Source organism: Aulostomus chinensis, chromosome 12, assembly GCF_037954235.1.
Source record: "Aulostomus chinensis isolate RoL2024-O1b breed Wild chromosome 12, RoL_Achi_v1.0, whole genome shotgun sequence".
Lineage (NCBI taxonomy): Eukaryota > Metazoa > Chordata > Actinopteri > Syngnathiformes > Aulostomidae > Aulostomus > Aulostomus chinensis.
This window is the reverse complement of record NC_141331.1, coordinates 10395079-10860389: the sequence shown is the minus strand read 5'-3', so window position 1 is coordinate 10860389 and position 465311 is coordinate 10395079. Positions and strand designations below refer to the sequence as shown.

The window sequence follows — 465311 nt, the reverse complement described above, 5'->3', positions numbered from 1 at the left end:
GCGTCCGCAGTGATGCGGGTGCTAAACCAGTCTGCTGTGGTGAAGAGGGAGCTTAGCCAAAAGGCGAGGCTCTCGATTTACAGGTCAATCTATGTTCCAACCCTCACCATTGGTCATGAGCCTTGGGTAATGACCGAAAGAACGAGATCGCGAATACAAGCGGCCGAAATGAGTTTCCTCCGCAGGGTGGCTGCTCCCCCTTAGAGATGGGGTGAGAAGCTCAGTCATTTGGGAGGGGCTCAGAGTAGAGCTGCTGCTCCTCCATGTTGAAAGGAGTCAGTTGAGGTGGTTTGTGCATCTCGTGAGGATGCCTCCTGGACGCCTCCCTCGGGAGGTGTTCCAGGTATACCCAACTGGGAGGAGGCCTCAGGGCCAACCCAGGACACACTGGAGGGATTATATCTCTCGGCTGGCCTGGGAACGCCTCAGAATTCCCCCGGAGGAGCTGGTGGACGTGGCTGGGGAGAGGGCGGTCTGGGCTTCCTTGCTGAGGCTGCTGGCCCCGCGACCTGGACCGACTGGATAAGCGGAAGACGAGGACGGGAGTAAACTGTCAAGACTGTGTCACAAAATAGAAAATTTATTCATTCATGTCTCAGCAGCAGCAATTTAAACCATAAGGGCATGTTCTGAGTGATCAGAGAAACATTATGATGCAAAATAAATCATCCTGACAGTAAGAAATTTGTTCATCGTGTTTAAAAAATAACTGTCCGATCTGCACCCTCAGGTCACGTGCAGCTCTTTTAAGAGAATCATCTCGATAAATTAATTTCCATGCAACAGACGTGCGCACGTTCAAGTATTGTTCCAAACAACTGTGGCCATTAGTTCACTTCTAAAAAAACAAAACAAAACAAAAAAACAAAAACATGATCATGTTGATTTGAAGTCAGGGATCACAAAAATATACGATAAAAAAAAAAACCAAACACATGCTCGGTGCGCATGTTTTAGCTCATGCATCTGTCTATACTGGAGTACATCTTTTTTTTCTAATAAATTCCAATTTTTTTTTTTTTGTTTCAGCCCTGAAGGTAATGAGGTATATAAACATGAAATATGAAGCAAATACATCTTCAATTTTGTTCTGTGGCAAAAACAAACACACAATTATTTCCTCTCCCTCCAAGACATAAGTACTGTACATTCAGAATGCAGCTCGCCTTTTATACGGGTTATTGTGTTATTTGTGTTTCAAATAGTCGGAACATATCTCTGGCAAAAAAAAAAAAAAAATCTTACTGTTCAAATTTACAAATATACAACATATTTATCAACATTCCTATCAGCAGCGTCAGTGCAAAGATATACATATGGTACATCAGAAAAATGAAAAACAATAATTGGCGTAAGAAATATCAGAAGGCATAGTCATCAAAGACCTTTTTTTCTTTTCTCCATTCTATAGAAATGTATATCTCTTAATCTAAAACAATTTCCTACACAGGCTGCATAAAAAAATAAATTCTGTGCAAAGTGTGTTTCTTTTTATTTCATCTGTGAGGGAGGGGTTATACGTCGCTGTCCTCTTTAACGAGGTTGGCCGTGTCTTTGAAACTGTCCTCGGTGGGTGAGAAGGTGCTGGGACGATCCCTCTTCAGAGGTTTGGTGGGCGGGACAAACGACGAGGGCTCCGGGGCAGCGGTGCTGTCGCCGCTGCTTCTCACAGGCTTCTCATCCTTCATCTGTAAAATAATTGAGAAGGAAAACAGGTCCAACGTGTGTTTGCTATGAGAAATGAAAGCTTAGCACACTGCTAACTCACCTCTGAATAGGAAGGGTTTTCAAATGTGGTGCTTGGCTTTAATTTCCGTTTGAATAAGCTCCATTTTGACTCCTACGATCAGAGCACAGACGGTTGATGCTGCGTCACGCTGGACGGATTTCATAGATTTACGAGGACATACAGTAAAACAAAGTGACCCACCTCCACGGGTTCAGCCCTGACTGAAGTTGTGTTCACGACACCCTGATCTGCATGATACATCGGGTTCACAAAGTTGTTCTGCAGCTGCTCACCACTCACATTCACAGTGACCTGTTCAAACATGCAGATGTCAAGTTGAGTTGAGAATTTAGCGTATCGATCAGCCTCGTCCCCTCTTGATGTCTTTGGACTGTGGGAAGAAGCCGGAGTACCAGAGAGAACCCACACAGGAACAGGGGGAACATGCAGACTCACACAGAAAGATCCCGTGTCAGAGCCGGGACTTGAACCCGGAACCTTCTTGCTGTGAGCACCACAGTGCCACCATTTTAAAAAAAGGTTTGTTGCAAAATTCCTTAAAAGAATTCTGTAATATTCTAAGGTCATTATTATCAAAGTTGTGTGTGTGCATGTGTGTGTGTTTGTACCTGCGAGGCATGTATGACAGCTGGATCACCGAGCACTCCAGGAGAAGCGGCGTATAACGGGTTCTCAAATGTGACTGGCTGCCTCCCAGCTTCCATGGCGAAGTTATCATCCTATGATGATATATGGATGAGATTGTGTTATTTCTTTTTCTTTCACATTGATTCACCCATATGTTCCTAAATGTTTCAACCCCAGGATGTTACTTTTGGCTAAAATAGGCTTTTAAAAGTATAATTTCTAAGTTTTACGTGTTCTCTCAAATTCCATTTTTGGAACCTCTGGATTACTGACACTCAGCAAGTTCTTGTTTTATTTGTCAAAAGCAGCTGTGGGAGTGGAAGCGTTTTCATAAATGCTTCATATGACACTTAATAAATAGGTCCAAAAATGCTGACTTGGAAAACCATGAACCTCCAGAACTCACCATCTGCATGGCGGTGTCAATGAACGACACTCCAGTGTGTGAAGGTCCCAGATCCACATTATCACCCGAGTGAAACGTCACCCCGTTCCCCGTGTCACTGGACTTCACCAGACTGCTGAGGCTGGACAAAACACTCCCATTAGAACCCTGATCTAGCTGTTTACTGGGAGTGCACACGGAGTGATCTGAAGTGAGTACAATAAGGAACAATGAGGGACGGGGTACCTGGGGAGTTTGGGCATGGTGGGGATGAAGGATCCTGTTCGTTTGTAGTTGAGGAAGACTCCAACTGCAAGAGCCCCAGTGATCAAGATGATGATGACGGCCAGTAGGACGGCCACGGCTGAAGACAAAGAGGAAATCTGTGGATACTTCTATTTTCGGTATTGATCATCCACACTCATTAGGGCTGCAGTGATACACTAATCTGGCGATACAATACGATATTCAGCTCCCGATACAATTTGATACACTTACATTCTTTTCTGAAAGATTTTTAAGTGATTTTGGTGACATCTTGTGAGTGTTCCATTGACTTGGACTGAATGAATTCAACTGAAAGCATCAATTACACAACATATGGCTCTGACTGTTTTTTTAAAACGATTATCCATGAATAGACGTAAATTAGCGGTTATTTAAACGTCTACGATTAGGCGTCTATAAATAGATGTATATTAGAGATATTGGTCACTGTCGAGTTTGTCTTTTGCCTCGATGAGCGAAAGATAAAAGACGGTAGTTGTTCTCCAGAGAGCTCATGATCAATATCTAACTGGCAGGTCCATTAGAGTTCATGATTTCTCCATGACCCATTAGTCTGCTGACCCTTCAGGTAAAGTTAAAAAGTGATCACTGGTAATATCACTTGGCTATCTATTAAGCACAGAGTGTGATTTTTGACCTGTCAGTATTTGCTGAGTTAGACTGATTACTAACTCTGTTTTTGACCTTAGTAACCTGACAGTTGAGAAACAAGAACGTCATCATTTTTGGCCTGGATCTGCTTCAGTAAAACCAAAACATCACTACTATAGTGCAGTTAGTGAATGAGGGATCTCGTGAATTAATTTGTGATCTCCTGGCCCCCTGATAAAATAAGAGATATTCTATATTTGTGCAAAACCTATAATTATGAGATAGAATAAATGAATAGAGGACAATGACATCACCTGTTCCTGCTGGAGCGCCCCTCGACTTCCCCACCTCACAGTAGCTACCCACGTAACCATACGGACATCTACTCAAAAAACAAAACAAAACATGAGGAAAATGTGATTAAAGTTGGAGGAGTAAAATAAAACATCAGGCATTATCAATCAATCATTGCCCTGCGAAGAAACTCACTTGCACTTGGGCAGACCCCCTTCATCAGTGTAGCAGGTTCCACCATTCATGCATCTACATGCAAGTGGCATGGGAACAGGTGCCTCAATGGCTGCGGGGCGGGGCAGAAGCCAGGCACACACATTATCACCAACAACAAAACATTGAGACAGCATAGTATGGAAAAAAAAAACATGTGCACGCACACGCACGCACGCATGCACACACACGCACACGCACACACACACACGCGCGCGCGCGCGCGGAAGCAGCCAGCCACACGAATGGATGCCTGAGTGCAAACCGAAATGTGACACAACACAGGCAGCAAACACAGTCAGGCTGTTGAATACCTGCGTCACATCTGTTGGAGTCGAAATCCATTGGGGAGGAGCCTTGAGGGCAGGCACAGGTGTAGCCACCAGGTCGGAGGAGGCACAGGTGACTGCACACGTTCTTACAAGGGTTGGACACTAGAGAGGAAACAGCATTTACAGTCAAATGCTGCATGACGCAAATATACTGTACTGAGAACTGATATTCTTAGGGCTGGCGTGGAGTTTTGGAACTGAGCATAACAAGTTCCTGCTTAGAGGGACATTTTACATTATTTGAGAAATGCATCGTGTACTCAATCATGAAATAATATAAACAGCAAAATAAAAAAGAATTGTGTTTTATACCTCCCATCTATTTTAATATCTGATTGTGATTTAGTGTCCCCGGGTCACATGACCTTAACATTGTGCCTTTTTTGACCGGGATTCTCTTGAAATAGATTTTTTTTTAAATTCCAATGGACTTTGCAGCAAATAAGAGTTAAATATAAAAGAAACTTACCGTTTAATATAAATGACACTTGCTAACTAACACGGCTAATGACTAAAATGTTTACATGTATTCTCACCAACAACGGTTTTATTTTAATCATCTGTATTGTAGTCAAGAGAGAGAAAGTGTCGATCGATCATTACATCAACATAACACTGGCGTGTTCTGACCTGACTTGTTCTGTTGGTGCTCCTGGTAAATGCGGACCTGAGTCAGCCAGGGGTTGATGGTCAGAACTTTGACTTTGTTTCCTTTCCCAAACTTATTAGTCTTCCAAACTTCACCTTTCTCTTTCGTTGTCCAGTACACATGTCCTTCAAAGATGTCCAGGCTGTAAGGATTTCCGATGTCTGAAAGAAAGACGACACTAAAACCATCAACACTCCCATCTTTAATCGGTCTCACGACAGCGAACATCTCTGCGCAGCAGCGCTCCGACCTCCTGATATGATGATCTTTCTGTCCGTGCCGTCTGGTTTCATGGACTCAATGATGTTTTCTTTGGAGTCACACCAGTAGATCCTGTTTCCGTTCAGATAGTCCAGAGCCAGACCAGTAGGCCAGCCCAGGTCCTCCTCATTTACCAGCACCTCTCTGTGCTGACCGTCCATCCACGCTGACTCAATTTTGGGTTTCTTGCCCCAATCTGTCCAGTATATCATTCTGCCAATAATAACAGAAACACGCTAATGACTATGCTGTACTTTCAAGGATGCAACAACACATTTTTCACCTGAAGCTGAAGATTTTCATACCCAAGTGATGGATTGACAACAACTGCAGCGGGCTGGTCGAGGTCAGTGTGGATCAACCACTTCCTGTAACGCCCATCAAGTTTGGCCACTTCAATTCGATTGGTGCCTGAATCTGTCCAATAAATGTGCCTGCCAATAGCAAAACATATCTTCTGATCAAGTATGTCACATTTAGAGCAACTCCAACACACATCTAGTCTCGGCGTATTACCCGCCAACCCAGTCCACAGCGATGCCATCAGGACTAGCGATGTATTTCAGGTTGAGATCCACGTCAGTCACAGGGTTGTTGCCGTGATCGTCGAAAGTGGTCATATATGCTCGTTTGATGGAACCAAACTGTGATCCTCGACCCAGAACTGTCCAGTACACGATACCTACACAACGAGAAAGATTGTAGGCGATGCAGGCATCTTGTTGCTTTCGTATTCACCAAACAACATTTCAGGTTCTGCAGTCTTACTGAGGCCTTCTTTCTCTGGATCCCACAGGTAGTCTAAGGCTCGGATGTGCTCCGCGTTGTCCACGTAGTCCGAATACTGCTCAGACGACAGGTTGAAACGACGGATACGGACGTTATCTGGCAGAAGCAGCACTGGTGGGTTTCCTTTGTAGAGAAAGAGGCTGGTGAATGATATTTCCATGCAACTTTGTGCAACATTTTCATGAAAAGATCAACAGGTCCATACAAGTAACTGGCGGCAGAGTTCTCTCTTACCTTGAGCAGCACATTCCGTCCCATGCGGCTCGCCAAAAGAGACAAATCCTTCAGCACAGAAACACTCGTAGCTGCCCTTTGTGTTCTTGCAGTCCTGGGGACAAATCCCATACATCTCACACTCGTTCACATCTGTTTCCAAAAGCAGAAATAAGAAAGCATGGATTAAAAAATTGAGATATATTTCTGAATAACTACAAAGACTGAAAAATACATGCATCGGTCACCTTCACAGGTGTGTTTTTCTGTGACTCTGGGCTTGAAGCCGGGCCTGCAGGAGCAGAGGAAGCCTCCCTCTGTCAGGTCAGTACAGTTGTGTTCACAGATATTGTCAAAGCAGGAGTGTCCACTGTGCTGGTCTAATAGGGGCACACGAAAAATATAGTCAAGAACAATCAATCTGAGGTCAAACTAAACGACAAAAATGATTCATCGTGATCCTCATGGTGGTCCTGAGTTAATCTACTGGAGGATAAGTGCATTTCTTTTACCACAGATAGCCTCACTAGACTAATTCATACAGAATGTTACCTTTTCCCTGATATAAAATATCCATCCATCCATTTTCTATACTTCTTATCCATTAAGGGTCATGGGGGGGTGGAGCCTATCCCAGCTGACATTGGGCGAGAGGTGGGGTTCACCCTGGATGGGTCGCCAGTCCATCACAGGGCCATCAGGAGCAATTAGGAGTTCAGTATCTTGCTCAAGGATACTAAGACATGGTCACCGGGGGAAGTGAGGGTCGAACCAGCAACCCTTCAGTTGCTGGACGGCACCTCTACCTCTGAGCCATGCTGTCCCCTGATATAAAATAATATCTCTTAAATAGACATCTTTTTTGATTATTATTGGTGGAAAGATAAGTATCATCACAAGGAAGGAGGAAGGAGGGGATTCATTTTATAAATTGATGTGGATCAAATCACAGATCCTGAATTCTGTAGACTATTCTAGGCCACCGGCGGGACATAGCTAACTAGCTAGCTTAGCAGTATTTTGGTAATAGGGGTCTTTCACTTCAATGTTAATGCCATTCAGTTGGTCGGATGCTGGATGTCAATCATTCCGGCGTATGACCTGGATCTGACTGTGACTTTCTGTCAAATAAGTTTCTGGTTGATTTCCTTGAATATTGTGATGGGATGTTTCTATGAATAAAGATCCATAATCCCCCATATTCTGTGGTCTTGGTTTATCGTGAAGGAAGCATGCGATGATGTAAACAAGTTTGTCATCACATATTTTGCAGTCATCAAGTATGCCCTTTTGCTAAAATTTTTTCCACCAAGTGTCCAATAATGTGATATTTTTCATGTTTAATTGATTGTGAAAGTGTAAAATATTGCATATCGTGTTACTCACGGCAGCCGAGCTCATCCGATTGGTCTCCGCAGTCGTCAAAGTCATCGCAGGCGTACTCCACAGGGATGCATTGTCTGTTACTGCATTTGTACTCGTCGTCTGAGCAGGGTCCGTGTGTGGGGCTTTGGCCTGAAAGAAGAGAAACAGCAACACAACTTAATGAAGACGAATTGTTCAAAAAAACCTATTAGCCTAGTTCAAAAGTTGGACTGTTCACAATTGTTAAGAGTTTGTACTGCATTCTCTGTCCCCCTTACAGTTTTCCTGTCTTTCATCAGAGCCATCGCCACAGTCGTCCACAGAGTTACACAGCTCGTGGCTGTAGATGCAGCGGTTGTTGTCACAGCGGAAACGGAACGGAGCCTCACACTGGATGTTTACTGTAGACGAACAGACTGATCACACCTCAAACCCTCAAACGCCAGAGTGAGTTGATGTGGTGATCATTGTTTCTTACGGCAGAGGTGGAGCTCCTCGTCTGAGTTGTCTCCACAGTCATTGTCTCCGTCACACTTCCAGTGAGGCTGGACACACACATGGTTCTTGCACTCAAACAAGAAGGGGGGGCAGTAGGTACCATTCGGGTAGCGGGTGGCTGAAAGTCAGAGCCAGTTTGGTGAATAACTAAACTCCCAACCCCCCCAAATCTCATTAAACCAAAGCTTCATTAAAATCATTGCTTGTTTATACATCTAGTTTATTATTTACTTCTCTTTTGTGTGCTTCCCGACTGTTTGCCAATGTCTCACAGTTAAATGATTAAAAACATGTTTTTATTATGGAAGGGATAAGTAGAGCAAACAGAGAAACTGTTAAATACAAAAACTCACGACATGTGGTCTCATCTGTGTAGTCCAGACAGTCGGCGTTGCCATCGCATTTGAAACGTTCAGCAACACAATGTCCACTACCACACTGGAAGTAACCAGGATGGCACGTCCGTAACTCTGCAACACAGACGCACAATGTTGTATTAGTTTGTTTAACACTCACGGTCTTTATAACTACTGTCAAAAATCCTTTTACCGTTCCAACAAATCTAAAAAAAAAAGACTTGCAGTATACTCTTCTCTATCTGTACAGAGTGAAAGAAATCCTTCAGTTGTAGCAGGCTGAATAAACTCTTGAATAAATGTCGATTGGTGGTCCCGTCTGTCTGCTGTCCTTAAAAAGCCTGACGTTTTATTGCGTTTTTGTGTCGCAGCCCTCAGTTACTCACAAACAGCTGAACCCGGTGCCAAAACAAAGAGCCTCCACTTACCACAGTCTCTTTCATCTGAGTTGTCCTCACAGTCGTTGTCATGGTCACAGACCCAACGGTCGGGAATGCAGCGCAGATTATCACAACGAAACTCACTCTCCGTGCACGCGCGTGGAGCTGAGGGAAAACAGAGTGGAGTTAAACACACTCAGAGCTTTATTTTGTTAATTTATCAGAAGTGAAGTCTCTGCTTCTTAGACACATTTCTCAAACCTGAAGATTTCAGGGGCCTCTGACTCTCTTTATTCATTATTATGACACTTCACACCCAAAAACCTGACCAACCCATGAAACCTCCAAACGCTCCTCCACGCTCCTCATTGAGTTCATCAGAGACAAACTCTTGCTGTGATTTAACCCTCCTGAGAGGCTACATTATCCCTATTAACTGGCATTTTCTCAGACGTGTTTAAATTCTCTAGGGCAAGAGGTGACAGACTCCCTCACTCCCTCTTTCTGGCACACCGACTGAGGACAGCCTGTTTCTCCAGCAGCTGATAAGGCTGCCTCGCTCGGCACTCCGCTGTCATCAGAAGTGTTGAGCTGCTTTGACACTGCTGCTGCCTGACAAAATCTTCCACACCTGTTTTATTTTGGCAATTCAAAGAAAGCTCTTCACACACTTAAAATGATAGCAAAACAAGCTAGAATGAACTGGAACCAAACCTTAGCCTGTGATGAGGAGGAGGACTCACCGCAGTTGTGTTCGTCAGAGTTGTCACTGCAGTCGTTGTCGCCGTCACACCTCCATCTCAGAGGGATGCAGCGGTGGTTGTCACATCGAAAGTCTCCATTGGGGTCACAGGTCACTTCATCTGCGAGATGATAAGATTAATGATCATCAGTCACTGTTTTCAAACTATTAATCAGGTTTATTTATATGAATACAAAACATCTCATGGTGTGGAAATGTGCGGTGACTGGTTTTACTACCTCCAACAGCTCCTTTAAGTTGAAGCATGTGAAATGATCGGCCTCAGTTTTATTTTTTTAGAAGTTACGTGAGCAAAGACGCTGCGCTCTTGGACTAGACAAAGAATAAACTGAATTTTCTGGAATGATGGAAAAAGACAGACGCGGATTTTGTTCATATTTTTAAAATATTTGCAGATACTATGTTTTAGTCCTAGTAACATAAACACACACTAACCCATCCATCTATCCATCCATCCTTTTTCTATGCCGCTTATCTATTAAGGGCCATGGGGGGGCTGGAGCCTATCCCAGCTGACATTTGGTGAGAGGTTGGGTTCACCCTGGATGGGTCACCAGTTCGTCGCAGGGCCATCAGGAGCAATAATCTCGCGATACAATACGATATTCAGCTCACAATATAATTTGATACACTTACATCCTTTTCTGAAAGAATTTAAAGGGACAAAGTGATTTTGGTGACATCTTGTGAGTGTTCCATTGAGTTGGATTGAATGAACTGAACTGAAAGCATCAATTACACAACATATGGCTCTGACTGGCAGCTTGCAAATGCTGGACAAAATGAATCAAAGATGTGGTGAGAAAATCAGTTTCATTTATAGAAACTGAGTGCAAATTGTAGCTTTCAAAAAGTAAAGTGAACAATGGAGAGTTAAAGTGCAGCAAGTGGGCTTCTTTGCCAGCTTTTTTAGCTTGATACTTAACATATGAGGTAGCCACTAGCCAGTCAAGCCACCAGGTTAACTAAATATAAACCATGGCATGGCAGCCAATCATTCAATTCGCGGGTGACGATAGCACAGAGGGGCTCCATCGCGTTCACCATGCGCCTAAAGCCGGTGTTTTCCACCACCGAATAAGGTCTCAAATCCTGACAGATAAAGTAGGCAATGGACTCCACAATTTACTGCGACCTCGGTGAAGAAGATGGGAACTTTTGGCAACCACCGCCGTCACTGTCCAGCGTGGTTTGTTTCGGGTCGTGCCGCAGCTTCTTTGGCTCGGTCTCAGTTAGCATTTCCTTGTCCAGGTGATGGCGTTTTAGGTGGGCTCGCAGGTTGGTGGTATTTCCAGAGTACTTAACGTTTGTGTGACATAGTTTGCAAACCGCCATACTTTTGTCTAAATCGTCGCTTTCCTTTTTGTTTTTGAACCCAAAATGCTCCCACACATCTGCGTTTAAGCATGCAGGCGCTGGATGTATACTCGCCGCCAATGTTCTCTCTAAACTGCGCATCGCTCACACATTCTCAGCGCACACGAAAATCTACGCTGCGCATCGACCCGGTGAGTGACAGGTGTCCAGCCAATGATACGATAAGGTTCACTTAGGCTACGCAGCCAATCATAGCATTGACATGCTTGTGTAGGTGCCCTGGCCATACGCGCCGTGGCATCGTGCAGGTTAGCTTGCTCACAACAGTGCGGCAGAGATAAGAGACAGTGACGGGAGCTCAGCGGTTGAGTTGTAAACCCCGAAAATATTAAAAGTAAACTAATAGAAGTTGCGGCTGATTTGATTCTTTTAATAAGCCATGTACCTTGCTATGCTCCCAGGTGTTGAACAGGTGTGTGGCCACAGCGTGCACAACTGATGTTACTCACATTGATCCTCAGTGTGCTCAGGGAGCTTGTGTGTATGCCCAGACACATGAGAAATTAGAGGAAACAATGCTCGCTGCCATTCTGCTGAATCTCTCAGCTCTAATTGGATGAGAGAGGCGTCGGCGTCTGGGTAACTAGAAATGCTCTACAGCGACACTAGCGGCAGGCAGACCTAATTGCATAAAAATAACTGATAACAGCATGAAGGCGCGGCTGAAGGATGAGGGGTTTGTAAAATGTTGCCTTCTCTTTTACAATAACTAAAGATGAATAAAATTTAGTGTATATGGTACGTCACAGTGCCATAACTTGTGTGTATATTTGATGTATTTCTTGCTCACGCAGATGAGTGAAGCTCTTCCAGCTGATGAATTTGTCAATAAAAAGATAATATAGCTGGATTAATGTCTCTTACATTTCTAAGATTTCAAGTCACGATGAACCAAGTCAGTTTGAAATGAAAGGAGTCTTGTTTTTAATTAAACTGCAATATTCCTGGAGGGAGTTCGAGCAGTAAGCATAAGACAGATGGATGACCTCTGTCAATGCCAGTGTGTGTGTGTGTGTGTGTAGAGGATAAGGCTGCAGAAGATGAGAGGGGAGAGAAGTGGAGGAGAGCTGCTCTGAGCCATCTCTACCACACGGTGCTGGGTGTCAAAGATAGCGCCGTGTTAGCTAGTCCTGCCCTCCTAGCCCTCCACCTGGCCCATCTGCTACATTCTTACAGGAAGATTAGCACGGATCTCCCCTCCTGCTCGGGCATGGCACTAATGGAGCGAGGGCCTCCGATAAGAGACGAGAGAACCACGGTGAGTGTGTTTAGATCGTAGCAGAGTACAAAGCAGCATGTGTGAACCCTGCCCCCACGCACGGACAGAGCAACAACACACCCACACACACATACGTAGACCCATACATTCGAACAGCTCATAAATTAGCGGTGCTCTGCGGGAGAGGCAAATGTCGTGGGAGGATGAGTGGTAAAACCCTCTCCATCAGCACTACCTCACTGTGAAAGATTCAGCTAGAGGTTGAAGTGTTGGCTCATTACGCTTCTCTCACTCCTTGAATTTCATGCTGTCAAATTTTCCAATTCTCAGAAGTCAATCATCAGTGAATCGCTGTGATGTTTAGCCTAACTTTAAAATCTGGATTATACACATTTAAGTAAGCAGAGGTCCGGTTCTGTTTGGAGGATGTTTGTGGCAGACTCACCGCAGCCCTGCTCGTCGCTGTTGTCCCTGCAGTCATTGTGGCCGTTGCACACAGTCCATAGGGCCACACATCGGTAGTTGGTCTTGCAGACAAACTCTGTGTGGTTGTCACATCGATACGCTGGCCCCACTTTGGAGAATAAACAGTGTATGTACAAGTAAATCTCATCAAACTGAAAGTACCATGAGAATGCATCTAAATGTGTCATTGTGCAATCAAAGAAAGAATTCTATAACTGTGTTTCACTCACTGCACTCCTCTAACGGTTCATCAGAGTTGTCACCACAGTCATCGTCAACGTCACATTTCCAGCTCTGGGGGATGCAGCGTCCATTGCGGCATTTGAACTGTCCTGGGCGGCAGGTCCTGGTGGAACAGTGGGCGGGGTCTTCATCCGACTGATCACTGCAGTCGCTCTCACCATCGCACTGCCACGACTCAGGGATGCACTGCTTGTTTGCACACTGCCACTGGTGTGTGTCACACTGGTGTGTAGCTGAAAGGTGGGGGCATGCTAGGTTAACACCTTTTTGAGGTAATACAAAGTGTGACAAGATAAAAGAAGCAGTAAACACTAAATAATAAAAGTCAGTAAACCCAACTAACCACAAAGCACCGGGTCCTCATCTGAGCCATCGTGGCAGTCCTGCTTGCTGTTGCACAGGAGGTACGGATTGGTGCAGTTTCCATCTGTGCACTGAAACTGTCCGACCCTGCAGTGGCGAGCGGGGCAGGTGGAGGGCTCATCTGAACCGTCTCTGCAGTCTCTCTGACCATCACACTTCCACCAGATGGGAATACAACTGCAGAGGCAGAAGTAAAACGTTCAGGCCTTTTATCCCCTGAGGTTTACTTTATGAAGAATAGCGGCCCAGTCCAAATCTTCAACTCCTACCAATTACAAATCCTACTTCTCTCTGAACCACTGCAAAAATAGTGGTCAGACAAGTTGAATCCAGCACGTGGGTAATTTAAAATCCTTTTAAATGAAAGCAATTTCGTACATTCTTTAAATATTTAATATTTCGGTCCCATAATTTAAAATACTCCTTTATGAATTGTGGTATGTTTTAATTCTGCTGACAGACAACAAATGCAGCTGGAAAGATAAACTCCTTGGAGGAGGTATACAAACGTAAACAGGTTTTAACCTCTGCAAAAAAATGGTGTGAAAATTACAGGATCACGTAAACAGGTGGCACTGATTGTTCCATAAAAACAGTAAAACAGAACATGATGTGTGATTGTTCCACTGACAATCATGTAGATGTTTCAAGAGTGTGACAAACCGTTCATTGTTAGCGCATCTGTACTGGGTGCTGGTGCACATTGGAAGACATCTGCTCACACCTCCTATCTGGACCGTCAGGAAGTGGTCAGGACACTCACAGGTGTGTTCCCGCCCCCCGTTACGGATGAGGCACAGGTGAGAGCAGCCCCCATTGTTCACCGTGCAGGGATTGTTTACTGCCAGAGGAGGAAACACAGAGGGTCAAACCATCTCTATTTACCACAGATGAGTAAATACAGGTCAGGGATTGTTCTGTAGTCAACGCCTGTATTTAAATCAAGGCAACTAACACTTCAACTCACCGGTAGGCTGTCTGTAAGGGTGGCACACATGGATGTCAAATGGTCTGTGTGTGGTGTTGACCAGGACCTGACGTCCAGAACCATCATATTTGTTTCCTTTTTCCACCGTGCGTGTGTTCCAGTCGGTCCAGTACACCGTCTCCTCAAACACAGTCAGGGCGAAAGGGTGAGGCAGGACTCCGTCGTACACCGTGTGTCTGTGTCGGCCATCTAAGTCTGAGTACCTGAGAGAAAAAGTTACAAGTCTCAGTGCATTTGCTGGAAGCTTGATGAGAACAACCACATCCTGAAACTTACTCGATGTAGTTCAGATGTGCGTCAGACCAGTAGAGTTTGTCGTTTGTGTAGTCGATCGTTATCCCGTTTGGCCACTCGATCTTGGTGGTAATGATGGCAGTTTTATTGGTTCCATCCATCCCAACCCGGCCGATGAAGGCTCTTTCTCCCCAGTCTGTCCAGTATACAAAGCTAACAAGGGATCCAAAAATAACTTTGGTTAATACGATACTGACGAGATACCGCAAAAGGAATGATTCCAAGAATTAGAGATTGTATTAGAAGAAATTAAGAATCAAATTAATAAAGTACCTTTTTATTTCATGGATCTAAATGTTTAAATTACCTGTGACAATCTACTTACTAATTAAATGTAAGACTTGATGCATTTCATTCTTATTCAGTAAAATATAGGGAGCTATCAATGAAAATGGATCTCTGCAGGACGGTTTACAATTCAGGGTCATCAATTTTCTAGTGTCTATTCTGCTTGTTTTCCCTTATTACTAAAATACACATTATCTCAGGAATGCTCATTTCTTTTGTTTGTTTGTTTTTTCCTCTTGTTAATGCTGATCCTATTTTATATTGTTTGTTTTTGATATTTATTCCAACTTTTGTCCCTGGATAACAAAAATATTCTCGAGGGATGCTATTAAACAATAAAAACAGATACAAATAAAAACCTGCCTGCTACTACTTGAGATCGGCTCTTATTTGTCAACAATGAACAGGCATTGGCAAATATTGGCCATAACAAATATTTACAGTCGCTGATATATTGGTGCATCCCTAGATGGAATTTTTAGAAATAACTTCAAATATATACAATAATGCAGTCTAGTCTAAAACAATATTGGGAATTTTTATTTGCATTGCAGTTTGCTGCAACAAAACCTCTTCTAGAATATATAAAGGTATAGATATACTGCACTATAACCAGGACAAACACCGCGAGGCTCTCGCTGTTGCCCCCCCACTCACCCATATTTAGGATGCAACACGATGGCTCTGGGGTTCTCAAAGCAGAAGGTGTTATTGGCATCCACACAGTGATCAGCCAGTTTCCTCACAAAACGACCGTCCAGTTCTGACACTTTAAGGCAATCCAGGAAACTGTCCACCCAGTAGAGCTTCCTCGCGACCCAGTCGACGGCCAGGCCCTCGCCGAGCAGAACGCCATTAACCACCACCTCTCTATTACTGCCGCTGAAGGACATCCTCTCAATCACTCTGTGGCGCACATCAATCCAATACAAATGCTTGTCAACGCGGTCAAAGTCCATGGCCACCACGCTGGTCAGGCCCTGCAGGATCAGAGAGTAGGCCCCCCCATCTGTCGACAGGTTCCTGAGGTAATAGCGGTTGCTGAAGATGAGGTAAGGCGAGATGTTGCTGTTCTGGCGGCAGCTGCGCCCGTCCGGCTCTCGGAGGAATCCTGGTGCACACTTACAAACGTAGGAGCCCACAGTGTTCTCACACACCTGGCTGCACACGCTCGGCGTCTCTGTACACTCGTTGATATCATCGCAAGATTTTCTGTCGGACATGAGGCGGTAGCCAGGGTGACAGGTGCAGATGAAGCTAGTGGGTGTGTCGGTGCAATTGTGATCACAATGGTGGATGGACGGGTCCGTGCATTCATCAATACCTTCATGTAGAGAAGAAGAACAGCAGGGGCCTTTAACTTTTTCCTGTCACAATCTGTTTTTAGATAAAAATCACCCAAAAAAGCTGAACATGAGAGGATGCTGATGCTCAGTGCAGGGACTGGAGTGTGAGAGAAGTGTGAAGGAGTCCCAGCACTTTATCCTCCTCTCCATTTTTTTCCTTCTCTGCCAAGGAGTTCATATTTCACACCCATCTGCCTGTGTGTCTGTTTGAATGTCTGTTACCAGATATCTGCAAAATTCCCTGCACTGATTTACACAAAACCCAGTGGAGGATTTGAATATGGACCAAGGAAGAACACATTACATTTTAGAGCAAATCTGAATTACAGGGATTATATTTGGCTTTTGTTTTCTATGTGAGATAGGGCATGAGTGTTCAGGATGCATGAGTGAAAGAAGACAGGGATTTTTGTCTTTCACACAAATTAACTTTCAGACAAAAAGCCTGTCAAGTATCAAATAACCTCCATCTGCTCCATAGACTTCAATGTTAGGTTAGATCAGGATGCAGGAGAGATTCTTTTAAACTCCCTGGACTCCCTCTAGGCTGTTTATGCATATCTATAATTTCTTTTACTTTGTTGTTTGATTCTGCTGTCTCTCATGATATAAAGATTAAGGATATAACAGTTGTGGTCTTTGAGTGATAAGCCAGAGTTCAAGCCTCTCAGCCGAACCATTGCCTCCTTCAGTGGAAGCTAAGCAGTTAGCATCACCAGTGCAACTACTAACAGCAGCTGAACCCTCCCGGGTTACTCAGTTCAGCTGATTCGATCGCTTCTCTGAAAACTGTGGGTGTTTAGAGACATTAACGTCAATTTAACTTCTATTTGAACCCATGTTATAGTTTGAATAAATTGTTTTGTCATGCATTATTGTGAGTAAATGAGCTGGAAGCAATGATACCACCAGTCTACCTGGAATATGAGCACAGTATGCTGCGGCTGCCAGGGCACATTGGGACATAGATATATCGATCAAACAGTGTTGACTTTCATAAAAATATTCACAGATGATATTATTTGATAAAATACTGTAAATGTTAAGATGAAATCTGTTTTCTTGATCTATACTCTAGTTCGTAACTGTATTAACACAGATCAAAATCATATTACACTAATTTGATTCTACATTGTATCTAAAGACAACATTAAATCATTTAAGTTAACTTTTAAATTTAAAATTCCCCCATTTGGGATTGTACAAAAGAGTCCAATAATTTGATTTCCATCCAAAATATTAGCCGAACATTTGTTGATGACAACTTGTAGCTGCACCTCTCTGTGTTTCACCTCACTGTTGCCAGCATTTCCCTGACATCACCTCTAGAGGGAGCATGCATCAGCTGGAAAAGCAACTGAACTCAAACACTTAAAGCCCATTAAACAAGTATCAGTCATGACACAAATTCTTAAAAAGAAAAATAATGAAAACATCCATCAAACTTACCGCATCCTTTCTCATCACTGTTGTCAGAGCAGTCGTCGTTCCGGTTACACACCTGGCTCAGCCGGATACAGTGTCCATTGTCACATCTAAATTGTCCAGGAGGGCAGGTGGGTGGTGGCGCGTGGCACATGTGCTCCAGCTCGTCAGACTCGTCACCACAGTCGTTGTCCCCGTCACAGACAAAGTCATGTGACACGCAGCGGCCGTTCTGGCAGGTGAACTGATGCTGCTGACACGGCTGATAGGTGCAGCCCTGTTCGTCACTGCTGTCGCCACAGTCATTCCGTCGATCACACCTCATTTAACACAACAGGACACAACACACTCAGTGACATCAGCGCAGACGATGTTGTTTGTGATTTGGTGCGTTCATTCTTACCTGTAGGAGCTACGTATACAGAGGCCGTTGCTGCAGGTGAATTCATTGACGCCGCAAGATCTACGCGTGCAGTTCTGATGCTCATCTAATGCATCCACACAGTCTGCATCTCCGTCGCACACCCAGTCACGAGGTAAACATTTCCTCTGAGGTGGCTGGTTGTTGACACAGGTGAATTCTGCATTTGAACATGTGCGATTGGCTGGATAAAAACAAAATCAAGCAGACAAGAAGTTAAACAATGATGGTGATGACCCGGTGTCAGCTAGAATTTCAAGCTCTCCAAACATTCCAAACATTCAGCCATGACTTCAAATTCTTTATCCATCTAATGTGAATGATCCACATTGTTTGAAGTAAGTCTCCTACAGGGGGTTCAGGCAGTGCTGAAGTCTTTGGCTTCAGGCATCTTATTGTTGGAGCACACATTGAGTGTGAGTCTTGATCCACCCTGAGCCAGGACGCCAGAGAAAGGAGACATGCACAAAGTAACGAGTGATGCAGGAGAAATCAGGAATGTCAGCTCCTTGGACTGGAGATCTTCTACTGGAGACTAAGATGCTGGCCATTGACTGTCTCCCTACATAACACTCCCTAGTGGTTTGCTTCCTAATCCATCAGCTTCCAGAATAATGAGAGCTTGAGTGAAGCAGGAAGGGGGCACAGAGAAGAGGTGTGGGACAGAAGGATCAGGGACAGGAGGAGATGAAGAACTGGGAAGATGGAGAGAGGGATGGAATAATACAACCTGGACCATGACAGGAGGGAAACAGGAGAGGTTAAAACATACCGCAGTTGTGTCTTTGGTCTTCGTCACTCATGTCACCACAGTCATTGTCCCCATCACAGATCCACGATGAGGCGATGCACCTGCCGTCATCGCAGCGGAACTGATCTGGGTTGCAGGTTCTGACCAGTGTAACTGCGCACAAATCATTTCATAACATTAAATAACACAGGCAGGCACTTCGAGCATGAATAATGTCCATCAACTAATTAATATTGAATTTACATCTTAAGCTGTTAAATCTTAAATCTAATTCTGTTTTTTTTTTTTGTTTTGGTAATTGCCAATTATCTCAGGTACCTCCCCCCACTGCTTTCTAACTAATAAGCAAGGCACAATACAACACAGCCAAAGCTTTCAAAATAGTCATGGTAACTCCACATTCCCATGCATGGTGAGCTATCTAAACAAAAGCCAAAGTGAGGCTCTGTAACCCCTGGTGGACAAAAGGGGAGGGGGAGGTGCTGTTTGTCAGAGGACACTGAGGGGCGGCACCACAGCGGAATGCAACACACAATAGGAGGTCTGGCTGACCACATCGTCAACAAAGAAATACACCACTGACTCGTACTCTCCGATACATCACTCACAGGACGGTCTCACACCAACACCACACTGATGCAGACGGGTGGACAGACACAAACGCACAACAACCGAGCAGCTAATAATAGGGGGAGTCTCCCACAAACAAAGCCCGCGGACCAGTTTTTAGGGGTGAAAGAGTTGTGAGACACTCACTGCAGGAGGGGGGTTCATCAGAACCATTGGCACAGTCGGCACCGCCATCGCAGTACCAGTGGGAAGGGATGCAGCGACCGCTAGAGCAACGGAACTCACTCTCAGAACATGTGGAGGTCGCTATGTAGAAAACACAGAAAGGCATGACATCACTTGGAGGCTGTGAGATTTAACTTGCTGATGAGGAGGCGAGAGAAACGCTAATCTATTCTTGACTAATGACCTTTGGTAGATTAAAAGAGCATTTTGCCTGGATTAAGAGGACTTGCTCATTTGCAACATAAAACATATTCAAAACACACAGACTACTGGGGTTGTCTACTGCTTTTTTTGGTTTGAATTACACACGCAGAACAGTATTTTGGTGGGAGAGGCTTTATCAACATCCTTCTCTTCTTGATGCTTGGGATGTGTTTGTAATTTTGTGCATGTAGCATGTTAAAGATCAACATGAAATAACACTGATTTTAGACACAGTTTACCTCCAGTAATATTTTTACTCCCTCTACCAAGGAGAGGGTGTTTTGGCCACGTTTGTCAGCAGGATTATTGAAAAACTGCAAGGCATGTTTACAGGTGTGTAGCATGGGTCAAGGTAGACCCTATCTGTTATTAAAATGTCAAAACAACAGGTTTAGCAGAGGTCATATTGGTATGCAATCTCTGATTACTCTCTAATTGATGGCAGATTTTTTAAATTACCCAGCAGTCTAACAGGTGAGCCCGCCAACACAATTCAGGGACCCTGAAAATGACAGCCACCTTTCCTGCTACAAGATACTAAATCAGACTTTGACTAAATGAAATAAATAATAGGATATGTATAACGATAAAGAACAGAGGGAACTGAAAGAGATCCTAAGAACTGATGCTGAACTCACCGCAGTGTGTGGGGCTCTCATCACTCATATCTCCACAGTCATCATCTCCATCACACAGGTATGAACGTGGGATGCAAATGTTGGTTGACTGACATTTTGTGTGTTCTGGCTGGCAGGTTCTCTCAGCTAAAATCAACAGAACAACAACAGTATGATAAGAAGTCCAGTGATTATTAACATCCGTTTAATCACTGCATACTCACGGCAGTTCTGCTCATCTGAGGTGCCGTTGTCGTAGCAGTTGTTGATTCCATTGCAAACATAATCTTTGGCAATGCAGCGCCCGTTGTTGCAGGCGAACTCTGTGTTGGGGTCACAAGGTCTAAACAGACAGCCCGCCTCATCACTATTGTCTCCACAGTCATCATAGTGGTCACAGCGGTAGTGGTAGGGCACACAGCGCCCGTTACCACAAGTGAACACTGTTGGCTCACAAGTGTGGAATGCTGGCAATCAGAATGAAGGACATGTCAGAGTTCAAGCTGGGTGAAGGGGGGCTCCTGAACACATGCAGGGAAGCTCGTGTTACCTGACAAGGCTATAAATGATGACAGGAACTGTGGGACTGCATGCAAAGATATAAAAGCACATCGATTTCATGTGTTAGTGCTGATTTGTGTTATTAGGAGCTTGTTAATAGAAATCTAACAATGAAGCACAAGCATACACACCAACAAAGTTGAAATCAGCCTTGTGTCCTGAGAAGGAATGTTGTTACATTGAAAGATGTTAGTATTGTAATTAAAGAGATAAAGGATCACGGTCAGACAATCAGCAGTGAGATTTTATTTGAATTCAATTGAAGGAAATGGAAATAAGGAATAAGATGAAGTCAAGCTCCTTGTATTAAAGGACACCCTACCACAGACTCTCTCCAGCTCATCACTGCCATCTCCACAGTCATTATCGTTATCGCATTTCCATTGGGCTCGGATACAGCGGCCGTTCATACAGGTGAACTGTCCCGGCTTACAACGAGTCCCATTATCGGGAATGCAATGTTTGTTGTCTGCCAGGTACCACTGACCCTCTGAAGGACACTGACACTCAGCTCCATTGGGTCCTAATGAGGTAACATTGCAACATTCAGATCAGTTTCGCACTGAAGGAATTAAGACTGAAAAGCAAAATGATAATAACGAACCTGGTGTGCAAATGTGGCTGCAGCCTCCATTAAACTGCTGGCAAGGACTGTCACATTGCTGCTGCTTCCTGCTGGCCAAAACATGAATATCCATTGGACGTGATGGAAGGTTTTGGATCATAACCCTTTGGTCAGAACCGTCGTGTTTGTTTGCCCGGTAGATGCTGCGTGTGTTCCAGTCGGTCCAATAAATGAACTGCCCAAACATGGTCATGGCGAAGGGGTAGATAGCTGTGCTGACGATGACTTCCCGATTAGCCCCCGTCAGAGAGGATCGCTCAATCTTCTGTCTAATGGCAGAGGAAGATAATGCTAATAGCAGCAGCGTCTGGACTGTGAGATGGTTATGATAAAATGCATTTAGAATTTTCAGTCTTACAAACTGGCATCGGCCCAGTACAGTCTCTCCTCCTCATAGTCCAGGGTGAGTCCGTTAGGCCACACCAGACTGCTGTTAATGATCTCTATCCTGAAGTGGCCACCAATGGTAGCACGTTCAATCTTTGCATGTGTTCCCCAGTCCGTCCAGTACATGTATCTGTTAAACAAGCAAGAATTAATTTTTACATGTGCAAAGTTATATTTTGTGACCAGAGTGCGTGCTGTCTTACCCCCTGCAGGGATCCAGCATTATGGCCCTCGGCCTGGACACATGAACAACGATAGTCCTCTGAGATCCATCCACAGACATCGAGCTGATGCTCTGGTTCGCATAGTCACTGTAGTAGATTCTTTTATTAATCCAGTCATAGGCAATGCCATCAGGAGCCCCTAGATCTGTCACAAAACAGCCACAACCACATCAGTCAATTATCAGTGGTATCAATGAATAGATTAAAAGGTAAAAGCACAAAATATGGCATGACTTACCAGAGGCCACCTCGACTGGAACAGAGGTGGGAGAGGACAGGCTGATGTAGCTGATCTTACTTGCTCCGGCGCCTGAACTTTGAGTGAAGTAAACCCTTCTGTCCGCAAAGTCAAAATCCAGTGCCACAGAGGTACGGGGCACATTGACCACAGGGAAGGGCAGCGCATGGTCGTCGGGATCCAGACGCAAGCTCCTTACTGTGCTCTCAGTGGTGTAGATGAGATAATCATCTCTTGACACCACACAGCTCTCATTATCTGCAGCAAGATTCCCAAAAGCACAGCTGCATTTCTTATTTTGGCTGCCTGAACCAGGAAGGGCAAAGCAGAAGTGGGCGCAGCCTCCATTGGCCTCAAGACAGGGGTTGTGGTTAAGGTCTTGGGCAGAGGTTGGCTGGGTATGCTGGTCAAAGATGGTAATGTCCCTCAGCAAGTTGACGTTGTCTCTAATGACAGCAGGTTGCTCTGTGCTGCCGGGTTCCTTGCTTGCTTGGAACACCTTCCTCAGGTTCCTGTCTACCCAAATGATACTATTCTCAAACACAGTGATCCCATAAGGAGTTGGGTAGCGGCTGCCGTACCTGACTATCTCGGTATCCCCCCCTTGAGAGTTAACCCGGGCAATCATGTCCAGGGAGTCATCTACCCAGTAGACATATCCAGTTTGCCAGTCCAGAGCCAGACCTCGTGGAGTGATAATACCTGATGACACTAATACTGTGCGGTTGGTTCCGTCCAAGAGTGCTCGTTCAATTTTGGGGTGCTGACCATAGTCAGCCCAGAACAAGTATCTATTTCTGGGGTCTACTACAATGTGGCGTGGCATGTCTACCTGGGTCTTCAACAGTACCCTGCGGAATGTCATGTTCAGCCGGAGCACTTCCACATACGTCTCTGTCAGAAAGGCGTTGGTGAAATAAAGGTTCCCTGTGGACAGAATTCAACAAGATCAGGGTTGCTATTTTCAAGCTAACAGTATGGTTGATTTGTGTCCTCTGTTTTAATGTTGCACTTCTATGAACGAGTCACAATCAAACTTCCTTTCTGTTGTTCAGGAAAACAAATCTTTTAGTCTTAACTTTAATTTTTACTTGACCAAGCTCTCTGCTTTCTGTAGACTGTATTAAAAATCAGGTTCAGACTAGTCAGGCTCTGTTTAGTCAGAGTGATTAAAACTCCAAACTGTGACATGAAAATCAAGTCAAATCAGCGGCATCGTATTTTCTGTGTCTCATCATATGGATCATATACACTTCTCAAAACATATCTACTCATATTTCTGTTTTGTAATGAACAAATTAATGTCATGATCATAAGCAAAGATAATAACAGTAAGAGGACTGTGACAGTCTCCTGAAGTCATATTGTTGATGAAACCGAAATGGCTGATTAGTTTGCTATTGTGACTTAAAGGCACATTAATTCTGTCGGCTACCATGAAAACTCCAGCCTACCTGCAGCCCAGTCCACTGCAATGCCTCGTATACCGTTGCGTCCTATACCAGATGTGACTACGCTACGTAATCCTGAGCCATCTGGCTTGATCCTTCTGACCCCGTTCTGTGCCACCACAGTGCTGCTGAAGTCACACCAGTAGATGAAACCAGAAGCCATATGCACATCAACATGTAAAACATTGCGGCCTGAAAGAGAAAAAAGCACTCATTAGATGATCATCAAACACAATAACCATCACATGACATTTGATCACTCAGTTCGTTATTATTATCCAGGCATTTATGTTTAATTTAGTCAACATTTTGAAACCTTATTATATCATTTCATCAAAACCGAAGGTATCAAGAATCACTGACCTCTCCCAGCCACTGGGACCATGGCCTCTGAGTGGTCTGTCCCCTCAAGGCTGAAGCCTTTGATGGCAAACAGGGTAGAGATGACCACAAAGGACTGGTAGGGAACACAGGTTCTGTTGTCGGCATGTGGTTTAAATCCCGTGGCACATGCACACGTGTACAGACCCTGCGGCCGAGGAAGGCAAAGTTGCTCACATGCACCCATGTTGTCGGTGCAGCCATTGGATGTACCTGCAGATGCTTTGTATATTAAGAAAATACAATGTGAGGCACAAATATTATTGAAAACTGTTTTATTTTCAATTACGATGGATGATGATATCTCTGAGCGTGACTTACTGTCTCGATGATGGACTTTTAGTACTCTGAGTCCAGACACGTTGTCTCGCAGTACAAGCTTGTTGCCACCTGTGGACTTGTCTACACGCTCTATCACTTCAAAGTCACGGTCAGTGAAGTAAAGGTAGTCCTGATAGATGGCAACACCCCAGGGGTGAGACAGACCTGTCACTATGGTGATGCGGTTACTCCCATCAGGATCCCCACGCTCAATCTGTGGAAGTTCATTATCAGACAGGCAGTCAAATTATTGTTTACCTTTGTACCTTTGCAGAGCTTTAATAAAATGAACAGTGGTCCTTAAAGGAACACACTGATTTTACTCTCAGTTGTCATCCTCCCCAGAGCCAGACTAGAAGATAGTTACGCTTCCCTCCTCTGTGTGAACATTTGGGAACTGAGACTTGTCAGCAGGTCTCTGTGGGTCTCAGTTCCCTAATGCACGCACAGAGGAAAGAAGAATTTCTATCTTCTCGTTCATAAGAGGTAAATCACTGAATTTCCCTAAAAGTCGTTATGTTCTTTTAAGAGTGAAAACCAACCTTGCCAGTGCTTGTAACAGCCCAGTACAGTTTATTCTCCTTAATATCCAGAGTCAGGAACTCAATGTGATCAAGATTGTTGGTGAACAGGATGACAGGATTTGAACCATCCATGTCTGCAGATGCCACCTTGGCAGGGATGCCACTCTCTGTCCCTTGGTCTGTCCAGTACAGTTTCCTTAAAGACACAAGACTGCAGGTCAACATTTCAATTTCAGACAGTCATTTGGGTTCATATGGGGCCACGGGGAGGTGGAGCCAACACTGGCTGACAGTGGTTACGAGACGGAAAACCATTCACACCAAAAGGTAAATTAGGGTCTCAAATTAGCTTCAGTTATGTTTTAGACATGTGTAAACTTATCATTGATATTATTACTTTTTATTAGTTAAAACTGTCACTGAGAACATCCAGATAAAAACTCAATCATTGAGTAACTTTTTTCAAATTAGGGAAGAAAAAACTAAAAGTGTCTTCTTATTCATTGACTGTACACTTGTACGTGTCTGGGGTTTCACGATGCTGCACAATACTTACTAACACTGGCTGTGTGTGTCTGGGGGCAGAGCAGATGGCCATGAGGAGGCTGTTAGCACTCAGTGGCTGTGGGGCTGAGTGGCCATGCCAGAGCTTTGTTAAATGGGGCTTACCCACGTGCTGGGTCCACTGCGATGCCAACAGGACTGCCAGCGCCGGTTGGAGAGCCGTTATTTGTGATTAGAGTTTTCCGATACTGCAACTCCCCTCTCAGCTTCAAAACCTGGTCAAGAACAAACACAGACAGGTGCAATTACTTTGTGACTGTGACGCTGCCTTTATTTTACAACAATTTGGATTAAGTTTTAACTCACTTCAATAGACTGGGAAATTGGATTGGTGTAGTACAGGTTCTCCGTTATCCAGTCCAAGGCCAGTCCAACAGGAGAGCCCAGGATGGCTGCGGGGGCAAACTCTGTCCTGTTGGTACCATCAGATTTCACTCTGTGGATCTCACCCTGGGATGCAAAAGATGTCAGAGTGAGCTCCACCACTGCTGCACACAGACTTACATATCCAGTATATCCAGTGGCGGAACCAGACTTTTAAATATGGGTTGTCCAAAGCTACTACGTCTATAGAGCATTACAGAAAATTAGAGTGTAAACCTGGCAATTGTGTGACATGATTTGTTTGCAGCAAATTTGTATGATGAGTTCAAATACTACACTTTCGTTGTCAGAGTATAAAACAAAGAACAAAATATGACTGTATCATTTCTGGTCCAGTGTGATTAAAAGAAGACAAAATGGGTAGAGAACTGTCCAATCTGGCAGCACAGGAGCTCTTGGATTTGAAAAAGGCTCCAAACAATGAGCCCATTCAAAGTTATCTCCATATATCAAGGGAAACCAGTGCCACCCTGGACTCCCCTCTGTCTCGGCCGTGAGTATGTCCCATGTGTGGCACGCGGTGCAAGAAGCGGAGTTCCACACTTCCTGTCTCATGCTGGGAAACAGACTTAGAAGTGATAAACTGTAACTCACTGGATGCTCGACCCAGTAAATGGTCTGTTCACTGTCATCAAAGTCAACGTCGTAGCCGTTCTGAAGTCCAGCAACAGGGACCATGGCATCATTGCTCTTGTCCTCTGGGTTCAAGGAAATGCCATAGATGATGCTGTTTCGCACAACCACCAAGAAAGGATCCTCAACTAGAAGGAAAAACAGATATTGAAGAAGCACTATGTAGATAAAGACAAAAATAAAATACAGGAATGGGCCCTGCATTTTCTTAAGACACAATCATTCTACTTTTTCACTAATTCTGAAACACAGCAAAGAAAGTATGTTTCCTGAATGGGGATTCAGACCTGTCAGTGTTTGAGATTGTATGATAACAGAGCGCTGCTTCTAAAGACATCTGACTAGTGAAAGTTCGCTCCACAATCTGATGTGCTTTGTCATCATCAGATTAGAATCAATCAATGGCTGCGGGGCATTTTCATTCTTGGATAATCACTGGCCTCAGGGGGAGACTGTGTTGGTTTTAATGGGCTGAAACCTGAGATGCGTTAAGCTGAAGACCTGACAGAGACCTCTTGGACTTTGAATTAAAGGTCCCTTGTCCTCTTAAGACCATGAAAGACATGCTTGTATGATTCTTAATACTTATGACATGAGAAACTTAACTGCAAAGTTTGATTTCTTTACATATATTTAAATGACTACGAATAAAGAATGTAAGAGGTAGCACAGATTCGCAACAATAACAGTAAGTTAGGAGGAGTGTTTCCCATAATTTGGCTGCAGGCATACCTCTGGTGCAGGTGATTTGATCTGCTGCCAATGTCCAGCCTGAGGGGCAAGCACACGAGTAGTACCTCGGTCCAACAGCCGAGAGCAGGCAGATATGAGTACAAGGGCTCTGGGAGCAGTGATTTTCACCTACGGATTGTGCAGAAAATGAAATTATTGGCAGAATTACCAAACAGAGGAATCACTGATAAATGACCTGACGATCAACTATACTTGTGCGGCGGACCTGGTTTATGTACATCATCATACCTGTGGGCTGCCTGGCTGGGTGCACTGCCACCAGACCCATGGGCTGAGGGAGGTTGAACAGCATCACTGTCTGGTTCTCCCCGTGCCACTTATGGGCTCGCATCACACGGTTGATGTATCTGTCGGTCCAATACACAAAATCCTCAAAAATGGTAATTGCGTGGGGATGTTGCAGTACCTTTTCATAGAGAGTAGCAAAAGAAAAAAAACATGTCTTACACATGCTATTCAAAATCCATAAAAACTTTGAGGCTTGTTCACTTTCAGATACACTCAATCACATTAAATAATAGAACACCTTCCCATATACTCACCAGATCACTGGCCAGAACTTGTTTCCTGTTGTTGCCGTTATAATCGCAGTAGTCAATGAAATCCAAATAGGCATCAGCAAAGTATAACAAATTGTTTGGATAATCTATGGTAAGACCATTGGGCCAGTACAGTTTGTGGCTGACGATCACAGTTCTTAACTTCCCATCCATGCTGGCTCTCTCAATGCGGGGGTTCCTTCCCCAGTCAGTCCAAAACATCAGGTGAGCACTGCAAGACAAGCTCTCATCTTTTTAACATCAACAATGACCAGAAGAGACTCAAGCATGCATAATTACATTCAAAAACACACAGACGAGAGACAAACCTGTCCCTTGGGTCCAGCACCAGGCCACGAGGGTTGGTGACATTTTCACTGACTAACACAGTGCGGTGGGTCCCATCCAGTTTCGAAACTTCTATCGTCTCCAGAACGTAGTCACTCCAGTACAGGTTCCTCCCCACCCAGTCCACAGCGAGGCTCTCAGTGACAGTCACTCCACTGTCAAATATCTGTCAGCAAGAGACTTAAGTCTAAGTTACAAGTGTTTAATGGCACGATAAAGCAGCATTCTTGAATGGGACACACGCTTCTTAGTAAGTAAGCTTATTTGGCCATCCTCCCCAGAGTCAGATGAGATAATAGATACTCTTCTGTCCTCAAGACCAACTCACCACTAGTTAGCTTAGCACAATGATAAGAGTTTTCTCCACAACAGGCTTAAATTTCAAGCATTGCGCATAAACTTTGTAATGAAATAACAATTTCAATTTTTAAGAATCAGACACAGCTTCTTTCCTTACAAAACCCCTGGATGCCGCAATTTCAACCTGATGATCTGCTATCGTTCACTGCACTAACCTAACAAGCTGTCAGCTGGTCTGTGTGGATCGTATTTCCCCCAGAATTGTTTTGTTTCTTTAAATCAATAAAAAATTGGTGCAATATATCTGCTATGTCAGAAACAAGCCAAACTCACCACAGTTCTATCACTGCCATTTTTGTGAGCGCTCCAGATTCGGTCCTGACTTGTGTCGGACCAGTACACGCGCTCAGTGACAGAGTCAAAATCCAAGGCCACAATGTTGCGTCCATCCCGGACAAGGGAGCGGATTACGTTGGGCTGAGTGGTTATGTCATCTTGTACAATCTGATTTCGACTTGCCACCAACAAGAACGCTTGACGAGAATCTGGGGACAGACATGAAATCTCTGTTAGCTGTTTCCATTGTCATGCAAATAAGAGCCTTTATTAGCTTTTCCATGTCTTCCAAATGAGAACGTTAAATAGACCCTACTCAAATAGCAATCATTGGGGAATGCACTTTTGTCTAAATAATGGCCTATTGTATTACAAGTCACTCAGCAGGTTATCTGTGTGGAAGAGGAGCTCATGTCAGGCACGCTCCCCATAAACAGCCCTTTGTTGGCAATTATGTCCTAATTATGCCAGTGATGACCACTGAGTGACATATATGTTATTTGTCTTATCTAAAGAAATCAGAGCAGCAAGGAGGGATAAGCGAGAAGAAAGACAGTGAGTCAGAGGAGGCCAAGCTCCCCCTTTATCATGCTCATTCCTGCTCACCAGTCAGCAGAGCAAAGCCAAATGGGGTATGTGGTGTATGTGGGCAAATCGGCGTGATGCCCACATTACTGTAGGAGTTGTTGTATGTCCTTTTTAGCAGCATGATCCTGTCCTCCCTCACCTGAGGCCTTGCAGGTACGCTGGTCTTCTTCTAGAGTGTAACCGTCCTGGCAGTGGCAGCGGAAAGAACCTCTTTCATTAAAGCAGTGCTGGCTACATAGTCCAGGGGGTTGACATTCATCTATATCCTCACAGGTTTTGGAGTCGTTGCTCAGTTGGTAACCAATAGGACAAGTGCACTGGGCCCCAAATGGCCCTTGGATACAACCGTGGGTGCAGCCAGCATTGTTGTCAGAACAGCTCTCCTGATCTGGGAGGGAGCAAGAAAAGAGCCAATTGATATGCATTCCCTAAAGCTCATAAACAACAGCATGCTAAACGAGCTACTTTCAGGCAGGACTAATGTATTTTTGGGTCTAAACTCTTCTACATGAAGCACACGCACTACCCACAACCAAATTTCCTTCTGATTATGTTTAAATCAAATCATATGGAATAATTAATCGAGATGCAGCATCGAAAACTGATCACATCTACCAGCGCATGGATTAAGTGTTTGTTCCTACCTGGCAAAGGCTCGTCTGAAAGTTGTGAGAGAAGCAAGAAAGGAAAATCACAGATAATTTTCAGGTTAATACAGATCAAATCACAAACATGCATGATTTTAACACACAAATCCAGAGACAAACAGGTAACACAAGACATTCTTCTGCAAAATTATGCCCTGCCTTTCTGATAAATAAGCAGCAAAAACTTACTGCAGAGCGGAGACTCGTCAGCACCGTTGGGACAGTCAGGCGTGTTGTCACACACTTTGGTGAGGTTGACACACTCACTATGGCCGGGGCACTGCCACTGCCAACTCGGACATCGGAAAGGAGGCCTGGGACAGTCTCGTTCATCGCTCATGTCCCTGCAGTCATTGTCGCCGTCACAAAGCCAACTACGTAACACACAGTTGCCATTGTCGCAGCGGAACATTATGGAGGGGCAGGTGCGAGGAAGGCAGGCGTGGTGCTCGTCGCTGCCATCTGCACAGTCTGGGTGACCATCGCACTCCCAGCTAGATGGGACACAGCTCCCATCTGACTGGCACTGGAACTCACTCTCATGATGGCACATACCTGGGGGCCTGGTTGCTAATGTACATCAGGAAATAACAAAAACAGCAAGTTAGCATTGCTCCAATAATTATATGAATGATCTGTAACACGACAGACTGAGGTATTTCTGTACTTACGACAGCTTTGCTCATCGGACCGATCACTGCAGTCAAACACACCATCACAGCGGTAGTAGGAGTTGATACACTGGTGACCACTGGTGCACTTGAATTCATTCACAGTGCAGTTGTAGACTGAAAAAAAATCCAGGCGAGTGTTAAAGCTGGTATTCACTTTTAGGGTCTTTGAATGCAGAGCTAATTGATTGCGCAACAGACGTAATGAGATCAATAAACAAAGGGGATTAGCAATGTCAGTTGAATTCAACACAGCTTTCAATTGACCTTTGCAAGTTTTCAAGCAAGTTTAGCAGGCAAAAAAAAATTTGCGTCACTGAATGCATGAGAAAATGAAGGAATGAATGAATTCTTTACATTGACAGGGTCACACAGAATTTCACAATGAGGTACAAGGCTTAAACTAGTTGGTAAACTCTACATGGCCATTGGTCACGGAAGGTGGTGCAAAGATATCAAATCAGATTGACAGATACTTTTATACTTCTATGACAAAAAGTATGATTTTAGTGAGTAATGATTGACTCAACCATTTCAAAGGTCCAAATATCAAAGGGTTTTGATACCAAACCACAGCATGAATTTATCTAAAGCTATTGGTGACTAAAAATTATATTTTGGAGGTATTTTGTTTAGCCAAAATAGTTACATTTCCAAATCTGTGTAAAAAACTGCAAAACTGCAGTAAAAACTTTTGAGAATTATTACAGGGAAACCTGTAATTCAAGAAAGTACTCACTGCATCCCTGCTCGTCTGCCCCGTCCACACAGTCTCTGTCCCCATCACAGACAAAGATAGGGGAGATGCAGCGGTGGTCTGGACACTGAAACTGGCCTGGATTGCAGGTGGCCCTCAGATCTGTCAACAACAACAGTCAGATGCTTCACTGCCCATTTGGACCAGGTTCAGACAACCCCGGAGTCCAGGAACAATTTGTTAATGTGCGTTCATCGGCAGTAGCTTGGGAAGCAGCTTTCATCTGCATTCAGTCATGATCTAGGCCCATAAAATGTATACAGCATACAGTACAATCAAATCTGCAAAAGTGGTCATGTGATCGCTCGTGTCTGTTAGCAGGATAACTCAAAAAGTTACGGATGAATTCTGATGAAATTTGGCAAACTGAGGTTGAAGAACATCAGATTTGAACCAGATCTGTATCTGATGATGTCATGTCTCAGAGACTATATCAGCAAATGGAGATGAGAGAATATAAGTTATCAAAAGGACATCATATATGTAAAAAAGCTTAATGTAAGTGATTTGGTTGACCAGTTTTGGGGGAACCTTTCTGTTTTCCGTTTTCATATATCCGGTGTCTTCTAAAGTTTTATAAAACAGCAATATTAGGCTAACCTGGCCTAAATGATTGACTTTCTATGCACCAAATTAACTTGGAATGTAGTAGCAATACCTAAAACCAGCTGATATGTTCAACAGACACACTCACGGCAGTCAGCTTCATCTGAACCGTCTCCACAGTCGTTGTCAGTGTCACAGCGCCATGTATGTGGGATGCAGCGGTGGTTGGCACAGGTAAAGCGATTGGGAGGACACGTTCCAGGTACCCGTGTAGGACAGTTGATCTCATCGCTGTTATCTAAACAGTCATTTTGCCCGTCACAACGCCATAAGGCAGGCACACAATGTCGATTGGCACAGGTGAATGCAGAGGGGGAGCAAGTGCTGTCTGAAAATAAAGAGCGCAATTAAGAACAAAGGAACAGAAAAAAAGAGAAGCATGAAACTGTATCTTTTTCTTTTTTTTTTAACTCTGAAAACAAGACAACATTACTGTTAATGCCACAGTTGGCTTCATCGCTGTTGTCGTGACAGTCATCAACACCATCGCATCTGTAGCTGTTTGGGACGCATTTGCCGTTGCCACAGGAGAAGGAGTTGGCCCCACATTGCGGCATGGGGGGCTCGTTGGAAGGGTCCTCCACACACGTCCGCTGGTTGGGGGACAGCTTCATGCCATATGGACAGCCACAGACCCTCTGTGCGTCTGGGGCTGGGAAGCAGAAATGGCTGCAGTCCCCATTAGGATTGGTCTGCCTGTTGCAGAAGTTGGAACCTGAGATGGAAAAGGGGGGCATATGGAGTATAATTACTGCGAATATCACTCGGGAACTCACACAAACGATGGGGCGAGGAAAGCTGTGAATGAAGCTACACACCAGTTTGAGAGTTGGAGTTGAAAGACTTGACATGCATGATGTGGCTGATTCCTCTTCTGATAATCACCATCTCGCCGCCATCAGTCTTACGAACACGTACAATTCCACCCAGGCGCCAGTCAGTGAAATATGCGTAGCCTTCAGGAGCAACAGAGCATAAACTCACTGGCTTCATCTTTCATTAAATCCTGTTAACAGTTTTTGTTCTTTTGACACTGTCATTATAAAGTTTGGAACAGCAGTTGAAAGTTTAATGACAGTGAAATGAACTCCCCTTGTGATTAAAATCAAATCTTTACCACTGGAACTTGATAGACAACCAGGGGGAATTACCTTCAAAAATGGTGAGGCCAAAAGGATGGGAGATCTGAGTTATGCGGTCCAAAGAAAGACGGTTCTGTCCATCAAAGTTGCAATGCTCAATTTTGTTAAAGTAAGCATCAACCCAATACAGACGCATGGCACTGGGTGGAGAGCAAATAAACCAAGTTAAAGAAAATACTGTAAGGGATCAATAGCAAAGTGTTGTAACAATGATCCAGAAGAAGGATCAGGTAGTGACATCATTCAAATCCTGAGTAGACGAGTACAGAGACAGGGTGGAAGGGAAGATGGTGAGATTATTTTTGGGGGGGGGGGCCTTGTTGTCGGACATTTGACTCACCTCCAGTCGATGGCAAGTCCATTCGGCCAGCCAAGAGTAGTGTTTACAATAGACACGGCATGTGACCCGTCACCCCAAGCCCTCATAATCTTAGCTGGCCGGTACCAGTCTGTCCAAAAAATATACCTGCCAAAAAAAAGGAAAAAAAAGAGTGTCAATGTAATATTCTATTTAAAACATGTATCTAGTTAACAAAAACTGTAAATACTGTAATTCTAGTAAAGTATTTCTGTGTACATTATTTTTAGATACAGGAAAATCATAGAGCTTTCTGTTTAAGCCAACTTCTTAGTATTCACTACAATACTGCCCTTCACGCTGAACTAATCTCTGCTGTTGGGCACAGAGGACTTATGACTTCCAGGCAGTTGGAAATAACAGCTTGTTCTTAATAAGAATTCCTTTTATTGGGTGGGAGCTTAATTTAAAGGTATGCTGAGCAGGTGAGCTACTGGTGTGTGACTCAAAATGTATGCTTGGTTTATTAAAAAGTTCCCTTTTATTACCAGGAAACCGAGTTATATAATCTAGAGCTTTTTTATATCTCCTAGCATAAATAGCTCTTGTATACATATTCATATTTTTACCACAATGTAGACAAATTTCTCTTTGTCACACAGTCATTACCATTCATGTTCACACAACTAAGAAACATTTTCTCACAACTTTCAGGAGTTTCTTGTTTATCGCAACGTAAAAGGAGTTCAAGATGTGACTCTTGGCTAAATGTTTATCTCATTCAGTACAAACTAAGCAGTTGGCGTCACCACCTCATAGTGCTGTTTTCTATGGTGTTTGTCTCTCAGGATTATGTAAGAATCATGAGACAGAATTTCATATATTTACCCTAATGATTTATTATATTAAAATTAGTTTATTTGGGTCAGTTGATTCAACAAAATTCTGACATACGTTTAAAATCTTTGTTTTAAATTTCAAGTCCAAGAAACACTGCTAATTCTGGTCTTATCCTGATTTACCCAACCACAGGATGCACCACGATTGCCCTTGGGTTGTTGAGGTTGTGTACGATAACCCTCCGAGACTTATCAGCGAGCTTCATGACAGATATGCTCCTGTATTGTGGGTCAGTCCAGTAGAGGTTTTTAGAAATCCAGTCGTAAGCCAGGTCCTCCACTCCATCCACTCTATTGGCTGCCAGTACCTCTCTGCCTGTGCAGATCAAAGCAGTTAGACCACTGTTTAGAGATGAAAGAGCAACATATTTAAATAAATAGGCTGTCAGCTTGCATTTTCCCCAAGTGGGCCAGACAGGAAAACCTAGAGCTGTTCCAAAAACAACATCTCTGATCAGTGCAGTGGTGTTTCTCTTTCGTGAAGTGTGACCTCCCATGGATTAGCACATTTGTAACTACTTCCACAGTTTAGCTGACAGGTTAGAGGCTTGATATTAAAACTCTTTGGTTATTGATTAGTCCCTTCAACTCATTTTGAAATAAATAGGATAATTTTTCTACTGTCTAAACTCCTGTCCGCTCCCTCCCCCCATAGTACCAGTCGGCCCCATCAGGCACCCGCGTAACTCCCTGTATAAGCCAGGCCAGATCACATGGCAGTGCTCTCTGCTACAAAAGAAATTACCCAAGGATGTAAGCAATAGAAAACACTGAAGCATATTAGCTGGTACTAGTTTTTCACACTCCGCAGCATTCTTTCCTGAAATAAGTATACGATACTAAAGACTTCGGCTACAGCAACAGACTAAATGCTCACCAGTTCCATCCACTTTCTGTTTATAGATAATGTCTTTGACTGTGTCTGAGAAGAAGATAGCATCGTCTTCAGCACTAAAGTCGACACCAACGAAGTAGGACGGAGATCCGGTGACAGGCAGGATGATGTCTTCCTGAGACGAGAGGTTGAAGGGGATCCCTCTCACAGCCAGATAGCTGGAGAATAGCAAAAACTGCCTCACAGCTGAAGACAGGAAATCAAGAGACCAGTTATCACACAAGACAGCCCCACATGGGAATGATGTGAGAGAAACACACCACCTTTTGGGAAATACATGTATAAGCTGTCCTAGCCACAGCAGCAGAGTGGAAGATAGATACTCTTCTCTCCTCTGTGAGTGCAGCAGGCAGCTGAGACCCACAGAGACCAAAGGACTCTGGAGAAGTTAGCTTAGGGCAATGAATGGTAGAGGATAGGAGTATTAGCATACTTTTGTCCAAAACAGACATAAGCTGCTTTAATATAACTAGGGTTGCGCGAAACATTCATAATTAAATAACAACTGAAAATTATTATTATTATAAAGACATTGTAATTTCGGAATCAGATACATTGTCAGAGCTGCTTTCCTGACTGGGTGCAGTGATTTCACACAACACCTCATCATAACTTTGGCCAATAACAAAAAGTTGTTGATGAGAGGAGCAACTACTGCTACTAATCATGGCTGACTTTGTAGTAGAGAGTGAAGATGATTACTTCTTGGAAAACCGAGGTCCTGACCATTAACTATTTGATGACTTTTGACAGAGGAATGCCAACACTTTGCACCCACTACCATTCATGGTGCTAAGCTAACTAGCGGTCAGCTGGTCTCTGTGGAGGAGGGAAGGGTACCTCTTTAAATGCCTTCACAAAGTTGTCATGTTCCTTAAAGCCCCACAAAAACAGGGCAGAGTTAAAAGAGATAAAACCAGTGTTGGTTTCTACACCTATGAATTAAATATGAAGGTTTTATTATGTTAGCTTACCCAGACATCGCTTGCCATCGCTGTGTAGGTCATAGCCCATGCGACATTTGCAACGGTAACCCACTCCTCCATTGTCAGTCCTGTGACTCAAAACGCAGATGTGATCACATCCACCTCTGTTTACAGCACAAGGGTTTGGAGCTGGAGAAGAAATATAGAAACATTGAGCGCTTAGGTGGTGGAAAATGCTAAATAGTCAACTACTAATTAACTATAACCATCCCTGCATCTTTACAGAGCTCCATCAGGACCACTCAGGTAGATTAAAACGATTTACCTTGTGGCTGCCTCAGCTGATGTATCACTGCCACTCCGTGTGGTGTCTGAGATGTAGCGTAAATCACTTGAGGATTTCTGTCCGTGAACTTGTTAGCTTTCATCAGAGCCATCTTGGTGCAGTCCGTGAAGTACACATTATGCTCAAAAAGGCTGATACCAAATGGGTGTGGGACCAAAGTCCCTCCATGGACAACGGTTTTTCTATTGACAAATGTAGACATTGATTTATCAGAATAAGACTTTTTCATGGACTTGAAATGAAACAAATAACTATGTATGATGTATTTACCTATGAAGGCCATCGTAGGTTGCCGTTTCAATGTAATCATAGCGACTATCAGCCCAGTAAATGCGCTTATCGTCGATGTCCAGTGTGATACCAGTTGGCCATCCCAGTTTACTCCGAATAATCCCATATCTGTTGGTTCCATCCATGAAAGCTCGCTCAAGACCTGGTTCTCCGTTTAGCGCCTCCCGATCAGAGAAGAACATGTACCTGTGAGAAAGAACGTGTCTTCAGTTTTCTCTGAGGTGATCAAATGAGCAGGACACAGAAATAATGTATTAAGTTAAGTTAAAACAGGATTTTAATTACGCCTGGCATCAATAGAACCCCATTATAGCCCTAGGTGGGTGGCTGTGAATCTCACCAGCGCTATACATTAATTTAAAATAAGCAATTTAACTGAAGCCACCTGGCTCTCCTCCCCCCATGAACTATACTATTGGATTACAATTAGGGTCATCACTTACATTGCTCCTCACTAATCCATTGAGAGCAATCTGCTAATCTCACACACACACCCCATTATTCCATGCCAATGGAGCATGGCGTACATACTGTATGTGGGAAATGGGAATGGGTGGACGGATGGAGACTGGGAGATGTGCTTACCCGACAGTGGGGTCCACCGCCAGTCCTGTAGGGTATCTTAGATTTTCAGTGATGAGTGTGACCCGGTTACTTCCATCAAAGTCCACCATGTCAATCCTGTTGACACTGGACTCCACCACATAAAGTTTATTGTTCACCCAATCCACCGCCAAGTTCCCAGGGTTGTCAACTGATACATTTAAAACCACCTGCACATTGGAACCGTCCATATCCACAGAAAACACCTGTATACAAAAGATTGCATTGTTGTCAGGAAAACAGCTCCTACAGTTGGTGGTCACTGCTTCCGGAAATAAAAGTAAGGTTATTAAAAAACAGTCATTGACAGATACTGGCGTAAACACATTTGTATGCTTTTTCTTGGTATATTTTTGCAAACCTGCCATTACCAGACAAACATCTAAGTCTAGAGGTCTTGGTGTATTGAAGCTGGTTAGGGGAGAGGAGCTTTTAGCAGCTCGGCTCCTTTTGAAACAAGATCCAAATGTCTAAAACACAGGTTTTTCAACTGACCTGTTTAAAGGGAAACTAAAGATGTGGAAATAGCCTGGTAGTTTAACCTCTGTGGCTGTATTCACATACCCTGTTTGAGCTCTCCCTACTTTTAAACTGACATGCTGCCATGGAGGTGTTTGATATAGGCAGATGCCCTGTCAAAGCCTTTCAGCCCAGTGGCTGCACTTCAAGCCACCAAGAAGCTCAGGTACATGCCGAACAAAGGCCTTTTACCTGGGCAAAGAATGCATATAGATGGACTGAGCCACTGAAAACAAATACAGCAAGATTACTTTAAGCTTGAGTTACAAAAATTGCAGTCTGGTACGTGAACATCATTCCTGCCTATCGGACAGGTTTCAAGATAATGCCATTTGGATTCCATTTCACATCTACAGTACTTCCCCTTCATCATGACCCAGCCGCTGAGGAGCCAGCAGCCTTCACATTATTATAGTATCAACATTGCTGATATTTTAAGTGATAACTGAAAGAAATCTGTTTTGGACAGTTTCTGTTCAAACGAGAGAATGGTCTACTTTCCTTTAACTGTTTGAGGGGAGCACAATCATGAGCAGCTAGTTAGCTAGCTGTGTGGCAGAGCTAAATTAGCATGCTAACAAAGCCATCATGACAATAACTACTCTTTTCATGTAAAGCAAGAAAAGCTTATAACATTTACCAAATTTGCTTAGCCTATTAGCCTATCAACATTTGGATATTAGCACTCAAGACAAAGTGAAGATACATGTGGCACTTGAACTTCAAGTTTGCAGTATTATCAAAACTGGAAGGCAATCCATCAAATGGATAGTAAAATATGTCAGCCCAATGCTGAGTTACCTTTAAGTTAGTTTTAAGTCTATAAAAATACCTTGTTCTGAATGGGGTCAGTCCAGAAGATCTTATGCAGATTAAAATGGAAATCCACTCCCAGTGCAACCCCTCTGTTCTGTGACTGGACCAGAGTGCGGAGACTGTTGCTGTGGATATCACCTATTAGCAGGTCTCTGCCATTAGAAAACACCAAGACGGGAGCTCCGGCTACAGGAAAATCAAAATATAAAAATTCACAAATGGGAAGAATACAATATCTTTGACCGTTTCACATTATCCTAATTCAGACTGAAACAGAGACATATTTGTCGTGTGCACTGTGCAACTGCATGTGTGGAAATTTACAGAATGCAGCGCGTTATTTCAGATCCCTGACTCAGTCTTAGAAAGGTAAATTGCTTTGTAGCCACTGTCAGCACACAGTCTTCTCGCTAAAGCAAAAGGCAAAGGGGTCAGCCCTTCAGTCAACACTCTTTCTATGTTCCACAAAGGCAAGAGACTAACTAAAACAACATTCAGTATGCAACGATGAACCCGAAAGAGGGGCAGACGCTCAGTAAAGCAGCCACGGGGGTTGTCTACAGGAAAGGGAGCTATGCTAATGTTTGGATGGATCGTTCAAACATTTAAAATCTGAGCTTATTGTATGTAAATTCAAGCAGAGAGGAAATCACACTTACTCGAGACATCAGCTCGACAGTATCTGTGCTGCTCCTGGACGTAGCCTTCTCGGCAGCTGCAGTGATGGGAGCCCACCCGGTCCTCACACAACTGATCACACACGCCCCACATTGAGCAGTCGTCAAAGTCTTCAATAAAAAACAAAGTCACAATAGAAATGGTTAAACGCTTACTTCTTTGTTAAAGAATTACAAACTGTTCGATCAAGCATAATACATATGGACGTAATGGGCTGTGAACTGAAAAATACTGTCCCATCCTTTATCTTCATTTCTTCTTCTTTGAGCTAAGAATCTTTGCACTACACTTGTGTGACTCATCTTCCAAACCTGATTTCAGCTGACCGGGCTTCAGACAGGCACAGTTTATGCTTGCACTGCAATTAATATCCTGTTTCTGTTAAGTAAGTCTGCGCTGTATTGGGATTCAGCAGCACTACTTTTAAGTGTGAAGTCCTGTTCTTAAGTAAAAGCGCTGCTCTATCATCTACTGATATTACGATAAAGTGGCTATTAAAGCAGAAAGAATAAAAGAAGAGACTCTGTCTCATCACTACTCACTAGAACTTGAAAACCCTAGAGTTGTACACACATGTAATTAAATAACTGAAGGGTATGTACCTATACATGATCGACTATCGTTGCTGACAATGTATCCAGGCGGACAGTAACAGGTTCCTCCATCAGGGGAAGGACGACAACGATGCTCACAGCTCAAAGATGGACATTTCCAGAAACCTGACATATAAAAAAACAAAAATGCACAAACATAATTCAATAAAAAAGGCTACTATGTAGAAGATGTCCTTTACATTAGTTGCATTGGCACTAACTGCAATTGCGTCCAGCAGTGATGTCGGTTTCATCCTCTCCCTCGGGGCAGTGAGCTGTCCCATCACACAGCTGATCCATGCGGATGCATAACCCAGAGGAGGGACATGGCCATTCTTCTGGGTAACACTCCCGTGGCACATTATCTACACACAAAACAAACCAATCATGTCTGTCTGAACAGGATTGAGCACCAGCAACAAAATCAGGAATAAAACAGGATTGTAAAGATGTTGAAAGTGTGAGGTGTTTATCAAAGATGGGTGGCCTTATCTCCGCAGGAATGTGGTGCTGATCTTAAGAAAATTGTGGCTAAGACTTCATTGTCAGGGAAATTACTGTCACTTTAAATCAATGCAGGGGAGTGGAGCTTTGAGGGGGTCACAGAGGGCTTCTGCAGCCCATCCTCTAAAAACACACACTCTTCACAGCCATGTGGAGGAATTCTAAAGCCCTTTGGGGGGGCTGCGCAATCGTGTGCCACAAAGAGGCATTTGAACATTTGAATGACACACTTAAAGGAACACAGGCATAGCGTCTTGCTAGCCCGAACCAACCATGGAGACTGGGGATGAATCAGGTTCACACAGTGCCTGGGTTGTTACCAGGGTTAGAGTGCGTTAACTGGACAAATAAGCCTCTGGTTCCAATAGTAAAAACTGGACATGGTCTGTTGCCAATGCTCAGGGGTATCGGCCCTCCTTACTCGCCAAGGAAAATAAAACAATAAACTGGAATGTCAAAGGCACACAAAATCCAGGAGCTGTTAAAGACTTTTCTTGAAAACAGAATTTCAACATGGATGCCACAGGAAGTTAGAGACAAAAACCAAAAACAAAAGGGATCCAGCTTAGATCATAAAGAAAATGTTTAGATTTAAAAAAAAAAAAATCATACTGAGCCCACAAAGTGACATGAGCAAAAAATACAAGACAGAAACCTATTTAGTTCTTACAAGGAACATACTCATGCTCTCCAGATAGTTTCCTGGTTCTGGTGAGAATCAGAAACTTATATAAACATATATTTTTCCTCTGTGTAACTTAGAGGTAATGGATGATTCACTGACAACTATCTACGTACCGCAGCCTTTTTCATCTGCATTGTCTTCACAGTCGTCCTCTCCATCACAAAGCCAGACTTGGTGGATACAGCGGCCACTGGGACAGGTGAAGTAGTTTCCTTTACATGGTGGGTATGCTGCAGGTGATGGGATCAGATACTTAATCATGAGTAAATTTATCTTGGTGAAATTCAAAATCTAGACAGCAGGGTTTGGGTGGAGGGAAGGTTGTACGGTCACATACTGCAGTTTAGCTCGTCGCTTCTGTCCCCACAGTCATTGTCATGGTCACAGACGTAACTTTGAGGAACACACATCCCATTATGGCATGGAAACAGGCCCATATTGCAGTGCTGTGCTACAAAAAACAAACCAGAAGTAGGCAGAAAAAATATTTAGTGACAGCTCAATGCTATGCGGAGCCATGAAACTTGTTGTTTTGGGTGGTGTCAGTTTCTAAAAATGGCTACTTACTGCAGTTTGCCTCATCAGATCCATCACGACAGTCAAGTATCTGGTTGCATCGCTGGGTCCGGTTGTAGCAGGCCCCATTAGCACATCTCAACTGTGTACACTCAGGGTAAACTGACGGATTAAATCATTACCAGAGCATCATTATCTTGACAGCCCTTTAGCTTTCAAATTTGAAAATGTGACAAGCTTGGCTAATGGAAGGGAGGAAAACGCCAATGCGATGGCTTTAATAACAGCAGTAGCATTTGTGTAATTGTGAGATTCCCACAGTGCTGTGAGTCTACCATGTCGGGACAATAACGGCATAGTAGCTGAACTTCAGCTTAACTAATCCACCAAGGAATCTGCAATGAACTTCTGACAACAAGAACCATATTGTGGGCCGTTCTGTCACTCAGCGAGACTCTTAATCTTAACAAATTGATTAAAATGCCACAGAAGCCTGAGATTTAAAAAAAAAAAAAAAAAAGGGAAACCACCTTGAAGAGGAAGACTTACTGCAGTTTCTCTCATCAGACCCATCTGAGCAGTCGGTCAGATGGTCACATCGGTATTCTCCTGGGACACACACGCCGTTACTACACCTGAACTGGCCACTGCTGCATGTCCTAGAAGCTAGAGAACGATCAGAGAGAGTCTTGAAAAGATATATTTCATATTTGCATATCGAGGTACTGTAGTGTCACTAACTTCATCAGCATCCTCATTTAGACCAGTTTCTATGTTCTAAAACTGCAGTACTAAACAGCAAGGGAGGATGTTAAGAAATACACCAACTACACTTCGGGTAACGTAATGAAAGAATGCTTGGAATTGCAATTTTTTTTCTGCTGATGATGTTACAGTAACAGTAAAGTGTGGGACGAGACAGATCATCATTTTCTCCGTCTCTGACACAACTTCACAATGCCAGCACAGGAAATTAAGTTCATGAAGTCATGAGTTCATATGAAGCATGAATACATCAGTCATATTCCCACTAACATGCAACGTGTTACTGTAAAATATACTTACGACATCTCTGCCTCTCGTCTGATCCGTCCTCACAGTCTTCCTCATCATCACACACCCACACATACGGGATACACTCGCCATCACTTAAACACTGGAAATGACTGTCATCGCATGTTACCTGAGCTGTGGGAGGATACATAACATGTGCATATCTGAGCCACATGTAAAAGAGAAATTAATTCATGTAATCCTGTTTGTGATTACCTCATACAGTACAAGAGATTAAATAGTATTCAAAATGTGACATACCATAGCGTCAGCTCTTTGATACAAAACTATGATGGACCAAATAAGTACTTTTTTAATTCAATGCAGTACTTCTTCCATTCCTGCAGTCATGCTGCATTCAGTTTGTAACATTAAAGTCTATGAAAGCCTGAGAGATTGACAGTATTAAGACATGCACAGTGGATGTCAGGCAGACTAGACGAGAGGGTAAAAAAGACCCCTAAAGACCGAATTTGAACATAGGAACAAATCATAAATGAGGCTCAGTGATTTAGGCTCTGCAGTTGGTGAGGATGATGATGATGATGATGAAGAACTCACGGCAGTCCCGTTCATCGGAGTCATCCGCACAGTCTGATGTCCCGTCACAGTGCCAGTCCCCTGGGATACATCGGCCCGTCCCGCAGCGGAACTGCCCCAAGTCACATCCTGTGGACATTTTTGGCAACGTAGAGGGATTTAATGTCAATGTTTGTCCCATAGTTTATCATTGTAATTAATGTTGGTCAGGCCCTTATTTGAAGGGAGAAAAAACATATATATATTTGTTCATTATGTCTGAGTATCACCGAGAATGTTTCTATACCATGATCTTTTCTGATACTCTGACTTTAATACGACTTTTCCGAATGCAGATTTGTTTCACTTTGTTCATGTGTGCTTGTCAGAATGAAAAAAAAGGTTCATATCATATTAACTTGTTTCTACAGCGATAATATTGACATTGTCAAATATCAGCTAGCTGCAAAAATCAGTTGTAAATCAGTTGGCTATCAGCAAAAAAATCTGATATCATGCTTCCCTGTTAATACGCATTTTAACATAATGAAATAGTACATTTCAAGTTTTTGGTTTTGCCTCTCACGCACACTGAGTTTCATAATTGGAAAATGTTTCTCGAATTTACCAAAATGTGGTCAGCCTTTTCTGTTCAGCTGTTTATTTCTATGTTTGAATTTTGGTTTTTTTGCAGACACAGGCGTTTAAGAAAAATGTAATAGCAGCTTTGGGATGTACTCCTCAGGTATTGAATGAGAGGGCATTGCTCCTTACTCGGTAGTACTGAGCCAAATCAATCAACGCCATAAACGCATCAAAGTTTGATACCCAGCTGTAATGATTACAGGAACTGATAAATTATGTGGTTCTTCTTTAAATATAGAAAACATACTATATACGGTTGGGATGCCTTCCACTGATGAAGCATGTTGCTAATAGCATTGACAAGCTGTGGAGACATGCGTGCCAGCCACCCCCCCCCCACCCCCACACTCCACCCCCACACTCCACCCCCACACTCCACCCCCCACCCAGAAAGTTACACAACCTCATCCCGAGCCTCTTTTTGATGTTCCTGCTGAGTGGCATCTGTAGAGATAAGGTACCACTGCTCTACCTTCTGTGACGTTCTCCAGGGGAGATTGATTCAGGCAGCATAGTTCAGTGTCAAAGCACTCCATCAGAGCCGTCCAAACTGGAATGTGTGATTCTGATTGTCTCTCTCTGACAGCCTGATCTATGGTGCATGCTGCTTATGTCCGGTTGGAAATGTAATTGGAAGACATGGTGGTACCAGGTGGTACCGCAACCGTTTTGACCTAAATTCTTCCTGAGAAGAGCTGTGAGGTGGTGATTAGCGGTGATAGGTGGTGAACGCTTGGGGATGGTGGTCAATCTCGGGTCTGACTACTTCCTCTAATACCTCCAAGGACTTGCCAAAAACTGGGCCTACATCTCTGAGATACATTTGTATAGCACCCCAAGGACAGAACCCTACGTTACCTCAAGCAGGTAAAAGAAGTTACTCATGTCCTAAATAAAAACTAAGCAGACAAATCAGATGCCTATAAACCAGCAGCTTATTGGCCTGGCAACTTCTGTGTGGGTGATTGACAGGAATTTATGACTTCTTTCATGTAATGTAGTGTTTTTTTAAAAGATGAATCACTTCCTCAACAGTTGTGGAGAAAGTGAATGCTACTGAACTCAAAGTCTTGATCATACTCACAGATCAGCTGTCCAAGAAACATACCTAAACTGTGCGCAACGCTAAAATGCGTCAGAAACAATTACTTTATATCACATTATCCCTAAAAAAATTAAACAATAAGGCTAAGAATAAAGAAATAAAACTAATCAAATGAACCTTACACCTGCTCCATCTTGTTACGGACATCTTACGGTCCTGACAGACATATCAGCTATCATGATTAATTACATGTCATTTTATGTTCTGTGTCATTATTAAAAAGTTACATATAAAAAAGGAAAGTATATTTGACAGATACTGGAATATCAAAATTTTCATACATCATAATATTGGCCCCTAAAAACCTGTATTTTCTGGGAGCTACCTTACACTCCTCAAAAAGAGTCTTATTTGTCTTTCTTCATCCTGACACATTTGAACGGCCATCAGTACGATGGAAGATGATAAAGCCCATGATAAAGGTGCTCAGCTGCACCCCTCAAGCCTGGGCTGATTTTTTTGTTAGTCTTTGTTGAGTGTTTTTGTGTAATTTGATGTTTTCCTTTCTCTTTTCTCTAGTCTTGTCTTTTCTAATTAGCAACTTAAACCCACAGCAGGAGAGGGCACTTACTGCACCATCCACGGAGGAAGATGAGGATACCCTATCATTATCCTTCAGAGAAAAACAGTAGAGGAATTTTCATTAGAATGAATCCCCCCACACGCTCTAAACCCCACTGTGAAATTACAATGGCACAAAAGAGGTGTCAGCAGGGATGCAGACTCATAAGTGGAAGTGTCACCCTAAAAAAGCCACTTGGGGAGATGGACAGCCGAGAACAGAGTACAGTGAGACATGCTTCCTGTGATAAGCTTAAACAAGCGCCGCTCTCACTGCCACCTATTAAGAAAACACCTGTCCACTGAAACGTTTCTTTCATATTCCCTGGTTTGCCCTGAAAGATGTCTTCAAGCTTTCATCAATACTGTTTTGGCGCAGGCCTCCGCACTCGCTCAGTGTGTTGGGAGAAAAGGTGAAGAAAACGGCCGCTGGCAGCATGAAACGCTGGACCTGTCCGTGCTGTCAGAGCAAAGTGCTGCTGCCTATTTCATATGGAAATCAATGCAGCAGAATGCAGTCAATTGCCAAACAAGTGACTTTGGCTCTTACGGCTACACACAAAACAGTGAAAAGCTGAGGGGCTTTGGCAGCGGCATGGGAGCAAAAGGAGTGTGGACCAGAGCCTTGGTCTGGTTACTGTTGAGAAATGCTCAACATAATTTTGTTACGAGCCATAAAAAAACCCAAAAACATTTGTCAACATAATCATAAATGAAGTTGTCACCGTGGAACGAGACGCCCAATAGACAACTTAGTTAGCTCACTCACGTCAGTGTAAGTAAACTCGACCACAGGAGCAGCAGCAAAAGAAAGTGTAGCTCTCCACCTGTGCCAACTCTGCTCCTGTTTCTAACGCAGTGTTACTGTTGTGCAAGGATTTAGGCTCCTGCACCGGAAAGGAGACGGCATGCGTGAGGTTTAACGTGCACGTGCTGGCCAAGTTTGGGTCTTGAAGTTTTAACACAACAAAAGACATTTTAACAGCCTCTACTTAGACGCTGATTGAATAAAGGCAGTCTAGTCCACCGCCTGACCAAAATATTTGCAGACTACTAGGAATGTGCAACAGATATCAGCCATTTTTTGTTACACTGGTCTGATCAATTTTGCTCAATGCTCTTCTTCTTATTTTGTCAGCAAACGATGCAATAAATAGAAGAATTATGGGCTTTTTCTGAATGTTGGCATATTTTTTCAACAAATCTACAATATGAATATCATATAAACTTTTTTTTACTTTTTATGTATTGACATTAATAAATATCTAAGAGCCAAATCAGATGTAAAATTTGGCACATCTGGAAAAAAAAAAAACATTTCGTATTATCCTTTCCCACGTTAGCAGATTCAAACTTGTGACACTTTACCTTAATGAGTGACCCAAATTGAGATCTTACAATACAGCTAACATATAATTAAGATTTTCCCGGCCAGTGGAGATAACAGCTAAATGTACTCAAGGAAAGAAAAAAAACATGTCAGCGCAGCAAAAACTTTCTGAAGATGGTTAACAAACCATGACATCCCCTCAGACTGTAACGTTAGCCATTAACACCATTGTAAGCACTCTGCAGCCGTGTCGAACCTGCGGTCGGGATAATGTGTCACAGAATGTCAAGGAGGCAAAGTGAGCACACGAACATATTTACTTTGAGGGTCAAGTAGAAATTAGAGAAAGTACCCTCCTTCTATCATGGGAAAACTACACATTTTTCAGAGTGTCCTGAGTAACATATATTCAAATCCGACTCAGGAAGTGTGTGTGTACCAGTCTATCACTCAATGATGATGAAAAATGCGAATTCAGACTTTTTGATGATATTTGACGAACAGTTGGGCAAAGTCAAGTCATTTAACATGAAAGCCAAAGAAATTAAAAAAAAAAAATTATTATGTCGCATTTCTCTCTGCTACAGAGCCTTGGAAATAAATATTTTGGTACATGTTGACAATTCTATCAAGTTTTTCAGAAAACCTTCAGGATTTAGGGGATTACTTTCAAAAATATCAATTTTCCCAGGTGTTTTTAGGTCTAAACGTGTTAAAGGAAACTGGTGTGCCATCTTCACAACCTACAAGACTACTGTTGATTACCAGAAAACAACGATCATCACGAATGCTGACAACTGAGATTCTTTGATTGTAGGAGTCACTCAGATGTCAGCAAATTTTAAATACTGGATGGCCGGTGCACTGTAATTCAGTGAGAAATTTGAGCCAGGATGGTTATGTTGTCTTTTTGACATGTAATGTCTCATGCTTCTGGGTTGTTGTTGTTTTTTTTGTGCGCGCTTGCGTGTGTGTGTGTGTGTGTGTGTGTGCGCGCGCGCGTGTGTGTGTGTGCACGCCAGCTAGCCACTGAGGCAACAGATTCAGAATATTTCCTCAGAAATCAATGTGAAAGCTGAGTCTGTGACCTCACTCATGATACAGTTTTCACCTCCACCCCACACACACCCCACCCCAACCCCCCCCCCCCCCAACTCTAAACTAGTCCTGAGGTCAAAATGGTTCCATTCTGCAGCAGCTGCAGTGTAATTAGTTGCTTGATTCACACTAAGAAGCTTACATGCTAAGGGTTGAGCAAAAAGAAAGCAGATTACAATTTGAGAAGCAGGATCTAGCTGGGCTACAAACAGCAGAGACAAACACAAGGCTACAGAGTATCAGGACACACTTCTGCTGTCTCTTAAATCAGAAAATAGTCATCTTCCTTGAGTTGGAGTCAAGTCCCAATCAGTGTTTTTCAGCGGTGGAAAACCTGCTGCTCTGAAATGAGATTTGTACCAGCAGCTCTCAGTCCTTACAGATTGTCTGTAAGTCACATGCTCTTGTCTGTTACCTAGCAACAGTAAAGCTCAGGCAAAAGTTCCTCAGGAGAACTTCCAATCTGTCTGAGGGAGGCTTTGTGCTCAATCTAACCCCAGTAATAATACGAGTTGGTCAAACATGGAGCAAACAATATTATTTTACCAAGCAGCCGGATCAGAGACAGTTAGTGTAATTCTGTTGAGATAATTATATTAGATAAACAGCACATTTAATATTGATTTGAGTGTATCACAACTTGAGAAACTGCATATTTTAATTATATTTGCAAATTATTTAAAAAAAAAACCAAACAAATTGAATTCAGCAGTAACTTGAATTTCCCTTCACTTGTTTATCAGAGCAACAAGTGCACCGAGTCACCAGTGGCACAACAACACCGCAGGTCTTCAATGCATCATGACATTCCTGTGATAAGAAAACCAGTACACTAGAGGAAAATAAAATTTAAAAAGAAAATACTACTAACCTTCCGAATGGCACCAACTAACCCAGTATAAGAGCAGGAGGAAGAGTTTGAGTAGCAGTGCTCTCCACATTCTGGCTGGTCCGTCCAGCTCCGCGGCGCAGATGGAGGAGCTGTGAGGACTGGGGCTGGGATGCTGCTGGGGCTTTCCTCTGCCTTTCTTGGCCCGCTAGTTGATAAAAGGGGGCGTAAGCAAAGCGCAGGACAGCCGCTCCCCCAACCCAACCAGCCCCGGCCCTCCGTATAAATCCCTCCAACCCTGGAATCTGCATAATGCCATGCAGGGCTGACTTGGCCCCATGAATGTTTCTCTCAGAGCGGGACACCACCACTGTTACACTTTACACGAGTAAGGATTCAGAAATAATACACAATAAATAAAACGGGAGTTACAAGCACATGACGGGGATATTAATTTATGGAGACATTATTCAGTTTCAAAGATATTTGAATGAATTAATGACCCAATTATGCAGCAAACACTCAAAATGACCAATGACTTCATCATTAGCTAAATAATTAAAAAAAAACCCAATGCTATCGAACTTTGTGTGACAAAGCCAGTTCTGTCTCCCTTTAGAATTGGATTACTTGTAGCTCTTCAATGAAAAAGCCCAACAGCGCCCCCGTGTGGCCGAGCAGTGACGCTAATAATTCCCCTGCTACCGTCGCAAAAAGCAAAGGGCAGCCCGAGATTGGTATCCATAGCAACCGAGCAACTAAAACTTGCCGTTTACAAAAAGCAGAAGCGTGATTTAGGGTCGTACATAGTGTTTCTGTATCATAAATGGAGAATGGCAGTTGTGTTACTTCCGATTTACTTTTCCCCAACACGACGAATCCACGGGAAAATCCAGAACACTTCGGGGAAGTGGAGGTCAGCGCGGTGGTAAGAGTGAGCAACTTCCAGTCCGTCGTCATCCATGCGAAGTCACGTAGCCGTCACTGCTCATGATGCCAAAAACAATTTATGAAAAGACAGCATAATTTCCTTTATTTGTCATCATGAACGTGAATCATAATGAAAATAAATCCATTGATCAGCAACTTTTAACTCCTGAAACCTTTAAAAATGGATTAAACCTGGATGTATTATCTATTCATCTAAATTGAAGATATATTTTTAAAGGTATTTTCATAGAATCTATATTTATAATTGAATCTATATATATTCATAATTGCATATATATATATAAATTATATATAAATAAATAAATATAATATTATATATATATATATATATATATATATATATATATATATATATATATATATATACATATTTAAATAAGCTATCTTATCCAGTTAGATTATCAGAAGAAAAATGTGATTTGTAATAATGGGTTCAACATGCCTTATTTATAAAGTATTGGGTCCCCCCCTCCCCAAAAAAAACAAAACAAAAACAAAACAGCTGTCACTAGACAACAGAAGAATCAAGGCCAATGACATTTTAGTTGGGGGGGGACATGTAAAATTATGATTATGAACATAGATCAAATCAAGTGTTCTGATAGATGCAATTTTAATGATTAAAATACAATAAATAGTTGTAGTCCATAGGTCATTATCCTCTATAATGAGTACTTTGTGTATATTATTTGAAGAATGCATATTCCTGATACAATTCTATTTTTGAATAACATGTTGAATGTAAAAGCAGTTTACAAGCATTTCCAGATTGTGGAAGTGTATCACATGTTTTCCACCACTGTTGGTCACGTTGCTAACTGACAGTCAACATGTTCCTCTAATGTCTATTTGTTTGATTTTTTTTAAAGGGAAAACTAAAACCATCTCCATATATTTTGCTTCTACCATTATCATCCACTGCATAACCCTTTTTTAAGTTCAGAGTTTGCATTCATGTTTGGTTCTCTATTCTTTTCTCAGCATGTGGACAGAAATGAGAAGTCCCTGGAGGACCGTCTGAGCATCTCTGCGGAGGATGGAGCAGAGGCCGGGATGCTGCGCTCCAGGGTTAAGGAACAATCAAGTTTGATCTGCATACTGAAACACAGAGTAGACGAGCTGCTTCTCCGATGTGAAACTCTGCAGAAACTCAACACGGATCTGGAGGGCCGAGTAGAGTCCTGTCAGAGAGAAGTGGATGGAGAAACAAAAAGGGCGGGGACTCTCAAGGAAAGACTGTTGGATTTAGCCGGCAACCATCAAACGATTACGGCGTTCATGAAAGAGTACAAAGATCAGAATGCTGAGCTGACGCTGGAGAACACGCTGCTGCAGACAGAAAATCAAAGTCTTTTCTCCAAAAAGTTACAAGATAAAGAGGTGGCTGTTCAAAACCTCTCGGAAGAAATCAAAGACTTGAGAGAGAAATACACAAACATGGAGGAGGAATATCGGTGAGATTTTGGTAATTAATCAACAAAATGCAATGGATTAATTTTGTTTTTTAATAAATTATCTAGCAAAACTGTCAATTTTTGTTGTTTTCTCTATTATGTGGTATATTAATGTTGCTGATTTTGATGGCATCCTGTCTGTGTTCTAGGGAGAAATTAGCTGAAGCTCAATCCAAACTCCGGAAACAAGTCACCAAGCATCAAACTGAAGAAGCGTCACTATGTGAACAAGTGCGTGATGCTCAGCGGCGACATGAGGAGGCAGCACAGATGTGCACAGGTGGGTGATGAACGTGTGATCGGTCGCAAAAACGCTATCAAACACATGCAACTCTAATGCTGCAGCCCCCCCCCCCCCCCCGAATCAGACCTGAAGTTGCAGCTACTAAACCTTGAAGAGCAGCAGGCGTTGAAGGAACTCCACCTGAGAGAGAGCTTAACCAGCCTCACCAGAGAGAGAGACCAAATACTGAGTCTTTCTGTGGAGAGGAGGAACTTAATACAGGTAAATGAAAATCAAGACTCCAAGGACATTTCTGTCAATAAAATTCCATGACTATAGATTGTCCTTAACATCAGCTAACACCTAAAAATAAATGGAAATTAATGTTAAAAGTCACTAATTATGTCTAACCACATTGATGAAAAGCTATGTGCATGGTTGAATACAAAATAAACTTGTATGTAAAATCAGTACCAACCTGAACATTTTTCCCAAAACTTTGAAAAAGTTCAATGACTTTTCCAGCTGTTTTCCTATTTTTTTAATGATCTCATGAGCACTGAAAGATAGCACGTATTAATATCAACTGATCTGACAATTGTAGGAGAAAGAAGAGGAGATCCAGCAGCTCAGGAGAAAGTGTGGAGAGGAGACGAGAGCCCGGGTCGAAGCCGAGAGCAGGTAAGTGTCGCTCTGCTGTTTGGTAAAACATCCTGAGTTCAACAACTAAAGCTCACAATCTGACCCCTGACCTCAGGTTCCAACAGGAAGCAGCAGCTGTCAACGCTGGTGTTAGAGTGATGTCACTCCAGTCTGCCCTGGATGAATCTAAAACCATCTGTGAGACTCTAAAAAAGGTTTGTAGAAATCTACAGCTTTGAAAAGTGAAATCAGCAGTGGCTTGATTAAGATTTGCTCGTGTTTACCGCTCGTTATTTCGCAGGATTTTGACGCCTTCAGAGAGCACAGCAACAACCTCCTTGTACGGGAAAGGGAGTTAAATAAAACACTTCGCCACATGACTGACTAAACTTCAGTATTATGCAAACTTACACGACATGAGCAATATCATATATATCACAAGGTCATTTTAATGTCCGTTTGACAGAGAAATACAACCACAACATACTTTATATGACAAGCTTCTCAAATTAAAAAAACAAAAACAAAACTTATACTGCACAAATGTTTATCTCAGAAAATCTTACATAATTTTTGAATGCTCTTCTGCCAGTTTCTCAACTTTTTGCACCACTTCCTCAATGGGACCCACTATGTAGAATGCTTGCTCCGGCAGAGCATCACATTCACCTGCAACATGCAACAAACTCATTTCAAACATTCAAGTTTCATCCCATGTTTTTGATATATTCGGACCACAGTGCAGCCTCCTACCTCCTAGAATGCTCTTGAAGCCTTTGATGGTTTCCTTCAGAGGGACCAGCTTGCCCAAGTGGCCCATAAAGACTTCGGCCACCTGGGAAGGCTGAGACAGGAAACGCTGGATCTTACGAGCACGGGCGACTGTCAGCTGGTCTTCCTCAGACAATTCATCCATACCCAGAATAGCAATAATGTCCTGTAATGACTTGTAATCCTTAAAAAAAATAAAATTATGAACTGATGGTGATTTTGAACAAAGCCATTAAAAAGGTTGTGAACTTTGTCTTGCCTGGAGAATCTTCTGTACACCACGAGCAACATCGTAGCTCCTATAATATTGGGGTCCATGATGCCAGAGGTGGAGTCCAGGGGTCCACGGCGGGATAGATACCCAGCTCAGCAATGGCGCGGGACAGCACGGTTGTTGCATCCAAGTGAGCAAACGTCGTGGCGAGGGAAGGGTCAGTTAAGTCGTCAGCCGGCACGTAGATAGCCTGCAACACAGCGAGCGCTTTTTGAAACTGAGCAGAAGATGGAGAGAGCAGAATGGAAGACGCCACCAGAGCGACATCATGAGTCCTCCTACTTGTACTGAGGTGATGGAGCCCTTCTTAGTGGTGGTGATTCTCTCCTGCATTGTGCCCATATCAGTGGCCAAGGTGGGCTGGTAACCCACAGCAGAGCAGACACCTGAAGGAAAATGAAACAAATATTCAAATTGTTAAAAAAAACAAAAAAACACTTTTTTTGGGGGGGGGGGTTCAACACATTTGCCATCCTCCCTATAGTCAGACAATACAGACAAATACCCTACCCTCCTTCAGTGAATTGTAATTAGTGAGCTGATACCAGCTGCTAGTTAGCTTAGCACAATGAATGGTAGTGGATGGGAAGTATTAGCATTGGCTCTCAGTTTGTCCACAAGTAAAAGGATTAGTAGCAGCAGTTGCTGTTCTACACCCCAACTAATGTTTTGTTTTGTTACATGACGTTACATAAAAGGGCTGTTTGAGATACTGCGTGAAATCACTGCGCCCAGTGGTTTGGTCAGGAAAGTAGTTCTGACTGTATGTAAGGTCTTAGTCTTATTATTTTATGTAAACAAATGTTAGTAAATATATTCACATCAATAATCATACTTATGCAGCCGGTCTGTTTTAGGAAAAATAGGTCTATTTGTGACCTTTTATAGAGGCACGATAACACTTACCAGCCCCTTCCATTCATTGTGCTAAGCTAACTAGCAGTTACCTGGTCTCAGCTGCCTATTGCACACATGGAGAGAGGGGTATCTATCTGCCTGTGTAGCCCTGGGCAAGATGGAAAATGTTGTTCAAAAAACTGTGTATGTTTCTTTAAACGATACAAAACTGTGTTACAAATAAAAATCTCTTTGGCCCCGCATACCTCAGAACCAGCCTGGGTAAACCTAAAGATGTTGTCAATAAAGAGAAGCACGTCCTGTCCCTCCTGATCGCAGAAATACTCAGCAACAGTCAGTCCAGTCAGAGCCACTCTGGCACGAGCGCCTGGAGGCTAATTTGTCTGACCGTACACTAGCGCCACCTGCGGTTAAGGACACACCAGTCCCTGCTTCAGCACAGACACCTGGAGGACAATATGAGTACACGTGCCATTTAAAAAGACACCACCTTTGAAGTGGTGTCCTTCAGGTTGATGACTCCAGACTCAATCATTTCATGGTACAAGTCATTCCCCTCACGGGTTCGCTCTCCCACTCCAGCAAACACGGAGTAACCACCATGTGCCTTAGCCACATTATTGATCAGTTAAATAATCAATACTGTCTTGCCAACACCGGCACCACCAAACAGACCTGAGCAAATACATTGGAATAAGAATAAATCAGAACATGCAAGTCGAGACTGGAGAACTTGAGTGCAAGATGAACCACTGACCAATTTTTCCACCCTTGGCGTAGGGGGCCAGCAGATCTACCTTGATGCCCGTCACCAGGATCTCCTGCTCCACGCTCAAGTCTGTGAACTCAGGGGCCTCAGCGTGGATGGGAGCAGTCCTGCAAGATGGTAAAGGTTATAATTACACTCTTTTTTTTCACAAAGTTAAAAAAAATATATATATATATATATATATATCAAGAAATTATAAATTTCCAATTTCTCAAGCCCAGTTTACAAAAAGTAACACCTGGGTTAAATTTCTCTTACTGTTTGGTGCCTATTGGACCCCTCTCATCAATGGGTTCTCCAATGACATTCATGATCCTGCCCAAGGTCTCTGGGCCCACTGGGATCCTGATTGGGGCTCCAGTGTCTAGAACCTTCTGACAACGCACCAGACCTGCTGTGCCGTCCATGGCAATCGTCCTGACAGTGTTTCCACCTGAGAAAACACACAAGGGGAGGCGGTAAAGACAGATATCCAAACGCCAAGCTGTTTAGCAATGCTTCAGCTCCAAAAATCAACCAACTGACCCAGGTGTTGGGCCACCTCCAGCACCAGCCTGCTCTCTCTGTCAGCCACCTCCAGGGCATTGGGAATGGGAGGAAGGCCCTCATCAAACTGGACATCCACTACAGCACAGATGACAGCTACGATGCGGCCATTGCTGCCTGAGCGGCATAACCCCTGCCTGAAAATACAGAAGACATTTCAATGGTGAAAATAAGACAATGACAATGATGGCAACAATAAATGTGAATGTATAATGTCAATCAAGAACATCCTGCAAAAATGTTAACTCTCATCCTACAGGCAGATGAATGAATCAAATGTAAACTTAAGTTCTACATTTTCACGTTTTATGATAAAAAAAATAAACCGTCAATGTGTGCATAACAGTTGACTTGCAGCAAAGCTCATTTGATTGGAGACACTCGACCAAGTATTACGACTGCAAAAACAACTAATTTTACCAGGAGTGTGTGACCAAATAATCTCAGGATTCAGGTGATAAAACTAAAGTTTAACATTGGGAACAAATAAATGGGAAAAAAAACAAACAAAACAAAACAACTTACTGGGGCCTGACCTACTGAGCATGCGCCACTGTGAAATACACAGATGTCACAGGTAGATTTAATACCGACACGCGGTCACAGGTTAAAAGTTCATTGACTTACTTGAATTAAGAGCTGCATGTCGTCCAATGACGTTTAGACCAGGCTTTGTAGCCTGTAGAGCCCCACTGCAGCATCGTCCTACGGCTCCTATCATGGTTAAGATGGCTGAATGTGAAGTCTCCCACAGCGACTGAGCTAGCGGCTCTGTGAGCGTGCGCACTCTGTCGTGTAGTTAACTCTTCAAACACCGCTAGATGGCAGCATTTAGTCGTCTGGTTAGAGGCGAAGCAAGCCCCCTTGTTTACTCTCGGCAGCAGAAGTTCTGTGGTTTGAGAGTTGAAGAGGCTAGTACGATATTTGTGTACATACAGACATCTGTGAGTAGAGCAGACAAAAACTACAACTCCCATGGAAAAAAAACTACAGTGGTGCGTATTCCCAGGTGTAATCAGTGCTGGTGTCAGGAAACAAAGTTAATCCTCTGTCTGATATTAAAACTTAGATCATATAAGTACAATGTATCTATCCTTTTTTAATTTTATGGGGATTTATAATTTTACTCTGCATCATTTCAAAGTAATTACTGTACTTTTACTTTGCTAAATGTATCTGAACTCATCAGCACCGTTATTCCAAAGGACTTGGCACTGAAACATGCCAAGACCTGATGAAGATGATGTACAGTTACTAATTTGCTGCCTGCCAACTTGAATACGACATAATCTGAGCAGCGTAACACACCTTAACGTGACCTTTAGATGTAAGTTGTTGTGTTGTTGTGCAATCCTGAGCACTGGAATACACAAACATCATGTAGAATAATATTCATGACTCCCTCTCACTCTTGCCATCCCCCAAAAACACATTGTCATTCATCTTTTTACTTGGTTTCTGAGTATCTTGAAGCTGTCCTTGTTATGCTAGAGGAGAGTTTTCAGAATGACACAAGACTTTTATCTGAAAAATTGAAAATATGAAGTAAGACTTCTATTAAGATGTGCGATGATAAACTTAAGATTAAAAGCAGAATATCTTGTTCTCGTTCCATGGAAATGTATTCAGTCACTTGAGGGGTAAAAAAAAGTTTTTAGGAGAAAAACATATTTCTGCGTTATTTTTCTGAATGGATGAGATAACTATCCTGTTACTTCAGAAAAACATGTCCCTCCCCCTCACCCCCATGGAAAACAGCCCTGTTTATCTGAATGAACAAAATAATTGTTATTAATAATTCAGAAAAAAGGGCTGTTCTCTGAATTCATACATTCATTCAGAAAAGCAGGGCAGAAATATTTTTGCTCCCATTAAAAACTAACTCGTTAATAAGTAAAACGATTTTGTTTTCTCGGGTGAATGCGATACGCTTCCATATGCTATGCTCCTTTCTGTTCTTCACTCCTTTCTCATGTGTATCTCCTGTCCTTCTTGTCTTCCTCTTCACCCGCTTTCGCGACAAGTTTGTGCGTCTCTTTCCCTCGTCTCTCCTCCTTGCTCTGGAAGGTTCTCTTGTGCTCTCTTGATCTCCACTCCCTCTTTACAAACAAACTACCTGCTATTAACATGAAGAAAGAAAAAAAACCTGCAATTAACCACTCAGAAGCTGCATTTTAACTTTTTTTCAAACACTTAAGTTATTAATTGATCAATATATGAGTCCCCTCCCCTTGCACTATTTATACTGGCACACATTTTGCCCATTTTGGATGGGATATCACATGGTAGGGTGGAAATTAGCAGTTTTATTACTAGAGGCAGTGAACACTTGAACATTCAGACAAAACAATCCTTTTCACAACTTTATAAATGTTGTAACTTATAGGCATGATAAAAGGTTGCCATTCATCATTGGGCAAAAGCGACAGGGTTGATTTTGCCAGCCTATCATTCAGTGCAACATTCTTTTGTGTCAGAAAGTCTCCTCTAATTACCTCTTGCCTGGAGCGTTGCAACACAAAGCCTCGTCACCACAAGCACAGCGGGCAGATACATCCATGAATCCTCAGCCAGTCACAACAGGATCAGCTCCCTCCCTTAACCGCACCAGGAGGAGTCCATGCTTAAAGGTCAGCGCTACCCGTGACAGGTCAGATGGTCATCAATGAGGGTCTGGAAGGTGACAGGCTACCTGTAGCTTCCAGTGGTTTATTTGCTGAAGAGGACCTTTTAACAAACGAGTACACTTTCTGACTGCTAATACACCGGACTGTTGATGTCCTCATGATCATCTTACTAGTTTTCCTGATCTTCACTTCCTCCTGAGTGTTGTGACTCGATTTCCAAACAGAAATGTTTGCTGTTCCGTTCAATAATTCTATTCATATTTTGGCCCTGTGTGCCATCAGAGGGGGTTTAAGCACAATCATTCTCTATGGATACGACTTCAGAGATTGTGTTGTCTTTAATACTCACATGAAATAATGTCGGTGTATTTTCATATTTAAGAGTCGTTCAGGCTTCTCTTGAAAATCATCTCAGCAGTTAAAGAGAACTGTGTCTAATTGCAACGACTAATTAAATTAGAATTAATTTACAGAACCATGGACCTTTTAACCCCTTTTCCCCAGGCAGGCACACTGTGGTCATTCCAAAGTCCAGGCAGAAGATCAAAGGTGACCAGGTCTTGGCCCTTGTGGCCTCTAAACTTTGACATCCTCTAACTCTGGAATTTATGCTGGCATTAATGCCACTTAATAAATTACCTCTTTCAAAACCTGTTTATTGCTGCACATTAATCAAAGCGGTATTCCTTCCTATGTTACCTTCTAATAAATCATATTAACCCTTACTGACTTTTAAGGTTTTGCAAGCAAGACAGCCAGCAAGCTAGCTGGCAAGTAAGCTGGCACAGTTTCATAAATCATACAACAGTTCTGTTCTTTCCTTGATACGGAAACAAATTAAGCTCACAAAACAGTGAAATCGATCCCAGCTTATCTCTTACAGCAAAATTAAACAGTTAATATGTTAAACTTTTCTGGAGTGTATTTAATAAAGCATGTTGTAAAAAAAAAAAAATGCTTGGAGCCCTGATGTGTTCATCAGCTGTTTTTAACAGGCATTTAAAAGGTAACATCTTTTCACGTACAGGGCCAAATGTGCTGACATGCAATGTCAGTGCCTTAATTCTGAGGCATCTAAAAAGCAGTGACTCTTTATTCATGTTAGATCTGTTGCAGGTTGTATTTACAGTGATTAAAATGCCAAACACATATAAGATTGCTTCATTGTTGGAAGCATATCACAGCCTTCCCCTGCCCTGGGGGCAGAGCCAGAGTCTTGGCGGGGCTCCATTCAATCGAGTCCCTTTGGATCCTCCTTATAAAGGAGGAGTGAGTGTCTCAGGGTCTCTCATTCTCAGCTCCCCAGAATGACACTGCTGCTGCTGCTGCTGCACAATCAATGAGCTGCCTGGAAGCTCCCGGTCCTGCAACACTTTGGGTTAATTGAACACTGAGGTACTAAATCAGGCATTGCAGCCAATCAAACGAGGAGACAGTGAGTCAAAGTTTTCAGAACAACCTTTTAACCTCAAGCTATATTCTAAAATGTATTTGCATATAAAACGTTTCACTCTGATGGAGGATTTTGCTGGATATTTAACACTGACTTTGCTATTTTTCCATATAGTTGAGATGAGGATGTCCCTCTCCTTTACATCAGTGCTGGTGGTCACAACACTGACCAGTGTCTGGGCACAAGACTTGGCCGAGGACAGGAAATCTATCAAGAAATCTCGGGTGAAACCTCTGGCTGCCAATATTCATGATGGACAAGGTAAGAAAATGAATGAAGTAATGTTGGTTTTGGTGCTAGCAAGCCTTTCATCTGTAGACTATTAAAGATGTTTTTCTGCTAGTTTCAGAACAGGGAGTGAAGTCATTTAAAAGACGAATGGACTTGTTGATGTCGCATTAGAGTCTTTCACCCTCTTGTGTGTGCCTGCAGCCATCCTTGACGAGGACTGCAGCTTGGAGCTCTCCTTTCTGTTGGACAGCTCTGAGAGTGCCAAAGATAATCATGAGCAGGAGAAACAATTGGCTATGAACGTGGTTGATAGACTCCAGGGGCTACGGCTGCAGACTGGCCGCAGCTTGAGCTTGAGAGTTGCTCTGCTGCAGTACAGCAGTCATGTTATCACAGAGCAGACCTTTAGGGACTGGAGGGGCCCAGAGAACTTCAAGAACCGCATAGCTCCCATCGTCTACATTGGGCATGGTACCTACACCACCTACGCCATCACCAACATGACCAGGATTTACCTGGAGGAGTCCAGCCCCGGCAGCATCAAAGTAGCGGTGCTGCTCACAGATGGCGGCTCCCACCCAAGGAACCCTGACATTTTCTCTGCTGTTGCTGATGCCAAGAATCAGGGTATCAAATTCTTCACGTTGGGCATCACCCGGGCAGCCAATGAACCAGCGAACGTGGCCCAGCTCCGTCTACTCGCCAGCTCTCCTGCCTCACAGTTCCTCCATAATTTGCAGGACAGGGACATCGTTGAAAAGATCGTCTCTGAGACTGTGAGTATAATACCTTGTCCTTCATCAGAGAAGTAAAGTGATGTATTTGCTTTGAGTAGCTTGTATTTAGAGTTGACACATGGACAGGCTTGTTCAGGTATGTATGGAGATGGAATGATGACAAAAGCTCTGGCGGAACAAATGGAAGAATGTCTTTGACAGCTCTGGATGTGAAGTTTTTTTTAAACAGTTTTAAAAGCAAATACATGGGCCTATCCTGTGGAATTTTCCTCGACCTTCTCGGTTGTTTTTGGTCTCCTTCGGACAAAAATGTTGAAATTTCACTTTAAAGGCATTTATTGATCGCTACATTTAATAATCCTAACAAATACACAGAACAAAGCAAGGCACAAACCTGATAAGTTCAGTTAAATTACTGCAGGATATTCATTGATGTTTGCTTTTATTTTCAGACCAACCTGGCTGATGAAGGAGTGAGTATTGTTTCTGTCAGACTCCTTTATTATGTTGGATTCACATTTGGACTGTGCTGAGTTACACTCATGACAGTTTAGCAAACATGTCTCTTCTTTTTTCAAGTGCCCTCTGGCTCAGAGATGTGCTTGTGAGAAGGGAGAGAGGGGACCTAGTGGGCCTGCGGTGAGTATTAGACTTCTAACTTTTCAAAACATCTCACAACTAAACTTCCGTTGAAGGGTCACAAGTCGGTTCATCAAAAGAATGGTATTTTAGCACAAAAAAAACCTAACAGGATCCTGATATTTTAAGACTGGTAATTGTGCAGCTTTGAACAATCAGGATAATTGGTTGTTTTCCTCCCCTCACTGTAGCTTGCAGGCATTTTACACCAGCAGAGTGAGCCCCCCCACATACTAAACGCAAACCTATGGCAACAAGACAAGCAGAGGAGAGATATGGGCTGCTATTCTCAGATAAATATGTTTGTTGCTACTATTGTGTGGTCTGTTTCAGCCAGTTAATGTGGATTTTTCATGCATAAGATGTCTCCTATGGAAACCAGAGGCACCACATTCAGAGCTGTGTTGCCTATAAAGTTGGACCTTTTCCCGGCATAAATCACGCCCTTATATCCTGGTCTGTTTCACAAGGATAAAGGGACTACTGTACACAGTGTGGCTCCAGACATTAGGTACAAGTCTCATAGACACAAGCCCAGAAAGGGGACATTTTCACTCATATGCAAACTTCCGTGCTCCCCAGATAGCCAAAAGCTCAGGTAAGTAAGGTGTTGCTGACAGACAGCTGTGTGGCCATTAACCAGGTGCTTTCACCTCAGAGAGATTCCTTACATTCTTACACTCAGACGAAGAGGCTCTCATAATTGCTCTCATTAGTTTAATGGTCACAAACTAGTGATTTCTGGCGGATAGCAACTGACACACGTTGCCCAGGTGCAACTCAAGACAATGACCCTCGACCTCTGTGGACAAGACACCTCATGCCCTCCGGTGGCTTCAACTGTCATGCAACCCTCACCCATCCATAAGCTTATGAAACTCATTCAAACATCTACGCAGTGACCCACCCCCACCCCTTGTCTGCCTTGGTGTTCAAACAATGCACAGCTAGGACCAAAAAATAAATTAAATACTGCAGTTTCGCCCTGCAAAACCAAGCTATGATAACTTGTATTTTTCTGCTCATGTGTTATAACTTGGGGAACAAAAATGTCAAGTCTGAGCCAATGATTTTTTTTTTTCCTTCTCCAGGGGAAGAAAGGTCGTCCCGGAGATGATGGCATCCCAGGGCTCAAAGGGCAAAAGGTGTGTATGGACCATGACTTCCATTGCTGATGGGCTATTTAACCTATATTGGATTCTATTGTAGAATTTTGGAGGAAGCTTTCAGGCTTGGTAATTCATTATAGAGAACTTGTGAAGAATTTTGCAAAATAATGTTTTTTAGTTCAGAATAAACTGTAACTAATGAGTTCAAGAATAATTTTGAACACATGCTGTTGTAAAATGTAAAATTGCCAAGACTACATCAGAATAAAACAACTAACATCTGTGCTATTTAACACATTTTAATTTATAATGTTTTCCATTAACTCAACTGGCAATTACTCTCTGTTATAAGGACATTTCCTTGTAGTTATTATTTCTTGTGCAACACTGTAATTGATATCTGTAATCAATTGTAACTTCTCTTTTCATTTGTCTCCTTTGGAGTACCACAGGGTTTGATTTTAGGCCCCACTGCTCTGCAAATTCTTATTTTGCTTTGCAGAGGTAAAGGGGAGGGAGAGAGGAGAGAGAGGTGGGTGGGGGGCAGGGTGATAAGAGGAGAGAGAGAGGGAGGGGTAGGGGTGTATTTATTTTTTCTGATTTTGACTGTTTTAAACAGAGCATGCATGTATTATTGTCTGGCCTCATTTTTTTATTCTCCCCAAGTGCTGAAGTCACCCATTTATTATGTTTTGTTTTTGTTTTTCTGCTCTATGGACGATTTTTCATCATACCTGGTCAACAGTATCCTCACCAACTCTTCTACTGGCATTTTTGAATCCCAACTTAGTGCTCAACCTCTAGCATGACCATCTGAAACTGCCAAATTTGAAAAAATGGACTTGTCCTTTTGTGTGCTTATTTTTACATGTAACTACTCTGCACAGTCAATAGGATGTACTTATGTAATCACATTATTTGGATTTAACTGAAACATACATAATAGTTTACAACTCATTAATTAATAACTAATTGATTCAATAATCATTTATTTGACAGTTACATAATTTTATTCTCAAGTTCAGTCATTTGGTGTGCGTCTCATAATGGAACCAGCCTGCAGAACTAATGGATTTTGGTGTTTTTGTGAATGTGCACCAAATTACTCGTCTTGCATCTTGTGTTTCTCTGTCACCTATTCATACATCAGCCTGTTTATTCTGTGTCCCTTTAAAAGACATAGACTGAACTCATATTTATGTTTATAATGAGTCAGTAATTTCTTGCCATCTCAGGGGGAAGCAGGGCTAAGTGGTCTACCTGGGCGAGAAGGGGCTGAGGTAATTGCAACTACACATTGCATAACAAATATGCACGATTTCTGCTTATGCTTACTCACACATAATTTATCATTACTCTTATTTACAGGGAAAACCAGGTTACAAAGGAGAGAAGGTAAATGTACAGGAATAATGATGCTATTCAGTTACACAGGAATTAACGGTTCAAGTCTACATGTTTAATGTTTCTTACGCAGGGTGAGAGGGGTGAGTGCGGGACACCAGGAGTCAAAGGAGACAGGGTACGGTAGCACCTTGTCGTGTTGTGTTTAGTTTGATCATTATCTGGCGTTGCGCTTTCTGAGTTTCATTCATCATATTTTCTTATTCACTTCCTTCTTCGTGTGAACTGCTACAGGGCCCTGAGGGTTCGATTGGTGCGAGAGGACTTCGAGGTCAGCAGGTTAGTAAACTATATAATAAAGGCATTAGAACTTGGATTTGATTCACCAGGAAACAGACTGAGGATAAAAGGCAGCCATTTTGAATTGTTGATGAATATTAGAATGATAGTCTGCCTCCACTCCTTGTGACATTCACTTTCATATGAAAGACAATAGCAGCTGAAATCACGGAATCTGTTCTCTTGCAAAATATTTACTTTTATTTTTCTGTTCTGTTTAAAACATGTATTTTACTTGGAGGACCATTAATTGAAGGTTGCATGTTTTTTTTCTGCCCAGGGGTTACCAGGACCACATGGAGACATCGGACCAGAGGGCCCACAGGGGAAGCTGGTTAGCCCCCTTTTAAAAACTGTTAATTACCTCAACATGCACATCTGCTGTGACCTTTACTTTTGCTTTTATTATAATTTTACAGAGGAAGTAGGAGTTTTACCACCCCAGTCTTTGGAAAGCTGTGCAGGGACCTGTTTGTCCAGTAGACCCCCATAGGAACGTTCGGAAAAGAGCCAAATTCATCCCCATCATTATCGTAATTTGCTCGTAGAGGGATGAACCGTCAGCAAAAAAAATCGTACTCAAGGTTCCTTCAATGGCCGCCTGTTTCTCAATGCAGAGAAGGAAGTGCCTACAGCAGGATCTGTAGCTAATAACACACATGGAAATTCAGTGTATGACTACTGTCTCACCATGTGAGGACATGTAGGGCATCATTTGCAAAGACAAACAGAACTCATGGTGGTCTTCATGGTGGTAAAGTTTGGTTTTTTGCTTTTTTGAAAAAAGCAAACATTAGACAAGCATTTTTCATTGATGTATTTACTTTATTTAATAATATGTCAGATTTCAGAATGTTCAATCTCCAACTCTACAGTCCTCTCAATCAAGTGACAATGACGAACGATAACTCTTGTGGAGGGTGGAATGTATAATATTTCCTTTTAAAAATGTTTTAAAAAAAACAACAACTATTTTGTTGCGTAGGTATCCAACCATTTTCAAACCCAGAAAAATCCCATATTTGATTCAAGGTACCAGTAAGTTTACACTTTATGTAAATGGAATCATTTCCCATTTAACACCCTGCACAGCATTTCTTTCTGCTTCTTTTAGCAGAATGAATCATTTTCGTTTCCTTTTGGATATCAAGAATCATTGGCAGTCTTGCTCAAGACAACTCCCTCGATCTTATACAACTTAATAACTTCATCAAGTTTTTATGTATGTTTTCACAGAGATTCCCTCCAGTAGAAATGAAATAGTGTTAGTTTAAAAACGCATAGCTTTTTAAAACAACCTAGCTACCCACTTTAAACCAGTAGAGGGCAGCATAGTACCAGAATGCTTTGGTTATCAAACTTTCATACCGTCACCTTTTTAAATAATTGCCTGTCATTTTTTGACAATTCTTCTTGCCTGAATCAACTCTTTATGATGCTTTGTCTCTAGTTGTTTGCGTCTTCTGAAAAACTTGGAAAAATGACTCATTATTTTAAGAGGGTGACGTGGTAGAGCCTTTAAATAATTTGGCTAAATCCAGCATAATATTACATAGAAACTATTCAAATCTCTTGAACACACTAAGCATATTTAATCACTTGGGTTGTATCCACATCCAATCTCAGAGAATCATGTAAATCAAGTCATGAATATTTATGTCATGTATTTGATGTTTTTAGGCCTTTGTTGGTTAGAGACACTGTTGTTTTAAGGGTTTTGGAGCTGTGACTCATTTTTCAAAGTTTAGCTCATACTTGTCCAGACTTGCAAGAAGATATCAAATAACTCGCCCACTACCCCAATCAAAGAACGTAAACAGCCAAAAGGAATTGCAGCATTCACTTCTGCTTCAAAGGATCATCTTGTCTGCATGTGTGCACATCTTTGTGTGTATAAATCTGTGCAAATCTGATTTAGATCTGAGGAAACAAGTTGTTTTGCAAAATATAAAGAGGAAGGATCCATGTGTTAAAATCAGGAGGTTAAGCAAAAGGCACTGCTGCTATTTGGGAACATTATTTAAGCTCTAATGTAAACAGGTGTCAACTGTTGTCATGTTGGTGATGACAGGGTGAACGTGGACCACCCGGCCCTCCTGGAATCCAAGGGGAAACTGGTATAGGAATTGCTGGACCAAAAGTAAGCAATCTTAGTAATAGTTTTAGTTTAGTAGTAATGTAATTTTTGTAACGTTTGAATTTGGCTATGATCGCGATTTTTATTCAAGATTCTCTCTCTTTTTTTAAAATGAATTTATATAAATCTGCAGGGTGACATGGGATTCCAGGGCCGTCCTGGTCCTCCTGGTCCTCCAGGAGTGGGTGAACCTGGTCTACCAGTAAGTAATGGAGAACTTTATTTGACTGTTAGTTTTCGATAGTAAATGGTAAAATTGCGAACTGATCAGGATACCTGCATGTACATGTATACGCTACTTTGGTAACACCTAATCCTGTTTCATTTCAAGGGACCTCAAGGACCACAAGGTGTTCAAGGAGAAAAAGGACCCAATGGTGAGGGGTTTCCTGGACCAAAGGTATTATTTTGAATCCACCATCATTCATTGCCATTACAAGGTTAGCCTCTGTTTTCTTTTGGCTTGACCACTAATTCCCAACGTGGAAATCCCAGCACCCACTGGGAGCCACAAAAGATTCACAAGAGAGGCGGTGAGCCCTCTACATTTGAAGAGTTGTGCAAAATATCTCAGTATTTACTTTGTGTCAAAATTAACTCGTATCATATGTTTTTCTCACCTGGATCCTGTGCTCCTGCTCCTTCTTTCCCTCTGAAAGTCATGAAATCATTAAGTACGAGCCAATCAGAGGCAAATTAGGGATGTGAGAAGGGGATTGGAAAAAACAAGGCCCTTCAGCACCCAACATGTCACCTAATGTGCACAAATATGGATAAAAGGAAAAGGAAACATCTTGCACCACAACCAGTCGAGCAGCATACACTATCTGGGGATATAGTACAACAGCTGATTACCATCCATCCATCCATTGTCTCCCCCTTATCCTGTTAAGGGTCGTGGGGGGGCTGGAGCCTATCCCAGCAGGGAGAGGTGGGGTCCACCCTGGACGGGTCAACAGTCCATCACAGGGCCATCACATAGAGACAGACAACCATTCACACTCACAGTCACACCTACGGTCAATTTAGAGTATCAATCAGCCTCATCCCCTCTTGATGTCTTTGGACTGTGGGAGGAAGCTGGAGTACCAGAGAGAACCCGCACAGGAACAGGGAGAACATGCAGACTCACACAGACAGATCCCCTACCTGAGCTGGGGCTCAAACCTGGAACCTCCTTGTTGTGAGGCGACAGTGCTGACCACTGCACCACCGTGCCGCCCCCTGAATACCATCCTGATTCTTAAAACCATCTGCCTCACAGTTTCCATCGTTACAGTGTTAGCTTTGCCATTGGTGATGCTGGCACCATCTGTGGAGGTAGAGTGAGTAAAAGAAACAGCAAGTTTATAATGTAAGGTACAGGACAAAAAAAATGGTTTGGGAACCACTGCCCTATCTCAAGCTTCCACTGTCGTCCCATACAGATGACATGACTCAGTTGCAACAATAACAGTTGTGTATAGCAATTGGTAATATAGAATTAAAAATTCAGATGTTGAGAAATAACATCATTGGGACATCTAGAGCTGTAAACGTCAATGTTGTGAAAAATACATTAACATTAAGCTGCACCTTCTTTACCAGCGCTGAAGTTGAATCTTTCCATTTAATTGTCAGTGAGATATTATTGAGCTCATGGCCTAAATCTGTCAACTCACTGACTCACAACTCAGGCGTTCACTCAAGCATTATGATACTGCATTAAGCTTGTTGGAAACTGCATTTGTCTTTCCATGCTGCAAGCAACAGCACTATTGTTCTTTATAAAAGTTGGGGGTGTAGAGTGTAAAACTTTATTGACAGCTATATGTCTCAGTGCAAGAGCAGCATAGAGACAAATCTTACCTCTGGTAAATAAGAGGAATCTCCTCCCACTGTTGCTGTTCAAGACAAAACTTGTTGGTAAATTTGACAGTGGGCGGAGCATATTTGTGTATATGTCAGGGATTCTGTACACTTTTATTTGTTAAAGGAAAAAAAAACCACTGGAAATGTCCTCAAGCGACTACACATCTGTTTGACCCGCGCCATTCTTCCTGGCTGTTATTGGTTTTACTCTTCGAGTGCTTTAGTCAGAGGTGATCATACTCTTGAATTTGAAGAGGCTGCTCCCTCTAGCACCTGTTTTATGTTTATATTTCTCACAGATCCTTGAGTGGCGTAAAAGGCACACTCCAGTGGAGTCATGCAGTCAAGAGATGCCGTGGAAAAAAAAAAAATTTCCATTCCTAAAACATAGGATCATTTTGTATCAATCACTGGAGAGTAACAGGAGCCAACATGCTCCTCTTCACTGAGAACAATGCTGAGTTGGCAAGGACCCAATAGCAAGTGTCTGATTCTTCACCACAGGGGGATCGAGGGCTACCTGGACCGAGGGGGCCAAGAGGACAACAGGGTGCAGGAATCAAGGGTGAACGGGTGGGTTCTATATGTGTCATCTATATAATTCACTCCAACATGTCTGCACAACAAAGGCTGTAATAAAAACCACAAGTGAGCCAAAATGCATGGCCTGTAGAAGGTTCTTCTTCCTAATTGCAGCATTTAAAGCTAATCATAATCATATATTTAATCATCTTCAACCGGAATTGTTTTGAGTACATAATATAGCTGTGGAACATTTCCATAGGTCCTTCAGGAGTCCGTTCCAGAGCATCTGGTGTCACTAGAATATCATCAGTACAATGAAATGCTCTCATGCACAAATTTGTTTGACTGTTGTGTTTTACTTCCAGGGCGAAGTAGGTCCCTCAGGTCCTCCAGGCCTAACTGGACTGACAGGAGTGGGCCTACAAGGAGAGAAGGTCAACAGAATGGCTTCATTTGTAACACATGCACATACATTCATGAGACATTCTTCACTGATTGCCAAATAAACTGTTGCTATGCAGGGGGTTGAGGGTCCCAGAGGTCCACCAGGGGTTCGAGGGCTTCCAGGAGAAGGTTTACCCGGACCAAAGGTGTGTTAAAGCACTTCCAGTTTGAGATGCTAGACCATGTGATTGATCAAGATTGCTCCGTCGCAGAGGAGTCACAAGGTAGTTCAATAACCAAAGGAAAAAGTAGTAGTCCACACACCCAGTATGGTGAAATTCCCCCCAAAAATGAATGCAGTTCCGACCCTCTTTTCCAGAAGAGGTTGTTTGATTGCGATGAAGAGCGTTGCTATCTATCCTTAGATAAGTAGTTCTAAAAACTAGGACATGTCAGTTCTGGATCTGATTCCAAGTAATTCTTGGATTACAATCACACTTTTGGGAGCTACTGCATGGAATCACTGTATCATATTTGTTGGATCCTGTCTCCATGCTGTTTCTTTTTCAAGGGAGACCAAGGTTTACCAGGAGAGCAGGGATCCCCAGGAGAGACAGGTGTTGGCGAGCCTGGTCCAAAGGTGACACAACTCCTAAACCTTTTTTTTTTTTTACTTATACGAGATATATTATAGCTCACATGTCCAGAATCTTTAGAAAATAGTGCTATTCTTTTGGTGTAGGGAGAGCCTGGAGCTGCTGGTTTAGGTGGTCTTCCAGGCCTTCCAGGAGAAGATGGTGCTCCAGGACAAAAGGTATGTTAATGTCCCAGCAGCATCTGACCTCTGACTGTTCTACTGACTGTATGAAGAAATATTCTCTGTTACATCTATGCGTTGATCATATTTTTATGCCTCGCTTACTGGTCTTTCTTAGGGTGAGCCTGGGCTACCTGGTTCAAGAGGCCCTGAGGGACCACAAGGCATTGGCGTTCAAGGGGAGAAGGTGTGCTACAGATCGGTGTCTTTGTGAAGTTTGCATTTGATTTCACAAATCTCATCAATAACATGCGCTGTTCCCTCCCAGGGTGACCAAGGTTTACGGGGCATTCGCGGGTTGCATGGACCTCCAGGGGCTCCTGGGCCGTCTGGACCAAAGGTATAGATAATACACTCAAGTATTTTCTTGTGGTTTGATATACTTGGATAGTACAAAGAACAAAGCTGATGTCTTTTATGCCAAATTAACCTGACAGTGAATACCGTGAATCACTTGCTTAATCGAGGCTCCAGGGTGTTGGCACCACAATTATTAAAAAAAAAAAAAAAAACAGCAAAAATTGGATTGTGTCTTGTCAACTTCTCCTCTCCAGGGTGAACGAGGGATACCAGGCCAGCAGGGCGTGCCGGGGCAGCCAGGACGATCCATTTCAGGCCCAAAGGTAAATAACAAAAACTTCACATTGTGTTATAACACCCATCCTGGCAGGAGAACCATGAGCACGGATGCTTCCAGATGCAGTCGCACACAGTGAAATACATCACATTGTTGTTATTTATCATTGTCATTGTTTAGGGGGATTCAGGTCCTGCTGGTCCCCCTGGACCTGTTGGTGAAACAGGCCTTGGGCTTCCTGGTCCAAAGGTAAAAGCTCATTTGCCATAGAGACCCAGCATCATGTTGTAGGTGTCCTCACTCCCATTTGTTTCACCAGGGTGATCGAGGTCATTCCGGTCCACCGGGTCCTATTGGTCCAAAAGGCGAAGGCAGCCCTGGCCCTGTGGTTTGTGATCAGCCAATCTTAAAACTTTGAAACCAGGAAATCGTGTGTAAGTTGATATTTTCTGAAATAGTTTGTGCTGATTTTCCAGGGTTCTCCAGGCCTGCCAGGCTTACCAGGCGAGCAGGGTCCAGAAGGAATTGGATTTTCTGGTCCCAAGGTTTGCCTATTTATGTTTTTTTTCACTTGTCCAGGATTTATTTCCATGTGTGTAACAGAAACTCCAATTTCATGTCTCTTCCAGGGTGACATTGGCTTTAGAGGACTCCCAGGTCTGCCTGGCCCACCAGGAGAGGGCATACAAGGACTACCAGTAAGACATTGATCGTTCTGTTTGATCTAAATTTTCCAGATGTCATTTCATGAATTTCAAGATTTGCACATGTGCTCCCCTGCATCATGTGGACACAAGTTTCTCACATGTGATTACGGTACATGTTTTCGCATGAAAAGTAAGCTGCTGGCAACATGTGTAGTTAGAGGCGCATATTGTTCATTGAGAAACTAGCAGCCTGTTAATTTTTAACAATGTGTTTGAAGGGTAACATAGGAAGACCAGGGCCACCTGGTCCAAATGGACCTCCAGGAGAGGGAATTCAAGGTCCAAAGGTCGGTGTTACCATTTTCCCTCCTGATCTGTTACATGTTTGAACTTTTTTAAAGTTGGTGTTAACATTGTCTCACACCCTGTTTTCAGTAGAACCAGAACGATCTTAACTGATCAGATGAGTGATGCGCAATGTGAAACTGTCACAAAATCATCTGCAAAGAGAATAATAATTTATGATCTTACAAAACTGAAGAACTCTCTTGATCCAAGCCAGTCCTGCTCTCATTTCAGGGGGAGCCCGGATCCCAAGGTATGACTGGACCTAGAGGGCCTGCTGGAGATGGATTTCCCGGAGCTAAGGTGAGAGTTCAAATGTGTCATTTAACCATTTTATGAATATCTGCTTGAGTGGCCTCTAATGACGAATTACTCTCCCATTGTCACAGGGTGATCGTGGATTACAGGGTGAGAGAGGAATTAAGGGCGCAAAGGGAGATTTGGGAGATCCTGGAATCCCTGGTGACCCAGTACGTAAAACAGAATGAAACTCTCCAATAGCTTAGAGCTCAGGATGTTTCACCGCTCAGTATTCATTTTTGTATAAGTTCATCTGTACAAATCCCTGCAAATGTGTGCAAAGCTGCTCTTCATCTTATAATTAGAACAGTGAGTTTTTGGGAATGTACAGGAGTTAACATAAATGAAAGCAGAGAGATCTTGGATATCTGTTATCGCAATCATGGTGTAAACTGATGATGTAACTTCTATCAAATCCAGGGAAGATCAGGAGCAAAAGGAGATCCAGGCCTCACAGTGAGTTCAGTACTTCACAAAATGTTTGGCTTCAAGTAATTTTGGCACTAACCTAGATTTACTTTTTCAGAGAGAGGACATTATTAAACTGATAAAAGAAATCTGTGGTAAGTTTGTGACTGGAACCATATGGCAGTGTATCATGCTCAATAGATTTCACAGCGAAATGGTTGAGGGTTTATTGTCAGGTGTTGGTTTTGTCTAGATTCTTGGAGAGGCTTTTTAAAATTTTGTATGTCTATAAAGCTTTAAAGGTAATAAATGGCAATGGCAGTGTATTGCGATTATTTTTTAGATCGCCCAAGGCTGAAACCCTCCAATCAAACCAACTCCTAACTCAGAACAGGCCAAGAATAAGCATAATTTTACAAAAACAGCCAAAACTCTGTGAAGCAGTTCAGGAATTTTTGTCTTTTAGTTTACATTACAGCTTGATTCGCTCAGTTTTTAGCAAGTCCATGATAGTGAGAAAAGCCACGATAGAACCATGTATCAATGGTGTTAAAAAGGAGCAGTTTCTGTTGTTAATGGTTGCACTAAAGATACATTTTGGACTTTCTAAACCAGGTTGGTTTTCACCCCCTCAGAAAGTAGCCTGACTCCGTATCACAGGTTGAGGTTGAAAGCAGTATTATGAGATTCGTTGTACGAGGGCTAGCTGGTTAGCATGCTGAGTTCATTAGGTAGACAACTCACTGATTTAAATGTATGCCATGGAAACTGTTTTTTCACATTCTGTTGATAGTTGTAGTCATTTTGATGAATGCATACAAAAGCTCAGTTAAACTAATTAGTTTTCCGCCACACATGAAAGTAACTGTGTTTTATTATTGCCAGGATGCGGGATCAAATGCAAAGAAAGGCCAATGGAGCTTGTGTTCGTCATTGACAGCTCAGAGAGTGTCGGCCCAGAGAACTTTGAAATCATCAAAGACTTCGTCACAAGATTGGTGGACCGAACCACAGTGGGACGCAATGCAACAAGAATTGGACTGGTTCTCTACAGCCTGGATGTCCATTTGGAGTTCAACTTGGCTCGCTACATGAGCAAACAGGATGTGAAGCAGGCAATCAGAAAGATGCTCTACATGGGTGAGGGCACCTACACCGGCACCGCCATCAGAAAAGCCACCCAGGAGGCTTTCTTCAGCGCCCGGCCTGGTGTCAGAAAAGTAGCTATTGTCATCACTGACGGTCAGACTGACAAACGAGAGCCTGTCAAACTTGATATAGCTGTGAGAGAAGCTCATGCTGCAAACATCGAGATGTACGCTCTGGGGATCGTCAATTCCTCCGATCCCACGCAGGCCGAGTTCCTGCGAGAACTCAACCTCATTGCCTCTGACCCTGACAGTGAACACATGTACCTTATTGATGACTTCAACACTCTACCAGGTGATTCAAAAGATGTGAATACAACTGAACATATGTGACTATAGTGGCTTTTTGCTGAGTGGTTCTGAGTAAATATTTCATGTCTTTCTATTTTTAGCACTTGAGTCAAAGCTGGTCAGCCAGTTCTGTGAAGATGAAAATGGCGCCCTCATCTACAATCGCATCACAAATGGACCCTGGAATGGAAACAATGGCCATGGGATTGGTGTTAATGGAAACAACGGACACAGAGAGAATGGATATAATGTCTATGGTAATAATGCTTATGGAAACAATGGAAATGGAATAAATGGTTACCAAGAGGAGATCCAGAATCCAAGACGTACCATTAACCGAGCCCGTGGAGACACTTTCACACTGCCCATCAGTGCTGATCCGCTGCCTGTTCAGGTATTTAATGAAACTCACCCTGGATTGTTAATCTTTGTGTGTAAATTTAGTTCTGATTGTACAGAATCAAACTGAGTGATACATTTTTCTCCCCATTCAAGGTGGTGGAAGATGATGATGGGGAAGATTTAGACTTGAGGGCCCGCGTGCGAGGCATCGGCAATGTGGCAGTCGTCAACAAAACAGCACCTTTACTACCTGTGAGAGGAAGCTCCAATGAGTCTTCAGCCTCATCCTCATCCACACTGGGTTCAGTTTCATCCTTAGCATCTAATCAGCTGCAGCCAGCTGAAGGTGAGTGATGTGCACCTGCTGCTCAAGTGTATTAATATGCTTTTGTAAAACCGTATCTCACAGCCCATTACTCCTCTAGAGACGCCTCCTATCAATCCTCGCTGTAGCCTGGTCTTGGACCAAGGCACCTGCAGAGACTATATCATCCGCTGGTACTATGACAAGCAGGCCAACGCCTGTGCACAGTTCTGGTATGGAGGCTGTGGTGGAAATGACAACCGTTTTGAAACAGAAGATGAATGCAAAGACTCATGTGTTCTATTCAGGACAGGTAGGAGCTGAACAGCAAATGTGCACATTTCTATTTTCATTCTTCTGTACTGATACGTCATCCTCTGCTCTTCCTCTCAGGATAAAAGAAGCAGTGGGGACTTTTCTACTGAACATTCATTTCTGTTTTAAAATGATGCAGTCTGTCATTCATGTTCACAAAATGTCATGCACTTTTCTTCTCAAACATAAATCTTTCAACAATAGCAAAGTTTTAAAATCCTAAAACAAGTCCTCAAAAACAACAACATTATTTCTATTGCCATGTCCACCCACTAAATGGCTGGTTTCCTCTAAACTCTGACTCTGTTGCCTCCAAGAAACCGTATTAAATACTTAAAGATGACTGCAATCGGGGTTTGCTTATCCCGGGTTTAATTTGCTAACCTCAGAGAATTTCTTGCAAATAAAATTGAACTTTTAGATCTTTTACATCTCTGAGCCATGACCTCTACTAACATGTCTAGCAAGACAACAGTGTGATGTTTGTTTACCTTTTGTTCATTTGATATGATGAACAACAAGCTCTGAGTATTTTTGTGTTTGTGCTGTTTTATTACTATGTCTGCAGTCGGGTTATAACTGGCTGCTGCAACAGAGAAGCTGCCTCTGTGAGAGTAACGTAAGCAGAGGTCGACTGAAAATATTATCTGGGATGATCATTTTCTCCCAACGCAGGTTTTTAAAATCCATCCAGTAAAGGAGTTCCTTCTCGGGCTGTGCGTGAATATCTGAAAACATGATATGATTTGTATGTTTGTAATAATAAAAGATAAAAGAATGCTGGTTGTAAGTTGTTTTATTTGAGCCACTGTTGTGTTTAGGAAGTCTTTCTGTGGACAATGGGGATCGTCTGCACTCGGCTTCACTTACTTATATTCACAGTGGCTCATCCAGCAAATTAATACAGGGCCTTACGTGTTTGTATGTCTAATATTGATATCAGGATTGGCGTCTGTCTTCCCTCCAGGGCTGGGGGATGTGTTAAAATTGTCTCATCGGCCATTAGCAGCCCCATTGTAGATATTTTCACAAAGGTGCACAGTAAGCACCAGCAAATACGCTAACATTGGCAAATCAAAAGTGTCAGAAAGAAACTGTCTAAGTGAGGAGTATGATCTGAGCTACCGCTTCCTTTTTCATTCTTTCCTTCTGTTCATGCAAAACAGCTATGAACAGAAGCCATGAGATTCAATAGAAAAAAGAAATACATCACAGTGCCGAAGTTCAGTCACGGCTGCAGCAGATTTTCTTATTCAATTGCACTTCAGCAAGAAAGGAACTTAGCACACGTAGCCACCAGATGTAACTTGAAGTGGAACCACATCATTTAGAAATATTGCATTAAAAAAAAAAATCAACCAAAAGCTGGAAGGAAAAATGTTTCTGCTGTCGGTTGATGAACTAATAACAGCTTCCTAAAGTTTTTTTCCCCGCTGACTTGGTTTGGGACAAGTTTATTCATGTGATGCAGATGGAAGCTGATGATTGATCGTTTTAACGAAGTTCCCTTGATTCGTTCACTTTATGCAGAAATTGAAGACAACTGCTGCTGGATTTATAAACTGCAGTTGATACCCTCTGAACGAGTCTCTTGAAATAAAAATGCTGGGCTTTATTTACTGGAGTGTTACGTCAAATCTACGTCTCTTTCTTGCCCAAGAGCGCCTACAACCAATGCCATGACAGCAGGTGTTCTCTTCATCACAGGCTGTACCAGCAACACGGATAGAAAACAAGTTAAATATCTACCAGCAGGTTAGCAAGCTTAGCTGACGCGACTGCTCCTGTGTCTTAATCATCACCATAACAGACAGCAAGCAAGGGGAGACAACAGTGAAAAGTTTCATAAAATATGTACAAAAAATGTTCAAACCTTTGAGATGTTTCTGTTACACTTTGTTTTGAGATATTTTGCAGGTTTTAGTCACCTTTAAAGAATCAGTATTGCAATATTTTGACATACCTTTCTGTTGGCTTAACATTATTATTACTTTAAAACAAAATGGAGATTGTGTAACTGTGGAGCAAACATTGACTACCATCAGGTGTCACGGAGAAACTTCTGCTTCTGTGGAAGCAGCGGATGCTCTTAAACACAGACATCCTTACGTACACATAAAAGATAAACACAAACAGGCCTAATTGTTGAACAGATAGCTTCAGTCAGGTCTTCTGGCAGGCTGGTAGTATCTGATTTAAAACCAAAATAAAATAGAACCAAACACAACTCAAATCCAGCCAATTTCCAGCAGCCAGGAGTCGCCCACGGTCAACACTGCCACTCCTTCAGTTGCAGGTTGTCACCATAAGATGGCGCTTCCATTCAGACGGTTACCTGCTGCAGTTTTTTCAGGATGAAGCCATAATTACTGTTCAAGACGTAATACACAAATGTTGTTCTGAAATGAATAATTGGGAAAATGGGAGTGCGGTGGTTTTAATCGTCCTTTTCTAAATTTTGTTTGCGTATGACCGTCTGTTTTTGCACTGTTGTCTTGACGCTGCTCTCCTCACTTGATCTGTATTAATTAATGAAGTTGAAAATCAATTGACAGTATGGGAGGGGCAACATTAACGTACCACATTACATTGGAAAACAACATTCGTATCAATATGCAACTAATTGCATCATAATTCTGACAAACCATTATTTTTTATTCTTATTTTAAAGCATTAAGAACATGTAATCCAGATTCCGGATGTCTTCGCTGTAGATTTTCTAATTTGAAGATTACCTGCGGTTGGGATTTTTTGTTTCCACATGTTTTTATCATGAATTACGGTAAATGAATCGAGTTACTTTTGATCGTTTGTTTCGACAGAAAACATTTCACGCTTCATGACATGACAAGGGTAAAGCAGGGTGCGAACATTGCGTAACTGTGTCACATGACCGATAAGTTATCAGACTTTAAGGCAGCTGGAGGAGGAGGAACTGCAGAGAAACTCCGCAGAATGCAAACAGAGAAGTTTGTGTTTTAAGTAAAGTCGACGAGGCTAAGAAGCACCGGGGTGACAGCCTCCGAGGTATCGGGGTGTTTGCTACTTGCGCTCATATTGAGCTTTTAGCGCCACCTGGTGTGTAAACTGCTGTCTGCTGCCCCAGCTCTATGACAAAATGGTGTCAATAGTTTGCAGCCTTCGACATCACTCGGATGAGGTCAGTTGCTGCGCCTTCTCTCCGGCCCTGCTGGCCACCGGCTCCGGTGACAAGAGTCTCCGTCTCTACGACACCGCGGACTTCTCGGAGCTTCCCTGCTCGCCTCTCTCCGGTCACGGCTACGCAGTTCACTGCTGCTGCTTCAGTTCCTGCGGCAGCCACCTCATCAGCTGCTCCACAGACGGATCCACCATCGTGTGGAGCTGTGAGACCGGTGAGGCGTCCGTAGTCCTGCAGCACCCGGACCGCAGCCCGCTCCGAGTTTGCGCACTGGCCTCCGACTCCTCCGTCCTGTTGGCGGGGGCCACTGACGGCACCGTGGTCCTCTGGGACTTCCCCTCCAAGACAATGCGCAGGTAGAGAGGTAGACCAAGGACTTTAGACCCTCAGGTGAACAGGGCTTCTCAAAGTGTGGTTTGAGGACCTCACGGGTCCCTAAATGTCTTTCTTAGCAAAATGAGGAAAACTTGAAATTCACTTTCACGTACCCGCTCTCAAATAGCTCCTGGACAAACACGTGACACTGAAACTAATTTTACTAATTCATTACTCATTTTCACTGATTACCTTGACAATTATGTGAAAAAGCCAGGATTTTGTCACCTATGAATTGATACTTTTGGGGGGAATTCTATCATGTTAGGTGTTAATTTGGTGGACTCTACTATAGTTTTTTCAGCTTATGGAAGTATTGTCACCTGTCTTCATGGAGCAGCAACCAGGGTGTTACCAGGGAAGTTGCTTAGTTTTATTCCACTGTTAATTTTTGCCAGACAATTTAGCAAGAACTAAATAATTAGATAAAAAATGGGGTCGTATTTATGTGGGTGCCCCAAGGATGGGGTCTGTTGGTTGAGTAATAATTTAGTGTCTTTGTGTATGAGTGTGTGTTGGTACATGGAGCAACGGTTCAGGCCCTTCATGGCAAAAATAGCCCAAATATGAACCTATGGAAATACGCTACACACTAGTAGGACTGTAATGTCTGAACCAGTGGGTGAAAAAATGGGTATTTAAAGGGTCAAAACTCTAAAAACTGTTTTAATGAATAATTTTATTACAGCAGTTTCCTGGGGAGTTTTTTGCTCCTGATAGCGAGTGTTTTAACCTGATATGGTGACGCTGATTAAAGGAGGGCTGGGGGGTTAAACACATTCAGTTCATTTTATTTAGCGCTGCTGGGCTGCAGTTCAGTTTTTATGAACCCCCCCATCATGGACTGTTTAAAGGAGCTGCAGCTCATCTGTCCTGCTCCTCCCTGGCTAATTCAATTGTTCTCCGCTGCCAGACACTGATGCTACACTGACTTTGTGTCCCCTCACAGATGCAGCTCAGTGAGCGAGGCCAGCGTGGTGGCCTGCAGCTTCTCTCCCTGCAGCCAGATGTTTGTGACTGGCTGCACCCTGGGTGACCTCCGCCTCTGGGATGTGGACTTCAGCCTCCTCCATGCTGAGAAGGACGCCCACGACCTGGGAGTCACCTGCTGCAGCTTTGCACCCCAATTCCAAGTTGGTCAGTTCACTTAAATCTCATCACCAACTCGAAGAGTAATCTAACAAAAAACAGACAGAAATAAGAGAGGAATAACAACTTCGACCCATTCATGATTAACAAGCATGAATATGTTGAAAGCACAGTTTTAGTCTCTTTGATAATGGATCAGGTGGAGTTTGGAGGTTCTGCATCACATCACTGGTCAGCCGGGTCAGAAAAGTAGCTTTGGGTATCTGGCTCTAGAATACCAGCAACACACAATAGTCAAAGGGTTTCCTGGCGAAGTTCTACTAATCCAGGCAAAGACCGTTTTGGAGAAAAGTGTATTTGATGAGGTTTTTTTTTCTCCTGCCCCATAGTTAGCATGCATAGCAGCTAAGCTAAGTCAGGGCAGTCAGGTTGGGGCCTGGAGCTCCATGACACATGCAGAAAAGTGAGAAGGGTATCTACCTGCCTGTCTGACTGTGAAAATGATGAACAATAAGAATATTCTCCTGCAAAAGGTTCCAGTTTTTAAGAACGACATGAACGGTTACCTTACAATGTCAATCTTCAGACCTAATCCAGTGTTAAAGAAGAACGCTCTGTATTGTTACCCTTCACAAACAAGTCATCAGGTGATATTTCTGCTCTGATGCACAAACACCCAGGAGGAGTGTGTCTTTGCTCTGCAGATGGCTGCTGCGTGGAGTTTCGAATGGCCTCCTGTGGGCAGGACAGCCAGCTGAAAATATGGATTATTTCCCAGCATGAAAGAGCAGGTAGGCTGACCCCTCTTCCTCTTCCTCCTCCTCCTCCTCCTTTTCCTCCTCAACCATAAGCTCTCTCACTCCATCGTCCATAAGAGGAATAAAGAAAGAGAAGTGCTGACTGCTTTAACCTTGAAATCTCTCTGCAGAATAGAAGAATTTTATTAGTGGGGAATAAATCAACTGCAGACTGATTCATTAATAATAGATTGCTGCATACAGAGGGAATGTGTGTGTGTGTGTGTGTGTGCGTGTTTGGTGGGGGGCTTGTGATGTGAAGTCAAAATTGATGTTTACTTATGATGTGTTTGGAGACAATAACTGTGTAGTGGTGCATGAGCACGCGCAATTTCTGGGAAGGATGTGATGTGTCACATGACCATGACGACCCACTGCAAGAAAAGTGGCTGTGTTTGTTTCATCTCTTTAAAATGTAGTTTTTCAGAAGAGGCTCCCTCTGGTCCAGACTCATGGGGGTGTTCTGTGGGTCAGAGGATTTGTTGTTCCCACCTGCTCATCATAATTATTAGATATTTCAGGTGCATGGCTTTATGTTATCAGGTTTAATCATGCAACTCAATTTTCCCCTCAATCAGCTGCCCTGGTGTGTTTCCTTTCACGTCATGAAAACACTGTTTGCGCTGTGGAAGCACGGTAACTGTAATCTAATGACGACGAGACAGGTTGAAAGTAATGGGATGTTAATCCTGCCATCGTCCAATTTTTTTTCCAAACTGAATGATGTCATCTGAGCAGGTTTATTGTCCAAAACAAAATCTGTAGTTTCCTATAAGCTGTCAGCAGGAGGCACAGCTGCAAGTCAGTAAGTGGAGAAAATGACTTACCGACAAAAAGTTTGCTGTTTTCATTCTGCAGGAGGGAACCAACTGAACAAATACAGACAATGATGCACTGTGTGTGTGTGTGTGTGTGTGTGTGTGTGTATGTGAAAGAGAGAGAGAGAGAGAGGGAGAGAGAGAGATTTCCAAAATTAGTGGACAGATTGGAGGAGGAACATAGCAGCGCAGTTTTACTTTGAACTCTAATCTTGCCTCTGTGTGTGTGTGTGTGTGTGTGTGTGTGTGTGTGTGTGTGTGTGTTGACCCACAGCATGTGCCATGAAGCTGCTTCACACTCTCACTAGTCAGTCTGCTCCAGTTCTGTCTTGTGCCTTCTCTTCTGATGCCGAGCTAGTCATTTCAGGGTAAGGTGCGCACACACACACACACACACACACACACACACACACGCACGCACACACACTTAGAGAGTTACCTGACAAACTCATAAAAGGGCAGTTATGGCCTGTGGACCATCTACATTCAGCCCTCAACATCCTCAAAGGAAAACCAAACTTCCCCCAAATCAATAAAAGCTGCATTACGTTACTGCATCAAATGGCCTCAATGAGTCAGAAGTGCTATTCAGCTTGCTTCCAACAGAGGGCGCTGCCTACATTCAGGTCAGACCAACAGGCCTCAAGTTAATTCTCTCTGAAGGGTGAGGACAGAGTCAGTGTGAATCAAGAGTCATTCCTCTGAATTGAGAAAAGTCCACTCGAACAAGTACAAGTTTAATGATGAGTTGACCTCAAAGTATCTAGTTTCACTTGCTGGTTCAAAGTCAGCATGTCAGCTATGCCATGAGAGCGTGGCAGTGAGCAACATCAAGAGACAGTTCTTCAATCGAGCGTGCTGACTACGCCGAATATTTGTCATCGATGGAAAAAAGAGGAAAAGCCCTGAAATTGTCCTCTAAATTAGTTGCCAGGCAGGATATTTTCACAAATCAGACGACCATCCAAGAGTCAGCCATGAAAACTAGAAACTCTCATACTACAAAGTACCAGAAAGGCCACATTTGCAGTTCATTTTCTATGCTGGTATCTTGTGATTATAAGACCTTACCTCATTACCTCATTATGACAAGGTAACACATGAGATAATCACTCATTATAATGAGACGTAATATGTTATTGTCTCAAGAAAATGTTCTGTTGTTAATTTATAATGACATTTAAAAATTAACTGCAGTTTGAGTCGTTCTTGGTTTCCATATCTAACAAAGCAAACAAACCCAACTCTCAGTTCAACTGCTGGATTTGTGGACCTCTGGAAACAAATGCTGCCCATCCCTGTCCTAACCACCCCTCCCATAACCCTGAATATAACACCTTCACCACCAAAACACCGGTAAATCAGTCTTTCACCACTGAGGGATTCCAGCTGAACCCACCCAAACCCTCTCCGTCACCAAAACCTCAGGAATTACATTTTGTCCCATTAAGGCCGGCCACTGGTCCCATGAGGACTAGAGGTCCCTATAAAGCAGATGTTTACACCAGAGTAGGTCCCCAGTAGTTAGCAGAAACCATCACACACACACACACACACACACTCACACACACATCTCCCAGAAGTTCCAATAAACACCTAAACACCTGCAGAGTTTGTGACTAAATGTTGATTTTTGGGCCCGTCAGGCTCGTATATTACCCTGTTGTGGCTCATTGGGGAGAAGTTGGGCTACATATTTCAAGTGTAAACAGCAGATGCCACTGCTGAGGAGGTGAAGTGAGCAGGAGTGTATATGAGCTTCTGACTGAAGGTTCATTCATATTCTCTTTGTAGCTCTGGTATGATTGAATCCTTGAATGTCTTTTTTTTGTGTTATTTGACAATCATCTTCAACTTTCTTGTTATTGTTTTCTGTCTAACTACTCAACAGTTCAGTGGATAAAAGTGTTGCAGTGTATGATGTGGTAAGTAAAGTCCAGCATCCCAGGCTTTGCTGCTTCAGTGGAGGAGAATTTAAACCTCGTACACTTTCATCCTCCTTGTTTCTTTTTGTTTTGTTTACAGAGCCAAGGAACCCTGCTCCACAGTCTGAAGCAGCATGACAGGTAAACGACCTGACCTCCTGCCGGGAGGCAATCTCTGCAGCCATCGGTGTTTCAGATCAGACATGTGATTTTTGCTTGATTAGTTTTTCCCAGAAGCATTAGCTAGTAGAAGTAGCCTCTCTCCAGTAAGTCATTGAAGTGGCGCCACAGGTAGCGACCAGCAGAGCGCTTTGAAGTGCTTGAAAGGATTGAAGATACTGTACCATCTAAAACTGGACTTTTTTATGTGTACATATATATATATATATATATATATATATAAAGCTTTTCCTGCTCCAGTTTCACCTCATCATACACACTCTTCACATCCTCCTCCTCCTCCTCCTCCTCCTCCCTGCAGGTATGTGACGGCCGTTGCCGTGTCTCCCACCATGCCCTGGATTGCGTCCGGCTCCATGGACCGAACAGTGAACGTGTGGAGAATAGGAGATGGAGACGTGGTGGTAGCTGGTAAATACTAAGTAGAGAATTGTTTTGGCTGGCGCCTACAAAGCAGTTGTTCAAAAAGCCATTTGCAGCATCAAAGTTGCCCAAAATAGTGTTTTGGGAGATAAGCAGCAGGAGAAGCTCTATATGTGATTTGCTGTCTGGCTGCAGTGCCTGGAGGAGGATTGTGATTAATGTTTAATGGTGCAGTGGGGGAAACTACCACCGAGCTTTTGTTTTAGAGGTGAATCTTCTTTAAAATCCTGACATGAAAGACAACATTTCATCTCAACGATCCGTTTTTTTTTTCCCAGTCTGTCTCTACTTTCCTTTAATCCTGCTTCTTTTGTACTTTTCACATAATAAAGTTATTTCTGTTCGTGTTTCTCTGCAGCAGCTGAATCAATGCAGACAGCATGTCAAGGTAAATAAATGCATTACTTTGTTTTGCCCTCAGAAATCTTCAGTTGGTCCTCAAATTTAGCCAGTTTTTGTAATTCAACGCCGCATTTTAACTGAAGTTCTCACAGCTCTTTTCACATAGAGAAGCAACCATCAGCTTCTGAGCAAAAAACACGGCTCTTTTGAATTAATATGGGTGTATAGTCCAGATTATATTAACTATTATTATATATTTCAGCTTGATAAAGTTAAAAATGGCAGGGGAGTTTGTGTTTGCAGGGAATAAACAATTTTTTAAATGTTTTTTTTCCTATGAAGTAAAGGCTGTGCTTTGGTGGAGCGAATGAGAATCTAAAAGAAGAAATGGAATAACTCTGTTTTGTTTCACTTCTTTTTTCTTATTTCCACAAAAAGACCCGACAAGAGGAGAGCCCTTCTCACTCACATGAAGTTCAAATATACTCAGTAATTTTTTTAAACTTAGCAAACAGCAGTCGTTTACAGCAATTCCACTGAACTTTTTTAACAGAAAAACATCAAAAAAAGAAATTAAGGAGGCAAAACACAATAAATGAAAATTAACAACAAAAAAACCTCTTTAGAAAGGAAACAAAAACAAAAGAGTTGTTCACCAGTTGAATTTAAATAAACGGTCCCAAATTCACAGCCCTGCCACACCTCCACACCAGCAGCTCAGGTGTCTCCAGGTCTGCCGCTTGGTTCGGCCTCCTTGACAGACACGTGGCCGTCTACCGACGTGTCCGTCACTCCCGTGTTTGTTTCGTTGCTCCTGTCACAACCTGCCGTCCTCGTTTAGTTCAAAGTCTTGTGATATTACATGAACTCTGCCCAGCCTCACCCTCCCTCGCCGGCTCCTGCGTGGGAGGGGATGAGAACTAAGTTTTCTCCTACCTGGGTTGTTTTTAACAGCTTCCATGTCAGGTGAGCCAGGGACTCCAAATCAATACCAGCTATTAGTTCTAGACAGGAAGTATGAGGCACAACTTTTTATATTTTATTTAGAGTCATTTCATTGTGTCCTTTACACTGTAATGAGTGTTAAAATTGGGACTTAATTGTTTTATTTTTATTGACTGTGAAATGCAGTTGACCGAGGGACTCCAAATCAGTACCAGTGATTGGTTCTAGAAAATGCAGCAGATGCCTCTTTTTATGTCACCTTATATTTTATATGAATCGTTTAGTTGCGAGTTGATTGTGTTGCCGCAAAATTCAACCCTTTTTTCTTCGCTAGCCTCCATGTCAAGTGAACCAAGGACTCCAAATCAGTGCCAGCTATTAGCATTAGATTGGATGTATGAGATACACCTCTTTTACTTTTGTTAAAAAATTGTTTTTTGTATTTTGTTTAAATATTTGAGTTCAATAGGAATCATTGATCCTTGGACACTGGGGCTCTGGGACACTCTAGATTTCATTTTAATGGCTCCCAAAGGTAATCTGGGAGAGCCCCACCCCACCCCCGCCAACCCTTAACGGATAAGCGGTATAGAAAATGAAGGATGATGGATTTAATCTGAGTATTAAATATTGATATAAGAACAGCTGCATAATTCAACATTTTTTTTTATTTCAACAGCTTCTATGTCAAGAGACCCAGGGACTCCAAATCAGTATCAGCTTGTAGTTTTAGCCTGGAGAGGGGGGCTACACCACTTTTTTTTTAAAATTACATTTAACTGTCTTATATATGAATGTTTGAAGACAAATTCATCATGTTTTTCAATAGCTTCATTGCATGTGTGTGTGTGTGTGTGTGTGTGTGTGTGTGTGTGTGTGTGTGTGTGTGTGTGGGGCTGGTGAGGCAAATAGTTTCTCTTTGCATCTGATAAGTTGTGTTGCAGGAGACGGGAGTGTGACAGCAGAGCTCTTCCTCCCTTTCTGTTGTGTGTTTTGCAGGAAGGAAGCTTCAGGGTCACTCCAGGCTGCTGCTCACTGATTGGTCGGAGGAGGACGTGCAAGCTTGGATGTGTGAGGAAGGACTGGAGGAGCTTGTCGGCATCTTTAAAGCCAACAACATTGACGGACCAGAGCTCAGCCTGCTGAACAAGGAAACTGCAACCGAGCTGGGAATTGGTGAGAAGACAACAACACACATCAGTGTACAGTAAACACACACACACACACACACACACACGCTAACAGTGGCACTGGGATTCAGCGTTTTTATGGGGATTTACGTTTGATCCTGAAACATGACAGGCCTGAATTGGATAGCGCAGTATAAGCTGCTTTTATCAATGCTCTGATTTACCCCCCAACGCACGCGCACACACACACACACACACACACACACACCAGAATTTCTGTCTGCTTATACAATCACAAATCACGTTATGAGGACAGAACCTCACAGGATGACCTTTATACTGCAAACAAAGATAATCCTCTGAAAATAAGATTGGTGGATACAGGGTCGCCCAAGGTCTCAGCGTGGAAAGTCACCATACAAACTGTAACCACAGCAGTGTGTGTGTGTGTGTGTGTGTGTGTGTGTGTGTGTGTGTGTGTGTGTGTGCGCGTGTGTGGCAATGATCACCAAGCCAGTTGTGTGTTTTATTAACACCAAATATAACTGCAAAACGCTCAGATCAAGGGCCCCAGAATGAGTATAGTGACATGCTTCACGCTCAATTTGTATAAACAAAGAATTACACACACACACACACACACACACGCTCCTTACATCTGATAACAGCCTCATATGTAATTCTGACTCAATGGGCAGCAGCTCATTCTTCTTTAATACCAACATCAAAAACACACTGTTCAAAGCACTTCAGATTAATGGGAGAAAACACAAGATTTCTACCAGAATCGTCTCATTGATCCATCAGTAGGTAATCATGCACAAGTAGTGACATAAGCTGGTGGTTAGATCAATTAATTACACCTCAAATTAACACGTTATAAATATTAGTGCAAGAGACCCAGACACCAGCATTTTAAACTTGGCCCGTTGGAGGACTCGTACTTGGCAGTGGCTCGTCACGTCACACATGTGTCGCTGGTCAAAGTGCCTGTCTGAGACTCGGCCTCAAGATGCCCTGACTTAGGCTTTATTCAATCACCAATAAAAATATGGATTTCAGATCTTCTCTTCTTGGTATATTCATTTGATTAGTCATGCACTACAATTTTGCAATGTCCTGGAATTCGAATTCTATATTTCGGGACCTGAAGAGGATATGAGATTAAAATGTGATTAGTTACATGAATTAATTCAAAATCCTGTAATTTATTAATTAGTTTTTTTTTTAATCCCCTGACAGCTCTAACATACATATATCTATATATGTCTTTATCTATCTATCTATTTTTTTTCTTGTAACCAGACACATAGAAGTTCCTGCTTTTATCACAGCAAACACAACCTTTGGCTGTTGTTCTGTTTGCTGTGACTGGACAGGAATTGACTAAACACAACTGTCAAGTCCACCTGGGCTGCAAGTGCTTGGTATGGTCTGCGGTGCCCACTGAATTCTCAAGTGAAATGAAAATACTGTTATGAAAAATTAGACAGCTAGGAAGGAGGGGGGGGGGGGGGGGCTGTATTGCTGCCCAGGTGAATACCTCTCAGTGACTGTGACCTTTGAGCAGTTAAATCTTTTTAGCTCATCCTCGAGTCCCGGCTGACGTTTGAGCAAAATTTGAAGTTATTCCATCTGTGGCGTTCCAGAGGCATCGTGTCCACGAGAACTGGATGTATAGACGACAAGAGCTAACAGCCATGAGCTAATGCTATCGCCAACTTGCTCATGCTATCTCTAACGCTATCGCTAATGCTAAAAAGTAATGATAAAAAAACAAAAACATTTATTCTGATTCTGCTGCCCGTGTATATGGGTTCTTCCTTGGCTCCTGCCCCCCATCCTCCCTACTAGGTTCAGGAAAATCACTTCAGTAGTTTTTGTGACCCCCCCCCCCCCCCCCCAGCACTGACTACAGGTAATTACCACTGTCATGTTGTCTTTTTTAGAGTTTACTTTAGTTTAGAAGCTGCTTCTTGTTGCTGCTCCTCCTCCTCTTCCTCCTCCTCCTCCTCCACCTCATCATCATCATCATCATCATCATCATCAAAAGACATGATGGTTTGTCTTTGTCTTCCAGGTCACTTGGTGTCAGCATTTAGAGCAGATGAGTAAATGAAGGCGTACGTGTCAAAAGTAGTGAAACAAAAAGTAGGTTAGAGTCAGAAAACACTCGCAAGTAAAACAGAAAAAAGTATGAAAAGAATATATATATATATATATATATATATACACACATATATACGTACATACACACACACACACATATATATGTGTGTGTGAATGTATGTGTGAATATGTATATATATATGTGTGTATATATATATGTGTGTGTGTGTATATATATATATATACACACACACACACACACACACACATTTCTATATGATTTGCTGTGCTACTCGTTGCCGCCGTCTGCTTTGGCTCTGTGGACGGCTCTCATTACCTCCAACGTCACAACACTTCCTGTCCGTCTTGGTGTTGTGAAATCAACAACTATTACATGTATTTTAGTCTCGTACTGTTTAGATAAATGGACGAGTGCATACACTTGCACACACGCACGCACAGACACACACACACACACACACACACACACGGAGCAAATTAGATTTCAGCAGCGCACTTTAGTTGATGAAATATTCATGAATCTTTGAGTAAGGGGAAGGGGAAAAAGTTTCAGTGGGATATAATTTAGTGTGTCAGTGTGGAGGCAGCCTCATTCTGCACATTTATTGTAGCGTCTCATCAAATTATCAGTCTAAATGTAAAGGGCACTAATGGCTTGTGCCACCATGAAAAATGTATGGAAATCTTAACAGCTCTATAGGGTAATGCTTTATTCGCAATTCCTCCATCCAGGAGAAGCTTATGGGATGAGTCTGACTTAAGAGCCTCTGCGCGTCTCAGGTCATTCTTGACTCCCGTCCCAACTAATTGTGAATGTGACAGCAGACTGACGAAAAGAATAGTGTGGAGGAATTTCAACACACACACACACACACACACACACACACACACGTGTACACGCCTCTCTCTCTCTCAGTTCTGTACATTAGAGAACAAATTGTGCTGGATTGCAGCATCAGAAAAACTCAGTCGGTTCATCACAGTTTTTTATAAGTGACCTCTCTCTTCTCCAGATGCACTGTGGCATTAAAAAAGGTTTATAGGACAGGAAGCTGCTACTCCTTCATTGGCTTTCCTGTGAATGTACTGGTGATGACCCAGTAAATCTCCTACCTTGCTGACAACTTGATTTTTGCGGTCACGCTTGTGTTTTAATCTGCCGATGGAACTACCGTGAAAGACGGAAGTGCATCTATCTGTCCATCATTCTTACCATTCACCGTTTCATAATTTTGACTCTTAAAATATTAAAGAGAAAAAAGTAAGAACAAATAGATGTTCCATCTTCACAAAACTCAAAATATTTCTGGAGTTTTGTTTTTTTTCCTGACTGACATCCATAATAAATTCCATCTGGGAGAACAGAGGATGAAGAGAGCGAGGAATTCTCAGCGTTTATGATCTGTATGCATCAAGTGTTTGGTGTTTTTACTGAGCCAGCAGCTGCAATAATTGATCAGATATCAAAATCATTGATATTCTTTGGTTCTTTGGTTCAAATGAGGGGGCGGCATGGCTCAGAGGTGGAGTGGCCGTCCAGCAACTGAAGGGTCGCTGGTTCAATCTTCCCTTACCCTGGTAACCATGTTGAAGTATCCTTGAGCAAGATACTGAACCCCTAATTGCTCCTATTGGCCCTGTGATGGACTGGTGACCCGTCCAGGGTGAACCCCGCCTCTCACCCAATGTCAGCTCCCCCCCCCCCCCCCCAAACAGATAAGCAGTATTGAAAAAAGGATGGATGAATTCCATCATCACCCATTAACAAGAACAAGTCCCCCATTAACAAGAACAAGTCCCAAGTAACAAGAACAAGTCCACAGTAACAAGAACAAGTCCCCCAGGAACAAGAACAAGTCCACAGTAACAAGAACAAGTCCCCAGTAACAAGAACAAGTCCCCCAGGAACAAGAACAAGTCCACAGTAACAAGAACAAGTCCCCCAGTAACAAGAACAAGTCCACAGTAACAAGAACAAGTCCCCCAGGAACAAGAACAAGTCCACAGTAACAAGAACAAGTCCCCCAGGAACAAGAACAAGTCCACAGTAACAAGAACAAGTCCCCCAGGAACAAGAACAAGTCCACAGTAACAAGAACAAGTCCCCAGTAACAAGAACAAGTCCACAGTAACAAGAACAAGTCCCCCATTAACAAGAACAAGTCCCCAGTAACAAGAACAAGTCCCCAGTAACAAGAACAAGTCCACAGTAACAAGAACAAGTCCCCAGTAACAAGAACAAGTCCACAGTAACAAGAACAAGTCCCCAGTAACAAGAACAAGTCCCCCAGTAACAAGAACAAGTCCCCATTAACAGTATTTGGTCTGCTTGAGTATTTCCCCTCTTGTTTCAGCAGACACACATGCAGCGGTTGAAGGATAACAAAGAACTCCAGTCTCGTTGCGCTGAGCAGCTTGATGTTTAGTACTGGATGACCTCACTTCCTGCTCCCAGAATCAAAGACAGTAAAAGATGAGAGCTGGTTGTAATCACGTCCTCGCTAATTGTCTTCATTTGTTCTGACATTATACTTTGACATTCTGTATCAGAGGAGGAAGAAAAAGGCGTTAACACTGTGATCAAACTTCTTTTAAATAACAAAGTCTTTCATCACTAAACAGAAGTTACAAGTTTAGTCAGCGCGACGATCTTAGCATGACCCTTAGTGCTCATTCATCGCTGGTTCCTCCTGCTCTCTCTCTCTCTCTCTCTCTCTTTCTCTCCATTCTTCTCAGAAAAAAACGCACATAATCTGATAATAAATAAAGCAAACAGTGTTTATCACATTAGTAAATGTGAACAGAGGTTTTCTCTCTCTCTCTCTCCTCTTTTTGCTGCTAACCAGAACTCAAACATGAAGATGGCAAAGGATACGTATTAATTTAAAACATTATTCTGATTGAATGTGATTACTGTGTGTTTAATTCCATCAGCTAACAGGATTCATTCTCATTCCCTGACCTGAGCCTGCTTCTTGTGTGTTCTGGAAGCATTCTGCTTATCTATCTGTCTGCAAACAGACATTTTGAAATTCATATGTGAAATTATTTGGGAGCCAACATCTCGATGAAAATTCATTATTTAGTCAGATAAAGAAATAAATGTACCCCAACTACACAACTGAAGCGATATTAATAGCTAGCTTGTAAGTTAGCCAGAGTGCCATGCTAGCAGCTAGCTCAAACGTTAGCCAATAATACCGCGTTATTTTGAATTAAAAAATGATGTTGGTGTTTTTTTTTTTCTTTTTCTTGGAAATATTGAAAAAAATCTTTTTAAAAAATGCCGTTGTCTTCCATTTAGGGTCATATTCTATTCAAAATAATATGGTCATTTTATTTGCTCGTGTGTTTGGTTGAAAATGAAGAATGATTTGGATCGTTCCAGTATGGGGTGTTACACTAATGTCGGCACCCACAGAAACAAAAAGGACAGTCACTTGTTTCTTCCTGACATTTCAACCATCCAAAACATATTAACTCCCTAAACTACTGTAATTTTCCTCAAATTTAAGCTTTGCAAGCTATTGTTTAAACTGTAGTATCAGTGTTGCCATGGTGACGCTTTAATCTGCTTTTCATTTACTATGTGTTCCAGGTTCATTAACGACTCGTTACTCCGACAGATGCTCTCTTTATTGTCTTGTGTGTGTGAGAATTTAGTTCTCCCCGCTTCATTCTAGCGAGGTTTCACTGAGGACAGCCATTGTTTGGCTCTGTTTATGATGGATAATCCCTCGTACACAGACTGCAAAGACTTTTATGAAGGAAATCTTGTGTTTTCTTGGTGGCGACGACGTGATGCTGGTCCGCCGTGTCTGTGTATTTGTGTTTATTTTGAAGCCTATTATGTTCTAATCTTATCATCGTTTAACGTCGCATTAGCTGCCTTTTTGGACGAATCCCACATATTTCTCTGAATTACTTAAAGCCATAGCTTTATCACATGCGGCCAAATGTAATTTAGGCTGGTATTTCTGATGTATTCTCATATATCTTGAAGTCACCAGATGCTTTGTTGAACATTCTCAGCACCAGAAGAAACTGAGGAAAAAAAGAAAAAAGCACGACCAGTTAATACTATGTTTACCAAGGACGCAACCAAAACAGCCTCACTATATTACATATATTTCTCAAATTTGAAGGTAAGAATCAGGTTCCGCTGCTAAATACTGAACTTGGTTTAAAAGATAAATAAGCTTGTTGTTGCAGTGTGTCCGTGCGTGTCTAGCAAAGCCGATCTTGCTCTTAGTGACCTTATTTAGCTCATAAACGCTCGATGGAATTACTAATAAAACAAATTTACATCCTGATATAGCAATGACAGCTGATTCATAGAAGTATACAGGAAGCCCCGATGAACACGACTGCACCTCTAATCTGTAAAGGTCATCCTGGTGGTTGGAATTAGCAGCTGTAAAGTCGCCTGCAGCCTTTTTATTTATCTATTTTTTTTATATAGTTTTGTTTGGTGTTGAACTGATAAAACTGCTTCGTAAAGATACGTTCTGACATGCTAGAATAAACAGGCTGATAAATGGTTCGTTTCAAACGTAGCCTTCGCTTCACAAAGTTAGAACGTGATGGAACTCACCAGCTGTAACTGAATGTTGCTGTTTCAGAGACCGTAGGCCTCCGCCGTCGACTCCTGAGGAAAATTGAAGCCCTGAAGGCAGAACAGAGCGGCGCAGTGTGGCCCGACGAATTTCTGTGCCCCATCACCAGAGAGCTGATGAAGGACCCTGTCATCGCTGCAGGTGAGACCCCCACAATCTTTTAGTTTCAGCCTCACAACTCTAACCAGTACCACAGTAACATGCCGCTGCTCCACAGATGGATATTCCTACGAGCGAGAGCCCATCGAGAACTGGATCAGGGGGAAGAACAAAACCAGCCCTATGACCAATCTGCCTCTCCTGACCACACTCCTGACCCCCAACAGGTCCCTGAAGATGGCGATAGCCCGCTGGAAGTCCACTCATTAGGGAGAGCATTTTTTTTGCAGGATTCATCTTGAAACCAAAGAACTTCGCCAGTAACCCAAAGACACTCATCTGATAACCTGTCGTCAAACACGAAGGTGCCTGATAAATGAATATTCCTGTTCTATAAAATACCTTTTGGACGGCGGACTGATCCGCTTGAAGGTGCTGTGACTGATCCTTTAAAGCTGAAGCGACAATGAGGAACCATGAAAAGTTGAGTTGATGAGAGCTCATCAATAAACTGCTGCTAGACTCCCCTGGTCTGGTGTCAGTGTTGCCTCTCAACTCTAGATCTCAGTTTTAATGAAAAGTTCATCACGCCGTTCTGTACTTTCCACATGTGGCTTTTAAAGCTGATGCTACCTGAGTTCAGGGTTGGGATAAATTAATTGTCGTCTCGGGAGAAAAAAAAGTCACGACTCTTTTAGCTCACGCTTCAGGTTGACCGTACGCCGACTTGTGAATGAACAGACGGTCGTCACTTTCGTCTGCTCTAAACCACGCCTCTGAGAAAAATCCTGGCAAGGCCAAATTTTCTAGTTGACCAACTTTTGAAAGAAGAGTCAATAAAATGGTTTCCACCTTTTTATTTTAAGGTCACAACTTTCCCATTTCCAACTTTGTCAGCCAGGTCACACCAGCGACAAGTTTTTAAGTGGCGCGGCAGGCAGACGTTGACCCCACTCTTTGCTCCCATCTCCCAGAGGTCTGGTCTGACACGGTCAACTCTTCTGTCAGCTCGCCGTCAAACACGTTTCTCTCTGTTGCGGTTTTGTGGTCAAACTTGTTCTTCTTAAAAAAAAAAAAAAAAAAAAGGCGTTAGAAGGGTAGCGCAACCTTATCCCCTCCTCTTTCTTACCACGTGTTTTAGAGAGAACCCGCGTTCTGAGTCAGGTTCTGAATAAGAGACGGCAGAAGAGTGCGAGTTTCCCCTCAGAGGGTCTTTATTTCTCTCCCACGGTGGCTATGGCAACAATACTCTATTACAGTATGTGATCACAGCTAATAAAGCTCACAATACTGAAAACATGGCAACAATTGCATTTAACATACATATTAAAATAGAGTGAATGGCACTGTGCCCCCCCAAACCATTTGCTGTTGTTTTTTTTTTAATAGTTTCTCTGAAATATACCGTAAACTGCAATTGTAGCATGCACTTAAACCCAATATTATCGAGAATCATAAAATGTCTTAGTAGCTGTGCAAAAATAACTATATAAAATATATTGCTTTTACAATTAAGCCATTGGCGCTGTAAATAAATTAAACTAGACAGCAACAACAAGCAGGTACAGAAAGGATTTAAATTCCATGTTAATGGTGATTTTTGTAATGTACAAACATATTTAACAAAGGCTTTTGTTTTTGTTTTTTTAGAACATTTAACACCATTTAAACAACATTGTGCATAAAACTCAAAATACACCAGTATGAACTTACTCTTTTAGCATAAAACTTCAATGGAAAGGAAAAGTACATATTTATAAAATATACACAACATGAGAATCTATAACATCCTTCGTAAAACACAGGAATGCCTGTCAGACTTTCTCTTCCTGATTCCTCTCAGCACCAAACGCGTTTTAGAACTGTTCTGTAAAAACACAATTTCGTAACGGACTGTTTTGTGAGCACTTAACCCGCCGACTAAAGTGCTTGCTGTTTTCTCAATGAGGACTGTACAGAACAAACCCAAATACTTCCTTCAGTGCAACGTCTCCAGCTTGGCTGAATAATGGCAGACATGTTGTCTTGTAACAGAAGTTGGCGGCCGAGAGCGGCAGGTTGAGAGGACAGAGAGAGATTTGGAGCATTGGACACGCTGCTTGCCGTCTGTATCTACACAGGAAAACCGACAGTTTGTTGCTTCGCTTTAGTCTGGGGCTGCTTAAAAAAGTTAAAACTCTTTTTTTTACTAGCGTGTGTGTGTGTGTGTGTGTGTGTGCGCGTTGTGGACTGTATAAGATAAAAGGACCATCTCTACACATTTGACTCAATAAACGATCGCTTTGGTTTCATAGAAGCTATGTGGGCGGCAGGATTATCTCGGGCTAGGCCAGGCTGCTTGGCCTTACTGTCCATGAATGTGTGCTGCATCGCCAGCGCTGGCTTGGACTCTTTGTAACAGTTGGCGGCTTGGCAGAACTTCTCTGTATATTCCTTGGCGTGCATGCCATTTTGTAAGCTACTCATTGCCATAGCACCCTGAGGTGGTGGAGGTTTGTGCTGCTCGTGGTAAGTGCTCACTGTTTTGGCGTAGGGCAGCTCACAGTCGCCCGACTGCATGTCAGAGGAGTGGTTGAGCCAGCTGCGGCCAGCGGACTGCAGGCTTGGGTGGCTCTGCAGGCAGTGCTGCTGCTGCTGCTGCTGCTGCTGCTGAAAGCGTGCAGTCTTGTCGGTGACGCCCATGAAGGGTCTGGGTTTGTACTCTGCTGTAGAAACCACCTGCTGGACATGTTTTGTCTTGTCAGAGATCTTGGTGCGGACATCAGGACCCAGCTTGCCACTGTCGGACAAACTGCTACTGGAGGCCAAGCTGCTCGTGGAACTAGACACACGCATGCTGCTGCCGCCGCCGCCGCCGCCGCCACACATCCCCTCCTTTACTGGCTCGCTATGGTTCCCCTGTGGACCAGGGCCAGAGCAGGCCAGCCCATCCAGCGAGGATGATGAGTGAGCTGACAGCCTGTCTGGACCCTGTCTGAAGGGATGAAGGCTCTCATTGTCGTGGCCCATGGAGGCAGCAGCCAGGGATATGCGGTTCCCGTAGACAGGCTCGTCACCTGGGGGACCCAGAGGACTGATGTCGATGCCGGGGCCGGGCTTCAGCATGCTGGACATGTGTCGGCTGGGTAAGGGACTGGATGGAGCATACTGAGATTTGGCCCCTGATGAGCGGCCCCCCACAGCCCCACCCCCTGCTTGCATGGAGCTCATGTGCTGGTTGGTCTTGACTATCTGAGCTTGCTTGGTGGGCTGTAGCACCAGGCCCTGCTGGGTCAGAGCCTCCCGGTGCTCTCTCGGGTACCGGTGAGGAGGAAGCCTGCTGGGGCCTGGGGGGGAAGTGGGGCTCTGATGACCCAGACTGTTGCTGACAGGATCAGAGGGAAGGACTCGGTTGAAGGAGTACGTGTTCTGTGACCAGCAGGCCTCTGCTGTCCTGTTGTGCTGTGAGGTCGCCTCCTCCTCCTCCTCCTCCTCCAGGATGTCTCGTTGGCCCTCGACGCTCCTGACGAGGCCGCTCTCTAACGGCTCGTCCTGTCCCTCATCCTGCTCCTGGTCAGACCCGTGGCCTCCTGACGCCTGAATCGAGGCAGCTGCAGCCCCATCGAGGCTTCCTTTGGTCTGAACACGCTGCATCTGTTTACACTCTTCCTCGACTCGAGCCAGCAAACGACGGATTTCCCGGTTATTGGGGCACAGCTTGGCTGCTTCGTGCAGGTCTGCCAGGGCTGCAGTAAACTGCCTGTGGATGGAAATCGCCTTGTTAGTGAATCCAGGCCACATAATTAACCATCGATAGCAGCCTGCAGTGGTGGTCTGGGCCTGAGCTGAGGAGTTTACCTGCTGCTTCTTTTAGCTCTTGCCCGGGCGTAGTAGGCCTCATAGGATTTTGGTTTCAGCTCCAGTGCTTTTGTTGCAAACTCCTCAGCCATCCCAAAGTCCTGTAGAATGAGCAGAGAAAATGTGTCAGTCAGATTCATATTGACAGACGAAAATGTACCTGAATATTTGAAAACCAACAAACTCTCCCTGCACGCACATGCTCGATTCATTTTCTGTCAGATTTAGTTTTTGGTCAAACACACCTGAAAGCATCATAGCAACCACCCAGGAATGCCTGATGTGAAGTGGTTTAAAAGATCATGCGAATGTCTGGTGGGAAGCTTACATTGGTTTTTCTGCGACAGCGAGAGAGATTGAGGTAAAGAGAGACCCTCAGGTCTTTAAATGCCTTCAGGTCGTCGCCAAAGCCTTCCCTGGGAAACTTCCTCAGGGCGTACTGGTACCTCTGAGCTGCTTCTTTCATCTTGCCTTTCTGGAGGACACAGGAAGGGCAAAGACACAGTGAGGAGGAGGACAGAACCAGAAGGAAAAAAAAAGAAAGAAAGAAGAGAGGCAGGTAATGACCAGATGCTCCTGACAATAGCTGCTCTCTGGATCAAGCCTTCGTTTCTCATCAATCACACACAACACACAGGCCAGCTCAAGTAATACACTCATTCACGTGGCAGCTTTGACCTTTCTGCCACACAACTCAATCGCTTAAATGTCAAGCATCGATCATGTCTCCTTTGTTAAGCAAAGCGGAACATAGACATCCATTCGCTCTCTGCGTTTAACCGAGCGTGAAAAAGATGATCTACTTAATTAAGATGAACTACGTCAATTATATTCCGCAAAACGTGACTTCATCTGTTAATAACTCAGGCTTTGTTGGTGGATCACTGCTCTTTACTGGAGACAGTAACCACGGCACTCTGCTGCTGCACCTTGTAAAGCAGGTTCCCTTCCTCCATCAGCTTCTGAAGCAGGATGATAAGGATATCAGGCTTAGATGTCGCCATGGCCCACGCAGCGTTCCCTGTGGAAGCGTCAACAACAGAAAGAGGTCGAGAGAGAACATTAGAAGGATGTTAGTTAACAGATGGTCACAGTATTCTCTGGAATTTGGTACAAGGTAAAGTTACCTAAAGATTGTACCTGATCGATCATAAGGAGACGTTCTGTAGCCTTTGTTTATTGAAAGCAGTTAGGAAAGAGTTAGGAGGGAGAGAGTGAAGAGAAAAGAGGTCATGCAGGAACAAGGAGGGAAAACGAGTTGCATAGTGTGACCGTAAACGTGTAGCTTCTCAGTTTGAGTCTTGTGTTCTCATGCGGACCGTTAACTGCTGAGAGAACGTTTCAAAGGTTCTGCTCATTACTATTTCTAAGACAGCAGAATGTACTGCAGATAAGCTGCCGAACCCGGTTAGCTCTATGAATGTCATTTAGGTGATAAGTCACATTCTAAAATTAGCCAAGCAGCACATTAGGGAGAAAAGGAAGGACACACACACGCACGCACGCACTGACACATACCAGTAAATGAGAACATATACGCTCACACATACTGAACAGCAGGAATGGAAAACAGTGTTTTTCCGCAACATTCCACACAATTAGCCTGAGCTTATTCTTAGAGCCGTGAGATGCTGAGCAAGACGGCAACAAGCTCCACATGGAGACAAAACAAAACACGGAGGGACAGATTGACTTTAATGCCTTGTTTTTAAGACCAGATGTGAGCGTTTCTGGATGGAACACATGAACTTTGTCAAACACACCAGGCTGGAGTTTAAGTTAGTGTGTTACTTGTGGGAGCATCTGCTTGATGCGTCTCTGGGTGTCACCAACCTGACTGGAGTCTGGATTTGATCGGCCACATGGTAGAGGGGCTGTGGCTAGAAAGGTAATCCCAGCCTGAATGTCGTTTTTTTTTAATGCATTTTATCCTTAAAGAAGTTCTTGTCTTCTGATACCAGACATCAGAGCGAAGCACCTACCAGAGGCCGAGGATTTCTGATCACCAGGTTGTTGTTTAAATGTCTGCTAACAACACACACCCTTACATTTTATCAAGGACACATCTCTCTGGAAGCGGCACACACCCTAATTGTCCTCTGCTGTGAAACATTCCGGAGACGTCACAAATCACTTTGTAAAACAGATAAAACCTCCTAATAAAAGTCAGTGTGTACTTTGTTACGAACACAGCAAACAACAAATTTTGAAGGCGTTTTCTTTGGCCACTGCAGTGGGACCATCCTACAATGCATCTGTTGCAAGTGGGACAGTGTTGACAGTTACACAACTGCCCTAACTTAAGGATTTAAGATTGGCTCTGCAATGCCGTCTTATCTTTTACACCGTTTCCACCCATTTTTAGCACAAAACCTGAAAGATTTACGTTTGATCACCTTTTGTTTCCATTTGGAACTCATCAATAGACCTGACTATGTGTGATAACTATCCTAACTTTCTCAGAAGTTTGAATAACTGCCAATATGTAGTGCAGCCACAGCCTGAACCGTGATGTCATAGAAATGCTTTTTCTGTTAGCGCTCCTTGACAAGCTGCGCGTGTCTGGAGGGGATGAGTCCGTCTGGGAGCTGACTGCGTAATGAGCTGCCATCTTAGAAAATCACACACAAAGACTTGCTGCCCAGCCTCAGTGAAAACCGGGTAAATCCTCCGAGTCTGTTTCACACACTTAAACACACACGCACGCACACGCTATTTACTGAGACGTGAAAGAACTCACAGTAAGTAACAGCTGTTTCTTTTTCTACACAAATACTTGCACTGCTCGCACTAACACACACAAACACACATGGATGTGCAGTTTTGTGTAATTATTTGTGAGGAATCGTACCCAGCTTGGCGCCTTTCTTCAGCAGAGTCACCACCACCGATGTGTTCCTGCAGCCGATGGCTCGGTCCAGAGGCCTCATCCCACTGTAGTCCACGTGCTCTATCACTGCCCCTCTTTCTACCAGGTACTGGACCTACACGAGACAGCAAGTGGTTAAAACCACCCAGACACTGCATGGATGGTGCAGAGCTAGGCTAACAAACAACAGCATGTGTTCAATAATGGCCCAGGAATGCTCTCAGATAAAGCTAAGTGAAGGGGGTGTGTGTGGTGTTACTGGAGGACTACAATGATTGGCTGCCTGTTTAGAGTGTTTTCAAGACACTCAATTTATTCCTGAGTATGGTCACGTACAATCTCCGCGTCTCCAAAAAAGGCGGCGAGGTCCAGCGGAGTCCGTCCATTTTTGTCTGTGTGGTCAATTACAGCGCCTTTCTCCACCAAAAACTGCACTACGTTCTTATGTCCTTTTAAACAAGCCCAGCTGAGGGGGGTCAGTCCCTCCTTGTCCATCGAAGTCAAAGATGCACCTGTGTGACAAACGGCAGTTATTAAATATCTCATGTGCTGCTTATTTGAGCCATAGCTGGGTTCATGGCGGTGATGGTGCTCACCTTTAGACAGCAGAAACTCCACAGTGCTCAGGTGACCCTCACACGCAGCCACCATGAGTAACGTCCTACCCTGTTTGTCACTGATGTTAATGTCAGCGCCGTGCTGCAGCAGCAGCTCTGCAATCTAGGAAGCAGCAGAACAGACATCAAACGTGATTCATACGGGGAAGATTTATAAGGAAGGGCAGGAAAAACAACTTGTACTGTTAAACCATGAAATACTGTGCAGTTTGAAGATGATACAGAGGCAGTAAAAGCAGCTAAATTTAGCAGTGTGATGCCTCATTTCCACATGCTGATGTCGAGAGTCCATAAGTCCATCAGTACGCCTGGTTCATTCATAGCCAGTGAAAACCTCACTAAAGCTTCTTCTTCCATTTTTTTGGGGTCCATTTTTCCCTGGAGTACGTTGAAAACGTAACTTTTGGAAAGCAGAAACAAGTGATGAGTGAGCTTAATCACAGGTTTTTGTTTCCTCTGTAGCTATCTGTGAAGTGTTTCAGCGAATATCTCACATGTCTACAAGTTGAAAAAAATTAGCTTCTTAACCCTGGCATCTGCAGCCTTGAGGGGGCAAACGATAACAAATCCCAGACACAAGACATCCGTGACTGGACACGACCTAAATTAATGTGGTCAATGTGGTTGCTGCGGTTACTTAAGGAGATTTTCCACGTCAAAACACAGAGCCTCACCTGCCAGTGTCCCTGTCTGACAGAGCAGAAGAGGGGAGACACTCCCCGCCGGTTAACCTGCTGCACCACCGCCCCCTGCTCCAACAGAAAGCTGCACACCTCCATCTTCCCCCGGCCAGCTGCTGCCGTCAAGGCTAAAGAGAGAGGACACAAATACGGACACCTTTTAAGATTGCTGCGGACCTTCATAGATGTTTTGGCACACCGGGAAAAAACATCGTACTTTAAAGCTCAGTACAGTCTAGAGGTGACAAGATAATTGAGCAGAAACTCTTAACAAATCTGTGGTAAACTACACTATTTGGATATAAATAGTGTTTGCAATAACAGAATCTGTTGTTTGGGGAGTAATGAGCAGAGAAACCCAGGCCTATGTTTGGTGTTAACAGAGCTTAAAATCAGACAATTATGTTGACTAAATGAAAGTAACTCATTGAATTGCAGCTCAAGCAGCCTGAGCCTTACACAGCAAAATAGTCCTGTTATACATCTTCAGACAAATATTAGATGAGACAGTCAAACAACCCCATTAAACAGCCATTCATGTTTACATTTGTTGTTAAGATAAAGATGAGCTAGAATTAACTGCATCTCTTTCATTTAAAACAAAAAGAATCAAGAACTAATTGGTGCTTGTATTCGGGTCTGCAAAGAAAGCAAAGGCAGATTCTTGAAATGTTCAAAGCTTACAGTGAGCTGATGAGACGGTCTTACACGAGCTGGTTGTCCAAACAGAGCGAGATCCTCTGGAGGAATAAGAGCTCTGCTCCAAGATTGACCTCTGAGAGATTTAAGGAGCTGCTGAGCCTCCATATCTGACTGACATCATCCATCTGGATGAAAAGCCATCAGAGCCAAAATACCCCACCCTCCATCTGCTCAAAATATAGATATCCTCACTCACAGTATGGTGGAGAACAATGGCTGGGCGGCTAAACCGAGGCTCCGTCTATGCTCCTGGGAGCACCTGGGATGATCCGGGGTAAGAATGTTTCCATGAGCTGTGGATCTTTCTGTGACCTGGTTTCATTCAGTTTATTCTCGGAAGATCAGTCAGGCTTGTTGCCATTCACATTTCCTCTTGCCAACTTCATGGCACTTATTTAGTTAGAATTTTTGAAGCATTTTTAATCTATATTGGAATTTCAGCATTCCTGCTCTTCACAGGAGAACTCCCTCACATTAAGGTTCCATATTGTTTTATCTTACCCAGTTTTTTTTTTTATAAGCTATTAATCTACCCTGTCTCCACTCTGCTCCTGCGGCCCACCTACAATGCTGCCTCAACAGTTTCTTCATGGGAACGCTAAATCACTGACTCATAAACAGATTTAGAAGAACATACATCATGATATTCTTATCCACCAGCACCAGGAGAAATAATGAAGTTTAACCAGAACTTTGCACCCAGAAACTCAACAGCAGAAAAACAACTCAACGCTACACACGCTTTAATCATAGATGGGGATTTCACAATTTGACCTGACTAATTCCTGACGTTTCTCCTGGAGTCTCACAGGGTGTTCAGAATGCATCGTCACTTCAGCTAAGTATCATTCAATCACTAACAAAAGTTGCAGGCACTCTTGAGTGGTTGATGGTGATATTTATTATAGCTGCTTAGGTTTACAGATAGAGATGAAGCCCACCATAAAAAGAAGAGGAAAAATATCTACGTTCAAGCATCTACCCTCACATAGTTCATAGTCCTCATGTAGTCATAGATACTTCGGTGTTATGAGTCTGGGGGATATTCTCAAGGACACAGAATGCTGATCTTGGACGCCCCCCTAAAAATCCAAAATCAGGAGCGAAGGCTACAGGTTTTGTGTCTGACTGACATGAGGATGGATTCTTCTGCACAGGACGTACGCAAACTCCTTCAGCTACAGATGCAAGGGGTGACGTCAATGTTACCAGTAGATAAAAAGCCACACATAGCACATACGTGCACGATACATGCGTGGACAGTTGCATCATCTGAATGAACTGTACATGTAAACCTTTGAGTGACTTGTGTGAGGGACGGACCGTGTTTTCTGATCTGTGTGTAAAGTGTCTCTTCCCTGTGCAGCTGCTCATTGACATAAATGAGAGGAGGTTGGCACATGCAGTGCTTCGATTGCACCATATGATGACCACTTGCTGCCTCTGTACATGTGGAAGAAAATAATAGCGAGAAGAAAAGGCCTCAAGAGCAAAGTGCATTTCTATCTACAGGATTTGTTCTCTACATCAAATCAATCTCATCTAATCAGAGCAGCACACAGCCCCTCAGCAGCCCATGTGGACCCTTCCCACACCTCCACAGCCTTGACCACCAAGACCTGACACTAGAAAACAACCTAACACTTTCAACACCGCTAAATTGATTTTAAATCCTAACTGAAATAAAAGAAAAATGTATCATTTAAAGGAATTGCTGGAACATAAATGACCACTAGCTTCTACATTTGTTAGAGGATATTTACATTCTTCTTATTTACGAGGCTTTGTAAGAATGAGATGTACTTACTGTAACAGTACATACCACAGAATAGAAACAATGATATGTCATAACAGGGCATATACACACATGCGCACGTGCGCGCACACACACACACACACACACACACACACACCTCTGTAACACAGGCCAATACAAGTATCTGATGCTCATGAACCCATCTGCTGCGGAGCACGAGGAGGAGAATGCTTCTGCAGAGTTAAATTACCTTTCTGTGCATAATGGCGAGGTGTTTTGCATTCTAAGAGGTGTTTCAGAAGATGGGAGCTTGCACAGATGTGCCATCCAATCTGCCTCTATTTAAACCAGGAGACAGTGGGCCTATTTGCATAGAGATGTAATGTTCCATTTCATTTTAAATATGAAATATAATTTCGCAGAGATGCTTGTTATCAGAGAGTTGTTTCTGAGGTTATGTTGAACGGCCACTTTTAGACAGGATATTGCAGGAACTTTGTCACTGTGACTGCATTAGATCACAAACTGGTTGGATTATTAAATCCAAACTTGGAGGAGGTGAAAAGGGATTTCGGAAGAAACTGCAATTTCATATGAATCTCACCAATAGTAATTTCTGTTGTTTGCATCTGGTCAACATGACTGTAGAAGTGAGAGTAATTTATCTTTTTGCCTCATATTGAACTCAGAACACCACCTGTGATTACCCACCTACTCAGTGTTCATGTGATGACTGTGGAAGGTCTTTGAGCAAGAGCTGGTCCTGACCCAGTAACTGTCTTCACCAAGCCAGTTTTCATGAATACAGATGGGCTTGGGGCTTGTTTTCAATGAGCGCTTGGCAGAACAAATACATTTGAATATGCAGCCTTGTCAAGGACTGGAAGGTGACTGATGTCACGGCCAGAAATGAAGCGAACACAGTGATTCAACCTGCACAATGTGAAGAGAGCAGAGATCCAACTGCTGGACTGCAGCTACATCACAGAGGAATATTTCAGATTCTCCTGTCTCACAACAGTCCGGCAATCACTTAGAGAGGCGAAATTAACAGCTAACCCCAAGGTGAACAGTCGCTCCGCTAATAGGCTAGCCCACACTCCTGTAGTGCCAAACCTTTAGTTTAGTTTAGAGTTTATTGCCATTTGTACAGGTTAAAAACGATTTTAAACAAGTACGTTGGAATTCTTGTGCGGGATCCTGAGTCAGTTGTAACAATAAAACCTTACCCTAAAAAAAAAAAAACAACTTAGAAAAAAAACACAAGGAAGAAGAAGAACAACGTGTTATATACAAGGTGCTAAATATATACGAGAAATACAAGATATAGAGCTCAATTCCACTGGTTTACAACACAGTGGGCACTCTCCTATGAGCAGTGCAGGTGTCATTTTCTCACCCTGCACCATGTTGTTTGAATAACAAATGCACCCGTGTGTTAAGTTGAAAAAAGGGGTGTGGTCAAATGATATCAGCACACAGCATCTGTGCAACTGAATGATAACCAAATTTAATCTTAATTTTCCTATTATTTAAAGGGCCAAAACAACGAAAACCTGCTTGATACACAGATGTAGAGTTGCAGCACTAACCAAAGAAGATGACAACTTAAAGATTATCCTGGTGAGCCTCCCATCTACTTCACTTTAGAGAGAAAGGGATGGAAAACATAAAGCATAAAGCCACTAGTCCACGGCTCTTCCCAAAGTGGAGGCACACAAACAATATTGGAGCCTGTAATCAGTATGTCATCGACCAAATACCCCTGAATCACCTAAATCTGACTAGCGATATAGAACAGATGGTGGACTACTTCAAAATATCCAAACAGCTGTCAGTCTCTAAACAAATAGCACCAGGGGGATACTGCAGCTGAAATACAGCCGCATGCTGGAAAACCATTGTTAGCACGATGTTGACCAAACTAAGTAGAAACCCATATGACCACAGTACCGAATGTTTTCTCCAGAAAGTCCAGGACAGACGAATGTGGAAAACCCATAAATACACAGACACAAACACACACACACTTGGTTTGAGCGACCTCTACATCTAAAATAAGAGAATTACAGGGTACAAGGGGCATTCTAGACCCTCCACTGCAGCACACAATTCCTGCAGCTAGGTCCAGAATGATAAAACAGCAGGTGATAATACAAGGGAGCCATGTAATGCAAGAAGATGGATGAAAACATACCTGTCTCTCCCCACAGAGTGTCATGACTATCAATTTGCACAGCATGCTCATTTTTCACCGCCAGCAAGCCCCTCACAACCTGCCAAAAAGAAACGTGGATTAATGACATACTGTTACAAGCATAAGCTATCAAATAAACCATCAAGACATTATGTTAATTTGTGGAAGAATATAGTAGATGGAAACAAAATTTGAGCTGATCAAACGTAGCGTTGCCCAAACACATTATTAATACAGTAATTATTCACAGTGATTCTAGTGAAGGAGATGTGAGTCCAGACATGTCTGATTTATTAATGACTGTTACGGGGGCTCCTACATGCGGGTTCACAGCTTGGCTTGGCCCACTTCTGTTTTTCTAAGTTGGGCCTGGGGATCCCATTCCAGCTAATGAGGAATGTAAAATATACCTTGAGTCTACATTGCACCACAGATGCTGACGGCACTGTACTGGGATTGATCCCCCCCCCCCCCCCCCCAACTCTGGCTTTCACATATGCAAGGCAGAACAACACCTCAAACCTTAAGGCACCATCAACAGAGAGCAAGATGTGCTCAGATTTTATATTTAGTTCACTCCGCTCGCTGAACAATGAGGAAATTTTTTTTTTGGAAGGTTGCTGTGATACCATACATGATAAAATGTGTTCAGTAAGGAGTTCAGTTTGTTTTATATGTTTGTAGTTTTCAGTCAAACACATCTCTTTCTGTAATGATTTACAAGAAGAGGATGAAAAAGCCTCGTATAAGGTTCTACATCACACCCATAAGTTGTATAAACTGCTGTGTGTGTGTGTGTGTGTGTGTGTGTGTGTGTGTGTGTGTGTGTGAGTGCGTGCGTGCGTGTTTGTGATTGGGGTAGAGGGTGGCTGTGTAAAATATGTGCATGCGAATGAGCCAGACCTGTGTGTGTCCCATGCTGGAGGCTGCTATCAAAGCCTGCTGCAGAGCTTTGTTCTTCAGAGCACAGTCCTGCTGCTGCCCCTCAGCACTCCATTCTATCTCCAGAAAGTACTGGATAATCTCTGGGTGTCCTCGGAGAGCAGCATGGACCAGGGCGCACTGGCCACTCTTATCAACATGATCAACCTGCCGGAGATGCAGTTATTTAGTCGTAATGCACAGAATCAGTAGTACACAGCTGTGATAAAGTAACACACAGCATGAATGCAACTGTGCAAAATCTGTGCAGGTAAGCATCACTTACACTGTCCAGTTTTAATAAGCATGCGGTAGCTAGTTCAAACTCATCTTTATTTATAGCGAGTCACATGGTTAGTCCCTCCTCACCTTGGCTCCCCGCTTGCAGAGCAGCATGACTAGTCCCAAGTGTCCTGCAGCCGCTGAGAAGCAGAGAGGGCTCATGCCATTTTCAGATACCACGTCTATACTGGCCCCAAACTCCAGCAGCAAGGAGGCTATTTCCTGGTGGCCAAGATGGCACTGGACGCAAATGACAGGCGCATTGTTCAGCACCTCTGTACGGTAATTCACGTTGGCTCCGCCCAGCATCAGCAGACGGCTCACCTGATGAGCAACACAAACACAGAAAGATGGTATGAGGAATATCATCCAAAGAAAAATCAATTAAATTACAACATGGTTATAACTACAAAGCTTTAAAATTAATCAAAGTAACACGATCCATGCTAGTAAGTCCGCGGGTGTTGGTCACCACACCAACATGTAAGACAATGCTCTTCACCACTATCACCATATGACTGCTTTTTCCTTGTCCCTGCTGTAATCAGGTGTGCTGTAATAGGAAAAAAAAAAAAGAAATCTTGATCTCAAAGCTATTTCTCGATTAAATAAGGGCGAACTATGTAAATGAGGGCAATGATATTGTGGAGGAATGGTTCATCCATCGAGATGAGATCACAAACTGAAGCTGTTCTGGAAGTCTGACTCCACAGACATTTAATGTTGTTTTTCCTGTCATTGATCACCCGTGCATGTTTTCTAAATTCATAAATTGTACCAACATATAACTTTTGAAGATCTTGAGATTCTAAATAATTTAAGTAGCAATCAAATCTACAACTCAGACTCCAAGTACATTTTATTTTTCCTATTTCCAACAACTTTAATAGCTTCAGGCTAATCTTGAGATGTTTCTCAAAGTGAGGGTCAGACAGTAAATGCAGTTGACACATTCTACTGAAAGCGATTACTGAGGGTGTTTTGCTTTTCCATGATTGAGGAAATCAATAATACATGCCTTGTAAAACAGAGGCAAACAACAGAAAATGAAATGGCGGTAATTTGTTGGAGCCTCTGTGGAATAGAAGAACTGATCTCACCAAAGAAAGAACAAGGTCATTCTGTAAATGCCTCTCTGAGGCACGTTACACACTAAATAGCACAAAATAGCCCAACAAAAACACGCAAGGGGATGACGGAACAAAAAGAAATGAAGGTAAAGTTTCTATCGATCAGCTTCTTTCCATTCAGGCGAGGTGGAACACTTAATTTGAGAGAATCTTAGTGTTAGAAGCTCTGACTGTTTTTGTCAAGGGGGAAAAACGTTTTTTCCCCCAAAATTCTGTGTTTGTGGAGGCCTAGACGTGAAAATCGTCATTAATAGACTAACCCCTGAGTCAAAACATGTAATTAAATATCTTAATAAATAATGTAGACAGTTAAATTATCTCTATATAAGTGTTAATTCTGAGTATTTATCTTCCATCTTCCGCCCTCATTTATCATGTACCAGCCTGGTCTCTCCTCGTAATACCATTTTTTTTTCACTCTGCCACACAAATCATTAATCTTCCTCCCTATTTCCCCTCTCCGTGTTCCACATATGAGAATGTCTGGCCAATATCTGATACATCCTTTATCATTGTTGTGTAAAACCTGGCTACTTTAGTTGTGACAAATTCACCGACTAAATGAAAAAGCCTTTCTGCCTTTCTGTATGGATGGATTGTCGCTGGCGATAATTTTCACAATTAATTGTTCATAACGATGCCTTTCAACTTTTGTCTATAGAAAGTCGGGAAAATATCTCTCATCATCACTTTTCCCTAGAGGCCAAAGGTATGTGTCCAAATTACTTCTTTTGTCCTAAAACCCCAAACTCTCGTAAATGACTAAAAAAAAACCCCATCAATCCTTTAAACTAGCAAGAAAATGTTGACCAATTTTTGCTTGAAAATAACACAGAAAAAAATTAGTGGACGATCAGAAAGAGTTGTTGATTAATTCCCATTCAATCAATTAAATTATTAACTGGCATCCAACATATAGCGCTTTGTTTCAACCCTCTGGTAAATGTTTTTAGGGCGTGTCGGCCCTTACTCGATATTCCACAGTACAGAGAAATGATGGGAAGAGAAAAGGTGCAAGCAACTCTGCCGTAACTATCTTGACCTTCTTTAATTTTTAATCAGTAAAATATAGATAAAACTGTATCACTGACTCAATGCTGTAAAGTGTATTTACCAACAAACAGTCCATCAGCAGCCTTCCCTACACTGAAGCTTCTTCACTCTCATATCAGCAACAAGAAAAATTAGAAATATTCCAAGAACAGAAAACTGGCTCTGGTGAAAAGAGGAAATGAGCTGCACACTGAAAATGAAGAGAAAGTGGAAAATGTGATGAATATATAAAAAAAAACAACCAAAAACTTGAGTTATAGTGACATGTGATGACAAAAATGGAAATGTGAGGACCACAGCGAAGGCTCTGTGGGTGTAATGGAAAATGAGTAAATGCTGGAGGACTGAAAAGCTCAAAGAGAAAAGTTTAAATTCTGGCATTTTTAATCATTTCAATTATGTAACTGGAGCTAGTGGTGAGAGAGCAAGCCATGTCAGCCTCGGCCAGTGAGCATCTTCCTGCCGCTTTACCCTTCTGTCTTCAGTATATAATGCGACTCCTCCATTGTCTTGAATACGCATCTGAGGCAGTCCAGAAATGGTTCATTGAAGCTTTAGCAAAGGACAATATGTTCCCTCTCACTTTCTTCTATTTCATGCTTTAATTGCTCTCCAATCTCTTTCATTTCTATCTTGCCAGTCAAAACCCCAAACCCCTTCCATTCACAACAGTGACGTCACTGTAATGTCCTCGGCTGATGCTCTGCAGTGGTGACTCAGCCTTTTAACACTGTCTCTCAGTTCACACAATGGTGGAAGAACAACCATCTGTGAATGAAAGTGGTCAAGATAAATGAGGTGGTTATTAACACATCAAACACAGCCCACCCCCACCCGACTGTGATTCCATTTGGGCATGCCAACATCTTCACGTCCTGGATCCACTGAAGAAAATAAGCTCAGCTATGATTATTACTTGCTCATCAAAGTTCTCTGCTTTTATCCGCTTTATGTATTATACCCGTGTTAATGTTTATGTTGCAATTTTACTTTCCGTCTTCCGATATGCTTTCTGGTTTTTACTTTGTTTTTAGTATTCATGGTACTCTCTTTGTGGTAAAGCACTTACAGCTGCATTTTTTTGTATAAAAAGGTACAACACAAACAAAGTTTATTGTTAAAGACTATTATTATCAACACCTCACTGATCCCCCCCCCCCCCCTCCCCAACACACACACCTTTCAGACATGAATGACAAAGTCGTCTGTAATGATCAAAAGAATTTTCCTTGGACAGGCTCTACAATGCATGCTAAAGAACACATTTTTAATGTTTTCTTATTTCACAAAATACACAGTTAAAGACTACAACGGACAGGATCCAGATCTGAAGAGACCTCCTCACTCTGTACGTCGTGTTCTTCTTTTGACAGTGGCCAATAGCTCACTTTTTGTATGTGTGGATGAGCTGGGGCATCAGGTGCTCATGTAGCTGTCTGCTACGGTGCTGATACCTTTGTGTTTATGCTGCACAAACTAAATAACAAAACAATCAAATCTAAATAATCTCAGAGTGTAAGTGTTCAGATCAGCGTTGATGAAGCCCCCCCCCCCCCCCCCCCCCCCCACACACACACACACACTCCTCCTTGCTGACATCTTCCATCGACTGACTCTACTCTACCAGCATCTATACCCTGGGGGATTCAAACTGGCCTCTCATCGTCATTGGCCTACACCTCATGAAGCGATCCCAGTGATGGGGTCTAACTGCTATGATTGATCTCTCTATACTGAATTTCTGCTGTTAAGTAAAATGTCAGGCTAGAAATTTTCTTGTTAATTTGAGACCAGCAAAAATGTTGTCTGCTTTAACCAAGTCATCTAATCAGCTAATGGGCTGTTTTCATGTACACACCGGAGCTGAGGGAGGACTCACCTTCACGTTGGGTGTGTAGAGGTTCCTCAGTGAGGCCAAGGCTGCAGAGAGACCATCAGCACTGCAGCTGATCCACAAAGCTTGCAGCACACTGGACGACACACCTGTCCTCTTACTGAGTCCCTGTATACACACAAACAATGCACACAGGAATACACAAACACACATCACTTAACATCAGAGAATTTGATCACGAGTCGCTGGTGCCTCGATTCACATCACAAGATAAATAATCCTCAAGTGACGACCAGAGTGATCATGAGGAAATGGACAGAAGGTGTGGATTTCACATGTAAATCATTCTATAGGTCCACCTTGAAGATGTGTGCTTTGAGAATGTGATGTCCCAGCTCCATGGTCTGTTGCCGGTTCAGTTTCCCTTCTTGGCGTGACAGCATGAAAGCCATGAGAGCGTGACCAGTCCTGGAGAATGAAACAACAGAGACGCTCCTCAGTGAGATAAAAGAATAAGACAGCTAACAAAAGGCCAAAAGGAGAGTAGATATTTAGAATGTTTGTTCACTTTGACTTCTAAAAAACTGATCCACCTAATGAAATAAAGACTGCCCCCCCCCCTCAATCCCCAGTCTCATTTATTAACCTTTGCATTATCAAGCTATTTTATTCTGTGATGGTGAGAGAGGGCGAAAAAATACTGGACAGTGCTTCACTGAGGTGATGTGCAGAGGTGTTAACCACTTTCTGTCTCCGCTCAGGAATCCTACAGTTAATTAACGCAACTGGACATGCATAATTGCAGGTTGTTTCATTAGTTAAAATTCTCTGCCATGCTCTTTGATGGCTGTGGAAGAGGAGGACATGACGCTCTTCTGCGGCTGTGTGAGCAGGTACTGAAGACCAACAAGGAGGAAGAGGCAAGCTGACCTGATATCATCCAATTAATTAAGTGTGAAAGACAAACGTTTCTAATGAGGGTGAAGGGGCTCCAGAATTACAATGACAGCAGATCACATTTAAAAACAGGTGAGCGTGTTCCACAGGGCAACTAGGGCCCTCAAACAATGACAATATTCTGCACCCTGAAATCTCTGCAAATTCACAGTAATTTTCGCGGAATACACGCTTGATGGCATAAAATAGTGAGGCCAACACTTCCACAAGAAAAAAAACCAAACCTATCTATAATGAAGCATTTTAACCAACGACTGCTTTAAAAGCTCAATAGGCTCAGACAAATTGATGAACTCAGTAATTAACAAAATTAATTATACACTTTTTGATTTAAAAAAAAAACTCAACAACTCTTTACACAATTAATATGTTTAAATTATGGTGGCATGAACTGTATCACTATCAATTCAAAGAGCTAAAGAGCAAAGAAAGAATATTGCTTTTTATTTCATTTTTTTAACACTGGAAATAATTTATCTTCTGACAGTGGTGCCCTCATAAATTTTGATTTCTGCTAAAAAAAAATAGAATAAAAAGCTATAATAGCATTGATTAGCGTTAGCATTTTATGTGCCAGGCATTTATTTTCACTGTACATGCCTGGTGTGTAAAATGCATTTCCTACATGAAGATGTCCTATATAATTCCTTCCATGAGTCAGAACTGAATCTACTGACTTTTTAGACAAAGTGTTACAATCATAGGTCATTACAAACTCCACCTAAGTCAATGTAAATGATTATTTCTAAAACATGCATGGGCCGGCAGCTATGCTCATCTTTGTAACACAACGAGCTTAATTTTGAGCAGCGGTGGGCATTTTGATTGATTCCTTCACTACCGTGTCATTATCATCATCGCTCAATTGTTGCTTGTCATTTTTGACATTTGTTTGTGATGAATTGCAGCAATATTTTCCACATTTCCGACAGACTCCTGATACCAGTGGCTTGCATTCCTAAAAAGCAGAGCACTGACCTTGGGTCACACAGGAAGTCAGTACTTTCTCCATCAGCTCTCCAAACAAGCCACTCTCTGAAAGATGGATGGCAAAACATGCGTGTCTTATCCCGTCGTTTGATCAGGAAGCATGAGAGCAGCTCCATGCGTTGTTGGAAGTCCTCCCATTGCAGCTCCCCTTGGACGTAGCCGGCATTGATGGCCTGGAACAGCTGCTCGTCAGTCATGGGATGCAGCGAGGCAAGCGCCACATTGAGGATGGGCAGTGAGCGCTCAAAGGCCGAATTGGTCATGAACTTCATGTTGCACTGCAACTGGTAGAGCTCGGCCAGCGAGACGGGCACAACTTTGTAGCTAGCACTCTTGATCACCAGGTGGCCTCTCTCAAATAGATCCAAGGTGAGTTTCAGATATAGGTAGGAACCCTGGCTGCGGGAGATCAGGTGGCTACTGAGCTTTCCAACTGTAATAGGGTCCGCCTTCCCATTGAGGCTAATGTTGTTCATGATTTCCTTGCTGCCGTTGATGCGGTACTGGATGTAGGCATTGAGGTCATTGCTAATCTCTTTGTTGTCTGAGAAGTCATCCAGAGAGATCTTGGTGAAGGGCAGAAGGCTGGTGATCTCCTACAGAAAAAAAGGAGGAATAGATATGAGGCTTTTACTTAACGGTTTTTACATTGAAGATTTTCTAGAAAATTACAGGATAACCATAAACCATTTTCCACTGCAGCCTTGCCCAAAGCGGAGCAATGTGATCACATTTCGCCCAATGTAAAGTTTGATTTGGCCCACCACTTATAATGACTAATGTTAGTTAAGATGATGTCAGGCCTTATAAATGAAAATTGAACTCCAGAATAATTCAAATTATCATAGTGTAAATTGATTCTTTTTTTTTTTTTTTTTTTTTTTTACAGTAAAGTGCTCTTTTAACATGTAGGACCTGTTTTATAATATGACCAGGCAGTAGAGAGACATGAGTGAAGATGAGTGAAGTAAGAAAAAAATGAAGTGGATGCAGAGATGGTACACGGACAAGAGACATTTTAACAACACAGTACATGTCTGCATTTGGTCTGTGGACCACCATTCAATTTGAGTTTTGTCCCAAGGGAATAGGTTTGGGGCACCCTTGTTTTAGTTATTTTGTGCAACTAATATTGCCTGTGACCAAAATAAACAGACAGGAGAATTAAGAAAAACAGCTTTTTTCACACCTTGCTATGTGTAAAAAATTGTGTGTGTTTCTCATCAGGAGTCTCTATGGGCAGCACTGGAGCAAACGCATTGAGCTATCAGGCCAAAGCAGACACTTGTTACTGTTAGAAATATGGATATGAGTAAAATTGAACTGGGAAACTGAGTATCAAGAGGCAGGAGATGGATGAGATTTGGGGATGGGGTGGTGGAACACCACCAGCAGCCAAGCAGAGGTCTGAGCCAGAGAGCTCACATTTCAATCTATGTCCTGGGGGTTGCAGAAATCAATGCACCTTAATCCCCCAATCCTCTGCCTGTCTGAGGATGGAGAAACATTGCTCCGTGAGATAACACTCCTCTCATGTCAAGGGAAAAGAGAGACACGCAAACACACGCAAACACGCGCACGCACACGCACACACACACACACACACACACACACACACACACACACACGTACGCTTGCATGCACAGAATCAATGAAACACACCAGTCATACTGTAATCCATAAGATGGGTGAACAACACCTCACAGATAGACCAAATATTAGTCTAGCAAGGAAAGGCTGGTATCCTGAACTTTTTTCTCCCTGGTGAGATCATATTTGTTGCGCTGATCATATTTGTTCAAAGTGTAAAAAAATAATATGACACTTCCATATCACTTCTCTGTTGTGGTAGCAAACTGAATGTCCTGTTTCCTATTGCAGAAAGAGTATTATCTAGCTCTATCTTCAATCCGATATGAATGATTCATTCTTCTTCTGTATGCCCTCAGTTACTCAGGCACTGTGACGTACAAAACTGACTAACCAGTTAAGAGGATATGGCACAAGTCTGCCAATTTAAAAACAAAAACAAAAACCAACCTCACTCTGTCAGAGACACTGCTGTCATGCAAATGTTTTGGGCAAATATGTTCGGTCAACCGGGACAACTGAAGAAATACAAAAGTGTCTGTTTGCAATATATTCATTTAACAAATTCAGACCACTTTGCGATAAGCCAAATATTAATTCTGGGTCCCAGCTGCAGACTACATTTTTTGATTGATGGACAGAACTGGAAGTCTGGCTTCTGTCTGTGTGTTGGTAACTGGAATTCTGAACATCAATCAGTCAGCTATCATGTTATTATCTCAGGCTCTGTGCTTCATCCCAGCGAGGGAAAAAAAAAAAGAAGAAAAAAAAAGATCTTTTGTCATGTGGCTCATCATGCATGTCAAAGCTGCATCTATCACTATCAACATAAGCTCAGCACATCTCTGGAACTAGCCCACCTAGAGCCACACAAGCCACACGCTCTCTCCAGGCAACCCACTTCTCCCTCCCTGTCATGCAGGTTTCAGTGACGGGTCACTGACATCTCAGTTCCTTCATGGATGTTCCTGGATAGTTGACTACATTGACTCTGTAGACACGACAGTATGAAACAATATAACCATTCACACTCATATTTCTTTCCCAAATACCATGGCTCAAGATGGTGAAGAACCAAAATTCAATTCCAAATTATCATTAAATTTAAAAAAATTGTTACTAAGTTCCAATGAAGAAACATGAATTTCTGCTTCATGATTGCTGAACATATCATGAATGAAGATGTTATACAGCTTTCTGCATGGAGGACCTGTCTGCCTGAGTAAACATTCGCTCATCAGTGGGAAAAACAGGTGTAAACACTTTAAAAGCGAGGCTTCACTTCAGAAAATGACAAGGTCACAAGTAAAGTGTCTCAATCTACTTGATGGATTGGCAAAAAAGGACATGTGGCTGTTAAGGTTTTGTAGATTATGTATCAAAGTTACTTTGGTATTCCTCTCACTTCTTCTCAAGTTCCACTATGAAGTTCACATTTGCGTGGTGTTAGTCGCTAGACCGACTTCGGTACGAACATTCATGTCCATTTCAGGAAGAAGCGTGATAACTTCAGTGATCCCTTATCTTTTCATTCAGCGACATGAAAGGAAAAGAATTTTAACTTGTCCCGGTTTATGCCAAAAAATACTTGTATACACATCAGTTAAGGCATCCTAATCATTAGTCCGTCCTCACCAGCAAATTGACCCGGACAGTGACCACCAGTTTGAGCCAGGAGGGGAACTTGGCAATGATCTTAGTGATGAAGGAGGCGATGGTGTCTCCATAGTCGGGTTTATGGAACTCAGCTTCATTCAGCCCGTCAATCAGGATGAGGAGGTCCTCCTCTGGAATCTTCCGCTCTGGAAACACAGAATGTAAATAAACACCAAGTAGGATGATGTTCTCAAAGCAGTATTATTTCAACCAACCAGCCCCTTGATGAGATTAAGTTGTGAACACAATTCACTTCATGCCAGCCTATATACATTCCAAACCTGAAACAACAAAACATGTTGCAAGATTGTTTTACCTTTACGAAGGTTGGCTAGTGGCTCAAGGACCCCCCTCCGGAAAGCAGCCATCGGGTCCTGAACACAGGATCGCAGGCTGAGCATGCTCTGGAGGTGAGGCTCTTTCAACAACAGCTCCCGGTACGCATTCAGCTGGTGTGCTCTGCACAGCAGGGCAGCAATACTGTGCACAAACTCTGGTACCAAACAAGTGTAAGTGTTATCTGCTTGGCAGTAGTGATATGCCACCACCTGAAACCAAAAAGGAAGGAGAGAATATAATGAAAACATGATTTACACAGATGAAAATCAGTTACGGTAATAAATGTAGGGTGTAAATTAGTTCGGCTTTAGCAATAACCTCATATGCAAAGCTGAGAATTGATGGCATCAGAAAACAAGGTCAAGTGCACTTGATGAAATAATGTCTGAGTCTGACTTAATCGTCACAAATTGCTGACTCACTTACAAATGCAGGAAGATAAAATGAAGAGGAGAAGTGAGACCTTTGATGCTGCGGCAGTGCTAACTGATGTGTTTGAAGGTTTACTGCTTTCATGCGAATGTTGTAAATATCATGAATCATCCACTGAAACAGAATTTGACCAGTTGACCGCCGTGCATCAAAGGCTGGTGCCTAAACATCACTGACACGTTACATGTCCCATTATAGATGAAGAGCTGCCAGTCACAAGACGAGTGACACCTTCCCCTCAGGGAGATGAATGAGCAACAGACCTGTGTGTGTGTGAGGCTTGTTTACAATACAAACTCTTGTGGGTAAATACACTTAAAATCATCACATTTAGTTTTTTATTAAGTGGAAATAATCACTGGGTTTATTGGCTAACAGTGTGATGACAGAGTAGTCCACAGCCAAGCCTATGAAGTCACGTTCCACACTATACCTTTAAATAAAGTGATCTGATTTCTAGCCGTTATAAAATATCTCGATAAGACCCGATTTCGATCTTTGGAATCAGATGGAGACATCCCTGGTGGGGCTGAATGAAATAGTTGTGGTTTGAGTCTAATGAGTAGAGATAAGGAGGGAACTCTACAGGCCTTCCTGTCTGATGCATTTTAACCGTGACAACCTCCACAAACCTATATCTACTCAATGTATCAGAGCTCAGAACATTCTGATCCGTTCTAGACCAACCACAACAGAGAGAGTGATAAAGTAACTGGGCAGCACTTGATCATCTCTTTAGAAATATCCCAGGTGAGCTTCTAAAAGTAGGATCTTGTGTAGCTGGACAGGATGTGCAGTGTTCATTGTTGTCTAATTTGGAAGGGGAAAAAAGGAGGTGCAAGGAAAAAGGAAGAAAGAGATGCACTTGGGGTGTATGACTGTTCTAATTACAGTCCAACCGTATTTATAGCTGGAAATATAAACAGCAGGGACTAATAAATCTCTTGTAACATGAAACAAAGTGAGGCCCCTGCACTATGCAGTTACATTATTTTTGTTGAGATGGCAACAGAGGTTCTGGAGTCATAGCAGCCACCTGGTTGTGTATAGTTAGAAGCCCTGTGTTGTTGTAGCACCTGACAGGAGCACAGTGTGGCCTGCCAGCTCTGGGAAACAACCTGGTAGAACTGTTGTTGGGCCAGTCCTACAAGCTGCACTAATTTGTATGCTATATATCATCATGGTGGACGTGAGTTGTAATTAAAAAGAAAAAAAATTGAACATGAAATTGTGATTCTGCAGGGTAAAAAAGACCCCCCCCCCAAAGTTTTGTCTCTGTCTCAGCTATCCACCATGATGAAAAGTGAGGAAAATTATGACAGGTATATACGGTCATAAAAACAGTCAGAGAGGCAGGTAACTGACCTTTTAAATGGAATATTAAGAAGAAATAGTCAAGGAACACAAGCAATTCCTTTTCAGAAGTACTGACATTAAAACGTGGCCTGTGTTGTCATCATAAATGCAAGACTTAAAAAATTGACAGAAAAGGTTACAAAAATTCAATAAAACACCAAAAATGCTGACGTGCATTGAAAAGATAACTGTCTAGTTTGGAACAAGAATATTTTATCGCCTTGTTGAAATCATAAACCAGGATGAATGGAGTTCACAGCCTTACTGTAGTGGTTTACATTGAAGGAGGAGTTCACATTATTTTCCAGGTCTTAAAGGGATACCAACATGGTCAAATGTAAATTCCCTTGCCATACGGCCCCCACAGAGAACCTTTTCTAACATGTTTCCCATGGATGAGCTGGTTTATTTGAAGTTAACATGAAGCCTCAGAGGTCTTTGTTAATCAAATCATTAAGTGGGTTTTGGTATCTCGGTACAGAATTCCCTCTTTGTCAGGCCCCCGATGGTGTTTCTGGGCTGAGATGTGGTGGTGGGATTGGGAGACAAAGGGGAGGATTTTCAAGCTATCTGAAGAAACTTGATTATGCACCTCCGATTACTGCAACATGAAGTTTTCTACCCTCCCACTTCCTCATAGTTACCGTGGCATCCTGAAACACTGCTTAAACTAAATGGCTTTTCACAGTCAGACCTTTAACTGCAGCACAACAACCATTCACAATTTGTTGACTAAATATTAAACAAATGACCATAAACAACCACAAATCATACATAAAAAGAAATCAACAGAGCAGAACGGTTTCTGCACTGCATCTCATACATACAAAAATTAATTCTGCACACCACAAATACCCTCAGTAATGAGGGAGAGTATTAACAGCAAGCACACGCAGTGGGAAAATAAAGCAGAATAATGTTCCATCCTAGGAAGAGCACCTAGTTTATCAATTAACTGACACAAAGGGTGTGTGCATCGCCCGCAGAGTGATTTGATAGGCATCCTAGGTGTTCAAAAATATGATGCAGATAAAGATAGATGAATGTTAAAAAGGTTAAAATTCAAAAGTTGAAACAATACAACCATTACAACAAAGAATAACGCTATATTTCTATTAGCTGCAAGAACAAATCTTGATAGATTTACTAAATTCAGTAATGAGAGAGAGAGAAAGAGAGAGAGGAGGAAGGGAAATTAACGGGGTTTCAACATCTTATTAGCGATCTCATTGAGAGCCAAATGAGATTCTGTTAAGACAATTTGTAAACAAATTCTAACACAATCTGGGCGCGGGATGATCCGCTGTGGTTAGGGAGGTAGAATCTGACCGCGTGGACAAAGTGGGGTACGGAGGATCGTTTTGAGGCGTTTGTACTTGAAGCCGCAGTGTCTCTCTGAATGCGCGTCAGGACACAGCTGTTTTGCAGCAACATCTTCCGCATTATGAATGTTCAGAGTTGTAACTTTTGAGAAAAATGGTTTGAGTGAGGGTTTGTTCTTGGGCTTCATGTCCCTCACAGGAGGTGAAGGGGGGGATCAGAAAGAAGTAATAACCAACAATGAAATGCCTTGTGATGCATAATTTTATCTATGATTTATGACCATCTTTTTTTATCAATAGAGGCTATCTGATTCATACAAAGTAAAACCGCATACGCATTTGTTTGCATTTTGATTAATTAACAACAGCATCACTCTTCTTTGGTGTGGAAGCTGTATTAAACCTATTCGTATGAGGAAATGATGATGGATCATAAATTTTAAGAATTTAAGTTGCTTTTAACTACTTGATTATCATAAATGCTTGTGTCCTGGTTACAGATTTACCTTTGCTGCCAGGCGTTTGACGGCCTCCTCCCGACGTCGCTGGATTTCCGGGGTCCCTGGGCAGCTGTTGGTCCTCAGTGTGTTAGTAGCACTGGAAGGTGGAGTGGGCTGAGGTGGCTGACTGAGAGGAAGTTCAGAGCTTGGTCCTCCGCTACCTGAAGGAGACGGGAGCGTGTTCATGTATAAAACAAAGCAATTCAAAAGAACAAATCTTGATACATTTATAAATCCCGATAGATACTCTACACACCTCCACATTCTACAATTACAAAAATAATAACTAGGAACTTTTATCGGTCCAAAATCCACAGGAAAATAATCAAACTGATTACTTTTCGGGGAGGCACTAGGGCTGTTGGAGGCAATCTGTCGCATGCGGCCTCCGTGGCAGCTAAGCGCCACAAGCCGGGATATAATGGCCGTCTTTCCATAACCCACGCTGCCCACCACTACAGTGCCGTGGTTCTCTGTGGACTCGCTGGCCTTCAACACGTCTTCCAGCTGCTGAAAGAGCCAATCTCGTCCCACAAACACAGAATCCATGGTGATGCTGGGCACCTCAAACAGCAAGGGCTTGAGCATGATGTCCACAGGTTTGTAGGGAGAAAAACGAGCTGAGGAGCAGTTCAAGAAAGTTACAATAGTTAGACTCATCATTATGTTTCTTTTTCTCTCGCAACAACAAAAAATATGCACTGTCTGAGATTATGTTTAGTCAGACACAGACGAGTCAATATATTTGTTTGCTTACTGAATTATGCTGTGCTTTCTAGCAGAAATTCAACAGTTTTTGAAATTCATCTATTGCCTCTGAGGGATATAGCATCAACATAACGTTGCAACAAAGAAATAAACTTTGACCTTTCTCAAGGGAGTCTTGAATACTGACAAGTTGATGTAAAGTTCTATTTCCCCGTCAGCATACAACGTGGCTATTCAAATTTTCACCGAATCTTCCATAGTTCTCCAAAACAATTTGTAATGTCTTTTTCTTTCAGTGTGTGCCACATACATAAAGAAGTTAGAGCATTGTAGTCTTAAAACAGTGGCTGTAACTGGTCCACGTCAACACTAATTAGATCTCAGAGTCGCTCATGAAAGGTCAGAGTCCCACTAGTACCACTACGCCTCCTAATTCCACTGCTATGACTGCTTTTTCAACAATTAGTGCTACTACAGTTAGTAGTTCTCTGCTATTGTTGCAGCAAAGTAAGGTAATATCTTGTCACATCTTTATTTCAAAATTTTGTAACAACTCTCACCATTTGGCAACAAAATCGTACATACTTGCAGAGTACTCAGAGGGCACATTGGAATGACCACAAAAAAGATATCAAATTAAACCATAGGACATGATGTCTTGATTCAGGAGGTGTGGAAAAGAAAGATGTTCAAAAGGGGGTTAAATAGTTTGAGTATCTAATGATGTTATATTAAATAATTCATATTCTCATCAAATATTTACTCACTGGGATTTCACTCAGTGAGACCGAGGATTCAAAACATATAAAGAAGACAAATCCCTACACAATATCTCTTGAAAAGCAAGAGAACACGCAGAATACTTCCAATACGCTGTCTGAAGCCACAGCATTAGTCTTTTTAGCGGTCACGATGTGAAATGCCGGCACTTTGGATGAACTTGACTTCAAAAAATGACTTTGACGTTTAAGAGCTAACTGACAGTTTTTGTTAGAGCTTGAAGACTTTTGAGTAACGTGTGCCCCCATTTGAATATATCCAAACCATACATGTATACCTTTAATACCTCTGTGCAATGCTACTAAGCTCTACACTCCACATTATTATGCATCAAATATTAATTCTTGCCATTTTACAATCTACTGACTGCAACAGAATATATGAATACAGGCATGGTAACACTGACAAAAGGCCAAAGATCACAATTTAATAGTCCCAATCCCAAAATAAATGATTTTGGTAGAGATATATGAGTAGAAAGGTCTAGTTGGTCTTCTTTTATCTACAGCAAAAAGGGCACACAGCAGTCACCTTTGGAGTCCTGAGGTGGCCTTCCTCCTGTATTGTGCCAGGGCAGGCGAATGGATGTCCGCAGGGGGGTGTTGCGCTGTTCATCAAGATAGCTCAGGTCTTCCAGCTTCGTGGAGCTGGTCGCTGTGGACAAAGAGGAAATACAAAAGAGTGAAGCGGAGACTATGGTGCATCTGGAGTTTGTTACAATGACCGTAAAGAAAGAGAAAAAACACAAGGGTAAAAGTTCTGTAGCACATTTGGCATCCCTGAGAGAGGATAAGTGAAGAAGAGGGAGCCCATTGTGCTCTGACATTTGTAGGTTGCTCCAGGCAAAGTGTGTAGATACTGGTATACTGCAGCAGAAAGAACAGCAGCAGCCCCAATTCGAGAAAGAAATACCTCTTCTTCTTAGATTCAACAGCTGCATATAATACAAAGTATGTATATGTACGTGGATGTAGCTGAAATTGTATTATCTCGTTAGACTCGAAATGCCCAACTCCAGAAGAAGAAGATTGTCATGTTTTTATTGATGAAAAACTAGATACTATGCTTGAATTAATGTAATCAAGTATTTGGACACTCAAGAATGGTGTCACCTTTTTCATCATCGTACTTCTTCAGCTACTTCTACTTCAGTTCAGCCACACTAGCACATCTATATCAGATGCTCTCTTCTCCATTTTCTATAGATGCTCTATGAGGGGCTGGTAGATAAACAAAATCCATCCAAAATGATTTTTTTTACTGTGATATATTTTTATGTCACATGTAGTTTAAGTGCTGTACATGTCTTTTAGATAATAAGGTCATATGTTAAATATGGATACAAGGAGCTAAACCATGTTTTCAGTACATATTCCTCACTTGTCAATTCAAGCTTGAAGATAGCCCATGGAAGCTTAAATGAGTTGCAACTCAGCAGCATCATAATGAAGGTATAATTTCAATCATTGTGTATTTTTTCATCCAAAATCCCATTCCCTCTCCTTATTTTACAAAACCCATAGTGCTGTGTGGTTGGAAATTTTCCCTCGACTCTCTTTATACAAACTTTCTTCCATCACATTCAAATTTGTTCATCTGGACTCATCTGAAAATAGGACATTCTCCAGATGCTGCAAATTTCACCCCGGCCTTCATGTTCATTAAGCTGATGAATGATTTTCTCCTCATCACGACTCCCCTGCAGCCATATTCATGTATCTGGTTTCTAATAGTAGTTTGATTGTCACTGATATCTTCAGCAATCTATTCTACTCCTTCTTGTCTGATTGTCTTGATTTTTACCCGCAAGAATCCTTTCCAGGCTTCCGTGGTCTCTCTGCCTCTCAGTCAAGTCTTGATCTTTGAACTTTTTCACAATATACCAAGCAGCAAAGTTTTTCACCCATCTGAATTATTGAGTGGCCTTTGTGCAGACAGCTAGACCTTGTCTTCAAGCTGACCTCTCTTTTCTTAACCATTTTTCAACTGGCCATAAAACAACCGGTAGCAAGGTGCAGATGGATGCCTCAGGCCACTGCAGCTGTGAGGGTATGTTTGTCCAAAACAATCTTATATGTCTTAAGTAACACTTACTACAAATATTTTCAGAGATTCAATTTTTTTTTTTTAATGCTGTTGAGGGCGTAGAGGTCTAAAAGTAGCAGAAGCTTTCAACTCCAAGTGGGAAGACATGTCTTTCTGAATCTAAGCTCTACAGGGTGAACTACTTGATGAATCCATTTTTACACTGTTTGAAGTCTGACAAAATAGTCTGTACAGATAATAAAGATGTGCATTAGTGCAACAAGGCCTCTCTCCCATCTCTGTTCGTTGCTGAACAATACCATCACCATGGAGATCCATGCTCTCTGCCCTGCTGAAGAGCTGAATCAAAGCCATCGAGCTTTTTCCTTTACCAAGCTCAGCTGAGAGAGTCTGTCACAAACACTCAACTCTTCTCTCTGCCTTACTTTCTCTCTGGAATGTCCAACTAATTAAAACCCATCTGCTGACAACTAAATCACTGAAGAATCTGCCATTAATACAACTTTGGCAACAAAAAAAAATAAAAAAATAAAAATAAGACTCTCTTGGTTACTTTCATTGCATCAGATAATGCTTTGAAAAATAACTTATGACAAATCTAGACGAATATGTAAGAATGACCAACTGTACATGCATGATGTGAAGTCAGTCTACAAGATACATTGAACAGCTACTTACATCCACCAGAAGACCCCGGAAGGACAGTGGGAATTCTCAAAACCTTGATCCCAGCATGGCATATACTTAGGCATTCATACAGGCAAGTAGGGTGCAGACCCTTAACTAAATCTCTGGAGAGTGCTCCCAGTGGATGAGCTCACTGAGGCCACAAAAGCAATTCCTCTGCCCCAGTGCTCCCATGCAGGCACACTGACAGCATTCAGCTGCTGGGCAGAAGACTTGGCTCCTCTCTCTCTAGCTGTCAGCCGTAGCATCCCCAGCGATAGACACCCGTTAAATGAATGCTTTCCATAAGAGTGCCACCCTTGCTGTCCTCCATACATTCACGCCTCGGTCCATGCGCTGCAAGCATACGAAGTACACACAAGTAGAGGAAATATGAATGGGAAATCAAAACCCCTTATTGCAATGCCTGATTGCAGTTTGTAATGGGCAGCTACAGTAGTATTAATCAATGGTCCAAGCTGGAGCAGGAGAGAGGGAGGCTTATGAAAGAAGAGGAAGACACAGCAGTGCAATTATAAATGAGGACATAAAAGTAAATGGCACAGATACCGTGGTGCACCCAGAGGGAGAGAGGAAAGAGAGAAGAGGAGAGAGAGAGTTAAGATGGGCTGAAAACCAACTCTAACCAGCAAATCCCCACAAAACCCCAATACTGACATCAGCAAACCATAAGAAAAGGCATTTTTCCTCTTGCAATCTCTTTTAGATTTCCGAAGTGGAAAAGGGGAAAAAACTTTTTCTACCCCAGGCAAACCTTTGTGCCCATGGGTCCAATGAGCAAAGATTAAAGGTAATATTCAGCTTGACTTGTTGATGCAGTTAAAATGAGCCCGCTCCCACAGATTTGTCGATAGTAATGCATCATAACTAGTTTTCAATTTTGTTAAATAATCTCTTGCTATATCCTCAATTCTGTAAAGGCCAAATAGTCCCACTGGATGACTTATATCCCTCAAATCCCCCCTCCTGCATTCTTTCCATCAGTCTGTAGATTCCTTCCTGTCCGTGTACATCTCTACCCATTGACAATACCTTAAAACCTGTGTTTGCTCTGACTCTCACGCTTTACAAATGTGTCTCACTCTATAGCTGATTAAAATAGGAATCTTCCATTCTTCGTTTCTTACAACAGGAGAAAAGAAGGGTCTGATCTCCTCTGCTCATATAACTGCCCCCTTATCTGCCTCACTTGACTTCCCTCTCCTCTTTATCAAGGAGTCAAACAGTTCCACGATACACTTTCTGTCCTTTTCATGTTTCAGGGGTTTACTGGGGCCATGTCGTTTGACATTATATGAAGTCTCTGTAAGCATTTCCCTGGATTCAATTTGTTCCACTATTTACTAAAGTATTCAAAATCCACTATAAATAGATCAACTCATCTGAGTCAGGTTAGAACATAAAGCTGGAGATCCTGATAACAAATATTATAGGGAAAGGGATTATATTTTATGGAGAGAAAAGAAACCCTAAATAATAGTCCAGCCTTGTCAGAGCTAACCAGAAGATGGTGATGGATACACGGCACTAAATCACCCCCAGCTTCAGTCCTTCACTGTTGTGTAAAGTTAGGACCTTAAGAGGAACAAGAGCAAAGGAAGTTTATAATTCCTGCGGCTGCAATTGTTCACTCTCTTGAAGGTGAAAAGTTAACATGAGGACTGCCAGCACTAACTTCACTGATGTATTTGTCAGATATTTGCAAGGTTTCCTTGACAGACATGGCTATTTCTATAATATATTATTTGTATCAAATTTCCAATGCTATGCTTTGGTTTTGAACACAGCTGCTCACTGCGGCATGAACCAGAGACTGCTTTACAATAAGGTAAAAACACTGTCCCCTATTTTGGTCTTAAAGCAGCCCGTGCCCTTCCAAAAACCTTGTACAAAACCTACCAGTGCTGTTGCTGTGCACAACTACAAAGTAGAAGGTTTCTTCTTGGATCTAATCAACCTTTCTCTGATAATAAGTAATATATTGATGTAAAGCAGTCACAAAAAACTTTAAATACGCTTTCAAATATGAGTAGTTGCCTTAATTTAATTAATAGAACCAGGGATGTGCTTAATATTCATTGTGAAAAACAAATATTGAAAAAAACAAGATGTTATTTTAGGGTCAGATACATATCCGGAACATTTGTATATTAGTTTGCAACACTGCATTCAGTAGTAGGTTTAAACTAAGCCAGTCAACCCTGGCGATTACATAATGATTACAGTATCAAATCTGTTGTGTAGACAGATATTACACAATTCTCAATAGCGGGGCCTGTCAATCATACTGAACCAGATGTTTTTGTAGAGACATTGTAGTTAGTTAAATCATTGCCCCTTTAAGACTGGCATGATGACAAGCTCTCTCTGTTGATGGCGTGCCACTGAGCTGAATTTAAAAAGGACTCCTCTAATCTAAAGCAGATTGATCTCTATGATGTTTCTCTTTATCTTTCTCCTGCTGTCAAACCAACAATTCTGAGAATGGAGATTTTACAACATGTCATTAAGACCTTTAGAGAAAGCTGAATGGGTTATCTGTTTTGCTTTTGCTGTCTTTTCAGTCTCTGCACTCAAAAGATCAATGTCCCCATAAAGAAGCAGACATGAGTTCCATGGCTACCTCAATACATCACAACGCTGACAAGATTCAAGCATGTCATAAACCAAGGCGACACTGCCCAAAAAGTGACAACAGACAAAATGGTTTATGAATATGAACATGCAGCATATCAGATAAAACAGTTACCTCATTCCTTCCAACAACAGAAAATCTACTGCATATTGAATTTAAAAGACCATAACTTCCCGTAATTCCGTAGCACTGCAGCAGTTTCAATGTCATGCTTTTTTTTAATTTGAGAAAATTACTGTCTGACCTTTGCAGACATCTTTGACTCAGTTTGTGTTGTCATGGACCAGGTGGAGATGACTTCAGCACTTCTAATGAACTGCAGATGCGAGATTTATTCAAACATTGTCACTGGTTTGCAAAGAATCAAAGATCTTTGTCAGTAGTCTGCAGACATAGGACACAGAATCTTGAAACCATTATCACTGAACAAAGGAGAACAAAGGATCTTAGAGTACAAACAAACACAGAGTGTGTGTTGTACCTCACTCTGACTCACACCACAAAGCCCTGCTGAACAGCTAGATGCACTGTAACACCACTCCTCAGCCACAGTGACCCAATCTCCCAACTACATGCAGCTCAAGATTTCAAAACCATGGAATTCCAGTGGCCAAAATTAATATCGCTCCTTGACTCTGTAAGCTTTTTTTTTTTTTAAAAAAGCTTGACTGAAATGACTAAAAACATGGAATTCTTATTACCTAATGGGTGACAGAGTGCAAGACACATAAACGGAAAATTTGTCAAACACTTTACAAAGCATATTATGGTCTTTCATTAGTGTCTAACAGCCCCTTATTTCCATTTGTTTGAGGGCAGTTTCGGTCACTTTGCTTTTGACAGCCTGTCACCCTTTACATTACGTATCATACAAGAAGCATTTCCCCTTTAATACAAAGCTCATTGCACTGGGAGTAAGAGCTAACAATCTATTGGGTCAAGTTTTATCATGGATGCAGGCCAAGATATGACCCTGTAGGTCCCAGGTCTCAACTGCAGCTTCTCAACAAGGTGGTCACCACACATACAAAGGACAGAAAGGCGAAGAGTGAAGAGCACACCAGACTGCGTTTCCCAGGTACAGTACCACTGCAGTGACTTGTAGTGATGTAGCTTTCGTCTGGAAGAGCTATTTCATTGGATGTGATACACTATGGAGTTGCCTTGCCATCTTACAAGACAAACTACTTGGCAGAAAATATTTTCAAGTAAGAAAGGTGGCCAAGAAAGATCTTAGAGCACTGTGTGCTGTGACAGCATTTGTGCAACTTGCCATAGCACATGCAAGCTCCACACGGGGCTGCTTAAGTTTCCAGCGGGCCCGGGGACAAGCCAGCAACAGTGTTGAGTGTGTGTGTTCACCATGAAAGTGAAAATGACACTTCTCTGCAATACGTGCAAATTCCTTCTACATACATACAGAGGCCCAGCATTACATCAGCTGATCGCAATGAGACAAATAGACACAAATGTGGTCTTTGTGCTGCAAACCTCAGCATTTCACTGCGATTTTCAGCTTTTCAGGAGTGCTTCAATGTGCTTTGCTCAACAAATGGGTGAAATAAATGTAATAATAGTATTAACTTCATTTATCCGGGTTCCACGTGGGTGTGTGTGATCAAGGTTGCTTTACTCAGCTACATCCTCCAGTATCAGCAGCAGCTCAGGTAAAACATGTGATGTGACAAGAGATATGATATTCATTAAGTATGTTTACATGATGCCAGCAACACATCCCAGTCCAACTAAAATCAGATCTATCCATCTATTTTAGTCAGAACAAATATCTAAATAATCTGATTGAGAGGATGCTACATTTCAACTGATGATTAAATCTTTCCTTGAAGTTCAGCAACTGATAAACCTCCAGCATAATGCCTGCTTTACACCAGACTTAATTCACTTATAAACAAGACTCTGAGATACTCAGTTGGAGTAATATGTACAGCAACAAATGTTATCAAGCAGACTGCTGTGGTCCATGATTTGACATGAAATGAAAGCCAATTGAATGAAAGTCTGATAATGTGGAACAAAACACTTCAACCCAATAATAGTGAGAGATACGTTGTGACACTGTATGTCACGTATATACTGTAGCAATAGCAAGCAATTTATCCAAGTATCTTTTCAGGAGAGTGGATTTATCTCTCTGCTTAAATCTGTTTTACGTCAGAAGACAATACAAATAAAGGAAAGCTTTTATATTCATTTTCAAGCCAGATCCTCTTCTATTTTAACATCTGTCAATTTCAAAATTCAGAGCAGAAACCTTGATATCCAATGTTCTGACATTCAGAGCTTCACAATGAAAAATGGACAAAGGTTGTTGTACCTAAAGTGAATGCACGAACAACGAGTCAACCCTCGTTGGAAAACATGAATACAAGTTTGATTGTTTTGTGAAGTTGTATGGGATCCACACCGCACCTTTCTGCTTCAGTAATTGCTTTCTTAGAGTCGATATCATTGAATACAGTTTTCCTTGGGCATCAACTGAAAAGACACATTGTCTCTGGTGCACTGTGACAACATGTATAAATGAAGTTGTCTCACCAGATCCTTGATGACCTCTATTAGGATTTTGTCACACAGCATAAAAGCCGAGGTGTGAATTCCAAAGGTCCCCAGAGGACAAAGCTGCATGACTATGACATCAGCTTGAAAACTCTTGGCGCACTCACACAGAGAGAAGCACACTGGTGCGACACACATGAATGGTGAAATTGCTCCCGGTCTTTTAGCTTTACGAACCGGTGTGTGTCTGCGGCGTTCAGGTTTATGGCAGTGAAAAAATAATGAAGGGATTTAAAGTAGTCACGGAACAACTGAGTAGCCACACAGGAGGTATGTCAGGCACAACTTTATGTTTGCAATCGGCTGTGAATCTTAATATAATATCCTAAGTGGAGCACACATGCAGATGTCCTGCGCTGATCCAAAGTGACGTCAGAGCTCGATGGAACTTAACAGATCAGATTTGACTAGAATAAAGCAAATCAATTATGATCCTTTCATTATGATGCTGTGTTTTCTCCTCTCAGCTGCCAGTGCAGTAAAACTGGTCTCCTTTGCAACAAACTAGAATGCAGCATTTTGCTGATGTATGCAAATGTGAATTACATGGGGCAGTAAACAGTTTTTACACTTTATAGTGTAACAAGGTAAGGAAGTGAAAGAATTGTTACCGTTTTCTATACATGTCAAAATCAAGGAGAGGGAGGAGAGTGGAGCAGCTGCTACCTACAAATGAATTACTTTTAATTTTTCAAATACAAAAATAAAATAAAACATGAACTGACAAATAATGATTACGGGACGTACTATGCAGTCTTGTGTCTGTCTGTGCTACACGATTGCAATCCAAACCTTTCTTTGTTATCCCTACAGGTTATGATTTACAGCCAGGTTTAAGGTTGTCTCTTTCCTGATCACCGATCTGTAATGAGTTCACTTATGAGTTCATGAATCATTTCCCTGTCTGCCCAACATGCTTCATTTACTGTGACTTTGCCTCACAATGGGATTGTCCTCTTGTACATAGTGTGACATGCTCCATACAATGATCCTACTCAAGCCTCAATGGGCAGAACAAGTGAGCAACATGCATGTCATGTCCAGCATGTGCAGCCTAATCCTGTTATGGAGAAAAATCACCAGTGTTTGTAGAAATTTTGACTACACTGCTGTGGCCCCATAGTTCAAGTGACACCTGGGGGTGGGGGCAACAACTGTGACAGCTGTGTGGTTATGGCACGCTGGAGAAGTTCCAGGGTAGGAATGCAGAACACATCATTTATATAGAGGCTTGGAATTAGGTTCAACATGGCCAAGGCACAACCACGACAGATGCTTAATCCCTAACGTTTGCCTGATACCCCTATACCTTCTAATTCCCTTTATAGATACATACAGCTTGCCTTTTTCTGTCTGTCACTTGCTTGGACAACACATGTCACACTTTTTGTCTGTGACAGGCCATACCATATCTTAGCTCTTGAACTGACGAACAATGCAATGCACCCATGAGATATCCAAGCACAACATCACAGTTACAGCTTTGTATCTTTACAGTGAGGGTAGTATATACCAATGAACAATGTTTAACTTCTCTTCATGTTGCCTACTTACCATTCATCTACTGGGTGACGCAAAACATGTCATCCAGCACCCTCGGGCCCTTACTCCAACTATGCATTGTACTTTGTGTGCTTGTATACATTTTTTGTAGCCCGTCACTACGGACAGTTGGATGGGCCCCTCACACCCTCCAAATTAAAACAGTCTGTCAAGCACATTTTCATCAAAGCCGCTAGGGTGCCACAAATATCCACAGTGACAGTGTAACACAGCAATGTTAGCATGGCTGGCTCGGATGTGGAGAGGCCGTTCAGTAAACGACGGGGCACTGGGTCCATCCCAAGGCAGGCATCAGCCCCTGCTTTGGCCTTGCAAGACAATAAGCCCAGTGAGTTCTTCTTCTTGTAGCTTTTCAACCACAGCCTGTTTTTCTGAAGGTGCACCTACTTATAAAATATATCAACCATTCTACTGCATAGACAGGCAAGTTATTTAACACAAGACGATCTCTCCAGTGGCTAAATATTTCCTCAGCCAAGAGGTGACATATACTGAAAAGGCAACACAGAGAGTGGCTAAATAAATGGGAACAGAATCAGAATTCCTTTGTGCATTGAAGACATAGTGTGTACATATCAACAGCTCAACCAATAATAGCACTTTTACCTGCTACAGAGTTTGGCCTTGGCATCATGAGCAAACTCTGTTGTGGATATGGAACTGGTCCCTCAGGTGTGTGACATGATTGTTGTGGTGGTCCTAATGCCCCTGCTGATATGCTAGAGTGTTGTTGCTGGTCTGTCCTGGTTGGGGTGTCAACTGGTGTGGCTGAAGCACTGTTGGAGTCTTCCTCTGCCACAGGAGAGCAGGTATCAGCCCGCACGCTCTGTGCCAGGCCATGGCGCCCACTGCCTCTCAGGCTGCCATCCTTACTCCACTCCAGGCTGGAGCCACTGCGGTCGTCATTTTCTGAGGAACTAGTGATGGTGGCTGGGAAGAGGTAACAAGAGAATGAAGAATGAGGGAGGTAACATAAGAGAAAGAAGCAAAAAAAGTTTTATATGCTAAGAGCATGTATCTGCCTTCAGCTACAGTGAGATATTGAGCTGTTACAGAGCTTCTGACAACTCGCTGTTTTTACTCAATGTGCTTATTAATCTAGCCTCCTAACTGGTAAGTTATGATGGACCATCTTCTCATTTTCTACACAGATTCTTTTAATGTCTTGTTCTTTTTAAGGATATCAGCTGCGGGATCCAACATCCTGAAATGCCACCCGCTCCTGTTGTGTAGGAGAGATTTAAAAGTAGAATGAGAACATTGCGTCAAAAACTGACTTGAGTTCCGACAGGTGTTTTGCTTTCCTGAGAACAAATCTTTAAATCCTCTCCAGGGCCAACCCAGCTCTCTTAACACCATCCTAAAATCTAGGTGGAGGGCCGCAGCAACACAATGACAAGCAGCTGGATACAGAGACATCAGTGTATTCAGAGGATTGGAAATGACTAGCCAGCTGGCTGTGTTTGCATCAGACTCCTCTAATCTGGATTTCATAATGCTGCAGCACATTGCATCATCACTCATATTAATATAACAAACACATCCAGGATCTTGTGGCTTCTGTGTAATTAACCTGAGCAAATATCAGGACATTCAAGACATCAGTCAAATCTATATCTGTTCATAGAATAACATTAGATGTTGCTACCATGTGGAAGAGGTTATTGATGTTGCTTATTTGGTGTAATTAACTCCCCGGCTGTTCAACTCCCTCCCAATTCGCCAGTGAAAAAAATTTAATTTCACAACGTAACAAAAAAAAAAAATCAGAGAATCAATAATTCAAAACAGCAACCAGGGGAAGCTGAACATTTTTAGATCATATATCCCCCAAAAGAAGCATCCTTTCTTACTAAACACATTAAAATATGAGGCAAAACCATCAAGGCATATACTTTAGAAATGTATAAAAAAATCAATAATCCAATATGGTTGCCACAGGAATTTAGCAACCGCGACCAAAAACTATCAGAATTCAGCTTAGAACATACTGAAAAAGTGTGAAGTTTAATAGGATTTGGTGAAACAGTTCTTGGGTTACAGTGTTGAAACATAAAGCCAGAGGCAGCCAAAGCAAAATACATTCCCGAAACATTTTCAGCGGATACAATTATACCTCTAGGCAAAGAATACATTAATTCTAAACTATGGCAAGCTTGTCATTTTACCATGAAGCCCAGGCTATGGGCACAGGGGTCCTCTAGCAGTCATCTCTCACAAAAACACCTCTTGGAGCACAAATTCTATTGTAAAGTTTTCTCAGTTCCAGCGAGGGGCTTTTAACGCAGAACAGAGCCAGATTAATGTGCTTTTGAAAGCAGACTGACTCAAACTTCAAAGAACAAGGAACATTAATCACAGGCAAGAATCTGACTTGTGAACACAACATACCTTTGTTTTTTCCCCATGTTTGCACAGCCTTATCAAGAGGGTAGGTAAGATTTTGCAGAGCAACAATCAAAGCAGCTTTACATTGGAGTGGATAGGTGGAGTACAAACGCTACATGACTGGCTAGCAGCCAGCGCTCAATGGTGGTATGTGCTATATCACAGCATCCATAAATTATTTATTCATCTAGCTATGATAATGCTCTGAGGGGGACAGAATGACTGAGTAATACTAATTCTGATATTTCTAGTGTGTAGACAGACTCTGCAGTATGACAATACACACTGTTGTGTAATGCATGGCTTTGGGATGCTCTGGCTGCAGCAAAATACTGAACTCATCTATATAGCGTAAAGATTAAAGAATATCCTTAGCTCCAAGCACGAACCGCAGATTTTAGAACACATTTGTAATCATTTAAAAGCTATAGTTTGCAGTTAATTTCTTAAATTAAACATTAATTTTAAATTAAAGACATTAATATGGCAACTGAATTGTTGGAGTGTGAGTGGTGGACAGAAAAGTAAAATGATCCCAGTGTCAGCTTGTGTAAATCCCCAAATACCAATCACTAGGGATATGGCACATCAGACTTTGACAGCTGTCACCTCAATAGCCTCTCCTACCAGAGCAGCTCCATCCAAGCTCAATAACTGACACCTTCTATCGGCTGAAATCTGACACATATGCATTTTAAACAAAATTATGAAAGACTGACAGCACACAGGCAGGACTTAAGAATCTATATCAAAACACACAGTAATAACTGATGAAAACAGAAGAGCATCATGGGAAATTATGTGCAACAATAAGTGACCCTGAAGAGGACACAGTTTAACCTTGTGTGTTCTGAGATTTGTGCTGGTGGTTATATTGTGCAGGATAAATGCCAGAAATAAAGATTACTGAAAGGCCAGCAGAGCCTTTGTCATTATCAGAGTTCTTATCAACCCAGCAACGGATGTGGCCACTGGTAAGCTGGCACTGGTAGGCCGGGGATTTTCATCACTGCTAAAGCTATTGATTCCCAGAGCCTGATCTCCCACCAGATCTGCAGGGCTCGTTGTCCGAGAATAGCTACTAACTATTTTGTGGAAAAAATGTGGTTATAAATTTAAGTGAAGGCAGAATAGTTTGGTATTTGACACAGTCACTCTAGAGCAGTGGTTCCCAAATTCTTTGAAGCTAGCACTGCTAACATTAATGGTAGCTCTGTTACACATGCTACTGCAAGCCCAGAAGCAGATGGTATTGATTGTCCTGATGTACAGTGATGACTGACAGTTTCTGATGCTCCCGCTGAAGTTAGGCATCTTATCGGGTGCTTAACAGAATTATTTTTTCTGATCCAAGAAGGAAAGGAAAAGGGCCTCCTGGGTGTACATACCAAGAGGGCCTGCGCACGGCCCTACTCTGCCTCTTACTGGCTAATGTTTGGTGTCTTTAGGTGTGTAGAGTGAGATGGATAAGGGGAGGATTTTGAAAGGATACTCCCTTTTTTTGTGTGTGTGTGTGAGGGGGGTACCCCCTGACATTTTGGGAATCATGGTTCTAGAGCAAGCTTTGAAGTACATGGGTTTAGATGTCAGTGTCTGATGAATGGTTTTATTCCCCTGGACCCTGTAAAATTGTTGAATTGGTCATACTCTCGACAAGTTGCGACAGGGGACGTGAAGGACTCAGTCTTCTCTTACCTATGATTCCACTGTCTTTACTCTCAAGGGTGGAGCTTGGACTGGTGATGGTCCCACAAGGGCTGGAGCGGCTGAGAGGAGGGCGGCTTGTCGTGCTGTTGAGCGTGGAACATGGGCTGTCAGTGCTGGGAGACGCCGTGCTGCTGGTTAGTGTAGAGCAGGGGCTGATGCCCTGGCTTGCCACAGAGCACTGGGGAGGAGAGAGTCATGAGAAAAAGATTGTGGTACATCTAGAATACACTCATTTTAACCAAAAAATGTCAATTAAACTATGAGGTCAGCAGTTTACTTTCCCTCTTTATGAGAACCAATAAATATAACAGGAATAACATTTCAACCTAGTTTAGTGGGTGAACTGAAACTCATTTATTGCCTATTTGACCTGGATCATGCAAAAGTGATTCAAAAAAATCCATTACAAGTAAACAAGTCTGTCATATATGAGCATGACACAAATTTTAAGGGCACAGGGTTCGTAAATGGGGCAAAGCTTGAGAATTACACACTTGGATGTCTGTAGAAGCCAATGCAAGCCTCAAGAGAAATTCTCAGGGGAAGACGTCTCTGCTTTGTGAAACAAGTATCTTTCCCATGTCATCAAGCCTGTCTGACAACCATACAGCAGCTGCACCTTTGTTTGAGCTAAATGACAACCATAAACAAATCTGAATTTAAGCTGGTTTGTCTTGTTTCCTTAACTGTATTTTGATTCCACACAATAGCTCATGAAGGTCATCCTTGTCTCAGCGCAACAACAAACATCTTCCAACTCTTCACACCACAACTGTCACTAATTCAGAGCCAAATCCCCACCTACCCTGCTGAATTTACAAAGAACAAACTAATGCAAAGGTAGTACCGCAGGAACCGACGTGCAGTCTCTGGGTCAAGCTACCCCTGCATGAATTCTTAAAAAAAAAAATCTCACCAGTTCTGCCACTGTTAGAAGCTGAGCTCTAACTATACCATTCTCAACCTCCTAAATTTCTTGCACTACTTTCTCTTACAGTTGGCTTCTTGAGCAGGGCTCATCAAAAAGGTTGTGTAATGTCTCAAACAAACTCCACCAATTCAAGAAAAATACTACAAACCTTTTCTAACATGATAACTAAACTCAACAACACATATGGTCTTTCTCTGGGTCTAATTTGCATCTTGCATATGATTATTTGTTGAATACCTGCAATTTTCCTGCATAAACATCACTTCAATTAAGCAATCTACTGGAAATTAAATTTAAATATGTATTTTTTTTTATGTGTTGCAAAAACATTCAGTTGTGTTAAATAAAACAACATCAGAACTTTGTAAGATTCTATCTGATACTGTTCTAATGCACTAGAACTAACAATAACGGTAATATTGAAGGAGAGAAGGGCACTGTTTTTAAGCCAAGTAGAAGTGAAATTCACATCCCCAAACATCATTTGCCATGCAAGGATTTCAACCTGAGTGAACTCACGAAATAACAGGTCTGACTAGAGACTAGTTTTTGAGAAGGAAGTGGGAGTGAAATCTTGGATGGACATATTGGTTATTGTCTTTAAAAGGTCCCCGTGTCTGTGCGATGGCAGGCTACCAGCAGCAGAATAGGTGGGATGCTGTGTGCTGTCAGCATCATTACCAACTTGTGGAATGCTAATTTAATTTAATACTGTGATTGTAATTAACAAGATTTTCATGCTGGCTGCAGCCTCTCTATTTGTAATCATGGCACTAACATACCTAATATTTCCTATTTTTCAAGTCCCAACTGTTTAGCATGCAAGTAGTTTCTACCCAGAAACTTCCAGCCTGAGGCCACCTCACATACAGTACACATAACAAGACTCACACAGCTCACTGACATTTAACGCTTTACTGTAGGGCACAACATGCTGAGTTATAGTCTTGTTATAAAACAGCAGTATGGAAGAAAATAGAACTGCTAGCAGATGTCAATAATGTGCTCCTTCCTTCTCAGCTGAAAACACACATCTGTCCACTCTCTATCAGATATTAAGTAAAATCCTTTGCCTTCCCATGCTGCATGTTTCCCCTTTTGACTTCAGCTAATGAACATGTTTTATACATCACTCATTTGGACTAATTGTGTAAGTTCTAAAAACTGCCGGTTCAGCGTCAAAACATGTGCTAGACATGAGATGAATGGGGGAAACGTCACGTGCCCTCACACAGTTGCAGATTAATTAGTGGCCCATACAAACTAAGGCTCATGACCACCAACATAACTCTATTTCTGGACAAGGGCCGGGCTCAGACACTCTTCTTACATACTCAAGAGCCCCGAGAACAGCACTCAAGTTACTGGGAGATAAAAACACCACAATGGACCACTAGCACAGAAATAAATCCACATGCAGCAAAGTAAAATTATGCACTTACAAAAACAAAAAGAAACAACAACAGCAAGAACAACAACAACAAAAAAAAACACATCTCCCAAACAAAACTGTCAGTTACCGTTGTTTGTTGTGCCAAAATAAAAGTCCAGGGTTGGCTCTTAAATTCCCATTCAAAAGATAATGGAGAGAAGGAAAAAATGAATCAGGCTGCAACAAAAAAATCCATTCCTCTGTTACACTGTCAGAACTCCCCCCTCTTCTCATCCTCTCCCTCTATCTCTCTATCTGTGTGCTGCAGCAGTGGAATTAGCTGCTGTTAGGAGAGGGAGGGAGTTGGAGGGGCAGCAGAAAATGAAATACCTTCTTTTCATTCTTGTCGTCCATAGGTATGCGTGCTGTACCCGGGATCCCTTCTCCCAGTAAGAAGCCCAGCCTTGTCATCAGTTCCTGAGTGGCAGGGGAGGAGGAGCTTGGCTGTTTCTCAGCTTGCAGCTCTAAAGAAGAGAAGTGGAGAGAGAGAGTGAGAGAGAGAGAGAGAGAGAGAGTGAGAGAGAGAGAGGGGAGAGAGAGAGAGAGAGGAGAGAGAGAGAAATAAATGCTCAATGTTAGCGGGTAGATTCCTTCTCTCCAGCGGATGGCCCTCGCAGGGCCACTCTGCTTGCCCTGCTCTCCTGAGCTCTGTTCTGAAATGCTATGCTGCACTCTCCAGCTGCTGCTGAGGTGTTGCAGACCCGGAGAGGGGGAGGAAAGAAGGGCGAGGGATTGTGTGTGTGAGAAAGAGTGTGTGTGTGTGAGGTAGGGGGGTTATGGTTTGTGAGCACGTGTGCTCCAAAAGAGACTCCGAGACTCTGTGTGTGTGTGTGTGTGTGTGCACGCGCATGTGTGTGTATGAGCGCGCAGCAACACGCCTCTAGTGCCAATTCCAGGGCTTTCTGCTTGTTTACAGCACTCACTCATAGAGGCGCAGAATATCAATGAGTGGACACAAGCTTTCTCCAACGCAACAAACTGTCTTCTCAAGCTTCAACACTAGTTTAGACTGCATTTACAAGATCAGGTGCCAGAAACCACTTGCTTTTATTTTTAGCTTTATATGCTGGCAAGCTGTGTCTGTTGGTGTATTAAAAACAAAAACAAAAAAAAAAAGAAAATTCCACATTGTGCTTAGACTGACAAGTAACTTATTATGATGAACACATGTAGCTTGAATGTGGATACGGCAAATGAATCAAGAGCTGCAAAATTCCCTGGAAGAGACAGCAGACTGATGAGGGAGGGACGGAGAGAGGGAGGGTGAGGGGGAAAGACAGACTTCCGAGGTACAAAAGCTTATTATATTGGGCTCTATCATCACCTTTACCTTTACCCTCCTTCTTCCACAGTTATTAATAATGTTGGCAGTAAATCTGATTAAATACAAACACGCCCAATAGACCAGGGTAATGCAAAGCCCCCATTTCAAGTCGAAACCATGCCTCCAAAGGCATACCCATGCATATTACAAAGCCTAGACATCACTGGCCTGCAAATGCCCTTTTACAGATAATGTTCTCGGTTACTGCCATCCTTTCTAGCTGAAATATCCAGTCATTTCTCCAACCTGTACATTCTTCGAGACAGTGTCATGGAGCATATCAAGAAGTTACATGGCATGACTTGACCATACAAAATTATGCTGTAATAAATTAGTGAGAGAAAAAAAATCTTGACTTTCATTGCTACAGTCTACATACAACTTTATGTCTGCTCCTAAGTTGAATAAGTTCTGATTGCTTCATTGCGTACCTCGTATCAGAATTAAACAGCAGAAGTTAATCTGGTTTCACAGAAACTTTCTGCTCTGTCTTTTCAAATAAGCAGAAGCACCACATATTTGTTTTTCATTTTGGTGACTTAAAAGTTGTGTGATTAAATCCATCAACCGTATTTTTATTACTGGGCCCAGACAGGGATATTTCATCGCCATCATCCCTCTGGGGACCTATCAGTAGGCTTGGAAGTGTGCTGGGGCTGTGAAAGACATCTGACACTGATACATTACGATAGACAGAGAGGCTAACCTCAGTGAGGGAAATGGCACATCCAAGCCAAAACTGAGGCTGAAACATCAGAAACTATATCTTGAGCCAGTGGTTTTGCTGTCAATCAATACACTCTATCAACAACATAAACCCAGATGAACTGCTGCAAGCAGTACTAGACAAAGAGCAGTCATTTTCCTACTGCATCCGTACATTATTTTAATAAAAACCAAGAACATGTTTGGCTTCGGGCTGTAGTGATACACTAATCTCGTGATACGATACGATACATGATATTCATCTCACGATACAATATATATCACGATATTCAGCTCACGATATAATTCGATACACTTATACCCTTTTCTGAAAGAATTTAAAAGGGACAAAGTGATTTTGGTGACATCTTGTGAGTGTTCTACTGACTTGGATTGAATTAATTGAACTGAAAGCATCAATTACACAACATATGGCTCTGACTGGCAGCTTGCAAATGCTGGACAAAATGAATCAAAGATGCGGTGAGAAAATTAGTTTCATTTATTGAAACTGAGTGCAAATTGTAGCTTTCAAAAAGTAAAGTGAACAATGGAGAGTTAAAGTGCAGCAAGTGGGCTTCTTTGCCAGCTTTTTTAGCTTGATACTGAACATATGAGGTAGCCACTAGCCAGTCAAGCCACCAGGTTAACTAAATATAAACCATGGCATGGCAGCCAATCATTTCCCGGGTGACTATAGCATAGAGGGGCTCCATCGCGTTCACCATGTGCCTGAAGCCGGTGTTTTCCACCACCGAATAAGGTCTCAAATCCTGACAGATAAAGTAGGCAATGGACTCCGTAATTTTCTGTGACCTCGGTGAAGAAGATGGGAACGTGGCAACCACCGCCGTCACTGTCCAGCGTGGTTTGTTTCGGATTGTGCCGCAGCTTCTTTGGCTCGGTCTCAGTTAGCATTTCCTTGTCCAGGTGATGGCGTTTTAGGTGGGCTCGCAGGTTGGTGGTATTTCCAGAGTACGTAACGTTTGTGTGACATAGTTTGCCATACTTTCGTCTAAATCGTCGCTTTCCTTTTTGATTTTGAACCCAAAATGCTCCCACATATCTGCATTTAAGCAGGCAGGCGCTGGACTTATACTCGCTGCCATTCTCCTGAATCTCTCAGCTCTCGCAGGATGAGAAAGGCGTCGGCGTCTGGGTAACTAGAAATGCTCTACAGCGACACTAGCAGCAAGCAGACCAAATTGCTCTTCCTGCAAAGTGCGGGACACGGGGGGATTGAATGGGGCTTAATGTATTGATACTTGCAGCTGAAAAAAAATCAATTCTCTCTGGGGAAACTAAATATTGATATATATCGCAGAATCAATAAAATTGCTCAGCCCTAGTTTGGCTTCTTCAAAGTTTATTGGAACAACAACTTTGACTGAAGCTTTGTAATCACTTCTGAATGGATTTGGATTGTGCAGACTGAACACACATTCATCAAACACATCAGTCATCACAGTGAGACCAGTTTTTGTCACTAATGTCATCACCACCCTTTTATCGTGCCTTTACAATTTACGGTATGGTGACTGCACTGACAACCAAACACCACAAAGTTATGCCTATGGGATCTAAACATATTGCCCCCCAATCTCCTATACTGTTACTGGCAAAATTTTCTTTTTCTGTCGCTGTATTCACACACATGAACTATCTCACAATATCATTATATCCTTCACAGTACATAAATAAAAACAAAACAAAACATCGCAGTCCAGCACGACCAAAAAAAACTGAGGTAGGTGCTGGACCAGATGATAATAGATCTACCTAAAGACCAGGAAAGTCTGCACACTGTCACTCCCTTTCTGTATAATTTACTGGTGCATCCATGAGTGATGTTTCAAGTCCAATGGTCTTCAGACACGAAAGAAGAAGAAGTGGAGCTGCAGTGTGTAGACATTTCTTGTTTTTTCACTCACTGACTTCAGCATTCCTACAAATGGTGTGCCAGTGTGTTACAGATTCATGGGAAATTAAAAGCAACACTTCACCCAGAAAGAATTTTGCCTTTCAAGTAATAGCAAATGGTGTCTTGAGCTCACAAAGACATTTTTTTTCATTTTGTAATTTAATTTTCAAAAGAAAGTGCCAGTCGGTTGCATTCAGCACCTAACAGTATACTACAGTATTTTTAGTTTGTTTTTAGCTAAAATCAAACTGTTCGTGGATATCTGAGCATACAGCTGGATAAATTGGACAAGGATTATACCAGACCTTGTTCTTTAAAGTTTGTAATCTGGAGATTTTGGGCAATTTTGTTGTTGTTCTGTTGCTGTAGCTGTTGTTAGCCCTCAGTCATCATTAGCTAAAAGCTAAATGCAGTATATGTGGCTGGCTCTTTCTGCACTCAGGAGTCACAAAGACGTGATGCAGGATGATAAAAATACCTCGGTGAGCTCATGAGTTACAAGGCTAAATATACATTCTGAGTGAGGTATCACTTTACGTGTGCACATTGCAAAATTAGAAGACAAGAACTGATGCCTGAGCCTAATGCATTTGTCTTTAGTCACACGTGGCATATTATGATGTAATTCAAAAGATTAAAAACAGGAAGTCCCGGGAATCACAAAGAGGAAACATATTTTTGCTGGTATTGAGCTACAAGTACTGTATTTATAGATATCAAGTTATGTTTAAGACATCAAATTTTCAGCTCTCAGAAACAACGGGGGGAAAGAAAACAACCCACTGAAAGGGAAATCTGGGATGTGTATCAATAAGACATTCTTAGCATCACTAACAATAACCACAGGAGTCGCCAAATACACTAGACCTGTAATTATAAACATGACAGGCAGACACAGTTAATTTAGAGTTGGAATTTGTACCGCATTAAGTTCAAACATTTTTTTTTAGACCCTTTAACCACATGGTGATTCCCCCAAATATGTACTGTATTTGTGTTTGTCCACGCTGGCAAATGTTTGCTTCAAAAACAAGAGACATATTGTCAACCAATAAGTAAGATGTTACAGTCAAAAAAACGTGTTCAAAAAAACAAACAAACAAACGACTATGGTTCAAAGTTCATCTGAGGCTTCCGAGAAATTATTTTCCCACAGCAATATAACCATATATATAGAAATTCAAGTTGTTACGTCAGTGACTTAGCTGGAAGACAAGAGTCCTTCACACAGACATACAGTCCTTGTTTAGTGCATGAACTGCTGTTGACCTACACACACATCTCACAGTAGACTCATTCCATTCAGTTTAGTTACTGAGACGACTGAGAACAAGCTGTGAAAGAGTTGTCAATTACGACCTAACTTTCGGTGTTACGCAGCTGATAAAATACCATTCAAGAACACAGAGTCAAGTCATGATTGTTCTTAAGACTTTCAATAACTACTTAACATCTTAATTAATCCAGTTTAATCATTAAGGACTTTTGGCCCAAGTTGGTATAGGAAGGGAAGGTGCCTTGACAACGACATTCCCTCTCAAGCCTTTTTTCTGTTTGCATTTCCACCACCAGTAGGTACTGTCAAGGGACGTAAAGCAGCTGACACTAGATGTAGATCACTCTCTTTTCACAATGTTGCTGTTTACAAGTGGGTTGCTGCTGTTTACACAACTTAAAAAAAATTTTTTTGCATTGGCTTGTCGTTAACCAGTCAACCAATTCTTGTGTCACTCATGGTTCCTATTGAACCTAAGGTAGGACCTGGGAAGTTTGCTCAAAACGGGGTTCCTTGAACTGAAATGGTTACCAATTTCTGAGGTCCAAATATGTCACATAGAGGGTACTTTCTCCAGCTGTAAAATGCCACGTGTCACAACCAGCTCCTGCATTCGGCTTCACCTCACTCTGGACTGTTAACTGTTCCTTGTAGTTGGTGGCATAGGGGCGGCGTTAATGTCAAGCTAAGTGACATGGCTTGTTTTTTGGGGGGTTTTCTTCATACACATTGTACTCAAACTGATATAATTTACGATCATGGGCATGATAAAAAGATGGGAGCAGGGAAGCAACAACTTTGTCACGGTTTACAAAAGAGGTAAACTGTTTGTTGTTATCTAGACGGAAAGCAATTATGAGCCAAAATGGATGTCCAACACACCATCCATATCTGATTCCTCCATATCTTACACTACCCTGGAGATGCTGAAACAAGAAGATGTGACAGGAACCATTTTGTAATTCCAGTAACTCTACAGAAAATGGAGAAAAAAAGACAAAACAACATCATTATCTGCTGCCTGAGGAAGTTTATGAGCAGGTGTGAAATAGCAGCCTTGTGTTGCAGTGATGGAAGAATGAAGATGGAGGGAGGGAGGAGGAGCAGAAGAAAGATGGAGGAGGAGGGGAACACCATGAACAGACTGGCTCCACAGAGCTGTCTTGGCTCTCTCCCTGCTGAGAAAACAATCCAGCCGGTGCTCATTAGCAGCTGGAGTTTCATTACCACAACAGTGGAGCCTGTTTAATGAACCCTCGATGAGAACATGCATCCTGCTTCCCCATTTGAGTTCAGAGGTATGAGGTGACGTGCCCCCCTCAAGCACATACTGCATGGTCTGATGCCAGAACGACAAATGTCCCCCCGGTGCATGGACAGATGTCCAATGAGGCATTACACCAAACTGAGGTGAGACTGTTGATTAAACGCTATCTCCAAGTAAAATCAGGTCCAGCCAGCAGGGATGGCAAGGTGATGGTAATCATAGTTTGAGTGACATCTCAGCTAAACATAATTCACACTTATATTTGTCCTAATCGAAGACACGGATGACATTTCATTATACATTTGACTATGTGAGCTCAGGCGTCTTCACACTGTGAATCAGCCCCGTGGGCCACACTGGCTATGAAAGCTATTAGGATCATCTAGAGACGAGCAACACAGATGAATGAATCTTCATTATGAAGTAAACGAAAAATACAAACTAAAAATAATCATTGGGCTTCCAACTGTTAATAAAAAGAGGAAATTAACAATGATCCAGATACACAAGAGAGATAGAATTATCACACTGTAACAGAAATTACAGCCCATTCATCTCTGCTGCTATGAGGTATCTGCTTTCCTCAATGGTAAGTAGTGAATGGAGGCTGCCTTAATATCATTATAATGTGAATGAGTGAGAATTGGTCTTGATTACACATCTGTGCCGAGTCTGTCTGAATGGTTTGTGCAGCTGCTATTTGCATAACTGATCCACCAGGATCATTCTTCAGCAGAAAAAAGTCTGCCTTACATCTTTCTGTCTCTGTTGTGTGTGTGTGTGTGTGTGTCTCTGTTGTGTGTGTGCGTGTGTGTTTTCATCATGGACTATCTTTCATCCATGTTCATGCGCTTCTGGAAAAGGTTTCATAGTCGCAGTATACCTGTGTCATCTCCAGATACAATTCATTTGAATATATAATAAACAGAAAGAGAAACACCAAAGCATTAAAGGAATACTTTACATATGGCTGCTATGTCAGCATACATCAAGAGGGGACGAGGCTGATTGATACTCTAAATTGACCGTAGGTGTGACTGTGAGTGTGAATGGTTGTCTGTCTCTATGTGTTGGTCCTGAGATGGACTGGTGACCTGTCCAGGGTGAACCCCACCTCTCGCCTGAAGGCTGCTGGGATAGGCTCCAGCCCCCCCCCCCCCCCCCACACACACACACACACTTATTCTTAACAGGATAAGTGGAAAAATGGATGGATAGATGATTGTGTGATGAGTAAATTTGGATGTACAGAAACTGAACTCCTTCCCTTTAGTCAGTGTCAACTATTATGGGTGTAAGATTCAGCAAAGCTGGAGCATGATGATGCAAAATACATTAATAAATGTTTCTAGGTTGTGTGGAATCCCAGAATTCTTCAAAACACATAAATATAAACTGGGCCACTGTTGAGATATCACTGCATATAAAAACAGATGTTACATGTTGGGGTCAGAGGCTTCTCTGGAGCTGTAAAATGGTGGTTGTAGGAGAAAGACATGATGGTGGGATTTCACAGAACCTGAGGTTGAGTTTTGATTGACAGAGACAGAGCTCTGAGACCACAGCTGAAACAATTTTGCCTGGCGGACTGTTCACCGCCTGTTACAAACACAATCTCACCCTCACTCACACACACACACAAACACACACACCTAAACAAACCAAAACACATTGCATTCGCACACATGCACAAGAGACGTAGCCCTTTCTCAAACACTGAGGTATGTGAGACAACTGTACTGTAAGTCAAATACACATTTATGGTCTCAGCTCACAACCTTGTCATTAACACAGAGCAACGGACACAGAAAGAAATTGTTTCACTAACAATGTAATAACAGTTAACTTTATTTATGTAGCACTTTTCATAACCATGCTATGCAAAACAAAATGAAAGATAAAACCAACACATGGAGACCTGTTCCTTAAAACTGAAGTTAGCAGAACAGAAAAACATAAACAGAACCCTGCCAACACAGAATTTCTGTGGTCAGTGCTGATATTATGCGATATGTATATTTAATTTTTGTTTTTGGAAATGTGGTTATCAAAAATTTCTGACAAAGATTTGTGAGGGAGGCAGGAGGAAAATTTACATTTTAATAATTAACTTATTCAACCAAAATGATGGAATTTATTTTTTCAGAACATGATTTCGGGTTGAATTCCATCATTTTGGTTGAATAAATTCATTATTAAAATTTACATTTTAAATTCATTATTAAAATTTACATTTTAATAATTAACTTATTCAACCAAAATGATGGAATTCGACCCGAAATCATGTTCTGAAAAAATAAATTTTCATACAAAATATATCTAATGTATCAGACACCAACATCATCAGGCGGTTCTGGACATAAGCATATTATATGACAGAGTTAACTGTGCCATTGTGCTTACACAGACAAAGCTTTCAGCATGAAGGAAACTCAGACTTTCTCCATTTTAGAGAAATTCAGATTCTGCACTGTTTAATCTCCTTTAAAAGGGTTTTCGAGACTCAGGAATATCGATGTGATCTGGACACCCCAACAAAGCCCCTCTAATGACTCATTTATTTGGGTCCTAAATGTCACACGATTCCCATGCTGCAAACTTACAATGGATTTTCTAAAAGGGTTTCAGTCATGGCTGTATCAACATTCCACGCTGACGTTAGGCTGACCTTGTTACAAAAGCTGCAATGTCAAACAAGCGTCTCATCATGTCGAAACAGTTATCAAGAAAGCCAGCCTTGTTTACTCTTCCACAGGTAGGACACTGTACTGACTGAAAGATTCTCTTTTATATAAACAAAAGAAAACTGAATATGCCCTTGTCACATGCAAATTCATAAAAATCTTTAGGTATGAACTCATCCACATGGGGGGACTCTGAAGTCGTGTTCAAGAGTCCATCACATGTCTAGGTTTGTATACGATCATGCATAAAGAGTTGAATAAGTTCCTTGTGGCTGTAATTGTCTTTCTCCTGCTGATCTTCTTCTCCTGAACTACTTACATCCACTTGTATCTATTGAACTGTACATGGCATCTTAGAGAGACCGCAGGAAGCTCTCTGACCTTAAAAAATATTGGTTGTTTCTTCAGCTCAGTGAGAAGTGAGTCAATATTTGAGAACATGTACAGTACAAATAATTCCCAATGCTACAAAACCAGACCTAAATGTCTTGGATGCCTGGAGCTGCTCATAGAGAGCTGTTATTGAGCTATATAAACAGATGTCCTAAATTAGGCTGGGTACTGTCCTAGAGACTGCTCGTCATGTGGTATCTTCATCACATGACCTGATCTGTAATAGTTTGCGGAAGAGTTTGGGGTTGACTTGGGAATGACGCAATCTAATCTTGATATTCTTTTTATTTAGTTTCATTTAAATGTGTGCATGTGTGTTTCCTCTGTGTTGGAGAGTGAGGCTATCGCATTTCTTCTTATATTTTATGGTAGCAACAGGAAATATTCTTTCATAAGTCTGAGGAGTCCGTTCTAAAGTTATATGCTTTGTTCACATCAAATTTTCACATCACTCTTATGTAAGTTGAATATCAGCACATGAATGAGTGCCAAACTACTTGTGACATCACAAAATCTGCTTGCAAGAACTCAAACTTGATTTTAAGTAGGGGAGAAGCATTCCAACTTCCCCAGATGAATTTAAAAAAGCCTTTGAGTGCCAAAGTACACATACATCAAAGCTCAAACATTCAAATGAAGTAACAAGAAGAAAAACATTTCGGAGTAGATGGGGGATACCATGACAACTGGACCTAGACTCACTCCATGTTTAAATTTCTGTTCAAGTAGTCAAACCAGCTCACTCAAATATTTATCTGAGATCACGGCTCATACAGATTAGCTTATTTACTCTGTCAGTACACCAGCTGTCATGTGATAACATTTACCCGCTATCTGCCGGTAGCTTCATCGAAGCCGAAACACTGCCTGTGCCAGCTGAATGTCAAGGCACACCCCTCGTGTCTTGGTATGCAACAGTCACTGGTGACTGGGCGGTGCTGGGTTACTACTGTCTGCGTATGTGAGCCATGTACAATCAGAGGGCACCGCTTTCTGTGCTGCTGCCTTTTGCTAAAGATAACGCAACTCCACTTAAGCCTTTGGGAGGAATTTGAGCCTTCCCTGCTCTGCTGGAAATCAAAACAGAGCACTTAGTGGAACATTACCCCTACACTTACAAACACACAACTTCCAACACAAGAGAGGACAGACAGCAATAACACTGAAGGCAAACCACACAAAAATGTGGAAACATAAGAAAACACCAACATGTTCAACTACTGAAAACTTCAGGATGTTGTCCTCATTACTCTGAAACAAATCCCGTGCTTCCTTCCCCACACGGCAGAAAATGGACTCATCCGTATTCTTAACACACACTTCCAAATAAACGCAGCACTGTTGTGTGTTTGCATTAGGGGCTACATGAGGGTACAGAGTTCACACACTATGGTGTATACATGGACCACTTATGATGTCACCAGAGAACTGTCGCTGATCTCTCAGACACAGCAGTAACATATGGCACAACGAAACACATGCAACATTGTGGATTCCAGCTGACAGTAAGTCGGTTGCGCCTTCTTTGGCCAGTTTTTGTGTAAATACAACTTTTTAAACTGTCCATAAAATATAAGTAGACATACATATGGGACTCGGAGTGATATACAGATGCAAAACTCACCATTATGGGAGGACTCCTTGTTATCGGTCACCTTCCTCAGAGCTGAAACAATGGCATCCGACGGAACGCGAGGACTCTCCACATATTTTGGCTTTCTGATTGGACCTGCCAACACGAACCAAAGATACAGAGAATATGAGCGAGGGAGAGAGAATGTGCAGAGCAAGAGAGAGAGAGCGAGAGAGAGAGAGAGAGAGAGAGAGAGAGAGGGGTAGAGCAATGCAAAGAGGAGAGACCTAGAGAAACGAGAGACAGAAAGAGAGTTCTTGCTGGATTAACGTGTTCCAGATGGGACTAAGGATGAGAGGTGGTAGTGTCTTTGTTGGACAAGCTTGGCTGCACTCCGTAGCTAACGTAAACTCTCTCTCCCTCACACATACACACACACACATACACACACTCAATGTGCTGATAGCTACTCTGGTCCGTCTGACAACACAGAAATTGTCTGCATGGCTGCAGACTCCTAGTAAAACACTGCAAGCCAATTCTGGGAATTTAACCTACAACAGGAAACCACAGCAATTAGCCTCTTAGCGAACTTTTTAAAAATGAGTGATTAAACACACATGCACTGTTGGGGATGTAGGAAACAACAAAACAGAAAAAGTTTTTCTTCTTGTTGACCTGTGAGCTATCCTTCCTCAGTATGCCCTCCTTTTGCTGCAAGGATAATTTAGTTAGATTAAGGTCCAGGTGTTCAGATGCAAGTATCTGGGACAGCAGTACAGGGCTTTGAGGACCATCTTTAGCTTAGAGTCAAGGTTAGCTCTGTTCCCTCTGCTTGCACCATGACAAAGTTAGAAAATCCCACAGCTCTGCACAGAATGCTATCTCACTGTGCCGAATTTCATAATAACCATGACCACAGTTCCCCCCACCAGACATACAGCCCTTTTTTTTGCAACATGAATGTGTTTGTGTGACTTTAAGGATTGGCTCCTGTTGCATGCCACATATTCTGAAATAATTGATTTTGAATCTGCGCAGTAGCAAGAAACAATAAGCATGTACTTTGAGGGGTGGAGAATCTTTTCTAAGAATGAGGAGAGAAATGTTTATACATGCAGGAAACCCAGCAAAGACAGTAGACTAAATACTGAGCTATGAAACAAACATCTCCCCAGCAACAAGCTGCAAGTCCTCTATGTCTAGCCCACATTTTTCCTGTACAAAAAGGAAATGCATTCCTGAGTCCAGACACAAGAGCAAACATCAAACAGCAGAAAACTATTCTAAAAACAGGGGGTAACTTTATTATTCATATCCATAGTGTTAGCATGCCTCCCTTCACAACACTTTCCAAGCTTGACCTGAAAACTGAAACCTGATCCAAAACCACCTCCTCTTCTTCCTGACTGTTGTTATCACATGACAGTGAATGTAACACCAGACATAACACGACAATAAGATGAAAGAGCAGAGATAGTCATTTCCTAATACCACATCCAATATCAGTCACTTCAACCCCAGGAACAAAAAAAAACAAAAAAACGCACTCTTCTAAATCAGATTAATACACATCTCAAACCACTGCTGCACTCATGGCCGCAGATATTAACAGCTGAGATGTGAGTTAGTGTCAGAGGAAGCGTAGACCTACAGCATTCAAAATGATATGAGATCACTTCTGCAACACATCAAGCATGTGGGTCAGCTTGATGCACAGTGCCATCTATGGATGTGCAGCTTGAAATGCATATGTGTATGATGAGTCTGATATTCCAGGGGGAGTTTCTGCCCCTGCATACTCTACAGTTTGTCAGCAAAAGACAGTAAGACTGTCATTAAACAAACTAAATCTCAACGCTAACTGACTGAGGAAGAGGGGAGAAAATAAGACATGATGACAGTGACGCTTAAAAAGCATCATAATTTAAGGATTAGGTTCCAATCATGCCATAGTCCAACTCTGAAGCTTAACCATTCAGCTGTAGTTGGTCAGGCACAAACTATTACTCAGGAGTCACACAGCTCCAATTAAATGAGGACAACAGAGACAGAGGGAGCTGTGTTGGAGACACACTGAGTGTGCACTTGGTTAAAGATATTAACCTGAACTACCAAATATGTTCCATTGACTGTATTTCATCTAAAAACAACAGGGGGGCACAGCTTGAATAATCAACACCAGATGGTTTAGATTCAGTTAACACAAAGATGCCAGGAGGAACACAGGATTTACACATGAAATAGCAAACGTGGCTGGCTATCAGGGGTAATTTCAGGACACATCGAAGAGCTGAAATCGGAGATGAAAAGGCAAAGACTCGGAGCTGTCTGTCTCGGAGCATCAGTACCTGACAGACAAAGCACAGGAGGAGTTCCTGTTTAGGTCAGAATTTCAACTATGGTTTTAAAGGGGCGCTGTATTTTTACATTTCTATTTGTTGCTAAGCGTTGAAGTTAAGTAAATTGAGCAGTTGCATAGGAATTCTGATAGTGAATCAAATTGTAAGGCATTTTGATTGATTTAATATTTGTTGTTGGTCAGGATGAAGGGCTGATATTCGTGTGTACCTGACTTTGAAGAGAACAGGTTATGACTGTCCCAAAAAATCTATGCTATACTGTTTTTTTTAATGTTTTTTATATATTACAATATATATGTATGTATGTATGTATGTATGTATGTACAGTATGTATGTATGTAAGTATATGTGTGTGTGTATGTATGTGCGTATGTATGTATGTGCGTATGTATGTATGTGCATATGTATGTATGTATGTGCGTATGTATGTGTGTGTGTATGTATGTATGTATGTATGTATGTGCATATGTATGTATGTGTGTGTATGTATGTATGTATGTATGTGCATATGTATGTATGTATGTGTATGTATGTATGTGCGTGTATGTATGTGCGTATGTATGTACGTATGTATGTATGTGCGTATGTATGTATGTGCATATGTATGTATGTATGTGTGTATGTATGTGTGTGTATGTATGTATGTGCATATGTATGTATGTGTGTGTATGTATGTGCGTGTATGTATGTGCGTATGTATGTGCGTATGTATGTGCGTATGTATGTATGTATGTGCGTATGTATGTGCGTATGTATGTATGTATGTGCGTATGTATGTATGTATGTATGTATGTATGTATGTATGTATGTGCGTATGTATGTATGTGCGTATGTATGTGCGTATGTATGTATGTATGTATGTATGTATGTATGTATGTATGTATATACATACCACCTCTAAAAATGATGCCAGGGTCCTCACTCAAGCAAAACAAGCAAATTCCGAATCTCCTCTGACTCTGGTTTTAATCAAAAGTTGACAGACAGTGAAAAAATTGCTGGTGCGAGGCCCACTACCAAACTTTCATAAAGGGCAAATGTGGATTAAAATCAGCTTTGGTAAGAAAGATGGAAGGCACCAGAGTCACTGATCTCCCGAGCCACATCCACAGATGCTATGGAGTCACTGTAGATTAAGAATGAACATCACACCTGCTGCTTCAAGTCTGAGTAGGAGCACCAGTATCTTCCTCTACACTTCACTTCTTCTGCATGGTCAAACTGCATCATCAAAACCAAAACCTTCTTCATATGACAGATTAGCACATATTCATACAAAAAATGCTCTGAAGAGTTGCCAATTAAAAGTGTATCTGGATGCATCATATCAATGACTGTGTATTGACATGCATATGGAATGGATCCAAGAAGCTGAAATGCACCCCTACAATCTAAATATACAGTAAATGTATAGGAAGTTGAGTATTTATCACACTCCTTCCAGATTTCTACAATCAAATGGGGAGGAAAATGATCCCAAGAAAGAATATTGTGGTGATATTCAAGAGAGACACCACCCAACTATCAGCTTGGTCACATCTCAGCATTCCATCTTAGAGGAAGACGAAACAAATTAAAATGCATTCAGGTTTGAAGAGAGCCCACGCAGAGAGCATGAAGAGGAAATATCTGAATCTGATGTCCTCGACAAGGAAACGGGCCTCTGTCCTCCAGGGAGGCTGCTGGAAAGACCTCAGCATAAGCCACATCTCGATAAACACACTTGTGGAGCTTTAAATGCTCAAGTGAGTTTAACAAAATGGGTTACATGGACACTCTAGTGATGGATGGAGTTGTGACATGGAATAAGCTTTAAAAAGAACTGCAACCAATCACTCAGGATTGATTAATCTGCACATCATATTCTGGATTCATTAATTCATCATTTAGTCTGTCAAAAGTGTGAATATATTATTAATACTGAATACTGAGTAGTACCACATAAAGTTGCCCTCTAAAAAAGTACTTCTTTCCTCCCAAAAGAAGTTTAAAGCCTAAAGATATTCAACTCGTCACATGTGAACTCATAACTGATGCTGTATTTTCTGGTCAACTACGTTTTCCCTGCTCTGCTTACTAAATTTTAGTGAGCTGACAGATTCCATACAGTTAAATATCAATGATCCGTGTTTCTCACATGCTACATTATTCCAGATTATTTATCCACTGTGAGAATGACAAAGACCCTGCCAGCTATACATCAGCAAGCATGTACATGTATACACATACCAAACAGTCCAGCAATGAAGACCACCAACCCACAATGTCCAGTCAATACCAATCAAAGAGAGGGTTGTTCATGCTTGGGAAGTGATCAAGCAGTTTTCCCAGCATTCTTCAAGATGGACTCTGACTTCTTCACATTTCAAGTCTTCAATGAGACCGTGTGTATCCTTTTTGGGCAGTAAAAGGAATGAAAGCCAAAACAACAGCCGTCTTTATGTTCCAAAATTTCATTCTTCAGCTGCAAAATGCTCCATGACTCTAACTGCTGCATGACAGCCTCTGTGCTATTTAACATGGTGTGGAGCGCTGGAGATATGCTTTGTCACATTAATAACCACTAAGCTGTTAATCTTTTCACTGTTATTGTTGCAAAACAGCCGGGGAGGTATTACAGGCATACTGCTCTGTGAACTACAACATTTGATTCATGATTCATTGCCTTATACATTACCGTCTGACATAGTGCCGCTATCCCCTAGGGTTGATGTAATTTCTCCTCTCCAGCACCGCACTACCTCTTTAACAGTCACAACTAAGCTCACACATGATGGATTCAAGAACTGTCTTTATGTGGCACATGTTTCTTTAAGTTAATGAGATTAACTCACGCCATTAAAGATGGAGAATGTTTGTTTCCATTCCCCTAACCATTGACAACCTTATATGCAACATCACTATACCATCTGAGTGCTTCAATTCTCCTGGCAGACTGAGGAGCTGGTGAGTGCAGTGTCTCTGAGGCAGAAGCAGAATTTGGATTCCACTGTAGATTCACCGTTGAAATAGGGGATTGCCTGTGATAAGGAGCCAAAATGGGAGTGTAGTCAAGTGCAATGAAGTGAAGTGAAGAACTAGGTAGAAGTTTTCACTGGGTGCCCATCAAAGGACCCTTTCAAAGGGTCCCCCTCAACATCACAAGATCTTCTACAGCTCAGCTCTCAGAAAGACATCAATATTCCCTGAGGGCTGCCTGGTTACTCTCAATACCCCAGAGTTAACTTCAGGAGAGCACAGCTCAAAGTGACTTTGGAGAGAGTTCCTATCCTCTTGATCGAGCAACACAAAACAACAAAATGAGAATTGCAGTGTATCATTTGCTGGAGAGAAAAATGAGGATATAATATGAAGATCTGTCTGCGAAGAATCATTTCAAGTGTTGCTAAAATGGTTGCAGGAGGTGAGTTGAGGAGCGGGTTGTTTCAGGTCAAACAGACACTGTCCTTGAACTGCTGACTGTCATATTACTGATACTGATCATTTAAACATTGTAAAGTTAATGTACAGAGGTTAAAATAAACCTATTTTTTTTATTGTGAAGTACTTTGAGGTGCAAGTAAATAGTATAAAATTAACCAAACACTACTGTAAGCTGTTTTATTTGTTTCAGTTGCCCTCAGACGTCTGCCTTTGTATGAGTGAACTAACAAAGAGGTGATGGAGGTTTTGGTCTTTAACTACTTCCAGACTCTACAACTGTGAATGGTTAAAGACAACAACCTCAGGGAAGGAAGTTTGAAAAGTGCAACAGACAATGGGAGGGGTGTTTTTTGATCGAGGAGGGGGGTTCACCATGAACTTTTGAATAAAGTTTGTGTATTAATCATCATTCATTGAATATGAATATTATCACATTAAAGTGTGCATGTTGATGAAATGGGCCACGAACAGGGTGGAAAAAGGGACAAGAGGAAGACCATCGCCCCTTGACAAAGCACAAACATCCTCTCCTGACCCCCCACCCCCTTCCAAAAAAAAATCCAAACTGCTACATCATTCACAGGAAAATGTGTGCAGTGACAAGATATTCCCATGAAGCACCAGGATTTCACAGGGCTTCTGTCTCAGCTCACTGGACTGTTCTCCAGGGAAGAGGTAGGTAATATAAACATATCCATTTCTCCAGCACAGTCAAAAATGAGACTGCAGGACAAAGAAAAGCCATGATGTGTAAGAAAAGCAGCCCACTCTGATGCAAGGCAGGCCAGAGGCCCATGTAGACATTGTGGACATGATGTGCATTGAAGCACATCATGTTTAGGTACATGCATTGGCAGGTGGGGTAAAAAGGACAATTCCTGGCAGAAAAGAACACACCCGTGGAAAATGCTCAGTACAATGGACCTGACTCAAATAGACAATACAAGCTTTAAATGACCTCTTGCAAAATCCAAAGAAAGGTGATCTACTATATTTATGTTTCAATATTATGGTTAATAGCTTTTTTGAATAAGTGAAACATCCAGGCTTTTCAGTTTAAAATCTAATATTTCAACACATTCCCAACATTCTGGACAGAGGTATACATCATGTACATTATGGATTATTCACATATTCAGTTATCTGAGGTTGGGATGTGTGACACTCGTTTATACTGCAAAAGATTACAACTTTACGAGGCAAAAGTGAGAGTCGACAGGTTTCCACATGGGTCTTAGCTCTGCAATTCTAAAGCTCGATTTATAGTCAGTGCTATGAGTGAGTCAGATAAGCGGCTGAGAGGTCATGGCATAGGCCACTATCAGTTAAAGTCATCACCAACTTGGCTTCAACTTGCTTCAACAAAACTCTACACTAAATTCTAACACTGGGAGAGACAGAGCTAATCACAGTGTGAATTTCTCCTACTCCGTAGATTTTTTTTCTTTACAAAACTGTTAACATCACAACAGTGGTTGAGTCCAAGTAGAACGTGTAAGAAAATCTATAAATGATTATCATGTCTTGCTCATCTTGACAGCCAGCCTCTCTCCTTGCTTTAAATATGTTTGACTAAGATACAAGAGAAGAAAAATATCCTCAGGTTGAGTTGAGATGGAGAACGTGAAAAACTGTGCTCTCTGATGGTGATTAGTTGACCTGTGGATGATCAATGAATTAATCAAGAACAACTATTTCTCATATTTCTATATTCACAACAGCACATCCCCAACAGCCTCTGTGTTACTACAAATTAAAATGAGATGCCCTTCAAAGATCAGTGCAGTGGCAGTACCATTATCACTTGTGTATCTGCCATCCTTTGACTTTCGTTCAACTCTTGTGGACCTGTACTGTCAATATCCTCTTCTATAATAAATAAGAACTTTCAAACAAATCGTGTGCTCGACACAACATTGAAATATGTATTGTGACTGTATATACAAAAAGGTGGGTGATGATTTAACAGCATAATCATGGTTGTTCTTTCTAATTAACTGGGAAAATCTGGTGCTTTAAATCTCCACAATGACACAGTAACATATTACAGCCATAAGAGGTCACTGTAGGGATGCCCAGGAGAGAAGGAATCAGACGAGAGATCACCGCTAGTCCCAACTAATGAAACATATCTTTTAAAAAGAATACACTAATGTGTTGTCATCTCAGGTCCTCCCAGTTAGGACAACTGCTAAAGTTTTTGGGATTATTTTTCTATAACCTGAACTACACTGAAACATAGTGTGTTCATTCAAGCAACATTCTGGTTGCAAATGTCCTTCCCTGTGCGTTCAGGGGGCCTGTAAACCATTAAGACTGAGAAGCCTAGGTGCTGGTCAACACATGTCAGGGTGCTGGGTTTCATGGTTAAACTCTGGGGTTTAACTGATCAAAGTTGTGGCAGTCAACGCCACCAGGACTTTGCAACTCAGGCATCCATCATGTTCCTAATTAACTCAATGTTTCTCTGTTCTCCCCTGTGATGTTTTCATGAAAAGACCCTCCTTAACTGCAATCGATTAGCCAATGTGTCAGGAAATGAAGCCAAGCCACAAAATACTTTCTGATTCTGTAAAACCACTTCCCCTTAAAAGGCATTACTAATGGCTGGATAGCAAGGAGAACATATGGATGGATGGGAATCTGCACTGAGAACTTAATGTAATACATAAATCAGTCAATCTTGGGACTGGTAATCAAAACTCATTATCATACTTTAAATTTGAAACCTGATGTGCACTGCCTCATTCACTGATAGCCAAGATCGTGAACATGAAGACACTTCATGTTGAGTTAGTGCAGGGCCTGCATCTTTTAATGACTCTGATGTCATCAACACCTTTTTACTTTGTTCGAAAATCCATTCTCTCTACGTCTGTGAGCAGGACGAAGCCAGTAGCTGCAAAACCCTTATTGTGATAACTCTAATTAGGAGCTGAGATCAAATGGCAAGAAGCAGGAAAAACATGAATGCACAAAAGGTTGTTTTTTTTTTAATAAGAGGAAACTTACTAAAAACATATATAGGTGGATTGAGATGCACAGGTCCTGCTTTAAAATGACCAGTCAGTATGACTGAGCTGTACTTGCACCAATGAGAATTTTTACTCATGAATTTGTTAAAATAATCTGAAGAATTCTAGCAATCTAGGGTGATTCTACAAGGACTGATTTTACTGACCATTCTGTTTTGGACCAAATGTCACACTTTACATGGTTCCTTCAATTTTCACATTTAGAGGACAGGGATGTGCAATCAACTGATTGACACACTACTTGTTTCTCCTCTTCAGCTCGTCAAGGAAGGCAAAATGCAGCATTATGACTCATGTTGTTTTCGTCGCAGAGCTGAGACATTTCCTACACTATGTGTTTATTAACTGGAGGTGTGAACTCTCCCCCAATGGGTTTTCACAGTTACCTGAGAGAACAGTGCCTACAGACCATCCCCCAAACCCCATCTCCTAGCTGTCCTCCATAACATCCTATCCCCACGTTCCTCCACGACTCAGGGCAGTCCAATTGGGAAATGTCTTTAATAAGTATTGCCCCCGCCTTGGTCCTCTGGTTCCTTTTCACCTTCACAAACTCAGGCTCTTCATTCAGCTTCTCCTTCTTGTTCACTCCCTCCAGTCTGCAGATGTACATAACATCAGCGCTCTTTGATCAGCTGCAACTGTCATCACCAATCCAGGATCACACAAGACAGATGAATTTGTTTTAACTTGAGTGGCATCCCAGCAAATTAGACTATGTTCTAACATAAAAAAATATTAGCTTTCCTTCAATTTTCATTTTATAAAAGGAGTTAGCATACTTGTAATTTTGCTCACAGTTGTCTATAGAAATATTATTTCACTAAAGTGCAGTATTGTGTTCTTTTACGGCAGCAAGGGTCAGTTTTTGAAGTAAGTCATTAGAACTGTAGAAATGTGCTTTAAAAATCTTAAGCAAGAACATTATTCCTTTCCAAATCTTAGGATAAGTTAATTATCAATGAACATCTAGAACTTGCACAGCTGAATCATTTCTCAAGTGAAGAGCATAACAATTGATAAAGCTGTACACGCCTCTACATCAACAGATCAAAGTTGTTAGCACTCCAAACAAAAGCTAGATAGCCCCCAGATGAGGGCCACATGTGAGTGGGGCCACACTGACCACTAAAAGGATTTCTATCCTCTTTGCCAAGTCTCCAGGATACAAAGACTCAGGTTGAAACAAGCTCAGCAATAAAGGCGTCCCTTGCTTTGAAGCACCCCGCAGTTGCTGACAAGGTTTGTAACATGGTGGATAGAAGGAGCCGAGGAGGACAGACTATTAGATCTAGTGTAAACACACGCCCATTACCAGTCACTAAAGTGTAAACACCCCGAGCAGTTGTAGGGACCACTATTTTGACACAAGGTGATCAAATACAAGAATGAAGGCATTTCTCTGTAAGCAAACTGAACTCGGTCTCACTACTGGGATGCAGAACACTCGGCTGTAATGTCTTACTCATCCCTTTGTAACTACAAGCTCACAAGCCAGCAGTACAGGTGTGTAATGACCCTGGACACATCAAACCCCAATCACTCAGACCAATCCTGAGGTTGTTTGGGCAGCATTTGACCATATTCTTTCAGCACATACGACCTGGGCAACACTGAAGGGCCACCAACTCAAGTGATGTCCACTGTACAAGCTCAGACACTTCCAAACGACATTTGTGTCATATATATTACATTACACATTACATTATATTACACATTGTCTGGAGATTTCAAAGACTCCCAAATTGCCGAACCACCCTGAAGTCAGCAGAGAAAAACAGCCTGAGGTTCTATCTGTAATCTTTACAGATATGAGTCACATTGTTTACATTTAAACTGTTTACATGCAAGTAGAGACCATGTAGGTGTTGATTTGCATAAAGAAGCAGGAAAGAGAGGTCCAATCACAATTGGTCACTCAAAGCACATTTGGAGATCACGCTCTCATTATGGGGCTGAAATAGAGCAAGAAGAACTGGAACAACTTTTCCTTGTAGTACAATTATCTTGTCTTAGTTGATTCTTAAAGTGATATATTGAGAAGAGACGAGAGAAGCTAAAATTAAGACCCAAACAGTACCTGGTGATCGTTTGCTAGGTCGTAAGGGCATCATATAGGACTGTCGTGGGAGGAGAGGTGAGGAAGGGAGCGACATGGACACTCCCTTGGCAAGGCTGAGTCTGAAAACATCATCTGGGACATTGGGGTGACCACTGGGGGCACCCTGGAGCTGGGGGTTTCCCTCAGTTGGGAATCTTCTCTGGAAACTGTGGCTGTGAGCATCACCTGTTGAGGAGAACCACAGGGTTATTACAGATGTTATAAATAAATCCAATGTCATCAGGTCACACTCATGAGGTTCATGAGGAATCTAGGAAGCGCACTCAAACTTGGCAGCTTGTAACCTAATTATGTATAATGGTCAACCAATATGGGTTTGTTAGGGTCTGATGCTGACATTTCAGAGCAGGAAGGCCGATAGTAGGTGTATAATGATGACATCATGTTGTTGTTTGCTCAGTTGTTAAATAAATGAGATCTTAAAAAGCTGCTCAACTTAACACATCCATCCATCCATCCATTTTCTATACCGCTTATCCATTAAATGTTGAAGGGGTAGGGGTGAGGGGGTGGAGCCTATCCCAGCTGATATTGGGCGAGAGGCGGGGTTCACCTGGACAGGTCGCCAGTCTGTCACAGGTCCATCACGAGCAATTAGGGGTTCAGTATCTTGTGCAAGGATACTTCGACATGGTCACCAGGGGATGTGAGGATCGAACCAGCGACCCTTCGGTTGCTAAACGGCCACTCTACCTTCGAGCCATGCTGCCCCTTATCAACTGAGCACACCATTTCATTAATGTTATTCTCAGCTCACATGCACTGCCTGCCAATGTGTACTTGTGATTTAAAAAAAAAATTCACTCCGTAAAAACTACTCTGTCAAAACCACTGCTGGCAACCTGCATCTTGCACCCTCGCATGCTGTCAAGATTTTCTTTTGAGGCTGCAAAGGTGTCAGACTCAGGATACTTGTATGTGTGATAGTGATGAATTTTGACTGTGAAGAACAAGTTTGTTTTTCATTATGTCAGTTGACACTAAAGCTCCACTCCCATCGGCCAAAAGCCCGCCAACACAACAACAGTTAGAGGACGCCATGCTTGATAAGTTGCTTCACATGTTGCCAGGTCCACAAACATAAGAACAGTTGAACTGGTGGGTGGATGCCGGAGAACTCCAGACTACGTAATATGTATTTGAACCAAGGATCATGGGCCAAGAGCATTGCTCAGGCCACGGGACACATTAGAAGGACATGCAGTTATTAGGGTAAATAAAGATGTGTCATTGACCACTGAGTTATGATAACATGTTACTCATTAATCATACTGGCTAACTGTTCTTGGAAAACTATTTGACTGCAGTACTACAGCGGAAAAATGGTAGTAAAGTAAAGCTGCATGAGTACAATCTATTAGTAGTATAGTCACAATAGTAAAACCCTTACAGTTTATTTATATCCGCTTGTCATTAACTAGGTTTACATAATCATGGTGAACATGATTCTAATTTTGAAAATGAAAAATCTTGAAAAGAAATAATACATTGAAGTAATTATCTGGACAATGCACCTTTGCTGAAGTGAGCGACATTCCCGATGCTTGTTACCCCTGAAATTCAATACCTACCATGTCCACTGAGGTTTTCTGAACTGGGGATATAAAAAGTTTAACAACCCTGAAGCAGAGTCTGGTGTTATTGTTGAGGTTACGAGTCAGGGACAAATGGAATCAACAAAAAAGTGGCCTTGAGGCTGAAGAAAAGAACAATATTTCAGTGAGAACTGGTGACACTAGACAGAGAGAAGAAATTTCACGTTATCTGAGATAGGTGACCATGAAATATTTAGGCTTTTTCTCCCATTTTAAAATAAATGTACTATGGGTAAGAATTTGAGATGAAGCAAAAGGAAAAGAAAAACCACCACCTTGCACTGAGAACCCAATACTTGAAAGTACAAGTCATTTTACCTGCTTATACTGCGGCATAAAGCTGTGTCCTCTGAGGAGTTTGAGGATATTTTAAGGATGCTGTGTGTTCTACTACTGTTTACGTTGCCAGTATTTTTCTGATATTATCACCTGCTCTGCCTGTACCATATCCATCATTTTACCTACATGATCATGGATAAACATGGTGTGATTTATCCATTGTAATGTACAATGATAAAAGCATCCCCGTGTTTCTCTGCTACCTTTGACGTTATGCGGTGCTGATTTTAATCATTATTAGACACCTGTTTAACAGATTACTGTTTAGTTTCTGTTGTTTTATGAGCAGAGGACCATGTTGGCATGCATACAGGTGAAAACACAACAAAAGTTCACCCGTTCAAAATATAAACAGCTGTTGCCCAGAGTCCATGCAGCTGCTCATTTTAAGAAATCTGCTTTGAACGCTGGTGAATTTCAGCTGTAACCCTTAAAACATAAGCCTTACAACAAGTTTAGGAGATTACAAGACATCCGAAATCTATTATTCTTCCAAACTATATGGAGGTGGGAAGCATTCTTTTTTTGTTCCCCATGCAAAAACACCACAATGCAACTCTACAGTAATCTCAAATAACCTTTTATAGCTGGTCATGGTGCATTACAATCCAGCTGTACGGAACTCTGCCAGCTTTCAATATAAGACAGTACAGTTCTCCTGTAGTGCCTGTTTTTCACACATCATCTTTTTTTCTCAGGGCAGTTATGTTACCCCTTTCCCTACAATCAAGCTTGCAACTTTCACTAGACGTTCCCTACATTTTCCCATCTCACCTATTAAGATACTGTCAAGGTTCCCCACAGTCTCCACAGATGACTTAATTCCAGACTTGCAAATGACTTTACCTGGCTACAACATTGCTCAGTGGACTCCAAGGATGGGAAAAACAGGTTTGAAAGAAGTGGTCCTGCATGGAAAGGCCATTCTAGTCATGGAGCGGGCTAAGAGCAAAGTAATTTATTCTGTGGTATCAAAGTTGCCTACTCATCATGGCTACAATTAAAATGCATGAATTGTTAACCTCAAGCTAGCATGTAATACCTCGCTAATAATATGTATGCAGACTCAGTTTAATCATAAGTGCAGATGTGGCGAACCACAGTAATGACAATTAGCTCTGGTTCTCTTTTCAAGACTACGAAGACTTTTGCAGATCAGCAGTGACGCCTGTCTTCAGCCAGAGCTTTGTAGAAATCACTGATGACTCATCTGCCAGACGCAAACTACTTAGCATCCTGCTTCTCTCTTCAAGTGAAGAGTGTTGCTGGGCTGCCAGGCTAATCAGAAACAGAGAGCCGTTTTCTCCACGCCTCTGCCTGTAACAGGAAACACAAAGCTGTCCTGTGTTTTAAAAGGCTGCTAAACAAAGAAGAATGCCAGACACAGGAAACGGAAAGGTTGCACTGACACCTCTGCATGCCTTCAGACATGGAAAAACCTCGGAGTGGCCAAAAGGTCATTCAGCCAAGGCCAGAACCTGTCATCACCCTGACCCGAGTGGGACGTTCTGCACCCATAATCAACACGGTTAGGTACATAGGCCACTGCATGTCCTGAGTGGGGGCTCGGGAGTCTATCCATACAGTGTTTACACAATGTGTGATGGTGACAGGTGATTTCTAAACCCCTTTGTACATATATCCATGTTGATAAAAGCAAAACCAATCATTAATCAATTAAATGACCCTAAAAAGTGTAATCATTATCGATTTTTTATTTTCAAGCTATAATATTCCAAAAATCGATCAAAGAAAGCATCTACATTGCATTCCTGCATTCCTACATTTCAAGGTCATATTTGTGATTAAAAAATGATTAATGTTTGTAAGTTTTTGGCTGCTGGCCGTTCAAAATGATATATTTGAATATGTTCAGTTTGGCTTAGGAAATCTCCAACAATCTATTGACAATTGTCAAGATTGACTGATCAGGAAAATAATTCTCAGTTTCATGCCTTGAAATTATGAACTTTAACAACAAAACATCATGATTGTGATAACCGAGGTAAAACGAGATAATCTGTCCAGTCTTCTGATAATATCAAAGATGAAAACATAAAACAGCTCAATGCGGCAATGTCTCCTTCCCAGCACCTGTGACTGGAGCACTGGCTTTTAACCTGATAAACAAATATACAAATGTAGCCAAAACGCCCTAAAAATAATATTCATGGCAATTTTATGGTGGTGTGATTTTATTGGTTTAGTGCTACAGTTAAAGAACCTGTTAAAAGGCAGCAGCTACTTGGTGTACTGTGAAAGATCCCTGCGGTTCGTTCACTTGCTGCACTCACAGCAGGTCGACGCTGATACAGGTTTCAGCCATATTGCATGCTAAAGAGATTAAGACAAAGTTGTAATTTTGGTAGCTGGTCCTGAAAACAAGAGGCGCCACATGAAAGCTGGTTGTCCAAGTGCTGGTGAACAGGCTGCAGTGTGTCACGGTGACTGCACTGCCATCTGACCGATACTATACAGAGGGACACAAGGACAGAAATTCGCCAACTCTATTTCAGTTACTTTCCTAAACCCTGGTTCGGGCAAGGCCTGCAATTTCAGCTCCTTCTGTGGTCAAGGAAATCAACCCTTTCTAATTATACAGTGCTGCCCCAAGATGATGTAAAAATGATTACAGTCCCTTGTATGCCCGTTGCTCCTCATCAAAGTGAATGGCCAGAGCCCACGAGGACATGTACAACCCATAAAAACAGTTCAATATTATTTCAAGACATTGATTTAAAAAAATAAGCATGAGCAAATCAATTATTCTAGCAGGTCAATGTGAGTCAACCTTATACGGTTATTCCAACCGAACTTCCATCTCCCTGTCTCCTACATTTGCAGTAATGTTAAACCCGTATTTTTTGAATTGGACTGCATAAAAGGAAAATGTAAAACCTTAACTGGCTGAACCTTCATGAAACTGCAAAAAATCCTATTTTGTTCGAATTTCACTCTGTTTGTCTCGTATCCATGGGTGTAAATCTGAATGGTTTTTCTTCAGCGCTAGTAAATCTGCAATGATTGTGAGAAAACACAATGACACCCCCCTAAAGATGTAGACCATCAGTACAACTACATAGGGTTGGACGATTATACATTGTGACTGATATCAAGGACGCCCACGAGCCTCTTTTCAAGTTCACCAAAGAAATTGTGACTTTTAGTGCTCTCCTCATTTTTCCAATCTTAACAAGAAACTTCAGCACATAATGATGTGAGTTCACATGAGAGTGATTGAATTCATCTTGGTTCTGCTGATTTGCCGAATTATATGTCTATTCATGCGTGATGTGTTTAAAAATCAATTCAGCATGAGCTGGCAGCATGGAGGATAAGGAGTTGGCTGCAAAATATCACTATTAGAGCAGCGGTTCAACTAGATTTTGGTGTTACCTAATTTAAGACCTTTAAACCTCTCTCTCAATTGTACAGCTTTATAAAGTATTACTTGCTGATTAGCCTCTTGACAAAATAATGCCTGTGGGCCATAAGAACATCAAGTACCCACTAAACTATGTAGTCAACCGCTGTGTTTTAGTGGATACCAGTTTCTGTGCAAAGGTAGCTGTGTGAAACAACACAGTGAAAACAGCAGAAAATCTTCTCGCTTGTTTAGAGGCAGATTGAAGAGGTTACTAACTGTAAACATGCAAACAAGTATGGCAAAAGAATTAAGGAAACAAGGAGGAACAAGCAAAAAAATGCAAAGGCGCTCGTATGACTAGTCTGGGCTAATATGACAGACTCTGTGGAGGATGTAGATAAAAATGGCTCATTCTAAGCTAAAAACAACATCTCACAGCCATTCTTAGTTTCAGGTGTTGATACACTAAATAAAATATAGTTATGAAAAAATATATTCAGTTTCTACAAAAATACCCCCCCCCCCCCGTTAATATATGGACCACAAAGAAAATGAAGAAAGGCTATAATTAATGCAAATTCTTTCAGTCGACAGACAAAGCACGATGACCATAGGACAATCCGCCAAGGGGGTAATTCTCCCGCTAGACTGAGTGCCAATGTGGAGTCCCTGTGTACTTCCGAGACCAGGGTGACAGTCTCACAAAAGCTGTCATGGTTAACACACAGCAACCCACAGTGAGAGGAGAACCAGACAACGAGGACTACAGAGTGGGGGGAGGGTCTTTGGGGCAAGTCGTCTATGATGATGATGGATAATTTAGATCTAATGTGTTAATGAGATGGAAATCAGTCTGGTTAAAATGTCAAAAAAGTACTTAAAGATAATTTTGCAATATTCAGCGCTGAGCTTCCCATGAGGGCTTTTGTATTTCAGGCCACTCTAGTAGGTCGGTGGTCGCCATAGGAACAGTCAAGTGCTCTTATTGCTGAGCTGACCTGATTCTTGTCAAATATTTTTCATTTTACTGATGACCCTGAGTTAACTAGCAAGCAAGTGAATAAACCGAACTGGACAAAATACTGTGCACTGCAAAACTGGTGTGTAATTCCAGAAAGCAAAAGCATAATTAGGAAAAATATACACACAACTGAGCACATTCTTCCTCTTGGCAGATTTTGCACAGTGAGCTGTTAATATTACCAGTGAAATTCCATTTTATTCAACTGGACAGGGTTGGTTTCAAGGAATTACTTGTCGATGCTGGTGGTCCCTTAAGGGAGGGAAAAAACTGTCAATTTTTAACTTGTCAGCAACAGGAACTGCTCCTGCAGCCCTGAAACTCACAATTTAAATTCATATGTTTGATAGTGACATTACATATGATGTTTTATGCAAAGCTACAACAACATGACAGCGGAGTGTTTGAGATGCTAAACAAGACCCTGTCTGTATTTCTCTCTGATGCAGAGCTCTGAAGTGGCCTGTGCTCTGGAATGCCTTCATACTGGCCCCAGGGGAAGACAAGGAGGGGGGTGTGTGTGCGTGCGTGTGCGTGTGTGTGTCTAGGGGGAAGGAATACATGGGGGGGGGGGGGGTTACACAGGGCAGGCACCATGACATTTCCCATTCCTCCTCATAAATCGCCAATTTAAACGGGAATCAAAAAAAAAATATTGCCGACAGACAGTGTCTATTACCAAGTTTATCTGAGCATCTTAGAGGACAGGGGTGAGAAGGAACGGACAGGAAAGACACTGCTATGACATTAATACCTGACTGGAATGCTTGTGTTTAAGTCATATTTACAGGAGTACTACTTCAAGTTTTTGACTGACTTGACAGCAGCACCTACAGAGAAGCCAAGTTTAGCCAAGATAGCCCATCATTTTGATTGTGAGCTACAGAAAAACTACCATGTCCCAGTCAAACAGTCCCAGCACTGAGACTCAAGGTCAACAGAAGCAGGAAGGATGTCACTGTGTTTCCACCACTTAAATGTATAATTATGAAAAAGGTACACATGCAACTGCCAAGTGAGAAAAGTAGATTACAGAAAAATAGACATGATGTAGTTCTCATAATGCACATTACCCATTACTTAACATACTGTCCTATAAATTGTTTAGGTTTAGTTTTGGGGTTTTTTGTATTCGTAAAGATCTGTTTGTCAGTTTACATTTTCAAATTCTTATAAAATATGAGTGATATGGTATCAGGACACATTTTACTCACATTATTGAACTCCTTTGTGTGCATTAGACTCAGTTCTATTGTAGAAAATAGTGGTGCAGAGGCAATAGGTGAAACAACAACTTGTTACACGGTAAGTACAATAAATGTTTCCCTGATAGTATTTATCTGTCTAGACCATTTCAGCTTCTCCATGGTCGACGCAGGACATCAGTAAATGTAAGTGAGCCACGGTATCAACTCCAAACACCTGAAAGTCAGCACAGAATATCTGTTATCCTGAATCTGGAGACAATTGGCACAGAAGGATTTCAGACCCTAACCCCTTACCCTAAACAAGTCACAGCATTAACTGTGCTTTTTGTCAATGAATCGTTTGAACTGGAAAGCTGCTGACTGGAAATGTCTTCACTTCCTTGTGTGTGTCACACCTATATGAGGAGTGCTGCTACTAAACCAGACAAGGATACTAACAAAGATGGACACACAGGAGTTTATTATTCCACTGCTTTAGATGCAGACTTCCCCTCACCATAAATAAGTTAGACATATGTGATCGATTTTTACTGAGAATTAATATTTTATACCATGTTTAATACTCCAGTGTTAGTGAGGGGCTAGTAATATTTCTTGACCCAAGGTCCACAACACAAAACATCAACCCAGAAGAGACCCAGACTTACAGGAAGGAGGGAGAACACATGTATGTTTGCTATTAATAATTCCATTTACAAAGACCTTGTTTCAGGAAATCCACTGGCATCAGCCTGATGGAGATGGATAGCATGGATGTGGAAATTCCACCATGCAGCCAAGAGGAAAACATCAGGAATAGCACACCCAAAGCCAACAGCATCAGCATCAACCACAGTTTAGAGAGGCAGTGGCTGCTGAACTCACTTACATTTACTGATGTCCTGCGTCAACCATGGAGAAGCTGAAATGGTCGAAGTGCCACAAAATAAACTTCCCCTTGCTGTGCAAACTACCACAGAAACGTGTGTGCATACAACCCTACAAGCTCTGAATGAAAGAGCCTTCAGCACTGCTGGTCATGTATCTTCCCATCGCTCCACTCTCAAACTAGACAAGATGGACATGCTGGGCTGTTGTCTGATGACTGAAGGAATTCTCTTAACAGAGAACAAAGCAATACAAACAGACAGAATTTTTAAAAATACTTTCATCATGTGTAAAGGAGCCGTGTTAGGCTTGCTAAAATAATCTGTAATATGGGCGTTGTCATTTATAACATAGCAAGTATACTCAAGAAACATCAATAGTTGTATTGATGTAAAAAGTTTTCTGGAATAATTCGAACTTTTTTTTTTTCTCTAAAACAGCCCCAATCCAAACCAACGTATGGCCAGATGTATGGGGATCATTTATTACCTGAGGAAGTCTCCATTTTACTAGCAAGCAGCACTGGATGGTGTATTTGTACAACTGATGGGCTAACAGTGCATTAAAGCAACAGTAAAATCATCGTTTCCCACATGTGTTTTGCTTGGGGTTAATACCACCAATGTTGTCTAAAAGTTTTCGAAACAGCTGGCAGAGACTGAGCGAAGAAAGATGGAGGATGGAGCACACCTATCCACACTATCATCAGAGGTGGAAGAAGTGCAATGCAGCCTGAAGCACAGTGGAGGAGGTTTGTTCTGAGATTTTTCTACCAGACTTCCATCTTCAAGTAATAAGTATAATGCAGGTCTGAGATGGAGTGGAATATATTTCCAGGCATAACTTGCAATGTGGTCTGGAGTGCACTGTTGCCATGGAGATCTGGTTGAACAACAGCTTTTGATTGCCATTAGCACAGATCATTAGGCAGGGCTTCTTCTGGGGGCCAGGTGAGGTCATGAGAACACCAGTTACCCCCCTGGACAACAGGCTGCTCTGTAATGCCGAATGGACGAGGACGTGTCAATAAAGCTGTCCATCCAGAGACTAATCCCAAATGCAAACAAGAACCAGGGCAGGTTTTACAGCTTTGTACCATCTGGAAATGCTGGTTAATGGTGAATTTAATGCACTTTGAGGGCCAAAAGGAACTTTTAACCAGTAATACAAAGATGATTGTTGCTTTCTTGTTATGTTCAAGATTACTATTAGATTTCCTCTCCACACTACTCTTCCACATCTCGTACAGCATGCTCTGCACTTCAAAATATATGCTTCTCAGTGTTCAAATTGACAATGATCTTCCTGAAATACAACCTTTAAAATACCATGGACGTAAATATCAAGAGGGAGCACTCAACACAAACTAAATGTTTCTCAAGCAATAGGCACTATATCCCCCTGTCCCTTTGAGGCTGGGCACAAAGGAACTGAGGTCATTAGTTCAGCCTGCCTCAAATCCTCCTGAGCTAAGGATGGCAAGACATTAATCTGCTGCAGACCCTTAGCAAAAAAGGATCTCCGTGCTCAGAAATGCAGAACAGAGCAACATAGAGCAAAGTAGGACTGAAGAGAGAAAGGGGGCCCCAAGCCAAACTTGACCAGGGGTCTCCACAGAAACCCACTTTGACAGCTGAAGTTGGAGGGATGGCATTTGATGGGAAAAACAAAATATCTAAGTCAAGTAATGCAGCTAAGAAACTTTGCACATCTCACAAGTGACATGACATTCCTCTGCATTCAAATTCATATGTTACACTCATTTAGATGAGAGACAAAGAAAAATGGAAAATTCAACAGAAGGAATGTGTCTGCCAAAGCACGTCACGCTGTAATTGGAAAAGCTTGTGGCCTGCTGACCTCTCCAGCCAGTGAACTGCCACGACAGCCACTATCACCCTCTCAAAGACCATTTTAAAATGACATGGCATGTTAACTGATAAACTTTTTCCTCTCTTTGAGAAACCAAAAAAATCCCATTTGACCCTGGATGGGTAAGGGGTCGGTGAAGGGGGTTCACGACTGCTTTGTTGCTGTGGTTTAGATGACATGACCCTCCCTGCTTCCTATGAGTCCTCTTTATTTGTTTGGCTTCTTGTCCTTTGCTGTGCTCTCACTTCCAAGGTCACAGGCAACACAATGCTCAGTGTGTGTGAGCCAAATTCAGGTAATGGAGATTGGTCTCCTGCTGCTACGCCAGACCCAGGAGCCTCTTCGCCATATTGTTTATTCACGCAGAAAAAAGGACAAAACAGGCCATGATACAATCTTTGGCACTTCTAACCTCAAAGCTTTACTACATAAAGAAGAACCCTGTTCACCATGTTTTTAAATTACAAGAAACATACTATTTAAAAAAAAAAAAGAGTCATCTTGATTATCATTGTATTTAGATAGAACAAAATTAATCTACATTCAACCCATCCTCTACAGAGAAGTTGTGTGCAGCAGTCCAGGTTTCCTTCTACTGCCTCAATCAGGAGCACCACCAGGATTATTAACCGAACATTCAGCTCTTTTGATGGTGGGGGGAAAACACAGCACCAAGAGGGGGGTGCACACAGATGTTCTTGCACAGCCAGAACATATTAACTCCACACAGAAAGGGCCTGGAACATGCAGAGCTTAAATCCAGACCCTTTTCACTCTGAAGGAACAGTGCTAACCACTGAACCACTGCGCTGCCAGACAACCTGGGATCAAATTAGGAACCATCAGAAGTGATGTTTTCTGTATATCTCCTCAGTCCAAAGCCACTGTTGCTGCAACTGAAATATTAGTACCAAAGAACAAATAGTTTTCAGTGCAAATGAACACCTTAAAAGTGAATAATCAGTGTTGATTTATGCTGCATTCAGAAGCTTGACTCAGCAGCTCTTCCTCATAAAAGATAAAGGTGTCTGCTTTCTTAGGTATCCATTTTTATGTTTTTGAAACTGAACTGCAAAAATCCCACACAGCACCGTCCTCATTAATCTCAGAGATTGTGAAGGAGCTGGCAACTGCGGTTCATTCCTTTTCTTGCTTTCAAATACAGAGCTGGCATATTTTAGATCCCACACTGTCCATAATAAACACAGCCACACATGTGATCTCTTTTACATTAAATCTACACTGCTGCATTACCGACTGTCTGGTCTGGAGTACAACAACAACAACAACACACACACACACACACACACACACACACACACACACACACACACACACACACACGACTGGTTTCTGCTGGGGATAAGGTGAAGCAAAGTGCTTTTCCTGCAAATTTAATATGAGATATCTAATCATCAGCAGAATTTTTTAAAGCCTTCTTCACGCCTCTTGGATCAATGATACTTATTAACTCCTTTTAGGTCCCAAACTTTTGCACTGAAAGACAATGTTTTAAAAACTCAGTTGAATCAAATCAACTTCATTGGTGTCACAAAAAACAAAAAACAAAAACAAAAACCCACAAAGATAGTTCTCTACCCCAGCTCTAATGGGAGCAGGTGTAAGTCCAAAAGAAAGCCTGAATCTTTACTAAAGTCAGTGCCACACCCTATCAATATTGCAGTTAATACTACACAATCATGGTTACCGAGTTCTGCAGAGGGGGGAAAAAAAAACAAGACAAATTTAGTCTTACATTATGTTCTGTGAAAAGAGTAAAATTCAGAGCACCATCTGAGGGCAAACAAGTCAAATCTCCAAAGATGTCTTTACATTACGAAAAAGGAAGTGTAGTTGAGGCGTAATGTTTGTTGTAAAAGACTGCAAACATTTAACAGTAAGATATGCTGACCAGGTTCACTTCGTTCCCAAAAGCCCTTATTTTGCTTTTCAGATGGAGCGACAGGGAGTGTCTAATGTGGATACACCTGAGGTTTGTGGGCGTATGCAACTCTGCGTGTGTGTGTGTGCGTGTGTATGTGTATTTGTGCATGAATGTGTGTAAGCGAAAGATGTGGTTTGAGCTACGCCCTGCTAATCGTTGCCTGCTGGCTGTGCAGTGCTTTGATAGCCATGTAGGTCTGTGCGCTCAATGGTCCCCTTTGTAAATCAGGTGCATTCTTTTCTCCACAGGTTTAAATTGTACAGCAAATATCTGGATATGAAAATCTAGAAAAAACATGAGCAAAAATGGCAAACAGAAGCCAAAAAGGGTATTTCACAATTACATGCATAGTTTTCTTGAAACTGAAGTGCACTGAAGGTAACCTCAATATCACAGTGTGTGCTGATTAGAGTGGTTGCAGAGTAATTACACTAGAAGTGAAGTAGGAGCTGTGATGCTTATCTGAGTTTCATAGCTGAATGACTTCCTTCAGTGGTTCTGGTCTGAGCATGTGTGTGGCACAACATGTCAGTCAGCCCTTTTGAGATCAAACGTTGTATGTCCTCTGTGGTCTAGACATCTTGTGGTGGATGCCTCCTGCTTGTCTGTCCATCTTGGTGTGACAACCCCGACTCACTAAATTTATGAAACAACTTCAGCTTAATTACTGCACTGTGCTTCACTACACGATGCATTCCTAACTCACCTGGAACGCACATTTATCCTAGGAAAGAGCATGTTAAATCTTCCACCCCCACCACGAAGAACACCACCAGGGAGTTTTCTTGAAGTTCTCTAAGAAACCACAGGACAAGGAGGGAGTGTGTCTTAAAATGGCTGTGGTAGATATGGCTAGAGGAGAAGCTGCCACCCAGCTGTTCACAGAGAAAGACCAGGCCAACAGGGGCAAGTCTGACACTGGAACCTGTGGGCAGACTGTGTTTGGAACAATGTTTGTTCATGTCTGACACTGTGTCTACACAGCAGGCGTAGCACCACCATCTGAGAGTACCAACCCAGGGCAAAGAGGATAAACACAGGTGTAAATAATAACATTCATGATGGCCCAGTTCCATTTAGGAAGGTCCCGGAATAGTATGCTGGCTCACCGGAATAGCCGCAGCATACTAAATAGAAGAGAAGTATAATTGATTACTTAACTAAAAAAAAAAAAAAAAAAAAGGCTAATGTGAAAAGAGCCAATTGAGAAAAGGTCAACCTGCGCTTTGGAAGCACTCAGAACTTAACATGCAGCTAGTGTTTTAGGGTTCTCAAAACTGCCTTATATAAATCTAAAACAACGGCCGAAACACTTTCCGTGTTGAAATAGCGTGACGAGAGGATTGGCCGCCGTTGAAATGTCAATAAAGGAATTCATTGTGATCCAGAACTCGATGTGCTGCTTTCTCTCACTGATGCTGGAAGACACACACTTAATCAGCAATTAACAGACTCCTCAAACAATTTTCATTTACTGGTTCAATGACCAAAACTGTTTTCTGAAATTAGAAAGATGAAAGAATCCTGTAGAACTGTTGCTGATGTTCTCAAACAGTATGCGGTTAATTATGAGAACGCTGAGCAAAGATGTAATCTTTCCATTTGTTGTAGTCCAGAAGAAATAGCTTTATTATTCACCTTCAAAAACTTGGTTCAAAATGGTGTTTTAGCTGTCAAAAGCTACATGACACAAAAACCAAGAGGGTCATTAAAATAACCTAAGTAAATCTTCCGATTTACATTTTTTCTATATGACCAGTAGCAAATTAATATGTTTTGCCTGAATAAACAACAGTCCATCATTTCTTTTCTGTTTGGATTGTCCAGCCACCTGTGGTTATTGTTTACTGAGGCAAGTCTCGCAATAACAGTTAAAATTCCTGATGTGAAACCCCTCCAGGCAGCTGAAAGTGAAAGAAAAAGGGAAGGGATCTTTGCGCTACTTAACTTTATCACCACAAAGAGGAAATTTACAATAGCAAGAACAAAAGAGAGATTACAGAATTCATAAAGGCAGCTTCTGCGACATCATTCAGCCAGCCAAAGCACAATAATTACTAAAACTGCAACACTGGAGGCTTCAAAAATATCTTGATATCTGGCTCTGTTTACAGGCTGAAGGAAAACTGGACTCAAATCTTTGCAAAGATCATATTTATTGCAGAGTTACAGAAAATTCAAAACAGGCAGTTCATTTAATATCAAAATTCAGGCAATTTTGAGATTCATACAAACGCTAAATACACACTCTGCAACACATCAAAATCCTGATTGGTTACTAATTTGCTGTTTGCAACAAATAACTGATTCACGACAAAACACCCGAGAAACTCACAGAAAGTGTTGGGACAGCATGTACCATTCACTGCCACTGCCACAGCTGAGGCAACACATTAAAGTAATGAATGGCCTCCCCCCCCACACACACACACACACATATATTAGTTTGCATGGTCCATCCACATCATACTGTAAATTTCTCCCTTCGTCTTTCTCTCTATCTCCCTGAAATCTAAATGAGGTAGGTAGGGGCAGTCATTGCCCCTTTGCATTCTTGTCTAAGTCTGCTGACCCTCAGTGGCTTCCTGTGACTTTTTTGTCTGAACAGAAGAGTCACTTCATGCTGAGGAAGACCGAGAGGATGACAGAAGCAATGTGGCCACATGTTCACCCCACGCTTGCACAACATTGGAAAGAGAACAGGACAGTCACCTTTTCACCCTCAAAATTGCCATTATAGTCTTAATGTAAACATGTGCAATAAAGTCTTGACTATTCTGAAACAGTATACATTCCCCACTTGCTGTTAATGGAGCATACAAAGCAATTATTGTCCCAACAATGCTGGGAAACAAACTAAATCAGGGCAGTAGGGTAGACCCCCCGCTGTGCCGCTGCCTTTCGTCCAGCCAGGTGCATTAGGAGCTCCTGTCTCCACACTGCCAAACAATTAGAGAAAAGCCTGGCCAACTGGTGATGGCTGTGTGTGTGTGTGTGTATTTGTGTGTTTGTGTGTGTTTCGGAGGAATCAACAGCTGAGACTATTAACAGCCCTAGAGTACACAGCAATGATGCTTGTGTGATTAGCAGCATCATGAACAACAGACAACTGTCTGGCAGCTGCCTTAAGTAGCCAAACTGATGGTGGAGGGTCCATTGATGTGTTATGCACAGCAGAGGGGAACTCTAGTGCACATACCTCCACCAAGTTGAATATGAATCAAATCTTTTTCGGGATGGTATGTGGACTTTTATTAAAATGTAATAGGCTCTACCCAGACTGCACCGCTCCTCCAAGCGGGTGAAAGTGATTCTGGTGGTTTGACATAATCCCTCTGACAGAGAAGCAAACGACACAGAAAACTTAACGTCCTTGATGGAGCTATGAATTTTTGATTGATACTCAAGATAAACGTCATGCAAACATTCACTTTTACAGGACGATAAGGAGAATCTGCTGATGACACTGATTTCTTCATCTAAACTGAAGACTTACACAATTACATCTGCATGTAGGACTTTAAATTACAAGCAATGTGAGAGTGAAAAATGGAGTGAAGGTTGTCTTCTGACGATTTTTTCCGAGGCTGTTTTACACAAAGACATGCTTGAAATCATTGATTTCAATGAATGATTAAATTAAAGAATTCAATCTGAGGGGCAAGTGTTCATAAAGACAATACCTATCAAAACTTTAATTATTCTTTATAATATAATGAACTTTTTCTGTCTTGGAGTTCTAATTTGATCAGTTTGACAGAAGCATCCTGTTTGGCTCACAAGAAAAAAAGTCAACTAAAAAGTTACACACAGGAAAAAAAGGAAATAATATGTACTTGTTTTAATAAATGTATTATTTTATGAATCGATAGATGTGGAAATACATGCACGCAAATAAGTTATCAGTTATTCCTGCCTGCATCTATTGCTCTTGTGTCACTCTAGGGGCCTCTGGTATCCTTACAGTGTAACCTCTTTCAAAGAATGTTCACATCAAAGCCAACAGGCCGCAGTGAACTAGCGTCCCACTTCCGCAGTGGCAGACCATAAAAAAGTACTTAAAAGGGACTTAAAGAGACCAATTCCAAAGAGATTCTCTCAAGAAGAAGAGAGTGAGGAGGAGAACGAATCTAGGAGGAGCGCAAGATGGGGAGACTAAATTAGCAAGCTGTGTGTTTTTTGTGGTCTTGGCAATGGAGGGATCCCAAAGGAGAGCTAATGACTGTAGTGGTATCTGGCATGTGGACCAAGTTTCCTTGACTGCTTTTTAAGTTGCCTCCAGCCCGTAGCCACCATGTCATGAGTAACATATGCTGAGATATCTTGCAATTATTCCATTATCAAGGTCTTTCCTTCCTCTGATTTCAGTTATATTTTGCTGAGTGCATTTTACAGGAAATTAGGCTTATCTGTGCAAATGTTAAGTGTGTAATGTCTGTGGTTGCCCGCACACCAATTTCATCAATTTGCAAGAGGGGAAAGAAACAATCTACACAGATCAACATTCAAATTAAGTATCCACCAAATAAAGTGAATGGCAAAACTGGACTGTACATGTTTCTATTATTATTTGTGATCAAATTTAAAAATGTAGTCAAGCCATACAGAAGGTGCAGGGAATATTTTATGCACAATGTGGAACTGTGTTGTCCCAGAGACAGCTAGCGAACTCCATTTGATTAACGACCTTCCCTGTACAGGGTTTTACTCTAATTTCAGGTTCCGAGAAAGACCTAAATTTACTAAAAATGTCACCGTTTCAAGGGCAACAGGGAAACAAACACGGATCACCACTACCTACTCGCTTCACTAATCAAAATCATCCTCTAAATTCTCAAAGTAATGCATATTTAATACATATTATTACAGGATAGATTTGCCTTCAGTTTCACAGGAAATTACCCACATCGTATTGTGTTTGACCTTTGTAAAACATTAATACCTGGAAATAAAAAGCTATGCAGTAGAGATTGATGCCCCATGCAGGGACACCAGAGGGGCAAAGTGTCTCTGTGACCCCCTCGTCTGTCTTCAGAGCCCTGAACAACGAGGAGGAGTGGCCAGATTTTATTGTCGCAGCATGAGAAGGGGGGGGGGGGGGGGCTGGCTGGGCATGATGGATAGGGTCCAACTGGGAGAGTGAGGCAGGGATAAAGGAGCTATAAAATCTCTGCTGCACTAAGTTTTTTGGTACACAGTTTAAGTACATACATGGAGAACAAGCCACACTGATTCATACAAGCTACACAAGCAACAAAAACTTGCTACAAAAAAAATACAAGGCTACAATAAGCAATGCTCTTTCTGTCAGGGACTGTATCAGGGAGCGGTGAAGGTGGTGGATGTGTTAAACAAGCCAATGTCTCTTTCAATTTTACCACCGGCTGCTGAGTGAAACAACTCACAGCAGCACTGACAGCAGCAGACAGAGCAGAAGTGTAAGACTTGTACTTGCTGTACACAGTAATTGCACCAGACTGTGTGCTTGAACCCGCCCTGGGGTGGTAAAGCAAGCCTTGGCTGGAAGATGCAGTATAAGCAGAAATGGTCAATCTGTTATGTGAAAACAGATCATCACAGGGAGGCACTGTGTGAACAATGTATCCCTGAGTGTGACTCATGCTTAGTCATGTTGGCGAAGAAAAAAAGATTTCCAGAGGGAATAAAAGACATCTGTCAAGACGAAAAGAGCCGAGCTGTCTCATCATCCCGAATAAAAAAAGAAAAGCTGTAAGATTTCCTGCTCTGATATGAAAGTTATAGACACAACACTGGCTTTTGGGCACCTGACAGATGCAGCCCGCTGGTTCTTCGCCTCAGCCTGTTTTGTTACATTCTGAGTCTGTTGGTGCAGTTCATGACAAATCTTTATATAAGCTCCATTTCAGTTACGGTGCTTACAATCCTGCATCAACAAAGAACCGAAGGAATTTTATCTCAAAGAATTCCACCACCGTTCACCCAAACTGCCTGTACTGCTTCAGTTATGGCAAAATGTGCGGTTTTAAAGGCTGAGAATTCTACCTTAGTCAATGTCTTCGATCTTATCCAGTTCTAGCCTTTGTTTTTGGTATAGCTTCTTTTTTTTTTCAAAACTGAAACAAGATAACCAGAGCAAAAGGACTCTGGAGAGACCTGGTTGTGTCCAAAATCCCTCCCTTGTTCACTGCTCTCTATATCATAAAAGCTACGCCCTAGGGTGCTGGCTTGTCTAGACATACACAAATGATATTATGAATAGCTCCACAACTATCAGGTCTGTATGCAGGATACTGCTCTGTGTAGAAGTCCTCAGAGAATCTATGGGAACTGGCACATCCTCCTTGTGCTCTAGAGAGGTAATAAAGCCAGCGATTATGTGCGTGCATTTTTTAAATAACTTGTTTTTTGAGGTTTAGATATTTTTACAGGTGATAATATTTTAACTGGTCACATATAACAAAGCATTTTTGTGCATGTGTGTTGTTTTAGGTGGTTTAGTTTATAGAGTATGATGCTGCGTTCATTGCCGTCTGCAACAGACAAACACTATAATTCTTCTAGTTGTAACTTGTAACCTAATGACTCTTTCATTGTTTTTTACTGTTTCTTTTTATTCGTCAAATGAAAAATATTTGGTGTAAACGCAGAACAATAGAGGCTTTGTTATCTTCATCTGTGGCACCTGTTTCCTTTCGGGAAAATCCAACGTGTTTGATGAGGTGAGGCACACTGCAATTTGTTTTCACATTGATTTTACTTCTATATATTTGGTGGGAAAAAAAGACCTTTTTTTCCATTTAAGAAAACAAACAAAATTTTTTACCGCAGTTAGGATATGATTCTTTCCAAAAATTAAACTGAAAATCTGCCAAAATCCTCATTAGCCGAGAAAATTACACATTTCCAGAAATCTGATACTGTTTGCTACCTAAGTTTGTCTCCGTACAGCCAAACTAAAGGGTATGTTTCCCGGAGGCTGGCTTTCTCTGTTACTTCCTGATCATCTACATACCTGACTCCCTCTTGCTCCCCTTGCCTCCATCTCTGTTCTTTTTCAGCACTGCCTTGAACATGACAAGATTCCTGGAATCCTCTCTGTAGAGCCCCTGGAGAAGAAGAAAAAAATACACCCATTGTCAGTCAAAGAAATCCATAGAGACTCTCTAGCTACACAAACTGAGCGTTTTTATTCCATGTTAAAAAGCAATAGAACCCTATATGCTGGCTTTTGAACCAAACAAGATGAGAGCTTTGTCTCATCATAACATCATGAGAAAACAGTATACAGGATCTGCATTTCAAACCGCTTAGCTGGCACCCGACTGGTAGTTTTCCCACAGCATTCCTAATTCTGCAGGTCACCAGCGGAGGGGTGCATGGAAAGAATGCTCCAATATTTATACAGAAAAGGACATGTTCTGCTATCTTGTTGTGCAGGAAAACACTGAAATGCCCTGCATTCCACATGTAATTGAAACTTTGTGGCTGAACTTGGGTGTTTGCGATTGCGTTCCATGGTTGTTCCCAACCTGGTGTGCAATTTGAATTCTTAGTTAAACGACATAATATGAACTCGAGGTCTTCCCTGAATATGGCTGCATGTGCTTGTTTACTTTGAAACTACTTTTAGTCTCATGTGGTTGTACAATGGTTAACTTGACTTAGCAAAGCAGCAGCTAAAATGGTATTTGTCATGTGGGACTTTTGATTTCCTAGCCCCTAAACACAATATAGGCTGCTACCCTTCTATATTAATAGCAGTTCCAGTGAAGAGCACTGGTTTCAACCAAATAAGGGTATGCCTTTGCAAACAAAACACAGTCTATGTGGTTCCTAACCTCAGAAACTGGGTTCGCTGTTGCTGTGAGATCCATCTATTTAATCCTTGATCTTATCGGATGAAACATTGTGAAGCAGAACCTCCACTGGATCTGTTGTAAGAGGCGGAGATGGAGGGCAACTCTCTGATGAAACCCAGCATCTCAACTCAGCCTTGCCTGGTCAAAACACACCCTTCCTGGGGCTGCTAAAATGAAACTGGCTGAATAATATGAAAGCAGATTCCAAGACTCACATGGTTTCCAGAATGTGATCGGGAGGAAGACCAAATATTATCTACCTCCCAAAATTACCTTTCTAAACGACTTATAGTAGATGATACAACAACATAAGGAAGTTGCATTTTTTTTTTAAATTCCAAGCAATTCTAAAATATACTACAAAACAATTCAACAATGACACATCATGCTATCTGTAACAGAAGAAAAAAAAATTCCTAAAGTGGCAAAAAACAGGACTTTGATGTGTATTTGCTGCATTGCTGTAACAGAATTTGACAACTGAGGTGAAACAATATACACCAAAGTGCAAAGACTTGGCGTAATGCCTTTTGAACACACACACACACACACACACACACACACACACACACACACACACACAGCTACAATTGTCAAAATGGCAAAAGAGGAATCCAGTTATTAGCTGCTCTGTTTTACTAAATTGTATTTATGTATTCATCAACTTTATTTGAAACAAAATATACAGTTTATAAACAGTTAAAAATATAAGCATAAAGAAAATATCAATATCTGGCATCAGAGTCTCAATACTGTGTAATGAGGTATTATTGCAACACATTTTAGTATCACTATTTTGTCCCACCCATACAAAATAAAAAGAACCTTTAGCGGACATATTTTGTTACTACTTGGATCAGGTTTAAAAATACAGGAATTATCCTTTAAAACCAGACACAAAGTAACACATTGGCACACGAGGGAAAGATTCCAGCCACCCTGAGGCCTGCTGAGCGGGTTTGTTCGGTTAAACTCTTAGCTCATCCTTTTCCATGTGTCAGCTGCAGTCCCAAACCATTTCCACTGTGCAAGTCTTGCCAAAGATGACATCTCCTGACTGATCCAATTTCAGCCCCATCCGTCAAATAAACTGGAAGATCAAGTTACATGTTACAGAGTGTCTCAAAAAATTTCCTTCAGAATTGGACACTACTTTCCCTCAGGTGTACAGTATACTCACATGATAAATAAAGAAATTACTCCAAATATTAGGTTTAATACATTCCACTATATATTATCAGTGTCACATCGTAAGTATACCCGAATGAGCCACCATGCAAGCAATTCAACTAACATCTTTTATCTTCTGATAGAATCATATCCATCTTCTATATTCATCACAACGGCACAGTACTGAATATACATGATGTATTACAGCTTGTGGTGTAGAATAAATGACTAAATATTATTGAAAAGTGATCTCTGAATTCTGCAGGCGCCCCCGCAGAGTCATTGCACAGCATGCGGCTTGGCTGAGAGCTGACCATTCCCAGCTATCACTCACGAAAACTCTCGCATTGAGGGAACAGGAAGTTCAGTCAAGTTAGAAATATATTCACAGATAAGCAAAGCAATGTTAGAGACCATTAGTCTGTGTGTGCAGCTGGTGAGACGAAGTGCAGCACCGTGAAGAGACACTACAAAAAGTTAAATAACTTCACTCTTATGTAGTGTAATGTCATGAAAATCTCTTACTGGTTTGAAATATTGCAGGGACTAATGAAACAACAGGGAGCAGCTACCTGGACCTCCAACTTCTCAGAGAAATAATCCTTCACTCTGCCTGCTGCTTACAGATTCTGCCAGTGTGCAGCATAAAATCAGATCATGGATAATTCCACACTGAAGGAAATAAAGTCAATTATTAATGATTTATTAAAATGACAAGCATGCAATGCAGCTCGTACTTCAGAGTTGTTAACACCAGTGACACACATTTGACCAGGAGTGACGTCTTTGTTGTAATATTAACAGCATCCACAAGTGAGGTTTGACTTGACTCTTGAATCTATGTTCACCCTCTTTGCCGGGGGACCTTCTGCCAGTGACAACAGAGCAGGACAGAAGGAGAGAGACCAGGTGAACCAGATGACAAGTATGAGATCTAAGAGCTGTGTCTCTGTGTTGGTGGAATAGCTGACTGCTGTGTGGGAGCTGGCTCTTAATCTCCACAGTAACAATAAACATCAACCAGGTTAACTCCAAGGAAATGAGTGATGCCCTCCAGAAACTCCAGCATGACACATTCCTTCCAGCCCAACCCCAAACAACACCATCCAATATGCAGTTACTTTGTTTGATTTCCAGAACTGAGACATCTGTACGATGTACTGTTGAATATTAGTCATCTGAGATATATCTTACACAATCTCTTCTTTTACATGATAATAAAACCATAATGTGGCTGTTATAGCTAATATCAAAGCTGACAGGTTAATAATTGTTGCAGAAATCAATTTTTAAACCCTGCTTACATTTTACAAACACCAATAATAACTATACACTTGTACAGACAAAGAATTTTAGGTCTGAGTATCATCACCAAGTCTTCATAAAATAAATTACTTGAAACAGAATGGATGTGGGTTCATGTTTAGTCTTGAGCAGATGAAATAATCAGAGAAAAAGGACCACAATCACCATCAACACTGCAAAGCTTAAGCTATAGTGAGGCCACAACTGTGACCTTTTTAAGACGGTCAGCTCAGAGAGGAGTCATGAACTGCATGGAATGCAACAAGACAGGCGTCAAGATTCCTGAGGTCCATCCTAGTGCATTTGTGTTGTGTTTGGATATTTTGTTTAAAGCGTGGCCCCTTAGAAGGGACCCCTCTATAGTACTGCAGAGCACTGAGAATCACTCTGTGTCTCATAAGCTTTTGGTGGCAACACACTTCCTGAATAGACAATGCAGACGCACAGATTTGCTCAGTGCAAGAGGACGCACAAGTCTCAGAAAAACGTCTGCAGACATGCAGACCAAAGAATTCAACATACCTCAGTAATACTGTATAACGGTAAAGCCATTAAAGATGTCTTCTCTCTGCTGGCAATTCAACCAGGTCTGCTCAACAAGTTATATATGAAGGCCAGTGGGGCCCAAGAATAGCTACATCCTTTCCTCCCAAGGCCAATGAAAATAGGTTCAGGGAGGATGCCATTTAATTTCTGGACAAACTTTGATAGAAGTCCCAAAAAACAACAACAACAACAACAAAAACTGCTAATACGCTAAAATGCTATGAAAATGATCCGACTGCATGTTTTTTTGTAGCACACATGGTTCACATTAAAACTTTATGCTCAAAAAAACAAACACTACCAGTTGGACAGTGATGTTTTACTACATTAAGTAAAAATGCAGAACAAAGGTGGACCCTGAACATTATGACAGTTGCAGCTGGAAAAAAACCCCACTAACAACCTCTAGACCAGCAATAACATTATTTTATAATCACACTGATTACACTCACAATAATATCACTTTATTTCATATTCAAAGCCACCTCCAAACTTTTCATTTGAAGTTAGTGAAAAGTTGAAAAATGTTGGTGACTAATCACCCTAATATTTGTATAATATTTTGTTGATCCCAAGGGTGGCTCAGACTGGTTTTTGCTAGTAGCTCAGCTTTGCTGTTTAGTACATTAAACTTGGGGAGGTTCACATTCATCTGCAGCACAGTTTAGACTGTATTCCAGGAGGTTTGTGTGACAATGATGGAAGCAGGGTAAAGCCCAGGGCTATCTATTAGCTTGGAAAAGCTCAAGTTAACAAACATGCCTGGACATAAGGCTGTCGGTGGTACAATGCAGCAGTTTGCTTTCAGAGTGGAGAAATTGGAAACCAGGGTGGTTAAGGGGTGCCTCAAGTTATCACATTGTATGTTTTATCAGGTCATTCCTGTCTTGATAGAGTTCAAATCCACACAGGTTGTGAAGAAGAAAGGAACCATCACCTGTGAAATGCTGACGTGACATGTGGTTAATGGGGCCATCTAGCTTTACCACAGTTATCTGAGAAGACAGCTATATATAGTACGGAAATAGGATTGTTTGTCTTTGTTGCCTCTGGCGAGGAAGCATTTCACATTGGCAGTTGGGGTGTTAGAAGCTGCTTTGTTAGGTGGTGAACAATAGAGAGCAACCATAAACTCAGATCAGCTCTTCCAGGACTGCAGCAAACGGCTACGTTCCAGTCTGTTCATTCATCTCTTTTCTTCTGAAATGTCAGCTGTCTTTATCAAGCAGTTCTGCATGAATGATTGCTCTCAGATTTCTTCCCCGTTGTCACAGCAAAATGATTCTCATATTGTAACAGCTGAAACTAGAGAGGCTTTGGCATTTATCCAAACCATTAATAACTTATTAATTCTATGTCAATTAATCTATTTATGGACTAATTTTTGTCGCTATAGTAAACTCCACCATTTCCTCAAGCATTCATTGGGCGTCACAACTACGTGTCACTTTATCCACTGGAGTTTGGAGATGCAGTGCAAGGCAGGGCTGAGAATCACAGAAAGATCCTTAAGATTTCATTCTATTTCAGTACTTTGGGTCATGAATCAAACTCATTAGTGGGTCTCACACCGGTGTGGTCATAATGATTTTATTACAATTTTACACTACAAGCATCAATACCAGAATTTTAAAAGTCTTTGTTACTGTGTTCTGGCCTGTCATATGCATACCGTCAAACGTGGCTCCCCAATTCTCCACAATGAGGAAATTCTCAACCAGTGGGAAACACTTCACTCCTCATTCTTTCATTCACAAAGTGCAGGAAAAAGGCTGGTCTGCGTGTCCAAGCAGCACACAAACAAAGGGAAGTTAGCTAACAAGACCTTGAAGGAGGAAGTTTAGGGAGCAGGTATGAAGGACAGCTCTGTCTCAATGCCAGCCATTGTAATCATGGCTTGGTATTCAACACTAACATGAGAGGAAGGGAAATAAAAAAAGGACAAACATTTTTATGTAACTCGTGTACAGGTCTGATTCAAGAATATCCTGCACAGCCGCACCATAGAAGAAGGAGCAGGCTTTCATCTGTTCATCAAAAAATATCTAGCTGGACAAGCTGAGGGCAATGTTTAACCTGCTAATACTACAGCAGAAACAGAGCATATTCATGCATGTCAACCTACTGGACTTCAACTCGCTGCTTCACATTAAATCCAGGCTTTCTGATGACCATCTGTCTCACGTTAACAGAGAACTAGTACATGGAACCAAACATTCAGACTGCTATCAAGTTCGGTTTGATTATAATCTCAAACACACTACTTACAAAGGTAAATCCTTTTTTTTTTTTTAATTACACAAGAAAATAAAAGTATCCCAACTTTGTAGTATGGCTTTTCAACACATTTCATCCATTTTACAGCTAATTAGTGGCATTTGTTGGGTGTAAAATATGTCTTAACTGCTCCAAGACCAATGGCATATTATATATGAGAAAGTACTAAGTGGCTAAAAAAAAAAATCAATATTCTTATGGAGGTATTTTCAAGTATATTATGTTAATTGCTTAATCCCTGCCTGATTTGATCATCTACCTTCTGTCTAATACCACTATCAGTATAGTTTGTAGGATGACTAAATGAGTTTATTTACAAGTCAATATGTTCCAAAACTGACCTCTGAAGTTCATACAGCTGGAAACCAGGGCTTGCAACAGTCTGAAAGAATGCTACACACTATCTATAGTTGCCTTGAAGCAAACTCCAACCTGAATTTATCAAAAACATTGTGGCTTATTAGGGGAGAAGAATTTTAGCTCTATCTACAACTGAGATGCTACTTAGCTGTTTTTTTTTATGTCACTGAAAATGGCTGTTGGAGAACAAGAAGAGAAGAAACTTTACTGGTCCTCTTATACAAGATCTTTATGTGGAGGTAAAAGGGAAAATGGACCTGTCAGATTTAGGTATTGTAGAGATAAATGTCACTTTTATTCTCTCAGCAGTTTTTTGCCATGCAGCATTGAGATATAATAATAAATAATATAATCGTATACCTCACTCATCTGACAGCGAATAAAAAATATCAGAGCTGAAGCTGTCTGTCATTTAGGCACGATGGAACACTGCGGGCAATCTAGCAGTAAAGTCGGTCGGTGTCCGTCTGAGGCAAAGACATAAAATCTAATGAAAATCACCTTTGCAGCGTCGGCTTTGTGAGAAGACATAAAAAGTGAATGCGCAGTCAGAATCTCTGTTAATCTCTCCTCTCCGTGCCCAAACAAATGTATAATCTATAGCATTGTTCTGCAGAATAAACGTTAATGTAATGGAGCTGTTTGATATATTGATTCATCATTCCAGATATACATGTAGACACATAGTGGAAGTGTTTTAATCCCAGGAGTGTTGCCTGAGGAATGTCAAGGCAAGTTTTATAGGGCAATCATTTCTTGTTATTTACAGTTACAGCTGATGCTCTGGAAACTGACTCAGTTGGAAAATAAAATGTTAGGATAAGACAAGACATTACACAGCTTTATCCAATAAATATCATCCTTCCTAGCTCACACGGATTAAAACCAAAATGAGGCTTGCCACGGGCTGCAAATGTGCCTGAGAGATCGCTATGTAAAATACATTTTAGTTTAACGGGTTTCACATGCAAGTTTATCTACTTTTCAGGGCAGTTAGTTGGAACTTTTCCCACAACAATTACGCCCCTCACACCCACAGCCACCTTCTTCTAAAATTATCAGCGACAAACTAACTTCAATGAATCCATTAAAAACCTGTTATGAACTGTTGCTGATACGGGATTTGAGTGCCAATGAGCATCCAGAGTCAAAATATAAGAGAAGCAGGCTATCTTTTTGGACTCAGTTCAACTTCGGATTCCTGGAGGCCCAGTACTTGATTAATGGCAAAATATTAACATGTATTCTTTAAAGACTACAGGAAGTTACTAAAATCACAGGGAGAGATTATGACCAGATTTATTGGCCAGACTCATACATGACATCACATAAATGATGAATCAGAGTCTTCCTAAGAAAAGCAAGATAATTTTAGAACTACAGGCTTCATTAAATATGGCAGGCTTGAATCCAGCATGACCTTTGCCTGTGTACACTCAACAGGACCTAAGATCATTAAACAATTAAGATTAATAATCATCAGTCAGGAGATCAATTTCAGTTTCACTTTAATTGTGCTTTCATAGCCCAACACTTTTTAACCAGCAACTCACCAGTTTATTAAAAAAAAAAAACAGTGGTATACATTGTGTTTACCATTTCCTATCAACCTTTACTAAAGGCAGTACTTCCTGACTTGTATTAGTTAATTGGGCTTTTTATAGCCTGAGGCCTATTAACTAGCAAGTAAGCAGTTAATGTAGACGTTTTCAAAATGTTCTGACATAGAGGGGCCTCTGGACCAGCAGAATTAAATATCATCAATAAAGTTCAACGCATCATGTGTCTTTGTGTCAACTGACACAACAAGCCAAACATTATTGGATATCCTTATTGATCTCAGATGCAGAACTTTCCAGTCCCAGGTTGGGAAGATTTTACTGGCAGTTTTAGCTGAGAGACAAACTATGACATCTGACTCAAATGAGAATTAAACACTGCATTGTTATGACAGCGAGAGTCTTAAACTGAGTTCCAAAGTCTACCTTTCCAGACTCACAGTCCTTGACATACAATCCCAATAAGTCTGAAATGTCTGAGTGCTGTCATCCAGTTGCTTTTTTGTCGTCACTCCTCTAGCCACAAATATGCTTGTGTTCTGGCACTGTGATTTCACACACTGATGCTCCATTCCTCACACACTGTTTGGAGCTCCATCTTCACTCACTCTAGCACTGATGTCAGCCTATGAGCAAAGGGTGGACCCCGGACATCGAGACTGAGCCTTGGAGTCTTTCCCACCAAGGAATTGTGTCTGTGTTATTGAATCTGACTCCACATCTGGATCAGAATGTTAGTTTATCAAATCCAAGTATTATAGCTCCTGGTACTGGACATTTAGTATCACTCAAGGCTAACATAAACATCACGGGGTGGAAATAATTCTAATGTATACAGTAAGAATCAAATAAAACACTAGTTTAGCCTTACACATGTGCAGTGGTGCAAACCTCTTGCTAACCATAAATATTGCATATCACAGATTGATACATCTGTGGGGCTCAGCACCTGTGCATCCCCCATTTTTCTCTGTCTCAGGGGCTTTCAAAGAGGCTTGACAAAAATGTCAATCAGTAACAGCTGTTGCAGATAAGTAGTTCCAAAAACACACGCCTTAGTTGCATGCATGCAGGACAACGTGACTGCACATTCATTCTGTCATATTTTGGACTTATTTGTATTCAGTCCACTCGTGGCATTGAGCCTCTACCCACGAACAACAAAATCCTTAAGCCCAATGCAGAAGAGAAGGGTGGGATGGAGCATGAGCAAATAAGAGCACATTGAAGCAATACTTCACCCAAAAGAGTATTTTCCCTTTCACATACTTGCAAATAGTTGCCTTGAGCTCACAAAGGTTTTGTTCCACTGCAATGTCACTTCCTTGGGAATCCAGAATGCAGAAACAACAGACACGCATATATAGCTTAAAGCTGAATATTTCCAACTCTTAGCCATAAACTACAATTGACAACAGAACTGCCCAGAAATGTCATTTTTTACCTGTCACGTGCATCGACGAAGGTATGATGGGCATTGAGCCTGGATCTGCTCGACATTCCTGCCTGTTAAAAGGTTTTCGTCGACGCTGTTACAGGATGTGCTTGCTCATGGAGAATTGTTGGGTGGAAATTCAGTGAAGGAGTGTCATACTAGACCCTAATTGTGAAGTGTCATGAGATAACTTTTGTTGTGATTTGGTGCTATACAAATAAAATATACTTGACTTGATTTGAGGGTTTGAGTTTTGTTCTTGTTAGTACAGTAGTTGGTGGCCATGGGGTGCCATTAGCTTTAAGCTAAAAATACATGTCTGGCTCTTTCTGCATTCTGGAGCTAGAGAGAACACTGGAGGGGAAAAAAGGTAGGTGAGTAAGTCACATTTAAACAAAAAATGATAAGCTTTTATTTGCTGCAGCTCATATGTGTCCTTGAATCCACAGAGTTCCACACCTGTCCTTTAAATAAAATCCAGGGTTGGCTTAACACAGCTAACTCTCAAGAACTTGTGGCTTTCCCATTGGAACGGTGTGTGTCTGTAATGAGATGCTGCTTTCAGATGTACAAAATCATCATCATCAACAACAACAACTCAGTGTGTGCTGTCAGTCAGGTCACTGGCTCCAATAACATTCCCTTCTCAGCCATAACAATGTGACTCTGGTGCCAGTATCTGCTACTGGCCAACTGGCTGAGGACCATGGGAACCAGGCTCTTTCGAGACTGAAAGGCCGTCTCTTGAGGCATTTCCAATAAGATGAGGGCTCTGAAGTGCAAACATCTCATAACACTGCAGTTGGTAAGTCCATTGAAGTAGCACCAGGCCTTGGTGTAAAAGCATGCAAATCACATATAATGGTTCCATAATCAGCGTAAAATTGCCTGAAATTAGGCTGGAAATTTAATACAGAGTATCTCCAGGTTAACTGGCAGCTATCTAGACGGTCATTGGCAAAGCCTGTTCCACCTGTTGAATTTAAAATGGAAATTTAATACGGTATACACTTAATTGCCCTTGAAGGTAGACATACAACTCCGCACAGGAATCAGGAAATGTAGTGGCATGTTGTTTCAAGGTACAAGCAGTTGTAAGCTAGTGAAGACTTGACAGGTTGTTCCGAGATCACACTGAGGAGATGAATTATGTGTCAACGATCAAAGTTGCATCTTGACATTTACGGGCATTTTCTCACAAAGGTAAAACAGCTTTGGTTTTCAAAGCACCTGGGTGAGCAACAAGGGGATTCCCTAAATACTGAAAAGAGCAAAAGTTATGTACACGCAGTCCTCAAACTCAAATGAATAAACCAACATGGAGAGACATGATTACAGTGTTTCACAGGCCTCTACAGGGGAACCTTCACTTGTTTCATGTGCCTGACAAGAACTTTACTTGTATATTATGCATGCAACTTGGAACAATATCAATATTCTCCAATGAAATAAACTGCTGCAGCACAAAGCACTGAGGTGAGTAAACCTACACCTGCAAACATTTTTATAGTTCTGTTGGAACCACAAGTCATACTACTGTACAATTCACATCTCTCAACTGAAAAGCTCATGTAACCAAACTTAGTTACTTAAAGAGGAAAAATGTATTGAGCGAACTGTCAGATGTGGTGTAGGAACTATCAGCATACTGCTTTTTACACCATATTTCAAACAAAATGCATTGAATTAAAACTTGCACATCGCTAGACTCATGCTATACTGGCCTGAGTGAGCTCAAGCTCCCCACATACCTCCACCCAGGCAAACACCAGGTCCCTGACCCTAATTAAAGCTGCAAACAGCAATGAGTTTGTGAACGTTCACCCTGAACAGGTCGCCAGTCCATCGCAGGGTCACCACATATAGACAGACAACCATTCACTCTCACAACCACTCCTACTGTCAATTTAGAGTAGCAATCAGCCTCGTCCCCTCTTGATGTCTTTGGACTGTGGGAGGAAGCTCGAGTACCCAGAAGGAACCCACGAAGGAACAGGGAGAACATGCAGACTCCACATCGAAAGACCCCGTGTCCAAGCCGGGGCTCAAACCCAGAACCTTCTTACTGTGAGGCGACAGTGCTAACCACTGCACCACCGTGCCACCCCAGGGTAAGACCATTAAAACAAAAACTTTCAGTATTCCAAGTAACACATCACCAAGATCTTAAGGCATTTCTGACCAAATCTGAGTAGGATCCGGTGGACCCACAAGGAGGAGTGCATTCAAGTATGTTGTGTTAGCGTAATCCTGCTTAAAGATACAGAAACATCACCAAAAACATGACCTCTTTGGTGGACGTAACATAAGCGGTTGCTTGAATATAAGCTATGGCCCTAGAAAATTGAATGAATTGAAAATAGAAACTGGTTGTTTATTTTTAATCCTGTTTCCATTAAATTTTCTGTCAGTCACTCTACATGTTCACAGCTGATGGATAAATTTATATAACTTGCAGCCACATACTTTTCCTTCATTTTTCAACATGGACGCAAAAGTGTTTCTTGAAAGAAAAGTAAGCTTTGACCCCTAGTTTTGAGCATTATACTATATCTGGATTGGACTCTGGTTTCAAAACTACCACAACCATACTGCCAAAATACAGACTAACACTGGCATCAAACGACACCACACAGTTATATAAGTTGAACAAAAAAGAAATGAACCTTTTTTTTTTTTCTTTCTTTTTTTTAGTAAAACATCTGCAACCCAATGAGTGGGATAAGTATTACTTTAGTTCTCTGACAAAGTCATCTTGAGAGAGGTTTTAGACAGAACTGCAATGTCGCTTTGCTGCAGTGCGATTATGCTACGTCACAAATAGTGAGCAATAATATTTTTCTTTCCAAGGGCTAAAGAGACATATTTGAATTATGTGATTTGTTTGACAGTTAACGCCCAAACACATTTTACTTACAGTGATATTTGGGGTAAAGTCAGCAAATCCTCGAGTTAAACCCGAGAATGTATGGCATTTTTGCTTTGTGACCACATAAAGAGCTACTTATGTATTATTAAAAATGTAATATGTTTGGATTTTGGGCTAATGGCCTCACAAAAGACACAACTGAAGACCATTTAAAACTTATTAAGTCAGAAAAAAGAAAAATAATTGATTGGCCACTTTATACAAAGGACTGCATTGTTTTTCTGTGTTTTCTTCTATTTTTGCGCTAACAGGTGTGTAATTTATCCATTTATATCACATCAATTACGGTTAAATGTCAAGATTAAGTTACCGAACGGACTCCAATCGTGTTTGCTTCACCGAAACTCTTTCCTTAGTCGCATTAGTGCGACTCTACAAGTTGATTCACAAATAAAAACAGTGTGATTTTCTTTTATTTCAACAAGCTAAGTTAACAAGCTAACGCTGACTCAACGTGACCTGTCCGCTTCACGCACGAGACGGAAACGTTACCTGAGACAACTTTATTCAACCTGCTAGCATCTGTGGTAAGCTAGTTGCAGCAGAGCTAACCTTGGTATTAAAGAGACACAGAAACAGCTCAACTCATTTGTTACAAAAGTGTTCATCACTGGATATGGAGAAGTTTACTACTGCTGTCAGTCCCGCTGGAGGTGACGGCTGCTACATGGACATGTCCCAACATTTGCTCCCAACAAACTGCAACAAGTTACCGCTGCTTTCCTGCCCCGGTGGCCCCCCGAATGCGTCATTACCGTCAACTTCTGAGTCATTTTCAGGTTCTTACCTGATAAATGTCATGGATATGAAGAAGCACAAAAGTTTTCCCAGTCCTCTTGCGTACCTCCACACAAACTAGTCTCCACTTGATCCTCCAAGACAGGATCGGTAACTCCTCCTCCTCCCCGCATGAGGTCATCTGGAGGGGAGGCACATCCTCCTCCTCCTCCTCTTCGTCGCTCCTTGCATGCCACATGGACGTGACAGCATGTTAGAGATGCTGCTGCACGTCTCGAGGGCTTCATTACTTGAATTCTGCGGATTATTTCCTCCAACACCTCTTTAATTATTTTGTTTCCAACCTGAAACTGAACACAATTTCTTAATGAATGTAATCTCCGTTTTACTTTACGTGCTGTTATATCGAGATTATAAATTAAATGTTACGTTGTAACTTGTTTTCTAGAGGTGACGCAAAAGTTTCTCATTATCTGAAGATATTTACATTTAGAACTTAGTTGAGGGCAGTTGATAACAGCAGTAGTTGTTATAATTAATAACCTTGAGATATTCAGGTTTGAATTTCCTGACGAATTTCAGGGAAATGCGTTTTTGCCCGACCACTGAGTTACTTTCAGTAAACTTTCTGGAAATATATAAGAAAATAACAGAAGGGTCTAAATGAAGGTGAGATGCTGAACAGTGGACCTTGTGTTTGGCAAACCAAACCGCCAATTCCCATTTTAAAACAAATATATAATTGTTCAATATCATAAAAGCAGGTGAGGGCCAGGGTTTCATCTACAGGCCACAATTAAGCACAGATCTGTTTTTACATGAATTTGGTCCAGATTTTTCCATTTGATTTGTTAAAGCAGCTCTCAGGAGAGAAACGTCTTGATTCCACAGTGGACGCATGGCTTTCAGACCGGTTACCTGCATTACCTTATGCTCAAACAGGTTGATATAAAAAGATGAACATAATTAATAAAGCAAGAGTGTTGAAAGGCGTGAGCTGCTGCTCAGGCACGCATCAGTGCAGAGCATCAGTTCACTCTGGTCTGGCCTGTGAAGTTGACGGTACATGCGAGTCTATGGCGACATCTTGTGGTAAAATGATGTAACGCTGCTCGTTTCGTGTGTAAAAAAAACAAAAACAAAAACCTCAGAAAAAGTTTTGTGTCTTAATATCTTGTAGGCTGTAGGTGTTACGTTAAGAAATGTGCACGTATCTCAGGTATTTTATCCAACTTCTCTGTGGGAGGCACCGCTGGGTCAGCGAGGCTCCTCTGTGGACCAGGAATGTTTGGACACTGGCAGTGAAAGGCACCGTGTCTGAGTGTGAAACAACCACCAGCTGCTGCTCTCTTCAAACAGAGAAGGCGCATCTCTGAACTTCACACACTGATGGTATCAGAGGCGTGCGTGACCAGCACGAGCATCAGAGAATTTACGGTCAGCACGCTGTGTTTACAAGGCAATCGTCACACTCTCTCCAAGTGGGCTGGTGTTTGTGGACTTTGTGATGCAAATCATAAAAAAAAAAGTTACACATTAACAAATAAAGATTCATTCACATTACTCATATAGGAACGCAAGCTCTTTGTATGTTAAATGAAGCTTTATGGAACACACAATACATGGCATTTTTATACTTCCACATTCATGAGCCGAAGGTCTGTCTGTCCTTCTGTTAGGTCCCACTCCGGTTAACGTGACACCTCAGAGATACCTTGAAGGACTTTTGAAGAATTTGGCGCAAACATCCAATCAGGATTCGTGGATGAACTTTAAAGATTTTAGATGTCAAAGTTCAAAGTCACCATTTCTAGTTATTTCAGAAATTTAGACTCAAAGCGAAACTGATGGGAGTGGATTCTCAATTTGGTTGTTCAGAGAAAGATGTGGAGGGCAGAGTTAGCATGAGCATCTGGTCGCTGAGCTGAGGAGGAGGTGAAACTGAATCTGTCCTGGTGAGAGAGGTTGAGGATGCCTGACTGTCTCATGTAGTTGAGAGAAAACTACATGTCAAACATGTTGGTGCTGGTGAGGAAAATGAAAAGAGAAAACAAGACAAATTCTCTTTTACATTGAACATTTTGTGATCAAGTAGGTGATATTATGCAGGAATGATTAAAAAACATTAAATTCTACTGCAAAATCCAAGTTTTGACACATGAAAACATATCTTCCTTTTGTATTTTTTTAAACAATCCTTTGTAGTGGAGCTGCAACAGTTGATTCTACACTCAATTCTTTTAATATAAAAGAAAACTAACCAACTATTTAAGTATCAATCCCCCCCCCCCACCAAGCACTTTAAATTTTGAACACATTGTAGGTTCTGGAAGCAAGAGAGCATTTTTCAAGTTTCCTTGACATTTTTAAAGACCAAAAAGGTTCCTGATTTAATCTTGAAGGTGATCAACAGTTGCAGCCCCAGTACCTTCTATTACCCAAGGTATGAATTCGTCCACTAAGGCTGCAAGATAAAATCTTCAGACGACTGCAAAACTGCCATGTTTGAATGGTCTTAACATCTGATTAAGTGGCTCTGGAAAGGAAACGCGGTGTAGTGTCTGACACTAGTGTCACAAATGTGACACGAGAATGAAACATGCACCGGAGCCTGGCTGAGGAACGGAGGGTGGACGCTCCGCCTTCTTCCACATACGGTTACATCTGGAGTGCGATTCAAACGCTACAGCCTGTGAGCTCTGCAGCCTCCTGCACAGGTGGACTAGCTGAACCACGCCAAACATGACACAGTACAATCCCTTGTGTGAAAGAAATGTGAGGAGACGCCCTGACGTGATTGTGCGCCTTAAAATAGAGGAAGTGCTGACAGGAGAACACAATGAATGCTGTCACAGGGAAACAAACCACCGCACTGTTCCATGCAGATGCCTGGGCCACTGTGGGTGTCAAGTCAAATAAGAATGCAGGCTTTAAATATATGATTCATGTTTATCACACTTTTCATCAAGTTGACCATTTATTTACCAAAACACAATTGCAAAGAATTGTTAGGACAGTTATTAAACATTGATTACTGTAGTATTCAATACAGAGGCATAGGTATGGAGGTGAAAGGATGCTTGAACAAGGGATGACATGTTAAGTCTCACAGCGTTGTGTTTATTTGGGTCTACCATGTTAATTTTGCTGTATGCAGAGCTTTACAATGGCTTTTTAGCTTTCTTGCCATTTGCCGCCACCTAATGGTCATTTCGTAATATTGCAAGAGAAGGTCAGTAATTAATGGCATGCAATGTTTTTTTCTAGTTAGATCTATTAAGTGCCAAGCGAAACAGATGATTCATTCCCAACAGTCTCAGATATCACACACACCTCACAACCCTCCTTATTTTTTTAAACATACTTGTATCCAAATGCCACGTGCTTTTCATTAGCTGCTGAACACTTCTCAGTTAACGCCGTTCATGATTCTCAGACAAGGTCTGGCTGAAAGAAGCCGTTTTCTTCCTCTAATAAGAAAAATGTAAACACACTTTGACGTACGTCTCACAGACATGTCCGTCCCCCACCCTCCCCACTTTACTTTCCGTCTTTCGCATGGATCCGTTGGGGCAAACGGGCGCTTCAATACTTCCTGGGCTGCTGGATGAAGAAAGCACGAGGGGAGTGAGGCTTCTCCACTGCTGGGCGGAGCTTGCTGTGCCTCACGCTCACTGGCGTCTCTGGAAAGTCGTGGCTCAGCTGTGAAAATTGAAGGCCAAAATTAACCACAAAAAGGCTCCTGTTTTTGGAGCGACTTGTCATGTAAACACAAGTTTTTGTTTACCTTGTCCAGAGTTCCTGCCAGAAGTATGCCGACTTGCTGCATCCTGGTGGAGGTGGCCACCGACCTGCTGCCACATCACAGGTTTTGATGTTAATAAGAACTTCACACCTACGCTGGAAAACAAGTGTTCTGCTGCCACCTTTGGTTCAAAGCTTCACCGCTAACCACATCCAGCACCACTGATGGGTGTGGTTAGCGTTACGGGTCTGATAAACTACAACAGCCTCCTGTCGTCTTTTCCTGCCAGTGTGGGGAGACTGCTGGTGCTGCAAAATGATAATTCACAGCCACAATGATCTCTCCAACCTGCACTCACTGACCTCTTTGTCAGGTACACCAACCTGTTGGAGCAAATCGCCAGATACATGGTCTAGAGGATCTGTTGTAGGGAGCCTGGCGGGGGCTGTTGGTGCACATAAGGATCTGGGATTTTGATTCACGGCCATCTCTGGAGTTTACACAGAATGGTGCCAAAAAGAAAACATCCAGTGGGCGGCTGCTCTCTGGCCAAAAATGTCTCATTGATAGCAGATATCGGTTGATGGCCGCGCTGGTTTGAAATAAAGGCAGCAGGAGAACGGCGTGCAGAATGTGACTGATGCTTAACAAACAAGGAGCACAGCCCCACGAGGTGACAGACACGCGTGCTTTGACACCTCCATGTGTGAAACACAGAACACTTCAGACATCACGAACGACAAACTTTCTTACCAGGAGTGCATTCAGACAAATGAACTTCTAAGATGCACCAAAACACTCTTTTTTATTATATATATATATATATATATATATATATATATATATATATATATATATATATATATATATATATATAAAAATTACATGGTGGCATTAACTTAGCTCAACTTCAATGCAAAACATGGATGGAAAAATGCTGAATTTACTGCTTCAGACGAGCAAACATCTTTAAAAATGCTGGTTCCACCACATCCACGCACAGACACTGGAAGCTGCTGCGCCATGTCAGAAATCTCATTTTCTACTTCCTCCCTCAATCCAGCCGAACATCTTTGGCATGAGAAAATGGAGGTTCCACCCACAAAACTGCAGTCAATTACTACCTGAGGAACGTTTTCCAGCCCCTGGTTAAATCTACACCTCCGACAGATGGATTAGAATCAATCGGCATCAGAGCCCAAGTGTGCGTATCAATGTGGCCGAGACTTAAATCTAATCTCAGGGAGCCATCATAGAGGAGCGTGGAGAGGTATAATTTTATTAACCCAGGGTCTGATCCAACAGGATATTACTGAGACTTCCTGGAAATCTGGAGAGGCTTCTGTCTGACCCGACTGTTCTCACGATCCGGTCCACGTTCTTCTCCAACTAGCCCTTACCAGGGTTCATGGCCAGCCTACCTCAGTTTATCAGACCTTTTTGTCTCCTTCTCTGGAGTCCCATGGGTGCTGCTGCCACCGCCGGACTCCTCCAAGCTTTTCTTTGCCACCCGTTTACCTCCAGCCTTCACTGTTGAGCCACACAATAATATATATATTTTTCAATTATTACTTATATTCCCTGAGGGGGAACATCTGGAGAACATAGCATGGGGTCTGCACCTGCATTTTACTGGTTTCACATTTCATTTTAAGGTTATTTAAACAGGATATGACAGCTGTCGACTCAAGAGAACTCCGTGTACAGAAGAAACGTGCAACTCCTCTGTGCGAAGGTACTGAGGGTCAGAGGAGGATTTTAGAGGGGAGAGGCAAAAAGATTTGACACAAGTGATATTTTTCCTTGTTTATTGCTTTCAACTTTTCTTGCAAACTATTCATTGAAATCAGGAATTAAAACTCGAAATCACACTAAAAAAAAATAATCTGACGTCAGCGATAAATTAATTAAATCCCATAGCAAATCTGAGGGGAGGATTTTAGACCCAATAAATCAGAGCTACGCAAACATGTTCAAAAGTGTAGAGAGAAATGAGCAAGTTTGACATCCTGCGGCCAATGAAGCTGAACAGCTTCCAAGTCAATGCAAAAAAAAAAAAGGGACCAGAAAAGAAGAAGCTGCATTTGCATCGCGGGTTAACTTGCAGGAACACAAAGTTTCTTTCACTCGAGGCCTGGAAAAAAAAAGGCGTGCGAGTGAATCGGAGGCGTTTGCAAAGCTGAACGCGTTCGCTGCAATGAGATAAACACCGTTCGATTTGAACACGTAGCAGAATTTTGTCAATGACAGACAACAATGCAGTTGGAGCTGAGGAAGGGGGGGGGGGGTGACGGTTCTGTATCTGGGTCAAACAGCGGAAAAACAAAAACAATAAAAAACTGGCTTCAAAACTTCACAATTCCCGACTTGAACACGAGTTTTTACCTGCTGGAGGGTGTCCGGCTTTCAGTACCGGACTCTCCTTCGCTCCATACTTGGAAAGTTGTTGCACCATCGTGAAAACTTTCTAAAGAGAAGCAGCGGAGCGTCCCTCTGCACACAGCTCGTTGTTTTTAAGCTCAAACGCGGATGATGACGTTTGCCGTGACTGCACACAGGAACGCCTTTTCTGCCTCTGAGACTGAATCGAAACTACACTTTCTCTTGTAGTTCATTTACACAGCCTGCACTGATTTTGTTTTTTTTCACGATTCGATTTATAAGGAGTTTTATTTTGAAATTTTCACAATAAAACATCGATAACCGTGAAATGAACTGACGAGTCATCAAGAACACCTGTGCCAAATAAAGGTGCATTAATGACATAAATTGAATCGTTTTTTTTTTTTTTTTACCTTTTAGCGTCATCTGGTGACGTCACCGCAGATTTTGGAGGGTTGAAAGGCGTTTTAAGGAGGACAGACGTTTTTAACGGCAGCCATTTTGACAGTAGCAGCAGGTAAACAGGTGTGAATGTTCAACTTAATTACCGCCTCATTCCATTTATCTTCACGGGCGTTCCACTGAGCCCGGCGGGGTTCGCAACCTAAATGGAACTGGCCCCAATGACTACTGTCTTATCTGCACTTGTGTTTGCACTGCTGCGACCGACCCACTCAGAAGTGCAATTTTAAGCGTTTTTTTTTCCACAAATACTTTATTTTAACACCATTTCAAGGTATCTGCCATTTTCTGGAAGGTTTTTATTTGAAAGAAAATACTACACTTTGTACTCCAATACTTTAGAAATACATTGCATAACACCGATGAGGATTACGTCCTTGAAAATGTAAGGGTTTCTAATTTCAAGGGAAAGTTATCCGGACAACGGAACTAGAAAACGCATTATTTAAATGCCCCCAAAATACACAAACATCATTTAGGATGTAATGCTTAAGTGGAATTTTCAGTTTTACAAGAGAACTACTTTGTTCCGCTTAACCTGGATGTGATTCCCTCACCGAACTTTACTCTAATTGCGTAACTTTATCGGGGAAAACGGGGTATAACGTGGAGAGAGAAGCAACGTAAATTCTGGTCAAGATCCATTTATTTTTATATGTATGTATGTATGTAAGGATGATATTCCACATTTAATATGGAAGCTCTATTCTTTTACTCCCTTTGACTCAAACTGTGGTGTTTCGTTTGTTATTCTTTCACTGAAATCAACCTTCAAAGTCTTACGTCGAAATCAGCGAGTGCAATGTATAAAACATGAATGTAAGTGTAAAATGTAAGGATAATACAAGTTCATATTTTCAAGGTAAATCATACATTTGAAAAGTCCGGTCTTGACATTCTGTGATTAGGAATTCAGAATTTCAATTCAAAACTTTGTCAACCTTTGCCTTGGGTGGGAAAAAAAAGACAAAATTCAATGTATGTTTAAGTATTTTTGCATTTGTGTACTCAAAAGTTTGAATTCTGCCTGAGATAAAAAAAAAATACAGACACATTTTAAAAAACAAAACTGACCGTTTTATTATTGTAGTACGGTTTGTATTATGACGCCATTTTTTTCCACATACTTTCTTCATATATATCTATAGAGTTGTAATATGGCACAATTTATTTTTGACCAGTGCGGATGAGTGTAAACCAGGTTAACATGTTTTTTCCTTCTTCTGTATTTACAATCAACTGAAAGAAATGTAGACTCCATGGTATTACACAGCTTCAACGATAAGGTATAATTTCATCCCTCTGTACAATCTCTGTACAATCTTTCATCATTAGTTAAGTAGTTCTTTTCTTTATTTTACGTCTCTCTTTTATTTTATTTTATTTTTTACAGATATGAGTTCATGGTCCATTTTGGCTTCAGCACATACACATTCCCCATCTTGACTCTTACCGCAGATCCTCGCTCACATGACTCACACCTTCAGCGTGCTATCACAGCTAAGATAAAGAAATTAAAACTAACGTCTAAACGGAGCAGGACACGCGTCTCTCATGATACAACCCTCAGCAGTTTCCCAGTATCATCATCTTCTTTCCTCCTCTAATGAAGTTTTTAAAAAAAAATCATAAAAAAAAAAACATTCCTTGACTTCCTTCTTTGGCACACATTCCCTCCTTCCATCTGCCATCGCTCAGGTGAACTCCCCTACATACAAGCACATTCACTGTAAAACAAACACACTGATAAAGCCAAGTTCATGATTCTTGTGTGTTCCCCGTCTGAGAACATCTCCACGCTTATACCCAGGAGTCAGGAGAACCGGGGTACTGCTCGGCCCTGTACGAAGGCCTCCGTGTGCTAGCATAAATATCCGCGTAGTTGGTGCTGGACTTGAGTCCGTGAGGCTGACCGCTGTAGTCCACTGTGGGCGGGTAGGTGATGACCTCCTCCAGGTAGGGGTCACTGTAGCCTTGGGGGTGCTGCAGGTACATCCTGTATGTGTCGTAGTTCCTCCTGCCAGCCTCCTCAGGGTAATACAGAGGCTGGGGGGGGGGGGAAAGGAAGACTGTGATCAACTGGTTTTGCTGGGATGTGATAAGAATATCAGCATATTTACACAGGTAACTACACACTTACTCTTACCTTCCACATAATTTGCTGACATGCAGTATCTGGACACTGCAGTACATAAAAGAATACTTGAACATGCTACCAGCAGCCAGTTAGCTTAGCATTCAAACTGAACAGTGCTAACCTCACTCTATCTAAAGCAAACACACCTGCTAAGCAACTAATTAGCACAGCCACATCTTGCAGTCTCCTCTGGTTGCCAGGAAACCCGATAGCGAAGATATTCGTCTCATCTTACGTCAGTAACAACTGAACACAGGCTGATGTGCATCAGTGCAGATCAGGAGAGCACTAAACAGTCAGAGTGGAGTATTTGCAGACGAGGTGAAAGAAAGAGCATAAATGTATTTCTTGTTACATTGCTGCACGAGCCACTTGTCCTCTCAGGACACATAATGTTGGCAGAGCAAAGGATATTTTACATGAAAGGATTTTTTAACCTCTGACCTCCAACCTGGAGGACCAGTAAGACACCCGCCTACATGCTAGCAGCACAAGGACAAAGAAAGAAAAAAACAAAACAAAACAAAACACACACACACACACACACACACACACACACACACACACACACACACACACAAATTGGGGTAGTACTCGCTGGGGTTGGGTATGGTACTTTTGGGTACTGTCCGATTTATAGCAGCACTAACAAGTACCACTCAATGTTTAATCAAATCATGGCAAGATCTGGTACATGAGTGCACACCTAGGTGAGAGACTCAAGTACCATGTGACATCATCTTTGCAACACTGACAACGCCCTTTGTACGTTTGGCCATGGCAGCACATCTCACCCAAGGAAACACTTGCTTTAACACCAATTATATCTACAGGCTGAGGAGGGATTTGAGCCTTCAAGTCCCCTGCAGCAGCAGCAGCTAATGTTAGCAGCATGTCTGGAAATCGAAAGGTTTGGACTTATTTTTAACAAGTGAAACGATGGTGACCAAATAGCAAAAGTAAAACACACACACACACACACACAGAGGCAAAAAGGCTCACAACCAGTCTTCCACTAATGATAATAAAATGTGTTAATGCATCCAAATCTCAGCAGTTTCAGCAAAATGTCACTTTAGTCTGGATGGAGATTTTTCAGCCCTTGAGTTCATCAATCACCTCACTCGTGTGTGTGTGTGTGTGTGTGAGTGTGTGTGTGTGTGAGTGTGTGTGTGCGTGTGTATGTTTGGAGGTAAATGGCAGAACTTCTGATGATAGATGAAAGAGTGTTTGTCTGAAACCACGAGGCTAATGACTGTCGTCACACATTAGCTGCTCTAAATGTGATGGGATGAAGGCCACAGGAGAAGGAGATTTTTTCCCTTCCTCCTCCTCACCGTGCCCGTTATCTGAGCGGGCACACATGGACGTGTCCCACAATGACAGGTGCCTGAGATGCACCCCGACCATCCCAATCCCACCAGTCACATTCACTCTGGCTCACACAATAGCTGATGTGCTGGGTGGTTGGCAGCATCGCCTTTTATTCTCAGCGGAGTACGCGTCAGTCTCTTTGTATTAGTCAAGTGGGGCGAAAGACTTGGTGGTGGTCTCCAGGTGTAGTCACAGCACAGGGGTCTCAAACAAGACTACCAATACCATATAACACTTCCTGGAAGAAAACATCGATTTCCACTGGTGGGCTCACATCTGCTTGCTTTCTTCATCTGGAAAATGGTGCCCAGGAGGCTTCAAACGATTTACTCCATCAATGAAATAAATTAAAGACTAATCTGATAATGGATTAATAATGTGAAGTCATTTATCAAACAAAACTCCCTGACATCTTGTGGTTCAAGCTCAAACGTAAGAATTTGCGGCTTTATTCCCTTTAAAATCAATATAAATGGAATAAATTGGAGGTTTTGGACTGTTGAAATAAATAATTTAAGACGTCATCTCTGGTCCTGGAACACTGCAGTGATAGCTCTACACTCAGAGGCTAAATAATTGAAAATAATCCAGGGATTACCCGATCCGTTTAAATTCACACCTTTCTAAATAGTCATTTTACTGATTTAAATGTATTCCAGTTATTCTTTATGAGTTACATATGCAACATACAAAGGAGTTGTCTATGACTACTGCTTCAATATACATGTTTAAATGATATTTGACTGAGAAGTTGAAGGACTGAGTGTATTCACCTGCGTTCTTCGGGGCTCCTCTCTTGTGGGCGAGGGGTAATAATACGGTGAAGGTTTTCCAGACCCTGGAGAAAAATACAAAGAGCATTGCTTTAAATGAAATAGATGTAAATTCAGTTCATGACACATCAGAGGGAATGTCTGCAGATGCCTACAGGGTCAATGTCTGTATTTAGAGAGGGGAGCATCTGTGGGGTTGGGGAGAGATATAACCCCAAATAATGGAGTGAGCCACTGCTGCTGACTTGTTCACATAGCCCATGGGATGGCTATGTTTGTTGGCACTTTATCCAACCGGTGGAATCCAGAAACTCAATTTCCACTTCACTATGTAGTGCAATAACTGTCGAGGCTGCAGCTCATTTTGTTTACTCTGCCCACCCCGCGTGGGCTGGCAAGGGCTCTCGTCTGGCTGCAGTATGTCTGGGTACCCCCTGGCTGCCCCTGTCTGCATGCTGCGACTTGGGTTCACTAACAATAGTGCCATTGTGGTGCCTGGTTCTGGCTAGTGGGTCCACTTCACTGCTGTGCAGACCAGCTCTGTCTCCTAACAGCTCTGAAGTGCTCTTCTCTGAACTGTCTAAGAGCTGCCAGGCTTTGGTGGTGAAGATAAGAGGAAAACGGTCTTGTCAAGCAGGAGGAGTGACTGTCGACCCTGCCTCAGGCGTCGTGAGGGCTGACGAATGCCCCAAGCAGAGAGGGCCGCGGGGTAATTCGAGTTTTAAGCAGAGTGGATAGAGTTCAACTTTAAGAGAAGCTCGAAACTACTTTCAACAGCACTGTTCAAGTACCTGTATACTGGTTTTTATGGATACTTGTGTCCCCTTGGTAATTATAAAATTGCATAGTTGGCTGTACTCTCTGATAATCTCCGATTGTGTCTCTATGCTCTTTGATGCCCAGCATAGCAGGAGACGACATGGTGCTGGGCGCTGTGGAGAGAAAAACACAATTTAGTGGTAAAGCTTAGAGGAGTTGCTATTTCATGGACGTGTCTGAGGGTGAACTTACCCGGGTGGCTGACTGGAGACACCTGGATAACACTGGTGGGGAGGGTGGGCTGGGATTTGAACCTGTCCCGTTCAAGTGTTGACACCGGAGTGAGGAAATGGTTTTGGTTCCATCCATCCTGTGAGGAAACACAGAGTGGTCTGTGGTCAGATGGGAATACCTGCATCATTCCTATGGTGTATCTGGACTCTGAGGTCCACAATAAGCCCAGATTTTCAAAAAAGCTCAATTTATGATGAGTATTCTGCACAGGATAAATGTTTAGTAAATCCTTTGGTGGCTCCAGGGGGGCCAGCATGAGCATGAACAGTTCAACTATATACTATTAACTATATAACTGCTTCTTCTTCTTTCTCATGGAACAGAAACCAACAAATGTTATTAAATATTTTTTAAAAAAATCCTACAATTAAAATTGGTGATATTTCAACGAATAACACAGATGTTTTCCACAAGCTATAAAATCCATTGAGCTGTCCTTACTTTCTTGTAGATGGTGCGCAGGTCCCGATACTGCCACAGTGTGTTCAGCACCTGAGCAGCTGCCTTAACTACTTTCATAGAGTACCTGGAAAACAAACACAAACATTTTGAGCATTCTTGAATTATATAAAGACCATTTTCAATCGTGCAGTAAATATGACGGACCGGTGTGACTGAGAGAAGAGTGTGTTTTTAACCTGAATATATAGCAGGCTAGAAATAACTGCAGCTCCATCATTCTACTGGGACGTGTAACCTCAATGCACACAAAACCACCTTCCCTGTGGCTACAGCTTCCCCTCATCTAATAAAATGTTTGTGTGTGCTTGCGCGTGAGTATTTGACACCCATGGTCCAATATCCGGGACGCCCTGTACGAGCAGGCCACATAAGGCTGCTGTTTGTGTGCGCTAACGGGTGCAACATGTTAGGAAGTCAGGTTTGGATCTAAAAAGCACTGTGACAAATACACCTTGCTGTAGCACACCTGTCTCCTCTGCCCTTGGTGATGTTGACCAGCTTCTCAATGCCGCCTGTGTCGGCTAGGGCTTTGGCGTTCTCCATGTTTTTACTCGTGACCTCGTGCAGGGTGCAACAGATGGCGGCCACCGTCTCGTCTGACAGCAGGGTGGTGTTTCCTCCGGGGAGACGGTTGACCAGGTCCCTCATGGCATACTTCCCTGAGAGGGAGGAGGAGGGAAGGTGAAACATGAAGCTAATACATCATGACACAAAGCAGGTTTGTGGGGAGAGGCAGAGGCACAAGAGGGTATGTGTAAAAATCTGACGCCTGCCACAGCAACCTTAACTACATTACGCACTGGATTGTGAATAATATAATTAGTTTGCTTACTTTTCTCTAAATCGAATTGCATTTTACTCCTTCTATTCACCCCTGCCTGATGGAACTGGAACTTCTCATTAATTTCACACAGAGAGCAAATAAAGACTTTTTTTATATAAGACTGACAAAAAAAAGGACTGGAGTGTATTAAAATGAAAAATAATCGCCAGAGGTTAAACATGTTATAAAAAGGCCCAGGAGTTTATGCATTCAAACACAATATATTTTAACAACGCTGTATGTCATGTGTTGTCTATCGTGTGTATCAGATATTTACACAGGTTTGAGACAAGTGCAGCACATTGGAATTCCTGTGTGGTGCTCCAAGACTCAGATTTAAGAGGCAAGCAGCACAGATAAATTAGCCATAAATACACACAACGCGTGTAAATAATAGATGAAAAAAGCAGACTGGATTATTTCATGACTATATGACAGAGACCCTGAGAGGGAAAGGGGGTCAGGTAGGTCCAAACCCTCCAGTCTGTTGTGTGTTCTCATATTTGAGCAGTGGAATCATGTTTTTGCAAAGTGTCAGCTTTAAATACATAATGCAGGCAAGCTAAACTCATTAAGAGGAACTCCAGTTAGGTAAAAACAGCATTATGAATATTCATGATTGTGTTATTACAATCTGGAAAGTTCTTTGTTTTGACTCCTGACCTATGAGCTCTTTGTTCCTGACATCCAGTGCCATGTTTCTCAGTGCAGTCGCAATGGAACACACCACCCGGTCGTTATCCATCCGCAGCAGCTCCACTAGGATGGGCAATCCTTTCTCCTTACGCACCGCTGCACGAATGTATGCTGCATACTGTTATAAAACAAGCACACACACACGCACACACACACACACACACACGCACACACACACACATGTTAAAAGGCATTAAAACATCAAAAAGGTCTGGAGGAAAATAGATGGTGCACATTCAAGCAAATGTGATGTCAGAGACAGAGGAGTAGAGCCGCTTTGTCTCCTAGGAGACCATGTTTAATATTCAAAGAGAAAGTGTGTTTATGTGTGTGTGAGGTATAGAGACATTCATATTGTACCTTCCAGTTGCCAGCTGACAAGTTCTGAAGCGACCCAGCGGAGCCCTCCAGAGTAGCAGGATTGGAGCTCTCGGCTAGCAGTGTTAAGTAAGGTTTAACCACTGCAGGATGCCACAGCATCTCAGCCCCCTTGGGAGACTTGGAGAAGCCAGGGATGGGTCCCACACCGTCCCACTAAACAACAATCACTGTGTTATTCAGACTGGAGAGAACAACCCAAACTTTATACAAAAATGCAGACTAATGTTTATATGATGACCATCTGTCTTTTCATTCCGCCACACTCACTGAGTCCTCTTGTGAGCTCTTTTTCTTCTTCTTTTTCTTGCGGCCCCAGCAGCCAGTCTCCACCTCTTTACATGGCGACTCACTGCCCAGGACGCCGTCCAGCTCCTGCTCTCCTATCACTCGTGATGGCGGCAACTCCAACTCAAGACGATACGACAGGTTCCTTAGAGTGCAAATACAGTTCTCCACAATCTAGCACGGGGCAGAAGGAGACCAGGGGCTTGAGTGGGTGTTTATAGCAGCAGCTTTCTAAATCACCATGACAAAAGCTACAGTATAATAAACTCCATGCGGCACACTACAGTAGCGACAGCCAATATGTGGCACACAACTGCTTTTTGCGGCATTGCAAATCAATTAGATACGGAACCCGAGGGCTTCATGTTAAAAAGAATACTAAGACCAAAGCAAATGGGTTAATTCCACTCCGTTGGAGATGTGAGCCAGCGTAGAATGTCAATGAGCGCACGTTTGATCAAATGAGGGGTTCCAGTTCCTGGTGGCGCTATCGCCACATTCCACATTAGCAACTTGTTTTACAACGCACAGATGCATGGCAAGGAATTTCTACTGTTGCCATAAAAAATATTAATATACTGTACTCTGGGTTTATCGGATTCTGAATGTCATCACTTGTGCATGATAATGGTGAGAAGGCATGTAAAGTAGCGGAGTAGCTGCTGGCTGCTAGAAGGGTCATTTAGACACAGGCAATAAAATGATTCAAAGAGAGTGAGTAGGATTTTCCCCCAGAGCCTCTTATCGTGTGGCAGCATGTTTTCCTCTTGGCTAAGTGTGTGTGTGTGTGTGTGTGTGTGTGTGTGTGTGTGTGTGTGTGTGTGTGTGTGTGTGTGTGTGTGTGTGTGTATACCTTGCTGTCGAAGTCAGAGGTGTTTACACAGGCTTTGATGACGTAGAGGAGTGAGTCAACCAGGCCCTCACAAGTGCGCATCTGTTTTCTGGCCTCCTCACCAGCTGAACTCAGATTTCTTAGAGGAAGAAAAAAGACACACACGCGTGCACGCACACACACACACTTTGATTTGAGCCTTTGTTCAACAAACAAATGAGCAAATACAAATACATGTGATGGCAGCTGAGTGTGTGTTTGTTCCACTTGAATGTGTAATGTGTGTTTTACCATCCCCGTACACCATCCATAATGTATGAAGTATGTGTGTGGTCTCACTGAAGTCATTATAGTACAAGGCAGTAAGAGTTAATGTGCTAGCACACACAGACACACACACCTCCACATGCGGCACAATGTCTCCAAATGAAGAAATTCCACGAGAAACTGGGGAAACTGCAGGAACATCACGTCATCTCTGAGTAATAATCTATGGAACGGTGATGTTTTTCAACTAAAGCATGCTCAGTTGTGATGAAATATTAGTATATACAAATACGTTCTATGTTCAAATAGGACTCATCTGTAAGTAGAACAACAGGTTTGTATTTGGTAAGTCAGAATTCGGTCACTTCTGTTGTAGTTCATTCACCCATGATAGAAACACGCTGTTTACACACACACACACACCAAAGTATTTGTTCGTTTCACATTAGCTGCAACAACACCAGTTGGCCACCTTGGGGCGCTAGTGCCTAGTAGGTATGTGCATCAGGTGGTTACCTCAGACAACCTGTGGTGTTCCTCAGCACCAGCGATGAGTGGAATTTCAGCTTGTGGTCATCGTCGAAAGTGGAGCTGCTCCATCCAGAGTGAGGGATGATCACAGTGTTGGTCAGAGTCGTTAAGGCGTCCCGAATGATTGTCATCTTGACGGCGTCACATGACGACAGGTTCCAAAGAACCCCTGCAGAGACACCCGCACGCTTTGAGAAACAAGCATTGGGAAAGAAGCACGCAAGCCTCCAGTCATGTTCGTTGTCCTGTGCCGTTAGGGTAACCCCACAAGACAACAAGCTTTTAATAGCTCAGTGTGCGTGCACGCACGCGAGTGTGCATGTGTAGATGTGTCCACAAATGAATACAGCGCACATCCACACCAACACATGCACGCACGCACACGCGCACACACACACGCACGCACGCACGCACACGCACACACACACACGCACACACACACAGAACCCGAGCGAAATCCTCCTCTGCACACACGGAGCGACAGCATGAAGGTATTAGATATCCACATTAAATTTCACCTCAGCAGTATAACCTCAGGGTGAAGATTATTTGCCTGAACCTTAAAAAAACATAAAAGGAGGAGGGGGCAGAGATCCATGCGGCATTGGCTCAGTCATATGAAATGAAATATAGATATTATAAGTCTTTAGAAGTGATGCCATCTTTCGCTCAATTCAAATATACTGGTGGTAACCACTGATAATCATGCACAGTCCTGGCAGCCTTTGATGCTGCATCTGTCAGGGATTAGCCAGTATGTAGCATGTTCCTCTAATTAGATGGCTCTAGCTGGTGGGCTTACACTGAGACATGGTCGGAGTCGCGGAGGGCATCAGTAACCTTGGAGGAAGCTAACACTGCAGGGAGCCACTGGTAAGACACAAAGACGGCTAAATGCACAGATCATACTAGACAAAGCTGCCACAACATAACAACGTGTGCTTCTACAATACGTATGTTTTACCGTCTCTTGATGGCTCATACATCATATTTCTGTCCAATTTTTGAGCTTTTCGCTTGACAGCTTGTTTAGACCTCCGGCTGTGTGTTTTGATGGGCCTTTTTCACTGACATAAAACAGGATCCGCCCACATTCACAACCCTTGTGTTGAACCATTCATAGACTTTTAACCAATAATCAATAAGATCTCAACCTCCAAATCATGTTTGCAGCAGAAAATGAAAAATACATCTTGCAAACTGCTTTGACCTCTCACCTGCCCCTCCTCTCGTTCTCGCAGCGTGGTGATACACCTGAGTATGTGACACTTGAGCTGAGGCCCGCCCAGTCAGGTTGCATCACCTGTGTGTGAGCATGTACTGGCAACTGGTCAGGACGTAGGTGCTCAGACAACACTGCTACACAAAGGACTTCTGGTTTGGTAGACAGAACCAAGATTCAGAAAATCTTTACCACTACCAGTTAAAGATCCTGGTCCAATTTGGTGGAAAATGGCTTCCCAGAGGTCAAAATAATGACCAGCATTCCTGACATACGATGTTCAACAACACTGTTTATTCTCCCCAGCCTATGACCTATAAGTTCCATTCAAACACACAGCTGGAGAGGAGCTAACATGCATAGAGACAAGCTCCCCAGTCCAATTCAGTCGTGAAAATACTCCAAGTCCTTTATTACAAGCAGAAACTTTCATCACTTCATTTTTATTTTCATTTTGAATCAACTGGCACAAAAGTTTACGTGCAAAACAACTCTAAAATGAGCTCCCAAACAAAGAAGGGGCTAAAGTCCCTGCTAAATTAAGGCAGTTGGACACGTTTCAATCAAAAACTTCTGTGGTGATGGAACGCTGCTCCATACTCAAGCACATTCCAGCCAGTGTTTGCCTTTCTCACGGGAGACTTGGACAAACAAGGATTGCCCTGAAATTGAACCATTCATGCGGTGATACCAAATTCCCACATCTGCTGACCAACTTTTCCTACCCCGGTCTGTGTCAACTCCACAATCCACTATTCCAGCCTACGCTTTCCACAAAACCCACTTGGATGTCAATTTGTAACAATGAGCATTCTCTGCAGCTTTTCAGACTTGTCTCTTGCGGAGGAGGCGGCATAACGGAGAAATCGACAGGCAAACCCACAAAGGTGTGACGCTGTCAGCAACACCATCAGCAATACCCATACATCATATCTGACAGTGTGTGTGTGTGTGTGTGTGTGTGTGTGTGTGTGTGTGTGTGTGTGTGTGTGTGTGTGTGTGTGTGTAGAGGAGTTCTAAACCTTGTTCTCTGCTCAGTCTTATGTTCACAGGTGGCTTGGCCTGGCTTACAGACACTGACCCAAAATAAACAGAGAAGTGACACCAGGCAGGACAAATAGTCTATCTGGAGCTCAAGAGAGCATAAGGAGGGAGAGTAGGAGGCTCGATAAAAAGATGGAGAGGAAGAAAAACAGATGAAGCTGGTTAGAATGTCTGGAACACCTTAGATCCAAGAACGAACTGAACCATAAAGTGGATGGACATTTCTTTTAGTTTGAGGTAGCTCTTACTGGGGCTTTGATGCATAGAACAGACGGTGTTAGCTACTCAACGACATCTTTATTCATGTCTTCACCTGAGTAGAGATGAATCAGACACAGATCACAACAGAAAGCATCACAAGGTTGTTTGAATTTGATTAAAGATCAGTTCAAATCATCCAGCCGTCTCTGGTCACTTTCTTGTGATGGGTAATGAGACGAGGAGGGGTTTATCTAATGTAACCACTGGCTAACATGTCAACGGTTTGGGATCTGGAGTTGTTGCCATCCAGCTTTCATTCTGGGGCTACCCAAACCTGTCAAACGGGGACTAGGTTGAGTATGGCATTATGAACTTTCAGACACACCGTGACAGGGACATCACTGTGCTACAAAACACATCATCTTGTGACAGAATGTTCTCTTCCAGGAAAGTGTAAAAGCAGCGTAAATTTGCATTGTGTGTCAAAGCCCCATCAAGCTTTTGCAAAGATTTAATATCTTTCATCATCACAGTAAATTTAGTATTCATGTCTGAAGATTCAGAGCTGTGTGCAGGGTTTGTTCACAGTCAATTTTAAGCACTTTCAAGGCAACTAAAGCAAAAAAAAAAAAAGGAAGACCCTGAAAATTCTTCATCACATCTAAATTGTAATCATAAGTTGTGAAAAACATTGTTCAAATTCTTTCATATGCACATTTATTCTACCAGCTAACAGTACGTTTACTGCATCCTTTTTAATCTTGAGTGTTTGTACTTTTATTCAAAGGACAAATGTCTCCACTTTTACTGCCTCTCCAGCTCAACGCAATGGGAGATGAACGACACAGGGTCAAATAAAGAAAAGACAACAAAGATGGTATGCGCGGCACATTACAGGCAATAGAGAGGGAGGAACCTGCAGACCAGCTCAGCTACCACTTTATAATGTGGATAAATGAATGGCTTTTAGCTACAGACAAAAGGTATGAGTGAGGCTGTGAGTGCGGTGAAACAGGTGAGTCGTCATCAATTTGTATTCTTCTGTGACCATAAAGAATGATCTTGCTGAGCTGTAGTGATATACAAACTCTAAAAACTTGAACACAACTAAACTTAAGATTGAGCTTGAATTTGCCAAAGTAACACGATTAAACACTGAACTCTGCTTGTGTGTGTGTGTGTGTGTGTGTGTGTGTGTGTGTGTGTGAGTGTGTGTGTGTGTGTGTGTGTGTGTGTAATGGTGTGCATGTGAGAGCCAGTTCCAGGTTGCACCATCATGACTAATGATGGAGCTGTGAGGCTCGGCTCTTTGATCTGAGGGGCTGTTTGGGGACGGAGCAGTAACCACAACAGCTGCAAGAGGGCCAGGCAGGTAAGGGGGCTGAGATTGTGCTCTTGCGACCCAACAACATGACATTTGACCTGGTGCAGGGGTTGTTGCTGTTCTCACAGCTAGCCTTAATGAAGCATAGTGGACACCTGGACCTCCCAAAGGGAGTCGAGAAGGAGCTGATGACACAATTGACTCAAGAACGTCTCATGCTAATATCTTGACATTGATGTCTGACAACAGCGATGCTGTTTAAGGTAGCTCAGATTAGAAATATTAGAGAACAAAGCTTACCAAGTCACGGGGAGGTAACTGTGGTGCTTCTTTTAGACGTAGTGAGTGACTTGTGTCAGCTCCACTTAGAGCTTTGATGTTGGATGGCCTTATTATTAAGCTGAAAGCTCTTTATGAGGATTGTTCTCATCACTCGTACTTAACTGGAGGTGATGCAGCACTGCTGACCTCTTATAATTGCTTCCCATTTTGGGACTTGTACTTTCAATTACACACAGCAGGCCCTCTGAATAGTGGGTGGAAAGGAAAAAGTTGAACACAGCTCCTGTTAAAGCTGCTGACTGTGATTGGCTAACTCTCACAGCAATGAAAGAGGCAAAGAGAAAATGGTAGTAGCTTTCAGTCTCAGCCCCCCCCTCCCCCCCCATCCCCCTCCAGAAGGCACTCAGCTGGCCCCAATGCCATTCAAACAATCACATTTCATCAAATGTAGGTTGTGAAGTCAGGTGACCAAAATTCAAATTCGGGACATCTAACGCCAAAAGTCAGTTTGACATAGAATACAAATTCTGTGCAGCTGATATTCATATTCAGTTGTCCATTAGTCAAACTAAGTGTCTTGATGTTTTGTTGCTTTTAATCCAATGTAGGTGTGATGTCAGATCAACAGATTTTGACGTCAGCCTGATTTTCATTTCCAACAAAATCTGAGACCCACATCCCTCACCGGCTTCCATACAGACAGAGATAAGCTCTATTGTTGAGTTCCTTTAAATTGGAATAATGTATTTGTTGAGTAGAGGAAACAGGAAACCCACGACAAAAGAACTGCTACAGTAAGTTGTGTTCATGCTCAGCCGGTCTTGTTTTCCTGCTGACTGTAACCATTGGAGTGTAACCTGAGACTACATATGAGAGTGAGGGCTGAAGCTGAGCAAAACCAGCTGACTCAGCCACCTGGGAGCCAAATGTCTTGGCTTGCTGATTTCTGTAGTACTCCACCCTGATCCTAAACAACATGGATTTGTACTCAGTTTGCAGAGCTCACAAAAGGGAGCTGCACATGATCCGATGCAGAGAGGAGGAAATTGACCAGTAGAATGTCAGGCGAAGATGTTTTCAGACGGAATGAAACTAAATCTCCATGCAGCTTAAGTCATGAAAGTATATGAATCCTTTGGAAATGCTCTTTGATTTCTATGCATGCATCATCACACGCAGCAGTGAAAGACGTAGCGAGTTAAGCAAAAGTGACTCAGTCGCTGCAACAATCATCATCCCAGGATGTTGATTAAATGTTAGTTTAATTGTTTAGTCAGAATTTTCACTCACAATTAATGTGTAGATACTAAATTGGATGGTCAAACGCAACATTACACATTATTAACTACACAGGTCACCTTTGGAGACACACATGAGCAAACTAAGCAACGCAGCACTGAAAATATCTCTACACCCCCCCAACGCACACACGCACACACACACACACACACACACACACACACACACACACACACACACACACACACACACACACACACACAGAGATTTGTCAGGTAAATAATTCAGCACCTTCTGCTCAAGCTGTGTAATGTTCCTGTCCTACTGTAACCTCGCAGTGACTTTGGTTATCTGTATCATCTTTTGGATTTTACCCCGCTGGTCAACTTCTGGCTCTAGAAAACACTGATTTCTTCATTACTAAAAGACATTTTACATCAAACTAAAAGTTCTTGATCATGAAAATAATTGTTGCAGCTCCAGAAAAGGACTTGGACTTTGGCAGCAAGGTGGAGGAGAATATTGTGTCGAGGTGGAGGGAAGAAGGTTGCATCGGGGTGCACGAAGTTAACTAAACAGTCAGCTAAAAATGCTCTTAAACGCCAACTTACCTGTGACAAGCTCTCGCACTTCTGCATCCACAGTTTTCCTCAGCAGGCGAAGCAGAGCTGGGATGCCTCCTGCGTTCCTCACAGCTATTTTGTTGTCATCCATCGCTTTACCATAAACAAGGTTCCTCAGAGCTCCACACGAGTTCCTTTGGACCTCCAAGACTTTGTGGTCTAATAGGTCCACCAGGTGTTTAATACCGCCAAGTCGACAAACCTGAGGAAAAAGAGTTCATTAGTCATCATCATCACACCATTATCAGCAGGGATAAGTGGAACAAAAGTGTACACAGCAAAGTCCTACGTACATCTACAGTATATCAGGAAGTGTATCACATCAGATACAAATTATTTCTGAGAGGAACGCTTATCCATCACCACAGAAAAAGCCTTAACCACAGAAGAGAGGGAAAAACAAAATTTACATTTTCATGAGGAACACAGAATGAGGTGTGCAAGGAAGGAAATTGTTCCATTAAAATAAGCATCTGGACTGAATCATTTCTGTGATATGTTGACATTTGTCAACTGCAAATACAAAAAAACCCCAACAACAAATTCTTCATATCTGATATCTTATTCATCTTTCCGCGCACTGGTATCAAAACACAATTTTCTTTTTACAAAATGCATCATGGTGAGAAATGACATACTTGACCTTTAATGTTTGAAGGGAAAAAAGGTTGTAACTAGTGGTCTATTGCTGTTTGATATGGGTGTTTTTTTCCACTGATTCATGGCTTTACAGAAGAATGTCTCTTTAGTACAGAGGCTATCAAAGTGACGTCCCAGGTTCCAGTAAAATAGTTTAATTTCAATTTTGTGTAAGTGCTTGGGAAAGGCTTCTGAATGCAAAATGAATGAACACGAGAAAGCTGACACAGCATAACTCACCTCCCCTTTAGAAATCTATTTCTTGAATATGTATTTAAATGAAAAAGGGACTTTAAAATGACAATCAATTCTACGTCTAATCATATATGAACTTATATTTCTTTTGCTGTATCGGATTTCCTGTGGGTTAAACGCTTGTGAAATGTGTCTGAGAAGCCCAGTCTGTGTTAGTGTGTGAATCTGCAGGAGTTAGTCACTTGTGACGCTGCTACTGACACGTTTTTTACCTCCAACTAGTAGTGACTCCATCTAATGCAAAGCTGAAGTGTAGAAATCCAGATAAGGGCTGCAGATTAACTGAGAAGATCAGTATTTGTCTTCAGAAATGCTCTCACAGACACCCCACGGCACTAAACATTAGCATGCTGTTGCACTTGTAGCTAAAAATAAAGAGCGGGTTGAAAGCAATTTAGCCAGTTTGGTTACGAATTTAAATGGAACAAAAACAGAGCAGACTTATGATGCCGCACTTGTAGTGTCCATATGTCTGGTTAAATATAAAAGTGTTTGTTTAAAACTTGATTGTTTGCTTGTGATTATTTTTCCCCGTTAGCCTTAATTCACTTTCTGATGCATTTTGAGATGTCAGCAAATACGAAAATGTGCCAATAACAAAAGACAACTGCAGTTGTGAGGACCTGCACTTTCCCTTTCATCAGTACACAATGTGCACTGATAATACACACTGTGAATAATGAGTAATCGTATCAGATGTTGACCGAGGCGTTCTACTGTAACAAGGCTCAGTATGGCAGCGGCAGCGCGACACATACCTCGGCTTTAATTCTGTTATCGCCGAAGCACAGGTGCTGTAGGTAGGCAGCTGCGTTGGCCTGCACTGAGGGGAAGTGGTGCTGCAGCATGTGAATCACTTCTGTCAGCTCCGGGTCACGCCACGCGAACTCCCTAGAAACACAGGTGGGGGAAGGCACGAAGGTATCAGCACAACGACAGAGGCAAAAAAAAACCCAAAACAACACAACAAAGCGCGTCCCCTTAAAAACCTCCAGCACAATTTCATTCAAAATGAACAGTTCGGCGCCTCGGGGCAAAGCCAGGAAGCCAGGAAATTACATTCTCGTCTGGCTCTATATGACAATCCACTTTGATCACACTATTGCTTTTTTGTATGCAGCACATCAAAGAAAGGAAAACTGTTTTCCACGTTTTATTCACAGACTCAGCTTAGGCTGTTCTTTAAATGCACTTAGGGGACGAATTTTACATTAAAAAGTAAATAAAAATCTCGGAAGTGTATTTATTTGTCTCATATTTCATACAGGAAATATAGTTGCTTATATAATAGTAAAGAAGCTACATATATCTGATCATAAATGTGCAGCAACTCTTCTTAACTTGATTGTATCAGAACACCAAGTCAAAGCTGAAAAGTATGCTTTCCATCCACAGGACTCCTGTTGAGCAAATATTATCATGGAAATGGCTCCCTGAGCAGAAGCGGGTCGTGGCACTGCAACAACATACACAGGTGAAAACAACACTTCAAACGTGCAAGGTCAGGGGGGTTTCCACTGAGGTCAACCCCCACTTCACACTCACACACAGCTGTGCTACAAGTGCAGATTTAGCACTTTAGTGTTTGTGAGGATCTATTGTGAGGCGGCCAGGTATAATAGTCAGCTTAATGGCAAGAAGTAAGAGGACACCAGTGTTGACTCCACAGAGAAGTATTTTTCTGACAAAATCAACATTACCTGGGATCTTTCTGGATGCTGTCTATGGAGGGGGAGCGAGTGGCACCATCATCCATGATTATACCTTGGCGAAAATAGTTGGGATCAGAGGGCCGGTACTGGGCTGGGCGATACGGATCAGCGTAGGTGGCTGCTGTGTTAAGAGCATAGTTGTTTCTTTGGTAGGTCATAGCACTGCGCTGGCCGGATGTCCGCTGGAGACTCCCCACACCTGAGGCCACAAAGCAAAACAACCAGAAAGAGAAGCTGAACAAATCACACAGTGTCAAAGTAAGGTAGGTAGCGTTTAGGACCACTTCAGCTAAACCCTGAGCTCTGCACATCAGTAGCATTTAAATCCAAGCTGAAAATACAAACATCAGGCCGTTCAGACGGACTCAGCAGATTCGCAAATGTGGAACCAATTAAGGTCTAGAGTAAAACACAGCCCCCGTGGTTTCACTGAACACAAGTCGTCTTCTTCAAAGGTCTGTTTCCATGTTTTTTTTGTTGTCATTTTTTTTTAACAAGATTGTGTTGAGGGATCCTGCTGGTTTTCAAAGTGTTGTAGGAATATTCAACCTGCTCGATGATCCGAAAATCCTCTCCTCAGCACCTCTTCAGCCACCCCACAGTGGCGACAGAAAGCTGCTCCAAAAAACAGATGCACACTAGAAAAGCAAGGCACCCCAAACACACAACCATCCTTTCGAACAAATCAATCTCTTTTCATCCCCTTCAAGTGATATTATGACCTAGTTTTAAATACAATAACTGACTACTACTGTATACAACTGTGTAAACAAGCTGGTTAAATCAAGCTCTTCTTCTCAACACGGCCACATGACGCACAGCAGCATGACTGCAGCGCTGGTCAGATCTCTATCAGCCATCCACCAGTCTGGGAATATCTGTGCTCATACTCCCCTCTACTAGAAACCAAGATATCAACATGTGGAGTTGCTACAAAAACACAATTTCCTCATGAGTGCACTTTTATTTTTTGGGTAGGTGCTACCCTGAGTCAAAGAAAAATAGTGAATGTTTGCAATTTTTTTAAAGATGTATAAGGATTCAATTTCATCGAAGAGACAATATTTTTATCTGGCATAAAAATTGTCTGCTTTGCCCCAGAGGCACTGTGCAAACTTCCACAAATGGCCAGAATGCATGCAACTCTGATATACAATTGGATTTTTCTAATGAGGTAGACTATATTGAACACCCCTTACAGTTCCGCCTCGCTTGCCTTTCCTCAATACAGCCGGCAGAAACACATTAAAGCAGCTTGTCTGTGGGGCTTCTTCACAGCATCAATAGCTTTTATTAGTGGACTTATCAGTCTAATCAGATCTCCGGTGTGCAAGGCAGAGGGGAGGGGTCTGAGGAGGGGGTGTGCATCTGTGCAAACTAAGCATGTGTATCTGAAGCGGGCGCAATGATGAGAGGAGAATGCCATCATCAGGAGAGCTGGAAGAGAGCGAGTGGTGGATGTGGATAATCAAACGGTCCCCTGGCAACTGCGTCCTTCTTCTCATTCCCAGAGTGACACGCGGGTAATGAACTCTTTGGTGGCAGGTTGACATAATAGAACCTGTCTAGTAACTCATGTCTCACCCCTTCCTGCCTAGCAGAGGGAGGACTGAGATAGGTAGAGCAAAGAAATTTAAAAAGTAGCACTGGTGCTGGTTAACATTCATACAGAGAAATTGTGTTCCTCAAGGACAATAATCCACCTGTACCAACAGGCTCCAGATTAAATGGAAAAGACAGAGATTTGAGGACCAAAGGAACATTTGATATAGATAATAAAATGAAAGTGCTGTTGATGCGAAAATGTGTCTGCTCAATATCAGAGCGATATTAGTGAAGATGTGGCGCTTATCTTGACCTGTATGACTCCTCTGCGTGAAGGTACAGAAGCAGCGGGAGAAAAGAAGATTGAAACTGGAGGAAAATAAGAAAATCAAATGGAGTTTGTGATAGTTTTGGAAATCACACAATACTCCCCCACTAACCCTCCCCAAAGCTGACTGACAAGAACACAGCGTTGACAGGAAGTAAGCAGGAAGTACTGTCATTTCTACACAAATATGAAAAAAGATTAGATTTGGGTTTTACTTAGATTTTCGCCAAAGTTAATCTTTTCATTCACAACTACAGCAGCCTTGACTCACACAACCAGTATCCTAATTTATCTACTCAATGATGTAAGATCGACAGAATATGAGAATGTTAATAGACAGACGATAGATATCCACCGTTCTCTAACTCCGATGTGGAATAATAACCATCCTCTATCAGGATCTACCCTCTTCACATTCTCTCAGTGGTCCATTGAGCTCCTGAGAAGATTTAAATGACTCTTACTCCTTACCAGGCTCTTCTTCCATCTTAAAATCTGCATAAGGAACATACCGAGCAGCCTGGAATGCTCGTCGTATTCCAGTGTCAAAGCGCAATGAGAGAACCGTGTATTTCGTCTTTTGTTTCAGGTGATTCACACTGAAAACGGCCTTTTGTCAAAGAGCTGGCAGGGACAAATTGTTTAGGGTAATGAAATGTGACACCAGAAGTCCAGTTAAAAATGTTTAAGATGTAGGTCTGAATAATAAGGCAGCTCCTTCCTGCCAGATGACCTCCCACTCCCCTCATGATGACTCATCTAACTGAATGAGAAGGCTACTGCTGGTCTGACTGGAGCCTGGTAATGGTGACATGTCCTCCTTGGATTATTTGTTCCTAACATAAAGCTTTTTACAAAGAACGTAACGAACCTGAGGTGCTCCTGTAGATGGTGCCCTGCTGGGTGTGACTAGGGCTACGGTACAACGGGCCCTGGAACGTCCGATCCTCGTAGATAGGTGCGATGTGGCGGTCTGGGGACACGGTTGACCTGTCCTGGCCCAGCTGGTTGTGTTGACTGGCGTATGAGGTCCGTATTCCTGGAAATGCAGCAAGAGCGGATGAAGAGGTAGCGGAACATTTTGGTAATGACACAGACTGATGACTGAATGAGCTCTGCTAAGTGAAATGTTGAGTGAAAAATAAAAATACATTTTATAAAAAAATATATGATTACATAACATGTTAAAAGCCTGTTCCTTTTTTTTCAGACAATTTGGTTTCCATTTATTCTACTAAGGTGTGAAACTCCATTATAAAATATTACAGACGTGCAATCGATCAAAGTGTGAACAAAAGGGTCTTTTGTTGTTGGCGCTTCATTTTTTTGACGGCAATACAATTCACAAATGCAAATCTACCATGTACTGTAATTCCAAATAACAATACTGAAACCATGCAGACAAAAATAAAAGCAGACACAATGTTCGTGATATGTCTTCTCTTCAGTTAAAAACTATTTCTTGGATTTTGACACAAGATGGAGAGGAATGGAAACCAGGGTGGTAACGATTTTGTAAATTTGTACACGTGTGCCTCAAGTTTAAAAATGTGACGTGATTTGACAGAAATGGCTCAAGCATGCAAATGTTTCCAAGACAACGACGCCAAATTAAAAAGAGCAATTTGCTATTTCTGTCTATCACTACACTGCGTAAGATAGAGTTGGAATACACGACGCTCACACACCTGACCTCTGCAGAACAGTTGTACAATAATGAATATTGCTAAATATTGCTAACTGAAATAAGTCCTTTTTCTCATTCGGCTTGCTCTCCTGAAAAAGTGGAAATGCCTCACAGTCTGAGCTCATCAGAATTATCCGGTGTATTCATTAGAGATGAGCCGCCTCCAGTGTGATAGAAGAGGAGTGTGAACTACACAAGAGCAAGGCCAGAGCAGCGTGAGCTGCTGTAATCAGTAACAAGTGAAACTAATGAGAGTGAGGAAAAGAAACGTAGGTGAAGCTCCACTTCAAACTCACTTCTAGACAGAAAAATGAAATGATTAACGTGGAATGAGAAAGCTTCTTTGAATCAAGAACCGCTCGAATTTCTTTATCCAACTGATGTCAAACAACCACAAAATCTGATCCCCACACAAGGACCACCCTTTTTCATATCTGGAGTTTCCCCAAGTCATCTTTTTCATACCTCAAATCTCCCAAATCCTCATACTTGTTAGCCTTACACTCCCCAACAATCAGGGAGAGCCAAAAACATCCTTGAGTACAAGGATCCTTGACTGTGATTTTGCTTGGTCAGAAGTCAGAAACTAGAGGGGTACTCAGAGAATGCAGACCTCTGCCAAGACGAAAAACTCCAACCTCTCATACATGTTCTGAAGATATTAGAGATAAGACATTACATTATTTCAGGAACACAATATCCATGCTACACAGATCCATACAATAGCTCTTCAAAAGTTCATGTTGCAATGTTAAAGATCACGGAAACAGTTACATTTTTTTCAAGTTATGAAGTTATCAACTTCAAGCCTTGATCCTAGTCTCTCAGGGCGTGTGTCACCCCTCTGACGAAGTCAGAGTCAACACTGGTAACAACGGTGGAGGAGAGACTGATTTTTTTATGGCAACCAAGTTATTTATAATCTTACACTGATTTTCAGCGATATTTGTAATCGTGAAAGGACGTTGTCTCATTTGTCAGGTGTCGTGTTTCTTGTATCCTGGCAACATTAAGCTTTTTACAGACACAATCTGAAAATGAGTTTGCGAATGCTTCCTGCACAAAAGAATTCATCCTGTGTTTCTGGACCATCGTTTCACATCTTACACTTTTTAATCCATCCATCCATAGTCTTCCGCTTATTCCTACATTAAGGGTCGCGGGGGGGCTGGATCCTATCCCAGCGTCAACGGGCAAGAGGCGGGGTTCCCCCTGGACGGGCCGCCAGTCCATCACAGGGCCAACACATAGAGACAGACAACCATTCACACTCATAGTCACACCTACGGTCAATTTAGAGTATCAATCAGCCTCGTCCCCATTTGCATGTCTCTGGATGGTGGGAGGAAGCTGGAGTACCAGAGAGAACCCACACAGGAACAGGGAGAACATGCAGACTCCACACAGAAGAATCCCGTGCCTGAGCCGGGACTCGAACTCGGAAACTTCTTGCTGTGAGGCGACAGTGCTGACCACTGCACCACCGTGCAGACCACACTTTTTAATATTCACCCAAATAAATAATTTGTTGACTTTATGATATACTTGAACTGGGATAGCTGGTGTTATATCTTGTTCAAATTTTAAAGCCCTCAGAGGCAAACTGTGATTTATAATTTCAGGATTTATAAATAAAATTTGACTTAAGGCAAAGTCAGATGCAAATAATTACAAATAAAATGATCTCACTCAGTAATGACGTGTGCTGAACTGAATTCAACATGTGATCATTGTGGTTCAGGGTGTAAATAAAGAATGTTACATGTTAAGCGAGGAGGTACTGTTGTGCTGCAGTGCTAATTGGATGTCACTCTTTAGACAGTAAATGCATGAATATTCACATTCTATACCAGAAGTTGCAACAGAGCTGGAAACGCTATCTGACAGATGATCTGGGTGTTCGAGCTGGTACATCTAAAATAATTGTTCCTTCAGAGGAGAGGATGTTCAGTTCCATTATAAACATGTTGACTTGTTTTCCTCTTTCTGTATATTCCTCCAGTTTCCTTTGCACGATACAAAAGGAAACATATGGTAGGTAATAAGGGAAACGGGATGCTCCGAAGGAGTGAAATGCACATGTCACAGGACACGGCACAGAATACAAGAATCATCGACACCGAAGTAAAAAAAGAATAATTAGGTTTCTATTAAATTAACTGAGGACTAATTCTTGCATATGTCAACATTCCTGGACTCATTATTTCTCTGATTAAAGTGACCACGGAGCTTTGAGGCATAATAATGGTCACGCCTTCATTGTATAACAGCAGGAACGGGTCGTGGCCTACGCTCTCTCAGAGTTGAGGGGAAAAAAAGAAGACAGATGGGTCAGATGAAAAGAGGAAAACAAGGTAATTATAGAAGTTTGCTTTTATGTGATGCCCACACACTTTAAGTTGCCTGCTTGCCTATGTTTGTGTTTGTGCAGAATCTCACATCAGTGAAGCTCACTAAACTGTGAACCCCAGCGGACCGCTATACAGTTGGAAACTCACTGCTCATTGCACATTTCATGAGCCTCTAGACGTCACTTGGGTCCAGTCCAACTGCACGAGCTCAGGCACGGACTGCTGCGAAACCACAACTCTGCCATGCAGAACAAGCTAAATGAGGGATTCTTGTCAGTTTGAGACAGAGGACATGAATAAGTGAGCATGTTTGAATCCTTTGGGGGGCGGGGGGCTCTTGGGGCTGGGCAAGAAAAGATTTAAGATGTAGACGCACATCAAGTCAAACTGAAGCTGAACCGATAGCAGCGAGTATAGCGCCGAGCTCTCGAGGGCATCGGGTAGCTCGTCCCCGCTAACATTTAGTTACATAAAAATGCTTAGGAGCATTTAGATACCAGATTAATGATTAATGTTGACTAAACAGATGGTTGCACCTGCCTTACTTACAAGCTGTGGTTACTTTGCATAAATAACATAAATAACTCGTATAATTTTAAATATTTGGAGTAAAAGCCTTATTTTTGTGTGTGTTCTTCTTGGTTACTTCATGAGGGTATTTGTGGAGTGGTAATAAAGAGGTTCAGGGGAAATCCACGTAGACAGGCACCGCTCCGAGTAACTACTTAGTTCGGTGGCGATTTGGTTTTCCATTTTGGGATTGAAATATTTGTTTGAAGGGTGTTAATACAGTAAAATAACAGATCAGTGGAGATAGAACAGATATATTGTAACTGCAAAAAAGGGCTGTTCTTGCCTTAATATGTGTTTGCAGCAGATGTGGATATTATCTTCCTTATGGTTCTCTGTGTCGTCTGTTTTGCTGATATTCTATTCCGTTATTAAAGTAGCTGTTATTTGATGTCTATAGCACAACAATACTTTTCCCGATGACGATTGTCTGCTTGCGGATTGTGCACACTGGGATACTATGAGCCTGATCAGAGCAGGAAGGAGAGAGTGAAGGAGAGGGAGAGAGAGATGGAGAGAGGGAGTGAGGAAGGGAGAGAGAGAGAGGGAGGGAGGGAGAGTCGAAATGCAAAGTGAAACAACTATTCCATATCAAGCAGTGTCGACAAAATACGAACTCAACTGTCAAGGTTAAGTTACAAAGATTCCCTTCAGACATGACATATGAGGACTCACTGCTTTGAATAATAATTTGTGTCTGATACGTTTTTCCCTCTTGTTCATTAAAAACAGACTCTAAAGAGCATACAAATATTTTCCAGTTTGAAAGGTTAACTGCTTGATTTCAACTGTCTCCTCACTGTCAAGTCCCTTGTCGGTGTTCACATCGCACGTGCGTTTGATGTGAATGCCCCCACAACTGAGGTGAATCTGCACAGAGAGGCAAAAACTGTTAAAAAGAAAAAGAAGTAAATTGGTAAAGATCTTTAAATTTAGGGTTTTTTCAAAATTTCATTTCAACCACAAACTTATTTAGAGGGGTCAGACATTGCGATACCTTTGCAGCTGACAGTGATGAAGTTTCCTGAGAGCAGCTTTTATTCAGAATGGTCTTTGGACAGTTTTTTTTTTTTTTTATACCAACGATGTTTGAAATAGGTTTCAAACGTAGGTAAAATAATTCCGGTTGACAGAGGAGTTTAAAGGAGGGTTTCATTGTCTGCATCCTAAATTTCTGATCATTTCTGTCTACACACACAGTGAAAGCCTGCTTCGTGTCCCCATGCAGCGGGGCACCTCAACCCCCACAAGCCTCTACTTTGTTGGGCCATCATCACTTTGAAATTCCCCCGCTGAACACCAGTCCTACTCCACACCTGCTACCACATTGTTATCCACTTATTATCTCCCTCTTGGTGGAGAAGAAACAATAATTTCTTAAACATTACTCAGTAAAAGCAATAAGTGACTCGATGCAATGCTTTTAGAGCAGCTTAGAGAGATTTAGGCACTCCAGAGTGGAAGTCTCTGCAGCTACCAGACATACCGTGAACGACTCGTATTAAATACCTTTTTATTAAATGCTCTGTGGCTCAGGAGGGTTTAACTAAACTATGATCAACATGTAAATGTGTCATGTTGTGCAGGCTGGTAAAACAGAATAATGCTGGTACATTCAATCAGGAAGCCTTTCAACCTGTGGCAGTGAATACAATAGCCAGTAGCAGCAGCTTGGCAGGAAATCAGTTGAGCTTTCTTGGTTCAAAAGGTTTGAAGAGGGTGAGAATATGAGAAGTAGTGAGATGGCATAAGTCAGTTCTAGAGGGTAAAAGGTGTACAAGTGGAAAAGGGAAGGAATGACGATAAAAGAGAGGGTTAATGAGGACATTTAGGACCACCAGAGACTTATCGTTACGTGCATGAGCAGTGGTGACCAAAGAAGAGGAGGGAAAAGGTCTCCCAGACTCAGCAGCCTTCATGCATATCTCTCTCTCTCAGCAGCCTCCTGAAAGTAGCAACATTCAAACAACCTTAGTGGAGACTAATCCGTCTGCCGTCTTTTACTCTACTTCTCCAGTCGAAGGCTTGCAGGCACTTCTAAAAGCATCTGCAAATTGTCAGGGAGAAATAATATACCGCTGTCTATTGAGGATGAATGGTCCGCATTCCTGGTGCGTTATAGTCATTTAATTCTCCCCCTCAGCCCTCTCACAGTGGCTTTAACAGATTACGTTTGGCACGGGCTAGATGAAGGGCGGTGGCGGCTTGGCGCATGCTTGCTCTGAAGAAACAAACACTTAAATGAATGCAGCTGACTGCATTCCTCGACAAAAATAAATGTAAAAAAGCCCACTACAAACAGAAGCCCGTAAGAAGAGGAAGAACTTGGATGATCACCAGAAAAAATCATTAAACTTGGCCGGCAGGTTGAGAAGTGACATACTGCTCTTTCACTGACCTACTCTTCACTTAAATGGGTATTTGAGTGTAATGAGCACATTATTAGGGATGATTTCACTTCATTTTTTCAGAAGTAAACCTATGACTTCCTGCCTTTGCAAAGAGGGGAGCCAGGAGCGTGGAAAGAGAATAGGAAGGAAGAGAATGAGAGGGATGCCGGCGAGGGGTGTTAGAAAGGAAACAAACAGCTGGAAAAAACAACACAAATGTGACAGACAGAACGAGGTGAGGGGAGAAGGATTCAGAGTGTCAGGAAAGCACCAACAGTTCCAGCACCATGGTTAGACCTTCAGGAGGTTTTACGCAAATGCCTGAAATTAAGCCTGATCATGTGATCATTCAAATTCCTGCTACTATGGTTCATCAAACCCTTGTATGCGGGGGGTAACTATACTCCAGCAGGACTTGTCAGATGGTTGAACAGCTGTGGAAACCTACCACACCTCCCTGCCGCCACAATTAGGAGTGCGGTATATGAGAAATTAATAGGTTTTGGAGACAGGCTATTGAAGTTTCACGCCCACTTCATGCAGATGGCTGTGTGGGGGTGAGAGAGAAAGCACCAACTCTTCCCGACTCCCTGAACACATCACTTTCTGAAACACTGAATCCCTCCAGGAGACACCGTCCGATGATATCAGGTATGTTTTCACCAAAACTTTGAGTGCAAATGTTGATAACATCCATCCATCCATCCATTGTCTACTGCTTCTCCTGTTATCCTGTGGGGGGCTGGAGCCTATCCCAGCCTTCGGAGAGAGGCGGGGTTCCCCCTTGACAGATCACCAGTCCATCACAGGGCCAACACATAGAGACAGACAACCATTCACACTCACAGTCACACCTACGGTCAATTTAGAGTATCAATCAGCCTCATCCCCTCTTGATGTTTTTGGACTGTGGGAGGAAGCTGGAGTACCAGAGAGAACCCACACAGGAACAGGGAGAACATGGAGACTCCACACAGAAAGATCCTGTGATGGAGCCAGGGCTCGAACTCAAAACCTTCTTCCTAAGAGTCCTTAAGAGTGCAAACCACTGCACCACAACGCCGCCCTGATGTTGATAACAGTTACAAACAATTCTTCTTTTTGGCATCACACAAAATGTTGTACAAAACAGTTGCATGAAAAGAAAAACACGAGGAAGAGAAGCAAAGGTATACCACTCGGCGTCAGTGCTTTTGTAACCAGGGTGAATGTTAGTTCTTGTCCCAGTGACCAGGTTACAATGGTGCAAGTGAGCGTAATCCCTGATTACCCGCGTAGCCTGAGTTCTAAGAGACCGGATTAGATAAGTGAATGGAAAAGGATACAAGCTTCATTTTTTCCAAACATAATGGCACTAATGGTCTTACATTCAACTCATTCACACACAGATTCACAATGAAATTGCCTGATGGCAGCAGCTCAGGATTCGGTGTCTTGCTCAAGGACACTTGAGCACTTGGAAATTAAGAGCCAATGATCGAACCGCCCATATAAGGGCAAGTAAAACCCATTTTCCTCAGAAGACAGGGGGATGGAAACCTATTTGTGTCAGTTTGCGGCATCATCAGTCACAGCAGCAGCGTGTGTTTGTGTGTTTGTGTGTGTGTGTGTGTGTGTGTAATGAGGGGTATAGCAACAAAATGATCTTGAAAATGATTACAAATATGTTCTTTTAAATGGCACAATAACAATGATTGTTGAGAGCAATTGCTGATTAAAGAAACTGTATTTGAATAAAATCGGAACAATTAAATAATCAGAATGTGCCGCTTATGCATGTCGGGTCCAAAAACAAGAAAAATCTTTAGCGGCTCAAACGTGTCCACAAGAGAAGGAAATTACTTTGAGTGATTCTGGGATGGTTTATATACCCAGTAAAGAAGAGACTGACATCAATTGCCAGCAACCAGTGCCAACCAGACTGGGAGGAATCCTCCTGCACTGCCTGACTATACAGAACTATCAACTGACTCAGGGACAATGCAAGCCTCGCCGTAGCCCCAGTCATAGATGAAGTGCTGGCCATCGTCAAAATTAAACTTCCAGTTACAAGTATTGCTTCACATAATTATGAAAACAAGAAATAGGAGATAAAATGACTGGAGGCAGCAGATTTTATTTTTTTTTTGTAATTACGCGCTTATTTTTTCATCATGCTTTCATTCTTCCCTGAAGAATTTCTTTTAATCCACTGTCAAAAGTAATAATAGTAAACGCATGATGCTTCCAAACTCAGTGATTAGTTTTGCTACTTATCATCTCATAATTGACGAACATATCGCCGCCTTCTTAAAATAATCGCCTGAGTCATTTTTTCCCATGTGTTTCAGAAAACACAAAAAAATGGAGACAAAACATCATAGGGAGTTCTTTTAGGCAAAAAAAAACACCCAAAAACTTTTTGTCAAAAAATGACTAGGCAGTTATTTTAAGACAATATTGAAAACAGTTGTTCAAATGTAAAAGCAGACGAATGTTCAAATTTGCATGCGGGGCTACTATTTTTCATTGATTGTGTTTAAAGGATATCTCTCTTCTGAGGTTTACATGTTAAATCACAGTGGTGCGGGATTATTGATCCTGAAAGATATTATTCTAGGCAATATAAATCACTCTGATTCCTGTTACATGCACCTATAAATGCCACTGATGATACCATCTCTGAAGTCTGATGTAAGAAGCACTCAGTGTCAATCACGATGAATACGGACATCGATTAGAATGAAACACAAACTGTAATACTATTCTTAGCCACATCCCCCGGAGCTGCTGTGCAGACTGGCAGTTAATCATAGTACAACCTTAAAGGTGAAAACATTACAAGTCTTCCCATTAAATAAAAATGGTTGGAGGAGATCATTCACCCGAGAGCGAAAAGGAAATGACATGCACACATGCAGCTCTAACATGGATCACGACACATTTAGCATGATGAAGAAACTCCATACACACACACACACACACACACACACAACCAAAAAATGTTCACCTTGAATGTCATCATCAACCAGGGCATCTGAGGATATCCCCCGGCAGCAGGAAGTCAAGCAGAAAACACTCCATTAACCTTATAACATCAATTCAGTAGTTTGCTGAATCAAAGCTTCTTTTTTTTGCCTTTTCTCTCCCTTTTTTCATGACGTCAATACATGTAGAATCCTTACCTACTTGGCGGGAAACTGTCATCATCAACAATGTATATTGAGAACATTCATGACCAAAGTCAACTAACGCGCTGGCAAAGCCCCGAAGTTGACCGAATACGACAATGATACTATTAGTTTTTCATTAGTTAGATTCAAATCTAAACTTAGAAACAAGAGCACGTCGGACTAATTAATGGGGTAATTTCCACCTGCGTATTGGTGCCAGGGATCAAGGGGGGGGAATCAGGGGAAGAGGTTTTCTTTTTCTATATACACTGTGAGACAAAGTCTTAATGTTGAATATAAAGTCTAAAGTAAGCAGTTTTCTTTTTCATTACGCACTTCAAGAAATAAGAGAATATGTCAAGAAAAAAACTGGAAGTATTGAGAATAAAGTTGAGTTAATCCAGAAGAGGAAGAGGATTTTTTTTTCATTGTGCGTGTTGGGAATAAAGACAGAATTTTCAAGAGTAACTTGACATTTTTTGATTTAAAGACCACTTTGACACTACATCCTATATGACTACCTCTGCAAAAAAGGCCCTGTGTAGAATTAACAAAACTGCACCTCAGAGACAGCTTCAGTAACAAAGACATTCTTTCTCGTTCAGCTCATAAATAGAGTATTTATCAGTCTCTCCCCTCACGCTCCTCCCTGCATGGACAGGAGTTGACATTCTTCTCATTTGTGTCATGTTTAAAGCCAGTTTAGCCCACTGGAGGAATGGTTTTTAGGTCTAATGCTATCCAACAATCTATAAACCACAACACATCACAAAAAGCCATATATTTGCTATATGAGATACTAGGTTCCAATTCTCATTCTATTGCAAACAGCAAAACTAATTGCGATAAGCAGCCTACTAAATTCTTTGAGCTAATGTTCGGCTTCTTGCAAGGTCTAGTTGTTGGCTGCACTCCAAAGTAACTGCTGACCTCACAGTCACTTCTTCCCTTCACATTCAGCGTGCGGAGCAAAGAGCCAACAAGAGCATAGCATTGTCTTAATATGAGTATCCTACACTGCAAAGTAATCATCACATATTCTTATGTAAATAAAATGTAAACAACTTTTTTTTTTGGGGGGGGGGGTGTAACACACTTCAGCTCGCTAATTTGAAGGGCATGACAACTCTGTTCCTCTCAGTGGTCAAACACCATGCTGTGTGCCTGCATAAGAGTTTTGCCATTGCCCTTACACACACACACACACACACACACACACACACACACACACACACACACACACACACACGCACACTTTAACACCCTCTTAAGCTTCATTTCAATGGAAAAAGAAAGGCAGAAAAGCTGAAAAAGCTCTCCTCTCTTCTCTCAAGACACAAAACATTTCACCATCGACAGGTATATGGATACGTTTTATACAATAGTGCAAAGATAGTTGGACACATTGTGTGTGTGTGTGTGTGTGTGTGTGTGTGTGTGTGTGTGTGTGTGTGTGTGTGTGTGTGAGCACCTGTGAGGCTGTCAGGTCGTGTCATCCTCTCATAAATATCATAACTCTGGGGTCCATAGGGGTCAGTGTTGTGGAGCAACGAACGGGGAAGAGTGGAGCTGTAGTGCTGGGGAACGGCGGTCATACTAGCCCTGACTGGAGATGACGAGTGACTCGGCCGCTTCGTTAGCTGAGGGTTGATGTTATCCACCATTGTCAGCGGCGAGCCCATACGGCCTGAGGATGACCCCGCAGAAGCCTGATAGGGTGATGTTGTACAGCTACCCGACCGTGAGTTTGTGGAGCCCATGCGTCGCAATGCAGCAGGGGAGTTTTTCTGGGTTGAGTATGGCGAGCCACTGTCACCGCCACCGGGGGTACTGGTGCGCTGAGCAGAGGGCAAAGTGGTAGAGAAGATGCTGGGGAGGGGTTTGGGTTCAGTTACAATGGGTGAGCCGTAGGCACTGCCAGCTGAGGCACGCAGGGAGCCGCGGGAGGGAGACATACTGCTGGCATAGGCTGGCGAGTGAGAGCGAGAAGGCACTGAGTTCCCCCTCCGCATTGCACGGCCAGGCACTGCTGCTGCCACTCCTGGAGCCTGCAGATCAGGAGGGAAAAATATGCTTTCATTTGTTTCTCCAGTCTATAAGAGGCTATACAAATCATTACCAATCATGCTACACTGTCTGCTATAACCTGACCTCTGCAAAGATAATAAAATGCTAAATAACATAGCATTGGATAAGCAAATTCATTACAGGGCAAGCCTGTTCTCCAGGCTTTATTTGTGTTTTATTTTCCCATCCCCCTGTGCAGTGTGTGACAGGGCCATTTGGTGTCTCAGTGGTTTCTGTTTACGACACTGTATGAAGCATGATTATATTGTGGTGCTCAGTTCACGGTGTACCCTGTCTACCTTAAATTACACTGACACCTTCACACACACACACACAAAACCAGAATTAATTGCAAATTTGGTGTTTCTCTTTCGTTGTCATGAGTTTAAAGCTCAGATGCAGCCATGAAAAAAAATGTCATAAGCTCTTAAATGTGGTTTATAGCAGCAATATGTGCATATGGCAGTACCTGAGCTGACGCCTGGCCCTCAGCCCGGGCATTCCTCATCAGGGTGCCTGTGCCAGCTCCAGGGAAGGAGTGCTGCATCCTCAGCTCAGCCTTGCCCAGGTTCTGGTTGCTGAGGTAGGCGCTGCCAGCATCCTGGTAGCCACTGTCCGAGTAAGAGTTCATCTGAGTGGAGCTACGTGAATTCCCTGTGGACCCTGAGAGGGAGAAGGAGTAAAGACAATCACAAATGAAACAGAGAGGAGAGGTAATGGTTTGAGGAGCTGAAGACGGGCACATCATGGCTTCATAATGGATGTGACCTTTGCCTTGACAGCAGTCCTAATGACAAATGGCACGGCAGGAGATAACTGTTGAGTGAGTGATGTCCCTTAGTCCATCACTCAGACTTTATAAGCTGTGGTGATTAATCATTTGTATTATTGTCACTCAAAGCATTAAATATCAGTACAGAAAGATAATGGTGGATGACGGAGCTGGCTTTCTGTATTATTAAATAACATTCTGGACTTGAATGATTGCCGTATAAAAGAGGTGGGATGGTAAATGTGAGTTAGAGAAAACAAAAGTGCAGAAGATGGAGAGAAAGTAATAACAGACCCTCACTTTCATGGAGGGAGGACTGCTCAGGGGAGTACAGAGACACCTGCTCTGACTCAGTCCTGATGCGGTAGCTGGGTGACTGGGAGCTGTCAGTCACCCGTGACTTGGCGTCCCCAGAGGCGGAGGCATCTGGGATGAGACATCAGAGCAGAAAGTCAGAAAAGAGAACTTTGGATCTGAAACAGACTTTTGGCTTTGGACTGAGAGATTAACAAGAGCTGGAATTTGAGGGAGTTTTGAGAAAACAGACAATCGTTTCTGCAACATTGATTTCATACTTGTGTACAGTTGAGTTGTTAAATTTTACTGCGCTGCCTATTTGGAAAAGTATTTCATTTCAGGGGTGTTTATAGAGTCGAGCTCCAAATGGCTTCACCACTAACATTTCCGAACACCCTCCTCTCATCATGCACGACGACCAGTGCAGCCAACAGTATTTGAAATTAACCTCCTAATGTCCAGGTGTATAATGATTCCATACTGGAGATGAGCGTGACCGCTGACAGCTGATTGTTCTGCAACCAATAAAACAAAAGGCTGCAAGTGGAAGAGAATTGGCAAGCAAACACTGGCAGTAAGGCTCTCTCAAATGCTGCACCGCCAGTTGGTACGTGAATGAATATGAAGTTTGACAGCTCAGCATCTTGAATTCCCACCTGTGGACTTCTGAGGGGATTTGCCAGTTTATAAATGGGATCGACTGAAGTCCGTTTCAATTGGGGTCCAGTTCAGACATCACGCATCTGGCAGAGTGAGCTAAAATAAGGTCTGCCTCCTCTCTGTCTCAGCTTCAATAACCTGACTTACAAGCCTAGATGAGAGCAAACATAATCATTACTGCCAGGGCTATTCTAGCCATTTTGTGTATTTTCATTATATTATTACATAATCAAAATGGATAGAGGGATTTGTCAAAGATGGTAATGTCAGTAATATAAAACAAAACTATAGCACACAATTGCGCTTAACACCTAAATTATGACATAGCTGAACTCGTGTTTTGTCTCCCATCACTGTGGTAGTGACCTCTATGTCTAGAACACAGTGTGTCGTTTTAGACCACAGCGATTCTATACTGAGCCTTGACCCCGTTTGATAAATGAGACGCCAGAAAGCCGGGTAGGTGCTGGAAAATAAAGTAGACAGAAACTCTCTGCTCACACTGAAGATGAAACTGAAAACATGCATGCACGATCAAGGTGTTCTGAAAGTTTTGCACATGTAACAATGATGATGTCGACATGACCGTCCTGACAGATCTGTCAGTTGTCACACAGGTAGCATCTGGTTTCATAGCGCAAGGTTTACCATCATAGCTTTAAAAAAAAAAGGGGGGGGGGACATATTTGAGACATTTCCTCCATAAAAAAAGGTATGTAAATTTCCCTTCACAAATTAATTTTATTCACTTTTGGAAAAGAGTTATCATCCTAGTTACACTACACACAGTTAATTTGTTTTTAATTTATGGTAAATGTTTCATAGCCACTAGTAAATGTCTGCAACAGTGACCTCATGGTGATTTTTGCTGCATGTTTTAAAGTTATATTTATAGTCTGAAACTGCAAACAGTCAGGACAATCATGATGTGTAAAAGTCTTTATATTCATGAATCTTAAGGTAATCTTAATATACATGTGCAAAAGTTTAAGTTGAACAAAGTGGCAAAATGCTGTAAACTAAGAATGCTTTTAAAAATGGTAAAAGTATTAATAGTTTATTTTCATCAATTACTAAAATGCAATGAATGAACAGAGGAGAAATCTAATTCAAATCAATATTTGGTGTGACCATCCCTTTCTTTCCAAACAGCATCAGTCTTCTAGGTGCACTTTCACACAGTTTTCGGAGGAACTCGTCTGGTAGGTTGTTCCAAAAGTCTCGGGGAACCACAGACAGCCTGTGGATGCAGGCTTCCTAAAACCATCTTTTCATCTCTTCATGTAATTCCAGATAGGCTTGATGTTCAGATGGGGGCTCTGTTGTGACCATACCATCACTTCTGGGACTACTTCTTCTTCACGCTGAATATAGTTCTCAGTGTCATTGGCTGCATGTTTGTCCAGACGCAAAATAAATTTGGGGCCACTCATACACCTCCCTGATGGTGATTACTGCCAGTATTTCTCAGCATTGAGGACGCCATTAATCCTGACCAAATCTCCAACTCCATTCGCAGAAATGCAGTCCCAAACTTGCAAGGAACCTCCAACATGCTGCAGACACTCATTCTTGTACCTCTCTCCAGCCCTTCGGCCAACAAACTGCCTCCTGCTACAGCCAAACAATTAAATAATCAAATTTTGACTCATCAGTCCAGAGCACCTGCCGAGAGTTTTCTGCAGCCCAGTTCCTATGATTTTGTACATATTTGAGTCCCTTGGCCCCATTTCCATGTGGGAGGTCTAGTTTTTTTGGCTGCAATTCTTCCATGAAGACCACCTCTGGCCAGACATCTCTGGACAGTAGATAGATGTACCTAGGTCCCACTGGTTTCTGCCAGTTTTGAGTAGATGGCACTGCTGGACATCCTCTGATTTTGAAGGGAAATAACCTTGAGATGTATTTCATCTGCTGCAGTTTCCTTGGCCGACCACAGCGTCAACGATCCTCCACGTTGCTCGTTTCTTTGTGCTTCTACAAAAGAGTTTGAACAGCACATCTTGAAACCCCAGTCTGCTTTGAAATCTTTATCTGGGAGGGACCTTGCCGTTGCAGTCTAACTACTTTGTGTCTTGTTGCTGTGCTCAATCTTGCCATGGCGTATACCCTGTGATATGAAACTGTCTTCCACAGCCTCACCTTGGAAACATAGTCTGGCTCCTCCTCATCCAGTTTTAAGCCTCCTACACAGCCGTTAATGACTGTGTTTCAACCAACATGTGAAATTAATGATCATTAGCATCTGTTTGGTATCACTGGTTGATCTGCTTGACTATAATCTCACAAAATCCCTGAATCCCTTTGTGCAGGTGTACCTATAGGAATGGATGCTGGTTTGAAGACAAAGTAGTAACACCAAATATTGACTTGATTTAGTTTTTTTTCTCTGTTCATCCACTTTGCATTTTTTAAATTGATAAAAATAAACAATTGTCTATATTTTTGTAAGAATTCTTATTTTATAGCCCTTTTCACACCTGTCAAGAACTTTTGTACTATGTGTATTATATACATATATAAAATTATTATTATATGTGTGTGTGTGTGTGTGTGTGTGTGTATGTATGTATGTATTTATACACTTACACACACTAAGTAACTCTCAGGCATCCCCTTACGCTTCTTCTACTCTTCTGTTTTACAAAATAAAGTATGACTCCATGAATAGTTAACCCCTACCAAGTTAGCAGTCAAGCTAACCAGACGATCAGTTCCTCTACACATTATTTCACTGGATTCCAACACTTTGCATAACAGTTACTTTGGCTTGGGGATTACAGATTTCCAAAGTGGGTTTTATTGAAAAAAAAAAGTGTGATCCGTCAGGTGAATGTGTTACGATTAAGCAGTGAAACGAAAACAAAAAGAGACAGTCAGCTTTCATCGGGGTTTCTGTTCCCTCCTCTCAGTAGACATAAGGTGTGACTGCATTGACATTACTTGAGGCTAGAAGGCTGGTTTCCACAGCAACACATCTATTCCAAACTGTGAGATGGTGGAGACACAGAGCAGCTCCTGAGGTCAATGACCTCACAGATAAACCTGGCCCATAATGCACTGCACCACACATTTAAGACTTTAATTCATTTAGATTGGAAAAAAACTACATCACCACATTTGACTACCATTCATCATCTACAGTACAATGAGAAATCAATACAAAAGCATAACAGCAATTGTGATTAGTTCCCAGCTCTATTTGAACACTAATGAAATGTATTCAGTGAGGAGATGGGGAGCAAATGAGAAAAAAACCCAGAATAGTATTAATATTCCCAGTGCATATGTACAACTATAACCCCCCCACAGGCTCATCTGACAGGATCGACAATAAAAGATTAATGACCATTACAGAATTGTGCTAAGTTTCACTATGCAATTAATAAGCCATGAAATACATTAGTACACTCAATTCATTGTCAGTTCCTCTCTTGAAGATCTGTTCAGGATGTGAACAGAACAGAACAGAGACTAAAGAGGTCTGAGAGAAATCCCTCCAGTGGTGGTGATGCGTTTGAGCCAGCAAATTAAGCACGGATGAAGAAAACCTCTTGAGTTAACATACCTGCAGTTCTCCAAGGCAGGGACCTCTCAGATGAGCTGTACGGAGGAAAACAGGAAATGAAAAAGTGAGGCGAAGTGAATAACACCAGTGGAAAAAAAACAACTAGGAGACACCTTGAAGCCTCATCTTTCCTTGGGTTCTTCTAGTGAAAGTGGTAATTGCTGTGTTTGAGGTGGAACAGCTAGAGGCTCAGAGGAAAATGCCCCAGTACGGATTTAAATGTTTTAACATCAAATGTTAAGTCCGGTGTTCTTGACAACAGTTTTTAACGAGACGTAAAGGTGCCTTCAGTGGCAGTTAATGCTTTTTTTGAGAAACAAACATGCAGGACTCAAAGTCACAATCACAACAGGAGATTTCATCCTGGAGAAAGTGAATGAGGTGAGGTCCTTGGGTGTATCAGTAATGATCAATACAGTGTGTTCACACAAACACAATCACACACTTTGACATACATGTCAGGGAATACGCTAGAAATGAAAATATCCAGCAAATTCAGTACCAAGCATCAAAAACTGCATGGATCTGGTGTCAGTGTGGAGTGATTGATAATTATTGGTTCTGGATCAGGAGATGAAGATTCATGCTTCATGGCGAGCACAAAGCAAAAAAAGGTACTCACTAAGATATCAAATTCATTTTCAAAATCTACACGTGGACACCGCTCAATAATTGGTCTACTGATTGACCTCAGATCATTGCTGGAATTATTTTTACCTTTGACAAAGGTTATTATTTTCAATGCTTCACATGAGTAATATTGCATTACAAATCTGAAGAATAACCATCATTATATTATGATTCACACCTTCATTTCAAAACATGTAAAAATGATTATGATGTGATTTTTTTTTTGTGGGGATGTGTAACAATTATTTTCATCTAGAATGTTATTTTGATACACAGCGTCGTGAACATTTTGAATAATCATTAAGCCCTAGCATCGAGGCAGCGATGTGCAGCAGAGTCATTGTGAAAGCTGTTCCGTGCGATACTTGCACAGAATGCCAAAATGATCCAGCATTCAGTTTGATACATTTCTGTCCTTAATTCTTCTGATAAAAATGCAGCATAAATAACAAAACTAGATGAGTACTTGTAAGATGTAACCTTGCAATATAAAGATACATTGTACCCCTTGCAATACTATATAATTGAAGATGTACTTTTTTTTTTTCCCAGAGACTAATGGCGGTATTCCTGTAGTGCGGTTACTGCTCTCAAGTGATTACAGCGAAGGTCACAGCTGATGCACGTGAGCCATTGCAGACGGACATTCTAATCGATAATTTATATCACCAAATTATATATGCGCTTAAGAAAATAATTCTTGACCAGAATAAGTGCTCTCTCCTTTCTCGAAGCCCTTTATCTACAAGGATAGAAAACTTCCTGGTCATTACCATCATGCACCTGATGTCGCTGTTATTTTTTTGCATCTAAGGTGACACTCGAGCTTTAAGAAGCAGAACTCTCAGACTGTTAATGAGCAAACAGGCAATTAAAAAGAGCTAGCTGTGCTCCACTGAGCCACAGCAGATGAAGTAGAGGAATGGCCACCTTAATGACGATGTACCATACGTGCTGCATGCCAACTGGCTGGGTGGAGGCACCTATAATTCCCTTTGGCAAGTAAGGCTGTGTTCAGACCAAAAACAGCGCAGGACTTGGGGTGTATTTTTGCTGTTTACAGCATTGGTGAACAAAATTCAATCTGTGCCAAAGAGTCTACTTAGTTAGGTAGAGGTCCTGAGAAATTTGCTGAGGTTCAGTTTGATGAACACTCCATGACTGTTCCTAGAAACAGAGGGTGGTCAACTCTGGAGGTGTCATGAAATGCAACGGCTCCTCTGAGACAAGTAAGTGTGCCGTGATCTCTACTCTTGTCCTGCTGAGCTATTGAGCCACGCAGTAGGACCTCAATGGTTAAAGCTTATCTCCATTCACACACAAATGTCCTTTGACAGCCATTTCATGTCTTCATGGCTGCTTTTAAAATGCTGCATGAGGGGTGTTGCTAGTTTCTTTTATAGTGTCCCCGGCTGATGTTGATGGTTACTGATCTCCCCCCTCCACCCCCAGGGAAAATCTGCTGCATTTACATGTACTTAAAAAACCTAGCAGCATTAGCTTTTAGCAGTGTGAACACAAGTGAGACCTGAGCTACACTGACCAACCATTTCAATCATCTGATGTCCTCTGTCGCAGGACATCTACTCAATCCTATTGTTATTTTTACACACAATGCCTGGTTGTGGTGCTGATCTGCAGTGTTTTGTGGTGATTCACTTCTGCTATAGTGTGTGTGACTTTAATCAGATAAAGCAGTGATCATCAAGCCCACAAACACTGAAATCACACCTTGGCGCAGACATTGATACTGGTGAGAAGTTGCGCTGTCTGGCTGTGTGAATAAACAGCTAATGTTGCAGCCTCGAGGGTTTGCGCTCTGCACGTACATACACTCTCCATGCACATACTTCCCTGGTCATTAAAAAACACAGCAGTGCCCCTGAAGCTGGGACATTTTCGGGCTTAGAACTATGTCCTAGGAATTGCAGCGGGTCAAAAGAAAGCCAAGTGTCAGAAGTTCAGAAAGTGTTTGGGATTCCAAATCAACCAGAATATCACAGAGTATCAGTTTGTGTCTGTTGAGCTAATTCTCCAGATTTCACTCTTTCACCATTATCAATGGTAACATTAATGCATATTACACACATTTATAAAAGTTACAGGGACCTCAAAGACTACAAAATGGTGCAGGCACGGAGACTGAGACACGATTAGTAAAATGTCATTACAGGGATTAAGAACATCTTGTCTCGTCTATCCATCCTGGGAGAGGGATCCTGCGTCTCCCTGACGGTTTCGCCCTTTTCTCCCTGTTAAAAGGGATTTTGGGAAGGACAGAGGAAGGCACTTGTGATTATAAAGTCCCTCAAAGCAAATTCTGATTTTTGATTGTGGGCTTTAAAAATAAAATTTGATCAATTCATCTTTTAATTACTTTTTTTTTTTTTAAACAAGTTTTGCAGGGGGCTAGGTGTGCTTTCATCTTGGGACTAATCGCTCTAACAACCTAATGAGAGGGAGAAAAAAGGGTTTATTCCAAAATTATGTCAGTAATGACGAACATCATTAGATAGTAGCTAGCAAACCATAATAAGCAAAACACATGCGAAACAACTGTTGAGAAGAGGAATGGATTATCACATCATTAGCAGGCCAGGAATTCTCCTCACTGCTTTTGCACATATATACAGTGTACAGTTAATCATGTCTGCAATACAAATATGCACTGAATATGATGACACCTGTGATTCCAAGGAGTGTTACACACTCTTAATCCAGCCTCGTTTGATCCCATTCAAGCCGACAATGAGGAATTTCAAACATGGAAACGTTAGAGAAAGTAAACATGAACACATGACGCATCTAATGATGCCATAAGTCAGCTGGAGCTGCTTGTACTCACCAATTTCGGTGTGAAGGGAACAAATTTGAGCAGTTTTATCAAAATTCCATAAAATTAATTAATAAAGCAAAAAAAAAAAAAATCAAAGAAAGCTCTCTTTCTAATAGAGGCCCCCTAACCATATTTGAGAAGATTTAATACAGACATGTCTGCAGGCTAAAGAGTTAGCAGAGTTATGATGGAATTAATCAATCCAACGATAAATTAAAGGGTTAGGCTATTGACCTGCTATCCAATTCCAAGAGAATAATGTTCCTTGTTAAATTGTATAGCTTTTACTGATAGCAAAGTGTAACAGATCAATTTTGAAGTTTATTTTTATTTGCTAGACTATATGTGTACCTGCCACTGATGATGGAGTGGATTATGAAGACGAGCAAAGGTAGGATTTTTCAAAAACTCAACTTGCACACACAGCAAAAAAAAAAAAAAAAACTCTTGCTAAATACAACTTTAATTGAGATTAAGATTTAATTAAGATTAATTTTTTATCTACTTAAGTTTGTAAAATGTTTGTCATGATCAAGTGACTACAGGGACAACCCAGGGAAAGCAATCGTGTTCCTTGAATCTCCAAAAATAATCTCTGGCATAGCTGGTCAAATCGAGGCCTAAATAAAGGTTCTTTTTTAAGGAAAAATGAATGTAAATAACCTGTCTGTGTACAACGTCAGAGAGCTGTTGTCCAAAAATCTTCATGGAAGCACTCAAAGCTTCTGCTATACCTGTCTGTCTGAATAGGATTAAAGGGGAAACGGACACTCTAACTCCCAAGTGCTGCAATCTGCTGGTAGTAGGCGGCTTCTTTTTTACAGGTATGCAGGCTAGAGTGCATCGATGCATCATCTAAGAGCGCAGGGCTTATTATAATCACAAAGCCAGAACAGATCACACACAGCCATTACAGCCCTTGATAACGCCAAGTGTCATATCCATATATACCTCAACTGCATCATCATCCTGTCCACAGTGAATGCAGCCGCCAGCCCCTTTTGACGAGTGCATTGTAATAAAGTGGCTCTACATGGAGACATGGACGAGGGTAAAGGAGGAACCCCCCATACTGAGTTTATATGGAAGAAAACAGTCTTCTTGAAGTAAGATGTCAGTGTCTTCACAAGCTCAATGAGATGCCTCTTGTTAATTGATTCTGAATATAACTGGATATTCTTGATCAGGAACAAGATGTGGTCACACTTCTAAAGCAACACAGTATGCTGGTTTTTATGTTCATAACAGAATGAACTGTGAATGATGTGTGCGTTTACTTGAAAATACTGGGTAAATACTGTTTCCATACATCATTGATTTCTAAGGATACCAGGGAGGAGGTCTGTGCACCTCTATTTCGAACTAAAATGCATTTTTATTGAACTCTCATCATTATATCCTTAAATCTACATTTTTTTTTCTAAGTGATAAACTTTTATCTGAAATAGTTTTTTGGGGTTTTTTTTGCGTGTGTGTGTAAATCTTAAAATACCAGCCAGATGTTTCAGTGTCTATGGGACAAAAGAATGATTCTGTGTATTCTGTGCAGAAGGAAGCCTTGGGTCACCTTTAGCTCTCTCTCTGATTGATCTTTTATTAAAATCAGTAAGCAGAGCTGGGATTATTATCCCGGATTCATCCCGGATTATGTCTGACGACATGACAATTGTAAAGCAATGATTCTATCAGCAGCCCAGCCGCTGTGGAACAACTGCTGGCTAACAGGTGGTGCAGATAAGCTGCTATAAAAACTCTATTTCAAACTCACTTCTTTGTCAGACAACATAAAAAGAAAATTATGTAAATTGAACCAATTACACTGTAAATTTGGCTGCATTGAAATGTGAAAATGGAGCAGATGGGGACTGACCAGCCCCTAAAATAGCAAGCTGCACTTCACCAGCGCAGACAGGGAAATACCACGATTGCTTTTGATTTGGATAAAAATGATGAGCTTATTTTCTTGGTACAAATGTATTTGCTTTGATGAAAAAAAACAGAAACAACCTTCAAATACGGTCGCATCTTGTTGATTCTCGTGTTCCGCGATGACTGTAATAAGAGCTGTCCACTCGTCATCTGGCCATCCATTACATGTGTTATACCAGGTCTTAACAGGGCCTGAGACTGATGTCAGACATTCATCACAGCAGACCTGTGAAACCCATTGGGGGTGTTTGATGTGTTATTGAACAGTACAAACTAACTTGACGTGCCTGAGCCACAGCTGACAGGACAGAATGTGTGGTCACTGAGGTGTCAGGCAGCAGTGTCTGAGCTGATGAAGTGGGGATGAGATCCCAGGACAAACACAAAAACCACTTCACACTGACAGCCGCGCTTTGGAGAGCAAATGACACCCTGCTACCATGCACAAACACACACACACGGGTGCTGTCACCGATAAACACACAAACACAGTTGTATTTCATTGGAATTAAACTTAATGGTGACTGAAGTCCTGCGCACTTAATGGCCTAAATTATGTGGAAGTGTTGCTTGCTACCTTCGATTAAGACTGCAGTATTTCACACGTTTATGTGTATCACAATCAGATGTGAGCATCACCATACCATAAGGTTACACTATGGAACGTAGCCAGTTAGTCACTACTGTGAAGGATGAAATGCCATGTGTTGGTGTGTGTGGCTCTGTTTGTGTGTGTGGGTATGTGTGTGAATATTCTCCCTACCTGCTGCTACAAGCAGCTGGTGACTCGGCCCCGAGTCTGCATCTTTCCAGCTGATTTGCCACAATCTGCCTCTCCACTTCCAGCTCCCTGGTTAGCCGTTCAAACTGGAGCTCCTGCACGTAAACAAAACAACAAAAAAGATATCAGGACGTAAAAGTCAGAAATAAATTCTTTTCAAATTAAGCTTTATATAGTTTTATTGACTGAAATGACAACTTCGGAGTCAGTAAGCAGTAGGCATATGACACTTTAACAGCATGTTCCAACAGCGTTTACTTCATGGCATGTTAGTCAAGGATGACACAAGTTTAAGGCACAGCTAACAAGTTAAATGAAAATGTTTGATTATAAGCTACTTAAAAATAGATACCATATACATTGTGACATATAAAGTCACATATACACACTCGCTATATAGTACTGCTAATTTATTTAGCCCACACAAAGATGAACACCACTTAAGGTGGGTGATATCTAGCCTTGGTAGCACTGTTCCTTGGGGAGACATGAAGGAATCCGCATAAGACTAATTGTCTTGTGCAAGTGAGACTATTACTCTTACAACTCTCTAGCTCCAAGGCCTGCATCATGACACTCATAAGACCCACAGAGTGTCTTTTGTACATAGAAACAAAATATGATGCACATGAATTAAAAATAAAAAAAACCCACATATTAATTCTCCAGCTATGAAATACATTCCACACCATCGCCCTGCCAGTGCCAAGAGGACCTGCTCCCCACGGCCATGATGCAAAAAGGCCTGACTCGTCATCATACAGTTCAGATGACAAGGTCCTCACCTTACTCTCCATAGTTGTCCCATCTAATGTCCATTATTAGACAATTACATCCACAGCAAGCGGCGTACTCACATTGATAAGCTCTTGGCTTCCTTTGTGATCTGTCTCAACTTAAGTCCCTCCACCGCACTTAGACCTGCCTACTCTTCACACCCACTCTCCAATGTTCTCTGGGTGCTCTGAAATTGCCCTCCGCGCTGTAGACATGCTCCACTGACCCCTCCCCCAACTGCTGCTTTATACCCTCCACTGCGCTCATCTCCTTCACCTCAGTTGTGGAGCTTGACTGCAGTCATGAAGGAGGGGAAATGTTAAGCCCTGCTTTTTTAATATATTGTGATATTTCAATAATATATAAATGATATTAAATTCAATATATTTCTGCCATCCATGAGCAATTGCAGGTCACTCTTATGCTGCATTTATGATAAAAGAGGCCTTTATTTATTCCAGTGGAAATGTTTGTGTAAAACATGCTTGACACACACAGTGAAATAAACACAGAATATACATAATATAACAGTACATTTAAAAAAAATCATAGAACGTTTAAAGTTGTGCTTTGGCTCTATGACGTGCCAACAAACTGGGCTTGCCACAACCAAAGATTTGCATAGTTGACTAGTTTGTTCAATCCATTAGCCAGTTGATTGTGGCGTGTTTATCATATTATTTTATTTCCTTAAAGGGGATTTTGGTCTTTGTTTTTTTCAACCTGGACCCTATTTTCCTAACTTATTTATCTGACTGATAAAAATAACCTTTTTTTTTTTTTTTTTTTAAATCGGTCCAGTATGGCGTGAGAGCCCTCTCTAATGTAATCTGATGGGGCAACTGGCTACCTTCCAATTACGCTCACTGCAAGTCCATTTTTCCACAATGACAGGCTGAGATTGTTGTTGTTAATACTGTCTGACAACACCTTCAGTGGGTATAATTTGATGGTAGCCAGTTACTCAACTGGATTCCACTGGAGTGTGCTCTGGGGCTGCAGTCAGCACCAGGCACTTGCCCCATAATGGAGCGATTTCTAAAATGGTTCTTTCCGACATCTACTTGTACAAAAAAGTTCAGACCATATAGGCTTGTTAATATATTCCAAAACGTATGAACTTGTGACACCAGCACAGCAATTTATAATGAGCCTTTAAATAAGTGTACAAACCAGCCGAGTTGTGGCACGAGCAAAAGTAATGATAGTTCTGAATGTATCGACAAAAAAAAAAATAGTGAGCAGACTGTCAAGAGTTTTCTGTCTTAGTTAACATAACATCATACAAATTCTGTTCTTTCCTTTCCTGCTACAAACCGGCCAATCAAAAATGACAATGGGGGAGGGGGGGGGCATCCTTACTATACTAACAAAGCACTGCTAATCTGTATGACAAATAAAATGCATTTCCTTTGCCTGCTTCACAATCAAATACTTGCAGGGGTTTATCAGTGAAAAGCATTCGATTTGAAACCACAGCAGGAAATGTTAAGTTTCCATTACCAACAGTTCAAGAAGGCAATACAAATACAATATGGCTGTGGGTGAGATTTCATAGGAGCGTGAAACGTAGAAGCAAAATTAAATCCCAAATCACATTTGAAGGTGCCACTTATCAGACTCTTGAGAAAGCTGCATAATTCCCCTGTATACAACAAAAATTATTGAGCAGATTATATTTCATCATCCTGCAGTGTGCTACCTCCTGATACCCGTGCACACAGTCCCACCAGTCAGAAGAGTGCCGATCCAGTTTAGAGAGCAGGATTGACTCAAAGAGGCCACAACTAGATTTATTTAAGAGAAGAAATGAGCCATCAATCCTTTATGTGACACACTTACATTAAAATAGCCAATTTCAATCTTAAGACTCCCATCAGTTCTTCGTCATTTCATTCACAAGAGAAAGATATAAGGCTACAGACACCGGGTGAAAGCAGGGTGACTGAATGGGCTGCTTTTGGCAAAGCATATACATCTGAGGGCATTTTAAAGATCTGATCTATTGGTCCTACATATATTCAGCCAAGTCACAAACACACAGGTTATACAAATATGAGGAGAGCTTGAAGGTCACCAACAGTATTACCTGCTCCCTCCCACTAAGCCCAGGATTGAGCTTTACGAAGAGTGGGTTTACAATCCAAAACAACAACAAAAAACTCCACTGGGAGTTCCTATTAACACATATTCAAAGTAGATCAACAGGGCAGGGCTCTAGTGATTGCTGCAAACAGCATCTCCAGCATGCACAGTCAAGTCAGACAGTGCATAGTGACAGAAGATCATATGATTCAGAGAGCAGAACTGGTAGGAAACAAAAAGACAAGACAGTTCCATTGTAATAACTGACGCTTAATATGTTTGAATAGTTGAAACGGCAGCCTGCTGGCAGAAATCCCAGCTCAGGCGTCTTCTCCGATGACTGACATGTTTGTGGTTTTAGATGACATTCAGCATAGTCTGTACTTATTCAGTTGAGTTTCCAGTGCATGTGCAGTTCGCTGTGAATGGACAAGTCTGTGTGGTCAAGTGGATTCCAACACAGTGCTGGAATTTAAACCTCCATACAGCACATTGAAAAGTATTGATTTATTTTATATCATTTTCAATACAGCGAGGAAAAACTGATTTTTTTTAGGGCTTTTTTTCATTTTTATTGAAAGATAAAGTTAACAAGGCTACTGTAACAGCACTTTTCCTTTGGTAAATACTTGTGTGTCTTTTGATCCTTGAGATTATGCCTTTGAAATTAATAATCTAATTGATGTCGTAAATGAAGTGAAGTTAAAAGTACTGTGCGTCAAGCACATCAGCATCTCAGTACATTTACTTTCAAACAAAGTAATTCCCTCAGTTGAAACTCTAAGGACTAGCCTGCTTGCTTTGAGAATTCTGAATGGCCACAAATAGGATATCACGGTTAAGGCTAAGTGTTGAAATAGAGGCTGTGACCAACCTCTCATAAATCTTGACAGAGGTCGGTGTGCTGATCCTTCAGGTGCACAACTACATCTGTGGAGTTAGCATATTTTATTAGCACTTTTCTGTAGCATGGCTTGCATGTAGGCGTGCTTGAACTCTTAGCCTTTCCTTGTTCATTTGCCTGAAATGCATAGTAATGCACTCCTGCTGGGTTCCTTTAGTGCTAAAACGGGTCCAAGAGGCTCTGCACTTGCCATCGTTGTTTACCAAGCTAACACTAGAGAGAATGAGAAGAGTGATGACAGACAAAAAGACACCTCTGTGGGTAAAAGGAAGCAGGGCTACACAGGCATGACGCTGCAGTGGTGTATGAGTCAACTTGCTGGCAGAGACTGCAAGAAAGCACAGCTGGCACAGGTCAATATTCCCAGAGGAGAATATTAAAGATGTTCCAGTTATTCAAAATGAAAATCAAATTTTAAGTCTCGCAAACCCTCGTGGATATTGAAGACCATCTTAGGTGATCTATAATGTGTCAGACGATTGTTTCTCTCAAAAGACAGTGGTACTTTGAGGAAACCGTTTCTACACACTACAGCTTTGTGGTCATGAGATGACTTAACAAGAAATAAGAGTTGACATGAAACATCCAATGAGACTGCTAAAAAGATCATTCAAATACAATCTCACAGCTACAAATATGGAATCGCTCCAGTGAGAGTCTGCCAAATGAATGAAAGACAGAGACCACAGGGTAACGTGAGCTGGGTATAATCTACATGGAAGCACAAAATTGTGGCCATTTATATTTAAATATAGTTTATATGATCCTAGATATGCTAATCCAGCACCACTAGGTGCAGTAATTGTTATGTTTGGAGTGTGAGTTACCTTCCTGAGTTCAGCAGAGTTTGAAATAAAGAGCCACACCTCTCTTACATCTCACAGAGTGACTGGCTTTTACTTCCATTGATTAGATGAGCTTCAATCTTAATCAAGCATGGCAGGAGAGGTATCTGCTGCAGTCATAAGGCACAGAGGTCTCTGCCACAACTGAAATTCAGAGCTGCTCCAAGCTCATGGCAGGCAGACATCTCACTGTTATTTCCCCCAAACCCTTGCTGTCTTCTGACCTATAACGAAGCTCCATGCATGAGTGTGTGTGTTCTTCCCAGTCCAATTGGTTGCAGCCCTATTGGCAGTTAAAAGAATAATAGCTCCCATTTCCCTGCTGTATCTGAATCAGCGTATACAAACGCAAATGTGAAAACTTCTCTCATAAAGATTATAATGCAATAAAGATGCTTTGGTACCTTAGAAAATTGTGTCATTAGACAGTTTGGCTAGCAGAGAGGGCTCCAACTCCATTGTTTACTACCCTCTCAGGGGTGTCTGCAGCACAGGTGGTGGACTACACATCAGAGCTGAGCACAAAAGCAGTAGAGCGAAGAGGTCAGTCACAGTGAGGTTACAACTCATGTTAGTTTGTGAGACAAACGTCCAATTGAGTCTTCTGAGTGTTCAATTCACACTGCATTGTAAGCTCACTTGTGTTCATCATAGTTTACTAGATGAGCAAGCTTGCTACAATGTGTCAGCTAATGTGCACTTATGGATAGTTATGAGATTTTAATTTATGGATTTCTGGAGGCGATACTCAGTCACCTCCAGATATCCAGCATTGCCAAAGCTCTAATTGTCTTTCTGCAATATATGCGACCATGCTGCCTGAACCTGTGGCCAGACATTAACAATGCACCCAGCCTCTCCAGCATGCTGAGTTTGTTGTCGTATTTCTCCAACCTTTCTGCATGACTCATAGAACCTATTATTAAACTGGATCATTTGGATTATCAATAATTAATTCATCGTAGCCTCTTTGCCAATATGTGAATGGCCTAATGAAACGGGGACCCCGGCTATTAAGGGGGACTCATATTAGAAACGGAGAGAAATGACTGAATTGTGGCCTCAAGCCGACTACAGCAGTAATGGCCATTACACAAGACCTACGCTTATTTAACCCTGGTAGCGTACCCGGCTTAGTGGAGGGAGAGGACAGGGACAATGGGTGGCAGGCTTTCCTGTACTAACAAGGCCCCTGACGCCTTTATTTGCCATTACAATGCGTCTGATGGGCGTGATCTGCCTGTACTCCCAGAGCTTATTCAGATCCTGTCCCCTTGTGTCCTTAACCGGGCCCAAAAAAACAGATGACACATGGCAGCAGATCACGCTACAAATGTACATGCTCCTGTGTCTTTTTTATGGGTGCTGACAGTACAGGACCCAACTCAAACGCCTGAAGTGGCTTCTTCCTGCTGCTGATTCAGCACAGACAGCGCTTCGGCAAAGATAAGACAGGCTTACGTATTCCCAAACCCACATGTCATGCAACCAAGAAAATGATGGCACATAATTTACACATCACTCCACATGTATAGCTTCATTTATAAAAGTTACACATATGTTTATCCACAATTATTAACATTAATACATTGATTTCTCCAGCAATCTTCTTAACTGGTATTTCTGAAAATGAATGTATCTTAAGGTCATGTGGGTAGCAATGAATATATCTTTATTAGTGACCTGCAGCATCATTTCACCTCATGTATGAATGAGGAAGTCATGTCATACATGACAGATATACAAGAAAACATGGATGTGATACAGTACTAGTGATTTCTTTCAAAGAAATGTTGGTAATTTCTATTTTATGACAGAATAATGACTGAGGCACTCATCAAAGGGGTATTTGCCTAATCCCTAGTAGCGAGAATACAAATCCCTCTGTTAATTAAAACTACAGCAGTTCAAGTTAAATCTAATGCAGCGCATGACAGTATATGTGGTAAGGAAACAGCTGAATGTTCATTTGTGATGTTAAGATTCATTTTGCATAAGTAGTGCAGACAGCTTCCCCATTTAACCAAAGATAAGAATCTACCAGAAATACGTTTGTTCATTAAGTGGCAATGAGGCTCGACAGCTCCGCAGCATCACTGCAGTGTGGCAGATGTGTTCCAACAAGAGACCGACTCTGCTGCGCAGTAGGAGAATGACAGCAAAGGTGAAAGGATTTCTGCAGCAGCAGGAATATAAAAGAAGGCCTGAGATTTGAGTAAAGAGAACAGGCCTGAGAACAGGCTGTGTGACCAGACCTGCAAGAACCATGTGGTGTAATTACTTGTAAAACTGCCACAAAGTCACCTTGTTAAAAAATACGGAGGTTTACAGAAACTGGCTGCAGCAGCATGCCACTGTAGCAGAATTGGAATAACAATGTTGGACACTTAAAAATCCCCCTGTAAGTGCCATGCTGACCGAGGTTAGGGAATATACAGCTAAACTTAAAAAGAAGAATCCTAAGTAAAAAAATAAGCAACCATATTTAAAAAAATAAGCACCCATATTTATGTGCACTGGAGCTTTTATACTGCTCAAGCAGAAAATGTGACAATAAGCCATTGATAAAAATGTAAAAAACAAATTATTGGAAGCTGATTCTAGTGTAGTATTATGAGCACTTAACTTGCAGAGTTGTTCAATTATTATATTATTATAAGTATTTTAACAGCAAATTGAAATACTAAAATTGTATGGGCAGACACAGAACTTAGGATATGTATTTTAAAGCCTCCTTCATACAGGTTAGTGCCAACCAAATTTATACAAGTCATAGAAGCGGATAATAAGATAGATTACTAAAGAGGAGGACCAGTTTGCATTGGCACTAACAGCAGATATCTGAGGGCTAACCCCACATGAGACCTAAAGTATAACTCTTGAGCCAAATGTAACACCACGAGGGTTCCAAAGAACAAAATCCAATTCACTTTTACTCTGGTTGAGCTGTGAAAGGTTACATGATATCAAACCACGAATATCTCAAATGAGACCGAAAGACACTTTGGGTTACACTAGCCAAAACATTTTTCGGGTTCACTGTATTAAAATGACCATGCCTTTTAAAACAGAGTAAACAACTTCACGACTATGCCTCTAACAAGAGATATCTTCACTATGGTTAGCCCCGAAATCTGGACTGAAACATGTCTGACAACTGAAAGATTGGGGATTGGTCTGTAGTTTGCACAGATGTTCTACAATATTGCCAGAAAAATGACCCTACAATTACACAGAAGCAAACAATACCAGTGTAATACCTCATCAGCATGCAAATGTATCTAGCTTTTTGGCATTCACATTTTCAACAACAGAGGTGTGACATGTAAACAGTTTTCTTTATACCGACATCATTTGGGCACTGTAAATCCCTGCACTGCCAACTCATTGGTGGAACTCTGTCACTGCATTCTGTCCTGTTAGAACGCCGCAATATTTCCAACTTGAACAGGCTCAAGAGCCTCAAACATGCAGTGTTGTGTGTTAGGAAAAAAATCATAAGATCTCTCAAGATACTTGATTAGAAACAGATTCAAAAAGGGGGGCAGGGATTGGGTCAAGATGATAGCACCGTCAAAGCCTTTAGTTGTATTACTGCTCTTGTGAACACCCATCGACGGGCAGGTAAAAACTCTAGCGTGAATTCACATGCAGTTCTGAATCTCTACAACCTTTGAATTAAAACAAAACCATGGAAACATTGCTGCTATGCTTGATTAAAATCTCTAAATATAACCATGCACGTCCAATTTCATCAGAACAAATTATGCTGTTGACATGTCAGGACATACGTGCTGCTGACACAAATCAGTGAGACCACCCAGAACGTCATATTCCATACATCTGAACATATAAATCAAGTTGATTTGGCTTGCTAATTAAAATGCCATAAAAGGAATTGTCATTTGTGTGGTGGAATCTACTGTTGGAGCTGTCATCTGTATTGGCAAGTGCATCAGTTAGTGCTTGCCACACAAGAGAAAAGACTGCCATTGACAAGGGAACAGAGGGTAGATTGCATGCAGGGGAGTGTGTAGTCCAGGCATTTTTTTCGTCCAAATTACGTTGAATTTGGTTTGGTCAATGCACCCAAAGGGGCATGTTGGCAGTGGGCTAAGTGCAAAGGCTGATGGGTCCTACCCTGCCACCACCCACCTAAAATAACCAAATGCCTTTTTGCATTTCTGCCTCATTAGCATTCACAGTGTGCTGCACATAATTGCACTTTTAAAAGCACAATTCTCGCACCATTACCAATTCAAGTAGAACCAGAAAAATGGGCTGTTTTTAAATGTTAAAGTTACGTGGAGGGGTTATCATCTATATAAAACCTTGCTTCCAAGTGTGTAGTGCAGACAGTTAAGCCAGGTCTCTACATATTTATGTTTGAACCAACAGCATCATCTTTTTATCTGGTCTTCATCACCACATCATTTTTTGCTATGATCTGCTGTTGTTTTTTCCACCCACGAGCTGCTGAACCCCAACAAAGGCTTTTATGCGATACTGTTAATACGACCCAGGCATAGTACCAGTTTGTACCTCCTCGACCAGAACAGAAGCCAAAACGGCGCAGCAGTGCAATTATCCCAGCATTGACAGCATGGAATTGTATGTTCAGCATTGTGTCAGACAACAAGAAAATTACTGCGAGCCTAAATGGGTAGTAAGCAATCTAGGCAGTGTTTCCCATTATTTAGCCCAATTTGTCATTCATCCAGTATCATACTGGACCTACAACATTTTACACTTCTCATACTTAACTAAAAAGATCCCTTACCACTGTTTTGTGCAATTGATCGATGACAGAGAATGAGCTTACGCTGTTAACACTCCCACATCTTTGATCGCAGATTGTGGTTGACCATTGAAATGAAAAGTTGCTCCATAAAGTAACAAGTTCCAGACAAGAGACCACTTCTGAATATTAGAAAGCACAGAGATTTTGAAAGGATGGAGGACGCATGCAAGAGATGTGTGTGCAGTGGATGATACAGTTACAGAGATTCCCTCTCCCGCTCCCTCCTGACCAGGTGCTCTGTGCATTCTGTTGACTGTGGTGATGATTATAGTGATAATGATGATGATGACAGTGATGGTGATGAGTATTAACAGGTTATGTGGGGAGCGATCTCCCAGGGCCGGGTTAAAAAAATGACAGCGTTGTGCCAGGCTAGACACACCACTCCTTCGACATCATGACACGTTAGGAAGCAGATTATCTCCTCTTCCTCTTCCCCTTTTTTTTCTGCATTCCTCTGCATTGACAGCGCCCTGCCACAGCACATTTGGGGAGCCATTCACAGGTGACAGCCGTTCCGACGCTGCCTCTCTCCATCATGCTCCCACTCACTCTTTTGTCCTTTTTCCATCATCCACCACCCTCCGTGCCGCCCCCCACATCTGAGTGTTTTGTCTTTCCATTGTATATCTGAGCACTCTCCTTCACCTGTGTCCCTTCCCCCTGAATCTGTCGCACTCTTTCCCTCACATTCTTGTTCTGCTCCCCCGTGGGGTAATTGCTTAGAGCCAGCCTTCCATTTTTATGACCATAATCGAGGCCAGAATGCTTATGCGTCTGGATTTCTCCTTGCCTGTGTCACAGCAAGGCAGCACTAGGGAGAGGAAGGGAGATAAGACCCAGAGGAGTGGAGAAAATCACCAGTCGATTGTAATTAGAGTCCTTATTTCACCAATGGATGTGGAACAGACAATATCGCCTACAGAGAGAAATCATCCTCTCAAGGCATGGAAATGTATAGTGGCAAAAACTCTGCCTTGAAGCTTTGCCGTGACCTAAACTATTAACTCCTTGCGCTGGGTCACTTCGAGAACAATGACTTGGGCTTCATTAAAACAAGAGAGGCTTGCATGGGTATAGAATGTGGGTAATATTTCAGTCTGCTCATCAAGCTTTTGAGAGGGTGCTGGAGTTGTGGCACTCAAAGCAAGGTCAGCTCATGAGCTTTGCAAAGAACACTGGAGTCTAAATGTGTGTGTGTGTGTGTGTGTGTGTGTGTGTGTGTGTGTGTGTGTGTGTGTGTGTGTGTGTGTGTGTGTGTGCATGTGTGCATGTGTGCCGGGGCGAAGCAGGAGGCAGAATGATTTTTCATGTGTAACGGACTCAACAAAGTGGGAAAATTCCACTGTGGTGTTTTTTGGGAGGCAGTGTGTTCAAACACCACAGTGCGGTGTGCCTAGCAGGGCCATTTTTGCCACTGTCTGTGGTGCATTTATACATGTCCAGGCACAGTTAATAACAGCATTACTCTGAGGGCAAAGCCTGATAATGAAGGGGGAGCAGGAGCACACCAAAACAAAGCGTTTCCAAGGGAAAGCAACCGCCGTCATACTACGTTAATATGATGTGCAAATGATCAGCTCTTTAAACTGCATACAGTTATGACTGCTGTTACAGTTACGTTGAAGGAAAAATCTCTCCACAATACAGAAAGGATAAGGAACTACATCACCTTCTTCATCTTGTCCATGACGGATACTTGCGAAACTGTGAACACAGTGCATCCCCATATAAAAAGTTACGCAAACTGAGCGAGGCTCGGTGTATTCACACATAATTCAAATCCCATATAATAAAAAATACCAACGAACATGCACTCAGTAAAAAATGTGGAAAATTGCTAAAAGAAATAGCAGCCATAAAAATCAGCAGTTGCTTTACAATATTGTTGGTAATGGAAATCAGCCACCTGTTTTCACGCAGAAAAGCGATTGCTTTTCACTTCCTGCGGAAGCCAGACATGATTAAGGCCACATTTCCTCGCATAAACAAACTTACATCTTGTCAAGGCTCTCAGATACAACTCAAGTCTGATGTTACCCCTCGCAGAGAATAAAAAATAACAAAAAATAAATGCATAAATAAATTGACGTGACTGATCTGCCTGACCATTAAAATAATAGTGTATTTTCTCTATCTGAACAAATCCTCCTACTGTATCGCCACAAATAATAGCCGATAGTTAATCACATACAATGTTTGACAAACAAATAAACAAATAAAGGATAGCTCAAATTACAGCCATAAAAAAAAAGGCGGAACACAGAAGAGAGTAAGTGAGAGAATTCAAAGTACAAAGAGTTTTGCCACTCCTTATTGCTTTCCTCATGCTCTGGTCTTGGCCTTTCTCAATGTTCCGCTCAAACACCATTCTCTGGTGAGAGTACTCATCAGACAGAGGGAATTAGAACGAAAGGCCACCCTCAAATAGAAGTCGTCCTCCAATAAAGACCTGTTGTGATCAACCTACGCAGTAAATAAAGGTTTTAACCACAAGGACTTTGAGGCGAGATGCTGCTTTTGGGGTTCTGGGCTATTCCGATAGATACTGAAATTGTGATATGATTTACAATATGAAAAGTGGCACTTTGAAATGACAATAATATGATTTTTGTGGGGAGACGTACAAAAAATGAGTTCTTAAGTCTTTATAAAAATATTTGCAGGAAGGGATCTCCCTTCAGTACACAATACATTATTACAATGACACAGTTTGCCTTTAGCAAATATTGCACGAGACCCTATTGCAATATATTTTGCAAAAATTTAGATTAATGGTTCAGCAAAATCTACTATGTCAGTACTTAAGGAGGAAGACCAAATCTTTCTGGGTTTAGATTTTTACAGGTTTTCCATGACCAAACATCCATAGATTATTTGCTTCCGACAGTGTAAAACGTGCAACAAATGCAGGAAAAAGATATTGAGATTAGACATAAAACCATTAACATTATGTTGCCCTGCTACTGAGGAAGGCGTGGTTGTCCTTGTTTCTTATCTGCTTTCATTATTGGCTTTTTGATGATGCAACCTATAGGAACTTTATCACCAGTAGTTAAATAATTCTGTCAGATGATAAAAAAGCACAAATTTGCATTTTGTTTTACCAACATGTTGAAAAACCTATATCTTATAGTTTCTATGGGAACATACCTAGGGACAGCAACTTTGTTACAATCCAACAACGGATCAAATTTTAAAGCCGGTTACCTCGCAAATCCATGGCATTTGCTGGTTTCAGCTGATGCAAATAGCTGTGATCTGTATTTCAACAAACAGAGAGGAAACTGTGAAAAGCTTTTGACATTGTAAACATATATCCTCTAGAGAGGTTGGCTAATAGGCAATGATATGGTGCTTTTTATGTGCATGTAAAACATGCAGGTTAGCTCAGACAAAACCCAGTCAAACGTTTTACTCATTAAACTGTTGTAAACTGCAGATGGCCAGGTAGTTAAAAGCCACTTGATTGAATGTGGCCATCACTTCAGTATGCAACCATGGATACAAGGATGAGCTTGCAAAATCTAAAAGGAAGGATGCAGCAGTATCTTAAGCTCCAGGAGTTCTGGTCATTAGAGTCATTCTATGATGGATGACTTGCTGTCAAGTGCTGCCATTTGGAACAATTAAAAATGCCTTAAATTTCTGATATGGAAGGACAACACATGTAATCTACACTGAACAAAAGTCAACTATTTTATTTTTGCAGCAATTTTTAGTTTACTAGCTCGTTACAAAAGAAGAGAGCATTTTTTGTACAAATGTAGCCTAAGTTTGTATAGAAAACGGACACGAATTATTAACCAAATATATTGTTGTGCTGTGGAAGTATATTCGGGATTAATACAATTCCAACCTCTAGAGGGCAGACCTGGTAATAACGTGTGTCTTGGATGATGCGATCACAAGTGGACAGCTCTGAGAACAGGTGTGGATGCACTGCAATCTGATCACTTCACATTCTTAGGTGGTCTGAGCCACAGGGGTTCACATTCTTTTGCTGTGTGAACACAAATGGGACTTGGACCACACTAAAGAACCATCTAACACCCAAAATAAACTCGGCCTGGCCATGACACGTAACAAGTGCAGTAATGGCGGCTGCGATCAATAATAAATGGAGCAGCTGAACATTTGTTGTACTATGTGCAGGGTTGCCTGCTTCGAGGTTCCTGGGAGAGTTTGTATTTAAGGACCTGGCCAGCAGAACCCCCTGAATACTCAGAAGCCCAAACAACTACCATCAAAACAAATGATAAACTTCTACCACTGCACTACAGAGGGCATCCTCATCTACTGCTGCACAGCCTGGTACTCTTGCTGCCCCAGGACATAAAGGACGGACCTGCAGTGGATCTGCATTTGAGAGACATGCACTCTAGCCATCTGCATTAACAGGCCTCTAATGTGCTCTTATCATTAATGCATACCCACCTTCACAGTTTATATTTTAAGACTGCGCAATGTTTACCTAAACCAGATTGCAGATTTGCCTTGACAGAACCACTCTGTCATTGCACCAATGTACAGATATGTAGGTGACCCTTCAAGAGAAATCTGCCTGAGTACAATCTAACCAGGTGCCTGCAACCTGCAACTCCCCGCCAGTGACTTAGAACTGAAGAAGCCTCTTGGATGAGAGGCAAAGCGTCGTTAAGGAAACTGAAACAGTCCAGTTGACGACAACACAGCACACAAAAGATCCCTCATAGTTGTTAACACGGCATAATCAGCTCAGTTATCCTACATATAGACTATCCAATTAACTGAATTCATCTGCTGTGATCAATCCCATTAAAGTTCTTCTGGGAAACACGTTCAAAACATGGCACTCTTTGAAAATTACTCCTGTTATGTCATAATAGTGAATTGTAATTTAATACTGTTTGTAACCCATCCATGTCAACATCCTGCTTTTCTATGACTGATGACATTTTGTAAGAACTTGAGAAGAATACGCAGTCACATTTACGCTTGCGACATACCGATCCTGTGTCAGTGTCTGAGGCGGCACCTGTGAGGCAGTATCTGAGGTCCATGTCAGATGCCATTAAATTATTAATACTTGCAGACAGAATCACCTACAGGAGGCAATAGGCTTATCATTTTCAGATGGAAGGACAGCACAGTTGGAAAAAAGAGGCTGATTATGTGTTTTTAGCCAGATTCTGTTTAGAATCAACAGATGTAGCCAACATTTATGCTTATAAACTGACTTAAAGAGGGAATGCAGAATAGAATAATTACTGAACAGCACGTGGTGGGCTTCTAAAGGTGTTACTCTAAATGATACCCATCTGATGTTGATATTTCCTGATCAAGAATCAAGTAAACAACATTTAAGGAAATACAATATCAACAAAAACAATCAAATCAACTGAAAAGACACAAGAGCATCACGATTGCTGAATCCACACAAGCTGCCTGGATGTGAGCCACAGCCTCCCACTGTCTGCTTCAATTACACTTAACATGAAACCAGGTCTCAGATAATCCACCAGACGCCAGACTCGCTTAAATTAAACTTCAATACGATGATAAATCATGAATAGGAAGAATTTGTAAAATTGTTTTGGCATTACAAATGATTTTTGTGACTGAGTTATGCTTGAAAATAGTGCACACATGTTAAAAGTAAAGCAAGAAAAACATTAACATTTAAAGAGCAGATAACAAGGAGCTTCAGCTAAACAGAAATTAGAGGCAGAAAGGAGAGGCTTTTTAGGACGTAGGAAAGAAAGGGGGCATAAATCTGAGCAAATGAACACACAAGAAGAATGCAATTGTAATATGTTGGTGAATCTGCCCTTGTTTGGGCATCTGGGGAAAGTCTGCAGCTACAGCAGTGTGACAAACAGAAGTTTGGCGGATGGAGAGAGGGACAAATTAAGGACAAGGGAGAATAAATACTATAGGGAAGAAAGCCAGCCAATAAGCAGAGAGAAAAAAAGGGGGGACAAGAAAAGACAGTCAAGCATTGGGTGAGTAAACACTTACCAAACATTCAGTCATCCTAAACCCCAGCCCTAACCGCAACCACAGCTACAGCCCAGCAGACTCGCATGCTTACATGGACAGCAGGATCCCTCGAAGGTTCTGCCTCTCAACAATCACAGGAAGACCTCGCGCCAAAGCAGAGAGGGGAAAAAAAACAACGTACTACCATAGTCTCTGATTTCCTCCATCGTTTCACTCTCTCTCACACTCACATACACAGCAAAATGATCGTCGCCCTTTGTGTTTAACAGTCTCGACACTTTCACAGGAATCCCCTCAGAGGTAAGTCTCTCAAGCCAGTCACTCTAAAAACAAAAGCTCAGGCGGACTACTCGCTCTTCCTGCTCGCCTGCACTGATATCTGCTCTAACCGGACAGGCTGCTGAGGAATACTCCGGGGAAGGAAGTGACATCGACAGGTGCTCCCTCCTTCCTTCCTTCCTTACTAAAGTAAACAATACCTACTTTCCTTCTGGAAGCCTTAATTGGACTACAGTGTGCCATTTGTTAATAAATACCAGAGAAGGCATTCGGTTTGTTTTAAATTACCAGTCAACTCTCAGTCAAGGGAGAAAAAAAAAAAAGAAGTGAAAAATGTGTAATAGGCAAAACCTAATCAGCTGGGTTTACTTAGAGCAGAATAGAGAAACTGTCTAAAGAAAGACGGAGCAACGACCTGTGTGTGTGCACAAGCCTAGCAGGAATGAGGCGTGGAAAGATCAGAGAGAAACACGCATAGATGAGTGACTCAGAGGGCAAGTCCCTCACAAACCCTGCTAGAGATGATCGTTGTGATTGCACGCTGATATGAGCCAGACCATGACAGCGGGCAATAAACAAACTCGTCATTCTTATTACGCTTTTCTTTTTTTCCTGTTTCAAATTGCACAAGCCAATTAAATAAACAAATTCCACTCCGAGCATTTTTTTTTTTTAATCGTAATATAAATGTAATCTCGTATACAGAGAAACTTTCTACTTCACGCTCTGTGGCACAGAGGTCAATGGAATACAGTGACAGCTATATGAATGACTCAGGAAAATACACCCACACAATTTGCCTCGTAAATGTGTAATTAGTACAACAAGCGATATTTGAATCACCATCGGATAACATAGCCACTGTGTCTACATGTCCATTAAAGCTTTAACAGGGTCTTAACATGGAATATGTAACTAGGGACACGCAATAATATCAGGACATCAGTAGAGGTGGAACGGTTCACAAAACCCAGGATTCGGTTCAAAGCACGGTCAGGTTTGTGCGTCATTGTCGCTCTTTTTTTAATACTGAAAAAAACATCATATAGCAGCGTAAGATATAAAGACAGATAATCCAAGATTTATAGTATTTGAAATTATTCTCAAGAACAACTACAGGTGTTTTGAGCAGAAATAGGATTAGATATTTGTTTATTTATTCATTTGTTTGTTTAAACAGGGATCTATTCAACAGTTATTAAAGAATGGAGCTAATGAGCATGTGTGTGAAGTTGATACACACCAACTAAAATATCGATAGGATTAAAAAATATTTGGGTTTTTTTACAGTTTGCTTTGACATCTGTAATTGGCAGATATTGGTCATTTTTAATAACAGATCTGTATTGGTTGGATCGGTTTTACTCAAGCTCCCTCTTTTTTGCTTATCATCAAAAATGAGGAAATAACTATAAATATATGATTTATGGGGTTTTCCAGACATTTTGGAGATGAAGAAAACGTTATTTTTTTCAAACATGCCATGTTTACATGTGTTGTCCAGTATGCACAAAAATGTGCAGGTCATATAAACATGTTTTTATGTAGATAATATTGACACTAGAAGATATCGGCTACTGGCCATTGTCAGCATTGTTCCCTATCGTACGTCCCTAGGTGTACCAATAATCCCGAGGTGTCAGTGCAGCATCAAGAGAGGAGACACCCTACCTGTTCTTTAACAGAGGCCAGGATGTTGTTGGCGGTGTTGTCAGCCTCCATGCTGCGGCCAGTTGAACTGTTGCGGATGGTAAGCAGAAGCCCCTCCTCCGTTACTGGGGTTTGCTCAGGAACTGGCATTCCTCCTGCGCACACACACGCACACAAACACACAACCATGACCTGGTCACCACAAGAGCTCTGCTGAAAAATACCTTGAGAACAAACCCCACTGACAAATACATGACACAAACCCCCTTTCCTGATTCACATGAGCAAATGATACGGAGGAATCGGCACACGCCTCGACCAGCATAACACAAACATACACCCACACATGCCATATGGCCCAAAGACTGTCAATGTTTCAAGTCTGTGACTGTGCAAATCAATGCCATATGGCCTTGAGGCAACACACGAGTTAAATAATTATTGTGTATGTAATACAGTATGGAATGCATGAAAAATACACAACACAAACAGCAAATACTGATTGTGTATTTGACATGCTGGAGGGCTTGCAGAAAACGAGCAGAGCAGGACAGTTAAGCTATATTTTGCCTGTCTCCTTCTCTACCTCCATCCTCTTGTCCAGGATTAAAATGAGCAAATAGTCATGGTCTCATTATATCTGTTGACAGGGAGAGTGTCATGGTAACACTGCTTAAGGTGGATCCATATTCAAGGGAGCCTGTTGAGCCAGCCAGAACAGCTAGAGGCCGCAGTAGTGGTCTCACAACGGCAGACAAAAGCAAAGGGTCCAATAAACCTGAAGCTGTGTGACTACAGCAAGGCTACAAACTGACAACTATACTACAAACTGACAACTATACTACGAATTTGAAGTTGTGATATACAAAGGGAGCCGACATGATTTACCCTACTGATCCATACATCAGTGATGCTGCATTCTGTGGTGATACATCATCCTCTTCACATCCATTGCAATATTAGCTGCTAAAATCATCATGCATTACGAATGTACACTTGCTGCTACAGCTTCACGGAGTGTTAATAAAGTGTTTTCATCAACCAAAGCAGTATATTGTGGTTGACTAGGAGAGCAAACATACAAAAGCTTTCTTAAGTGAGTCCATTTTTTGCAGAGAGAAATCTTTTTAAGGGGTTAGAAGGTCATACAATGTCATGTAAATGCGCTCGCCAAATTGAAACATCTACACTAACACAGGGCCGCTCAGTAAGGAGATCATTTAGCTCCCACTGACAGCCAGTTAGTGTGAGCTGGTTGGGTTGTTTACTGTGGGAGCATAAAAGTTTTTGGCAAGGCATAAGTAAGGAGTGAAGGAAGGAGGGAGGGGCGGGGGGGGGGGGGTTGGTTTAAACATGTTGGAGGTCCCCCAGATATTTGGGCGATATGTAACCCTGCAGTATTCTGGGAGTCTGTCACTGAGGCAGCCTGAGCATTTCAAGGTGTCTGAACTGAGCTGAATCATGTGCCAGCTCTGGTGTTAAATGACAGAGGAGGTTTCTACTACTAATAAATATGTTGGTCCATGCAGGCTATTCCTTGTATCCTGTCATCAGTTTCCCGAATTCCTTTCTTTCTCATTCACAGTATTGCAGGCAACTCCCTTCCACCTCCAGTGCAGCTTTTGAATCAGTGACATGGCCTTTTTACTCCCAGAAAGTACAGCAAAAGGAAACAGAAAAAAACTGTTTCAATTTGACAGAACTCCTCCTCTCTGCCCTTTGTACAAACACTGAACTGAACTGAAAAACACAGAGAGGACTTATTGCAAACTTTCAAACCAGCAGAAGCTGCCAACCTGGTCAGGGTGGATAAAATCCTCTCACCCTCCTTTCTCAGGAAAGACAAAAAATGTTGTGTAGAATGCTGATGTGGGAGAGTGGCATTGTCCGTCATTATGAACATCTTTAAATCGCCATAAGCGCTCATCATGCTTGGCGTTGTTTTCTATTATGGTTCAAATGATGCCTCTCACCCCTAAGTGCCTGAAATGTTTAAAATCTAACAAAACCAACATTTCTCAGAAGTCTCAAGTAGCTGCGTAGGAAATAGAACTGCTGAAAAAACAACAAAAGGAAAGCAAAACCTATTTAAGGCACATTAAAGGAAAGTGAAACAGTGATTTTCACCAGAGCCTACCTTCATAATTCCCCATTATATTTAGTCCAGAGCCCAGATTTCGCTCTGCTCAGCTTGGAGGTCTCAAACAGTTTGGAGATTCAAACTTAAGACAACGTTACTCCTGCCAACATACCACAGTTCAATAGGAACACAGCTGACTGGTTCTTCAACATTTCTCTTTGTGTTTCCCTCCAAATGTTTGACCTGCAAGGCCGATGAACAAAACAACACTGGATTGTGTGCAGATGGATGAGTGAAGGTGAGAGGAGGGTGAGCGATGGAGGCAGCGAGGCCATTCTGTGCAACAGTCAAGGCTGTCATTAGGATAATACCCATGGATCATATAAGATGGTTCCCACACAGTTAAGGTGACCTCATTCTAAACAAAGAGGCAAACTAGTATTAATTTGAACTTTAATGTTTATTTCGCTTGACTTAGCCACAAACACACACATTGTTAACTAATGTTTCCAAAACCATGTTGGAACAATAATGACACGATTCCCAGTAGGCATTTTCCATACATCGTGAAACAGATCATGTTCACTACCATGTCTGCTTTACCTTAGATTATCTTGACTAAGTCGACCAGCCATTTTGAAGATTTAAGATAAATCAATCACATCTCTCTTCTATGCAAGTGTTATTACGACATACATGTGCATTTAGGCGGAGGTCTGAATGGTAGGATCTCTAAATATAGCTAATAAAAGATTACTTTCAACACTATTTCTTTCAGTGACAGGTCTTTCTATCTATTCGACATGCTTTCTAGCTAAAGCTAAGGGTGTGTTTCTACTGGCTAACTTTGGCTCGGGTCGGGTGGGGTCAGCTCGGTAGGGGTGCGTTTCCTCTCACACTTGGTACCACGTCAGCGTGGGTTGACTCACCGACCTAGAGTTTCCCAGCGTAATTTGTGTGCAACACAACAACAACGGACGACACGGAGGCAGCGTTATGCCTGTTGCTTGGTCAGTGGTTTTTGCTTCAACTGAAAGTAAGGGACGACAGACAGGCAAGGCTTCAATTGGCGAAACACAACACCCAAGAAAAGTATCGACCAGTATTCAAGGCTAAGATGATACGAGGTAGATGACGTAAGCGAGTCAGTTACCCAATCAGTGGCCCGCTATGCGTTTATTTCACATTTTAGTCCCCACTTGGCTCGCTTGGAACCCCAGCAGAGCAGGGACCAAAATGGTAACGGTTAGTACCATGTTGGGGCCAGTGGAAACAGGGCCAAACCGACCCAACCCAAGCGGAAACGATTCCTAAGTCTCTCTTTTCAAGTATCATAATCCCCAATGTCTCGTAGTCTGCCAAGAAAAAGTCTAAATCTGACCCCACCCTGACTCATTGGATCACATGGTTTGTTCTACTGACCTCAGGCTCCCGCCACTCCTCTGAGCTTCTTACACAACCTCTCTTTCCATGTCCCAAATCAAATGTACGCCAGCTCATGGCGTACGGGAGGAACAGGAAATGTAAGAGAACATTTTGGAGAGTTTGAAAATTGGACTGGGTTTATTAAGGTGTCAAATCTTCCTGAATCAGTACCGTATATATTTGAAGCTGCCAAAGCAATTCATGACAGGTGTACAGCATCCAATTCTCTGCATTTCATCCACAGTTATGAATTCATCAGTCCTCTGCTCTGATCCCCCTGAAATTCACCTGTGCCTTGTGTCACCTTCCCCTAGGAGCACTGCGGTAGCTAATCTAATATTAGCCATCTCACAGACTAGCTTTACATGCACACAAATTAAATCAGGTTATGCAGTGAAATTAGGTTAAAGCAGGAAAATGGAAAACACGTTTACGTGCTACATGTAGCTGGTTAATTATCACATTTACCTCACCCAGGTCCTATTTGCGGAGCAAGGTTGCATATTTCCTGTATCTCTCTGAGGCTTGATGCTCTGCTTTCTTTGGACTGATGCTGCAGTGAGAGGTCAGGCTCTACAGTGGGAGAGCACATGTTTTTTTTCTGCAAATAGACTGCTGTCAAACAAACTCGTTAAGATTTATCTATGTCAGATTCTGTTTGAGCCTGAGTTTCACCATGACTGTGTTGGATACAAGAACACACAGGTGTGAGTAATGATTTTGCTTTCATCCCACGGCTCTGCGGTAACGAAGGTACTTCCTGTCTAGTGTTTGTCATGTAGTGTCTGTTCGAACACATCAATGGTTGGGAAATCACGTTCCCCCAGCAAAAAAAACAAAAAAAAAAACAAGCTAAGAGTTGCTCCAATCACATTTATCAGGAAACACTTAAGTGCATGCAACTGATTTTACTTCAAGAGAAGATAAACTGCTGACACCTGAAGACTCGCAGCGTCAGTCAGCAGGAGGTGAATTTATCTTCAGGAGTGACACCAGGTCACACACATACACACACATTCAACAAAAACAAATGGAGATGATTAACCAAGAAATAATTACCCTCCATATACATTAGCCTGAATTTCAATTGCGGGGTGTCACAGCAAAGCAGCAGCTCAAATGCTGATTGCTCTGATTTGCTAAACTGAAAGAGCTGAGAAATGATCTGCACAAACATAGCAGAGCCTGGAAACGTACAGCAGGCTACGTGTTTGCTATCTTCCACACCTCATTTTGGGGGGAAAAGATGTGATAAGTGACTGTTAATTACCATCTTCTTATCCAAGACATAAAAGCACAAAGTCACCATTAGAGCCACATTGTGTTCCAAGAGCTTTTAAATATTTTACTGTGTATCAAGTTTAACATCCCACTAAACCTTAAGCCCCCAAAGCCCTTTTCAGACATGGATTACATAACATAGCTGGATTCATTTATTACCTCAGCCCAGGAGGTTGTGTTTTCGGTGCCGTCTATCTGTCCTTCAGCAGGATTACACAGAAACTACAAGGCAGATTTTGATGAATACTTAGAGAAAGGGTGGAGCATAAGCAAAAGAAAGAAGCCAATTAATTTGAGGTCAGATTCATTTAACAGAGTGAAAGATGAGAGAGTAATTAGCAGGTTGTGGAGGTGAGTTTCCTGTCATTCAGACGTGAGTGACTTTTAGGTTCATTTTCCTTATGGCTTCATTCAAACAAAGAGATTTGTGCCCCTCTTGATACCTGGCCCTGTGAGAGATCCATCTGTAAAATGTCATGATTAGGAGTGTGAAGGCTATATTAGTTCATTCTCGGTCTGATTAATTGATGGATTTAGTTTGTCTCTGCCGTCTTAAATAATGACAACTGATGCTTGTGCCTCAATGTGAATCGATGCGGGATGCATTTTTGTGACGATTTTGTCATTTAATATCACTCGAGTGAAATCCGCTTTGAATAAATTCAACACGCGTGATCGAGGAATAAAAAAAAAAAAATCAGATATAGTTGAATTCAGTTTAAACAATATGCATAAAACACTACTTAGTGCTGCAATGTCACAAGGTCAGACCTAGTTAAAAGGCAGTTGTGACTTTTACTTTTAAAAAAGGGCTCAGCTTATTTGCACATAAGACCAGCATGGAAAAATTGCAGTCGGATTTAATGTAAAGGGCTGCATATCTGAACATGACTTAACATATCGACCCCTCAGGATACAAGCACAAAGTGTCTAGCATACATTTAACACTCATCAACACATAAATGTGTGAAGGAGGGCCAGTTCAGTAGAAGTAAAACCCACACACTTTTATCTCATGGTTGCTTCTAACTGATGTAGAATGACCTAAAGCTATAATGTGCCAATTGAATACTTTTCAAGGATAAACACAGTCCAATTACAAATCTTTCTGCAGCTTCATGGTCTCCGGACCAACAACGCTTAATTGCATCTTTCAAACAGTATCGACTTCTCAAAACAAACAAACAAACAAACAAAAACATTTCAAAAAAACTTGCACCGGGATGATAAATAACATATTTCAGCCCCAGCAAATCATCCAGAATGAAGATGAGGTTGAAAAAAAAACACTTTTGTATCAAGTCAGAAAGCATTATATTTTTATAGTCATTGAATTATGAAATCATTTCTGAAATCCCCCAACTGCACAGACTATTAGGCTAAACACATGGTGAGAGAGAGCTGAGTGAAGCCTTGTCGGAGTTAATTGCTCTGGGCTGGTTTGAAAATGTGGGGAATAGAAATAATGGTGCCATATACACACACTGCTGCATATCACAGATTAACCACCACCCACGTCCCAAGACGGTAAACTCCTAAATATCCACATTCTGTTTAGGACTTTGTAAGCATCCCTGCATGATGGACTGGGCCAGCAGCAAAACACAAAAAAAGTTATTATTAGATCCCTAGATGTTTGACTTTTTACTGCTCTGAACAGCTGAAATTGCTTTGCTTATATTGACACACCCAACAGCACAGGAATGTCTCCTTTCTGAGCAGAAAACCTCACACACGCGCTGACTATTACTCAATCATTAACCAGAACAAGACACACACATAGTCTCTTTAAAAAAAAAAAAAAGAATATTGTGACACAAGTCTATTGACTCCACATTCTCAATAAGCTGGACACCCATATATATATATATATATATATAAATATATAAAAATATATAAAAATCATAAGTTGCACCCTTCTTACCTCACACATAGATCCTCATCCAACACATGTTGCAATAACCTTGAGGCCTATCTGAGCATGTGTCTACAGGGCAGGGTTATGTCTAAGTAAAGACAGGAAACACAGGCATTGTACATACAAGGCACTACACACACACACACGCACGCACACACACACACACACACACACCACATGCATATTACCAGAGTTTCGCTTTATCTTGAAAGATGTGTTTACTCAAAGATGACGGGGGGGGGGGGGGGGGTTGACTGCAGACCAAATAATCCATGTTTGCACTGTGCAGCAGTAACTTCCTCCGCTGATCATCCTCCTCCCACAACAATAGCTCAACAACACATCAGCTGCTTCCAACATGTCACCGCTAGTAAATGCCTTGTGACAGAAGGAGACATAAATTATTCTGATTCAATGTAAATCCCCTCTAAATGGAATCAGAATTAGAGTTAGAGAGGTGCACTTCGTCCTGTCACACGATATTAGACGAACACGTTTAAAACCCTAAAGCCCTCCTGCAGCTCCACTACGAAGACATCACATGCAGAAGAGTACATCTCCAGAGAAATTAACATAAGAAACTCATTTCTGAAGTAAAACTGCTTAAAATGTAACACATAGCTTTAGACAATATAGCGGAATATTTCATGCACTTGTGCTAATTGGTGAGATTTAATAAAAGGATGACTTCAGTGGGGCTTGAGAGGGATATTCCATTCTTTTAACATTTCAGTAGCATGAACACTGCAGCTTTATCAGCTCGTCTTTTGCTGCGTCAATCGTTTCCTCCGTGCTGAGCATAACAGATGATTGTCAAATGAGCATTTTTAGATTACAATTCTGAGATTTAAACAGAAATTCAAATTACAATTTGGCATAACAGATGACCTTTGCAATATTTACAATTTTGTGGTTCTCCCAGGTGAAGAAGTCAGCTCCTATCTAGTTTATCCACATACAGTACATGTGATTACAGGCAGAGATGAACTGACCTCGGAGAGATAAATCATAGAAGTTGGAAATGTATCAATTCATCTTGGCTGACTGCCTTTTATTAAAAGTATATTTTAGAGTCTGTTGTGAGGAATTGGAATATTGTAATGTACATATATCTTGTTGTGATTTATACACATGTCAGATTCATGGCTGTATGTGGTGAATGGAACACCGATAGGGATCCATTTACAGGGAGGGAGTTGTGATTCATACAACATAGTTACAACATGAATGTTTCGGATTATTTTAATAAAAATAGATAAAATAATCTCATGTACTGCATAATATCACAGTAAATTATCTGGGATTACTAATATTTAATTGCCATCAGTGGCAATCTTGTTAAGCAGTCTTATATCGTGCCTCAGAGCACGATATAAGGCTGCTTAACAATATCACTTTTGCCAGTACTTTACAAATAGTTCTGGCCAACAGCTGATATTTAGCGATGTCATGTCATCTACGTAAAAGCAAGTTCACACGATATTCATATTTATTGCAGTTTCATCATCGATGATGAGACAAGAAAAATGCCAATGTGTCAGCAATCAGACCAAAAAAGATACATAAAAGTGATCGATTTCTGCCTTTATCAATGATGTGTTGATATGTCTTAAAATAGCATGCGTGACAACTCTGAACAAAATGTAAAGAAAAGGTTAATGACACGAATAAGTTAAACGTGTAAAATTACTTGACAAACATTAACCTAGAGGGCATGCAGAAAACAGACGGACCTTACGGAGGTAAATGTCAGGTCAGCCAAGCAGCATCAGCTGGCCTTTTGAAATAATGAATCAGTTCAGGTGAGTATACACTGTTTGTTATAAATCCAATCTCTCTTTTAATTTACAGACATGGCTTAACAGACATTCCTGGGAGTCACTGACTCTTACACAAACTGACAAAATGCAAATCTCCAACTGCAATGTCACTGCATCCCAGTGGGAATGTAGGCGTTCTGTTAGACAGCACCATATGGAGAATCTATCAAAGGGGATTTAATTGAAAAAATAAATCACACCCCACAAGTAAGTAAAATAAATCCCCCTTTAGTTGTACTCTGAAATGATTCATGGAAGATGTGTGCAAGTTCTGCAGAGGTACATATGGTTTTATTTGAGGCACCGCATAGGAATTTATATCCTCAGAGTGCGATACAGACTACAAGTGTGGCCGCCATCAAGTTCATCACATCAAACCCAGATACTTCTGCAAATCTTGTCTTCTATCTTATGTATGACAAAACAATATGCCTCTCCTTATCCCACAGGCCACAAAAAGATGTGCGTGAGTAATGATTCTTTTTTTTCTGCATTTGGGGGTTTATTTCAGCTGGAGCAGGAAATCTTGTGAAATGATGTGTGAGCACCTGGGAATGCAAAAATAAGAGGGGCGGGGGGGCACTGTATTGTTCAGAGGTACTGGTGCATGCAGTGGAGGGAGCACTTCAGGTCTTCACCAGACAAAAACAAGCTATTTAACAGGCTGGATGGGTTTGTAAGGTGGCAGCATAGCAGTCTCAGTTAGTCTAGTGAAATTTCCACTATTTAGAAAAATACTGCTTGTTTGAAATACTTTTCCTTGTCTTCTTGCAGTAGTTTTACTCGCGTTGTTTTAAAAAGCCAAGTAAAGACTATTGTGTGATTTGTTTAAGTTGTAACAATGTTGCCTTCAGGCTACAGGTTTGTCAGTTTTGATATTCGGTTACTCCATCAGACAAAGAGGAGATACAGTTCACTTTGATATCACACAACCCGCATCTGCCTCTCGACTCCACATGCAAATGTAAGGATCTAGCAAATGCCATTTTAAATGTCATGTGCTTGAACTATATTTATTCACTTTCAATGTGCAAAGCCCTCTTTTTCTAGAGTTAATTTTACATTAGCAGTCATATAAATGCCTTGACATTTAAGAAGTGAATCTCCTGCTTTTTTGCAGACTGGAAGCAGGTGATGTAGATTGTTTTAGCTGTTTGTTATAGTAGGGGAACAAGTATAACCCCTTAGATATTCACTGTCATGGTCACTAGAATGTAACCTGCCCTCGTCTTCTGACTAAATTCACCCAACCGAGCAAACGCGTGCACACGCACACACACACACACACACACCACTTTGGGATGACACTTGACTCCACAAACAAGCTATAGAAGCTTTAAAATGGTCTAAACCAAGAACAACACTAGGGATTTTCAAACCAAATATGCTGAATATTATCTTATATTTTGGGAGGATTTGATGTTCTTTTTCACATTACTGTTAATGACCATCTTTGGATTTAAGATGGTTGCTTTGAGAGAAGCAATTTGAAAATGTCACTCATTAGGGCTCTGGGAAAAAGCAACTTACATTTTTAAGCCAATTTCTTTCATAAAATTTATACACTGAACGATCAATTAAGCAAACACTCTGAAAAATGGAACTAATCACTAGTTGTTGCCTAAAAAAAAATTCTCACATTATGTCCCTCAATTTAAGCTTACTGGGAATTCACATCAAAAGCAAGACGTAAGTGCCGTAAAAGAGCCACTGAAGCCTTCAATTCGCACAGACTCTGACCTCCATTCAGCCGCCCGTCACTGTGCTCAGGCCCAACTGTCCATCAGCAGCGGCTCCTGAGAAGCTGAGAGGACAGCAGCCTGACAAACTGTCTTCACCAGGCTGACTGACAGCTGAAATTTATTGAAGCACATTAGATTTCATTTAGGCTCCTCAGGAAGACATCAACATTGTTTTTATTTATTTATTTATTGATTTAGTTTCCCTACCCACAAAGAAGCCGCAGACAGTGAAACCGGCAAGCTCAAAGCCACAATGACAATGTGACACGTAAAGATATACAACTTGGATAAGGAGCAGCCGCCCTTTGCCGTATGGATGCATACAAAGGCAGCTATAGATGCCGAAGATGTATTGTACTTTTGCTTACATTTTATAGAATCCATGTGCACAAATAGGTGTTTGAACGTGTTTGCAAACGGTTTCTCCTGCATCCACAGTAGGGCCGACAGATAGCAACAGAAGATCGTAAGATTCATGGAGCAGAACTGACAGGAAACAAAAACACAGACAGGCCTGATAACTGATGCGCTTTGATTAAATCTGATGATGTATGTACTTTAGCAAACCTGCAAGCCTTAATCTGCCATGTTGGGCATATCAATCTTATATGCTAAATGTTTCAAGTTTTTTTTTGTTATTTATTGACATACAAGCATAAAAAAGTGTATTCATATTCTTGTCGCTAAGAGTCTCTAACATTTGAACCTGTGTCAGATTTAAACAACTATCTTTGGAGGTGACACTTGACTATGCACGCCAGAAGAAAAAAATAGACTAAGTATTAAAAAATGCAGAAGTCATGAGGTGACACGTGAGACACACAAGTCCACAGTCTGTGTCATTTGATAAGAAGCCTAAACTCTTATGAGACATGCGAGTGAGGGACATCAAAACCCCTTTCTAAAATTCTCTGTAGGTGGATTGCTCGTGTTATAAAAAGACCCATAAAAAAGCAGACAGGCAGTAGACATATATACAACGTAATAGCATCTGGCTCAAAAATTCCCTGTCCTCATGGTCCTGTCATTTTTTTTACGACTGTAAAGGCCGTGGAAATGTTTGGTAATGTGCACTTACTACCTCCACCAAGCAGGTTATGTTTTTGACGTTCTTCGTCTGTGCTGTCTGTCCATTTGCAGAACTGTGGCACAAAAATGGCCCAAATGATTTTCATTGAACTTGGTGGAGGGCTGCAGCATTGGCTATTATGACCAAAGAAGAACCCATTAACTTTGCGAGGGGGTGGGATTCAGACATTTTCATCAATTTCTCTGAAAATTTTATGGACCTTGACTGAGGTCACTCCCTTTTTTTCAAGTAAAGTGACGACTTTTGCCCAGGGTGATAATGTGCGTGGCACTTTGCAATATTCAACAAGTTATTATGTGCCCTCTTGAGATAAATCTTGCGCCAGATTGGCTATGATAGATGCAATGCTGGATAAATGAAATCCTGAAAGGTTGTAGTAGTAGGAGGGCTAAATGATGAGCAGTGGAAAAGCCCTGTCCCTTCACTGGTGCTGTCCAAAAAGCAAACACTCACGAGGGGCTGTCTTTCAGACTCAGCATGTCAGGCCCATGGAGGGCTATTTTACCGGACAAAAATCTATTGTGCACCTAATCTCTAAAAGCGCTGACATGCTTTGTGTTCTGTATTATCTTTAGCTGTCTGGGATCCAACCAACGCATGAAATCTGGGACTCATTCAGGAATCTATTTACATATCCAGTTAGATCAACAATCGTCCAGGAGCCACACATGTCAAGGCTTATCCAAACATGTGAGGCTGAATGCACACACACGCAGTATGGTTCCTCAATTTGTTTTATTGCTTCGTACAGTATGAAATAGGAGTGGACTACTCTGAAAATTAACCATGATCCATTTGAACAATAATGAACAATACAAAGGGAGAAGGCTTATTAATACTGTGTTAAATCTCAACAATATATTAACTGGTGTGATTGTTGTATTCTATAAGTCTCCAAATTCATAGAAGACAGTTCACAATGGAAGTTCCCAGCTCTAATACATGTGGTTTGTTCTCAAGGGAGGCAGGAGAAAAAGATCGACTCCCTTTAGACCACACCATGCAAATGTGGGTTTGGAAAGAAGAAATAATTTCCATGCCAAAGGATGAATAAAAGCTTCTCATTGGCTGATTGCTACTATGAACTATTATTATCACCCCACAGTGGAGCCATGCAGCTGTAGCTGAGGGTCCTTCCCAAGGCAACACAAAAAAAGCACAGCTACTTTGCGTCTTTCACACTTTCGAACAAATTTCCATCGTTAGGTTATTTTGTACCGTCAAAAACGGTCATTGGTGTGTCAGCTCCCCTCTGGGTGGACAGAACGGCTTTATGTGTGTGCACATTTTGCTTTTGTGTGAAGTGAATAAACAGCAATACGTTTGAGGGTTAATGAGTGAATAAACAAACAAAACTGACTGCAGCTTGACTCTTCTTTTAAGAGAGCTTGATTGTTTGAATTGTGCACAAGGGATGCTTCTCTTCTCTCGACTGTCCTGAGGGACAAGGCTGACACTTCAGTTCACATAAATACGCACAAGCAAGAGGAAAGGGAAAAATAGTCTGGTTTGCAGCCATTCTGGCTGTGAGGCAAAGACTGGAAATTATTTTCCTTTCTTGAAAAGAGGTTGAAAACAACTTTTGATCATGGCAAATAAATGTAAATCTGACATGAAACACAGCGGTGAGGGCTTAAGCCTCTATGTCGGCCAGAATTAGGAGGGGGAAAACTTGCATGGAGGAGAGGCCTGCCAAAGGGCGCTTTTACTATTGTTGTCATTTCCCATTAAAAAGAACTCACCATGAAGATCGGGTCAAACAATCACAACAGCATAGGGACTTGAGAGCACGTCTACAAAAACACAGTGTTGCTGCTAAAGGAACCAATGCTCCTTCTAACAAACACATCATAATCAATACATAAGGTTTCAGATATCTATTGCTGTTTTGTGCAGTGATAAAGAAAATAGCCTCTGACAAACAAAACAGCTGCTAGCTGGCTGACTGTCTGATGCTAAAACCTCTGTCCTTGTGCCAAACACGCAGTCACTACTCAGAGAACAAGCTAAAACTACTCAACAAAAAAACAGACGAACTCTTTAGCCCAACAGTCCACTGTTGTTTCACTTCCACGGTAAACTATCCTCAATGGTTGTCAGCTGTGTGTGTGTGTGTGTGTGTGTGTGTGTGTGTGTGTGTGTGTGTGTGTGTGTGTGTGTCTAGGGCAGTAATGTGAATCACGAGGAGAGTATCCTCCTCCGCGTGCGTGTGTGTGTGTGTGTGTATGTGTGTGTGTGTGTGTGTGCATGTGTGAGACACAGAGGGAGCATATGAGGGAGTTCACATCTTATTTGTACTTCCTCTGCTAACTGGCTGAAATAAAAACAACATACATCATGGTCACATTAGGGCTGGGACTGGGCAATTCATCAAGATTATGAAAACAAGAACATCAACATTAAAAATGTATTCAGTTGCAATCTGTTGCACAATGATGGTCTTGTTTTGTCTGGGTGATAGAAACAGGAGAGAAATTCAATTCAGCTGTCTCGAAAGAGTTTGGTTTTCAAGGACTCCTCCAAGCAACAATGATCAGGACGTTTCCATGAGTACGATTAATCGCATCGAATGTGTGATCTCAAATCATACGTCTATGCCCGGGACGCCCAAACGCTTTTCCCTGGAGGGCCAAAACTCAAACTAAGTGGTGGGCCAAATGTAAACACATTGCGGTGTTCTGGTTGTGGTGTTAAAATTAATTTTGTCAACCATAAGAGACATGAGCTGCTTCAAAACAAGTGCTCCTATTTCGTGCCTCAACAAATGACAATGCAACGTCATTCCACGTGATGCAGAACAATAAAAACCGAAATAAAAGAAAATAACCCTGGTATGAACAAGTAAGAGCCACAGGCCATTTATAGTGAGGAGAAAAAGTTCTGTAAGGAGAAATAGAAATGAAAAAATGAATCCAGAGGGAACCCGCTGATGGTGGTGAGAACAAAATAAGGAATCTAACTGGGCTCGAATTGAAAAACGTTCATGTTCTATGGTGTGGGATGGTTTTGGATTCAGACAAGATAATGAAAATCATAATCACACACGTTCAAAGGATTGTTCTGTTTTGTCGTTTTCGAATCAGCACCTCAGAGTTATGCCATAAATCTATAAAATCACCATAAACGTCACAACAAACCACCTATTGATGAACGTAAAGGCCAAGAAAATGTCAACAGAAAATCCCTGACTTATGTTGTTTGCATCTTCTTCTTTCATTTTTGAATCCAATATCAAGAGGTCTAACTTTCTCTTGTCAACAGTTCATAGTCCAGTCCTTTACCAAGCACAATCATATTTTCAGTTTCCTTCGATAGCAGGTACACAAGAACAATAGACATACACACCGAGAAAAAAAAAATCTGTGGGAGAAAAATTAGGTAGAAAACAAAAATTGTGATTGTAATTTCATCCGAAATTGTTCTGCCGTACAATGCTGTGCAAAATAATCCAGATTATTGCCATTATCACATCACTGATTCAGGCTGATCACATTCCCAAATTTGCATGACAACAGGAAACGCTCACAGCATCTTCCATCTAATAATAGTGTGAATGGAAGACTGGACTTTCTGTGAATAGTATGGCCCGACCGATAGGGGATTTTTGAGCCTGATATCGATACGCATTTTAGAGCAGAAAAAAAGACAAATCACCAAAATGTGCAACAGTGAAGAGAGTGAATTACTGTGCTGAAAATAGACCTTTTCTATGTTCATTGTACACCAATTGTGAACCATTATAACTATGTGAAGGTAGAAGGCTAAGCTCTTAAACAAATAACTTACTTTATTTTAAAAAAAAAGTTCGTATATAGAACTTCAAAAAACAGTAAAAGAGTAAAATAAACAAAGTGCAGGCACCAAGCTCTAACACTACATTACACTATTTTTAAAATGTGTACGTATCAAGTCATATCACATGAAGTCATGATTAAACCACATGGTGGCCCATGTGTCATCATCATAAGGTCCTTGGCAAAATTCAGGACTGATGCACTGATTGCCCAACAATATGTAAGAGTTAAACAAACACTAATCCACCTGGCAAAATGACCAGTGGTTGTTTGAATAATCCCTCTACTTATTTCCAGCATCTTCTGATAGCATCAGTAGCCTCCGGGGATATAAAGGTGTTTTGTTTCTGAGAGGAAGGTTGTAAAGCAAGTCTCCACCATCACAGATCACGTTTTTTTTATGCTAATGGCAGCAATTAAGCATGGAATATGTGAATGTAGCTAATGAACGCGTGTATGGGTAAAGGTAAGCTTATCTCAAAGGAGCAGATACTCTGAATCCCCGCCTCTCGCCGACTTCGCATTCCAGAGATTCACACACACACACACACACACACACACACACACACACACACACACACACACACACACTTTAGCTCACCTGCCCGTTTTTCCCCCCTCCTTCACTTCCAAACACCACACGTTTAATGGTAACACACAGGGAGAAAAAAAAGGAGGGGAGGAGGAGGAGGTGGGGTTCTTCGACTACAAGTTTCAGAACATTAGCTAGCATAAGTTTTCATCCCAACACCGGAGGAGACAGCGCGTGAAGGTCCCTCAAAAGGTGTTGCGTTGTTGGCCATAAAGCGGTCACAAGAAAAAGATTAGCGTAGCATTACGGTCTCATCCGCAGCAAAGAAGCCCGAAGAAGATTGCCTAGTGCCTCTCTCTCTCCTCTCCTCCCTCTCTCTATCTCACACACACACGCACACACTCTCTCTCTCTCTCTCAGACACACACACACACACACTTTTATAAAGCACTTTCTTTTCACGGTGAATTCGAAGACTTTCCGAGTTAAAGCTCATGACCCTGCTGCCTCGTCGTGCGCGCCTTGATGCTTTCCCTTTTTCTCTCCCCTCTTTCCTAACATTTACTATGAAGGAGCGAGCGAGCGAGCGAGAGAGAGAGAGAGAGAGAGAGAGAGAGAGAGAGAGAGAAACTGTTAAAATACCTTAGCAGGACTGTTGATGAACTGGCCGGGATGCGGCTTGGTTATACATCGGAGCGTGTAACCTCATCGGTAAAGTCCCGTTATTTAGTTCCATGCATGTGCAAGAGTAAAACTCGCCTCCATAGTCAGGCAGAGGACGAACCTTCCGCTACTCCTCGCCTCTCCGCCAACAGTCCCAGGCAATGCGAGTTTGCATGACGTCAGTGGGACTGTGTGGAAGAGCGGCGAGCATTCCTGAGTGGTTGGAATGGAAGCAAGGAGGTGTTTCCGGGGAGGTTCGCTTTGTCGGGCAGGCCAATGAGAGGCGGAGGCGTTAGTTTCCTTGGTTACAAATTTTGTCAACCGACACACTCGCAGGAAAGAGAGGAGGATTACGACAAGGTGAGCGACGCTAATGAGTAAAACGTTCATTATCCTCGCCTAGCAAAGCCATGCTTGTCGTGTTGAATTACTTTTTTTTTTTCAGTCCACCGTGTGTTTCTTTTCGCTATGTTTGTCATATTCAGTTAGTTTTTCCTCAGTGTTGACCAAATAAAGCAGGTCAACTGCTTTCCTGTTGTTTTACCAGATTAACTGAAATCAATGAATCCTGATTCTTGAATCTGACGGTCACATTTCTCACACTGGCGTGTTAAAGGCTGGGCATTTTGGATGGGAAAATACATGGTCACTGTTAGGGTAAAAGTGTCCTAAAATGTTGCCAAAAAAAAAAAAAGGCTTGTCCCCAATATCAAATTAACTAACTAAGAATCGTAATCAGGCATAAAGTTCTTTGTTCATTGTCCTCTTTTTTTGTCCTTGTTCTCATGCGGTGAATGTGATTGGTCGCAGACAATGTATATCAATTAGCTATTAAAAAAACCACACATTTGAATATCCAAAATGGACTTGGTAAATAAAACACTCTTTCTAATGACAGTCATAAATGTATCCCCAAATGCTTTCATGAAGTAATTTTATTTAAATATAGAACGTATAGAAGAATAGTGTGTTCAAAAAAGTCAATATTAAAGGGTTTTAAAACCCAGTCTTTCCCAAGGCTTTTAAAAAAAACAAAACTCATGCAGCATGAACATACACACACACATAAATGGACATTGTCAGCAGGTCATTTTGCTAAAAAAACAAACAAACAAACTTAATGATGTATGTACATATTCATGTTCTAGAACTTTTCTAACCTTTTGAAGAAAAAAAAGAAGCAATGTTTGTCCAAGGGTCTAGGAACACAGCATCGGTTTTCATTTCACTTACAAATTAAAACCATGTCTGCACACTTCACATCCAGTCTTTGCAGTGCATGCACAAACAAACACAATGTTTCCTGAATATGTCAAAGCTTAATCCAAAACAAAGACATTGAGATGTTCCAGCTGCCTCGCCGATCTCACTGTGTGTCCCCTCTGTGTGCTTTAAACACATGTGAGAGACAAGAGAGGATATCTAATACCTTATGACCTTGATGGCTTCTTTGGGGTAGGATGATTGTAGATGCGGTTGGTAGAGTTGTTGTTAAACCTTTGACCAAACCCACAACAGTCAGGCTCCTGACTTGTGAGAGATACGCTTGCAGTGTCAAATGACCTTGATGGCAAAGTTGTTTTTGCCAGAGCGCCTGCAGTCTGGGCCAAAAGGCCATGATTTAAGGGCGCTCACTCATGTCACTCACTGAGTCACACCCCCGCTTACTGGGGGGCAACATGTAGTCAGATGAAGAATTATGATGACAACAGTAGATGAGAGGAATCTGTGTATTGGGTTCTGGGCTGGAGGTCTTGCATCTAAGGGGGACTGGGGAATGAGGGTCTAGAGTCTGGGAAAACTGTTAGGATTCTGCTTTGATAGCATTGGTGCTTTATGGTGTCATCAGGTATTCCGAGACCAAAGTCAGAGGGTCCAGGGTCTGAGATAACAGCCTGAATGATAAACTGAGATAACAGTCAGGATTCTGATGTCAGAGATCAGAGCAGTTATTCTGAGACTGAAGTCCAAGACCAAAGTCAGAGTGAATCTGGAGAACTCGTAATGTTCTTCTCTCTAGCAGTGGACACAGTGTGGGGAGTCGGGGACCACAGGCCCCTATAGATCTGGGGTCTTTCACACCGTTCAACAATCTTAATGTTTTTAATTCCCCTGTAATCTTTTTTGTTTACTTAACACTCAAATGCATTTTGATTGATTTGCCCCCTGAACGTTGTTGTCCTTGTAGTTTTTGTTGCTGTTTCTCAACAGCATTTTAAATGAGAACTACTTTTTACTGGATTTTTTTTTTCAGGTAAAGTAAAGGTGTGAATGAAAATAGACAATGCATGTCCGTGCGCACAGACGTTGATATCAGAAATCCGGCTGCCATCTCTAAATGATGTAAAGGAAGATAATTTTCATGTGTTACATGCTGCATAAGCACATTCAGCTTTATCAATAAAGACATTTCAAACTATTTGTACTTTTTTGGATTACTCTGTAACTATATTTGGCCTGTGATTCCTTTGAATGAGCCCGCTAGTCAAGCTTACTGTGAAAGAAAACTTTTAATACTCCAGCAACATCATATGACCTTGTTGGAAAAGAGGTTTTTGGGTTGAGCTAAAGTGTATTTGTTACAAATTCCTTGAAAAAGACCTCTAATATTCAGACTTCTGAGCGGATGAAATGCTATCCTGCAACTTCACATGCACTTATTTTTGATTTTGCAGGCTCTAATCTCAAATACACTGTTGTGGACTGGAACTCTTAAAGGTGTAAGGAAGTGGAAAGTATCGGCCAATGATGGACACAAGCTCCAAAACAGACGATGTTGGTGAGTTTGTGCTGACCTGCGAATTACTCACCCATTGATCTGCTTTACTGATCTGACCTGATGCTCCGTTGCTGGTATTCTCCAGGTATCGCCAAGTCGTTCAAGCTTTTGTCAGAGGCAGCATAGCTTGTTTATTCACCTGTCTCTTTGAGTAACAGCTGAACTGCTCAAGAAAAACCTGATGCGACTGCTTTGCTTTGCACCCCCTTCTCTGCAGTCATTTTTGACTCACCCCCATAATCATTAGGGCACAACTTGTACTCTGTCTTTACCTTTATTTCCGCCTAGCTGAAGTCAGCAAGAGTTTCCTTCAGACATAAAAAGTGATGAGATTTTCAACCATTCCAATAATCCTAATTCAGCCATATCATTTTCTTTTATCCATGCAGAAAAAATAACTGTGCAACTGAAAAATGGTCTTGGCAGCTCAAAGTACAGACTGGTGGAATATAACAAACTGCAAGCCATGATTGATGTCGAGCGGATGAAGACCGCTCTAATTGGAAAAAAGGTAAATGCTGGTCATTATTATTGTAATGAAGCCTGTGTTTAAAACATCAATCAAATCAGTCCCTTGCATTTAATAATGGGGTGATTTAGCAGCAAATGAAGGAGAATATGCAACAAAATCATGATAGATTCATTACCCACTGCCACAGAGCAAGCTTGAACCCCTAAGGTGATAGAAACAGCAGAGGCAGGACAATATATCAATTCCGCAATATATCGTAATACTTGCTCATGTGTTACGATACCAATTGGCAAAATTAAAAACACTAGTCAAATGGCTTACAACAGCTACAGCAAAACTGCACCAACGTCCTGGTTTACAAACTCTCAAATGCAGCCTCAGGTATAATCTATGTCTTCTTTATCCAGCTGGATGCTCAGTAATCCACTGACACTTTGATTTTAGCTACAAACAAACTAAAGCACTTCCAGCCTTGTGCTCGTCCACAACAGTGAAGAGTGCGACCAGCTAGCGCATTCAGCTGAACTCGTGCTTATTTTGGGGTAGCGCCACATTGGAAGTGTTGTATTTCTTTTTTTGCTGTTATCAAAATGTTTGTGGATTCGTGACCATACAGATTGGTAAAGAAGTCTTGAATTATAACAAGTTATGCTAAGTAAGTAGTGGTTTTTTTTGTTGCTTTTGCTGCTGTAGTTAGCTTTCAGTCACCATTAGCTTCAAGCTAAATATGTTGCTGACTCTGCATTCTGGAGTCAGATTGAAATTATGTGTGTGTGTGGGGTGGGGGTGGGGGGGGGGGGGGGATGAGCCTTTCCCAGCTGACATTGGGTGAGAGGCGGGGTTCACCCTGGACGGGTTGCCAGTACGTCACAGGGCCATCAGGAGCAATGAGGGGTTCAGTATCTTGCTCAAGGATACCTGGACATGGAGGCGGCCACTCTACCTCTGAGCCATGCCGCCCCCCTGCTCAGTTGTTACATTTTCTAATTAGACTCCTGCTTTTTTCCTTTTCAGGGGTATCTCTCTCCTACACTCACTTAGATGTCATGATGGATGAAATTACCTGCTGTTTCTTGATTCCTTGATTCTATCGTTCGGAAGTGTAATGTATCGTGATAAACCGCATGTCTTCCATCGTGACAAGGAGCACAAATTTCTTTACACTCCCTTCTCTTTCACATATCTCAGACTGTAAATGGATTTCATTCCATGTATCATGGACATTGCGTAACTGTGTGTCCAGTGTCATGAAACAGAGCGGTGATATCACTGCCACACACAATGGCAAATCCAGTTTCATTAATATTCATTAGGCTGCCTGGGGTTTACTATAAAACTGTTTGAAGTTCATCATTGTCTGACTCAGTGTAGAGTAAAAAGTATGTGCTAGAGGCCATGGAGATTAGGCTGTAAGACCTGCGGTGTTTTAATTGCTAAACTGTCGCAGGAGCCTTTTAGCATCTTTACAGTTGCCCGTTTCTCCATCCAACCCCGCTTCCTGCATAACCTAGATAAGACAGGCTATGTTCACAGTCACTCTCCTGACTCAAAGGCAAGCTTTCTGCGCATCTCCCGTGGGTAATGTGATAGAGAGTAAATAAATGACCATGAGTCGCCTCAAGCATGGCATCACTCTTACTCTTCAGGAACAGACTGGCAGCATTTTATGCTTTAGATACTGAAACACTAACATTTTGCCTTTTGATAAGACTCTGTCCTGAGAAGAACTGCATGAAAATGTAAAACCAATGTGTTCATTTATGATGAAAATTGGCAGATGCATACGTTGAATTTAGTGGCCACCTTGTGCTGCAATAAAATCATTCATTACTGAGCATTATGAAATTATCTAATACTGTTTAGAATTTAATTAGACTTCGTGTTAGCATAATATTGCTTAATTATTTCTTTGTCAATACCAACTCGCCAGTTTCTCTTTTATTACTGAAGCACCTTGGCTCAGTTAGTAAAACTAAAGTTGCCTGATTTAGATTCCACAATCCTATAGATGAGTCTGTAATTGCAACTAAGTGCATGTTGTTATTATGTGTATTTCAACACCTGCTTTAAGAGATAATACAGAAACAGAAAAAAACAGGCATAACTGTGACGTGACTCACCGTAAACAATCGCAACAAACCACAGGCTTCTAAGATTTTATATGCTGGATGTTTCTATTCAGTTCAAAGATGCTGTGACAAACTACGTGATTCATCCATTTGCATCACAACCCAAATGCACTTCAGTGTGAATCACAATAAATGAAATGTCACTGTTCTTATATACATTTACAAGCACCGTTTAGCTCAACAGTCAGCTGAGCAGTGGTGTGTTTGGGACAAGAGGGCCAACAGTCGGCTGAAGTGCCTCTGTTTTTAAACCTTGAAACACAACAACACATTCAACTTTAGTTTTTATTCATTCTTTTTTCCATTTTGAAGGAAAAGGCATTGAAAATTGCAAATGAGAAATTTGTCTTATGGAAGTAGAGTTGACACCATGTTAAGATACAAAAACTTGTACACACCAAAACATTTTCTTTTATTTTGAATGTAAACAGGTTCTTGTTTAATTGTTAAAATATAGATAGTAATTAGTAGATAGTAGGTTTTTCTATAACGCCTGTCAAGAAGACACGTCACAAAGTACTCCACAAATATAATAAACAATATATAGCAAAGTTATACAAAGGCAAGTCTGATGGAATGGGTTAAAGTTCTTTTGAAAGTGTCCACAGATCTTAAGTTCCATTGAGGTGAGTTTAGGATCCATTCATCCATCCATCCATTTCTTCCGCTTATCCTGTTGAGGGTCACCAGTCCATCACAGGGCCAACACATAGAGACAGACAACCATTCACACTCACAGTCACACCTACGGTCAATTTAGAGCATTGCCACAACCTCAGAACCACAGTCTCCTTACGCCTGTTTGTTCTTAATCTCCAAGACATCTTCAGGCAGAGTTCTTGTACTTTACTCTATACAGCCAATGAGGATCACCTAAAATGCAATGCATCACATCGTATGTCTCAGTACCCACAGTACTGAATAGATGTCTATGCAGCAGCTGACCAATAGAGGGCACTAGCCCCCCCCCCCCCTTAAGTTACAGGAACAATTAAGAATAATTCACCCAGTAATATAAATAAATATGACTAGTCAGTCAGCACCCTCATATCCAATGCTTTTATATAATGTATATTTTTGCTGGAGTTTGCCATCAGGTACTCTTCAGAGCACTTGACTCCCATGTTTATTCAAGTACCCCAACACAAGGACGCAGCGCCATTATTTCTAATTGCACTTCATGTTTACTTATCAGCCATACCTAGAGAATTTACCACAGCCTCCACTGCCCCCAGGGTAAATGTATTCACTCTGCAGGAACTGTGGTAGATAGGCTGCTGTAGACATAAATCAACACCTTAACTGCTTTATATTCAATTTTATTATGAAATTGATTTTACCCACGTACTAGTTGTATGAGGTTTTCTTTTGTACAATTATCTGAGCCAGTGGCTTGTGTACTGATGCCGATAGAAGACAATGAATCGCTGCGTTGCATGTTTTTCATGTTGAAAAGGGAAAACAAATGAGAGAAGATTGAGACTTCTATCTCTCTCCTGCTCGGCTGTTAACATGTCTCATGCATGTCATGCATGTTTCTGGTTGATTGTTTTAATTTGCTGCTGTTTATTTTCTGCTTGTACTTTAACACTGATAATGACACAGTTGAGTGACCTGAGTTATGAGCTTCTCTTATCCAATGATGTAAAGGCTGGAGCAAATGCCTGCATGAAATATGCTTTATACAAAGAGGGGAACAAGTTACTTCAACTATTATAAAGTGACCTATTTCACCATCCTTGAAATGTTATGATGTATTCAATTTATGGTTGTTAGGCTTTCCAAAATCCTTCTGATAATTGATGCATTAAAGCACTCTACATAAAGCTTTGTCCAGTTAATTATTTGTAGGAGGGAATGAATGTCATGGCTAAAGTGCATTTAAAAGCAAACACTGGTTAAATTGTTTTTCAGTGCATAATGCATTTCCAGGGAAGCTGTTCATACCTTTGGTGTATTAAACCATATCTTAAAGGTTCAGAAGGCTCGCTGTGGAGCCAAAGCAACCAAAGAGAGCTCCATATTACGGCAGCACCGACAGGTGTGGAGCAGAGAGTGCCCCAGGCTGCAGAAGGCTGAGTAAGAGCCCCCTATTACTCTCTGTCATTATCTGCTGCAGCTTTCTGAATCTGCTATTACACCACACAGCCATTCCACTTAAGCCCCATTGAGCCCAGACTGGGACACGAAAAAATAGGGTGAAAAGACATGAGCAAAAAGGGGAACCAAAATAAGCCAAAAATCCACCTGGGAAAAAGGGAGAAGCGACAGAGGATTTACGCTTGTTGTCTTGCAGTGATGAAATTGAATTAGGGCAGCAGTGGGACAGAAAGAGTGAAGTGTGAGGTTATTTGTGTGGAGACTAAGCTCATATGAGAAAATGCAACTCACTTCTTCCGCCTGCTGAGGCAGAGGTGGGGGTCTGGTGCCCCAGTGGTGTCATGCCTTGTGAAGTGAGAAGGGCAGCGCTAGCTCTGGGGTGCACTGTGTTTGTCTGCGTAATGACTGTGTCTGAGCCACCCAAGGTTAATGATGTACACAAGCATGAATCTCTATAATGAGCTCAGTCATAAGATGTACCATGACTCAACTCTTGACGCATATATCTAGTTCAATTACCTTGGAATTCAAAAGCCACCTTGTCAAAATTGTAAGAAAAGGCAAATGTGTCTCTGAGGTTACTCTTCCTTTGTTCAAAGATATGTCGCCCCTCAGGCCGGTCAGTAAACAATTACTGTAATGCCCTGTCTTGACCAGTATGTGTAAAACTTCCCACATCAGCAACATGTTCCGTCATGTCTCAATTGAATGTTCTCAATGACAAACAAAAATTTCATTGTCTGACAAATGGAGGAACAGACTCAACCCCGTCCTCTCCTGTGACTACAAAACTATTCATCCTGTCAAAACCAGGCTTGATGTTTCCTCAGCCTAATGTTCCCTGAAGTTTTTTTTTTTTTTTTAAATCACAAACAACCCTGAGAGAACATAGGACAGAGGGAAAATGTGCTCCCCATATGTCAACTCATAGATGAGCTGCATTGCTGCTAGTACTCCTAGCTAGCATCAGCCAATTAGGGGAGGGTCCAAAATATTTTTCTAGGAAAAATTTTAACCAAGTGACTTTTTAAAAAAAAATCTTTATGCTGTTGGCTAATACCAGGTACTAGTTATGTTCATAGCTAATACTTAATGTGGCTATCTCTTCTCCTACCAAACACGCAGGTAAGACCATCTAATATTAGCTTGTGTTTAATGTGGCTTTCTCCTCATCCATCATACAGGAGGAGCTTAAATTAGCTCATATTAATGTGGCTCTCTCTTTTCCCTTTCAAACAGGGTGCTATTACTTGCTAATATTAGCTAATAATTAATGGGGTTTTCGTTTTCTGAGCCACACAGAGAGCTAATGCTAGCTAATATGAACAAATATTTCATGATATTTTCTCTTCTCTCAGGAAATAGGGGCTAGCACTTGCTAATATCAGCAAATGATAATAAATGTGTCTTTTTTCTTCCCCATTAAACAGCTAATGTATGCTAATGCATAATAAAATCTTCTCATCTGCTGTAAACAGGGAGAAAGCTGTGAATGTAATCCATGATCTTCTAAAGCAGATCAGGCAATGTGGCACAGAGGACACAGACATTTTTTCTCTTCAAGATTACGGTAAACTACACCAGCAGGTTTGAAATAGTAATCATGAATCACCATCAGTTTCGCCAGTATTTTATTTACAGTATATGTGTCCTTGTTTTTCTGTCTTCAGAGCTGTTCTTAGAGAGGGATAGGGAGGCATTTAGGATAGCCACTGTAGAGCCAGTTCATCAGCTCAGGGATGACCTGCGCTTCAGACTAAATGAAGTACAACATCAGCAGCTCCCTGCCCATCAATCAAACTGGGAACAAGTGCAACAAGAGGTAGGTGAGGCATGTATCGCACTGGGTACACATGCAAGCATCGCTACACAAACTTACTCTGTTAACAGACATCGATGAATAAACATATATTAAGGTTATTTAAACGTCTAAATTTAGACTTCTATAAATAGATGTATATTAGCGGTTATTTAAACGTCTAAATTTAGACGTCCATAAATAGATGTATATTAGCGGTTATTTAAACGTCTAAATTTAGACTTCTGTAAATAGATGTATATTAGCGGTTATTTAAACGTCTAAATTTAGACTTCTATAAATAGATGTATATTAGCGGTTATTTAAACGTCTAAATTTAGACGTCCATAAATAGATGTATATTAGCGGTTATTTAAACGTCTAAATTTAGACGTCTATAAATAAATGTATATTAGCTGTTATTTAAACGTCTAAATTTAGATGTCTATAAATAGATGTATATTAGCGGTTATTTAAACGTCTAAATTTAGACGTCTATAAATAGATTATTAGCGGTTATTTAAACGTCTATGTGGAGGTTGAACACGTTATGTATATGACTTCTGTACTGTGATTTTCAGTTTGTTGTAGTTACCAGTGGGATTCCACCAGGGGTCACTGTCGAGTTGGTCTTTTGCCTTGATGAGTCAAAAAGACAAGATGGATGTTGTTCTCCACAGAGCGCGAGAGGAGTGATTAGTACGATTCTTGTCAAACGAGAGTTATCCATCTCCGCTGCAGGAGAATAGAGCCTGCCAGCAGTTTATGGGCCCGGGCTACGACGGATAAGACAGACAATCATAACACCCATTTAGATGCTGTAGGTTACACATGACGTGTGTATAAATTAATGGGTGTGTCCAATAAACACTCCGGACTATTATCCATTCTCATCCTTCTCGATCTGAGCGCGGCTTTTGACACCATTTCTCACTCCATCCTCCTCGACCGACTTGCCTCCATTGGACTATCAGACATACCCCTGGACTGGTTCCGCTCATATCTCTCTGGCCGCACTCAATTCATTCAGTTAAAATCTTTCACATCCGGTCCCTCCCCCCTCTCCTCTGGTGTTCCCCAGGGCTCTGTCCTTGGCCCTATCCTTTTCATTATATACCTCCTCCCACTTGGACTGATATTCCGTAAGCATAACATCTACTTTCACTGTTACGCGGACGACACCCAGCTCTACGTTTCCTCCAGAACGCAGCTGCCCGAATCATCACCAGAACCCCTGTCATCAGTCACATCACCCCGGTTCTACATCAACTCCACTGGCTTCCAATTAAACACTGCATTGACTACAAGATCCTCCTCCATACATTCAAAACCATCCATAACCTCGCCCCTTCATACCTGTCAGACCTTCTCCACACCAACATTCCCACCCGGTCTCTCAGGTCTTCCTCCTCCATCAGCCTCAGCGTCCCCTCCTTCCGTCTGACCTCCATGGGGGCTAGAGCCTTCAGTTGCTCTGCCCCTCGCCTCTGGAACTCCCTCCCTCCTGACATCAGAAAAACTGACTCCATTGATACTTTCAAAAAACTTCTCAAAACTCACCTTTTTAGACAGGCATATGGCTGAATGCCCTCTTCTTTGCTCTGCTAGAGACTTCTGTTGTTGTTCTTTTAAATTGTGCATGTTTTATTGTTTTTTTAAACTGTTGTACAGCGACCTTGAGTGCCTTGAAAGGCGCCTTATAAATAAAATGTATTATTATTATTATTATTATTATAAAGTCTCACTGAGTGAGTTGTTCCAGTCAAGACGAACTCATACCCCACTGTGTGCTAAACCTCAGTTAATATTTGCAGTATGTGCCACTTTAACTACTACAAAGAACTTGAATCAGCTAAATCTTTAAGGCGCAAGTAGAGTGACAAGATTTCTTAAGGAAGAAGTTTTCTATATAGTCTTTTACTGAAACTGGTTAGAAATATACAGTGTTTTGAACAATAACCTACACTTGACACCCAACAAACATAAATAAACCACTCTCCTGCTTTTCATTATTCTCTAGTTTGTTGGATATCCGTTGTCCCCTAAGTCACCAATTTTTCCTTTGAATCCAGAGGGCTCTCTGCAAGCTCTAGAGAAGAATAGCAAGATTAAGGAGTTAGCAGGGTTCTTTACAGACTTGCCGTACTTGGAATGAACTGCCTGCCAGCCATTTTGTCTTCTCTGTGTGTCTCATGCATGCTTATTTCTTTCTCATGACCCCCTCTACCCTCCATTAAAGTATGGGTTAGATAGCGCACCCTGGTGGCAACAGGAAATTAAATTTTTTTGCCTACACTTTAATGTACTTCTGGTAGGTTGAACAGATCCCTCTTAAATTTGGTTTTAAAACCTTAAGAGCATTTTTCCTGGGTTCTTGTGAAGACTGTAAGTGTTTGTTTTACAGTTTTACCATGGTGAAATGGCCAATTTTGATATTTTGCCACTGAGCAGAAAGCTGTTGTAACTGGACTCCACATGGTCAGATCATTTCCAAACTTCACACATTTGATGAGAGTCCTGGCCTGAAGATGTCTAATAGCTGAATTGAAGTCAGTCATAGCACTACCGAGTGTGTCCACCACTGTGTTGTCTTAACATTTATAGCAACATAATATGTGGTAAGTATGTGTTCTCTAGTACCACCTGGTTTTATATCTGAGTTCATCTTGATGGATGTATGCATTCTGTGTGTAATTCTAGTTTTTAATTTGAATTTTACCACTTGCAACAAATCAGAAACGGGACTGCTCTGGGTTTGTATTTATATTTGTATTTTTCATGATAGACGAATTAAATGGTTTTGTACCACTGTTACTTGGTTTTACAGTTTTACCAGGTGAGCTTCCCTTCAGTTTGCTTTGCTGAGGTCTCTATTAATAAGATCAGGAAGGTAATCATCTTAAAAAAAAAAAGAAAAGGATCTTTTTCCACTCCCATCCCAGCACAAGGTTCATTAGTTTTCATGTAGCCTGTCTGGGTAACAGTGAAATTGTGCTTTTTTGGAGACAAAGCAGCCAAGGCATTCCTTATCTGCAGCTCCTCCTGCAGGATCCCAAGGTGCTCCTCGGCTGGCTGAGAGATGCAGTTGTTGCAGTCTGTCCTCTGTCTCATGTGCCTTTATTGCCTCTCACAATGCTCAGTTCCACACTCTCTTTCTCAGGGAGAGTGACTTCCACATCTAGGTGAGCACGTTCATGCTTCCCTGTATCCTCAGCTTCCGTCAAGAGCTGTGGGGGGTATTCATTCCTTGTTATCCTTTTTATTTGACTGCTTCTCTTTTCTGTATATTACTGATGGAGCATCTGTGTCCCCCAGCAGGGGTCCTGAACATTTCACACAAACATTTCCCACTTGGTAGAACAAAGTTTTGAAAAAAAAAAAATTAATTAGGGTTGCACAGTGGTGCAGTGGTTAACACTGTCGCCTCACAGCAAGAAGGTTCGGGGTTCGAGTCCTGGCTCGGGCGTGGGATCTTTCTGTGTGGAGTCTGCATGTTCTCCCCGTGCATGCGTGGGTTCTCTCCGGGTACTCCGGCCTCTTCCCACCCTCCAAAGATATGCAATTGGGGATTAGGTTAATTGTACCCTCTAAATTGACCGTAGGTATGAATGTGAGTGTGAATGGTTGTTCGTCTCTGTATGTTGGCCTGCGATGGACTGGCGACCTGTCCAGGGTGAACCTCGCCTCTTGCCCATAGACGCTGGGATAGGCTCCAGCCCCCCTGTGACCCTTAATAGAAAGGAATAAGCGGAAGACAATGAATGAATGAACGAAAATTTAATTAATGCCCTTTGGGTTGTGGATATTATGAAGGTAAGGTAGTTATCAGTTATAAAATTGTGGGCTTTTATTCAGTGTTATGAACCTGATTCTTCTCAAATGTTTGAACGATCTCAATAATCCTTCACAAAACATTTTAATATTGGCGTCCAAAACATTCCTCCTGAAGCCGTAGCAAGAACACATGAAAGCAACATCACACAGGTCATGTTGCCTTGGTATTCTGCAGCTCTCCCTACAGTTTGTTTGTGTTTTTGAGGAACACTATACACCATTGCTGTGCCATGACCTGTTATTCACCACACCTTTCTACCCCTCTGTCGACTTGCTAACGTCTCCCAGCGCTGCTTTAAGCTTGCCCTCCAGCCTTCTCTTTCACGGAGGGTATCCGTAGCACCCACCGTGGGACTGTCTTTACTCTGACCATGATTCTCATTTTCGCCTCAGTAGCTGAACAGCTGTCATGGTTTCATTCTGTTCTCATGTAGCTCCTCTGTGGGCTTACCCGCTGTGAACTAATTCAGCTCCAAATCCTTATCATTTTCAGGGTGAAGGGAAAAAAAATCGACTGTAGCTGAATTCCGCTATGATATAGTGCACTGCAATACAATGGCAACAACTATATTCCTGCAGTCAGAGATATGTCTTTCTTAGAATAATTTTTTTTAAAAACACCTGGAAAATGAAAGACATGGGACTGTTTGAGAAAAATAATTTGGGCAATTTTAATTTTAAGATGTAATAAGATTGTGATAAGAAAGCAAGAGTGTTCATTTTAATTTCACATTAGGTGACAGTTCATATTTGCCAGTTTGATTAATTTCCCTGGATAGTACAAGAGCAGATTATGACTCTCAAACTTGTTTTCTAAATCAGATTTTAAAGACTGTTTTAATGGTTTATCCATCAGATGAACTTTGTAAAAGAACAGCAAGATGACATAACTGCAAAACTTCAAGCAGAGAACCTGACTTTGGAAGCGGAGATCATGGCTCTTGGCTTGGAGGTAAATTTCTTACATCTGCCTTTGTTTGAGCAATTCATATATTTCAGTTCAATCCCATAGAGCATAAGTGTCACACGGGACAAGTGATATCAATGCCATAACAAAGCAACATCTCTAAGCGCATCGTCATATTTATCTAAGGTGACTGTGTTGTCCTCTGCAGAAATATCTTACATCAAATAATCCAGTGAACACAGAGGGAATTCCAAGGGAGGTTTTGGATGAAGACTGCCCTTCGCCCGAGCTGAAGGACTCCCTGATCCAGGCCTTCCAATCTCTCTCAGAAAGGTACCAGAGCAGGTTGCAGAGTCTTCAAGAGCAACTGCAAATGACCGACAGGTAGGCTTGAAGTTCTAAGTTTAACTTTTCTTTTTTATCATTCAAAGTGTGTACACTTCGATCGAATGAGAAAATTGAAGTGATTTCTTGAGGCGGTGTGAAAGAAATATATGGTGACAGTCCCTTCGATATCTTACCCAGCTATTATAGAAATGGGCTTTTAATGATTCTGATTTTCAGTTGTCTGTTTGGATAAATACTTGTATAGACAGAACGAGATAAAAGATGAAAAACTCAACGGGGCGTTTACAGCATATGAAGACTCAGTCCCGACTCTCCTCAGGACCAAGCTGTTAAACAATACAAGTCTTCTTCACTTAGAAGTTGATTAGTGTCTCACAGCCACTTTATAACTTCATTTTATTTCCGTATGTCATAGTTAGTTTTTGAGACTGATGTGGAGTTTATTAATATGTGCCCTCAGGAAATGAAGTAAAGCGAAGTGAAGCATAGTGTCATAATATTTGGTTTCCTTTGCTTAAGTATCAAATTATGCCTTCCAGATTCTGTGGCTGGTGTGCAGATGACCACCTACGCTTCCAGTTCACATTGTCTCAGTACACTCATGATGTACCCAATCACAGAGCCCTTTACATGGACATGCTTCAAAGACTCTTCCCTGAGAGAACCAGACACGAGCTGGTTCGTGCCACAGTTGATTTACTTGTTTATACAAAAAGTCATGCTCAAAAAGTGTACATACAGTGTTGTTTATGATGCGCATGCGCACACACACACACAGACACACACGCACGCGCGCGCACACACACTAATGTAATTTGTAGACACACAATACCGATAGCCTTCTTCCATGCTCAAACATTTACAAGCTCACATTAGGAAGCCATTATGGAGTCTGATCTGCTGATGAGAAATCAGTCGGACAGTCAAGCAATACTTCACTGAAAAAGTGTATTTTGCCTTTCAAGAACCTATAAATTGGCATCTTGAGTTAGTGAAGATGTTTTTCCCTCCTGCAGCACTTCTTTGGAACACCAGCATGCCAGCAACATTTATTCGTCTTGCAGTTAAGGGAAACTGATGGCAAAACACAACAAAACATCAGCAAAAATGGTCAAAAACATCCATTTACAAACTCAAGGGCACATCCCCTTGTATGGCCCACATTTTCTTTATCTAACCTTATGCACACTTATCCACAAATGCTTTAATGTGAGCTAAAAACAGGCCAACTATAACACCTCCAGTTTAGCGCTACCATGAATGAGTGCAAGTGAGCTGGTTCAACTGAATGTGCTAGCTGATGTGCTACTGTGAGTGAGCGCCTGGTGTTATAGTTTGTTTGTTTTTAGCCCAACTGAATGTGTTTGGTAATTACTGAACATATGGCTGGATAAAGAAGGCGAAGATTTAACTGGGTGATGTGCTTGAAAGTTCGTTAAAGGACTTTTTAGGCAGTTTTGCTGCAATTCAGCAATTAGCCGTCTGTCACTATTTGCTGAAAAAGCTGAATATACAGTACATGGCTGGATTTTTTTGCATTCTGGAGTCACAAAGTAGTGATGTAGTAATGCAGAGGGGGAAAATGTCCTCGTGAGCCATAGATGTCTCTTACTGGTAAAATACACTTTTTCAGTGAAGTAGCACTGAAGGTGCCTTGCTCATTGGCAGTATTTATCCCGCAGGGGGTAACTGGACAGGATTTTACTTAACATAGAACACCACCCACATGCACACACACGCGCTGTATTTGTCCTCTCCCAAGTTTGTTGTATATTTATGCACACTCTCCTTCAGACACCCAACTAAAAGAAACCTCTCTATCCAAGTCTGAATCCTCCCTGCAGTGTTAGTCCCAGCTTCCCTGATCAATGTAGCTCAGTACCCTGAACCAAGCAGTCTGATAAGCCTGGACAATGATCTGCTCAGCACGCTGAGGGATGTGCCATGTCACGGACCGTGGACACTACCGCTTAGCATCACCATGACAACATGTCCTCATATCAGTTCTAGCTGGGTGCTGCTTTTAGAGCTGTGATCGTTCAGCCTTGAGGGGTTGCAGGGAGGAGAGAGACACTCTTCATTTCCCCAATAAGAGTCCCAGATGAAGTGCTGACTCCACCTAATTCAGCCATTAGTCATAATTGAGGTGGCCAGCAGGCAATTGATAATCTACAAACCCTCACAGACAAAGTGCAGTAAAAGCCTTATTCTAATATTTGTCATATCAGAAATCTAACAAAAATGATGTGGATTCATATTCTTTGAAATTAAGAATTCTTAGTTGTCTGCTGTCACTGATGGCTGCCTTATTTTTCTCACCAATAATTCAGACCCATCTGCATGCATTAATTTCTGCACGATCAGCATCATTTCGTTCATTCTTTAGCATTTTGTAAGAATGCAAGATTGAAAGAAGTGCTTTGCAGGAACAATTTAAATGTGATAAATCTTTTTTTAGTCTTCTCCTCATTTGCTTGCAGCACCAGCTGTTTTGAGCAGCAATATCGAGTATTGTTAGAGAGAGAGGGAGACAGAGAGCAGACATTGTCCTTGTTTTTGGGAATCTATTTTTTCAGTTAATTTCATATATTGTGAAAGAATCTATCCGAAGGATTCATCTAAGTCTGTCGCTACCTCTGCAAAGGACCATTCTAATATGTCTTGCTTTTGATGCATGTATAATACAGTCAGTTCTGTAGTATCACTCTACTCTCTGTCTAGCTCAGAGTGGAGATCTCCCTCTGCTGGATGGGGCTCTTTACGCTCTCTTATGACTTGCTCGCCCATGCTCTCACAGCAAGTAGGGGACCAGCAGAGTACCAGCAGGATTTCACAGTAATGCCCTCATGATGTTCCATTCCAGTAGTGGAAAATAATTCATACCTCTTACCTTGTCTGACTATATCAAGGGGAACCATTTTTATTCTTGTGTGGCTCAGTTTTCATGGAGACATCACACTGCAGAGTGGATGTGTCAGCTGACCCAAGAGTCACTTTAAACGTGTGGTGCATGCTTCCACATGTGTTTTCTATAATGTGGCGACTTAACTGCATGTCACGGTAAAGCTGAAGGATAGCAAGGAGAAGAGGATGGGAGGAAGTGAAGAACAAGAGGTGGATTTTCCCCAAGTTCCTCAGTTTTGCATTAATCAACAGGATTTGCTTCACCGCTGCTGGTACTTGTGTTCCATTGGCAGGCCTGTCAGCTCACTCATTTTCAGTTAAAGCAGTCAGCCGTCTAATGCCTTCCCACCACCAGTTAGCTGCTATTAGCCCATAGATGAATATCAGTCCCTCCGTTCCATTGAAGCAGCCAAGTGATGCAGCCTCTGTGAGCGCTGACACAATGATGAATAGCTTAAGGCAGCCCTCACAAAGAAAGGAACTGTTTTCCTACAGGACATTTCACAACCAGAGGAGGAAGACCATTTTATACACTCATACAGCTAGATCTAACAAAGACTTTTCCCTATGGTCCTGCTGCCATTCTTACAGACAGTATATCAAGGAGAGGAGCAAGTGAATCTCTTGTTTGCCTTTTCATCAATTTGGTACAAGCGACAATGTGATACAAGAGTGATCGCCAGCTAGCTGCAGTAGCTCAATCCATACCCATTTTTCAGATTTTGATTTAGTTCAGATTTATATGTTATGATTTGAAGAATAAATAACATTCAGTCACACTTTAGTGTCACCCCAAAACAATGCTGTCACCATCCATCCTCTTCTAGTTGGAGCATGAGCGAGTGTGGGACAGGCAACGCTTCACCCAGGAGCAAATGAGAGCGTTGACCCAGCAGTGGCAGCGGGACAGGGACCAGCTGCTGTCTAAAGCCCTGGTCACCTTAGAGGAGGCAGGGAACGCCCACCAGGAGGAGCTGGAGCACCACAGAGACTGCCAGTACCAGCAGAGCATTTGCTTGCATCTCAGAGACAAGGTGAGTGCCTGATCTGTCTCAGCATATATCACATTACAACTTCATGAGATGACATGTTTTACGTTGGCAATTATTATATGCCTGCAAAGCATATTTAATTCTTCCAGGTGGTGGACCTATAGCTATAAGATATCACTCATTCTTTAGCTAACATGAACTTTCTCTGGGCTCTATTTGCTTGCTCACATTGTACAGAGCTCTGGAGTGGGCTTACAAAGACAAAATAAGGAAAAAAATCAGATATGTTGAGGCAGACTGATTTCACTTCCTCCCTCAGTTTAGTTATTTGGAGGCCACAAGATATAAAATGCTCTCTCATTTTAAGTCACTGGAAACCATGAGCTATAACTTGCTCCCTCAGTTTAATTAATTTGTGGCAATGGCATATAACCTGTTCCCTTAATTATATTAGCTTACATTTCTGAGCAAGTTTGGCAATGAATTACTTAAATTGAGGGAACAAGTTATATCTTGTGGCCTCAAAAAATATTTTTTTTGTTTCTCTCTCTGGCCACTCCAGGGCTCTGTAGTGGAGAGAACTGTTTCTGGGATATTTAACATTATTTCCTCTTTAAAGAACACCCTATGGTAGGTGTGAGGGATGTGTGATGGACCAGACAGCAGTGTCTAAGTGCCTTCTGATGTACCTCCCCATAAAAAACTAGGCCGGTGCTGACAGCATCTCCAGCTTCAGCTACCACTCAAGATTGACTGTTAGTGGCAACAAGCTAACAAGGAGGGCCTTCCAAACATGATGTTGCTGTCACAGATGAGTCCTTGTTCACATTCACGCATCAAGAACGCTACTCGTGTAAACAAATCCACGTATTACTGATTTAGCACTATATGAATTAAATTAGTTTTGCTTGTCAGTTTGATGAATAATTGCGGCTGTGTGTTTTGGCTGTTCACAGAACAGCAAAATTGGCTGAAAATGGAGTTTTTTTTCCCGGTAATATCGCATAAACCATTTAGGGCATGAAGAGGGACCTTGATTTGGTTCCTTTAGACCTGGTGGGGTTCAGCTGGTCTTTCCTCACTTATATAGATAACATTTGCCAGAGAGGTGATGTTTCCAAGCTGGCTGGAACTGACTGCTAACTTTTGAACCTCACTTTTGACATCATGTGTATTTAGGCCTTATTGAAGCTGACATTAATTGCATTTTTGAGTGCCTAAACATGCTTTAGCTCATTAAACTTTAGAATTAGAATTTATTGTTATAGATCCCGTGCACAAGTGCAAAGCTTTGATCCTACATATTTGCAAGGGGGTTCAATAATCACTTTACCTGCAGAGAAGCTTCTTCCTTATAGCTGCAGTGAGATAAAGTGGAAAAAAGAGACTAAGTAGGTATGTGTAAAAGTGATGAAATACCTTTTTACCTTAATGGAGACAGTCGTATGTCTCTGCAAGCTCCTTTTTAAAAGCCTTTGTCTTCCAGTGAACTCGGTCAACATCTCATAAATGCTTTGACTTTTCTTTTTAACATCTCTCTCTCTCTCTCTGAGGCAGGAAGACAAATAACACCACACAGGTATTTTCATGCTTCTCCACATCCTCATTTTATTGTTGATGCAGGGCATGTGCACATATTTGAGGTTCTGTAGAGGCTCAGATGGATGCCTTTTTGAATCTAATCTTTATTTTCACTGCCCTTATCGTCACAGCACAGCAACGGAGTGGCGAGACAAAATAAATTCTCTCCTTGTTGTATCTGTTCCTTTAATGCTTTGCTTTGTGAAGCTGCGTCCTCTGACCCAATGAACTCTCATGACTCTACTGGGAGTTATTCACCTCTGTCAAGATAAACAAATATCTTCTCTTTATATAGTATTTTTTACATCTGTATTATGAAATTGTTTAGTTTAATGTCTTGCTGTATAGCTGACAATCTCAAACGACACATTTATGCACAGTTCATGGTTGATTCAGTGTCAAGCATCATGATCCGTAGTTTAGAAATGGTCCATCTTCACCTTTTTCATCTTGCTTGTCTGCAGCATCTATTTTACATAGTAGAGCTGAGAGATGATGCTTCATTAAAGTGACATTTAAATGAACCCATGGAACCCTTTAGCGGCAGCTATTCCCACGCTTTATTGCTTTATGCAACAGCATTTTTGTAGCCAGTAAAAAAAAGATAAAGAACTGTTGCAATGTGTTTGTAGGATAAGCTAGTCAGTGAGTTACTAGTTAGAATTCCTACAACTGATCATAGTAATTAGCAATCTTGGACCCCCAATCTAACCTTGTCTGTGCCTCTAGAACATTGGATCACAGCATATTTTGAAGATTTTCAGCCAGTTGCAGTTTCACTGTGTACTGCCTGCTCACTCTGTTCATTTATAGCAGTATGATTTGTGTCATTCCGCCACAGCTTCATCATCAGGTGACAAAGTTTGGATCCATTTTTCCAGACAAAAATGACGCAACTCCTCATCTAACAATTATTTGGTTTCAGAATTGGTGACGGTAAAAATTAATTATGCATTACAGGACTGTAGCTGATGTAATTAGGCTGCTATTGTTCTTGGTGTTCTAGTTCATTCTAGCTCTTTATTCTGTCTTCTAACTCTCTCCCGGGCATCTTTGATGAGCGATTATGTTATCCACATGAGTAAATAAAGCCTGTGGGGATGGCAGATTGTTGCAACATGCTCAGCTGGGGAAGGGCCAACAGGACAAGTGACAGAAAACAAAAACCAAGAAAGATCCTCACAAGATGAGATGTGCTTTTTACTGTAATACTGTTCTGTTTCATTTCCTGAACTCCAGGATCCTTTTGCAACGTAAACAGTGTTATTATAGAATAAAGTACACCAAGATGATCTATGTGATCTTCCGGTCATTGCAGTCTAAATTAAGCAAACTTTGTTTATTTTTATAGCACTTTTCATACAAAAACAATGAAATAAACAAATACAAGCTGTACCCTGCTTTCAGGTTTTGGCCCCCAAAAATCATCCCGAAGCTACCGCCAAGCTCATGGAGAGACCACCATCAATCCATGGAGCGACCACGATCAATCCACAGAGCACGTTTAAAATGAGTAGCAAAACTCTATAATGAACTCTAAAACTAACAGGGCTTTAGTCTCAGTAGCTGCGGCACTGAGTGGGCTACACGCACGCACACACACACACACACACACACACACACACACACACACACACACACACATTTCAACCTTGGGGGGAGTTATTTGCTCATGTGTATAAATTTCCCTCTGATGTACCTTTCATGGACCTCAGGAAATTTCTTATCGCACTGACTGTGGAAATAGAACAGTAATTGCATGGTTTCATTTTTCTCATCTCCTAATGGATGCCAGTTCTTGTCCCTTGAACGATTCCGTAAATCTCATGTGTCATTAACTTCACCCAGGACAGTTATCCTACGTCTTGCAGTTATTCTAATAAATGCACCACACACTCACTCTAGTTTGCTACTCTGTCTCTCCGAAATGACATTTGTATCTATGCACGACTTCCTCCTTAATCTGATTCGCTCCTCCGATAGACATCAGAAGTCTGTCAATCAGAGACCTGCAATGGAAGGAGTAATGACGACGGTTGGAACACACCCCCTGACAGAAGACATCACTGCGCAGTTTTATTAACAAAGGCTTTGAGCAGGCTGTAGTGTGCAGATAAAAAGCCATTATTTTTTTTGTTTTGTTCTTCTGACATCTCTGCAGTCTTTTTATGCTGCCATAAAAAAAAAAGGATAGAGAGCCATTTCCCTTTGAATTCACTGAAAATTAGATTTTAGTGACAAAGCACTTCTGAACAGAACCATTTCATTTTCTTTGTCTTCCTTAAATGTCCTCTCATCTTTGCCTAAACACAAATTGCACACAGATAAATGTACTGTTTTTCGCATCCTGGATCTGGATTAGGAAGATTTCAGATTACTCTGTGAGCAGGTGACCTGCTACTGCCCTTTTTGCACCGTGGGACAGGGGGAAAAAAAAACATTCCATGCTAGATTGTATGTGTGAAAGGATGCTTTTGAAACCCACCCACCAGCTTGTTAACACATCCCATATCTCAAGGTTCTCACCATCAAACACGCCTGTATCTTATCAGGGTCAGACTAGAACTTGATGGATGGTTCAGTTATATGGTCTTGTTGTTCTGTGCCTTTAAAACAAAACAAATCCTCTTCTTGTTTTTTTATGCTCCTTTTGCTTATGTTGCACAAACTCTATACTTCACATGCAGTTTGAGAAATGTAGAAATGTTAGAATTGTAGATTATCAGTGGATTTTTTTTTTTTTTTAAAACCACAGTTTACTTTGTGAACAGGACATGCGGGAGGACAGCGATGCTGCAATTACACGTCCAATGTGTCAGATCGATAGGCCAGTACCCCACTACCTGAAATGGTGTGGGCATGTTGATGGGTTCTTGTTTCCTGACATCAAAACATGTATATTGTATTTTTGTACCTAAAAATGAGCAAAAGTTATTTTACAATAAAATATTTCAATAAGAAAATAGATATTAGAAGATAATACTCTACTTTCTATGGAAGTACTATGTTGTATGCTTGAATTCCGTACTGTCAAATAAACGCGGATCAGCAGAAGCAGGATTGTTCTCAGTCTCAAACACACAGCTGCTGCTTGTTCTCAGCTAGACATCAAGTATGATTAACTTGATGATACTGCTGGTACTAATGTGTGTGAGACTATTTTAATTTGCAGTTCTTTCCAACTGGGATTCCTAAGCTCTCCTCTGATAGATCTGTGAAGCTGTCTGCATGGTTGGAATGCATCACTTTAATACCCGGCATGCCGCAGAGACGCTGCTGCATAACTAACCTGTCACTCACTCACTCACTCCCCAGAAAGTATTGGTGTGTGTGTGTGTCTTTGTCTTGCCAGGTGAGTGAACACTTTGTCCTTGGCAAACATCTCAAGATGTTTTTTCAAGATGTTAAATATATATATGTGTGTGTGTGTGTGTGTATATATGTATATATATATGTATGTGTATATATGTATATATATATATGTGTGTGTATATATGTATATATATGTGTGTGTATGTATATGTATATATATATGTGTGTGTGTATGTATATATATGTGTATACGTATATATGTGTGTGTATATGTATGTGTGTATATATATGTGTGTGTATATATATGTATATGTGTATGTATGTATGTGTGTGTATATATGTATTTACATACATAATATTGAAGAGTGTGTGTGTACAAATATATATACTGTGTATATCATATGTGCTGGATATTCATACCCAGAGGCTTTACAGTTGGAGGATGGACAACTTGGTTTTTTAATCTTTCTTACTGTTTTATAACTTTGCTTTGTACATGCCAAATAGTTGGTACAAACATAGCTTTCCTCACCGAAGTAAGTTATCACACTGAAGGGTTTCCTCAATTGCACTGGCAGGTCCTAAAATGCACAATTAACACAAATTGTGAAAGACAGTTTTGACAGCTGCTCTTAAGTTCATGCCACATTTTGACATTGGGGCTCAGCTGGTTGCTTCCCTGTGAGTGACTTTCAAGATAGCTGATGATAGATAATAACCTGCTCTCCCTTGCTCTCTGGTATGTATTTCCACATTGTGTGTTTTGTAGGTGCAGCAGTGGCGGGCCCAGCAGGAGGAGGTGGCCAAGCTGGAGGCTGCTATCGCTGCTAGACAGCAGGAGAAGAAGGAGGCGACGTTAAAGAGGGAGCAGGAAAAAGAGGCCTTCTTCAGGTCACAGCAGAAAGAACAAGTATGCATGCATACATCAGACATTAGTTCAGGTGCACATGTTGATGTGCTACAATGCTAACACCTCCCATTTACTACCTTTACTGTGCTAAGCTAACTAGAAGTCAGCTGCTCCCTGTTGATCGCAGCTCCCTAATGGAGGAGCAGAGGAGAGAAGGGTATCTATCCACATCTGGCTCTGGGGAGGATGGCAAATAAGTATATTTTACAAAAAGCTGGTGTTTTCCTTTAAAAGTACTCAAACCCTTCAAGTGGATATCAAATTGAATGCACCTGTCATAGTAACGTGGGTATTTTTATTATTCAATTTACTTATTGTACTCAGAGGCATAACAACAGAAGAACGTGTGTGAGTGTTTAATTAACTCTCTCCTCAGGGGTCTGTTAGGAGAGCATGGGAAACCTGAGACACTGATTAATGAGAGCATTTAGGCTGCATCGGATTCCATATGATTTGGCATGATCGCCCGCCAGACATTGAAATATCGTTTCATTTTCTGTATTTACACATATCTGATATCAGCTTTGTCACAATCAATAGGACATGACAATCATAAAAGTTTTGTCGGATTCAGATCAGGGGAAGTGTAGCCACTGTTCTTGTCGTTATTTTTCGTCAAATTTTACTCTCCCTCCAGCTCCGGCAGTTTCATTTAGAACAACAGAAGAAAAGGGAGGCATCGGAGCAGAGGATTGAGCAGAGACTTGCTAATCTAAGAAGGTGCATGGAGGAACAGGCAAGGCGAGATAGAGAGAGGTGAGTGTTGCACCGTGGGACCTTGAGTTTTTTTGGCTTATTCCATAAAGGTAACAAAAGGAAAATCCAGTTACTGTATTTATTAGCAAGCATGGCATCCTTTATTGACTATTTTCACTATTGTATCAAATATCAAAGGTCAAGCTACAGAATATAGATCTAAAGATCAAGCTGGATTTATTCTTGTAATGCTTTACATTTAATTTGGAATTAAACTGTTTCGATGTTCTTTACAAGTTCTACCAGTCACAGGGATGACGGATTTCTGTAGGCCAACTGAGACAGGAGTTCCAACATGCGATTTTGCCCTATTAACTTACCTACTGCCAGCCATGAATTCTTTCGTCTACTTTTGCTTTTTTAACGTTGCTGAATCCTTTGTTGGCACATGCTGCTTTGCATGCTGAATTCTACTGATGTGGCCAGAGCCAGCTGGCACCAATCGGCACTGTGCTGGTCAGTGGTTTGGAGTGACCTCTCGACTGACTGAAACCTGAGAGAGCAGTCCGCCTGCTGCTAGGTTACTCTGGAGAGAGGCCTTTGTCTTTGCTTAGCAATTCTCTTTAAGCACTCACAGAGGCTGGCATTAATGCTGGATAATGTGTTGACTTTGACTGTGACAATGAACTCTGGTAGGATCAAAATTAGGAGTTGTGGGTGGGTGGAGAGGGGGCTGAGAAGAAGAAAAAACAAGATGATGGAGCAGCACACTGGTATCCCTATAAAGCCCTCCACTGCCTGCAGGTCTGCTGTGTCAGGAGCGATCGGTAATGTTGGCGGTGGCAGAAGGAGAGAGGAGCTGTTCAGGCTGAATGTCTTCCCCCTCTGTGCTTTCCTCAGGGTGCAGTATCGGGCAGACATGTTGCAGCGGCGCAAGGAAGAGAGAGCGAAGCAGGAGGCTGAGCGACAGAGAGAGGAAGAAGAGCGGAAAAATCATCTGGAGGCTCTCAGAAAACAGGTGGATCATTATCTGCTCTTAACCCTTTCAACCCCAATGATTTGCTCTGTGGGTGGAAGTGACCCACAAGGGTGAACTCGCCATTATGTGAGCTGAAGCATCACTGCCACCTGTTGGCAGCAAGTAAGAAGACAATTATATATCATCACCACTTTTTTTTTTTCTTCTCCTTTATCTCAGGTTGAAGTGGTGGCAGAGGCAGACCCAGAGAGGGTGATGGCAGATACTGAAGCTTGGAGGATTCGAAACTTGAATGTAAAAGAGTTTGAACTCCAAAAGCCCCTCTACAGTCTGAACACATACACAGACACACAGGTGAGGCGCGATAACACATAACCCCTGCACACACCATTATAGTACCTTTAGTATGTTTGCTTTACAACACCTCTGCAGCCACATGGTCATTTGCCCCTTTCACAAGATACATCGATTAGATTCATGTTGTTTCTGTGGTCTTCTGAGGGTGGGTGCTAAACCTGAGCTGCAAGAGAAATTATGCAAACTGGTTTGCTGGTCAAACAAGGTTTGTCCTCATTTTAGAGACTATTATAAACAGCCTTGAGCTGAAGGTCAGTCAGTCAGTCAGTGTATGCTCGAGTCTGTGTGGGATGGTTTGCCATTGCTGCAGAGAATCAATTAGTTGGTTTTTGTATAACAGGCAATGACTAATGATTTGCAGCCTTCTTCACAAATACTGAACAGTGAGGGGATTAGTGACTAATCTTGTTACAGGTATTAAATGTGGAAGGAAAACCAAACAAGAGCATTCAAGTCTACCTAAAGCAGTTATAAATGTTTTTGCATTTGTTTCTCAGATTGTGTCCGATCCAAGAGTGCGGGTTGAGCAAGCTCTGCGGGAGGCTGGTCTGCAACACAGCCAGTACGCCAAAGACGCTCTGTCTGGTGTGAAGCCCCCCAAACCGCCTCGACGAGATACGGAATCAGATCTCAGATTTTGAACGAGCACATTGTCACATTCAGTTTTCCCTTTTTGTGGTGTTAAGAATTTTAAGACATTTGTTCAGAACCTTTGGTTTCAAAGTCCACATGACATCAAGAAAACCTCCCTGCAAATCTTTGATCTCAGTCATTCTTTCATCATCAAAGGTCTGTCATCTCACACCCTGGACCCCAGACCCCAACTGTTCATCAGTTGGATGAACGATTGTTGACTTCTGAATCATACGACGGAGCTGAATATGTCACATTCATGTTCACCAGCAGTTCAACACACACACACACACACACACACACATTTCCAGCTACAGTTGAGACTTCCAAGTATAACAATTCAAGCACTTTGATAATTCTTTATTTCAAGTTTTGTACATGCACCTTATGAACAGTACAGTCATTGTCATCACACATCTGACAAATGTCCCTCTGAGCACATATAACACTCCCTTACAACTCTAAATAACTGTAAACAAGCGTGTATAGCGTGTGTGTGTGTGTGTGTGTGTGTGTGTGTATTATAAAGCAAATTACTGATGTATGAGAGGAAGTGCAAGATGTCATGGAAGATTGCAAACCTCTATTGTTTCGGGACTTAGAACATCTGCTCTTTATTTCAGTCGTTCACGTTTTGTGGGAGTCCTTATATACAAACATCCCCTGCTATTTCTTATGAAATCAACATTTGTTCTATTTATAATGTAACGATTAATCTGGAGATTAAAAACCTTGATAACAATTATAACATAATCAATTATTCTTCCTAAAGTTTTTGAGATTCCTGCTGACAAACAACCAGATGTTAAAAATCAAGAAACACAGCACACTATTATGAAAATTGTTATTGACAGAAGTACCAAACTATTCATATAAGAAGATAAAATACATACTTACACATCTATATATATAAAATGCATAATATTTAACTTAATCAGAGAAATCATATAAATCTTGACTCTTTAAATAATTGTCAATATCAACACGTTAAGTACAGTATATACACATATACACGTCTGAGTTTATAGACACTGATTCTGAAGGGGCCGGAGGCTTCACACTGTCTGTCCCAGCCGTTTTTTGATGAAGTGGGACACCAGGACCTGGGGTCTCTGCTGGTAGTCCACCAGAACGTCATGAGGAGACGCAATCTGGTCTCCCTCGAAACGGTTCAGCAACGTTACACAGATCACAGCCGCTGGGGAGGAAGAGCATTGAACATTTAATACATGCTAAAAATGTCTCCGTATATATAACTATGTTTTGGATCGATTTTTGTAACCTCAGAGAGAGAGAAGTAGTTTCAGGGTCCATATGTTTTTATTGATCAATTTTCATGACTTTTCCACGCCTTAGACAGAATTTCATGACCACATATTTTGTTTACACATGGAAAGTTAACTGAGGAATCCATGCCTAAATTAACCAGGGTACATTAAACTACAATTAATGACGGATTTTGTGGTTTGATGCAATATAAACATGTATTTAGGTCTTTATTTTAAGTATTTATACTAACCCAAACCAGCTTTTCTCACTCCATCTTTATTGAGCCCCCCAGGCTCTAATATGCAGGTATTTTTTAAGTAAATTTCCCCAGTTTTTACATTATTTTTGAAATTTTTCAAAATTTTCAACAACTTCTCCTGGCCTGGAAAGAGCTACTTTCAAATTCTATGTTTTTACCAATGTTCATGTGGATTCTGTAATGTTAACCATGAAGTTCATTTGTACTGTCATATAATAGTCTGCACTATGTGACCAGAAAAAAAAAAGAAGTACCTTTGAGACCACAAACACGGCACATAGCGGCAAACACGGTTGACTCCATCTCAATATTCCTCACACCAGCCTCGTATGCTTTCCTCAGATACTCCAGTTTTTCCTCAGGAGAGAAGGAGCAGAGAGCCCCGTCAAGTCGGCCTTGACCTGATGACACACACGGGGACGTGATTATTCGCTACCTGGACCTCACTGTGAATGAGTAATAAATAACCTGAGCGTGACAGTGTTTATACCTTCATAGAAATCATGGGTGCACATGGTGTTTCCAATCACTGTTGGAAGGTTTGGAAGCTCAGAGGAGCACTGCAAAAGCTCATTAGCCACCCCCTCATCTAGTTCAGTACTCCGGGTGATAACTTTACCCAGAACCACCTGCTCAAACTGGGGCCGGAAGGAATAGTCCACTGCTTTATCAGTAATCACCACCGTTCCTGGAGCCAGACCTGGAGGCCAATTTCAGAAATGTTTAATCTTGCCTGACTCATTATATTATTCAGAGAAAGTGCCATTTCAAACTTCTTCTTTTATCTCAAAACAGAAAAAGAAAAAAAAAAAAAAGTAATTACCAACACCACCAGATGTTCCGAGGCGAAACAGGACCACATCATGACACTGGGCATGGTGCAGTAGTTTGATGAGCTCGTGCAACATGATGGAGATGGAGGGGACGCCCATGCCATGCTGGGATAGAAGCAAGACAGGATGAACATGAATTCATCATAATACTGCAATTAGGATCATGCATGTGAAAACTGCGAGAGAATTCTTACACTTATAGAAAGTACTGGTCCCACTTTGTACATGCAGTAGCGGTCAGTTCCCTCACATATATCCCTGATTTCTTCTGGGTTTTCAGGCAGTTTCAGCTCCTGGTGGATAAACTTGGCGAAGGCCTTCATTCGATTTGCACTGCCACCAACGCACACAAACTACAGGAAAACAGATAAGGGGGCAGTTATTGTCTGTTAACACATCTGAAGTCAGAAGGACTAGAATTAAGTTTCTTCAATCTGGCACCTTAATGTCACCAAACATCTCTGGAAGGTTGTGAGACTTGGTGCTCAAGCTGAAGTGGTAGAGAATATCCTCCTCCATGGTGTCCAAGTAGGGATTCCTCACTTGGACTTGTTGTCTAAAAACAGTTCAGGGAAGCACGTTAGTACGCTGACATCTCACACGTAAGTTCTGCACACCAGGTTTTGCTGAAATTATCATTTGAAGTGACAAAGACAAAGGCAGTCGGTTGAGAGTCCAAACACTTACTTGATGTAGTCGTTGTGATCATTTCCCATACAGTTGAGAAGAATTGGTGCCATGACGACTGCAGACAATGTTTCAAATATCTTCAAAAAGCTTTTATTTCTTTAAAAACCTCTAAATACAGCGTACGGCTGCTTTTCAAATAGCAATTATGTCTCGCTGCAGAGCTGATATAGTGTTGACCTCTGACCTCCACCACTGATTGGCTCCAGAGAGAGGAGTAACAAATGTATGTACTCTCACGAAAACATTCGGCGGCTGAGACTAAACACAAGATCTATCCTGTAGAAAATGATTGGCTCGCTTCAAAGAGCCACAGAGTGAAAAACCCTCTGAAAGCAAACACAACTGCAGCATTCAGAGACGCTTTGTGACGTAAACTGTTATAAGTTGACCTTGCAAGGCTGTTCGGTGTAGGTTTTTAACAATAAGCAACTGGTTGCTGGTGAATAACTGATGTGTTATGACGTTCAACTTTACCAAAGAACACTGAGATAACCTTTAACACCGGGATGTCAATAACAGAGTCCACAAACTACTCCAATTTTAATCTGCAAATGCAAATATACATTTGATATAAAAGCAGTATAATAAAACAATTTAGGTCACTTTGAAAGGATTAGATTTATCAAACTTTCTTTACAAGCACAACAAAGTCAAGACTGAACAAGTGCAGATACTGAGGAACCTCTAACAGGTACAAACACATCAACATGAAAACACAACGGAGACTTGGTAGAACAACTGATGGGCCCCAGTGTGAATGGGTTAAAACCCGAGGCCGTGTGGGACCGAAGTAACAAGTGCGGTTGGAACTCGGAGGTGGTTTATCGTCCCTCGTGCTGGCAGTCTTCCTGTCTGTTGACAGAAATGTTCAATGTTTGAGCATCGTCAAACAACGAAAAACAAAACACAAACACAAACAGGGCAGGTCAGCCTGATCATTTCCACTGTCCACAGGTTTATTAAGTTCCATTTGAGAACACCAACAACAAACAATTCAACAAATGATGAGTGATGACCTGGAGGATTGTTCCAGCGAAGCTTGGATCTACTTACTTGACACCAAAGTCTAAGCTCTTGTCTTCTGCGTAACCGAAGCTCAACAGCTTGGACATGTTCACCGGTGATGGTTTCTTATCAAATATTCTGTGAGCACAAAGACCAAATGGAGAATAGATTTCTATTTCAATCAGAAATACACTGCTCTCTGCCAGGTCATATGCTGCCCTGCACGATGATAGGGAGGGTATTACTCAGATTAACTGTCTGGTAGCGATTCTGAATGTTGGTTTCAGTACATTTCTAGTTAATTGCTGCAAAAGGAGTGACCTAGATTTAGGGCTCAACAATTAGGGGGAAAAAAATCTTCTTGCAAATATTCTAACTGATACTGCAGATGTAATATGATAGAAAAAGTTAGAAGGAATTATAACTCTTGTGCCATTCATGCTTTTTTAATCCAAAAACCTATTTCAAGGGAAGCATTTTGCGGAGGCGGGGAGGTGTTTTGTTTTTTGGAACGTGCCACTTTTCTGCGTGAATATGCTTCTTTGTAGACAACCAGAAGACCGATTAGAAGGATGAGGGGGATCAACAAGATCCTGAGCCTGAAATATTTGATGACTTTAAAAGAGTATGTCAACACTTCCTATCCACTAGCATTCATTGTGCTTAGCTAACTAGCAGTCATTTTGTCTTCAGAGAGAAGAAAGAACGATTTAAAGTTTTCTTTTCAAATTGAAAAGAAAAAAACAAAACAACCCACACGATTTATCTTCATCTTTATTTGAATTTTTATAATTAATGCTTGTTTGTGTTCTATTGATTCAGTTATCTTTTACCGAGAATGAGTGGGGGGTTTGCTGCAAGTGACCAGAGAACAATAACTTATTCTGGAAGAATCCTTGGAAAAGCTCATTTGTACTGTATACAGGTCATCTTTGCTTGTACGACAATTAAAATTCTATAACTTGTCCGGCAACTTTGTTTACAGTGGATCCTTTGTGGACGCACAGTACCACAACATCAGTGCCATCACCACGTCCCTCGTCTTCGCCGTCTGATCTCGTATATCTGAGGTTATGTGGAACTTTTGACGAGTCAGTGACATTTCCCCAAAGAGACTCCAGATGATAGACAGCATGTGAGCCAAAGCAAACACTGCGGTGGACATCCAGCTTTGTCTAGAGGCCGTTGCTCTGTGTACTGTTTCGCTTCAACAAAGTGTGCAGGAGCGTTCCTGCCAAGTCATCACAACATGGAAACATTTACTCTAGATTATCTAACACTGCCAACTGAGACACACACAAATGTTGCAATACATACCAGCCAGTGTGTCACATGTTGTAATACAGTAAACTGCAGTAACACTGCATTGATTTCAATTATTTTCATCTTCTAAATAAGTAAAACATTACAAACATGTATAATATTTTACTAATCTGCAACTCAAACATCCTAATAATTAAGTTCAGTAGATTTTTATTCCACTGCTTTGTGGTAAAGACTTCATTAACCCTGCGCTCCTCATATCCAGTTGCACTCAATTACAAACAATGCTTTGGGCTGATATTGAAATATAATTGGTTTGTGATCATGTTTCATTTTTTTGGTTCTGTTTGACTGCATAGAAGGTGTCATTGAGACTCCAGCTATCACTGAATGTTATACAAAACAACAGCACCATCTTGTGTCCACAGGAACTTACGTCCTCCTGAAGTTACTGGTCTTGCTGTGTAGACAGGAGAACTGCATGTTCTCTGTCTGGGAGTCGGAGAAATTATCCTGCGGAACACAAAACAAAGTCAAATAAACATGTGGTTATGTTGTGTATATCAAATTTGGGTCTTTTTTATACTCTGACACACCACATGGCAGAAAAATGCACGTCAGGGCTGGAGATGAACACTTGTGAAAAGGCATAAAAAAAACATGTACAGGCAATCATCAACCCTGCTAACTTAACGAGCAGGCAGCATTAATATCTGTTTTAGTAGAAAAGCAATACTTTCATGGTTTTTGTAAGAAATCATTCCCCTTCACGTTGTTCAGTCAATTTAGCTTCATTCTTTATGAACATGGTTTCTAAGTTATTTTTAATATTCTTGAAAATAAACGTGTTAACATAATAGCAGAACTCTAGGCTGTTTTTCATTTTTCACTTTCAGTTAACTTTCCAAATAGAAAATCTGATTTTAAGGGCCGGGCATGTGAGCAGGATTCAAAAAAAATTTTTTTGAAGCTAATCCTAGTCTGATATTTCACAAAGATAAGAATGATGTTGAACTTTGAAGCTTCAGGTCATAAACAGTGTGACTGAACTGAAACAGTGAAACAGGAAACCTCTTGTGTCCAGCAGCTGAGCTTGAGAAATGTGGTATTATCTGTATTTTGCTTTTAATGAGGGATGGAAGTAGGTGTCATTTTATGGCTTTTAGATTTTTGTCCCTAATGTATATCGTTTAGAATCATAGAATGTATATTTTGTAAACCTAAAGCCTGGGGGATCTTTAATGTATCTGCATCAGTCCAGTGAGTAAAACTGAGCTGATACTTACAAAGAGGTAAAAATATGATTTTATAGCTTTTCCAGATGTTTTTGAAAAAAAAAAGAAGGTTTTATTCAAATCCATAAAATTTTATTATGTTTTTCAGTGTGTCCAATATAAACTTTGCAACAAAAACCCCAGACCATGCATCCCTAAGTGTTTTTCTTAAAAGGTCCAGAGGAGTGCAAAGCAACACGAAATGGACAATAAACTGATACTGTGGTGGTTCATGTTGGTAAATTACTTTCTAAATAGCTTCAGCAGTTCTGTTTACCTTCTCCTCAGCTTTGCTGCTATCATCCCTCTCCCATGCTGACATATTATCAGTCGCAAAAGGAGGTTCTCGCCGTTGAAAACCTCCAGGGTTTTTCTTCACTTCACTGTTAATTGCACTGCTGGAAAAACAAAAATATCAACTGAAATTGATAATTAATAAAATGAAGACTCACACTTTATGATGATTATTACTGTAATGGTTAATGTTATTATTATAGGTTGTGGGATTACTGGCAATACATTTAAAGTAGCAGTACTACTGAATTGGCATTACAAGCAGATAGTGGTAATAACTGCAGTTGCACTAATGTTAGGAATAGAGGAGGAAGTCTGATTAATCCTAAGCTGTGGCCACAAGCAGGTCTACATAATAATATTATGATAAGCACCTTGGATTACTGTCATCTTCTGATGCTGTGAAGAAGCAGTCTGGAGGTTTGTGTGAACTAGGTTCAGATGTACACCTTTCCTCGTGCCACAGAAGTCCTGTGTAACATGCATGAATTAACATAACACAAATCCATGTCAATAACAATCATGGGAGATAAATATCAGGCTTGATGCAGGATGTTTCAACCTTTATGCCCTCCTTGTTTTGCCAACTTGATATAAGCAGTATCGCTATCCAGGATTCCAGATCTTCTCCCCCGGACCTTCTCATCACAAACAGACTCCATAAGTGTGGACAGTCCTGGGATCTGGGATATCTGCCCATTTATTCCAGGATGGTACCCAGTTTTCTGACCTGTGACGTTAAAACATACAAAGACAAAGTGAAGAACTGACTTTAATTATAACTGTGTGTCCTGGGGGTGGGGTTCCTTCAGCATCGTCCCACCGAGGTCCAGCAGAAAAGCAGAATATTCTCCCTGCAGACGAGCTACACAGGTCGCCTGCTAAAGCTGGTATCTACTGTAGGCTGAGCAAACACGGTATGTACTTGCCAGATTTTGTCGGTTGAAGATCGTTACTCATGACAACTGTGGAATTTCTAGTAGAAATGGAAACAAAACCCAGCACAATGACAACTTGTCCGGTGTTAGCTTGCTATTTAGCATCTGTTAGCTACAGCACAAATATTCATCGGCTAAACTGAATGACTGCAGCAGCTTTAGTTGTGGCTGAAAGTGTAGTTAAAAGAAATTGGAGATATATCTATCTATTATAATTGCCTAAGTAACACACAAGCTCATATATTGTGTAACGAATCTTTACTTACTCTTAAGTTACTTTAGACGCAGAGAAATAACCTGCCGTATGTGATGAAGCGATATGTTTGGAAGTTGTGTCAAAGTTGCCAATGGCAACGGCTTTCTGCAGGGCTGTTGTCTTCTTCTGCGTTTTAATTTCGGCAGTTACAGCCCAAGTATACAGGTGCATACCGCCACCTATCTTACCGGAGTATCAAGTTTACCTTAGTGAGAAAAAACTACCACTACCACTTCTATTGTTGTTGTTATTATTATTATTATTATTATTATTATTATTATTATTATTATTATTATTATTATTATTATTATTATTATTATTATTATTAATAATAATAATAAGAAGAAGAAGAAGAAGAAGAAGAAGAAGAAGAAGAAGAAGAAGAAGAGTTTTTCAATTAAATGTACATAATCAGTAGCTCATTTCAGTCTATCTTACACATTTGAAATGCTTCTGAACATGCTGAAGGCCAAAGAGCCTGACTGGATTCACCAGTGTTTTGATTTCCACCTGTTGCCAGGACAAAATATTCGAGAATGTCTCCCTAATACTGCACCAAAATATGTTTGTTTACTAGAATTATGTCAAAACTATGTCCCTATGATGAGAAATGGATGACGATAGAGAGTGACAATAGATGAGTCAGTTGGTACCTGCATGGCAGCCTCCAACATCATTATGTGAGTAGGTGAAGGAGGCAACATTGTAAACTGCTTGGAGCACCACTAAGTTAGAAAGTTGCTCTATGAATACAGTCAATTTACTTTGACATTAATTTATGATCTGTGCCTGACCTTAGCTATTGTGACAAAAATCTAATTAAAAACGTTTCCTCTGTTGGGCATCAGGCAAACACATTAACTGTATATTTTTCCTGATATTGGCTTACCTTATTTATGTAATGATGAAGTAAAATTTGAAACATTTCTCTTCTCAATTACTTTTGTCATTATAATGAATTAAAACTTTTCAGACTATCAAATTTGAAAGCAAATAAACTTATGTGAATGATAGTAACATTTTGTTTGTGTATAGGCCTCACTTACCATATTTATTTTGGAAAACTAATAAAATTATTATTTTTTCCAGTTCCCTGATGTAGCTACAGACTTACTGCCACATATTTTGTCCAAATGAAACTGTGATAGTCTTTGATCTATACATCCAGTTTACCAGAGCCTCAGACAGGAAATGGGCAGTTATGTATCAGCATAAAAGCACAGTGTAAAGTTGGAGAATATTTGAGTAGTAAGATAAGGACAAGTGGTTCAGTTTAGGCTAAATACAGTGATAATGTACTGACATTAAGTATATGAGCAGATGCTATGTTACTTAGCATTACAGGATATGCTAAATGTAGAATTAGGTGCACATTGATCTTAAGCCTATTTTATGTTACTTACTCCACAATGTTTCAGGGGAAAATATTGCCATCTTTTTTTTTTTCCTGTGACATTATTAGATAGTGTGATCATTGGAATGTCAACCCTGGAGCAACTTGCCATGAATTAACCAAATTATGTTCAAAAATAGACACCGGGGTAAATACAATATTAGCTGACACAGCAAAGGCCTTAAAGTTGATCTGGATTATTAACAAATTTTGAAAATCTGGTTTCAGTACCTCAATTATTTTGTGATTACATGATGAATATGTAGTACTTAATTTGCATTGCAGCAGCACCTGAGTCAAGGGAGAGCATTACTGCAAGCCTGGCAGTTCACTTTAGTTCAAGGGCTGTCTGGCAGGTTATTCCAGCCATGCATGGTGCCAAGACAAACACTCAGGCTTAGCTCCAGCTCTACAGGCTTGAACATAAAATAATATGTATGAAGTGACCACCTTGCACATTTTTCTGTTTTTATCTCAAATAATTAAATGCAATTATCAAACAAAGATTATGCAATAATTCTTTGCTTTACTGAAAGTAAGAATATGGGACAGTATAAATACCTAATTGCAATTAATTTTCCTCCACAAGACATGTTTTAGAGCACACATTACTTTATCAGTTATGAACAGTGTTGTTTTTCCTGATTTTAAAAAGTTCAACAACTCTCTAAATATTTTTAACACAACATCCACTTCCTCATCAAAAAAATAAATTAAATAAATCTATGAATATGGACTTATGATTCTCTGATTTCAAAGGTTTTTATCTTAGTAGCAATCTAAAATAACCAGAGAGTGACTTTCCACCTGCGCTGGGCGACACTGAGAGGAATGTCTGTACATATATTGTTTTGCGGTGAAGCTTAAAAATGCAGTGAAGTGACTATAAGCTTAGCATATTTTGAGTGGAGAAGTAAGTAAGTACGTAAGCCACATGAGAATTAATGGCTAAATGTAAGCTACTTGGAGCTTAGCATTTTACTGTTACCTCATTCCTTTACCTTGGTATTATTTTTCTACTCATCCGTACCTTACTTTATTATTTAGCACAAAAAAATCAGATGATATTGTTGTCTGATGATGGTCAACAGACTAAAATATAATAATAAAGTATATGAAAACATAAAGGTAACATTCCTTCTAACTTCACAACTCAACACAATATAAGTTAAAAAAAATCTGAACTTGATATTTTTTCATTAAAAACATGATGTCAGTGAGGTTTTTAGTAAACAACAAAGCATGTCCAGGCTTCAGGGCATTTGGATTACTTCAGGTGAGAAGTATGGAGATATTTTATGGTTACAAAATGACTTTTCTTTTTCATTTGAAAATTGGTTACCTTTGATTTCAGTTGTTTGGGACAAGACAGCAACATCTTTCCTTTGAAACTCCAGCAGTATTTTGTGGAAGGGTTATGACTGCATCTTCATTTTTGAAGAAATTCATAGTTATTTGAACCGAGAATTCTGCCTTTACTATACTTGTGTAAAGAAACTGCATACATTTTATTTTATTTTTTTTATTTTATTTTATTTTATTTAGTTTCATTTTATTTTTATTTTGAAATTTCTCAACGGAAACGCTCGTGTTCATGATGTCGCATAGGCAGCCTCGAAGTTGATAGCAACTTCCTCCCTCACTCCTGTTGGCGTTATCAGCGGTTGCGGCGCAGTCGGAGTGGGAGTTGCGAAGTCCAGACTGCGCTACTACGTAAAGGAGGGCATCGTATGGACATGTATCTTTACTTTATATCCCTGTCCAACACGAAAAGCGACTAAATGTGTCTTATTTTTGCTGAGAGACCGACGGGAAAATGTTAGCGCCATGTAGATTCCGCTTTTCAGACTTTGGAGAACACAACGGGTACTGACGGTGAAATCTCGGGAGATGGCAGAATCGTTCGACCTGCGCCGGTTGTCGAACCTTCATGAAGCACTTTGAAAAACACTCTGTAAGGTCAGTAAAATCGTTGTAAAATGCCATAGTAGAAGACTTGTTCAACCACCGTGACTGTAATTTACAGTGGTTTTACGGCTGTATACGTTTTACGTGGTGGTGGTAGGTTGGGGGGGTGTTAGAAGTTTGTGACGTGAAATTTTCTCCCCTAAATCTCGGCCTTTTTAATCATAGCTGCTACTCTTATATTTTATCTATTGTTATCTGAGCTGAGTGTGTGACTAAATCTCCTTTTTGGATAAATTTTAGACGTCATCTTGAGTTTTTCTTTGTGTGTGTGTGTGTGTGTGGGGGGGGGGGGGGTTCGAGTGGCTGAAAATAGTAATTTAACTACAGGCCAGAAAAAAGAAAAAAAAAACAGAACACTGGTTTGCCACCGCGACTTTTCCATGGATTTAAATTCAGATTAAATCAAGCTGCTGCAAACATGGCAACAATTTGTGACTTAAAGTTTATTGTAATGCTAACAGTTTTTGGGAGGGTCGTTCCTGCTCGTGTCATCGTCCCACGCTGAGCACTTTTAACATGACAATCGCAGCCCTGCGGTGATTGATAGATGGGTTGGTAGAATGGGAGGAGGTAGACCCTGGTGGTGAAAATGGTTTGAGTGATCCCTGAAATTCGTGAGCAACTAGAAAAACTTAGCAGCCATATATCTATATCTATATCTATGTCTATATCTATATATATATATATATATATATATATATATATATATATATTTTTTTTTTTTTTTTTTTTTTTTTAATGGATTGATTTTTTTCTTTTTTCTTTCTTTCTTTTTTTTTTTTTTTTTTTACTGCAGAGCAACAATCACCCCAGACAGGAAATTGAATGTGATGAAGGCAGCTGGAGAGATGGTGAAAACTTCATTAGGGAGGTGTTAATGCTGGCTGAAACCATTCAGAGATAATTGTGCTGATTAAAAATGTGTGAATGGGGAATGTCTCACGCTGAAATCTTCCTCTCAGAATCAGTTCATATTGTGCCAGAGCCTGACTCCCCCCCCCCCCTTTTCTTTTCTTTTTTTTTTTTACAGTCACATCCCCTACATAATAATCAGATTTGTCCTCCTCACGGGTAGCCCACACGTCTGGGGAACACTTGTGTGGGATTGTTTCTGTGTAACTGAGCAGAACACAGCCGCGACACGCCTCTCTAAACCATCCAGTTGACCACACTTTCATGTACAGGCATGATGATGATCTGATATGCAGCAGTTGTGTCTGGCGTAGGAGGCCATTAAACCAGTGATCCGCTTTATTGATAGCTCCTCAGGTGAGTTTCTAATACAGGAGAGGTGTCGAATTGTCATTGTTAATTTTGTGTTAGTTTGAGGTACAAAGCAGTTGGTCATTTTCTGCGGTGGAAAGTAATTAATGATCTACTGCTCACTGTTTACAAGCAGATAGCTAGACTGTTGTTGTCTCAGTTTACAAGAACTGGTTAAAAATTGATTTTCTGACAAAAGTTTGTCTGCCTCCATAATGATAGGTGACGATATTCTGGCCCTGTACTGTTGGCTGCAATGCAGATGATTCCCGTGTACAGTTTTTTTCATTACATACCAAACATGTTAGAAAATGGTGGACTTAATTCAAAGACAAGACGGCTCACTCCTCAAACGTCGAGGCTGTCTTTCCAAAAGTGTATTGTTGTCCTCCCATAACCGCAATAATGATACGCTTCTTGGGTGCATTTTGACTTTCTCTGGTTAAATACCTCATCAGGACCTTCTGACATGAGCAGAACACCTAGGTCAGTTTGTGGCTGATGAAAGCAGACGCACGTCAGAGTAAATTGATCCCCAACTGCATTGTTTAAAAATAGTAGTCTGACTTTCACAAGTACAGCTTCTGTTTGGAAGTAACTAACAGAATAATTCAGCTTTGAAGTATATAATGTTAGCTTACTGCTACAGCATGAAGTACCAAAGGTCCAGGGACAGATCTGTTGAGATTCGTGAGAGTTGCTACCAAATATACCCGTCCTCAATCCCAAGTTTGGGCTCTTTACATTTTTATTTTAGGGGTCTTTCCCAAGCAAATATAGATGTGTGACCATTGCATATTTCTGATGCCTGTTAAAATCTCCACGCCATCTTCTCTTCACATCATAAATATTCCTCTTGATCCATCCCTGATGACATCAGGCTATGTTCTAAATCCAATGTTGTAGCAAAAACGCAAGTTCATTCGATGCTTTTAAGGGGGATTGTATGTGTTTTTAGTTGTGTACCCGGACAATTTTTGGAAAAAAGCATTCCAAAAGCAGGTTGCAGTGGTTCACCTTTCTTTGGTCTGTGTGCATTTGTTTTGAATTTGAGGGGAGAAAATGGAGTCCACTTTTTCTCTGTGCAATTGGTGAACAGAACACAACAATCTTTGCACAACAAGCCAGGTATTGACACGCCCACAATGCAGCGCAACCACCACGGTGCCTGATTTTGTCTGAACCTGGCCTTAGCAAGGGTTGTTTGTTATGGTTGGTGCGGCTGCAGTTTGATCATCTGGACCAGAGGTCAGAACTCTTGGCATTCTCAGTACCTTGCACCAACGAGTCTTGCTGATAGCAGTCTGATATAAGGACGTCTGACAGTCTGGACAGTCAAGCTACGGTTCAACTCCAGGGGATATTAGGGGTCCTGTTTTTGTTCAGCCAGGGAGACGGTCTGATTATCACTCACCCTGTCCTCTTTCTCCTCTTGTTCTCCAACAATGTTATTGTGTGCTTTTGGGGGCAGTGTCATTGTTTCACAGCCCATCTGGGGTCTGGTATCCAGTCTACAACCAGTTTGGAGGTTATTTCTCTCAATACATTCAGAACAATAGGGCTTCTTTGTCATATATTTAAAGTTATGGACAGTAGAGCCCTTGAGTTTGGAAGAGGTTTTCTTCTAATGGCCGGAGTGATTCCACTGATGACTTTATTTCATTTCCACATCTTTACTTTGGCTGCAGATATCTTGGTTTCTACAATCAATCAAATGTAGCCTGTTCTGAACGCTATTAAGTGTATGATTTTCACACAGTGGTCTAAGCATTTCTGACAGCATGTTGGGTGGGGGGGGGGGGTAGACCAACTATGGCAATTATTTCTCTGTGCAGAGTAATTTGGCTGTCAGACACAACCGGCAGTTTGAGTTGGAACACTATGCAAGTGGAGGGAAGTGCTGGCTCCAAAAAACCCTAAAAGAGGGTTGGGGGTAGGTGTGTGTGTGTGTGTGTGAGAGTGTGATCAGGTTACACAGTCTGTCATTAACAAGAGAACTGCAGTTATGAGACCAAGATAGACTGCTTCAAGTCTGAGCAAGAGTCCGGGGCTCATCACCCTTCCATGTAGGTGGCTCTCGAGTCAAAGAGGGAGGGGAGGGAGAGATACTGTTTGGTATATGAATGCGTGTGTCTATGCGGATGGGAAGCTGGAGGATAGGGAGGGACCTGGCTTGAGTAACAACCTTTATGTGACTCATATAACTGTCTTGCTGCAGTTTTGGCCATGTCTTCCTGTTGTGTGTGTGTGAGCTCACATGGATCTGCGTGTTATATGCTGACTTACTAGAAAGTTTGAATAGCAACAGCCCTGGCATCAGATGAGGCAGCAGGCTGCAGAGGAACACAGCATGTGGGTTGGATTTGCTCTGTGCTCATGTCCAGCTTTTTTAGAAAGGGGCTCTCTGTCTGCAGTGTTATTTTTAGTAAAAAAAAAAAAAAATACAAAAAGCCTAGAATCCCCTTTATAATTCTACGTAACCCAAACATATCGCGATGAGTGGAGCTGTCTTGGGCTTGCGGGCGCTGCAGTGTCAGCAGCACGCAGGAAGTTGGAGGGGAATAAGGAGCTAAAGCACAGCCTGTGTTGTTGCCAGATTTTAGTTTTGTTTCACAGTTTGAGAGCTTGCTCCTGTCTTTTTCTGGTGGCTCTGCACAGACGTATTGATCTCATATTCTGTGTTCAATTGTGGAGAAGGAGTGATGGAGACAGAGAGAGGAGACGAGACACTACTGTCTGCACGCATATGCGTGTGCGTGCACACACACACACACACACACACACACTCACTCACTCACAGATCTGCAGTGCTTGTGGCTCCTCTCCTCTCTGCACTAACCCCAGACTGCACTGGAGACAGTCTGCAATACACATCGTACCAAGCCCTTCACTCGCTTCAGTACTCTTGTCTTATTGCTCAGCTGTTAAGGGGGAAAGTTATGGCTTTGTTCAGTCACTGCCTCCGTGATCTCATTCCCAGGCCCGGGCGTACTCTCCTATTTGGTATGGGCACTCTGTCCACAAATTGAAAACAGTCTGTGCTCCATCTTGTAGGTCATAAGGTCACGAACGGAAGTAGTTCTGTTGTAGTTGTTGTGTCACATTGATGTAACTGTCAGGATATATTGGTTTTAAATGGCTGAAATTCACATTACCATGTTAATTTGAATATTCTCTCACATGCCCACTTGTAGGGAATGGAATTAATATCAGTTCTATTATCAGTATAATTCTTTCCCCGGAGAAGTCCAATACAGGTTTTCAGCTCTTTGATTATCTCTGAATCTGGCACAGTTTGGAAACAGTGCTACATAGGAAGAAATGTCTGATTAGGATATTTGACCACATTCAAATTAATTGCATTGCTCATTGTCTTTTATCCTTCCACAGTGTAGACTTTCAACATTATTGTCCTGCAAGAAGCATGAGAAACATGCTGAAATTTTAAAAGCTTGTGGCAAATGATGTTGATTCTTGGAAACAAATCTCAATTTTTAACAAATTTCTATCCACTTGGCATTTTATTTGGTACATCCAGATTAAAAAAAAAACTTCACAAATATAACAGCTCCATTAAATTAGTTTAGACCACACCCATTTGTAAGCTTTTTGTTAGATAACAAAAAGATGTACTTTTTTGTATTACATTTTTCTGCTGTTTCTGTCCTTGAAATTTTTTTTTCCGGCCTAGTTCAGTTTCATAGCATGAATCAAAGTTTGATAAAGAATTGGTGCCCTAGAAATGGGGACTGACTTATTTTTCAACAATTTTTAGTTGTTGGAGTTATGTTCCTGAGATGAGATTTGTGGTCTGTGTAAGAATGACTCCCTCTTTAAGGAAGAAGTGATGTTGCTGCAGCCTCATTTTAGCCCAGTGTCCACCCAAGCATTATTTTTTCACCTGAAAAAGCCAGGCACTCTCTTGAAAGCACCCAGCTGGGAGTGTTCTACAGCACTTTTGAGGTGCATTGTTATGTTTCTATGAAACAAACTGTCTGCAGAAGTAAAAATATTGGCACAAGATACTTTCACCTGTCCTTGCTAAGCGTGAAATCAAAGCTCAACCACTGAGGGAGAAGAAGATAAGACCTGCTGGTTTGTAAGGATGCATCAGATTTTGTGGGCGAGAAAATATGTTGAAAATTAAAATCATCTGCTTCAAATACTCCTATTTTTCAGTATTCATAGATGTAGGAGCGATGTACAGCGATGAGCTCTGCATTTTCGCCAATTTCACCAGTTTCAACTTTTGGCGCTGGAAACTTGACGGCTAACCCCTTGATAATAAACTGATGGCTAACCCCTTGGTGTAAGTTGAAATTCAAGTCATATCAGGCTCTGGGAGCAGATAGTAGTTTTCCCTGTTTATTTATTTTATTGATTAAGTAACCAAATACTTGATAGTTTGGGCAAAGGTGAAATTGAAATCCTTTTCATCACAAGCTGCCCACATTCACAGACCGGTGGTGTTGTAACTTCCCACGTACAGCCTCATCCTCTATAAGCTTTATTACCGGTCTTTCCACTCTTAACGTCTGGGAAACTTTAGGCCATAAAGAGTCAACTGGCAACAGGATGTCACGGCTCAGTTCCTTCACTCTGTGCAGCGGATAACACTTAATTGTTTTATTGCAATTTGTTTGCCCAGTGATTATCAGCATAGTGGTGAATAGTTTGATCAGTGGTTGTTGGTCGCACAGGGTGGATTATCATGTTCGCCCTCTAACTTCCGTGGCCGTTCCTACCAGGCTGGGAAGTGGGAACAGAATCAATCAAGACACGATATTCCCTGAGCTTCGAGCATCAGCACACACTGGTCTTTGGTCTGTTTCACAAAGAGAAAAATGTGCTAATAAGCTGTACTGGGATACAAATCAAGGTGTCCTTTTGAAGGCAGGGAACTTTGTGTGATGGGCTTTTGGAGGGTAAGTGTTTGTGCATTCCTCTGTTGGCAAACATAGCCAAGGACCATAAAGACCATGTTTGAATTGGCTCTTTCAAATGTTTTGACGTCCGTGTGAAAAGTCTAATTGCTATGACGACCATTGCGTAGAGCACTTGACAGTGTCTTCTTCATAATGATGTATAACTTTTCGAGCTGTGTCTCAGAGGACCTCACACACCACAAAGCCATAATACAATCTTGCAAGAACCACAAAACCTGTCCCTTGTGTAAGGCCCTTACACTGAGATTCTACAATAGTGCCATAAAAATCAGCCCCTTTTTTAATTATACCTTACTTGTTTACACCAAACCAACCAAAGCCAGAGAACTACTGCCACAACTTGTGGTATTACATAGCATTTCAAGGTGCAGCATAATAGTGGTGTACTGCTTACATTTAGCAAAATTTTTCAAAAACAATGCAGTTACCCTGGGGTGTCTATCTGTCAAGCAAATCAAACTTTGTCTTAATTCATGTAAAACTGTTATCAAAATGTCTGTTTTTGTTGGGACCTGGCAGCATTATGGTTTCCACTTAATTGTTGGGGGAGTTTTAAACAAATTGCTTATATACAGGAAAAGAAAATGCGAATTAGATGTGTTTCCATCAACTAGTGAAGAATGAATAAAGTGGGCAGTTTATTCCTGCCAGAAAATGTTTGCATGGCAGTAACAGAGAAGAAGAAGAGAAGCTGTCTGTCAGTGAAATATTAAGAGGTCTTGTTCACCTTCAGTTGGACAAACCAATACCTGTCTGCTGCAGGGTCATTTGACCTAGGACTGAATGCAGATTTAGGGCTCTTGCTATTGCAGGAAAAATGCAGTGTGGGCAGGTTTTGTCCAGCATAAATGGGGAATTTAGAGGTTCACAATGTCAGAGCTAAAAGGAAAAAAAAAATCTAAAAACCCTTTTGAGAACTTGTCCCCCCCACCCACCACACACACATCTACACACGCATACACACATACTCTTTTGGAGTTTTCACCACATCCGTGTCAAAAATATTTTGATGAAACCTGACTTGCGTGTGCCAGAGTTGGGTTGGTGAAGAGAGATGGGAGTATGGAGAGTGATTACATCAGCATCAGAATTGTTTCTGATTTACATTAGCTCAAGGATAAATACACTGTATGCTTATTTGCACACAAATTTTTGGCTGCACTGTATCAAGGGAACAAAAGTCTGATATTCTGTTCCACTTCTGCAACAATGTGTGAGTGAGATTCTGACATAAGCAGGGGGGCATTTGCATTTGATTACATTCTTCGCATTGTTAAAGGAAGCAGCAGCTGCTGAGATACTGTAGGGCCCTGGCTTGACCTGATGGGCCACTGCAGATTCCACAAGCACTGCCAGGGGGCCACAGACGTCCCTCTTTCATCTCCCATGTGATGAGGCCCTTGGCCAGGGAGGTTTGTTTCCCAAGGTTAATGAGGTGGTCTCTCCAGTCAGCACAGACTTATTTATTTCACACACAATTACAGCGTAGGACACAGGATTTAAAAGAGGGGGACTACTATTCTATTACAAAAGCTGAGCTCACACAGTTCAGAATAATTCAGTACTGATCAGGGCCAGTTTATTACATAAGACCAAAATTATACTTCTTGGGTCGGTTTTGCGTAACCCAATTTTACCACAAAGCTGTAATTTACAAAATACATCGGTGTTTCTATGGATTTTCTGGCCATCAGTGGTCATAAAGTTATGATGGCCTACATTTGTCAATATAGGAGCATTCCTTTGGAAATGACTCAATATGGATCCCTGCTAGAAGTTACAATGACCTGCCACATCAGTATCTCACTCTTAAGGCTTGTTTCCACTGGCTCTGTTTGGCTATGTTTCCACTGGCCTCAACACGGTACTAACTGTTACCATTTTGGTCCCTGCTCTGCTGAGGTTTCAAGCGAGCCGAGCGGGGACTAAAATGTGACGTAAATACATAGCGGGGCGCTGATTAGGTTTCTTACCCGCTTACGTCATCTACCTCATATCCTCTTAGCCTCGGCGGAATAATTGTTGATTGTTTGGTAAGGTCTTTTGTATTTTTCTTGGGTGTTATGTTTCGCCCCTTGAAGCCTGTCTGTCGTCCCTTACTTTTAGTTTAAGCAAAAACCACTGACCAAGCAACAGACATAATGCTGCCTCCGTGTCGTCCATTGTTGTTGTGTCGCACCCAAATTATGCCGGGGAACTCTCAGCCGGTGAGTCCACCCACGTTGACGTGGTACCAAGTGCTAGTGGAAACGCACCATATGGTGTTAGATGTTTTAGAAAATTTGGCATTGTTCAGCACAACTGTCCCAAAATGATAGGCTGATATATTATAAGAACTTATAAGAACAACCTGCGGAGTTTGAAAACTTATTGTGACCAATGGCTGCTTGGTCCTCATTCACCCAACAATTTAAGGACTGACAAAAGTCAAAATTGTGGATGAAACATAGTTTAATCTTGATGTCTGTGTAGGTTCTCATTCATCCAGGTCATCGTAGATCGAAGCAAAGTAAAATCTGGTCAACTGGACGTAAGTTTATCTTGAAGACGTTTCACCTCTCATCCGAGAGGCTTCTTCAGTTCTAGTGAAGAGTGTGGAAACTCCAGCTTTAATCTTTGTCAATTTTAAAACTGGGTCAGTGGTTGCACTTAAGCAACACAATGTGTCTTATCATTTTTGTCGTCAAAACAGCCGTTCAGAATACTGCAGGAAGTGATGCTCTCGTACTGTTGCAGGATTGTAAGTTCAGTTTTGATGATGAGAGTTAATGACTTCTTCATGATGGTTTTTCTCTTTATGCGGCAGCCCAACAACTCATCAGCCATTCATAGCACAATCTGACATGCCTCCAGTTGCTTTCGTCTGCCTGACACAGATTTGTGACCAAGATTTTATTAGACCCATGTTGCACAGATTGCTGATATCTCACAGTGTGGAGGATTCTTAAGCCAAAAGCAAGCAACACTGCCAGTCTTGCACTTGAGATGACAGGCGACCTAGATGACGGGCCCACTCGATCATTCTTAAATAGGTTTGCCAGATTTTATGTCCTCAGATCCTACAATTAATCTATAAAAGATTGTTGGGACTCATTATTTCTGTGAGTAGCAATTGTGGAATTTTGAAGGCCAGAATGATTGGAAACAACATTATTGCTAGTGCCATACTAGGAACTAGGATTCTCCTTTGTAATTCATGTTTTAATACCAAGGAGGTAATGTTTTTGGTGGAATCTTCCCGCTTGTTTGTCTGTCCATCAACAGGATTACACAAAAACTAAGTGGCAGTTTCTCACCAAACTTCTTGGAGCGATGTAGAATGGGCCAAGGAAGAGACCATCCAATTTTGAGTCAAATCTGATGTGATTAATATCATTTGATTTCTATGAAAATTGAACTGTGTTGTCTTCACATTAATTACAGCAACATAATAAATGGTAAGTGTTCATTTTTTTTGCGTGACCGAGAAGATGCAGGAAATGGATGCAAACCGCATCCACAAATTGAAATATTATCTGACTTCACCTTTCTCTCACTCTGCAGAGGACCATTCATTGCTGCATGCAGCTTTAATTTGGACCAGAGTGACATGGGCTGAAAGTTCACCTTGATGGAGGCGTGTACCCTCTTGAGTGCTTTCTGGGTTTAGTTTTAATCCAACTTAAAATTCTAAATGTTAATCAATGATGTCTACCTATATTTTGTGGAAAGGGTTAATTTATACACAATCATCATTGAATCAAGTGTTACATGTGTATTATAATCTTTTTAAACTTTGAGTTGTTATTTTCTTGTCTCCTGTCATTCGGCCTGAGAGTTACATTTGACTGTAGGCAGTTTTTAAACTGAGGTGAACGTGTTAATTTGCTGAGCTGTAGTGTGCATATGAATATGGGCTACTGCAAAGAGGACGGCTTTCGCCCCTGGGTCTTTATTACACCCACGTCCACCTAGAAGCAAACCATCTGCTTGTCCCTGATGGCCTGCTGACACGTTGCCTGTCTGGGTCGGGGGCATAAACAGCAGGATCTGCATTGCTCCAGTCTCCTCCTGCGTCTTCCCCTTGCCTCCCTGCAGTTTGCTGCAGTTTCCTCTGTGTCCAGGCTATTTGTGCCATGGTAACTGTGCCAGGCTGCCAGCTCAGACACAGATTCTGCCTCTCGTCTCGCTCTTTGCCAGCATGATGACTCAGCAGCTCCTGCAGGGTTTCCAGCCCCCTCCCTGCTCGAGCACTGAAACACCGTGCTCATCAGACAAAGTAGTGTTCTGTCACTCTCTCCTTCTTTGTGACCTCAATTTTCATAACGGCAACAGTTCATGACAGAACAAAACAATAAGGAGTACAATTCTGTTTGCTGTTGAAAGCAATTGAAAAGTTTTACAATATCACATGAAAACAGATGTTAATAAAATCCTCAGCTTCTTTTACACAGGCTGTTCAAGTTGGGAATATTGCAATGTTGCTCTGCCTTGCTGACTGCGTAAAAGTGTACAAAGACAGAATGGGGGACAGAATGTTCTGCTGCTGAGTATTACCAAAAGTACTCTCTTAGCACCACATCACAGTAACACAGCTGGAACTGCGTAACAGACTAGTGTGGACACCATGCTGTTGTGTTTACACATCATGCCTTTATTCCAAAATGTCTAAATGTTATATAAGGATAGCATTGTTTTGGTGTAAACAAAGCGTCAAAATGGTGGGGATTCTTTTTACTATGATTATGCGAAATGTATTTGTACATTTAGGTTTTGGTTTGGGATATTTAACGATGTGGAGTGTGACTGTAAGCAGTTACATCATCACAGCTGTCCTTTTTTGCATACAATTGTACCAGTGCCTATATTTGAGTGGCATGTTTAATCATTTCTATCAAATCACTTGAAGCTCCACGCAACTTCTTAGAAGCGTGCTTATCATGATTGCCCTCTGGAGTGGGATGGCTGGAAAGAGTCTGGGGGATCCAACTGATGCAGGATCCAGCAGCACTCAGCAGGAGACTAATCTAACATACTTCACTCTGGGCCAAGTCTGGCTGAACTTTTTCTCTAGTGCCTCTGTATACTTTGGGCACCTTGTATTGAGCTCCAAGGGTTTTTTGTATTTTCATGTTCAAGCTTAGTGCTTAAACACGTCAGAGCTACTCATATCATGACTCAGATGGTGTAAGAGGTATTCAGAACTTTGACGTCCATAAAACCAGTACAAGTATTACTAACCAGATGTTCTTGCAGAATACTTTCATATTTTTGTACATGTCGTGAGTCCATGTCTTTTCTTTTTTTTTTAAATTTCGGACCATCTACTTGTATGACTCCACTCCACCATCTTCACTTCCTCTTGCTGGATGACAACCAGAACAAGAGGCTCCTTGTTCCTCTCGCTAGTCCACCACAAGCTTATTGATTTTGTTGATATTGAGTTTAGGGAGATTGTTCATCCTGTACTCAAAGTGAAAGCAGCATATTTCTCCCTGGAAACAGTTCCCTTGAATCATCCACATTGCTATATACACTCCACTCTGAACAGACATAGATGAAAACTACACCTTGACAGGATAGTAGAGGCATGAAAAGCCTGGTGGTAATTAGCATGTAAAATAACATTTGGCCAACTTGGAAGTTTTAAACATGCTTGACATCTATGTTATATAAGACCTACTACAATCTTGGTTCCTCCAACAGAAATCAACATGGAAACTTTTCTTTAGTTGTAATTACCTTGTGGTATTCATACCAGTTTGCAATTACAGCACCACATCAGGATAAAGGAAGAGGGTGTAAATGGAAAGATGGCAAACGAGACAGATAGTGGGGGGGGGGGGGGGGGGGGGTGAGAGCACAGCCTTGGCAGGATGTCAGCTCTGTGAGCACACACTTCACAGCCCTGCCAGAGAATTCAGTACGCAGGGATAGACGGCTACAACACACAGTAATGTCAAGATCATTTCTGCAGATGTTTGGCCTGCTTCTCTTACTCAGAAGAACCGCCTCAAAGGTTTCTAATATCACGACTGGTTCTGGATAGCTGTGTGCTCATCAAGCAAAGCTGTTGTCTGATTTAGTTTACCAGCTAGCCATTGCGTCACGTGTTAATAGATGTAGACTAATTTCCATTTGTGGAGTTTGTTAATATAATATAAATAAATTGTGAATAGAAAGGCACAGTTAAATCTGCATGTGTGGGATAAGTACATAAATAAATATAATTAAAGCAGGCACTCAAGGTCCAAGGACATAGGATGTTGCACTGTGTACATATTATAAAGCCCCTTGAGGCTAATTATGATTTGTTATTTTGGGCTTTCAAATACAATTTCACAAAGGTTTTGCCTAGTATAGAGTGAGATATTTTGGTGTGTACACAACAGGACAACATGGCAGTTTGTCTTGCTGCAACATTTCTACATAGGTACATTTACACACACATCATACCATATTTAGGTTCCTGTATTTTATATGTATGGTACTTGCGGTTCAATTAAGAAGAATGGCTTATATTATTTACTTGAATAAAAAATTTTTGAGTGCTGATAGTGCCAGTCAGAAGCCCCAGGCAACCACCACAGCTAGCAAACTTCCATAACCACCTGGGCCAAAAGTGGCACGGATCACAGACACTCTCTGAGCTCCATCGGCTGAATATTCAGAGATGACCTTTGTCTCATATTTATAGCTGCTAGAATTTTGTTTTGTCGTCTTTCCTCTCCAGTCTGTCATCTTAAGACCCCTCATACGTATTTTTCATTCATTTGTAACTTTATGTAACTTTTTATATAATGTTATTCTTTTTTTTTTGGATATATTTTAATTGTTGTTTCTTTCTTTCTTGGAATTGAGCTGTGGTAACACACAAATGTCCCTGTTGTGGGATCAATAAAGTTCTATCTATCTATCTGCCTATCTTGAAGGGGCCTGACCCCTATGTAGGGACACTTAAACTTAGTTTCACTAATGTTAATTACACATTTATGAATCAGTATCGATAATACATTTTTTTTAAGGTGTCATGAACTTGTGATACACAGATAAATCTTGTGTACCTTTATTGTGGGAGATATATTGCTTGTACAGTAAAGGAACAGAGTACCTTTCACCTGTGGTCTGGAGTGAATGGCTCACCACTTCAGCAAGTTAGTTGAGTGTGTGCGGGGGAGAGACAAATGAAGATATTTCAGTGTCCCGTTGAGGATCCTTCAGCAGTAAACAAGAATGCAGCAAATCATTCACCCACACTAATGGAGGGCATTAAGTGGAGGCTAACACACTCTACTTTGTTAAATAAGGTGAGATATGGATCTGTCAGTAGCATGTGAGTCATGATATTTTGCTCTTCATTCATTATCTTTGAACATGAGAAATGTGAGTCTGTATCAAGTTAGCACAGTCAGAAGCAATTATCAGTGCTCAAACCAATGAATCCTTTCGTCTTAATTCTCTCCTTTAACTGATTATTTACATCAGGGACTACAAAATAAATATCACATGTTGCCTGAGCCATGATTGTTTCAGAATGTAGTGTTTTGGCTGAGATAAATTCCAATATCCAAAGAGAATCGGTTTATTTTTATCAGAGGAGAATGAAAACTATCACAACCATAGATGCTTACATGATGATTTGTAAAAATTGACTTCTGCTTGTCTAGTTTGTCCAGCTTCCTCTGCCCCCCCCCTAGCTTCACTGTTGCCCAGCTGACTGTCCCACCCACCAGCATGGTGCCCTTCCTCCTGCTGTCCCCCCTGGGCACTGACACCAGACACCTCTTTGTCCCACTTCCCTCCCTGAGTTATTGCACCCCATCCTGACCCACACATCTCTCCCACATTGGCCCATTTCTTTGCCCTTCTCTGACCCACTGTCCCCCAGTTGCCCCCTGGCTACACCTCCTTTACCCCCTCCCGCCTGTTCTCTGCCCCCCTCTCTTCTGGTCCGAAGGGAGCAGACAGAGCTCCTGATTATCTCTGTGTGGCAGCCTCTGTTTTGTGCTCTGATTAAAGGAGCAGCATGTGGTCTGTGTGTGAGTAGCCTGCACAGACGTCGCTGTTAGGCTAATGCTAACATTACGTGCTTAATCATTTATGTCTGGAAGACAGGCACAAAGGCTGGAAGGGGGTGGGGGGGGTGTTACTGTGGTATTTGTCAGTGGCACAGATGCACTCAAGCACACATGTTGCCAAGAAAACAGCCCTGGTGCTTAGTGTGGCATAAACTCTACACGCTCCAGGGTATGATGTCTCCACAAAACTCACATATCATCTTTGTAAAATGGTTCATTTGCTGGGGTTTTCCCCCCTAGAGTTTATACTGTGAGTTAAACTGGTGGCCTGTCAAAATCTGTCAGTGTGGAAAACAAACAACTGCTCAGCATATGTGGACGTTCCTACAGACGCATTAAATATTGAAGGATTAGACTGTCTCCAGGTCTCTAAACGACAGTATTTGGGCACCCACGCTAATTCTCCCCAGTGTGCTCTCCTCCTCCTCCTCCTCCTCCTCCTCCTCTTCTCACGTCTGTCTGCTCCTCTCCCCTCGGTGCCAAGCAGCCTGTCCTTTCAACACACACACACACACACACACACACACACGAACAGAAGCAGCCAATAGGAGAGCACCAGTCTCCCCATTGCTTGCCACTCAATGCCTTGTTGCCAGGACAACAGGAAGGCATGAGACCCACTTTAGTTTAGCATTTTAAACTTGCTTTTGACTCTCTTTCTGAAAACAAGAAAAGGTCTGCTGTAAAATTAGTCTCTAATACTCAACAGTAAATCCTCCCAGTTTCCATCTGACTCTCTTGGTATTCTGTCTAACCCTCAAAGATGTATTGTAATTGATGTAAACTCATGTATTCTCAAATGTATTCTAATGCACCAATAAAAAAATCACCTTTAACCATATTCACAAAACACTGTCTTTATTTGCCTCTCTCTAGGTCTACAATCACACCTGGGGATATGTTTCTGTTGATTTTGATCGTCCTGGTCCTTCCCTGCTCTAGCCTGGATGGTAAGCAATGTCCCCTTCTACCGCCTTGCATCCAAACTAACATCTTAGATCCAAAAGAGAATAAAGAAATAAGAGGTTTCTGCTTGGATTAACAGATGTGGAGTTCTCTGTTAACATCCACACCATTTCTCAGCCCCCGTGTCTGTCTCGGTCCCCCTCCAGCATCTTATATGCATAGACCAATCATTCCACCATTTTTTTTTCTCTCTCCCCACTCTCCTCTGTCTGTCTAATCTGCTGTCTCTGTTATTTTCAACAACTGCAGTGGTATGCACATTTAGAATGCAGTAAAAAAAATTAAGGTTCTTTTTTTTTTTAAGTATGTCCAGCCACTTTTGCCCCCATACACACAACATGTTGTATTTACATGCACATGAGATGCAAATGCATATTTTATGCCTTGTGTGATTGGACCTTGTCTGGCACTTTTCCTTTGTAGGTGAGGACAGTTTGAGAAGCTCTGAATGTCTGTGTGAAGGACCGTCCTGCTCCAGTGGGGACCGGTGTTTTGGCCTGCAGTGCTTCACCTCCCTCTCCTTACTGAATGGCACGGCCGTCCTTCAGAAAGGATGCATATTGGGTAATAAAACTGCCGAGTCCTTGCACTGTGGAAGCCCACCAACACCTGAGCTGTTGGTAGAGTGCTGCTCTGGAGATCTGTGCAACATGAACATCTCGTTGAAGCCACAGGTGAAAGGTAAATTTCTAGCAGGAGGATTGGAAATAAATCATGTAAAAAATGTGCCTGTCTCCAGTCAGAATTTTTACTACCAACACCACTGAAAATAATGGAGCATCTTAAATTCAGCATTTAATCTGTAAATGCTGAATCTGGTCTGAGTGAATGTCTTTTAATTTAATGGAATACTAATGATATTGGATTTCCTCATTTCACTATTTCCTCTTATCAGATGTAGAACTGTCTGCTGGCAGGCCAGTCCTCAGAGAACAGGAGTGTGTGTGCGAGGGTGGCGTGTGTGAGCCTGACCATCGATGCACAGGCCAGCAGTGTTTTTCCTCCCTGAAGATGATCGATGGGATGGCTATCCAACAGAAGGGCTGCCTCAGGGACGATGAGGAGGGCAGAGCCACCTGTGCCATGCCACCCTCATCGGCCCATGTTGTCAAGTGCTGCCAGGGCCATCTGTGTAACATGAACGTCACTGTGCACGCTCCAGGGAAAGGTGACTTTGTGTACAATTACACATTTCTCTTGGCCTCCTTTACTGCAGACTTTGTGTCTCTCAAGATCATGCACTAAAAAGCAACACACATGTTTATAGTGATACCTAGCAGCTTTGTTCTTGTTTTGTGTACCTTTTTAACCAACTGTATTACCTGAATCTTTTCTAGAAGAAGAGGTGAAGCCTCTTGTCAAAGAGGAGCACGAGTGTGTTTGTGAAGGCAGCTCCTGTGTGACGGGGAATCGCTGCATGGGCCATCAGTGTTTCTCATCTCTGGCCGTCAACGCTGGCTCGTTGGCATACCAGAAAGGTTGCTTTAAGGTCTACGAGCAGAGCACTTTGACCTGCAAGACCCCGCCTTCCAGAGACCAGATTGTGGAGTGCTGCCATGGTCACCTGTGTAACATGAACAGCACTGTTGAGCTGCCTGTTGAAGGTACAGTACTATACTACCCATAATAGATCACTGGATCAGCTTGACTGCTATTTTATGCACCCTGTTTTCACGGTGATGCTCAAGAGCTTCAGTTGTTGATTTCGATATTGATTTTTCTTTTCACCAAAAGCAAAACGAACTGCTTAGATTTCATCTATTCAAGGAAAGCTATAGAAGGTATGTTTGAGTCAATGTAACACCAAACATTCATCCTACTGCAGCTGGTCTGGATGATTTGTTGGCCTGAGTTACACCTTTCTGCGGTCACACTCCTGTCACCTTTATAGAACAGAAATGGGGGAGACATTGGGCAACTAGCGGGAGGTCTTGGATATTATTTAGTCATGGTCCACTTCCTTCTGTCAGAGCTGACAGCCGCTTAGGGGTTGAAGCCACCTGGGAAGGAAGGAGAGGCAGGCATCTATATGCAGAGCAGTCGTTGCCCTTTTTGTTTCCTGCACTCTACAACGGTCTTCTTGTGTTTTGAAATATCTTAGTTGTCTCTTTCTGGTTATACATGCCTGTATAAAACAAATGGAGTATAATTAATTATAAGAACTCTACAATAACCCCCCCCCCCCTTCATATGTATTAGTTTTTATCGAATCTGATTGAGAGGTGTTTAGTTGAATGTTGGCTGTAATTTGTGGTGCCTAAACTGATTGGTGTTCCCACCCTGTTTATATGAATTAGGGTCTAAAATGTGTTTGCAGTTATGTGAATATGGGAGAAAGAGCTTATTATGCAAGTTGTGAAAAGGGGATCATTGTCTGTGCTGCAGGCAGAGCTGAGCCGTCTTTCCTTTGGAATGTTTGGAAAAGCGTGAATGGTGGTCAGTTTCTCAGGCTGGCCTCAGATGACTCGATCCACTGTGTGTATGTCTGTGTGTGAGTGTGTGTGTGTGTTTGAGTAAGTGAATGCTCATAGGTATTTGTGTTCTCTGTGTGCCTACACTTGACTGGTTTCTTCAGATGGTCGTCAGAGTGCTGCCAACCTGTGAGTTGTGTACAGTCCATTCAGACAAGAAAATAAACAAAGATGACTCGCTAGTGGACACTTGTGTTTGTTGTTTTCTTTGAGCTGATAAGATAACGTAAGTTATCCAGCGCAGAGAAGAGAAAAAAAAACTGGTTCATGCTCTTACATAGTAAGGATTATCATAAGCCCCTTTCACACTGCACCAAAAACGCGGGTCAACACAGGTTTTTTTGGCACTCTGAAAGGGTGGACTCGCCATTTCGACCCGCATCGATCGACTCGCCAAGTGACCCGGGTGTTGAGCAGCTCAGCTCGCCCACAGTGTGAAAAAGGCAACCCGTGTCATCTTAGGTTTCATGCGACCTCTCTGTCGCATCCTGATTTTGTCTCTGTGCCGCCTGTCAGGCTTCGCCTGTAGCTTCTTCAGCTACCTTCCAGACCAGCAAAAAACTCCATCCTCCTTCGCTGCATTAGCGCTCTGACATTTTCCAATCAGTGCCGAGTTTGTGTGCTTTGCAAAAGAGACAACATTGCAATGCATGCAACGGCAACACTAACTTTCGACACGGCAACGTCCATGTTGTTGTTTGTCTACCCCTCAGTGTTCCGGCGCACGTTTGCGTGAGATGATGATGTTGTCAGCGCAATGACGTACAAGAGAGAAAAACACAGGCACGCAGCCTTCACAGCGGGAGTTCAGACCCTAATCCTCTGGAAGCTTAAATGCGCCCGAATGCCAGGCGAACGTGGGTCCGAAAACCCGCATTGACACGCGTTTTTCAATGTGAAAAAGGGTCATAGACTCTCCCTTCACTGCATTTCATGTTTTCATGAAATTAATTTGTCAAAAAAGGAGACAGAACACACAAGTTCAAAGATTTGTTAGAGAGTTTGCAGTGTTATAAAATATGTAAAATGATGACCTGACTGATGTGAACTCACACATAAATGTTCCTGTCCTCCCACAGCTGACGAGCTACCCAACTACAGTGTCACCATGTTGGCTGTTGTGATCGTGGCACCTATAATTGTCCTCATCGTGCTCTCTGCTATCGCTATCCTGGTGTTCAGACGCATCCACCACAACCAAATGGAGAGACTAACCTCTCGAGATGCTGAATATGGAACTATTGATGGTCTTATAGCCTCCAATGTGGGGGAGAGCACTCTGGCGGTGAGTCATTGACTATAAATGTTACCTTCAAAACTGTATTTGGAAAAGCAAACTCACCTGTGCTATTTAAGGAGACAGACGTGTATTTTAATTGTTTTAAATGTCAAATATTTAGTCAAATAACGCTGCAGTTCTTTATTTAACCCTAACTCGACACAAAATGCCTGCTTTGGGGAAAATGTTTGAACATTTCTAAATTCTGGAGTTTGCTGATGTGGATCCAAATTAATTAGACTAGCCAAAAAATGCGATGTACACACATCATCTACATATAGAGTTGAACGCAGAAGCAAATTTTAAAATTTCAACACTTTTCAACTTGTTAAAATTGAAATTATGTGCTACTGCAACTGCTTTATCTAAACATAGATGTTTACACAAATATTGTGCTTCGCCAGAAAAACATAATAGTAATGTCAGCTGTCTTGTGAACTAGTTAAAGTCTTGTTTTTGATTCTGGGTGGTATGGTGACTCCTTTGTTTACAATTAGACTACAGAAAGTCCCTTTCAAAGTCTTCCTGCAGTACAATTATGTGCAGCAACAACAACCAAAATGGAACCCCCTCCCCTAAAATGATGTGCTTCTATTCACACAAGGAATTCAGCAGACAAGTAAGAACAATGTCAGATTAGACATTATTGAACCATTTACCACAAGATAGCGCATGTTAAGGACAGGATAAACTGTATTTCCCTCCATCTAGACAAATCTTGTGATCAAGCTCTGCTATATTTAGCAAGTTGAAGGAAAGACTTCTTTAAGACAAAACTACAATTACAGTGCTTCGTGTATTTGTTGGGTCAACAAAGGCTGTGTTTATCTCCTAAAGTGATTAAATTCAGCTGTGCAGACCACCAGCCCTCACAATTATCTACTTTCCAGATTATAATAGATATTTCATAATGTTACAGCAATACACAAGGGTTCGGCGTGGGTGTGGGAGTGCCTTTGTTGAAGTCTAAGAAAGTCTTTAAAACTTGGCATCTTGTCAGTCATTTTTTTCTCCCCTGTGTGTTGAAGGAATGTCTTTTGCTATTTATCTTCTTCTCCCTCAACTGTGGATTGTAAGTTTTCCACAGAGTGGTTTATGTTCTCAGGCTTGCTAAACTGATCCAGAGTTTAGGTGGAGTCCTGTGGTTAGAAAGACAACCCAGCACATTCACTGGCTCCAAAACAGTCAGTCTGGCTTGAACCCTAAAGAAATACGTGGTTGTTAGCATCCATTTTGTTATGTGGTGTCCTCACAAGAACAGAAACTTGTGTGTTAAAACTCTTTTTTTGGGATTTAAATACTTATTTCACTTGTGCAGTTAAAATCTTTGATTCTTATGAAACCAAGACACTCATAGAATTTTTTTTAATCTCTGAAAATCCCAGAGCAGACCATGAAACATCACTATAAAGACTATTCAGTTAGAGAGAGAGAAATAAAGTATGTGTTTTGGCAATTAAATGCCCAAAATATGGAGCCAACCTATGTTAACTTAAGCATAACTACAAAGGGCTTACTGAAAACTAATCAGAGAACCATGGTATAAGTCAATATGCATGTGGTATTGTTGTGTTCTCACTCTGGCCCAAATATTCTTCCTTAAATTTGTTGTCCTGCACCAAACAGGAGGGTGTAAACTCTCTCTCAGACTAACTCATTCAGGTTTTGGTGGTGTCTGGTGTCTTGCATTTGTGTATTGTGATTGCAAATCGTCTCTCAGACAGCTCATGCATTATAAATCTGTTTATCTGAAGCATCACTCCTCTTTGTTGTTTTCAATCCTCTGTCTGTCCCTCCCAGTTGAGTCCTGTTCCCAGCAGTGGTGTCCAACTGCAGCTGTGCACTGCCCTCTTGTGTGGGCGCCAGGACACTGCACGTCTTGTAGCGGAGATAAAAATAAAAGGCTTAGCAGCATTGCGTCTGTTTTGGAGTTTGGCCCTTGGATTAGCTAAAATCTCAAGCCCACACCAGTCACAAGGGTGGGGGTGGGACTTCTGTTGTTTACTCAGCAGAGGGCACTCTGTTCCTCCAGACGCACTCAGCCCCCCCCCCCCCCCCCCGCACACCCCCATCTTATGGGTTTCACATCAAAGGCGGCCTGTTTCTAACTCCCAGATGGTCCTTATTTCATCATTTTTACGCTCTTGCCACAAAATCACCTGCAGGAAGGTTTTAATTTCACATACTTGAAAACGCAGATCTAAATATACAATTTAAAGTCTTTGTTTCTGTTTGCTAGGACCTGCTGGATCACTCCTGCACATCAGGAAGTGGCTCCGGACTCCCATTCCTCGTTCAGAGAACTGTGGCCCGACAAATCACGCTGAATGAGTGTGTGGGTGAGTGTCCACTTGAAGACTGTATTGTCATTCACATTAGCACTGCGTAAAAATATGCAGCCGCCTCATTCATTTTAATGAGATCTTTGTGTCAGCACCAAGGGGAGCCAGTGCAGAAGGCTTTGGGAAAAGAAATAGTCAAGTCTCACAAATACAGATGATCCTGACTCTGCTCTTTTTTATCAGAGCTGCCCAAATTTATTTGAGAAAAAAAACACTTTGATGGACAATAAAAGATGTGCTTAGCTCACACGAATTGTGCAGGAGGAGCAAATAACTTTCCAAAGTTGAAATCTGCTTTATAAGGATATAAGCTGCCGTGTAGCAACTTAACATCTGATAAACTTTGAACCTGAACTTTCTTCTTCCTTCATTATATTTACTCTGATATCATTCACTTTTTTCTGCCGCCTTTTGTTACATAGATCACTGTTCTAAGAGCAGCCGATACATGCCATAAAGTTCTTTATCTGCAACAAACATATCTAACAATAAATGGCATGTTCATGTGAGCATTGTACCTTGCTTTGCTCGCGTTAATCTCCACTCCCTTTGAGCCAAGAGATCCCATCCCGAGGCACTGCAGATGAAATGATGGAGGTCCTGACAGTTTTGTGATGTGAGGTGCCAGCACCTTCACAAACCAACTACATTGTTGTGAACTATAATCATTTTCATTTTACATACATTTCTTTAGTTCCAGTGTGAAAAGAGGGCAGAAACCCTTTGGAAGGAGTCCTCAAAGACACATTTTAAACTCTGAGAATTCTTCAAGCAAACACAGTGTGATTTAGCCATCAGTTGAAAAGGTCAGACTAGTCAAGTTCAAATGAGACTGTGACTCATCAGCTGACTACATCACTTGTGGTCATGTGGTGGCATGTTTGACAGTGAACTGAAAATCCCCAAAACATCTGTGTAAAGTTACTTCTATAGCCAATAGGAGGCAGTACAATAATCAAAAAATCAGACACACACTGCCATATCTGTGTCTTAACATGTTGCTACAGTTTAACTGCTTTTTTTTCTTTCTAACATTCTGTATCTAGTTTTATATGTTTTCATCTCTTTTCCTTTAATTTTCTAAAGCACTTTGTAACATTGTTATGAAAAGGGCTCTATCAATAAAGTTGTTAAAGTTAATATTACAGTGAACATTTTAGTAATCTGTTGTTCCTACCCATCAACCAAATAATTTATTTAAATTGTTTATCTGCTCCTTGAAAACAGTTCAATTACCCTTTATGCCCTCTTTTGTTCCTGCCTGCTTGAAGCCTTGCAGTTAATAGTGTTTTTAATCATGCTTTCGTGGTAAATGCACCCCGCAGAGGGTAGACAAGGTTTTTAAATGTGTGTGGAGTGGCAGCAATTAATGCTAATTCTCATGACAGACACATTTTGAATTGTGAAACATTTCGTAAATAAAGCTCAAAAGTCTTAGCTTCTGTAAGCAGACATTTTTAGGAAACAGAGACACGTTTACTCCAAGATAATCACGTTTATTTATTTAAATTCCTTCACTATCATCACTTTTCTTTCCCTTATCTAGACTATATGTATCCATAACCTGCGTTTACCCTTTTCCCAGTCTTGACATGTTTCTGTGTCTTTGCTAACTCTGCTTCTGCGTGTGCTGGTTGGTCATTTCTCCCATGTTTTGTATGCACCAGGTAAGGGTCGTTATGGTGAAGTGTGGCGAGGGCAGTGGCAGGGAGAAAGCGTCGCTGTCAAAATCTTCTCCTCAAGAGACGAAAAGTCTTGGTTCAGAGAAACTGAGATCTACAACACAGTGCTGCTAAGACACGAGAACATTCTGGGTATGTAGCACATGATCTGGTGCTGTCAACTGTGTGAGTACATCTAGAAGGACACAACAGACCTCAGTGTCCTAACATTGGAACAACAGGCATGTGTGAAGATAGTTTTCATTAATATATAACCAATTAAACCCTGAATAATGACACAACACACTGTAACCCAAACAAAGGGGCCCTATTACTTCAATGCTTTTAGATAACATTTTTAAAAAAATCACAAGATGTCTGTAGCAGATTATCACAGTTTCTCCTTTGACCATTTATTGGACTTAAGAGCCTGAACATACCCCATTTATTAGTTCATTCATAAACATGTTTCCATTCTCTCATTTTAGGCTTCATAGCTTCAGACATGACATCCAGGAACTCCAGCACTCAGCTCTGGCTGATCACTCACTTCCATGAGATGGGCTCCTTATACGACTACCTTCAAATAAGCACCCTCGACGCATCCAGCTGCCTCCGCATGGCGCTCTCCATCGCAAGCGGCCTGGCGCATCTCCATGTCGAGATCTTCGGCACTCAGGGCAAACCAGCCATCGCCCACCGAGACCTCAAGAGTAAAAATATACTGGTGAAAAAGAACGGACAGTGCTGCATCGCTGACCTCGGTGAGAACACAGGCAGAAAACAGTAAATATATTGTTTATATCTGAAAGATTCATCAGCAAAAGTAATTCTCAAAATGGATAGGCAAAGAATGAAAGAAGTAATGAAATCAATTACTGTTTATTAGATGACTTTTTATTGGATTTGAGTAATACTTTGTTTTAGATGTTCTTTCAAATAAATTGTGTGCCCACTGTGCAAAAAGCCTTTATCTTGTATGACTGAAGGCATCATTTATATTTGCTGAAAAAGATTTGGCTTGAATGTTTTTTAATCATAAAAACGGCTGCCATAAATATCAGCAGAACATAGCACGCCCACACTTATTCCAGCAGCCTCTCCCTGCACAATCTGTCATAGCACACTAAATCCATCAAGACATAATAAAAGATTTTGTCACAAACAGAATTCAATATGGCTGGCACAGGAAGTTAGTTTCAGATTGCTTCGTTTTTAAAAGAAGCGCTTTGTCTTATCTTATTATATTCAACTCACACCATGTTGCTTCGGTACAGAGCTGATTCAAGCTGCTGCAGTATAAATCTGAGGGGATTCAGCCTCCTTGAAGCTACCAAGGTGCTTATTTAAATGTTATGTTTGCGATCACATCTCTACTTTGCCGTATTTGTTCCTAATTTAGGAAGAACAGCGGGTGCTAAATGCACCAGCAGACCCCTAGCTGACTACATTAAGAAGACCACTCTGTCTAATACACCAGTGTTCCATTTATACATACTTCAATCAAACCTAATTCAGGTGCCAGCCTAACCTGGCGACAGGTTTTCTATGTTTACGGGCTGGATGATGCACCTGGCTGTCTCAACAAGTATGCTTGCGGTTGTTTGTCTCTGAGGGTGCAGTACATCTGGCATGGAGAAACAGGACTGGTTACTACAATGAATCCAGCTCATTGTGTCGAGTGTTTCATTTGCATCAAACATAATGTTTTGTATGTCCATGCTAGGTCTTGCTGTCATGCATTTTCAAGACACCAATGAGCTGGACGTGGGGAACAACCCTAAAGTGGGTACAAAACGTTACATGGCCCCTGAAGTGCTCGATGACTCCATCCAGATGGACTGCTTCGAGTCCTACAAGAGAGTGGACATCTGGGCCCTGGGCCTGGTCCTGTGGGAGATCGCCAGGAGGACAGTCAGCAACGGTCAGTGCAGTTTTAAGCTGTTGCATCTCTCTTGGACTCAGTCGTCATCCGCGTTCATTCCATGTTGTAGAAATCCACCACATATAGAATGAAAACCACAATGCATATAATGCTTGGTAGTGGTTAGGAACCTTGTGGCTGTGAAAATCTTACACAGTCATGTTCTACTGAGTGAAAACTTTGTAGCTGTTGATGAAAGGATTTCGCCTTAGTGGAACCAAAATAACCTGAAGCATCTTACGTGTTGGAGAATGATTGATTAATAATGTAACATTCGGTGTGGTTAGTTTTCTTTATTCTTCCACACCACTGCATTTCAAATATTTGTCGTTCTCCTCCACTGTGTTCACTTGACAGTTAAAGTTAGTGGAAGTCTAACACACCAGCAGAAGCAGTAACAGGCTAGACAACTACACTCACCTTCAAGCCTGCATTGAGCATCCAAGCTGGTCTGGAAATTCTCCAAATGTGCAACCTATTTCACATTCCATTCAAGTTGGGGTTGGTGGTGTACATATCTATGGTGGTGCTGCACCGCAAAGTTGTTTATCAACCACGAGAGGAGAGCGAAGCATTTAGGTTTTCAAAGTAGCTCCTGTTTGCTTGAAGAGGGAAAAAGTGGCAAAAATAAATAACATGGGATGGAGAATAAAACTCAGTGGCGCAAGAGATGATAAGCACACAGGATGTCCTTAGTCAGACCCAGAGCTGCTTCCTCCTCCAACTGGACGGTGTGAGATCTGGAGCTGCAGTGGAGTTCCACGTGTCTTTGCGTTGATTCTGTGCTGTCACAGATGTCGGGCACACGAACCCTCGAAGAGATGAGCGGATGATGATATTCATGTCGTGCTGACTAATTTGAACCCCAAATGATCGGAAATCATGGATTAGCTTTTACTCCAGTGATATCAAGTACGTTTGTGTACTGATACACTTGTCGGAGGGAGCAACCCCTTGTGTTACTTTAATACTTCAGCCTCATTTTGCTGTTAATACTCATGTTCTTTTCATTTCTGTATAGCTGCTCTCACAGAGCCAACAGTTTCTCCCAGCAGTCGTTGTCAAATGTGTTTATCACTCTAGAGCAGGAGCAACTGGGCCTTCGGCAACACTTGGGATACTGATTTACTTCCAGCACAGTAGCCTCACCTCTGAGAGAGTACATTAGGGTTAATATGCCACTACACAAAGCTTTTTCCTCCTCAACCATGAATGATGATTCATGTTTTTGTACACTTGTTCAGCACTATAGGTTTTAAACTTGGATTTGAACCTTGGATTGAATTGTGATGCTTTCTTTTTGCCATGTAGGCATCTTAGAGGACTACAAGCCACCTTTTCATGATGTGGTCCCAAGTGATCCCAGTTTTGAGGACATGAAGAAGGTAGTTTGTGTGGACCAGCAGAGACCCAACATCCCAAATAGATGGTTCTCAGACCCAGTGAGTAATAATAAATTATATAATTGCCCAGTTTAAAGTCTGGGCATTTCTTCTGTTAGCCTCTCAGTAACTGTTTTCCTTTTTTATTTACAGACTTTAATTTCCATGTCTAAACTCATGAAGGAGTGCTGGTACCAGAATCCGTCAGCCAGATTAACGGCGCTGCGCATCAAAAAGACTCTCACAAAGATCGACAACTCTCTGGACAAAATCAAAACAGACATTTGAGTGTGCCTCAAGGAGAAGCACTATGGGCCTTTGAGGACGTCCAGAGGGTGGACCATAAATTGAAATCACAGAAGATAAGAGACTCTGAGTGGGTCAGTGCCCTTATAGTGGCACAGACCTTTATTTATTTGAAAAGGACTTGGCGGGACACATTTTGGCATCCAAAGATGGCTTACAGGGCATTTCTGAGACTGCCAGTGGTCTTAGAAATGGGAAAATATCTATTAATCTCATAATAAAGGACTGTTGGCAATGATCTTTAAGGAAGAACACGGTTACCTGGGCATTTGAGTAGGCGTGGCTTGGTTAGATTTTGCCTGACACATTTTCAGTTTCAGAAAACTGATCAGATTATGTTTAGCAGTCTCACTTTTTCTCCTTTTAATTGTGCTGCATTGTTTATGTGCATCGTAGAGGGTTAATTTGGGAGAGGCGTCAACCGGTCAAGTTAACCTGTGTACTTTTCTAAACGGTGACTACAGCAGTACGTTTTACTTTATCTCTTGTGTCACCAAGGTAAAATATTGTCTGTTCTTTGGGTTCCATTAATCCTGTAACCTTTAGTTGTACAGTTACACCAACGGCACTGTCCTGGGATATCATCCGACCAAAGGTCTAAAGCCTTTTGCATATCACCACGGACTTTACATTGAATTATGTACCTGTTCTATGTTTTGTTTCTTCAGCTTTACAGAGACAAATGCTAAAAGAACAAATAAAATATCTGCTAGCTGATGCTGAACTCACTTCCTCCAGAGGCGTGTAAGTAAGCCTATAAAGCCTGTAAACTGTCTTAACACGTGCATTGTCAAGTAAATGAAGTCAAACTTCGACCTTTTTTTAATTTCCTTAACATTTTATATCAACTAGTGATTTCTATTGATTAAATAGAAAAACTGCATCATCCGTCTCATTTGTCTTGATGCTGGTTTTCAGTCAGTATTGACTGTTATGTTTACAGCTTTTGATTTTAGCTGAGCAGATAGACAGCGATAGATGGATGGATAGACTGATAGATGGATGGATAGACTGATAGATGGATGGATCATCCTTTACATTCAATTTCTTTCTTACAGCAGCTCAGACAACCACCACAATACCCACTGCTCCTTCAGTTATTGCACATAAAATGACTTGTAGCCAAAAATCTATAAAACATGCCATAAATGTTAGAATCTTGGCGATGTTCTGACACTTCAGTGTTCTGTAATTGGCCATCCTCCATCTTTTAGCACGTTCTGCTATGCCTTAGAGTGAAAATGCTGGCCTGGAGTGTAAAGTACGACCCTGCTACTTCAGGACCAAACCCCTCCAGTTGATCAGTTGATCACACCCGTAGATCTCAGAAACCGAGAAGCTAAAATAACTGAATTATATTATGAGTCAGGGGTCTGCTGCTGGTTAATTGGTTTGTGATAATTAGATCAATTACAGACTTGTGAGGGAGTTCATATTTGGTATATTTGTATATTTTACATTCATTGACAAGAGGGGCATGTTGAGGTTGCAATGGTAGAACTAATTTAAAACTTAACACTTCTAACAAGTGTGGACCAGAGGTGTCACGTCCCAACTCACTTGCTCAGACCAATCCCATGTTCAAACCTCTCATCTCCATTACATCCCTGTAAAGTTTTCTTGATGATATCAGCATCAATATGACTATGAATATATGAAGCCAAAATAAAAAAAAATGGCTGCAAATGCCCTCTGTGGTACAGTTCATAGCGTCTTGCCAGCTACAGCATATACAGCCGGTATTAAATCCTTCCAATGCAACACTCCATCGTTCTGAATAATAATATACGTGCACAATAATATACTTCCATAGTGCAAAAAGCTTGACATCTGCAGCGACAAAGTGCATTTATATTGCAAAGGTCAAGTGCTCAGGCATGTTCAGCGGCGGCTGTAAGCTGAACCGGTAGATATCTTGATGAGTTTTATTCATAGAAGAGAAACTGAGCCTCCCGATGGTTCCCAGGCTGATTAATATGACAGAAACACAACAGTGGCTGTCTGACAAGGCTCTGATTCCCTGCTCACATGCAACACTGTTACTTTTTTTTTTTTTTTTTTAATTTTTGTATGAGTACTGTGATCATATTCATTGTTATTTAATCCAGCGTGCACCTTCAGGCCTGACAGCTGTTGACTCCCACCAGTTTGTAAATTTCATTCTCTTAAGGTTTATTGTTTGAACTTTAACTTTCCCTTCACCCCATCTCCCATGGAGAGGCTGGATTATATAGATCGATGATTGATGAGCACAAGGGAACAAATGAGCAGCGCTGCACGTTACTGGGTCACTCGCTCACATGTAAACGGCGCATAATACCACAAGTGGTACCGCAACAGGGACGAGTAACTTTTTTTTTCTTCTACTTTTGAAGTCGAGCTGGACTGATAGGGATGCTCCCCAGCGCGCATGTGGCATTCTATGTATAACCTGTGAAAGTTCACGATGCTTGAGGTGTTTATAGAACATCCTTGGTTCAGTCTGCACAGAACCTGACGACTGCTTCGACTTCACTTACGTTTTGTGCCTTGTATTTGTTCAGGTTGCGCTCAGCCTCAAGGTCGGTCCGCTCATCCTGTCTCCCTGGTGACTTCAGCACCTGTTGATATGGAACAATGAGCAGCAGAAACTCGACCTCCCGTAAATAAACTTTTTGTATGTACGTGAGCGGAGCTGTTAAATGTACAGCCCGCTGATTTACCACCTGCTCCTCTCTCCAGTTCCATAGCTGCTTACTTCAGATCAGTTCTGCTATTTTTCTTCTATAGCTGTGATTTATACTGGACTTTGTCTTGGAGAACTTTTCATGTAGAGCAGGTCAAGATGGTGTATTTTTTATTAATCTAGAGGCCTTGTGTTTCCCCTTGTGAGCTGCAACGAGGGGCCAGAGGTGAGGAAAAGCTCCAGGCAGAGGAATACTGACACTAAGGCCCCACACATATTCGATTTTTAGACTTTCTTTTCACAGTAGCACACTTCAGCCGGTGTAGAGAACTGATCACAACATGACGGAACAAACCGGTCATGTTCTAAGAAATATCCTGAGTCAAAACCTAGATTTTTTTCTTTAAAGCTTTCTGAGCAGTCCAATTACCTCAAATGTTCTAATACAAGAACTTGGGTCAAGAGGTATTCCAGTTCTGTACCTTCCCAGCATGTTCTAAGAATGTTTCTGCTGGTGAGATGGACGCTGCTTTGTAATGTTCTTGGACAGGGGGAAGATGATGTGGCAGTCTTTTTAAAAGTATATTTTTAGGGAACAAATGTGGATGTTCCCTCAGGGTCTTCTGTCGAAAATTCCTTTTAATGTCACTCGTAAGTGTTGCAAATGTTCTGGGAAGTTGAAACCAGAACTCGGAAAACATTTTTGGTTTACATCCTAAAGGTCTCTGTGGTGTCAGTATAGGTTCTGCAACCACTCTTGAAACATAATATAGCAACCCTGAGGGAATGTTCTACATACGTTGCCTTTAACCAAGCCACCAACATTCATAGAACATACTGAACATACTGTTCCCTGTACATCTGCACCCTTTAAAGAACTATGAGAACGTTACAAAGGGACATTATTTACACCAGGAACCAGAAACGATTCCTGCTGGGGAACTTTTTCGGCTTAAAAATTCCCTAAAGAGAACATTTTCGTCTGACTTGCAGAGAACTGGGATAAACATGTTCCTACAGCCTAAAAATCCTCCTGGAATGTTGCAATGTGACTGTAAAATCAACAAAATCTCCTACAGGGACCTTATAGAGACCTTTGAACTGATCGCTGGACTTTCAGACTGTTCTGTGAAGGTTGTACGTCACCTTTTAAAGAACATTTAGAACGTTCCCTTTCAGGTGGGTATAATCTGGATCTGCTTAATGAGCCACAGCAGAAACAAACATGGCTCTTGGAAACACTTGTATGTTACTGTAGAAGATGCTATGTAGGCCACAGTCAGTACTGTAATATCATATCGACCCTGGGACTCTGTGTGTGTGCGTGTTGCGCGCGCATTCTTTACATCCAGGAAAGTGTGTAAATCTCTGTTGGTATTAGGGCAGCAGCGGTGCTATGTTCCATGCTGGACTGTGTGAACCTGTGCAGTGTCAACAGTAAAGAACTGGGTAAATAAGTGACTCCTGGCTGAAGAGGACGGACGGGAGAACCAGGATGTGCATCACACTCTCTCCCCGGCTCTCATTCACATGTCCCTCTCAGAGGTCTGCAGCGTTAATCCTCTTAAATTCCCGTCGACAGAGGCGGAGTAAAAGCTGTCGTTGCGTCGCACAGTTTTCCTCACAGTCGCCGAGTGTGTGAGACATTTGTGCGCTTGCATGGATGACGGAGCTCGCTGCTGCTGCCATGGTGTGTTTTTAGAGTAGACGGTCGGTGCGACAAGGAGGAAGGAGCCCCATGCGGTTCTGGCAATGACTCGTTCCGGGGAGCAGAGCTTTCAAGCGGCGTTGATCTTCCTGTCTGTCGCTCAGCTGACTGCAGGTACACTCTCTCTCTCTCTCTCTCTCTCTCTCTCTCTCTCTCTCTCTCTCTTTCACTTACTGGCCATTCGCTTTTTTTTTATATATTTCTAACATGTTATGTGACTTATTTGGATATTAAAGTTGACTTTCAAAAGAAAAGAAAAGCTCCTATGCTGATTGAGCTCCGGTTCAAGCATATATGACAAAACAAGTTTGACTTCGAACGCAACGTTTTGTGTAAATGAACTTACATAATTGAGCTTCATTGAACAATTCTTATAACCCACTTACGCATCTTTCACTATTCTGACGATCACCAGTGTTTTAAGAACAGAGCCAAGGCACAATCAAGTCCACACGTGTGCAGAAGTAACTGGTGGTATTTTATTATAGGACTGTAAATCCAATCGCACTTTTAATTGTTTAAAGTATTATAATCATTGCTTTACTTCTCAAATTGTATTTTTTAATGGTAAGGTGCTGTTCTGGGTCCAAATGCTATGCTAACAGCTCACTGAGAGTAATGGCTTTCTTATACTGGCTGGACCAGTTCTGGTTCAGAACTTAAGGATGGTTGCACATACTTTTGGGGGTCCAATGCTGTGGAAAGGTTCTCTGAAAGGGTCCAGTGGGTGCAGATCTTAAAGCAAACAAACAAAAACAACAACAACAACCCTGCACCCATGCATCAGTAATTTGCACTTTTATGGTCCTCAGATATTTGAGATCCAATTTTATTTTAGCTCTGGCATTCTTCTCTGGATTCAGTGTTCTCGTGCATTCATGAGTGTTTATTCCTATCCGCTGGCGGCTGCTGTACCTCTCCTTCACGAGGGATTTCTCTGGAGTTTGTTATGACATTCTTCTCACTAAGCTTTTCTGCATGTTGGTCCAAGCAGATCCCGACCCATCGCAGTCTGACGGAACACAACGCCAGTGTAAAGGAAGTGGAAACAAGCTGCGTTGAAATGACAGTCGCTGCAGAGTTAAAATCTCGACAAATTGACTTCCAGGAAAACAAAGTGTTGATAGAGGAGGAGTGAAAATAGGAAGGCCAAGAGAAATGATATGTATCTTTTAGTTTTAGAGAGCAGAGATGGAAGGATCCAGGTGGTGGAGGAGGAGGAGGAGGAGTCAACCTGGGTTCAGGTGCAGCTGGATGACCTGTAGACATGTGGGTTCCACCTCTCGAGTGACGCGCTCTCTCTTGCCCTTATATGGGGAATCGTGGGCGTTTACCTAATAGGTGCTAATTAGCAACAACAAGCACTAGGTTTCATTTTGGAAGGACATGCAGTTGTGGAGAATTCTGAATTCTTTGAAGATCAAACCTGAGGAAAACAGTTGACGTTTTGACAAAGGAGGCTCATTATGAATTGATGGAAGTTTTCTTAAATACTGATGTTATTTATTTGATTAAATAAAGCTCATCCCGATAGACCATGTGTTGAATTTGTCATTCAACAGTCAGAAGGTGTGTGATTCCAACTAAACGGTCGCAGTACCACAGTCACTTTAAAACTTGTCAGTGATCCCTGGTTGGGTTTCCTTCATACATTCTTAGAATTTATGTAATGATTCATATTATGACAAAGATTGTAGTTCAGGAAAATGTTCATTTTTTGACTTGTTCACCAAAGGCATACATTTAAAGTCCTTTTTCGTCAGTATGAGGATGTTTTCAGTAAAGTTGCATTCGCAAGATTAAACGAATGAGTTGTTGGTAGCTGCAGGCAACACAAAACCCATAAAGTGGAGAGAAGGTTAGTACATAAGATGAGTTGAGGATACTTGTTGAGCATGGTTTCTTGTGCATAAAGAAAACTAGTCTCAAGTCATTTTGAATGAATCCAAATCAAGAAAACATCGTTGACAAATATCCTGTGCATCGCCGTTCAGTTGTATATCCGAGGAGGATTTGAGTTATGACAGGAGTTTGTTTGGGAAATTGAAAAACAAGATCCACTTTATGTTTTACCGGCCTTGAGAGAAATGAAACGAGATATTTACTATTTGTTTGAATGTCTTCCATTTTCAGAGAATCTCTTTTTATTTACGCGATTATGAAAGACGGGAGCTGTGTTTCGAAATGGAGGAGAAAAAGTATACGTGACCTTTTGTATTGATTTTTATGCATTTGTTATTTATTGTTGCACGCATGATATAAATTTGTTGGTCTGTGTCCTCTAAGCTCATGCAGGCTGAGTACACACACACAACACTGTAATAAACAATCAATCAAGCACATTCTTTGCCCTGCTGTGTCTCGGCGTGTGACCTGACACTGCCACTGATCTATTGATGAGCTCCGTATTAGCCAGAGCGAAACATGACGGCTGAATGTGCCTATTCGACCTCAGAGTGGATGGAGCTGTTTAAATGTGCTCTTGGTGACAAAAGGAACAGTCTAAAAGAATCTGCCAGTAAAGAAACCTTTCTGGTTTTATCAGCAACTCATTTAATGCGGACTTCCTCTTGTTAGATAGACCTGCACACACAAATCAAGCTAATCAGCAGTGTTTTGTTTTGGGGTTGTTGTTTTTTTTTGCTCTTACATGCGCTCATCCTGCCTGAATAATCCTAAGTAATAACACAATCACCAAGCGAAGGATGTTCTGGCCGAGCATCTTTTCATTGTATAAAAACTCAGTGATACAAGACCTAAGTGGGACCTGTTGTACCAGTCAGTTCTTGTCGAGCGTTCTGTAAACGCGCTTCTCTAAATTGGAACTAAAGAATTGCTTAATAGCAAATAAAAAAGCAAACATCATAAATGTAATAGAAAAGAGATGAAGAAATAGGAAAAACTCAGCATCCGCTAAAAGGGGTGAAGGATGAATGGAAGATTTGGAGTCTCCTTATATTGAGAAATGATTCTCTTGTAAACATTTCACTGTCATTGTCAAAACTGTGGATTTAAGAATCTTTTTGCACCGTGTTTTGAATTTATTGGCCTTTTGAGTCAGATTGGTTGAATCTGAGTCAAACCAGACCTTCCTCCTGTCCTCTTAACATTTATGTACCGCCGTCACCTCCTCTCTAACAAGCTTGGCACAAAATGTGTTCAGACTTCTCAGAAAAAGGATTCCTGACTCAAAGGTTTCAAATCTTGCAACCTCACTACTTGCTATTAAATCCTTTGCTTTTGTTCTTCAACCACGCCCCCGCCCCCTTTTGTGCTCTCTCAAGTTTGCGTCAGAAGACACCTGACTGAAGGCGTTTTACCCAGAATTCCTGTGTGGTTGTGATGTTTCACACTACAGTAAGGAGACAGAGGGATGGTCCACCAGAGGGAGAGTGCCGTGTAGAATTTTGGAAGAGAATGTAGAGACAAAAAAAGATATAAATAATTGTTGTTGATTAGGTAAACACCCATATATGTCTGATATAGTGATTTGGATCAGGATCAGGCTGATAGACAAACCCCAAATATTGTATTAGCACATTCCTATTTGAAGGAAGGTCTTAGAGTTTAGTGGGATGGGACCAAATTCATCAGTGATGCATCTCAGTGGTCTAGACAGTCTGTCTTATATCCATTTAATTAACTAAAGCTGTTAGGAAAGCGGCGTCACGGTGGTGCAGTGGTCAGCACTGTGACCTCACAGCAAGAAGGTTCTTGGTTCAGTCCCGGCTCGGGCACGGGATCTGTCTGTGTGAGTCTGCATGTTCTCCCTGTTCCTGCGTGGGTTCTCTCTGGTACTCCAGCTTCCTCCCACAGTCCAAAAACATCAAGAGGGGACGAGGCTGATTGATACTCTAAATTGACTGTAGGTGTGACTGTGAGTGTGAATGGTTGTTTGTCTCTATGTGTTGGCCCTGTGATGGACTGGTGACCTGTCCAGGGTGAACCCCACCTCTCGCCCGTAGCCGCTGGGATAGGCTCCAGCCCCCCCCCCCCCCCCCGCGACCCTTAACAGGAATAAGCGGAAGACGATGGATGGATGTCAGGAAAGCTGAAGAACCTTAACACTCAGAGGACAATCAGCGCAAATGTCTGGACACACACACACACACACACACACACACAGATATATTCATATTCATTTGTTCACTTGTTCATCCACACTCTTGGAAACGAGGGACAAAAGAAAAAAAACTGCCTTTATTTAGGAGAACTGTCTGCATGTAATACCTGTAAAAAAACAACAACTCAAAACTGTTTTTCTACATAGTTGAACTGTGAATTAAATGAAATATGTAAAGATCTACAAGTTTAGACTCGATATCTTGTGTGAAGTTGCATGTAAAAGGGGCAAACGGAGGCATTCAGTCCTGTGTACAAAAACGTGCCTGCACTGATTTCTTCGCATACGTTTATTTAAAAAAAAAAAACAACAACAACAACAAAACTTGCACACCACCCTGCATACTTTAGCATGTGCACAGTTTTGGGCAAAAAATTATGAAAAAAAGAGAGAAATAACTATTGATTTGTGGAAGGGCCATTAGACCTTTGGACCTTTGGCTAACCCTACAGACAACTTTAAACATTTGGACTGCACTTGGACATTTACTGTGAATCCAAAAATGGAAGCATGGATGCAAACTGTTGCCTGTAAATGTGAGCTTGCAGGATCCGTAAATAAATGAACAGTAGGAAACATATGGCGTTGCCACAGTCGCTCAGCTTTGTTACAGTGCCATATTGAACCACCTGAGGTTTGGTTAGATATTAAAGGAGCCTCAGCTATTGTCACCACTGCTCAAGGAAAGTCAGGCTTTATTTTTCAGCGTTGCAACAGAAAGCATTGATAAAAACACTCAATGAGGCAAAAGGAGCTGCAGTCACATCATCGCAGATACATCGAAGAGCTTGTTATCAAAAAATGTTTCACCTCAAGTGTCTGACTAAAAAAATTATTAGTGAAAATCTCTGACCTGCTACTGACGGCAAGATCTGAAGCTGCAATGTTGACTTTGATTTAATTTTTCTTACCACCACGTAGACCTCTTTGTAGGCGCCAGAGTCACTCTGTTCTTGAGGAAGTTGTTGCCAAGCAACTCCCTCCTAAGCTGTGAAAAATAATTTTTCTCCATATTCCAGTCAGGCATCCCAAAGTGGAACTATAAAATTAGATAGAATTTTTATTTATAAAGTGCATCATGCGGCTTTGCAATCTGTACAAGTTACGACACCCTCTTGCTCTTAGACTGACATTTCAGATGAAGAAATACTACCAATAAACAACAATTTTAACAAAGAAAAAAAAAGCAGAACATAGTTATTCCACAACTAAAGTGATGTTCCCAAGTTTGCTCTTAAAACAGCATCATGTAGTTTGACTGAGCAGCAGCGCCCTCCACTGGTACTGAGTGGTATAATGCAGGATGTAATTTGAGAATGGGCGGAGTACTGCACTACTGTAAGATATAATATGTAATGTGAAGGTAGGAATGAAAAACAGCTGATTTTGACAAGGCGACTGGGACACTGTGGAGCGGAAACATGGTTTAAGATATTTATATTTACACAAGGAAAATATTAGATAAAGGTATATTAGGTAAATTCCAAATATGGTGTCATCGAGGAATGTCTGTAAAAAAAAAGTGGTTTCCTTTGATCATTTAGGGCAGCACGGTGGTGCAGTGGTTCGCTCTGTGACCTCACAGCAAGAAGGTTCCAGGTTTGAGACCCCAGCTCAGGTAGGGGGTCTGTCTGTGTGAGTCTGCATGTTCTCCCTGTTCCTGTGTGGGTTCTCTCTGGTACTCCAGCTTCCTCCCACAGTCCAAAAACATCAAGAGAGGACGAGGCTGATTGATACTCTAAATTGACTGTAGGTGTGACTGTGAGTGTGAATGGTTGTCTGTCTCTATGTGTTGGCCCTGAGATGGACTGGTGACCTGTCCAGGGTGAACCCTGCCTCTCACCTGTAGGCTGCTGGGATAGGCTCCAGCCCCCCCCCCCCCCCCCGCGACCCTTAATAGGATAAGAGGTAGAAAATGGATGGATGGATGGATTATTTAATTCATAATAATGGAGCCTATCCCACCATCCTTCGGGCAAGAGGGGGGTCACCAGTCCATCACAGGGCCAACACATACAGACAGACAGACAACCATTCACACTCACAGCCACACCTCCAGTCAATTTAGAGTATCAATCAGCCTCTTGCTGTGAGGCCACAGTGCCAACCACTGCACCACCGTGCGGCCCCATGGATTAACTAATGTATTTTAAATATTTTATTCAAGGATTTCCTCAAATAACTTTGAATATTCTCAGAGATTATCTGCAGGTTTCTCTGTGGCAGCCTTACTACTCAATCACTCACAGTCTTATCAAACAAAGCATGACAGCAGCTCCAAGTAGAGCATAAGATTATCAGGGTGTTAAACTAAGAAGCATTACTCAGTTTCCTTCACCTCCAGCCATTTAGGGTGGATGGTCCTTACATAACAGCAGCTTCTAAAGAGTTAAAAACCACCGGCCATGAACGTCTCAGTGACATGCTTTCATTTACTCCCACACAGCAATTTTACAACTAGACAAACTGCTGGAAAATATCTGTTGATTAGGAAACCATTTTGAGTAGTGTGATTGTGTTTCAGGTTTAAAATGTGTGTGCCAGCTGTGTGATAATCACATCTGTGAGACGACGGCGGACGGGGCCTGCTGGAACTCGGTGATGCTGATCGACGGGAAAGAGGAGACGGTCAAGTCCTGCCTGTCGCCCTCGGAGATGAAAGGTCAAGTGTTCTGCCACAGCTCCCCCAACGTCTCCAAGAGGAACTGCTGCTTCACTGACTTCTGCAACAACGAGACCCTGCACTTACACCCTGGTACAGTCAATGGGATTACTCTTATTTGTGTGTGTGTGTGTGTGTGTGTGTGTGTGTGTGTGTGTGTGTGTGTGTGTGTTAGAGAAATCGAGAGAGAGACAACTTGCATCTTTTTTTGATCAAAACTGGAGTTTCCTTACAAACCCCATCAGAATTACAAATGGCTGCTCCGCCTGTCAGCTTTGCACTTTTAGATTCAAATGTAAAGTGCATTACAAATTAAATTGATATCTGTGTTATTATTGTTATCAATATTATTGTTATTATGATACATTTTTTAGCCACTCTGTCTTATTCAGGGCACGTTTAATCAATTGTGCTAACTTACCCATTCATCTTTGGTCTGTAGACATGTTGCAACAACGTTTGCAGGCAGAATACAGCGTCGAGCGTCGTTATCAACTGGTATTGCAAATTGTTGTGATGTCAGCAGTGGGTTTTTATATGCTTGCACACCTGTGACAGCCACAGGCTCACATGCATTGTTTCTGGGTCTTTCATCCATCCACCCCGTTATCCCATTCTCATTAACGTGACATCTCAGGGATGCCTTGAGACAGTTTCTTTAAATTTGGGACTCGAGGGGGAACTGAAAAGAGTTTGATGGTCAGAGGTCACAGTGATGGGCACACATGGCGTTGTGTTTTTTTTTTTTTTCATTTTCCCTCTTCTTCTGTTTCTTCTTCTTCTTCTTCTTCTTCTTCTTCTTCTTCTGGAAAACGGTAAACTCGGGTGTGACGTCACTGCCGGTTCAAACCTCCAATTTACAATGTCAAAAAAGAATATGATTGCAGCACAATTATGCACAAAAAAGTTCATGAAAACTTGTTGGAGGCGGTGTAGCAGGGTTCAAGGTCACACAGAGGTTTTAATACCCACTTTTCATTTGCCACCTTTGAGCAGTTTTAGACGTTTTAATCATTTTCTCAGCAAATTTTACATCGGCCTTCATCGGCATATTCCCAGTATTTTTGGAACATTTGTATGTGGGGGATTTTGGTTGTGGATGTGCTTGTACAGTAATAGAGGGGTGGTTGTCGGTGGAGGTCTTTGCTCTCTAAGTGCACTCCAGGCTAAATTTGTGCCTCCAGTCTGTTAGTGTCACACGGCTCAGCAGTTACAGTCAACAGCAACACCAGCCTCAGTCACTGTGGGATTTCCCACTTGTTCTGGCCCCGGCTAGACGAGGTGGATGCTGATCCTACTAGATCCTGTGACATAACAAAGCTGGTGGAGGCCATGGGACGATGGTGAGTGATCCTCACCCTCCCTCTCTCCATCCCTCCCTCCCTCCCCCGATTTATAAATACTTTGTCAGGCGTGTAGTCCTAGTGCAAGTTAAAAGCCTCTCATGGGTCTGCTGGGTGGAAGTTGGCCTTAAAGCTGAGGGGGATTACGTACACCTGTAGATATACAATGGAAACTGCTGAGAAGCCAGAATCACTCTTAGCAAAGAGCCTCTTGTTTTGACTGAGTGAAATAGCAACAAACAACTTAATCCCGGTTCCCTCTGTTGCTGACACTCAGAGGGAAATGCAAATGAGCAGAAATGCCCAGTCTGAAGAGTTTGGAACTACAGAATGTTTTATTTATCAGTTCACAATGAGACTCTCCTTTCATGTGATACAATATTCATACATCATTAATGTGTACTGCAGCTTCAATGACACAAAAATGAAGTACTGATATTTCTTCTTTAACTGCGTCTCATATAGAATTGTTTCTGTCCTGTGTGAGTCCCTTCTGGTCATTGGATTTGTGTCCCTCTGACAGAATGACAGACAGCATTAAACACAGCTTTTTCACAGATGCTTTTCTTCCTCTTATGTTTTAATGCACATCATATGTGTTGATTGTTTTTACAAAGTGAGAAACTTGGAAATCCAAACATTTGGGAGCCAGTAGAATCATTTACTCTATTTTCTCACTGGCTGTTTTTTTCTGTTATATTTTGATACTGCAAGACCTCCACTTGAACTGAGTTATTGATGCATCGGCACCAAATAGTGATACTTTCATTACAGCTGGCGTTCTAAACTGATTGATGCATCAACTCAAGTAACGTGTTGTTTTTTTTGGCATTTGTTAGTATTTTTACCGCTTCAAATGCAAAGATATCAGGATGTATTGTATAGGAGGTGTCTTGTAGTATATCAGTTATTACAGAATCGCTGTGTTGTGATATTATTGATATTCTGGCGTAGTATCGTCTGGAACAGTCCAGTGCTCGTGTGTGATGAGTTTGTTGTCCTTTAACCCAAATTTTGAAATCTGGGTCCAAAATGAAGACAAATCCAAGTCGTCCTCATATTTGCTAAGAAGTTGCGTGTCAGACCAGGGTAAAGTTTGCTTTGCATCACAGCTGCTGCTGGGACACACAGCAGGAAATGTATGGAGGTGAAAAGCTAAAGTTGTCTGAGGAAACTGGGGTTTAGTTCATAGAGTTACTTTGCACATCAGGTCATCAGATGTGTCGTGAGGAAATGTCACGCTGCAGGGATCCGAGAGGAAATTTAGATATTGTGTAAAAATTGCGACGACTGACGGAGCTGCTTTTATTACATTACCAGCACAGAGAGTGGCTGCATCCACGCGAGCAACGCTCATGTACTGCAGGGTTTCAGCACTCTAGCTTGGCTAAATCTCTTGTTTTTAGAGAAAATTATTTTGTTTTCCCCATAAAACTGTCCATTATGATGCTTTCTGTGAAATATCTGGTCTCCTCGTGTCTTGATATTAACATTATCATGCTACCCACCAGCTCTGCTTTCTTTTGTTTGTGTCCAGGTCGCGTCTGTCCACCCACAAATGTCAGATTATCTTTTTTATTTATTTTTTTTTACATCAGGAAAACACACGCATTTCGATTTTTACTGTCTGGAGAAAAGTCTATTTGACTAAACGAGTTCATATCCCTTCGGGTGTCTTGTTTAATGACGTTTATGGGCAGGGGTCAGACAAGGTCTTTTTTCAGCTCCTGGAAAGAAAAACACATTTGTTGACAGAAAATTTCTACCAAATTCGCCTCTCCATAACTTCTAAGCTTTTCAATCATGAGAATTTTTGCTGGGTTTGTCTTGTTGTCAAAAAAGTTGCTTTTTCAGCAATACAGCACATCAGTCAAGGCTTTCTGCTAATGTCTGCACCAGTTATACTGCATATCTGAAATTAAGAGTCCCTCAGCAGTGTGATCTAGTCAGAGCACGGCTGCACCTCTGTTGCTTTCCTTGACATCTTTTAAGGGCCTTTTCTGTCTATACATGAAGCGCTAGAGAAGTCTGTGAGCCACATCAAAACTGGAATATCTCTTCCAGGACCTTAAGAAGGACTTTCTTTTTTTGTGATTACCGTTTCATTCTGGACTGACAAAGATTTCTTAGGATTTTCTATCTTTTGAGACCATTTCTGTCTGAACTCTGTTGCTATCCTGAAAAATAGCCACCAGGGGGAGCAGCAGATATATACAGAAAAAGATTATAGGGTAATAGAGTGTTTGTGTTTGTGTGTGTGTGTGTGTGTGTGTGTGTGTGTGTGTGTGTGTGTGTGTGTGTGTGTGTGTGTGTGTGTGGTACAATCAGAGAGGCCTTTGGAGGACCCAGACAGGAGCAGGCTGCAGCTGGCCGTGCTGATCCTGGTACTCTCCTGCCTCCTGTGTTTGGGGGTCGTTCTGGGTGTGTTCGTGGTGCGGGGTCACCGCTGTGCCTACAGCAGGGCCCACAAGCAGGATCCCGAGGAGCCCCTGGATGACCAGATGCTTATGTCACCTGACAAATGTCTTAAGGATCTGATCTATGACATGAGCACCTCCGGGTCTGGATCAGGTACACCTCTCTGTTCATTCTGAGTTCATTCTGCGTATCAGTGAAGTGAAGAAAGAGCAGCTTTTAGACCTCATTAACCAGAGGGGCACTCAAGGCCAACAGCCCCTCTTAAATAAACATTTATCAGGATCGAAATCCTACAAATTAGAAGATACTGTCACTGTTGATATGCCTGAATGCTTTCATAAAGGTCCAGAGGAGTTCATGAAATGCCCTCGCAGAAAATGATGCCCCTTGATCTGGATCGTCCCTCAATGTTTAATTACTCCCGCAGCTCCTGCTCTACTTTCCATGAATATCAGCCTGGTAGTTTCTTGCATAATCTTGCAGACAGACAGAAAGACAGGGGTGATACCATGCCCTCACCAGAAACCCAACATGCTCTCGGTTTGGTGCTCTTGCAGGGCTCCCCCTGCTGGTCCAGCGAACCATCGCTCGTACCATCGTGCTGCAGGAGAGCATCGGGAAGGGTCGGTTTGGGGAGGTGTGGCGGGGCAAGTGGCGAGGAGAGGATGTAGCTGTAAAGATCTTCTCCTCCAGGGATGAGCGGTCCTGGTTCCGTGAAGCAGAGATTTATCAGACCATCATGTTGAGACATGAGAACATTCTGGGCTTCATTGCTGCTGACAACAAAGGTTCCACCACCTTTTTGCATATACAGTGACCTCTGTAACTATGTTAACACGCGCTACAGGTATGAAAATAACAGTGTTGCTGTACTTGCTGCAGATAATGGTTCATGGACTCAGCTGTGGTTGGTGTCTGAGTACCACGAGCACGGCTCCCTGTTTGACTACTTGAACCGGTACACCGTGTCTGTGGAAGGCATGATCGTCCTCGCTCTGTCCATCGCCAGCGGCCTGGCTCATCTTCACATGGAGATCATCGGCACACAAGGTAAGAGCAAATATTATGATACACCCTCAATGTAAATTAAAATATGTAACAAATAGGATCTTAATCAAATAAACTGCAGCCTCTGTGATTTTTATATTGCATTTGACCACAGTGTGACTCCGTTTTATTTGTTTTTAGCACATTCTTCATTAGGTGTCCACTGATTACTGGCCCTGGCAATTATTCGGTCAACTTTTTTTTTTTTGGATCATCTAGAAGGAATACATTTAAAAATGAGCTGTTAAATTACTAATATAATCAAATGTGCTTTAAAGCTTTTCATTAGCAATACTACTGCAGATACATGCGTGTTATTTTTCTCCTCGGTTACTAATGATCCGTATCAATCGACCTGTATCTTTTAGATCTGTGACAGTGTTTGTGCCCCTCCCACTGTAGGGAAGCCAGCCATCGCTCACAGAGACCTCAAGTCTAAAAATGTTCTGGTGAAGAAGAACGGCACCGCAGTCATCGCAGATCTGGGTTTGGCAGTGAAACACGACACCACCACCAACACCATAGACATTCCGTCCAACCACCGAGTGGGAACCAAGAGGTTGGATTTACATCGGAGCACAGAACACAATCAACTCTCTCGAAGTTGAAGATCCCCTGACATGTCATGACTGATGATTTCATGTGTTATATATGGAGTTGTTACAGTTCTGTGGATGAAAAGTTCTGAAATGCTGAGTTAATTTGGGTTGACGCTTGACGTTTTGTTCTTTATAATGGGGGAAGAACAGCTACAATTTTGGTGTAGCTGCTGTGTTTTTTTTTAGATGTGACCATTAATATTAAATTCTCAGAACTAGACTGATGACACTAATATTGTGACAGTGTTCCGTGAAGCGCTAGGTTTTTATTTTTTAATAGTGCTTTTGTCCTCTGCAGGTACATGGCTCCTGAAATCCTGGATGAGACAATCAACACAAACACCTTTGAGTCATTCAAGCGAGCAGACATCTACTCGCTAGGCCTAGTATTCTGGGAACTGGCCCGAAGATGCTCTGTGAGGGGTACTTGAAATCACACACACACACACACACACACACACGCACACGCACACACACACACACACACACACACACACACACATCCAAAAGTATCCATCCACGATGTTTTGTGCACCACATCAATACATCTACCACGTGGACTAATTCATGCCAGTTTACTCCCTCATGTTTCTCCGTGCTCCACTTTAAATACATACTAACCAGCGTATTTGTTTGTTCTCTCAGGACTGAATGAAGACTTCCAGCTGCCTTATTACGACCTGGTGCCTTCAGATCCGTCCGTGGATGACATGAAGAGGGTGGTGTGTGAGCAGAAACTGAGACCCAACATTCCCAACCAGTGGCAGAGCTGCGAGGTGGGCTGGGAATATCAACAATAATAATAATAATAATAATAATAATAATAATATCTGGCTATAAAAGGAGCACTAACACATCTCTAGTGTGTGTAACACAGAAAGATATATGTGTGTGTGTGTGTGTGTGTGTGTGTGTGTGTGTGTGTGTGTGTGTGTGTGTGTGTGTGTGTGTGTGTGTGTGTGTGTACTAATATATATATGTATACTGGAAATACTGGTCAATAGTGGTAGCAGCAGCTCCACTTTAATTTGAGGTAAAACACAGAACTGAAGTTCACCACAACTTGCACTAGTAGTTTTTAACACAACCTGCTGTAATATCATGAGTTATAGTACCACAACCCAAAATAAAAAAGTATTAAGGAGTTTGAATTTTAGAGAAGCAGAACTGACAGCACCTGTAATTATGTTTTTGTAATGCCATTAGTCAGATATCACAAGTAAATTCTGACATTAACTTGAATTAGCTTGATCCCTCAAGAGCAAAAGCAGTTTTCCTGGGAAAAACTACTGTAGTTACTTAACCATCTTCCCGAAAACAAAGATGTGAATTTGTTACCTTAAGGTAATAAAAGGCGGTTTTCCTGCGATAACGAATGATTGAATCACATATTTTGAGAAAATTCAAGAGGAGAATCTGCTGTCACAAGAAAATGAGAGCCAAGATATCTCAACATGTAATTACAGGTGTTTCAGCCTCTGTAGCTTTATCAAATTCTAAAGTGCTGATGTTCTGACGTATGTCTGCTCACGTTTGGCTCTCTTCATGCGATAATCTGTCCCCTCGCAATTTAACTGCTCAGAACAAAGACACGAGGCTCGGTTGTTATGCTGACTATGGAAGACTCATTGCATTTTCGGGATTGTTGTCATCCGAAGTGAGAAGTTGACGGTTAAACCTGATGCATAAATGATGCTGTGTCTTTGTTGGTGCACCAGGCTCTGCGGGTGATGGGCAAACTGATGAGAGAGTGCTGGTATGCCAGCCCTGCAGCTCGACTCACTGCTCTTCGGGTCAAGAAAACAGTGTCTCAGCTGTCCGTCATCAGGGACGTCAAAGATTAGTCGGACCTGTTGCCCATCGGATCAGCGCCGGTGCTGGCATCGGCACTGTAGGATGGAGCAGGAGCAACCAGGGAGACTCTCTAGCCTGAGGCTGCACCCCCCTCCCCCCCAAACACACACACATACACCCCACCCCCCAGAGAGTTCATTCAGGTGGTTGTTGGTGCCAAAGAATTGTGGGAAGAGTATGTGGCATCTTCACACATGGACATGGTTGGTGAATTATTGAACCAAACATGTGATAGGAAGAGCCATATCAGATAGAAACCTGATCATTGCTACCTCATAGAAGTGCCCGAAAACTGAAGTTGCACATTGTGATTTTGTGCCATATCCTGTAGCAAACACAGTAAAGCTGCGTAGGCACAGTAGTGTGCTCACTGACAATCACTAAGGCTGTGTTCAAAGTGCTTTTGCCTAGTTGTGACGGTAAAGTTCAGCAAAATATTACACTGAGGATTCTGACTGTGATACTTGGAGTGGTTTCTTTTGGTGACAGTCGATCTGTTGGTCCAGATGCCTCAACGAAGATGAGGACGTGTCCCAGAGACACTCTCCTATCGCATATCAGCTGATGCTGATCTGAGCTGAGGCTGGCGAGTCAAGTTCTTAATTATCAAAGCAAATCCTTTTGATTTGGTCAACGAAGGACTCTTCCCACTGTCCTCCCAAAAGTGGAAGCTTTTCTCTGAGTCTTTACGGCCTCATGTCAAAAGGTTTGAATGAATTAAAAGAAAATAAAGAACATGTTAATTTGAATTCTGATTTGTCTCTCAGAATTGAAATTATTATTACAAACATTTCTCAAAATTTAGACGGAGACTTTCTGAGTCGTTTGCTCAGAATTATGTCTGCGTCCAGTCAGACTTCATTGTTCAAAGTCAGAATTAAGCTTTTGTTTTCATGTTTTTTCTTCAGAATCCTGAATGTCGGAATAAAGTCCAAATTTTCAGCAAAATAAAATGAACAAATCCCAACTTCAGACTCAGAAAATTCTCAATCTAAATTCAAAATTATAACTTTTATCTGTTAAAACTTGGAGATCAAATTTCTCATCATGACTTTATGCTCATGATACCAAAAAAAAGTATTGTTTTTTTCCGTTAAAGAAAATATCATGTGGCCCTGATCCTCCCATGTACTCGTGTAGAGTGTAAAGCCTTGATATTCTCATTCTGTATCGAGAATGAAACGCTGTGAAATCCTACGATAGACTTTGCACATTTGAAGCACGGCGTTGCTGACTAGAGCTGCTCTCTGACCAATGAATGAAAGCTTGTCGACAAACAAGAATGTGAAGTGTTTATGTTTATTGAAACTGGAAACGTGTTTAACCGCGATCTGGCTAGCCTGCGTACGCCTCAAAACCTCAGTTCATACATTTAGTTTTGCTATTATCAACGCTGAAGATGTCGTATGTATTTTTGTAAACAGGGAAAACATTGAGAGAACCTTCGCATCTTCTGAGCTTGACTCAATTTTATAGCAGGTTTATAGAAACATAAACAATACGCAGTAAAGAGAAAAAGGCTGATATCGTATCAAAAGAGCACTGGGCTGCAATCATCAAATGTTCTAATGAATAGATTTGTTCTAAAACAGTATATTAGTGCTGGAACCCTCAGTTTGGTCTTACAGGCAGTAAGCAAATCCTGATGGCTGCCTGTAACTCTTTGCTCCCGACATTTTTTGCGTTATTGAAGTTCAAGTTTGTGCAACATTCAATGAATGTAGCCCAAAGTAAACAAGACAGGTGCATATGATGGCTAACACCTGTCAGTCAAGGGAAGTGCACACTGGTACCCACATTTGTGTGCCTTTGTGTGCATGTGTGTCATACCATGTAAAGTGTATTTAACTGTGTATTTTATGAGTCCCTGTAGTATTTGTGATGCTGCTACTGTGGAGAAAAACTCCCCAAGTGTCCATTGCTACTTCTGATTCCAGCTGTCCATTGTCAGTTTTTTGTTGCTAAGGCTGGTGATGACATAATTCCATAAGAGTATTGACACATACAAGATTACGTAGGGTTCATCATGTTACAAATGATTACCGGATGATAAATTTAGCATCAGCAGTGTTGCCTCTTGAAAATAAGCTACAAGAGCTTGTTGCTATCAGTTCATTTGCTCATGTTTTTGTGTCTGTGGGATGATTAGCTGACTTCGGTCATGGAATTATTTGAATTTGTGTTGCGAATAGTACTTTTAAGAACCACGAAAATGCAGTATTAAAGCATCTTTTATCTGACGTTGCTTCTGTGTTGTCCTCAGTGACATATCTGCTTCTGCAAGTATCAGAGTGATTGTTAAGAATATAAAAAGACCTTTCCAAAGAGGAGTGATCGCCATGTGCAATGTCTGACTGATGTTTTTATAAATGTATATTGTGTTGAATTTAAATAAATGTGATGTTGCTTTCATAAAGCTTTTGATTTTTAAACCCTTCTGTTGTATAGATTGACTCATATGTGAAACTGTTCTCTGTGGTTGCTGTGTATGATGTGTATCTTTTCTTTTGCACTATTTTATCTGTATAAAATACTTAACGTGATATCAGTGGGTCAATAAACTGTTTTTCATTGAGTGTGCATGTAGTTTTTTTTCTTGTTTATTAATGATGAAAGGAGTGACTGCGCTGAGTTTGTGCGTGGCTGCACAACAGTTGTCAGCATTATGTGGAAAAGTCCCATTTATTGTCAACATCAAACATTTACCTTAACTGTCATGACTCATATCCGTGGTAGATGACAGTATAGTTTATGATGTGGACGTGTCCGTTAGACAGCGGAAACAAAGCTGAGGCCATCAGCACTACTCAGATGAGTCAACACCTTGAAGATGCTGTGAGTCGCTTTAATATCTGCCATCTGTCTCCGAGGACCAGCCCCCTCAGGTGTCCCCACTTTCAGTTGCAGTTGTTAAACCTCAGCAGAGATGCACGTCTCACACGTCGCAAAGGCAACAACCAGTTAGTCCATAAGCTTTTCATTTATGAAGCAGGAGGAGAGTTTTATGACAGAAACAAGACGGTTGAATATAAGTGAAGTCAGAATGTGGATTTATAACGTCGTGGTGAAAGAGAACACGAGTTCCAGACTGTCTGGTGGTCAGACGGCCAACAGTCCTGCTGAGGGTCAGTGGGAAAGGGGGGTCATAATGAGGAAATCCGATAGTTATTCTACTGGGTTCACACCGACAGATTAACACTGTAAATCTCAAAATCTTGGCTAATATGTTCGTCTTATTTCTGGATAAATATAAAAATCTCATTACATGTAAGAAAATATTGACTCAATGTGTAACATCTAAAGGCCATTTTTGGAAGACAATATAATCTTATTTTAAGAAATGAATGTTGCTACATTCACAGATTACTTTGCACAAAGAGTCAGAGTTCATAATGCTAATAAGTAAAATTATGTGTTAATCCAGTCAGGAATCCAAAGATTGCCCATCGAGAAAGAAGAAAATATAACTTGTGGCGACGATATGTGACTTTTAAAATTACCTTGTGGCCACTAGTTGACCAAATTGTCATGTGCCTTGAGTTTCCCCTCAGGGACAAATAAAGGGATTCACTTGAAGTTGTGCGAACAAGTTGTATCTCATGGCCTAAAATTTGTCCAATTTGGGGAACAGGCAGTGGGGAAACAATATCTTATGATAGAGGAATAAAAAAAACAGCAGTGGAAACAAGTTACCTATTCAGTTTGTGGCCACAAATTCATAAAATTGTGGGGAAAAGTTACATTATGTAGCTTGAAATGTATTAAGTTGTGGGAACAAGTTAAATCAGTGAGTCCAAGATGTATCAGAGTTTTGGAAGAACTTGTGACCCTGTGTGTCTTGTGATCCCCATCACTCCGGCGCTGCAAAGCGAAATGTGATATTTTCTTAAAAACGTGTTTATCTTACCGAGATATATCTTTTTAAGTGATTCAGTCTCTGATAAGCGGTTATGAGATTTATTTGATTTAAGTTTAAATGTACTGGCAGGTTTTGTTTTGTTTTTGTGGTATAATGTCCGTGTTCTCCCTCCGGTTGTGTTTTTCTCATTTGATCAAAACAAGTCTGATGCCTTCGGCCCGCTGACCCCTGTGGTGCGTTCCTCATCCTAAATCGGCCCTCTGATTGTCCTCATGAGACACGTCTCCTGCTTGAAAGAACACAGGACTCAGACTGAGGCTTAGCCCATTGAGACTGGTGGTGATAGAGGCTGGGAACAGGTGCTGGGGGGTGGGGGGGGGGCAAGGTCTCATGCTTTACTGATTCCTGACACAGTACATTCAAATTGTTAAGAATGCAAAAAAAAGAAAAGAAAAGAAAAGGGGCTGTTTGAGGGGAATAAAAGGCTTAAACATCCTCTTTCCCTTTCAAAAGAGCAGGCCTAAGTTTCTCAAGAAGAAAAAGGGGTGACGGGAAATTAGGTGTGTGAGATCTGCACATGAAGGTCCGCCACAATCATCACATGATGTTGATTTCCGCTTTGACACATTTTGCTTTCAGCTGCTCTGTGGTGGGGGGGGGGGGGGGGGGGGGGGGCAGGGCCACACGATCACTGAAGAGTTGCTGCAGCAGCACAGGACGGTGCTGTGAGGACAACTCTACCATGCAGTCCACCATGAATGTCAATGAACAGAGCAGCCAGGACAAATACATCCTGGACAATACTCAGAGGAAGAAAAGCTCTCTGTGGTACAGGCGTTCACTGAGGGGAATCAGTGCTCGACACCGGCAGAGCACAGACTCCCCACCCAGGGGTAGCAAGGTGAGAGAATTACTAAGTGTAATATATACATGTATGCATTTGTATGTATGTATAAACACTCACACTTCAGCAGTTTTCATCTGATTTATTGTCACAAATATCTGATCAATATCAACATTGTGTATTGAGCAGCAGTTCCAGCAAGTACACAGTAGCAGGACCTTGCAGCCTTCAATTCTAATCTTTTAATGTTATGTAACACCACATTTTCTCAGGCTTTTATCATTGCCTGAGAGATTTACAGCTCAAAGCATATTGTTGTGAGAAGGAACTTGCATCTCTTATTTTGCAGCCAAAACAAACTCCCTCCAACTCTCTGGTTGATTACTCCGACCCACAGAGGTAAATTTATCTGATGTATCTGCCTTTTCGTCTGCATAAGTGTCACATTCATGCCCATGACATGCAAATGGATAAATAATCATTTCAATCCATGCATCATGCACTTCTGTTACACAGGACTACAGTTGTACTTGAGAAGCAAGACAATGAAACATTTGGGTTTGAAATTCAGGTACGCCTTATCGCCATTTAGATGAATGCTTTTTTAATCTTATCTCAAGAGTTTAAATGTGTTTTTTTTGTAACAAAGGTGTGTCTCTGTTGCAGACTTATGGCTTGCAGCTGAGGAGCAACTCTGCAGTTGAGATGTACACATTTGTGCGCAGGGTGGAGGAGGAGAGCGCTGCTGAGAGTGCAGGCTTGGCTGCAGGTGAAACACCCACATCATCACCACAAACACACACACACACACACACACACACACACACACACACACACACACACACTGACAAAACTGCTATACAACTAGTGTTGATGGATATGGAAATATATCCCCCTCCCACACATGTAAACCCTCTCAGCCACAAACTCTGCTGCAGGTATAAAATACAATTCATTAATTTTATTTGCCTCCTCCCGCATCACAGGAGATGTTATTGTCACTATCAACGGAGCCAGCATTGAGGGGTCTTCTCATCAGCGCGTTCTCCATCTGATAAGAGAATCAACCAACCATTTAAAGTAAGAACGGAGGACTTATTAGTTGCTATGAAGTAGCTCAACAGGCGATAAACTCCACAATAAGTCAGAGTATTTTTGGATGAATGTGTTTGTCTTATTTCAGGATGGAGACTGTGTGTGGGAGTGTGGTGAAGTGGATTGAACTGGAGAAGAGGATGAACCTGCTCAAGGTACGTCTCTAAACCATGTTTGTCGTCGTTGTTTCAAGCTTCCAAAAAAACAGTAAAAGTAAAACAACTTTTGAGGAAATTAGCTTTATTTTGTGGCCATCTTCTCCAGGGCTAGAAAAGAAGATGGATGATTGAAGATAGTTGAGAGCAACTGACTGCTAGTTGGCTTAGCACAAGAAGTGGTCGTGGATGGGCAGGATAGCATACCGCCCTCTTTGGACAAAAGAGAATTTCTTTACTACCATTCATTGCGCTAAGCTAACTAGCACCGGGAAGAGGAGGGTTTCTATCTTCCTGTCTGGCTCTGGAGAGGAAGGCAAATGAGCATATTTCTCACCCCAAAAATGGTGTGTTCCTTTAAAACTAAACCACACAACCTTTCTGGTATTAATGAATGGCAACTTCTCTTGCACTACAGCAACATGGTGTGATTTGAAAGGGAACATAAACTATGTCTGTTTTTTTTCTTGTTCAGCAATCTCTGAGTGAGAAACTGAAGGAGCTGCAAGCCCTGACAATACAGGAACAACGCCTGACGAGAGGTGAGATCAGCTGTCAGACCACAGCACTTCCTTTCCTGCGTTATCATTTCATTGAAGCTGCCAAGGAAATTGAGGCGTAAACTTGAGAAAAATAAGATGGAGTTCCCCTGAAAAATAAACCACTGCTGACGAGTTTCCTGCTGAAAACTTTTACTGATCCTGCTTTACGTTTCCAGGTAACTTGAACGTCAGCAGCCTCCACGTCTCCATGGATTCTTCAGAAGCTCTGAATTCTCCTAAAGGCCACTTTGGCCGTCGTTTTTCTAGTGACAGCAGCTACAGGAGCGTGATGACTGATGACAGTGACCAGGCCAGTGTGTTTGGAGATCTGAGTTCACCCAGCCCCTGCAGCGCGGTCAGCACCGCCGAGGACGACTGCTTCTTTAGAGATTTTCCCTCACGGGTCAGCTTCAGGTCCTCATCCAGCTCCAGCCATCATCATCATCATCATCATCCAGCCCTCGAACGCTCCAGCAGCTCCAGCTTGACAGGCAGCAGCAGCTCTCTTTCCCCTAGCTGGGAAGAAACAAGGATATCTTCTTTGTTTGGTACCCTACCCAGGAAAACCAGGAAAGCGAATACTAGAAAAAACATCTTCAAGTACATTCCTGGCCTCCAGCGATCAGTGGAAGAGGAGGAGAAGGGGGCAAACACTTAAAGTTCCGCTTATTCTCAACATGTCAATAAAGTTTCTTCACTTGAAAATGGTTAAGCAATTTTTTTTGCTATAATGTGACATACTTGCAATGTCACTGTTTATGGACTTGGAGACACACAAGCATTATGAACTCTCTTTTTGAACAAGTGCTTGAATATGCGCTGAGCGTAATAACTGTAATGTCAAGATTATGTATCCTGCCAGCTTGAATAATAAAAAACTCTTCTCCTGTACGCAATGACAGCATTCTGTGATACAGCAGCTATAATTGCAACTTTAGTTTTACACTGTGACAATTATGAAAAATGTCAGACAATCACATAAACCAGGTTAAGTACTAAAAACCAACAAACCAAAGAGAGATAGCTGCTTAGCACAAAACAGGATGTGGGTATGGGAGGTACTACTGAACTTGTTTCACCTCACTCTAAAATAATCTTCAGCATGTGTGACAGATATTATCAGCGTTCAGATATACTGTAACCATGTCTTGTCAACTGGAATGTGGTGTAATTTGTATATTTTACTTTCAGTGAAGAAAAAAAATGCGACTTTTTTGACGCTACAATTCATCTGTCTGCACGCTTAACAATAAAATTTGGAATTTTGTAAATGAACCACTGCGTTCTTCAGATACCACATAATAATACATTTGTTCGAGAGTTATGAGTCAAAACCTGACATTTGTTGGAGACTTACTTATAAACAAACACTTTTTTTTTCTCAAAGCATGGGATGAGAAATGCACATATTTCCGGGAGCGTTTACCTTGTGGTTTCCTGTCTCTGCTAAAGACAGACAGAGGGAAAAAAAAGAAAAGAAAAAAAGAGTGTAATGGTTTGCAAAAAAAAAAAAAATCTCATGCACTTCATTTTTGAAAAAAAAAATCACATGATTTCTTGTTTGGGCAATTAAAAATAAAACCCCAAAAACCCAATTTAAAATAAAGTTTCAGAAAAGCACTGTGACTGTAAGTGTTTAGAATACTCCAACCTTACATCAGCACGTCTGCTGCATAACTTCTGATCTTAGATCTGTTTTTTTTTAGCTTGCTTTAAATTCAAGGTATAAAAATACGTAATTCTGTGCATCCATGTAAACCTATAGGAGAATGTTAATCCAGACTAAAAACACCAGCGTGGAAAGATTAATGAATCAGTACAATCGCTCCATATGCAGAGATGCCAGAGTTACAAAGAAGCTTTGTTGGGCCTACAACAAAACCTCTGTTCTTCTGTGGTTCCACACGCTCACAGAATTACATGGTACAAACAGAAGCCAGCATACTCGACCTCGCAGACTGGAACGCAGGATGGATTCTCTCCTTACTGTTTAGAACTATTTTTCTCTTGTGCAGCAGCCAGAGAAACAACAATGCCGTGCTTGAGGCTGTGTAACTTTTGAATCATCTGAATTTTTTTTTTTTTTTTTGATAGAACCAAACAGATGCAGATGGAGGAGAGCCCAATGTTTACACAGACAGTGAAACACACGGAAGAAGTCGACGCGGCGGCTTCCCAGGTGCTGGACATCATTGGTGGGATGACCCTAGAAGCTCGACAGACCCCTGAGATGAAAGATGTGTGGTCAGTAGAGGAGGGGGATGACTCAGTGTTCTACAGCGATGAAGAGGACATGAAAGCAAACAAGTCACGTGATTTAGGTGGTTGCAGACGTCTTGTTAACAGTGAGGCGGATGATGACCCTCGGACTGGAGCAGAGGAAGATTGCAAGACAGCGGCAACTGCAGGTGCATGGGTAGACACTGAATTACCTCCACTTACAGATGTGCCAACGCAGTCTGAGCAGAGTAAATCAGCAGTGGAAGGTAAGAGAAGTTATACAGCAAGTTATAGTCAGATTGTGAGGAAGAATTTTAAAATGTTTATTTTTCAGAGAATCTAGCAGCTGAAGCCTCTGATGTGTCTCATGAGGAGACTGACACAAGGCTGAGTGGGACGCCGGCAGACCCTCGGCAGATGTCTGGTGTCGAACACCAACAGCAAAAGGAGGACCTCCATGTTCCTGCAGGAACCCCTCGAGACCCCGGCCCAGGCTACTCCACTCTACCTCTGCCGAAGAAATCCAGCCCAGATCTCCAGGAATCCTTCGACCACCTGACCACCTCCAAATACAGCACCGTGTCCTACCGGAAGATCCGCAAGGGAAACACACGCCAGAAGATCGAGGAATTCGAGTGCATGATCATGAATTTGTAACAACTTCTCCAGGAAAATAAACTGATGGACGTGACGAATAATTCAAGATTAATATTAAAGGACACTAATTGCACTTCTGTGCTTTCAGATCTAAAGTTCAAGTTAACCGCTACTGTTCTATGCTTTTTGACAAGTTAACATAGACTAATAGGATTTCGCTGTGAAAAACACTGTTTGGAGATGAATGTCTAATAGTTTCTGACATCCACTCACTCGTTCATGCAATGTCAAGTTATGTAAAACAGGTATTTGAGCAGCAGATTTAAATAAATAAGCAGCTCAGGGTGTTTTAATCCCACCAGCTATAACTAAGATGCTGGTTGGTATTAGAGCTTTTGTATCTAAACAGATGAAGTGAAACTTGTGTATCAAGTGATATCTAAATAAGGTATCATATTTAATAACTGATGGATGAAAAAAAAAATGCAATAAAAGAGTAAAATGTTTCAAGTCTTTAGTCGTTTTAATTCTATCGTCAAAGAAAATGCTTTTCAATCATTTTTGGAGTGTAAAACAAGGTCAGCCTATCTTGACTGGTTGTTTTGGAGCAACGTTTCCCTCTAGTGACAAAGGGAAATTCATACCAAGAATTTCCACAGCAAAACCTCCACCTAAATAGGGCAGCATTTAAAAACCACAGAAAAAGAGCACCAGGTAGAAAAAAACAAAACAAAACAAAAAAAACACTCTCTCCAAAAATCAACACAAATCATAGATTTGAAATTACATGCACACATCTTACACATTATTCAGCCCCAGCAAAGACAAAGAAATGATTCTATACAAATATTTAAATGTTAAATCAAGGCACTCATGTTTATCTTTGGTTGTGAAATTATATTTTGTCTCATGCACATGTGCGGTCTTGGATAGAGAAATGTTTCGAAATTGTGCAACCTCCAGTCCAAACCTTCAGAAGGCTCTGGCACTACTGCAGTGTAAACTCCAGGTCATGTGACACTGAGACATAAAAGAAAATCATTGCACAAGCCCACACCTCCTGCCTCCATTCAAACTGGACCACAGGCTGTACTGTAGTTTCTTCGGCATGTTTATGGATCTCGTTCCAGTCTCTTCACTGAGAGTGGTAGTGTGTGAACTGCCATTTTTGGAAGATATTGCTGGGTTCACAGTGGCTGAGGCGGAGACTGTCACCCTGAGGCCCAGCTTCCAGGCACATGTGGTGGGAGCCAAACTCAGCCATCAGGTGCTCGGTCTAGACAAGATTAAAAAATTTAAAAAAAGTTTTGGGGATATCGCACCAGTTTGCTATCTAGTTGGATGTTAGTTTCCTCCAAAACACACAGAAGTATTTCTAAATTAAACCATTATTTCTAGGGTTTTACGCAACAATCATTCCATATTGTGGAAGTGTATTCTATCATCAATTCTATCCCAGAATCTGCAGTACCTAGAGGACAAAATCTGCCAAACTCAAAAATTATACAAAGAATTAAGTGAAATTAAATTCACATAATATTAAAAAAACAAATGCAAAATTAAAATTAAAAAAAATTAATGCATTATTAATTGATTGGGTTTGATTCTGTATTCCAATCTCCTGCTATTTTACTTTACTTAATTTATCATTCATTCTTTGCGTATACTTTTTAAACATTTACCATTTCCCCCAAGGTATTTATTCGTGTATATTCAATGAATTCATTAAAAAAAAAAAAAAATTTGATGCATTTATTATTTCACTTCGCATTTTCCTTCTCTTTACTTCAATAAACTTCTAAATACATTTTGTTTTAATTTACATTTCTCCACACATTACTGTATCAATGAGTCGTCAATCAGTCTTGGGTCAACTTTTATTTATAGGATGATCACAGGTCATGGTCATTCTAAATTATTTTCACAATAATGTCAATACCAAGAGTTATCATTTTATGTTTTAGTGAATTTCATTGCATATCTAATATATATATATTTACCTCTCGAGCCCTCTATCAATTTATTTTTGATTTTGACAGTTCCAGTCCTCCGTGAGTGAGAACCTCCGGGGGTTCAGGCCTCCCTGGCACTGCTACTGACAATCGATTTGATCTCACAGCAACATTTAGATTGCAAGTGAGTCTGCTGTTGGAAAAGTAACAACAGACCAACGCTGATGTCTTTTAGAAACCTGGAATTTCTAAAATGACAGAGCGGTGAAAGAAAGAAAAACAAATATGGTAGAGAAAGCAAATGGCACACCCAAAGTCAACTTACCAGTGCTGCGTTGGAGGATTTGTGGAGCCAGCGGACTCCAGGCTTGGCCTTGTCACACAACTGCAAAGTGAAGGCGCTGTCTTTGGCGTGGCGTGCAACACAAAGGTCCTGCTGGCGTACTTGATTCATCCAGGTATAATTAAAGTGCTGACTCTGTGGTGTCAGAGAGAAATGGAGAACAGTGACCAACCTTGGAAAAACACTCCACCTAAACTCAAGAATCCTAGCAGACCACATTTAGGGAATATTCAGGTCAATTATACGTAACATGTTAATATTTTTCCCAGAATCTCCAAACCAAACCAACCTGCTTGCTGAGATCACAGATCTCGAAGGCCAGCGACCCTCTGAGCAGAGCCAGACATTTCCTCAAGCCTCGATTGAAAACCTGCAAAAAAACAAAAAAAGGGAATGAAGAGGTGAAACAAGTTTAAGAGATGAAACAACAGCAACACAAACATTTGCTCACTCATTTGACTCAGTCGACCTTTTCACACACACAGCATCAGACATTATGTGCGTCGACTATTTGCGAAACCGAGGATGTTTTTCAGGTCCTTCCTTTCTTCAGACATGACCCAGGACCTGATATTTACAGCAAACCTGTCTACTTACATGATATTTGTCATCTGATGCAAATGAAGGGAGAGAGAGAGAGAGAGAGCAGAGGTGAGCTAAAATGACGTCTGGTTGTGCTCTTTTCGCCGACTGCATTAGCGTTTGATTCTAACTTTTAAACTGCTGTCATCAGGGGGACAAACAGCTACAGCTTAATTTTCCAAGAAAAACTGTCCCTTGAGCAGGAGGATCGCCAGCACCAGTGATTCTGAAGTGCTTTACTTTGAAATTTCCAAATATTGAGGTATACAGGAGACTCTGGTTTGTGGTATAGTTTGAAACTACCACATCACCAAGCCTGCATTTAAAGAATACACTGAATTTTCCCTTTTTTTTATTAAAAAGGTCACTTATTACTTTTATCAATCACATACTTAATATATACAGAGATTAAAATCTTTGCCCAAATATGCAAATTACTTCAAATATAAAACCTGAACGTGTAAAATATCAGGTAAGTAGAAATAGGACACGCTTGCTTAGAGCATTCATTGTCTGTAGAAACTCATACTTTTTGATTGGACTCGATTCAAAAAATAGTTTTGTGGTTAGGGTTATGGTGATTTTCAACATACGGTTTTCTAAAGCGGTTCAGACTTCTCATTCCCAAACCAGGTTCATGTGACAGAAGCAGCCCCTCCTTAGGAACCAGCTTCTCATTTGATCTAGGCTTGTTGTAGTGTCAGTGAAACATTTGGCACCAATAGATTTGACTTTTTGTCACAACATGGTACAGGTACGACGAAAAACAATGCAGCAGTGTTGTAAATCCTTATAGAATACCATATAAACATAAAACATGTACAGCAAGCGCAAGATGTAGGCCAGTGCATGAACAGTATTAAACTTAATGCTAAAAGCTGTTAATAAGTATGGTGCTTTCACATGTTACACCATCATCAAATCGCAGAGCGCTACTTCAGACGTGTGCTGTGTCAGCATGTAAAGTCTCGCCGGACTGCTGTTGGGACTTTTACATGACGGGACTTTGGTGAAATATTCAGACATAAAACTGGACCGTTAACAGCAGATGTAATGGATGGAAACCATAAAAAACTAATTAGGGGAAACGTAAATATGGTTTAAGAGAAGAGAATATACGACCAAGCATCCAGTAACTTACCAGGCCCTCTGCTTTGACCAGGGGAGCCTTCATCTCCGGATAAACGTTCTCCAGGTACCACCTGAAGCTCTTACACTTGAGCCGCTTCCTCAGCTCGATCTGCTCTGTGAGATTCCCGATGTCGATCACTTTCTTATCCAGCAGGTGGTGGTAGCCGTGGCCGTAGAACAAGTCCTTGTACTCATCAAGCCAGACCTCAGCCACCCTCGCCAGGTTACGCTCCACCGTCTTCTGCCTGTCCTTCGGGAATTTGTACGGGTTCTGTCCTCGGAAAATGTGTCCCACTCGAGAGCAAGGGATGATCTCGATTTCCCCTCCGCACATCCAGATCTGGTAAAGTGACAGCACGCAGAATTATTTTAGAACATGTCATCATATGAAACAAATTCTAGACTTCAAAACAAGTATTTGTGCATGAAATAGATCAGTGATGAACCTTGAATGAAATCTCCATGTTTTCTCCACCCCACACATCCAGGCCGGGATCATATGCCCCCAGTTCATAGAAGTATTTCTTGTCGATGGAGAAAAGCCCGCCAGCCATAACTGGACATCTTCAGAATGAAAAAAACAAAACAACAAAAACAAAAACCCAAACAAACATAAAAACCTGGATGTTTTGCAATGAAGCCAACTTATGAATGCATAATGACCATGTTTTGGTACCTGATGGGATCTGAGATGGTCATGTTATTCTTCTTGATATACTCCTCTGGCAGAGCGCTCCAACCGAACACCAGAGGCCACCTGAAAATACCTCGCTGGAAGTTATCGACCAGCATATAACTGCAGAGAGAGAAGCAGAGGCTCAGGAGCTCCATCCCATGTCACAGTGACAACACCACCCGGACACTACTGGAGTCACCTCATGTCTTTATCATTGATGACTTCGATAACGGGGCAGGGCACCTTCTTACGATCCAGGTAGACTCTCTCTAGGAGAGGCTCCAGCCAGCCCACGTTACACTCTACATGGGAGTCGAGGAAGGTCAGAACCTCACCTGTGAGGAGAGCAAACATCCTGCTGCAGTTAAACAAATAGCCACATATTTTATCATATCAACACAGCTGCAGCCCCGTGTATCAGAGTTGTTTGACAGACTGCTGTTTGTTTAAGTATGTAAACATAAGAGTACGCGATGATAAAACCGGTACATGTTTGACAGTAGCAAAATAATGTGTGGTGCAGCTCAGTCCGAGCTGTTACTGATGCCGTGTTTTCATCTTATTTTTAGAACTGCATTCCTCACAAATGTAGGTGCAAAAAACGTGACAGATAATCAAAATTGAATAACAGATTTTTTTTGTGCCTGTGTAACTTTATTTATCCAAGTCCATATCTGAATTAAGAAACTGGATCTGGGACAGAAAAACCCCAAAGTATTACTAAATCAGAAAGAGCAGATTACACCGTTAATCTTTCTGTCTTAACCGGCTGGGCGAACGCGTTCTGACTGAATTGGATTTCAAACCTGCAGGTACATTTTGTACACTTGTGTTAATACTTAAGAGAACTTGTTTATTATTGCAAACTAGAGTTGCATACTTTCCTCTTATCAGGTTGGCTCATTTGCAAGTGCCTGAGCTGGAAAAAATATATATCACACAGATGATAAGAAAAGAGCCAGCAGTTTGAACAACAGCAGGATGTCCGATAAATGTGCTCCTTGTCCTGAGATTGTCTTACTTTTACAGGTTTGGCCTGCACTTGAGCTTCTGTCATCAGGCTGTGTGTGTGTGTGTGTGTGTGTGTGTGAGGTCTACACTTCCACAGGGGGAAATGTCATCTATTATATCTATGTCACACATATTCATATGTCATACACACTTCATTTACCTTTGGCGACAGCGGCTCCGGCCAGCCTGGCTCTGATCAGACCCTGACGCTCCTTCAGACGAACGACTCGCACTTTGGGGAACTGGGACATGTAGTCATCCAGCTGCTTCTTTAGATAGTCTGCCGAGGTGAAGGTGAGTTCTTAACTTGGTTATTATTGAACAACGGTGAACTTCTCAAATGAAACCTAGATAAACTACCAGTTATGACTGTGTTGTATGTAGTACCATGAGATGTTGACAGGCCCTGTTATCACCTCTCTGGTCAAGTCTTGGATCAAAAATTGTGTTTTTCCCTGTCAGATACTGTTATATGTTATATCTCTCTCCCCGCCAACATACCGACAAAATTAAATGCACCAGCGTTTTGTAGGTACCGCTTCGGCCAGCAGAGGGCGTAGCTGTTCCATAGACACTACAGGGTTGCCCTGGTTTAGACAAACTTTATCAAGATGCCAGTCGATGTGTTCTCTTTTTTGGACTGGCCACTGATGACACGTCAAGATTTTTAGCACGTTTACCTTTACTGCTGAAATCATCCACCAGAATGATTTCTTTGAGGAGATGTGGTGGAGACCGGTTGAGGACGCTGTGCACGGAGCGGAGAAGTGTTGACCACACTTCATCTACAAAGCAGAAAATCACGCTGGTGGAAGGCAAGTCATCATGGACCAGATTCTGTGCACACCTGAAAAACAAGTAGTAACGTCAAATTCAGTTTAGCAATCACAGCGATTTGAAGAGGTAACGAGCAGAGAGGAGGCTCACATCTCAGGCCTGGTGTCAGGAATGGCGCGGTCCACCGGGATCTGGTCACTCAGGTAGACGTTGAAATGCCCTTCATCCCACCTCTTCTTCACCTCGGCTTCTTTATTGCTGGCAACAATCACTGCCTGGCCGAACTGGCCCACTGCACTGGCATCTCGGGGAGCTAGAGTGGCGTCGAGAGAGAGCACTCGGTGGACACCTGGTTTTCTAACGGCAGAGGAATTTTGCTTTGAGACCTCTTTAGCTGGGAGCTTGATTGTAGGTTTCGGGGGTGGCTGCTTCTTCACTTCAGTCACACCACTCTTGGCAATCTTCCTGATTTCCTCCTCCTCCTTCTTCTGCTCCTTTCTGATCTCTTTTCCTTTGACATCCTTGTTTGGGAGTGTTGTTTTAACAGGGTGCGCCTCCACAGCTTTTGCGCTGCTCTTCGCTTCATCCTCCACTTTTACATTTGTCTTTGGACCCTTTTTATCCATGACATTTTGTGCTGCATCTCCAGGTTTCAGGGGCGTTTTCTCCAGTTTGTTTCCCTGAACACCAGGTGGCACTTGGGTTATATTTAAGAGTGATGACTTTGCAGAACCATCTTTAACTGTATTTTTTTCCAGTTTTGGTCCATTCAAATCCAACTGCACAACTTCTTTAGCAGGAACAATCTGCTTTACCTTGTCGTTTTGTTTGAAAACTACAGATTTAGTAGGGTTTTTCTTGGGGATATTATCACCTTGGGGTACAGAGCTCACTTTTTTCACCCCCACTACCTGTTTTCTACCTCCTTGTCTGTACACTTTATCTAGTTTGATGCCTGCACTGACTGGCCCTTTGCCCGCAGGTGTTCCAGACAAGTCCACCCACTGCACCGGGTGTTTGAACCTACTTTTTACCAGCTCTGTCACCCTGGACTGCTGTTTCAAACTCTCCTTGTCTCTTATCACATGCTCCCTCAACAGCTGGCTGTTCACATCGCTTATGGATATTCGTAGAGCAGCCATGTCAAAGAGCAGCCAAATGACAGACGCAATAAAGACAAACGCCAGAACCCTCCCACTGCCCCGCAAATATCTCCGAACTTTCATCATTCTCCGAGGTTTTTTTTTTATATTTTAATTTTTTAAAGAATAAAATGTCAATATATCATGCTGAATGGGGAACTTGCAGTCTTTGGGGAGGATAGCTGCCTGCGTGGCATGCTACAAATATAAGCAGAAGTGAGAAACACGGCGGAGACCCTCCGAACCCGCCCAGCTACATTATCTTAACGTACCGTGTCGCTACCGTCATCTCCGCACACCGAGAGACGGAACCGTCGTCTCACCGGATTCACCAAAGTCCTCAAGCTTTCATCGCTACAATTCCGCACAACTTTGACTGAGACACATGAGTGAGACGTAACCACCGACTTCCACTTTCAGCCTGCTGTGATTGGGTGGTAAGATAGGAATGTGTCGGCCTACTTTACGCGGAGCTAATTAGCAAGCTAGCAGCTGGACAACTGTACCGGAAGACGGGGGGGGGGGGCTTTCACAATAAAACCTTTATAGTGTGTGGACTGGTGGAATTTAAACTTTTTTTTCCACTTATTTTTACTCAATTTCTGTAGTACAGTCAGTGGTGGAAGAAGTCCCTGACCTTAGGTAAAAGAAAAATACCAAGATAGAATATTACAAGTAAACATCTCCATTCAAAAACATAGAGAACTATCTGAGATTGAGTTTACTACCATATCAAAAGTAATGGTACACATTCTATGTGATATTTGTGTATTCTAGTGCTTGAGAGGGTCCAATCCTGGAACCACTGACCTCTATGTGAAGGGGGCGTGTGTTCCAGTTGCGCTGCACTGGTTATTTCCCTCTGAAGTTTGAAGATTTAGAATGAGAAATGACGTCATCTTTTTGGGGTTTTACCTGCTCTGTACAAAATCTTTCTCTTCACAATGTCTAGTAATTGGGTAAAAAATACTTAGCAATGTTCGACCACAGAGTACAATGTTTAGGATTTTGAGCTTTACTTGAGTATATGCATTGTAAAGGGATTTTGAAGGGAGTATTGTACTTTTTATATCATCATCATATATCACCACAATTTGTGGGATTAAGTTCAAAAACAAAAGCAAACATTGATTGTACTATAGCTGGCCTGGGCAGCATGGCTAAACCACAACACACATAATAACATGACAATAAAGTAGTTGCAATACCAACGCTTCCATAACCTCACACCATGAAATATAGCACATGAATAAAAATAACACCAACACCATAGATCTCCATATAACCACACTGAGATATGTGTGTTTGGATGACATGAAAAAATAAATACATTTAAAACAAATTCCTCTGAAATGCCGCATTAAGACACCAGGACCTTGAGGAACACCCAATGCTGTGATTTGGTTTCAAAAATTTTGAAATTTTATTCAAATCTAGTTATTTATTTTTAGAGCACAACCTTAAGGTGCTGGGAAAAAAAACTTAAAAATATGAAAGTGCTTGAATTTGACTTAAAACATTTACAGGAGCCCCGAGTGTAGAATACATCCTTGCTTTATATATCTATAATGATCAATCTATGAAATGCAGTGCAATGTTGAATAATCAGTATAAAATAATGAACATAAGAATACTTCAATACACTTAATGTAAATATAAACATTTGATTTGGGGATAATCTAACTAAAGTTTCCATTATATGGATTTCGGTGCAGATTTGTATTTGTATTTCACAAAGTTGTCCAGCAGAGGGTGCTGTTGTCCGCACCCTAGTGGTTCCGCCCTCACCCAGGGTTGTGTGATCGGCCAGAATCTGTTGGTTTTGGTCACCCTGTTAACGAGCGATCAAGTGTTGTTGCATTCAATCCCCATTTACTTAATGTCATATTTACTTCAGGTTTTATCAGGACAAACCTACCTGCTGTAAAGTTAAACTATACACAAGTAAAGAATTTAAAGTACTGGTATTCAGTAACTGCTGAAGATATACTTTTCTAAAATCATCTTTGCTACGATCTATATATCATCTTTTTTTTTTTTTTTTAACTCTGAAGAGGAATGTAAAACTGGAACAAACGAAACCCTGAAGGAGAAACGAAGTGCAGCCAAAATTTAAATTTCTTAGGGTGAATATGAATATGAATGAATATGAATCACATGAATTGCACTCTTCCAGAGATTTTAACAGTACAGTCGGAAACTCCGTTCATAATGAAGTCGTCTGACGTCATCAATGACCTCTGACTCCGCCCATTATCGTCCCTGTCCTATCTCGCGTGCTGTTAGTAAAAAGGGGAGCAGTTGTTATCACATTTATTTTAACATCTTTTTTTGAATATTTTGATTTTGAATTTTGTGTGGAGTCCGCCAATAGTTTGCTGTTGTCAAACTCAGTTATTGTAGTTTGGGTGAGTGTTTGTCCTTCGAAAACACCTGACATTAGCACGCCAGTTAGCATCACAGTAAAACAGCAGGCTAACACACGGTTTAACCTTTTCACTCCCACTGTATCATTACCTAAACAATTATAGTGATAGCTAGACTGCGAAAATGTGAACAAATCAAAGTTATTATTATAATTATCGATAATGCTATCAGTCAAACGGATATTATCACGAGTGTATTGTCAATAACTGTTTCAGTTATTATAGTAATTGTCAACACCTGTAAAATTATTTATTTAAAAATTAGTTAATCAAATGAACATTCCACTGATTCATAATTTATATGTTTTTTTGACGTACCAAATGAGTCACTGCCAACAAATCTGAGACAGATTTGTCATAGACACATTTTTGCAGCCGTGTTTGTCAAATATTATTCTCACACAAGCAACAGTTATTTTTAGCGTTGGTCGATGAATCTGCTAGTTTGTTTTTTATTGTTGCACTTGATTACTGATTATAAAAGCTCCAAAAGTAGTCAGTATTATGTCAATCACAGAGTGTAAGTTAGTGTTGAATTGTGAGCAGTTGTGTTCTCCACCAAACCCGAAGATATTCAGTGAAACTGGAAGTACAGTAAGTCTCAGAGTGGAAACAGTCTTACACTAATGGAGCCTTTTGCTTATCATTTTCACGGTTATCTAAGTTCTACTTTAAGCAGCTAAATACACACAGAGAACAGTGGATTCCTCCATGACCAATATTCTAAAACATCCCTAAATCTCACACACGTGTTCAGACCCACGTGTACAGCGACATTAGTAAAACCTGTGTTACTGCAGCCATTAGCTAGTGATTAGTGAAGGCGAGGACAAGGTTTCCTCTTCATCAACAGGCCTCTCCTGGGACTACCATGGGCTCCATCCAGCCTATTAACGGCCCCCAACATGAGGAGGGAGGGGAGTGGTTCCTCCCATGGTAGCTGCCCTTAACTGCACTACACACGCTTTCATTAGTGTGTTATGCTAAATGATTTGCCTCAGGATAGCCCCCGAGCCCTGCAATGCATGTGTTAGCTTATATGTTTCATCCACTGGGCAATTTATTCATTTATTCTCCCATTTCTACATGCACACTCATGATGGCATCATTTGGTAAATTTGTGTTTTCCCTGAACTGAATGGGCACACGGTTGGGAAGGACACTAGTAGTACAGGGGTGGCCCAAGTCGATCACTTGTGTGTCATTACACAAGAGCTCATTCATGCCGATGTTATCCTGCAGCAACATAATATGCATCTATATTTGTTTGTATGTCTCATGCACACATGCATGACAGGACTAAATCACAGCAAATTGAACTATTTTTGCTTTTGATTTGTTTGTTACTTGAAGCAAGCACTTGCAAGAGTTGATTGTATACCACAATACATAAAAGGAAAATTTGGTTGGAAATGTTTTGAAGAAAGTAAGCAGCAGATCAATGAGTAGTCAATGTGGAGGTTAGCCGATGCTTTACGATGAGATTGAGTGCTGGACCAGATCGTATTGTCCATGATTTATTGTTGCAAATCCTACCTATGACGTTAATTTTTCATATTATCATGCATACCTGGAGTGTCTAAACATTATTTGGGCTTTTAAGAGAAGTATTTTGACTACAGTTCTATGAGTTAATGCTGAGATTAGATCATGAATCTTGTTTGCATTTCCCTGGAATTTTGAATCGTGAGTCAAATATTTATATTAAGTTTTAAGCCCATTTATTTGTTGTTGTTTAGTATTAGGGCTGCACATTTAACTGTGATGCCAGCCACAGTTGTAGTACTGTAGTACAGTATTTATTATTATTATTATTACATTACATTATTACTGTAGTACAGTACTATATAAATATTGCAGGGGTGGCTTTATCTCTTTGATCTAGCAAAATTTTGTTTATTGAATTTGGTAAACATTTTTTGAAACAGTACTACGCAATTATTGCAGTAGGAGTTTTCCACCAAATCATGCAGCTCTGTTAGTAGTTGAGGACGGTCATAATTCAGTGTAATTTTTCCATCTGTATCTGATGTGACTTGAGAAGAAAAGATCATGAAGCGACATATCTGTACTGCAGAAGTGGAGTAAAATACCGTAACACAGTTTTAAATCCGCCTCTACGCAGGGTTAGATTAGAACTGATCCTTTTGACTCATTGACCTCAACGCGATGGAGTTAATTTAGAAACGAGTGCGAAAAAGATGGAGAGAAAAGAATGTGGTGTTGCGTCACCCTGACAACAAAGCCATCTCAGCAAAAAAAATAAAATAAATGTGTTTGATACTCGACTGCTACATTAAGTCATGGCATTTCCTGTAAAACAGATAATACAAAACTGAGGCAACTGTTTCACCGACACTGGAATGTGTAAAGGGAGCTAAATGTACTTGTATGTTATCTTTAGAACACATTAATTAAACCCGGAATTAAATTTACAACAGTTGTTCTGTGTAATTTACATTGGGGTCATGTTTTGCTAATATGGCGCTTGTTGAAATAGACAGCCAGCAACAATATGGCTAATTCTGACCCACTGACATTTTCTGCTCCAAATTATGCATATTGTGTGAATTAAATTAATTAGAGAATTCATTAAGATATATGGCTGGTGGAAATGAGTATAATATTTAGTTATGTGATGTCATTTTCTCACATTGTTGAAGCTAATTTGTTTCATAACACTTCCTGCGGTAGTTTTCACCCTAACTATGATGTATGTAATTTGTTAGCCGTTTAATTAATTATGATTAGAATTACTGAATGTACAGCTTGACAGATGGTTCCCATCAGTGAGACCTTTGCACAATTAACTTCTAATCAATTACATCCCATTTCTTCTGTTTGCTACATCTAGAAGTTTCCGAGGAAAATACATCCGGCTATATGCAGTGTATGAATGCTTTATTCTGAATACTTAAATGAGTAATTATCTACAATTTAGCCAGTGACACAAGCCAGATAAACAACTTTCTGTGCCTCATGACACACCGGCAAGGTAGCGTGGACTGATATATCAATGAGTTTATCAGATTATAAATGTTTCCTCTGATAAATGAAAACATTAGAAAACATTTGCAGCAACTTTGATTATGACCTTTAATTGACTTCTTTTTCAATTCATGCAAATAATAGATGAATTCAAGGGTTTAATGCAAATTTATTCGACAGCCCAACGTTTCGGTGGCCATCAGGAACCATTGAGATGCACTGTCGATGTACTTGATTTTGTCCACAAGATGGCGCTTTAGTTCTGTTCATGTTTTTCATCCAGCTGGAGGATAATTTGCAATATGACCTAATATTGTCAGCAATTCTCATAAAGCAAAGAAAAACAGAAGAAAATGAAGCATATAAAGGAAGGACATTGAGGTTTTGTTTAATGAGAAAAAGTTTTCTATTATGATAAGAATCATTTTTGATAAAAAAAAATTTGACTTCTAAATTACAGGTTTTCTGGCAGTTTGGAGGCTTATATCGTCTCTATATTCTCATTCCATTCATTTTTCCTCAGGTTTTGAAAAACCAGTCACCACAGAGCAAAGTAAATCATCACATCCTCTCCAGTGTGCAGGTGAAGAGTTCTCCATTACGCTATCTCAGGTACGACAAGGAGGATTTACTATCAATAGGACATAATTCAGTTTATCCTTGTTTTTAAAGAACAAAATGCAGTAACTAGAAAAACGCCTCTGTTTAAGAAGTCCGCAGCCTTTAATCAATTTTTTTTCCAGGTGACATGAAGGTGATACTAATTTAGCTCCCACTGGACATGACTTAATGTCTGACATAAAAAATAACTACATAATTTGTCTCGATCCAGAAGGCTGACTTGGCATGGACAGCAGCAGTCCTAAATGTCACCCTGTAATGAGTTCTGGCCAAAGGTACACAGTTAGGACAGTGCCCGCTGGCACCTGGGATGCCCACTGGCTAGCTCTTTACCCCACAGCCATTTGGACAACCCCGGTTTTCTTTGTGAACACGATCGTACACCATTTGCATCCAAAACAAAACAAAAACTGAAAAAAAAAAAAAGTTGCAGTATTGTGAAGTTTTATTGCACCCTGAGAATGGAGTTACAGAGAACCCGATACACCAGGGGATCTTTAGCTTAACTCCACTAAAATAAAGCAGAAATAATGAGTAGCAACAGGGTGATACATTACACAAGCATGCAGGTGTTTGATGAATCAGGAGAGAATACGTGTGGGTGAGGGCTGTAGACTTCTATGACCCCTGACTTATAAGTTGCCGGATGCATCAATGCTTGATGAAAGCAGGGAGACTTGCAGTTGCAGAGGAACTTGACTCCTTTTGTCTGGCTGGTATGAGACCTATTGGCAACACGCTGGGTTTATTATCTTAGAAAGGCACAGGAGATGAGGGAACATTGTATCTAAATTAACTTTTTCTATTTCCTGGTGAATGAAATCAATTCCATCCTTTTATGCTACTTTTCATCTGCCTTTTGTCTTGTTGCAGAATCTTTCCTCTTTTTCCCTCATTCATCTGTTTGCCCTTTCCTTGATCTGATAGCATTAAACATATAATTAAGTCATAAAGGAGGGGACTGATGAGTGTAGCAGATGGTAATTGCGTCCTACATTTGAATGAAATGATATGCATTGCTACAATTTACAGCCTTCGCCTCATATTTTATTCAGCAACCTTTTATCTCTTTTCCTGCAGAATTATTCTGCAATAAATTTAGACATCTTATCAATACCTCGAGTGATAGTGGCAGAAACATGGGGAAAAAAAATGAGACTCTGTGGTTTTATGCTGTTAAAAGTAATTCTCCATAATAAAGGAGCTATCAGAGCTAGCTCTGTCACTGTAGTGGATACCCCTGGTTCTAGTTAGGCTGCCTTTGGTTGGTGGACAAGCTGTCACTTTCCTGTTAAGTCTGAAGAAATGTGAAAAGACAGGCGGAGATGGTTTTAGTCCAGTTCAGCTGATGTCTGTGACCTCACATCAGGAAAATAAAACAAACAGAATGACTTGCAAAGTGAGCTGCAACTTTGTTAAAGAGAGATTCACTGACTCAACACAGTATATTCCAACCTGATCACACTTTACTGCAGCCACTCAAACTGCTAGACGTGTGGTAGGTGGATGTGCATTCATTTCTGCCACGATACACAAGACAAATGTTTTTTTTTTCTTAAAAAGAATAGGAAAATCTAAAGAGGGCCGCAGCTTACACATAGTTAGCAGTTTATTGCTTTTCTGTTAATTTACCAAGTAAGGCTGCAACTGACGTCTGTCACCACCATCGATTAACCTGCATCGATGAATTATAGATCTATAAAATGTCAAGAAACTTTAAAAAAAATTCACATGAAATTCTCCCACAGCCCCATCAGCTGGTGTGTTACATTCTTTTATTTTGTCCATCCAACACTCCCAAACTCAAAGACTCTTAATTTTCAGTCATAAATAACAAAAAAAAAGGACTGAAACAATCGATCTCCTGTCGACATTGTTGGGAAGTAATTTTATTTTGATGTACAAAGAATGAATAGTTGCAGCTGAGGTGTTTTCTACTATATTCCTATGCAATACCGAAGTGAGATTCCAACACAAGTTTCAAACATTTTGTCAAAAGAGCCACAAAATACAGTTGATTAACGGGATATAACAGAGTGCCATAGGATGATGTAATTTTGTAGTCCAGACGTTAGTATCACCACGGTTTCCCTCAACCAAAAGCAAAGAATTTCTATCACTGTCAGAAATAATTGTGAATCTATGAGTCTTATAGGTTTTGTTTAACAGGGAGATCTTAATAAATGAACACAACTTGAATGATTTCTGAAGGTTAAATGCGAACTACTTCAAACTACACCATGTGCGCGCTTCTTCTGTTTTTGGCATGACGATGTCTCGTCCGGTAGTCTTGTTTGCAGTCACCATTTTTAAGACGTAATACTTAAGAATTCACGAGTGTGCTGTTGTACTGATGTGTTTTGTGCCGTAGAACACAACATTAAAATAATTCAAGCGAGTGTTGATCTCAGATCTTAATTGAAGCATTTAACTGTAACACCAGTCAAAAATCCTCCTGACTCAAACACAAAGGAACCAGATGCCCAGCTAAACACTCATTTCTGAGTTTCCCTACTCACTCCTGTGTCCCCCTGTAACCCTCGGGAAGGGCTGGGTTTATTTAGCATCAAACAGAAGAGAAGAAGACATTGGAGTTATACTGACTGTTGGTCTGAATCACAGCTGCACAGAGGACAACTTGATGTTGCCGCCACAATTGCTTCATAACCAGTTACATTTCAGTCAGGACATTAGCACATTAGCTTCAGCACTTTTGTATCCAGCTGTTAGACGCAGTCTGCCTTCTTAGGAGCATTTGCGCCTACGTCCTTTTGAAAACTTTACTCCTGTAATAGCAGTCAGCGGTGCCAGGAGGAGCTTTTTGTTCCATTTACATGCTTTCCTCTCACACGTCCCTGGTGAAGTGCTGGACTCCACTGATATTTGAGAACTGGTAACTGGGGCGATATAGGTTTAATTCTCATGTTCCCCCCCGACCTGCCAAGTACAGGCGCTGGGTGCCAGCTGGAAAGCTTTCATGTGTAGGCAAGAGAGATTGGGGAGGGAGGAGGTATTAATAGGGGGAGCAGAGAGGAGGGCAAGTATACGGCACATACACAAGTGTCTCTAGACCTTGAAGGTGCTACAGGAGTGCTTTCCACTTCTCGACACCCCAGACACTTAGTGTTTAGTCATGATACAGGTCCATTACCTTTAAGTCCAAGTACTTATGTTTAGTCGCCTGTATTTACAGCTCCCCATAGCTTGAAAGGAATCTACCCAGGGTGACCCAGCTCTATTTATTGACGCCTCCTGAGTTTCCACTTGCCGGTAATAGACTGGAAAACACAGATAATGTGTTTGATCGATCAACGTGAACAAATTTCATTTGTTGGGATCAATAACAGTTTACAGTTGACAGAGCCCAAAGAACTACATTTATTTGAGCTTTCTTGATTGAAGCTGTCTTTGCAAGGCAGCGATGTGAGGCACTCCACACCGGGCCCATGTGGAAGACATGGGCTCTGCTGTTATTGCCAGCAATCTGTATTTAAAACTAATATCAGTGTGTGCTGCGTGGCTCGGGGCAAAAGGCGCCAAACCAATCTGATATACAGCGTGTGTTCCTTTTACGGTTCCTTGTGATGTGAATTAGAATGTGAAAAATAACAATTCCCTTACAATTTTCAGTGGTATCCATTTTTTCATTTGAGGGTGTAATGATTTGATTTTTTTTTTTCCAGCAGCATGATTTCTATTATGTTTTCACTGGGCTGAAAACATAATAGAAAAGTGATGTGGAACCAAAGGGGGAAAAAACGAGGAAATTAACTGACGTGCAGAGGAAAGACGTTTCCATGGCTCAACCTTTTGCAGTTTTCTTCATGTTTCTGCTTTTCATGATCATGCTCTGTGGAACGCCCTGAAGACATGAAAGCCCTGGCTCTGTGTCATACAGTTCCAGGCCAGGCCGCTACCTTCTGCACACACAGACAAAACAGCATGAGATGGGGAGTCCACACAGATAAACATTTACCATGGTAGGTGTTGCTTCAGGCAAGTGCTATTCAGGGGGAATTTACTGTGTATGCACCGGTGTTACGGCAATAACCTTCTTATGGAAGTGTTTTTGCAAAGCTTTTACTCCGGTGTAGTAAACCCGATCATGTTGGGCTCAGCGTGAACAGACTGCACATTAAGGGTGTTTGTCAGATTTGACCAAACCTAAAAGAAAGAGTCTTTTCTTAATATCAGAAAATCCAATGAAAAGACTAATGCACTGTGAAAACTGACAAGCTCAATTAGTTATCATAACTTGTTTTATAATTGACTTCCAATTACCATAATGAGTTATGACATTTCAACTTAACAATGATTCTCAAAAATCTGCGGTTTATTCCAGCATGTCGCAATTATGGAAGTTTAGGATGCTCATTTTTTTTAATATCATCCTGGAGGTGTAACGCTCTGATTTACATTCCTACCCTCACTTATGATCCCAAGCTTCAGGTAGTGACCAACCGGGGCTGAAAAGCACAGTCAACACGGACGTGCCAATAACTGCAATTCCTTGATTGGCCTTTTGGGGCCGGCTCCAAAAGCAAGTTCCCTTGCTAATCCTCTAAGTTTTCAGCAAAAGTAAACAGGGCCATAATCAATAATTAACATAATTAAGGGGGCGTGGCCTTTTTGAGTGCCATCACATTTTTAAAAATCAAACATGAAGATGGCAGAGTTTAAAACTTGAGGCTTCAAGACCTCAAACACAAACCAATAGGTGACTCAACTGAGCGGTGGACCAAGGGTTCATCATTGGATTGTAGAAAACCACAGCATGTAAAAAAGGCCAAAATAAAGAAAAATGCATTAAATTTGGATGTGTTCCAAAGCAGTTTTTTTGTGAACAATGTGAATGGACTGGTGAGATCTCATTTTACATTACAGCAGGTTCATGGTCCAGCAAGAGCCCTGGGATGCAATCTGGCTTGATGGTGGATCGGCACCATCATTCCTGTATCTGATCAGTGAATGAAGTCAGCTGATCTATGAATAGTCTGAACTGGCACCAAATTCCAATTTTCCAGGTTCCAGCATCATCCTCTTTGGTGCCTCTTTGGGCTGCTCTATCTCACCGTTGCCTCTTGAGGTACAAAACAAAATTACAAGACTGGACAGCTGTTCGCTGGCTTTCAGAGTTGCAAAGTTAATTAATCAACCTAAAAGGACTGAGAAGTCAGAGAATAAAGATAAAGCACGTAAAAAAGGCCAAAATACAGAAAAATGCTCTAAATTTAAAATAAAATAAAAATAAAATTCATATACATACATATATATATGTATTATATATGAAGCAATATAAACACACACATATATTATATATATATAAAATAAAATTCATATATATAATATATGTGTGTGTTTATAAACAAATATAGATATATAAGGGTGAAATATATATATATATACACATATGTACATACATAAATATATACACATGTATATATAAACACACACACACACACACACATATATATATATATATATATATATATATATATACATACATATATATGTATATATAATATATCATATTTGTTTTGTATTATGCGTTAGTCCTGGTTGTTCAAACATTTAGAACATACACCCACTGTGCTTTGTTTGGACTAGAAGCAATGTGTAGATCCTAAGAAGATGGCAGCTGTTTCCTCTCTATTGGTACTGTGGGCTGTGTCTCCGGTGGCTGCGTGGCTGTACACTCACAGGGAAGGGCACGGACCTGGGTCGGAGGACAATGCGTTTAGACTGTGCTGGTCCCTATGCCTTAGATTTGGCACAGGTTAGGGAGAGGCATGAGATGCATATTGTTTGTGTTCATTTGAATAAGGACAAATGTCAGATTTCCATGGCTCCGGGCAGCCTGCATGTTAGATGATCAACTCTTTTGGGCCCCTGGACTTGGGGTCATCAGTAGCGCTTCCAGGTCACTGTCACTGCATGCCGGTTTGGGGCCATAATTGACCTTTTGACAGAGTGCAGGGAGACAGCCTTTCTCTGAGGGCAGGAATAATCACTTTAGATTTACTTGTGGCTGTGTTCATGTCAACTAATTGAAATGTTTGCTCTATTAAGAATTAGATCTTTGATTAAAATATAGTAATGGTTGTTGGTGATATATTTGTAGTTAAAAAGAATATCAAATCTTGATGTAAATCGTTGACAGGTGATCTGTTTGCAAATAGAAGTACATTTTTAGTCTCAAATTGCATACAGGATGAAAGTTTGTACCAATGTGGCTGAAAACATGACGTCAGTACATTGTGTTTTTTTTTTAAACATGTTCCATGACTAAATGTGAGTCAGGCAGTCGTTTACTTTTCCATGTTTAGTTAATGTCTTTGTTATGTGTGAACAAATGAGTCAGTACTTCTCAGGGCATACTGTAAATGTGCCATCATTGCTTGTTGTTCTGGTGCTAGTGTGTGTGTGTGTGTGTGTGTGTGTGTGTGTGTGTGTGTGTGTGTGGCTGCAGATAAAGGTTGAATACAGCCTCGTATCCCACAAGCCCTTGAGCTCCCTCAGGCTTCTTTCGGGTCCAGGATCTCCAAAGAAGCGTGCGTTTACCCTTCACTGTGCTTGTTATTCCTTCCAACACGGCACCCACGGCCATGTCTCTCTCCTCATAGCCCTTAACATTAACTTTCATTCACACCAATGTACTCTGCTTACATTGTCTCATTGCTCTATTCTCTTTTCTTACACATTTATTGTACCTTTCACTTTCCTTCTTCTTCCTGAAAGAGCCTCAAATAGTTTGTGAGCATTACCAAACTGTTACATGACTCCCTTCACTTCTGTCTTTATAAATGCTATTTTCAAGCATTATATATCAAATCCAGTTGCACGAGTGAGAAGAAAAATGCTTCCAGCATCTTTGCTTGGATCTTGAGAGTATTTACAAAAAAAGCTGCAAGAATGCCAAGGGCCAAGGCTTTGAGACCGGGGTATTACATTATTAATTAAAATACTAGTCGCCGTGTTGCCCATGGGTATACAATGTAACACACTTGATTGAATCAGGTAGTGGCAGCCTGGGCCTTTTGTATTTTGCGCTTGAAGGAACGAGAAAAATTTGAGGATGTATTTGCTCTACACACCAAAACGTTGTTTCAAGAAATCGTGAGCTGTCATCGGAGGCTGTGGCAGATTAAAAATCCAGTTAAAAAAAAAACCAATATCAGTGTATTTGAAGCATTAACTTTATTTTTAACATTCAGTTTAAATATCTGATATCTAATGATGTAAAATAAAACTGACCACTGTAAAAAAAAAAAACACTGAACCCATAATTGCTTCTGATGAGCTGGACGGAACCTTGTGTCGCAGCAAATATCTGGTATGAAACACCTGGATGAACTTGGTCAGTTGTAGTGACAAAGTTCAGATGAACTGTTGAGTCTCAATTTCTGAATTATCAAAAAAGCCCCCCCCCCCCCCCCACACACACACCCCAATATGACCCATCCCATAACTTCTGTCCCTTATGTCCAATTGACATTAAAAAGACGTGAGTGAGGATGATTCTGTGACCACTTGTTCCTACAGCAATGTTCCTTCAACTATAGACAGTTTAAAAAGTAAGGATATAAATAAATGCAGTGGACCTGTGGATAATTGTTCTTCATCAGCACCTTTGTCACAAGCTCAGTCAGCGCTGAGACGTTGGCTGCAGACATTGGCTGCAGACGTCTGACAGCGTCACCTCATGCCTCTCCACACCCTCAGCTTTCTTTTTTAAATTTCACGATTAAAGTGACATCACTCTAGGCAATTAATCCTTGTCTCAAAGATACATAAACACACTGAGTTTCATGAGTAACATTGGTGGATTTTCTCTTTACTTTTCTACTCATTTACCTCTGTCATTTTAAAGACAATACCTTGTTTCTTGAGGATCCTTGCCCAGACTATAGGAAAGCTCTTTCATCTGCACCTTATTGCCTATAGTTTGTCATAAAGTGAGGACAAACTCGAGAAGTCTCCCTTCATCCTCATTAAGGCTCTGTTCTACAGAAGTGTGAATATGTAATCTTTTAATAGGCACCCTGACAGAATGAAGTTGGACCCAGTTTTCTGAAGTGCTGTAGTGGGAGTGGTAATGGCACCCAATACTGGACAAAGGTAACCATAATGAGTGTTGAGGTGTGTGTATGTGTATGAGAGAGAGTGAGGTGAGATGGCTCTCTTCTCCCCTCTCCTCCCCTCTCCTCCAGTTCTCTCCAGTCCTCTCCTCTCCTCTCATTCCTACTGACCTCCAGTCTAGGTCTGTTAGATGTAGTCCAGGTCATAGGAGACAAACCAAAGATGGAAATATCAAAGCCAGCCCAAGGCCTTTACATTTGGTTTTCAGCTCCAGGTAATCACAGCTGAGGCCTTCCCTTCTCCTCTGTCTCTGTCTATTCCTCCACCCTCTTTCATCGAGTTGAATTCACTCCATTCCTGCTGTCATAAGCAAATTGCAGGGTTAATTATGTCTTTGTAGCGCCTGGCTACTAATACCCATACTGGTAAACTCTAATGAGATTTCATTAATTGAAATAGTGTCATCAGGCTGATGACACTGAGCTTTGGAATGATGGCGCTGTCTATCCATTAGACATAGACCTGGATCCATTTGGAAACAAAGTGAAGCAGCCCAATTGTGTGAGAGGGTGGCTGGCTGTTGGGCACGTGAGGTTGTGAAGTGTATCGAGAGGCACAGCTGAGTGAGTCGAATAGTCTGTGGTCTATTGATAACTCGCGCCTGTTTTAAAATCCTGGCACAACAATGCAACTAGAGCCTTGTGTGCTCCACTGAGCAACAATACCTCTCACTGGCAGCATCAGTGTAACGATGACAAACAACAATAAAGGAGCTCTTTTCCATGCGCTTCTCATTTCTGGCACCTTTTGATAAGGATATTTTTTTAAGTTTATCCGCTGATATACCCTTGGTGTTTACAGGGAGTAATTATTTTTAAGCTTTGGTATTGTTTAGATACACAAAGGAGACAGCTGCGGTACAGACTTTTCAGATATCTTTTTCTATCTTTCATATATATATATATATCTATATCTATATATATATATGTACACACACACACACACACACACACACACACACACACACACACACACATGTGACCACCTACTGTATATGCTGTTGGTCTGCATTTCTGCAGCCGTGCTCCTCTCGCTGTCTGTCTCAGTGTGTCTGTCGAGCTAGTTGGCTGGACCAGTAGCTGGGAGGTATGGTGGAGTGTAAGCAGTGTTGATGTGGATGGCCCCTGGTCAGAGGCCAGGCCCTGGCTGTTAAAATGCAGCCTCTTTTGTGCGTCAGAGCCAGCATCGCCAGTTCTATTCCACCCCTGTCGCTAGGGGTGGGGAGGCATTTACCCACCACATGCATTCATTCCACTGGCATTGCTTGATGCAAGGCTAAATGGCATTGTTACAACGTGCCTCTGAGAAGTGTTGACAGGTCCATATGCTAATTTTAATGAATAGAAAAGGAGCTGCGGTTTTATTCACCTCAACTCAACTGCAGAATTCTATCTGCACCTAGACTAGCAAATATAATTACAGCAAACTCAAATGAGCTCATTAGGACATGTATTGAATTTACACATTATTTCCAGTAGTTAAGCTGAGTTATTTTCCCTAAGGAGTCAATTACATACTCATTTGTGACTCAGGTAAATGGCTTTCTGGTGACTTTTTCAACTGCAAAATTGTAGTCACTGAATAATTTGTTAGACAGCTGTTGTACAGGCTCATCTATTGACATTCATTTGTGTGCGCATTTGAAAATGGAGGGTGGGGGGAACACGGGCAAGATAACTACTCCCTTTTGTTCGTTTATTCACTTCATTTGATTAACTCATAACATTTCATTCATTCATGAATTATTTGAACGCGTGCTCATTTGTCCTCCATGAGATTCCTTGTCATGTTTTTTCATATACACAACAGCCTTGTTGTCTTTCTGGTAATTTCATCAGTAGTTGAACTAGTCCAAAGTGGGAGTGCAAGTCCTTTTTCACAATGGAAGAAAGACAGTGTGCTCAATCAAAAAAAAAAAAAAAAAAAAAGACCTGGTGAGTCAGGGTTCAGTATCTGAGATTATGCCTGCCTACTGCACTCTGAAATGAAAGTGAACATTCATAGTGACTCACTTCTTGAACCGCGTCCTCCCTGAGCCACAATGAGGAGATTGTTGGAGGGACGGACATGGTGTGGAAACTATGTGACAAAGTAGAGTGGCCAAAATTGAAATTGCTCATCAAATTGCTGTTTGTTCTATGTGAAAAAGGCCTGCTTTGCTGGAAAACAACAAAGAATTTTGGATGGGTAAGCACGAGGGTTTCCACAGAGCTTTGTATTGGCTTGCTGGATGAACTAAAGTGACTCTGGCTTTTGGAAGGTTTCCACATTGAAGACAGTTTCAGGCAGTTGTAGTGGCCTGTCGTGATTGAAATGTGCCACTGATGTCTGGTATGCATGATACAATGTTCCACAACTGAACGGAAAAATGTGCCGTGTGGGCGAACAACTGGGCACAACGGTGGAGGAGTGACAGAGGAGATTTTGGAGGGGAAGACATGTCCTAAATGTCATGCACCAGGCAAGATGACTGGCACATGACTTACCACTTACCCTGCCATGCCAGCGAGCTGCTTGAGATATAGTTTAGTGTCATCCTGTGCACCTCTGTATTGTGATTCGGTGGTGTTATGGGCCGCGCTGTGAGAGCTGGCTGTCCTAGCCCACGGAGTTGCCATGAGGGGAGTGGGCCTAGTGTTGCTCTGGTCCTGCATGCCTCAGCCCAAACACATCCCCGGCACTCAGCTGTAAATATCACCAACAGCTGGTGGCACACAAGTTAGTCGTGCTTAACAAATTACTGGCCTATATCAGGAGGGGCATGGGGGCTTCGCTCGCCTCCTCGCCAACCAAGCGCCCCACATGTACAATCTGAGGCTGGTTCATGGAGTGCATCTTTTCTGTGAGGCAAAAATAGATTTTAAGGGGAAAAAAAAATCTATAGAGTTGGAAGATGCTGCCATGCATGGCTGATAAACCACACAGTGGTAATCTCCATTTGAAGATACATTCCAACAAAAAACAACAGAAGGTCAAACTTTTTGGAGTTTGATCGCACCCGTGTTTGGTCGTGCTCTTCATAGCTGCAGAGAGATAGGCGTGATCAAAGTCACCTTTGAGCTCAGTAACCCGTCTAGTGCTCATGGTATAATGGCATTCAGTGTGGCCCAGATCACATTTATGATAGCATATTTGATACAGCTGTACACCAGCAAAGAATACCGCAGCCTAAAAGAATAAGCCCCCTTTTTTCAGTTTAAATACAATCCATTTTCCAGTGTAAATCACTTGTCACTCTATTGCAAATGCAACTGCTCTGATCTGAAAGAGAGAGGTAGAGAGAGAGAGACAGGGAGAGAGTAAAGATTATCTTTTGGGCCATTTCACTGGCACCGTTGCGTGACAGAGACTGACAGCTCTTTCAGATGACTGACAGGTGTCCTTTGAAATGCCGGCGAAACAGCTTCTGTTCAGACTGTTGAAATGCATATTTGGAGCTCTTATCATAAAGGCATGGATGGCCCAGATAGGTGCCGTTAACATTGCAAATGGCTCCAGAATTATTCATTGTCAGTGGCTGTGGGAAAGAATGGGATGGGGGGGGGGAGTGAGGTTTGATTATTCTGCTCACACAATAGCAGGGTGCTTAATGATTCCTCTCCACCTTGGCAGCGGCATGTGCTGACTTCAGGCGCTTGCGGCGGGTGACACAGGTCTGGCCAAGTGTTAAAGCAAGATCATACGTCCGGGCCCCATTTTAATTTCTAATACATTAATCTTTTCCTCACAGATCCTCCATGAATATTCCAGGGCTCCTTGTTTGTCGGGAAGGCTGTCTCGCTTTCATCTATTCAGGTGGTTTCATTCACTGTGAAAGCCAGCTAAATGGACCCGATCAGTCAATGACAACCGGGATACAATAGAGCCCAGTAACACGTCCCTTTTCTCCTTTCAGCCTTCTGATAGACAACCCTGACACCTGCTCCCCAGGGAGACCCTCCGCCAAGTCAGTGCACTGTTCCTTGAGAGACTTCCTTTACTTTATCAACCCATAAAGGATTGTCACAGGTGACTATATCAACGGAGGTATGGAACTGCTCCCTTTGACCTGCCCCGGCGCTGCGTCGGTGGAGGTGGTCGAGGCACCACGCGACGCATCACAAGCGGATTAAGGTGGCTTAAACGCTGTCATACAAGCTGACTCAGTGCTTCTAAAAATGTTAAGCCTTTGTTCTCTCCCATTAATTAGCATTGTCTTAAGTTCATTAGACCACTGCTCATGTTGTTCCTAATGAGGCAACATAGACCACCTACATCAACCGTTGCTTTGTAGAGCCTGACCTGACAGTGGCTCCTGCGCTTTCCTGTCCATAGTGTAGCCACGCACACACACACACACACACACACACACACACACACACACACACACACACACACACACACACACAAACAGATGCAGAAACAGCTCTGAATGCATGCGTTGGCAGTTAAACTTTCAGTGCAATGACTAAAAACAGCCTAAACGGGTGTCAGAAAACAACGCTAATCACGTAGCTTGACTGTGCTAATCTTTCAGTGGCTCCATAACTAGCAAAAAAATGTTTGTTCCTCTTCTTTTCTAAGTCTTATTTCAGTGCAGCATGCTTAATCCAAATCAGTCCATCAGTCCACCCTTCCTTCGCCACTGCTAAATGATGGTCCTCCATTCTAGCGCAACACCAACCAGGCCCATAACTCAACATAGAGAACACCTTCACAGTGGAAACTTGAATGCACATTGGCATATTTGGATATTAGAGATGTCAAACTCAGTGATGTAGATGAGGTGCCATTCATAATTATGATATCTGATTTTGACTCAAAAAGGAGGCTCTAGAGGGAAAGCTGGGGGAGCGCACCAATATTTTAATGGAGAAGAGACAGTCCTCTCCCTCAAGGAACATCTTTACTGACACTGGCTGCTGGAAAATTGGGATTTATACTTCCTGTTTTCTATTAATATGGAGATGAATACAGGTGTTCCTGTGTCATAAAATTAGTGTAGCTCTTGCAAATTTGCAATTATACGTGTTGAGGAGACAAAAGTGATGTTTATGCATTTTCACAGGCAATAGAAAATGAGAGAATATTAAGAAAAAATATCTGAATTTGAAATAACACAACGTGTAATTGTATCCTCCCCAGTTCCCTCAGCCCAGTCTGGCAGCGGTACCTATTTGATCCGGTGGTGGCTTAACAGACTAGTACTCTTTTCCTTGCTCTTCATGCTAGCGCAGCAAATAAGCTGTGAAATGTTTTCAAGGGAGACGACTTGGGAAGGGCTTCCAAACCCCAGAAAGTCATCCAAAATTCCCCGCTGTCTCCCTTAGAGGGTTGGTGGAGGATGATGTTGAGCAGAGGACGAGGGTGCACCAGCAAGGTGAGGTGAAGCTGTATCACTGGAGGACCGGCTTACAGCCATTGCTCTCTGGCACAGCAGTATTCCACTACCCTCTCTTCTTCTCTTCCAGGCCACAGGGTAGTCAGACACCTAGGGTAGGTAATCGTTCAGAAATGTTAGATACTGATACCTTGACTTTGATGTAGATTAAAATGAATGATAGTAGTTTACAGTAAGTCTCCCCTTATAAAGCCACTATTTGGCAAGATGAAGTGATGCTACGTTACTGTTTTGATCCATTTGGGTAGCAAGACCTGATGGCTTCTTTAAGCTACATGGAGATGGCATTGATGTATGGGAAATCATTTACAGCTGTTAATTAATGGTTCATGAACTGTTTATAGTGCAAGTAATAACACACCTACATCCATTAATTAATACTTTATTGGGGGTGACAGATTGTAAAATGGTACCAATCGATTTTAGTACAATGAAAATTATGTTACAAATGTTTGAAGTCTTTGGTTTTAGTATTCACCTCCTTGTTTTTTTTTCACTAAAAATAGTTTCACTTAGGTCTGTGTTATTCAGATTTTAAAAAATTGTGTCTTGATAGTGTTTCACTAATTATTGATCATTGTTAATGACCTATTTTGATGAAGATCAGTGGTGGAACACACAATTGGCTGTTGGTTCGTCCACGATCCAACATCGAGGGAGCATGCTTTGGGTTTCGTTATGCAACCCAAGTTATTTAATATGTACTTCATCGTAGTTGGTATCAAAATCATTTAAATTCAGGTGGATACATTATTATTGTATATACAATTTTTGTTGTCATTATAGTTTAACTGCTAGTTTCATCACAAGAAAACAACTTGTTGCCATTTTTCCACTCAAAGCAGTTTTACAGCATTATTAGAAAGAAGCCAAACGTGCAGATTTACTCCTCAGGTTAAAAATATTTTGTGAAATGTCAAGGCATCTTTGGATAGTAATGAAACAATTTGATCAGTGCCATAAAAATATCACTGTTCAATACCTAGCCCTTGATACAGTAGGCCAACCCTTTCTAATACACAAAACACTGGTTAGAGCCAAATGTTAAGATGTGAAATGTACTCTTTGTCTCTACAAGTATCTTTAAGTAACACATCACTACTTTCTGTTAGTGATTTACAAAATATACCATTTTGCTTCCAAAAATTCCCAACAATCAGTCCCATTACAGTTGTTAGTCAGAAAAATAGTTTCCAAGCCTCATTTTACCTTCCATCAACTTAATCAAATTTTGAAACATACTCGTATAATTTTTCTTACTTTCTTTCTTATTTCTTTCTTTCTTTCTTTCTTCCAATTCCACCACATTAGAAAATAAATGCACCACTGATTTATAACAAGAAGCATGTAGCATTTACCTGCCATTGGGGCTAACTTCCCCTCCATAGCCAATAGAGAGGCTCTGGTATTGAGGCGAGCGAGACATTAATTCACCGTGTCAACCTGTCCCCATGGAATATTTATGATGCTAAATACATTTAATTAGGCACCGAAGCGCTGATGGGAGAGAAAATGCACTGTCAGGTAAAAAAAAAAAAAAAGAAAAAAGAAAAGATTTTGTTACCTCGAATGCTTGTAATGCTGCTTACTCATTCTTAATGACAGGAGGAGCAAAGTCACAGCTAAAGGGGATTGGAATCATTCAAAATCAGTTGTGGCATGTTCATTACAATATCATTATAGCACCTGAAGAGGACTGTACACATGATTATAGAGAGGAGGAATATTTTCCTGAGCAGCACTTGGCCTGCTTCAGGTGTTATTAATCGCTGCATGTCAGGATTTATTGAGTTAAAAGACAACCTAAAAGAAGAGAAATGTGATTTACCAAATACAGGAAAATTATTTGTACAATTTTTACAGTGGCTCAGTGAGATGTTGCAGTTTCTGGATTATTAAACGAAAAAAAGTTACTTTAAATAATGAGAAAGCAATCAAAATGGAAGTGTATTTTGTACTGCCACTTCAAAAAAACAACAACAAAAAAACCCCAAACAAACCAAATATAACAAAACCAGACAGGTTTTGAGGCGTTGGATGACAGCCTGGAGTAAAGTGAGACATCATGTCTGTGTGTGATAAAAACATGGCCAGAGTAAATAATAGCCAGTTTCCATCTTGACATCTGTCATCAGACTAGAAATGGATGGGGAAATGACCAGCACTCTATCGGCCAAGCTCTGGCTGTGTCACTGGCTTGAATGATGCAAATAAAAGATAATATCAGTGCTATAGTGAATGGCATTACTCCAAATCTAATGTCATTAAAAGGGTGGGTATTAGCTTGGCTGTCTGGAGGTGCTGGTGTGGGCTGCTCCGGCTTGACTGACACACAGATTAAGTGCAGTGACAGGGAGCACAATAAAGTCATCAGAGAATGTGACATGTCAGTCAGGGAGGGGTGAGGGTGGGGGATGGTGGGGATGAAGGGATGAATTGTCACTCTCTGTCACAGCCCATCCTCTCGCTTATCCATGATGTCCCGTACACCACCGTGGGAAAACAGGACAGCACGGGCAGTTTAGACAAATATTTATTCAGGTAGAGGACAAGTACACCCACTCAAGATTTCTCTTCACTACATGTTTGTAAATTTACTCCCCCAAGAAGACCAGATGATGGACAGAGCGTACACGTGGGTCCATTTTTATTATTGCAAACCATGAAATTGTGTAATATTTAAACTGCTGCGTTAAGATTTTTAGGAAGTTGCTGCACCCTGGCTCCAGACTGTCATTTTCATCGTCTTAAAATAAAAAAAAAAAAATAAGCGGATGAATTCTTGCAGTTTAGTTGAATAACTTAGTGAGAAGTTCATTATTGAACATCCAGAAACCAAAATTATTTATTATATTATTATCCACATTTATCTCACAATTTCTCTGGAACAAAAGAATAAATCCATTACGTACCTTTGTGTCAAGCTGCCTTCGGACCTCAGTTGATGGAGCTTCCTTTGGATCTTAGATTATACACTTTGGCCAAAAGATGGCAATGTTGCAGTGCTGAAATCTAAATTGAGTTTTCCACCAGTTGTCTTCCGTTATTGCAGACTGGTCAGTACCTTCCCCTGCAGCCTTCTCCTTTGCCAACTAGCTCAGATATTCAGGGATTCAGGCGGATGTGAATGAATGAAATAAATGAAGGGTTGGAAAGACCACCAAAGCTTAAGAATAAATGAGGAAGTCTCTATACACGCTCTTTCAGTTTTATCTCTTAATTAAACTGGAGGTGGGAATTATTTTGTCACATTTAGATAAATGTTGGAATAATTCCACTTTTTCTCCTCTCATTTTTTTCATTTTTATATCGCACAAAGGAACCTCTTCAAATTTATATTTTGTCCTTAACCACTTAAGCTTTCAAATGATTTCACCATCACTTCTGGTATCATGGATATAGAACATGAAATTAGGTATACCTAAGTGCAATTTACACTCAGATGATTCTCCTTTGAGTGTTTTTGAGTACTTAAAGACAGTAGGAAGGCATTTCAGTGCATTTGGTGTAGTCAAATAGACACCCTGCAGGGCAGCAAGTGGACAGCTATTACAGCACTAAAGTAGTTGCGATGCACCTTGTTAAACGAAATATAAAGTTCTATGCTGGAAGAGTTAACAGAAGCTGAAAATAAATTGTCAAATTGCCACTCTCAACAAAATTACATTCATATTAGATGCTTCCAGAAGAAGAGTTAGAGGAAATAAAGCTTACATATGAGACGACAAGATTTCACTTAATTCAAGAATGGAAGAAAAGTGTTAAAATAAAAATGACATCACTTAAACGTAACAACCGGTTGCAGACTCTTGAGTGACACTTGTTTGCTCTGTTGGTTTGGTAGTAGCAGGAATAGAAATGTTTCCCATGGCCACTTTGCTGGTCTTTATTATTGGCTTATTGCCTTTAAGCTGTCACCACTCAAAGCCTTTCTCCTCTCAGGGGATTGTCTTGTGGGACTCCAGAGAGCTCGGCTGGCCGGGACTACTCAGCTCTGTTGCACACTGCTACCATGTCATGTTGCATGCAGTGTACTCCCATAGCGCTCATTTCCACAGATGTACACATAAAACAGCCTCGCTGACATTCAAAATACCTGTAGGATGTAAAAAAGAAAAAAAAAGAGGAAAAAGTCTTTTTTTGGGGTGTGTTAATTAAGCTTTTATTCAGATGTAATGACAGTTTTAAGACATCTGATCCAAAAAAAAAAAAAAGACTTTATAGTTATTTTCTCTTTTTGAAATGGTTTACTCCTTGGACATGTGAGATGCATGGTAGAATGGGCTGCGGATGTTCCACTGCATAAGGTCAATGCATATGAAGAACACAAGAGCTGAATACCAGTCGAGTCTCAGCCAGGTAGCCTCTTTGCCTCGGGCAACTATTGTTCATTGGGTATTGAATTAAAGTGAACATGTGCGTGGTTCAAATAAAGACTAAGAGAGACAGAGGAAAAAAAGGATAAAATATTTCCTAACCGGGAAAATATAAATAAAAACTCAAAATGCGACAAGATTTTGTTATGTAAATTTGATAAATAATGAGACACAATGAGAAATAGTTAATTTGAAGTGTATAGAAATCCTAAGATTTAGTGAGAGTGGTATGATTCTCTGCAGTGGAGCCTAATCCCACCATACTTCCACCTCTCCTCTCTTATGCCAGTCACATTTTCTAATTAGCTTTCCCTGTGGAGGAAGAAGATGGATTATATTTTAATATCTGGGGCCTAAAATTAGTTTATATTTCAGCAAGTTAGCACTTCTTAGAAGTTGATTTACTCTTGAAGCTGTAGAACCCGTGAGCTCGCAATTAATCATTCTCTTTAGTCTTGTTCTCAAGGCAAAAAAAAAAAAAAGAGGCTACAGTGTCAGAGGCTGGATCACAATAGGTAAACACCTAATTTACACTATTTAGAAATCACCTCTCTAGACTAGTACAACACATGACACCCGCTCCCTCAATTGTTCTGTCCTGCTTCAGTTATTAATTACAGTACACTTTTAACAAAGCGACATTGTCTATGACTAATCATTGACACAGAATGATTAAAGATGTTCCTCGCTTTTTTGAATTACTCGCTTCCTCTTCCCCAGCGTTCATTCATGAGCTACATGTCCCTGATTTTTTTTTTTCCTGTCTCATCCTCTTGGTCAAGAATTTGGCTGGCTATTACCCGATTACCAGCTTTCACAGACCCATCCATCAAGGCTAAGGGGTTGAGGGAAAGCCTCGGCGATGCTGCTGCTGTGATGTAAAGCACAGAGGGATTCATGCTAATTAAATGTTAAGCACAGTTTTAAATAGAAATGCACAGCACTTACCATGTAGTAGGACATTATATGATTATTTTTGACCAATGTGCGATACATCACGTCCACCAAACTTCAGGAGGTTTATATTACAATCAAATTCGCCCTGCTTCTAATCACAAAATGTTAGTATACGAATGGATGAAGGCGGCAGAAATGTTGTCATGCGTGTAAAATAATCACAGTATATCTTGAGTTAAACGACAGGAGAACAGGTGTGTGGATGGATGCAGCAGCGGCTCCCTCACAGCCACAGTCTGAGGAGACTCTCCTGAGCCTGGGTCTGGCATGGCTTTGGAGCACTGTTTTGGTGACTGGAGGAAGAGCAGCGTAGGGAGGATCATCAGTGGCTCTCTCTCAGGGAGATGAGCAGCATAGGCCAATTTCATATGCAGGGCTCGGCCCCTGGGTCTGAGTGGAGGTGGGCTGGGTCCACCCAGTATCCTGGCTTCATTAATCAACCCGCCAAGGCTTACCGGCAAACCCCCTCTCCGCCCTCTCCTAGACAACCCCTCGGATTACACAGAGCCAGCGAAATGTCAGCCCAAATCTGAGTCTTGATGCAGATAATCATTTCAATAATATTTCTCCATTTGTGCCCCCGATACCAGGGGAATAAAGCTTTTCCACTGTCAGGTAGCATAAGACTACAGTTGGTGGGAATACTTGACTCTGAGCCAGATGGCTTAGCTATGCTCGCAGCATATGTTCAACAAGCAGTCCTGTGCCAAGCACGCATTAGGTTTTTATTAATTTGAAGCAGGCAGGAATGCATACGTATATATTTACCTGATCTCGCCAGCACTCACCACAAGTCACGGAGGAATTACCTGGGCTTCACCAGTAATTCTTAATTGATGGCTTTAAACCAGATGAAAAATGATTTCTTCTTCTATTAAAAAATGTACATTTTTTTCTTGCTCTCATCTTTTAAAATGACATGTAAATAAAGGTGATTATAGTGTGTACTCATAGCTCTGACATGTATAAATTAAATGACCATTTTAGACGCACAAATATGCTCCGTCTAAGACAAAAGAAACAGTACTGCTTGGGAGGGCAAATTTATTCATTACCACTAAGTTGAACTTCCCTTTAACAGTCTTGTGCTCTGCAATCCTGGGAGTTCTTCTCTCAGTGACTTATGGTAGTGCAGGGGGGGAGCGAGGGGTGGCGCGCTGAAAATGTCAATAGAAATAGTAAGTGTGAGAGGGAAGGCTTGCCTAATTAGTGCCCATTTAGATTTTATGATGGCTCTGAGATCTGCTCTTCCTGACAGAGAGCACTATAGTTGCATATTGTCCTAGCCTGAGGGAACCATAGGAAAATCCAGATTTATTGTACCTATCATACCAGCATATTTCATTTGCCATTATGAGATGCCATCTTGCAATGATGCCGGATTATTTATTACAGATTAAATTGTGGGACCTGGGTGGTTGAGGAACATTTCAAAGTACCATCCCTCTTATTAACTTCTTCATTATCTGCCCCACTCTGATCTAAAAGCTCCCTCCTTCCTACCTGCATTAACAAATACATTACTGATTGGACAATGCCTAACTGTTTTTCTACTCTCTGCATTTGTTTCCTGACATTAGTGCCGCTACGCATCACAACTCATCTGTTAGAGCAGACTGTGTTTTTCATTTGCTAAAATTCACGCGGACAAGTTTTGCTTTCTTTTTGATTTTAGGGACAAAGTTTTATCATTTAAGAGTATTTTCTCTCATAACTTTATCACTCAAGTATAATGGAGTATCAGCAATATTGATGTCCCTTTAGTAGAAAGCCTGCTGTTTGTTTCATTAATCTCACTTCCCTTTTACTTTATCATAGTATTTTAGTAACTGTCTGAGTTTCTAACAGTCTATAGTTTCTAAACCATGGGAAGCCATTGCACTTTAAGTTTCTCCGTCCTGCTCTGCAGTTTCTAAATGCCTGACAGGTTTTTATACATTTTGTATTTTAGGGAGTTTATTTGCTATGTCCCCTAAACCCCAGGATGTTGGCATTTATCCTATTTACACATCAACATTACATCTGCACGAAGGTATTGAGAGTTGCATTGAAGTTATTGTGCACGGTGGTATTAAAATGTACTCCATACTGTGAGGGGAGCTCGTCAGGGAATAGCTGGGCCCTGGACTCCCATTACCCAGCATAAAAGTGTCAGCCACTTTAATTACATTCATGCCTTCTCCAGTCCGTTTTTACTGCAGCCGCAATCAGATTTCATGCACACATCTCCAGCTTCTGTCTCAACCATTTGGACCTGGTGAGATGAGGGTTTTTTTTTTTTGTGTGGATTTTTTTTTGGTACATCTGTCTATCTGAAGTCATGATATACGACTTTGAGTCGTGTTGAGAAGTAAAGATATTACAGGTGTCTGCAGCTGGTCATGGACCTTCAGTCACAGGATGAATGCTTTGTCTGGTGCCTCAATGGGAATTTGAGGATTTGTCCCCGGAGTTGTTGATTAAGTTGGCATAGCCAGCCACTAAATATCAGTGCACCCCGCTGAGAGGGATTGTACACAGGACATCGTCGCACAGAGAGGGAGAGGGGTGGGGTGGTGGAGATGTGTGTGTGTGTGTGTGTGTGTGTGTGTGTGTGTGTGTGTGTGTGTGTGTGTGTGTGTGTGTGTGTGTTGGGGGGGGGGGTCAAGTTCCACTGGTCAGACTGTTAGTGAGCGCGGAAGAGGCAGTGTCACTTACTGTTTCACGGCGAAGCTTCCTGACCTTCTAGGAGGGAAAGCGAGATCCCCTCTTGTTTATACTCAGCCATGGATCAGTGCATGGAATATGTCTACATCCTCTCAGCCAATTTCACACAAAGGAGGCGCAGTGTGGGCGGCCGACACAAGCCGTTTCCCCTGGACGATGAGGCCCATCCCTCACTCTCGTCCTCTGTCTGAGACTGGAGGTGGTGAGAGACAGGCAGAGACAGAGGCACTCTACTGCTCCACTGGGCCACAGAACTATCCCCTCCCTGGGGACCCTCATGTTGGGATCAGCCTCTGACTCTGGGTCCTTATCTGGGAGCAGAGGTACTCTCTCAGGCAAACAGAAGATATATTGCTTTATTAGCTCCTTTTTTTTGTTGTTTATATATTTAATTTCTTCACAGTTTAAGTGCGTTTTAATTCTGTGAATGATGATTCTTTGAATACTGTATAGTAAAGAAAAAAAGGCTCCACTCAAAGTGATGTTTTGAAATGACAATCTGAATCATGAAGTGAATTTATAGGCCAAATAAGTGGACATAAAGCACTCAGGTGAATTATCAGAGAAGCCATTAATAACCTCTAATGATTTGAATGTGACAAGCACATTTGCTATAAAAACTATTTATGATGCACATTAAAGTCAAGCTTTTCTTTAAAAGAGAAAAAAGGAAGATTCATGCACATATCAGTCAATGAAATATATAAAAAAACAAAACAATCCTCTAAACTCTTAATTAAAAATAAGGTGGTTCAGTTCAATTCTGCATCAACAATCAAAAGGTAATCAAACCTCAGTGAGTGAGTGATCCCACTTCAGAACCACACAGTGCTCTTGGATGAAGCCTCTTCACTTCATGCCCAATTGATCTAATTACATAAATGGAATTGTCTCTCTCTGTCTCTCTGATATAGTGGTTCCTGTTAGATCCGGCTGTTCGGTTAATTAAGTCTTCATTCTGTCTCACAGTGGTGGACCCGGAAAGACCATCCAATATTCTGTCTGTCTGTCTCTCTCTCTCTCTCTCTCTCACTCTCTCTCTGTCTCCCCCGCTCTCTCTCTCTCTCCCTAAAAAAAAAGCGTTCTTGTCTTGTTTTTCTGTACAGCCCGAGGTGAGCGCAGCCCCAAACACTGTCCTATATACCTCCACGCTGCTCGCCTTGTAATCAGCGACCCCTGTTACTCAATTATGGGGTTTGAATTTGGGCTCTTTGGTGACCTTCTCCCAGTGATCCTACTACTGACCCTTCAATAAGAGCGCAGCCTTCCCACCGCTGCTTTGTGTGTTGCATTGCTTTTTTTTTTTTTTTTCATTTGTGGGATCTTTATGAAGAGGGAAATGAAAGGAAGCGGGTCACTCGTGTTGTGTTCTCACATCCACCCACTTCAGAGGCTCTGAACAGGGGCTTGGTGTTTACTTTGATTCTATGTAGGGTACACCTTAAGTTCAAGGGTTGGAGGGCAGGACGCATCACTCTGTTGTAGGTAGGTAATCATATCCAGCTTTGTGCTCCTTGTACCCCGACACTGAGGGTGGCAGCTTAAAGGCTGTCTGGAGCCTTGTTTCACCACTGGACCATACTTTTGATATCCACAACATCAGCAGCAGCAAGCTCCCTACACCCATCTGTGTGATCCTGGAGGATTCAGCTCAGCTCGGAAGCAGAACCATTTTTTTTATGTACCTCATTTCTAACGGGGTTTAAGATGACATACTAGCCAGCTCCGGGGTGGTTAAAGGTGATGCAAAGATTACAGCTATTTACTGAATTATCTGTCTGTGATACTTCCCTCATATCTCTGCATACATTACCTTGAGCTTGAGTTTAAAGAGCGATTGCTCAGGACATGGAAGTTAAAGAGGCAATTACATAATGAAATGGGCCATCAATTCTGTTCATGGCCTTTTTCTCTTTGAACAGAGATGGCCCAGATACCCCTGGTTTAGCTGACCCAGTAGAAGTACAACTGTTTGTATTAAACTCTCTTTTATCAAGGGACTTCGAAACTGCACGGGTCTGTCTGGCTTTCTATCTCTGTTCTATAATTTGGTTATTAATTACCCTTCCTCTTGGAGCAGCAGTGGCCATTGTATTTACAGCGTTTCCATGGTGACTAGCCCATTTATAAGGTTTGTGTGAGTATCAAAACAAGACCTGTATTCATATGGCCTCCATCTAAATATAGCCCTGCCTCATAATGTGGAGGTTATTACAGTGAAATTAACACTGCTCCGTTGCGGTCTGTGTTATATTACAGGATTGTAATATTCAGCAGTTCCACAGATTGATAGAGAAATGCAGAAAGAAAGCAGATTTTGCATTCTGGTATTATTGATGTCAAATATTGATATTCAAGATTGTGAAATGCTTGGTGATTGTGATTAAGAGCTAAAATCATAAATACAAGATATTAACTGTTTGCACTTTACTTTGCAGTTCAGTTGTAATATCATAATAGTATATACAAATTTTGAGCACATCATTTTAAATTAAAAACTCAAAGTTTTGTGATAAATTCAGAAGTTATCATGTGCATTAGTCATACCTGTAAGGCTTAAATCCAATAATATATACATTTAAAAAAAAAAATAGCTACCAGGGCACAAAGTGGCACAGGAATGAGTCCTTCTACTCAGAAATCGGTCAGGATTGTCGAACGTTCTCCTCTCATTTTCAAGTCAGTTGATGTTTTTTTGAAAGTTTTTTTTTTTTTAAATAAGGCCTGTGCTTATCACAAGCTTAAGATAGTTTATAGATAGTTTTGTTTTACGGCAGAAAAAACAACAATAAATACCACACGGGTGGACATAAAACACCGTCAGGCTGAAGAGAGAAGAAACGCTAAGCTAGCTGCAGTGACGTTGAAGTCATGCGTCTGGTCAATGGTGTGGTTTTCTCACAGCATAACGTTGGCTTTGTGCTGTTAAAAATTGCTTTTATGTTTCAAAAATAAGAAAATGTTTTAATTTGGGAAGATTATTATGCAGAGCAAACCATGTCTCATAAAACTTTGTTCGCCATATTTTCTGCTATACTTTCAAATCCAAAGTAAAAATCCCATTTATTTTTGATGGAGGGAATCCATGGTGATGCTAACTTCCAGATTGGCTTACAAAAATTCCTGTAGCACTCGATAGCTAATGATACAGTAATGATGCGTTGCAGGCAGTCATTGCAATAGAGATTAATTGTTTCTCATCAGAAGATTCTTTACTGTGAGTGGAACTGGATGAGTCAAATGTGTTGTCTACTGATCATTTTCATGATGTGTTTCATGTGATCCAGTAGACAGTCTTTCTTATTTTTGTCTCTGTGATTAAAAGCATTTAGTCACAATGTTCTAATGCTAAAATTTAAATTAATCTCTAATTTATTGGATTGGTAAGGAAACAAGGTTTGTTGCTCTGTTAGTAACTGTCTGCCTTCGGGTGAGGGATAACATTGTGTTCAGTATTGTTTTCTTACCTGTACTTTATGATCGAAAACTATTTGTCCTTAGTGACAAAACACAGTACTACCACTCTGTTCGTACACCCACATTGAAACTTTAAAATGAAATGCTGCCTGTGCCATGATGTGCAACCACGTTTTGGTTTCGGTCTGTGATGGCGTGAGTTTCTGTGGTCTGAGGAAAGTACAGCAGGCTGCGTGTCCTCAGCAACCCCTGTCCTGCTCAGTATGACAGCTTTAGTTTGTCCTTCTTGTGTGGAGAGTGAAAGAGTCAGATAGTTGGTGGCTCTTATTTGGGCCCAAACAAGGCCCACACCTTCTGTCACAGCCTCCAGCCCTGGGCCCGACGGCAACCTGCTGCCAGGCCTATGTGCACTGCCAGTTGTAGTTTTTAATTGGCCATCTGGGGAAAGCTGGATCTAGTGCCTGGATATTAATCAGTAAATTAACCCAGCCATAATACAGCTCCCTCCCAGTGGAGACCCGGCAGCTGTGGGCAGAGAAAGAGAGAGTAAGAACGCAAAAGAGAGATGAACCATAGGCTGAAGAGGCTGAAAAGGGAGGCTCCCGAATGGACTGGCTCGTGATTGAACATTTCCTCCGTGTCCCTTGCCACGCTCCCCTGTCTGCAGCACCGCTGACCCCCAATTTGTCTGACAATCACATGGAGGATTATCTCCAGCATGTCAGTGCAGATGTCACAGGTTCCTCTCACTAAGGACAAAGCTGCAAATTCAGAGTTAAAGCTTGCTTTTCTGGCCAAAACTGACAGCTGTATTGAAAGCTGGAATGATTGGAGGGAGAGTGCTCTACTAAAGTTCAGGGGGAGGTTACCTCTGCAAGGTCTTTCTGTGTGGAAAACTCTGTGTGTGTCTGTGTGTTTGTGTGTGTGTGTGTGTGTGTGTGTGTGTGTGGGGCGCATGTGTGTGTGACTATCATTAGTGTGTTTGACTGACTGGAATTGCCGGCAGTCCCCAGAGTTAACCAATTAAAAGGCTAATGAAGATTATTATTATAATTAAGCTAAATTATCATAATAGCCGGTGCTTACAGTTTTAGTGTTAAGTTTGAATATACTGAGAATAGGAACCACACACACACACACACACACACACACACACACACACACACACACACACACACTTCTAATAGATAATGGCCGTCTACCTTGAGACAAGAGTTCAAATGATTGCTTTCCTATCAGAGCTGCAGCTATTGATTATTTAGTAGTAGATTGTCTTAATGTCTTGATTCCATCAATTAACTATTTTGATAAAAACTAAACAAATTAAAGTTACAACAAATTGATTTAGTCTTCAACATGACAAGGGACCCTGCTTTTTTGGATTTGTTTTTTTTAGAGGAGTCACAATTTGTGACTATCGACGAAATCTCCAATATTCTATTCATTAAACAGATCGACTTCACTTTCCACCACGAAAGTTATATCGTATATTGACTCAAATAAAACTGAAAAACAATTTATAGATTCAACCGCCAGACATTTCCTTTTGGCTGACCGATTCGATCAAGCAAATCTTGCAAATCAAGGTAATTCATCACATTAATGAAATCATCCTGTAAATGCAACATTGTCATGAAGTCATGCTCATTCATTTGCAACAGTGCCCACCCCCGCAACCTGACACAACCAGAGAATTTACAGATGTAGCTGGAGAGCAGCGTCTCTGCAGGTTGACTACTGTCTATGGCAGTAGCAGCCGGTGGTTGAAACAGAGTTTGAAGCAGGAAACGTGAGGATGCAACAATTCTCTTGACTGCCGTGATGTTTGCCGATAGAAAGCCAATCCCTTTCTTCTGTGGATGTGCAGAATGACCGAGAGAGTGAGAGTGACTGAACATGCTAATTTGTCAGATCTACAGCTGTACATCTTGTCATTTTAATTTGGCTAGTAGATGCCAACTGTCAACTGCCAGCTAGATACCATTGTAGAGAATTATCCACATGACTATTTCCTCTCCTTTTCAAATCTCATTGTACTGTGTATAATGACAATTAAGGCTTTCTATTCTATTCTATTCTGTTCCTCTCAATGTTAGATGTACCTGCAATTCTCAATTAACAGTATAAATCAATAATGGCTTACTGACCTTTTTTGGGTGAAATTTGAAACTGCGTCCCTTATAATGTAATATGGCTACAAATAGTTGAGCAGAGAAATCTGTCATCAAATGTACCTTTTTTTTTTTAAATCAATCAGTGCTTCATTTGTTTAATCAGATGGGCCTCTGATGTAATAAAATAATAAGAACTTCTCTGTTATGGTTTGGTAAAACCGGGACTGAAAGATATCTGTTACACTAAATGACACCCAGCATTCATATTATGATCAGGAAGCCGTATCAGGATCTTTACAACCTTCAAGTCGTACTCGAGGTCCAACAGCCACAACATTAACAAAACGCAAAACAGCACCACAGCAGTGGGTGTCACAATACATCACAAGGAAGCAATGTCAACCACTGACCCGCTCTACCTCTTATATATTTATGCATAGCAAACACAAAAGACTCAAACCCGCACAGCTTCTGCCATTTGACCCAGCGAAGGGGCTTTTATGGTGTGATGTCATCACGCCCCATTGTCATAAATGAACCTCCTCACTTCTCCGCCTGCCTGTCAATAAATTTTCAAGGGGCCTCGGTCATACGTCTCTACTCTACTGTGCCTCTTGATGGACATGAAATAATTGTCATGCAAAGAGTTGAACGTTTCCTTTTCTAATTTTAAGGGTCAACAGCATTTTAATACCATTTTAAACACACACACACACACTGTTTTTTATGATGCATGTACAAGCCGCTTTTGATAGCTTAACCAGCCAAGCATGGTTAAAGAGAGAAACCATTGCAGCTGCTTCCAGGACCCACTTAATTTAGTCCCCTGACCCCGGTTCACCTGAGTCTGCATGGAAATCATAATGCAATTCAAGTGTGAAGAAAAATGATATACCGTGTATTTACCCCAAATATTTATGCAGGGCCTACTAACGGTCATGCTTACTCCTAATAAAGGGAAAGTGATGCCTTGTAACACTGGCTGTGCCGGGTTGCTGCTACAGCGCCTGAGGCCATTGTTTCCTCCATTATCATTTTCATTGGATTCTATACAGGGCTGTGTTTGCAGTGTTTACAACGCTGGCTTCATATATATTGTCGGCCTAAGGTGTTTTACAGAGCCGTTTTGGATAGTGAAAGATTTCTTCCAGAAATTTTGGCTTTATTGTCAATAAAAATGTCCGCAGTTGGCATGATCTAATCTGAATCACGCGTGGGCTGTGTTTACTGACATCTTATTTGGGGAAAAAAAAATCCTGAAAGATGCTCCGCTAAGGAAGCTGTGTTTTCTGATATAAGTGCGCGTATGATCTCTAGGTGTTTTTTTTCCCCCCTCTATCCTATTATATTCCTCTGTCCACTCAAGGTTGCAGTTCACTGAAACTGACAGCTGCTGCGGGGGTCTAACAATGCGTCTATTGTTTAACATCCCTGGGATCTGCTGACCTGACGATACCAAGCACTACCTGAGGGATGAAAAGCCAAGTTAAAAAAACACAATGGGATCACGGAGAAGATTGTCTGTACAGTTACCACCCCTGAAGAGGGCTGTTATTCTACACTTCAGTGTCTTAAGAAGTATGTCAATAGCTATTACCCTCCTAATAAGTGGACAACAGTGGAGGGAAGCTCCCCGAGGCACAATCATGTCCTTTAGTGCCACGGCAACAAGTCCTCTAAATTAAATGACAAAATCTGTTATAAATCCATGGAGTTTAAGACCACAAATTAAAGGGTTTTCTTATCTCACATCCACATTTGTGATGTACATTTTAAGCAATATTAATATTCGATAATCACTATACCAATAATCCCTCCTGACAGCAGGTCAGAGTGGAGAGGAGTTAGCGGTCCGTAAGCGAGAGTGTACAGGTTGAACTGCAGTTTTTAGTGAATAAAAACTACGTTATGCATCACAGTATCATGACGTGCTGACGTAAAGAGCCAAGCCCAAGCTGATTTCACACAAATGGCCATCAGCCAGTGTATGCTGGTTTGTTGTGGTTAGCCGTTAGCAAGTAGCTCTGCTTCCTCTTTCATTGTTGCACTTCTGATGATTCTGTTTCGGTTCAGTTTATTTACGCACATGGTGACCCAGGAGTTAAACCAGGGCAACTGGTATTTAGAGCAGGTCTAGAATGTTCAGACTAACAATTTCACTGTCATAGAAATTACATTTGTCGTTCTTTTGTTGCTAAACGGCAGTCGGCAAACAGCTTTTGGGTGTATTATTCGCACCTTCTGGCAGTAGTCGTGTATTACTACCAGGCTAGTACTATATACGATGGCAAAAGTCATATAAAATACTGTGATATTTTTATTATATTGGAAAATCATAATTCCTGCTATCAGAGGGATGACGTCAGTTCTCTGCAACCTCCAAAATATCATCAGATATATAAATATATAATACTGACACATGTAAAAACTAGATCGAGAAAAAAGATATGGTGCATCCCTTCAAATTATTAAATCGATAACATTAGAAGACCGTCATGTCCAAGTCAAGTGATTCGTCGATCCACTGCAGCCTCCTCACGTTGTGGAATTTGTTGCGGTAAATTTACCCCAACCAATAATTAGTAAAGCCGCTAGAGGGCTTCTGTCACTTGAACGTAACTAAATGTCATTTGGGGGGAACTTGCGTTAATGACTGACCCTAACGTTTTTCTGGAGAGGAGCGGAGGGGAGGTCTGTTTACGATAGTGAGGCTAGCGATCCTCCAGAAGCCTATTAGACTACTGTGGCTGTATAAAGAGTCACACAGACAGAGGGTGTCTCATCAGTGCTGATAACAGGGTATCTGGTCAAGTCATTAGCTCTCCTCTTATTGAATTCCAGCCAAATAGACCAAATGAAGCTAAATAAAGCTATAGATGGTGAGGAGCCTACAGCCCATTAATATGCTGCCTCCTCTCCCTAAAGCCGCAGACATGCTCTTCCTTTTACTCTCTCCCTTCTTTTCCTCTTTTCTCCTCTGTCAGGTCATCTCTTCTTCCCTCCCTCCTCATTCTCTCTCCTCCCTCACTTCCTCCTTGTCTGGGGGCCCTAATGGTGAGCATGTACAGCAGCTTTGACACCATCACATCTGCTGGCAGAGAGGGTCTCTCCCTCACCACACAGCCTGCTAATGAGATCTTCCCCCATTTAATTAATACCATAAGAATTTTAATTCTGACTGAATCAATTTAATGTGATGTGATTTTGTCAGCTCTATTCCCTAAGTAAGGAAAAAAACAGAGCGGGCCCTGATGCTTATTACATACATCATTTCACGGGCCCTGCATTCCCTGCTGACTTAAACAAATTCTAATTAAGACTAATTAAAGCATCATTTATGAAAACGCTTGTGATAGTTATGCAAACATTCTGGGTGGGTATGCTCTGCATGATAATTACCCCCTGGTTTAAATTAAGACCTGTTCCCTGGCAATTATGCTAGCCACACAGCAGCAGCACCTCACGGAAAACCTTCTTCATTCAATTCCTGCAATTAAATATGAGACCTGGCTTCTGAACTACCTGCTCAGAATGGATTTTATAAGAGCAAAAGAACAAAAAAAAAAGATGTTTATATGTTGTTTTTCCTTCCGTTCTGTTAGGTAGAATAAATAGAAGCACATCAGAGCCACATCAGGGTTAAAGTGATGATCATAAAGCAGCTAGCGGTGACTGATATCTGAGCTGACACCCGCTGCCTTTGTATGAGGTGATTAGTGTTTTCTAGGTGAGGTTTTGTCACATTAATGCTGGTTAGGCAGATGTGAGCAGATGTGCTGTCTTCAATCTCGACTTACTTCAAATACCACTTCAACTGCACAGCATCTTTTTTTGGTTTTTATTTCATTTTCATATATATTTTTTAGATTTATCCTAATTTGACTCTTATCTCAGACCAGACAGATCAGCATATTTGATGATCCAGTTGGACTTTTTTTTTCTTCCCTCTTCCAAATATTAATAAAGCAAAAGAAAAGCTGCTGCTGCTACGATGTGAACGCTGTTGAAAAAAATGACTTGATGAAGTTTATTAAGAGAGCCAGATTTCCTCTCTTTAAACGCTGATTCAGTAGCTTATGTTAGCTGGCTGTTAATAGACTTCCTGCAGAACTCAACCTCTTTATCAGGCTTTTAGCAGGAGTTTACAGCATTACATTACACCTATCAGCTCTGTTGATTCACCAGCACACTCCCAGCAATACATTGTTTCACGGTGCTGGACGAGGCTGTTCTTACTGCAGGCACTATTTCAGCCACTTAAGACATGTTAATGGCCCTGAAACCTAAACAGTCAAGGAATATATTTCATGGTTGTCTATCAGCTCATTGTATATATGTGTGTATATACGTGTGTGTGTGTGTATAAAAAAAATAAAAATCCTTCCATTTAAAATCCAATATATGTCCTTCCAGTTAAAAACATGCAAGGCTGCATATGTTGGATGATAATTCATCACGTTTAAATGCTTTTAATAAAGCTAAGACTTCCCCGCGCTCAGATGGCTCGACGTGTTGTTTATGTGTTTGCACAACACTTGTCACTTCTGTCGTGTTTGTTTGCTCTTCCCTGTGTCTTCGATTTTGGCAACGCCGCAGCATTATTGCGTTTTACTTCATGAGAGGCAGCTGGTTCAATAAAATGAGTGAGTGGGGGAAAAAAAGCAGGCCTTATTCCCAAATCAGTTGCCGGTAAGGAACTGGAGCGGCAGGGAGCAGACCCCGGTTCCACCCACGTCCTGTTGTATGTGCGCTGCTTCTCCCTGTACATGCAGATGGCACAGCACTCCCAGATATCATTTGAGGTAATCTAATCCCTCCACTGCTCCCTCTAGAAAGGAGGAGTATTAGCGGCCATATGTCAACCAGATTTGTCAGATTATTCATTACAATTAATTGCTGTTCTACTTAAGGCCTTTAAGGCTGTGAATTGCTCCAAAATCTATTGCAAACACAAAAATTATGAGTAAAAGACTTTGGCCCTGTCATTCAAATTTCAGGCTGACCTTTAGCGGAGCCTGGCTTTTCAGAGGGAGTGCAGGAGAGAGAGCCTTTCTAATTGGTGTTTCTTCAGTCTTCTTTTTTTATTTTCCATCTGCAGGTAGAGCGTCTGTCTCTATTGACAAGGAATACAGGAGAGACTGTTGTGCCAGTCCAAGTGATTACAGAGCTGCCCACTGAAGTCCACTGCTGGTGGGTTTTGTTGCAGCATTCGCTCCACTAACTACTCTTACATTTGCATTATTTGCAATTTGTTTTGTTTATTGTTGGGATGCAGTAACAACATAGTTAGCGTTCTACACACTGTACACTGTCAACTGAATTTCAATGTGGACCTTTTTCGAAGGTTGGCTGCAAGGCAGCCTAATAGCCACCTGAATTAATGTGCTGTCCAAGGACATGAGCCATAATACTTTGGTGATTAATGTTTCACTGGTGCTCTGCTTCCATAGTTAGGGCTCACACCCCAGAGATAAACTATTCACTATATACTCAAATCACACTCAGCCAACACACAGATGCACATTCAAATCAGATTTCTTAATTGTGCAGTGTCGTCTTTTTTTTAAAGAAAAAAAATGACACTAAATATTTATTTCAAATTCAATTTTCCCAAATCACGCCAAGTAGTCCTTGAAGAAAAAGTCAGAGCAAATTATGATCGACTCTGATTATGATTACAATCCAGGGGTTGATACATCGCTGATGATGTATTTTGGTTCATTACGGAGTTAAGACACTAGAGGAGTGACTTTAAGCCGGTCTGATTGGCCCACTTAATTTTGCTTTATGAGATAGGGCTCACCCAGCAGGATTTAGCGACTCCGTGTTAGGGCTGAAGTAGGAGGAGAAAATCTCTCCCAGGTCATATTATCAGGCCAGAGTTAATGAGAAGGTGGAGGCAAGAGAATCCATCAACATATCAATCTTCACCACCTCTCCTTTCACCTCTGCTTCTACTGCTTTTTATCTTTTCCACCTTGATCATCATTAGTGGAATTGTCATATCCCAGGTTATATCTTATATTTCACATTCAAGGTTTATGTAGTTTACCTAATAATTAAAGGAAATCTTTTTGTTCTGCATATTAGAGCTATTATTGTGTAGGATTCAGTGTGAAATTGCTGATCATTAATCACAGGCAGGAGGGTCCTTCCACCTCTGTCCACTTTCTTATCGCATCCGACGTCTCAGGCTGCCTCAGAGCACCTCAATGAGCTCTCATTTCCAGCTGTATATCTGGAGAAGGAGGTGTTGAAATATTTCAGATTCTCCTCTACACTCGCGGCAGCGGCGGATCGATGCTCTAAATGCTGGTTGCCTGGCCTCGTCTCATCACTGTACTCTTGCTGACTGACACATCCTCATTATATAACAATGCGGTTGCCACTAAAGGTCATTCTCCCAACATCATCACACACACAATCAAAACCACAAACTTCATATATCAAGGAGATAGTAAATAGCTTCAGGGTTTATTTTCTGCTGCCACAAAAATTCGATTTGTAAAACTGAAGTTGGGATGACTTGCATTTAAAATCTTATGTTGTAACTGTGATGGAGAAAAACAATTTAGGAGATAAATAAGACTTCCTTGTGGTGTTGATGACTTAAGTCTGCTATTTAAAAGTCAAAACCTAAATTTAAGATCCCAGCTGTTCGATTATATTTATTGGAGGAGATCCGTGCAAGCTGCTAATTTTTTTTTCTCCCTCCAGTGTCAGTGGTAGGTTGTCATGCAAAGAAGTGTCAAAGTAAAAAAAAAAAACAAGGAAAGAAAAAAAAAAAAAACGGAAACACACCCCTCTCCTCCATATTACCATAATGAGGAAAACACACTTAGTGGGCCATGACCTGGTGTCATCTGATTATACCCATGATTAATGATATCCTTTTACCAAAACATGCCACTACTGTAACTGTCTAGGATTAAAAGCAGCAGATGGTAATGTATTCATGCTTTCAGTAATGTCTTCTTATACCCAGTATTAACCTGTGTGTGTGTGTGTGTGTGTGTGTATGTATGTTTAATACTTGCCAAGGTGCATTGTTTTATAATGGAATTTTCTGCAGAAAACATTTTATTTTCTTCTGTCAATGTAAGAAGAAAGAATAGTTGTATTATTAGCTTTATGTGACAGTGTTGTGTCTCAGTGCTTGTTATTATCTTCTTTTTGTAAGCTATAAATGACGTGAACATCCGGCACCATCTGTGGGAGAATAAAACCAATTCAGTTTTCATACTGGGTCCAGCTGTGGAAACATGCATATTTGCTGTTGGATCACTAGTGTTAGCTTGTTTTCTGTTTTCAAAGTAGAATTAAAGAAAGTTGTTTCATATACTGTATCTAACTGATCTAAGTGTGTGCTAAATAACATACGGGGCTACAGACTGGGCTTGTAACCATGGCATGAGAGGATACCTTTCACACAGTGAACCACTGCTGAGGTAAAGCACATCTCTGGTTTGATTTGCACCTCACATGAGTGTTCCTTGAATGGATCATGGAGAGGATAAATGCTCACATTCCATCAGCTCTTTACAGGGGTGCTGCAAGGCTCAGTGCTGGAACCCCCTCTCTTTACATTATACACCAAATCTTTGGGTCCAGTTATCTAATATCTAGCTATCTCCTCATATCACTGCTACGAGGATAATACCTAGTGACATCATTCCAGTAAGATGACCCGACATTCTCTGTGAAAATACATTCACTTGGATGTAGGAACACTATACAATTGTATCTTGAAGACTGAGCTCTTGGCCATGTCAACATACAAACACCCCCAACACCACCACACATTGTACTACTATCTGGTGTCAGCCTGGAAGACATGCTTCACATATATCCTACAGGAAGCCATATTCAGCTCATACACAGTAACAATTAAATAAAAATAATGAGGGAAACATGCATGGAAGAACAAGAGGAGATGCACTGTATAGTAGAATTATAATAATGTGAGCAACAACAAACAATCTATGAAAGTCTGCTTCCATTTTGGTTTACGCGAGCACATGTATAGATGCAGGCGCATGCTGTCACAACAAATCGGTACACAGTAATTCACACAGACTCAAGAAACGCCCTCTGATAGACCCTTGACCCTTGGATGTGGTAAGTATGAAGCTAACGACGGTCAAAGAGCAGCTCCACTGGAGTCAGTGTTGCAAGACTCTGCGTTAGTGACCTGACAAGAGGTTGGACATGAACTAAATACAATCCCAGGTAGTTTACAGTTTAGCAGCATTCCTTTTGAATTCTAAAGCACAGTTCACACCCTGTATAGAAGACCTAATTGTTTAAAACAACTGCAATAAATTCGAGTGCTGTTCCTCACTTATTAGTGGACTTGGATTAAAAGCCTTAGCCGTCAAGAACATTTCAAAGTAAAACGCTGAAATACAAGTGACATTTGTGTTGTTATCACTCAAGTCTCTAAGATACCAACGTCCAGTCGATGATTCAGTTGAAAATATTTTCCTCTGCTTTTTCCTCTGTCAAGACGCCGTGTCAACAAAGCCCCCAGTGTTGTCGCGATGTAGGAGCTACAATGTCAGTCTGTCTGCTTAATTGCGAGTGGGATGAATGTTAATTTACTCAGTCAAGAACTCTCTTTGTAGCAATTTTATAGCCCAGAGGTGTAGATTTACATCTTAGGGATACAATGAGTGTTAGCTTGTGCTAAAACGGGGGTGATAGGGCTGCATTCCTCGACATCCCACAGCATATTGTTCCTTTGTTTATGAACACTTTTCTGCCAAGGAGCAGTCCTGGTCGGGGTAGGTGTTGAGGATGGGGGGGGGGTGTTCTGGCCGACAGCTGAACTTGAACAAAAGGCAACACTCTATATTTGCTCTGTCTGCATGCTCGGCGTCACAGAGGAGGAAGATGATATAACTGTGTACTGTTTTTTTCCCTCTGTATTGAATAGGGTGTGTGAATTTCTGGCGCATTTGTTTATAACCTCTAAAACGCATCTGCAGTCTTTAGAATGAACAAGTTCCCATTTGCTCAGACGTTCCGGAGATTTACAGTACTTCACTAGTACAAAGCGTAATACTGTGTAATTATAAGAGAGGTGGTCCTAGCCTAGGGGGATTTCTGCTAGATTTCACAGGAAAGGTTCCTGTGCTCTTCATAAGCATGTTCAAAAAACCCAACCCTGCATTTGTGTATTGGGCTGTCAAAAAATTAAATGAAAAGTCATTCTAATAGGCAACCCTTGGCCTAGATCATATTTCCTGTCAATTATGAAAGTATGAAGTCATGCATAGTTATGAGGCATGGGCGGACCTATTAAAATTCAGAAATTATGTGTGTTTAGAACAGGTTACCACTTAATTCCATGTTGTCATGTAGAACTAATGCAGCTCCCTACTGTATACTTTAAAAGGAGGCAGGTGTGTTACTCTCCAAATTTAATTATTTGATTTTAAATACCACATTTGGAAGAAAAAAAAAAAAAAAAGCAAATGCATGTGCTTTAGTGACATTGTCTTTATAATCAGTTGTTTGTTTAAAGCCAGAAGATGCATAGGGACTATTCTCTCTCCAACTGCCACAACAATAAGCTAATTGTTTTGTGGTAATTACACCTTCCTCACCAGTAAACGTTTTGTAGACCTCTTGGGCTCTTGTGTAACTCAGGTGTGTGTAATTACATTTCTTAAGGTCAAACCTTTCACCAGGATAAATTAGTGAAATTGCATAGTTGACCACTGCAGGGCATGGTTCCAAATGCAATTATCTTTGTTAATAGTTCTGCTCTTGATTGCGTAAAAGAAGCATGTTGAAGAGGAAAAAAACTTTAAGAATTGTTGCACAATATCTCCGGGCTGTAAAACAACCCTTCAAAATGCTGAAGTGCTTGGGTATTCAATCCTAAATGCCTGTATACATACCATTTGATTTGTTTTCTCTCACCATGTGGTGCCTGGTGTGAGATATTGATCAGAACATATCCTGGTCAATCAACTAAATGATTGTCTATAAGCAGCCAGCAGCTTCTCCTGCAGGCTGGAAGGCATGAAAGGCTTCTGGAGGAAACCAAATTATAGCAGCCCTGATATGAAGCGCCTGGCCACTGATAGTTCCCAGCAGCCTCTCACAACTGAGCAATGCAAATGTACAATAAACAGGCCCTAAGCTGGTGGAGGTCTTTCAATCACACATGGGCAATAGTTCAACCCCTGCCATGCATAATCCCAGTCTTGAAACCCCTGGGACTCCAGCCTCCAACCTGCTCAATGGCACAAAGATATTAGATAGCGATATGTAGATTCACTAGGTAAACACACTCTCTCGATAGCACAATACAATCTCTTTCTTACCAGGAATATATTTGAAGCTAAATTCTGCTTTCTTCTGAGGGAAGGCTCAAATTGAAGGCTTAGCCTGGTGCCATCAAAATTCAATGCAGTTGTTTGCTTTGTTTAATGTCCTGGATATATCTCTTGCTGGGAAGAAATTGGTATCTCCTCTTTGTGAATTAAGTTGCCCTGGTGTTTGCATTATAGACTTGGCAAGACTGAAGAGAAGAAAGAGAGCCTGTGTAGGAGGGGTGGGAATGTGTGTTGATGAGTGGTAAAGCAGAAGTGGAAAGTAAAACTGGAATGGTTAAAAAGTGGGCGCAGAAATAAACATCGCAAAGAAAAAGAACGGGGGTTTTATCTTGAAAGCCTGTGAGTGACTTTACGTCGGTAATTTTACAGGTTGATTTTTTCCTCTACGGGTACATGATTATGTCATTCATGTAGACTGGTGAAGAGTACTGAAACCACATGTGGGTCCAGCAGACCAGTGGCACACTTCCAGTATCAGCGAAGCCAGGATGGAGAAAAATGAGAAGTGCACACACACACGCATGCAAACACACACGGAGCAGGAAGAGCGTCTGTCTGTTTGTGGGGGAGGGTGATAAGGGATAGAGGAGAATGGACGGGTGGTTGGGTGGGGAGATGAGGGCTGTTGACAATGTTCTCAAGCCCCCCCCCCCACCTCACAAGCAGCTCAGCAGTCCCAGCAGGAGACACTCTTGCTTGGGAAGAGGGTCCTTCTGGCCAGTGGGGGGCAGGGAGTGTGATGGTGGGGGTGCAGTGATAGAGACGACACAGGCCACTTTAAGCTTGAGTCACATGATCCATGTGAAAGATAAGGGGCTGACACTGATTGACCATTTGCTCAGACGGTGTGAGGTGACAGGTGGATGACAGGTTCAAAATCCAGTCGATCATTCTACTTTTGATGGGAGCAAATGTAGCAGAAATAACCACAGGAGTCCTCATAGAATAGAACGTGTCACCCTTCAGATTTCTTACTTTTATTACATTCAGGAGACTTCTCGAAATTCAAACTTGACCAAACATATCTGCCATTGGCTCTGAGGTAAGCCTTATTTTGTTGCAGTGCTGTAATTAAGTAGCTCCTTGTCTGCAGTACCCAGAGTGCTGCTTGTTTTCAGTCTTAGAAGTAATTTCCTTCAGCTGGTGTTCCGAGCCTAAATCAGTCCCCTGATTACGTGATAAAAATGAAAACCAGCAGGGCTCTTCTTTAGAAAAGGACCAGAACACTCGTTCCTCGCCGCACAACAGAAATGCTAATTAGACCATATAAAAAGTTGTTAATTCTCAAAACTTATCTGTAGTTAAGAGTGAAGCTGGGGGCGGTTTGATTTGGCACACCAGAAAATGTAAGCACTTGTGAGCGAGAGATGATAAAGACGGGTGAATAAGGAATCTATTAGTCCTTCAGTTTTTGCGTGCCTAATAATTAGATTAATTGAATAACACTCATTTAGAGAAAATGAGGGACCCAGTGGTGTTAATTCAACCTGTGTTTCCAGATGCTCATTTCTAAACAGCTAAGTGAACTACCTAATCATCACCCACCATCTGGGAATTCCCCTCCGAGGCAGCAATAGGCAATGGCGCCATAATATGTTTTAAAGACATGGACTGATGGTTGCCTGCAACTAAACATATTGAAACCTAACAAAGACGAGGTAGAAGTAAGTGTCTTGATTATTTACGCCGCCCTGTTCATTTAGGGCACCTAATGCTAATTTCTGTACTTTATATGAAGGTAAATAAGGTCATTATGGCTGTGTTAATGATTAGCATATCTCACAGGTGTAATTCTCTGTCAGTATTGCTGTGAGACTTCGCTAAAAAAAAAAAAAAAAAAAAAAAAAAATCACTCAGTGCCATGCCAACAAAGATGGGAGACTGACTAATTTATCCCCAAATTTTCCACCATGTACAAAAAATCATGCAAATGAACTTGGGTTCTCAATTGGAAGACACAGAGCATTTGGGTGACATTAATCAAAGAAAAATATGCAGACAAAGGTGACAGTAATCCCAATACTCATGCATAAGTGGCACAGCTGTGATTCCACTCTCTTCTTTTATGGAGTACATGTGTGCATCGCAGCAAAAATGGAAATTCTATACATTGTAAAAAAACACCTCTGCTCATTAATTTTATTTTAGCTCGCAGTGATCAAGTGGCTAGCCACTTCTTTTTTCACACTTACATGCTCATGCTTTCCAATTACAGTGGTATCTGTTGGTTTTTCTATTAAATTTGGCACAAAGATAAAAAAGAAAAAGAAAAAGAAAAAAAAGGGATGATATCTTTTCAGAATTTGGTAGCAGAGGATATAGGGCATATGACAGAATTCTGATAAATTGATACGTGAAGGCGGCAGACATCTGTAAAGCTAAGTAGCGTGAGCTGGTATATGTTTTTCAGTCTGGTTAATGATGATTGATATGGACTTGTGATGATTGTAATTATCTCCCACTGCCTCTTGCTCCGTACACATGTGCATCTTCATTAGTTCAGTCAGCCTATGGATACAGAATGGTCATATACTATTCTTTGGAGTGTGAAATTTCCCAACTGTCATCGTCTATTGGTGCAGTGTGTGTGTGTGTGTGTGTTGTGTGAGCGTTGCGGTGCGGTGCCACAGCCTGAGCTCACCTAAGCTCTCCACTGAGTTGTAGTGCAACGCAGCCTAATCCCCCAACAGAGCCGTCAAGTCAGCCTGCAAACAGAGCTCACTGCTGGCTCTCTCTGCGTGAAGGGAGCAAACCAACATCATAACAAAGGGTGTTTATGGAAAAATAGATGCTGGCGCAGCCGACCAGAAAGGGCTTAGCAGTGATCAGACCCCGCTCCCACCTTTATCCTTCACCGTTCACATTGAAATGCAAATATCAAGGCAGGGTTTCCACCCGTGTGCCACTCACAAATTGAAAAGCAGTTTTTATCTATGCAAATGCAAGCATGGTAATTGAAGTTAATCAATCAATGCTAGCTTTCACTAAAACCTTGAACATGATTGAATAAAGTAATTATCATTCAGGAGAAAATGATGAAGTTGTAGACAGCATGAACCTTATTAAAGGAGGATTTTGAGTCACAATGGCTTAATTTAGCCAGCAGCCCCCTCGGTGTCTCTCCCTTCTTTCTCCTCTCGACTCTGTATCTCTTTCTCACTCTTCAATCTATTCCCTTTTTCTTTTGCTATCCGGACCAATCTTGTGTGAAGCAGAATAGTTCACTGTTAAAGAGTGTTTTAATGCAGTGTGAAATATGTCCAAGTCAGACCACTCGTGGGGGTGCGAGACAACTTCTGATCAAAGTATTTATTTCCCTGTTAAACTGCCACGGGGGGGGGGGGGGGGGCATTTATTTCTCTAAAATTAATGACAAACTCACGGTTTGATACAACAGAAAATAGGAATGAAAACAGATTTCTCAGTCGATCATAACTGAACCAGATACTTTCAGGTATTTGTGAAGAAACTTTTTATGACTTTCCCAAAATTATCTGACCTTTTTTATTTCACTAAAAAAAACTTTTCAAGACTTGCAAAATTTCTTTTTTTCAAATTCCATGATGTTTCCAGGTTTTCATGAGTGTATGAACCCTACACTGTACTTCCCAGGAGCCTCTACTATTCTCAGTGTACTAAAGCTGTGCTGAGTGTTTCTTTTTAAGGGCCAACAGAGTGATAATGCACAAATATTTTGGAACTAATATCCATTTGTAGCAAAAGCAAAACTTGTCTCATCAAAACTCATAATGTGACTGCATTCTAACTAAAACCTTAGCACAAAACGTTGCTGAAATGCGTTCAGTAGATTCAAAAGAGAAATTTTATCTTCGAAGAAAAGAAGCTTCCAGCAGCATTTCTTCTTAAATGAAGTCATGGCTGCACTGCACAGAGTGGCCGTCAGCAACCAAAGGGTCGCTGGTTTGATCCTCACTTCCCCCAAGGACCATGTCAAAGTATCCTTGAGCAAGATACTGAACCCCTAATTGCGACCCATCCAGGGTGAACGCCGCCTGTCACCCAAGGTCAGCTGGGATAGGCTCCACCCCCCCAATGGATAAGAAGATGGATGGATGGATGGATGGCTGCAGTACAGTTGAATTAGTGACTTTTCAAATTCATCATTTTATTTGCAATCAATTACAAAAAACAGATCCCATTAATTGTAAAAATGCTGAATATCCCATCCGATGGTCAGTTGTGCCGACCCTAATTTATCACAACATGTTGAGAAAAAAAAACTCTCTTGAAAGCAACCTGACAGAACAGCGCCGTGCAGTCGTGACCGTACCCCAACTGTCTCTCATCGCACTCCATGGCTCTGTTCTTTGAGGGTAAAATGACACTCGTACATAATTGTTGAGGTTGGGGATGAGAAAGAGAGACGTTAGTGTCAACCATTTTCAAATGAAGCCCCCCACCCCACCCCCACCCCCCTCCAGCTCTACCTGTCAGCCAAGACGCTGGTAATTGAGACTTCCAGGGTGCTGTGGCTGGCTACCTTACTGTCGCTTCCCTGGCTGCTCTCCTCATGGCAGGGCTAGTTAAAGGCCTCTTCGGTTTGTCACAGAGTTTAATATGCACCCTACATAATTATGCAGGATTCACAGTGCTATCAAACTGCAATTCAAATTAGTTCAGGATTAAAGGCACAGAACAGTACTGGTTCCTTAATTGCATTGTACTGTGCTGATCACATTCAAATACCCATTACTCATTCCCTCTGCGGAGCAATAAGTCAGAGGGATTAATACTGAGGCAGGTGACAGGGCCAAGCCATTAAAAGGCAGTTATGCAGAAAGCATGGCTGGTTTTATTCACGTTAATGAAATCAGCGAAATGAAACTGTAATAGATTTATCAAAGCTCAGATGGATTTGCAGTAAATCAGTTTGATTCAGGCAATCAAACTGGACAATGGAGATAGTTTTCAGCTACAGCAGTGGATATCAGGCAGCAGCATGTGAGAAGTGCTGATATTCTTCTTGTGAGGATTTGGTGAACACCCGGTGCCTAGGCCCTATTCCCAGAGCTGGGCCTGCTCATTTTTGTCAGCTAAATGGTGCCAGTGACTGATAAAACATACTGCCTTCCAGTTAAACACCATATTCTTCTACCCCCTTCTCTCATCCCACACTCTGTCTCTGTCTGCCTCGCTCTCCTCTTGAATTTATGGGCCGCGTGTTGCTGATTCTGGCTTGTTATACAGTGCACAAGCCCATGAATTAGAACCTAAATTCACTTACATCAAACGGATTAGCGTTGAAATCCATCCGTCTGAGCTCCACTCATGGCACTGTAGCTGTCCAACACTGAGGATGCAAGATGGACACCAAAGAATTAAAATGCATTCAAGACACAACACAGGATAGGAAGGCAGCGCTACATCAGCTTCACGTGCACATTAGCTTGTTCTGTCTTCCAAAAGTAACAGCATTCAGAGATGAATTTGAAAGGTGTTACAGGAACATGTCAACTTTCTGAGAGTTTCTCTTATTTGTCATCCTCTCCAGCGCCAGACAAGAAGATAGATACCCTTCTCTCCTCTGTACTACATCGATAACTGCTAGTTAGCACAGTGGCTGGTAGTGGATGGGAAGCGTTAGCATACCTCATTCAGAGGGCAAACCATCTTTGCTGCAGAGGGGAGAAGAGCGTTTATACTCTTGTCTCACAAATAAGAGAATTTCCCAAAAAGGCCTGATATGATATCAAAGTTTCAGGTGTAAATTAATTTTGTTTTCTACGTTTAATGAACAGTAGGACAAAGACATTTGACAAAGAAGCCAAAGATCTGAGATTCTGATGTTTCTGCCACAGAGGCAAAGAAAACTTTTAGAGGATGACAATTCTGCTATATGAAGTTTTTCAGAATATTTTTGTCCCTGAATCCTCTTTTCTTTGTACTTTATTGTCTTTGTACTTTTTTTTCTGCTTTGTTTGCACTTGTTTCTGTTTATAATGCTGTAACGTAACGCCTCAGGGGAGTAGCCTGTCGTAAACCAGCATTTACTGAGGCAGGCCAGTCTCACTCTTTAACAATAAGTTAAAGAAATAAAGAATCCTTACATCAACCGCAGTAAGTCTGAAACAAATCACTTGTTTTCAAAGCTTCCCTGATAGTAACTGACTGAACTCTGCGTAGACTCAGCAGGCAGTTACCCAGAGATCCTCACACTAGCCAAGACAATTCCTTCAAATTCCTTCCTCAGACTTTTTCAATGTAAAATGGTTAAATGACCTGAGCTCAAACGAAATTATTTTTAAATGTGTTCTTAATGAGTCGTCTACTGTACAGTATAAATTCTGATTACATCCAATTAACCCCAATCAGAAGCACCTCATCTCTATCCTCTTTTTTTATTTAATGGTTCGCTGCGGCTTCAACCATTGATTAGGCTGAATGAGCAGCGCTACTAAATGACCACCTATAAGGAGACGGGAGCTGTTAGCCTTAATAGAGACAGCGTGGCCATTACACCTGTGTGTGCACAATCTCACTCTTGTACCCGCCGAGATCAACTTCTATATTGGGGTCTGACGCCCCCCCCAGGTTGATTTTGACTTTAGCTCATTGATTGGAGGGAAAATGTTAAGTAGAAATCTCCCATCCATGAAGGCTGGCCCATTATTTTCTAATTACAATGCGTTTAGGTCCTCTAGTAGGCATGCGTGATTATACATAACGCAATCTGAATGTGTACACAATGGAGAAATCTGATGAAGTGGCAGTGTGACAGTAAGCATTGGGTCATTACAGGTAAACTTTAATGATAAATTTGCCAAAGGTGAAGCAAAAGAAAGAGATAAAATGAGATTTGGAGCGACATGCATGTAGAACACTATGAATATGAGGCTAATAATAATAGTAACTGGTCACTTTGGCTTCAAAAGACTGAAAGTGATCACAGCAGCTTACTTTATTTAACTGCTCTCCTCAGGATGAAGACAAGACTCTGGCCAATTGCAAGAGTGAGACAATAAAGATTAGAAATAAAAGCATAAATCTATTCAACATGAAGTATCCTCGAGTGTTAAAACTGGCAGCAAACACTCGGATAAGCCCTCCCACACACTCAGTCTTGAGGATTTCTCTGTTTGTGTTCTTTTGAGGAGTTTGCATTGCATAATACCCATGTGGCTAGCCACATCAATCTGTCGATTAAGCCCCCACCCCCCCAAAAAAATCTGCGTTAGAATGCCCTGGCTTAAACTGTTTTATAAGTGCATTCAAAACACAATTCCCTCATAGTTTGAGCTTTGTTAACACAAAAACGGCGCTGGTTTCTTAATGAAAGCAGCCATAGTCGACATGAGAAGTGGATTAACCAGAGGAGAACTACAGATGCACAATACGTCTTTGGAACAGCCTTCATATACAATTGTCACACACACGAGGTCTTAACTTTGATAGTGTGCATAAGAAAATAATTGCTTTATTTATAGATGGTATGAAATTAAGCACGCTTAATAGGCCGGGACAGTATGGTTTAATCAACCCTCTTGATTCATGCACGCAATCCCCACTGTAACTGAAAGCAGGGCACATTAAATATATTCCCTTATTACTCTATAAATGCAAGTAGCCAGGCAGACAAAACCCAGGTAATAAATTAATAGTAATAAAAACACCAACTGCACAGACAGATACAGAAATTAAAAGCCGGCATCAAATACAACACACCACTCAGCCTAATAAAGTGCAACACAATTACATTTCCTGGAACCAATCACGTGCATCTAAAAACATTTAATGTTGATTTGTATCTCATTTTGCATTGACTGAATTGTTCTAATAAATATATTTTGGGGGACAATGTACAAATTTCAACTAAACAGCCCCGCCCCCTCTGCTTATGAAAGAATTTGAAACCACTGCATATGTCACTGCAAGGGAGAGGCGTGCTGCGTCATGAAGGCAGGGAAAGAGATGTATATTTAATGTATGTGGGTTTTTTGTATTTATTTGCATGACTCATTTTAAATGATCTGCTAAAAGGGAGCAAAACACACTACAAATGAATTCAAATTAAAAGATCTTTACTAGTTTGATCTGTCAAATATAGATATTCATGTAACACTGCAAATAAATGAAATATATGATAATAAGTAAACACAGTCTCCTGATACCCAAGTACAGGGTGTCAAACATGGGTGAATAAAGACTACTCAATCCAGCACTGGAGGCTCAAGTATTGTTATAACAGTTGCTCTGTGGGGCCTAAAGCCAAAAAAGTTTGTCTTCTGGGTGTAAACTAAAGTTCCCAAGGCCTGTGCAGCCCATAGAGACACTTTGGCTGTTAACTTGATGAAATCATTGAATCTTTCTAAATGTTGTGAGACAAAACAGATCAAATGAATCATTTTGAGCCAAGACAAGAAAAAAGATCCAGCCCTACCATTCACCAACAGCCTAGCCTGACATGCGCCTCACTAAATGTAGCTATACGTGTCATGACAGGCCATCAGCTGTGGCCTGTCTGACTTGTAAAATCTTTCCTCCTCCCCGTGCTCGACACGTTTTTTTCTGAGCTCTTTTTTGGCATTGTAGTTATTTCGGCTCAAGATCCACAACCCAACACAGTGTTCCACTGGTTTAAATGCCATGGTTAGATGTAACCATTTGCACCGATGTGAAAAAAAAACAGGACCTAGGTGGGCCCCATAACCAGGAAGAAACCAACAATCACTGCGGCCCAACAAAGTTGAATGTTTAGCCATGACACCTAAACTGTTAGAATTCTTCCCCACATGGACAGATCTTTCTGTAATGTCACGTTTGATAAATCCAGGTGTAGAGACTTCCACAGGTCAGTGTTGACTCTTCATCATAGCACCACCTCGTCAAGTCGTCAGTTTTATTTGTGTAGAGCCAAATCACAACAAAATGGCCTTCTGCTTTGACCGGTTTGGGGGGGGGGGCAGGGCAGAGACAAAGACAGAAGGAAGACATTTATACAGAGGGAAAGTTAGGGACAGAGCTAAAGAAAGAGAGGAAGGGGGAGACTGATGGACAGACGAGGACGTGAGCAGGTTGGAAGGAGAAGGATGGTAAACAATAACAACAGCTAACTCCAATAATCACATCTACAGGTTCAAAACAAGCAATCAATTCCAGCACAAGATGCAAAATCATACTTTTTTCATTTCCAGGTGATTTATTTTTAATCTGTTCAAACAGAATATCAACAATGTAGACAATTTGCAATGAAAAAATTTAAGATTTTTAAACTCAGGTTTAATCCGGTGGTGATGAGATTGGCCCAGTACAGATTCCAGCCCAGGCTATGAGAATTAAAACAGCCATGAATCGGTGTTCCATTATTCCATGATGGACTATGTTATTTTCTTCGATGGGTTCCACAATTTTAGATAATATTCACGAACATTTCGAGGAAGGAGCCTTCGATGTTTCCTGCCAGTGGTTTTTGAAGCAGGCACTTGCTTCACTACTTGGTTCTCATTGGCACTGGAATTCCCACCTGGGTTGACAAAGGGATTATTTTGAGAATCTGTTAGATTGGTGCTTGGAGCAGGGGCCTGGGCAGAGGCAAAGGCTGGGGCCCAGGCAGGAGTTGGGGCCTGAGCAGGGGCCGGGGAATAGGCAACGGCTGGAGCCCGGGAAGGAGTTGGGTCCTGAATAGGGGCCGGGGCAGAGGCAAAGACTGGGGCCCAGGCAGGAGTTGGGGCCTGAGCAGGGGCCGGGGCAGAGGCAAGGGCTGCGGCTGGCAACCATTTGCAATTCTGTCTGGCATTGTAGTCCCTGCAACGCTTGGCAAAAGCATTATCATGTATATTAATGCTTGGGTCAGGCTTCCATGGATCGTCCTTCTCCCAGCAATGGTAGTTATCACAGGGAATATTGTGACGATGAAAGTCTCCGGTGCCTCGGTCAGGAGCAAGTGGCCAAAGGTAATTCCGTCTGGCATTGTAGTGCCTGCAACGCTTGGCAAAGGGGTTGTAGTACACGTTGGTGTGTGGGTAAGGCTTCCATAGATCGCTGTTCTCCCAGTATTTTAAGATGTCCTCATACTTTGAGGTTGGTAAAGTGATGGACTCCCACATCATATCCATGACTTCATTGCTTGCACCGTAGTACTTTCCATCCTCATGAGGGAAAACATTCTCCCGCCACGAAGCCATATTTAATGTCCGAAAACAGTGCACTTTCGTGTGGTCCAGACTTGAAAACAGGAATACAAAGGATGTGCCTGCATCTATATATATATGTGTGCGTGTGTGTGTGTGTGTGTGTGAGTGAGTGTGTGTGTGTGTCTGCGTGTCTGTGTGTTTGATCTTACAGTCATCATTCGGATTCTGAGATGACAGTCACATCTGAACTAACGTTTAAGCCTCACTGTCCCATGCAGGTCAGAATTCTGACTTTGATCTTGAGTTTAGAATCTCCAAAGTTCTGACTCCATGTAATGTAGCTAGCTAGCTCGCAAAAAGGGTATCAAACAAGGGTGGAAACAACAGTTTATAGAGTTTTGAGAAAGATTTGGGTAACTCGCTCACACAGATGATATAATCTGTGTAATTTGTAAGATTGCACATTGTATTGTTATCATATAGCAACATTATGTTCAAAAGCATTCACTCACATTTATAGTTCAGCAGAAACCCATTTCAAAATACTCCAAAATCCATTGTAAAAGTCAGTTAAAGGCACACACACATTCTCCCGATGACTTCTATAATGTCTGGAGGAGGTCTGCGATTACGTTACAATCTATTCACCTTAAATTAATCACTTTTCACGACGTGATAAATCTCCTCCAGCTCGTCTGCTGCTACATTCTTCCAATTACAGCAGCAGCATGATGATACCTGTAACTTTGAGGGACATAAAAAAAGTGTACAAGCTTCATGATTTAAAACCAGAAGCTCAAAATCAAAGACCCTCCTAATTAGTAAGATTTTGAGGGCGTGTGTCATCACAATGTCAGACGCCTTCACACCTAAACAGAAAGGCTTACGACATCTGATAAAAGTAAAACCTACTTATTACATTGACAGCCTATTGCTGATAAAGCACTGTATGGAGAAATAATATAACACATAGTGCTTTCTCATTATAATTCACCCCTGTGTGGGGAATAAGGAGCCCACGGCCTCATATAAAAGTGTGATCATTTGGACAGTGACCAGAGATTTTGTTTGAGGGGCTGTCCATCTCAAATTTCAGATAAAGATTAGATACCCAAGACCCCCTGCTTCAACAGCAAGGGCCGTATCTCTGGAGGGTCAATTACCATTTCGCTTTTGCTTGATCTTGTTTGTTTAACTTGACACAGTGAAGAAAGACCTGACATTGACCAGAATCCGCTGCATTAATGTGTTTCATGTTCTGCATTCATCATTGTCACCGAGCAGGAGACGCCTGCCAGTGTCACTGGAGGAGCCGAGGAGAGGTGTGTGTGTGTGTGTGTGTGTGTGTGTGTGTGTGTGTTAGTGTTAGTGTGTGTGTGTGTGTGTGTGCGTTCGGTATAAAGACAGAAAGTGTATATGGCTAAAAGTCCAACTGAAATTATATTCAGTCTCCTGTTTTTGCAGCTAAATATAGCCTCAATATGTAAATGTATATCTGATAGCTTTTTGTTATGAAAAAAAGGGAAGAAAAAAGGTTTAAAATGTCCTGCCTTCGAGTCTCAGCAGCTGAAAGTCAATACACACATGAATTAACTGGAAAAAGTAAACACTTAAGCTGGGCTTTCACAGTCCAATTTTAGGAATGTTTAATTCATTTCATACTATATGTGTTGATCTTTTGCAATGTAATGGCAAAGTTCATGATTAATGAACTCACACAGTGCGGTCCTCTGCTCCCGTGGACCAAACTGGCTATTTACAATTTTCATTAAAGATTTGTATTATAGCTCCAAGGAAGTTGTTGTCTAACTTGTAGGGATAAAAAAAGAAAAGGAAAAAAAGGAAAAAGAATTGGTTGAAGTTAATGGAGTTACTGTTTTGTGCAGGTCAGGTGCTACTGTTCAGGGAGTGTGGTCCAGTGAGAGTGCATTAGTTTGACTGAATGTGCCAGCTGATGGTGATAAAGTCATATCAAAAACTTACTGAGCACAGAGCTGGAAGACCTCTCAGTATTTTCTGTCACAGAAATGTATTGGAAGAAACTCCCACACGAGCCCCGACAGCTCAGCGAGTGCAGGGGGATTCATGACACCTGTCGCCTATCAGATGTGTGTGTACAGGTTGTGCATGAACCCAGATTCACCTCCACAAAGTGCAGGATCAAAATATAGCACACACTTCCTGTGGCTTGGGAGAAACTCTGATTGTATCCAATAGAAGGTTTTGTTTTGGTTTTTTTTTTTTTAACCACACCTTTCCTTCAGTACTTTTCTATGTTACAGTTATATATGGTCATGACGTCATGTGATAAACAATGCTGGGTCCATTTGCAGGTGGTTGTTTGTTTGCAGAGGTCTGGTGTAGGTCGTTTGTGCTTCTCACCAGCGCTCAACTACAGTTTCAGCTAGTTGCTTCTTACCACCAGGTTTTCATTGCATTGCTGTACAAACTTGACTAGTTTGGGTCGTGGCGGATGTCCTGTCAACCACTTGGAGCTTATACTCATGTTAATATACTGCACAAACTAAAGGGAATTTTAATTTTTTTTATAAATATGTCCCATTGAAGTTGACCTTTGACCTTTTGGATATAAACTGCCATCACTTCATTGTTTCATGCCGTAAGACATTTGTGTGAAAATTTGTTATAATTATGCGCCTCTCAATTTTAGAGTTATGGCCAGAAATGTCAACTGTGCAGTCACAGTGACCTTTGACCTTTAACTACTTCATTTTAAGTGGATATCTCTACCCTGTATGAAGGAAGTACCTCGAGGCATTGCTGTTGCTGCCGTGTTCATCTGAAGTTACAGTGACCTTGACCTTTGACCACCAAGCTCCTTTCAGTTCATCCATCAGTCGATATTTCTGCCAAATTCCCTCAGACCAGACCAGAACAGAACAGCACACACACACACACACACACACACACACACACACACACACACACACACACACACACACACACACACACACACACACACACACACACACACACACGTCCTGAACAGAGTATTTTCTTCCTGTCTTTACTGCCTTGCTCCCCCCAGGCACATCTGACCAATGAGAGGAGTGAATGTCCTCATGTGGTTTCTTGTCCCACCAAACTGAGTTAAGTGTTTACTAATTTGAACTGGAACAAACTAACAATATGTATGAAAACACCATTAACTGCAGCTTGATGGACGTAGAACATATTTTCAGTTCGTGCTCCCAACCTTCCCAGGTTTGTCTACATTACGACAGCAGGGTTTAGTGCTGCAACAGGACACGTCACATGAGTTTCGTTCAACACAACATGAATGTGCTGTTCCAGCCAACATCTGGAGTTTTGCTGAAGCTGGTGCTGGTCTGCCGCAGTGTCATGGTGACTGAGCTAAAAGAGGATCATTCGCAGAGGGCTTCTAATAATGGCAAGAAATCTAAAACCGCTTGGCTTCTCATGAAGGCCCACCAGAGACACAACACCCACCGCTAATAATCAGGTTCTGGCTTATTACACACACACACAGGTAATTGACATGCGCCTAAGAGTAGTGTGGACTTGCTTTTTGACTCCACAGATATCCCTTTATTTGACAAGTGTTTATTCATTATGATATATAAACCTGAAATAAATGTTTTCTCACTTTGAAATCCTCTTTAAACATTTGGTGTGTGTGTGCGTGTGTGTGTATGTGTTTTGACATTAACGAAACAAGACAGAGAAAATACATTAGAAATAGACTGAGTATTGAGTAATCAGTTGTTGAATGTGTAGTCAGGTGTTAATTTAAAAAAAAATGGACAAAAGCAACATAAATGCAGGTTAAAAAAAAAAACAGAACTGCAGTAATCCAGACTCAGGTTTGCTGAGTAATCCACCAGGGAAGGGCACTAATGAGTATGTGACTGGCCGGTGCATATTCTGTTCATGCAAGAGGACTTTTCTGGTCCCTATTGATTGTTTTTCTTATTGTACGATGCTACACAAAGCAACACATCGCCCAAGCACCGGCGTGGAGAGAGTGAACCAAAGCAGAGAAATAAGCAAAAACTGCTTTGAGAGCTGATGTTAACTGCAGGTAATAATTCTCTCTGGGTTTGTCACTACAACGACCCCTTTGTGTAGAACTAGTCATGTGATCCAGTGATAATGTGAGCAGCCACTACCTACTACCACCAGAGCATTTGTTACACCGCACATACGTACGATTCACTATTTCGCCCGTCAGAGTCATCATCATGTATCATGTATGATCTTCTCAAATATTAGTTGGGAACTCTGATCTTGGATATTTTCACTCCACATCTGAAAATTCCAAAAGCAGAGACCACTTTCCTCACAAAGGTGCAGTGTAAGGAATGACAGAATCAGATCCACATCTGGGCTGCACCTCACATGACTTATTGTTCAGAGAATGACAGGAAGGGCACGGTTACAACTCAACTCAGCGGAATCTAACTGTATCAAACGTACTGCAAGGTAGAGTGCTGATAATAGACCAAAACAAACAAAACTCCTGACAGGAATAGAAAGATCAAAACAATGCCTATTTAGTGCTCACGCAGGCAGTGTGAATGGCTTTTGTGTGCTGCTTATTATTGCAATCTCAGTGTAGCAACGGTACAGAGCAAATCTCAGTAATTAACCTATGGTAATGACAAAAGCCAATTTATGGCTCTTAAAGATCAAATGTATCTGGGTTAATGTGAGGTCAATCTAATGCATGCGCGGGAATATCAGAGCTGGAATGGAAGTAGCTGGTTGGGGAGAGGTGTACTGGGATTATTGCCAATAGTGCTGTCAGAAACATCCATAATAAATGCACAGTAACACACACACACACACACACACACACACACACACACACACACACACACATTGATGTCAGGCTTCATTTCATACTATCCTCTACAACAGCTGTCAGTCTATTCAGGAGACAAACTTAGAGAGTAGCAGTGAGACTGAACTCAACTTTACCTTCATGTGAAATCCACTGTCTCCACTTCCATGTTTCTCATTGAAACCAAGTAGCAGCTAGCAGGTTCTCGTTTTAGCCAGCAGTGTTTGCAGGTTAATATGACAAATGTTAGCTGCAGATCAGATCAGATCATAGCATAGCATAGCATAGCAGATACTGCAGTATGTGCCAATGCATGAAAAGCACACTTTTGGATCTTTCCTTATTCTTTCACTTCTTCTGGTAGGAGGTCACTACTTTTCACCTCTGGCTGTTTTGCCTGTGTGTGTGTATGTGTGCGTGTGCGTGTGTGTGTGTGTGTGTGTGTGTGTGTGTGTGTCTCCACATGTGATTGTGTTCTTGTTTTTTCTTTCAGTTTTTAAGCCCAGCCTGCCTTCATGAGAGAGGAGCTCTATACCTCAAGTTTTCTCTAAAGATTTAAAGCCAGGACATGTCTTTGTTAATGTGTCTAGGCTAGAACTTTTCATTTTATTAGACTTTCTTGATTTTGGCATTTTAGGTAAATTATTATTTTCCTGTTTCCACCTCTTTTTCTGCTTTTTTTTTGCTGGACCAGAAGGACAGCACTCCAAGCAGGTGGTTTTGTCCTTGTATGACTGAGTGATAAGTTTGAGTTTTCTATTGGCTTCAGCTCCTTCAAAATGAATTGGTGTCGTTATGTAAGTAAGGTGAGTGAGGTGACACAGCAATGATCGGCGCTGTCGTGAGGCAAAACCCTCTCCTTTCCTCCCCAGCAGATTTACAGCACGGTGAAGCCAGCGACACTCTGGATTCGGGCTAATTTCTGTGTTGTGCTTCCACCTGCACGATTAAGTGAAAGCTCACACATCACATCACTGTCTAACCTGATACATCGTGATGCTGCGTGCCGTATCAGGGGGGAAAATAACCAGCAGTGATGGTGAGGTTTTACAGGTTGCCATTTAACAGAGTAGTCCAGTAAATAAGCTGAATTATAGCCTGCATAGTAGTAATGTTGCCCAGTGAGGATTTCAGGGATAATTCCTTTGACAACAAATATTACTGAGACAAGAAATTGTAGATTTTATATCCAAGAATTCACATTATAGGCACAGTGACAAAAATGATTGCAATCTTTAACCCTGACAAACACGGACCAGACGTGTTTTGACCTTGTTGGAGATCTGCTCTAAAAAGTGTTACAGATAAACTTTCCCTTGGTTTTATGAGCATGGACACTTTTTGGGGGGCACCTGGACATAGCAACAGACAAGGCAGGCATTAGCTATTCAGCCAGACTCCAATAGGAGCCCACTGACAGATCATGGCTCCTGGAGAGTTATGCTGCATTTAAATCGCACCTTTTGATATTAGATCAATACGACGGATTAAGAGTCAAGTCACTCATGGGCAGATGCTGCGGGGAGACAGCATGCTTTGACTGTGATACATTATGTGCCAGAACTAAACAAAGAAGTTATTTCAATTCCAATGGTTTTGTTACTTTTTTCACAAAAGGTCAAGCGCTGTCAAAAATATCAGCATATTGACCTTTTTAAACATTCCAGAAACATTGGGATCACAGATTATGCTTTCTTCCCCTCTTTCTCGCTAACAAAGGGTTAAAACTCATTCACACCAAAGTCGCAGGGGGTTGCAACTCTCTGTGCTTGTCATTTGCAGGTCATTGTACAGTTCATTGGAAGTCTAACATGGCATTGAGTGTCCTGGTGATAAGTGTGAATTGTCAGGAGGACAGAGACACAGAGACGCAGGATGACAGATGCCGGCTGTGCTGCTGCTGCTCACCTCCAGCACTGATGGCTGATTCACCAGACTGGGAGGGTCCTCGCGTAGTTGCACCCTAACGCATACAGGATGGATAAAATACAAGTACAGTAGAGCTGAGGAGCCACACAAACTAAAGCCCTCAAAATAGCATTCAAATTAATCAGTACTACAACTTTGGCTGCTGTATAGTTGCATTAACAGTAAAGCAAAAAACGACTTCTTTCATACTTCTAAATTATACTTTAATATATACGTCAATGAACTTGAGGCTGTCAATTTAGTGACAAGAAGTACTGAAATAGTGCCTTCATTGATATTACTTTACTTCGTACATAACTCGAGAACATATCTCGAATTGAGTTTACAGAGAAAACAAAGTTCACTTCCTTTCGGTTCTCGTTAGCAAAGGAAGCATAATAAGGGCTTCTTTTAATGGCAGTTCAGCAGGATCTCTGTTTAAATGGGTTTTCTGGTGAACGCTGTTTCCCTTCTTTCACTAATAGTGCTGATATGTCCCCCCTTCTATACCTCTGGTTTTGGTCTTTCAATCATTTGCTCTGTTTTTGGATTGAACAGAATTCTGTAAAAATCTTAAGGTATTTCGATAAAATTCTATTTGATGGGCGCATCTATGTTAGAATGATGAATGTGCATCTGTTCACCCAGCACTTGATCAGCAACTCACAGCAAAAACAGCAGCAAGCAGTGACCAAAAGGCCCATCTTTTGCATAACCTCAAGCAGGGAACCCCCATTCCATAAACCAGTGCCTCACAGGGATACTGTTTGATGCCTTTGACACCAATTTTCATTAAAATGTGATTGACAAATTAATTTGACAATCAAAAATCCTTGAACTCTGACCCACTGAACTATGACCCCCATTAACAAATCAGAATGAGGCAAGAAATTGTATCTCGTGTTCAGGCTTTTGTATTTTCAAGCCTTGAAAGTAGTAAAACATGGCCTCCATACATTATGAGTGCAGGATGATATCTGTGGTCACATGACCCGTTTCAGTCTCACATAAAACTGATAGTAGGTGACATGACATGACACTACTTCAGCAACGCAGACAGAATCTTGGATTTATCGACACACAGTACAGTTGAAGATCCTTCAGAGTGGTGGTTGGGGCTGAAGATCCTAACACCTTAAGCCAGATCAATGCGCCCCCCCGCACCTGCACTCTCCCACTACTAGGAGATGGAGTTGGCAGCCTAGCTGTCCAGCCCAAGGAGACAGAGAAACCACAAAACATGCTGTTTTTGAATTGGGGTGAACCATTCACACTCACAGCCACACCTACGGTCAATTTGGAGTATCAATCAGCCTCGTCCCCTCTTGATGTCTTTGGACTGTGGAGGAAGCTGGAGTACCAGAGAGAACCCACACAGGAACAGGGAGAACATGCAGACTCCACACAGAAAGATCCCGTGATGGAGCCGGGACTGAAACCCGGAACCTTCTTGCTGTGAGGCGGCAGTGCTAACCACTGCACCATTGTGCTGCCTTTAATGAGATCTTACAGACATTATTTTTTAATCAAGTTTGGGGAACAAGTTACGCCATCTTGGCAACAAATAAGAAATCTCTCTATGATCAAGCTATACATGTTTTTTTAAATTTGTATTATAATATTTCAAGGTACTAGTTATATATATATATGTATATATATATATATATATATGTATATATATATGTGTGTATATATATATATATATATGTGTGTATATATACATACACACACACATATACAGTATATGGATTTGATTAAGAAGTGTCTCTACTCTGTCTCTGCTGCATTGACCATGTTAATGGACAAGAATTTCTTCCTAGATTAATGAAGTGTTTATTATTTTACCAATCAGCACTCTGACTATAATCTAATCTAGAGGGACATCTTAAGATCAGATGGTCATTAGAAGAAAAAGCCAGTCATCTCCTTTGGTAGCTAAGACGCATTCACTGGATTATTGATGTAAAGTGTTCAAGTCCGTCTGCAAGTCCCCTGGTCTATTGATCCGCCTGTAGTGACTGCAACTAAAGAATATTTTCATTATTGATTCACTTGCCAGCTCCCCCCCCCCCCCCCCCTCAATTAACAGTCTTTGCTATTATGTGTCAGAAAGTATTGGAAAAATTCTCATTTCAAGTTTTTGTGGACCACTCAGAAGCCTTAGTGCCTTAGAATTTGAGGACAAGATGTTGAGTTTACAGTCACAGAAGGTGATGTTTGCAGCTTTCCTCATGGAAGCCTCATTTGAGTGCACGTCTAACTGCTCCACAACCTTCTCAAGGTCAAAAGGCCATAATCCTCAGGAACTCTGCACTGAACTGAATCGGAAAACAAAATGAGCGTGGAACCACAAAGGATGTAAACGTGTGTGCAAAATTACACCCTAAAACATGATGCATAGAGGCACGTAACAGAAAAAAAATCAGACTATAAATAATAAGAAACATAAAGAATATTCTGATTGTTACTTGATTAAAGGTACTGGTTGTAACTTCATGAACAACCTAACATCTCCTATTTCATACTCCAGACCACTCAGGGTGTGTAAACTCCAATAAAGTTGGGGTTTCTGACCCTGTGACAAGAAATAAAGACATGATAACTTATGTAGCATTTGCCTTAATTTACAGTTACATTCCAACCCTCACCTGTGATCAAGAGGTTTTTGGAATAGACCGAAATAATGAGATAGTGGCAGCAAACAGCTAAAATGTTTTCTCTGTAGAGGGCTTAGCATTCGAAATAGGATGTCTGATATCTTACATGCACTGCTTCTTCTCATGATAGTGACTCGCCCTTGAGGTAGCAGGTGGTATTACACTAGCTTGTTGCCCAAGTTATAAAGCTGACCTTAGAAGAAACCTGGCCCTGCAGTTCCACTGTCCAAAACCCCTAAGTGTTTGATTTCAGTTCTGGATGCTACGGCAGGAATGGCTAACTCGGGCTCACACGATCCCTTTGAACAAACCACACGTGACGTGATCCACTCTGCAGCTCAGTGCTTTTTTTTCATAGTCTGAGTGGACACTCATGTAAGACTGGAATTATTTTTGTTTGTCTTTCTGTGGTTTCAGTGATTGTAGGCAAAGTGATTTCCCAGTAGAGATCAATCTAGTTTTCTTTTTTATTCCAATTCTGAAAAAGTAGCTGCTGGTACTGGTTAACAAACCCGTGTTGTCAAAATGTTGAATCATGTACAAATTGGCCTGCAGGTCGTTGACGGTTCGTACAACTTCACTGCTCGATGCAACTTGGTCCTAGGCACTGATCCCTGAGACATGTCACATACCATAGACAGCAGAAATACCAAACTCCTGCGTCAAGCAGCCTTGAGTTAACTTCGCATTTCACTTCACCACTGCAGCTTTACCAAGTGCATCGATTAACTCCAACAAATATCAAAACTTATTTTCTCTCACATCTTCAGAGTAAACGAGGAAGGCTGTTTACCTGCGGGGGACTGCTGACTTCATGCTGCATGTTGCTCGATGGTAACAGAAAGCTGACGTGTACAGCAACTGGAATCACAGCAGCAGGTTGAGGCAATGGCCCAATAGTTCAGATGTTAGAATCTACACAACGGTAAAGAAGACTATTTGAAAATTGAATCTAATTCAACTACTCAAACTCACTTTTTCTACTGTCGAGGACAAAAGGCACCCCAGGGTTTTAAGACATCTTCTCTCCTGTCTCAGGCAAAGACAACAGGGACAGGCATGTTGGTTAACATGTCACACAGGCGTATCCTGCAGATAATGCGAGTGTGTGTCTGTGTGCACATGCACATTCCTGAAGTGACTTGTATATTCTTTCTTTTTCACTGCTTCAGCATGAAAATAAACAAGCTCCAGCTGCTGCTTCTCAACAGTCAATTATTTCTTATATCCTAGTGACATATAAAGAATTAAATATTAATACGCCGTTGTATATTGATTGAAAAAATACCTGCCACTATAATGGTCCAGTTGATATTTCTGAATCAAACAATGACAAACTCGTTATCAAAGGTCATTTTTTAAACATTTATGGCAGCAGAGTAGCTGTGGAGGCCTCACATGGGCAATAAAAGACCCAGACAACAGCCATTTGTAGATGCTGAAAATGAAATTTTCTGACTGATGAACTGTTTCTATAACTGTTTTAACCTGAGATGACCTGGCACAATGGACCCAACAGGCTAATTAATTATTTTGATTGGTGAAAGAGTTTAACTTCTCCAGAATGCTTCACAGTCAGCATAGTGCACAGCTGCATAAAGAGGAACTGGAATGTAGATTACCACTGAAGAGAGAAGAAGTTCCTTTGGATGTGAGGGCTAAAAGATTGGACTGGAAATATTCGATGAAAAAAAAAATTAAATCCTTAATTCCGGAGGCTGAGTGAGACACACTGACGCCTCCTTTGTTCGGCTGACTCATGATTGGGGAATGGAACTGTGTGTGCTGTGGAAAGATTTCCCCACCAAAACAGAAAGATATAGTCCACTTCAGACTGCAGAAACTGAACAAAGAGAGTCTTCAAACAGTCCAGTACAGAGTCTCACTGAGTACAGTAAGCAGGAACTCGGTGTCACTGTGAGAAGCCTCAGAGACCCCAGGGAAGGACGGGGGGAGAGACACTGGCTGTCCACTGTGGGGGGCAGTAGGTCTTCTGAGGTGTCACCTTCACACAATGTGACAAAGCCCTCTGGTATGACCCTTCTTCACACCCCGTATCCCCTTCCTTCTTAGACAAATGAGTGAAGACCCCGACCCAGGCGCTACCACAGGCAAGGACGGAGACCGCGTGGACTCCGCCAGTCACAGCTTCTCGCTCCATCACTTCACACTTAAATCCCCCTTTCCTTTTTATCTGTCCCCTTCCTTTTTTCTTTTTCCTCAGGCTCCAGGCTGTTCATTTTGTGTCCACGGGACTTTTTTACCAGGGTCTCGCCCAGACATACGCCACATGTCACGCTGCTGTCCGTGGCCACGCCGCCTGAAGGCAGATGGTAGTCTGAGGCTTGAACTGGATAACCACTGTGACACATTCTCTTATTCTCCATCTCTGTCCGTCCACCTTCATCTCTCATATGTGCATCGAATTTATAACTATCTCTCTGTTCTTATTTCTTTTTTTCCCTTCAGCAAATGGAGCTAATAACGAAGAATGCAAAAAAAAAAAAAAGAAGAAGAAAGAAACCTCTTGGACTAATCTTGTGCTGAGTACAGCCATGATAATGATGATGGATTAGAAATACAGCAGTGTATTGGGATTACAGTGCGATTAACTGGCCATGGGAGGAGGATGAGGAGGCAGACCAGCATCAAGCTAATCAATCAAATAATCGAGACAAGCCCTTGTCTAGTGGAAACAATTAGACCACTTCACCAAAATCAATAGCCCTGCATTCTGTTTAGATACCCACTGGTCACTCATTCAATAAAACCTCTGCGGGTTTTGATAAGCCTGCCAGTCGGTAAGGGCCTCGCGAGGGGACAAAATACATCACACAGGCTCCAGGAAGGCCTCATAAAAATTGCAAATCGAAAACAATATAATTTAATGTGGCAAAGGTTATTTTTCCACTTCTTCATTATCAGATGCCTCATGAAAGCATTGCCATAAAGGGGGGGAAAAAAAATCTATTCTGTCTGGAGCGTTTGGGGAAAACAGGAGGGACGTGTCTTATATCTAAAGGAAAACAAAATAACGATGAAAATCAAAGGGGGTTCATAAAGTTGCTCTGAGAAATAGTCCTGCTAGTGGAGGTGTCTCCTGTTTCTAGCGTGGCTCCCATACATAATTAAAGCAGGAATTTGTATCTGTCTGCACTCTGTGGCCTCCTGATGAATTAATATCTGGGTGGAAGTCCTACACAGCCATCAGATTAGCTCATTTATTTCTGTCAGCTGCGTGCTCTATCAGCTATTTGTAAATCAGAGCGGGTGGGTTTGTATGATGGGGGTGTGGTGGTGGTGGTGGTGGTGGTGTGGTGTTGAGATTGTTGACGTGTATTTATTATCATAAATGGCTGTTATGAATTAGGTGTGATTCAACGTCCAGCCTATAGTGCCGCAAGTGTAAGTGCACAGTGATGACTCGTTTTTTTCCCTCTCCCCCCTTTAGGAGAAATGTTGACATTGTTGTGCTAGTTCCATGGCATGTGAGAACATCACGTTGAGCTATCCTTCGCAGGAATTTTTTTTTTACAGTTGATGGAGGTATGCGATAAACAAACGTACTTGCTGAAATTAGAGGTTACAATCTGGTAAATTTGAGTGAATATCAGTGTGATAATCTCCCTCGAGGTCCAAGACCGGAGGAAGCTGATGTCCTCGTGATGTCCTCCCAGGTCAGGATGACAGGGTCCTAGAGCTCCACGTATTTCTGGACTGAAGGTGTGCATGTGTCTGGGAGGGTGCAGCATGGGTAGGGAGGGGAACTAACAAGAAGACTGCATTAACCTTTGCTTTGCTGGTGAGGGGAGGGCTCAAGAAGGCCGGGCTGGTTGAAGGGACTCCCCATAATCAGGCTCCTGTCAGCGCTGTTTCCTGGAGATTAATTCAGCTGGTTTCAATTCCAGCCGCCGCTCCCCAAGCCTCAACCCCGGGTGCAGATATCGGCCTGTTTAAAACACATGCACATGGCACTGACTCAATTTAACACAGGAATAGCTGAGGGGGAAGGCTGGGTCACGGGAATACCCTTTCTCCCTCGCAAACACAAATAACATGCATCAACAAGGAGGCAGAGAGCAATCCAATCAGAACAGAGAGCAAACGCCACAAGAGGATGTTGAGGATGGACTCTAATAAAACATCTACAACACGAGATTACGCGACAGGACGCCAGCTATCGATTATTTTAGTAATTGATATTCTACCAATTATTGCATTGAGTATTCGGATAAGTGACAGCGCACAAAATAGAGATTCAGCAGGTCTCTTGGCTAAGCGGTTTACTTAAAAAAAAACAACTGCATTTTCTTTGCTCTAAATTAAAATGCATTGCATCACATTTGCTAAAACTAAAACCATTCAGTGCCAAAGAACACTTTTAGTTTTCTAAAATGCTAAACATACGGTTGTAGTTGTTGATGTCAGGCTTTACTCAAAAAGAGGTGAAATACTAATGCTAATGAAGTCACTTGATATGTTTCCTTCTTTGGGTATTTTATGCATCTCTGAGTGAGTATGTGTGTTGTTAATTTCTTGAGTGAAACTTAGCTAATTTAGGGATGTCATAACTAGTCACTAGCAGCCATTTTGTAGTCTGTTCTTTACTAGCCACGGCATATAATAAACAGTTATTCTCTCTCCAGGAAGAATAACCTGGTTGGCCCACCAGAAGTCAGACTAACCCAGTTTGAAAGTTTTAGTTAGCTTCACTTGCAAACCCTGGAGAAATGCTTGGGTTTTAGCATTAATTTAAAACTGAACTTCCACTGTACACACTCAATTCCTGGTGGAACTGCAGGGTGACTTGTTGCAACCGCAACAGAAAGAACCGCTGTTCTTAGGCTTCAGAAATGCTACTGAAAAGCAGTTTTTACTACCGTGACACTAAAAAAAATACAGTTAAACTATTAGCAACTGCTGTGGTACACACAAATCACGCCGCTGTAATCATAGCTGTAACATCGCTGCTGATTCACAGCGGCCTTCCACTATACACTAACGATAGTGAAAAACTTTATGACCTTTTCTCTTCGCCTTGCTTTTCCCTATTTCTTCAGCCTTCCTCTATACTGGAATCCCCATTCATCCACTACCACTGAGTACACGCAAAAGTCATGATTCTCATGCAAAATAGAGACAACTGGGCAGTTGCATGGGTTCAAATGATTTTAGGAATCACTGCACAGGAAATACAAGAGATGTACCTCTTGTTTCATCGATAACAAAATTAGTATCTAAGACACACCTCAGCTGCTGTTCCATGAAACACCAACTGTTACTATCAGAGCTGCCTGTTGTTGTGGCCGGGAGTCTCCACTGGCGCTAGCTAATGAACTGGTGAGACGACAGCACTAAGGAGCAGGTGATACACGGGGACAGTGACAGAGACGGAGGGGCCCTCCGTTAGTTACCTGCATCAGCCCTGGATGACGATGTTCACCCCAGCATTGGGCTGACAGATGTCGGAGTTCTTCTGATCATCCATTTTCCGCAACGTGTTCGTAAAAGGTCCCGTGGCATTGATAACACATTTGGCTCTGACATCAAATTCCTGCCCTATGAAAGAAAACAGCATCAATCACCAGGGGCTATTCATCTGTGGCTGGTGACAAGCCGGATTATTAATTTATCAGCGAACGCCCCCTCTCTCCGTAATAGAGTGGCTCGAGTGTGTCCATGGGAGACTTCCCAGGATTGTAATTAATAGGAAACAGACATACCTAATTTCCCTCTTGCCTCTCAGTGTCACAGAGCGGCTCAGTGGCAGTGACTGAGGGAGTCTTTTGAAATTGTGGAAGGCAAATGTTTGTTAATGTGATGCGCCATGTTGACGAGCTACAGTATATAATGGGATGCATATCAAAAGATACCATGAGGACGGCAAAGAATATATTTGGACAACAAGGACACTGTCTAATTTGGCATGTGATGCTGCCACTGCTAAGAGTGACAAGGATGAGAATGAGGCACCAATTTTTACAAGGATTAAGAAAAAATAATAAAAGAAAAAAGGAAAAAAAGGACAGATGACAAAACTGTTTCTATTATCCGTTCTGTCTAAGCCCCTCTCTATGTGAGGCCCTCCTCTCACATTATTAAAGTGAGACATCTCCTACAAGAGCATACTTCCATCTTTTAAAACATCAGGGGGTGGTCATGTGTTGAGATCCTCAAATCTTGGTTATTCATGAAATGTTTCAGAATACCATCTTTTACCCTTAACTGCTTTATTCTTTCCTAAGCCGGACCTATGCATGACATTTAAAAGATAAGTAAGGCCATTTGGAGTTCGCTAATTCCATCTTATGTTCCTCTCTACAAGATCTGAAGCAGCCCTCTACACCATAAAACGCTTATAAAATATTAAAAGCCCCTGCATTAGATGTGCAATGACTATGTGCAAACTAGCACTGAGTAAGAGGTGATGGGAGGGCCCCTGTTGTGAGGGCTAGAGAGAGTGGGAAAAGAGTGAGTGAGACAGGAAGGAAGGAGGGAAGGAAGCGGCTTTTGTCGGATTTACCTGTGATCACATCCCTGCAGTGCACTCCGCAGACCCTCTTCTTCCCCGTCTGTGGGTCTGCCCTCTTCAGTAGGTGCACCACTTCAGTGTAATTGGCTATGGCAGCCCCATACCTGGCAGCAGTGAGGGCGATGGCGAGGTTCATTCGAGCATCGTCGTGTTGTCCTGCAGCGGGGGGACAGGACCAGAGCAGGGGGATGTGAGTCACCCCGAGCCTGTGACTGGTGGTATGGAAGTGTGTCGGAACCGATATGTCACATCTGTCCCTGTCACTTTGCATCAGCACGATGGCTGCTCTGGCCACACAAGGAGCACACTTGAAGCCACAGTGGCCCTTTGGCCTGAGTATGGGCCCCCTCGACAGCCCCTCCCATTCCTGTTCCTGCACTGGGAAGGGGAACTGGTCCTCAAGAAAAGGCAGGGAAGGCGGAGATGAGGATTAGACGCACCAAAGCCTTAAATACAGCTGGAGTACAGAGGTAGGAGCTGTTATTTATTCCTGCCTTTAGAGGATGCTATGTACTTGTTAGCGATGTACTTTTCCCTACATGTTCACATTATTACATGGTTAAATGGGAATAAAAACATCCTTCTAGAATTTAAAAATGACATATCAAATAATCACGCCCGCTCTTCAAAATGACAGTTCTTGGCAGCAGCTGATCTGCTTTCATAGCTGAAGATTCCTCGGCAGGATTCTTTTAATGAACAGACAAATCTGGTATCAAGATTTATGGATTAATCCCTCTTCTGCTCTAAAATACCAGAGATCTATATTCAGAGTCACAAGGTCACAAGTTTTGTAATTTAAATGAAAGGGTCTAAAAGGTGACAAATGAACAAAGCCCAGTTTCATTAGGAAGTGATTCTTATGTACATCTTTGAAGATTTATTGCCGGACAATCCCTTGGTTCAAAAGTAAAGAGAGAATAGAGATGATTAATCACTTTTAATGTTGGTGTCTCGGGTGACTTTCTTTCTATTTGTTATTGCCAAGGTAGTTCAAGTCCTCCTTGTTGGCGAGGGAAAATGTTGCTACTTTGCAGGAATGAGGAGGGTCCTTTGTGCCCTGATTTATTTAACGTTTGAGCGACTTGAGGCTAGCTAGCTGGTGGGGCTCTGCTTTTAATGCTACTGCATGCTGGAAGCCATTCCCCCTCTACGGGGAAATAAATAAATAACTAAACGGAGAGCAAAAAGTAAAAAGAAAAAAAAAGCCAAGAAAACAACAGATTTAAAGGCCACATTTTAGAATGAATTACATACAAGAGTATGCACCCTGCCATGATGTATTAGGAAGACCGTGGAATCCACTTCTTCATCTCTGTAGGGTGAATGTGACCATTATAGTACGTGGTTAGCAAACTCCTGCCACCGCTAGTGTGTGTGTGCACAATCATACACACACGCAGCCAGCTCAGGCTTGAGAAGGGCTCGGCAGCGTCTGATCCTTGGTGATTGCTGAGCTTCCTAATGCCCTTTGACCTTGTGATTCACAGCTCACTGTTGTAAGCCTGTCACAGATTGGCACCGGGCAAAGAACAGGAGCATTAATACTACATTAAATGTCAGGAATTCATGGATTAGTCAGATCACTGTAACAGGATTTATGAATGAACAGCATAGCGCAGCTCTAATAACCTGACACCCTGATGAAGATAACAATAATGATGATGATAATTATCAGCAGCAATTAAAAGCCAAAATGGCCGAATGACAGAGCAGAGTTGGATGAGCATCAAAGCTCCCCGGAGGACAGGAATACCAAACCCCCTCCCCCCTCCTCCCCTCCCCTCCCCTCCTCTCCTTTCCCATCCCGTCCCTACCTCCGCTCGGCTCACACCCGTTCCAGCCTCCTGGAGGTACAAAACTCAGTGGAGTGAGAGGAAGTCTGCAGCGAGACAAAAATGCTGCAAAATGACAGGGACAATAATGACAATGAATTTCATGTCTCCCAGTCATAGAGCCAGAGATGCTTCGCTGGGCTGACTGGCCCAATTAAATTGTTACAGGTACAGCAGGAGATGCACTTATTATCCCAGATGGTTTTAGTCAATTATTCCTTTAGCACAAAAAAACCCCAAACCAAAACAGAAAAGCTTGTTAAACAACAACAAAGTTTAGATATAAACGAGGCTTTGCATAACACAACTCACTTTGCTTGCGAACATTTAAGAGTATATTAGGTCCATCTGTCGTTGGTACTTGTGTGTATAGAGTCTGTCAGTCTTAGTAAATTGTACGTCCTAAAAGACGATGTCTTCGAAGGCTTAAGGACGTCTACATCTAGAAACCATCTGATCACGATGGCTTGAAAAATCCCAAGGAGATGAACCCAAGCAGTCAAAGCCCGATCCCCAGTGAAGAAGGTCAGGACAGAAAATGTCACTGCCATAATGTACCCAGCTGCATATGGGAAAAAGGCGTGGAAAAAGACAGCTTGGGGAAATACCTAATGTATGTAAATTGTTTAACATTTTTATTTTTGGGTTATCTATGAAAAGAAATGATTGCAGATTAATAAATATTGTAAAGTGCTAAGTTTCTCTAATTTCCATAAGTGTTTAAAACTACTGATAAAAGGCAAATAAACATAAATAGCTCTCTTACTTCTGCTAAATGAACAAGGTTGACAGATCACTGCTCAGATAGTAGCCCTATTCCCTCAGAAGTACGTTGCCTTTTTGCAGTACATGGGAATCCACATATCCTCAAATGCTAAATGAAGTCTGACAGATAGCCTGGAGAAACAAAGTTGGGAGTTTGCAGCTACAAGGGTGACCCTGAGTGAACAGGACATGCTATGTACACCCTGGCTAACAATCAACATATGCTTTGTTTTTCTGATGCCAACACAAGCCACATGTAGCCTGGAGAAAGATGGATCCTGGGACTGGTTGGTACGCAATGCCTACTGGCTATTTTCTGGTGTAGAAGAGATGTTTGTAATTTGTTTACGCTCACATAGACAGCAATTATACAGTCATGTGAGGCACAAGATATTTTTGCTGAGAGGGTAAGATCTAGAACTTCATATTACTGAGAAATTAAAATTAAAACTAATTATAAGTAACTAGTTTTTTTTTCTTTCTTGGTGACATACAGTTTTATATAGCTACTACGAATGAGCTGCTCTAAATTCAGATAATTCAAATGTTTCAAATTTATGATATAACAAAATTTCAGAGCTCATGATGTATATATATAAAATTAATCACTTTGGGCAAACATGTAGTACCGGACGGCCTCATATTAATTTAAGTGTGGAAATACAAGATTTAATGCCCAGGAATGAAATACACAATGAGAACAAAGATAAACTGTGTGGCCACAAGTAAATCAGTATTTTGGGAACAAAATACATCTTATGATCATAAATTAATCAAATTTGAGGATGAAGTTGTAGCTTTTTGTCAAAAAATGGTCTTGTGCAAACAGAATATATATATATATATATATGTGTGTGTGTGTGTATATATATATATACACTGATTCTATATATATATACTGATTCTATATATATATACACATATACATATATATACATATATACACACACATACATACATATATATACATATATATTCATTCTGTTCATGAAAAAAACACTTTCTTGCTTTTCATGTAACGCTGACATTTTACTATCAAACATCTAGAAGGACAACTTTAATTATTTCCATAGTTCGACAGTGCGATCGCTGTCACCAGATGTGATAAGTCATCATTGTTTGAACAATCAACATAGACATGTGCAAAGGAAATCAGTCACAGTTTTAGGCATCTAGCATCTTAATAAAACAATGACTGGCAGCAGCAGCTTCATGGAGGACTCAGAGACAAACACAGCATCAGGGATTGTGTGAGTCATGACACTGTCTGACACTTACCTGGCAGTGAGGTTCAGCACTGATGGGCTTGAACTCTGCCTGCCTGGTAATACTTGGGTCAGGTATTGTGTGTGTGTGTGTGTGTGTGTGTGTGTGTGTGTGTGTGTGTGTGTGTGTGTGTGTGTGTGTGTGTGTGTGTGTGTGAGTGAAGGAGGGGCTCTGGGATGGTGACAGGCAGTGTGACGAGTTAAGACGCTGCCACGGCCCAGCTATGAGAGAAATCAGAAAATCTCCAATCCCCCCTCTCAGTAATGAGCCACACCTGTACACTGCTTTAAATACCAGAGAGAAGCTTTAAATGTCAGGTGCAATTAAAGCTTATGATTCAAGGCTGCACCAATCAAATCAAGGCCCCCGAGTTCACCCAAGTCTGAGAGAGCAAAGGCGAGATGGTGCAGAGATGTTATGGACCACTCTTCCTTTACCTCACACTTCAACGGCTCTCTCAGCCCAAAGGTGATTGTAAAGTTTACTACCATTCAGCTGAACTTCTCCATCTTCCCACTGTACGCCTTTATCAAAGGAAAGGTTTACTGCTTTTTCTGCTATATGAGGTGAAAAATGACAAAAGGTACAAACTGATAGGATGGAGGTTTTACTTCTATTGAAGATGGTGTGGTGTCTATATGAACCAGCAGAGAGGCAAGTCAAATCATAGGTCAGAAAAAAGGGATTAGGGACAAATTAATTATTATATTCATCCTTTAGGAATCTGTTGATTATTTTCCGGATGAGTCCAACGTGCAGGCTACTCTCATTCATGTTCACAAGCAATGCAATTTAAGTTTGATAAAACAAGATCACAAGATGTTAGGACATTTGAAGCTGTTCTTAATTATTAACATGCATTTTAACCCAAACCATTACTTTTTCCCACTCCAAGTAGTTTTTGTACCTTAAATTAACAACAACTTAAAAACTAAATCAACTAAAAGTATTGCATTTTCCACAAGGAATAGAAGGAATCACTGTGATTGCTGTGATTGACATGACTGTCTGTCCCACCCAGCATCCAAAACGATAAAACGGATAAATACACGCAAATGAAAACCAACAAATATTTTGAAAAGCTGGACCCATTTTTTCTTTGTCATTTCTGCTAAATAAAAATGTTTCTGTCTCTTTACTGCTGAAATAACATGATGAACAAGGAGTGGCAGAGAAGACACAGCAGCAGACGGACAAATGATATTATATCATTTAGTATGATGTGTGGAAAAAAATCCAGGAGTGAATGTTGGATCATATGATATTTGGGTCAAACTTATGCTTAAAAAGGTAATGAATTTTTATTTCTAATCACATTTATTGCATATTGATTTGATTAAAAATAATTAAATAGCCAATTATGTCAGCAATACATTGAATTTTTACTTTGATTTAGCCTTTTTCTATGTGTACAGTACTGCACTGTATTGGGTAAGTCCATATAGCTGAATGAAATTATAAAGTCATATATAAAACTAAGTCTGAGATTCTTTTCTGATCATTTAGACTTGAGTTGGATGACACATTTAGCAGGTAAACTTCCCGGCGCCTCTGTGTAGCCTACATTTTACTGTCAGGCTGCTGGCCTGGCAGTTGCATTTCTTTGCAATCACGCTAATTGGCCTCCTCTGCTGCTCACCTCTGAGACCCTAGTATGTTCGTACAGATAGAAAAATAAGGCTCCTATAGAAAACACAAGATGAGAATAATGAGATTTCTCAAATCCTGTGAAATGTAACAGAAAATGGTGACATTTCAGTTTGAACCCGGGTGACTCGTCTTAAACAATTCACACATCAAAGGGGACATACTGGATTTATTCCACATATTACTGAGGGATAACTTCATGAATTAAGTCACCAAATGATAACAACAGAGGTTCCCCGAGTTGAAAGAATACTTTAAAACAACATAAAAAAACCACAACAAAGATTTCAGGCAGGCAGTCATTCAAGGCAAACATGTCACTGCTTCCCCTGAATGAAAAATGAACATGGGAGGGTAAATAAAGCAATATGACCAGAGGGACCAGGAATTCTGCGGATAAGTGTCAGCTGCGGAGAAAAAATGAAGCATTTACCTGTTTATAATCCAATTTCATGATGGCTTTGTGTAGATATCGAACTCCTCCGTGAATGAGCTCGGTGCTGTGGCTGCTAGAGCCTGATGAGAAATCGCCTCCCCGCACAGGGGCAGTTTTGAGATCTGACAACGAGAGCCAAGAAAACATTTGGATACTTATGGTCCCAAATCTTTAGAATAGATAAGATGCTATTCACATATGCACAACTTTCCACTGTAATATTCATGATGAGAACAATATTGTGAGGCCATACATATTCCATTGGTTAAAAACAACAATCATTTTTGCCAGTATGACAGCAGGCATCACAAAAGGGAACTACACACACAGTTAAAGGAACCCTAGAAATATAGAATATGTTGATTTTCTTTAGAGCTGTTTTTATAAATGTATTTGAGGAGAAAATTATATGACTTTCATGACATCTTTAACACAGACATCGCTCCAAATAGAAGCGTCTTTGCTGTCCCAGATGGTCTGTAAATCCTAGTTTTGAAAAGAAGAATAGCTGAGGATGAGAAGAAAGAGGTTTCAAAACCCCTCTACTTTACATTAGACAACCCAAGTAAGAACAGGGGCAAAATGTAGTTGAGAAGCATCCAACTAGCAGCATTAATAATTGATTTGGTATGTAACGGTAACCACAAGAGGATGCTCTCCCTCACTGGCAGGGTGCAATATAGTTAGCTTTTTGTTTGGTGATTGGACGACAGCCTGTAGACTTGTTAAGGCCAGAAATCCTCCCAAAATATGAAGTTCCTGACACATGAAACCTCGGAGAGGAAGCTAAGGAGAAGCTCTGTCACAACAACTGTTGGATTATATGCAACTTTAGGTTAGAAAACATCCAAACATGGCCTGGACAGGGGTAACTGACAAACACATTTTGCCATTTATTCCTGGAGAAGACATCGAAAATGGGAGGGCACGACATGTCCTCAAATGGAATAACAAGATGCTTTGTTATCTCCAGTAGGTAGGTTACACGTCTGTTTACCTTGTAGCTGAATTTTGCAAAAACTGCAACACAGATTTGTATGGAAGACTGTGGACGGGCGGAACATGGTCCAAGAAGACCCCATTTAATGTTGGAGAGGATCTGGATCACAGGGTGGATACATTCTCTTTTTTCTTTTTCATTAGCATTAAGAGATATGAGGCTTATTGTTTCACAAGTGAAAGGAGCAACTTCAAATCCCCCCAAAGGCTCAAATATACTAGACAGGGGACCTTTGAACTCACTGTCCTGACCACATTTTTGACACCAGAAACAAATAATTCCTTTAATGCACTCAGCTCTTTTCTGTCACAATAAAAATATTGAGGTCATGGCATATACAGATTTTGGGTAATCAGACAGAGTTCTAGAGGCATCTCTTTCACTGAGCTATGAACTAAGCAGTTAGCGTCACCACGGCGACTTCTAACTGCAGTGGAACCCTCCCAGCTGATTCAGATCAGCTGATCAAATCACTCCTCTGATATCTGCGTGTGGGACTGACATCTCTCTCAATTCAACTTTATTTGAACTGAAGTTGTTGTTGAAGCACACTGTTTTATCATGTATTATTTTGAGTAAAGAGCTGGAGTCAATGATGGGACCAGCCAACCCAGTGAAGGAAAACATTGCTGATGATTTTATCATAGTTTCTACGAACAGAGAGTCATATGTTCCATCCATTCATCCATCCATCCATTTTCTACCGCTAATCCTGTTAATGGTTGTGGGGGCCTTCAGGTGAGAGGTAGGGTTCACCCTGGACAGGTCACCAGTCCATCACAGGACCAACACATAAGAGACAGACAACCATTCACACTCACAGTCACACCAACGGTCAATTTAGAGTATCAATCAGCCTCGTCCCCTCTTGATGTCTTTGGACTGTGGAGGAAGCTGGAGTACCAGAGAGAACCCACACAGGAACAGGGAGAACATGGAGACTCCACACAGGAAGATCCTGTGCTTGAGCCAGGGCTGAAACCCGGAACCTTCTTGCTGTGAGGCGACAGTGCTGACCACTGTGCCGCCCAAGTCATATGTTAATTTTCATTAAATTATCAAACAAGTGGTGACACTTTCCTCTGGAAATACTTGTTAATTTTTATTGTTAACTATTTTCAGGTGCACTTCATTTATATGTGTTGGAATGATATGAAGTTACAGTGTATATTTTCAAAGGAAGACCATGTTAGCCGCAGTGTGGCTCAATGAAGTCATTCTATTGGTGTTTGAAGAATAATAAAGGTCTATTCTATAAAAACGGGATAAATCAAAGATTTCTTGTTATTGTGATCAATCTATTGTTTGTTTTGCGCTATTTCTGTTTTTCTGGCGTGACAAAATATCCCACACTTTTTTTTTTTTAAAGGGATTGGAGATGCAGGTTTACTTGTAAATATAACTGTATGATAGAGGTATAGTGTCAAGTTTTGTGTTGTAAATGGAAGAGGCGCTCAGTGCCTGAATCAGAGGCTCCTCCTCCTCCAACAATGACCCCAGCAGACTGTGTGAGGCCACTATCTGAGCTCTTCTGGGTGGGATGTTTTTACCTGTCCAGCTGACTCCATACTTGGGCTGATAGCATCCATGCAAAAGAAAACCAGTCATCCATTTCATTGTCACATGACTCCGGGGGACAGTACACATTAATAAATGTGTTTCATTATTATGCATATGTCTCCTTATTCCTCATGATGGATTTTGTGGAAAAAGATGCAATGCATTCTCTGTGACAAAGCTGTCAGACACCATCAAACAATGAAAAACAATACATCACATGCTTGTTTCTATTTCGCACTCTGTAACATTTCCAAATATTGTCTGTCTAGATTAATCATGAAATCTACATGTGGTGCCGACAGACGTCTTGATGAACAAACTTGGTCAACTCGATGGAGGCACCAAAGTACTGAAATAAAGCTGTCAAATAATTGCGTTACATAAACGCAATGCAGTGATAGCGAAGTACAATGTATATTTACCTCAGATACGTCGCATAGTTATCTTTCCACTCAATTTGCAAGGGAATTTTAATGATGGAAATGCCATAAAGAGGAAATGTCAGTGACATGAGTTTTGGGTTTGCTGTATCAGAGCTTCTTTGATGAAGTGGTTTCCATCTCCCAATTTGCACATTTACATTTTCGCTCTTTATTTGTTTAAAAAAAATGCAAAACCACTTTGGTTGAACATAAAAAATTTTAAGCAAAAGTGAAAGACTTTTTCTGAAATGTACATTTCCATTTGAGTGTGATGCTTCAAAATGAGCAACAAAATGCATTGATGGAATCACAACTAATAAAGACTGGTTAAGTATTTTATATGTGTATTCAAGAAAGCTGCTGCACACCAGAAGTTCAGGTACATTACGTGTCAAGGGGGTGGCACAGTAAAATCAAGTATTACCAACAACCTCACCTGTTTTCTCTAGTTTTCTACCAGTTGAGTGAAGCTTTGAAATGCAAACAAGCCTCCTCCAGTTTCCATGACCTCCTGGTGGAGGAGTGCCAAGCCTCCTCCTGCAATACGCAGATACAGAGCAGTTGGTGATCAACTGGGAAGAAAAAAAGAACTGTGAAAAAATAAACGCAGTGGAAGTAATCCATCGAGACAAACTACATACAGAAGTTTAGCTGCAGCTGCATTCAGATGACGGATTGTATCTTTTCTCAGTTTTCCTGAAGTTTTAGGGTCTCTCTGTACTGAGAACACAAACAGTACATGTGGTTATTGTAGACATTACTATGTCATCCCCACCCTCTTCACGAACCAGGTCTTCATCCACCACAGCTTGGATTGTGTGCCACACTAAACTGAAGCCGCAAGAGTAAAAATCCTCCCATCCAGCTGCTTAGAAGAGAAAGCACTGCAGCTTAGGCAAAGCTTTATCCAATTCCCTCATCATCCATTCTAGGACACTTTAGTGGGGCCGAAATGGAGTTGCTGCAAATTCCAAAACAAAAAGAAATCTGCCAGAGTTCCCGCTATCAGTGTACAACTTCCACTGTACGAGTCTATTTTCTGCACAAGCAGCTAAACCTACTCGCACCTCCAAGAACCTTGATGACAATGAAGCATCTTTGGAGACTGTCACAATCCTAAAACATTTCATCTGACTCTTTTTAATCAAAAGTATTCAATATGGTCTTTTAAAAGTGCCTAATAGCCAGTAGCAGTGACATGGCGCATTTATCACTATTATAAAGAGATTCTCTTTAAAGCATTTGGAGTCATCTGAACCTTTTATAATTCAGATATGTCATTAATCAAAGGGATTGACAAAGAAACTAATGGTTTGTCTGATTTTTACTGGGGCACAATCCAGCCAGCAATTGATTGTGGCACCAGGGACACCTGCAGCTTCGGAATACATTTTCACTTTCAGGAGGAGCAGAAAAAAACATCAGCACGAGGAAATATTGCCCCAGCACATGAATATGCAGGGACTTGATACCAGCAGTGTCATTACTAATGTTGCTGCCAATTACAGAGCATGTCATGACACTGTGATTCATGAATATTCATCACTGACTGATATAGACAGCAGCGCTACGCACAGGCCTCTATTCCCATTTTACTGTCTCATTGTGAATGGTGAACAGGTACCTCCATCATGCCATGGAGGCGCCTTCCAGCTGCAAGACAAGCTGTTCCATAAGGCATTGCTAGTTAACAGTGTGTTATATAAAGGTGTATAAAAGTGATGAAGTGCTCCCCGGCTCTAAAGAGCAGGCATTAAAGCATATTAAGTAGACATTTAAGCTTGTAAAGAGGGAATCTAGAAATGGAAAAGAGACACTGAGCAAAGGGATGCCTTCAGGGTCGGGCTGCTCAATTCTCAGAAAGTTTCATACCTGCAACTGCCATGAACTGGAATGAGGTTTGAGGGACCCAGCTAGGCCAAGGTTTCAGGGAGAGGACTCAGAAATGAACTTAAAAGAAGTGGGAAGCACTTGAGTTAAACACATCCCGGGCTTTCTATCAAGAAATGTGCTTTAAAATAATTAAGAGGTGGTAGTCAGGCATTTCCATTTTCGGCTCCACATCTGAGAGGGAAATACGAACAGGCTGTTACTTTACAGTTAAAGAGTCAAACAGGTTTCCTGTATTCAAATGTCTCTCACTGATATACAAATACATCATAGTAACTTCAAATATCTCATGCGTGTAAAGCGTTTCAAACTAATATTCATAATAATTCCAAATTTATTCTTATGAATATGCATGCATTTTTTTTTGTTGCTTTATGTTGATTGTATGTCATTATTTGTTAAACTCTGGGGAAAGAGCTGAGCTTCCTTGTGTGCGTCCACACATTTGGCCTATAAAACTGATTCTGTTCATATGTAAACTTCTCTCCATCCGCAAAAGTAAAAATGCAACTGTAACTAAAGTAAATATAATCTGAAAGACCAATCTGTTAATATTTCAAGACACTGATAGTGATTCTGTACACTAATGCTTTGTACTATCACTCCTATTAATACTATGACTCAAAGACCTGATTCTTTCATCAGTGTCTGTACAGGAAAGCAGAAAAGTACAAAATGCAAAAAAAATAAACGTAATCAAGTTCAGATGGGTGACAATGTCAGAGTGAGATACTGCGGGATTGATTTAAAACCTACAGTATATTCTCAAATGACTTACAGGATGAACAATAATGTAATCCAGGTGGTGCTAATCTGTAGCTGATAATCTAGCAAACATTCACTTAGTGTGTTCGTGACTAAAAACTGCCTCAGGAGTGCGGAGCCGCATGGTACTCTGGGCCTCTTTGTCACTAATATCTGTTCATGTGGAGCGAAATTCGAAAGTAAGTGGCTCATGTTGGACACCCCGGAAACAAAACGTCATTGTTCTCTTCACTGGCGTGTGTGAGGCGGTGGACCAGCCGCTGAACTCCCTGTAACTTGGATTCTGAAGCGTCCTGTGAGTGACCTTGAGGGGATGATCATCATATCCGTGAATAAAGCGCATTTCCTGCAGATTTCTCCAAATATACACGGCTGCACCTGGAGAGACATTAATATCTGATCTGTAATAGTGCACAGAAACACGCATAGCTCTCTTTCTCATACACACGCTGGCACACAAAGGTCGTGCACCCACACACAAGTTAAAAATACAACCCCAGAAAATTACTCATTAAACACACTTACTTTCAAATGAGGGTCAATTAATGGTGCACATAAGCAGGAAGTTAATTATTATTCAGTAAAATGGGCAATTAAACTACTAATTGTGTTTTCATGTTGGAGTCAAAAGTGGCTGAAAGGTAGATTGCCATGATTCTCAGTAAAAAAAAAAAGAAGAAGATCAAAACGTTGAAAAAAAGTACATCATTTTTATTCACCGTTGAATATTCACAAGGCAGCGAGGGGACGTTGTAATTTACAAACGCTGCTATATAGCCACCTGAAAACGACATGGGCGTGACCACACAGCCTTAATGGGGTTGGGTTAATTAAAAGGTTAATTGTAAGATGCAGAGGTTGGGTGATGTATGGGTGGTGAACAATAGTGTCCTCTAGAGGTGAGTGTAATACAGTTCTTCTTCTTCTCCCTCTTCTTCTTCACTCTGTCCTTGCATGCACTGAGCTCAAGACACTGAAACTGTTAACTGCTTCATATGATTTCTCACTACTTGATGCTGACCCACAGCTACAGTGCCCCCCCCCCCCCAAACACACACACACACACACATCTTGGACTGCTGCCCAAGCTAATAAAAATTTAGGCCAACTCTGATTGGATACAAGGTGTTGGTTTAAGATTACACTGAGATCAGCGACTCCACCGCTGCAGAACAATACAAATTATTTTGGCGACTGCGTCAACTTAAGCGTCTTTCTGCGTCACTCTCCATCCTGCCTCTTCTATCACGTTTCCCTCTCTTGGGACTAAATTGGTTCCCTCATGACAACTGGCTACAGGCCCGCTAATTATCCCCCACCCCCCTTTCCTCCCCCAACAACACACACACACACACACACACACACACACACACACACACACACACACACACACACACACACACACACAGCTCTATGAATAGACAGCCCACCGTGCACACCCCCACCCCATCTGAGATCTAAATTTGGAACACAATTGAAATACAGAAATCCTGTCAGACGATAACCAAGAATAATATTGACCCCCGCTTCATTAGGCCTGTTTCATACTTCAGTGTTGGGTGCCCGAGACCCCCTAATGACGTAACTGTGCCAAGACGTGACCAAGTGCGCTCTAAAGTAACAACAATCACGCCGCAGAGATCGTTCTGAGGTGCAAACATGCACCTGGAGTTGTAGATGACGCACAATAACAGTCCTGTCAAGTAGCAACAACTCCAGCGGAAAAGTGCCTCCCTGATCAGATCGAACAGCGTCATCGACACCTGATCGACACCACGCATTCCAGGCATCAGCCTTGACACGCGCCTGACTTTAGGTCTTACGCACACACAAGTGAGTTTAGCTTCCCTCCGCTACATCTCTGCTAATGTCCATGTGGGAAGCAACACAGATCACATACCACAAGACAAACATACTCACCAGAAGAATTGGGGCTGGAGAAAGCTCCCAAGCGGATTGGTCCGTGTAGCTGTCGACGCCGATGACGTAGCGCAGTGAAACACGTGGGCCACGGTATCCAGAGCTCACATAAACAAAGCCACATTGGCCAGACTGGGTAGTCGAAGCTGGTGTCGCTGTCAGTGCGCGGAGTCACACGCTTTTAGCTGCCTGATAGAGAGTTGGGTACCGACGCTCATGATTTGGAGCTTTTACCGAATTTGATGAATCCCACCTGCATGCTTATCGCATGGATTGAAAGCCAAGAGCCGGATGTGAAAGAGGTAAGATTCCCCTTGTCTGAGTCTCTGCGGCAGAAATGAGTGTAAAGCGCTTTCTACTCCTGACAGCCTAAACTCTTTTTGTTTTTATTTTCATTGTTTAAGTGAATCTGAAGTCTGGCTGAGAGTTCAGCTCTGCAGGTCGGAGGAACGTTTCCTGCTTTCTGAACCTGAGCACAAGTGCGCGCAGAGTGACTTTGTTCGTTCTCTAATTTGATTGAGGCAAAAGCAAAGAGAGCAAGTTGTGATTTACAAACTTTAATTTGTACGGACTGTGTTCCTATTTTGTGCTGAACAATTAAACGTTTTTTTTATGAGCTCCTGCAAAAACGCCGTGCGCAATTTAAGAAATGCTTGTTCGCAAATTGCAAGGTGACTTTTTTATTAGATTAAAAAAAAGAAATATCTTTGTTTTATGATCTATTAAATGTCAAAGTTCTGTGTTTTATCAGGGGAAGATCCAGAATACAGGCACCTTCTTGAACGACCAAACATCTCCTGACATTACTTATTTCAAGTGTCACCGAAACACTGTCAGAAGACTTGAGGTAAAATATGCAACATTCTTTACAAATATAAAACGCTTTTAAAAAAAAAAATTATACATATATTGTTCAAGTCTGATATTTGTGACTGTGGTTTGCAGCCATGCCCTGCGTCCAGGCTCAGTATGGATCATCACCTCAAGGAGCGAGTCCTGCCTCCCAGAGCTACAGCTACCACACCGCAGGAGAATACAGCTGCGACTTCTTAACGCCCGAGTTTGTGAAGTTTAGCATGGACTTGACCAACACTGAGATCACAGCTACTACTTCTCTCCCGAGTTTCAGTACATTCATGGACAACTACAACACCAGTTACGACGTTAAACCGCCCTGTCTGTATCAGATGCCCCACTCTGGAGAGCAGACCTCGATCAAGGTGGAGGACGTGCAGATGCACAGTTACCACCAACAGAGTCACCTGCCTCCTCAGTCAGAAGAAATGATGGCTCACTCGGGGCCTATGTACTTCAAACCGTCCTCGCCACACGCCCCGAGCACGCCAAACTTCCAGGTTCAGCCTAATCACATGTGGGAGGACCCTGGCTCCCTCCACAGTTTTCACCAGAACTATGTTGCCGCCACGTCTCATATGATAGACCAGCGCAAGAATCCAGTGTCCCGGCTTTCCCTCTTCTCCTTCAAGCAGTCCCCGCCTGGCACTCCTGTTTCCAGCTGCCAGATGCGGTTCGACGGGCCGCTGCATGTCTCCATGAACCACGACAACCCGGGCGCGCACCGGGGCCTGGACGGCCAGAGTTTCGCGGTTCCCAGCGCTATCAGGAAGCAGGCTGGTCTGGCCTTTCCTCACTCCCTGCAGCTCGGCCACGGGCACCAGCTAGTGGACAGCCAAGTGCCCTCGCCCCCGTCCCGAGGATCTCCGTCAAACGAGGGTCTGTGTGCGGTGTGTGGAGACAACGCAGCCTGTCAGCACTATGGAGTGAGAACCTGCGAGGGCTGCAAAGGATTCTTCAAGGTGGGCTGACTAAACATGATTCAGAGTTTCTGTCGTTACAGGGGACACGCGCTGCGGGCTCTTTGATTATTATTTCCACGTCTCTTGATTTTTTTTTTTTTTTTAGCTCATGGTAACACTCGTGCAATTGAAGCTTAAATTACCTGCGTAAAAATCTGTCATGACGATTCATTTACTACGCGTCAAAGCAGGTCTCAGAGGTGTGAACAACAAAATGAATGCATGTGTGTTTGCTGGCGGTTTATTGCCTCTTTTTTATTTGATTTTTGGCGCATCCAGCACCAAGCAGGAGACAGTTTAGATATTCTACTTTTTTCCATTTCCATCATTGCAGAAATCCACAGTTTTAAAGCTCTGCAAAAGGCCAACGCAGTGACACATGTTGTTATTTCTCTCCAGCGCACCGTCCAGAAAAACGCAAAATACGTGTGTTTAGCAAATAAAAACTGTCCTGTTGACAAACGCCGAAGAAATCGTTGCCAGTTCTGCCGTTTCCAGAAGTGCCTTGTTGTCGGAATGGTGAGAGAAGGTATGTTAATGTCACAATAATTTGAGTCCACTCGGTTTTATTTTGATGATAAAAAACCAATAACAGCGTGATGGCGAGTTATTATATCCATATTTGAACATTTTACGCGAGGACAGCAGGAGCGCTGACTGATGGTTTACCTGTCATTTCTCCCTGCCAACGCAGTTGTACGAACGGATAATCTGAAAGGTCGAAGAGGACGTCTACCATCCAAACCTAAAAGCCCCCAGGAGCCCTCACCTCCGTCGCCACCCGTGAGCCTCATAAGCGCACTTGTCAGGGCCCATGTGGACTCCAACCCCTCCATGTCAGCTTTGGACTACTCCAGAGTAAGTAGCATCCAGAGAAATAAAACACTTCCAAGAACAAGGTGTTACTCTCTTGAGTGAAAACAGAAAAGTTTGATGGCCTTTTTAAATGAGTCAGATGGCAACTTATTACCTTGACACTTTTCTGTAATACATCGTTGGATTCTTAACTTTGTCAGACTTTTTTAATGCGGCATATTTCTTTCTAAGTAAATTGAAATAGAGAACTTAATAAAAGGAAGACATGAATTTAATAGTAAAAAAGCACCCGAGCTCTCTTGGAAATGGGCATTTGCAATTTCACGGATTATATATTTTAAAGGACCTCATTAAGGAGCTGTTTAAATTAAATTCCAGTTCCAGGCGAACCCTGACTACCAAATGACTGGAGACAACACTCAGCACATCCAGCAGTTCTACGATCTCCTGACGGGCTCCATGGAGATCATCCGAGGCTGGGCGGAGAAGATCCCTGGCTTCTCTGACCTACCCAAACAAGATCAGGATCTCCTCTTCGAATCAGCTTTCCTGGAACTGTTCGTGCTGCGGCTGGCTTACAGGTGAGCCGCGTTCATCTCTAAATAAAACAATAAGCTTTAGATTATCATCAGCACCATCCTTCAGGCTCCACTGCCTCGGGTTTTATTAGCTGCCTAATAATTAGAAGGCTCTTAAATTCTCATTTATTGCCGAGCGTAATTCATGGCGTTTCGTTATTAATTACAGGTCCAACCCAGTGGAAGGCAAACTAATTTTTTGTAATGGAGTGGTGTTACACAGGCTACAGTGCGTCCGTGGATTTGGAGAGTGGGTGGACGCTATCGTGGAGTTTTCTTCCAACTTGCAGAGCATGAACATCGACATCTCAGCTTTCTCCTGCATCGCAGCGCTGGCGATGGTAACAGGTGCGGAAAAGGTGATAATTACGCGTCTCGGTGCCACGATGTGAAATAGAGGTTATAATTCATGCCTCTTTTTTTTGTTCCCTTCTTCTTCTTTTAATATTCCAGAGCGACACGGGCTTAAGGAACCCAAGAGAGTGGAGGATCTCCAAAACAAGATCGTCAACTGCCTCAAAGATCAAGTGACATTCAACGGCGGGGGGTTGAATCGTCCAAACTACTTGTCAAAACTCTTGGGAAAGCTCCCTGAACTTCGCACACTATGTACCCAAGGTCTGCAGCGCATCTTTTACTTAAAACTAGAAGATCTAGTCCCTCCGCCAGCAATAATTGACAAACTTTTCCTCGACACTCTACCTTTCTGAGTGTGACTCGGTGGCGGGGCCTCAGAGAACTTCCAAAAGACTGTTTTAGTCAGACTTGGCCGATTTTTAACATTATTATTGCTGAATATTTGCAAGCTCCGTAGAAAATTAGAACAGTTAAGGATTCATAAAAGACTAACAGGAAGTTTTGATTGCCATGTAGGCCTTTTAATTCCTTTTTTTTTCTTTCCTCTGGTTTTTTTTTTTCCTTTTCCTTTTTGGTTGAGTGCCAAACAAGCGAATCATCCCGGGGAATTCCTCTCCAGTTGAATCCGATCTTGCAATTCCTGTTTGTTTCCCATCGGCTCCTCTGATTCAGCAGATGTAATATACTCCATTTATATATACGCGGTCACACACGCACACACTCTGTACATTACGATAGATTATGTGATGCCTCCTCTGCATCGATTTATAACGTGTACAAAGTTTGTTATAATGACAAAAAAAACAACAAATATTTAATTTGTTTTCTTTTCTGAATCGTGCCTATGTGTTTCTGACAGGACCCCCCCCCCCCCCTCCTCTGCCTTCCCTCCCCCCTCCTCTTCCTCCTCCTCCCTAAAAAAAAAAAGAATCCAGAAAAGACAACGCATGTACTAGCCCCCCCCCCTCCCCTTTTTTCTTTTATAGGCACTTGCTGAGGTGATGTCTATATATAATATATATCGGACACTATGTAGTCTGCTAGATTTGATACAGATTCGTAGTTATGGCACTCCTTTTGACGCATATGTGGACAAATATCTCATCTGTATAGAAAATGAGGGACCCATGGTGTTTGTAAAACTGTCAGACATTCCTTGTTTGTATGTGCTGTAAGTATTGTTGCTGTTGAATATAAACGTTTCTATATATTTATTATTTCTATTGCCAAGAGCTACACTAAAGCATGGTGCAATTTAAAGGATTTCAAACCATCCACGTTCATGCTGAGCACGCTGTCTATGTTTCATGTCTTATAAACGTCTAGGTAGATATGATTTCACATTGGAAAATGGAAAAAAAAAAAAAGGACAAAAAAAATTACCTCCACGTTATATCAAGAAGTTCATGAGTGTGTGACAGGCCCACATCTTTGACATCATGATGTACTCCTGTAAAGCATTTGGTGCCCAATTCAGAAAAAAAAAAACCTTTAGAGAAAAAAAATAAATATTTAATGTTTACAAATAAAACTTTTAAATCAAGACCCTGCTAGATAATTTCTCTGAAATTAATTCCTTCCTCAAATTCTGATTCAAACCTGTTTTTTTTGTTTTGTTTTTTTCAAAGTCAAACTTGTGATTTTGACTCAAAGTTTATTGTGGCGATCGCTTGCAGGCCTGTTTGCAAGAACATGAGGGAGTGATAAATAGTTTTCATTTTCCCCAAATCTACAACGACTGAGGGGAGCTATGGGAATGTGGGGTGGGCCTCCTCCTTTTATTTTGAGTTGGAATTATGTGCAAGATTTTTTTTGGTTAAATTTACGTTTTATTTATTTGAAATTAATCCATTTCATTTATGAGCAAATCTCTTGTCACCGAAACTCAACTTTTATTACGCAACTAATTGGTCGGAAAATCCCCTGCGTGTTTTTTTAAACGGTAAGAAATGATCCCCCCCCCCCCCAAGAAGTCGCATTTAATACTCTTTTCTTTTCCAAATAAAGACGTGGACTTCAACGCATTAAATCATACATGTTATCGACCGAATTACACGTAATCTTTTTGAGAAGGACGAGAATTTTATAATTCAGCATTGAGAAATCGCATCTCAGCCCCTTTCGAGAGAATTTCCCTGTCACTCGGTGGATGGAAGATTACAAATGTTATGTCCACTTTTGCATTTTACCAAAAATAATATCTGCGCTATAAATCGCTTCTTTTCCATTATAAAAGCCGATCAAACAAGTCAGATCAGACACCACGTATTTAAAAGACCGCTTTGAGACGACTTAAGTCAGATTACCTTTAAAACTTGGATACAAATCAGAACAAATCACAATGAAGATGCAGGTGACACCTGGGAAAATGTGACACCTGCTGCGTCATAGCGCAGCTTCCCGGCGTCAAATGAATTCCGGTGAAAACGGAAGACGCAGAAACTTTTTTAAAGCTGGTTGGAATAACGAACCGGCTTTGATAAATGGGAGCAGCTCAGCTCGTGTGTTGTATTTGAATATAATGTTTCCGTTCTTCACCTTCTCTGTCTGACTTTCCCGGATCTTTAAATCCCACAGGTAACACCAGGCAAAAAAAAAGAAAAAGAAAAAAAAGAGTGTATTTTAATCCCATATCCTCTCGTGCGAATCCCAACCCAGCCTGCCACCTTCAACTGACCGTCGTTTACAAACTTCTCTAAACTGCAGTGATTGGCCTGCACACGCAGACTTGTCACAAACCCTTGACTTTGGTTTCTCTGAGCTGAGAGGTGACGCCAGGCTCTGAGGCGTGTCTGGGATTTATCCAGTGATTCCACATTTATCACACCAAGATGAAGGCGAGAGCTTATTTTTGAGGAATATTAGCAGCAGGCAATGAATTGTCTAAATAATTAGATTGTCACGTGCTAATTCCAAGGCAAATTGGGATTGCATTCAGAACCAGTTTGCTGACATTTAGCAGATCTGTTGAAATGGTGCATTACAATATCACAAGTTCTCTCTATTGACTCAAAGTACAGTTTTAAACCTGTCTTGTAAGAGCTAATATTTCTGTCAGTGTCTGATTATATGTGATAGAGGACTAAATTCATTAAGATCCTATT

General features: G+C 41.6%; 17 protein-coding genes, 4 long non-coding RNA genes and 1 pseudogene across 43 annotated transcripts in view; 11 read left to right on the top strand and 11 right to left on the bottom strand.

The window, feature by feature from the left end:
- Nucleotides 1–564: 564 nt before the first annotated feature.
- On the bottom strand, nt 565–49448 carry lrp2a (low density lipoprotein receptor-related protein 2a). Of its 2 annotated transcripts, XM_086220071.1 has the most exons (81): nt 49282–49448; nt 43714–43821; nt 43165–43287; nt 42649–42765; nt 42151–42261; nt 41921–42034; nt 41697–41813; nt 40616–40759; nt 40404–40520; nt 39783–39911; nt 39140–39309; nt 37771–37994; nt 37165–37371; nt 36874–37076; nt 36597–36737; nt 35605–35808; nt 34851–35043; nt 33871–33996; nt 33540–33670; nt 33207–33344; nt 32822–33103; nt 32477–32716; nt 31765–31884; nt 31026–31142; nt 30544–30924; nt 30352–30366; nt 29847–30095; nt 29117–29328; nt 28465–28649; nt 28139–28367; nt 27825–28002; nt 27576–27704; nt 26805–26971; nt 26133–26276; nt 25932–26041; nt 25281–25458; nt 24739–24952; nt 24400–24639; nt 24040–24228; nt 22586–23512; nt 22327–22492; nt 22095–22253; nt 21716–22005; nt 21434–21634; nt 21243–21269; nt 21101–21136; nt 20775–21017; nt 20572–20697; nt 19691–19810; nt 18956–19087; nt 18166–18367; nt 17787–18082; nt 15649–16315; nt 14686–14856; nt 14389–14612; nt 14085–14262; nt 13402–13598; nt 13046–13291; nt 12796–12924; nt 9735–9854; nt 9040–9156; nt 8609–8725; nt 8236–8373; nt 8036–8158; nt 7779–7907; nt 6641–6772; nt 6414–6545; nt 6159–6302; nt 5907–6072; nt 5696–5824; nt 5380–5603; nt 5111–5290; nt 4463–4582; nt 4131–4221; nt 3956–4023; nt 3009–3126; nt 2784–2904; nt 2359–2469; nt 1931–2041; nt 1769–1840; nt 565–1688 (listed from the first exon to the last, which is right to left on the bottom strand). In XM_086220071.1, exons 1-81 carry the CDS (start codon nt 49349–49351, stop codon nt 1515–1517), a joined length of 14040 nt encoding a protein of 4679 aa, XP_086076197.1. In that variant the 5' UTR covers nt 49352–49448; the 3' UTR covers nt 565–1514. The 2 variants fall into 2 exon arrangements, with proteins under 2 accessions (XP_086076197.1, XP_086076198.1); XM_086220072.1 differs by lacking the exons at nt 21101–21136; nt 21243–21269.
- Nucleotides 49449–49984: 536 nt separating this feature from the next.
- On the top strand, nt 49985–53038 carry LOC147252001 (coiled-coil domain-containing protein 89). The gene is made up of 7 exons (XM_086220070.1): nt 49985–50173; nt 51172–51644; nt 51794–51924; nt 52013–52149; nt 52472–52548; nt 52625–52724; nt 52811–53038. The coding sequence occupies exons 1-7, from the start codon at nt 50066–50068 to the stop codon at nt 52895–52897; spliced, it is 1113 nt and encodes a 370-aa protein (XP_086076196.1). The 5' UTR covers nt 49985–50065; the 3' UTR covers nt 52898–53038.
- Nucleotides 52020–56448, bottom strand: LOC147252000 (ATP synthase F(1) complex catalytic subunit beta, mitochondrial-like; annotated as a pseudogene). Its single transcript, XR_015118721.1, has 10 exons — nt 56355–56448; nt 55707–55864; nt 55440–55614; nt 55170–55288; nt 54903–55087; nt 54612–54816; nt 53837–53940; nt 53540–53744; nt 53263–53464; nt 52020–53178 (listed from the first exon to the last, which is right to left on the bottom strand). The product of XR_015118721.1 is annotated as an ATP synthase F(1) complex catalytic subunit beta, mitochondrial-like (transcript).
- Nucleotides 56449–59926: 3478 nt separating this feature from the next.
- Nucleotides 59927–75311, top strand: col28a2a (collagen, type XXVIII, alpha 2a). Its single transcript, XM_086221202.1, has 35 exons — nt 59927–60068; nt 60240–60814; nt 61228–61248; nt 61355–61414; nt 62506–62559; nt 63759–63803; nt 63892–63918; nt 64001–64045; nt 64162–64206; nt 64487–64540; nt 66278–66346; nt 66477–66545; nt 66675–66743; nt 68699–68767; nt 69085–69153; nt 69241–69309; nt 69675–69743; nt 69846–69917; nt 70039–70107; nt 70189–70260; nt 70475–70543; nt 70678–70746; nt 70817–70885; nt 70974–71042; nt 71127–71195; nt 71423–71491; nt 71724–71792; nt 71879–71959; nt 72210–72245; nt 72316–72352; nt 73083–73640; nt 73738–74030; nt 74132–74324; nt 74404–74595; nt 74676–75311. The coding sequence occupies exons 1-35, from the start codon at nt 59927–59929 to the stop codon at nt 74678–74680; spliced, it is 3642 nt and encodes a 1213-aa protein (XP_086077328.1). The 3' UTR covers nt 74681–75311.
- A 2161-nt stretch (nt 75312–77472) lies between these two features.
- Nucleotides 77473–94215, top strand: LOC147251997 (WD repeat, SAM and U-box domain-containing protein 1-like). The gene is made up of 11 exons (XM_086220069.1): nt 77473–78113; nt 79082–79269; nt 79926–80012; nt 81111–81204; nt 82728–82761; nt 82862–82902; nt 83243–83352; nt 83723–83752; nt 85651–85827; nt 92534–92668; nt 92745–94215. The coding sequence occupies exons 1-11, from the start codon at nt 77716–77718 to the stop codon at nt 92894–92896; spliced, it is 1446 nt and encodes a 481-aa protein (XP_086076195.1). The 5' UTR covers nt 77473–77715; the 3' UTR covers nt 92897–94215.
- On the bottom strand, nt 89694–93389 carry LOC147251998 (uncharacterized). Of its 2 annotated transcripts, none has more exons than XR_015118720.1 (3): nt 93029–93389; nt 92506–92754; nt 89694–91955 (listed from the first exon to the last, which is right to left on the bottom strand). It is a non-coding gene; the product is annotated as an uncharacterized LOC147251998 (long non-coding RNA). The 2 variants fall into 2 exon arrangements; XR_015118719.1 differs by having other exon boundaries at nt 92506–92662; nt 93029–93381.
- On the bottom strand, nt 93800–191775 carry tanc1b (tetratricopeptide repeat, ankyrin repeat and coiled-coil containing 1b). Its single transcript, XM_086220068.1, has 27 exons — nt 191610–191775; nt 178395–178488; nt 159145–159351; nt 148295–148399; nt 137431–137564; nt 134726–134915; nt 131249–131572; nt 121666–121788; nt 119985–120266; nt 119653–119807; nt 116014–116245; nt 115677–115843; nt 112440–113047; nt 110864–110972; nt 110550–110672; nt 106575–106811; nt 106188–106373; nt 105285–105363; nt 100624–100757; nt 99929–100052; nt 99669–99844; nt 99315–99447; nt 97604–97633; nt 97393–97484; nt 96792–96938; nt 96464–96564; nt 93800–96365 (listed from the first exon to the last, which is right to left on the bottom strand). The coding sequence occupies exons 1-27, from the start codon at nt 191739–191741 to the stop codon at nt 94880–94882; spliced, it is 5910 nt and encodes a 1969-aa protein (XP_086076194.1). The 5' UTR covers nt 191742–191775; the 3' UTR covers nt 93800–94879.
- Nucleotides 191776–194494: 2719 nt separating this feature from the next.
- Nucleotides 194495–198264, bottom strand: LOC147251995 (death-associated protein-like 1 homolog). Of its 4 annotated transcripts, none has more exons than XM_086221201.1 (4): nt 198101–198264; nt 196727–196835; nt 195348–195411; nt 194495–195262 (listed from the first exon to the last, which is right to left on the bottom strand). In XM_086221201.1, exons 1-4 carry the CDS (start codon nt 198111–198113, stop codon nt 195146–195148), a joined length of 303 nt encoding a protein of 100 aa, XP_086077327.1. In that variant the 5' UTR covers nt 198114–198264; the 3' UTR covers nt 194495–195145. The 4 variants fall into 4 exon arrangements, with proteins under 4 accessions (XP_086077327.1, XP_086077326.1, XP_086077325.1 ...); XM_086221200.1 differs by having other exon boundaries at nt 194499–195262; nt 195348–195414; nt 198101–198262; XM_086221199.1 differs by lacking the exon at nt 198101–198264 and adding an exon at nt 197691–197953 and having other exon boundaries at nt 194502–195262.
- Nucleotides 198265–198922: 658 nt separating this feature from the next.
- LOC147251993 (plakophilin-4-like) lies at nt 198923–275407 on the bottom strand. 5 transcript variants are annotated; one of them, XM_086220053.1, is made up of 23 exons: nt 275311–275407; nt 259212–259345; nt 241850–241962; nt 235692–235726; nt 231461–231592; nt 230864–231057; nt 229799–230375; nt 228165–228191; nt 219049–219216; nt 216293–216503; nt 215351–215483; nt 213687–213900; nt 207749–207932; nt 206987–207104; nt 206116–206307; nt 205828–206001; nt 205435–205585; nt 204415–204607; nt 203928–204012; nt 203445–203562; nt 203225–203365; nt 202434–202498; nt 198923–200195 (listed from the first exon to the last, which is right to left on the bottom strand). In XM_086220053.1, the coding sequence occupies exons 1-23, from the start codon at nt 275366–275368 to the stop codon at nt 199950–199952; spliced, it is 3663 nt and encodes a 1220-aa protein (XP_086076179.1). In that variant the 5' UTR covers nt 275369–275407; the 3' UTR covers nt 198923–199949. The 5 variants fall into 5 exon arrangements, with proteins under 5 accessions (XP_086076179.1, XP_086076183.1, XP_086076184.1 ...); XM_086220057.1 differs by lacking the exon at nt 275311–275407 and adding an exon at nt 261328–261393 and having other exon boundaries at nt 198924–200195; XM_086220058.1 differs by lacking the exon at nt 275311–275407 and adding an exon at nt 261328–261393 and having other exon boundaries at nt 198925–200195; nt 231467–231592.
- LOC147251994 (uncharacterized) lies at nt 257330–259200 on the top strand. The gene is made up of 3 exons (XR_015118718.1): nt 257330–257561; nt 257658–257698; nt 259158–259200. It is a non-coding gene; the product is annotated as an uncharacterized LOC147251994 (long non-coding RNA).
- A 220-nt stretch (nt 275408–275627) lies between the features above and the next one.
- Nucleotides 275628–302389, top strand: LOC147251992 (coiled-coil domain-containing protein 148-like). Of its 4 annotated transcripts, none has more exons than XM_086220060.1 (15): nt 275761–275895; nt 278211–278314; nt 278704–278825; nt 282891–282994; nt 284494–284585; nt 284686–284837; nt 289504–289599; nt 289763–289938; nt 290442–290580; nt 293634–293840; nt 299461–299601; nt 300239–300357; nt 301198–301315; nt 301496–301630; nt 302131–302389. In XM_086220060.1, exons 2-15 carry the CDS (start codon nt 278281–278283, stop codon nt 302272–302274), a joined length of 1779 nt encoding a protein of 592 aa, XP_086076186.1. In that variant the 5' UTR covers nt 275761–275895; nt 278211–278280; the 3' UTR covers nt 302275–302389. The 4 variants fall into 4 exon arrangements, with proteins under 4 accessions (XP_086076187.1, XP_086076186.1, XP_086076185.1 ...); XM_086220059.1 differs by having other exon boundaries at nt 284686–284846; XM_086220061.1 differs by lacking the exons at nt 278704–278825; nt 282891–282994 and having other exon boundaries at nt 275628–275895; nt 284686–284846.
- A 227-nt stretch (nt 302390–302616) lies between these two features.
- Nucleotides 302617–305690, bottom strand: upp2 (uridine phosphorylase 2). The gene is made up of 7 exons (XM_086220063.1): nt 305315–305690; nt 305069–305183; nt 304822–304980; nt 304618–304732; nt 304285–304494; nt 304049–304195; nt 302617–303464 (listed from the first exon to the last, which is right to left on the bottom strand). The coding sequence occupies exons 1-7, from the start codon at nt 305365–305367 to the stop codon at nt 303322–303324; spliced, it is 942 nt and encodes a 313-aa protein (XP_086076189.1). The 5' UTR covers nt 305368–305690; the 3' UTR covers nt 302617–303321.
- A 148-nt stretch (nt 305691–305838) lies between these two features.
- LOC147251990 (uncharacterized protein C7orf57 homolog) lies at nt 305839–310490 on the bottom strand. Of its 4 annotated transcripts, XM_086220066.1 has the most exons (8): nt 310358–310469; nt 310083–310129; nt 309716–309883; nt 309528–309624; nt 309137–309257; nt 308022–308098; nt 306371–306460; nt 305839–306169 (listed from the first exon to the last, which is right to left on the bottom strand). In XM_086220066.1, exons 2-8 carry the CDS (start codon nt 310111–310113, stop codon nt 306139–306141), a joined length of 615 nt encoding a protein of 204 aa, XP_086076192.1. In that variant the 5' UTR covers nt 310114–310129; nt 310358–310469; the 3' UTR covers nt 305839–306138. The 4 variants fall into 4 exon arrangements, with proteins under 4 accessions (XP_086076192.1, XP_086076191.1, XP_086076190.1 ...); XM_086220065.1 differs by lacking the exons at nt 305839–306169; nt 306371–306460 and adding an exon at nt 307064–307553 and having other exon boundaries at nt 309137–309254; XM_086220064.1 differs by lacking the exons at nt 305839–306169; nt 306371–306460 and adding an exon at nt 307076–307553.
- A 2883-nt stretch (nt 310491–313373) lies between these two features.
- LOC147251989 (activin receptor type-1-like) lies at nt 313374–341970 on the top strand. The gene is made up of 12 exons (XM_086220052.1): nt 313374–313699; nt 328851–328924; nt 329364–329621; nt 329836–330108; nt 330278–330544; nt 332491–332696; nt 334930–335029; nt 336700–336846; nt 337182–337457; nt 338420–338617; nt 339929–340059; nt 340153–341970. The coding sequence occupies exons 1-12, from the start codon at nt 313671–313673 to the stop codon at nt 340285–340287; spliced, it is 2094 nt and encodes a 697-aa protein (XP_086076178.1). The 5' UTR covers nt 313374–313670; the 3' UTR covers nt 340288–341970.
- Nucleotides 341971–344463: 2493 nt separating this feature from the next.
- Nucleotides 344464–361271, top strand: acvr1c (activin A receptor type 1C). The gene is made up of 9 exons (XM_086220051.1): nt 344464–344792; nt 351326–351556; nt 355135–355377; nt 355782–356012; nt 356107–356274; nt 356674–356830; nt 357169–357293; nt 357516–357646; nt 358589–361271. Exons 1-9 carry the CDS (start codon nt 344723–344725, stop codon nt 358712–358714), a joined length of 1482 nt encoding a protein of 493 aa, XP_086076177.1. The 5' UTR covers nt 344464–344722; the 3' UTR covers nt 358715–361271.
- A 2009-nt stretch (nt 361272–363280) lies between these two features.
- Nucleotides 363281–366445, top strand: cytip (cytohesin 1 interacting protein). Its single transcript, XM_086220048.1, has 8 exons — nt 363281–363484; nt 363777–363826; nt 363944–363998; nt 364094–364196; nt 364414–364507; nt 364611–364677; nt 365153–365219; nt 365396–366445. The coding sequence occupies exons 1-8, from the start codon at nt 363326–363328 to the stop codon at nt 365875–365877; spliced, it is 1077 nt and encodes a 358-aa protein (XP_086076174.1). The 5' UTR covers nt 363281–363325; the 3' UTR covers nt 365878–366445.
- A 679-nt stretch (nt 366446–367124) lies between these two features.
- Nucleotides 367125–368529, top strand: LOC147251986 (uncharacterized). Of its 2 annotated transcripts, none has more exons than XM_086220050.1 (2): nt 367125–367627; nt 367774–368529. In XM_086220050.1, exons 1-2 carry the CDS (start codon nt 367324–367326, stop codon nt 368094–368096), a joined length of 627 nt encoding a protein of 208 aa, XP_086076176.1. In that variant the 5' UTR covers nt 367125–367323; the 3' UTR covers nt 368097–368529. The 2 variants fall into 2 exon arrangements, with proteins under 2 accessions (XP_086076176.1, XP_086076175.1); XM_086220049.1 differs by having other exon boundaries at nt 367127–367705.
- galnt5 (polypeptide N-acetylgalactosaminyltransferase 5) lies at nt 368372–376153 on the bottom strand. 3 transcript variants are annotated; one of them, XM_086220045.1, is made up of 10 exons: nt 374659–376153; nt 374412–374578; nt 373892–374011; nt 372920–373055; nt 372721–372840; nt 372491–372608; nt 372055–372384; nt 370621–370701; nt 370314–370466; nt 368372–369312 (listed from the first exon to the last, which is right to left on the bottom strand). In XM_086220045.1, the coding sequence occupies exons 1-10, from the start codon at nt 375735–375737 to the stop codon at nt 369172–369174; spliced, it is 2445 nt and encodes an 814-aa protein (XP_086076171.1). In that variant the 5' UTR covers nt 375738–376153; the 3' UTR covers nt 368372–369171. The 3 variants fall into 3 exon arrangements, with proteins under 3 accessions (XP_086076171.1, XP_086076172.1, XP_086076173.1); XM_086220046.1 differs by lacking the exon at nt 368372–369312 and adding an exon at nt 370046–370181; XM_086220047.1 differs by lacking the exons at nt 368372–369312; nt 370314–370466; nt 370621–370701 and adding an exon at nt 370855–370942.
- Nucleotides 376154–377940: 1787 nt separating this feature from the next.
- LOC147251984 (uncharacterized) lies at nt 377941–413969 on the top strand. The gene is made up of 5 exons (XR_015118824.1): nt 377941–378058; nt 381588–381676; nt 393555–393619; nt 393720–393832; nt 413873–413969. It is a non-coding gene; the product is annotated as an uncharacterized LOC147251984 (long non-coding RNA).
- Nucleotides 413970–442429: 28460 nt separating this feature from the next.
- Nucleotides 442430–447031, bottom strand: LOC147251983 (glycerol-3-phosphate dehydrogenase, mitochondrial-like). The gene is made up of 4 exons (XM_086221197.1): nt 446951–447031; nt 445125–445289; nt 444016–444160; nt 442430–442550 (listed from the first exon to the last, which is right to left on the bottom strand). Exons 2-3 carry the CDS (start codon nt 445267–445269, stop codon nt 444021–444023), a joined length of 285 nt encoding a protein of 94 aa, XP_086077323.1. The 5' UTR covers nt 445270–445289; nt 446951–447031; the 3' UTR covers nt 442430–442550; nt 444016–444020.
- Nucleotides 447032–451084: 4053 nt separating this feature from the next.
- The window catches only part of LOC147251981 (uncharacterized), an 89218-nt gene continuing 74991 nt past the window's right edge, over nt 451085–465311 (bottom strand). The window contains exon 3 of one of the 2 annotated variants that reach the window (XR_015118821.1): nt 451085–451204. This is a non-coding gene — a long non-coding RNA (uncharacterized LOC147251981). Of the gene's footprint in view, nt 451205–454745; nt 454785–465311 lie in introns of those variants that run through there. The other variant, XR_015118823.1, reaches the window with a different exon arrangement.
- Nucleotides 458789–465311, top strand: part of nr4a2a (nuclear receptor subfamily 4, group A, member 2a) — a 7013-nt gene continuing 490 nt past the window's right edge. Inside the window, exons 1-8 of one of the 3 annotated variants that reach the window (XM_086221196.1) lie at nt 458789–458941; nt 459391–459486; nt 459585–460456; nt 460856–460985; nt 461151–461314; nt 461651–461853; nt 462020–462198; nt 462304–462468. In XM_086221196.1, coding sequence (XP_086077322.1) covers nt 459587–460456; nt 460856–460985; nt 461151–461314; nt 461651–461853; nt 462020–462198; nt 462304–462468 — 1711 coding nt within the window. In that variant the 5' untranslated portion in view covers nt 458789–458941; nt 459391–459486; nt 459585–459586. Of the gene's footprint in view, nt 458942–459390; nt 459487–459584; nt 460457–460855; nt 460986–461150; nt 461315–461650; nt 461854–462019; nt 462199–462303; nt 463699–465311 lie in introns of those variants that run through there. The other 2 variants (XM_086221195.1, XM_086221194.1) reach the window with 2 other exon arrangements.

What these genes read in the sequence shown, in the direction of transcription:
- LOC147252001 (XM_086220070.1), top strand. Translation starts at nt 50,066, where the DNA reads ATGGAGAATGGCAGTTGTGTTACTTCCGATTTACTTTTCCCCAACACG. An exon ending in GGCAGCACAGATGTGCACAG is followed by an intron (nt 51,925 to 52,012) that starts GTGGGTGATGAA and finishes CCCCCGAATCAG; the next exon opens with ACCTGAAGTTGCAGCTACTA. An exon ending in CGGGTCGAAGCCGAGAGCAG is followed by an intron (nt 52,549 to 52,624) that starts GTAAGTGTCGCT and finishes CCCTGACCTCAG; the next exon opens with GTTCCAACAGGAAGCAGCAG.
- acvr1c (XM_086220051.1), top strand. Translation starts at nt 344,723, where the DNA reads ATGACTCGTTCCGGGGAGCAGAGCTTTCAAGCGGCGTTGATCTTCCTG. An exon ending in GACCCTGCACTTACACCCTG is followed by an intron (nt 351,557 to 355,134) that starts GTACAGTCAATG and finishes TGGTACAATCAG; the next exon opens with AGAGGCCTTTGGAGGACCCA. An exon ending in ACCAGTGGCAGAGCTGCGAG is followed by an intron (nt 357,647 to 358,588) that starts GTGGGCTGGGAA and finishes TTGGTGCACCAG; the next exon opens with GCTCTGCGGGTGATGGGCAA.
- LOC147251989 (XM_086220052.1), top strand. Translation starts at nt 313,671, where the DNA reads ATGAAGCACTTTGAAAAACACTCTGTAAG. An exon ending in TGGGGGAGAGCACTCTGGCG is followed by an intron (nt 332,697 to 334,929) that starts GTGAGTCATTGA and finishes TCTGTTTGCTAG; the next exon opens with GACCTGCTGGATCACTCCTG. An exon ending in ATAGATGGTTCTCAGACCCA is followed by an intron (nt 340,060 to 340,152) that starts GTGAGTAATAAT and finishes TTTTATTTACAG; the next exon opens with ACTTTAATTTCCATGTCTAA.
- cytip (XM_086220048.1), top strand. Translation starts at nt 363,326, where the DNA reads ATGCAGTCCACCATGAATGTCAATGAACAGAGCAGCCAGGACAAATAC. An exon ending in CCCCACCCAGGGGTAGCAAG is followed by an intron (nt 363,485 to 363,776) that starts GTGAGAGAATTA and finishes CTTATTTTGCAG; the next exon opens with CCAAAACAAACTCCCTCCAA. An exon ending in CATTTGGGTTTGAAATTCAG is followed by an intron (nt 363,999 to 364,093) that starts GTACGCCTTATC and finishes TCTCTGTTGCAG; the next exon opens with ACTTATGGCTTGCAGCTGAG.
- LOC147251992 (XM_086220059.1), top strand. Translation starts at nt 278,281, where the DNA reads ATGATGGACACAAGCTCCAAAACAGACGATGTTG. An exon ending in TTTTTCTCTTCAAGATTACG is followed by an intron (nt 284,586 to 284,685) that starts GTAAACTACACC and finishes TTCTGTCTTCAG; the next exon opens with AGCTGTTCTTAGAGAGGGAT. An exon ending in TCATGGCTCTTGGCTTGGAG is followed by an intron (nt 289,600 to 289,762) that starts GTAAATTTCTTA and finishes TGTCCTCTGCAG; the next exon opens with AAATATCTTACATCAAATAA.
- LOC147251993 (XM_086220053.1), bottom strand. Translation starts at nt 275,368, where the DNA reads ATGAGCTTTAACTCGGAAAGTCTTCGAATTCACCGTGAAAAGAAAGTG. An exon ending in CTCCCTCCATGAAAGTGAGG is followed by an intron (nt 231,058 to 231,460) that starts GTCTGTTATTAC and finishes TCTCCCTCTCAG; the next exon opens with GGTCCACAGGGAATTCACGT. An exon ending in CCATAAAAACCAGTATACAG is followed by an intron (nt 202,499 to 203,224) that starts GTACTTGAACAG and finishes ATTTTTCTCCAG; the next exon opens with GGTCTGGAAAACCTTCACCG.
- col28a2a (XM_086221202.1), top strand. Translation starts at nt 59,927, where the DNA reads ATGAGGATGTCCCTCTCCTTTACATCAGTGCTGGTGGTCACAACACTG. An exon ending in AGGGGTTTCCTGGACCAAAG is followed by an intron (nt 66,744 to 68,698) that starts GTATTATTTTGA and finishes TCTTCACCACAG; the next exon opens with GGGGATCGAGGGCTACCTGG. An exon ending in TTGGATTTTCTGGTCCCAAG is followed by an intron (nt 71,043 to 71,126) that starts GTTTGCCTATTT and finishes TGTCTCTTCCAG; the next exon opens with GGTGACATTGGCTTTAGAGG.
- LOC147251990 (XM_086220064.1), bottom strand. Translation starts at nt 310,113, where the DNA reads ATGAGTAACGATCTTCAACCGACAAAATCTG. An exon ending in GAAGATGACAGTAATCCAAG is followed by an intron (nt 309,258 to 309,527) that starts GTGCTTATCATA and finishes TTGTTTTTCCAG; the next exon opens with CAGTGCAATTAACAGTGAAG. An exon ending in GCAGCAAAGCTGAGGAGAAG is followed by an intron (nt 308,099 to 309,136) that starts GTAAACAGAACT and finishes TGTGTTCCGCAG; the next exon opens with GATAATTTCTCCGACTCCCA.
- LOC147251995 (XM_086221198.1), bottom strand. Translation starts at nt 197,760, where the DNA reads ATGGTGCAACAACTTTCCAAGTATGGAGCGAAGGAGAGTCCGGTACTG. An exon ending in AGCCGGACACCCTCCAGCAG is followed by an intron (nt 196,836 to 197,690) that starts GTAAAAACTCGT and finishes GTGGCTCAACAG; the next exon opens with TGAAGGCTGGAGGTAAACGG. An exon ending in AAAAGGTCTGATAAACTGAG is followed by an intron (nt 195,415 to 196,726) that starts GTAGGCTGGCCA and finishes GTGATGTGGCAG; the next exon opens with CAGGTCGGTGGCCACCTCCA.
- lrp2a (XM_086220071.1), bottom strand. Translation starts at nt 49,351, where the DNA reads ATGTGGAGAGCACTGCTACTCAAACTCTTCCTCCTGCTCTTATACTGG. An exon ending in GGCTGATTTCAACTTTGTTG is followed by an intron (nt 21,137 to 21,242) that starts GTGTGTATGCTT and finishes CTTTGCATGCAG; the next exon opens with TCCCACAGTTCCTGTCATCA. An exon ending in GCTGTGGACTGGGTTGGCGG is followed by an intron (nt 5,825 to 5,906) that starts GTAATACGCCGA and finishes TGCTATTGGCAG; the next exon opens with GCACATTTATTGGACAGATT.
- upp2 (XM_086220063.1), bottom strand. Translation starts at nt 305,367, where the DNA reads ATGGCACCAATTCTTCTCAACTGTATGGGAAATGATCACAACGACTAC. An exon ending in GACCAGTACTTTCTATAAGT is followed by an intron (nt 304,733 to 304,821) that starts GTAAGAATTCTC and finishes CTTCTATCCCAG; the next exon opens with CATGGCATGGGCGTCCCCTC. An exon ending in CGGAACATCTGGTGGTGTTG is followed by an intron (nt 304,495 to 304,617) that starts GTAATTACTTTT and finishes ATTGGCCTCCAG; the next exon opens with GTCTGGCTCCAGGAACGGTG.
- LOC147251983 (XM_086221197.1), bottom strand. Translation starts at nt 445,269, where the DNA reads ATGAACCTCGCCATCGCCCTCACTGCTGCCAGGTATGGGGCTGCCATA. An exon ending in CTGCAGGGATGTGATCACAG is followed by an intron (nt 444,161 to 445,124) that starts GTAAATCCGACA and finishes TTTCTTTCATAG; the next exon opens with GGCAGGAATTTGATGTCAGA.
- LOC147251986 (XM_086220049.1), top strand. Translation starts at nt 367,324, where the DNA reads ATGCAGATGGAGGAGAGCCCAATGTTTACACAGACAGTGAAACACACG. An exon ending in GAGTAAATCAGCAGTGGAAG is followed by an intron (nt 367,706 to 367,773) that starts GTAAGAGAAGTT and finishes TTTATTTTTCAG; the next exon opens with AGAATCTAGCAGCTGAAGCC.
- LOC147251997 (XM_086220069.1), top strand. Translation starts at nt 77,716, where the DNA reads ATGGTGTCAATAGTTTGCAGCCTTCGACATCACTCGGATGAGGTCAGT. An exon ending in AGTCTGAAGCAGCATGACAG is followed by an intron (nt 82,903 to 83,242) that starts GTAAACGACCTG and finishes TCCTCCCTGCAG; the next exon opens with GTATGTGACGGCCGTTGCCG. An exon ending in TGGAGACGTGGTGGTAGCTG is followed by an intron (nt 83,353 to 83,722) that starts GTAAATACTAAG and finishes GTTTCTCTGCAG; the next exon opens with CAGCTGAATCAATGCAGACA.
- galnt5 (XM_086220045.1), bottom strand. Translation starts at nt 375,737, where the DNA reads ATGATGAAAGTTCGGAGATATTTGCGGGGCAGTGGGAGGGTTCTGGCG. An exon ending in CCTGACACCAGGCCTGAGAT is followed by an intron (nt 374,579 to 374,658) that starts GTGAGCCTCCTC and finishes CTTGTTTTTCAG; the next exon opens with GTGTGCACAGAATCTGGTCC. An exon ending in ATCAATGATAAAGACATGAG is followed by an intron (nt 372,841 to 372,919) that starts GTGACTCCAGTA and finishes CTCTCTCTGCAG; the next exon opens with TTATATGCTGGTCGATAACT.
- tanc1b (XM_086220068.1), bottom strand. Translation starts at nt 191,741, where the DNA reads ATGACCTCATGCGGGGAGGAGGAGGAGTTACCGATCCTGTCTTGGAGG. An exon ending in CCCTAGTGCCTCCCCGAAAA is followed by an intron (nt 119,808 to 119,984) that starts GTAATCAGTTTG and finishes CGTCTCCTTCAG; the next exon opens with GTAGCGGAGGACCAAGCTCT. An exon ending in TCTACACACCCAACGTGAAG is followed by an intron (nt 106,812 to 110,549) that starts GTGAGTCCTCCC and finishes GTTGCTCATCAG; the next exon opens with GTGAGCCGTCTGCTGATGCT.